The sequence below is a fragment of the Sarcophilus harrisii genome, chromosome 4 (assembly GCF_902635505.1).
Source record: "Sarcophilus harrisii chromosome 4, mSarHar1.11, whole genome shotgun sequence".
Taxonomy (NCBI): Eukaryota; Metazoa; Chordata; class Mammalia; order Dasyuromorphia; family Dasyuridae; genus Sarcophilus; species Sarcophilus harrisii.
Genome location: NC_045429.1, coordinates 183,261,484 through 183,812,556, shown reverse-complemented (window position 1 = coordinate 183,812,556; position 551,073 = coordinate 183,261,484). Strand labels below are relative to the sequence as shown.

The 551,073-nt window shown below is 34.5% G+C and overlaps 5 protein-coding genes and 2 pseudogenes across 7 annotated transcripts; 5 read left to right on the top strand and 2 right to left on the bottom strand.

The window, feature by feature from the left end:
- Positions 1-89,521: 89,521 nt before the first annotated feature.
- Positions 89,522-337,140, top strand: NT5DC1 (5'-nucleotidase domain containing 1). The gene is made up of 12 exons (XM_031964382.1): positions 89,522-89,774; positions 94,802-94,893; positions 96,557-96,628; positions 105,260-105,363; positions 110,695-110,774; positions 122,059-122,140; positions 235,550-235,724; positions 239,854-239,951; positions 290,095-290,213; positions 293,505-293,663; positions 302,932-303,100; positions 336,086-337,140. The coding sequence occupies exons 1-12, from the start codon at positions 89,682-89,684 to the stop codon at positions 336,199-336,201; spliced, it is 1,359 nt and encodes a 452-aa protein (XP_031820242.1). The 5' UTR covers positions 89,522-89,681; the 3' UTR covers positions 336,202-337,140.
- Positions 124,018-181,013, bottom strand: COL10A1 (collagen type X alpha 1 chain). The gene is made up of 3 exons (XM_003769377.2): positions 180,834-181,013; positions 137,080-137,245; positions 124,018-126,660 (listed from the first exon to the last, which is right to left on the bottom strand). The coding sequence occupies exons 2-3, from the start codon at positions 137,228-137,230 to the stop codon at positions 124,772-124,774; spliced, it is 2,040 nt and encodes a 679-aa protein (XP_003769425.1). The 5' UTR covers positions 137,231-137,245; positions 180,834-181,013; the 3' UTR covers positions 124,018-124,771.
- Positions 337,141-345,986: 8,846 nt separating the features above from the next.
- On the top strand, positions 345,987-434,177 carry DSE (dermatan sulfate epimerase). 3 transcript variants are annotated; one of them, XM_031964380.1, is made up of 6 exons: positions 345,987-346,607; positions 386,180-386,648; positions 418,380-418,633; positions 423,711-423,950; positions 427,134-427,341; positions 430,496-434,177. In XM_031964380.1, the coding sequence occupies exons 2-6, from the start codon at positions 386,233-386,235 to the stop codon at positions 432,273-432,275; spliced, it is 2,898 nt and encodes a 965-aa protein (XP_031820240.1). In that variant the 5' UTR covers positions 345,987-346,607; positions 386,180-386,232; the 3' UTR covers positions 432,276-434,177. The 3 variants fall into 3 exon arrangements, with proteins under 3 accessions (XP_031820240.1, XP_023358952.1, XP_031820241.1); XM_023503184.2 differs by lacking the exon at positions 345,987-346,607 and having other exon boundaries at positions 386,566-386,644; XM_031964381.1 differs by lacking the exons at positions 345,987-346,607; positions 386,180-386,648; positions 423,711-423,950; positions 427,134-427,341 and having other exon boundaries at positions 418,551-418,633.
- A 39,596-nt stretch (positions 434,178-473,773) lies between these two features.
- LOC100930625 (calcium homeostasis modulator protein 6-like) lies at positions 473,774-476,611 on the top strand. Its single transcript, XM_012549300.2, is given in 2 exon segments — positions 473,774-474,313; positions 476,197-476,611. Coding segments are annotated over 2 exon segments (888 nt in total). The 3' UTR covers positions 476,545-476,611.
- Positions 476,612-510,763: 34,152 nt separating this feature from the next.
- On the top strand, positions 510,764-513,534 carry CALHM6 (calcium homeostasis modulator family member 6). The gene is made up of 2 exons (XM_031964379.1): positions 510,764-511,431; positions 513,089-513,534. The coding sequence occupies exons 1-2, from the start codon at positions 510,892-510,894 to the stop codon at positions 513,431-513,433; spliced, it is 885 nt and encodes a 294-aa protein (XP_031820239.1). The 5' UTR covers positions 510,764-510,891; the 3' UTR covers positions 513,434-513,534.
- A 9,026-nt stretch (positions 513,535-522,560) lies between these two features.
- Positions 522,561-522,785, top strand: LOC111720675 (annotated as a pseudogene).
- A 12,517-nt stretch (positions 522,786-535,302) lies between these two features.
- On the bottom strand, positions 535,303-538,484 carry LOC105750476 (annotated as a pseudogene).
- Positions 538,485-551,073: the final 12,589 nt, after the last annotated feature.

Here is a 551,073-nt window from a genome sequence, read left to right as displayed (position 1 = left end):
GAGGTAGGGCAGTAAAAATGGATCAGAACAGACCTATCTCCAATATTGGCAAAACAATTCAAAGCCTAAGTCCTCTCACGAATTGACCAGGTTTTTGGTGGGGTTTTTTTTCCATATAAAGAGATAATCAACAAACATTTATTAAGTTCCTACTGTGTGCCAGGCTCTGTACTGGACCCTGAGGATCAAAATAAAATTGTCTTAGTTATCAAAGAATTTGTATTAGATAGTAAAAGAAATTTTGCACAAATATAAATACATACCAAATAATTTTACACAAAATACATGCACAATAAATACCAGGTAATTTTAGGAGGAAGAACGAACTCATTATTAATAATCAGGAAAAGTATCCTATAAAAGATAAAGTCTGAAATGAACTTTAAAAAGACACAGAATCTTAAATTATGGTATGAGAAGAGAGTTTAATCCAGGCATGGAGGACAAACTAAGCAAAATCATCCCATCCAAAGATGAGAGATGGAATGTCAAGCATGTGCAACCCAAGAAAGCCTATTTGACTAGACTGAATAGTGTATAAAGGGAAACTATTAATAATAAAACTGGAAAGATAAATAGGGGCTAGTTGAGATCTTTGACAAATTCTATACTTGTCTATATAGAATAATGCCTCACTTTAAATTATTATATCTTAATAATTTCCCCAAATCATTAGCTGGTATAAAATACCTATAAAGCTACACACACACACACACACACACACACACACACAAATTAGGACTGAGTATGATACCAAAAAATAGTATATTTATAACAGCAATTCTTGTATATGTTAGAGATGAACCTTTTGTGAATGTTAATAATGTCAGCACTAGTTCAATTCTGGAACAAAATGAAGCATTCATCAGGTAATGAACACTTAACAAAAGAGATTTACTTAGCCCTAACATTAAAAGTTTATATAGTAGTCCTTAGCTCAGGTAGATATGGCCCCATGTATCTCTATATGGAACCAAGTCTTGTCATTAAAGTGTAGATAATTTCAATTGTACCTCAAACATCCACCAAGTCAGGAAAGCACTTATTCCCACTGACTGAGACCATTTAGGTCCTCTGGTGACCAGAAAGCCAGAAAGTTTATCAAAGGAGACTTTGCTCCATCCCTGAGCCAGTAACCCATGTGATATGAGAGAATGTTGGTACATATTGGTCCTATGTCATACTTCCCATATTGGCAAGGTCCTAAAATTCTTCTAGAGCACCTTCTACCATTAGGTGTTTTCATGATTCATATTAAACAATTTTCCTAGCATAGGGCAGAGCAAAAAGAAAAAAAGAAGAAGAAGAAAATATATATATATATATATATATATATATATATATATATATATATACCCATCTTCCAAAGATTCACCCTAAAGAAAAATGTGAAAAACATAAGCTATAAAAATAAGACCTTTGTTCTTCTTTCCCAAAAATTAAATCTCATACACCATCCCAATCTGACCCATATGGGGACTGAATCTTTGCAAATCGTGCAAATCTTTGAAGTCACCAGTGGGTTTCCTCATTTAAGATGGTGACAATAGGCAGGAACAGCAGCAGAAATTTCAGAGCCACAGTTCAGATTATGACACTTCTGAAATAATAATAATTCCTCATCACACATTAGCATTATCCATTGAAAAGTGACTAAAAGATCATAAAACTTAGATCCCAAGATGAAGTTGTAACTTATTCTGGGATCAAAGTTGATGCTGAGGATCTCCAAATATTACCATCTACTCAATATTGCCTGCTTTGCCCATTAAACCATCATTTTTTCCTGAGAGTCACATCAGAGAGATAGGTAGATAAATAGATGAGTATGTAGACAGATAGACAGAAAGAAAGTATAAAATGATACATGCATATAATATATAAATATATTATTTGCCTCATTAGCAGACTCCTGTTGGTCTGCTCCCTTCTTCCAGAATGGCTAAATAAGGACTCTCCTTCAGTCCCATCCAGGAGTTTTGAGTTGCCACCAAGTCAACTAAAGCATCCTCTTTCTTCCAAATGAATATCTATTTACTACTATACTATATAGATGTATATATATATCATAATATATTAATGACAGTTATTCCTCCTTTGTGCTTTAGAAAGCAAGACACCCTCCCAACAATATTACCCTTTGGTTCCCCAAGCTCTTCTTGAAAAGGAATGATGTGAACCATAATAGAGGAAAAAAAGTTTAAAAGATTTCTCCAGGTAATATAGCTTTTTGGGAGGATCAAGGGCTTTGAATCAAAGGCAATTTCACCAATAAAGTAATAAGTAAGTACTGGAAAGGATTGACTAAAATTATATCCTAAGGCATCAAATTCTTACCATGTAAGTTTTGCCTAAAATTGGGTCCAAGAAATCATAGAATAGCTCTCTCCTTCTTAGTGATATTGATTCATCACAAACATGCCTTCTGGATGGTTGGACTGACTGACTTGGGTAATAGATTCATGATGATAGTGCTATTGATTAGTTGTTGATCCCGGAGATAAGAGAGTATGAATCTTCCTTTTGGGGGAAGGTTAAAGGTCATTTTGGTTGGGTGGGCACAAAGATTTCAGTTGGATGGAAATGGCATTACCAATCCAAAAATTCATATTGACAATTAACTCATTCCCCAACCTCTCCTACTCTCTTAATGACTCCAATCTTGATGTCTAGCATATAATGCTATATAATGATGGATTCTGTATGCCCCACAAACAATTGTTTGTTACAGAAGACATCAACAAAATTCCTCCACTGCTCCTTTCCCAAGAGGAACATTTTGCTCATCCAGTTCTCTTCTCTGAAGATACCAACCTTTTGACCAGTCCCATAGCCACCACCAAGGAATCAATGTAGATAAAGATTTCTGTCCCATTCCTCAAGATTCTTTTACATGCCAACCTTGTAACCTGAAGTTCAGTCTTTTGGGAAGATTTGCCATGATGCCTAGGATATCTCCTAGGGATTAGTGCTAAATAAATAACTAATAAAGTCCAGTTGTAAAAGCCTATTTCACAATAGATGAAGCCATTGGAAAACCAAGCAAAACAAGATTCTTCAGAAGTCAGGTCCTTATAGTTGGAGGACCAGAGGTGTAATGGAGAAAGCAGAGTTAGAAGCTTCAGACTAGAGAACTTAATCTTTGACATTGTCTCAACCTCACTATGAAAAGCACTAACACAAGAAGAATTTTGGCAAGTGTGATTTTTTTAATTACCACATATATTTAACAGTAGAAACATCCTCTACCCTTCACATTTTTTTAGAGAGAGTATTTTATGTCATCCAACTCACAAAGGAAAATTCTGGGAAAAGCATGATTGAATGTTGCAAGGTCATTTATTCAACATAAACTGGGACCACATAACAGATAAGCTAAGCTACTTATTTCCAAAAATATAGTGAGTTGGATGGAAATGGCATTAGCAACCCCAAAATTCATATTGATAATGAACTCATCCCCCAACCTCTTCTACTCCCTTAATGACTCCAATCTTGAAGGCCATCTTGAAGCTCCAGAAACACAATAGTTGAGTATTCTACCCATTTGGTACCTGCCAAAAGTTCCACTTAACCTGGTTCATATGAAAAGTGACCTAGAAAGATTGGTCTCTGTAGTATCATAAGAGTACATATACTGGGAACTTCAAAAATCCTTGTTGATTATCTCCTCATATTAAAAAAAAAAAGACTTATCAAGAAGTGGTTGGGTTTGGACTTTGAATTATTTTAATTGTATTTAATATAAATCTGTTCTGATCCATTTTTATTCTCTTACCCCACACCCTTATGACATTAACAGTAGAGATAAGATAAAAGCATGTTATGGCCATGAAAAGGAAAGCTAATTGACCTTCATAGGTTCTAACCCATTATCTTGACTTTCCTAGAATTAATATTAGTTTGGGCCTCAATTTCCTCATCTATAAAATAAGGATATTGGAACTAGATGACCCCCTTCCAGTCCTAAATCTATGATCCTAGGTATGAATTAAGTTAATAAGACATTCATTCTGTGCAAGCTCTAACATTAAAGTTTAAGAGGAAGGTCTATTAAAAGATACACAATCACTTTACTACATCCTATTCCTTATTTTATAAAGAAAATGTATGTGTATAAATATGAATATATATGCTCATATATGTATGTATATATAATATTGAATATATACTTAAATATGTATGTGTATATATAGTATCATATGCGTATTTACATGTACACCCATATATAGGAGAGAGTGTTAACCATCTTTACATATTTTAAGGCTATAGCTTATTCTGGGCTCAACTTGAATGAAGCAGACTTGTGGGTAAATTGATGGGAACTATCAGAATAGCCAAATTGGGAATGTATATTCTCCAAAATCTAAAAAGTGAAATAAATCTCTTGGCTTCCCTCCTAGATCATGGAGAAGTATCACCAGCTTAAATCTGTCTGTGTCTGGAATCATTTGGGGTTTTCCCATGCATTATCCCGAAAACTTGATCGAGTATGTGGGTTTCTTTCCTACATTCTTGTCTCTGTGGTTTGCCTTCTGAAGCTTTCCCTGAATGATCTAGACGAGGCAGGTGTTTTAGAGAATGTCTTACAATTGGATGGGGCTATTGTCCTTGTGATGAATTTTCCTATACAGTTTTACTAATACATTCATAAGCTAGCTATTTTCCGCTTTCCCGGTCAACCTCATCTTTCAAGAGCCACACACAAAGCTCCCTCCAAAGAGAGAAAATGATTGACCTCTACCCACCTAGCAAGACATCAGTTCTGTAACTCCTTCCTCCATTCCTAAAGCATTTATTCACAGTGACAACAATATTTGCACAAACTGCACCTGTCTCAAACTCCTGATCAAATTTCATCAAATGACCAGCACACACACACATACCTTTATAAATCCAAGGCAGGAAAGACTCATAGTTAAAGCTTGAGGCCACTCTAAAGAAACTCCACCAGGAAGGAGGAATCTAAGTGCTCCTGAGGGAAATTGAGCTCAGGCTGGGCAAGGGGGAGGAAGAATTTATAAGAGTGTGAAGGTAAATGTTTAACAATCCCACTTAAGGCTTGCAGGACACACATTTAAGTTTAATTGTTATCATTACTATTTTCTCTTTCACTTTCTTAAGTCTAGATAATCACGAAAATAATGCATCAAATCCTGATTTGTAGTATTTGCAGATTTCTAGGGTTTAAATGCTGATGCTGAAATATTTTAATTGGTTCTCTTAAACCAGTTTGAGCTGGTTCCAAAACACTTCTTCATTCAAATATCCAATCTATCAAACCTATTTCTTTTAGGAAATTCCCCTCTTCTCTTACAGATTCCCAACAAAGAATAGGCTACAACAAGAATTCATCTTTGTGTGGCAGGTGAGCATAACTTCCCCCATCTTAGCCACCTAAAAAAGTGATAAAGAATGGGCCCCTTCCTGAGCTTCTCATTGATTTAATTGGTCTTCAAGAAGTCCTCAAGCTTATGGAATTCTGCAGCAACTTCTCTGAATTGGCTCCATCAGAACAAAGTAGGCTCCAGAGAGTTGGTGATTCATCATCTTTCTGTTTGAAGTTCAAACTTCTATTTGGACTCCTCAATTTCTTGGTAGTAACATCTAACTATCTCCTGCTCCTTCAGTGGAAGAAATCACCTTCCTCACAGAAGCAGTTATAAGATATAGGGGCCTTTTTAAATCCAATTTCTTCCTCACTTCCACTATCATCCTATCTCATGGTTCCAATCTCATTAGGTTGAAGCAACATCTCTGAGTCAGAATTGGACCATCACCAGTTCCATTTTTTTCTTCTCAGTCTTCATTGAACAGCTCTTAAAAGCTGAAAGCTCTAGTGAATATGCTAGATCAATTATTTTCCATCTTATCATACTGGCAGTACAGCTTCTGCAGGATGGTCAACAACAACCTGAAAATGCTACCCTTGACTCTTTCTTTACATGGCTTGACAGCTTCCTCCAACACTCACCTGTAGCTAAATGATCTCCATGTAGGGACTTACTCCCCATCTCATTGAGAAGACTCCTACATATCACTAAAAAGTAGTGACCACAGGATATTGTGGTCCTATATCTGGAAATCTGATCATCCTAGCTTCTATATTTGCATTTATCTCCTCCCAACTTAAACAAAATGTAAATCAAAAATCCATTTTGTTCCAATTACCAACAAAGCTGATGATAGAATCCTGTTTTGATATTGAAACAAAATGAGGCATTCTTACATCAATAAACAGTGAACAAAAGGGGGTTTACTTAGTGTCCTAACAGAGAAAGGACATATAGTAGCAATTAGCTCAAATAGATATTCCCCCTTTCCCACTTATCTCTATATAGAAATATGTCTGGTAAGAAACACATAGTGACTTGAGGGGTCTCATACATTCCACAACTCTGAAGAGTACTGACCATAAACACTGATACATTGTTGGTGGAATTGTGGATATATCCAGACATTCTGGAGAGCAATTTGAAACTATACTCAAAAAGTTATCAAACTGTGCATACCCTTTGATCCAGCAGTGTTACTACTGGGCTTATATTCCAAAGAAATCTTAAAGAAGGGAAAGGGACCCATGTGTGCAAGAATGTTTGTGGCAGCCCTCTTTGTAGTGGCCAGAAACTGGAAACCAAGTAGATGCCCACCAACTGGAGAATGGCTGAATAAATTGTGGTATATTATGGAATATTACTATTCTGTAAGAAATGACCATTAAGATAATTTCATAAAGGCCTGGAGAGACTTATATGAACTGATACTGAGTGAAATGAGCAGGAGCAGGAGATCATTATATACTTCAACAACAATACTATATGATGATCAATTCTGATAGATGCAACTCTCTTCAACAATGAGATGAACCAAATCAGTTCCATTTGTTCAATAATAGAACCAGCTACACCCAGGGAAAGAACTCTGAGAAATGAGTGTGAACCACTACATAGCATTTCTAATCCCTCTGTTTTTGTCTACCTGCATTTTTTATTTCCTTCACAGGTTAATTGTACATTATTTCAAAATCCGATTCTTCTTGTGCAACAAAATAACAGGACATGTATGCATATATTGTATTTAACATATACTTTAACATATTTAACATGTATTGGTCTATCTGCCATCTGGGGAAGGGGATGGGGTGAAGGAGGGGAAAAATTGGAACAAAAGGTTTTGGATTTATCTATGCTGAAAAATTACCCATGCATATATCTTGTAAATAAAAAGCTATGATAAAAAAATAAAATAAAATAAAAAATGGATGTGAAAAAAACAAAACAAAACAAAAAAAGAGTACTGACCATAAGTGGGTGAGATTTCTTTATGATTTGTGGGTACCAGGAAATTATACTGACAGTGGCCATTAAGATACTGCATCAAGGAAAGCTTGGCTTAAGCCTTGGCCCATCATTGGGTCAATCAAATCTTCTCTTTGTGACCTTTTAGGGAAAATCTAACTTGACCATTGGTCTGAATAGAGAGTTCTGAGAGATACTGATCCTATCACATTATATAATACATGGTTCAATTTGCAACTTTTACATACATGTATGTGTGTGTATATATAATATATACATCTATTTGAAAATCATCTATTTAAACCTTATCATTGGTCTGCTTCAAAATTTATTGAATTCAGTATTTGATGTATTTCAATTAGGAAAAATGTTTCAGTCTTTGACACTTGCTTCACACTTGTCACACTTGTATGCTATCTTGGTTGAGCAGTAAGAATGTGAGATTGACCATGTGTACTGCCCAGCCCTCACTACTACTGCTATTTCCCTTGGCCCGAGGCAACTCCTCCTGTGAAGACTATGGTGAACAAGATTGTCAGGTTGGAGCCCACAATGCTGAAATTGTGCAGATCAGCCTGCTAGTTGTGGGGCAGTTCCCCCACATCGGGGTGATGTGGCTGCAGCATAGAGTCTCCTGGCTCCCAAAACAGTAGTATTGGAAAGAGCGTGGAGCAACGAGCAACCAGCATGTTCAGCAGGAGGAGAACTAGCAAGAACAGGAACAACAGTGGTGGGAGCCCAGGCAGAGGTGACTTGCAGGGAGAGGACCCAGGACTCCTGGCAGCACTGAGCCCCAAGCACTGACCAGACCACTGGCTAGTAGAGGGCAGTGGACCATAGCTTCCATCTCTACATCTCGCTCCTCCTGCCCCTATCCACCCCTCAAGAAAGCTTGGAATGGGTGAGGTGGGAGATATATAAAAGTTATGGTTCTGGTCAGAAAGTAAGTTGAACCAAGAGCGAAAGAGCCCAGATGGGCTGGCTTGCTTCTTTGCAACTGGAAGCCTTGTTTGCCCCTTTGCAGATTTGGGTGGGGAGAGATGGTTAGGCTATGGGCTGGAAATGTACTCCTTATGGGAAAGATTAGTTCAGCACTTGTCATTTTCACCACTTTTTGTGCCTTCTGGAGCCAATTAACAATGAATACTGAGAATCTCTGTAATGGAATCCATGGAAGCTAATGAGATCCCAAGAAAACAGGCATATAGAATACATATAGATAAAGGGTCAAGGGTCCAAGATAGAGCCTGAGAGTATGCTTATAGCTATGTGCAGAATTTGGATAGCTATCCAGAAAAGGAGACTAAAGAAGTTAAAAAGTTAGAAAGTTTGACTTTAGAGTCAAAAAGCTGGAAAGATGACTAAAAGAGAACAATGTCTAGAGAGGAGAGCACATCTCAGAAGAAATTGTTACCAATGGTATCAAACACTGTAGAGAGTTTAAAAAGATGTGAATTAATAAGTGATTGAGGTTAATATGAATACAGAATACTTGTCAAGTCATTCTACAAAAATATCTTTAATTTCTTTGGAAATATAATGAATAAAGGACTATTTGACTTGTTTTATGTTTCTGTATTTGATGATACAATCTATAAGTATTTTGTATTTTAAGACTTCTGGGGTAGAGAAAATAAACAACTATCCTATATCAGACACGTGTTATACATAAAGTGCCTTTCAATAAATATTTTAGGAGACCCCAAACATATGATGTACCTAAGCTTTATTTTTAGAGGTTTCTCTGGAGTTACTTCAGGATAAAGACAAATCCAGAGAAAGATAAACCTGATTCCACTCTCTGGGTTCAGTTTTCATCCCTCTTCCAATGAATCCATGTGCATAAGAACCTAAAAAGAATAGTGTCTTGCAAGAAGAGACCCTATGAAGTGCCAAATACGTAAAAATCCCAAAGGAGATAGTAGAATCATACACACTATATTGGAAGGGTAGCCTCCAAAAAATATTTTTAACTAGAATCAAGTTTGTGTGTTTATTTTGTCCATATTTCATTCTGAAGAGAATGATATGCCAAAAGAAAGTAAATTTATTTTGAAAATTTATCAGTAGTGCATTCCAAAAAAGTTAGGTAAAGTTGGGAGTCATGATTGAAAAAAGGAACACTATGAAAGTAAAAAATGTCTTTGCTAGAAATGACATGCTAGCAACCTCAAAAGCAGTGATAGACCCACCATAAGGGAAAAACCTATCTTGATAAGAATGACATCATATTCTCAGACTGAGTAGATCTGGCATAATGGTATGATGGAAAGACTACTGGATTTGACATAATACATGAGTAAAAATTTTGCATTTATTATTTTGCTTCCTATATGACATTTGAGTAAGTCATTCAAACTTTCTGAGTCTCACTTCATTTATAAAATGAACAAAATGGTTTCCAAGGTCCCTTCTAGCTCTAAATCCATGCTTTTATGAAAATTCAATATTATCACTATCTGGAACAAAAAAATAAATAGAAGTGACAATATCCTACTAGCCACTCTAAGGGATTCTTGAATTGACTGATTGAGAAAAATGAATAAAAAATATGAAAACATACAAATCTATAATTGAGATAACTCTTGCGCTCAAGGAGCTCACATTCAAATAGGGAAGACAACACCTAGAGTGGTTAGAAGTGATTTGGTCTAGGAAGTCACAAGAATGACAAGTGGAGCCATTGGGATATATATTGGTATGCCCTTTTAAAGTCTCAGTGGCAATACTGATTTTATAAATGCTCCCAGAGCAAATGTTGGAAGAGTTAGGAGGAGTTCACAGGCAAAGAGGCAAGACAGAAAGCAATAAAATGATTTGGATAGATGGCTGGGTTAGATGTAAAGCACAGGGCAATCTAGAGTATAGAAAATATATTCATGCATTTATCAAGCAGGACAACATAGAAAAAAATAACTAAATGTCATATCTTGGGCATAACTGAGGGCATTGTTCTTAGAACTCAAATAGAACAAGGGCTGTGCTAGCAAAGGAAGAAGTCAAGAAGATGACCAGAATGGATAGTTAGATAAGATATGATGATTTCATATATTTCATAGGAATGGGCATACTGGAAGACATCATTTCACACCAATGATCACAAAGAGTCCTTAATTCCAAGAGAAAAGTCATTAACAGAAACAGAATACTTGCTATGGAACCTATCAGGATGATTGTGTAGACTTCCTGATACAGATACTGATCCAAAGATGCCCATCAAAGTCTAGTCCTCATCCTGGGTACTTCTTATCCAAAACCTTTCCATAAAGCGTCTATATATGATCTATCCAATGTACTAAAAATCTTCTAGATCTATTAACATTATATAAGTAGATAACAGGGTAGCATTTGTATTTTCCATCTGTTATCCGTCACTCTAGAATTTCTTAAAGTACAGGACAAGTCCACCTTCTTTTTTTAATAAATACTTCCTGGATGACATAATTTGCATCATTTTGCAGAAGTCATCATAGATAGTCTATTACAGGTTACATATATTCAACTTAGTTCTCTATTCCCCTTTAGTGTACTCATAATTTTTTTTACTTTAGGTTTGCTATAATAGGGATTCCTTGCATGTATGAGTTAGGCTAAATATCCCCTGGATTTCCCTCAAATTCTCAAATTCTGTTATTCTGTGATTTTTAAGAAATTGTGGAATTCCATGAATTGTAGTTAGATATTACCACCCAGATATATCTTGATGTTTGAAAACGGGATGTGGTTATAAGACAAAGAGAACAAATCAAAAATATGAATTTTGGGAAAGAGAAGACAAAAATATCATTAAACTGGGGAGAGCCGAGATGGTGGATTAGAGGCTACCACCCAGCTGAACATTTTTCTGCAAACAATTTTTCAAAAAAGCTCCTCAAATCAAATTTTTGAGTAGTAGAACCAAAAAAAGATAAGAATGAGAAATTTTTTCAGGCTACAACAAGCTAGGAGATCAGCAGGAGAGGTCTGTAACACTGGAATGGGAGTTAGCCCAGAGCATATCAGTCATGGGCCTTGCAGATAATTGACAAGCAGCACTGGTGGCAGCAGCACAGGAACTCTCAGTCCCAAGGTGGTAAGGTCATCAGATGATGGTCAGAAAAAATTGCAGAGGAATCTTTGCTGACATTGGATACAACTGGCACTGACTGGAAACTGCTGCACATACATAATTCTGGGTGACAGTTCAAGAGTAGAGAGGAGTACTTATGGTTGGTTATATAGAACCTGGTGTCCTGATCACAATTCCAAGGCAGAAAGAAGTATTAGCACTTGAAGATGCAGGAGAGCTGGATCCCTGGTTGCAGTACCAAAGCCAAGAGGAGTACTAATAATACCTGCAACTTCAAGGGAACGGGATAAAGATCAGAACTCAAATGAAAGGAGCAACAGCCTCACATCTCCCCAGATCACACAACATTGAAAGCACTAAAAACTGCAGACTCCCAGAACTAATCCCCAAGACAGCAACATGAAAACATATGAAGCTTGAGATGGTACTCTCCCACCTCCAAGTGAGCAGAACTCAACAATTCACCTAATTCAAGAATTAGGCTGGAAAAATGAGCCAACAACAGCAACAACAGAAGAATCTGAACTATAAAGATCTTCTGTAATATCATGGAAGACCAAAACATAAATTCAAAAAGAATACACAAATATGAAAACATCTACAAGCCAAATTTCAAAGAAAAAATGTTAATTGGACCCAAGCCCAACAAGAAATCCTAGATGAGTTAAAGAAAAAGATAAGAATGGTCAAGGAAAAATTAGGAAAAGAAATGAGAGAGATACAAGAAAAATTTTTAAAAGAAAATTAATAGCTTGATAAAAAGAGAAATGACAAAGTATTAAGAAAATAATATCTTAAAAACCAGAAATTAATAGTAAAATAGGCACAAAAAATCATTGAAGATGCCCTAAAAAGCAAAAATGCAAAAAGATGGAAGAAGAGAAGGAAAGAACAAGAAGAGAAGAAGTAGAAAGAGAAGAGAAAGGACAAAAAGGAAAAGAAGAAGAAGAAGAAGTACCAAAGCTCACTGAAGAAAGTGATTAGGCAAGTGGAAGCTAAGAATTCCATGATATATCAAGAAAACATAAAACAAAGTCAAAAGAATGAAAAAAATAGAAGAAAATGTGAAATATCTCATTGGAAAAATAACTGACCAGAAAAACAAATAGAGAAGAGATATTTTAAGAATTATTTGGGCTACATGAAAGCTAGGATTAGAAAAGTGGCCTACACATCATGTTTCAAGAAATTATAAAGGAAAACTGCTGACATTCTAGAACCAGAAGACATTGAAAGAATCTACCAATTATCTCCTGAAAAAGATCCTAAAATGAAAACTCCCAGAAATGTTCCATGTCAAGGAGAAAATACTCAAGCAGTCAGAAAGAAACAATTCAAGTATCATGAAGTTACAGAAAGGATCACACAAAATTTACCAATTTCCATATTAAAGGTGTTGTCAATTCAATAAATTTAATAAATACTTATGAAGCATAGACCTGTTCTTGGTGCTTAGACATACAAAGATGAATAAGATATGATCCTTGCCTTTATAACAGACCCATAGATAAATTTAATAGAATTTCAAGATGCACAATGTAATATGGTAATGTCAAAAAGAAAGTGAAGGTGTGCTAAAAAAAAAAAGAAAAGAAAAGAAAAAACTGTATGTTTCATGAAGAAAGCAGTGAGTGTCTTGTCCTAAAAGGATGAATATAATTTCATCTGTCATAGATGGAGTCATAAAAGATGTCATGAACAAAAGAAACAAAGATAAAAAGTGGTAGTCTAGCTCTAGATACAGTGAGTATTTGGCAAAAGCTTAGTATGTGACTGGAAAGATAGATTAAAGATAGACTCTAGGGAACTTTGATCACTAGGCTAAGAACTTGGACTTTAATGGGCAATTAGGAGTCATTGACGAATATTAAAATGCTTTCTAAATTGGGAATGGGGACATTGGCTTTCTTCAACTCCTTCTGGGAAATCCAAAGAAAGAGAGCTACTTATCACATATTCCAGAAAAAAGAAGAAAGAAAATGATACCTAATTGGTCTCTCCTTTTTAACTGATGAAGCACCTGGACTTATTATCACTGTCACAGAGCTGAATAGGATAAAGACATCATAAAGAGTTTGCTTAATAATTCCAGAATGTAAAATGCTTTCAGCATTTAGCCATCTTTCACCAGAATTTATCAGGCACTTTAGGTGATCTCTGTTGAAGAAAGATAAAAGAAAAACTATCTGTCTTTAAGTAGCTTATATTATGCTGGAGAAATGTAATATGTATGTAAATAAGTAAACATAAGTCAATTTGAGAAGGAAGACATAATTAATAACTGAGAAATTAAGGAAGCCATCATATAAGAAGTTATTTATGAGCAATCCTTGAAGGAAGATCAAAATTCTAAAAGACAGAGTGTGCATTGTGTGTATAACAGATGGTTTGTACAAATGTGTGGAGGTAGGAAATGGAATGTTAAATTCAGGAAAGAGAAAGTCAGATGGTCTTGCTGGAACATTTGGTTTATGCATATTGAGGTTAAAGACATCTTCATGGAAATCCCCAGACTAACAGCCAGAGTTACAAGAATGGAGCTCAGAAGAAAGTTAAAGGTTGAAGATATAATTTCAAAAAGCCATATCAATAAAGTTGATATTTGAAGGTATGAAAGTAGAAGAGTTCATCAAATAATAAAATATAGAGAGAACAGAAGGAAAGTGAAGGCAGTGCTTAGGGGGCTCTCATATTTAGAGAATGGAAAGACAAAGGAAAATTAATGAAGGGTCTGTGTAATAAAAAGAAATGAGAGAGTATAACGTTTCAGTTGATATGGTGTAGGCAATCCTATTGCCTTAAAAAACCCTATTATTATAATTAAATTATTTTTAAAATCCTATAACAAATCATAATATTATAAATTTTTTAAAATATATGTGAGGCTGTTTGACAAAAATTGCTGGGAAAATTGGAAATCAGTATGGCAGAAACTAGGCATTGAACCACATTAACGCCATACACCAAGATAAGGTCAAAATGGGTTCATGAACTAGGCATAAAGAATGAGATAATAAACAAAATAGAGGAACATAGGATAGTTTACTTCTCAGACCTGTGGAAGAAGAAGGAATTTATGACCAAAGAAGAACTAGAGATCATTATTGATCACAAAATAGAAAATTTTTATTATATCAAATTGAAAAGTTTTTGTAGAAACAAAACTAATGCAGACAGAATTAGAAGGGAAGCAATAAACTGAGAAAACATTTTTACAATCAAAGGTTCTGATAAAGGCCTCATTTCCAAAATATATAGAGAATTGACTCTAATTTATAAGAAATCAAGCCATCCTCCAATTGATAAATGGTCAAAGGATATGAACAGAAAATTCTCAGCCATATGAAAAGATGCTCCAAGTCATTATTAATCAGAGAAATGCAAATTAAGACAACTCTGAGATACCACTACACACCTGTCAGATTGGCTAGAATGACAGGGAAAGATAATATGCAATGTTGGAGGGGATGTGGGAAAACTGGGACACTGATACATTGTCGGTGGAATTGTGAATACATCCAACCATTCTGGAGAGCAATTTGGAACTATGCTCAAAAAGTTATCAAACTGTGCTACCCTTTGATTCAGCAGTGTTACTACTAGACTTATATCCCAAAGAGATTTTAAAGAAGGGAAAAAGACTTGTATGTGCAAGAATGTTTGTGGCAGCCCTCTTTGTAGTGGACAGAAACTGGAAACTAAGTGGGTGCCTATCAATTGGAGAATGGCTGAATAGATTGTGGTATATGAATATTATGGAATAGTATTCTGTAAGAAATGACCAACAGGATGATTTCAGAAAGGCCTGAAGAGGCTTACATGAACTAATGCTGAGTGAAATGAGCAGGACCAGGAGATTATTATATACTTCAACAACACTATATGATGATCAATTCTGATGGACCTGGCCATCTTCAACAATGAGATGAACCAAATCAGCTCCAATAGAGCAGTAGTGAATTGAACCAGCTACACCCAATGAAAGAATTCTGGGAGATGACTATGAACCAATACATAGAATTCCCAATCCCTCTATTTTTATCCAACTGCATTTTTTATTTCCTTCACAGGCTAATTGTACACTTTTTCAAAGTCCAATTCTTTTTGAACAGCAAAATAACTATTTGGATATGTATACTAATATTGTATTTAATTTATACTTTAACTTATTTAATATATATTGGTCAACCTGCCATCTGGGGGAGGAGGTATAGGGAAGGAGGGGAAAAATTGGAACAAAAGGTTTGGCAATTGTCATTGCTGTAAAACTACCCATGCATATAACTTGTAAATAAAAAGCTATAATAAAAAAATAAAATAAAATATATGTGAGGATTATTCTCCATATAAGTTTTTGCATTTCTATAATCATGCAGATACTCGATCTTTATAGAAACAAAGAAAACTCGTATATTAAATTCCCAGATTTAGAGTTTCCAATGTCCTTGCCAAACCAATGGGCAATGCTTCAAGAATTTCCTGTCCAGCAGGACTTTTTTCCTCCTTGATACATAAGTAATACATTTGGCATATTTTGCTGTGATATTAGATTATATCAGAATAAGTATATTCAGGTTTGTGCTGTTCCATTAAAGACTATTGTTTTGTTGTCAAGAATTCTTATTTCAATTTGTGCTTCTGTATTTTAAAAGAAAAGAAATCAAAGTATCCTCATAAAAGATCACTAACAGTAAAATGAAAGAATAATTTTGGGTAACTAGAAATAAGACAAAACAAAACTATAAGCAACATAAATAATAAAAAATATATAAGAATGAGAAAATTTATTAAAAATTTGAATTTTTAATAAGTAGCGTAGAATGAATTTTCATCAATATACATCCTGCAAAAAAGAAAGAATGGCATAGTAAGTAGAAGGTTGACTGCTATCAGAAAGATATGGATTAAAGTCCTACTACATTCTAGTTATGTGACTGGACAAGTCCCTTAATTTATAAGCACCCTTCAAGCAAAACTAAAACCTTAAGTTAAAAAGGAATTGCCAATCTTTGTGAGGGAAGGGCATTTCCATGCTGGAAATTCTCTAAATTGATGAAATTCAAAGATCTGTAATTTCCAAAAAAAAAATTGTTCCACAAAAAAGGCACAACATATCAAATATAATCATGGTAAAATGACATTTTGCTTATTATAATCAATATCTTTGAAATGATGTAGAATGTTGAAATCTACATGATGTAGAAGATAAAGAATCGGCCTTTAAGCCAGAAAGTTCTAAATTCAAATGCAGTTTCTGACAAATATGAATGTGTGACTAGGTAAGTTAACTTAACCTTTGAGAACCCCCAGGCAAGTTTTTAAGACTAGAAGTTTTATAATGTACTTGCCAACCTACCCACATTCACAGAATAATGTACCTTACTGAGGATCTCTCTATACCAATGAAGGCACATGTCTGATTCTCCTTTCCCCTTCTATCCCTGCCAAAAAAAAACATTTTATGTACTTGTCATAGGAACTAGGCTTCTTTTTCTTTTTTCATCATACTTTTAATTTATTTTTAAGATTGTAGATGGGGGAAGCTAGGTGATACAGTGGATAGAGCACCAACTCTAGGTCAGGAGAACCTGAGTTTAAATTTGGCCTCAGACACTTAACATTTCCTAGCTGTGTGACTCTGGGCAAGTCACTTAACTCCAATTGCCTCAGCCAAAAAAAAAAATTATTGTTACATTTATTTTTTACATATTTCCATATAAGTCATATTGGGAGAGAAAAATCAAAACAAAAGGGGAAAAAACTACCAGAAATAAAAGAGAAAGAGAAGAAGAGAAAGAGAGAGAGAAAGAGAAAGAAAGAAAGAAAGAAAGAAAGAAAGAAAGAAAGAAAGAAAGAAAGAAAGAAAGAAAGAAAGAAAGAGAAAGGAAGGAAGGAAGGAAGGAAGGAAGGAAGGAAGGAAGGAAGGAAGGAAGGAAGGAAGAGAAAGGAAGGAAGGAAGGAAGGAAGGAAGGAAGGAAGGAAGGAAGGAAGGAAGGAAGGAAGGAAGGAAGAGAAAGGAAGGAAGGAAGGAAGGAAGAAAGAAAGAAAGAAAGAAAGAAAGAAAGAAAGAAAGAAAGAAAGAAAGAAAGAAAGAAAGAAAGAAAGAAAGAAAGAGATGAAAACAGAATGCTTCACATACTTTGAAATCAGTTTCCATAGCTCTCCCTCTGGATGTGGATGGCATTTTTCATCCAAAGTTTATTGAAATTTCCTTTGATTACTGAATTGCTGAGAAGAGTTAAGTCTATAATAGTTGATCATCACACAATCTTGCTGTTGCTATGGACTTCTTTTTCTTTGAAAGGTATTAAAACTATTTGAGTGTTTATTGGTTCAGGAGACTAGAAATTTAAGTTGCTGATATCACTTTCTTATCACCTGAATACAAAATAGACACAAGAAGCTCCAGACATCCTTTTGACTCTTGGTTGAAAAATCACAATAGACACTTCAGACAAGAGAGCTTTGTGCACTTGAATAAAGTCAGGATATCCTTCATGCATATTTGTATTGAATATTGTATCTACTGCTAAGTTATGCAAATGTCCTATCAACTACTGAGAGAACTACCATTGCCCCATTTCATTCAAATATTGAATCTAAACTATTAAGGGCTTGAGTCAGGCAAAGCCCAAAATAACACTCAAATATAAGTTTGATCTCCCAAAAAAGTGTGCTTAATTGGATGTTGCCAAGAAAAATCATCAAAATAAATGTATGCAGTTATACTGCAAAAGACAATCTATGAACAAGAATTTATTAAGGACCTATTATATAGCAGATATTGTGTTATGTGGGTCAATCCAAACAAGTTATCCCATGCTCAAAGTATCATGTGGAGCCACAGAGCTCCTCAAAATTATAATTCATTAGTGTTTGCAATACTAGTCTTCCAGAGAACCTCCCTAATTTAAAGCAAAGGCAATTAAGGGGATGGCACAATAAAGAAAATAGCAATTAAAAAATTCTCCTCATAAAATCAGTGACCACTTTTCCATAAATAAAGACATGATTAATGGAAAGAAGGTACATCCATGAACTACTCAGGAAGAGATACACAATAGATACTTACAAATTACTTAGGGTAAATTACAAATTACAGATAACCTAAAGCAAAGACACATTTATGGCCAAGACACAAAAGTGAAGGAACATATCATGCTTTTGATATGACCTTTGACATCACTGTGCTCATGAATAATCTGGTCTGGCACAATGTCTCTGCTAGGCATATAGTCTTTATTAAGACTATGTCATAGAAATGACTTACAATGGGGTGGGGCAGAGCCAAGATGATGGAGAGTAGACAGAGTATTGCCTAAACTATTCCTGACTTCCCTCAGAATCAACACTAAATCAGTCCCCTGAATGGATTTTGGAGTGACAGAACCCAAAACCATTTCAAGGGTAATAATTTTCCTGTTTAATGTATCTTGGAAGGATTTGAGGAAAGGTTTGTCTCAACTGGGCAAAGGGTAATATGGCACAGCATAGCACAGAGGGAGTCCAGCATGGGGAAGTCAAAGATAGGAAATAGGAGTCTTTTAGGAGGCTTTTAGCAAAAATACAGTATAATTGATTTTTCTGCCCTGGTTCAAAAGTCCAGATCAGATGACCAGGTTTGAGGCCTCTAATGAAACCACAGAAGACAAACGGTGAGCCCTTGAACCCCAGCATAATAGACAGGACTTGGCTAGCCCTCTCAGCATAGCAGGAAAACCTATAGCACCATCCCCAGAAGAATCAGTGAGAAACCCCTGCAGAGAAAGTTCCAGACAATTTCTCCTACATGCTAAGAGAAGACCTCAACATTTAAAAATGAGTAAAACAGCAAAAAGAGTTCTGACCATAAAGAGCTACTATGGTAACAAACCCAGAAGAGGACAATAAATGCAAAATGTCTGCAGATGAAACCTCAAAGGAGAATATGAAGTGGTCTCCAGTTCAAAAGACTCTCCTAAAACACTCTAAAAAGAGAGATAGAAGAAAAATGAGGAAGGAAAATAAGACATTGCAGGGAAGTTATGAAAGTTTAAAGGGAAAAGGCCAACACTTTGGAAAAAGAAGTACAGAAAGTGACTGAAAAAAACAACAACTTAAAAAAATAAATTTGATGAAATGGAAAAAATACATACCAAGGAAAGCAACTCCTTAAAAATAGAATTGACATTTTTTTTAAAAAATCACTGAAAAAAACACACTTTTAAAAGTACAATAGGCCAAATGCAAAAAAGGAGGTTAAAAAGCTAACTAAAGAAAATAATTCACTAAAAATTAGAATTGGAGAAATGGAAATAAATGACTCAATGAGAAATCAAAAATCAGTCAAACAAAATTTTTAAAAAATGAAAAAATAGAAGAAAATCTAAAATGCCTCAATAGAGAAACAAATGACCTGGAAAATAGATCCAGGAGAGAGAATCTAAAAAATTATTGAACTATCTGAAAGATATCATGAAAAAAAGAGCCTAGGCAATATTTTTTTAAAAATCATGAAGAAAACTTCTATGATAACCCAGAACCAGAGGGTAAAATAGTCACTGAAAGAATCTACTGATCACCTCCTGAGAGAGACCCCAAAATGAAAACTCCAAGAATATTGTCAGATCAAAGAAAAAATACTGTAAAATCTAGAAAGAAATAATTCAAATATTGAGAAATCACGATCAGGATTACCCAAAACCTACCAGTTTTCACATTAAATGATTAAAGGACCCAGAACATGATATTTCAGAAGACAAGAGAACTTGAACTACAACCAAGAATCAATTATCCAGCAAAATTAAACATTATCTTTCAGAGGACAAGATGGACATTGAATGAAGTGGGGGGGTTTGAATCATTTCTGATGAAAAAGACCAGAGCTGATCAGAAAATTTAATCTCAAATATAAGAATTAAGAAAAGCATAAAAAGAAACAGAAGAAAAAAATAAGAAAGGGGGGACTGAAAAAGGAGAGACAGATTGAAGAATGTGGTAGTAATAAGCAATTCACTGGTGAGGCAAAAAAGAGTAAAAGGAGAGAGGAAAGTATGACTTGGGAAAAATAGAATGGTGGGAAATACAGAATCAATAATCTTAACTGTAAACATGAATGGGATAAACTCGCCAATAAAATTGCAGTTGATAGCAGACTGAATTAAAAGCTAGAATCCTACAATATGTTATTTACAAGAAACACATTTGAAATGAGAGACACATGCATAGTAAAGATAAAAGACTGGAACAGAATCTATTATGCTTAGTTGAAGTTTAAAAAAAAAAAAAAAGAGCATGTGTAGCAATCCTGATCTCAATTCAAGCAAAAGCAAAATTAGATCTAATTAAATGAGAAGAGGAAGATAACTACATCTTGCTAAAGGGTATCATAAATAATTAAGAAATATCAATGCTAAACATACATGCATCAAGTGTTATAGCATGCAAATTCTTAGAGGAGATGTTAAGTGCAAGAAGAAATAGACAACAAAATTATACTAGTGAGGATCTCAACCTTCCTCTTTCAGAACTAGATAGATCTAACCACAAAATAAAGAAGAAAGAAGTTTAGATTGTGAATATTTAGAGAAGTTAGGTGTGGTAGGTCTTTGAAGACCTACACAAAAGGTACTTGGTACCTACACAAAAATTGACCATGTATCAGAGCATAAAATGTCACAATCAAATTCAGAAAGGCACAAATAGTAAGTGCATCTTTTTCATATCATGATGCAATAAAAATTACATGTAATAAAAGGCCATGAGAAAATAGACCAAAAAGTAATTGAAAACTAAATATAATCCTAAAGAATGAATGCCACAAACAAGTCATATAAACAATAAATTATTTCATCCAAGAAAATGACAATTATAAGGTAACATACCAACATTTTTGGAATGCAGCCCAAGTAGTTTTGAGTCAAAGCTTTATATCACTAGATTCTTACATGAATAAAATACAGAAAGAGAAGATCAATGAATTGGGCATGCAACTAAAAAAGCTAGGGAAAAAAAACAAATTAGAAATTCTGAAAACCAAAGGAGAGATTAAGAAAATTGAAAATAAGAAAACTATTGAACTAATAAACAAAACTAGGAGTTGGCTTAATGAAAAAACAACAAAATAGATAAACCCTTGGTTAATTTGATTAGAAAAGGAAAGAAGAAAACCAAATTACCAGTATCAAAAAGCTTCTACCAATGAAGAGGAAATTAAAGCAATAATTAGGTTCTATTTTGCCCAACTGTATGTCAATAAATCTGATAATCTAAAAGAAATGGATGAATACTTACAAAAATTAAGATTGCCCAGATTAACAGATGAGAAAATAAATTATTTAAATAGTGCCACTTTAGAAAAAGTATTTAAACAAACTATTAATGAATTCCTTAAGAAAAAATCTCCAGGGCAAGATGGATTTACAATCAAATTCTACCAAACATTTAAAAAGCAATTAATTTCAATACTCTGTAAACTTGGGAGAGAGGAAGAAAAGGAAGGAGTGAGGGAGAGAGCGAGGGAGCAAGGGAGTGAGGGAAGGAGTGAGGGAGGAGCGAGGGAGGGAGAAACAGGGAGGGAGGGAGGGAAGGAGAGAGAGAGGAAGGAAGTGAGGGAGAGAGATAGAGACAGAGGGAGGGAGAGAGGGAGGGAGGGAGGGAGGAGGGAGTGAGGGAGGGAACGAGGAGAGATGGAAGAAGGGAGGGAGAGAGATAGAGAGAGGAAAATATGGAGGGAAGGAGAGAGGGAGAGATGAAGGGAGGGAGCAAGAAGGGAGTGTGAAGGGGAGCAAGCAGGAGCACGTGGGGAAGCGAACATGAGCACATGGGGAAGCGAGCAGGAGCATGTGGGGAAGTGAGAAGGAGTGCACTGGGGAGACAGGGAGAGAGGGAGCATGGGAGGGAGCAAGGGAGAGAGCAAGGGAAAGAACAAGGGAGGGAGGAAAAGAGGGAGGGAGGGAGGGGGGGGGAGGGAGAGAGGGAGGAGCGAGGGAGCAAAAGAGGGAGCAAGGGGAGGGAGGGAGGGAAAGAGAGGCAGAGGGAGGGAGAGAGTAAGTGAGGGAGGGAATGAGGGAGGGAGCAAGGGAGAGAACAAGGGAGGGAACAAGGGAGGGAGCGAGAGAGCAAGGGAAAGAACAAGGGAGGGAGGAGAGAGAGAATGAGGGAGGGGAGGAAGGGAGGGAGCAAGGGAAAGAGTGAGGGAGAGAGGGAGAGAGGGAGGGAGGGTGAGAGAGAGACAGAGGAAGAGAAAGAGAGAGATGGAGGGAGGGAGAGAGGGAGGGAGGGAGGAGGGAGGAAGCAAGGGAAGGAGGGAGGGAGCAAGGGAGGGAGAGAGACTGAGGGAGGGAGAGAGGGAGAAAGAGAGAGAGGAAGAGATGGGAAGAAGGAGAGAGGGAGATGAAGGAAGGGAGCAGGAAAGGGAGCATGCAGGGGAGAGAGGGGAAGTGCGTGGTGAAGTGAGCATGAGCACGCAGGGAAGCAAGCAGGAGCACACGGGGAAGGAGGGAGTGCAATTTGGGAGGAGAAAGAGAGGAGGGAGTAGAGAGCGAGGAGAAGCAAGGAGCTGAGGGAAGACGTGAGGGAGGTAGGGAGAGAGGGGTGGAGGGAGAGGGGTGGAGGGAGAGAGGAGAGAGGGAGAGAGAGAGAGACAAATTTGTAAAAATAGGAGGAGTCCTATGAAAATCTCCTTATGACACAGATATGGTGCTCATACCTAAACCAGGAAGAGCCAAAACAGAAAAAGTAAATTATAGACCAATTTCCATAATCAATATTGGTGCAAAAAACTTAAATAAAATATTAATGAAGAGATTAAAGCAGTTTATTTCTAGGATAATACATATTACGACCAAGTAGGATTTGTACCAGGACTAAAAAATTAGTTCAATAGTAGAAAAATTATTAGCATAATTGACCATATCAATAACCAAGCTAACAGAAATCATATGATTATCTCAGTTGATGAAGAATAAGAATCTGAAAAAATACAACATGCCATTCCTATTAAAAACACTAGAAATCAAAGGAAGAAATAGAATTTTCCATTTAAAATCATTAGCAAGCATTATATGTAATAGAAATAAACTGAACCATTCCCAATAAGATAAGGGGTGAAGCAAGTTTGACCATTTTTACCACTAGTATTCTATATTGTAATAACAATGTTGGCTTTAGCAATAAGAGAAGAAAAAGAAATTGAAGGAATTAGAGTAGGTGACAAGGAAACAAAATTATTACTCTTCTTTTTTTGCATTTGATTTATTTACTTAATATTTCCCCAGTTACATTTAAAACCATATTTTCCATTTGTTTTGTTTTTTGTAATTTTGAGTTTTAGATTCTCTCCCTTATCCCCATCCACAATTAAGAAACTACATGTGAAGTTATACAAAACATTTCTATAAAAGTCACACCTAATGAAAATAAAAATCCTCAAGAAAAATAAAGTTAAAAAGTGAGAGGCAAAGAGAGACAGAGAAAGAGAAAGATAGGCAGGAAGAGAGATACAGAAAGAGATAGAGACATAGACAAAGAGAGACCAAGAAAAAGTCTTCAATATGTATTCAGACAAATATAATTAGTCTCTTCTCTGGATATGGATAGGATGCTTCATTATAAGTCCTTCAAAGTAGCTGTGGATCATTGTACTGCTGAGAAAAGCAAAGTCACTTACTTACAAAGTCACAACTTGCTTCACCCCTTATCTTATTGGGAATGGTTCCAGTTTATTCCTATTACATATAATGCTTGCTAATGGTTTTAAATGGAAAATTCCATTTCTTCCTTTGATTTCTAGTGTTTTTAATAGGAATGGCATGTTGTAATTTTTCAGATTCTTATTCTGCATCAACTGAGGTTTTTGTTATTTTATTTTCTGAGAGCATCCTGCTCATCATTTCCCAAAGAACAATAATATCACAAACACATACCATACTTTATTGAGCCATTCCCCAATTGATGGGAATCCCCTCAGTTTCCTATTTTTTGCCCTGAAAAGAGAGCTGCTATAAATTTTTTGTACATGTAGGTCATTTTCCTTTTTTTTAAATCTCTTTCACTATTCATGCCTCATAGTGGTGCTGTTAGGTCAAAGGATTTGCATGAATTTATAGCCTTTGGGCACAGATCAGATCTTTTGATCATTTATCAGTTTGTACTGGCTCTTATTTTTTTTTATAAATTCGATTCAAGTTCTTTTTATGTTTGAGAAATGAGGCATTATCAGAAAAACTTGCTTTAAAATTCTTTTTACAATTACTATTGCTAACTGTATCTCTCTTCACTTATCTCTCTCTCCTTTCCTCCTGTCCCTTCTCAAAAGTATTTTGCTACTAACCTCTTCTTCCTCTATCTCAGGTAGACCAATAACTTTCAAATTATCTCTCCTGAATTTATTTTCTGGGTCAATTGTTTTTTCAGTGACATATTTCATTTTTTTTCTATTTTTTCTTTTTTTTTTTTTTTTGGTTTTGCTTTATTGTACCTTGATTTCTCATGATTTGCTCAATTCTAATTTTTTAAGAAATTATTTTCCTCAGTGAGCTTTTGTTCATCCTTTCCTGATTGGCCTGTTCTGGGATTGTGTGCTAAACGCTCACCCTCTTGCCACAGACTTTTTCTGCTGACCTAAGTTGTCGTTAGCTAGAAAATGTCTAGAAAATGTTATACTCTGTCTTTTTGACTGTTTCAGTGCTCTGAAATTTGCTTGGAGTCATTATTTAAAGGAATTTGGGATGGTTTGGGAGAGAGGCCGGACAAGTTCTGTCTTTATTCTGCCATCTTAGCTCTGCCCTTAAAAAAAATCACTTTTTGCAGATGATATGATGGTATACTTAGAGAATTCTAGGGAATCAACTAGAAAACTACTAGAAACAATAGCTTTAGCAAATTTTCAGGATATAAAATAAACCTATATAAATTATTGGCATTTCTCTATGTTACCAATAAAATTCAGAAGCAAGATCTAGAAAGAAAAATCTCATTTAAAATAATTGTAGACAATATAAAATATTTGTGAGTCTATCTACCAAAAGAAAACCAGGAATTTTATGAACACAATTACAAAATATTTTCCCCCCAAAATAAAGTTAAATCTCAGTAATTGGAAGAATATCAAGTGTTCATGAGTAGCCCTAGCTAATATAATGAAATTGACAATTCTACCTAAATTAATTTACTTATTCAGTGTCATACCAATCAAACTGCCAAGAAATTCCTTTATAGAGTTATAAAAATAATAACAAAATTCATCGGGAAGAACAAAAAGTTGATATTTAATGGAATTAATGAAAAGAAATGCAAAGGAGGGTGACCTAGTTGTACCAGACCTAAAACTATTTTATAAAGCAGTGGTCATCAAAACCATTTGGTACTGAGTTAGAAATAGAGTATTGGATCAATGGAATAGATTAGATTCATAAGACTCAATAGTCAATGACTATAGTAATCTAATGTTTGATAAACCCAAAGACTCCAGCTTCTAGGATAAGAATTCACTATTTGGCAAAAATTTTCTGGGAAAATGGAAAAATAGTATATCAGAAACTAGGCACTGACAAACATCTAACATATTATACTAAGATAAGGTTGAATAGGTTCATGATTTAGGGTGATTCTATAAACTAATTAGGAGAACAAGGGATATTTTACTTCTCAAATCTGTAGAGAAGGAAGGAATTTTTGGCCAAGGAAGAACCGAAGAAGAAATTTGAAATGCAAAATGGATAATTTTGATTACATTAAATTAAAAAGGGTTTTGCACCAACAAAATCAATGCAGCAAAGATTAGAAGGGAAGCAGAAAGCTGGGAGGGGGGATTTTACATCCAGTGTTTCTGATAAAGAGCTCATTTCTAAAATATATAAAGAATTGACTCAAATTTATAAGAATCCAAGCCATTCTTCAAATGATAAATGGTCAAAAGATATGAATAGATGATTTTCAAATGATGAAATTAAAGTTATTTCTAGTCATATGAAAAATGCTCTAAATCATTCTTGATTAGAGGAATGCAAATTTAGATAATTCTGAGGTACCATTTCACACCTCTCAGATTGATGAAAATGACAGGAAAAGATAATGACAAATGTTGGCTCAATTGTGGGAAAAGTGCAACACTAATGCATTGTTGGTGGAGTTGTGAATTGATCCAACTATTCTAGAGAGCAATTTGGAGCTATTTCCAAAGAGGTATTAAACTATGCATATTCTTTAATCAAGCAGTGTCTCTCCTGGGTCAGTATCACAAAGAGATCATAAAAAAGGGAAAAGGAACCACATTTGCGAAAATGTTTGTAGCAGCCTTTATTGTAGTGGAAAGGAACTGGAAATTGAGTGGATGCTCATCAATTGGAGAATGGCTGAATAAGTTATGATATATGTATGTAATAAAATATTATTTTTCTATAAGAAATTACAAGGAAGCTGATTTCAAAAAGAAAAGCCTGGAAAGACTTGCATGAACTTATGATAGGTGAAGTGAGTAAAATCAAGAGAACATAACATTCAGCAATAAGATAATGTGATGATCAACTTTAATGGATTTGACTCTTTTTAAAATGAAGTGATTTAAGGCAATTCCAATAGACTTGTGAAGGAAAGAATCATCCTCATCCAGAGAGGAACTTTGGAGACTGAATGTGGATCAAAGCATAGTATTTTCATTTTTTGTTGTTGTTTTTTTTTGTTTCTCATTTTTTTTCCTTTTACTTTTTGATCTGATTTTTCTTATGCAACACAAATATGGAAATATATCTAGAAGAATTGCACAGTTAGCCTATATTGGATTGTTTGCTGCATATAGGAGGAGGTGGTGGGTAAAGAGGGAGAAAAATTTGAAACACAAGGTTTTGCAAAGGTGAATGTTGAAAACCATCTTTGCTTGTATTTGGGGGGAGGAAGCTATTAAAAAAGAAAAAAAAGAATTAATTAATTTTTAAAAAGAAATAACTTACAATCTCTGCCAGGAAGAAATTCCTGATTCTCTTTTTAGCCCACTGCTTTAATTGTTTTCTTCACTGGCCACTGCTGATCACTGACTGATATTTTTCTACAGGTTATAAAGCCATAGGATTTTGCTTCCAGTTTCTGGTTTTACTGAGTCCTCAGTTGAGTTACTATCCATTTCCTATAAAATAAAAAGTAGATTCTTTCAACTTCATCTTTTGACTCAAAATCCAAAGCTTTAAGATAAGTCCTTGTCAAGCCTTCAAACATCCAAGTCATTTGACTAGGGAAAAAAAACTTCTTTTTTCTCATTAGAAGAGTCTATCATGTCTCTATATTTGTAAAGGTATTTACTCTCTGAAAGAAGATAGCTTGAACCAGGAATTAAGTTTTTTGGAACACAGAATAGCCAATCAGCTAAGAGTATCTACTGAGCACTAACTCTATTTTTAACTTCAGCTTCCTGCTTAACAAGAGTTGTGTCTCACAAATCTCTGACTTAAAATTAGAAACTCCTCATAACCTTTCCTTTCTAATATCTGATAGCTAAACTATCAGATATAAATCATACATATTTATCATCATTTTAGATTCCACTCTTTCAACAAACCACACAAGTCTATCTGAGGCCCCCCCCCCAGTTTTCCCAATCCTAGGATTATTTTTTATCTGACATGTAAATTAATGGCAAAGGGAAAATCTTTTTTTAGAATCTGAGAAACTCCTTTTATATATCTCCCCAAAGGTCATCATGATAAAACATTCTGCAAATCTTTGTATACTATATAAATGAGTTATTGTTTTTAACTTGTTTCACATAATATTTACCTTACATCAAAATTGACAAAGTTTGCTGCATTTAAAGTATGAATTTATTATAATGTATCAATCTGTCCAATCAATATTTTTCAGTTGACAGGGTTGAGAGTAGGAAAATACTGTGCTCATTGCAAGCAAGTTTAATAAAATTATTTTAGGTGAAGAATATAAGATGCCATGAAGTCCCTCTCAAGATCCCAGGATTCCTGATCTCTGCAACACAAAGCATTTGCCACCTTTGAGATATCAGGAATAATTAAGTACTTACTGTTCTGGTAAAAATGACCTAAAGGGTGTCTGTGGCTTTTTGCCTATTTATACCATTTTATAAGTTTCAAATGGCATGATTCATAGGAACTAGAACTAGAAGAAACCTTAAAAATAATCATTTTGCAGCTAAGGAATTGAGGCTCTGAGAGATTAAGTAGTTTGCCAAAATCAAGTTGGCAATAAAAAGCAGAGCTAAGATTCAAACCAAGGTCTTTTAATTCCAATCTAGCAATCTACTATACCATGATGTCTATATGCAAAACCCCACAAATCCTTTATCCATCAGTTCATGGGATTATTAGGCATAATATTATGGATGGGCCAAATACTGAGAATTAAATTTAAAAGTGAGATCAAGTATATTAAGACAAGTATAATTTTGAAGATAAGTTTTATAGTGGTGTGAGCCAATGTTGGCTAAGACTTCTGGAATGCCCTCATATATGAAAAATGCCAAATGGAGAGTAAGATTTATCTATAAAATTTGTTTTTACAGAAAACTTTGCTGAAATACATCTATGCAATTAAGAAAGAGATGAAAGAAATTGTTATGGGCAATGAAGGATTTTTACTAGATTTGACCCATGTTTTAGTAGATAAAGATCATAATGAGTGATTTACATATTCTTTTGAAAAGGAAACTTAAGATATTATGAATATAAACAATGGATAGAAGCTACAAAATGACAGCAGTGAACAGAGAGTTAAATAGAAATGACTGTAGATAATATTATGTAACCATAGCACCAAAGTCTTTAATGGAGAAAGGGGAATATAAAGTATAACTGATTGCCACTTTAAAGAGTATTGTAAGATAGACACCACAATGCGTGGCTTATTTTCCTTTGTGTATGATGTTTTATAGGAAACAATTTTTAAATTCATGTGACAATATTTATACTGCACTTTTCAACTTAAATGTGTTCATAAATATTAATCAGTTCCCACAACAGCACTCCTAGGTAGCTGAGAATTACCCACAGTTGACAGACTGAAAGCTTGAAATGATACTTGGCTAAGATGCCAAAAGTTGCAGAGGGAATTAACATGAGAATAAATATAGAGCCAAAAAAAAATCCCTGGTTTCCAGTTCACTATTCAGACTGAGCAAGTCTCCACAGAAGTTTCACCATCCCACTACAGTTAAAAGGGCACAATTAGACTGTCCTCTGGTTTCTGTCATTCCTGATGAAAACAAAAACACTAGAGCCGTATCCTTGAAGCCAGTTCTATCCTGAAAATATACTGTCAAAGATCACATGAATATGCCTATAAAACTGAAAAACATCTCAGAGGTAATCTAGGATACACCCCTCCCCCATTTTATGAACAATGAAACTGAAGCCCAAGGAGTAGTTACCTAGTGTTTCACAGTTAATATCAGAGGATGGATTTGAACCTACTTCCTCTGATTCAAGAAGTGGTGCTCTCTTCTCTGCACCAAAAAAGATTAGTAATAAGGCAATAGATGCCTTCTCTACCCTAACTATCATTATACTTTGCAGTGTATAAAATTCATTTCTACTTAAGAGATTATTGGTTGAGTCTTTCATCCACTGTTGAGAGGTTTACATGACAAAGACATCTTTCATAAAGTCCTTTATATTAGGGAAAGAAAATCTTACTTTTCAGATATAGTAAATGGAGCTGCTAGTGCTTCAATGGGCACATTTGTTGCATTCTGCAAAACTGATGCTGATAATTCTTAATCCTCAATTGTTAATGCTCTTTTCATGTATTTTTATAGTGATGGAGAAATTTTAAATTACAGTTTGCATCTAATATGCAGCTTCTCTTCAAATATTCACTTATGTATTTCTTTCCTTAGTTGTTTACAACTCATGGTAGAAATTGAATAAGTCTTCTTATTCGATAGTTGCTCAACTCATTCCAAAAATATTTATCAAGTATGAACTGTATGGAAGGCATCGATCTGGATTCTGGCATTTCAAAGACAGAAAGCAATAGTACTTTCCCTCAAGAAGCTTCCTAACATAATATATGATATATGATAGGATATTTTTGAAGAAAAAATTCTCCAAAAGTCCAGTTGGAAATTACCATCTGTTTTAAGAATGCTATTACAGAGCATTGCAATTCAGGCAAAAATGCAAGGTCTTTCCATAGGAACTCATGTCATCTGACACAGTGAATGACTGGGATTGGAAAGGGGAAATGCTATAGTGCATTTTCAATAAATTTGTCACTGCATTGCTATAGCTATTGCAAAGGTGACAAGATACTAGACCAGTGGTGTTAAACTCAATAAACAAGAAGCCACTAAAACACACATAAAGATTTGTGCAGGCCATATATTGACTTTTAAAATGTGATATTTATTATTATTAATATATTTTATTATTATATTATATATTATATATATAATTATATATATTATTATATTTTTATATCATTATATTTATAATTTATTTTGTTAAGTTTTTCCTAATTACATTATAATTTAGTTCCAGCAGCACTTGGGAATCTGCTCATATTAACTGACACCTCTGTCCAAGATTAATCAAATGCCAAGGCAATGTCTTTGCCCCCCCCCCACCTGAAGTGCATTTCCAGCCCCAAATCATTGTGTTCATCCACTGGAAAGTCACTGGCAGCAAGAATATAGAGAAGCACACAATGTTAGACCTCATCTACATATGAGGAAGTAAAGCGATTAAGTAATTAACTAGATAAATGAATAATTTGTACAGGTTTAAACATCCCATTAGTGACAAAATCTAGATTAGAGTTTAGATTTCCTGACTGCCAATTATGTGCTTTTTCAACAAGCTGAGGTTAGGGTAGTTCCTTGATTCCTAGGTATAAGTAAAAGTCCTAAAGGCAATAAAGATAAGTGGGAAAAAATGTTGGCTCTATTGTCAAAAGATATGAATTCAGATCATTGGATCGCTGTTTACTAGCTGTAAAACTTTGACAGCTCCTCAGGCTTCCTTCCTTTACAAAATAAAATTGGATTAATGGCCTCAAAATACCTTTCTAAATAAAAATCTATGATCCTATATTTTCTCTAACCATTAAACCAGGTTCACACTTAGCTGGTCTTTCTTTAAATTCCAGGAATAATAATAATAATATTTATATAATGATTTACATTTTCTTTCATTAAGGTCCTTTACTATGCAAAATTCAACCTAAATTCAGAAAAGTTAATCACCAGAAAGAAAGCCAAAAAATGAAGACTACCTACTATGGTATGAAAATAATCAGCATCTTTATAGCTGGAGTGTCCAAGGTCATGTCTCCCATTCTTGTAGTGTTGAAGAAAGTTTACAATTTATTAAGCATTATACATTATTTCATTTGATTCCCACACCATCCCTTTGAGGAATGTAGCACCATTTTTATTATTTCTAATTTATATTTGAGGAAATTAAGGCTATAGAGATTAAAGCTAATAAGAATTAACAAAATCTAATTAGGTAAAATATAATAGGGATAAAATGCAAAATCCTAAACATCAAATTTCATCATATATGCATACAGCAGAATTACTTTGGAACAAAATACTTATCTTTTATTGTTTTTTAAAAAGATTCTACATATACACTATGGTCAAATTCTTTCTGTACCATAAAAAAATTCCAAATATACAAGGGAGAAGAGACATAATATAATAGGGTAGGCAGTAGAAATCTCCACTTTGCAGCCAGATTGAAGGCTTTCTATTCTGATGAAAAATTGGAGAATTTCCTTTATTCAAACTATGCAGATGATGAAGCAAAGTAGTTCCACTAATTCCAGTAGAAATTCAGATTGAAGTGTATTTGATCGTATATTAGGAAGCCCCACACTCATTTGCTGAGGTATTCCTACCTACCATTCATTGGATACATTAGGTTGTCCAATTTCCTTTCCATCTCAACCTAATACTCCCCTTTGAAAAAAAAGGTCTTAAATACACTCATGTTTCAGATAATGATAATAATGATAACTTGTGTTTATATACCTACTATCAGCCAGGAATATTGTGTTGTGTTTTCCAGATATTATCTTATTTGATTCTCAAAGCAACCTCATTTTATAAATAGGGAAACTGAGGCAAATAGATTATGACTTGTCCAGGGTTACATAGTTGGTGTCTGAGATTAGATTTGAACCTGAGTCTTCTTAAATTCAGACTTGCATCTACTGTGTCACCTACCTGACCCAATAACATCGTTTAAAAGTAAACTACACTAGACAGAATTTGTATATTTCTAATAATAATAACAATAATACCTGACATTTATATAGTGCTTTGGGACTACATATATATATATATATATATATATATGTATAAATATATATGTACATATATATATATATGTATGTATATATTACTTCATTTGAGAATTTGGAATTTGCTCTGTGCCAGGCAAAAGGGAAAGAAGAGGTTAAAAAGTAAAACATAATCCAGAACTAGGGAAGTACCCATAAATATATTTCATATACTTTGATGTAAGGTATGTACAATTTCCATCTCATTTCTCACTCTTTATTTATTCATGCCATTATATTGAAAAGTACCATACATCACAGGCAACTTTCCTATTGTACTCTACACTTTTTTAGGCAATCTGATCTGCTTAACCTGTATAGCTTCTTGCAATGTTTTAAAAAATCAGAGAATGCAGAACTCTCTTATTGTTTTCAAACATATTTTTATTCTCGATATAAACATCAAAAAAGACACCTTCAAAATGCAGAGAACAATGAAGATTCCATATGAAGTTATAAGCCCTCACTTCATACTCCATCTGTATATAATCAATTATATACTTTCAAGGTATTTAAACAAATAGAATTCCAAATATGTAAAAAATTCCATGTTAGTTTCAAATCTATCTTGTTTTCTATGTTTCCATCCAAACTTTCTCTTCTAAATATTTTTATTACAATTGCCCCTTTTTTCTTTGGCATCACTATTATTAACTTCTTTCTCTTAACTTCTCTGCCCCCAACTCATCTCTCCTTCATTAACAAAATGAGGAGAAAACTCAACCAAAAGTAAGCATACTCAAGAAAAATAAATCCACACATTGGCCATAATCCAATAATTTCTCTGTGTGTCCTCACCAGGACTTTACACAGTGCCTGGTACATAGTAGGAGCTGAATAAGTTTTGATTGATTATTTCTCTTGTAAGAGATGTGTAATATACTTCGTTATAATTATCCTGGAAACATGATTGGACATTACTTTGATCATCTTTGCCTTTCAAAGTTATTTTTTTTACAATAAATTGTGGTCCTAATTATGGTTATTTCATTCTATGTCAACTTATACTATGCAGAATTCTATGAAATAATTTCTTATAGCATGACAATATTTAAATATATTTATATATCACAATTTGTTCAGTCATTCACATATTGTATGTATTTCATAATATAATGTACTCTTTAAATTCTAGTTCTTTGTTTTTTATGTTCTCTAAATCTCCTTTTCAAAATCAGAAAGTCCATTTTCTTGTTTCCCTCTCTTAACTTGATCTGACCTCATCTTCATTTGTTTCCCTGTTAAGTTTGTCATATTTCTATACCAACCTGTTTGTGTATATTTTATAAATAAGAGTAACTCCTTTTTCTGTTTCAGATAAGAATGAGGTTTATTTTTTCACCTCTTCCTCCACATCTCTATATTCTTCTCATTTACGTAAATTAGAAATAATAATAATAATAGCTAACATTTACATAGCAGTTACTATGTGTTGGGCACTATGTTACAGTTATTTCATTTAGTCTTTATCACAACTCTGGGAAGGCAGGTGCTATTATTATCCTTATTTTTTAGACAAGTAAACTAAGACCAACAGGGGTTAATGACTTACCCAGGGTCACATAGCTAGTTTGTGGAGGATTTTTAATTCAGATCTTCCCAACTCCAGGTCTAGCCCCCTATACAACCTAGCTGCCAAACAGCAAATTTCTCCTACTTCCTTTTTTACACTAGTATATTCCTCCTTTTAACTTTCTCTTTTCCTTCCCCTCTTCAAATCTTTAAAATAGAACCAATCTAATTCCCTCTCCCTCCAGGAACTCTGTTGTTGTTGTTGTTTTAACTCCCTTACTACCCATTTAAGACATTATTGTTCCAAAGGGGATATTTGTTTCTTCTATCTCTTGAAAAAAGGCTACACTATTTCATTCTACAACTCTTCTAATTGCTTAAATAAATTAATATTTCTGAATGTCTCTTCACTCTTGAGTATGCATTTCAAAGTTCCTATTCATCTCTGGCTTTTTCATCAGAAGTTCTTGAAATCACTTTATTCTATTTAAAGATCCAATAGTTTTTTTTTCTGGTAAAACTATAGTCAATTTTGCAGGTTAAGTCATTCTTAGTTTGCAATTCTATCTCTTTTGACTTTGTATACCAAGAACTTCAGAAAAAAGTCCTCTGGAGAATTGGGGAATCTATATGTTTGAGTGTCAAATGTGAGAAATCAATTAAATTTTAAATGAGTTATTATATTTGACTGTTTTCATTCTCTTTCTGTCCTTCTCTGCCTCTGTATCTTTGTTCACATAGTTCCTCCTGTGTGGAAAACATCCTTACCTCCCTAAATCTGTTTTTTCCCCAAGATCTAGTTCAGGTGTCATCATTTCTCTGATCCTTGCCAGCCTAAAGTGATGTCCCCTTTTTCAAACTTACTATAACAATATCAGGACCTCCCTAAGGTAAACATCACATACTGCTTGTGTCATGTTTACTTGTGCTAGTGATATTTCCTTCTTATTAGATTCAAAGTTATATGAGGAATAGAATTTGTATCATTTTGTCTTTTATAATTAACCAATACTAAGCGAAAAGTCTAAAGATTGTTGAATTTGTTACATTTTCTACTAAACTCTAGTGAATTGCAATCAATCATTCTTCTGTCAATCTGCATGCAGAAAACTAGGAAGGAAATTTCTTAATGAAAATCACAGAACATATTCCTGTAGCTTTCTCATTGCCTTGTAAATATAAGTGCAGTCCTAAAGACTCTACAAATACTGATCACATTTCCTGGGAATTTGGCAATCTCAAAAACAAACATTTTGGGAAATAACATGTATGAAAAAAAACAGAGCATACTTCATTTGCTAAGACCTATGCTATGGCTGTCTACAAATGCTAACAGGAGAGGAAATTGTCATTTGATCAAGGAATAGAATCAGATTTCATGGTTCTTGCCTCAAGGTAAACAGAAGAGTGTGTATGACTCCAAAAATCCAGTTTACATCTATTTTTTTTCTTTAACATTTAATGTTAGCTAATTATTTTCTGAAAATATCCACATTTCCAAATTACTCTGTCCTATATGTTAATCTTTTCTTTAAATATTTATATTAATTTCCAATAAATTGAAATGAGATTTATCTGAAGCTTTTGTAAGTATTTAACTTCTTTCACTTTTGAATTGATATGGACTTATGATCATATTCCCTCTCTTTTGTATGTATGCATGTGATTTTGCCAAAAGGTAAAAGATTACTGAATGCCTTGCCTTAAGTCATCCTAAGACATTTGGTGCTACCTGCATTTTTGATTTCCTTCACAAGCTAATTGTACAATAATTCAGAGTCTGATTCTTTTTGTACAGCAAAATAATGTTTTGGTCATGTATACTTATTGTGTATCTAAGTTATATTTTAATATATTTAACATCTACTGGTCATCCTGCCATTACGGGGAGGGGGTGGGGGGGGTAAGAGGTGAAAAATTGGAACAAGAGGTTTGGCAATTGTTAATGCTGTAAAGTTACCCATGTATATATCCTGTAAATAAAAGGCTATTAAATAAAAAAAAAAGACATTTGGTGCTACAATTTTGTTCTTCCTTATGTTCTTCATTTACTTTGTTTTCAATAAAGACTCCTTTTTCTTGATTATTTAGATTTTCCTTGATGTGTTTACTTTCATCTCTTGTATTTATAAATACTAGAATGGAAAGTGTTTGTATTTCATTTAGCTTTTTGTCTTCATAGAAATTTTCATCAATCAACTGGAATTTGTTTTTAAAAAGAGAACTATAAAGTCCATTAAAATTATTGTGAATTCTTTTTGGGCAGATAACTTGATATGTCATTAGCATTCTTTTAAAATAAAAGATGAATTTTTTAAACCTATATGTCCTTGAAGAATCATACTCATTTTGTTAATAACCATATACTCTTGCTTACTCTTAATCTAGTGAAGTCATCTGATGTTGGTTATGTTTTACATATACTCACACATGTATAAAGTTTAGCACATTTATGTTGCTGAATAATAATAGCCTTCTGTGAGCATGAAACTATTGAGAAAAACTGTTGGTTGAAAGAAGGTCAAAGGGTTAAGGAATTGTTAAGGTAGTCAGAAGCTGTTTTCCTTTTATAATATTAGTATTCTCAGGAGACGGTCTTCTTACTAAAAAAAGAAAAACTGTGTTCAACTCCCAGTTACATCTGCCTAGGTTATTTATATATTAAACTTTTCACATTATGAATTTATCTAAAAACTGCTTGAAGGCCATTTCTCAGCAAGGTTAATGTGGGAAACACAGCATTGGGACTTCAGCCACTACATCTTTTAGAATGATTTGAGCCAGGCTTCCATCACCAAGAATCACAGTAAGGATTGTCTGTTATTCTGCTTTATCTGTCAGAAACCTCTATGGAAGAAAGAGTGGAAAGAGGAAACAAATGATTCCCAAGACTCAGAAAATAGGGAATACCTTTTTAAGGCCTAACATTGTATGTAAAATGGACAACTTTGATTACATTAAATTAAAAAGATTTTACACAAACAAAACCAACACAAACTTGATTAAAAGGGAAATACAGAGCTAGGAAAAATTTTTACAGCCAATGTTTCTGATAAAGACCTCATTTCTAGAATATATAAAGAACTGCATCAAATTTATATGAATAGAAGTCATTCCAATTGATAAATGATCAAAGGATATGAACAGACAATTTTCAGATGATGAAATTAAAGTCAACTATAGTCATATGAAAAAAATGCTCCAAATCACTATTGATTAGAAAAATGCAAATTAAAACTACTCTGAGATACCACCTCACAACTCTCAGATTGGCTAAAATGACAAGAAAAGATAATGATAAATGTTGGAAGGAGGTATGGGAAAACTGGGACATTAATGTATTGTTGGTGGAGTTATGAAATGATCCAACCATTTTGGAGAGTAATGTGAAACTATAGCCAAAGAACTACAAAACTATGCATATCCTTTGATCCAGTGGTGCTACTATTGGGTCCATAACCCAAGGAAAACATAAAAGAGAAAAAAGAACCCACATGTACAAAAATATTTTAGCAGCTCTTTTTATGGTGGCAATAAATTGGAAATGAATAGATGTCTATCAATTGGGGAATGACTGAATGAGAGTTATGGTATATGGATGTAATGGTATATTATTGTTCTATAAGAAATGAAGAGCAGGCTTATTTCAGAAAGGCCTGAAAAAATTTACACAAACTGATGCTGAGTGAAACAAGTAGAACCAGTAATAACAGCAAGGTTGTGCTATGATCAACTATGAAAGACTTGGTTCTTCTCATGATTCAGTGATCCAAGGCAATCCCAATAAACTTTAGATAGAAAAAGCCATCTGTATCCAGAGAGAGAACTGTGAAGAATGAATATAAATCAACACAGACCATGTTCATTTTTTCCCTTTTTCTTCTGTTTTGTTCCTCTTGTGATTTTTATCTTTTTATCTGATTTTTCTCCCAACATGATTCATAAAAAATGTGTATTAAAAAATAATGTACATGTATAATCTGAAAACAATAATTTAAAAAATAAATTTTAAAAGGCCTTTATAATTATATCATCTTTATATTATAATATCATTATATTATCATTATTATATTATATTATAATATCAATCTATTGTAACAGAATAGTATTGTAACTTTGTAACAGAATTGTATTTGCAAGATATGTCCCTTTGAGGTTAATTGGTCCCCATTTCTCACCATCCCCCATTCCATCCCCTCCTCACCTTGGGCTCTATCTCTATAATACTAGTAGCTGTTCCAGGTAGATAGTGATGCCAAATAATGTCATAATGACTCAGCAAGAAACTTCTGGGAGTAACAACTCTGAAATGCAATCTTCAGACAGATGAAGCAACCTTAAATAAGGTGAATGATTTATTAACTCAATTGATATTTTACTACCATGGAAAGTGAAGTGTTATTGGAAGTGGTATTAAATCACATCTATAAATTTCATGCAACCCTTAATATTTTTTAAGTTCCTATGACTCCCCACATAAATCCATCTTTGAAGAAATGAGATTTACCACTTGGTCAGTTAAAGGCTGGCCTAGGCCATTAGACATATCTGAGTTCTTGGATTGGTTTTGTTAGAAAAAAAAATAAGGTAAATAAGTTCAAGTTGCCTGATTTTAATTAAATTAAGGGTTCTTAGTTGAATATTCATTAATTAAAGTAATTCATCTACTGCTGAAAAAGTTATTTAAGATTTTTTTTTGTCTTAAGGCTCTAAATTATTACTACAGACAGCACTCAATTTATAAAGCTCCTCCCTCACAAACATATGTAACAGCCATCCCAGCCAGGGACTCACCTCCTCATCATTGTGACTGGCAGTTCTCTTTTCTCCTTACTGCTGCTTGACCCACAAATGATCATTTCCCCTTCCCACCACCAATAAGGAAGGCTCTGAGACTTCTTCTGATACCTAGGATCTTCCTCTTTTCATTCTTCTTCCTGCTGAAATTAGAGTTGCTACTCCTGCTGTGACCTAGTGCAAGAAGAGGGAGGGAAAGGGTCTATTGGTAGGGCTGCCCTTGAGAAAGATGTATTCTTCTTTCTAAGCGGAACTGACATAGAGAAACAATGTTATAGAAGATAGTAACTTAGATTCAGTGATATGAGGAAATGTCAAGGTCCTGGTATTTCAAAGAAAACTACAAACAAACTACAAAGTAATTTTTCATCCTTCTTAGAGAGATGATTCTAAGATGTCAAATAGAAATCGGAGTCAGTATTATAAGAAAGAAGATAATAAGACAAAACATCAGAAAGGTACCCTTGGTAACCACAGATATCAGAGATGGATTTAATAGAGGCAGCTTGGTGGCACAGAACACAGGACTTAGAATCAGAAAGACTAGAGTTCAGATTCTGACTCTAACACTTACTATGTAATCCTGGGCAAGTCACTTTTCAGCCTCAATTTCCTCATCTCTAAAATAGAAATGATAATATTAGCATCTGCCTCACAGGGTTGTTGCAAGGACTAAATGAGTTAACATGTGAAGTGTTTGGCAAAATTTAAAGAAAAAAATGATAGCCAAAATAATAGAATTTTATATATGTAATAATTAACAAAAATCACAAATTAAGGAATGGTTGAACAAGTTCTGGTACATAATCATGATGGAATACTACTGTGCTATAAGAAATCATGAGCTCAGTGATCTTAAAAAATATACAAAAGATTTGCAGGAAATGATGAAGAGTAAAATGTATAGAACAAAAAAAAAATTGTATACAGTAATAGCAAGTCATTTTGACTAATATAAATGTCCAAATTAGCTATAAAGGACTGTGAAGAAAAATGATATCTTTATACAAAGAAAGAACTGATAAAGAGAAGTTTTTATAGAAAAAATTTCATATATATTTCTAATGGTAGCCATCTCTAAGGTTGAGGTGGGAAGAGGTATAAAGGGAAAAAAGAAATTTACATGATAACTTTTATGTATTTAAAAGGAATAGCAAGATGTACAGAATGGATTTGCAATTTCAAGTATAATCATATTTTTATACAACGTTATGGAAATGCTTGTTTTATTCCATAAATTTTTAATGATGATTAAAAAATAGAAACTACAGTAGAATCAAAGTGGGAACTATTTGCTCTGAGATCTCCAGCTTTCAGCTAACTTTTAACTGAAATTGCCCCCATTTCTGGACACTACTGGGCAACTTCAATTATTCTCAGAGAGAGTAATTTATAAATGAGCTTTTGAAGTGCAGCTCATTCCTATGTTGGTTAGTATCTGACCATATAGAACCCCTGTCTTCACTTTGGAACAAAACCAATGCTAGACAAAAATTATATAGCAGGTTTGATTTGAGTGTCATACCACTTTTGGTATTCCTCACCTGAGTGCTCTATTATCTCATACAACCTCTCCATTTTAGAAAGATGGTACCAGAAGTCAGAAAAACTAATGGTTTGCACAAAATCATCCACCTTGTATTTGAGACAAGATTCAAACCTAAGTCCTTTTATACTAAACCCAGCTGGCCTTTCAAAACACCACACTTTACTGCTCTCTCTTTTTTCCATTCTACTTCTTATCCTAATTTCTTCAATACCTCATGATTTCATTTGCTCTTAGAAATCCTTACTAATTACAATTATCCCTTCCATATTGCAACTGTTTCCATTGTCATTTTAATATATCATGTGTCAACACAAGAAATTAAATGGAAATTTTGAGGAAGCTACAGATGATGACACATGAGATGACACAGAACCTATACCAAAATAAATAAACCTATAACAAATAAATAACCTAAATTTTACAAGTTCCTGTAAATACCTCATAAAAGAAAAAGAAAAAAAATCGATCCTTTTTTGGTACAGAGAGAGGGCCAAAAGAAATTAGTGGATTTTCTAGATTGTGGAAATGCCACACACCAAATCCCCACCATTTGCTAGGTATAAATGTATGTACACACCAAACACACACACACACACACACACACACACACACACACATATACACACAGAATCTGATCAATTAATTCATACTAAATTATTGGCAACCTCATGTAAGAATTCTGCTAGTTCTATTTATAATTTGTATTTCTATAACTCATATTTTTAAGAAAAGAGTAATATTTAACCCAGCTAGGTGGCACAGGGGATAGAGTGGCAGATCTGAAATCAGGAATTGACTATACAATTCCTCCAACCTTAGATATTTACTGGCTGTGTAACTCTGGTCAAGTTACTTGCCTCTGTATAGCTCAGTTTCCTCATCTCTAAATTGAATATAATGATAAGTACCTACCTTGCAGGATTGTTGTGAGAATAAAATCAGGCAATATTTGTAAAGTGCGCAAACTTTGAATCATTATATAAATGCTAGATATTTATAACACTGAGCAGACTTTCTAATGGTAGACTTTCAGACAGTATGATATCTAAATTGTAGAATCGTCTGGGAGCCTAGACAGAAGTTAGAAGCAAGTGGAGGTAGCACAATGAAAATAAAAAAGCACACCATGAGCTAAATCTGTTGCATTAAAGAAAGGACAAGAAAGAGGCCAATAATATCACATAATGGAAAGAAAAATGACTCTACTTATTTTGACTTTGTTTTCTAAGGAGAATAATCTATTATTTGAAAAGCCCAAAGTAAAAGTGTCTTTTTGGGAACTGAAAGACCCTCATTGCTGCTGGTAAGCTCGTCACCTTGCCCATAAGAACTTGAAGAACCTGCCAATTCAGAATGTCTTTTAGTAATCCTAAAAATTTGTAGACAATAGCATAAATATCACTAGACTAAAGAAGAGTAAACATTCCAATTTTCAAAAGAAGAAAGTAAATGGAGCTTGAAAATCAGAGTTCAGGAAGCTCAAGTTTGATTGGGGGCAAAAGTTAAAACATAGGTGCAAGAGTTTCATGTGTAAAACTCAATTTCATGTGTAAAAAGATAGCCCTTCCTGGTTTTTCTAACAACTACTATTAGCAGATATTTCTGGCATAATCTCAGTATTCACCCATCAGGAGATCAGACAGTAGAGCCAGCACAAATGTGTGAAGCACAAATGTGTGAAGCACAAATGTGCAGAAGAGTGAGCAACACCAGGCATAAGATTTAAAGCAAGAAAAGGAGACCAAAGTAGAAGGAGGAAGGGATAACATGACAATTATGCCTCATAAGCCATGGTCTATACTGCTTGGCCAATAGGGTTATCAATATTTTCCTAATCCTGCTTGGCACTAGACCTGAGGACTCAATGTGTAGAACTGTGTTTGGGACCTAACTATTCCTGTTGGATGCTGAGGCATCAATATTCCCTGGCTGAACTCCCTTATCTCATGAAAGGTAACAATACTAATAGACATATGGCAATACAATGGCTTTTTAAAAAATATAATAGCAAGTTGTACATAATAAATCTGCAGTTTCCTGTGCAATCATCTTTTTATTATTAAATCAAAATTTTAACAAATAAAAATTTAAAAAGTAATTTGATGAATAAGTATGTATATCCTTTAGAGAGACAATAGATCTGATATAGTCCCTCAATTCAGACAAGTAAGAAGACTTGAATATATATATATATATATATATATATATATATACATGTCTACTTAAAAAAAGTAAAGTGTGACATATAGGTATATATATATATATATATGATGTATTCTTCTTTCTAAGCATATTTTTTTTTTTTAAGTAAAGCCAGAAGTATCCCCATTTTAATAGGTTATGTACATAAGAACTTTATTTCTGACTAGCATGTTATGAGAACTTGTGCTACCTCCATTGCATCCAATCTCAGGATGCAAATTTTGAAACCAACTATATTTGTAAGACTCCATAAAACAAGATAAAATTGGAACATATCAATGAGTATACACATTGAAACAATTGAGAGGGCTCTCATTAATGTTTCTCTAAGTACTGAGTCCATAAATCTAACTCCTGGTTTATCTTCATTAACTTCCCTGTGTAGCCCTTATAGTTATAATGATGATAGTGATGGTGATGGTGATGATAGTGGTGATGAGTGTTATTTAATTTTTTTTTAAAAAACCATTTTAAGTTCCAAATTCTATCTCTTCTCCTATTCCCACCCTCTTCCTTAAGACCATTCTACCTAAATTAATTTAGTTATTCAGTGCCATATCAATCAAACTATCAAGAAAATTATCTCATAGAGCTAGAAAAAAATAAGAAAATTCATCTGGAAGAACAAGATTATCGAGGGAACCAAGGGAAAAAATGTGAAAGTAGTCCAAACATATCAAATCTCAAACTGTATTATAAACTGGTAATTATCAAAATGGTACTACTAGCTAAGAAATAGAGTGGTGGGTCAATAGCATAGATTAGGCACGGATTACATTATAATAATTGGCCATGGTAATCTAGTACATGATAAACCCAAAGAACCAAGCTTTTGGAACAAAAAAACAAGGTAAGCTCCATTTATTCCTATCTATCTAGCATTTTAATAAGAACAGGTGCTGCATTTTGTCAGTTTTTTCTGTACCTATTGAGATAGTCAAACGATTTCTGTTGATTTTGTTTTTGGTATGATAACTATGCTGGTAGTTTTCCTAATATGAATGAGCCCTGCATTCCTGGTCATAGTGTGGAATCCTTATGATATATTGATGTAATCTCTTTGATAGTGTTTTATTTAAAATTTTTGCATCAATATTCATAAAGAAAATTGTCTACAATTTTCTTCCTCTCTTTTGATTCTTCTTCTCTGAGTATCAACAAACTATTTTTGTTCAAAGGAATTTGGTAAAATTCCTTAATTTATTTCTCCAAATAATTTATACGATATAGGTATAAATTTTTCTTTAAATGTTTGGTAGAATTCACTTGTGAATCCATCTAGACTGGGAATATTTTCTTAGAAAGTTCATTGCTAGCTTGTTCATTTTTTTTCCTAAAATTGGGTTACTTAAGTATTTTATTTTCTTCTATCAATCTGGGAAACTTATGTTTTTGTAGATATTCATCCATTTTACATAGCACTTCAATATTTGCAAAGCACTTCTACATGTATTAACTTAATTGATCGTCATGATAACACTTGAAAATTAATACCATTATTATCTTAATTTTAGAGGAAAAAAATTGAGATGGAGAGAGATTAAGTGACTTGCCTAGAGTCACACAAGTAAGGAAATCTCTGAGGCAGGATTTAAACTCAGGTCTTCCTGAAGCTAAATCCAATGTTCTATTTACCGTGACATCTAGTACCTTTCTTATGATCATTTACTCTCTATACATTTTATTGCTGACCAGTTGTTCATTTATGTATGACTTTACAAACCCATGAGCCATAGCATACCAGACCCTTCTATCCTCTAAATCATCCAAGTTTATATTTGTTGTTTCCAGGACACTATCCTACCATCACCTTTTTCTTTTATTTCAATATAAAACCTGCAAAATATTGGAACATGTCTGCAAATGGTAGACTGTGTGTTAATTAGTTATAAGTATTTCTGGTATTAGCTAATGTAAAAATCAAAATTATAAAGACCTGACAGGCTAGAATGTTGGTCCCAATATACTAAGACATAATATAATAAAATCTTTCATCTGGGTTCAAAAAACCATCTTTAAAATAACGTAGAATGAAAACTCAGATGAGATCAGTTTGAAGGGGGAAAAGACTTGAAAATTTAGGGGATTGAAGATTCACTATATATTATATATATATATATATTTGCATATATATTTAGTATATATATATATAGGATTATATATATACATATATATATTTACAATGTGATTTTTGGAAGAAAAGAAATTAAAGTAGTCTTAGGCTATATTAAAAGCTGAATCTTGTTTAGAAGAGTGCTAATAATCTCCCTGTTCTGTGTCCTGGTCAAAATTTAGGTGGGAAACTAAACCAAAGTTGAAATCTGGCAAATTAACTATATGCTTATGGTATATCTTTCTTATGTTCATTCTTAAGAACTATCCTCATGAAAAGCCAATTTCTCTATATATTTAGAGAATAGTATTCACAGGACTTGAAAATTAGAAAAGAACTCAGTAGCCAGCTAGTCAAACCATCTTAGCTTTGCCCTTATGATTTCATTTAATCTTCACAATAGCTCTGTGGACAAACACTTTTATTATTCTGTTATTCCCATTTTCCATTAAGGAAACTGAGGCTCTGTTACTTTTTCAGTCATATAACTCTGAGAAAGAAGTTAAACCCAGATCATCCTGACTCCATGTCCGAGGCTTTAGTTACTTTAGTGTGTTGCCTCTAAAAGAGCTTCAATAAGTTATAAAATAATACTTATTGATCAAAATAGCATAGATTTGGGTTTGAAAGGAACATTGGGGACCAGTGAGTCCAATGCTCTCATTCTATTTAAGAGGAAATTAAAGTCCTGCCTGAAAGGTTAAGTTACTTTAGCAAGGCCACTAATGCAGGTATGAGATAAAATTGCATTCAGTTCTTGCAGCATTGGACACACAACATTCCAGAGTGCCCCCAGAAATCAAACTAAAACGCAGTTGGGAAATCCTTAACAAAATAAACTAAAAAAATTATGAAGTAATAAAAATACAGTATGAAAAATATAAAATTTTCTAGTCAATATACAGCCCAAAAAGGGCTTTAGATTTAGTGACCCTATTTTATTTGTTTGATAATAATTTCAAGTCCCACAATTTAAGCAGAACATCTTTTTTTTTTTTTTTGAAACAATTTCTGATTTCTTCCCTGTAGGGAGCTTGCACTGCACCTTATATTCTTACAGATTTTCCTAGGACACTGAAAGTTTAAGTGACTTGTCCAGCATCACCTAGAAAGTGTTAAAGTTAGAAACTGGACCCAGATCTTGACTTGAAACCCAGCTTTTTGCCCACTATGCCATGATATTTTCCTGTCATATGAAGATTAATAAGCTGGAGAGCGATCAAATAAGGGCAAGGAAGATGAAAAAGGGTTTCTAGAACATACCAAATGAGGATTGTTGGAGGAAATGGGGATATTTTGCATTGGGGGAAATGGATGATGAAGGGGTAAGGAATACATAATATCTCATAAGAACTGTCATAAAGTATTTAAAGGGCTTTTAAATACTTAGCCTCAGAGGGCAGAACTAGGAGAAATGGGTGAGAGCTGCAAGGCTTCCTATTAATTAGAACTGTCCAAAAGCAAAATGTTCTCTTTTCTCTACCTGTATGGAAAGCCAAAAAGAAAATCTGAAAGAAAATGCCAAGACCATATCATTTATTTGGACTTACAGTGTACTTTCTTAGAAATATGAGGAAGATGTCTATTGTTTAAAGTTGTATGAAATAGAATGTAATTAGAATCCTTTGAGATTGAAAAGTCCAAAGAGACTGAAAAGACTAAAGGGAACAAATTTTACTTCTTTCTTGCACCACCAATGCTGCCCTTGCCCCTCAAGCAGGACAGAGAATTGATCTCCACCTGTGAGTCTTTGGAACTCCAATTATAAGTATAATGATAATATTATCATATCACATCAAAATAATTAAATTTAAATATAGACCATATTAAAATAATTAAATTAATATTTTTATTTAAATAAAAGATATGAAAATATTGTATATTAAAATATGACATTAAAATAAAAATGTAATTTCGCTCAGAGGAACAAACTCTAAAACTAATGATGAAAATATGGGAATTTAAACCTTTCTGCATCAAGAATAAATTGTTTTTAGGAAAATAAACAATAAACACAAACACCTTCTTTTCACAAACTTCCAAGACCCACAAAAGATGGGGGAGAAAATAATTCTTAAAACTCTCTTTAGATTAAGAAAAATGATTTTAAAAAGTAACTTTCACAGAAAATATTTAAATCTAAATTTATTTTTAAATTCCTTTTAAAATTCTACATAAAATTGCTAAGGTTAGAATAAATTCAATGTAATGTAGATACCTTGAATGGATATAGGGATTGAGATACTATAGGACACTGAATCCATTTAAGATAATTAAGGTTTCAGATAAACAGGATGGTTTCATTTGAAAAATTCATCAGGCAACATGTTATTTTGGGAATAACCAAGGTTTAACTGAAATGATTCTTTTCTTCCAGAAACTGCATCCAAATTTCTAGATCAATGTAAACTCTAAATGAAATATTTTTGGTACTTATTTCATTTTCTAATTATATCACTTATAAGCAGATTTTGGCAGAACTGATTATATCAGGCTGCCAAGATCAATTATTACATCTTTGTTTTAAGGATTAAGTCCTATGATGTAGTAGTATGGTTTAAAGGTGACCTAAATTCTCAAAGACCATGCCAAAGGATGTACAAGTCAAGTATAACACATCTGGGAAGGCTTCAAATAATAATATTCTACATATATTGACAGTTTTAATTTATATAAAGTGCTTTCCTCATAAAACACTGTGAGGTAGTGTTTTAGGGTGTGATTGATGGATTCAGTCAATTGAATCATCCCCATTCTTTTAGAGCTTTTTCTTTACATCTTTGTCAATTGAGTATACCTTTCCTCCATGAGTCAATTAATTGAAAGCTCTGTTTACAAAGCCTAGATAGTTCTTGTTAATCCAACATAACTAACTTCTAACTTATAGGTGGCCAGAGATGAAAAAAGTGTGATAAGGACAATAGACTCCTTTAATTTCAAAGTGAACTTTAATTTCAAAGTGAAGAAAATGGCTTGCAAGTAAGGACACAAGTGCCAGAGCTCTGCCCCTAATGGGAAATACTCAAGGATGTGTGAGAACTCAATACTTATACTTATGGTGAACCAGTTGGCTCTAACCCTGAAAATAAGGAGTAACAGCAACAGTGAGACAAATTAGTTTTATAACTGGGCTTAATAATCAGAACTTGAGTACGATAGGCTACAGGTACTTATTCAAACTCAAGAGATCACTGATGCTGTTGTGAAACAATTTTAGAATTTTGTTGCAGCTGAGATCATCTAGAGGAAGAATATAAAGGATTGTTGTTATGCCAAGTCCAGGACACAACCTTCATGCTGGACCTTAGCTCTGGAAAAATAAGGTTTTTCCTAATATTTTGACATTCTTTTGAATCAGTCAAAAGCTTTAGACTTTAGATGCCAAAGTCCCTGATCAGTTTCAAAATCATTGAAAATCATTGAATAAAATGGAATGGTTTTGCACAGAAGGAAGTAAATCCAGATTGATTGAGAAGAGTTGGTCATCAAACAAGAGATAGAGAACATTGTGAAATGAAAAAAGGATAATTTTGAATATATTAAAGTAAAAAGGTTTTGTGCAAAGCCATTCTAACCAAGCAGAAGAGAAACAGACACCAAGAAGTAATTTTTCTAACCAGTATTTCTGATAAGGGTCTTCTTTCTAAAATACAGAGAAAACTGAGTCAAATTTATAAGCACATAAGTCATTCCCCAATTGATAAATTGTGAAAGGATATGAGAAGGCAGTTTTCAGATGAAGAAATTAAATCTGCCTATAGTCATATGAAAGAAAAATGCGCTAAATCACTACAGTTAAAGAATTAAAACAACTCTGAGGTGCTTACACTTATCAGATTGGCTAATATGACAGAAAAGGAAAGTGATAAATGTTGGAAAAGATGTGGGAAAATTAGAGCCCTAATGGATTGTTGGTGGAGTTATGAACTGATGTAACCATTCTGGAGAACAATTTGGAATTATTCCCAAAGGGCTATAAAATTGTGCACACCTTTGATCCAACAATACCACTACTAGGTCTATATCCCAAAGAGATCATAAAAAGAGAAAAGGAACTACATGTAGAAAAATATTGACAGCAGCTCTCTTTGTGGTGGCAAAGAATTGGAAGGATGCCCAAAGAATGCGGGGATCCCTATCAATTAGGAAATTGCTGAACAACTTGTGGCTTATTAATGTAATGATAAGCAGGTGGATTTCAGAAAAAAAAAACTGAAAAGATTTATATGAACTACTGCTGAATGAAGTTAGCAGAACCAGGAGAACATTGTGCACAGTAACAGCAATACTGCATGTTGATCAACTATGATAGTCTTAGTTCTTCTCAGTAATACAATGATCCAAGACAGCTCCAAAAGACTCATGATAGAAAATACTATTCACATGCAGAGAAAGAACTATGAAGACTGAATGCAGATCAACGTATACTACTTTCACTTTTGGGGTTTTTTCCCTAGTAGTTTTCCTTTCTATTCTGATTCTTCTTTCCCAATATGACTAATGTGAGAATATGTTTAATATGATTATACATGTATAATCTCTGTCAGATTGCTTGCTGGCTTGTAAAGAGGGGAAGGAAAGGAAAACGGATGAAAAAAAAATTGGAACTCATAAACTTATAAAATTGAATTTTGAAAACTATTTTTATATGTAATTAGAAGAAAAATAAATACTATTAAATTTAGAGGGGGAAAAGTTGATTATACAAGATAAGAAGCTAATTTGGAACTCAGACATCTGATAATCTAGAATTTTTTAATGGAAAAATCTTATCTGGATACTTTAATAGGTCCTTCTATTACATCTGGCCCATTTCCTTTTCTGCTCATGAAACTCCTTGATGATATACTTCAAGGAATGACTTATTGATCATTGTAAGTCAATAACCTATTCACACCCACCATGCTTGCTCTTGAAGAATATTAATGTTAAAAGAATGGTTCTTTATCATAAGGAGAAACTTGGTTAGCATTAAAATCACTGGACAGTTTCTAAAAGACAATTTACCTTTGGTTTCTGTTTCAATATATGCATTTATGCATTAGCTCCATTACTTGTCAGTCCAACTGTACATCATGTACCCTGAACAAGAAGCATTTTTTATCTACCTGGTCTTTCCCAATATGGATAGTTAAACTAAACTCTTGGACAATTGATATCTCACTTAGCAAGCTCTGAAATATTGGGAGGGATGGGGAAGATGGAGCTTGACAATTTGATAAAATATCATCCACAAAGATGAACATCCAAAGTACCTTATCAACCATAGGGAATTCTTCTTTGACTTAAACTCTCCATGAGGGTATCAAACACTATTTTCATGCATAAAATCCACCATGATTTTACAAGACAATACATTACAATTGGTCAATAAGGATCAAGTGTTGATGATGATGATGATGATGGCAACAGTGACAATGTTAGTGTGAGAGAATTAGAACATAGCATCTCATAGCTGACAGGAGACTCCAGAGAACATCCAAAGTACCTTATCAACCATAGGGAATTCTTCTTTGACTTAAACTCTCCATGAGGGTATCAAACACTATTTTCATGCATAAAATCCACCATGATTTTACAAGACAATACATTACAATTGGTCAATAAGGATCAAGTGTTGATGATGATGATGATGATGATGGCAACAGTGACAATGTTAGTGTGAGAGAATTAGAACATAGAATCTCATAGCTGACAGGAGACTCCAGAAATCATCTGAATCACCTAACTTGAATTTTAGTTTCACTCCACATCTAAAGCATCATTTCAAACAAACAAAATATGTATAGAAATAAGCAAGCAAAAAAAAAGGTGCCAATGAATTCTGCTAAATTTTTAAAAGTGGATTCTGCTAAATTTTCAAAATTGTGCACTAAAAGAAGCACCATAGGACAGTCCTAGGGGAAAAAAACATGGTAGATATAATTCGCTAGGTTTCTCTATCAAATGTTATAAAATATGAATATTAAAACAAGTTATTTCTCTGACTTTGTTATATCACTGTAGTGTTAAGAAGGGCTCAAATCCTAGAAAAATTTTAGATTTCCTTGTGGGGTCTCATTTAAAAATAGCACAAGTATTTTTGCCTCTTTTGAAGACTACGTGGTATCTCTGTCAGTGAAAAGAACCTAGAAGTACAGAATCTATTAAGTACCATTTAACCCTAGATAGGCTAGTCATATTGAATGGGACATAGTAGACAGATATGAGCTATCCATTCTCAAAAGAAACAAGAAGCTTTTAGTATATTTTAGATAACAATCCATTATTAACTTTGGCTGCCTGGCTATAGAAAGATAGGTTAGAACTATATCTTGGATCCCAGCCCTAGTAGCTAGTACCTTGTGGAAAGGTCTTCAACTTTAATCCTAGCATTCAGAACTATATTCCATCTCTTCTTTCATTAATCTGTTCCTTAGGTCTCTGGTGAGCCTCATCCCTTTGTATTTAACTCCTTGAAAGAAAAACAGTAAGCCAGAACCATACATCCCTCAACTGTCATAGTAAGTCTGCTAGACCTTTGTAACCATTCTTACATTTGAAGAAAGTCTGAAGAATGCTGCCTAATATTTTAACCATTATTAGTATTAATAGCAAAAAGGAAAATTGAGTATTGCTTACATTTTCAGGTCTCTTTTTTCCTGTCATACTAGTACCAAACCAGTCCTTTGTATAGAGACTGGACAACTTTTTTATGATCCCTAAATGTCTTGTCATTAACTGGTTTTGTTCCACTGCTTGTGGTAGATGAAAAGAGATCAATGATAGGACTGATCAAGGTCAATAGAAGTTATATAGGGATGGGAGGAGGGAAGAGAAAACAATGACAGGGGAGCAAATCAGTAACCCAAGCAAATGGAGAAAACAAAACCTGCTTACATACAGACACATGATCAATCTTAAAAAGGATAGGTTGGTGACTAAGAAAACAACAGAAGGACCAAGGAAGAAATCAAAAGTCAGAAAAAACAAGAAATTAATTAGGTGTGCAGAAAGCTAAAGTAATAACAATGGATTAATGCATAAAATAGCAAGGGCCTCCTTCTGCATTTTCCTTTCCTTTGTGATGAAGAGGTCAGAGTACTACATGTCCCTTTTATTTGAAAGAGAATAGTCCTTAAGAATTCAGGGATCTGGCATCTTTTAAGTTCTCTGAGTCCATTCTGTTTTGGGTGGGCCATTCCATCAATTTGCCAAGGACACTTAAATTCCTTATCTTCTAAAAGGAAAATTAATAAATGGATTAAATTAAGTATTATTATAAAACATCATAAGTATACCTTAGTTTATTAATTTAAAATTACCAAAAGGTTAATAATCTCTATTAGAGTCAATTCTACGTGCTTCCTTTCCAACTTAAACAACAATCAACAAGTTGATATACTGATAAATAACAACTCTTTCTGTGATAAAATCCTCTGAACAATTACAAATTCACTTAATAATGACATGGTCTATACCAATTCCTATAACAAACTTTTTTTAATCCAAAAAATCTTTTGCCATTATAAGTCTTTTCTTCTTAATATCTGTACAGTTTAAAAACTGACTCTTGACAAAAATGGTGGATCACAAACTTAACTACTGTAGACATGATCAATATGCACAGGCCCACTCAATTAACTTCTTGGGCAAAAGGTCAGTAAGCATGCATCTGGATAGATGAGGTCACTTGTGTCTGCACATGCAGCATGGTCCACTTGCCTTTTTATGATCAGTTACTTTGTGGCAAGAGTTGGGAAGTGTTCATTTTAATAGCATTGTGCAATTATTTCAATTATTGAAATCTTAACTGTAAGGATTTGTTCAGTTGAGCAAAGCATGGTATAATGGATAGTAGGTCATTATCAAGAAAACTTGCGTTCAAGGTCTGCCTCTGATGTATACTGGCTGTGTAACCATGGACAAATCACTTAACCCTTTAGTGACCCAAATAAGACTCTTAGTGCAAGATAACTTGCCCCTCTGTATTGGTGTTAGGAGTTTTGAATTTTGTTAATTTATAGGCCTATCTCCCCAATATCTGGATCACACAAATTTTTAAAATATGAGACTAATTTGTAAAGGGGTATCAAACATTAATTTTGTTCTTTTTTAAAAAGACAATAAATCAAATATCACATTTTCCTACAACTGATAATAAAAATGAACAAGTTGTTTGTCTACTAGAAGGGGAAGAATATAACAGTAGTCTTTGCAGTTCCTCCATTGCTGAGACCTGAGATAAAAGAGTTTGAATACTGATCCTCAAGATTTAAAAAGATCACAGAGAATTTGGAGGATTTCAATAAAAAAGAGAAAAAATCTTTTTCACAATTAGCCATCTTTCTGAATTATTTTTGAAGTTTTATTAACTTCATAAATGACCTACAAGACTGATTTTGATTCTGGAGAAAGAATTAATTAGGTGATAAAACAAGTAATATTAAATGGGGAAGTATTTGTTTTAATCATCCATAAGTGCACCTGAGGCAATCTCCATTACCCACTCACATCTCACAGGGTATATACACACATACACAAATGTATATGTGTACATACGCACATATGTGTGTTTGTGTATGTATATACACACATATGCATGCTTTATTATTTTAAAATTAAATTCTTTGTTTTCCCTGACTTAAAAAAGAGATAACTAAAAAGTTATCTCTAAAAATTTGAAGAAAAAAACAATTAGATTCAGAAGATAAACCTCTAAATTTCATTTTGTATAAGTAGAGGTTCACCAATGACTATCATCTGAACTTTGGAGAGCCTGTGACTAAAAAGTACCCTCTCTTTTCTCCCTAAGAAATAAGGATAGAGTCAGATATATTTCCCTGAAGACACTAAGGAAACTCACTAAAGGATTGTCAGAGGCTCTGGAGAGAATGTTGTGGTAGATTCTTTATTACCTTAGAGAGATAAAGGGTTGAGTTTTCAGTCACAGACTCTTCAGGATAAGCATTGATGAACACAAATAACATGAATGAAAATTTCCTTTAAAAATGGCATAAGAGTTTTCAAGGATTTTTTCCCTACTTGAAAATTACTCACAAAGACTTTATACTTATTTGTTTTGAAATTGTAGTCAAAAGGAAGCCATTTTGATGATAATAAAATCAAAGGCAAGAAATCACTTGGCATCTGATCTTCTATCTTTCCATTTTGCAATATTTCAGTCACATCTTTAATTTTAGGGTCAGAAAAGTACAAAAAAAGAAAGAAAACCACTCCAAAGGATTGTCTTAAATTTTTAATTTGTTATCATTAATAGCAACTAATTTTTATACTTTAACATTTGCAAACAACATAACAATATTATTTCACTTGATTATGCTTCTCAAGGTATGTAGGCTAATAAATAAAAAAATTGTGGGGGTTTTCTCAATGGGAGCCCAATTATGTTAGAATATATATTTTAGAAAGTTGTCTGAAGGTGAAATGAATAACCCATTATACAACTACTTTCAGAGGCATGATTTGAATCCAGATTTTCCTTCAATATACTATATACCCAATATGTATGTATTTATGTTTAATATAACTTACTTGTGTGGATCTATATTTTATTTTAGTAATCATAGAAATTAATTTTAAAATAATTAATGACTAACATAGCTAGGTATCACAGTGAATAGAACATTGTGCCTGGAATCAGGAGAACATGAGTTCAAACCTAATCCCAAACATGTATTAGCCTTATGACTTTGGGCAAGTCACTGCCTTTCCACTTGCCTCAGTTTTCTTATCTATAAAATGGGGATAATAATAGCCCCTATGGTTTTGTGAGGATCGAATGAGACAATATTTATAAAGCATTTGCCAAAATGCCTAGCACATGATAATCTCCCTATATGTCAGCTATTATTTTAATTAACTAAATAATTTTAAATATAGGTACCTACATATTTATCAATCCAAATTGACAAATTTTCATATTTTACCAATCTTCAGCATAGTTAGCATTGGGAAACACTGTACTAAACTAGAATTTGCTAGCTTGTTGATAAGAAATTCATGGAAGATGAAATCAAAGGCTTATTAAAGCCTAGCAAGATTATATCAATTATTTCCTCTCTGTCTTCATGGCCTTTTCCTATTACAAAAGTTAATTAAATCAGACAGGCATAATTTACTCAATGTAAAATGCATGTTCCTAGTAAATTGGGATTTTCTAGCTGATTATAAATTGATCCTTATCTTCTGGGATCAAAATGAAATTGAGTGATCCATAAATATAATATTTTCCTTATACTCTTCTTTTAAGAGATACACCATACATTTACAGTTTTCCAATATTTTCTCCTCCATAAGTTCTCAATATAGAGTAGTGGTTAGAGGAGATAATCAGATAACATAAGATAGTAAAACTCAAGCCATGTCTACAAGAGGAAAGCTACTTCTGTTTGACATATTGCCTGCCAGGTTAGCTTCAACATGAATTGTTCAATATTTCTAAGAAATGAGGGAGGGATAAAAGGAACAAAGAAGAAAAAATCTACACATGCTGCAGTGTTTGTCATTTAAAAGAAACTAATTCAAACTGGGTTCATTATTAGTAAGAGCATTTAGCTTTAGCCAAGTAAGAAAGTTGCAAAATTCTTATTATTAATAAATAAGGAAACTACTTTGGGGAGGAGGAGAAATACAAATAGTCTAATATAAAAAAACTGATTCTATCTAACTTATTAAGGAGTGACCATTTATTTTCATTGCAAAAAGACTTACCAAATGGTATAGTGAAAAGGGGTACTGATCTACAAATTAGAAAATCCTGCTTACTGATGGAAGCAACAATAGGAAGACCTAACATTGCTCCTTGGGACCTATATCTGTAATATCAAAAGGAGCCAGCCAACATTTATCAAAAGTGCTCATATCAAAGGTAATCATGAAAGATAGTCCTTTTGTCTAATTAATACAGGGACAAATGATAAAGCTACAAACTTGATTCAGTAGTTAATAAAGATTTAAAACTAGAAAGGATCTCAGAAGCTACCAATCTACCTCATCCCATAACCTCTTTTAAAAGAAGAAAGAAATTTAAATCTAGAAAGATTACATTACTTACCCTATATCACATAGGTAGGACATGGCATAGCCAACATTCAAACTTAGCTCCTTTTTTCCAAAACTAACACTCTTCTACCATTCCCAGAAAGATTTTGATATTACAAATAGGAAATTAGTTCACTTGGGAGGAAAGCTGGTATTTTCGTTTCTTTTTCCAAGCATTTTCTTCAATCATTTTACAGTATTGTCTGATTCTTAATGATCTCATCTGAGGTTTTCTTGGCAGAGATGGTGAAGTGGTTTGCCATTTCCTTTTCTAGTTCAGTTTACAAATGAGAAAACTGAGACAAACATGGTTAAGTGATTTGTCCAAGGTCATACAGCTAGTAAGTGTCAGAAGCTGAATTTGAAAGTCTTCCTGACTCCAGATGTGATGTTCTATCTACTGCACCACTTACCTGCCTCACAACATAATTTTCATTGAGGTTTTATCACTGTGTGTGTGTATATATATATATATATATATTATATACATGCACATGTATATAATATATATATACTGATAAATATAATATATAAATATAATGTAATATAAAATATATTATATATAAACAGTGATAAATATAATATATATATAAACAGTGATAAAATCTCAATGAAAATTATGTTGTGTATTTAAAACTAGAAAGGACCTCAGAAGCTATCCAATCTACCTCATCCCATACCCTCTTTTAAAAGAAGAAAGAAATTGAAATCTAGAAAGATTAACTTAGTTACCCTACATCACACATTGATATATATATATATATATATATATGTATGTATTACTGTATTTATCCTTGCCTAACAAAACATATTCAGCCTATATCTTGTTTGTACACATTTATTTTGGAGTGTAGGGTATGTTCAGGGAAAATAGTACCTCTGAGGTGAGGACTGATGAGCCCTTTACAGGGTTATTTTCCACCTTTTGTGTCCACTTAATATACTCTGTTTCACTTGTGACTCTGGAAAAAGGGTAAAGTTGATGACTTTGTGCAGGTCTACTTTCCTTAAATCCAACTTACACGTGAATCAAAAGACATCACCCAAATTATTTACCATTATTTTACATTCAAACTGCTCTGGCAACCAGGGAGTGATGAAGCTCCCTGGAAGTTGTAGTCACAATACACATAGGCAGCCCAGACTATAGGATTGTTTTCTCACTGGAAGCAGCAGTGAGATTTGGCAGCCCCGCAGAGTATCTGAGCAGCCTGCTCACCTCTGAATGTAAAGAAGTGACTAGAAAAGGTATCCTAAAACTTTTCTGTTAACCCAACCCTGGTTTGATTACCATGACACGCTGGAATCCCATCTTGCAATCAAAGCACACACAAAAAATGTACAAAAACTTCTGTAGAGTTGATTCCACTTACTATCAGTACTTGGAAAGTGTACACACTGATAAATATAAAATTCAGTAGACCTAAAAGACAAACAACTTTAGTTTCTAAAGAATTTGACAGCATCTAAATAGCAGCTCTGAGTGAAACAAAGCTGGCAAATGAAGACAGTTTACTGATGTTGGAGCTAGATATACATTTTTCTAAAGCGGCTATGGTGAATGGGAGCACTGTGTAGCTGGTCTAGGTTTTGCAATCAAAACTAATTTAGTCAAAAAACTCATATGGCTCATGACAATGTGATTGATACTTGCAGGAAAACACTATGCTACCATCATCATGCCTATGATCCTACCATGATGAACCCTGGTGATGTCAAAGAAAAATTATATGAAAACTTGAAGATCCTTATCATCAATATGCCAAAAGAGGACAAGCTTATAATTCTGAGTGACTTTAATGCTAGAGTAGATTCAGTCTACCAGACATGGCAGGAAGTTCTTGGGAAGAATGGAATTGGAAACAGCAAGCTTTTTATCACCCACACTGTCTTCCATTTACCTAAAGGCAATAAAATTTCATGGATGTACCCTTGCAGCAAACATTGGCATTTAATCGACTTTGCAGTTGTAAGAAGAGAGAGACAGGATGTGAGAGTGAAGAAGGCAATGTGTGTTATAAAAAGCTGAATATTTGCATTTGACAAAAGCAGTGGGCCCAAAGCAAAATTTTTTAATATTTTTTAGGAATTTTAAAAATATTTTTAAGGAATAGAGCACTATTTTAGAGAATTTCACTTACAGAACTCAAAAACTGACATTACAATATGCTAATAATCCCAAACAGAGGAATGATCAGTTAAATAAACAACCTTGAAATTGAGAAGAGATATATCAGTACAAATATATATTCCATCAATATACTGACTTCACAAGGACACAGTGCTAAACTATGGACCTAGATCCTTAAACAAAAGTATATATATACTCTCCTGGATATATATGTGTTTGTGTGTGTGTGTGTGTGTGTGTGTGTGTATGTGTGTGTATACATAATTTCTGATATAGATATAGATATGCTTACATCTGTCTATATAAATAGAATATCCATGTATACATATGTGTTTGTGTGTGTATAAATATATAGACATATATAAATATAGATATATTGTATATATAGGTGTGTAGATATAGATATCTACACATACACACACACATATACACATACCTATTCCACCTGACGAAATTAGGGGTATTTCTGAGTGAGTTCATTTGAACAGAATCAATTTCTATGTGAAATCATCTTTATCCAGTAATTATTTAAATAGCCAGGCAATGGGATTTCAGTTCTTGGATATAGGAATAGACATTTGGTCAAGATACAGATTATTTTCTAATGTACAGACACAAGGACTTTGACAGAACTAAAAATTAATAGTTGTCAGAACAGCTTCCAGAAATTATGGCTTCAGGAGAATTCAGTCCTTGTCACAAATATATGAGGTATGAAATCTAATTTATTAATAACTGAAAATAGGGGAATCAAAGTTTCAGAGAATATTAATATAAGGGGAAAGTGTTATTAACTTCTGCTTTGAGATAAACGCTTACTTAAAGCCATTCAATAACTCATAGGAGGAATACTAGTAACCCATATTCTTAACTGTGCTTTTCTATTCACACAGTACTTTCTGTACATTTTTTATCTCATTTGAGCCTCAAAACAAACCTGAGTGATTGGAGGGAAGGGGGATGATTATCATGAATTTTGTAGATAATGAAACCAAAGATTAATGAGGTGAACTTAACTGTTTGAAGTCACATTGGTACTTAATGACAGAGTTGGAACTTGAACTTTTGATTTCTTAGTCAAAGTCCATTGTTCATTCTGTGATGCAATGCTGCCTCAGAACCCATGGATCATAGGATCAGAGTCTGCGAATTAGATGATACTTTAAAAGTCATTTATCTAAATCTCTCATTTTAAATATAAGGACGCTGAAGCCCAGAGAGGATAGGTAAATTAATACACAGAACAGTCAAGATTTGAACCTAGGTCCTTTGACTGAGCTATCAATACTCACTCTTCAGGTTCAATAGAAATAATATGGTGGAGACATCACTAGATTTAGGGACAAAAGTGTAGAGTTAGCCATCTAAGTCTTCTAAACCTCAGTTTGATTATGAAATAAAAACTGTATACTTACAAGAAACTTCAGAAACATAATATTCCAAACCTTACTTGAACAATAATCCCTTCTACCAACCCAACAAATGGTCCTCAACTTTCATTTCAATTACTCCAGTGATGGGAAATCCATTATCTCCTGAGGAAATCCATTCTACTTTCAGAGAGTTCTGATTATTATTATTTTTCTAATTATAATTTTTTTCCTTGTTTTGAATCTAAATCTGCCTCTCTTCAACTTTAACTCACTCTTCCTAGCCAAACAGAATGTATCTCATTCTTTTTCATCATGATAATCATTCAAATACTTGGAGAACTATCACGTTTCCTCTCCACACACTCATCTACCTCCCCCATATAGTTGTCTCTTCCCCAGGCTACAAATCCTCACTTCCTTCAATCAATTTTCATTTGGCAGAGACTCAAGGCCTCCCACATGCACATATAGTCACACTGCTAGTGTGAGATTACCTTTCACTTAAACTGCATTTCTTGTATCCACATAATTATTTGCATATTGTTTCTCCCCTTAGAATGTGAACTTCTTTATGGCAGGATCTTTTTTTGACTACTTTGTATTCTTAGTATTAGCACAGTGCTGGCACATAGTAAGCTCTTAATAAATGCTTCATAACTGACTATTATTAAGTATTAAGCTCATAGAAATGGAAGTTATTTGTTTTAAACATAGCAAAAGAATAAAGGACAACTTCTAAGCAAGCCCTAGAAAGAAACAATCATTTATTAATAACAATTTGGATTTTCAGATTATTTTCGGTACAGTCTTAGGGAGTACCGAACTGAAGTGTCCTTATCAGTGCATATTTAGTTGGCATCCATGCCAAGGTCATCTGATCACCATTGTTCTACTGTTTCCATGGTTCTTATGGGACTGTCCTTTTTCTTTCTGGGGATGCATGTGAGTGAAAATGAATCAATGGGAAGTGGATACAGCGCCAAAATGCAATTCCATCTCTCTGGGAAACAGGTAGCTGCATTTTTTTTTTAATTTTAAAGATAAGAAAATGAAGGCACAAAGGTTTCCAGTGACTTGCTTATTGTCATATAGTAATGACTAAATGTCAGATCTCCTGAATCCAATAGAATAGGAACTAGCATTCCATGACATTTCTTTAAAAAAAAAAAAAAAGGATAATTTTGAGTAACACTTATGGGATCTTAGTAAAAAAATAAATTAGGTGCACCTTTTTGTACCTTCTCACCTCCTTTTCTATGCTCCACTCCACTTTTAGTAAGCGTCCTTCTTCTTACTTAATAGGAAGCTTATGCTTCTCTTAGTATTCTTTGGCTGTTGATTCTTACCCATTTCATTGTACTAACCAAATATACCATCTCAAGAGTCCCCATGCTCCAAAATATCATTCTGCCTCAGGACTTCATTTCCTCAGTGTTTCTGATTTTAGCTAGGTATTAGGAATTTTTAAAAATTTAATCATTTTTTGAATAATAATTGACATTTATATTTTACATTAAGTGCTTTGGTTACATTATCACTTATAAGTGTCATAAGGGCTTAGTGAAGAAGACAAATATCTCTATTTTACATATAAGGTTTAGAGTGATTAAGTGGGTCAGTATAACTGTTGACTGTAAGATCTGAACCCAAGATTCTTTTAACTTCAAATCCTACATTTTTTCTGCTACATGAAAAACAAGTAGTGACATAAATAATTGATAAGGCTTACTTTTCCAAGATGTATTTGAGTTTGAAGTTAAAACAAATACATCCTTAATTGTCAAAATATGTGGGAAAAGATGTATTGACAAAGATGATCCTTATAGTGTCCTTTATTTCTTCCAACCCTCCTTATTTCCAACTATAGAAAAAAGTAGCATAGCAAAGTAGATGGTGTATTAATCTTGGAATCAGAAAGATATAGGTTCAAATACCACCTAAAATATTTATTGTGGAAACATTGGACAAGTCTTGAGCTTCACTTTCCTCATCAATAAAATAGGAAGAGCATTTTTTGATTTTCATCAATAAAGATAGTTCCTTCAATACAAGTTTCCTCACTGGGATTTTCCTATGTTAGTAAAATCACAGTCTCGTTTAAAAAAAAAATACACATTTCATTTTCCTCACAGAATAGTTATAAAGACCAAATGAGATAATGTATATGCTTTGCTAATATACTATAAATGTACTCTATAAATGTTACCTATTATTAGTAGACTCATTCATTAATGTATTCAAATTGAACATTTGTTTACTGTCAGCAATGCATCATGTTAGGCACTTAAGAATTATACAAAATAAATGACATCCTTGTCCTCTAAGAGTTTACCATCTAGTTGTTGTCAGCAACTTGATATCCCAACTTCCAAATGATCTATGACCTCTGCTATAGATTATTTTATTACTTGATCCTCCCAAGAAGGTCTGACAGAAATATCTCAGCAACATGGCAATCAATAATATTTATATGGTAAATGAAGGTTTTGTAGGAAAGAATTACAGGAGGGAACTTAGGTTTTAAAAGAGAAGTATGAATTATACCTTAAAAAAACTAAAATGGAATTGAGGGATTGAATCATAAGGTCCTTTTGTCTAATCAACAAAAGATACTAAATTATTTAACTAAAAGAATAATAAGTCCCAAAGAAACATGTTTTTTTTTTCCTTAATCACAAAAGATTTCAAGCTTAGTATTCTAAACTCAGCACAGTCTTAATAGGTACAGGATGCTAAAAATAAGAATAGTCTTAAATGACTGAAGACATGCGAATATTAACTTGCAACTAGTTCAAACAGTTCCAATGTATACAGATAAAAAAAGCCAGAGAGAAACACAGATAAAATTCTATTTCAATGGATAACCTTGTAAGGTCTAGTTCTATATAATGAGCCTATTTCTATATTCTCCACAATGTTCCATATGAATAATGCTTTGTTGAGCTGGATTTGATGGAGTATAAAAGTTGTATAATAATGCCTTCACCACTTCCTGTTCTTTTAAGGGTCAAGTTTCATCATAAAATAGTGATTTTTAAAAATCAATTTTGGTGTAACTATTTCAAAGCAACATATCTCTTGTTTAAGTGGAGTGACATACTCATTTAAATTAGAGGCTCGTTTGCAAAACAGTGCTACAGGGGATAAAAGAGGTTATGACCCACACCAATACTCACAAAAAAGAGATAAGACAGTGAAGAGAAAATGAGCCTACATATAGTTTGGCGTGAGATTCAAGTAAATTAGACTATCCTAAAAGTATTTGCAAATAAAACTGAAAGGGGGAAGGAGAACAGCAATGCAAAATAGAATGGATCTCCTGAGATACTTTTGTATCTTTTTGTCACTTTTTTATATGTCAGTCAGTCAACAAGCATTTAAGCATTTACTGTATTTTTGGTACTGTATAGGCAATATCCCACATGTTATATATGATGTAATGCAGGTCTTATGCATATATTTTAATACTTTTTTATTCAATAATGGAAATGACTCTCAAAATGATGGTTAGAAAAAATAGTGATAGCTAATCAAGTATTTATAAGAAAAATGTTTGCTAGAAAGATTATAATTTTAAAAGCATTTGGTAATTAAGGTTTTTTTATCTCAAAGAAGGAAATATTCTAAAAGAATGGGAAAAAATTACATTGGGTGTTTTTTTTAAATCATTAGAAAATTATTACTAGATGTTATTGTGATAGTATTAACATGAGTCACTAGTTTGAATCATAACCTTCTATATATTCTTTAGTGGTCTTTTGTAAGCTTTTTTTTTGTAGTTTTTATTCTAAACTGGTGTTGCCAGTCACTCGACATATCTCTCTGCTTAAACCAATAGTAGGTTTCATTGTGACCAATATATTTATATCAAAAATAATGAAAAATAATAAATTTATCATGAAGATTAAGAATGATGAAGACATTACTGAATAATCTTTATATACTATTAAATCTGGATCAGTAAACCATTATTCATATAGAGATATTTCTGATTGCTCATCTCTATAAAATATTTATGAGAATGGTCTGTTCATAACATAAGAACAACATTGATGTAAACATGAAAATCTTATCAAATAATTTTTTATACTAGACCCAAACTTTATGTGCACTGACAGAGAAATACAGAAAATTGAAGACTGAGCTGTGTTTATTGTCTATTGATTTTAGGAAAGAAAAGTGAGGGCTTGAAGGTTTTTCTCAGAAAAATAAAAGTATTTCATACACACATCAGAAACATATAAAACCACATTATAGATAGAACTACAGAGGTAATTGTGTTCAATAACCCTCTGAATGTTGACACAATGTGCAGTGTTCAACAAAGGTGTTCATTTCTATTTATAGAAAATGTTATACTAATTGCATCAAATCACAAAACAGTACAGAACTTCCTTGGTGAAATGCACAGTAATTTGAAAGAAATTGGTTAAACTAGCCACATTGGAAAAGCAAAGTGGATGAAGAATTCCATATGCCTATATTATTACATGCAACTGAACATGCAGCTAATCAGATAAGTCAATCTTTATGTGTATATTGGAAAATGGCTAAAGATGTATAATAAATGAGAGCTAGAATTGTGTAGTACAATTGAGCTGAATTGTATTGGGGAAAGTCAAATGAATAATAATAGAGTTTCTTTATCTAGAAGTTGTTCATCTTTCATTTTTGAAGTGGTCCTTTAACATCACAGGGTGATGTCTTGACTTGAAGATGAATTAGATTTAAGTGAGGCAGAGTTTCACAAAGAGGTGGGACTTAAGTGCAGATCTTTCTGACTCCAAGACTGTTTTTCTTTTAATATGAATGCTCCCAAAATAATGTCATAGGGTGATATATATGGTCACTAAGTTCTTAAAAAGAATAAAAAAGACAAAAAATGAAGAAAAAATCAATAGAAAAATGCATAGTGAATGGAATATAAATGATGATTTGTTTCCCCAAAGTTGCATAAAAGGCATTGTCAAGTATATATATGACTTGGAAAAGAGGTGAGCCAATCTTGATGTGAAAATAAGACACAGAAGACAGATACTCCAAGGTGTTCACTGAAGTAATCAATATAGGATCATAACTCTGGAGTCATAATGACTTCAGAGGTCATTCCAACCATCTCATCATTTTTTAAGTAAGAAAACTGAAAGCCAAGAAATGTAAAAGCAAAAGCAAGACTGGAACCCAGTTTCAGTGCTCTTTACGTTGTACCATGTTGCTTAAAGATAATTCATAGACAACTCAACAGTACAGATACAGGACAGACACTGAAGACAGGAAATTGTTGAGGTTCACAATTGAATAGGAGGAGGAATACAGACTGATCTTTTTTTGAAGAATTGCACAATGCTTTCTACAACACCAAGTGTCTCTCAGAGATCAAGACTTATTTTAACATTAATATTTGTGGAAGTAGTTGATGCTGTTTGGCTGCAATCATGGTCCTTGCAGGAATAAAGTTAGACACCATCACCCGGATAAAAAAGGGAACATGCATTGTGATCATGATTATGCTGCAAACTATAAGTAAAATGAAGATCCATGCAGGAAAAGTTGAATAAAGATTATTATTAGAGAGATGAATGTCCAGAAAAGAAGTAATAAGAGCAAGAGAAAGCAAATAGTGTTTATTTGGTAGTCACACAAAGCCAAGACTTCTAGAGGAACACTCCTAGCACACTTGGTTGACTGACTATGGGGCATTTATAAGAGGAACAGTCCTTGTTGTAAGCTCATATTAGGAGCTTAAGGTAAGTAATCTTTTGAGCTTCCCATTTGACTGTCCTTTGGTCAACTGATATAAGGTAGAAGTAACTGAATTTTTATTTTCCAAAGTATTTTAAATCCTCTAAAGAACTTGTGGTATAGTTGATGGGTCTTAGAACTGGAAAAAAACTTAATTAATTTTTCACCTCATGGGTATGTAATCCTGTTCCAAACATTTAACCTCTTACTTCTCTAAATAGCTTTCTTGGACTATAAGAAATAAAGAACATAACAACTCAAATAAATTGTATTGTCTTATCAAGGAGCTCCCTGTACCAATAAAATCCCAGGTCCAATCTCCACTTCAGTCTTTATCTATATTCCAGGAATTAAATCATAATAGAGTAGTGCTTTATGGGTCAGCCTCTGACCTACTAAGTCAATATCTCCTCTCTCCATTGATTAATCCCAAGCACAGATCCAAAATATTACAGGAAAATTTCAAAATTCCAAGGAAGAGTTTTTATATGTTCTTAAGAATTGTGGCTCAATGGTGACATCAGAGAGCTTATATGTAGTATCATATTAGTTAAAGAGGGAACAGCAGATTGGAGAAGCAGATATGATAGAATGTAATTCAGACTGCTTTCTTATCTATTAACTTAATGTTTTATTTTTAGTTTATTGCTCTTCATGTTTAAGTAATAAGGAAATGCTGACTTGAAATGGCTAATTTAGTCATATAATGGAACACATGTCAATATGCAATTAACCAAATGTTATAATGGATATTGGAATGTTCAGAAGCAAAAGCAGAAGCTGATAATAGATGTAGTAATGCTTTCCAACCTCAAGGGGGGCTCTTCACAAAAGAATTGAATAAGGCAGTAATCCTAAGAGTTAGCAAGATCAGCACCACTCCAGGAATGAAGTCAAGATGGGCAGATTCTCCCCAATGCCAGTCCTTTCAAAGTAAGGGAAAGTATAAGAAATTCAGGCTATTTTAAAGGTCACTATGAAAATGCCAGTTACCTTTTGGGGTGGTATGATTCTGGAAGGCAGATGCAAGGATTAGCATGAGAATTTAGACTAATAGTTAAAATGTTCATACTTTGTTAATTTCTACCTCTGTTCAAAGAGGCTAGGGCACTGATAAGCATGTATTTAATTTGTAACAAGCAATGTTCAATTAAAAATGTTCACCATAGCTTTTTAAATCTTCTATTTGTTCTCTATCATGAATTAAGCTTCCAAATTGGTATCTCTTTACTATTTCAAGGTTGACATGATGAAACTAGAATTATTAGTTTTTTTCTCAAATTCTCTATAGCCCCTGTCAATGTTGAACTCTTAAAGTTGGCTCTTAAAGAGCCAATTTGAATTCTGACTTCTTTGTGTAGACTTTTCTGAACAAGTGTACTAGCTAAAACTGATCTCTTGCTCCTCTAAACTCCTCTTTAAGTTATCTTTCGTATGACTTATTTTACATTTATCAGATATTGTCTCGTGTGGTAGTTATTTTTCTCATCTGTGTGTATATATATCTTATCTTCCAGTCAAATTATAATGTCTGTTGATGCATTGTTGGTGGAGTTGTGAACGAATCCAACCATTTTGGAGAGTAGTTTGGAACTATGCTCAAAAAGTTATCAAACTGTGCATACCTTTGATCCAGCAGTGTTACAATTGGGATTATATCCCAAAGAGATTATAAAGAAGGGAAAGGGACCTGTATGTGCACGAATGTTTGTGGCAGCCCTTTTTGTAGTGGCTAAAAACTGGAAACTGAATGGATGTCCATCAGTTGGAGAATGGCTGAATAAATTGTGGTATATGAATATTATGGAATATTACTGTTCTGTAAGAAATGACCAACAGGATGATTTCAGAAAGGCCTGGAGAGACTTACACGAACTGATGCTGAGTGAAATGAGCAGGACCAGGAGATCATTATATACTTCAACAACAATACTATATGATGACCAGTTCTGATGGACCAGGCCATCCCCAAGCAATGAGATCAACCAAATCATTTCCAATGGAGCAGTAATGAACTGAACCAGCTATGCCCAGAAAAAGAACTCTGGGAGATGACTAAAAACCATTACATTGAATTCCCAATCCCTATATTTATGTCCACCTGAATTTTTTATTTCCTTCACAAGCTAATCGTACAATATTTCAGAGTCTGATTCTTTTTGTACAGCAAAATAACGTTTTGGTCATGTATACTTATTGTGTATCTAATTTATATTTTAATATATTTAACATCTACTGGTCATCCTGCCATCTAGGGGAGGGGGTGGGGGGGTAAGAGGTGAAAAATTGGAACAAGAGGTTTGGCAATTGTTAACGCTGTAAAGTTATCCATGCATATATCCTGTAAATAAAAGGCTATTAAATAAAAAAAAAAAATTATAATGTCTGAAAATCACGGATTATATCTTATATTTGGACCATTCCTCATAGCAAAAAAACCTATGCTTTGTATATAATAGATAATGTTTTTGCTGATGATTATAAGAATTCGACTGGGAATATGTCACAAATAAGGAATCTAAGATTCACTAGACTTTTTTTTTTTACTCTCCATATATGCTTTGTACTCTTTCTTTTTTGTACACTTTATTTCCATCATTCCTCTTTATCTTATCAGCCACATTTCATATTTAGTCCTCACTAAATATGGAAGGTAAAAGTCACTTTACTCCTATTCGAATAATATCCTTCCATATTCTTCACAATTATCTGTCTCAAATATTTCCTTTTCTCAAGTAGCCTGTATCAGCTTTCCCCTTTCTCAACCAAAGGTTTCATATCATATTGTACCAAGAAATTCAGGTCATCTACTGTGAGCTTCCTCTTCTCAATTCTGAAAAATAAAATCCTCATAATATCATCTATTTGTTTCTCCTTTGTTCATCTCTTTGGAAGAGGTAGCCTGTCTTCTTGCCAAGATCTATCTCTCTACTTCTGCCCTTGATCATGTCATCTCCTGTGGGGAAAATTCCCCACAATTTTCCATTTTTTTAAATGCACAGGTTCATTCCCTACTGACTATAAACATATCCATATGTCCAAATTAAAAAAAAAAAACTTTAACTTGACCCTAAGATCTCCTTGCTACTGTCCTAAAACTTTCTTCCCTTTTACAGCTAACCCACTACAAAATGCCAATTTATACACATTTCTTTTCATTTCTTATCGCCTACTTTTCAAATACTTGGGATCTGATTTTTTATTCCATCACTCAACTGAAACTGTTCTCTTCAAGGTTTCAACAATTTATTAATTGTTCAATTCAACAGCCTTACTTTTCTGGATCTCAGTTCTGAATATGATATTATTAAGTACCCTCAATTGGATATTCTCCATTCCATTCATTTTCATAACACTTACTCTTCTGGTTCTCCTCCTTCTAATTTGACTACCCTTGTCTCCTTTGTAGGATCCACATCCACATCCACACACCCCCCCCAACACACACATCTCTATCTGTGGTTTCCTGTAACACAATTGTCTCTATAGAATTCAAGGATCCTGCTGCCCTTAGTCAAGAACCTGAGTTACATGGTCAAACAATAAATTTGATTGTTGATCAGATGAGACAGCCTGAAGGTTAATTTTGTTCTAATTGTGACCTTGGAAAATTAGTCATGAAATGTATAAAAGACTTAGGAATAGATGAGAGAGAGAGAGAGAGAGAGAGAGAGAGAGAGAGAGAGAGAGAGAAACTCATTTTGCAATAATGAGTTATGAACTAGGGCTTGGGATCCCAGACTTGAAACACTAGGAAAATTCATTATCTCCTATGTTGGTTGATGCTATTTATTATATGGAATGGCTCTCTGGGAGGAATATGTTGAGAGAAACTATGGTTATGTAAAAAGCAAAAACATCACTATATACTTACCTTTAAAAAAATCTTTTTATCACTAGAAACAAAGGAAAAAATAAAGAAACAAAAAAGATATCCCATAGTTTTTTTCTGTCATCTTTCTTATCTACTGCTTTACTGCTTGAACTATCCCCTTTTAAGAACTCCACTGCTATATGGATTAATATTGTCCCTTATTCTCACTTTCAGCATCTTCCACTAGTTTATTTCCGTCTACCTAACATCTCTAACATTCTCTTAATCCATATACTTTATACTAGAGAATATATTTGCAACCAGCTTCTTTTAGTATAGATCACTTCTGATTTTGAAATCTGCAATGTTCTTACTAGTATACAATTCTACTTCACTATCTTCAAAGAATTCCTGATATGAAATATTTCTTCCTAGAATATAAGTGAATAATCTTACTATTTCTTAACCTCATTGTAGTGATGAATATGCTGAATGTTTGTCATCACTCTAAGGAAAACTTTCCACATTTAGTGGATCTCATCCTGCCCACCCCCACTCTCTCCCCTTGAGAACATCAGGTGCTTTAAAAAGCTAATTAGTTGGGTTTTTTTTTCACAGACACTAGGGAGAACTAAAAATGAAAGGTGATAGACTAGGAAGAAAGTTGAGAGCTGATAAGGGTTTCTGGATTAGAAAAGGATATATGAAATCAAATAGTAGGTCATTTTTATTGGTGGGAGTGAATTTTCAATAGTATGCTGGTTCAAATTTCCAATATGACCATTTGTGCCTTAGAAATCATCAAATGCTACAAATTGGGGGTTGATTTAGTGTCCTATTGGTTGCCTACATTCAAAGTAATGGTGAAAGCATTAATAATGAAGATTAAAATTTTAAGATATATCCAGTCATACTTTTTTCAGAGAGCAATTTTTAAAACATTTGTACCTGATTATCCAGTTGAAAAACATTAAATTTTAGATCTAGTCTATTTTCCTGATAAGAAAACTTGGACCAAGAGAGGGCCTATAGATTTCTAAGCAACACAAGACTATAGTAAAATGACAGACCTATTCTATATGCCCCAGGCTGACCATGTGCCCCTGACTTGAATGCTTTGGAATGATGAAGCAACAATCCCTTATTGGTATACTGAGATAGAAGAATTGTTGCCTCATTAAATACTTAAAAGAAAATGATCTGTTTTCAGTTGTATTTTTTTCCCTGACTACAGGTAATGCCAAAACTATTCAAGTCTATCCCTAGAGAAATGCTACTCTTTTACCTCGTCCTAGCAACACAGCATATATTTCTATATGTTACTAGAGTAAAGAATTTTAACTAGGAAATTTTGATCCTAAGCTTCTTGCTATCTCTTCTGCATTTTTTCTTTGCCTAATCATAAAAAAAAAACCAAACAAACAGCAAATCATCTTTCAGGGAAGGAGATGGATCTTCAATGAAGTAAAAGACTTTCAATCATTTCTATTGAAAAAATCAGAACTAAACAGAAAATTTGATCGTCAAACACAGGATTCAAAAGAAGCATAGAAAGCATAAATGGGGGAAAATACACACACACACACACACACACACACACACACACACAATTTAAAGTTAAACTGTTTATATCCCTATATGGGAAAATAGTATCTATAATTCTTGAGAACTACATCTGTAGTGGGGCAATTAGAGAAGTCTAACATGGACAAAGGGTGGATATGAATGGTTTCTTATGTGATGATATCAAAGAAAAAGACATTAAGGGATAGGGAAAAATATTGTACTGGGAGAAGAGGAGAGGGTAGATAAAATAGGACAAATTAGATCACATGAAGAAATACAAAAGACCTATTATAATAGAAGGGAAAAAACTAATATAAATCATATAATAATCTCAATAAATTCAGAAAAAACTTTTGACAAAATATAAAATCCATTCCTATTAAAAACACTGGTGAACATAGGAATAAAGGGAATTTTCCTTAAAATGATAAGCAGCATCTATCTAAAATCAATAGCAAACATTATATGTAATGGGGATAAACATTCCCAATAAGATCAGAGGTGAAACAAGGATGTCCATATCACCACTATTTCCAACATACTGGAAATGTTGACTTTAGCAATAAGAAAAGAAAAAATAAAATAATGGAATTAGAATAGGCAATGAAGAGATAAAATTTTTTGCAGATGATATGATATACTTTAAGAATACTACATAATCATTCAAAAACCTATCTGAAACAATTCACAGCTTTAGCAAAATTGCAGGATATAAAATAAACCCATACAAATTATGAATATTACTGACAAAGCCCGGTGGTAAGAGATAGAGAAATTTCATTTAAAATAGCTGTAGACACAATAAAATATTTGGGTATCTATCACCAAGACAAACCCAGGAACTATATGAACACTTCTCACATAAATAAAATGAGATCTAAACAATTAGAAAAATATCAGTTGCTCATGGGTAGGCTGAATTAATATAATAAAAATGATAATTCTACCTAAATTGGTCTACTTATTCAATGCTTTACCAATCAAACTGACAAAAATTATTTTATAGAATTAGAAAAAATAATAACTAAATTCATCTGGAAGAACAAATGTTTAAGAATATCAAGAGAGTGAATGAAAAAAAAATATAAAGATGGTGGTTTTTCTCAGTGGTTCAATGATCCAAAGCAATCCCATTAGACTTTGGACAGAAAATGCCATCTGCATTCAGAGAGAAAACTATAGAGACTGGATGCAAATCAATACATGTTATGTTCATTTTTTTTTCTTTTTCTTCTGTTTTTTTTTTCTCATGGGTTTTCCTTTTTTTCTGATTTTTCTCTTCCAACATGATTTATAAAGAAATGTGTACTTTAAAAAAAAAAAATGAACATACATGTAAAACCAGAAAAAAAAAAAAATAAAGTAGAATTAGGCTTGACCTTTATTAGCTCAAGAGCTCCACTGCTCCTGATCATAGCCATATCATAGTTGGTAATTAATCATAGTTGGCAATGGGAAATTTTTGCAAACCATATTCAGTGCTTCTTACTTATTATGTGAATAATAAATGTTTATCGACTGATTATTGCAATTAGAAATTTATTCTTCGTACTTGTACTGCCTATCACAATACTTGGCACATACTAGTACTTAAGAAATATTGACTAATTGATTGATTGATTGATTGTATTCAAGAATAGAGACAATTAAGTGGTGTAGTGGAGTCAAGAAGAGCTGTACTAAAATTCAATCACTTACTAAATCACTTACTAGCTGTATAACCTTGGGCAAGTCACTTAACCCATTTGCCTCAGTTTCCTCAACTGTAAATGGAAATAATAGTACACTTACATCACAGAGTTGTTATGAGGATCAAATGAATTAATATTTGTAAAGTACTTATAATGGTTCCTGGCATGAAGTTGGCACTACATAAATGTTTATTTTTTTCCTTTTCCCCTTCCCAAGAAGATAGCACCAACAAGAGGGTAATCCAACCTCTACCTTTGCTTTCCAGAAGACGTGCCAAGGAAAGAATTGTTTGGACAATGTAGAACTAAGTTGAAATTTGACAGTCCTGCCAAATACTTTAGATTTGACAGTTTTAAGTCTCAACTTTCTAGGAGAATATAACAATGGCTTTAATCTTGCTAAGAGTGCTAGTGAGAGTCTTTTGTGTCAAGTGTTTCTCTTCTACATAGAAAATAAATACCACTCTCCAACAAAACCTAAACTTTAAGTAATTTTTCTTCTAAATATATGTAACAAGCTGAAATGCCAAAAAAAGATAAAAAGCAAATAGAGAGATAGGAAGAAAGAGAGAGAGAGAGAGAGAGAGAGAGAGAGAGAGAGAGAGAGAGAGAGAGAGGAGAGGGAAAAGGAGGGAAGGAGGAAGGAAGCAAGGGAAAGAAAAAAGAAAGAGAGAAAGAAGGATCCTTTTCACCTAAATGATCAACCCTTTCTCTCTCCAACATCCCCCAGCATCCACCAAAACTAACCTAGGTTAATATATTCATGATCCAAAGCTAATAGGGGGTCTTTAGAAGAGAGGGAGAGGGTGAAACAACATGGTTCCATAGGTACAACAATGGTTATTGTTAGACATAAATCCAAATAGTTGTTATCCTTCAGAACTGCTGTTCTTGGGAAATTATATATTTATTCCAAAGATACTGCAATTATTGAAAAAAAAAATATGTGATTAAGCTTAGCCCTGGGGAAGAAATTACACACACACACACACACACACACACACACACACACACCCTTCTTTTTATTGAAGTTAAGGACTGTGTATGTGAAATGCTGAATTTGTTGTCAGATTTTTAATCTTTGCTATAAGAGAAATCTTGTTAAACAAGATGAGAGTGAAAAAGATATATCCTGTAATTAATGTGATATAAGAACAAAAAGCAACAATAAAACTTTAAAAGAAAAGCTTGAGAGGGAAAAAGAAGCATATTTAAAACTTCTGAAATTGCCTTTAGCAATTCCTCAGTGACTCCCTCTTACCTATCAAATAAAGTTCAAACTCTCCAGGCTGGCATTCAAATAACAGTCTGGCAGCTCCATGATAGGACACCTTGCTTCCAGTTTTATCTCATAATGCTCCATTTCACAGGTGTTGATTCTCTAAATTACCTAGACTCCCCGCTACCTAATATTCATGCTCTGTGCTATCCCACTTGTTTAGTGTCACAATGACTCAGACTACCTCATGGGGGAAGCCAAACAAGAACAACAAAACAAACAAACAAAAACACTGAAAACATCCACACACAGCTGATCCCAAACTAAAAGGTTCTCAGATGAAATCTAATGATAGAACACATGGCTAGGTATGAGTAAATATAAAAACAGATATCAATTGAGTAAATTGAGATTATTTTGTGTAGTTCAGCACTTGTTATGGTACAATATGCCAAATTATCTAAGCCTGGATATCCAATATTAGACCCCTCTAGGATTTTGTTGCGATTTCTGATTTTGATCTGACTTCCACTTCAGATACTATCTCTTATCTCCCTTCTACAGCCAGGAATCATTGATTTGTTAATAGGGATCATGAAGCAGACTCTGAAGAGACCTTGGTCTAATCCCAAAATAATCATTCTTGATACTAGTTTGTTTCTACTTTAATTCTTACCTTCTAGTAATATGTATTCTACTCAATTATATATATTCTCTTACTTTTCCCTATGAAAGGCTAAAAAGAATAGCATTTTTTCCCTAGGTTTGGAATGCCCAACTTCCCAAGACCCTGTCCTCTCTTAAATTGGCCTGCTGACATTCTTTTTATCCTTTAGTTACGAAGCCATTCCTGATTTTCCCAGGGGTTCTGCTCCACACCATACCAGTTCTCACACTGACTTTATTTATATCTCTCATGCATTATCATGTACCATTTTGTGTATCTACAAGTATCATACCCCATTTACTAGATTGTAAACTCTGTGAGAGCAGGGATTGCATCTTAATTAATCTTTGTATCTCCCCCAGTGCCTAATAGAGAGCTCTGCATAGTATGAGTTCTTAAAAAACTACTTGCTTAAGAATCAGTTTATGAGTCAGATACATCTATTGTCTCATTAATTTAAAGTCATACCTCATTTGCCCCGCAAAAAATACAATTATATGTCTTGTTCATTAGACTTGGCTTTTAAAAACCTTAGGTTATTTTCAAAAATAAATTTTAGATTTAGATTATTTTTAACTCTATCCTCAGAGAATAGAGACTCACTGAAAGATATTTATAAAAATTGCTGCCAGTCCTGAAAGCATTTCCAAAAGAATTCCCAAAATGTCTTGTGTAATACCAATGTCATTAAAGTGTATAGCTCCTTAAGCTAACTACTTTGAAATGGTCAACCCTTAAGTTTTATCTACTTTTATAATTTCAGTTCATATAAATATTTGCATATTATGTATTATAAATTAGCAGTTCAGTAGTCTCCAAACTCTTTTGATCACATACCCTGTCAGTACCTTTCAAATTATTTGCCTCCATTATATTAATATTTACTTATTTAGAAATTATATATTTGTAGTACAATAGTGATAATCATGTACCTCATAAACACACAAAAATATAAATAAAAGGATGAGATGAAATTGAAATAAAAATTTTAAAGTAATTTATTTGCTAGTATTATACTTCTTTTGCCTTCACTAGAATTATTGTAATATGTTAGTAAAAGCAGTGCTATGGAATGTACTTAATTATTTCTGAAATTTTTCATATACTGTGGGACATATCAATTTATGAGTATAGTTCTAAGTTCAGTTTACTTCAATATTTGGTTTTAGTAACAAGAATAGCTGAAAACTATGGGAAAATCATTTGACCTTCTTTGCCTCAGTCTCCTTACCTGAAAAATGAGTTGAAAAAGGAAAAGGAAAACCACTCTAGTATCTTTGCTAAGAAAACCCCAAATGAAATCCCGAAGAGTCAGACATTGTTGGAAAATGACTAAAATGACATAGCTGAAAAAGATACTTCACAAAACCACATAAATCCAAATGGAAGAAGTACATTATTGGCAACCAGTAGCTGCCTTTTACCACTAGAATAAAATATAAACCCTCTTGAGCTTTTAAAGTCCCTCATAACCTGTCCCTGACCTATATTTCCAACCTCCTTGTACAGCGCTCCCTGTCACACACTCTGTGATTGAGCTAAACTGACCTTTTCTCACACATCATATTCCATCTCCCTTCTCTTCTAACCTGTCCTAAGGCTTGAAATTCATTCTTTCTTTCCCTCTCCTTCTAGGTTTTCTTCTTTCTTTAAAATGTAACTTAGGCATTATTATGAAAACTTTCCGGCTCTCTCTCTCTATCCAAACCCAATTCCTAGTGTTTTCCCTCCCAAAGTACCTTGTATAATTAATGACTATGTATTTTTCATATATATTCCATACACACTTCTCTCTCCTTCATTCTCAGATAATGTAACCTCATTAAAAGGATTGTTTCATTCTTTGTAATGTGCCTAGAACACACAGTAGGCATTTAATAGATACTTTTTAATAAATCATGCTACTCATTTTTAATATAATCTACCATTATGCAAAGTTTTTTTTGAATTTGAACTAATAAATTTTCATTTTCTCTGTCAATTTATTATTCTTGCAAACTAACCTGGTTTTACTTTTTTTTTAAATTAATACATGGTTTCAAAACTACTGTAACTCTAGATTTTTATCATTTTGAACAAATGCCCAAATATTTACAATTTTAAGGCATGTATAAGTTCTTCTAATTTTTTCAAGTAAGAACCACTTTTCCTCTCTCTCTCTCACTCCCTTTCCTTGTCCCTGCTGACAAACCAACCAAACCCATTTTAACAATATCATAATCAAAACAAATTCTTGCATTGGCTATATCCATACATGCCTCTCTCTGCAGATTTAGTGCATTACCACAAACCAAATACAGCTAAGATTGGAAAGAAAACAGTTTAATACATTCCTTTATCTATCTTACCCCACATTACATTTCTTAGAAATGACTTTCCCATATACATCCATCCATACATGTGTGTATACATAGATACCATAGATAATATTAAATTATATACATGTATACATATGTGCATAGGAACATGAAAATAGGAAATTGGGGGAAAAACTAATCCTATCTTTTTGTAGCTTATAAAAGACTTTGAACTGGTAAAAAAAAAAAAAAAAAAAATGAAAGTTACTTAATGCTCAAATACTGCCACCTTAAGGACAAAATAAACTATTCCAGCTAAGATTTTTCCCATAGCTACCTATTCATAAACCTAATCTTTAAGTGTCAGAAAGATTAATTTTTAGACATTTGGCTACTTTCCCATTTTTTCAAATTACTGGCTAGACATTAACAGTTCTCCATTAAATGCCTTTTATAGGCTAGAGGAGACATCTGTAGATCTGTGATCGTGAGGCATAAAAGCTAATGTGCAGATAGTTAACTTGTAGCATAAAATCTGGTTTACTGAGAAGTAGTATGGCACACATGGCTATCTGGTATGGAGCCACCATTTTTAAATCAAGAAAAATTTAGGAAAGTACATCCTAACAGAGAGTGAATATATATGTGCACACATATATATATGTAGTTTTTTTAATAATTATAGCTATAGCTATAAATAGAAGCTTTTTTTTTCTTCAAAAGTATAATTGACTAGATCACAATATTAAAATTACAGAACATTAGTCATTGGCAAAATTACCTATTCTGGTGCTTAAAAATTAAGATTATTAACAATAACTTACATTAGTGCAATACTTCTAAGGTTTAAAAAAATTTCCTCCTATTAGCCCTATCAGGTGAATAGTGTAGCTTATTTTGTGAATGAGGAAGCTTAAAGAGAGGTGAAGAACATACCCATGGTCACCTCATTAGTGTTAAATACAGAATTTGAACAGATACTGCCTTACTCTAAAAGCAGTATTCCTTCCACATTACTGTATGGCCAAATATTGCCATAGGATTCCAACCACAGAAATCATTTAGGGTATTGATTAGAAGCAGTGACAATAAGTTGTTTGTATCAATCCATCTATCTACTTATCTATTTACAACTTTAAGGCATAAGTTCTTCAAAACATTTCTTCAATTCACAACTATTTTTCCCTTCTCCCACTCCCTCCTTCTTTTCCTGCTGACAAACCAAAACAAACCCATGCTAACAATTTGCATAGTCAAAACAAATTCCTTTATTGGCCATATCCATATGTATCTCTTTCTGCTTTCTGAGGATTTAGTGTATTACTACACACCCAATGCTGCTAAGATTAGAAGGAAAGCTCCCTCCCTCTCTCTCTCTCTCTCTCTCTCTCTCTCTCTCTCTCTCTCTCTCTGTCTCTCTCTTTGTCTCTCTCTCTTTCTCTCTCTCTCTGTCTCTCTCTCTCTGTCTCTCTCTCCCTCTCTCTGTCTCTCTCTTTATCTGTCTCTCTGTCTCTCTTTCTGTCTGTCTGTCTGTGTCTCTCTCTCTCTCTCTCTCTCTCTGTCTCTCTCTCTCTGTCTCTGTCTCTCTCTGTGTGTCTCTGTCTCTGTCTCTCTTTGTCTCTCTGTCTCTCTTTTTGTCTCTCTCTCTCTCTCTCTCTCTCTCTCTCTCTCTCTCTCTCTCTCTCCCCCTCTCTCATACATACATACACATTTCAAATGTTTGCATACATATATATGTATGTGTGTGTCCAGCCTATAATTTCATCAGTCTAGAGAGAAGTAGTATGGAATAGCACCAATAAGTCAGCCTTGTAGTCAAAAAGACTTAGCAAACAGAGTTTTCACACAGCTAGTAAGGTTTGATTCTGACTGCAAGCCTGGTACTCTATACGCTATGGTGCCACCTAGCAGACACACAAGGTATGTGACTGTAAACAAATCAAACTTTTTCTGCTACAAGCAACTCTTCTAAGGTTGCAAGTTGCCACCCTGGCAGGTAGCCCTATACTGATGAAATAAAAAGTGAAGACTCCAAGTGTATAGATAAATTTGTATATAGTTAAATTTGTTAAATTTTAGTAGTGCAGTAATCAGTTACAGACCAGTTCTAAAAAGTATAATTAATTCGAAGTTAAAGGTTTTGTGACTATGAAGTACTGCCTTACACTGAATGGAAAATCAGTGACTAACAAATGTGATAACTTAAAATTTCTAATCATAGAAGAAAACATGTTGATTCACTGGGCTGCTCAAACAAAATTATAACCTACGGTTCATGTCAGGGATTTTTCAAATGTATGTTCTTGCTGAGGGAAAAAAAAAAAAAAACTGTCTAATCTCTGACACAACAAATCCTAACAAAATCAGATCACACTGACATAGTTAACACCTCACCTCAGAAGCTGAAAGTAATTGTTATCTATAGAAAATTGAACTGTTGGTTGTCAATTGTGAAAAGAGTGAAATTTCATTAGCCAGTGTGGGCTGTGTTCATCTAAGAAAAGAATAATTTTTTTTATTTGACAATAAGCATTATAAAGCTAGCAAAGTCTAAGTTCCCATTCAGGCCCAGTATTTTAGTGAATTTTCTTTTCTGTAAGATACATTGCAATTACTTCTTTCCACCATTCCACTAGTAATAGTGAAAGACCACCATAATTTTTGTAACTGAGAATCACAGGAATTTAGAGATCTAAAAGAGACTTTAGAAACTATATAATTCAATTCTTTTTACAGAAAAAGAAATTATGTTTCCAAGAAGACAAATGCTCTACTAAGGTTACATAAATGATTGGGCTTAGATTAGATCCAGGAAGTAAATCCAAATCTTTCCCTCCATACCCAGATTCTTTGTTCTATAGCTGTGAACCCCAAAATAGTATGTGCACACTTCAGGGGGTATGCAACATGATTCATTGCTATGCATGAAAAAATATATTAGAAGTAGAAAGAGCAACAAATGTTCAAGATGCTTGTAGTCATGGCCTCTCTGGACTGCTCTCTTTCCCTTGCCTTTGCTCAAAATAGGCTATGTTAAAAATTGATTTCCTTCTTGATCGTGAAGGGCCTTTATCCATCCCTTCTTAGAAAAGCCTCATAAACTCCTTGATTTTGATTTTGTTTTTTAAGTTTTTTGCATTGTTAATAAATACAACAAACTTTTAAAATTAATTATATTGTTGATTTTATCTTAACTAAGTGGCATAGTTGATAGAATATTGGAACTGAAGTCAGAAAGCCTTGAATTTAAATCCAACTTCATACATTTACTAGCTGTTATTTGCCTCTATTTGACTCCATTTCTTCATCTGTAAAATGGGGATAATAGCACCTACCTCCCAAGGTTGTTATAAGAATCAAATGAGATAATATTTGTAAAGCATTTTGCAGATCTTAAAGAGTTATATAAATTTTATTACTAATTTAAAATTTTTTTCACCTTGGGTTATATGTTTTATAATGCACATAGGTTGCTGAGATCCAGGATAGAGGTAGCTTCAGATGGCCTTTATAGGTTCATGTAGTCAGTATAGGATCCTTTATCTTCCTGATTACATTGTAAAATCCCTGAGAGGAGAGACTATGTTTTACCTTTCTTTATACCATTAGTACTTAGCACAGAGTCTAGAACATAATAAATACTCCATAAATGTTTATTAACCATTGAAAATTACATGGTCAGTCATAATAATATGGTACATATGTTTTGAGATTGAGAGGAAGTGGTCCAGTCTCTGAGAGAGATTTCCCCAGTTTACTTCAGGATAGCACCTGAACTATTTGAAGAAAGTGTTTCTGTAAATTCAAGCCATTCTCCCAATTGATAAATGGTCAAAGGATATGAACAGACAATTTTTAGATGAAGATATTGAAACTATTTCTAGTCATATGAAAAGGTGCTCCAAATCATTATTGATCAGAGAAATGCAAATTAAGACAACTCTGAAGTGTCACTACACAGTTCTCAGACTGGCTAAGATGACAGGAAAAGATAATGATGAATGTTGGAGGGGATGTGGGAAAACTGGGACACTGATACATTGTTGGTGGAACTGTTAAATGGATGCAACCATTCTGGAGAGCAATTTGAAATTATGCTGAAAAAGTTATCAAACTGTGCATACTTTTTGATCCAGCAGTGTCTCTCTCTACTGGGCCTAAAATCCAAAGAGATCTTAAAGAAGGGAAAGGGACCCATATGTATAAAAATGTTTGTGGCATCCCTTTTTGTAGTGGCTAGAAACCGGGAACTGAATGGATGCCCATCAATTGGAGAATGGCTGAATATGTTGTGGTATATATGAATGCTATGGAATATTATTGTTCTGTAAGAAATGACCAGGAGGATGATTTCAGAGAGACCTGGAGAGACTTATATGAACTGATGCTAAGTGAAATGAGCAGAACTAGGAGATCATTATATACAGCAACAACAAGACTATACAATGATCAATTCTGATGGACAAGGCTCTCTTCAACAATGAGATGATTCAAACAAGTTTCAATTGTTCAGTGATGAAGAGAGCTATCTACACCCAAAGAGAGGTCAGTGAGAGCTGAGTGTGGACCACAACATAGCATTTTTACTCTTTTTGTTGTTGCTTGCTTGCATTTTATTCTGCTTCTTTTTTTTCCTAGTTTGATTTGTTTTTCTTGTGCAGCACAATAATTGTATAAATATGTATGCATATGTTGGATTTAATATATATTTCTATCATATTTAACATATATTCGATTATTTGCCATCTAGGGGAGGGCATGGGAGAAAGGAGGGAAAATTGGAACACAAGATTTTGCAAGGGATAATGGTAAAGAATTATCCATACACATGTTTTGAAAAATAAAAAGCTTTAATTTTAAAAAAAGAAAGTGTTTCTGTAGATCTAATAATTTATGATAACATTCTAGCTTAGAGCATTCCCAAGACAGCTAAGTGGCACACTGGTTAGAATACCAAGACTGAAGTTAGGAACACTAGTCTTCCTGAATTCAAATCCAAGCTCAAACACTTAATAGCTATGTAACTCTGGGTAAGTATTTAACTCTGCTTGCTTCAGTTTCCTTATCTATAAAATAAGCTGGAAAAGGAAATGCTAAATCATTCTAGGATCTTTGCCAAAAAAAAAAAAAAAAAAAATGGAATCACAGTCGTACATGATTGAAAATAAAAACAAGAGCAATCTCATCTGACTACTTTAGAAGCCAGAGAAATGAAAAATTAATAAGGAAAGAGTAGAATAACATGAGGTAGCAGTTACGGTTGTCACTGAAAGTACCAGAGACACTTCCAATCAAACCCCCACACCCAAAAGACCTTAAATATATAATATATTAATACAATAGTATAAGTATATAATTAAACATAAATTAATACATATATTGATTGGAGCTGCATATTCAATTTTTTTGTTGTTGTTACTAGAGTATTCCGAATATGGGAAAATATTTGTAATCCATCAGAATAGATTGATCTAAAAATTCAAAGGCAGTGAATAGTGTGAATTGTAAGTTATATGAATAATGAAATTTTTTAAAATGTTACTTAGCTAATACATATGACTGACTAAGGCAAGGAATAGCCGAAGAGGGGACAGAATAAAGAAGAGATAGAAGAAACAGGTAGGGAATGAAAATCACAAGGAGTGATAGTTAGGAAAAAGCAGGAATTTGGAATACTAGAATATTCTGCCAAATGGAGGACAGCTGTAATAAAAATCACTAAAACAAAATTGTTGACAGAAGAACCCTATCTTCAAATCACCTTGTGTTCACCATGTTTCCCTAAAGGTTCAAACATACCATAGGTATTATTCAAAGGTGTCAATGTGAACTTTGAAATGCTAGGAATTGCTAGGACTGCTCTGTTAGCATGAGTAGCCCCAATTTTGTTATTTTTTAATTGTGTTGAACTCTTTGTAATCCCATTTGGGATTTTCTTGGTAGAGATACTAGAATGATTTGACATTTTCTTCTCTAGCTCAGGAAACTAGGCAAACAGAAGTAAGTGACTTGCCTATGCTCACATAACTAGTGTCTGAGGCCATATTTGAATCTCAGGAAGATGAGTCTATGGTCCTGTTCTCTGTCCACTGTGTTAAAAAGTAGTTACAATGAGATAAAAAGTAGCAGCCTTAGATTTGTAGCTTTCCCCTAATTCATAAGTGTGAAAAACCTTGCAGGGGTTTGTACTCAGCTATTAGGAGACTTCAACTAGAAATGCATTTATTATTTGGCGAGATGCCATATATCTGCTGTCTTCCTCCAATATCTGATTTGCTGTTAATATTACATTCTGAGTTGCAGTTAAATTGATGATTCAAAGCTCCTTGCCTCCTTTTTTATAATCAGAAAAATGATTCTATTCATTCTTTAGAATTAGATGATTTAATTTCCAATTGGTTTTTAATCTGTCTTTCCCTGGCTCTTTGTTGAGTATAATTTTTACTGCATTGTGATCTGAAAAAGAATCATTTACTATTTCTGCATTTGATTGTGAGGTTTTAGTGCCCTAATACATAGTCAATTTTTGTGTAGCTGCCATGTACTGTCCTTTCTGTCCCTATTCAATTTTTTCCAGAGGTTTATCATATCCGGGTTTTCTAGGATCCTATTAACCTCCCTAGTTTCTTTCTTGTTTATTTTGTGATTGATTACATTTGTCTGATTCTGAGAGAGGAAGGTTGGAGTCACCTACTAGAATAGTTTTGCCATCTATTTCTTCCTGTAACTGGCTTAAAATCTTCTCTAGGAATTTGCCTGTTCTACCATTTGACACATAATACATTTAGTATTCTTATTACTTCATTATTTATGGTACCCTTTATCAAGATGTATTTTTCCTCTTTATCTCTTTTAATAAGATCTATTTTTCCTTTTGCTTTATCCGAGATCAGAATTGCTACCCCTGCTTTTTTTTTTTTACTTCAGATGAAGCATAATAAATTCTGTTCCAGCTTTTTACCTTTACTCTATATGTGTCTCTGTGTCAAGTGTGTTTCTTGTAAACAATATATTGTAGGGGTCTGTTTTTTTTAATCCACTTTGCTATTTGCTTCCAAATGTTTACCTCTCTATAGTTCTCTTGAGTTCTGTGTTTATAAATGTTTGTAGATTAAATTTACTGTTTAGTTTTGTTTTGTTTTTTTTTTCAATAGAAATGAAGTCTCTTACTTCATTGAAGATGCAGTACTTTTATCTTGAGATTACAGTTTTGGACTTTCACAACAATGTTCCTTGGGGTTTTCCTTGTGGAATCGATCTCTTTGAAGAGGTGATTGATGGAATCTTTCAATGAGTATTTCTCCCTCTGTATGTAGACTATTGGGGCTTTCCTTAATAACTTGTTGCAGAATGCTATCCAAGTCATGGTCATTGTCAGGTAGGCCAATAATTTTTAAATTGTCTCTTCTGGATATATTTTATGTCGGCTATTTTGCCAATGAGATACTTTACATTTTCTTCCATTTTTTTCATTTTTTAAAATTTGTTTGATTGATTCTTGTGTCTCATGAAGTCATTAACTTCCATGTGCTCTGTTCCAGTTTTTAATGTGTGATTTTCTTCAGTTATCTTTTATATCTCTTTTCCCATTTGGTTTATTCTACTTTTTCAGGAATTGTTTCCTTCTGACAATTTTTTCCTTCCTTTTCCAAACTTTTGACTCTCTTATGCATACCTCTCATTTCTTTTCTCATTTTTTTCTTCTACCTATCTCATAACAGACTCATGAAGTCTTTATGAGCATTTCCAAGAAGCCTCTTTGGGCTCTTGAGATTAATTTATTCTCACTTTTTGAGATTTCTTCTGTGCACATTCTGTCCTTGAATGAATTTGTGTTTTGGTCTGCCCTGTCATTATAGTAGCTTTCTATGGTCAAGGTTTGTTTCTTGCTTTGGGTATTTCCTGTTTTTTGTTTGTTTGTTTGTTTTTTGCTTTTAAGGTCAAGCTCTGCTCCTGGGATAAAGGTGGTGCTGTCCCAAGATTCCTGTGCAGTTCTGAGGCTTAGCTTTGAGCAGAGGGGCCTCTTGTGTTTGTAGAAGTCGCTTTGCCTGTTCTTTTCAGGAAATATCCTGGTTTCCCAGAGTTTGCCTTCTGAGCTGAGACTGGAAGTTTACCCCTAATTTGCTCCTCTAATGAGCCAGGACTGAGGGTCTTAGTTGCTTATTTGATGTGATTAAGACTCTCTCACTGGCTTTCCCATAGTCTATCTGACCTGGGCTGGACACCCTTTTCATCCCAGTGAGACTGACCTTTCTTGAAGTTTTTTCAGTCTATCCTAAGTGGAGAGTGGTTTCATTCCATCAGATTCTGTTCTGAGCCTTGGTTTCATGTGATTTTCAAAGGAAACTGGGAGAGCTCAAGCAGCTTCCTGACTTTACAATCTTGGCTCTGCCCCCTGGAACTCCCCAGAAAAGTAATTCTAAATATTCAGAATTATATACAGAGTTTGTGCTCTATATCTTTCCTTAAAGAAGAGAAATGTAATAGTAGAAGTCAAAATATTTTTGTGTTTTCTTTAGATGAAAAATATACTTGGTTTTGGTTGAGTCAATTCTGATAAAATTTTCTTTCATGTTCCAAAAACAGTCTTTGTAGTTTAAAATATGATAATTGAATTCCTTTAATGACAGTTTGTTCTATCAGAGGCTCTTAATTTGGGGTATATTTATTTTTAGAATATATATAATACCTGTGCAGTCACTTCTATTATTATGTAGTATATGCCTTCCAAAAAGTGTTGTACTGTGTGCTATGAAAAATCCTACAATAAAAACCATAGAAATTTTGGAGGAAATAAGATTAAGAGCTAACACTCAAAAACTTTGTGACACATAAAAAAAAATATAGGAACCAAATAAAAACATAGTTCCATGTTTTTGAGCATAGTTTCATACATGTTAAATGATTATGAAATTCATAAATACTAAATAGTGGCAGTATCCTCAACCATGACTTGGTAGTAGCCCTGGGATGCTTCTTGATCTGTCATGTTCCTAGGTTTTAAGGGCAGGAAGAGATGCAGGTGTTTGGAGGGGTAGAGAGGCAACAAAGGGCCATCAGTCCTCCTCCACACGGTGCTCCTACTGCTGTAGAAAATACAGAACTTTCCCTTGACAAAGACTTGAAATCTGCTTGTGGAAAAGTAGGTATTATTAGAAGGGTATTTGTTATTGTGACATGGTATAGTTTTCTCCATTCTTGTTTGTTCTTATGGAAGAAATTGCATAGAAACAACTTCAAAGTTCAAATTAGACTCAAAATATTCTCTACTATAGCAGTCTTAAGGAAACAAATTCATAAAATGCATTATAGCAAAATCGACTATTTCTCTATAATTGGTTTCTTTATGCATTTAGAAACTATATTGAGAAAAGATCCATAGAATTCATCACATTGGCAAAGAGGTTCAAGACACACACAAAAAAATTAAGAACTTTTGCTCAAGATAAAAACATAATTGCCCATAAACATCCTTTTTTTGTATATTTTGCTAATTGCAAATAGTGGCTTGCAAAAGAGAGGAACTGTTAAGTGATGGTAGGATACAGGTTTAAGTGAATTACTGGTAAGTTGGCCCATTGGAAGCTTAGGAGTGATAGGGGGAAAAGATACAGATTTATTAATTATAGTAAACATTCCAAATTAGGCAAAGTTAGGGTCTGAATCTTTTGTTCTTGGCAAAACGAATTAATTGATATGGTTGTCTAGTAGCAGAATATATTGTAGGTTCTAGCTTCCTCCCTACGGGAATTTGAAGAGAAACCTCTAGATTGTGGTTTGAAGCAACCCTTTATGTAGCAGCAAAAAACTGAAAATTGAGTGGATGCCCATCAGTTGGGGAATGGCTGAAAAAACTATGGTGTAGGAATATTGCAGAATATTATTTTTCTATTAGAAACGATCAGCAGGACGATTTCAGAATGGCCTGGAGAGACTTGCCATGAACAGATGCTAAATGAAGTGAGTAGAATCAGGAGATCATTGTACACGGCAACAGGAAGATTATATAATAATTCTGATGGACTTGGCTCTTTTCAACAGCAAGGTGATTCAGGCCAGTTCCAATGGTCTTATGGTAGAGAGAGCCATCTGCACCTAGAGAGAGGACTGTGGAAACTGAGTGTGAATAACAACATAATATTCACACTTTTTTCATTATTGTTTGCTTACATTTTGTTTTCTTTTTCATTTATTTCCTTTTTGATCTGATTTTTTCTTGTGTAGCGTGATAATTATGGAAATATGTATAGAAGAATTGCACATGTTTAACATATATTGGATTACTTACTGTCTAGGAAGGGGGGAAAGGGAGGGAGAAAAACATTTGGAACACAAGGTTTTGCAAGGGTAAATTTTGAAAATTATCTATGCATATGTTTTGAAAATAAAAAGCTTTTTAAAAAAGAAATAAGGAAGGAAATGAGATAGAGCTAGAGTGAGAGACAGAAAGAAAGTTAGAGAGAGAGACCTGGCTTGGAAAAGCTCAAAACAACTTTTTCAGACACATTAAACATTATTCTCAATCATTTTATGTTCTAGCTCAACTAAATATTTATCAGTTATCCATACATGAAATTATATTTCTCAACTCCATACTTTACAGGCTGCCCACAAACACAGCTGGACGGCACAGCCTCATCACTTTTACCTCATAGATTTCAAGCTTGTTCCTAAACTCATCAGAAGTGCCCTTCTTACAAAAACCTATCTTGACCAAATATTATTTTATGTATATTTTGTATAAGACGTAGTGTGATGTAACAGAGAGTTAATGCCATTGTCAGGAAAAATGTCCTAACCTCTTTGCATAGTGGCTATTTGCCCTAGGCTTGTCACTTAAGGTGTCAATATGCATTAGTAGAGGGAATTTCCTAGTCTCTGAAGTTCCCTAGATTTGAATCACAAGTCCTGTTACTTTATCTATACTTGGTATTTAACTTTTTCCATATATGACATTTCCCAAAGTAGAATGCACCATTGAAATTTTCTGTGTGATCTCTGTGTTTCTGTGTATACTCAGGACATTACTCAGCACACTGTAAATACTTAATAAATGTTTAATGAGTTGAAAAAAATTTTTTGATCTCTTTTAAGGTAGGTCTTTATATTGTAATGCCACAGTCTCCTTGAACTGCCCTATTTCTGACCATTCTGACCCAAACCTCATCCGATCCAGTCAATTGATTTACTCTCCAATAAGTTAAATTATTATAACTCTCTAATCTCTATCTCTCCTCAGTTTCTCTGGCATTACAATATCCCTTGGATTTAGCACAGCACAAATAGTTGGTACTTGATAAGTGATTGTTGACTTTACTGTATTCTAAACATCATTCCTTACTGTAGACCATTTACTTCTTGAGGGCCTTCCTGTTTTTCTCAAGGCTAATTGAGGTTTCAAGTTTTAAAATGTGTGCAAAGTAGTGGCTTATGTGTTCTTTTGTGAAGAAGCCAGATCCTAAGAATGGATGGCAATTTCTGATATAATAGAAAGCCAGATTTTTTTTTTCACATTATATTGACCTCTTAGTTCTTCTTAACCTACCTTCCTCTCTCCTTTCTTTTCTCATTTCCTCTTCCCCTCCTCCTCTCTTCTCTCCTCTCTCTCTCTTCTCTCTCTCTCTATTTCTCTCTCTCTTCTCGCTTTCTCTCTCTCCTCTCTCTCTCTTTTTCTCTCTCTCTTTTCTCTCTCTCTCTCTCTCTCTCTCTCTCTCTTCTCTCTTTCTCTCTCTTCTCTTTTCTCTCTTTTCTCTCTCTCTTTCTCTCTCTCTTTTCTCTCTTTCTCTCTCTTTTCTCTCTCTTCTCTCTTCTCTCTCTCTTTTCTCTCTTTTTTCTCTCTCTTTCTCTCTCTCTCTCTCTCTTTCTCTCTCTCTCTCTTTTCTCTCTTTTCTCTCTCTTTCTCTTTTCTCTCTTTTCTCTCTCTCTCTCTTCTCTCTTTTCTCTCTCTCTCTCTCTCTCTCTCTCTCTCTCTCTTTTCTCTCTTTCTCTCTCTCTCTCTTTTCTCTCTCTTTTCTCTCTCTCTCTTTTTTCTCTCTTCTTTCTCTCTCTCTCTTTCTCTCTCTCTCTCTCTCTTTTCTCTCTCTCTCTTCTCTCTCTCTCTTCTCTCTCTCTCTTTTCTCTCTCTTTCTCTCTCTCTCTCTCTCTCTTCTCTCTCTCTCTCTCTTTTTCTCTCTCCTCTCTCTCTCTTTTCTCTCTCTCTTTCTTCTCTCTCTTCTCTCTCTCTCTCTCTTTTCTCTCTCTCTCTCTTCTCTCTCTTCTCTCTCTCTCTCTTTTCTCTCTTTCTCTCTCCTCTCTCTCTTTTCTCTCTCTTTTCTCTCTTCTCTCTTTTTTTCTCTCTTTTCTCTCTCTCTTTTCTCTCTTCTCTCTCTCTTTCTCTCTCTCTCTCTTTTCTCTCTCTCTTTTCTCTTTCTCTTTTCTCTCTTTTCTCTCTCTCTCTCTCTTCTCTCTCTCTCTCTCTCTCTCTCTCTCTCTCTCTGACGGGACTGTGAGGATCAAATGAGAGAGTATTTATGAAGTGCTTAGCACATGTTGCTCTTTAGTGCTCCCCACCCCATGGACTCCATCAAGTCAGTGCTGTCCGTTGTTGCTGTTGCCGTTGGGAGATGCTGCGTAAAAGTGAACTGGATTAAAGGAAGGGAAGGCTGGGCAAGGTCGAGTTTTTTGGCTAAAACAATGGAGCTGTTCGCTATTTCCTTCTCCAGGCGATTGAACAAATGAGGCAAACAGTTAAAGGACTGGCCCAGGCTCACCGGGCTAGTAAGGGTCAGAGGCGGCATTTAAATTGCGGGCTTGATGCTAATCCAGTGCTCCACCTACCGGTCCCCCTGGATAAATCACTACTCCTCCCTCCCTCCCTCCGTCCCGCCCCCTTCTTAGCGCCGCCTAATGGAAGCTGAATCTCTTTCCAACAGGAGTGGAGCAAGGTCTGCATAAATCCAGGCTGAATCGCGGGGAGCCGCGGTGACCCCGCCCCCTCCGCGAGGTAAAGCCTGTGACTGACTCAGCTCGCGGGTGACTGACTCAGCTCGCGGGTGACTGACTCAGCTCGCGGGCGGAGCGCAGGATAGGCTCGTGCCCCGGAGGGGGCGGGACGGGGCTCCGCGGGGACCAATAGCGGAGCTCAGCGGGGCCGCGGGAAGCCAGAAGGCGCGACTGCGGCGGCCGCCCCGCCCCCTGGCTCACGCCGCCGGAGCCGCGGCAGAAGCGACCCCGGCAGTCCCTTTCCTCCAGGTGCCGGGACCCCTGCGGGGCTGGGGTTTCCCTTCCTGCCTTGTTTCTCTCTGCCGCCCTCCCCAACCCGTCCCCGGGCCATGGCCCAGCATTTCTCCCTAGCCGACTGCGACGCGGTCGGCTTTGACCTCGACCACACTCTGTGTCACTACAACCTGCTGGAGAGCGCCCAGGTAAGTGGCGCGCGCCCGGGGTCTCAGGAGGCCGCCCGCGCTCCGAGATCCGGGAGGAGGGCGCCGGGCCCACTCCGGACCCACGGAGCGGCTCCGCGGCAGCCGTCCTCCTGGGAAAGACTCCCGCCTTGAACTTGGCTCGTCCCCGCGGGCCCGTCGCTTTTGCTTTGTTCTGTTCGACGCTTGGTTTTCCAAAGCCCCAGTCCCCAAAGTACGGAGAACTTAGCTTCCTTAGCACTTGGGGCCTAAGGAGCTAGCCGGATTTCTGTCAGTGGCCTAAATGGCCCTTCCCTAACTCCCGCGACGGTGGCCAAGTCCCTTTTCTGAATCTTAGCCCCCGTTTCTCCAATTTATATCTCGTTCTTACGTCGTGATTTGAGGGAGGGGCAGCTGGGTGGTCTAGGATAAAGCATCCTCTCTGAAACACCCGAGTTCAAATTCTGGCTCAGACTCTGTGAACCCGGGCGATTGCAGTGTTAACCTGCTCTTGTACCCGTTTTCTCGCCGAAAATTGGAGGTCGGATAGTGCCTCCCTCCCACTCGCGCTGTTCCAATGAGAATAATTGCAACATTTAGCACAATGCCTGGCATATAGAGAGTGTTGAATAAATATCATCATCATTATTATTAATTTTGTCTCCTACGTTAGACTGTAAGTTCCTTAAAAGTAGGAACCGGTTGTTGTTTTTTTTTTTTTTTTTTTTTCTCATAACACACAACTCCTGGCACATCCATAACAAATACTAGTTGAGTCACTGAACCTCACTTCTCTATAAAATGGAGATGGGAAGGTAGAATTAATCCTATCCTGCCCACTCCTCTTGGCTGAGATAATCAATTGTAATGTGCTGTGCCTTTTTAAGGCATGATTATTAAACAGGATCTTCCTTGAATGCTTGAACAATCTCTGTCGATCTTTTCACAGAGTTTGGTCTAAGAAAGGTTGTCTGCAAGCCTTTATTCCTCTTCAAGCAGGCAGACATGCATGGTGGGATCCTCAGTTAGAATTGAGTTTGGGTGGGTTATTATAAAGACAAAACGTACAAGTCACACAGTGAGGGGTAATGCATAGTGACATCATCAAGTTTGCCTTTGGTCCCCTCTGCTGAGCTGTTTTTTGTTTGTTTGTTTGTTTGTTTGTTTTTAATTATCAGAAGCTGAATCACGGCTTGGGTTTGGCCACTGGGCTGGGGATTGACCAGAGCTAGTCCAAATTGGTTCTATTTCACAGTAGAGGGAGTTCTGGGTTCAACAAAAGCATAAGCAAGGATTTCTGAAATGTCCAGCTTAAGGGTTGCTCAGTTTGCCTCCTGCTTGACTGATTCTGATTCCCAAGTCAGTCTGGCCTCATCTGGATAGTAAAGGAGCTCAATCAAATCAAGATGGTTAGTAAAAATCATTAATTGCTTCAGTTCCACATCTCTTGAAAGGGAAATCATTTGTATACTCACAGGGAAGCTATATTACTTAAATGATAACAAGAAGAGAAGACAAATTTTGACAAACAGGGACACAACTTCCCCTTCTCCCCTCCCCTTCCCCGAAGAGTAATTGCTTTTGAAACTCTTTTCTAGCTAAACTACTTGGTTGTCCAGTTGCATCTGATTTTCTAGTTGTAAGAAACTCCCACTGTGAAAGCCTGTCAGGAACAAAAGAAGTAAAGTCAGGAACAAAGTAAAAGTAAAGTTCACTGGTCATACCATAGGATAGATTATTTTGTTCACTTGGAGGGGAAGGACATTTTCTAGGGGACATTGAAAAGCTGGAAGTTTTCTTCCAGAGAACTGTAAGTTTGAGGGCATTATCTGTTTCATTTGTGTTCATATTTACCTAGCACATGACAAACAGGTGTTTAATAAAAAGCTGTATCTTGATTGGATAGAATATTGGCCTTCAGGTCAGAAGACCTGAATTGAAATCCCACCTCTGACCCTTACTACTCTTATGGCTTTGAGCAAGTTATTTAAACTCCAGGGACTTGGAGTAGATGGCCTTTGAGATCCCTCTAGTTTTTGATCTGTGATCTTAATGATGAAGAAGATTCTGGTCATTTCATTGAACTACTAGGGATAGGAATGGAGAAACCTTTGGAGAGATATAATAGTGGTCTTGAAATATTTGGAGGTTTGTCACTTAGAAGAAAGATGGACTTATTTTTGTGTAGCTTCAGGGGTTGAGATAAGACCAGTGGCTTGAGAGTGAAAAGGAAACAAAATTTGGCTTATTATCTTCCAGGCACTCTATTAAGTGCTGAAGATACAAAGAAAGACAAAAATAGGGCTTCACCTCCAAGAACAATCATTCTAGAAGGAGAGAAAACAAATAATTATGAACATTCAAGATGTGTGTACCTGGGGGCAAGGGGAGAAAGTATATGAAATATAAAGAAGTGTGTGTTTTAAAAGAATTATACAAAATGAAATGCACTATGTAGAGTTCCACATGAAAGAATTTAGGCAGCATCTACTCACTTGTTAGGAATGTGTTCTATTGAGTGCATAACTAAACTAAATGACTCTAGGACTCCACAGTAATAATAGCTTGTGTTTAGATAGTAACTGACCTGCAAGGTAGGCAGTATAAGTTATAATAGTAAACCCTCTGACAGGTAAATAGGCTCAGAAGTTGTGACCTGTCCATAGTCAAATAGTTAGCAAATGCTGAGAATAGGATTCCAATTCAGTCTTACTCTTTTTAAATTTTATTTTTTAAAATTCTGATATAAGAATAATGGATGTGAGATATAGTATGGCACAAGAAAGAATAGAGAAAGCTAGGTTTTTTTTTGGGGGGGGGGCATTTTATTTTATTTTATTTATTTATTTATTTATTTATTTTTATTAAATAACTTTTTATTGACAGAACCCATGCCAGGGTAATTTTTTACAACATTATCCCTTGCACTCACTTCTGTTCCGATTTTTCCCCTCCCTCCCCTCCCTCCACCCTCTCCCCAAGATGGCAAGCAGTCCTATACATGTTAAATAGATTACAGTAGATCTTGGATACAGTATATGTGTGCAGAACTGAACAGTTTTCTTGTTGCTCAGGGAGAATTGGATTTAGAAGGTATAAATAACCTGGGAAGAAGAACAAAAATGCAAGCAGTTTACATTCATTTCCTAGTGTTCAGAAAGCTAGTTCTGAAGATAGAAAGACCTGAATTCAAGACTCTCAAAACTTGGATAAGGTGGTCTGCATTCAAGGCATCACCCTCAAACTGTGATTTGCAGAGTTGTGGACTTGCTTTAATAGAAAAAATTATGACCACTTTCAGTGGTCTTGTAATGAAGACAGCCCTCTGCACCCAGAGAGAGGACAGTGAGAACTGAATGTGGACCACAACATAGTATTTTTATCTATTTGTTATTTGCTTGCATTTTGTTTTCTTTCTCAGTTTTTTTCCTTTTTGATCTGATTTTTCTTGTGCAGCATGATATCTGTGAAAATATGTATAGAGGAATTGCATATGTATAATATATATTGGATCACTTGCCAACTTGGGTAGGGTATGTAGGGAAGAGAGAAAAAAATTAGAACAGAGTTTTGTAGGAGTGAATGTCAAAAATTATCCACGTATATATTTTGAAAACAAAAAGCTTTAATTTAAAAAAATAGAAAAAGTTCCCTATACCGATAAAATCATGGGCCAGTCCCCATCTGTATTACTCTGTACTATAAAAAAAGATTAGAAGAAAGGCAGATCATATACCTTTCACAGATATGGGTAATTGCTGTATTCTTAACTAAGGAAAGGATTGAAGCAATTACTAAAGGTAAAATAAACAAAGTGGATTCTGTAAAACTGAAATGCTTCTGTACAGTGAACTCAAGATAAGAAAGGAAGTGTTTGAATGGAGGAAAATGTTTTGTATTAAATTTCTCTGATAAGTAAGAGTTTGGTTTCTGAGATGTATAAACAGGTAATATGTGTAAATATATAATATATCCACATATTTCATAGATAAGTATGAATATGTAAAACCAAAAGCCATACAAAATAGATAAGTGGCTAAAAGATATGAACAGAGTGTTTACAAAAAAATTTAAAATTACTAACAACATATAAAAGTATGCTTCATATAACTAATTTAAATAAGAGAAATTAACTTCAAACCAGATCTGAGATTTCACCTCACACCCTGCAAATTGGTAAAGATGATTAAAAACATGGGAATAGTCTGTGTGAAAGTAGTTATGGGAAAGTTGACAAACCGATGCACTGTTGGTATAGCTGCGAATCAGCACTACCATATTTTGGAAAGATGAACATTTCTTCATACAAAACAGAAAAAAAGATTACATTTCTAGTTGAGAATCTATGCTATCTAAAGCTTTCTTCTTCCTCCAAGATTACAACAAATTCAGCATGGATTTTTAAAAACTGTCCAGATTGCTTATATTTTCTATTGAATTTGTAGATGGATATAGACCATGAGTTCCTCTGGTGGTTATGCTTTTCTCTGTGATACAAAGAGGTGTTTGTGGCTCACCAAAATTTATTTGAGATACCAACAGATATCTTCAAATGAAACATAATAAAACTTGTTTACTTGGATACTTGGAAGTATTTTACTTATCAGAGTTTTATCATGATGTGGTTTATATCCTTTGAAAGGGTACATGGTGTAATAAAGGGACTGACCATTGGGTCAGAAGATTGTGGGTTTAAGTCCTTCCTGTGATACTTACTATCCATATGATCATATAACTTCAGGGCTGTATACTGTTTGCTTATCATCTCATCAAAGCAGAGAATTTTCATATTGAAATTTTCTTACACTGATGAAGTGATAAGTCTAGATTTAAATAAAACAAAAATGTTTAAATTCTTCATCATAGTTTTGACATAAGATGTTAAGTTCTTAAATTTATTTTCCAAATAGGAGAATTAAATTTCAGACTTTCAAATCAGAAAATAAATTTTATTTTCAGTACAAGATTCCATACATCATACATTGGGACTTGAATATTTAAAGCTGAGCAATTTTACATTTGCTGTACTGTATTTTTCTCTCTCATTTCAGCTTATCTATGATAGCTTTGCTCAATATTTGGTATTAGAGAAGGGATATGATAAAGAATTGCTAACTGTACCTCCAGAGAGCTGGGATTTTTGGTGAGTGTTTTTTTTTTTTTTTTTTTTTAAATAATCTTAATTAACCTGTGTATTCTCTATGGACATTGTTTTCCTTTGTGTAATTTTATACAAAGGCAGAAAGTGTGACATGTAAGTGGGAACAGTTGACTTTTAAACCAGTCTATAATTTCATAATTAGAAACTTCTTAGTTATATGTCCAGTAAAAAAATTTTGTTATTGTTAGAAATAGATTTGTTTGGAATACTTTTCTTATTAAGCATTTTCAACAATTAGCCTTTTGTTTAATTTGAGGTACTTAACTTCGTAGTTGACTTCAATTAAGAGACTGTAAAGAACTGTTTTTTAATTAATTTTTTTTATTTTCAGTTGCAATTTCTCTCTCTCCCTTTATCTCCTCTTGCACTTATTGAGAAAGCAAGAAATAGCATACCCATTATACATCTATAGCCATGCAAAAGATATTTCCACATAAAGAACTATTTTGGACATTAAAATGTTTACAAATATTAGTTTGTTTCTAAGTTACCCTCACCATAAGGATCAAAGGAGGGAGGAGGAATCGCACAATTTCATGCAAGCACCTAAACAATTTGTACATGCAATTGATACTATGAACATTCATTTATTTAAATTTTAAGTTTTCCTTGATAGCCTGTTTGAGGATTAACATGTATTTGGTTTCGGTTTTTTAGAACAGTAAAAACAATTGTGTTGCTTTAAATTGTCCATCTTATCATTAATGGGACCCTACCTACCTCCCCCCATCTCAATAAGAAAATAAAAAGCTCAGCTGTGATTTTGAAATATTATTGTTCAGTTATATTTAACTTACCAAACATTTGGTGAGGCTAATCTCACTTACAAATGGAAGAAACAGGTATTTTATTCTATGAAATTACTTATTATAGGGATTAAGTTCTAAACTAAAATAAATAATGTGCTTCCAAAACACTGTCATTTTGTTAAAATCTCTCAACAGTTTGCTGCTATTATTCCTACTTTTTTTTTTTTTTTTTTTGTGAGGGAATAATCAAACTTTACTCTCCATTCTCCTGTTTCTCATACCTCTTCTAAAATGTCAAATAAACAGCCTGGTTGGCATATTAACGCTTCTGGCTCAGAGATGGAGATTTAAAAGCTTGACCTAAAAGAAAACTAAATTTCAAAGACCATAGAAAGAAGCTTAGCAATTGAAAAATAATTTAAGTTCAAAGGAAAAATTTTAAATCAGGTAAGTAATAAAGTAATCATTTTCCCATCTCAGGTTTTTAAATGTAAAAAGTTTAAAAAATTAATAACTAAATTATGGTGGCATTGGTCATTCATCCAGATAACATGGGACAAGTCATATTTGGACCAGTCAGTCTTTGGACTGGTCAGTCTACTATGAAATAATGGGTTTGTACTCATTGCATTTGGAATAAAGTCCTGTCTGATTCATACATTTAGTGGTTCCACTTTTAGTATTTTAGTGGACCTTCTGTGGATTATTTATTACTTTTGAGATCCTAGGGCTTGTTTGTCATTTTTTTCTGTATTGTAGTTATATTTAACATTCTTTTAATGAAAATGTCTTCCTCTAACATTCCAACTTTGTAATGGCCCATTATTTTATTCACCATTCAGATATATAAGCAAAGTAAAATACCTGTTTTAGTAACCAGTGTTTCTGTATTTTAGCTGCAAGGGCTTGGCATTAGATCTGGAAAAAGGAAACTTTATTAAACTTGCAGTTGATGGAACAGTTCTGAAGTAAGTAAAAGAAAAAAATCAGTTCTTTAGTCAAAAATAACTTTAATCTTTCAACTGCCTTGATTTTAACAAAACACGTTAAATGTAATAGTGTTTCAGTTAATCAACCTTTAAGCCCTTATTGAATATTTATAATGCATCTATTTGCTTTGTCATAACCATTTAAAAATTTATTTTAAACATTGTGAGCATCAAAAAACAGGAACATTTAGAAAAACATAAAAAAATTATTGTATATGAAATTGAATCACAATTCAAACAGCTTGTTTTTTTTATTTAATACACCATTCAATATGTTAGTTCCAAAAGCTGACCTGCTTTTTACCTTCTAAACCCCCTTCAGCTTTATTTTGTGTCTTTTGAATGCTTTATTCTTTTTTTCCCTTTTTTCTTCCTTCTTTTGTGCCTTCTTTTGCCTTCTCCTTTCCTCCCTGTCTACTTTTCCTTGTCTGCTTCTACTTCCAAAAAACCATGCAATTCCTCTCTTCCTCTCCTCATTTTAAGTAATTGAGGTATACAAACCAAATCCACATTGACAGTGGCCAAAAATGTGTGTCTCATTTTGTACCTTTTGTCCTTTGTACCTTTCTCAGGAGGTTGTTCTCTTGATTTTGCTCACTTCATTGCATTCATTCATACAAGATTTCCCAGGTTTTTCTGTATCTTTTTCCATTACATTCATAACTTATGCTGTTCTTTGTGTCAAGTAAAATGCAGTACAGGCAAAGTGAGGTACATTTTTTCCAAGGCAAGATAATCATTTATTAACAGTGGCATGTATAACTATTAACAAAGTGAGGCTGACTGCCTTTATTTAGGCCAGCAACTTATTTAGCTAGGGCTGAATGTTGGAGTAGTTGGGAAGCTTTCCAATTAAGTGCAATTGGGGAAAGTAGGTTGGTCTTCAGGTATGAAGGATTAAGCTCCTCTCTCATAATTGAAGAATGTTCATTGCTTTGCCTTTCAACTGCCTCTAGCAATCTTGGCTAGAAAAACATCATAAGCCATCCTCTTGGGGAGACCAAACCACTTCTATTCTTGTCATGCAAATATTTTTGACCTGGAAAGATTGTCATGGAAATTTATTGGGATTTATTTCTCAAAACACCAACTACTTACATTTATCAGTTTTAATTCTTTTTTTTTTTTTTTTTTTTTTTTTTTTTTTTTTTTTTTTTTTTTTTTTTTTGCTTTCAACTTTGGTAGTGTCTTCTTTGATTTTCAGTATTTATATATTTATTTAGTTGGTCTTTTAAATTTGTTGCTTTTCTTATGTTTTGTTTTAGGTTGTTTATTTTTTGTTGCATGATCAATTCATAGTCTGTTCTTTTAGAGATGAATATGTTCTCTAAAAACTACTTTGGCTACATCCTAAAAGTTTTGATGTGTTATTTCATTGCTGTCATATTTTTTTATGAAGTTTTATATTGTTTCTGTGATTTTTCTTCTTTCTCCCATCAATTCCTTAGGATTAAATTATTTTTATTCAACTTTGAATTTTTCTAGTTAAAGGATTTTTGTTGATTGTAATTTTTTTTTTTTTTTTGGTGTTTTTCTTTTAAATATTTCTGTTTCTACTTTTGTTCACAAAGTATTTTCCAAAATTGACCATGTATGCTACTGAGAAATATCTGTTCCTTTTCCTGTTTAGTAATTGTTAGAGATCTATCACATCTTATTTATAGTTATACTTAGCTTTACAGCATAAGTATTCTTGAGTATAAGCCTTTCTTTTATCTTATGGAATTGTATATTCTAAGATTTTTTTTCTTCTTTATAAAAGCTAACAAGTTTTATGGGATCCTGACTGATTCCTTGGTACCTGAATTCTTGGTTGCTTGTCTTTTTTTTTTTTCTTTGACCTGATTTTGACTATAATATTCCTGGGAGTTTGTTTCTTGGGGCTGCCTTCAGAAGTTGACTTTATTATTTCTTATTTTCTTTCTGATTTTAGTAAATTTTGGAAGTTTTCATTTATAATTTCTCAAAATGTGAACCAGCAATTTATTTTCAAAATGCCTAATGATTCTTAAATTAATTCTCATTTGTTTTCCAGATAAGTTGTTTTTGATGACAACTTAAATTTTGTGGATTATTTGATTGTGTAATAATATTTTGCATCTCAAGAAGCCATTAACTCTTAGTCTATTCTAATTTTAAGTCTTTTCTATTTTCAATATTTCAAATTTCAATTTACCTAATGGATAAGGTTTTTCTACTTTCTATTCTAAATCATTTATTTTCCTTCTAATAAGATTTAAAGAGCTTACCTTTTATCTCTTCATTTTTATTTTTTCTATATATTCTTAAATTCTTATGGACAAATCTTTCCCTCTCTTCCCTTTGCTTCCCCCTTCCCCCCCCCCCCAAATCTGCTTATATTTGTTAGGGAGGAGCCTTTTTCTTGGTTTTCTTTTTGGGTATCTCTTAAGTAATAATATTTCTTAAGGATTTGGTTTCTTTTTCTATTTTTTTATGTTTCTTGATTCAGTTTCTTATTGAAGATTTTGAACAGCATTATTCTCTGCCCTTTCCTGTCCTTTTAAATTGTATCATAATTTACATCTGTTTGGTTCTAACCTAGACTTCTTGGACTCCTATCATTGGTTTGTTGAATATATGTGGTAGAACTATACTCCTCAGCACCATCTTTTAAAATTTTTTTGCCTTTTAAAAATTGTTTTCTTTATTTTTCTATTTATACACGTACATTAATTTTCTTAATACACATTTCTTTATGAATCATGTTAGGAAAGAAAAATAACACCTTCTTAATAAGTCACCACCTTACCTCCTCCCTTTTTTTTTTTTCCTCCCTACCTCCCCATAATGAGTCTTCCCATTTCACTCAAGCCACTGAGCACTCATGGGCCCAATCCCATTGTTGACCTGCATGTAAGTTTTTACCTGCTGCATTTCTAACTTGGCTTAAAAACTCCCTTTTTTTAGGAGTGTGTTGGTCTTCTACTCTTGGGCCTTATCATATTTGTGACATATCTGATAGGCTTAGCACACTGTATCTCAGAACTACCATCTCAAGTGAAACACTACTCTTGAACCTCTCTAGTAATTGAGATAATAGGTAGGTACAACTATGCTTAATTATAACCCTCTTTCAAAACTGATTCTTCAATTATTCCAGCTCTCATTTAACTCAGTTATACCATTTATACCATTTATAATTGTAGAAAAGTTATGAGAAATGGGGAAATTCATTAAATACTTATTTTTGTTTGCATTTTTTCACTTAATTTGAAGAAATTGTAGCATGAGTATGATGTAGTTGAAAATGCTCATTAAAGATCCCTTTAACACTGATATCACAATCTATTTATTACCCTCATCTCTAGACACTTTCATCTTCAGTTGAACCTACCTTCCCTTACAGGGTTTTTGTGAGGAAACCAATTTGTCAGCCTAAATAAATATATTTGTTGTTATTGTGACCATACCCTTGAACCTTCCATAGCTTGAAACTGTTACCAGCCTAAAAATCTCCAAAATCAGAACTTTTTCTTCTCTATAAGCCTTTCTCTTACCTCATCCTTATAACCACAAAAACTACTTTTTGTCCTGATTATGACCTCTATATAGTCTCTTGCTTCTTATTCTGTCCTTGCTTTCAGCCTATTCCTTTTGGCTTAGATAATTTAAATTATACTCATCCCCTATAATAGGTTGGTTTTTTTATTTTTCTATTAGTCTCACCCAGCATTTCTATGTTGGGTAATCCTTATGATTTTCTTTTTGTATTTCTAGATGCTGGAGAAAATCATGGATATGGTCTACTGTAAATTCATGCAATTGTAACCTGAGCAGGCTCATTACTGTTATTCAACAATTGTCTTACTTTGCTCTTAATGGTCCCTCTGTATCATATCACAGAACTTCCAAACCTTTTCTTTTCTCTTCAAATTCAGGCCAATTCAACAAACTTTGTTGAATATGCAACACACTGATAAGTTCTCAATCTTTAGAGATAGTATCTGCCTATAATGAAGCTATTATTTAATATGAAGAGATAACATCTATAAGTGTGAGATCTGAAATTGTCCAATCTATACGAAAAATCACTGAGACAGAGTTTCAAGCTAAAGAACTTTATTGTCCATTATCCCCCTTGATGAAGTGGACCTCAGATATTCCTCATGATCTGAGCTGCCCCTGACGCCCAGGACCTTGTTTTTATATTGTTTGATATCTAAATATACAAAAGAGCCATGCTAGAATGTAGAATCTCGTTGGTTGATAGACTTACTCTGAGGGCCAAAAATGATGCATCAGCCAAAAATGATTTATCTTCAAGTAGGTCATAGATTGGGTAAAGCAAGGGAATATCACCACTAACTAAGTGTCATAACTAACATAGGCTTAAGATGGTCCCCTCCTCATATTGGACAAGAGAGGATGGGCTGGAGGTACAAAAATAATTTGGGGAACTTTCCAAAGAATTAAGGCATCCTATCCACACTAGGCTTGAATATGGAATTTGAGGAAAACATACTGAATATATCTTTGTCAGCATTCTTGTGGCTGTGAAAATGAGCTTCATAATTGGTAAATAAGCAGTGATCCTTACATTAAAGTTTGAGACTTACTATAAACCTATCATATCTAATTTTCCCTATATGATTTGTCTAAAATATCAAACTGATTAATTCTGATTGAAATAGATTAGTGGCCCAAATAAATCATTCCTAAAATCATAAAATCATTTAGGCAGAATGTTGTTAATCCAAAGAAAAAATGCATGTGAAATAATGAGAAATAGAAAGAAAGAAAAAATTATTCCTATTTGGAAGGATCAGTGAAACTCTAATGGAATGGTTGGTGTATGAGTTGGACTTTGATGGAAAGAAATAAATTTAATTTTATTTAACAATTTCTAATCATAATTTAATAACATCATCTTAATACCAATACTAATTAGAGTGAACAGTTACCAATAAACATTTTCTGAATTGACTTAATGATGAATTGAATTAATTATTTAAGCTGATGAATAATAATTGTTTATGACATTTATTTAATAAATTTAGTGAATGATTAGTAATTGTTTATAAAATTTATTTAATAAAAATTAATAATTTTAGTAGGCAGAGGTAGAAAAAGCCCATCTAGGGTATGTGGTACAGTCTGAGTATGGATAATAGTATCCACTGAAACAGTGGATACTATTATACAAAGTAACAGATTCGGAACTCAGAAAATTTGGAGAGGGAAGAAAGAATATAATAAAATCAAGACAATAATGCTGAAAGAACATTTGAAAACTCTACAAGCTAAGTATTTGATTTGAAAGACAAAATGAGGAAATAATCTTGAGAATTACTGGGTTCCCTACCTCCAAATAAAAAACTCATGTATTCTTTAGGAAATAAAATAAAATTCCTGAGAAATATTGGAAATAATGAACAAAATACTGAACAGTAAAACTTAAAGGAGTCCTTCCTATTCAGAAGACAAAAGTGAACAGGGCACTTGGATAACATGGACAGTCTGATAAATCATTATTTTCATGAAGCTGTCTAATATCTTTTGAAAGTCTCACCTTATCTTAAGGATTAGTCAGAGGACATTTATGGTAAGCATTTAATGGATCAAATAAAGGAACACTTGGAGAAAGAAGAAATTGGAGACGGGGCAGTAAGGAAAATTTATTGTAATTTAAGTACCCTTGACAAGTCATTCAGACTTTAAAAAAGACCTGAGGAAGAGCAAAGATCTTGAACCATATATGGGTTGGGCAAAGGAGGCAGTTTCTGACATTTAAAAATCTTACTTTATTTGTGGGTCTTATAACATTTGGGAGCAAAGCTCTTGAGAGAAAACAGGAACTCTTCTGTAGGAGATGAGGGACAAGTGTAAAATAAGTAAAATAAAAAAACGAGATGGGGAGATGGAGTGGATCCAAATTTTTTTCTGAACTGACCAAGGGAAGGAAAAAATATTAACGATCACAAGTAGCATCAAGGAATTTGAATTAAGCCTGGATATTTGCCAGGAAAAAGGTGATATCTGTAGGAGGATATTGAAATCAAGTTTTTGCAAGCAAAATATAGAGTTAATTCTTTTTTAAAAAGTAATATAATTTAACCTAGAGTCGATTATTATTATAAAGTATAAAATATATGCTATATAATCATTACATGTGATATAATTATCTTAAAATTGTCTACTAAATAGAAGGGAATAGGAGAATGGATTAGAAAAGAAATTCAAGAAGCACACTTAAATTGGTAAAGAGTAAAATAAGGAGCTAGAATAAGTGAAATAGCTGATTTTTTTTTTTAAATGATTGATGGAAGTATTAATTACTTTGATCAGCAATAGAAAAGAAAACCAGAGTGTCCAAATTAAAAATGAGAATAATGAACGAAAAGGAAATAATTTACATAAGCTACCCATGGGTCCTCAAATTACGTCCTGCAGGCCAGATGCGGCAGCTGAGGATGTTTATCCCCCTCACCCAGGGCTATGAAGTTTCTTTATTTAAAGGCTCACAAAACAAAGTTTTTGTTTTTACCATGGTCTGGCCCTCCAATAGTCTGAGGGATAGTGAATCGGCCCCCTATTTAAAAAGTTTGAGGACCCCTGATAAACTATCCAATTATTTGCCAACAAACAGAATTTAAAGCTATTTCCTCCAAATAAAAAATTGGCAAAACAGAAAACTGAGGTCCTAAACAGCTCATTCCCAAATAGAAAAATTAAGAAAGTTTTAAATGAAGTTTCAAAGAAAATAATTCCCTGGACTAGATATATTTACATATTTAAATTTTATCTGTATTAAAATAGTTATTAATCAATTTAATATACAAATGTTCTCAAAAATAGGGTTAAAAAGGCATATTAATTTTATATGGTATAAATGTAATTACTAGACTGAAACCTTATAAAGGATAAAGCAAAAAAAAAAAAATTAAAACCAATGTCACATGGATTTGGGGTGAATAACTTGAATATGTTTTTACCATAGCATTTGCTATGCCCAAGTTAAATTTATAACATTGATAAAAATATGATTTAACATTAGGAAATATAGCTTAGTAATAAGACATATTTATGTAAATAGATTAAAAAAAGCAGTTTTTGTTTCTTAAAAAATGCCAAAAGCATAAAAATTGAAAAACTTCCTTATTAAAAATTAAGTACATTTGTCAGAAACAAAAATAGAAGGCTTCTGTATTCCTTGCCATAGTACTTCAAATATTAGATATAGTAGTAAGATAAGAAAAAAATTAATAAATATTTGTAAGGATAAGACAAAATTATCCCTACTAGCACATTGTCTAGCAGTTAGTAAGTATCTAATAAATGCATTTGCTTGACTTTGCACACATTATATGATAGTTTATTTAGAAAATTTTAATGAGTCAGTGGAAATAAATAGCTAATAGATTTAGCAAAGAAACAAGATGTAAAATATGGTCCTAAGTCACTAGCACTTCTGCACATTAATTATTTTTTAAAAGACAGGTATAAGAGTTGAGAAATTATACTTAAAATAATTCAAGATGCCTATAATATCAAGCAATTAACTCTCAATGAATTCATGACTAGACAAGGGATAGAAAAGATTGTAAAGGCAAAACATAAAATTCTGGTTTCATTAAATGAAAAATTCATTGCAAAAAAAAATCACTGCAATTAGAATAATAAGAAAATATGTGAATTGGGAAAAAGATATTTCTTCATGAGGAACAAAGATCTTGAACCATACTCATATGGGTTTGGCAAAGAAGGAGGCAGTTTCTGATATTTAAAAATATTACTTTATTTGTGGGTCTTATAACATTTGGGAGCAAATCTAAATAGACTGGCATCCTAAATCTCTAAGAATAGATAGAAATTTATGTGATTAGGAGTTGTAAATATATGGTTAACATATGAATAGTTTTCAAAAGAAAGAAACACATCAGCAACCATATAAAAAAAGTTCCACATTTCTAATCTGAAAAAAAAAAAAAAGATTCTGTATCATCTTAGATTTATTAGATTAATAATGTTATTAGATTGGCAGGAAAAAAATGGAAAAGGTGAGGAAAGTCAATGATATTGGGGCTGAGAAAAGTCAAATACCCTAATTCACTTCTAGTAGAACTTCAAATTAACCTGCTTATTCTGGAAAGTAATGGAATATTGCAATAAAGATGGCTAAATTATTTATAATCTTCATTAATGCTTTTTATTTATGCATCACAGTCTGATTTGTGTTATACTTATTTATATTTGTGTCTTATCATTGCTCCCAATTGTATATTCTTAAGGACAAGAACCACATTTTATTTCTTTTTGTATCCTCAATGAAAGTATGATACATAATAAAATTAGTTTTCCAAGAAGAGGCTACATTGGGAGTCAAGATGATGAATTGAGTTTGGGATTTAGTTTGGAAGTTCGAGTTATAAATAGAATATCAATAAATATGGAAAGGCACCTGGAAGATGTGATCCTAGTCATTTCCATATAGTAAATGCTCAGTAAAAATCTGTTCTATTGAGTTAAAAATATATGCAGGGGATACTTTTGGTGCCAACAGCAAAACAAAACAAAAACCTAGAGGGACACAGTGCTAAGGGTAAAGTTTGTTTGAACTACTACTGAATTTTGCTTATCTTCCAAAATTAGGGCAAGCCACGGCACCAAAATGATGACTTCTGAAGAGCTTATGAGAATATATGGAAAGAAGAAGTGGAAATACTTTCCAGAGTTTTTAGTGGCTTCTCGCTCAGGTACAATGTGTAGTCCAATGACCCGAAGATACAGGGGAGGCTAACTTTATTTTGGCTTTGGTCCCAATGCAGAACAGTTGTAAGAGGCAAGCATTGCTTTCTTGCTTAATGATAAGTGGGTGATTATCATGGTATAATGTCAGTATGTGACATGGTCTCAGAATCCTATGTCTGCTGTGCACTAATTGTATGATCAGATTCAACTCATTTAACTTCTTTAGGGTTCACTTTCCTGCATAAAAATAAGAGACTTGATCTTTAAAGTCTTTTCTGAAGTTTTAGATTGATCTGTAAAGTTGATCCAGTGGTTCTCAAAGTCTGGTCCAGAGCATCCTGAGAATATCTGAAATCCTTTCAGAGTCTACAAATTCATAATTAGTTTTTATTTTTAATGTGATCAATATCTATAACTATAAACTACATAAACAAAAACTCTTTGGACAGATCCTCAGTCATTTTTAATAGGATAAAGATATTGAGAACAAAAGTTTGAGGACCACTGATTTATACAGTGTTCTAGGCAGATAGAGGAATTCTATACTGCTGTTCCTCTTTATTTTAATTTTAAAGGCTTTCCTGACTTTGTCTTTTTTGCAGAGATAAGGACTAATAGCATAAAGGTATTAGGAACTTCATCTAACTACCTCACAAATATTATCATAAAGTGAATAAGGTTAAATTTGGAGTCAAAAAGATCCATCCATAATTCTCCTTTAGCTGTGTGACAATCATTTAACTTCTTGACTTAGATTCAATGATCCCTAGCATCCCTTCTAGCTCTAAATCTTTGGTCCTATGATATTTTGTCTTTGTTACCAACTCTTTGGAGAAGCTGATTGGTATTAGTGGATAGGACCCTGGGTCTAGTAGCAGAAAGACAGAGTTCAGACCTGGCCTCAGACACTTACTAGCTGTGTGACCCTGAACAAACCACGTAACCCTGTTTGCCTCAGTTTCTTCATTTGTAAAATGAGCTAGAGAAGGAAATGGCAAACCACTCCAGTATCTTTGCCAAGAAAATCCTAAATGTTGTCACATAGACACAACTACACAACACCATCACCACCAGCTCCCTTTATGTCTTTCATCGATGCACTTTACTCTCCCGTCCTGTTGTGGAGCAGGTTCAGGATAATAAGTTCAGGGCTAGAAGCAACCTTCACAATCACCTTTTTGTCAACACCATTTATTTATCCCCAACTCATGTGTCAGGTGCTGTGCTTAATGCTTGGAGGGTGCCTTATACTACATTTTCATTTGGCAGATGAAGAAAACAGAAATTGTGACTTGCATAAGTTCATAGGGCACAGGGTAATAAAGGGCAGATTGGGATTCAATCTCAGGTTCTCTAATTTTAGATGCATCTTCTTTTACCCACTGCAGTCATCAAAGTAAAGTGGGAAAAAGTTCAGGGACCTGAATTCTAGTTTTGACTACAAGGAACTATGTGTAATTGGCATGTCGTTAAATATAAATCACAGTTTCTTTATCTGAAAGTAATGACGTTCCATAAAAAAGTGTAGAGGGCCTCAGGTAGTGGGGGAACTCTGGGTAAGGTATACTTGAAGCAAGGATACTTACAGCAGTGTTTATTCAGTGTGATTGATGAAATAATGGTTCTCTAGTTCACATATACTTAGTGTGATATAATGATGTAATCACTCTAGTTGGCATATATTAATGTGATGTAATAATGTAATCAGACTAAGGTATTTAAGGGCTGAGAGGACTGGAGAGGAGTGCTCAAGCTAGATCTCAGTCTCAGACTCAGACTCAGACACAGAGGAAACACAGAAAATGGAGACAAAAACAGATACTCCTGGTGGCTCTCCTGCCTTCATCACTTTTCCATCTAAGACCAAGGCCCATCCAGAGATCCTCCAGAGAGCTAGTCTGGACATTACAAAAAAGTATGAATTATTTTAGTTGCTATCATAAACAATTGGTTTTTAAATTTTTACTTTAAGATATATGGGAGTTTTTATAAATTTGAGAGCATAATATGCCTACTCTTTCCATTTTAGCTTGTGGTTTGCATTTAAATAATTATTCAACGAATTGGGTTTCTATATATAAAAGTATAGAAGTTGAATTGTTGCCTACTGTTATCATTTGAATATCCCTTTTGACTGACTGATGTGAATATTTTTAATACCTGGACATGAGAATTGTTTTTCTTCCTATTAAAATTCAACAATCCAAAAATCTTCAGTTATTTCTTACAAATATTTATTTATCCATTTTTGGAAAAATGAAGTTTACATATTTTGAGTTAGGATGAACATTAAAGGAAGAGTATTCTAACCATAATAATAATAACAATAACAACAATAATAATGACAATACTATTTCTAAGCCAATTATTTTATTTTATTTTATTTCATAATTTATTTCATAATAATTTTTTTTTCATGAGGCATTTAGGGTTAAGTGACTTGCTCAGGGTCACACAGCTAGGAAGTGTTAAATGTCTGAGACCAGATTTGAACTCAGATCCTCCCGACTTCAGGGCTTGTTCTGTATCCACTGTGTCACCTAGCTACCATCAAGCCTATAATTTTAAATTTTAAAATAATTTAGCATATGATTATTAGAAAATGATTGTAAATTTTAAATAAATTAGTAGGAAAAATAGATTTCATGTGATGGTTTGATAAATAGGGGTACAGAGATCAAAATTCAAGTTTGTTAGGTGAGGGGTTTCTAGTCATTCTACTTGTAACAGAACATATCAATGACTTTAGAAATCCTGTTTCCTTAACTTAAAATTTAAAAAATTACAAACTCTTGGAAGAGTTTCACTTACGGCTTTTTAAAAATATGCTGCAAATTAATCCATTAACTGGAATATATGTTTGTCTACAGAAAATAATCATAAAATATATAAAAAAATTTTCCTCTTTTATCTGAACTTATCCTGTATATTTAAACTTGCTATTGAATGATTCCCACAAGGTGTCACTCTTTGCTCAAATTAACTCCTCTTGTTTAACTGTCACACTCTATTAAAATGTAAACTCAGTGTGAGCAGGGCTTATTTCATTATTTGTACTTGTATCCTTCCTCAGCATCTAGCAGAGAGCCTGGCACTTAGTAGGTGTTTAATTCTTATTAATTGACTTGCTTAGAGTAACAGCTTTTAAACAGTGTTGGAACTTAGGCTATTGTGATTCTAAATACCATCCATTATCCATTATGATACTTATTTGCCATACATACTAATTATTGCATGTTTTGGACTGAAGCAGAAAAACATTGTGTTTTGTTTTGTTTTGTTTTTTTTAATTAGAAAATAGGGCCTTGGAGTGTTGAAGCCTTATTTGTTTGTGTTTTTTCCTAGTGATGGCATTTTTTCTAAAAACGTTAAAATTTTTCATATATCTTTATTTCTGTCCCTGTCAGCAATAAGACAAATTTATAAGATATGTGATGAGAAGAATAAGACTGCAGATTATTCCTAGAGAACAGAATTTACTTCATGCAAGAGATATCTTTATTAAAGTATTTAAACTTTACCTTGATCTTATTAGTTCAGTGTTCGACTTCATGAAACTAATAGTTTCAGAGAACTAAAAGAAGGTAAAGTATAGGTGGAAGATTGTAACTTTTATAAAGAAATACAGTTGATTCCCAGATTGTAGTAGTTTTCTTATCTGAAGGGGTTGAATTAAGAAGACCTCTAAAGTTCTTTCCAGTTCTAAATGCCTAAACTCCTCTCAGTCTTAGCTTAAAAAGCATAGAAATCCTAACCCTTTGAGTTCCTTTCTCTGTCAGTGCTGTCTTTTTTTCCAATACCATTGAAAAGAGGAATGAGTAACATGACTAATACATAATTGCCCATGTATAATCAATATCAGATTGTTTGCCTCTTGGGGAGGTGGGAGCAAAGGAGAGGAGGGAGAAAAATTTAGAACCACACATCTTACAAAAAATGAATGTTGAAAGTTGTCTTTATGTTAATAGGAAAAAAAATTAATTACAATAAGATGTATGTTAGGATAGGCAGTAGAATATTCTATCTTTAAGCCTGTAGGAGCTCAGTAAAATATTTTCAACAGAGAAATGACATGTCTTTTTTTTTTTTTTTTTTTTTTTTTTTTTTACTTTCCTTGTATCCTTGGTACTTAGCATAATGCCTAACATATGGTAGGCAATTAATAACTGGTTGTTGATTTCATCAGATCAGTAAAATGACTAATATTTAAACATTGTGAAGTATGGTTTGGGTTGGGATTGAGAGTATAGAAAGACCTGTTAGGCAGGATATTGTACTAGATTGCCTAGGAAGAATAAGTAAACAGTGTCAGATGTAAAAGGAAATAATAGAAGAATGATGAATGACAAAAGCTACTGAGATGGGGAAGAGGGAAAGAAGTTTATACTTCTCCAACTAGACTTCCCCAGCTTTTAGATGAAAATAAATATTCTCTACTAGTTTTGAAAATAGTTTATATAGATTGGGGAAGTCTAAAACACCGAAGAGATGATCAGGTAATTTCACTTCGCTGCCTCAGAGTTTCATTTGTGTGGACAACTGAAAGTCACATCTCATTAGATGTAAGTTTTTTTGAAGGCAGGAACTGTTTCATTTTTTTCTTTGCATCCCATGTAATTACCACAGTGTCCAACAAATAGATACTTAATCAGTGGTTTTTGATTGATTAAAAGTGAAGTAATTTGAGGAGAGGTCCTTATAGCAGTTTGTTACCTGGCATTAATTGCTATGAGGTGTGTGTGTGTGTTTTTAAAAAAATTAACATTGATTGCAGGAAACTCTGGCTATTATAGGCCATTTGTTTGTTGGACTTTAGGTTTGTTTTTAAGTTTGTTACAGGTTTGAATACAGGTTACAGTTTTCAAAAAATAAAATTTTAATTTCTTTTTGCATAAAGTGCCTTTTGTTTGAATTGATTAGCACTTATTAAGTATCTTCTGTTTGCCAGGCACGGTATTAAGGGCTGAGAGTACAAATAGTTTAAAAAAAAAAAAAAAAAAAAAGGCATTCTCTACCCCTCAAGAAACTTGTAATTTAATAAGATAAGAAAACTGGAAAAATAAGGGGGAGATAACCAGCTCCTGGGAATGATGAAAGACACTAATGGAGATTTTGATGTCAAATGGTTGGCTTGTTAATTGAACCTTTAGAGCTAAGCATTTCATTAGAAGAAAAAAGGCTTTCAGTGGAATACTTGCAGCACGGAAAAGGAGTGTGTCGTCCATCTAGCATCTAATGTCACAGACATATTTTCTTGTATTTGGTACAAGTTAAACATCCCTGTTGATACCCAATTAACAAATAACTCATTTTCATTTTACTTTTTTTTCCCCCAGCAAAATATTATTTCTATGACAACTATTTTGACCTTCCTGGAGCCCTTCTTTGTGCCAGGATTGTGGATTGCTTAACCAGGGTGAGTGCTGAATCAGTCTTTTTCATGAGTCTTTGACTATAACTTTACAGAGATATTGATTCCTTTTGAAGTGAGTTTTACCATTCCAATTATTAGTAATATTTTTCTCTTGTAATTTCAGTGTTGATCAAAGAAGACAAATATCAGATATTTTTTCAATATCTGAGGATATATTAAATAGTAATTTCCTTTTTTTTTTTTTTTTTTTTTTTAAACACAGTGGAGTAAATCTCCAGCAGGGGGTGCAAATGTTTAGAACAAGAACATATAAAGCAATTTATGGCTTGATATTTTTTCATAATTTCATAACTAGAATGAAATGTGTAAAGGTAATGTAGAAAATACCACACACACACACACACACACACACACACACACACATATACATATATAGAAATAATTTCTAAATGAGAAAAGAAAAAACTAAGTTGATGTAGTATCATGTGATTATAGAGTTAGACCTGGAAAGGTCCTTAGCATTTCTTCTTCTTACAAATGAGGACACTAAGGCTGAATAAAGCTAATTTACTTTTAAAGTCATATAACCAGTAAGTTTTTGAGACAAGGTTGAAAATCACTAAGGTCTTTCTGACTCCAAGCTCAGTCGTCTATCTACTTGCACCACTTTTAAAAATTTACTCTTTTTCAATAGTACTTAATAAGCTATTAATGTATATCTAAAAAGAAGCTTGTTTCATATATTCTCAGATTTGGAAGAGATCTCTAGGGCCTTTAGATCAAACTATACCTTTTGTAACATCCCAGTTAAGTGATTAGCTGATTCTTGCCTGAAGACCTCAAGTGAAAGACTGGGGAGAGGAGAAGCCCATTCTCTTTTTTCCAAAAATTATATATGTTTTTTGATCAACAGAAATCTGCCTTGTTTTCTTCCCATCTCAATTTTCCTTTTCCTAGCACTACCCCACAGTGAGAAAGAAAGAAAAACAAAACCACTATTACATATATCTATATAGTCAAAAAATATGTGCATTGGCTATGTTTCTTTCTCCTCCCGGATCCCACATCCAAATCTCATTCTACCCTCTTAGACTTTCACTTGTCTATTAGGAGGTAGGTAGCTTATTTCATCATTAAATCTCTGGAATTTTGGTTAGTTACTATGCTGATAAGAGTTCCTAATTCTTTCAGAGTAGATTGTTGTTACCATGTTGTTCCCTTTTTTTTTTTTTGAATTGTTTTTACTCTGTATCAATTCACATAATTCATCCTGAGTTTTTCTGAAACCATCCTTTTCATTTCTTATTGCACAGTAGTGTTTTATCACATTTATATGCCATAACTTGTTTAGCTGTTCCCTAATTTATGGATACCACAGAGGTTCCCATTTTTTCTATCTCGAAAAGAATTATAAATATCATCCTTAGAATTTATTTTGCTTAGGACTAGTTTCTCCTTTAATCTTTTCTCCTTTAATTCCTTCTACTCTCTTCTCCCCTTTTCCTAAAATTTTCTTGTTGAGTAAAATATATTTCTGTACCCATATCTGTGTATGTGTGTGTTCTTCCTTCCTTTCATCAGTTGTAATGAGTGAGATTCAAATGTGAATCACTCTCCCCATTTCTTTCTTCTTGTTTGTGGAAATGTCTACTTTTGTAATCTGATTAAGATAATTTTTTAAAACTTTCCTTCCCCTTGCCCTCCTTAGTGTTTTCTACTTTCCCTCTTTTTTCATTCTTCTCTTAAGCTCATCACCACTCCCAGACTTTGTCTGAATAGACTTCCTCTATGATTCCAATGGTGATAGAGTTCATAGAGAACACATGTATCATCTCTTCATGTCAAATTGTAAGCCACTTATCCTTTTTCAGTTCTTTAACAGTTCAATTTTTTTTTTTTATCTTTCTAACTCCTATGATTGAAACTTTAAAATTTCAAACACTTTTTTTCATTGAATCTCTACCCAAACTGTTTTCCTTTGAGAATTTGTTAGATGTTTTATAATCATTCTCTATTTCTGGGTTTGTATCTCTAGTGTCATCTCATAATGTGAAATTCTTTTTCTGTTGTTGTTTACTCATTTTTTCAACCTAGTTCCTTACTTAGGACTTGCTGTTAAGACTGAGCTCTGTGTACTTCTGGAGGGAAGGTCTAACTAATCCTTCTGCTGTTTTCCTGGAATATTGAGTATTATATAATTCCAGGAATTTGGAGACATCTCAGATTGGAAGCCTGTAAACTTTTGGTATATTTTCAGTAACTTGTCCATAGTAATACAGTAATATTGTCAAATGCTTTGCTGAAATCTATGTAAGCCAATTCTAAAGTATCCCAATGATCTACTAATCTAGACATATTGAATCAAGAATAAGTCCAGTTTAGCATGACTTGTTCTTTAAAAAAAAAAATTAATGCATTTTGTCTTAATATAGCTGATGTTTCTATATCCCTTTCTCTTCTCTCCCTTTTTCAATTTGAATCCTTACTTAAGGAAGGAGAGCAGCTAAGTGACTCAAAAGCTGGAACACTAGGCCTCAAATTAGGAAGCTCTGAGTTCAAATGTGACTTCAGCCATCTACAAGTCACTTTACCTTTTTGCCTCAGTTTACTTAACTATAGAATGGGGATAATAACAGCAACTACTTCCCAGGTTTGTTGTGAGAATTAAATGAGAATAAAGCACTTAGCATAGTATCTGGCACATACTAAAACAAAGGATCAGTAAAAATATTTTTTAAAAGAAAAAGTCAGACCTGAGAATTAATGAATGATTAAAAATATGTAGTCCAAAATACTTATGATGGGCTCTTGGCTAGGGATGGAGTACACCCAGAAAAGGGCTGGCAAAAAATCTATTTATCTAGAGTCTTGCCTCTGTAATCAAAAAAGATTTAAAATAAAAAGGGATGGAGAGAAAAATGACTATAAATATCTACATCAAACTAGATCCCATGAATACTAACTACATTATAAGGATAATAGCCAGTTAGGTTACTCAGGTATCTATTATACAAATGCAGAAAGTACAGCTAATAAGCAAAGAGTAGTAAGCAAAGGTAGTAAATAAAAAGAGTAAAATAAGCAAAGAGAAAATATATGAAATATATTTCTGGAAAGGTATGGGCTATCAAAAGAAACAAAATAAGTATAAGGTAGCACATTGTAAGTATTAAGATGAACAGAGTAAAGCTAATCAACTGTATAAAAAGACTAACTAACCTAAGGCTATCTGGTAATATGAAGGGGAAAACATGGAAGAGAATATTTGCATGAATATCAATAGAAAAGAAATATTGTTATGGGGTATACTATAGACCACCAAGATAGAGAAAGAAAATAATGAGGAGTTCAGGAAACAGCTTATAAGTCTGACATAAAAGAATAATATAATGATGTGGCCAAAACTTTATCCAGCTATCTGCTGGAGTTTTCTCTGCCAGAAAAGTGGCAACTAATAACTTCTTAGCTAACCTTTATGATTTTTATTGTTCTTTAAAAAAATGAAGCGAATGAGGTAAATTTCTATTGAGGGCCTGATTCTGACCAACAAAAATGAAATGGCAAGTAAATTAGAAATATTAGGAATATTGATTATAATTGGTTATAATTCACGACAGAGAAAAAAAGGAAAATCAAATGTGTGTCACACATATCCTAACTAAGGGGAGAGGAGTTTTCAAATGGTTCAGAGAAAGGGTGAGTAGGATTCCACAAACTAAAATTCTACAGAGGAAGTCAACCTAGAAAGAATTGCAAAACTCTAAAGAATGAGATTCTGAAGATTCTGATAATGAAGAAAAATGGAAGCTATTTAAAGAGAGTATGAAGTGAAAGGGACTTTTTGACCAACTTAGATTTTTAAAAAATTAGAAAATAGAAGTAAGTCTTCTTAATAGGGGGATAAGTGAATATAAGAGTGGGAATAACAGTTTTCTCAGAATAAACTTTGGAACACTGAATCTCAGAATTAAGCTAGAAGGAAAGTGAAATACAAGACAAAGTACTTTTTAAAAAGTACTTTAAAAATGTGAAGAATAGATCTTGAACAAAGAAGGAATTTTTTAAAAGGCCATTATCTCTGGGTAGATATGTCAACAGGAAGGAAGGAAAAAATGAGGAGGAAGGAAAGATGGAAAAACACAGAGAAAATGAAGAAGAGGGGTGGAGATGAAAAGAAGAAAGAAAAAAGATAGAAAGTATTTGAGTATTTTATAATGTGACAAGAACTCTGTTTAGCCCTGCGAATATACATACAAGCATCCTTTAGGAGCTTACATGTGGTGTTCTCTTCTTTTTTATAATATGATATGATCATTCTCTCTGGGAGCAGGTTTCTTGGGGAGGTTTCTGGAGGCAGCCTTAGTTTCAGTTCTATGTAATAATCACTTCAAACGCAGCCAGGAGTTAAAATCCAGTCCTTTATTGTGTCCTTCAAAGTCTTGAGCTTCAGCCCCTAGCTCCCTCCGAATGTCTCCAGCCAGCACAAAGATGGAATATGGAATGAATCTGTCTCCGCCTCCGAGAATGGGCTTCTGTCCCTGGGCCTGAAAGCTTCTTGCTTATATTCTGTATACTGAGTACACACCAATCATATCACTGGGAAATCATTTGTTGTAGGATTAAATCAATTACAAACTAGATTTAAACATTGTCTCCTCAATTCCACTTAGTACCTTATTTCACATTCTGGCCCATAACATCTCCTTGTAGGATCATATCAATCATACTGAACCAGGCTAAATTAGATAATTATTGTCTCTATCAATTCTCTTACACTTCGTAAGGATTCCAACATCTCCCGCTTTCTTTTGATTTAGAACATAAGGTAGTCATGACCTCCCTGAGTTTTCAAGGAGGTGAGAACTCCAAAAAGAAGGTGATCACGCCTTCCCTGACTGCTCAAAAAAGAAATGAAAACACCATAAAAAGAAGGTGGTCACACCCTCCCTGACATCTCAGGAAGGGAGGTGAAAAAACCAAAGGAAATGGGAAATCAAATCTTATTAGCGGGTTTCTGAAGGGACTCGTTTAAAATAGGTATATATAAATCCTTCAATATGGGAGGTATTATACATAATTACATAACACATAGCAATATAACACAGGATAGTAGTAACATGTAACAAATAACATGAATCAAAATGAGAATTTATACATGTCCATAAGTCCTAGAAATATTCCAAAAGGAATCCATTGTCCATTAGTTCATGCGCCCAGAATCCAGTAATTCCTGTAAGCTTTGAAGTACTGCAATAGTCTCATCAACAATTTTTCATCTCAGGGAATCCAATGATTCCTGCTGGTTTTCAAGTCCTAGAAACAGTCTCATCTTGTGTTAGGGAATCCAATGATTCCTGAAGATTTTTTTAAAAGTTCTTTTAATAGCCTCATTGTCAGCCATGCTCTTTCAGTGTCAGATGTTTCTTAAATCTTCTCCTTTGTTTTGAGGTTTTTCTCTTTTTCTGTTTTTCTCTGATGGACAAGGCAAATATGGCTCGTTGGCACCCATCTGATTCCTTCTCCATCTGTTTCCTTCTCTATCTGTAGGAGCACAAGCAAACTCTCTCTCCCAGGCTATTTACCACTTTTAGGATTTCTCCTCATCATCTGGCAATTACATTGGAGCTGTTTGCACTGGACACTGCCCTGTTGGGTTAAAAAGCCTGTATTCTCCCCAACTGTAATCTTTTTGCCATGTGATTACTTTTAGGCTGATTGATCACATCAGAGTCCTGACCTTCTAAAGACTCTCTGGGTGTAAACTCAGCTGCCATCATGCCCCATCTGCCTTTTGATTGATATCTTGGGGCTGGGCTCTGCCTCTCATTTCCCTGGGTCAATCTACAGTCTAAGGCCCAGTGAAGCCCTTGTGGCATTGTGGACATAGGGTTTTAGGTCTTCTCTCACCCTGTCTTCTCACTCTGTCTCCATATCTACAATGAGCTCTCAAATGTCCAACTTTTCCACACTGAAAACATCGACTAGTTTCTCTAGAAGTCCCTTGCCAAGAGGGACCCTATCTTTCCATGTTCATCATAGTTTGGGTATAATAAGCATTTGTGCCCACTGTGGCACAGCGCCTTATGATCTCTAAAGGAGCATCTTTGTCTAGTCCCCATACAATTCTTTTGCAAACCTCATTGGCATTTTCCTTAACCAAATGTCTGATCATTATTTCTGTAGCTTCATTATCTCTAATGGTTCTTATTATAGCTGTTTGCAAACATCCCACAAAATCCACAAAAGGTTCATTGGGACCTTGCTCTGTTTTTAGGAATGCTTCCCCTCGATCTTTTTGTCCTAGGAGGGAACTACAAGCTTTTATTGCAGCCTTAGAAATTTGCTCATACACTGGTATGGGATAATAAATCTGTTCTGAATTCTCTCCATACTGACCTTCACCAGCTAGTTGGTCAAAAGTTATTTGTATATTAGCTCATGTTTGTCTATTTCGTTTGGCTTGAATCCTACATAATCAATGAAACTCCAAAAGCCACAACAAATTTTGTCCAGGTTTTAAACATGTCCTAGCTATGGATTTCCAGTCATTCGGGATTAAGATTTCATAAGACAATTATCTAGATAATTTACATTACATAGAATTACATTACATAGAAAAATACATATGGATGTAGCCCCATAAGAGTGCAACCCTTTTTCAAATCCTTAATTTTTTCCAAATTAAAAGGAGTGTAGCTTCTCCCTTTTTGACTTGAAGAGTTAAGCTCTTCAATCACAGGATATGCATTTAAAAAATCAGATACATCTTCTTCATTTTTTGCCTTAATTAATGCCTTTTCTAATCTTGTCATATTCTGCTTCACAGGAGGTACTGATTGTGTTTCTGCCTCTCTCCCTCCTCCTTCTCCCTCCACCCATGAAGGGTTAATTGAGGGGGGGAGGGTCATGAGATGTGGAATGATCTAATTTCTCTTGCTGTGAAGCATCACACTCAAAATTGTACTTAACTCCATTCTTATCTGATTCTTCCTCCTTTTCACCTAGTTTAGTTGGCACTTCCCCTTCTTGCTCATTCTTCTTTTTCTTCATTCTAACACTTATATAATTTCTTATAGCCAGTTGTATTAAATTGTATGTATTAAGTGTGTCTTTGGAAATTGAGTCAGGTCCATTTTTATTGCAGAATTCACAAAGATCCACTTCTACTAATTTCCACTCCATTGAGTTTGGATTAGAATTGTAGTATTCACCTAGTTGCTCTCCTACTAATTTCCACTCATTTGGATCCAATTCTTTTTCCGTAGAGAATCAAAGACATATGTGCTTTACAATTTCTAAAAGTTCAGTGATCTGCTCCAAAATTATAATCAAACCTTGGCTTTCCATAACCTTGACAATGCTCTCTAAACATTTTCCTTGAACAGAAACAGAAGACTGTTTCCTAAACATCTGTCCCATCCTAGCTGAAATTCTACTTTAACTCTTTTAACAAAATTTCTTTGTTGTACTCACCCTAATTTCTGGGTTGAGGAGACTTTTCCACTGGAATCAGGATCAGAGGTTTTTCTACTAAAATCAGGATCCTGTCAGTCCCTTGTTTGGACGCCAAAACATAATGTTCTCTTCTTTTTTTTATAATATGATATGATCATTCTCTCTGGGAGCAGGTTTCTTGGGGAGGTTTCTGGAGGCAGCCTTAGTTTCAGTTCTACATAATAATCACTTCAAACGCAGCCAGGAGTTAAAATCCAGTCCTTTATTGTGTCCTTCAAGTTTTGAGCTTCAGCCCCTAGCTCCCTCCGAATGTCTCCAGCCAGCACAAAGATGGAATATAGAATGAATCTGTCTCCGCCTCCGAGAATGGGCTTCTGTCCCTGGCCCTGAGAGCTTCTTGCTTCTTGCTGTACACTGAGAACACACCAATCATTATATCACTGGGAAACCATTATTTGTAGGATTAAATCCTAAACTAGATTTAAACATTGTCTCCTCAATTCTACTTAGTACCTTGTTTCACGTTCTGGCCCATAACATCTCCTTGTAGGATCAGATTAATCATACTGTGAACCATGCTAAATTAGATAATTATTGTCTCTATCAATTCTAATGACTTAACACTTTGTAAGGATTCCATCACTTACATTCAAGGGAAGATAACACAAATAGGAACTAAAGATGGGGGAGGGGAATAAATGAGGGTATTTGAAATCTAATTTCACTCCTACTTTTTCTCCTCTAGAAAATTGTCTTTGGATTGGAAATAAATGTAAAATTTTAAAATGTATATAAGCAACCTGAAACTAGAGATAAAGAGATTAAAAAACAATGCTGCCTATTCTTGAAGAATTAATTCAGCCCTAGCTGAAATGCATGTCGGAATAATGAAAGAAATGGCAGATGTGATTGTTGATTAAATGATCTTTAAAAGCATACATAGAACCTATCAGCATACTCATCTATATTCACTAAATTGCAGAATACCAGCCACTAAAGTATTCAACAAAAACTTCTAGAAAAATTAGAAGATAGTCTTGAATAAATTAGGCTTAGACTAACTTCTAATACTATCTACTACAACAAATTCCAAATGGACACCTTACCTAGATAGAAACAAATGTGAAAAGGCAAGGATATACTTTTAATTCACAAATGAGGATAGTGAGAAGAGTTTTGATCTAAACAATAGACTGTAGTGATCCTAACGATAAAATGGGTAATTTTGATTACATGAAATTAACATGGTTTTGTATAAATGATTAGAATTGTAACAGAAACAAACTGAAATAACTGCAGTAAATGTTTCCAATAAAGGTCTGTTATCTGAGTTATTTAGGGAATTGATACAAACATATAAGAACAAGAGCAATTCCCTAACAATTTCCTAATGATCAAAGGAAATGCAAGATATCAACAGCTGTCTAAAAATGCTCCAAATCACTAATAAGAGAAATGAAAATTAAAATATACTTGAAACACTTATCTTGCACTCATCAGACTGGAAAAGATGACACCCCCCCACTCAAAAGAAAATGTTGGAGGGGCTGTAGGAAAATTAAAAACACCAATGCATTGTTGGTGGAACTGCAAGTTGTTCCAATCATTCTGGAAGGGAATTTGAAATCATACTTTACCCTTCCCTCCCCATAAATAAAAATGAATAAACTGTACATAGCTTTTGACTCAACAATACTAATAGTACTTACTCTAGTGAGATCAAAGTGAGAGGGAAAGAATCATTATGAACCTTTATATTTATAGCATCACTTTTGTTATAGAAAAAAAGATAGAATGTAGAGATAAAGCAAGTGCCCTTCAGTTGGGGATTGGTTGAGTAAATTTTGGTAGTTGATGTAATGAAATATTGTTGCTTCATAAGAAATAATGAATGGTTAAGATTCAATGAAGAATTGTATATATTGATGCAGGATGGTGTAAACAGAACCAGAACAATTTATACGATTACTACAATATTGTAAGAAAAACGGCTTTTAAAGAAAATCCAGAAGTTTGATGAAGCATGCTACCCATTTTAACAGAGAATTATAAAATCAGACCTAGATTTTCATATGTGACCAATGTGGAAATTTCTTTTACATTGATACACGTATCCATGGAAACATACATATACTCTATATCCCTTTGCTCTCTCAGCTGAGGTCCATGTCTCACATTTTCCTGAAAAAAAAAGCCATTCATCACAAATTTGCTCTTTTTCCCTCTTCATTTCATAATCTGACATCATCCTCTATTATTTCTTCCTTTATTCCACTCTGATGAAAAGAAGTGACCCTTCGCCTCACCAAGGCCAAACCCTCTCTATGTACTCTTGATCCCATTCCCTACCATATTCTGTAGCAGATTATCCCTACCATCCCCACTCTTATACTGTTAATCTTTCCTTATATAAATTTCCTTCTCTACTGTCTACAAACATGCCTAGCTTCTTCATTATCCAAAAAACATCACTAAAACTTGCCATCCTTATTAAGTACTGTTTTATATCTTTTCTTTCTCAGCCAGAGTCCTTGAAAAGATATCTTTTTCATGGTTCAGCTTCTTTTCCTCTTTGTTCTTTACCTCCTGCAATTTGGCTTTCCACCTTATCACTCTGAAACTTCTCTTTCCAAAGTTATGATTCTAATTACCAAATCAAATGACCTTTTTTTTTCCTATCCTCATCCTCCTTGAAGTTTGAAGGATTTGATACTGTTAGTTACTTTTTCCTCCTTTGTACCATATCTTTTCTCTGGGTTTCATGGTATTTTTCATTGGTGGTCTTTTTTTCTTTCTACATTTTATCATCCTCATCTGCTCTCATAGCTTCAATTCTTGTTTTGTAGATGATTACAAGATCCATTCTTGGTCTCTTTCCTGAGCTTACATCCCACATAGCAAAACTTTACTCACTTTGCGTCTAAGTAAACGTTGCATGGACATCCATGTCAACCACAGCACATCCAAATGTAAACTCATTGTCTTCTCCACCATTTTTGAACTTCTTCTGAATTTCCTTAATGGTATTTTGAGAAAACCATCATTATTCTAGTCACCTGGTTTTGTAATCTTCACATCATCCTTGACTCCTTACTTCCCTTGTACTACATATCCAGTTACCTAACACTTGTAAAGTCGTCATTTCTTTCTCCATAACTTCCCCCCCGCCATTTATCTCTCTCTTTCTCTCCCTCTCTCCCCCTCCCCTGTCTTTCTTCCTCTCCTCCCTCCCTCTTCTCTCCCTCCTCCCCTCTTCCATCCCAGTACCATATATACATACATTTTGTCTCCCCAATTAAATATAAGCTCTTTTAGGGCAGGAATTATTTCATTTTTTCCCTTTTATCTCGGACACTTAGCACTGTTCCTTCCACGAAATAAGAACTACATAAATGCTTGTTGAGGATTGATTCTGTCACATTAGCATGTCACAGATTGATTATCCATTTTCCAGTCTGGGCATCTACTTCGTTTCCAACTCTTTGCTACTATAAAAAAGGTTGCTGTGAACATTTTCTGATTTTTTTTTTTAAACATTGACCTACTTTACATGTACTTACACTTGACTCATAGTGAGACCTCAAGGTGAAAGAGTTACTTAGTCATTTTCTTCGTATTGTTCCAAATTGCTTTCTAGGATATCTAGGCCAATTCACAGTTCAACCAATGGTATACAAAGGTATCTGTTTTTGACCATCTGCTTTTGATTGGTAATTGGCAACTTTCTTTTAATTGTCCAATTGATGGGAAATAATATTCAATGTTTCTGTTGTAGAATACAGAATTACAGTTAATTAAATAAGCATCTTTTTTTCAATATATGTAAATTAGGATACCAATTTGGCTTTTTGTTTTCTTGAATCTTCTACAGAAAAGTAACATGGAAACATTTGATTTTTGGAAGGATATTCTTGCAAGTATACACCATAATTATAAAACAACAGCTTTTAAAGGTGAGTTCCTTGAAGCCTTACTCAAAGTTTTGATAATTAATTAGAAGTTACTTGCATTGTTTTCCTCAATTAGATTGTCATCATTTAAATATTATATTTAGTGGTGTTTTTATTTTAATCTTTTTGTGAACTAAAGTAGGTGTTGTCATATTAAGTGATATTTTTTTTTCAGTTTCAATGAAATATTTTGCAACTGGCTACCTATGTTCCCTAGTATGAGAGCCTAGATTTTGGTATTCATTGACCAGAGCATCTGATTGATAATTCCTTTGGCTGTTGCCATGGGCATGTACATCTGGTTCAGTACACAGGCAGCCTCTGGGATGGTACCTGCTCATGAGAAATCAGTCATTCTTATTTGAGAAGTAAGGTTGGGTGACCCACAACAATGGCAATGATATCTAAAGGTGATGAATTAAACGTTAATCCAAATATTATTGTCTAAGTCAAGTGTCTGCCAGCCCTTACCTATACCTATAGAATAACAGAGTCTACTTTTAAAAAGTTGCTTCCTTTCATTTTTCCCAATTCTGTGATTGCCTATCAGTAAAGAAAAAGACACAACCTGGGAACTATACTCTTACCACTTTCCTGAGTTTGTGTGTTCTACTTTTAGTTAACTCTCAGTCATTTATTACTTTTGAATATACTAGGCTGCTCTTAGGGAGTTGGGCTGATAAAAACTTTTGGGGGAATGGGAGTGGGAAAGCTGACTCCCTTGTATCTAGTTGTAGGTACAACTTCTCAGCAGTATTATGGTTGAGGACTTGATCTTTCTTTCATTATAATTGATGCCAGTTTTAGATTGACTAGTTGCTTTTATTTGTTATCCAGGCAAAATGTAGCATTGTGGTAACAAATGAGTGTCAATAAAGAAGCATATCCCAATTCAACTTTTAAAAATGTCCACCATTTTATTGGTTTAAATTCTGTTAACTTTGAAAAACAAAAAGCAGTGAAAGAACAGATTAAGATAGCAAGTATGCTGGTAGATGAATTTGACCTAAAAATCCATTCTCTTGGTTTTGTTGCAGTATAATTAAAGAGTACAGGTAAAAACATTTGTGCTTTCAAAAGATTCGGACTTGTCATGGGATTTTTGAAACAGCAATATATAAATATAACAGCATAAATAATCTCTATTTAGACTGTTTAAGCCTTTTATGCTAGTTATAATTCCACTGAAATTCATGGAAATGGAAGACATGCAGTAGACCAATGTATTGTAAATACTTAAGAAATTTTATTTGTGAAACAGTATTCAATGAACAAAACATTTCACATAATAAAGCAAGAAACCTAGTCATAAAAGGTACTTTCCAATGACAAAAACAGTAATTATCATGTGAACCAATTGATTGCCACAGCTTTCATTTGCACCAATTGCCTTAAGTAAATGAATTGGAAGGAAATGCCATCATTTCACATTCTAACTTGAGAGGATCCTTGATTTGGGAGGTCTTTCCATACTTTGGAGGTAGCAACTAAGAAGACTTTTCAGCTACCAAATAAATTTTGCTACCAAATAAATTTTGAAGTATTTTAGGAATAAGCACCCTGATAGCAGAAATGGTTTAACATAGTAGATGTTGGGGTTTTTTGGTTGGGTTTCTTTTTCCTTAGACTAGAATAATTTTACTTTATTACTCATATAAGCACCATTGTAGGGAAACACATTTGAATGCACCATCAGAAAGTGCTCTAGGGTACAGCACCTTTCAAATTTGTGTTCAAGTTTACTAGGGATACAGTACCTTTTTCTAAATGTCTCCAAAATGTGCTGATGTTTAGTGGTTAGAATTTAGTGTGTTTTGAAAAATATTATCAAATTTCTGAATCAAATCTGTCTTATACTAAAAGTCTTTTTCTTCTAAGACCCTCATTTTTTTTTTTTTTTATTTAAAACAATCAAAGGGCCAACTATTTCCTTTCAGATTTGATTTGGATGTTGGTATATGTTTTACTTTTAAGATAATTTGTACAGGTTGTTTTATATATTATGAAGTTCAAAACTGTTTCAGTGTGAACTTTAAAAGTGTTCCTCCTTTAAACTTTGAAGTTTTTGTTTAATTTGCTTTTAGACAGATAAGGAATATACACATTGTTTTTAAAAAAAAAAAATAAGTGTGCTTAAATTAGCTATACTTTTTGCTTGAAAATTCCAAAATTACATTTCAGTATGGTGTTAAGAATTTATATATAAGATATGAATAGCAGTTTCTGATGTTAAAATGAATCCCCTAAAAGCTATTATGTAAAGTCATCCACTTTCATTCTAGAAACTTGTTGTCTCTAAAAGATGATTCTGTGGTAAGGCTATGTTTCTTCCTTTTAATGAATTACAGTACAGGTAGAGTGAAATTTCACATCACATGATATCTGATAAAACATTAGGCTATCTTAGACATAATGATGAGAAATCCTTAAAATGAGAGTGATCTTCATATTTAATTAACTACATATTTTTTCAGCTTATGTTTCTAATGGTAAATTTGTCTATCCCAGACATGTGAAAAGTAGTCAATTTTTGCAACATAATGGTATAAGTAGGAAATGTATTCTAGGAAAACATCTCATTAAAAACGGTTTTCAAGCAGACAATGTAGACTATATTACTACAGCAGGATATTTTTATGTTAAAGCAAATAGAAATCCTGAGAAAGATGAGTGAACATACTCAGAAGAATATAAACCATTGGATTCTGCATTTGGTAGCTGTAACCATACTTGATCATTTTCTGTGAGATCTATGATGGTACTCCCTGAAGCCTGATCCAAGTATCCTTTTGTATATTCATCATAGGTGTACATTATGGGAGTACCATTCTTATACAGGCCTACCCACACATGATTTCCTTTCACATGTACATGGTAGGAGAAATAATATAGACCTGGTGTCCTACAGGTAAAAATTCCAGTTCTTGGATCATAATGCTGTTGCCTGTTATAAATGATTTTGTCAAATGGAATGGGAGCACCTATTGCTGGGTAAGCTTTGGAAAGAATAGCTGTGAAAGCTGACACGGGCATTCCTGTTATACCCTGATTTGCACTTACTAGAGGTGTCCCTGATAAGCTTGGCCTTTGTCCAGCTTTTATAAAGCCCTCTGGCATGACTGTTTGACCTGGTGGGCCTGGAGGCCCTGGGGGCCCTGGACGTCCAGGCTCTCCATTATGGCCTCTTGGACCTGGCAGTCCTGGTGGGCCCATTGGTCCATTGAGTCCTTTAGTTGCAATCCCAGCTGGGCCAGGCAGTCCTGGACTTCCTGGGTCTCCTTTAGTCCCAGGGAATCCTGGGATTCCTGGTGGCCCAATTGGGCCTCTTGTTCCTGGTATTCCTGGAGCTCCCCTAGGACCTGGCTCACCATTGTGTCCTGGTATGCCCTTAGCTCCAACTGCTCCTACAGGACCTGGTAAACCAGGAGAACCGCCCAATCCAGTGTCCCCTTTTGGGCCTGGTAAACCTGGGTTGCCCTTTGGACCATTGAGACCTGGTTCTCCTGGGTAGCCTGGTTTTCCTTCTAACCCAGGTAGGCCTCTGTCTCCCTTGGCTCCTGGATATCCCACAGGGCCTACTGGTCCTGCCTCTCCTTTAGAACCTGGGATGCCATGGTTACCTGGTATTCCTTTTGGCCCTGGGGGCCCCATTCGTCCTGGGGGCCCATCCAAACCTGGTTCCCCTGGGTGACCTGCTGGCCCTTGTTCCCCTTTGATTCCTGGAGCCCCTGGAAGGCCTTCAGGTCCTCTCTGCCCTTTCATCCCTGGCAAGCCTGGTTTACCAAACCCAGGTGTACCTGGCATACCTGCTATTCCTGGAGCTCCTGGAAGACCTTTGGATCCAGGTGTCCCTGGCAATCCTGGAGCCCCATTGACTCCTGGCTTTCCTATTCCTGCTGCCCCAGGTTCTCCACGAGGACCTTGGGGACCTGGTAGACCAGGTGGGCCTATTTCCCCTGGGAAACCTCTGTCTCCTTTAACACCAGGCTGTCCTGGAAATCCATTTTCTCCCCTTTTCCCTACTCCAGCAGGCCCTGGAGGCCCCATGGGACCCTGTGGACCTGGATGGCCTCTCTCACCTGGCCTTCCAGGAACTCCATATCCATTTTCCCCCTTCTGTCCATTCATACCAGGAATACCTGGTACACCTTTTTCTCCAGGAAGACCCCTTGGTCCTGGAGCCCCTGTTGGTCCCTGTGGTCCTGGTTTGCCTGGAACAGATAGCCCAGCCGGGCCGGGAATTCCAGGAGGTCCTGGTGGGCCTCTTGGCCCTGGTAAACCAGCAGGTCCAACTTCTCCTTTGTGTCCATATGGTCCTCTCTCACCTGGCTTTCCTGGGAGGCCTGGCAAGCCTGGTTTCCCAACTGTGGACAGTCCTGGTGGTCCTGGCATACCCGGTTGTCCTTGAGGCCCTGGGCTTCCGTAGCCTGGCTTTCCTGGAGGTCCAGAAGGTCCAGGCTGCCCACGAGGGCCTGTGGGACCAGGTGGTCCAGGAAGACCTTGTTCTCCTCTTATTGGTATGCCTAAAAGACATTACACACACATACACAAAAAAGAAAAATTATGATTTCTGTGGGGAAAAAAATCACTTCCCAGTGCTGGAAAAAGATTTTGATGCCATCTAATTATTTACTTTTACAAATGATCCAAATCTACATCCACAACAACATAAAAATCAACTCATTTTAAAAGTCATATAGAGAAAGTGAGTTTACAACTCTGGAAGTATATTACAGTATTTTAACAATACAAGAGTACTGTAGATACTTTAATTCATTACAACTTCTAATGAGCTATGTTGGGATTGTGAAATCCATTCGCCTTAACAGTTCAGCAAGCATTAAGTGCTGAGTTTGTGAAAATCCTTGTGTTAGGCATTGAGAGTACAAAAATAGGGGGGGAAAACCCAAAAGATAAATAGTTCCTGTCCTCATAGTTTACCAGAAATTTAGAGTTCAATGGAAATTGTTCCAATTAAATGTTCTTGAATTTTCTTCAAATTATATGTATAGGGTGTGTGTGGGGGGGGGGGCGCGTTTGCATGTATATGTGTATGTATATACATATATGTATATAAGTGGGTATGTATACATATGTATGTAAACATGAGAATATACCTATATTTATACATGTATAGATGCACTGGAAAAACTGAACATATGCAGAGATAGAAATTTGAATTTAATGATTTTTTTTGTTTTAATAAAAGCTATTAGAGTTTTAATGAAAAACTCATTTGTTATAATTTAGAAATGATATTGAAACCAGGAACTATCTTTTGCCTTTCTTTGTATCCCAAGCATTTAACAAATTGCCTGACACATAGAAATGCTTAATAAATGGTTGTTGCCTAAATGGCAAACCTGAACCAAATAATGTTTAAATTTATGTTTAAGTTTATTTAGACATTAGCCTAAATCTTCTTCCATTCTCAAAGTTAATAGCGAACCTTGTTTTCCCTCTTATTGAGGCAGAATCAAAAGAAAGCTTCATTAGGAAGCTAAAAATGAAAGGGTAATTTTGATATTCTGTTTAGGACATAAAGAAATTATGCAATTTACTACCTCTGAGAGAAGTCACTTAATGTCTTAAAACCTGTTACCTTATCTTTAAAATGAGGATACCTAAAATCTCTTCCATCTTTAAAGCTATGATCCTATGTTCTTAAGCAATCAAATGTGCTTAAATTAGGCTTATTTGGATCTTTACCCAAGTTAGATAAATATTCATATACTTCTTTTTTTGTTGTTATTATTGTTGTTTTTTAAAGCCCCACTGCTATCAGGTCTAAGAATGCAAAACTTGTGTTGTCCATCTTCAGTGCCTAACATAGTATTTTGTGTGTATTATGTGTATACAAAAAGCACAAATAAATGAATCAAGGAGCATTCATTGTGACTTGGCTAGGATAGCAGAAGTACAAAGATATACTCCTACAGGGCTAGATCAGGAGAAGCTTATTTACTAATGAAAGGACAGATCTGTACTTAATTGTGATAATTTAAGAGTGAAAAAAGGTAAAGGAGGGATCTGAATAGAGAGTTCTTTGAGAAATTTAAGGAGAGAGAGAATGCTTTTCAATGGTGAGATGTCATGAAAGAAATAGCACCTCAAGATGGGATTTGAATGAATACCACCAGGTAAGGACATGAAGAAGAAAGGAAGAAAAGCACTTTCAAGACCTAAGAGTTGAACTAAGCAAATTTAGACAAGGGAAATGGAATTATGAAAATGGGAAATGAAAAAGCTTATTATTTGGCTAGAATATTGAACATACGTGACTAGAAAGAGTATGATAAAAAGCTAAAAAAAAAGAAATTGCATCCGTGCCTCAAGGGACCTTTGAATAGCAAGTTCAAGATCTTATACTTTATCCTAAAGGTAGGAGGGAGGCACCATTTTTTTTAAATAGAGAAACAAATTGTATGGATTCAGTAATTTAGTAAAAGAGGAAATAGATGACTGAACTAGAATAGTTGCAGTAATTGTAGAAGATGCTGAATATAAGAGGTTACTGAGATAGCAGCGATGCTTTTAGAAGCTGATTGAATATGAAAGATAAGGAAAGATAAAAAATTAGTTTGACTCCATTATTTGTATGAGAGAGAGAATTATGGTACCATTAACAAAGTTGTATGCATTGAGGGGAAATTTTAGTTAAGAAGACAGTTAATTCAGTTTATATTGACTTTGAATAATGGTGGAATATATAGATACAAATAATAGTAATAGCTAAGATTTTATGTAGCATTTTGAAGTTTGCAAAGCATTTGTCATATTGTATCTAATTTAATCCATACAACAGCTCAGCAAGCAATTGGAAATATGAGAGTGGGACTGTGGAAAAGTTTAGGATAGAGATATATTCAGGAATTATGAACATAGAAGTAAAAAATTTAAGACATAAGAATATTTAAGATCATCAAGACATAGAGTGTAGAGAGAAAAGGTCCTAGCAAAAGAAGACACTTGTGTTACATTAGTTTTGTAAATAGTGGGAGGAAGGAGAAAAAGTCCATAGATGAGCTGTGTGTGTGTGTGTGTGTGTGTATGCATCTTGGCTAAAACCTAATGTCCAGTAATCATTATAATAGATATGGAGTTGGTAAAGATCATGGAATACCTCTAGTCCAATTCCTTTTGTTTTACAGATAAGGAAGTGGAAGCCCAGGGCCATTCAATGACTTATCAGATGATATTTGAACCCAGGGCTTTGACTTCAGAGCAGTATGCTTTCTACCATGCAACAATAATGTCAAAACGGGTATTTTTTGTTTCATTCAACTAACTTGTTGTGATAGTTAAAAAGAATTCCAAACATCAGCTAAACATAAAAGTCAATGTGGAAATACTTGATCACTTTACCAATGTAAGTAAACACCATTGTGTTCTGATGAAGTAGCCCATACTTAAGAAGGAAGCCTCTAGGTAATTAAAGTATTGGATAGAGAATACATGTAGATACATTTTCCTTACGTGTGATGATCTTTGATATATTATCTTGTTCATTAACTTCAATGTCTATATTAAAATTTGTTTCTATATATGTGCACGTGTAAAATACATATATGGCATTGTGTACACATGAGATTTTAAAATATTTTAGGCAATGATATATTTATGTATAATATAATTAAATAATATAGTTGCATATAATTTAACATAACAAGATTATGTATATAATTTTATTAACAGATGAAAGGTAGATATATCACTAGATTAGAGATATATGAAATGTTACATGGATTAGATGAGATAGAGAGGGAGAGAGAGAAAGAGAAAGAGAGCAAGTGCTGACTGCCAAGAAGACTTGGCATCATGTTCTGCTACTTGGTACTGCAGAATTCTCTTATTCTTTTAATGCTTTAGGTGCTAATCTGAATTTGGAATAAAAGCCCTAGAGATAGCTAAATTATTCTTTGTATTATATATATGCACACAAACACATAAAAAGATTACAGATTACAAGTGAGACAGAGGAGAGATGATTTCTCTCATATTTTATAACATAAAAAAAGTTTGAAAACAAATGGTAAATCCTAGTAAATGGGGGTTAGCAATATCTCTTTAAAGGAGACATTTTATTGTAACAATTAAACCTTTAATATTATCAAAAGTATGTGATTAAGAGAATCATGTCAGAGGTAGGCTATAAAGAAGTTTATTTCTATGAAAAATTTTCACCTATTTCAAGATGCTGCTATCTCGATAGTCTTAAGAAAATTGTAACAAGATGGTTTCCTAATGTACTGAGGAAAAATAATTGATGCGTTATCCTTATAATTAAATAATATCCTTTTCTAAAGTAAATCATGGTCAACAGCTTTTATAGATCCATAATTTTGGTGTGTAAATAAAAGCAGGATTTTGTTCAAGGTACATACAATAAAATCATCTGGAACTCATATAGATTGAAAAAGGATATGATCTATGTTGACAGGTGATATGGTGATATGCAAGGAGTCATCCACTCAGAGGCAGAACTCTCTTGGAAGATTAGTGTCCATTATTCTGGGTACAGTGCCATAATATAAATCAGACTTCAGCCTCCAAAATGCTCAGATGTATGTACTGCTGACTATTTAGGGATGACATTTTCTACTGTCAAATTAGTGGGCTGACATCTAATAATTTGATTAAATTAAGATGAAGGTAATGCCATCCTTGAAAGCTAGATTTCTCTGTGGATAGAATGCTAGGTAGGAAGCAATGTCAGGAAGAACTGAGGTCAAATATGGCCTCAGACACTTACTAACTTTGTGACCCTGAACAAATCACTTCAAGACTATCTTAATGCACTGAATAAAGAAATTGGCAAACCATCCCAATATCTTTGCTGAGAAACCACATGGATAGTACAGTCCAAATGGTCACAAAGAGTCAGACAAGACTGAAAAACTAAACAACATCATCTTTAAAAGAAGTCTAGTTGAGAAGTTTATAAATCATCAGCATAATGAATGTTGGAAAGCTTCCACAAGGATGGAATCATAGTTTGCCAGTCAGATTATGAAATTTGTTGCGATGCAATTTAGTGTGGAACATAGTTTAACTTCTTTGGCTCTACTTGATTATAGATCTTAATGTTCAGTTACAAAGATCTATATTTTCTGCATATATTCATTTCTAAAATGTAAATACTTTTTGTTTATAAATTGATGATGGGCCTGTTCGATTTTCTATTGCCAACTTGATTTATATATTTGAACTAGGTTTTTCTGTCATTATCATTAATAATGCTTGTCAGTGAAGGATAATGTGTTTTCATTTTAATTTTTTCATTTTGTAGTAAACACTAGTGCTGCTGGTCAGTAGTTTTTAATTTTGGTGTGTAAATAAAACCGGGATTTTGTTCAAGACACACACAATGAAATAATCTGGAACTCATATAGATTGAAAATTATTATTATATTGTGTTTCATATTTTGACTTACACGTACCTGCAATTTGTTGTTGTTGAGTTGTTTAAGTAGTGTCTGACTCCTTGTGACCCCATTTAGGGTTTTTTTTTTTTTGGCAAAATTACTGGAGTGGTTTTGCCATTTCCTTCTCCAGTTTATTTTACAGATGAGGAACTGAGAAGCAAACAAGACTAAATGACTTGCCCAGGAGGATCACACAACTAGTAAGTGTCTGAGGCCAGATTTAAACTTGGGATAATGAGTCTTCCTGATTCCAAGACTAGTGTTCTATCTATGTGCCACCTAGCTTCCCTGCTACCTCTAATTAATAGATGGGATTTTACTTAAGATACTAATTGTAATCCTTTGTAATAGAAGAATAAGCTAAATGCTAACTCCTGGATTTGTTAATGTAATGCTGTACAAATTGATTTCTATTTTGTAATATTTAGGAAAATGTCCAAAAAAAGAATCAGAATTTATCTATTAAAAACAACTATATCTTACTTTTACAAGGCAGGTTTTTAACAAAAACCACAAGCTTTCAAATGAAAAAACAAAATTTTTCCTACCAAATAAAACCAATTTTTGTCATAGTCATTACATCATGAAGTAGATGTTGATGATATTTATGATAGCCTTTTATATCAGTTAAAAATAGAAAAACCCATTTAAAATATACAATATTAAGCACTGTTCAGTGGATACCTAAAATTGAATTACATTCAAATCCTATTGAAGACATCTTAACTGTGGCATTCATTATTTTATACAGCCTAGTTGAATGAATAAAACTTTAAGTAGGTGTTGATATTTGTCTAGTTTTTGCTAACATTGTAAGAAAATGAATTTGAATCACAAATATCTACAAATATGCTATAGAATAATATACAAAAGGTATTATCCATGCTATCTTTCCTTAAATTACTAATGTAGCACGGGTCTGTCTAAACGACTTTCAAATAGTTTACTACTTTGAGTAGAGTCATGGCTTCCTGCTTCCCATTTGTTGGTATAAACTTAATACTATTGGTATAAATTTAATACTATGAAGCCTTGATGAAACAGGTTGGTGGTAGGTAATCTTTGTTCACTGTTCAGCCTTTTTTTCCTCCAAATATCTGAAGGTAAAGCATTCTTTGTTTTATGTTACTACTGAAATAGAGTTTGCTAGATTTTGTTGAAACAGTGCTAGAGATTCTAGCACACTGGCCTGTTATTTTTCATGCCAGTGTAAATAGATAACATAACTTCACTACATCAGTCTTAGAATAAGGAAGACCTGGGTTCTAATCCTGCCTCTGACAAATAATAAATGTGTGGCTCTAGACAAGAAATGTTGTCTTGTGATGTCTGAAGCAGCTCTCTAAATAAGTTTTATGGAAACATTACTTATTTGAATAGATTGAGAGAACTTCCATATCAGATGGTCTCTTTCATTAGTGAAATCACAAGTTCAGGACTTTCCTACTTCAACTTCCTTCCCTCTCCTCAGCCTTAAAGAGAGAAAATGAAGTAGTTTATTTTTGCTTGGATTTTTGAATACAAGGAATCTATTGAGTAGATTTTAGGGAGTCAAGGAACTTGGATGGAAAAATAAGACATCTTTATTTCAATATAATTTGTTTTCCTTTGTAATCCTATGTATTTTGTTTTTATATATTTAAAAACTTTACTCTAAGAAGGAGTCCATAGGCTCACTAGGCTGATAAAGGAGTCTATCAGACACATAAAAAGCTTAAAAGCACCACTAGTTACTGTGATGAAAATGATATATTGAATTGTGGCCTTCATGATCTGATAATATGAATATGATACAAAGTGCCCAAATTGCTTATTTTATTGTCCATTTTATTTAAAGGTATTAGCTTTTTGTTGATTATTGATAGCAGAATAAAGAAAAATCCAATTGGTAAATTAGAAAAAACCACTTACATTATGAAAAGTATAGTCTAATGGAACAATATTGTTATTGGGAGTCAAAAACTCTGTTAAGCTCCTGCCTTTGATGTCACTATGAGCATGTAGTTCTTTCCCTCACTTTCATAATCTATCAAATGGAAAGAATAATTCTTTTATTCCACAACTTATATTGTGGAATTGTGTTTTGGTAAACCTTAAAGTTATTCAGAAATATGAGCTGTTATTTTGAAAAGAATTTAAGGGAGAAAAAAAATCAATTACTATCTAAATCAGTGAAAAGAGACTATCTTCAGGTAATAAGTTTATTTTTTAAAAATTCAATTAATTTCTCTCCCTTAAAAGTGGAAACAATGTAAAATAAAGGGAAGGAGAAAAAAGTAATATTTATTTTTTTCTGAAATATGCTGTCAGCCAGTGGTGAAATACGTAGGAGAGTATGTTTTTGTCGTGAAATGGTGGATGGAATCACTAACTTTTAATGTATGCAGATTATATAGCAAAGCAAAATGTCAAGTTTGTGGAAGCCAGGTAATATGTGATGAGTTATACACTCATGTTTTTCCTCCACTGAAGCCCATTTTCTATTACAACATTTCACCTGCAACCTTTTCCTATTGTTATTTTTCCATCTGAAGTCATTGTAAAGCTCATCATTTGTGACCTAAATAAGACGTGGTTTACTTCTGTTGTATGCTACCACATCTGACAGACAAAGCAATCCCTAATTAAAGCATTTCTTTTTTTCAAACCAAACTTTCTCTGTTACTCTTTGAGTTTTCTTTTAATTTTAGAAAAGTATCAAATAAAACATTTTCCCCTTTAAATAAGGAAAATCAATTGTCTTACATTGCCTGAAATAAGGTCCTTGGAAAGATTTCCCCATAGCTCTACACTTTCTGTGGACATAATCCACTATATGTAATGTTTTTGATTCCTTTTTATCAATAGGAAGATTTGTCTACATAAAAAAATTGAGTCTTTTTGGTCTTCTGAAGCAGGGCAAGGCTCAAATTAAGTACAGGTAACATCAGATGAAATGTTAATACAAAAGAAGCACTATGTTTCCCTTAGTCTTTGCATATTAAATAAGGAAAGAATTTAAAAAAAAAAAATTTTTTTTTAAATGAACAAAGGAAACCTGCCAGAGATTTCATTTACTCAAAATATCCCCAGCCAGTGGTGCAGCAAAGGACCTAGAATTAGAGTTGCCTAGCACAATAAAAAGCTAAAAGAAAGGATCACACTGCAAGTTTGTTTAAGAGGCAAAACTTCTGGGACCAGGCCACACTTCTTTATTGTTTCTATAACTGTTTAGTATTAATATTTCAAAAAGGTAGAGAATAGTTAACTATTTTTAATTTCTTGAAGTAAACTAACAGTTTTTTTTTAAATGGCATAAATATCTTTAGTTGTTTCAAGTATATTACAATGTTCCTTACTTTTCAGTTTTAGATATTATGTAATAGTCAAACTCACAAGTTGTGTTGGCCTCTAAGTCAATTTCAGTATAAAACAAAATTAGGCTTTTATCAAAATTAACAAAATTTTGAAAGTAACTCAAATTCTATTCTCCATATCAAATTTACTTTTGCCTTGTAAGTATGTAATACATTTATCATTTTACTTTTATAGTGTCTAGCTTGTACTGGTTGTCTGAATGTCTATTCTCTTTTGTAAATTTAAAAAAAAATGCTTCCTGGACCCTCTCTTTCTTTCCTTCCTTTCTTCCTTTATTCTTTCCTTCCTTCCTTCTCTCTCTTTCTCCCCTTTTTTCTCTTTTTCTTTCTTTTCTATTTCCCTTCTTTCCTTCCTCTCTCTTTCTTTCCCCATGAAAACTGCTCTTCTCAGAGTCATTTTGCTGTAGTAAATAAAGATCTTCATGGAAGACTTCAGTTCAGATCTCTCCTCTATTTGCACTCTGTGACCTTGAGCCAAGTTACTTAGCTCTCTCAGTACCAGAGATGACTTTTGGACCAGATCAAATGCTCCCTCACATTGGATAGAGAGGGTTTTCTTATCAACTAATTTCCTCTCTTCATGATATAATTGGTCTTCTTGCTGTCTTTTTCCTATAATATCACCTACCTGAGAGATAACCATTATAAAATATTTATTATTTTTTTTAAAGAAAAATGCTATTTTTTAAGATTGTTTTTTATTGTTCCCCAAAATATGTAGGAAATGCCATTCTGGAGGAAAAATAGCCAGAATTTACCATTAAATAAACATAGAGGCATATTTAATGGCAAAAGTGACAAATGCTCTTCATTCAGTAAAGTCCCTAAAATCTTTCATGCTCTTCTGTAGCCACAGAGGGAGTTATTAAGCAAATGGATTTGTTTTATAAAGATTATAAGCTTCCATTACTGGAAGAGAAAGGAACCCCAACTTCATAGTTGAATTTCTTGAGAACATAATCCCTTTATATGGTTTGTAATGTGTTTAAAAAGATTGCTTCTAACTGAATGAGAATCATGTCCTTGGGTGAACTAGCTTTGAAGCAGGAAGAAGAGGATTTGATGAGTCATAGCAAATAGCCAAAACTTGGGTTATACCAAAGTATTGTAATTAAGTAAAAAATTAATTCATTTAATTTTGGGGAGAAAAGGGTTATGTATGTATTTTGGACATTTTCTCATAGGTATTTTAATGGCATTGCATGAATAAGAATGCATATTATTGAACTGATGTGATTTTAGACAATTTTATCTTCCATATTAAATATTTCAATATATTTTGTTATTTATGATGCTATTAAATGACATCTTACTTGAGATTATCTTCTAACAGGAAATATGGCGCAAAAAAAAAAAAAAAAAAACTTGCCAGTATTCAGGTGCTGTTTCATGAAAAGCTATAGGACACCTGAAATTTGTGTTAGAAGCTTAGTGAATGTTAATTATAGTATCTATTGGTTATCAGAATTAGGAGATTTTGTAAAGACTGTTAATCTTATTGAATTAATAACCAATGTTTAATGTTGCTAAGTAGTGTGCATATTACATCTTTCAGGTTGGTTAAAACAGTTTCTAATAGTTTTTCTTACTAAAATCAATTACATGTTCAAGTGTTAGCTGCTTTTTAACAAATTCAATTATTATATTTGCCATTATTTTTATCTTAATCCTGAATTCTGGTATATAAGAAGGCTTTAATAAATGTATGTTGAATGGATAAGTGAATTAGTGAAGAAATTTTTTAGGTATCCAAAATCTTTAATTTAATTGTTCTCCCATTTATAAGTTGGATGATTGATTTTGGTTAAAAGTACTTTGATTCCTTTTGGATATTTAGTTTTCATTAAAGTATTCTTATTTTTACTATATCTTCATTTGGGAGGGTAAATCCAAACAAGAGAATTCAGAAAAATTAACTATTTTATAATATTCCTTTGGCATTTCCACTATATGCCTGGGGGGTTATTAATACTATTCTGTAAACTTTCTTTTCTCACAAGCCACTGTAACAATCTGGCCTTGTTTAGGAAATTGAAAACAATTGATGCCAGTTATAGGATTTAGTTCCAAGGTAGAAATAATAAGAAAGGGAGAAAATCTTCAGAATTATCTAAAGAAAGTAACAGCAGCTTAATAAAAGCAAAGAAGTATTTTGGCTTACCTTTACTCTTTATGGTGTAAGGAATGAAAAACTGTGCCTTTGAATTGGGTGGTGGCCCCTTTATTCCTGTAGGGGATTGGAATCTTTCAGCATAAAACCCACCATGAGCAAAGTTAGAGATCAGCAGCAAAATGCCTATCTGTAACAGCATATTCCCAGACTAATTCTGCAAAAAATAAAAGAATGATTTATTTATATATATATATATATGTATATATGTATATATGTATATGTATAACATCATAAATACATATTTATGCATTTATATTTTTTGTTGTCTTGATATGTCAATTTGGGGGTATATTTCAAAAATGAATTTTTAGCATTTTCAAATTTCGTCTGCTATTTTCTTAGTAATCCTGTTGAAAGTACTTGAATTATGGCAGTTCATACTTCTTTGTTTTCTAAGCATATTTTTTAGTTGGGTTTTGAAACAATCTCTTAGTGCTCTAGGCAACTCATTGCAATTATATTACTGCATATAAGGGGCCCATAACCTACATATATGTGCTTATATACCAATGGAATTACAGGGCCAGTTCCTATCCTATTTTGAAATTATATTCTAGAAGGTGAATAAATTACTGAAATTTGGGGTATTTGCTGTGTCTCATCTGACACTTCCATTGAATATATAGCATTCAGAGGTATTAAATGACAAACTCATGACAGGTCTATCAAACATTTCATGATCTTTGAAAGGGAGTGTACAGCAGAGACTTCAAAATAATCCTAAATCAATAGTAGGACCAGTTAGCTCTTAACAATCATGTCAACATCATTTTAATTTACACAGACTAATAAAAATCTTTTGAACTAATTTTTAAAGGCAAGATAACTTGATCTTTATTTACAGAATAAATATCAATTCCTAAACATTTATACTTTGCAAGTTAAAATGGATGCTAAATTCAAGTCAAATTATAGACCTACCAGAATGCCAGGATCCTTAGAAGATTGTTTTTCAGTCTTTCTCAATGGGTACCTTCACTCCAGTGAAAAGTGCAGAAGTTGTCCTCTCAAAAATCATCCTGGTGTATTTATACTGTTTGTTCACTTATTACATGAAGTGACACGTGGGATAAACTCCGCCCAAAGAGGTACTAAGCACTAATTATGGTAGAAAGTTATATTTGGGCAGACATACCAAAATCATGTGAATGTCCCTTTTCTTTGTGTTTCTTTATTGGGAAAAGAGACTCTTTGACTTACGTATGTCGTCTGAGTTATATTGCATGACAACTTTGTCATTTTTCTCTAAATTACTGTTCAGATGTTTAAGTCTATATATAAGAGAGAAAAATTATGCCTTTTCTATTAGATGGGTTATTATTCTGTTTGTGTATTCACTCACATTTGAGTATATGTCTAAATATAGAAGATGATGATGTATCCTATATAATCCTATCCATTTTCTATATAACACTCTCAGTTATAGCCAATGAAATTTTCAAGGGTGTTTATTTTGGTAGTTTTCACTTTTTTCCTTGATTCAAAGAGAAGATATGGGTTTCTTATTGATTTTAAGGATTTCTGGTATGTTTGGTAGAAAATTTAGTATTTGGTAAAAATTTAAAAAAAAAAAAAGGAAATTCAAAATTGATAGAATTTTCCTTTCTAGTTTTTTTTTTTTTTTAAACTGTGCTTTGGCTAAATTATATTCACCAGAAAGAGGAATACACATTTAATATAGCATAACTTTTTGTGTATATATATATTTATATATAGCTATGTTCATACTATATTGTGTTTTAGATTCTCCCTTTATCCTGATACATTGTATCTATCAGTTGGCTTTAAATTTTATAGAAACATTGATGTTGATTTATATATTATTTCAGTACAGCTGTCTGTTTAAAAGCCCTAATGATATATTTATAATGTTATCTAATTGTGATTATTTCATTAATTGTTATTTTGACTTCAGAAAAAATATTTTTCATTAAAATTTGTTCCTTTTTTACTTTTTTTTTTAGTAGACTGAAATACTTTTACAGATCTTGAAAAACATTCTACATTGATCAAAATAAAATGCAAATATAGGTTACAATAATGTATCCTCTGTATAATCTGAGCCAATGCTATAGCAGTCTCAGATATCAGTCAGTCAACAAGCATTTACTATGTGCCAATTTCTTTGCTAAATACCAAGATCATGAATAAGTGAATAAAGACAATAAAGATATTAAGTCTACAGTTAAAAACTTAGATAATATTTTATTTCATGAATTTGGATCAAAAGATACTTTGAAAGTAAAATACATAGAATGTTCTTTATGGATGGATTGTGCCAGAAAGGATAGGATTCCACATAGAGGCAGAAGTATATTATTTCTGTTTTTTCTGCATAGTGAAATAGTCTCAATCCAAGACTGACCAATAATTGGAATGAACATTTTTAGCATCTGTGTTTAAAAGATTGACCACATATATAGGTATACAGTTGTTTTTTTTTTTTAAAGGAAAACAGGACCTAAAAAACCCTACCCATGCTATTTCTGTGTGTGTTATTTCATAAGGAATTATTACTTCAGAAGAAATAATGACCTTTTCTAGTTTGCTAATTCCCATATTTCATTCTTTTTACAGTTCCAGTGGGAAGATGTTTATATATATTTATATGTATTCCTAGGTTCAGTGATTCAGATTAATTGGGATAATTATGAAGATTTCAGTTCATTTTTTTTTTTTTTTAAATCAAGTACATACAACTATGCTTAGGTCTTCAGAAGATAACACAAAAGTAATATAAGCCATGGATCAGGCTCACCAGATCCAATAGATGATGTAGTGAAACAATAAGCTAATTATGTAATGACAGATTAATGTTATAAAAGCTTAGATAATACATTAAAATAACTCTGAGAGTTAAAATAACTTGACCAATACATTAAACACTAGTTAGGATTTATGTATAGGCAGAAAGGAAAGTGTGTGTTGAGGTTGTAGAAAAGGAGAATCATACATAGCAAAAGAGAAAACTCTTACCTGTAAATAGTGTGGTAATGATCAAGGAACAATGATGAGACAAATCTGGTCCTAGGGAATGATTTATATTGGGATATAGTCGGAGATGAGATTAGGTGAGTAAAGTGGGGTCAGATCAGTAAGGACCTTAGATACCAGCCTAATGAATTTGGATTTTAGCTTATAATTACTGACCCTACCCCCCCACCACCACCCTGTCTCTTTCTCTGTGTGTGTGTGTGCACATGTGCACTCACGCACGCATGTGTACATATACATACTGTACTATTAGTCTTTATATTAAGAAATAATACCGTGAATAATGACTATTACCAATAAGCTTTAAAGTTTATTTGGATGAATGCTTAGAAATTTGCCAATTTGATCCCAGCTTGTGATCCTTACTCTTAAGATTTGTGGCTGTCCTTTATTTAGAATTTCAGCTCTAGGCTGTTTTGTCTGCCTCTTCTATTTCCCAACAGCCCACAACTATGGCACACTGTTTGAACCTCATTCAGGATGTCATTATAGCAGTTCTTCTCTCCCTGTGTTCCACTTGCCACACTTCAACTCACTACACAACAGATGTTTCAGTTTTCAGTTGTCATTTTTGGTCTCTGTGTGTCCAGCCCATGGGAGTTATATTTTCCATGGTCACTGTTATGATGCTCATTGACTACATTATTGAACCTCATAAATAATGAATTTTAGTCTTGTAGTATCCATCTCCTAGGTCTCATTCAATTTATTTCTTATTAAACAAACTATGTTCAATTTACTATGCTGACAGCAGGGGATAAAAGACATAAAAGAACTTGACTTAATTTTAATCATTTTACATTTTGAGGAATATTGGGAAGATGGCAGGTATGGATAGAGATAGAGAGCCCTCTCTCTGAATAGCACTGAGAACTCCTGGGTCAGAAAACTCCCTCCATTAATAGAGTTTGCCATCTTCTCTGTCATTTATACTCTTAAATTATCTAAAGTTACTACAATATTAACAGAAATGCTAGGCTTACACAGTGAGCATATGTCAGAGATAGGATTTGAACCATAGTCTTACTGGATTTGAGGCAGATTCTTTGTTCTCCATGTTCCCTTTCACAAATAAGTATAATGTTTGGGTGAAGATTGGTTTAGTCAATCTCTGGAAGCACCTTATTCCACTTAAAATAAATGACAAAGTTTTAGTCAGGTGAGAATACATCTCAATGGAAATCAATCAATCAGAGGTATTAACTGAGGCAGAAGAAGACCTGGACCTCTTAGTCACTCAACTTGGTACTACAGAAAGTCTGTTTGAATTAGTTGGGGTATTTGGTCATGGTATGTGGAGCTTATACAAAACCAGAAAGCTTGTTTCGAATCAGAACTGATCATCCTGAAGCTTAGTGGTAGAAATGTCAAGTCAGCAATCATTTATTAAGTGCTTACTGTGTACTAGCTCCTGTATTAAGCAAAACCCCAAAGAACAAGTTGCTTGACCTTGTTCTCCTTTTCCTAAAGAGTCCTCAGTGCATAAGTGCCTGATAGCAACTATCTGCACAGATTGTTGAGGATAGCCTGGAAGTGATAAAGAAAAGCAGATGCAGGGCTCTAAAAAGAGCCCAGCAGAAATCATAATTAAGAGGAATTTTTTGAGAGAAATTTCTCCCCTTAAAGGGGAGAAAAAAGACTTCCAGAATCCAGCATCTGCAAGTTGCTTTTTTGGGACATTTCCCTAACATTTAGCATAGTAATCTGCACATAGATGGTGCTTAATAAAAGTTTGTGCACCAAACTTGGGCCAACATTTCTCTGAATTCTGTATGTACTTGTGGAAGGGTTTATCACAAACTCATGTGGGGATAAGAAGAGGGGAAAGGAGTTGTTTTGCACCAGTTGTATCATCATAATCATTTGTTTCTAAAAGCAAGTTAAATCTGGCCCATTGATAACAACTAATAATCATGGGGGTAATATTCTGCTGAAGAGCTCCTGAGCTATAGCACTAGAAAGATATCCTTCCTCCTTTATCCCCATCCCAGCCTTTCAGAGATACCCCTGATTCCTGAGGGGATATTAATGGCCAAGCTCTGGGGACGTAACCTACTTGTATGAGCTAAGTTTGGGTGACTTAAATCCAGAGAACTTTCACTAATCATTTGGGAGATTAGGAATAGCTTCATGAAAAAAAGTATCTGAGACAGAGATGAAGAGGGAATGCATTAGTATTGTTAGGGGATAGTTTGTTCATATAAATCCTCTACCCCTACACCCTTCTCCTCACATTGTGCTAACATTAATTGCTTACCATAGTTGAGATGAAGTTTCTTGGATGTTAGAAATTTAAAAACAACAACAACCTCAGTGCATTGTTTAGCTAAGGATATTGCTACATGGAACCAGGAGGTGGAGTGCCAAGATTAGGGAACAGTTTGGCTGGAATATAGATTTTGTAAAGGGGAAAAGTATGTTGAAAGGATAGGTAGAAGCCAGGTTGTAGTGGATCTCACATGGCAATCTGAGAGAAGTCATTTAAGGTATTTGAACAAGCTAACAACTTACTCAGACTTGTATCTTAAGAAAATTGTTTTGGCAGCTAAGTGGAAGTTGAATTGAATAGGGGAGAGACTACAATTCAAGAGACCTAATAGGCTATTTCAGTAGTCCAAATGAGATGTGATGAGTGTCTGAGGCCATGTGGTATAATGGAAAAGTGCTTTCAATGTTGGACTGAAAGTTAAGAACCTGGGTCTTAGAGCATTGTGGCATAATGGAAAATATCGTTGGATTTAGAATTAGAGAACCCAGTTCTGATATTTCTTGGAACCTTGGAGAAGTCATTAACCTCCCTGTGCCTCACTTGGCTCATTTGTAAAATCAGGAACTTGGACTAAGTCATTTCCAGATTTCCAAATGATTTAGCCATATGAATATAGAATATACAGATGTGGCTAAGTATGTGGGCATTTGCAAGTAGATGATTCCTTATTTTTTTTTTCATAAACTTATAAATATTGGTGGACATTTGTCAATCTAAAGAATGAAGGACGTTTGTCATTCTTTAGATTCCAAAGTCTCAGCTCTTTAACATTTGAACTTGGGGTGTCATTTTTGGTTAAGTCCTGGGTGTTCAACCCCTTATGCAAATAGTGTACTTATTTCAGTATAAGGATCTGGCATTTATTTGCTTTGTCAGTCACTTAAGAGGTCCTGGCTTGACCAAAACACATTGTAGCCTCAGAATTTGTGTGCTATGCCTCACCCAATTGTATGTTTAAAACTATTTTTATTCGGGATGTTTTTTGGTAGTTGTTTGAAGTGACTAGCTTGTGGCTTTAGTATGAAACTCCATTCGACTTAAAACAGAGTGGTCTAGCTATGTAACCTGAGTCTTTTTCATTTCTTTGAATATGAATAGTGTTTTCACAAATCTAAAAACCAGCTACTATTACTTCTCCTTTTAAAAAATTTACCTCACATGTTCCTTGCCACCTTAAGTAGCATTATATTACCACCTAAAAATTCCTGATAGAGAATAATCATATAATTATAGTATTTCATAGATTCATGAGAGCTGAAAGAGACCTTGGAAATCATTTAATGCCTTGAATTTTAAATTAGTGAACTATGGCTCTTCTATAATTGCTTTCTTCTAATGTTTAAGTTAATTTTGTTTCTGAATTCTAATGGTTTGAATGAGACTGAATAACAAAAACTGAAATGACTTACAGAATTTGATTTGTGTATTTCTTATGCACTTATGCCCTCTATTGGCATTTATGTAGCACTTTAAGGTTTGCAAAATACATTTTCTTATTAAATCTTCACAAAAATGCTGTCAAGTAAGCACCAGAGGTCTTTTCCCATTTTATAAATGAGTAAACTGAGACTTAAAGGTTAAGACTCCTTTTCAAATGCCTGTACTGATTCTCAGTCATTAGTGCTGTGCTCCTCTGTCTTTTTTGTTTATTTTGTATATATTCTAAATTTACTTATCTGTGACCTGTTTGGTATCCTCCTCCTGCCCCCAAATAATAGAATGAAAGCTTGTTGAAGGCAGAGGCTCAAAGAGATTTGTATCTCTATACCTGACTTGATACTTGACACATATTAGGCACTTAATAAATGCTTATTGGTTGATTGAATAAATTATTTACCCATGATCAACAGAGTTGAAGGCAGGATCTGAATCCAGGTCCAACAGTCTTTGAGAAAAGATTGGAAAGGGGCTCTATATCTTTCTATCTCACTGGAGGCCTAGTATATTTCTTTGTAAATAATAAGCACTTAATAAGTATTTGTTGAACAGAATTGACTCAACTATTCCTATTTTAAAAATCAAATTCATTAAACACCTTACTATTTCCCTAACCTTTTATCCCATTAATAGTTGAAATGGGAAAAATGCCCAGAAACTTAGTGAGGATACTTAGATGCTCACAACTTTCACCACTGCCTAGCCCAAGCACACTCCTCCTTAAACCACAGTCCTAAAAAAAATTAAAAGAACATTCATAGGTGTTACTGTAGACTCTGGAGTCTAAAAATGAGTTATTTTGATAAATAGTTTAAGTTTGACTACTGGTTAACTACCTGCTGTGAGTCAGAACGAAGAAATTTATGTGTAAAAACAGGTGCTTATAAAAAAACACCTGAATCTTAGGACTTTTTTCAAGACCAGACCAAAGAAAAAAAGGTGCAGTTTTTCAAGAGGTCAAATCAGGACTTTCCATTCTAGTTTATGTGCCATTTACTTTAAGAAAAGTATTTAAAGAGTTTATCATTTCATGTGCCTTTCCTACTTCACTCCCCCCTCTCCAGTTGTGTTAACATTAGTTATGGTTGAGGTGGAATTTTTTGGATTAGTTCGAAATAAAAAACCTCAAGAGTTTTTTGTGGCTCAGCTAAGGATCTCCCAAGTGCTTCTCAGTGATAGATATTGCCATCCTGACCGAATGTCAAATGCCAATTCCCCCTGAGAATGTGAGCATGCCATATGACTCTTGAGTCAGAGGATGTGAGTTCCAATCCAACCTGTAATGATTGAGACTTTATGCAGGGCACTTAATCTCCTGGGCCTTAGTTTCCTCATCTGTAAAATTTTTCATTAGACAAGTTAGCCTCTGAAAAATACAAAATATATAGCTAATCACAGAAACAAGTTAAGGAGCACAGTAATACCTTGGCTCTTTGTTCAGTCATTTTATTGATGGAAGCATTGACAATGAATGAGGCAAAGTTACAAGTTTTGGCTGGGATACGTTGTTTGGGTTGTGGCTAGATGATCCTGTAGGAAATTATGAGGAATTTTCTGAGTTATCAGAAATAGCTTCAGAGTAGCTGGTAGCATGGTTTTCAGCTTCCTTTTTTGATAACCTAGTCCCTTGAGTTTTTTTTTCTTTTTTAGTAACATTTAAGTTGCCAGAACTATTTACAAATCATCTCAATATTTATAGGATTGACATTTCTTTACTACAACTTGAGGGTTGGGAATTTCAGTACTGATGTTTAGCAGTTCATTATCAATAAATATAAATTCTGTCACCCTCCAAAAAAGTGGGCTTATTTGAGAGGTCAGAATGTATTTGATATACCTATTTTTATCTTAGAAACATTATGATATAGAATATATTTTCAATAAATTTTGATGAATTATCTTGTATAATATTTGTAATATCTATATTTTTTTGACTTTAATGTTTAGCCAAAGTTGTAGAACCCTATGGATAAATTTTATTTTATTATTATTTATTTGTTTGTTTGCCTAGGCAGTTGGGGTTAAGTGACTTGCCCAGGGTCACACAGCTAGAAAGAATTAAGTATCTGAGGCCAGATTTGAATTCAGGTCTTCCTGACTTCAGGGCTGGGCTCTATCTACTCTGCCACCCAGCTGCCCCACTATGGGTAAATTTTAAATTCTTAATAACTCTTATTATACATTAATACGTATAATAAATATGTATACATATATTTTTAAATTTTAATCAGAGTTCTTTTCAAAAGTCTTCACTAGCTCTCTGTTGGTTTTATTTTATTGAATGGGTATCTGACATCCTTCAACCTTTCCAGTTTTATCTCACATTTCTCTTTTCCATGTATTCTGGTGTTCCACCTAAGTGGACTATTCTTTGTCTTCTTAATATTTATTTGATTCACACTTCTGCCTCTATGATTTGTTCACAGTGCCTGAAATATTCTCCTTCTCCCTCATTGTTTATTGAATTCTTTAATGTCATAGACAACCCAACTCAATTCTCTTTGTTTTAGATCTCTTTATTACATTTTTTCAGTACTTTATGTTTTAGTTATCTATGTTCATACCTCATTTCCTTGTTAGACTGTAATAAGCTCAATGATGAGCAAGGAATATCCCATATAAAAACTTTGATCCTTCCCTAAAAACTTAACATTGTCTTCTGCCCAAGTTTAATAAATATTTTTGATGAGTTTGACATTAGACTTTATTTAAAAAGATTTTCTTTTCCCTTCCAGTTCTTTAGAATTTGATGGTAAAAAGGAATTTCTATTAATTTATAAATTGACTTCTATACTGCTTAAGCCTAATTCAATTAAAAGCATTTATTAAATACTCGTTATATATCTGTATTGGATACTGGGCATGCATTCACTTCCAGACTTACGCTCCATACTTCTCTTTATCTGCTATCCTGCCATTGTGGAGTATCCCTGTACTAAGGCTCAGTTCTCCTGAGAGTAATTCATTTCTCTTAGACCAGCATTTTAAGAAGAATTGCAATTAGGATTCATACTAGGATTCATTCTTTGGATTTCTCATTTTCTCTTCTCTTGTTTTGCCCTCTCCCCCACCACACACACACACATACACACACACACACACACACACACACACACATACACACACACACACTTTCAAGCTATCCTATAGATGTTGTCTTTCATTAGTGAAAAGACTCCTCTAAGGTTACATTTGAACAATGTTAAAGTAAATCAGGTCTTTAAAAGTTGACAGTGAGAGAAAGAACATTCCAGGGATAGGATATAACCAGTACAACACCAAAAAATGGATGGAAAAATATTGGGAAAATGGAGTGTTATATGCTTAGAATGGTAATAGACCAGTATGGGTAAATCTTAGAATATTGAAAAGAAAATTGGAAAGGTATGAGAGAGTCCGATTGTGAAAAGCTTTACATGGTAAACAAAGGGTCTTTTTTTGTGTTACTTGTTTTCCTATTTAATCCTGAAATTAATAGGGAGCTACTAGAATTTATTGCATGGGGAGCTAGTCATGCCCATGCTTTAGAAAAAATCACATTGGCAACTATGTAGAAGATTTATTAGAATGGGGAGAGACTAGAGTCAGAGAAAATATTTAGAAGACTATTGCTATTGTCCGGACAAGAGACGATTAAAGCTTGAATTGAGATAGTGGTAGTGTGAGTGGAGAGGAGGGGATGTTACAAAGGTAAAAATAACAAAATTTGACAACTTAGTGGGTGTACAGAGTGAGGTTCAGTAAGGAATCAAGAATGACCCCATTACTACAAATCTGGATGACATAGTACCCTTGATATTAAAAGGGAAATTTAGAAGAGGAAGAGAATTTTGAATGAAGGATGATGGATTCTGATTTGCACATATACTCAGATGAGTAAATATTAGATAGTTTGAAGAGAAAGAGAGCATTAACAATTAGGTTGACCCAGGTAGACTTTGTGAGGTGATGCCTGAGGCTGAGCACTGAAGAAATCTAAGAATTCTGAAAGGTAGAAATAAGGAGTGAGTGCATTATAGGGGACTGCTAGTATAAAATATTGTGAAAGCAGGATGATATAATGCTGAATTTAAGGAACAGCTAGTCTGGCAGTTTGGCTACAGTGGTATTTTGTCATATTTTTTAACATGCTCAAGTCAATTAAACTTTGGACTGATGATTAATCCCTGTCTTTAGTGAACTAATGTCTTCAAAAGAAAAAATGACTTGTACTTTATGCCTGTAAATGGTATCAAATAACCCCGTGTTTGTATTGGCATCAGAAATTTTACATTTTTTTTATGAAATTTGCAGTATTTTTAATTTAGCATTATAACCTATTTTGAAATGTTTTTGCTGGAATACTGTCCTTTTTACATTTGGGATCAGTCAATAAATATTTATTAAATAGCCTCTATGTTCCAAGCTCTATGTTAAATGTATAACTTCAGGTATTCTCTATCTTTCATAGAAACTCAGACCGAAATAGATTAATTTCAAATATCCCCCAAACAATAAACCTATAGGTAAACAAATGTATCTTAGTTTTTAAGTGTCTTTTCTTAGTTAATGATTTGTAGTAACTAACTTAAAGATATTTGATTATTACATATTCAATCAACATTTCATATAGTTAGGATCGAACTTTTAAAAACTGTCAAGATCAATTCTGATGGATGTGACTTTTCAACAATGAGGTGTTCAGGCCAATTCCAATAGACTTGTGATGGAGAGAGCCATCTGCATCTAGAAAGAGAACTGTGGGCTGAATGTGGATCACAATGTAGTATTTTCAGGTTTTTTTATTGTTTGCTTGTTTGGTTTTCTTTCTCACTTTTTCCATTTTTGATCGGATTTTTCTTGTGTAGCATAATATATATGTATGTATATATATATATATATACATACATATATACATATACATATATATAAGTATATATAGAAAAATTGCACATGTTTAACATAGATTACTTGCTGTCTAGGTAAGGGGGTTGGAGGAAGAGAGAATAAAAATTTGGAGTACCAGGTTTTAAAAGGGTGAATGTTGAAAACTATCTTTGCCTACATTTTGAAAATAAAAAGATAATATTTTTTAAAATATATCAATTTACACATGCCATGGAGAACTCTTTAGAAGTTTGCCTTTTAAACTTGTACACAGTTATATGGGTATTCTGTTTTACAACAAAAGGTAGCATATGGACTTTGATTAAAATAGAATAATGAAAATACAGTGTCTGAAATAAAAAGTCCTTCTTTTTATAGCTTTATGACTCTTTGATGTGATTTATCTATGAACTTTAGTTTCCTTCCATTGGTAAATAGAATTTTATCTTTTTCTTTGCTATATTGCCCCAAAGAAGAAATATAAGAACAGAAATAAAAATGCTAGTAAACTATTTTGCAGTATTTTACATTCATAGACTAAAAGGCAATTTAATAAATCGATAACATTAAAATATACCTTTTCTTAAAAATTATGAATGTGCAAAAAAATTTTTTTAAAACATTATCTAATAAGAGAATTTGGGGAGGGAAATCTTGGAAAATTCTGGATCTCTGTGAGAAATGTAGGACATCGTCAGTTTGAAAATTTTCCAGCATGTTGCCCATAATTTTTTAAGTAGTAAAATTTAGCAACAAATGTATGTTATTTTGGACAAAAACTTTATTAAATGCTATGTAGGTGAAAGTGCCTTAAACAAGATAGTTTAGAAGCATGAAATGTGTGTTTTTCATTTCCAGCATTTATCAAGTAGATTCTAAGAAAATAGTTTAAGAAATACCTTCAATGATAATATTTATTTTCTGGAATCATGTAAAATACTTAGAAATCCTACCTTAATTTTTACTGTATTTTTCCTGTTGAACTAAATTCCTTTTATTTCAAAATCATTAAATTTTAGTGGAGCCACTTTTTTAAAAATTTGCTTTGACTCACACAAACAAAACTTAGCATTATCTGCTACTTTTCCCCTCTAGCATCTTCTACTAGAATATCAGCAGAGGGAGCTAGTACTTTAAAATTTTTTAGGTAGCTAAGTCACAGTGGACAAAATGATGGGGTAAAGAAGACTAGTATTCAGATCCTACCTGAATACTACTCAATCTCTGTCCTCAATTTCCCCATCTGTAAAATCAAGATAGTAATAGCACCTACCTCCCAGGATTATGGTGAGGACAAAATGAAATCATATTTATGAAGTGCTTTGCAAACTGTAAGGAACTATGTAAATGTTAGTTATTTCATTACTAGGTTTTTTTATTCTAATTCCCAAACATTGATGTGATGTATGGCTGAAGCATAATTGAATTTTTTGATGTTTCTAAAAACAGGAGAGACAGAAGATGGAGATTATTTTGCCAGTATAGAAGTACTGTAATTACTGAGTCCATGAATTAGAATTCTCATGTTCATTCAGCAAATATTGAATCATCTTTGTGGGAATTAAAAAGCTGGTTATATGACACACTTCTCACAGAGACATTTACACATATGACTAATATAAGGCATGCTGTAAAAGTGAAGTAAAAGAGCTTTTTACTTTCATTGAGTCTGCCTAATTCTGACAAATTGATCCATTCATTCAGTATTATTCTATATAAAATGCTGACCTCCCTGAATATTACATATGTATAATGGCAATATTCTCCCCACCTAGATAAGATTTCTCATTCCCTCCTTAATTGTTCAACAAGCATTTGTTAAGTACCTACTGTGTGCTATGCACCATTAAATCCTGTGAATGCAAAAAAAAAAAAAAAAAAAAGCTCAACTCTTAATCTCAAGAAACTCCCAGTCTAATGACAAAGATTTATACTAACAAGATAATTACAAGACATCCTGGGAGTAGTCTCAGAGGGAAGGCATTGAGATTAAGGAAAATTGTGAAAGGCTTCTTTTAGAAGATGGAACTTTAACCGGGTACTGACAGAAGTCAGGGAAACCAGGAGTTTCAGTCATAAGAGACAACCAGTAAAAACACATGAAATTGGGAGATGGGGTATCTTGTGTGAGGAATGGCAAGGAGTCAATGTTACTGAATCTCAAGAGTTATATGGAGGGGAGGAGTAAGGTATAAGAAAAAAGGTAAAGGAATAAGATTATGAAGGACTTTAAAAGCTATACAGAGAATTTTATATTTGACTCTAGAGATAATCGAGAGCCACTAGAGTTGATTGAATAGTCTTCTAAATATATTTTTCTAATATGTCTTCTTCTTAGTTCACGTCCACTAGATGACAGACCTAAGGCTGCTTAGTCTGTTTCTGATATACTCTGCTGTCCTACAGGGACTAAATCCCCAAGAAGTTATCGCCAGTTTTTCCCACTTAGTGGAACTTCACTCCAGATGACCCTGATATCCTTTGATCAGGTCAGATGATTACCCGGGCTCATTTACAGATGACCACAGCATTTATCATTCTGAACCTAGACAACTTTACTCAGACACAAAGATGTTAGTACAAAAACATTAATAGAATTGAGAGATGATGGTGATGGTGATGAAGATGATGTTCTGATTGCCAATCAATTTATGGAATCATTCAATGGGACAAATAAATTCAATTCTTTGAATTGGGAAAGACCTTGTTGGCAGCAAAAAAGTGAGACTGCAACCAATACGGCACAAAGGGTGCTGAAGCATTCAGGCATAGAAGTTACAGAGACAAATGGCCAAATCAGTAGATACACCAGCTGGTGTGGGGTCAGGGATAGAATGCTGAAGGAAGGACGGCATTGTGGGAAAAGAATTGGGAGGAGGAAAGGCACAGAAAATCACCCTCATAACTATGGATTATAGTTGGGGTACTCAGCAGCATGTACCCAAATTAAGTTGGAAGCATGATCAAGGGTCAGGAGTTTGGGGTCTCATTTTTATAGGGTCTTTATGGGAAACAAACTATTGTTTATCTTATCTTGGGGTTAATTAACACATCCAAATCCATCTCAAAAGTTACTGGAAATTTTTAAAGTTAATGTGACTACATCATCTCAAAATTAACAGCATCATTGATTTTCTGCTTGTCTTATTGTGGATGTCTGGAAATAGTCTGAGTTTTACATATCATAGGAACAAGGTCCCTGACAACAAAGCATAGATTTTTTTTTTTTTAAATGATTTAGCCTGTATTACCATGTGATTTTTGGTTAATATATAGTACAGTTTGCAAATTATGTTCCTTTGATCTTTGGAATCGTCTATACGTGACTTCTAGGATCGCTTTTGCAATTTTACTTTCTTTGTCCTGGCTACTTATAAACTTACCATACATACTTCCCCCTTCTCTCTTTCTGTTTGGGCCTCTCTAGTAAAATTTGGCCAATTAATAATCTCACAATGGCTTCTAAATGTTCAAGTGAAAAGAAGAGAGAATCAAAGCAAAATGCAATTTTAATGGAATGATAATAGATAACTTAGTTCTTTAAGTTTTGCAAAAAAGCTTATTTGAAATTATATAAGAGAGAGAATAGGCAAAGATAAGAAACAACCAGATTAGAGACAATACTATGTAAGACAGTGTCTGTCTGTCTGTCTGTCTCTCTCTCTCATACACACACACACACACACACACACACCTTATCACTACCACTATCACCAAGTCCAAAATTCTATCCACTGTTCCACTAGCTATCTTACATGTATTGCATATATTATGATGCAACATGTAAATGTACCAATTTATACAGAATTAACCAGTAACTTTCCTAGTGCCAGTCACATAAGTGCTTTCTTTAATCTTTATCTGATATAATTATTATTCCCCAATTTATACATTCCCCCTATTTTTAATAATAATGACATTTTAGTTCATTTTCTTTACCCCATCCAATCAGTCTTATCATTTCTGTTTTGCTTGTATTGGCTGAACACATGCCTTTATATATACTCTTCCTCAGTTCTCTTATACAGGCATACCTCAGAGATAATGGGGGTTAAGTTTCAGATTACTGCAATAAGGCAAATATCACAAAAAGTCACGTACATTTTTTTAATTTTCCATTGTGTATACAAATTATATTTATATATTGTAATATATTAAGTGTATAATAGTATTATGCCAAAATGCATATACTTTATATCTTAATTTAAAATTGCCTTATTGCTAAAAAAAAAAATGCTAATCATCATCTCATGGGTCATAATCTTTTTGCTGGTGGAGACATTAAGGCTGATGGCTGATCAGGATCATGGTTGTGATGGTGGTCAGTTTGGGGTAGCAATGACAATTTCATAATGGCAATGAAGTGTGCCATATGAATTGACTCTTCTTTTCATTTGAACATTTAGAAGCCATTGTAGGGTTAATAATTGGCCAAATTTCAATATTGTTGTGTCTCAGGGACTAGAAAGGCCCAAGGAGAAAAAAAGAAGGTGGAAATATGTACAATATTAATTAAGTTCACTATAAGATCACAGTATAATGTGATCAAGTAGTATTGATCACATATCACCATTTATGAATTTACAGATTTACTAATAATAAAAAATTTGAAATATTTCAAGAATTACTAAAATGTGATGCAAAAACATGATGTGAACACATACTGTTCGAAAAAATGGTACTGATTTGCTTAACAAATCTGCAGTTTATTAAAAAAAAAATCTGAAACAAGTAAAACAAAGTTCGATAAAACATGGTATGCCTGTATTAAGTATTTATAAAAAACATGATCAGTGAGTATTTATTCAACTGAATTGAATTAAAATTTGGTCCTGACATTCTCTTCATGCCACTGAGAATTCTAATAGCTTGTTTCATAAGATTTCCAAATAACTAGGAGCAAGAAGGGAATAAAAAGTGTTTTCTGATTTGCATATATGTAATTGGGCATTTTGTCTTTCCTTTTCCTTTAATCTTGGAATTTGTTTAATGACATCTAAGATTCATTCTAAGTTCAGATATAAGGTTCCGTATTATAAAATTATACATATATATTGTTTTAGCATTTATTATATTGTTATATTTATTTTATATTATATAAATTATATCATAAATGTACAAAATATATAAGTATAAATTTTTTTGTACACAAAATACACATAATATATAACACTTTATATACACATACAGATATAAATATATCCAAGTGCTGCATACTTAAACTGTAAGTCTCTGTATTCGTTGATTTTAATATCTTTAGTTTGGAAAGGAAAGGATTTCCTTATTAACTGTGGCAGGTATTTTTAAACACCCTTTCCTGTCTCCCTTCTACATGAGAAAATCTGAAATCATGACAAATGAAATTAGGGGCATGAACTAGCAAGATCAAACTTTCTTTAGGAGTATTTTTTATAAAAATGGAATAAAAACCACTATTAGGTAAATACTTTTTATATGTATTAATAAAATTTAAAATCGATATCTTACCAGAAAAAAATATTCTATCAAAGATAAATCTTGTGTATGAAAATAGCTCAATTAAATGAGACTAACAGCAATAAACAGGTTACTTTTTCATAGTGGAATTTTGTTATAATGAGCTGCTCAAAATACATTCATGTTTGCTCAAAAGAACAACAGTGAATAATTCTGAAGAACAGAAACACAGAGTTTAGAGTTGCTGGTTTTTTAGAAACCATTTAGTATAAATTTTATTATTTTACAAATGAGGAAGATCACATTCAAAATGTTAATTTGTCCAAGGTTGCATTTATGGCAAATAAGAAAGCTGGTGTTTCGCTCATTATTAACCAACCATATTGATTCTAGTTTATTGATAATAGCTCAAATTCTTTTTTCAACAACATGAATAATTTAAAAAGAAAACTTTCAGATATATTTTCCTGTTAGAATTTACTATTGATTTTTTTTTTGTCCAGTCCAAATTGTTTACATTGTTTTGTTGTTGATTGTAGCTTCCATTAAGACTCTGTGTAAGCATTACTTTTTATACTAAGCCATTCTTCATTCCACCACCAGTACCTTCCCTAGCAAAATCAATTGATGTCTGTTTTGTGTATCCATGTGTAAGGCGATTGACTAGGTGGTGCAGTACATAGAATGCTGATCCTAGAATCAGGAGGACCTGAGTCAATCCTCAGATACTAGTTATGTGATCCTGGGCAAGTCCCTTAACCCTATTTGCTTCAATTTCTCATCTGCAAAACTAGAGAAGAAAATGGCAAATCATTCCAGTATCTTTGTCAAGAACACCTTAAATAGAGTCAGAGAGTCAGACATGACTAAATTTACATTTCAATAACAGCCTCTATATCTACATATTTATTGCCTGATTATCTCTTTTGTCTTGATATCCAACATAGTGCCTGGCACAAGACATTTAAATAATTGTTGACTGATCTTGTGAGCCATGCAATGAGCTTTTTCTTGTTCCTTAGTATTACCATTTTTCCTCCCTTTATTGTGCCATATCATGTGATCAAGTGGTTGATTTTTTTTTTTTTTGAAAATGATAGAGCAGTTTTTGTCCCAGACAAGATCAATTTAAAAATCCACTGTATACTAAAGGATTCTGTTATGCTAAGAGCAACAAAGCATGGTTACTGTTTATGTACCCTGGGAATTTATTAAATGATTTGGGAGGCATTCTCTGACCCAAGAATGAAAAATGCAGGTATGAATAGAAGAAGAGAAGTTCACAGACTCTAAGGAAATGGAAGGTCCCTGTCTTTTCTCGCAATATGTTTGACTACCTCCAATGCCCAATACATAAGGAGTTTTAGTGTATAAGTAGTATAGGGCAAGTTTCTTTGGAATATTTGAATTTCCTGAGGGTTTATGTAATTTAGATCCCTTTTAGAATAGCAAACATTAAATAGACAGGAGTAGTAACTCTGCATCCTATCCATCAAAACATGACATTGAAAAACACCAACATTCATTCACTAAGGCACATGCTCATACTTTGGTTGGTGAAAGCTTTTGTGGTTCTTATTTTCTCTGGTTTGCTGTATTAATCTAAAAATACAGCCTAAATTTAGGTCCCAAATATTTGTGTCTATTTAAAGTATTCCATATTTTCTTTATGATGAGAAATTTCCAGTATGGTAGTAAATTAATTCTGGCAATTTACTTGAGAAATGCAATAGAATCTTCAATGAATGATTCTCAGACTTCCAAAGAAGTTTAATCCTTAAGGTTATAAGGTAATATCTGGGGAAGTAAACCCGGTTTCACTCAACTAATAATATTTTTCTCAGTCTGCTTTAAGTTGACTTATCTATTCTTTTACCTAGAAATGCAACTATTGGCAGAGGAAATCCCATTACTGAATATAATTCCTCTTGAAGCAAGCAGTTTTAACACAAGGGTATTTTTTATATTGACTCATATAACATGGCATAAAATATTTTAAAACAAACTATCAAAACTAGAATATTTAATGGTCTTGCTGCCAATAATGTAAATATTTTTAGGTGGTAGAAAAGTGCTAGTTTAGAGTTAGATGTTATCATCATAAAAGTACCACAGTTCGTAGATTTTAGATATAAATTAGGCAGAGTAACTTTATTGTTAACATAAACCATGGAAGGGAGAGGTTAGTTGGTTTAGCATTCCTGTCAGCAAAATAAGCTTTGAATATAGTTCCATATCCATCCATCTATATAAAGATGTGTGCATGTACATATATGTGTGTGTGTATATATCTTTATATTTGTGTGCCCATACACACACATACATACATATACACACACGCATATACTATGATCAGTGGGAAAGAGTTTCAGAAAAAAAAAGATAAAACAACATTTAGACCAATATGTGGATTTAAATTACATAGCACAGTTAGTTCCAGTGGATTCTTAACTTAGACATATGTCTTTTAATGAAGGAGGATGGGAGAAGTTGGAGAGGGAAGTGAGAAATAAGTAGACATAACAGATATAACTAGCAGGAAAATCCTTAACCAGCAAGGGATAGAGGAGATCACAAAAGAAAAATTAGATAACTTTCCAATTCTATATAATAAAAGTTTTTACAGAAACAAAGTTAATGCAGTTAGCATAAGTAGGCAAACCAAATTTGGAAGAAAAAATTTTGCCCAAAATATCAATTTTATAGATCTAGAAAGAACACACTTATATTAGAGTAAAAGCAGTTAGTTATTCAATGGAAGAAGATTATTCCCAATCACTAATAATAAGTGAAATAGAAATATATTTTTAAAAAAATACTGGAATTTTCATACCCAGCAAATTAAAAAATAAAATGAATGTTGGAGTGGTTGTTGGGAGATAGGCACATGAAGGCACTTTTGGTGAAAGTTTGCATTAGTTTTACTATTCTAGAAAATAATTTGAAATTATGATAAAAACATGACTAAAATCTCCAGAAATTTCCCTGGTAGGCATGTACCGCAAGGAGGCCAAAGACAGAAAGAAAGAAAAGTCCCCTATATACTAGCATATTAATTGAGGAATTTGTCTTTGTGTGTGTATGTGATCAATGAACTAAAAACATAGGAAGTAGTAAATCAATTAATAATTTGAAAGAAATTGAGATATATAAACAAGATCTGTTGGGGTTATTACTGCACCATGAGAAACAATAAATAGCAAAAATCTAAGGAATCACATAAAGTTTTATGTAAATTGATAGGGCCACAGAAGCAACACACATATGACTGTAGTAATGTAAAAGGAAATAATGATAAATGGAAACTGAACACTATACAATTATAATGACTGTTTGGACTTGGAGAAAAGCTGAGAATATGCACTTCTTTTCATTTCAATAGAGAGGTTATATGTGTGGAATGTTAAATATAATGTTACATGTTAAGGTTTTTTGTTGGTTTAAAGAAACTCAGACAACTTTTTTTTCAGTTTAAAAAAAATCACAACAGATGTATTAAAATTACAAAGGATTAGATAGTGGGAGGGTGCAGAAAGAGATTCAGATCTTAATGTGAAAACATAAGGTCCGATTGTTTTTAAAGACACAATCCTATAATACTAGATAACAGTGGAAAAAGGGAAAAAATCAATCTGAAAGCTCTGTATTGAAAAAGACAATCCAGATTCTGTTATTTATGTGTCTTGTGCTATTTGACATAATCTTTGGTAAACTGAACTTCCAATAAACCTGTAATGTGGACAAAATTAAATGACATAAAAGCTTTCTATATATTTCGGTCTCATAGCTGCTTGAATATATTAGATGCTCTTTGAAATAAAAGACCATGATTTCTATTTCAGGTATGTTTTCCAGTTTTCAGTATCATGCAATATGGTGTAATAAATGAAATCTAAAAGGTTTGGGGTATTTATTTTAATTTAATTTATTGTATTTTTGTGGAAGGCCTATAATCTATTCATTATCCCTTTAACTTCCATCTTCAGTCACTTTAGCCTGGATAGAGTTAATATGTGCTTTGAAAGTTGCTAACTTTTATTTTTTTTCTCCAAATTTTATTTATGTTCTATATTTTTGTGTTTCATATCTTCATTTGTTTTTAGAGTCTCTACTAGTTTGATAAGATCTACTAGTTTTGGTAACTATTTCATCTACTTTGGTAATTTAAATGATTTTTAGACAAGGTGAATTCTGGCAAAAATGGAGAGAGAAAAAGCAAAATTATCTACAAAGGAACCACAGTACACACACATATGTGTGTGTGTGTGTGTGTGTATGTATGTATGTATATATGTGTGTGTGTATATATATATATATATATATATATATATATGCTGACAAAATTTATGAATCAAACTTAGATGAGTGGCTATAAGAAAATAAAATGCCTAAACTAAGAAAACATGAAATTGATTTTAAACAGTCTACAAAAAAGAATTTGCAAAGCTTTAAGTTAATTGCCAAAGGCAAAAATATCCTGGCCAGATAGATTTACAAGTGAATTCTAGCAAACAATTAAAGGGAAAATAGTATTTATTATACAAAAGTTGTCAAATATAGAAGACATTCTACCAAATTTATTTCATGAGAAAAAAAATATAATCCTGACATAAACCAGTGATACAGATCAGAGAGAGTAGGCTATAGATCAATTTCATGAATGAATATTAATGGGAAAAAAAATTTAAGGAAAATACTTGCAAGAAGATTACAACAATATATCCAAGAAGTATTCACTGTGCCTAGGTTGTATAATAAATGTAGAAAATTCTGGTATTCTGACACTTGGCTTTACATTTAAAATCATATAAAAAACCCATATTAAAAATTTTGTTAGGCATGGAAAAGATTTAATTGATGAAAAGCTTACATATCTCCAGGGGTCCTCAGACTACGGCTGCGGGCCAGATGCAACAGCTGGCCCCTCACCCAGGGCTATGAAGTTTCTTTATTTAAAGGCCCACAAAACAAAGTTTTTGTTTTTACTATAGTCTGGCCCTCCAACAGTCTGAGGGACAGTGAACTGGCCCCCCATTAAAAAAGTTTGAGGACCCCTGTCATAAACTAGAGTTATTTGCAATTGGAGAATCACTGAAAACTGCCAGTACAAATATGAATATAGCAAGTTTTTCTTTTCTCCCTTTTGACATAGTTCTTAAAATATTCACTTTAGCATTTGGAACAAGTATAAAGATAGGCAAAGTAATGTTTCTTTGCATGTAGATGTTATGAGTATGTGCTTATAAAACTATATAATCAGCAAAGAAATTATCAATATGATTATTAACTTCAGTATTATAGCTGGAAACAAAATATATTCCTGAAAAATATTAAAATTGTTATTTAGTGCTAGAAAACCCTGAAATAGAAATAAGGAAAATTCCATTCAAAATAACTACAAAATATTTATCTAGAAGTTGACCCAAGGATATGCACGATTCTAACTATATATAAAACACTTTCCAAAAATAAAGGGATATTCGGTGTTTAATGTTGGGAGGTATCAGTAAGATAAAAATGGCACTACTGACTAATTTATAGATTTAGAAAAATCTATAGATTTATAGATATAGATTGATATATAGAGATATATATATATATATATAGAGAGAGAGAGAGAGAGAGTGTGAGTGAGAGTGTCAATATAAGTAATTTATTTGGAGAAACTATCTAGAATCTCAAGAGAAATAAGAAGAAATTAACTAATGATGGGAGCATTGTATTACTATCTTCAAACTGACATACAGAAAAAAAAAACACTTGGCATTGGTTGAAAAAGCAAATGTAGATGAATGGAACAGAATAGGTATGAAAAAAATCGAAAAAAGCAAAAACAGTGTCTGATAAACTCAAGGCACGCATTTTTCTATCTGTTAAGTCACACTGCCTTTCAGAAATTAGTATATTCAATATAAAAGTCAATTTGGGGGAAATTTTGCAAAGCAAAAGATTTTCAATGTAAAGTTAAAATAGTTAACAATTTAGGTTGAAATTAGAAAGAAAAGTGAAGTCAGAGCAAAGATAATGGATTTAGAATATTCCTTTGTAAGGGAGAGAGAAGGAGGGGAGAAAATAAGAATGTATTAAATATTTATTATGTACTAAGCACTTTACAGCTATTACATTCAATCTTCACAAGAACCCTAGATATAGATGCTGTTATAATAGTATTAATACTAATAAAAATAGCTAACATTTATATGGCACTTACTGTATACCAGGCAGTTTGCTAATTGCTTACACATATCTCATTTGATCCTCACAACAGCCCTGGAACCTTGGTCCTTTTATGTTCTCCACATTACAGGTGAGGCAATAATTAAATGACTCATTTAGGGTCACATTAATAATAAGTGACTAAGGCTAGATTTGAACTTAAGTTTCCCATTTCCAGGTCCAGCGCTCTATCCATTGCACAGCTACTCATTATTCAGACCCACTACAGTATCCATTCTGAAGGCTTGCTCCTTTCCCTTTCCTAACCTACCCTGCCTGCCCCCAATCCTCCTTTTCCCTTTGGTGAGTTTTTACTCCATCTTGTAAAGGGGCAGAGGTGGACCTGCCTTCATTGCTCTCTGAAGGATTTTGCCCCTATTTCTGACTTTCTGAAATTCACAAATTTCACACATTCCCTGTGTGTTACTTTCGTATTCCCCTCCCCTACAAATTTTGTTTGTCCTTCTGCCTCACCTCTCATAAGCCTATTCTTACCCCTCACAGAGACTCCATATTCCTCCACCTGCCAGAATTTTCACAATCCTTGTGCTCTGAAATCACTTTGTTCCCTCTCTAATCTGAACCTGATAGCTTACCTTTTTTAACTCTACAATATCTTCTCAAATCCCTTGCTCTCTTGGCTTAATTCTGATCATGTCTGGCCAAACCTCAGCCTTGGATTACTCCAATTAGCTGCTTCCTCCACTCCTGCTCATGAGCTGCTGAATACAGTTAAAATTCTCCTAACTAATCATTCTGAAGTAGATTACAAATTTCCTATTACCCACCTAATTTGAACCTGGCAGCCTGGCAGCATGGCAGCCACCCTTTGCAGCCTGGTTTTTGATATCATAACCCAGTTGAAAATGTGCTCTTCCTAAATCTACTAATGATCTCAAATAGAAAACCTGGTGGTTTTTTCCACTAATCCAGCTTAATTTATTTGATACACTTAAATCTGTTCACCTTCTAAAATATCAACTCTTCTATTTAGCTTTTAAAACATTACACAACCTCATTTCTGTCTAGCACTCTGATTCAGCCAAACTAGCCTTCTCTCTGATCCTCCATATTCGTTTTTACCTAAACCATGGACTCTCCATAGGTGTGGAATGCATTTACCTACTTGATAAGTTCCTTCTTCTAACCCACAATTCAAGTAGTATCAACTACTACTTAGTCTCTCCTGCTCCATACCACCCCCACAGTACTAGTGCCTTCTCTCCCAAAGTACCTTGCCTTTAATTGTTTAATTCTATTTGTATTTACTTTATATTTAGGTATTTATTTAAGATGTTACTTCTTGGGAAAGATAGGCATTTATTTAAACACTTGTTAATTAAAAATTACTACTGTTAAATACTATTAAAATTAAAGTTAAAATTTATATCATTTTACACTTTTACACATGGATAGCCATATGGCATTATGGATAGAGAGCTGGTCTAGTCAAGAAGAACCGAGTTCAGATCTGTCCTTAGATACTTAATAGCTGTGTGACCCTAGGCAAGTCACTTAACTTTACCTCAGTTTCCTCATTCATAAAATGAAGGAAATGTCAAATCATTCCAGTATCTTTGCCAAGAAAACTCCAAATAGAGTCTTAAAGAGTTGGACACAATCAAACAGCAAACACTTTTTAAATGTTTAATGATTTTCCTAATTCCCCCAACTGCTAGTGCCCTCTTTCCCTAATTATATTGTATTGTTATATTGTATTTATTTTAAAGGAAATTATTCAGTACTTCTCTATGTGTATGTTCTCCTCTGTGGTAGAATCTGAGCTTTTGGTGAATTACAAGGTTTTTTCCTTTGTCTTTGTATCCATAGTGCTTAGCACAGTGCACAGTGCATTGTAAATGTTTAATAAAGTATTGTTGGTTGATTGATTTTATCTATATTTTTTGTAGAATAGGAAACTGAGCCTTTGAGATTGAGGTTATACTAGTAAGTGCCAGGCCTTCAGGCTAAGATCCAGATTTGGTTGTCCCCTTTTCCTTGCTTCCTCTCTGTGAAAAACTACACACTGATGATCACTATGATTATGAGTTAGAAAGAAATGAATTGAATGATGAATGAAGAAGCATTTATTGAATACCCACTACATGCCAGGCATTGTGCTCTAGGTGGTGGGTATGCATAAATATAAAAGTGGGACAGGCCCTACTCTGAAGGAACTTAGATTCTATAAGGAAGAGACAAGTGGGCACAGAGGAAGGGAAAAGTGTGGGTTTTTTTCCCCCCTTGGGAGTCAGAGATGGATTGTCAGTGAAAGTATTGGAAAGTCGACCGTCATGTCCTTTCCTGAATAAGGCTGTTTTGATATGGTTGTTCTTCCCAGAACAAGAGGGAGGAAGAAGGTGGAAAGAAACAAGATGTGTAAGATGCTCAGGCTAGATGAATGGATAGTATGTAAATATCTACGTAAGGGTCTGTGGTCAGCTAGACTTCTAGTAGATTAGAAGGGATTGTACCCACCAGTCATTTCAACTTAACTTCAGGGAAATCTCTAAATCTGAATTGATAAATTTCCTCAAGGTTTCTTGTCACTTCCCTATTTTGCTGTTTGGATAGACTATGTTTTGGTATAGGAAAACCTCAGAACATATTAAAAGAGAGTACAATTTTTGCCATGGAAGCAGTTCAGAAGACAGACAAAATATAATTAAAAGCAAGCAAGAGTTTTGTTATTGTTATTTAATTTAGAAATTTTTTTTTCTTTCATTCTTTGATTTCCTATTTGGTTAGCTGGTGTGACCAGCTAAATGTGATTTATCCATGACCTTCATATAAAATGTTAAATATTCACACATCACCATTACCAGATAAAAAAGGGGGGATCCCTAAAGGGAATTAAAGGAAGCTGTAATCTCAGTTGATTATATGTTTTCTCTCAATGTTATGATAGGGGAAGAAGTCTCAACCTAGTTTAGAGTCACATATTGTGGGCTTTCCCCTTTCTAACATTCTTCCTGTAGTAGACCTAGAAAGTATTAAAGGATCAAATATCTTTTTTCTCTCTCTGCTAGGGCATTCAGAGCTTGGAGATTGGGTGATGATGAAAAATGCTTAGTGAAATTACTAACATTTTTGTTATTATTTCTATGTATTATTTTTATTTCATCTAAAACTGTGATCCCATCAATGTAGAGAACTCCTGGTGTGTAAACTCCTGCCACTGATGCAGATCAACAACACACCTGTAACTTGTAATCAGACAGTTGTGTGAAGAACTGAGAAGTTAAGTGATATCTCTGGTCACAGAATTAGCACATGTCAAAAGCATGACTTAAATTCATGTCTTCATGACTCTCTGGCTCTATTCACTATGGAAAGCCGCCATATATCTTTATCATAGTTATATTTTATTGTAAAACAAGATAGAATTTTTTTTTGCCTTTATCCAGCATGGGAAATAGTAAACCCTGGTTAAAAAGCTGCCAAATAGTTAGGTGGTATAGTGGATAAAGTAGTGGGTTTACAGTCACATAGACCTGATTTCACATCATGCCTCTGATACTTATTGGCAGTATGACAAGGAACAAAACTTAACCTCTCTCGGCCTCAGTTTTCTTCTCTGTAAAATAGTAGCACCTATTTTATAAGGATTGTTGTGAGGTAATGTATATAGAGTGCTTTGCAAACCTTAAAACTCTTTATGTCAGCAATTATGATTATTATTATTCTGTATACCAAAACTGAACTATTACTTTCCAAAGAATCTAAGTACAACATATTTTGCTTAATTGTAAGACATGTATTAATGTAATTTAATCTTTGCTTGAAGCAGAATCTTATAGTGCTCTAAAGGTTATCAGTAAAAGAATAATTTAACATCCTTTATCCATGTATTATAGATGTGCAAGACCACTGATTGATAGGAGTGAATAGAAAATTTCTTACATTTTTTTAAGCAAATTCAAGATGGCAAGTAATGTACTGTTTATTTGTACATAAAGCTGCTCTCCTGAGTTATAATTGTTTTTGAGATTTAAATGTTTTCCTACAGGAAAAAGAAATAATAAAACATTTTTATATCCATGTTCAATAACTAATTTAGATTTTCTTTTCTCTGTTAAGAATTTCTCTAAACGCAATAGCTTTTTTAATTAATTCAAAATGAGTCACTTAGGAAAATGAAAAAAAAAGGCTTACTCTAAGCAATAACTACAATAAGTATTAAATGAGACTGCTTTGGTATACGAATGTAGCTACTTTTGCATTACTAGAAAAAGTGAAAAAAATAGCTATTAATGTATTACAGCAGGAAAGTATTGTTGAACAAACTTTTAAGGTAGCATTTCTATTCCTTATTCTGTTTTTGTTGTTGATTTTTCTTTTACTAAACTTTGGGGTTTTTTTAACCTTTCTTCCCATGTTTCCTTCATTTTTGTTTTTTCAGTGTATGACAAATAAATAATCTCTGGATAACCACAGATGAAGGCAAGCCAAACAAGGTCTCAAAATATATCTTGCCTGGCAGGACATTTTGTTTTAATTATACTTTTGGTTGAGTATTTTAAATTGGAGAAAACATTTTTAGCAAATTCAACAATTTTAATTATCTAACGACCTTCTAAAATTGTAAATTAAGAAAATTCCCCTTTATTCAAAATGAAAAGGTTAATTTTGCTATGTTTGTTTCTTAGTGAGGAAAATCATATGAAATTATATTACTCTGTTCTGTATACTCTATATTAGACTCTATATTCTTCTAAATTAACTGATATGTATTCTTTCTGTAAAAGAGAGAAAAATTATATAGAAGACTAGATGCTTACTAGAAAATGACACTGTACTGACCTCTGCATTTTTAGACTAGAGTCATGTAAAACATTACTTTGCCAGAATTAACAGACCTCTGCCACTTTCAGAGACTTCTTAGTGGAATAAATAAGTTGACTCTAAGATACAGTATTCAAAACAGCGTTGTTTTAGTAAGTGAAGAACATAGCAACACCAAAATTAGTAACAGAGGTGAATCAAAGGACAGCTATCCAAGTGAGTAGACTTTAAATTTGAGTTATGTTACTGATTTTCTAGAAGAGCAACAATGAGCAGGGTTGGGGTAATTGGGGAAAAAAAAACTAAGTTAATGGCACAGTTCAGTTTAGATAGTATCATATATATATACTAACTTGAGCTTTTGTTTATCAAGGCCTGATGAAGGTAAGAGAGAAATAAAATAGCTGATTTTTTATGTTTAGATGATTTACTGAAGGGGCTGCCTGCTCTTCATGTTCCTTTACATAAAAGGGAAATGAAAAGCAGGGAAAAGGAGGCAGATTTTCTGTTTGAGGCTTGGTGGTAAATTCTGTATATAGGAGGCAAAGCCAGGAAAAGCAGGAAGGAATGCGGACCTCGCTCCTCCAATGAAGCCCCCATGAGGATCTCAATAATAGGAGAAAAAGGGACATAAGGTTGTAGGGATATTCTGTGATGAGAAAGTCACAGATGCAGTTGAGGCATAGTGGCAAAACTGACAGGGGCTTCAGCAAAATGTTATATATATATGTATGTATGTATATATATATATATATATATATATATGTCAATACTATTAGTCAATATATTATATATATAAATAAATAAAAGAGGGGCCCAATTCACTATCCCTCAGACTGTTGGAGGGCCAGACTATAGTAAAAACAAAAACTTTGTTTTGTGGGCCTTTAAATAAAGAAACTTCATAGCCCTGGGTGAGGGGGATAAACGTTCTCAGCTGCTGCATCTGGCCCGTGGGCCGTAGTTTGAGGACTCCTGCTTAATGAATGAAGATGAATGCAAGGAATTGTTTGCTTCTTTTCTGTCTATTCTTAGCATCCGGCACCAAACAGATACTCAATCCATACATTTTTATTAAGCTCCTGCTTTGTGCTAGGCACTGTGCTGAGCTCCAGATACTCAATAAAAGCTTGATGCTTCTTTTTCAATAACTGATATATATATCTCCTCATTTAAAGTTTACTCAGAGTTGGTCCATCTCCTTCCAGTGGTTGTAAAAACACTGAATCTGATGAAAGTTTGGAAAGTTTAGAAGGTTGTTATCAAATTTAATAGGTATTAGATCTCTTCTAAATTCTGCTCAGACCACTCCAATTGATGACATTAGATCTGAACACGGTACAATTCAACTACTGTTAATTTAGTACTTACTGTGTGCAAGCCACTATGCCAAGCATTGAAGATACAAAGACAAAAAAAGAAACAGCCCTTTGCCCTTAAACAAACCTTCCAATTAGAGGGGATATAATATGTGAACACAGAGTAAATCATAGAAATTTCTAGAAAAAGATACTCTAATGATTGAGAGACTAATGAAGGCCTCATATAGGAGATTGATGTTGAGCTATGCTTTGAAAGAAAGTAAATTTTTGAGGTATTGAGTAAAGATTCCATTCCAGACATGGGAGAGCACCTGTGCCTCAAAGACTAGAGATATATTGTCCTAGGCACTGTGCTAAGCTATCTGAGGATACAAAGAAAAATAAAACATGGCCCCCTACCCTCATGGAGCTCATAATTTAATGTAGGAGATAATATGCAATCAACTGTGTACAACAAGCTGTATACAGGATAAATAAGAAATAATCAACAGAAGGAAGGCACTAGAATTAAGAGGGATTGGAAAAGGCTTCCTGAAGAAAGTGGGATTTTAGCTGGGGCTTGAAGGAAGTCAGGGAAGTCCAGTAGGCGGAATGAGTATGGAAAGCATTCCAGGCATGGGGTACAGTCAGTGAAAATGCCCGGAGTCAGGAGATGGAGTTTTTAAAGAACTGTAAGGAAGCCCATGTTACTGGATAAAAGCATGGTGGGGGAAGGGGTATTAGATATACTAAAACTGGAAAAGTAGGGGATGGACAAGTTAAGAATGACTTTGACCACTAAACAGAGGATTTTATATTTGATCCTGGAGGTGATAGGGATCCACTAGAGTTTATTTAGTAGAGGGGTGATATTTTGGGACACACACTTTAGAAAAATCACTTTGATGAATGAGTGGAGGCTGGATTGAAGTGCTTACAGTTGAAAAGTTCCTCATATTCAAGATATGAATCTGTGCCACCAAAATCTCTTTATAAATAACGCAATTTAGGGGATCTAAGTGTGGAAGATCTTCACAGCCACCATATCAGGGTCATCCATCAGAAATATTAAATGAGGTCCTTCTAGCACTTCAAAAAATATGCCCAGTTTGATATGATCCAGAGTTGAGTGACTTTATGCTGAATTCTACAGCATAATAGGAAGTAAGCATTTATTTCCCAAATGCCTAAATATGTTTCAAATGTAAGCAGCTTTACTTAGGTAACCAAATTATTTTTGATTCACAAAGAGAAGAATTTCTGATTGTGAGTGTGATTTATATTTTGCTAGTAGATTAGTTAGCTTAGTGGTAATTAGAATTTGGGGAGGGGGAGATAGCTCACTTTTTAAGAAAATTGGTTTGAGATTTTGTCATTTGTCTAATTGCAGATCAGTCCATGTTTGTTTCACTGAGTGAGACTTTCCAAACCACAAAGGCATTTCCCATAGCCTACTCCTTTACTTTACTACTAGTCAATATTACCCATCTCAGTTATTTTATTTGCTTAGTTCTATTCTCATCACTTATTTTCAGCCATTAATATCTTTAACAGACCCTCAGCAGTTAATTTCAGGACCCTCTTAATCCTTGAGAGAAGGGACTGTCTGTCTCTTGCCTTTTTTTGTATCCCCAACACTTAGCACAATGCCTTACAGAGGGGTCACTTAATAAATGTCTTTGATTGGATGGCTGGCAGGTCTGTCAAGCTCCTAATTTGCCCTCAAAATACAGATAAAGACCCCCCCCCAAAAAAAAATCCCTATTTTCAAGGACCTCATGGTCTGATAGAAGAGACAACTTGCAAACAGTTTTGTACAAAAATTTTGCACATAATTCATGCAATGCAATCTGCTTAAGTAGGTATGAGACATAAATTTACTCTTTATTCAAATAATTGGCTCCCCTTTCCTGATCTCTCTAGTGATTAGTTCCCACTTCTCCTCAGTGCTCCTTATATCATATGGTCTATTTATGTACCTACTTTGCCTTAATGCAGGGGTCCTCAAACTTTTAAAATAGGGGGCCAGTTCACTGCCCCTCAGACTGTTGGAGGGTCGGACTATAGTAAAAACAAAAACTTTGTTTTGTGGGCCTTTAAATAAAAAAAACTTCATAACCCTGGGTGAGGGGGATAAACGTCCTCAGCTGCTGCATCTGGGCCATAGTTTGAGGACCCCTGGTTAATGAATGAAGATGAATGCAAGGAATTGTTTGCTTCTTTTCTGTCTATTCTTCAGCATCTGGCACCAAACAGATACTCAGTCCATAAATTTTTATTAAGCTCCTGCTTTTTGCTATGCATTGTGCTGAGCTCCAGATACTCAATAAAAGCTTGATGCTTCTTTTTCAATAACTGATATTTATATGATATTTTAAATTTGCTAATCACTTTATAGTCAAAATAATTTGAGTCTCACAACAACTCAATAAAGAAGGTATAGTTATCATTTTATAGATGAAGAACCCAAGGTGCCAAGAGATTTTGACTTGCCCATGGTTACACAGTTGATACATGTCAAAAGAAGCTTCCAAATCCAGCATTCTAATCTCTTAGGCCAATTTGCCTTTAGAGTACCTATCTGTAAAATATATCACAAATATTAATTATGTCAATAGGGTTTCTTTAAAACACAATATATCGCTAAAAATGCATTGCAAATACCCAGAGCAAACATGTACCCGAAATGTTAAATTCTAAACTATACTTAAGAAACCATTCTTTTTTCTCCTTTCTCCTCTTTTTAAGAAGTCATTCTTTTTTCCTCCTTTCTTCTCTCTTGGCTTATTACAAAATGTAGCTAACCCATGACAAATTGTGAATCATTAATGAATCCTAACTTCTTGCATCAGGAAAAATGAGATTTTTAATTTTAAAAGCAGAACATACTTCAGACTAAGCCCCTCAGCAATAACCTCTTTTCACAGCAATTGTTACTTTATTTTGTTTTGTGAACGGATATTCCCTTCAAATGTTTTTTGACTTATGGAATCTGATTATATAGCTTTATACTCTTTTGCTTAATCACTAATTCTACTTCACTAAAAATACTTTTTGAAAATAATCTTTGAAAGTTCAATTTTCTCCCAATATATGAGACTCAAAAATAAGTGGTATTAATTGCTACTATTTAAAAATAATAGTACTAAGTTACTTTTTGAGAGACCTGTGTGGTTCTGGTGTATCATTTCATATGAAGAATGGAGAATAGGAATTGTGTAATAGGTAAAAATTAGAAAGGGACCTAATAGAAAGAGAGAGATTAAAATTTCAAAATCTATTTCATAAGCATGTAACTGCCTTATTTCTGGGTTTGAAGGGATGATTCATTGCACCAAGAAGTCATTTGTTGTGAACATCAGTAGCAAAAAAATAAATAGCAAATTAAAATTTTTAGAAATTGATGTAATATTCATTTTTTAAAGGTTAAGATCTGAAGTGTATATTTTGAAAAAGTAAGCATTACTTACTTGTTTACCCCTCCCCACCAGTGTGAAGAGATTAAATTATTTTAAATTACTATTAGGCTTTGCTCTGAATGGCTTATGCCTTATAGAATTGTCCTCAACTTATTTTTTTTTCTATAGGGTAATTCAACGTGCACAAATAAAAGACCATGTGATCACTATTTTCCTTATATACTTGAGGACAAAATCAGAAACCAAATCTTCCCGATGCATATAATTAATCCTAGAATTTATAATTAATCTTTCTTTGGAAGCTTTTAAAAAGCAATGACTTGCTAGACAGACACCAATGACAGTCACTGTTTCCTGATGACAATTGAGTTTATAATATATGTTTAGCAAGATTTTGTGAGCATCTATTGGATTAGTGTTTGTAAAGTGATGTCTAAGTGCTGCCAAGAAAGAGGTCATAGTGAATGTGTGTGGTAAAACTTTTGGCTAAAAGAGCTCTAAATGTTTACGAATAATAAAATTGTCCTAGTTTAAACAAATACAAGATTACTTCATAAAAGTCAGTATTAATTCAATTTAGGTAGGTTCCAACTAAATTAACACAATTTTTTTTGTTACAACAAAACTTGGTTTCTAGTGTTAAGAATAATTTTTGAAAATTTTCCCAAGGACACACAGTGGCAGAGTTGGTAGCAGAGCCAGATATAGAATTCAAGTATCCTGCTTTTTGGCAGCAGTCTTTTTAGCCAAGCCAATATGTAATATCTCTTAGACCATACATATCTGAGAACTTCCTTCAAAGATTAATGTTATAGTTCTTTTAGGAGCCAAATGTTATTTCCGAATATAAGTATGCAAAACTATCACATTCTGTCCTTGGTAAGCTTAGAATTCCTTTTGCTTTTCATTTGTGTTTGACTCTTCGTGAACCCATTTGTTGTTTTCTTGGAGTGACTTCCCACTTCCTTCTCCAGTTACTTGTACAAATGAAAAATTGAGGCAAACATGTTAAGTGACTTGCCTAAGGTCACACAGCTAGGTAGTATCTAAGGTCAAATTTGAACTCAGGAAGATGTCTTCAGATTTCAGGCTCTACACTCTATATACTGCACCTCCTAATTCCACAGGAATTCCAGTAGTTATGTATTTTTAAAAGACAGCAACCAGGTGATGCAGTGGATAGAGGGATAAATCTGAAGTCAAGAAAAATGTGAATTCAAATCCATCTGGCTTCAGATACTAGTTATGTTAAATTCTTTTTTTGCTTCAGTTTCCTCATCTGTAAAATGGGCACAATCATAATACTGATATCCCAATGTTGTTATGAACATGAGATAGTAATTGTAAAGCACTTTGCAAACCTTATATTATAGAAAGGTTATTATTATTATTATTATTATTATTATTATTATTTAAAATTAAAACTAGTCCTAGTTTCTCTAATGATACCAACAGTAACAACAGCAGCGTATTTATTAAGTGTGCTTTCCATATTTCAGGTACTATTAAATGCTGGGGTTGCCTACAATTGAGCTCACAGTCTAACAGGAGAGACAACTGCAAACAGCTATGTACATACAAGACGTATATAATGCAAATTGAAAGAAACATCAGAGGGAATGAACTGGCATTGAGGTGTGGAGAGGGGAAAAGATGAGAAAAGACCTGCAGAAATAGGAATTTGCCCCACGTTGTGAAGAACAGGGAAGCCAAATCAATAGGTGAGAAGGGAGAGTATTCCCTGCAGTGAAAAGGTATAAGAGGGGTCATATCCTTTGTAAGGAAAGGCAAGAAGGCCATTATTGTGGCTGAATTATAGAATATGTGGAGGGGCATAAAGTAATAAGAGGATTGGAAAGATAGGAAAAAACCAGTTTGAGTAGGAGTTTAAATGCTAAATGGGGCACTTTGTATTTTGATCCTGGAGAAGTAGAAAGCCATTGGAGTTTATTTGAGGTGGAAGGTAGTTTATTTGAGGTGTAACATGGTCAGACTTGTGCTTTAGGAAAGTCTTTTTGGCAACTGAGTGGAGAATGGATTGGAATACTGAGGGATTTGAGGCAGGGAGACCAATTAGAAGGCGGCTATTGCAATGGTCCAGCTGTTGTAAAAGTAGAAATGATAAGACTTAGCTACAGACTGAATATGTGGTGTGAATATATATGAATCAAGGATATTACTGAAATTTTGAGCCTAGGTGGGAGACTAAGGGGTTGTGGTGTCCTGGGATTTTATGAGGTGTTAGGGCTATTCATCCAGCTTTGATGTCCAACTAACACTCATATCTCACCAAAAAGCTGTACATACACAGCAGCCATACCCCGATAAAATCGTCTCAGCATATTAGGCTAGATCAGGTTTAGGATAATCTACAGGCTTCAGACCCATCAGTGAATTAGGGTGATGGTTTCCCCAAATATGTGAGATCTTTCCTTGGTAGAATGGGTGGGTAAGAACAATTTGTTTCATTAACCTTGGGGGTGACTGAAGCAGATACTGTGGAAGCAGTGAAGATTGTTGAGGTCTTCCACTGCATCTGGATCAATACCGATTATATTGACTTTTGTCCTGCCACTGGATTTTGATGACTTGGAAGTGAATGAAGATGAGTTTGTGCAACTCTGCTGCATTTAAATCCAATTCACATGCTTCGAGACATCACCTGTGATATCACTGGCCCTCTACAAAAATGAAGAATAAAGAGTGACAATAATAGGAAAGTTCAAAAGGAAAACGTTTTGGGGGAAAGTTAATGAGTTCAATTTTTTAGACTGCTGTTGCATTTGAGGTGTCTGTGGGGCATCCAGTTTGAGAGTTAGAATAGGCTCTTGTTCAGGTGAGATTGGAACTCAGGAAGAGGTTCTGATTGAATATGTAGGTCTGCATAAAGATGATAACTGAGTCCATGGGATCTAAAGAGACAAGCAAGATCGTATAGGAGAGCAGAAGGATTCCCCAGAGCCTTAGGAAACCCTCAGAGATAGGATGGATGGATGATCTATCAAAGGGGATGGAGAAAGAGTGGTGAGAAAGGTAAGAGAAAAGCCAGAAGAGAACAGTTTCGTTTGAAACATTGGATCACAAGCCATATAATAGTGTATATAAACTAGTGAGAAGAGAAAAAGTTGAGATAATAAGTGTAAAATGCTTATTCATGGAGTTTAGCTAAGAATGGGGGGGATCCATTATATCCATAATATGCTCTATATCTGTGACAATGAACATATGAAGAAAGATGAGTGTTTGTAGACAGGATTCAGTAGAATCTTCAGTAGAGATCAAGGTTTAGAGAAAGGGGAGAATTATAATAGTAAGGATGGATCTGCTGGAGAAGAGAGAAATCAAGAATTCTTCTTGAGGGTTTTGCCTAGACCACCTTCTGATGTCAGGCAGTAATGAAGCCTGAAAACCATATCTGATGTAGAGCCTATTTTTTTCAGAGTCATAATATCCTGGATAGGAAGTATATAATTGCCATGCTTAATAAATTCCCTGGTAATTTGCTGCACTATAAGTAAGCTTAAAATTAAGGTCTTGTTTTTCTCACTAAGTAATTTTTTGAACTTGTATTATCTTTTAACATACATAGAACTTGCTAGTTTTCTTTTTTAAGTTTTTGTCCAAATCTATGCAGTAATTCTTTCAAATAATGATGCAGATCCTTTTAGCATTTTACATAAGTAATTACATATATTTCCAAATCCATTTGTGAAGCAGTATCTGCTCACTTAAAAATAAGATAATAGTTCTATGTGGTTAAATATTAAAAGGTTATTTGAGAAATTAATATTGTTACATGCTCATTGGTTTAAATCTGTAACATTAACTGGAACTCAGTTCTTTATACTGTACAAATATAGTACAAATATATTCCAAAATATAGAGGAGCATAGTACTTTGAACTTCATAATTTTAACAGAGGAAATCAACTGTATTGCATGTTTAAATGGCACATACATATGACTGATATTACTGCTTTTAAAACTAATCTTAATCAATAATTTATTATAATTAACAACTAATTTACTAAGACCCATGAACACTAGAGAACTCTTCTACACAATACTGATGTGGTGGTAACCTAACAAAATCACATAGTAGGGATTTTAGAGATCCTTCAGTTCAAGCCCCTCATTTTATATATGATGAAACTGAGTCTAAATGAAGTTAAATTGACTTGCCCAAAGTAATCTTCCTTCAAATCCTAGAGTTGAATAAATTGTATTGAATACTTAATATAATATTGAATTATATATTCTAATTAGTAAGTAATTTAAAAGAAGAAAATGAAAAGAATTTTTAAAACTTCAGTTTTCCTTGGATTTTAGTTATTGGTGATTAAATTGGATCTTCCTCTCTCCAGCCTTTCCAAGGGATCAGAATTTTCCTCCAGATTCTCATATTTAGCATGCACTGCTATCACTGTAAATACAACGTGAATGTCTTTAGGACCAGTTTGGTATTTACAGAGTTCTGATATCTGAGATCATCAAGTAAACAACAGGTTTTTCATTAATTGCAGTATTTCATAGGTACTTCTTTCAACCTAAAATCTAATAAAAAAAATAAGACTTCCTTAAAATTTTTGTTACTAAACAACTTAGTTTTTTTTTTCCCATTCTTTTGATTAAAATATTGATTTGCATAACCTTATCCGTTAGGCTCCCAGAGGTATTAATGTTTATTCTCATTCTCTTCCTCCCTGTCTCTCTCTATGTCTCTGTCTCGTGTCTCTCTTTCCCCCTTCTTCCTCCCTATCTTTCTCTACTCCTGCCTTTTTCTCTGTCTCAAGTAGAAAAAAAGGTAGCAGTATATACAGATTTTTCTTCTGCTTTTTATGTATTAGGTCACCATATTTTATACTTTATTTAGGTCTAGAAAGTATCATTATAAGACTCTAGAAAAATAAAAAAAATTTATTTCCAAGATAATTTTGATGAGTTAGTAACTGAGATGACTGACATATTTTTAAAACATGTACCCAACTTCAGCCCAAGTGTGATTTATAAGTGAGTCCCATAACATGGTTAGAGACACTCTGAAGTTAAGTGATTTGTCCATAGTAGCATAAGTATCGTTAACAGTTCTGCTTTCCTAACTCCACATGCTACATTATGTCATGTTGACTTTTTTATCCAACTTTATATTAATTTATGATGCTGTCTTTTACCTCATGGTTAGAGAGCAGCAATTTAATCATCTATTAGCTTTTGCTGTTATGTTGATTGTAAAGAGTTACTTAGCAGCTAGTAGTGGTTTTCTTAGCAATTTAGCACAAATGAAATTTTAAAATAGGTAAGTCATATTTTTGGCTTCTGTGTACAGTAGTCAAGATCAGAAGTTACTTTGTTGGCTAAAATCAGAGACAGTCATTTTTATGTAATCTGGCTTCTTTGCCAGTGCCCTATTAAATGATTTCCTCTCAGTAAAGCAGGGTTACTGTTTCCTTCTTCCCAGGACAAAGATTAGGCATTACTACCAAACATGCTAAATTCCTTGCTACAGGTGATAATGTTTTGGAATTTTTCTGTCAATCTTCTTTAATTTAGTCTTCAAGCAGAATTTTGAATTTAAAAAACTTCAGTATTTAGTTTAAAAATACTAGGACATTGAAGCAGTGTTATAATGTGCTGAAAGACACAGTTCATCATGTTTATTTGGTAAGTTTGCAGGTTAATTAAATTATGAAAAGGAGAGGTCTTCCTGGAGAAATGCTTGGATCTTATTGGGGAGGGAAGGAGATGTTTGTTTTTAAATACTTTCTGTTTTATTTCATCCATTAAACTAAAAACAAAACAAAGTTGGAACATGTTTATGCCTCAGGATTAATAATTAAAGTACTCACAATCTACTTAACCCAGGTCTAGTTAAATAGACGTATCCATTTACAATTCCTGACTCAACTTGTTCTGTTTTAGAATATGGAAAAAAAAAACAAAACAAAACAGAAAAAGATGAATTGTTTTGAGAATGAAAGGCAATTTTTTTCATTGTACAGAAAACTCATAAATTTTTTATAAAGTGATTTTTATTTATAGTCATCTTCACAATCCCTTTTTCAGCCACATATAGAGTAAAATCTTCAAGAAGGCTATAACTTAGTATTTATTTAATCTTTTTTTCACTCAGTGAATAATAACATTCTATTCAGATGCATTAAGGATGGAAGTATTTCAGATACTATAAGTAAATTAGCTAAACATGTATTGTCATATAATAATGTTTTTGTATTATAAATATAAGCATAAAAAAATCAGCTAACATATTACCTGGAGCACCACCACCACAGAATTTTAAAGTTGGAAGGGACCCTTGGAGTTCTCTAATTCTACCTATACCTTGATTTAAAAAAGAAAAAAAAAGGACCACCTATAACCCTAAACTACACTTTGAGGATTATTGCCATGAAAAAAAATATTGAATTAAATATGAAAACTTTTAACATGGTTTGTAAGAGTAGAGAAAATACTTTAATGTCAAATAACTATTAAGGTACTATGTAATGATGAATTCTGCCAACTACAGTAGATTATCATGTTGTTAAACAACAAAATATTTTTATTTTATTTTCTGAGACTTTATGTTATTAAGCATTTATGTACTTTGAAAAAAATGAGACTGATTACATGAGATTAATAAAATAACACTCTTATCTTTTATTCCTCAGAAATTATTTTCTCCTGTCTCATTTTTTTTTCTCCTTCTATTTCTTCCCTTCCATTTTTCCTTCAATATTTGTGATATAAAGTCATTTTTCAGGCTTCAAATTTGTTATCTTCATGCTGTTCTTTGTATTTCATTATACATCCACATGAAGAACAAATCCATAAATATTTCTTGAGTGATTGAAAACAAAATTTTGAGTTTATTCACTTGTATTTTCTTCCTTTACTTTTTAAAAAGATACTGGATAGCCTTGAAGATGAAGTTAATTCGAAAAAAAAGATTTCTCAGGTTATAATGAGTAGAGATCAAGTGATTTGGCCTTAGTGTTTGACATTAATTTTCTTTTCCCTTAATGCTGTTGATGTAAGACATTTTTATCCTTTGGTTTCTACTTATATAAAAGATTTTTCTTATTGTGTAGTAGTTATTTTCAGAATGATACCATGAAAAATAGTTCTGGATTTGAAATTAGAGGACCTGAATTAAATTGCATCTCTACTACCTATAAGCTGAATGATTTGACTTTAGGCCTTGTTTTTTTTTTTTTGTTTGTTTGTTTTTGTTTTTATTTTTATTTGAACAATAAGGAGATTTGATTAGACGACCTGCTTCTAAGTTCTTCCTTCTCTAAAACTAAGATTTGTTTCATGAAAAGAAAGGCAGGACATTTTTTTCCCATTCTCTTGCTCACTTCCTCAATATTTTCCTCTAAAAGGGTACATGAAATATTATATTTATTACAGTGCATTTATCTACCCATTGACAGTTATAAGAAAGTCAGACTTGATAATAGTAACTTAGAAAAGACATGAAATATATGTCCTGTATAGTCTTACATGGTACATTTTGAAAATTCCCTTATTTCACTTGTTAAACTAAAGTGAAAAGTATTCACTTATAAAGTATTTTCCTTAGAGTTGATAGGTCCTAGGCAATAGTGATCTCTTTTCACAGAAATAAATTTTCTTTTAATAAATGCTGAATAAATTGTAAAATGGAAGCTATGGTATTTGGTTCTTCTTTCTCCAGGCAAAGTCCTGGAGAGAAACAAAATTTTGGCTTGGATTACCTGGATCTATATACCCAGCATATCTTCATCTCACTATGTCTTGACTGGGTATATAAGAATGGGAAAGTGTAATTTCTCTTGAACTAGATGTGGTCTCCAGAAATCTAGCAAAATAACTGTGTGGTCTCCATATTATCTGAGGAAGCATTTTATGGAACTCAGTACTCAACAAGATCTTTAACCAACTTTTGCCAGTAAATGCAAATAGACAGTTCTTGTCTCACATACAAATTACTATAAGAGGAAGTTCCTTTTTTCTCCATTGGCCAAAATTTAGGCTTTCCTTTTACTGCTTCCTGAGTATCCCACCATCTTTATTCTCCTCATTCGTCTCCTATTTCTGATCAGTTCTTTCCCTTTGCTACTAGACATACAATGGTAAGTTCCCAAGGTAAGAGCATTTCTCCATCTGATTACCACTAGTAAAGGTTTTTCAGTTGCTGTTGTCAGTCAGGCCTTTGGCCTAAGCTGTATTCTATCTGTCTCTTCCCTTTCCCAAACTCTTTAAAGCAAGAATACTGAATATGAGGGCTGTGGATCTCCAAGATTTGGATGGAGAAAATATCTTGATGCCTTCATTTTAATATAATTAATTTCCCTTATAAATCTACTAATTTTATTCTGTGCCTTTAAAAAATTTTTCTGAGAAGGTGTCTATAGGCTTCTTCAGACTGCCAAAGTAATCCATGACACATAAAGGTTAAGAATTCATGCCCTAGGGGCAGCTAGGTGGTGCAATGGATAGAGCACCTGGGAGGGCCTGAGTTCAAATTTGATTTCAGACACTTAACACTTCCTAACTGTGTGATCCTGGGCAAGTTACTTAACCTCAATTGCCTCAGGAAAAAAAAAAAAGAATTATTCATGCCCTAAACAGCCTGTGCCTGGTACTATAAATGCCCATAATTCCCATTAAGTTTATTTATCCTCAGATGTTTTGTGAACCTCAGAGATCCTTTTCTAAGTCAAAAGAGAATAAGAATATTTCTAACCCCATTTTACTAGCATACTATCATAAAAAAAAAAAACTATCATTTTCAAAAAGGCTGTGTGCTTGTTTTAGAGACAGATAAATGAAGTTTTGAGATGGCAGTATTGCTTTGCTAAAACAAAAAAAAAAGTCAGAAAACTTGTTTTTGGACAGTATACAATGCTAAGGGAAAGGAAAAGGGGCATGCTAATCCCAATAAAATTCAGGAAGAGGGTGAAGTAGAAGAAAGGGAGGTGGCCAAAACTGAGAAGTGTCCCAGGACTTAAAATGCAAGAAAGCTCCGAGCTCACTGCCTCTTCTGTTGGGACCTCATCTAAGCCTGACTAGTGGTTTTGATATGGAGACCATCTTCCTTCATTCTCCCTAAATGGGATGAAGGGAATGGTGATTTCTTGGTTGGTTTTGTTTGTTTTGTTTTGTCTTGTCTTTGTATTCTCAGTACAAAACACAGGGCCTGATATTTAGTAAGCATATTATAAATGCTGATGAAATTAGTGAATGAATAAATGTTCCTGACATTCCAGGTGAGAACTCAGAATGTATTTCTTATGGATATATCATTCAACATTATGATTAGATTCTATAGTAATATAGCTATAATACTAATGCATTGTTTATAAAATGGGACTTATAAAAGCTCCAATTAACAGAATTATTCTCAGAATCAAATGAGATAAAGCACTTGACAAACTTTAAAGTTCTACATGAATGCTTTGTCATCATCATCATCATCTTTACATGTAAGTCAAATAAACTTTTTGTGTTAGCTAGAAAACCTTGACTGTATATAATATTGTTTCTATGGGAAATAATAGGTTCAGTTATTTCCAGTTAATTTACTTGTAAATATTAATTATATCAATTATTAATATTAAATATTAATTATGTTGCAAGTTTTTTGCAAGGAGATACTATTTTTTCATCTTTGTATCTCTGGTATGTATCACAGTGCCTTGTATATAGTAGGTGTCTAATAAATACTTGTTTAATTGAATTGGTGACTGCCTTTTGTAGAAATTCATATTTTCATGAGTCAGTTTTTAAATTTTAAACTAAATAATTTTCAAAGTTCAAAAAATACTAGTATGAATTACTGAATAGCTTTGAGTCCAAAGTAAGGATTAAGTGTATGTAAAATTAAATTTTTAAAAAATTACTCTTTTTCACTAGACCATGACAAAAAAGCATATGAAACCACAAGGGAGGACTCCCCTTGCTTTTTTGGCCTTGTTCTAGCAAAAGACAGCCAAGCTGATTTAGAAGTTTTAAAGTAGGAAAGGGAATGGGAAATTCACAAAGCTCCAATTCAAAATAATTTTTAAAGGAAATTCAAAGACCTATAACAAAAATCAGCAATTAATCTGACTAGTTTTGAGTATTGGACATCACTGGTCTTTCAGAAATACCTTTTCCTTGAAATTGTGTACCTCTTAAAATATTGACCCTTATGAATTACACACTAAAAGAAAATATCTGGGAAAGCATCTTAAAAAAAACATCAAACATCTGAAACTGAAACATCAAGAAAAAACATGTTTTCAATGAGTTTCTTCATTTCGCAGGTTCATTTTTTCATTCCTTTCTTTTGACAAACTCCTCAAGCCAGAATAGGTCATATTTATCTAGCCCTTTAAGGTTTACAAATCCCTTTATATAAAACATGTCATTTGAAAGTTACATAAAAGTCATTATCTTGATTATTAATGTAATTTTTACCCATTGAAGAATTTTGAAACAATTTGAAGGCAAATCTTAGATTTAATAATGAAGATATGCAGATTATAGTACTACATTATAATTACATACTATTCATTTCAAATGTTTGAATCTCTGACATCTTATTAAAAATGTAATATTAAAAATGTAAAAAATGTAATTAAAAATAAAAAAAGTAATACCTTACTATAAAGGTAAATCCTGAGATCTTTCTAAAAGGTACAAATCGTATGAAGTTGTATTTTCAAATTCTAACTTTTCTTACTGCTATATAAACACAAATTATTTCTTAAAAACAAACACTTCCCATATCCTTCTTTGAAATCCAGAAAATGGAATTAGATTTAGTAGTGATTTATTTCCTGTTTAGCCTTTGCTTAGTGAAGACAATAAAAATACAATCATAGTTATCATCTCATGAAGTACTAAAAACAAACAAAAATTTGCAAATTATCTCCCCTTAGGTACATCCTGTTATATTGTCATTTATTGTGTAAGTAGCCAATTGTCCTGCCTGTTACCTGTATTTAGTCAGCTTATTACAAACCTATTTACATGAACTATACTTTTATCCTACCTTTACTTGGTGAAATATATCCCTATGTTTTGCTGTTCTTTGAAGGTCACCCCCTTGTCATCCTACTGTGTTCTTCTTTCACAGTCAGAAATTCACAGAAACATCAGCAAGGGATTCCAGGAAGGTTAAAAATCAGTCCACTGTTTCCAGAGATCTTTTGGATACTTTTTGACTTTATACTTTTTATACAAAGCTCTGCTGAATCATATGCTGGCTACTGAATGATGGGTCTGCTTTTTGATTCATTTCCAGGAGAAAATTTTTTTGTTGTTGTTGTTTCCCTGCAGTAAGTGACTCTCCATGAGAAGTGGAAGGAGATTGGAGATTTTCATTCATTTGATCCCATGTGTTAATTCAAGACTGGTATGATGTTTTGGCACAGATACTTGTAGTGGGACAGAATTAGCGTGGCTTGGAAAACAAATCCTTCAGTGGTTTCCATTAATAAATCTAAGTTATCTATCTACTTAAGAAAGGCAAAAGCCTCTTTATCTGTTAGCTTATATAAAGTTTAGATGCTTAAATGTGCTAGGAAATAGATTATTATGAAATACTATTATTAGAATGATTTTCTACTTGTCAGAGACTTTAGGCATGTTTGAAATTAGAAATGGGATTTGAACCCAAATCTCTGGTTTAGGAATACTGCCTGTCAAATTTTGAGTTCATGTAAATAACCTAGTGATTGAACCATGGAGTTGTTAATATCCTATAAACATAATCTGATATTTCTTCTCAAACCCTTTCTAAATATTCATAAGAAAACATTCTAATTACCATGTAAAACATTAAATAGGCTTAAATTATTTTATAATCATTTTATTCATGGGGATACAGTTCAATAAATGTATTAGTCATGTTGTTGAATGAGTGGTTACTTGAATTTATGTTAAGTCAAGAGGACTTAAATTTCTTAAATTTGCTAATGCTAACTTTGAAATCAGGAGAATTCTCCCTTATTTTTAGAGGTGAAAGTATTCCTTTCTTCTTATCTTTTAAAGTAAAAGATATAGAAGGCAAATAGATTTAATTATTCCTTTGTAATAATTTATATATGATCTGCCCAGTGAGTATACCATATTTGTTGTCTCTGAGTAATTTTTATTGACATCCATTTGACATGACTAGCATATTTTTAAGCAAAAAATGTGGTTCAAATTAATAAATGATTACATCTTTGTGAAAAATTGGGAAAGAAGTGGGAGAGTAGGCTTGTGACTATAAAAATATGTGGTATATATTAATTAGTCATCTATTTGAGGTGACAGAATTAAGATAATATGTACATTGATGGGTGTTCTTATCACCTCCACAATTTTTTATTTCAACTAACGTGTGTATACTGTTCCTTGCTCATGAAATCAGTGAAATAAAAATCTGAAAAAGTAATATTGTTCAACAAAAATTGACGTGTCTACAACTGATCGAAAGTTTTGTATTACTTCAAGGTATAATGTAGTGATGGAACTTTCTAAGTTTGATAAAAGTATAGGCCATATCTATTTGATTCTAAAACTATAGTTTGTTTACATGAAATCCCTTTGTCAAAAGATTATTTAGCTGAGCTGCCAGAAGATTTTGGTGTTTTAGTCATTGCTAAAGCAAATGACTTCCACATTAAAATCTCAATTATCATAACAATGGAAATGCACAATCTTCCCACTATCTCTTTTGGTCTTTTCCTTTTTCTTTGAACACTGTTTTGCTGACACATTTTTTTTTTTTCACTTGCTCCTTAAATGTGGGTAGAACTCACAATTGATCTCTTCTTTTCGAACTGTTAGCTCTAATTGTTAGGAATTTTTCCTCTCTTATTGAGTCTATATTTTCCTCTTTGCAGATTCCACCCGTTTTTCCTAATTCTTCATTCTGAGGTTAAACAAAATCATTTTAATTTTTCCATATATACTGTACTATAGATCAACTCACACTCAATATCAACTACTCTTTAAGTTTCAGGTTAGATTATGCTCTGAACCTCTCCTCCCTCCGAAAATATCTTTCCCATGTGAGACATATTTGAGTACAAAAGCTATGCTATTCAGCTCTTTCATCCATCCATCCATCCATTCCTAGGTCCTAAAATTGTTCTGTGGAGAGGCCCTGTGACCTAGCACTCAAATCATCTTTATGGCCAGTAGACAGGTTGGGGAAAGGGATGCCCAAGTGTTTTATTTTTTTCCTAATTCCTCTCAGAGAGGGAAGTCCCATTATACCAATGCATATCAATAACTATTCCATGGCTTAGAGTTTTAGAGACTTACCTGGCATTATGCAGTCAGTATATATCAGAGATTGTATTTGAACCCAAATCTTGCTGAGTCCAAGTCTGTTTCTCCCTTCCCTAGATCATTCTGCCATTCCTATCTTCTGATAAATAAGGTATTTTTGTAAGGCTATGGTTTTCATTTTAGCAATTTTCAGTTGTGTCCTATTCTTCATGACCCCAGTCATGGTTTTTCTTGACAATGATATTAGAATGGTTTGACATTTCCTTCTCCAAGTCATTTTTACAGATGAGGAAACTGCGGCAAACAGGGTTAAGTGACTTACTGTAGATCACATAGCTAGAAAATGTCTGTGGCCAAATTTGAACTAAGGAAAATGAGTCTTCTTAACTCTAGCTGGCTTCTCTCCACTGTACTACTTAGTTGTCATGAGATATGGTATTTGTATTTAATAAAATTTCTAATTTGTCTATCTCTAAAGAATACTTTCTACTATGAAATATGTACTTTTGACTATGAAATTTTAAATCAATCATGTAACATTTATAAAGCACCTACTGTGTTTCAGGCACTGTGCTAAATATTGGGGATACAAAGAGAACTAAAAAACAATCTCTATTCTCAGCTTTCAATCTAATGAAGGAGACAACTTATAAACAAGTAGGTACAAACAAGCTACAATATGAAAAAGATTGGAAATAATCACAAAAGTGAGGTACTAGAATTAAATGAAATCAAGAAAGGCTTCCTGAAGAGACTGGGGTTGATTAAAGGGAAGCTAGAGAACCCAAAAGGTAGAGATGGGGGGAAATTTTAAATCATGTTTTTAAAATGAGTGTAAATTTATGTTCTGTAAGAAATGACCAACAGGACGAATACAGAGAGGATTGGCGAGACTTATATGAACTGATGCTGAGCAAAATGAGCAGAACCAGGAAATCATTATATACCTCAACAGCGATACTGTATGAGGATGTATTCTGATGGAAGTGGATTTCTTCAACAAAAACAAGATCTGAGTTTCAATTGATCAAGGGATGGACAGAAGCAGCTACACCCAAAGAAAGAACACTAGGAAATGAATGTAAACTGCTTGCATTTTTGTTCTTCTTCCCGGGTTATTTATACCTTCTAAATCCAATTCTCCTTGAGCAACAAGAAAACTGTTCGGTTCTGCACACATATATTATATCCAAGATCCACTGCAATCTATTTAACACGTATAGGACTGCTTGCCATCTTTGGGGAGAGGGCGGAGGGAGGAAAGGGAAAAATCGGAACAGAAGTGAGTGCAAGGGATAATGTTGTAAAAAACTACCCTGGCATAGGTTCTGTCAATAAAAAGTTATTTAAAAAAAAAAAATAAGTGTAAATTTAGAAATAGTTATACTAGATACAGGCAGAATATTAAGAGTTCTAACCTACCTTTTGAATTATTAAACTTCTTTTCAGTAGTAATGTTCTTTCATGCAAGCCATCTTGAGTTTTTAATACAAATATTTATTTTAAACCAGTTTTAATTTCTTTAATATTTTTCTGTTTTGCAGTTTTCTATTCTTGCGGTCCCTTTTGTAGGACTAAGCTTCCACTTTTACCACCTGTTATTCAACATACTCTTCACCCTAGCATGAGATGTTATTAACTTAGTTTAACTAGAAATCTGTTATATTTTCAGGAAGTGGTATTATGCCAAGAGAGTGTGAGAATAGTCAAGTGAACATTATAGTTTTTAGAGTTCTAATATAGGAAGTAATGTTTGGACTGAATAAGTTTTATGATTAAAATATTTTTCACAAGTTTTCATTTAAAGTAAGATCAGCGTTACAGAGTATATGAAATAGTGGGATTATTCATTTGAGTCTAGTTTATTGGTTTTGATGCCTACATGAGACAGTCTGATGTAGAATAAAGAGCACTAGATTTGGTAGTTATTAGATTCACTCAGTCAATAAATTTTTATTAAGTGCCTACTATGTGCCATACTGTGCCAAGAACGCTAGGATTTTTGAGCTCTAGCTCTGCCACTTATTAGCTTTGTGGCCTTGGAAAGTCACTTTAGATTCACTAACTTGCTGTTCCCTTTTGAAAATGTCCAGGGTGGATTACATGACCTTAAACCTTATCTCTTTAACATTCTATAATTTCAGGTAAATAGTTAAAAATGATTTTACCTCTAAAGGAAGCTGAGTGGTAGCCATACATGCAGCTCATATATTAACAATAAGCAATTTGAGACTTTTAAAGGCAGTTTATTGGTTAAAAGACAACCTGGTACAGATGCTTCTAAGTAATATTAAAAAGAAAGAAGTGTTTTCTTTGCCTTAGATAAGGAATACAAAAAGAAGCAAAAAAAAAAAAAATTGGTTTCTTCTCTGAAGGAGTAGACTACTTGCAAACAAGGGTATACAGACAAGGTATGTACAGGATAAATAGGAAATAATTAATTAACAGAGGGAAGGCACTGGAATTAAGAGAGTTAGAGAAGAACTTTCTAGAGGGGATAGGATTTTAATTGGGACATATTGAGAGATCACTAATTGGAGGATGCAGGGTAGTCAGAACATCTGGAACCAAGAGATGGAGTGATTAGTTCATGGAATAGAAAGGAGTTCAGTGTCATTGTATCAAAGAGGATATATAGGAGAATAAGATATAAGTACTGAGAAGTTAGGAGAGGGCTAAGTTAGGAAGTGCTTTGAATTCCAAACAAAGGTAATTTCTTCCTGGAAGCAATAAGAAACTATTGACATTCATTGTGGATGGGGAAAGGGATGAACATGGCCAGACCTATATTTTAAGAAAATCACTTTAGTGATCAATTGAAGGATGTTTTGGAGTGAGGAAAGATTTGAGGCAGGCAGAGACCCACCAGCAGACTATTGCAATATTTAATTGAGATGATGAGGGCCTGTACTAGAGTGGTGGCTGTGTCAGAAGAGAGAACGAAGTATATAAACAGGGATGCCTAATGGAAGGAATAATTCCACGGATAAAACCATGTATCTGTTGAAGTATACATAAATACATACATACATACATAGATAGTTTTAACAAGTTTGGAATTGGGTGGATCACCTATTTCATTACTTCATGGAACCCCCTAATATTGAAATTTCCTCTGTCTTTGTAGATCTCCAGCTCATTTTCAACTTTATAGTCATATAAAGATGCATGGGATACTAAAGGGTAAAATTACTTGTCCATGATCTCACAACCAGTTTGTATTAAAAACAGGAAGTGATCCATATCTTTCTGACTCCAAAAATGGTCCTCCTTCCACTATGTTACATTGTCTCTACGTAGACAATAAAAACAATAAATTTAGGTTGTTTTTTTTTTTTTTCCTAATGGAAACAACTAACATTTTGTGTAGTCAATGTAATATGATCTCCAGTTTGCAATTATCAAATAATTTGCCTTCCCCTCTCTAGCCTCTGTCATGCTTCATAATTAGGTAGGGATATGATGTGCATGTGCATGTATGTGTGTGTAAGCACAAGTGGATTGTGTGATATTTAAATATCAGGGGTAAAAAGAGATGGCAGAATCCTAGAGTATCCACTCCTTACTCCATGTATTTACATGTACCTAGGTTCTGATTACATAGACATTCATAAGTACCCAAGTAAAATTTAACTATGATTATATTCAGAGCAACAGCTATGAGTTTTATAAAAGCATATTATCCTAAACAAGTGATTGGTCTTAATATAATAATGTCTGTCTTGTTTTTATGTTGCTCTTTTATATTTCTGCATGAAAAAATACATTTTTTGTATTGCATATTTGTAAAAGGGCTTTTTTCCATTTGCTTTTAAAAGGCATATTCCCCTACTGTTTTGTCCTTTTCTTTCTTTTTAGTCTAAAAGAGATACATTTGTAATATATGTATGTGATATTATAATTATAGGTGGTTTTATAGTAACATAGGCAGGCAACTTTAATATGTAGATATTCAAGCAGACACTTGCCGAAGTTCTTCTTTTCCAATCCATAGTCTTTCTTCTTCACAAAAGTTGCCCAAACATAAGGCAAACTTCCTCTTCCATCATCTAACTTTTGATTCTTCTCTTGTAAAGTTTGATATAGATGTACTAGAGCAGGGGTCCTCAAACTGCGGCCTGTGGGCCAGATGCAGCAGCTGAGGACGATTATCCCCCTCACCCAGGGCTATGAAGTTTCTTTATTTAAAGGCCCACAAAACAAAGTTTTTGTTTTTACTACAGTCTGGCCCTCCAACAGTCTGAGGGACAGTGAACTGGCCCCCTATTTAAGAAGTTTGAGGACCCCTGTACTAGAGATTCATTGAGTAACAAACTAATAAGCCATGGGTGTTTTAAACATGCTGGCTTTAATGGGTCAGTAGATAAAATTGCATCATCAATATATTAGGTTATTTGAATGAAATACAGACATGGGAGAAAAAAACGCCCCTTCAGTTTTAAACACATACACACACACACACACACACCCCAAATCAGATAGCGTATGTTTCTTCTCATTTTTAATGGGTTGGCTTTGTTGTTGTTACACTTATACACAATCTAAATTTTTGTATCAAAGTACATGTGGGAACACTGATTCTTCACAAAATTTAGAAAGAAAAAAGAAAAGGAATGAGAGTTACTGATTCGAGAATATACTTGATAAGAGAAATTACTGGGAAGAATAGGATAGAGGAATCAAATTAGAGAAAAATAAAAAACAGGCCTCATTCTTTATGTTATATAACAATATTAGTTTTCTTTGTGAAAAGTTTGTAAGACTTCCCTAATGAAAGAAACCTGGAAGATTTATGGGGCTTCCAAAATTTTTTCAGTAATAAGGGAAAACTTAAAATTTAGGCCTAAGTACAGTGGGATTGGGAAAAGAAAAGATTTAAGCAGCTAGGATTTTGTTAGAGAAAAATTTTCTTCAGTTTCTACCTTTACTATTCCTGGTTTTCTCTATCCTCAGAAAATTAAATAATTTAATATATTGTTTTAAAATGACCTAATATATGTGGTTATTTGTACATATTCATTTTTATTATTATTTTCCCTTCATACTTTGTATGGGATAAAATAAGTTGCCTTAAAAAACAGAAGCTACTTTTGAAGTGATGTTCTCCCAAAAATACCAAGCTACTTTTCCCTGGTCAGTAGTCAATTTTGGAAGTTGACAGAATCTAATTCTATTTCTATTCTTTCTTTTACTTTTTAAAAATTTATTTTTCATATTTGTATATGTATTTTATATCATGTATATATGTTCAGACATATTTAAAGACTTCTTAACTCTAATATATCTATGCATAAAATCTTAATTATGAAAAATATGTCATGACAAAAAATTGGCTGAGTGTTAGTTGCAAGATATGAACTCAGGTCTATTTGCCTCTAGATCCAGCAGGCTCTCCACTGTGTTTTCCACTCTTCAAATGGCTTTTCCAAACCCTTTCATCCTTCAAATCTTTTATGATTTCTTCTTCCCACTGTCAACTGAAAACCTTGTCTCTTGTTTTATAGGCAAAATTGAGGCCATTATCCGTTGAATTTCCTCTTCTCCCCTCTTCCTAATCTTCTATCATTCAGATACCTTCTGCCACCATCTCCATTAATTTCTAAGGTGGCTTTAGAGGCCTTGGAGACTAATCTCATCCCCTGCACAAGTGATCCCATTCCATCCTGTTTCTTCCAACACATTACTTCCTCCGTCATCCCTACTCTTTCACTTACTTTTGTTCTCTCCCTTGTCTAATGGCTTATTTCTTACTATCTATAAACATGTCTATGTTTCCCCCATTCTGGAAACAAAAGATCTGCCTTTAATCCTTCCTATGTTTCTTCCAGTCTTTATAGTCAACCTCCTTGAAAAATCTATCTATAAGTGCATCCATTTTTTCTCTTCTCATTCTCTTCTCAATACCTTATGATCTGACTTATAAGCTCATTCCACTTAATCTACTTTCTATAAATTACTTATTATGTATCTCTTAGTTGCCAAATCCAGTAGGCTCTTCTCAGTCCTCATTTTCCACAATCTTTCTGTAGCTTTTGACATTAACACATTCTCTCTCTTTAATTTTTGTTTTTGTTTCTGGAGGCAGTCAGGGTTAAGTGACTCGCCCAAATCCCACAGTTATAATTGAGACCAAATTTTAATTCAGATCCTCCAGACTCCAGGGCTGGTGCTGTATCCCTTTCACTACCTAACTGTCCTAATATTCTTTTCTTGATGTTCACTTCTTTCTAGGTTTAAGAGACACTGCTCTCTCCTGGTTCTGCTTCTCTCAGTCTCCTTTGCTATATCCTTTTCTATATATATCATATCCTCTATAAGTTACCCTCGGGATTCTCTCTATTTATTCTTCTCTATTACTTCACTTGGTGATCTTAAAAGCTCCAATGGATTTAATTTTCTTCTCTGTGCTGAGATTTACCTATTCTGCACCATCTCTTTGCTGACCTCTAAACTTGCATCTCCAAGTGCTTTTTGGACATTTCCAATTGCATAATTAGCAGATATCTTAAACTAAACATGTTTGAAATGTAACTCATTATCTTTCCCACTAAAAACTTCCTCCTCTTACCTTCCCTATTATTGTAAAGAGCAACATATTTCCTCTCAGTCCCTCACATTCCCAAACTAGGAATCTTCCTCATTTCTCCATATCCAATCTGAATCCAGTCTGTTGATTTCATCTTTTCAATAAGCTGCCTTCTCTCCTTTGACACTAGCACCACTCTGGTGCAGGCCCTCATCCCTCAAATCTTGATGAATTGCACTTTCCCACTGGATTCTGATGACTTCAAGTCTCTTCCTTCTCTGATTCACTCTACATTCAGGCACTAAAATGATTTTTCTAACATGCAGGCTCATTCTTGTCACATACATAACCCCTATTCAGTAAAATCCAATATTCTCTCTGTTGCCACCAGGATCAAATACTGTGTATGATATTTTCAAAACCTAGCCCCAACCAATTTTTCCAGTTTGCTTACACCTTACTGCTCAACATATATGCCTTTATCTAATGATACTGGGCTCTTGGCTATTTCTTGAAATAGATGCTATATCTCTCAGCTCTGGGGATTTTGTCTGACTGTCCCCCATACCTGCAACACACTCCCTTCTCATCTCTACCTGCTGACTTCATTGGATTTCTTTAAGTCCCAACTAAAATTACATCTTTAATAGGAAGTCTTTTCCAACCTCTCCTTATTCTAGTGCCATTCTGCTGTTAATTATTATTCCCTATTTATCTTGCATATGACTTGTATTTATTTGTTTGCATGTTGTCTTAGATTGTGTGTTCCTTGGGGGCAGAAGACTATCTTGCCTCTTTTTGTATCCTTATCACTTTGGACAGTGCCTGGCTCTTGGTAGATTCTTAATAAATGTTTATTAATTGGTTTATTGATTGTGCCATCTAGCTGTTGTGTGTACATTTTTAATATTGCATTTAGTTACTTGTTTAGAAATAAATATCTAAAAGAGTTTTTTATAGTTCAAATATATGATTAGTTTATGGAATTTCCAATGTTTGGGAAATATCTCCCACCAATGGAATTCAGCATCTTCAACTTATACTCTTAGAGAGTTTCTGGAGACTGCAAAATTCAATAACATACTTATGTCAAAAAATCAAACTGTCAGTTAGTGCTTAACTCCAAGGCAGGCTTACACCATGCTGCTTCTCATTAGTAAGAATATAGAAAAGTTCATTTGGGGGAAATTTGATATCAACTATTGGGACACATGCCTTTTCTCTGGAAACTTAAGTAGCAATAAAAAATGCCTGTCCATAATTTGACTGACATAACTAAGTTAAGATGTGTGTGGTGTGCTTTCTATAGTCCAAATACTCATTTTCACCTCTTTGTCCTCAAATGTACTTAAAATAGAGTTGCTCAAAAGAGAACTAGAAACTTAAAGGTGATTCTAACTATCTTTTTGTTTAAAAGGAATAACTATATTTTAAAATAGCTATAAATTTCAAATTCATGTTATGAAATTCACTTGTACATTTATTGTTTGAAATTCCAAACTTTTTTTTGAGATCCATAACAATATATTTCAATGAGAAGAGATAAAGTTCCAACTTAGAGTTTCTGGAACACATTTTAGTCTGCTTTGCAAACAAGGATTGCAATGGAAATGATGATTTTATCCTTCCGTGTCCTATTCCCTACTTGACCACTAGGGTAGGTTGGGAACTAAAGGATATCTGTAAATAAGTTTAATGAGCTGGGCCTTCCTACTTGTGTAGACTTTCAGAAAACAATTCTCAGTACTGGCCATTTCCCTATCACCCTCATAATTTTTCCCCCTAAAAGACTCTGAAGTTAAACTAATGGTTTTTTTTTTCCTATTACTATTATGAATTGCTTTTATGCTTGTTCCCTCTCCTTACTTAACTTGCTGTGAAGAAGAATTCAGTCTCACAGCTTCTTCTCCATAAAGGAAGCTAGTTGGTATAGCGGCTAGTAGGTTAAGTTTATATTGAGTAAGACTCCTGAATACAAATTTAGCCTCAAACACTTACAAGTTGTATGATCTTAGGCAAGTAAATTGACTTCTTTTTACCATTAAGGTAAGACATAAAAATGATTCATTCTCATAAACCCCAGTATCAGAAACTAGGGGAAAAAAATTTCACTCATCTGATGCTGTCTATGGTTCTGCTTAAAATGCAGAGGGGGAAAAATGAAATAATCTCAATTCTCTCAAATACTCTTCATTCTTCCAAGGATATATAGTAGCATTTCCACAGATAATACCAAGATAATTCAAGGAGGGAGAAGCCATTAAATTTAGTCTCAATAAAACTGTTCCAATAAGATATTCTAGTTGTTTTTTTTTTAAAATTTAGTATTAAATTGCTCAAAGTATATTCAGATTTTTTTGTGCAGAGATCGTCTTCTCATTAAACTAGTGCTTTTATTCATAAGATGGGTGCCCATGGTGCAAGGAAAAAGGATGACAGAACTTATCCAAACCTAGGTTCCATTTCAAAATCCAGACTTTGTTATATTATTAGTAAATCTATGATTGAAACTTAACACTTTTGAAATATTTTGACTGGCTTAATTCCGTTTTACTGGAAAGTGATTAAAAATGAAGATTCAAGAGAATTCTTCATTATTCAAAATTCTTTTTCAGTTAATTTTTTAATGTCACAAAATAAACCCCCTTAAATTCTTTCTTTGTAAAACAATTTGTCTTTATGTTGACTTTTTTATGTTGGTTAAACTAATAGGAAAACAAATAGGTAAAAGCTTCAGTAACCTGAAGATATCCCAGGTTATTCACAAGCATTCTATAAACATAAATTTCATTCATATCATGAAAACATAAAGCATATGTTTCTCATTGGAATTTTCATAGGATTTTCTGAAGAGTATAGTCTGTTACAGCATTGAGATCTCTTCCCTTCGCCCCTCCCAGCTCTACCCCCATTAGAATGACTGAACAAGTTATGGTATATAAATGTAATGGAATACTATTGTTCTGTAAGAAATAATGGTTTCAGAAAAACCTCAATGGAGTTGTATGAACTAACATATAGTATGAATTGATCAGAATTAAGAGAACAATTTACAATAATAATATTATTAAAAATAAATAAATAAATAAACAATGACTATCAAATCTGATCCATGCAATGATCCATCAGTATCAAATAGCATTAAAGCAGAGATAATTTTTTTATTCATAGATGACTGGCAGCAAGGGTCAACTATTTCCTGTCCTACTCTGAAGAAAAAGATTGAGGATTTGTTTTTGGTTTTGTTCTTGTTCTTTAACCCTGTATAGAATTTTCAAATGAGAACTAAAATTATATTAATTCTGGATACAGAAATATCATTTCCACTGGACATCTAGTACAGTACTTCTTAAACTATGGGTTGCGATCCCAGATGAGGTTTGCATATCTGAATGGCAGTGGAGGTATGAAATTGTGGTTTATTATCAGTAAATTTTGATATGTATACCTATTTTATATACCTATATCTGGGATTGCATAAAAATTTCTCACGTGAAAAGGGATCACAAGGAGAAAAAGTTTAAGAAGCTCTGATCAGTAGATATCTAATTGGATAGTCAAAATGATTAATTCAAAAGAAAGTAGGATTTGGAATAGGAGGAACTAGCTTTAAATCCTAGTTCTATTGTTTTCTACTTGTATGACATTGTATTGAATTCGATATCTAAAATCCTTTTAGGTTCTAAATCTGTTATGTTTTTTTGTATTAGCCTCACATTGCTTTTATTTTGTGATTTTTGAAAATTAAACCAATTTTAAATCGGTTTTAGTGTTTTTTGATACTCCTTTTGAAAAAGATTCTTACATGGACCATATGAGTTCTGAGAACCTTTATTTCTACTTTCATTATCACATATTACTTTGTGATTTAGGCTACCTCTTTCCCTTAGACTTCTAGGGCTATCCTTGAGAAGTGAAAAGTTACTGTTTAATGCTGTCAACTAAAGCCCCCGTTAGTATGCTTCTCCCCCACTTATTAATTCAGAATCAATTTAGTCAGTCAGCTTATATAGCTTTTAGAAAGGAATGTTTACTGAAGTGGGACATAAGAAGACTTGATACAAAACATCCACCAAAAGTCTGTGACAGACTCCTCCATAAGTTCTTACAAAGTCCAGAAGAAAGAGGTCTCAAGGATGCAATGCACATTTTGCAAAAGGCTAACTCACAGCTCTTTAGTTGTTAGAAGTTCTTTCCCCCCACTTGTGTGGTTCTTAAGAATCTTTTGGTAGGTATGGTATAATTTCTTTGCAGAAGTTTCTTGTAGAGCACTTTCAACACTTCTTCAGTCAGTCAGTATTTATTAAGTACTTAATACTATATGCCAGGGACTGTGCTAACTTCTAAACCTATAAAGAAAGTAAAATACAATGCACACAAGGAGTTCACAGTAAAATGTGAGAGATAACATGGCAATCAACTCTATATAAAAAAGCATTCTATATATGGAATAAACTTGAAATAGTTAACAGGGGTAAGACACTAGAATTAAGGGAGATTAGGAAAGGCTTCCTGTAGAAGGTGGGATTTTTTACTGGGACTAAAGGAAGGAAGCCAGGAGATAGGAGATGAGGAGAAGAGAGCATTTGGGTATAGGGGACAGCTGGTCTAGGGAAGCTGCTAAAACATGATTGGGAATTGCACCTTTTGAAGTTTGTAAGGCCTTCCCCCAGCCAAAATGAGGGCAGTAGTAAAGTAGATCAAGACTGAAGTTAGGGCCTATTTTTCTTTCTCACCACCAACCCCCAGTCCAAGATATTTCCTCCTCAGTGATTTTATTGAACTGACATACTTGCTATAGTTTTTCTAATGTTTCTCTCTAATTAGTTTGATCATTTGTGTGATGAACCCTTGGGTATGATCAAGTTTCCTAGTTTTCAAGTTTTTTTTTTTTTTTTTTAATTCCATATGTCTCTGTGAAATCTGGCTTACTGCAATATGTTGTGATAGTTATTCCTGTGTTCAATACCAAATCAGCCAGTATTTCCCAGCAGAATTACTTTGTAAAGCAACTTCAGTTCAAAGGATTTTTCACACTTAATCTAAAGACTGACTTATTGATTGAAACTAAAGCTTTTGAGATGGATGAAGGGTTTTATCACTTACTGTATGTGGAATAAGATGATTTGATTGAGCAAATCAGTTCATCTCATCCCTTATTTAAATGTAAGTCATATTTATGGTTGGATACATTTTTTAAAAAAAGATTTGTGCAAAAAAGGTACGACTAATAGAAATACAAAACTTCATTAATTTGTAGCAATATTTAGTGCATTCACAATTTAGAAAGGCAAAGAAAGTGCAACAATGATAGTCAATAGTTTTCCTTTTTTTTTTTTTTAACATTTCTGCAGAAAAAATAAAGAGCTTTATTGTCTAGAAGTGCATTGATCTTTTTAGATTTCAAGACAATTTCCATAGTCAAAAAGTAGTATAAGGCATTATTATAATTTTCCTTTTAAAAGACAAAGAAATGTTAATATTCTGGGTGTGAAAAAAATCTGAAGTCATCTATTATCTGCCCTTTTCCCCATGCTTATTAGAACATAGCTGATATGTAGTACTGTTCCCTTGGATGGTTCTCAAACATTGAGGATCCACTGAAAGGATGGGAAGCAATTTAAGAATGGGAGACAGGCTTATCAGACAACTTAAGTCAATAACTCTGTGCCAGGCATAGTACCAAGTTTAAATGGGGACACAAAGAAACAATATACAACAGTCCTTATTCTCAAAAAACAAAGGGTTTAATAGAACTCATAGTCTAATATCATTATTTTGGAGGAGAAAGCTAAATTATTTTACTATCCTACAAAAAACTTCTCTGTACATCATTTGATATTAACAATTTTGTTGGTAAGGAAGTTATTTGAGTGGGCAGGGCCTCAGTTTCTTCATCTGTGAAATTACTTGGGTTGATGTCTCTCTTAGCTCCAAATCTGGAAACCCCTGTAGGTGGTATTAATATCCATTCTAAAGGCCAGTTGCTGCTCTTACACAGTTAGAGTTGACTCAGAAGAAAGAAAACAAAAAAGCAGCAGTTGTGGGGGTGAACAACATCCCAGTGCTGAAAGCTTTTAACTTGCCTCTGTCTTTGCACAAACTATTTGCTTTATTGGGCCTTAAATAAAACCAAACAGGAAAGATCTTAGACTTGTGAAGCTGCCAAAAATTTAGTGGTCTCTGGGAGCTTGACAGTTGAACTACTAGACCTATGTGGTATGTGAAACTGCTGGAAAGAATTGTTCCACTAAAGAGCCAGTGACAGCACGGCTGGATTTCAGGAGCATGTCCAAGGTGCCAGAGAGACTGTTTGCTACAGTTCCATTGGGCTAAGTCAAGTGATTTTATGTGACTACAATGCATAGATCTCTTATGTTCAGAAATATATAGGAACCTACTCCATTTGAATTTATCTATATATTCAGTTCTAACATCACAGAAATTTCTATTATATCAGTTTTTCAAATTTAGCATTTTATTGAGTCATAAATTTTTACTCCTTAAAAAAGACAAGAAAGAAAATCACCTTCTGCACTCAACAAAATTCATGTCTTCTACCCAAACACTAGGACAAGTTGCTTTAAGTTACAGAGGAAGAGCATCTGACGTCTTCCTCCCCCCAAAAAAATGCTAACTGTAAGCAAAGGAAAAAAAAAAAACTGTTGTCTTATCTTTTGTCCTACCTCCCATCAAAGTCTAGGGTCGGTATACTATGAATATTAGAGAAGGTTAACATGGAGAAAGGAGGGAAAGAATTTTCATTAATACTATATTACAATAAGTATTATGGTAGATGCTTAAATTTTTGTTTCTACTGTAATACCTACTGCAATATAGTGAGTTCATAGAAGACAATTAATGCTTATTGAATGCTTTTTCCACTAAAATCCTGTACCATGGTGTGGAGTTGACTATGCCAGGGCAAGAAATATTCTGTCAGTTCTTGCCAAGTTAAAAATACTTAAATATGGCCCAGGCAATGAACCACAGACTAGCTCAATTTCAAGAGGTTCATCAGTAGGTTGACTGAAGGGTGATGAATTTTTTTAACCACAGTAACTATTCAAAGACAGTTTACTAAATTGTAGAGGTATTGACATGTGTGTCACTGGAAAGATTAGTCACACTGATGAAATTACAGATCATTGAAGTATTAAAGTGAGAATGAATATTTGTTGACAGATTGTGTTATTGACTGATTGGGTTGAATTATCCATCCAACTTATACTCTTCATAAAAAATAACTTTGTCTAACTTAAAAGATTAGATTTAGGGTACTTATTTTTTTAGACAGGTATAGCCAAACCTTGATTTTAAAGAACATGATATCACACACTGTATATAATGAAATAAACAAATTAAAATTAAATAATTTCTGTTTTGTCTGTTATACTAAGTGGTAAATATTTGTCATCATCTCTCAAAAAAATCATACCCTTACCATGTGCATAGTTATACATATATAGGCATATGTATGCCTATATATGTATATGCACATATATAATATTTCTAATAATATACAATACTTAGAAACTACTAGTTACCAAAAAAAAAAAGGGAAAACTCTTCTTATTGATGAAAGCAAATCAAAGAATTACCTAGGTCATTTATTGTAGCATAGCAGTGTAATTTATATTTGATTCCAGAATAAAAGTACAAAGGAGTTCTATGATTCTATGATGTTGTGTGAGTTCTATGAACAAGATATTTTAGAAAGCAAAAGATTTAGACTTACAGCCAAAATAAATTATCTATTTTTCAACTGGGGTATGACACTTTCACAAAAATTGACTATGTATAAGTACAAGAATCATACAGTTCTGAGAAATTTCATAAAACATTTCGTTGTTGAAACTTTTAATATGTGATATATGTTCACTTAGCAATGAAATGGTGCACTACAGAAACTGTATTCAATTTAATTCAACAAACACTTTTAAGTATCTTTTAACAAGGCACCATGCTAGAAACTAGATGAAACAAACAAACTAGTTCTTATCCTCAAGGGACTTTTGCATTATGTGACAGGAGAAGCAACATGTGAAGAGGTAAGCTGATATGAAATATATTAAAATATTTAAATCAACTTGTGCTCTTAATAAGTTTAGAGTTTCCTCAAATGGTATATGGCTCATAATCTATCCATTCCTGTGATTCTGACTCAGTTCTTTTTAAAAGTTCACCACAGGGAATCCACCATTTCCTGGAGGCCTTTCTCACTTTCTCCTGACATTGTAAGGTATTAGTGGAACTGCAGAGAAAAAAAATAGAAATTGAATGAATCTGTCAGTCATTCCCTGAAAGAAATCCTCAAATGAAAATTCCCTGAATATTTTAGATAAAATACAGTTTCCAAATAAGAACAAAGACTGCAAGTGCACAGAAGGAATTCAAGTCCTAAGGAAACACAGTCAGTATCACACAAGATTTAACAGCAAAACAGTAAAGAAAAGGAGAACTTGGAACAAGATATTTCAGAAGGCAAAAGGTATAGACTTACAATCAAAATAAATGATCTACTTCTCAACTGGGTATAGCCTTTTCACAAAAATTGACTATGTATTAGTACATGAAAACCTCACAAAAAATGTAGAAAGGCAAAATAATATTAAACACATCTCTTCTGGACCATACTATGATAAAGATTATATTCAATAAAGGAGCTTTGAATTAAAGATTAAAAATTAATTTCACATTAAATAAAAATTTGAGGGATCCAGCCAATTCAGTTTGGAAAGGAAAATTTTTATCTCTTAAGTACTTTCATCAATAAAAGAGAGAAAGCTCAAATCAATGAATTGTGTTCCACTAAAAATGAAATATAAAAGAAATTTTACACTCCAAATTAATTACCAGTACACATCTGAAAATCAGGATAATAACAAAATTGAAAGCAAAAGAAACCTTTGAATTTATAAAAGTAACTGAGACATTAAAAAAATAATAATAAAATAATCTATAATTCACTTGTTTAAAAAAAGGAAATCAAAAAACCAAATCATCACTATCAAACATGGAAAAATAAATAGAAAATCAATAAAGAAGAAATAATAATTATGAATTATTTTGTCCAATTATATACCAATAAACTGACAGTTTAAATTAAAAGGAAAAATATTTACAAAAATATGAAGTGCCCAGTTTTATAAAACACCATAAAACAGAAGAGTATGTAAATAACTATCTTAAATAAATTGAACAAGACTTGAATGAATTGCAAAAGGGGGAAAAATTCCAGGACCACATAAATTGACAACTGAATTCAATCAAACAGTTAAAGAACAATTCATTCCAATACTATATAAACTTTGAAAAAATTGGAAAATTCCTTCTATAATGCAAATATGGTCTTGGTACCTAAAAAGAGGTAGTAATAACATAATACTATTTTTGACTCTATATTTTCAGTCAATTAGTTGTCTGTTTTTGAATATTATTTATGAAAAACCTGCCTGTACTAATACTGTCATGAAAGATACTCTCAATTCATGTGTAAAAGAATCTCATAATGATGAAAATATAAATAAAAATGTAAAATATTTATAAGTTAAATTCAGAATAATTTCAGCAACAGAAAAAGCATGCTACGCTGGGCTATCAGAGAAGATTTTATGTGGTAACTGGTCTTGAACTAAACTTTGTAATAACCTAGGACTGGTGTCAGCAAATATTTTAGGCCTCTTTATTAAGGTATGGAAATAGGAAATGGTCCAGCCCCTATGTCTTCCCTGAGCTCCAGTTCTGTTATCATTAGCTTCCTTTTGAATATTTCTAGCTAATGTCTTAGAGGTATTTCAAATTCAGCAGGTCTAAAACAAATAGTTATCATTATCTCTGTTCCTGGAGGTGTACCAAGTAGACTCTAATATTTTAATTTGTTTATAAAAAAAAATTTACCTACCTGTGCAATAATCAGTAAGTCATTAAATGTATAAAACTAATGCTAGGATAATAAGTTATTGCATAACTTCTCAGATGAGTACATTGAGATGATTGTGATGATGATAATGGTAATAACAGTAATCATAACAACTTACATTTCTGTATATTGTGATATTTGCAACAATCTCAAAACAGTCCTGTGGCATGGATTTTTTTTTTTTTTTGCCCTATTTTAGAGTTGGAGAAACAAATTAGTTTTTAATTCATCCATGGTCCCATCACTAATAAATGTTAAAACTGGTCTAATACTGTATGCTTTCTATTAGACTACACTTAGTTTTTAGATATTATAAAGGTCTGGCTAAAGTTGGTATCCTTTTTTTTTTTTAAGGGCTTATTTTCCCCCTGCATGCTGCAAGTGTTCTTTACAGTTTTTAGGAACAGTTAAAGCTCTCTTGACTTCTGGAATGAAATCAAGAAAGTACAGGATGTCCTTCATTAAAATAGAGAGGACCCTTTTGAATGCCCCCGTTCATTACCAAATAGACTTATTGCAGCTAAATGACTTCTTGTAAAAAAAAAAAAAAAAAAAAAAATTTCCATATGGTTAGGATACCAGGAGTTCATAAACCACCTGAATGAACACTATTAAATCTAACCTATTTAAGACACAAACTTTAAATCTAACAAATTGTGTTTTTGTGTAACAGGTATGTGTTGAGTTTAGTCTAACTGTTATTTCTTGGGTTCCATATGCCCTGACTCTACCTTTGACTATCTGAACCTTTAGAAAATTATTGTTGGCAAAAGAAGATTTCACTTATTCTCAAAACAAAAGACTCTTTTCTGTAATAGATACAAATCTGTTATTTGATGCCTACAAACTTGAATAACACTTTAAAACAGGATAGAATGATTTTTCGGAACTAGACAAAAATCCTATCACACAATGTTTCTATTAGTCCAAGAATGGAATTTTGCGATTATAGTCTGGGAAAAGAGAACTGTGGTTTATAATTCATAATGCACTTCAGATAAACATTAAAATATTAAAACAAAGACAGCTGTTTTGTTACTACCTCCCTCAATATGAACAAGTAAAGTCAGAAGCTCTTGAGAGGAAATCAGCAGCAATGACACAATGATAATTGTAATAAATTATCATAGGACCACAACATTTCAAGCACAGTGATAATTTAATATTACTGGAATTAATGGAGTAAGAAAGCAACTTTTTTTAAAAAGTAGGGACTAATTGGCTGTTGAGAGTCTGTCTTTTCTACCAAATGCTAATGACTTGAAAATTAGGAAATATTATTTGTGATTTATTACAACCCTGAATATTCAAACTATTTTGTTTGTCAACATTGTACTTAACAGCTACAAAGTGAAACTTACATTTGATTAAACCTTTAATTTTTGATATGTCTTCAGTGTTGAATATTTGTGTTTTTTAAATTAGTACAGAATTGGTTTTTCATTTTCATAGTTATAGGAAAAATGGCAGTTGTTTCGAATTTCATATCCATTTTAAGTATCTTATGTCATTATTTCATTTTCCTAATAGAATACTAAGTAATATTGGCTTCATTTTTTAGGGAAAAAAAAAGTCTTTGGAGGAGTAGAAATCTGAGGGTTGTTTTGAGTCCCATATGAAATTGATTTTTCATTAAGGGAAAAAAAGGAGCAACCCCAAAGCATGAAACCTCCTGGGGCCTATGTTATTTGACTAGTGCAGGAAACGCAATAAATAGACAAAAAGTCTGTCCATTTTTCTTAAAGAATTGGTTGGATATATTTCTACTATGTTTAATCTATATTGGATTACTTGCTACTTAGAGGAGGGTATGGAGCAAGAGGGGAGAAATTGGAACACAAGGTTTTGAGAGGGCTAATGCTGAAGAATTGTCCATGCATATGTTTTGAACAATAAAAAGCTTTAAGAAAAAAAAAAAAAAAAAAAGAATTGGTTGGTAAGTTTCCAGTAATAAAGTCAAGCAAGTACACAACCTTGTAGTCCTCTATTTTAATTCAGTGGACATTTATTGACCATCTGCTATATGTCAAATTATTTTTGTTGGCATTTTGGGAGGGTATCAGGAAGCAAGAGACAAGGTCCCTGACCTTAAGAAATTATATCTGATTGGGCAGATAATACCTTTTCTGCTTTATGGATAACAAAAAGAAAAACTGGGAAATAATTCAATCAGCCAACAAGAATTTATATATACCTACTCTCAATGTCCTACGATGTGCTACATAGAGGGGGTCAAAAGACAAAAGCAAAATAATCTTTGTCCTAAAGGACTTTAATGGAGCATATAAATATAAATATATAGATAGGTACCATACATATCCAAATCAAATGCCAGGTAACTTTGTAAAGGAAAGCAGTAGTAGCTGGGGAAACTAGGAAAAACCTTTCACATTAGGTGGTGCTTGAGTTGAGTCTTGAAGAAAAACAATTTCAGGAAGTGAAAGAAAGAATATTACAAGCATAAGATATAGAAAATACAAAGGTATGGAGGCAGGAAATTGAATGGACTGTGAGCAGCGGCAAATAGGCCAATATAATAAAATCATAGGTAACATGGAAGAAAATAAAATTTAAATTATTTGGAAAGGTTAAAAAAAAAACCTTAAATGGTAACAAGAAGAGTTTATATACGATCCAAGAAGTATTGAGAGGAGCAGTACAGTTTATTGAGAAGGTATGGATCAGGCATAAACTTTAGGAAAACCATTTTGATGACATTGTAGAATATGCATGGGAAAGATGAGACACGAGTTAGAGACTAAATAGGAGACTATTTAAATGATCCAGGTAAGAGGTGATGAATATATTACCTATAGTATTAAGTGGCTATGTGAATGAAGAAAATGGAGTATATCTGAGAAATGTAGAGATAAAAAGTCAAATATGACAAGTGATTGGACATATGGGGTGAGTGAAAGTGAGAAGTTAAGGATAATGCTAAGGTTTCATGGATGACTAGAAGGATGGAGCTGCCTTCAATAATAACAGGGAATTTGGAAAATGAATTTGAGGGAAAAGATAATGAGTTTTTGGACATTTTGAATTTATGAGACAATTAGTTTGAAATGTCCAATATTCAGTTTGTGATGAGGAATTCCATAGACCTGAAAAATTCTAGGGTTGGATAAATCAGTTTGGGATTCATTTGCTTAGAAATTATCATTAGACTCCTGGTACTTGATAAGATCACTAAGTGAGATTATGGAGAGAAAAGAAAGAGAAGAGGAGAAAAAACCTCGGAGTATTCTCTTTTGAATGTGAAATGTATAGTTGCCCAACAAAGGAAACTGAGTGCTTGGTCAGATAGGTAGGAGGAGAACAAATAGAGAACAGTGTCAAAATCCCATAGACTAGAGAGTTAACTAGAAAAGGGTGGTCTGCAGTGTCAGATGCTGAAGAGAAATCAAGAAAGATAAGGATTGAGAAGATCATTAGATTTGGCCATCAAGAAGTTATTGGTGATTAAAGATATGAATAGCAAGTAGCTAATAATGTATCATAAACTATTTACTGTATATTGCATATATACATAAATGCCCTCTTTTATCTGTTTTAACTGGTTTGCTTTGCCCTGATAGCATATTCTGTCATTACATTGAGGATGAGGCAATAGACTGATTGAATATATCATTTAATTGGATGATAAAAGTGATCTTTTTTCCTCATAAAAATGGAGGAAAATGTTTTCCATAATCTAATTATGAATCATAAACTCCTCTGCTGTGGCATATCTAAACGTATCAGAGACTCTGCTCTGAAGCACTTTGTTAAGCATCAGATTTTTTGTATATGAATATCTTTAGAAGCAAACAAATTGTAGTTTCCTTTTTATTCTACCTGTTCAAGAAGCCTGCATAACAAAGGATAAAAAAAAAAATACTTCTCTAGACTATCCAACCGAATATTTTGTTTCTGAAATTGATCCCAAAAGATATGTAATGGAAGAACATGTTTCCTTCCACCCTTCTGACTTTTTACATGTAAAACATTTGACTAGATTGTATACACAGTGTATTTGCCACTTTTCTTTTAGGAAACTGAGTATGCATCCTACTTCCTACTACCTCTATGTACAAAAGGAGATAGAATTTGTGTCCCCAATAAAATTTTGATTAATGAAAGTAAAATATGAAAAGAAGAATGCTACATTTGGGAATTATTTTAGATGTACCCTCCCAAAATGTACCATGATTTCACTATATTGTATATTCTATTGCCCAAATTAATTGTATGCCATGTGTACACTTAACTAGACCGTGGTTTCACCTGATTTATAGATTATATCCCCAAAGACTATAAACTGACTTACTGGAAAGCTAAAATCTTAGTGGAATGACCCAGTGATTCAGCTATTTATCATAGGATGGAAGCAATGATTGTGGGATTGTTGATTCAGGTGTTCATTTGTCTGGGCTCTCATGATGATAAGTGATGATAGATTGAATCCAAATGTGAATATGTACAAATTAAGTAAAGTGGGGGAAGAAAGAACATTTGGAGCCAAAAAATGAGATTAGTCTATCACAGTTATCCAGTATCTCTGGATAACTTCTTATAATGCCCTTTCAGTAGGACAATGGGAGCTATTCTTCAAACAGTTTCCTTCATTTGGCAGAATGTGATTGATGGTATGGTAAAGACAAAAGTACACACATGTATCTAATGTCTGCCTAGCAGAGACAAGAAATAAGAACAAAGGTAAAAAGTGGCTTAAGAAGACTTAAAGGATAATTTCTGAAAGTTACAACTGTTTGCATTAGAACATTGGCAGGAATTTGGTAATTATTCATACCCCACCTGCACAAAATAACTAGGGAGAAAAGAGAAACCCTCTATGTAAGTCATTTCTTGTCATTGCAGGACAGCAAGCAAGAGTAAAAATGAACTGATGAGAGAGAATTCATCAACTAAATACTCTATAAGGATAAACCAGTGACCTACCCTATTGTGTTTGTTATATGCACAAAAATATTTGTTTCTTTACTAGAGAAGAAGATGAAATCTAAAGAAATTCCTATTCCATTCCTGATTTATCAAAAACTGTGAGGGATTCCTTGACAAGATAGAAAATATATTTAAAGACAAAGTTTTTCCTGTAGATATATATAGATCGAATCTTCTGATGGAATAGAAGCTTCCCATGTTCTAATAATAAAACCTGATAGCATCAGAATGGAAGGTATTGGTTCTAGCTACAGAAAGAGAAAGGCATATTATGTCTATTTGTTGGCTTAACCAATTAATCATGCATTTATTAAATATCCATTATATGCCAGGTTCTATGCTAGGTGCTGAGTCACAAGACCAAAAAATGAAATAACCCTTTCTTCCAAGGAGCTTAGTTTTCCTATTGAGGAAAAGAATATATAATTATGTGTGTATACATATATATATATATGCACATATATGTATATATTTACATGTGTTTGTGTACTAGGTAAATACAAGGTTGATTGTAAGGCAAGTAGAAGGAATTAGGAAAATCTTTGTGACAAGTAGTTTTTCAGTTGAATCAAAGAGATTTTATGAAGCAGAGATGAGTAGTCAGTCATTTAATCAATCAGTGAAGCACCTAATATTTTCCAGATAAGGGGGTAGACTCAGATGAGAGAGATCTTGTAAAGGAAAAAATAGCAAGATATGGTATTGAATAATCAATTCAAATGCAAGGACTGCCATGTGTGAAGAACAGAGAGAAAGCCAATTTGACTAAAATATAGATTGCAGGATATTGCTTATGCAGACCTTTTGACATATATTTCTAGGATATAAAGAAGAGTCCTAAGACTCAACAAGCCTAGTGACTTCTAATGTCTAGTTTGGAGACAAATTACCAAAAGAAACTGAGGAGACTTCTATATGAAATTACCTGGGAAGTAACTTTATGATTTTATGGTATTTACATCTCTAGAGTCAATAGTCAATTGAAAGTGAGAACTTTAGAAGAGAAACAACATATTGAAATCAAACACTTGGTTAAATAGATGGTATTTGATCCTTTTTTCTATAGCTATGAAACATGTTTATAGATTGTTTTGTCCATGCTGGTCAGTTTTACTAGGTTTTTTTTCCCTGTTTTTATTCTTTTAAAAAAATTTTTTTTGTTGATTTTGTTGTTGTTGTTGTTGACTGCAATGTGGAGATGGATACAAATGGAAATTTTATATGATGTAAAAAGAAAAGATATCAATAAAATGGTTTTTTAAAGATTAATTGAAATTAATTTGAAAAGTAAATTCAAATTAAACAAAGATTTTGGACTTCTAGGTTATGGGCTTAGGAATAACTAATTCTTAGTGATTCAATGAATATATTTGACTAGAAATTCTTAGGTGTAATGAAAATTTTAAATTAAAAGTCAAGAAAGAAGAAGAAAATGATTCATATTTAACTACTGTACTACATACCAAAGAAAATAACTGTGACATAAAAGGAAATATAACAATTAAGGTTCACCTAAGTTATTCAAAGAGGCCCATATTCAGGAAGATCAAGCATTGTCATATTAAAGACCTTGGATATCTGTACAGTACTGCACAGAATATGGAGGTTTCTCTTACAAAATCATACCTATGACTGGGATTTGGATTGCTACTAATTACTAGCATGTAGCAATAAAGTCATATTTTGTGCTAGAGTAATTGATTAATAAAAAGAATAGTGGATCAAGAATATAGGCATACATATCTAGAGGTAGAAATATATAAATCTGAAAGGGGAAAAATAGTAGATTCAAGGCTTCTAAATAATAAAAAACGAAGTTAGATATTGGTTTACCCCAACCTTGAAATGAACCCTGTCTTAAAGTTCATAATACAAAAATTCACTTCTATTTTTTCCTTAGTTACCAGTCCCTACCTACCTCTTAGGAACTGAGGATTCTGTTAAGGTTCAAATAAGTAAATCCTGTAAAAATCATACAAGTAAATTTATACAAAGTTCTTTATAATTTTTAAACCATGATGTAAATATTAATTACTGTGTAGTAGACTTTGTCCTACCAGTATGCAGGGGACTTTGGGTGAATAAATTCTTAAAAGTTTAGTGAAAGATTGGGTAGGATCCCATTACCTAAAATTTTTAAAAGGTAATGCACCCTAGAGGAATGAAATAATCACATGGACAAAATTCTGATGATGCAAACACAGAATTCTTCTGAGAAGTAAAAGGGGCTAATATCTAAAGAAACCAACTATGCTAAGATTTTTAAATGACATTCAACAGCCTTTAATTTTAAAATACTATTATTTTGATTTCATAAAGATGAAAGCAAAGGCAAGTAATTAGAATTGAATACAAGGGAGTAATATAGTCCTTAAAGCTTATTAACCTAAAGCCCAGTTTAAGCAGATAAATTTTGGCAAGGAAAAAATTCTGGAACAATATTAAAGAATTGTTTGGAGAATATACAACAGGAAGAGATCATCTTTATAGGATATGGATTTCTTAAGAACAGGACTTTGAGTGAGTCACTTAATTTCTATGAGCCTCAGATTTCCCATTTATAAAATGAGGATTTTGAACTAGATTTTTTCTAATGTCTGTTCCAGGCTTAAATCTCAAAATTTCGGATCACATTAGAGGAATGGTTTTTGAGTCTACTGGAAATCAGAACTCACTAAAAGATATATTGGCTTCAACAAAAATAGGTTGTGGCAAATTTTCATTTTCTTTTTTTTACAGGGAAACTCATTAGGTAGATCATGCTGCTGACATGGCATACTCATACAAAGATACACACATATAGAGATTATACCAAAGCATTGGACAAGTCCCTCATACTATCTATGTGGACAGGTTAGAAAGATGCAGGCTAAATAAGAGTACAGATAAATGAATTCAAGTTAGTTGACTGAAAGATTTATTATCAAATTGGGATGTGTTCTTCTGAAAGTGGCTCAGATATATATCCTTGGCATTTCATAGATGGCATATTTGTCAAATTTGTAGGAATTGCTATCGTATAGGATGACAGAATGAATATCCTAAAAAAATCTTGGCAGCATTCAATTGGTCAGTTGAAATTTATTAGGGATAAGCATAGTTTTGCCCTAAGTTTTAAAAAATTAACTAAACAAATATAGTATAGGGAAAAGTAGCTAGATTGAAGTATTGGCAAAAAAAGATTTGCAGATTTTATTGAAATTCAATGTCTCAATTGCAGATTTAGTAGCCTCAATGTCTCAGCTCCTAGAGAGAAGCATATTCCATCATCAATTTAGAGAGGCTACAATGAATGTTGAGAGTGTCCAGAATGAGCAAAGTAATGCTCTTGTCATAGTATTTGGAGCATTTTGCCCATTTCTGGGTGTCACATTTTAGGAAAAATTATGTCAAAGTTTTGCGTATTTCCCACCATGCTGCTCTCCTAGATTTCATTATGGTATCCAGACAGTCATCATCCTGCAAGATCAGTTCAACTCTAAAACTTACTTGCTTTCTTTAAGCATATCATTCCCAGTGACCTTCCCACATCTGTGAAAGTAGAGAGTGGACATCATAGGACTCCTCCCCAAATCCTACATTTAAGAAAAGTTCCTAGAGCAGCCATCATATCATTTCCCATGGAGCTTTGGGACTTCATTTTTGCTCTCTCTCTACTACCTGCTTCTGCTTTCAGCTTTTTTTGTTGTTGTTGTCTTTCCCCATTAAGTTATGAATTCCTTGAAGGCAGGTGTTATCTTTTACCTTTCTTTGTGTCCTCAGTGCTTTGTACAGTGTCTGAGTAAGCACTTTACTGTCTAACATCCAGAAGAGAGGGACTGGGATGGTAAGACTGTAGAGTGTGGCATATAAGAATTGGCTATAGGTGTTGGGATATTCAGCCTAGAAAAAACTAGAGAAATAAGGCAGAAGATGACAATTTTAGGTACATGAAGGGCTTCAATGTGGTATATTTATCCTTATGCTGCTTAACCTAGGAGGGCAGAGCTAGGAGCAATGAGAGTTTCAAAGGGGTAGATTTGGGCTTATCTTGGGTCTCAGAATTTCTTTGTGTTCAGTATGAAAGGGGTATGACACATTTTTAGCAAAGGTTCTTAACTTTTTTTTCTGTCATAGACCTTTTTGGTAGACTGGTGAACTCAGAATCATATTTTAAATGATTAAAACAAAATATATATATATATAATTATAAAGGAAACCTATTATATTGAATTTAATTACTTGTTTAAAGTTCAAAGACTGCAGGTTAAGAACTCCTGATTTAGGTATATTTGGAACTAGTTGTGAAGAGCCAGGCCTAAAGAGTGACCAACAGTGAATAAATCACTATCACTCAGAATATAGTGGTTCCAGTGGGTTTTGCTATACAATTATCTTTCAATCAAAAAAAAATATTATTGTATATCCCTGGGGGATTTACATATATTACAAACTTTTTTGTTGTGTATATGTTCATTGCTTAAAACATCATGAATCATCTCTAAAGAAACTCTTCATCATCCTTTCCTTGATCCTATTTTATTTAACCCTTTTTTCAGTGACTTTGATGAAAGCATAAATGAAGTCAAAGATTTATTCATAAAATTTACAGATGAGATGGAAGTGGGACAGGTGGCTAATCTGTTATACAAATGGATAAAGATCTAAAATAGCTACAGAATAAGTGATCTCAGCTAGTTGCCAATATCTTACACAGTAGCCAATAGTATAGAAATGACCCTATGTTCTCAAAGCTGTGGCAGTGGTTTTGCTTGTTTAAAAAAAGTTCTAAGGATAGGCCCCAAAATGAATAATATATCTGTTATCTTAGGGCCATCTTCATTAAATACAGAAGGACTCATCACTAGATTAGCTTCAACCAAATGCAGTTTTAGCCATAGCAATTCTCAAAGATAATACACCAGGTTTTTGAGGAGTTGCAATCTACATTGATACACAGAAATGAAATAATGGATCCTAAAATATTGGAGTTATTACATGGAGGTTACAAATGTGACATTTTGCATTTGACTTTAAAAATCAATTGCATAAGTACAATGTTGATAGATATATTTAGGCAACAGTTCAAGTGTAAAAAATTTTCATAATAGTATGAACTTAATATGTATAAGTCATGTGTGACTAAAAGGTTAATGCAATATTAAGCCAAATCAATAGATTTATCATGTCCAAAAGTGAAGTGATAATCTTTCTGTGCTCTATCTTGGTCAGGCCCATTATGGACTGTTGTATCCAATTCCTGCTATTATAATTCAGAAAGGACACTAATAAAGTCAAATATATATAGGGAAGAATAGGAGTATGATAAGGGACCTCAAGATATGTCGCACAGAATTTTATGGTAATCATTGAGAGTACCTAAAAAAGACTCAGGGAGGTGGTGAAAGTAGAAAGGCAGAAAATATCATAGCTTTCTTTAACAAGAGAGGTGAAAAATGTTTCTCTGAATGGAAAATAAACTTGTTCTACTTGGCCATAAAACTGGCACCAATGGAGAGAACTTTCAAAAGAGTTAAATTTGAGATGACAAATAAAAGATGACAGATTTAGAGCTGGATGGATGGAACCATAGAGATAATTATTTAACATATGAGGGAATGGAGGTCTAGATAAGTCAAATGATTTGACCAAGGTGATTCAGGCAATAAAGTAACAGTAAATTTGGAATTTGCAAGAAATAAACAATGTCAATAAAAGAAAAAAAGAATTTATTAGCTGTTCTGAAGTGTCATGAGACTGCCACGTTAAGTCATGAATTCTCATTTTTTTAATCTTCAAATAAAGATTGGATGAGTATCTATTGAGAAGATTGTAAAGGGGGCTCATACTTCAAAAAAAGTCAAGTAGTAGTGTTTGGATTATATGACCTTTGAGGTCCTTTGATTGTTATATCATAAAAATGACCAGCAAACCAAGAATCTATCTTTCTGCAAACATTTTTAACCGTTAATTCTGATGAAATAATGTATATGAAAATACTTTGTAAATTATATAATGTTAATACAAATTCAGCATGTTGCAAAGGAACAGTATAATGAAATAAGCTGTAGTTCCAGAATCGGAGAACCTGGATTCAAATTCCTCTTCTCAAAATGACAACCTATGTGACTTAGGGTAAGTCACTTCTCTGGCTTTTCTTTTCCTGATTTTTAAAATGAAGAAGTTGGATCATTTGCTACAGGTCTTCCCAAGTTTTTCTGAAACCATCCCCATCATCATTTCTTTTAGCACAGTTGTCCCAACATATAATAGAACTTGTTAAGCCATCCTCCAACTGAACTTTTAATTCTGCTTTTCAATAAGGTTTTATACTGACATTCATCTTTCTTTTACAAATTAATATCGAGGTCAGTTATGTCATGTTACCTTTTCAGTACTTATCTTCCTCATAGAGAAGATAATAAGAATATAAATATTTTAATTCTGGCAGCCTTGTATATTCAGGTCTGCTCAATTCCGCACTATTATATAGGATTTTGAAGTCCATTTTGTCCATTAAGTATACATGCTTCTACTCCATTTAATCATTTATAAAAGACTACTAAACTATCTCTGCCAGAACAATGAAACATTATATCCAGATTTGCTTACCAAAACTTTGTGATAATTCAGCCTATCTTAGTAGTATAAAATATATAAAATTAATATACAAATATAATAATCATCATTTGTAAAAGTATATGTATATAAAATGTAACTTCCTGTCTTCCAGGAACTATTCCATGTCTTGGACAAAAAGCACATCATTGGGTTCAGCAGCTCAAAAACCATACTATTTAGTACAATAGTCACTTAATAAATCTTTGTTATATTTTCTACCCCTGAATCTTCCACGTCTTGGTTTATCATTCAGGGCCAACTATAATCTTTGCTCATTGTAATCCTCAGAAAATTCCCCAGAATTTTTCCCAGAAAAATCCATATTGCTAACTTTGCCTATCTTGTAGAGATAGACATCATATAAGGAATCAAACTTTTGTTGTTGTTACTATTCAGTCGTTTTCATGATTCGATTTGGAGTTTTCTTGGCAAAGTTACTCAAGTAGTTTGTCATTTCCTTCTCCAGCTCATTTTACAAAAGAGGAAATTAAGACAAATGGAATAAATAACTTGTCAAGGGTTACATAGCCGTCTGAGACCAGATTTGAATTTAGGAAGATAAATATTAACTCTAGGCCCTGCTCTGTTTAGCTGCCCTTTTTACCCATCTTTATTCTAAACTATATGTATGACCTAAAACAAATTATTTTAAAATTCTCTGTAGCTCAGTTTCCTTATCTAAAAATTGAAGAAAATAGCTACCTTTCCTGACTTTGTGATTGTGAGGAATAGATAAATTAATTATATTTTATGTTTATGAAGTACTTTCACATTATCTTGTTTCATAAGGTAAGAAGAACAAGTATTATTGAACTCATATAGTAATTTTTAAGGGAAAAGAAAAGAAATGACTTTAACTATCTCATTAAATAAGGATACAACTGAGCTTTCTGCAGTGGTAGATAGTTAAAGGGATACTCTTGTGCTAAAATAAATCATGAAAGGGATGGTTTCAGAAAAGCCTGGGAAGAACTATAACAACTGATCCAATCCCTTCATTTTAAAAATCAGGAAAAGAAGGTCCAGAAAAAATTATTTTCTCTTTTAGATATATAAAGGGGTGTGTGTGTGTGTGTTTGTGTATTAGATTACATATATATGCACACACATATATACATATATATATTATTGAATATAACACTTTAATTTACAAAATATTTAACTCTGTATAATCACTTAAATGTTAAAAATATGTATTGAAAGGAAAAAGAAGTGCACCCTTGTGTAATATGATAAACAATATTTGGGGCCCAACCAGTCTTTAAAAAAATTTCTAATTAAACATTTTTCAATTAATAAGCATTTATTTTTTCTCCTTTCCATCTCCCCTAACCCATTTTAAGAAAAATGAAAGGAAAATAAAACTTCTAAACAAATGTGCATGGGTTTTTGAGCACCCTTTATTTAAATGGCAACATGTGAGGGCAGTTTGCGTGGCTAGCCTTCTATTAAGAAGTAGAGTGTTAATACCATGATTATTAATTTCTTTCTCACAATGGATTGATTTTTGCTCTCTTTTTGCATTTCATGACATAATTTAGAACTATCCCTATGTAATTTCCTGGGTATTGACCATTCTCTTAGGTCAAAGATGAGAGAGCTCTAGAAAATCCAGTTAATGAAAATAGTGAAAGTTCCACTTTGAAATTTTTGTTTGCTAACTAGTATTTTAAAAGACTTGACTGTTTTTCAGTGGGAGGTTGATTTCCTCATGGCAATTATGTTCAGTGAGCCTTGACTCCTAATATAGGTTTCCTTTGTTCCTGTTATTGTGTTTCTTCCTTTATTTGCCTTCCAAACAATAGAAAATTCAGCTGTAACTTTTTATAAGGAGATTAGTGATGACACATCCCTGAGTACTTTCAGGATATATTTAATTTTTGGCTTCCTATTCTTTTCCAGCTCCTTTTCTTCACAAAACAGAGTAAAACATAGAAGTTGGGAGCTTTTAAATACTATAATAAATAAGAGATGAATCCTTAGAGGCTAGTTTTTAGAGAAAAAACAAAAATCATTATGAGATGTACTTTTCTCTAACTTTCATGTCCCCCTTTGTCTTCTGTTTTTCAAGTTAAACATTCACGAGTTCCTTAACTAATCCTTTAATTATGTAGACAAAAGTTTCTTCTTCTAGATACTCCACTCTGGAATTCTGTAGTCTTATAAATGTACTTCTTAAATTGCGGTACCTAGAACTGAATAAAATATTTCAGATGAAGTTCAACAAGAATGAAACAAGGAAGGAGTATCACTTTCTTATTCCTGGAAACTGCCTCTTAATGCAACCAAGATTGTATTGATTTTCTAAATGTCACATCTCACTGATCATTTGTATCCCCAGTACTTAGCATAGTGCTTGGCATATAGTAGGTGCTTAATAAATGTTTATTGACTTACTGGTGATTTATATTGACCTTGTATAATCCACTAAAGTTACTAGGCTTTTTCAGGACAATTGATGTCTAACTATGCTATCTTCTAACTGATCTTTTGTGTTGATAGTTGATTTTTTGTGTCCAATTGAAAGACTTTACATTTGTCTCTGTTGAATTTCACTTGACTCAATACGATGCTCTAGCCTAACAAAATCATTTTTAATTCCATTTCTTGTCTTCCATTATGTTGGCTATTTCTTTCAGCTTTGTGTCATTTATAGATTTGATGCATATGTCTTATCTGTACATATCTATAGCCAGGATATCAATTTAAACATTTTAAATAGCACAAGACTATCTGTATTTACACAGATCCCTGGGATAGTCTACACAGGAATTTCTACCATTGACATCGAACCATTAACAGCTATTCTTCAAGTATGACATTCTACTAGTTCTGAGTCCATCTGATTATTATTTAGTCCACATCTTTCCACTATATCTAAAGAAAAATATTCAAATTATTTAGCAAAAATTTGCTGAAATCAAGGCAAATTTTCTACAGAAGGTTCCCATTTGCCACAAAGAGTAATCCTGTCAAAAAAGGAATTAAGATTAAGCTAATGTGATCTGTTAAATTGTAAGTTTCTTCAAAGCAGGGATTATATTTTGCCTCATTTTGTATCCTTAGTACTTAGCACATAGTAGGTACTTAATACATGTTTATCAATAAAGAATCCGTTCTTGATAAAGTAATATGGGTTTTTGGAAACCATTATTTCCCTTTCTAGATGTTCCTAACCATTAATAACAAACAGAAATCGCCAGTATAGAATTAAACAGAATGAAGATAATGAGTTGGAGAAGCTTGGTGGTATGGTGGATAGAAGGTGAGGCTTGGAGTCAGAAAGACTCCTCTTCCTGAATTTAAATTGGCTTCATATTTATCCTCTTTACCTCAGTTTTTTCATCTATAAAATGAGCTGGAAATGGAAAATGACAAAACCATTCCAGTATCTTTGCCAAGAAAATCCCAAATAGAGGCACAAAGAACAATTGAACAAAGACTGAACAACAAAACAATAACAAAGATAGTGAGCTAGATTGCCTTGAAAAAGTTGCAAAAATCATTTAATTTATATATTTTTACTGGGAAAAAAAAAAACCTTTTCATGTTATTACTGGTCTACCAAGAACGTTCTTAGGGCCTGAAATTTACGTTGAGATTTCTTTCTAATAGCATGACTAATCTCTTGTAGACACTAGATGTTTAATAAATATAAAGTGACCCAAAGCCTTGGCACCAATACCTAATTGAAAAAGGCCTACTACTAATTTTAGTGGATTATACAAGCTCAGTATAAATCATCAGTAAGTCAATAATTGATAACACCTCTTTAAAAAGTCATTTAATTCTACAGATGTAGGCAGTATGGTATAATGGAGGGGGAGGGGGGAATCTTGGATTTAGAGATGGAGAGGGAGGTCTTATGTTTGGATGGAGATAAGTCTCAACTTCTCCTAACCTCAGTTTTCTGAGTTATCCAAAAGTGGATTGACCTGCCTCAAATAGATAATAGTTTCCTTTTCATCTAAAGGTTTTCATCTGAATTAAAATTTGTGGGGTATGAGATTCAGAGCATTCTTCTCTGATAAAAGTTGTATTGGATGACTTCTCAGGTCTATTTCAACTCTGAGAATCTCTGGAATTCAGTTATAGTTCTGAATATTTCTTATATAAGAAAGTTATTTCCTTGAAGAAAAAAAGAATTTTGAGCAAAATAATTTAGGAAACAGTGCACTCTTGTGATAAAAAATGGTTTTTCAAAATGATTTAGCTTCTTCAGATGTTTGAAAGGCTATCTTGTAGAAGCAGGTTCGGCCAGACTAAAGAAGATATCGGTAAGAATGCTGGTTAGAAGTTGCTAAGAGCCAGATTTAGGCTAAGGAAATGCTTTTGTAAGAATCATCCAAAAGTAAAACATCCCAATTCATTGGAGTTCTTTTAAGTAAAGTCTGGATCACTTCTTGACATGGCACAGTGAAGATTCTTGTTCAGCTATGGGTTAGGCTTGATGGGTTAAGGCCCCTTCAAACCCTGAGTTTCTGAAACTTACTTTTCAGTGACTGATGAGGGCCACTTTTATTGTGAAGTTTTTCACAGCTGTAATTTTTCTTTCACTTAAAAAAAAAATTGTGCCATTACTTTGCTGCTAGCTTTTGAAACAAAACAAAACAAAAAAACTTAGAAATGCATAAAAATGTTGTGTGTGCTTGCTTCAGGGATGAAAATGGAGGTTCCATGTTGTTATGAGCCAGAACTTGAAACAAGGTTATAACTCAATGGAATTGATGGAAGCAATGCTTGTGAGTTGGGTTTGCATCTTTAAGAGTTTACACATTAGAGCTCACACCTTGGAGAGTTCACACATTAGCTCACACATTAGTTCACACGTTTGGGAGATTTCAGGGTTCAGTATGAGATATCCAAATTCACACCTCCTATAATCCCACTCTCAGAGGAGGAGTCAATCTTTGAGTTTACACCTCTAAAAGAGCATAAAAAGAGCTTCAGTCAGTCAGTCAGTCAGTTCAGAAGATTGCCAGGAGTCGGAGTTGAGCTAGAGGCAGAAGCTGGAAGAGCAAAAAGACAAGCTACAAGAGCTCTTGGAACTAAGTAGAGAAATAGGCCTCTAAGAAAACTAACCGGGCTATTTTGGAGGAAGCAATAAAAAATCTGAACTTTTAACACCTGGCTGTATTTGAAGTGATTATTGATTTGAACTGAAATGAAGGCTGCCTCCAGAGAACCTCCCCTGAGAAACCTGCTCCCAAAGAGAACCATTATATTATAAAAAAGAAGAGAACACCACACATGTAATGAGGTAAGGAAAGGACAACTGGCTAAATGCTGATGGTCCTAGAAAAAAGCAACTCAGGTACCAATATCTGAACACGCCTCAGAAGACTCAATTTGTCCCTAAAAAATTGAAAAAAATGTCTGTCTCTGGAAGTATTGCTGAAAATACTAATTTATAGCAAGAGGGAAGTCAAGGAAGTGCTTTCACAACCTTTGCTTCCTTCATTCCTTAGCACTATCTCTTCTACGTGCCTTCCCTTCATCTCTTACCCCTTCATACTTTCCCCACTTTAGCTGCTGTCCTCCACTCACAGGCCCTAAATATCTGATTGACATCCTGGTAATTCTCAACTCTGCTTCTCACCTTTCCCTGAGACCTCTTCCCTTTTGAAATGAAGTCCATATTGCTGCTTCTCAATTTGAGATAGAATAACCTGAGTTAGAACTCTGAATTAATTCATTATATAGGATTTGGTGGCACAGTGCACAGAGTGCTGGGTTTAGAACCAGGAGGACTCATCCTCATGCATTCAAATCTAGTCTTAGACTCTAACTAGCTATGTAATGTAGGCAAATTCCTTAAAGCTGTTTGTCCCAGTTTATCACCTGTAAAATGAGCTGGAGAATGAAATGGCAAACCAAAACTCACAGGGTCATGACTAAACAACAATTTAACTTTTTTCTTTTTTTTTTGGTCTTTATTTTCTTTCATATCATGGCTAATATAGAACAATGTTTTACATGACTGCATACATATAATCTGTATCAAATTGCTTACGTTCTCAGGGGGAGAACTATGAGAGAGAGAGAATTCGGAATTCAAAAATTTAAAAAGCAAATGTTTACATTTTTTAATTAAAAAAATCATAATCATACAGCTGACTGAGTAGCATAAAGCATGTCAAAGTGCCATAAAAAAATACTGTGACACATGTGAACACAGTTAACTATATTCTCTGCTTCCTTCAATATCAACATTACATACATTAAACATGGAGACATTATTCAGTATCATGAAAGATTTCATACATCGAGTCCAAATAGAAGATGGTTTTCCTGTTAATGGTGAAGATCTTCAAATGTTCTGATTTATGAATGGCACTTAAATGCATTGAAATCCAGAGCACTGTTCATTAACATTGTTAATCATTAAAAGAGCTCAATATATCATTGTATTCTCCTCAGATAGGCACTACTGAACATGGAAAACAAGCCTGGCCCAGGATTGGATTTGCATTTAAGAAATTTTGTATATTTACTGTAATACTGAGGTAATTGTTTCTCAAAAAATCACCAAAATTTTCCCTCTGATGCTGTATGACAGTGAATCATAGAACACGCCAATATCTGAAAAATCAAAATTTCAAATGATCCAAAAGACAGTGAAATAGATTGTATCATAGTAATCAGCAGTAATTTGCATACAAGAACTAGAGTAAGACATGTCATCAACAATATATATAAAACCAGAAAATAAGATGGTTATATAACCAGAGTAAGGTACAGCACAAGTACAACACTATGATCCATAAAATACTAAAAAGAACCCAAGAATCATATGGGATAAGCTAATATGGAGGGGTTAGATGCTTAGGTGGAAAAATTATATATGCTAGTTAAATTGTGAACCCATCAAAATATAAAAGCATTTTGTTTTCTCATTATCATTAAATATTGTTCTTTGCCAAATATTTAGAAGAGTGGAAAATGTACAGCCTAGAGGCCATATAAGGCCCCAAAAATGATTTTCAAAGGCCACGATGGGTGATAAGTTGAAAGCTATCTACAACAACTTCCCACTTCCTGAGTTCTATAAGTTGATAATTTTGTATGACCCGCAAATGATGTTATAAATATCAAATAGCCCTCGGCAGAAAAACAAGTTCCCCACCCCTGATTAGAGGAATAGATTTATTCCTTTTGCATTATCTGTCCAATTTTATAACTATAAATTTTGTTCCCACTTGATTCTGTATCAAAACAAATGCAATTAATGCTTAATAATTAAACTTTTTTAAAGCGTATACTGACAGACATTTAGTGCAAATGTAGGACTAATAAAAAGGAAAGTTGTGTACATGTAGAGTTTTACTTATCAGTCATATATAGGTTTAGATAATTGCATAACATTGAAATACTGAAAATTACATGTCTGATTCTAATTCAAACTACAAGGAAATTTAATTCTCTTCTAGAAAACCATTTTATCAGGGTTTTGGTTTTTTTTTTTTTAATATCAAGCATTATGTTATTTGGAAATATTCTAGGTATTTAGCTTTCCCTAAGGCTATGATTTTAATAAGGACTCCAAATAGTGTTATAATTACCTCATTATATATAAAGCTTTTTAAACTGTTGTTCACTACTGACCCCATATTGGGTGTGTAACTGAAGGTGGAGGTCATGAAAAGTTTGGCAACAATTAAAGATTTCTGAACACAACAACCAAAATTAATTCAAAATCAAATACTTAATGAATCCAAGGTGTTTCTGGCAGTGCTTGACCAAGTTTCATCATTGGATTTCACTGCACCCTTGGCTCTGAATATACAGTGTGCATACTTTGTACTGCACATACATAAATGCTGCCAGAAGCATCTTAGCTCAAATTCCAGACTGGGTTGCATTAAAAATTTCTTGGGTGAAAGGGGGTTACAAATAGAAAAAGTCTAAGAAGCCCTGATCCTATAGTACTCTGGCTGACCTTTGGACAGAATCTTTTTAAATAATTAAATAATAATAATAATAATTAAATAATAATTTAAATAATTACAAATCAAGCACATAGTATTTATATAAATTTTTAAAAAAACAACTTACTCTGTATTGATGAAGTAGTGATATGGCACATTTGCCTGTCAAACCAAAAACAAATCTTTGTGTTATCTTTTTGCCAGTAAAAGTCTTAAATTATAAATCAAATTTGACATCTGTGAGCCATTCTATGATTTTTTTCTTCATGTGAACATGAAATGTGAAACAGCATTCTATTTCCAACTTTTATTTCATTGGCACCATACTACCTAATACTTACCTTAGAACCAGATAGAGATTTTAGAACCATCTGTGCTGGAATCCTATTATTTTCTTACTTGAACTAAAAAATTGTTGGATCTAGGCATAAATGGGAGATAATATTAAAATCACTTATTTAAAATAGCAAAAGAAAAAAAAGTACCTTAAAAGATTAAGTGACATTGAAAACTGACTGGTGCTGTTTTTGTTATTTCAGCAATCCATGAAGCTACTGAAACTGAATGTTTTCCCCCAGTATTATTCACTACCTCCTCCCTCCCTTTTTTCTCTGCCCTCTTTTTCATTGAAGTATGGGTTGGATATGGTCCCTTCCAAAACTGAGATTCTATAAAACCAAGAGAGTATTATAGATAGTGTGGTTTAAGACATTTATGAAAAAGAATTATTTCACTTCATATCACCTAAAATTGTAGTGAAATATTGCAACTTACCTACCTTTTTCTTGTTTGGAATTTATTTGGTAATGGAGAGTCACAGGTAGTATCTGCCAAAATTTATATTCCTCTGGTATAACCTTTTAGAACTTAGGTTCTCTTTTATGTCATTGTGAGAGGTAGGACTCTAGGATTATAGCTTCAGAACAGGAAAATATTTCAGAAGCCATCTAGTCCAACTCTTATTTCATAGTTGAAGTCCAGGAAAATGATTTATATAATTATTATAATATTATAAACATAAGTGACTTACCAATTAATTCTTGATGGCAATGTTAAGATATCTAACCCTTTACCTACCAGTCCCTGAAGTCTTTTTTAGATCAACATTTTTGATGTGATGATTAGCCAGTACACTTATCAAATCCTGATTTCCAACTTGGCAATATGCATTTGTCAAACAATCACAAAATAGTGCTGGGGTTTAGAGTTTCCTAGTTATTCATTCCAAATTTCTTCTTTTGATAATTATGCAGTTGAATGGCTCCAAAGCATATCTTTATTAGGATAAGTTAATAGACTTTTCAAGCTATTTCTTAGTGTTTTTCTTATGCATGTATCATATTTATCTTTTTTTTGCCTGTTTCAATTAACAAAATTCCAAAAGTATGAAGAGGGTTCGCCTTTACCTCTGTATCAAAATAAACAAGATAAATTTCTATTATGCCCTTGGATCTCTTACAATAAAACATCATCTCCAATTTGGATTTGTTTGTTTAGGATTATTTTTCAGAATTTGTTAGACCTAAATTCATCTATAAAAAGAAAAACGCCTTTGTCACTTCCCAAGCTTTATTTTAAAAAATGATATTTTTTATCTAAGGTCATTATTTTAGGAAGAAATGCAACTTACAGTTATGTAATGAATCTCTATATAACCAATCAATAATAAATTTGTACCAGTCACCAGGGAAAGTACAATGATGAATGAAGATGATGAATAAGAACAAATTCCAGAGGAAAGAGAGATCAAGTTGAGCAGAGTAGGATAGGGAAGACTTCTTACAGAAGTTCATAGTTGAACTGGGACCCAAAGGAATACTAAGATTTCATTAGATGAAGGAGAATACATTCCAAATATAGGAAATACTATGAGTAAAGGCACAGAGTTAGGAGAGAACAGGAGATATTAATGGCAATGGAATAGCTTGATTAGAATTTAGAGTATGTTATAGGATGTTCCTGGGATAAGGCTAGAAAGGTAAATTATAGTAAAATCATGAAGGTCCTAAATAGAGATCTTATTGTGTCCAAGCAGTAGCATAATAGACTTGATATTAGGAAGACCTGTTTTCAAATTCCACCTCTTGCACTTAATAACTTCGTTAAGTATTGGTGAATTATTTAATCTTTCAGCAATTCAATTTTTTCATCTGTAAAATGGAAATGAGAAAATATGTGGAAAGTGCTTTGCAAATCACTATAAAAATGTTAGTATCATTATTTTATTATTATGGTGCCAAGCTTATGAGTTTGGAATTTATTTGATAGTGGGGAGTCACTAAAAGTTTTTGAGCAGTAGAATAATTTCATGTTCATTTATTTCATTTAGTAAATATGAAGTGCCAGTTACATTCAATAGCAGACAACATCTTTACTATGACACAATTGACTGTAAGATGTAGATAATACAAAACTTTACTACTGTTTTTTTGTTGCTTATGAAAATCTTTTGGATCTAAGATATAAGCATCATTCTGCATCATTCAAAAGTTTTCAAAAGAAAAAAAGCTGGCTACTGATAACCATATGTATATACCCCAAAATACTAAAAAAACAAGTCCAAAATAGACCCAGCTTTGAGATTCTACTTTACACCCATTTGATTGGCAAAGATAACCAAAAAAGAAGGAGCTTCTAAGACAGCTCTTTGAAGGATTATTATAAGAGAGGCACATTTTCGTAGAATTATAAATTGGTCCAACCATATTAGAACCAATTTAGAATTATACTTCCAAAGTTACTAAACTCTATGTACCTAGCAATACTACTACTAGACAAATACTACAAAGACATCAGAACCAAAGGAAAGAACCTATACTTACCAAAAATACTTATTAGCAACACTTTTTGTTGTAGTAAATAAATAAATAGACATAAAATGTGAGTTCTCAATTGGGAAATGATAGAACAAATTGTGTTATACTAATTTAATGGACTGCTATTGTCCCATGAGAAATAACAACAACAACAACAACAACAACAACAACAACAAACTGAAACAGAATAAAGTAAACAAAACTAAGAGAATAATGTATATAAAGATTATGATATTGTAAAAGACGCAGAAAAACTTTGGAATTCTAATTAATACAGTGATCAATCACTACTCCAAATGAAGGTGGTAACAGGTGATGAAACAGGTAAAGCACTAAAATGAAAAGTAAAGTGTAGAAGGGGCAGAGCCAAGAATGTGGAGAGGACACCCGTTTATTTCTGAGCTCTCCTACTACCCTCACACTAATTATGAAATTCAGCCTCTGCATTAGTGCTAGACTGCCAGAATCCATGGATATTGGGAATGCAACAAATTACCAGCAGAAGATAATTTGGGAAATTGCCATAAAAGGTCTGTTTTAGCATGGGAGGTGGCCAGGCACAGGCAGGCAAAGTACAGAGGCCAGCATAGACTGTACAGATCCAGGGTGGGGTGCAGTCTCTGCCTGGCAGTGCAAAATCTAAGAGGAGGAACCTACATCAGTGTTGGGGACTTTGCCATAATTGCAAACCAGTAGATCAGCAGAAAAATTTTAAAACATCCAACACAAACACAAAATGTAAATTAGTGACTGGAATATTAGCTACACATTCCCCAGTTTCCCAAATCATTGTATGGATAGACACTGTTTTGTAAGTGCTCTCAGGAAGTGAAATGGTCAAGCCTACTGTGCCTGGAGGCAAGAGATCCATAGGCTGGAGAGAAACAGATTTCACCTCTCCGGGGGTATCTCAGTAGTCCCAGTTGCATACAGCTCTATTCTCCCCGATTATAATCCTTTTCTCCCATTGGATTGCTTCTTGGCTGATTGGTAATATCTGAATACTGAACTTCTAAATGCTCTCTGGGTGTAGCATCGGGTCCCATCATGCCCCAAATGTTTTTTGTCTGGGGGCCTGGGCCTGGACCCCACATCCCATTTCCCTGAATCAATCTACATTCTGATGCCCAGTGGAAGCCTCTGTTGCATTTTGGACATGGGGTTTTGGGTCTTGTTCTCCCACCCTATCTTTATGCCAACATTGAGCTTTCAAATGCCCTACTTTACCACATTGAAAGCATTAACAAGTCTCTCTGGAAGTCCCTTGCCAAAAGGGACCTTGTCTTCCCATGTTCTGATCTTGAGAAGTCTGTGTCATAGCCTGGGTATAAAAGGTATTTGTGCCTACTGTGGCACAGCATCTTATTATCTCTTCTAAAGTAGCATCCTTATGTTGTCCTAGTATAATTCTTCTACAAACCTCATTAGCATTTTCTTTAGCAAGTTGCCTTATTATCATTTGTATGATAGCTGTCTGCAGATGTCCCACAAAATCAGCAAAGGGTTCATTTAGAACTTGTGCTGTTTTCGTGAAGGTTTCCCCTCTATTTTGTCTTCATGGGAGGGTGTCCCATGCTTTGATAGCAGAAGCAACAATTTACTCATATGCTGCTATAGGGTAATTAATCTGTGCTAAAGTGTCTGCATAATGACCTACACCTGTTAGTTGGTTAGAGGTGACTGGTATGTTAACTCCAGGTTGCCTATTTCGTTGGGCTTGTATCCTACAGAGTTCACTATATTCAGAAAGCCACAACAAGTTTTGCCCAGGTTCTAAACATATCCTTGCTATAGATTTCCAATCATTAAGGGTTAAAACTTCAAAATCCAAATTTTCTAATAATATCTTAACATAAGATGATGTAGACCCATAAAGAGTACAAGCCTTTTTCAAATCTTTGATAATTTCCAAATTAAACAGTGTATTTTCTTTTTTCTTGACTTGAAGAGTCAAACTCTTCAATCACAGGATATACTTCTATTTTTAAATTAAATGTATCTTGCCCTTCCTCTTTAGCTTTGATTAGTGCCCCTTGTAATTTTGTCATAGGGGGTGGACAAAGTTACTGCACAGGTGGTGCTGATTGTGTCACTGCTTTTCCCACCCCTCCTCCTCCTTCTACCCAGGAAAGAGAAATTGAAGAAAGCCCATCAAGATATGAGGAATGCTCTAAGGGCGCCTGCTCGTTCCTATTAAAACATTAAGGGAATATAGGAATAATTGGACTTTTCCTTAAAATAGTCAATAGTATCTATTTAAAACCATCAATCAGTAAGCATCATATGTAATGGGGATAAATTGGAACCAATCCCAATAATATCAGGAGTGAAACAAGTTTTGCCCACTATCACCATTACTATTCAATATTGTATTAGAAATGCCAGCTTTGGCAATAAGAGGGGAAAAAAGAGACACTAAAGGAATTAGAGTAGGCAGTGAGGATACCAAGTTATCACTCTGCAGATGATATGATGGTATACTTCGAGAATCCCAAAGAATCAACTAAAAAGCTATTAAAAATAATACACAACATTGGCAAAGTTGCAAGATATAAAATAAATCCACATAAATCATCAGCATTTTTATACATCATTAACAAAATCCAATAGCAAGAGATACAAAGAGAAATTCTATTTTAAATAACTGCTGATAGTATAAAATAATTAGGAATCTATCTACCAAGGAAAAGTCAGGAACTATATGAGCAAAACTACAAAACAATTCGCACAAAAATAAAGTCAGATCTAAACAATTTGAAAAATAGCAAGTGCTCTTGGATAGGTTGAGCAAATATAATAAAGATGACAATACTACCTAAACTAATTTAGTGCTATACCAATCAAACTCCCAAGAAACTATTTTACTGACCTAGAAAAAATAACAAAATTCATCTGGAAGAACAAAAGGTCAAGAATTTCAAGAGAAATGGGGGAAAAAATCAATTGAAGGTGGTCTAGCTGTGCCAGATCTAAAACTATATTATAAAGCAAAGGTCATCAAAACCATTTAGTACTGGCTAAGAACAAGAGTAGTTGATCAGTGGAATAAATTAGGTGCAGAGGACAAAATAGTCAATAACTATAGCAAGCTAGTGTTTGACAAACCCAAAGATTTTGGGATAATAATTTACTATTTGATAAAAACTGCTGGGAAATGGAAACAAGTATGGCAGAAACTAGGCATTGACCCACACATACCTCTCAGATTGGCTAAGATGACAGGAAAAGATAATGACAAATGTTGGTGGGAATGTGGGAAAACTGGTACACTGATACATTGTTGATGGAACTGTGAATGAATCCAAATATTCTGCAGACAATTTGGAACTATGCTCAAAAAGTTATCAAACTGTGTATACCCTTTAACCCAGAAGTATTTCTACTGGGTTTATATACCAAAGAAATCTTAAAGTAGGGAAAGGGACCCACATATGCAAAAATATTTGTGGCAGCCCTTTTTGTAGTGGCAAGAAACTTGGAAACTGAGTGGATGCCCATCAGTTGGAGATTTTGAGGAAACAGGCGTGCAGGATTGTATTGGTTCAAATACATTAATTTAATATACTTTTTTTAAAAAATCAAGTTGTATGTGGTAAAAATGTAAGATTTTATCCTCTTTCTGTTCTTTTAATATCGGCTTTTCAACTAGCATTTATTAACCACTGGATATGCATAAAAAAGCAAGAGACAATCTCTACCCTCAAGGAGTTTAACCTGTAATGGTGGAGATAACATGAAAACAACTATATATAAAGTGTATATATGTATATGTATAGAGATAGCTATATCAATTTAAGATAAATTGGAAATTATTATCAATAGAGAGAAAGCAGTAGCATTCAGGAGGGTCAAAGAAAAATCTATATCTAATTAATGATGGAAATAGGAGAAATAAATGGAATAAGTAACATTTGCAGATTCACTCTTATTTCCTATGACTATATAAAAATGCAATTGAATCCTTTCCTCAAAGTGAATTGAAGACAAGTGAATGTCACTTAAGTTTTTTTAATATAGAATGTTAATTTGAATGATCTTTTAATACATGAAAAACTTCACAAAGGACTATTGTCCAGTTTTTCATTATAAAATTTATGCATAGTAATCACTAGATGGCACTAAACACACATTGGCAGAATGAAAAAGTGGGTTACTCTCCAAAGACTGATGTATTAATACTGTACAAACTAGTATAAAATTTCTCTGTTAAGTATATCATACATTGTACATCATCTCTCTCATAAATATTTTTACTTAATATATCTTCTGGGTGAAAAACAGTCTAATTGGACTGTTTACACACACATATATGTATACATATATGTGTGTGTAAACAGTCCAATTAGACTATTATATGTGTGTGTACTCTATAGTACTTTTGAAGAGTTAGGGAAACAAGAATATCCCTAACCTACCCTTCAGTTTTACTGGTTTTACTATGTCATCCACCATTGTTTTCCTTTATGTTTTTGGTTATTTGTTCTTTTAGGGTTTTTTTCTGAGCACTAATTCTTTTCGTTACTTCTTTTCCTATTTAATGTTCTTTCTTTTCTTGGAGGAACTGAAGGAAATGGAATTTTCTCTTTATTTTTAAATAAAACCATGTCGCACTGGACATTTAGAAATACCATGACTCTAAACCATGTCTGAGATTTACCGAGTCAAAGAATTAGCCACAGATGTCCAAAGAGAGCACAATACTATAAGCGAAAAAAAAATTTGGGGGGGGGGGGCTGTTGATGATCTCATGGTGACACAGGTTACATTAACTGTTGAATTTTCTATTTTTTCTCTGAGAAATTGGGACTTAAGGGAAAGAGACTTAGACATATATTGCCTTTAAGACTACAGTTACACCTTTCTTTGAAGTCTAACCTTTTGTTAATCATAACTTGAGGATCTTTCCCTCAAAACTACTTTTTCTCAAAAGGAATCCTAAAAGAAGAATTGGAATATGAGCTGAAGCTGTGATTTCAGAGTATAAAGAGTTCTGGGTTAAAAATAAATAAATAAATAAAACTTTCAAGATACTTAAATAACTTACTTGCCCAGGATAACACAGGCAGTATATATTAGAAGTGGGGCTTAAATATGAAAAGATGCTCTAAATCACTATTAATCAGAGAAATGCAAATTAGATAACTCTGAGATACCACTACACACCTGTCAGATTGGCTAGAATGACAGGGAAAGATAATGCAGAATGTTGGAGGAGATGTGGGAAAACAGGGACACTAATACACTGTTGGTGGAATTGTGAATACATCCAGCCATTCTGGAGAACAATTTGGAACTATGTTCAAAAAGTTATCAAAATGTGCATACCCTTTGATCCAGCAGTGTTACTACTGGGCTTATATCCCAAAGAGATTTTAAAGAAGGGAAAGGGTCCTATATATGCAAGAATGTTTGTGGCAGACCTCTTTGTAGTGGCCAGAAACTGGAAACTGAGTAGATGCCCATCAATTGGAGAATGGCTGAATAAATTATGGTATATAAATATTATGGAATATTATTGTTCTGTAAGTAATGACCAACAGGATGATTTCAGAAAGGCCTGGAGAGACTTACATGAACTGATGCTGAGTGAAATGAGCAGGACCAGGAGATCATTATATACTTCAATAACAATACTATATGATGATCAATTCTGATGGACCTGACTATCTTCAGCAATGAGATGAACCTAAATCAGTTCCAATGGAACAGGAATAAATTGAACCAGCTACACCCAGCGAAAGAACTCTGGGAGATGACTAAGAATCATTACATAGAATTCTCAATCCTGTCTTCCTGCATTTTTTATTTCCTTCATAGGTTAAATGTACACTATTTCAGAGTCTGATTCCTTTTGTACAACAAAATAACTGTTTGGACATGTAAAAAAAAAAGTGGGGCTTAAGCCCACATTTTTCTGATCTAGAGATCATCTTTCTAATCTATCAAGCAATACTGCCTGAGAATTAGTTTTACACAGGAAATATTTTACATAAAAATCAATCAGTAAATATTGATTTAAGCATCTGCTGTAATGTTCTTGTTGGTTTTCTGGAGGTCTTGGAGGAGCCTTCGTTTCAGCAGATTAATCACCACAATAGTCAGGTATTAAAATCCAAATTCTTTATTATCTCCTTCACAATCTAGTTTCCTTGCCTGGGGCCTGGGCCAGCTTTCTGGAAAGCCTTGGTCTCAGCTGGGGGAGCAGGAGGACCAGCCAGCCACCAGGAGGCTGATAAAGATGGAAATGAATCTCTTTGAGTCTAAGGTCTTGAGCTCCCGCCTCCAATCTGCTTGTCTTCTGTGGCTCTGTCTCTGAGCCTCTTGGTCCCCCAGGAGAGCCACCAAGAGCCTGACTGAAGATGGAATGAATGTGGCTGGCCCTTCTGGGTCTCTCTTAGCCCTTCTGAGTCTGTCTCTGGCTCTCACTCTGGCTGTTGTCACAGCTTTATATGCTCTATTTTGAGTATAAACCAATCATTAATGATATCACTAGGAAACCATTATTTGTTGTAAGATTAAATCAGTTGGGGGCGGAGCCAAGATGGCGGAGAAGACACACACGACTTTCTAAGCTCTTCTCTTACCCTCTTTATCAATATTATATCGAGCCTCAAAAATAGTCTTGACTGCTACAATTCGTAAAGATAAGAAGTAGAACAACTCACCAGCCGAAGAAAATCTGCAGTCTCGCCAAAAGGTTGGTTCCGGGGCCAGGGAGATCGGCGCAGCGGGGAGAAGATAGGTTCGAGGAGAGTCTCAAGCAAGTGAAAGCACAGATCTCAGCACAAACACAGCCCCAACCGCAGTAAGGGCTTTTCCTTGGGGCAGTTGTGATCCTGCACAGCAGGAGGCGCAGCCGGTTAGCCTCAATCTGCGAGTGGGAGCTCGGCTTGGGGCCATAGAGCTTTTCAGGGCGATTTGCATTGGGCAGAGACACTGGGGCAGAGTTCAGGCGGTCTGCGGTCTGCGCTCAGCTGCTAATACTTACAGTCCCACAAGAGGCTCCGGCCTGGGGCAGTGACACTTTCACCATTAGTCTCTAGCGAAGGCAATCGCTAATCCTCAGCCCTACTAAGCCGTTTGATAGCTAGGCCAGTGCTGAATCCACTTCCTGTTGGGGAAGGAAAACTCTCACTCGGAGCACTCCCATACTGGAGCGGAAATCGCTTTAAATCTTTCCCTGCTCTGAGAGGAAGCTGGTAACCCTTGCCTAGGAGACCTACCCTAAAGGCTTTAAAACATGAATAAAAAGATGAAAAGACGATCTACAGCTTCTATGCAGAAAAAGAGCAGGTCAGCAAACCTGAAGAGACCTCAAACAGCAAAAATGCATCAGACTGTCCTCCTTTACATAATGCTCTCATAGAAGAGACCATTAAAAGTCTCAAAAAGAGTTTGAAGATAAATGGGGAAAGGAAAGAGAAGCCTTACAAGAGAGCAACAACTTCTAAATCTAATTGGAAAAGTTAAAAATTCCAGGAAGTCAAATTGGTGAATGGAAAAAATAAAAATCACAGGAAAGTAGAATGTGAATTGGAAAAATAAAGAATTCACTAGAAAGTAGGATCGTGAATTGGAAAAGACAAAGAACACAAGAAAGTAGGATGGTGAATTGGAAAAGAAAATAATTCACTAAAAAAATTAGTGAAATGGAAAAAAATTCCACAGACCAAAACAATACATTCAAAAACTCAATTGGACATATATCAGAAAGAAAGTAAAAAAAGCTAATGAAGAAAATAATTCTTTAAAAATTAGAACTGAACAAATTGAAACTAATGATGCATTGAGACAGCAAGAATCAGTCAAGCAAAACCAAAAAATGACAAACTGGAAAAAACCATGAATTATCTACTTGCTAAAATGACAGACTTGGAAAATAGATCTAGGAGAGATAATCTGAGGATTATTGGACTTTCCAAAACTATGATGAAAAAAGAGCCTAGATACTATTTTACAAGAAATCATCAAAGAGAACTGCCCAGATGTAATAGAATCAGAAGGTAAAATAGGCATTGAAAGAATTCATCGAACACCTTCTGAAAGAAACCCTAAAATAAAAACCCCAAGGAATATTGTGGCAAAATTTCAGAACTATCAGATTAAGGAAAAAATTTTACAAGCAGCCAAAAAAAACCATTTAAAATACCGAGGTGCCATAATAGATCACCCAAGATCTGGCTGCCTCTACATTAAAGGAAAGAAGGGCCTGGAATATGATATTCTGAAAAGGCACAAGAGACTTGGATCAGCAAGAATAAACTACCCAGCTAAGCTGAGCATTTTCTTCAGGGAAGAAGATGGACATTTAATGAAACAAATGAATTCCATTTGTTTCTGAAGAAAAAACCAGAATTAAACAAAAAATTTGATCTCCAAGAATAGAACTCAAGAGATGCAGAAAAGGTAAAAATAACTCTTGAGAATTGTATTTCTGTTGTGGATATACAAAAAATACATATAAAATTTGATTGTACTGATATAACATAAAAAGGGAAGTAGATATGGAAAAGGGATGATGGCAGAATAAGGTGGGAAGGAGGGATAAAAGGAAACCACATCCCACAAAGAGGCTAAGAAACTTATCATATCTGAGGGAATTTAGAGAGGGGAGGAACATTGTGTGAATCTTACTCTCATCAGAGTTAGGCTCAAAGGAAAAAATAATTGACATTTGTTTTAGAGAAAATTCTCTCCGCCTCATTAAAAAGCGGGGAGAGGAAAAGGGAAAAAGAAAAAGATAATAAGGAAGGAAGGGGAAAGACTCAAAGGGGAGGGAGGGATTATAAAGAGGATAAGTATCGTGATACAAAGAGGTACATAAGTTTAAAAAGGGGAAAAGAGGTTGGGGGCAAGAATAAGTAAAAGCACAATCTGGGGTTATTAGGATGGCAGGAAATACAGATTAGTAATTCAACCGTAAATGTGAATGGGATGAACTCCCCATAAAGAGGAGGCAGATAGCAGACTGGATCAAAGTCAGAACCCTACAATATGTTTGTTTACAAGAAACACATTTACTAAGCAGGGGATACATATAGAGTAAAGGTAAAGGCTGGAGCAAAATCTATTATGCTTCAGGTGAAGTCAAAAAGCAGGGGTAGCCATCCTTATCTCAGATCAAGCAAAAGTAAAAATTGATCTAATTAAAAGAGATAAGGAAGGTAACTACATCCTGCTAAAGGGTACATAAACAACGAAGCAATATCAATATTAAACATATATGCACCAAGTGGTATGGCACTCACCTTCCTAAAGGAGAAGTTAAGAGGTTGCAAAGAAGAAATGAGACAACAAAACTGTAATAATAGGAGATCCAACCTTGCACTCTCAGAATTAGACAAATCAAACCACAAAACAAATAAGAAAGAAATTAAAGAAGTAAACAGAATATTAGAAAAATTAGGTATGTTGGATCTTTGGAGAAAATTGAATGGAGATAGAAGGAATATACTTTCTTCTCAGCAGTTCATGGAACCTATTCAAAAATTGACCATATATTAGGACATAAAGACCTCAAAATTAAATGCAAAAAAGCAGAAATAGTAAATGCTTTCTTTTCAGATCATGATGCAATAAAACTACATTCAACAAAAAATTAGGGAAATAGACCAAAAGTAATTGGAAACTAAACAATCTCATCTTAAAGAATGATTGGGTGAAGCAGCAAATTATAGATACAATTAATAATTTCACTCAAGATAATGACAATGATGAGACATCATACCAAAATTTGTGGGATGACAGCCAAAGCGGTAATAAGAGGAATTTTATATCCTTAGAGGCTTACTTGAATAAAACAGAGAAAGAAAAGATTAATGAATTGGGTTTGCAACTAAAAAAACTAAAAAAAGACCAAATTAAAAACCCCCAATCAAATATTAAATTTGAAATTCTAAAATTAAAGGAGAAATTAAAAATGTTGAAAGTAAAAATCTATTGAACTAATTAATAAAACTAAGAGTTGGTTCTATGAAAAAGCCAATAAAATGGATAAGCCTTTGGTAAATCTGATTAGAAAAAGGAGGGAGGAAAAATGAAATTAGTAGTCTTAAAAATGAAAGGAGAACTTTCCACCAATGAAGAGGAAATTAGAGAAATAATAAGGAGTTATTTTGCTCAACTTTATGCCAATAAATTTGATAACCTAAGTGAAATGGATGACTACCTCCAAAATATAGACTTCCCAGACTAACAGAGGAGAGTAAATTGCTTGAATAGTCCCATTTCAGAAAAAGAAATAGAACAGGCAATTAAACAACTCCCTAAGAAAAAATCCCCAGGACCAGATGGATTTACATGTGAATTTTACCAAACATTTAAAGAACAATTGGCCCCAATGCTATATAAATTATTTGATAAAATAGGGAATGAAGGAGTCCTACAAATTCCTTCTATGACACAGACATGGTACTGATACCTAAACGAGGTAGGCTGAAAACAGAAAGAAAATTATAGACCAATCTCCTAATGAATATTGATGCTAAAATCTTAAATAAGATATTAGCAAAAAGACTAGAAAAATCATCTCCAAGATAATACACTATGGTCAAGTAGGATTTATACCAGGAATGCAGGGCTGGTTCAATATTAGGAAAACTATCAATATAATTGGCCATGTTAATAACCAAATTAACAAAACCATACTGATCATCTCAATAGATGCAGAAAAAGCATTTGATAAAATCCAACATCCATTCCTATTAAAAACACTTGAGATATAGGAATAAATGGACTTTTCCTTAAAATAATCAGCAGCATCTATTTAAAACCATCAGTAAGCATCATATGTAATGGAGACAAACTGCAAACCATTCCTAATAAGATCTGGAGTGAAACAAGGTTCCCACTATCACCGTTACTATTTAATATTGTATTAGAAAGCTAGCTATAGCTAATAAGAGCTGAGAAAGAGATTAAAGGAATAAGAATAGGCAATGAGAAGCCAAATTATCACTCTTTGCCCATGACATGATGGTATACTTAGAGAACCCCAGACATTCTGCTAAAAGTTATTAGAAATAATCCACAACTTTAGCAAAGTTGCTGGTTATAAAATAAACCCACATAAGTCATCAGCATTCTTATATATCACTAACAAAATCCAACAGTCAGAGTTACAAAAGAAATTCCATTTAAAGTAACTACTGTAATATAAAATATTTAGGAATCTATCTGCAAGGAAAATCAGAAACTTTATGAGCAAAATTACAGACCACTTTTCACACAAATTAAGTCTGATCTAACCAATTGGAAAAATATTAAATGCTCTTGGATAGGCGAGCAAATATAATAAAGATGACAATATTACCTAAACTAATCTATTTATTTAGCGCTATACCAATCAGACTCCCAAAAAACTATTTTAATGACCTAGAAAAAATAACAACAAAGTTCATATGGAAAAACAAAAGGTCAAAATTTCAAGGGAATTAATGAAAAAAATCAAATGATGGTGAGCTTAGCTGTACCAGATCTAAAATTATATTATAGAGCAGCAGTTACCAAAACTATTTGGATTGAGCTAAGGAATAGATTAGTTGATCAGTGGAATAGAGTAGGTTCAAGGGATAAAACAGTCAACAAATATAGCAACCTAGTCTTTGTAAACCCAAAGATCCCACTTTTGGGATAAGAACTTACTGTTTGATAAAATTGCTGGGAAAATTGGAAACTAATATGGCAGAAACTAGAGCATTGATCCATACTTACGCACGTACACCAAAGATAAGGTCAAAAATGGGTTCATGACCTAGGCATAAAGAATGAAATCATTAATAAATTAGAGGAACATAGGATAGTTTACATCTCAGACCTGTGGAAGGGGAAGGTCTTTATGACCAAAGCAGAACTAGCGATCATTACTGATCACAAAATAGAAAATTTTGATTATACCAAACTGAAAAGTTTTTGTACAAACAAAACTAATGCAGACAAGATTAGAAGGGAAGCAATAAACTGGGAAAAATATTTTACAGTCAAAGGTTCTGATAAAGGCCTCATTTCCAAAATATATGAGAATTAACTCTAATTTATAAAAAATCAAACCATTCTCCAATTGAAAAATGGTCAAAGGATATGAACAGACAATTCTCAGATGAAGAAATTGAAACTATTTCTAGTCATATGAGAAGATGCTCCAAGTCATTATTAATCAGAGAAATGCAAATTAAGACAACTCTAAGATACCACTACACACCTGTCAGATTGGCTAAGATGACAGGAAAAAATAATGATGATTGTTGGAGGGGATGTGGGAAAACTGGGACATTGATTCATTGTTGGTGGAGTTGTGAACGAATCCAACCATTTTGGAGAGTAGTTTGGAACCATGCTCAAAAAGTTATCAAACTGTGCATACCCTTTGATCCAGCAGTGTTACTACTGGGATTATATCCCAAAGAGATTATAAAGAAGGGAAAGGGACCTGTATGTGCACGAATGTTTGTGCAGCCCTTTTTGTAGTGGTAGAAACTGGAAACTGAATGGATGTCCATCAGTTGGAGAATGGCTGAATAAATTCGAGGTATATGAAAAATTATGGAATATTACTGTTCTGAAGAAAATGACCAACAGGATGATTTCAGAAAGGCCTGGAGAGACTTACACAACTGATGCTGAGTGAAATGAGCAGGACCAGGAGATCATTATATACTTCAACAACAATACTAGATGATGACCAGTTCTGATGGATCAGGCCATCCTCAGCAACAAGATCAACAAATCATTTCTAATGGAGCAGTAATGAACTGAACCAGCTATACCCAGAAAAAGAACTCTGGGAGGATGACTAAAACCATTACATTGAATTCCAATCCTTATATTTATGCACACCTGCATTTTTGATTTCCTTCACAAGCTAATTGTACAATAATTCAGAGTCTGATTCTTTTTGTACAGCAAAATAATGTTTTGGTCATGTATACTTATTATGTATCTAAGTTATATTTTAATATATTTAACATCTACTGGTCATCCTGCCATTTAGGGAGGGTGGGGGTAAGAGGTGAAAAATTGGAACAAGAGGTTTGGCAATTGTTAATGCTGTAAAGTTACCATGTATATATCCTGTAAATAAAAGGCTATTAAATTAAAAAAAAAAAAAAGATTAAATCAGTTATACTGAACTTAGAGAACTATTAATCAACCTGCTAAACTACATAATCATTGTCTCATCAATTCCACTGAATTAGCACCTTGAAAGAATCCTTGTTTCAAGAGTTATGGCCCATAACAATCTGCTATTTTCTAGGCACTTTTGCTAAAGATTACAGTAACAAAAAGAAGGAAAAGACAGCTTCTGCCCTGAAGGAGCTTATAATCAAAAGTGTGAGACATTATGTAAATAAACATAGACAAAGCAAGATATATGCAGAAAAATAGTAAATAATTAACAGAGGAATAAAGTAGTATTGGGAAAGATTTCCTGGAGGGAATGGGGTATGCAGAGAGAGGGACAGACAAAGAATTTTAGTTGGAATTTGCAGAAAGACAGGAGGTAGAGATGAGGAGAGAGAGCATTCCAGGCATGGGGTCAGCTAGAGAAAAACTAATAATGCTGGCTTTTGTCACCTTAGATACTTTTCTCTATTTTTAAATTATCTTAATATATTTGTTTTCTACATATTTAAAGTAAATAGGCTTTCAGTGTTTAAAAGCATGATTGAAGTTGTTTTAGGGTGGGATTTATTTTTTGAGACTACCACAAAAATTTAATTGTAATTTTGCAGTTTTGTTTATTTGTTTTAGAAAATGCTGGAATGTATTTCCCAGGAATCAAAAGTGATCCAGGAAGATATTTGTTGCCTTGTCCAGGATCAGTGAAAAAGTGGCTTCGTCAGCTAAAGAATGCTGGAAAAGTTCTCTTTATAATGACCAATTCACACAGTGACTACTGCAGACTTCTCTGTGAGTACGTTATTGGGTAAGTGTTGACTACATCAAATCTTCTTTCATTTGTCCATTATCTCAGACTTGAAAAGAACTTCAGTAGCATCTAGTATACCCAATATCTGGATAAATCCAACATTATTAATAAAGGATAGCCTATAACCATTTTCTATAGTCCCAATTGTAATTGTAAATCTCATTTCTTATATCAAGCATAAATCTGTCTTTCTGTAATTTTTACTCATTTACTCTTCCTAATACTTCTCTGTAAGGCAGGTCTGGGGAATCTTTTTTTCTACTAAGGGCCATTTGGACATTTATAACATCATTCATGGGCCATACAAAATTAACAACTTAGAGAACCCAAGCAGTGGGAGGTTATTGTGCTTAACTTTCAGCTTATCTTCACCTGCAGTTGCCTTAGGAAATAATTTCAAGGGCCTTATATGGCCCACAAGCCTGATGTTTTCCACCCCTGGACTAAAGTTATAACAAATCAACCCTGCTACCTCTTTCCTTTGATGTCCCTTCAGAAATTCAAGCTAGCTAGTGATCCTGTCCCTCTAGGTCTTTTCCACAGTCTAAACATCACCAGTTCTTCTAAATGATCCTCTTTTGATTTCATGTGATCCTCTTCACTAGCTATATCTGCTTCCTGAACATGCTTTATCATTGTCCGCAGTACTCTAAATATATTTTAACCAAGATGCAGTACAACTGTATTATCATTTCTCTCTTCTTTGTAAGCATGGTTTAGTTAGCCCGACAGTCATTTTTTTAAAGCTTTTTCTTTTTGAAACATATGCATAGTTAGTTTTCAACATTCACCCTTGCAAAACCTTGGGGTCCAAAATTATTTTTTCTCCCTTCCTTTTTCCTTCTTCTTCCCCTAGATGGCAGGTAATCCAATATATATTAAACATGTGCAGTTCTTATATACATATTTCCACAGTTATCATGCTGCACAAGAAAAATCAGATCAAAAGGGAAAAAATTAGAAAGAAAACAAAATGCAGGTAAACAACAGCAATAACAAAAAGTGTGAATACTATGTTGTAATCCACACTCAGTCCCCACATTCCCTCTTGATCACTTCACTATTGAAAAGTGCTACAAGACTGACAGCCATTTTGACAGCTATGTAACACTGGCTGTCACATTTAACTTGTATTTATTAAGATTCCAAAATCTTTTCCATTCAGGTTTATACTTAGAAAGTTGGTTATTTGAATCTAAATCTAAAATTATATTTTTTTTTTCTCTATTCCATTTAGTAGTTTTAGATGCAGTCCCTTTTTCTTAATCATGATCTTTCTGGTTTCTGATTTGACTTTCAACTTTTTAGCTATCCTTCTTAGCTTCATGTCATCTGCAGATTTGGTCAGTATAACAATTCCTTCATTTAAATCAGACAGATTTAATGGGGGACAGAAATATGTGGACTCCATGTATATATGCAAATATTAGTACATATATATGTATAAACTATATGTGCATTTATATACATATATATATATATTATATATATACACACATTCAAGCATATGTACATACAAACATAATGTGATTCTGGGCCTTCCTATCTCTTAGGCTAGCTGGAAGCTTTTCCTAGCACAGGTTGATTTGCCCCCTTTTTAGTCAGCGTAGTAACCTTCTACTTTTTGGTTGGACTTGCAGTATTGGTTCTGAACTTAGTGTGGACATTTGCTCATTTATACTCCTATTGCAGCTCAGAACTTCCAGACTCAAACAATTCACTAGTTTCTGCCTCACCAGCAACAGGAAAAAATTTTGAACAGTATAAGGCCAGAGCCTGGGGGCAATTCATTAAAGATATCCCTCCACCGAGCTATTAGTTAGTGGAGTTCGTTCATTCAGCCATTTCTGATTTTACTTAATTACCAATATCTAACACATGTTATTCCATCTTTGTCAAATATTTTTCTAAATATGCTTTGTCTACTATATTCCTCAATGTAGAAATCCTATCAGAAGAAGGAATGAGAATGTCTGTTCTTTATGATAACCAATTTCCTTTCTACATATTTATATGCCTTACCTTTAGTAATACATTTTAAAATTTCCTACTTTGACATGCTGTTGGTATATGTAATTCTATATTATTAACTTCGTTTCATATGTTCCAGTTTTTGTTAGTTCCCTAAATATCCTGTCTGTCATATGTTTGATTCCTTTTTAATAGTATTTTAATTTTCTAAATACATGTAAAGATAGTTTTCAACATTCACCTTTGCAAAACCTTTTTTTCCAATTTTTTCCCCTCTTTCCCTCCTCCCCCCATCCAAGATAGCGAGCAATTTGATATAGATTAAACATGTGCAATTGTTTCTATCTTCATCATGCTATGCAAGAAAAATTAGATCAAAAGTGAACAAAACACAAGAAGGGAAAAAAAAAAGCAAGTAAGCAACAACTACCCCAAAAAAGGTGAAAAATCTATACTTCGATCCACATTCCATTTCCATAATTCTTTATCTGGATGTAGATGGTGCTTTCCATCACAAGTCTATTGGAATGATGCATTTAATTCTTTTTTTTTTTTAATTACAGCTTTTTATTTACAAGATATATGCATGGGTAATTTTTTCTCCCACTCCCTCCCCTAGATGGCAGGTAGACCAATACATGTTAAATATGTTAAAGTATATGTTAAATACAATATATGTATGCATGTCCATACAGTTATTTTGCTGCACAAGAAGAATCAAACTTTGAAATAGTGTTCAATTAACCTGCAAAGGAAATCAAAAATGCAGGCAGACAAAAATAGAGGGATTGGGAATTCAATTCTTAAACAACACAGCAACACCAACATAAAATGAATTAGAAAACAGGACAGAAGAAGAGTGGAACTTTTTCCAAGGATAAGAATTAGAATTGATAGGAATGTGATACATACATATAAGTAAGAATCAGAGAAAATTATTGCTCCTATAATCTGCATTGTTAGGGGGAAATTCCACCATATTCATTCAACTGTCATGAAATAGCAAATCTAGAAAGGAAGAAAGGAAAAGAAGAAAAAGACATTAATTTCCATTTATTTTTAGTATTCTTTTCTTTAAGATTTTTCCCCCCTCCAGGCCCTCCCTTACCATTGAAAAAGCAAGCAATTTAATATTCTGACTTAAACTTTTGACTGTGTTGATTAAGTCTTTATTTTAAAATCTGTATTATACCAGGAAAGAGTCAGATGTCTTCAGTAGTTTCCAAACTTCAAGTTTTCAAACTTTCAAACTTTCAACTTCCATACTTAGACTTATCATCATACTTAAGATCATCAAATTGATAGGCAACACAATGGGGAGACTATTTTGGCTAATTTAATTGCACTAGTGTGCCATCCTATATTTTATTGGAATTCTAAAATACCTAGCACAGCAACAGGCATCTAATATAGTTGTGCAATAATTGATTATTTGGTTATTTGAAGACATTATTCTGTGTTTTCTTAAGTTGGCCATTTGTTTTGTTTTTTCTTTTTCACCTGAATTTTGAAAGCATATTCTATTTCCCAGTAGCCTCTGTTCACATTTTTAGGAGATGCAATTTCCTTAATGGCAAATTTTTGTTTTTGTTTGTCTTTGTGTCCCTGGTACCTAGTTCATAATAGTGCTTAATAAATGTTCATTGACTTATACTGAATTCCTGCTGTTGAAATTCTACTGTATCATCATTCAACAAGATAGGAACATAGAAGGAATAGTATTGCCAATTACTACTCCTTTCATCTTGGGCAAACCATTTGCTCAGTTTCCTCTTTGTAAAATGAGACTGATTATACTTCAAAGGGTTGCTCTCTGAGAAGTGCTTGATAAACAATGAAGTGCTATATATTATCTAGTAATTGTCATTGCATAGGATTTCATGGTGAGAAAGAAATAAAATGTTTCTCTATTCATAATATTGTAGTGTTGCCAAGCTGGCTCTAAATTGTTTACTTTTAGTTGCCACTGTTACTATCCCCCTAAAAATGGATAAATATACTGCTCCTTCCTTAGTTCATTTAAATTTAAGAAACAGTATTACACAAGACAAATAATAGAATTCAGGGTGGGTTTTTTTTAAAATAATTTATATATTGTATCCAGTTATTTTCAATAAATTCACTGGAAATTTCACTCCTTTTCATTGTCATATAGGAATGATTTTACAGATATTTTTGATATTGTGATTTCAAATGCTTTGAAGCCTGGTTTCTTCTCCCATCAACCAAATAAGAGACTATTTCAAACACTTGGTAAGTCTAATTCAAATATTGCTGGTTTAAAATTGTGCTTCTTAATATTGTAAATCCAATTCAAAGTAAGAAAATTGTAGTAGCAAAGATTATTATTCAGAAGTTGTTTCATAGAATATTATCATCTGAATAAAGACCAACAGTCTTTAGAAGAAGGCCAGAGTTAAGATTGGAGAGAGGGAAAAAATTCTGAAATAGCGTAATGATCACACACAATTTTTCTATTAAGATGTGGCCATTTTAGATTGATAAGTGGAATGCTACTTATTCAATCCACTTATATTTAGCAGTCATCTAGTCCTATACATTGTTATATTTTTCATCTTTTTATTCCCCTTGTACAATCTCAGAGCTCACATTCTAACAGTGAATAGATAAACTATGACATTATTATGATATGAGATCATATGTAATAGAGATTAAGGAGACACTTGGATAAGACATTCTAGAGAAACAGACATTCAGTAAATGTTATTGGTGGTAATGGTCTCCCATTGAAAAGCATTTTTAAAAGTCAGGACCAACCCAGAATTTATTCTCTTCATTTACATTTGTCTTTTTAAGTTGATTGTGAATTAAAAGTAGTAGTTGTTGCATAGTTGACCAAGATTCTATAGCAATGAATAGACTTATTACATTAACTTTCTATTTTGTTGCATAGGTTTTTTATTTTTATTTAATTTTAATTTTATGAAATGAAAAAAGCATTTCCATAATATAGCATAATAAAAAAAGATGAATTGCACATAAAACTTCAAATACATTATGTATAACATTATTTCTTTTAAATATATCATGTAATTATCATGTAAGTTTCTTTTTTTCCCCTTTTTTTCTTCCTCTTACCCCTCTCCTAGAGATGACTACCATTACACATACACACATATGAACATATACATATATATATACAATATTTCAGTACATACTTCTACTTATCAGCTCTTTTTCAGCAGATAAGTGTCTTCCTTCATGTCATTTATAGTTGATTTGAGTAATTATAATAGTCAAAAAAACTTATTTGCTCTAAGTTCTTTAAAAAAAAAAAAAAAGCTTTTTATTTTCAAAATATATGCAAATAGTTTTCAACATTCACCTTTGCAAAACCTTGTGTTCCAAATTTTTCTCCCTTCCTTCCTCCCATCCCTTATCCTATATATGTTAAACATGTATAATTCTTCTATACATATTTCCACATTTATCATGCTACATTAAAAAAATCAGAACAAAAAGGGAAAAAAACGAGAAAGAAAAAAAAGTAGGCAAACAACAACAACAAAATTGAAAATACTATAATGTAATCCACATTCAGTCCCCACAGTCCTCTCCCTGGATGCATATGACTCTCTCCATCACAAGTCTATTAGAATTAGCCTGAATCGCCTCATTGTTGAAAAGAGCCACATCCATCAAACTTGATCATCACATAATCTCATTGTTGCTGTGTACAATGTTCTCTTGTTTCTACTCACTTCACTTAACATGAGTTCGTGTAAGTCTCTCCGAGCCTTTCTGAAATCAACCTGCTGATTATTTTTGTAGAACAATTGTTTATAGAACAATGTTATTCCATAACATTGATATACCATAATTTATTCAATCATTTCCCAATTAACTGATGGGCCTCCACTCAGTTACTAGTTCCTTGCCACTACAAAAAGAGCTGTTACATTTTTGTACATTTGGGTCTTTTTCCTTTTTTTTTTTTTTTTTTTTTATCTCTTTTGGGATACAGGCCCAGCAGAGACACTGCTGGATCAAAGCATATGCACAATTCTATAGCCCTTTGGGCATAGTTCCAAATTTCTCTCTAGAATAGTTGGATTAATTCAAAACTCCACCAACAATGTATGTGTCCCAGTTTTCCTGCATTCCCTCCAACATTTATCATTATCTTTTCCTGTCATTTTAGCCAATCTGAGAGGTGCATAGTGGTCCCTCAGAGTTGTTTTAATTTTTATTTCTCTAATCAACAGTGATTTAGAATTTTTTTTCATATGAATACAAAAAGTTTTAATTTTTTTCATCTGAAAATTGTCTGTTCATATCCTTTGACCATTTATCGATTGGATAATGGCTTGTATTAAATTAAATAGTCAATTCTCTATATGTTTTAGAAATAAAGCCTATAACAGGAGTGTTGGATGTAAAAAATTTTTTTCCAGTTTTCTTCTTTGTTTCTAATCCTGTCTGCATTGGTTTTGTTTGTACAAAAGCTTTTTAACTTAATATATTCAAAATTATCCATATTGCATTTCATAATACACTCTAGTTCTTCTTTGGCCATAAACTCCTTCCTTTTCTAAGCCTGAGAGGTGCACTATCTAATTTACTTTTAGTGTCACTTTTTATGTCTAAATCATGAGCCCATTTCAATCCTTTATTGGTATAGGATGTTAGATGTTGGTCACTGTCTAGTTTCTGCCATACTATTCTCCAGTTTTCCCAGCAATTTTTATCAAATAGTGAGTTCCTGTCCCAGAAGCTGGGGTCTTTGGGTTTATCAAACACTAGATTACTATAGTCATTGACTATTGTGTCTTATGCACCTAATCCATTCCAATGATCAAGTACTCTATTTCTTAGCTAGTACCAAATGATTTTGATATCCACTATCTTAAAATATAGTTTTAGATGTGGTACAGCTAGACCACCTTCATTTGCATTTTTTTTCATTCCTTTGAAATTCTTGACTTTCTGTTATTCCAGATTAACTCTGTTATTAGTGCTGTAAAATAATTTCTTGGCAATTTGATTGATATATCTTATCTACAGTTATTTTAAATGGAATTTCTCTTTGTATCTCTTGCTGCTGGACTTTGTTGGTAATATAGAAAAATTCTGATGATTTATTTGGATTCATTTTGTATCCTGCAATTTTGCTAAATTTATTAATTATTTCTGGTAGTTTTTAGTTGATTTTCTAAGTATACCCTCATATTATCTGCAAAGTGGGATAATTTTGTTTCCTCATTACCAACTCTAATTCTTTTAATTTCTTTTTGTTCTCTTATTGCTAATGCAAATATTTCTAAGTTGTTCTTTAAACAATATTGCTGTTACTGTATACAACGTTCTCTTGGTGCTGCATATTTTGCTCATTATTTCATGCAAATCTGGCCCTGTTTTTCTAAGATCATCAATCTCATGATTTCTTACAGTTAAATAGTATTGTATCACAATCATGCCACTACTTGTTCATTAGCTTTCAGAGAATTTCTCACTTATTAGAGATAAAACAATTACTGATTCTTTAGCATAAATATTTAAATTATGTAAGATACAACTTCTAATAGCAGACCTGCAGATAGTATCCTAGCTATGGAAAATCCACCTTTCAATAAAGAGTTCAGGTACATATTAATCATTATACATGAGTGGAAAGGATGTCAATTCCCTTTATAGAATTATCACACATACCCCTTTCCAGCTGATAGCACACAGGATCATAGATCTAAAGCTAGAAGAAATATGAGAGGTCATCTAATCCAGTTCCCTTACTTTACAGATATGAAACTAAGTGGAAAGTAAAGGGGTTTGCTTAGTGTCCCACAAGCAAGATTGAACCCAGGTCCTCTGACTTGCAGATGATGGGAAAAATATAACTCTGAAGAGATTTAATTTTAATAGTAAATATAAGAAGAGGGTGGAGAGGGAAGGAGCAAACTGTTCCCTAAAGCTATTCAGCTAGGTCTAACATAAGAATAATTGGAGTAGAAGAAACCAGTAATTCACAGGAGAGGCAGTAATATGTATGGCAATACACAAATGTGTAGAGTATGGGTAATAAATGAAGTGAAGTGTTTTTCTCTATGTCTCTCTTCTTTCTTTTTGAAATAATATTGAGACAAGAAAATTACTATTTAGTCATATATGAGCTTAGCATGTTCATGTTCTTGGCTAGAGATTATAATTTACTTTTTGCAAGTAAGCAATAGAAATTTAATCAAATGAGCAATATATTCTGTATTTCTTTTAGAAAAGTAATTTTGGTAAGTGAAACTAAATTTATCTTTAAAAACAAATTTTCATAAATATATATATTTTGAATCTTACTAAGTTTTTTTATATTTGATATTCAGTCTGTTCCACATGATCATATAATATTTTCTTATCTCATTAGAATGTTTTCTCAAAAAATAAAAGAACTGAATACATTTCTCCTAAAAAAAATTACTTGCTTTTCAAAATAATTTGCCATGTAACACCTCATTTATCAATGTGTCAGAGAATGTTCTATTACATGTAAGTGAATTTTTCAGATAGTTAACATAGCATCAAGAACCTAAAACTTTCCTTTTTAAATCACTAATTATTATTAAATTTTTTTCCAAAATGTATTATAAATTTCCTTGCTATCTGAAATAGAATAGGGTGGATCTAATTCCAAGATGACCATGGTTTATTGTTTAATAAAATTACATAATAGAATAATGTGCCCATCATTTTATTATTCCATAATATATTTTTTCTCTTCAGCAGGACTAGGATATGTAGGGAAAAAAAGACTTTTTATTTGTATATTAAATGGTCCCAAACTGCTGTGCTTTGCTCATTTTTTCTCCTTTTTAATTTTTGTCTCCTTTCTCAATGAGTATAACTTTCTAGTAGCATCCATATTCTCTTTTATTTTTGTTTTCAATCATTTGTTTGGGAAGCAAAATAATCAAGCTTGTTAGAACTTGTTTAAAAATTTTTAAAAATTATAATCTATGAGATCCTGAAGCCTTTGAGCTTTATGTTACCTATCTTGGTTTCTTAAAGCCTTGTCCAGATTCAAAGCTGTATTTTTAAGGCTTTAAAGTAATCAAAAACCTGAATGTAAATAGGCTATTCCTGTATTTAATATGATAAAAAAAAAAAAGAAAGAAAGAAAAAAAACCCACCAAATTTTCAGAGCCAAAATGGAACTTTCCCTTTCTCCCCCCCACCCCACCCCAATTCTTGTCTGGATCTATCACAATGAGAGCATTGTTTAATGCTGAGAAAACTTACCCTTATAAGACATTAGGTCAGATAATTTTGGAAAAATCTACCAGTACAGGAGAAGCATTTCCTTCTTACTTTTGACCCTAATGAGTAGCAGACTATTTGTCTTTCCTTATGTTGTAGTGGTGTAAGAATGCCAGTATTTTTCAAATCCAGCCATTGGGTATTACAGAGGAATGTTTACTCAAGGGCATTTAACCACTGAAAATAATATATTTTAGTTGCTGTTTGTCTGCAGTTTAAAACATGTATCAAAGAGGAGTTCTATGCCCTCTAGTGACTGGGCAAAGGGCCAACAAATATTTGCCTAAACTTGCTCAGAGGTAGCTGACTGCTGGACAGAGGAAATCATCAGCTGTTTGCCACCACCTAAGAAGAAGTTAATCATGTTTTCTACAATTTAGCCCTGTGAACCAGAGAAAGTTTGAACTGTCTATTCACAGCAATTTTGTAATATTTTTCACTTGAGAAGGATTTCTGTATTTTCAGTTGTTTGTGTTAAGTTGTGCCCCAGGAGTAATCCAAAGCAATATGTAATGCCCAGGGCCTGTGACATTGTATGTGCTTCTCTCTTTCCAGTCCATCCCCTTAAAAACACACACACACACACACACACACACACACACACACACACACACACACAAAGATGAAATCAGTTTAAGTGTACCTTGAGATCGTAAATTGTGAAGTTCCCATTCCTCATTCCTATAGGATACTGTCTCTCCAACAAAGAGTAATCTGGATCCAGCAATTCCTTTCTCATTCCCACCTTAGAGCTTTTGTCCAAGACATCTTCTACCCTTGAGTTTTCCCAGTGGTACTACCAGCAAGGAACTGACACTGTATTAAAGGAGAGAATTTGGAATTGGTGGAAGATAAATATTAAGGGATTCCCTTCCTCAGCTATCCCCTCTAAACTGACTATAGGCAAAGGCAGACTTAGAAACTAAAGGGCAAAAAAGTTATCAAACTGTGCATACCCTTTGATCCAAAAGTGTTTCTACTGGGCTTATACCCCAAGGAGATACTAAAGAAGGGAAAGGGACCAGTATGTGCCAAAATGTTTGTGGCAGCCCTGTTTGTAGTGGCTAGAAGCTGGAAACTGAGTGGATGCCCATCAATTGGAGAATGGTTGGGTAAATTGTGGTATATGAATGTTATGGAATATTATTGTTCTGTAAAAAATGACCAGCAGGATGAATACAGAGAGGCTTGGAGAGAATTACATGAACTGATGCTAAGTGAAATGAGCAGAACCAAGAAATCATTATATACATCAACAACGATACTGTATGAAGATGTAATCTGATGGAAGTGGATTTCTTTGACAAAAAGACCTAATTCTGTTTCAATTGATCAATGATGGACAGAAGCAGCTACACCCAAAGAAAAAACACTGGGAAATGAATGTAAACTGCTTGCATTTTTGTTTTTCTTCCCGGGTTATTTTTACTTTCTGAATCCAATTCTCCCTGTGCAACAAGAAAACTGTTTGGATCTGCACACATACATTGTATCTAGGATATACTAGGACATATTCAACATATATAGGACTGCTTGCCATAGGGGGAGGGGGTGGAGGGTGGGAGGGAAAAATCAGAACAGAAGTGAGTGCAAGGGATAATGTTGTAAAAAAAAAATTACCCTGGCATGGATTCTGTCAATAAAAAGTTACTATAATTAAAAAAAAAAGAAAAAGAAAGAAACTAAAGGGCAGAAAATCAAACCTGACATTAAAGAAATGTAAACAGTTAAAGGTACATATTCCCAAAACCAATCCAGTTTCTATAGGAGGCTAAACTATCATTTCCCAAGTGAGAAAAGAGTAGGAAATCCTGTATTACTCTTCTTCCCTAGAGTTCTTTGTCTTGTGGTTCATTCTCCACTTTGATAAAGTTAATCTTCATTTAGTTCTTCTTATATGATATGATAAAGGAGAGATATAGACCCATTCTATTCCAGGGTCATCCTGTGATGCCTCAGTCCTCTTCCTTCCAAGGATGGTTACAGTGGCATTGAGAGACTCAATTCTTAATGTTCATATTAAGAACAATCAAGCATTTCCTAAAACCTAGAAGAAATAGACTTTCCTTGCTTGGTCCCACACAATCCCATCGTAACTATCCCATCAAACTAACGGACATCCATGGCCTGCGGAAGGATCTAAAGAGCTGACAAAATAGGGATATTATTCTAGAGGAAATCCTAGTATCTTTTTTTCTGAGTTTACCTAAGTGAAGGAGAAAGGGAAGATGGAGAAAAGAATTATTCATTTGTAGAACATGAAAGAAAAGTGCTAAATCTGGCTTATATAACTACAGAATGAGAAGCTAGATCTAGCCCTCATCTTGTCTCTACATTTATTTACTTACAGATTCAACAAAATCTAAGTTTTCTAATGAGAGTCAACAGCAGTAAATTATAATAGCCCAATGCTCTCTTTAATATTAAATGTTGTTTTTCAGTTAAAATTAAAAAACTCTTAAAAGCTTCTGAAGTGTAGTGTTCTGCTTTTCAGAACAATCTAGAATAAAATGGGACCTATGTTTGTTTCTCTAGAAGAACAAATTATGAAGGACATATGCATGTTTTAGAGAAAGCAATAAAAATGAAGAATAAATATTTTAGGACTAGACCACCAAACGTTTGATGATGAATTTACATTTTATTTTTCGAGACCTAAAGGTGACTAGAATTTAAACATAGTGCTTCTTATATAATCTTTGTGGTAAGGTATGGTATCCCTGGATCCTTGAGTTGGAAATCCCTCCAAGGGATAAAGTGGTAGGGATAGAAGGAAAAGCAGTTAATCAAATATGGTAGCAGTATCTAACTAAAAGTAAGTTTCTAATACCTCTGTGTAGATCTTGAATATAGGCTGAGAGTCAACATGTAACTTCCTGGAACCCTCCATTTCTCTCCTGTCAATGGCCCTACATAATAGTTCTTTTAGAGGTGAAGTTCCTATTTCTTGTTTACTTGTGGTTGGAGAGACATTGTGCCACATTGGATCTCATATATTAATAGAGTTCCCCCTCCCCAGGGAAAATTTTTTTCTAATTAAATAAATATAAACCAAATTTGTTGGAATAGAAATTCTAGGTCCAATATTCCTAGTCTTTATACTAACTTTTATGGAATGATTTTTATTACAATGTAGTTTTATGGGAGAACAAGGTGCATCCTCTTTTGATAAGATGACATTCCAGGCGATAATAATACACATTTCAACAGGAATTTAAAATTTACAAAGCGCTTTCGTCACAACTCTGAGCTAGGCAAAAAGAAGATCAGATGGGGGTCATCCTGTCCCATGCCCCAATGTCGGAGAAGAGCAGTACATCATCACCCATTTTCCTAATCTGATCCAGGCAGGAAAAGCTGAGGAGCACTCCTTGGTTCCTCCCTTCTCCAGAGATCTGACAGATAAACTATCTATTGCTCTCCTAATTTGTTTATAGCATCACTTTTTATGTCTAAATCATATATCCATTTTGATGTTGGAAATAGTGAATCTGGCTTAAAAATAATAATGTTCATTATCTCTAAGGGGTGCTGTTGGTAGGCAGAAACTAGGAATCTGGTAGAAACTTACTCATCAGCTTCTCACTGAATAATACAAAAATAGAGAAACAAACCAACCATCTAGGAACAAACTATTCCCAATCCCTGCTTCCCTTTTCCTTATTCTTATCCATCTGAAATCTGCCCCATTCATGTCTCATTGAGATCCTGTGTGTCTTCTGGAATTCCTATTTCATAGTCCTTAAAACTTCTTTTTCTCTTGTATCTTTTTTTAATTACACTCTTTCCATTTGTTTGCCCACCCTGAGACCTCCTTGAGACCTAGGCCGTGCAGGCTGGAGTCGTACCACTCCCAAACCCACCCCTGACACAACAGTTCCAGATGAAGAATTATGGTTATTGTCACAAGAGATCTGCCAAATGTGTTTTTCTTTCTTTTGGGAAGGGGGAGAATGAGACAGTTGTTGTTAAGTGATTGCTCAGGATCACACAGGTAGTAAGTATTAAGTGTCTGAGGTCAAATTTGAACTCAGGTCCTACTGACTGCAGGACTGGTGCTCTTCACCATCTAGCTGCCCCATTTTCTTGACATTGTGAGGTCAACATTGAACTGTAGACTGTTGATCATCCATCCCTCACTCTCACTATGTAATCATTAGCATCATATCTTTTTAATGTATTTATTTGATGGCATCTTTTATATATTTCTTTGTGATTGCTTGTAAAAACTGCTTGCATACAAAATTTGCTCATGCCCATCAATCAATGCTTCATTACCCTCTGAGTAATACTGTTTTATAATATATTAGCCCCTTTTATTTATTTTTAATCTCATTTTAGTAGTATATTATTTTTCCAATTACATGTAAAGATGGTTTTCATTATTGATTTTTGTAAAGTTTTGAGTTCCATTTTTTTTTCCATTCTCCCTCCCGTACTTCCCCTTTTCCAGCACAGCAAGCAATCTGATGTGGGCCATACAGGTACAATCATTTTAACATATTTCCAAAACAAAAAAGCAACAAAAAGTGAAAATTAATTTGCTTCAATCCACATTCAGTCTTCATTACTTTCTCTGGATGCACATGACATTTTCCATTCCATATCTATTGGAATTGTCTTGGATCACTGTATTGCCGAGAAGAACTAAATCTATCACAGTTGATTATCATATAATTTTGCTGTTATTATGTACTATGTTTTCTTGGTTCTGCACACTTCCATCAGCATCAGTTCATGTAAGTCTTTCCAGACTTTTCTGAAATTAGGCTGCCCATTATTTCTTATAGAATAATAGTATTCCATTAATTTAATTGGGGAATGGCTGAATAAGTTATTGTATACAAATGTTATGGAATATTATTGTTCTATAAGAAACAGCGAACAGGATGATTTCAGAGAGGTCTGGAGAGACTTACATGAACTGATGCTAAGTGAACTGATTAGAACCAAGAGAACATTGTACATAGCCATTTCCCAATTGATGAGCATCCACTCAATTTCCAATTCCTTGACACCACAAAAAGAGCTGCTACAAACATTTATATATATGTGGGTTTTTTTCTTTCTTTTATGACCTCTTTGGAATACAGACCCAGTAGAGGCACTGCTGGATCAAAGTATATGCACAGTATGTATGTATGTATATATATATATATATGCCCTTTGGGGCATAGTTCCAAATCGCACTCCAAAATGGATGAATCAGTTTAGAACTCCACCAAGAATGCATTAGTGTTCCAGTTTTCCCACATTCTCTCTAATATTTATCATTATTTTTTCTTGCATCTTAGCCAATTTGTTAGATTATGAGGTGGTACCTCAGTTGTTTTAATTTGCATTTCTCTAATTAATAGTGATTTAGAGCATTTTTATGTGACTATAAATGACTTTAATTTCTCCATCTGAAAATTGTCTTCATATTCTTTGACTATTTATCAATTGGGGAATGACTTTGTAGTCTTATAAATTTGGTTCAGTTCTCTTTTTTTTTTTTTTTCGAGTAATGAGGCCTTTATCAGAAACACTTCCTATAAAAATTATTTCCCAACTTTCTGCTTCTCTTCTAATCTTAGCTTCATTGACTTTTTTGTGCAAAAATTTTTGAATTTAACTTAATTGCATTTCATAATGTTCTCTATTTCTTATTTAGTCATAAATTCCTTCCTTCTCCAGAGATCTGAAAGGTAAACTGTCTCTTGTTCTTCTAATTTGTTTATGGCATCACTGTTTATGTGTAAATTATATATCCATTTCAACCTTAAGATCAGCTCCTTTTAGAAGAAGGAGGAGAAGAAAAGGAAGAGGAGAAGCAATTTATAGCAATTAAAGGAACCTCTTAATTTTACAAACAGCTTGCTCTCCTCCTGTTTATTTCTAGGTCTAGCTCATTGTTCATGTGCATTTTTTATCTTGGGCGGGGGAGGAGGGGTATAGAACTATGAATATCATAGTTTTGATGGTATGTGTTGTTTATACTCCATTTGGTTTTCCTCCATAGCATGATAATAGATCTTATTTAGGAGGTTCTGCATTATTTGAGGGCATAATCAGTATAATATCATTTATTAGCAAGAGCATTTAGTATTCCACATCCATAGGAAATCTGTCTTCAACTTGAATTTCTCACTGGACCTCCTCCATTAATGTCACAAGCCTTTGTGAAGCATAAATCTTAGTGTTTTATATCTCATTTGATATTAATGCTGTAGAGGATTATTGCATAAAATTATCTCTGCCTATATCTTTCTTATTTATTTTTAATAGTATTTTTTCTAATACATGCAAAGATTGTTTTCAGCTTTCATCTTTGCAAAACTTTGTGTTCAAATTTTTCTCCCTATTCTTTTCGCTTCCCCTCTCCAAGACAACAAGCAATCCAATATAGGTTAAACGTGCAATTCTTCTAAACTTAATTCTATATTTGTCCTTATGCCTATATCTTTCAATGTATCTTATATCATTATTTCATATCCATAGAAATGTCTCATTGAAAGAGAACCATTAAGGGAAAATTTTGCTCAACTGCATCTAATGGTTTTTGGAGGTTTTTTAAGACAACAGATAATATGCATAGCAGGAGCTTATATTTTCTGCAACTTTCAATCAATTCTAAAATTGTAAATAGTTGGCCTATTATGGAATGTCACCTGAAAAAGTCAGTCTTTTCCTACTGATATTCTTAAAGCTTTCAGAAATTGGTATTCACCTCCACGCCAGTGTTACATACTGGTATGGGATTTTGTGAGGAAGTACATATTTACATATGAGAAGTTTTCCCTTTGTAGTACCACCAATATCCCTATCATCCAAGATCCAAACTTTCAAAATTGTCTTTATCTCCTCCCTTTCTTCATTCCTATCTGAGATTCATGCCAAATCACAAAATCATAAGGTGTGGAAGCAGAAAGAAGGTAGGTTGGGACTCTTGCGGATTATCTCATTATCCAAACACCAAATTAGTAGTGGGGAAAAATAATCCCCACTACAACTCTAAACATGCTAGTACACATTATATATGATTATCCAATTTCTGTTTGAAGACTTCCAGTGAAGAAGAATCTACTAATTCCTGAGACAATCCATTCTGGTTTTGAATTGTTAGACAAAACCAGACAATCCCTGGTTTTGGATTGTTAATTATTAGGAAGTTTTGCTAAAATTATGCCTATGTTGTAATTTTCATTGATTGACTTTTGGCAAATAGAGTACAATTAAACTGTCTTCTGTGTGACAGCTCTGCAGACTTAGAGACAGCTATCATGTGTTGCCTTCACCTCTCTTCATCAGTCAACAAACAAACATCTATTAAGCACCTTCTATGGCTAGCCACTAAGCTAGCCACTGGAAATAAAAAAAGAATAAAATAACTTCTACTCTTGGGGAGCTTATACTCTATCATGGATCTTACATTATCTAGCAAAACATCCATGGTTCCTTCAGGTGATAGCTTGGATTCAGAATTCTTCCAACTATTTTGATTATTCTCTGATGAGTATTTTCCAGCTTAATAATGCCTTTCTTCAAGTGTGATATCCAGTCACCTATTTCTATCAAATCTGACTGAAATAAGTTCATATATTATTCTGCTTCTCCCACCCTACTATTAAAATGTCATTTCAAGACCTGATTACCTGATGCTTTACTCTCTCAATCTGCTTCCTCATTTCTAAATTCTTAGAGCACCAAGTCAATCTAAGTACTCTTGCCAGGTTAATCTTCCTTCAGCACTATGTTCCTGATATCATTTCCATGCTCATGATTTCTTGATGTTTTGGATCTAAACTATTATGTCCCCCTTTTTAAGGCCTTTTCTATCCTGACCCTACCCTGCCTATTTAGCCTCATTCCCCACTGTTCTCCAAATCAAAAGTCATGCTTATTCCTTCCTCTTTGCCTCTCTTCTTTCTATAGGCATTCCTTTTCCACATTTCTCCCCACTTTCTCAATAACTGTTAACCTAACGTGCCGTCTGTCCCTGTCTAAATGTTCCCTGTTCTTCAAGATCTAGCTCATATTCCTTTCCTTCTTGAAGCCTTCCCTAGCAAGTTCTCATTGATAGAAGGTAAACTCTTTGAATGTAGACAGTGATTTTTTTTTTACTTTATATCTCCAGCATTTAATATAGATTTCTTTCTCTCTCTCTCTCTCTCTCTCTCTCTCTCTCTATATATATATATATATATATATAATGTGTGTGTGTATGTGTGTGTATACATATATATTTCTGTAGAACTTAACAATCCATATTACACATTCTAGCACCTAATTTATTCCATTTTAATGGCTTATCATTTGTAGCTATTTGGTAGGTAATTATTTGTTAGTGTTCTTTTTCCAATTTGATCATAAATCCTTTGTCATTGGAGATGGGAGGATATAACAAGAAAGCCAACATGCTGCTCCTTTCTGCTTCCACAGCATCTGATACAAAGCTAAATGCATAACTAGTACTCTAATATTTGTTGATTGAATGCAATGCTATCTCAAAAAGTTCATGAAAGAGTCAATAAGGTTCTTTAGTCATCATATTATTTTTGGTTTTGTGTTATAAATTTAAAGTGTTTTTCCTTCATTATGCTTTAGAATGAAGATGGTTTTGTGTATAATGGAAGCTACCATTAATCTCAGAATCAGAACATCAGAACTAGGGTTGACCCAAGAGGCATACATCTTTCTATATTATAATATAATGATATTAATGATTATAATAAAATGATAATAATAACAATAACAACTAACATTCATATAGTGCTTACTATATACCAAGCACTATACCAAATAAAAACTGGACAGTTATTATTACATTTGATCCTCACAATAACCTTGGGAGATAGGTTTCTATTTATTATCCTCAGCATTTTCAGATGAGAAAATGGAAACAAATAAATTAACTGGCTCAGGGTCACACAGCTAGTAAATATCTAAGGCTGGGTTTCAATTCAAGTCTTCCTCACTCCATCCCTGACACTATATCCACTGCTCTATGTACCTGCCAACTACAGCATTCCCTCTACGATGGAAAATGCCTTAAAAATTACATTATAGACAAATTTGCAAAATTATCTTTAACATTCCTAATAAATCAGATATACTTTTTTGTAAATAGTATTTTCTTTTTTCCAATTATATGTAAAGATAGTTTTCAACATTAATTTTTATAGCATCTTTTTTCTTCCTTCCTAAGATGGCAAGCAATCTGATATAGGCCATACATATGAAATCATGTAAATATATTTTTACATTATTCATGTTGTAAAAGAAGAAATAATAAAAGGGAGGAGCCACCAAAAAAATGAAAATAGTGTGCTTCAATTTATATTCATAGTTCACAGTGCTTTCTCTAGATATGGATTTCCATCATGAATCTTTTAAAATTGTCGGGAATTGTTGTATTATTGAAAAGAGCTAAATTGGTCATACTTGATTATCCACAGTGTTTTGTTAATGTGTACAGCATTCTCCTGATTCTGGCTTTACTGAGCATCAGTTCATTTAAGTCTTTCCAGATTTTTCGGAAATGTGTCTATCCATCATTTCTTAGAGCACAGTATTTCATCACATTCATATATCAAAACTTGTTCAGCCATTCCCCAATTAATGGGAATTGTCTCAATTTCTCATTCTTTGCTACCACAAAAAGAGCTGCTTTAAATATTTTTCTAGATGTAGGTTCTTTTCCCTTTTTTTATAGTTTCTTTGGGCTACAGATCTAATAGTGGTCATTGTCTTTCCTTCTCATAGAGGACCATGAAATCAGGAAGGTGATTTGCAAGTGAATTGGATTTAAGTAAGGGAAGTCTGTGCAAAGTTACCAGCTTCACTGTCTCCTCCAGAGCCATCTGGATCCAGTGGCAAAATATAGATCAGGATGACTGGAGATCTGTCCCTCTTCCTCCCCATCCCCCCGCCACCACACACACACACACACACACACACACACACACACACACAATCTTCAATAATAGTTAGTAGTTTAGTAGTGGTATTGCTGGATCGAAGGCTATGCAGTTTTATAGCGCTTTGGGCATAGTTCCAAATTGCTTTCCAGAATGATTAGATCATTTCATAACTCCACCAAGAATGCATTAGTGTCCCAGTTTTCCCACATCCCTCCAACATTTTATCATTACCTTTCCTGTAATCTGAGAAGTGTAAGGTCTACTGTATTTCAGAGTTCTTTTAATTTGCATTTCTCTACTCTGTAGTTCAGCATTTTTTTTTCATATGACTGTAGATAGCTTTAATTTCTTCATCTACAAGCTGTTCATATCCTTTGACCATTTATCAGCTGGAGGAAGACTTGAATTCTCAATTTTATGAATTCTCATAAAATTGATTCAATTCACTAGATAATTAAGAAATAAAGCCTTTATCAGAAACACTTCTGTAAAATTTGTTCCCCTTCTTTCTGCTTTCCTTCTAATCTTGATTGCATTTATTTTATTTGTTATTAATTTTTCATTTCATGTTCTTTCTTCTGTTTGGTCCTAAATTCTTCCCTTCTCCATGGATCTTATAGGTAAACTATTCCTTTCTCTCCTACTTTGCTTATGGTGTCACCCTTTATATCTCACTCAAGTATCCATTTTGGCCAAAAATATCTTTAAAGTAATATATTAGTAGAGGAAAAATTTGGCAAAACCAAATAATATTAAAGCACTGTGGTCAAATAGAAGCAAATTTTACTTTTGTAAATTAATTGTGAAGTAAAATTGTGAGGTATTTCTAATGTACTTTATTAATACTTTTGTACAATTTCTTGTACAAATATTTTTGTACAATAATTTGCTTTTCAGTAAGATTTGTTTGCTTTTTTCATTAAATTAGAAGTTACTTTTGAAGCAAAAAATTTGTCTATTCCATGTTAATATTACTTGAAATCCACAATTGTGTCGCTGTTTGTTTATCCAGATATATTGGTAATAATTCTTAATAGGAGAAACAGAAGTTCCTTAAAACAATTTTTAATGAGTAGTGTACTCCTATTTTTTGGCACTAGAGGGGGCCAAAGGTTTTTAAGTAAATTGTATGTTCATTGGTAAATTAGTTTATATTTGCCTTTACTTTTGAAACTAACACTAAGGGAATGTTTGCCAGCAATTTTTTTTTAATGGCTGAAAAGTTTAATATGTGTCAAAAAGCATATATTTATAGCATAATAAGAGAAGTAGCATATACATTCCTTGTCTATAAACAGTTTTCTGTCTTTCTAGGAAAGATCTGAGGATATAAAATGATTGGGAGGCCAATGAAAGGAAATATATAATTTAGTGCTAAATGATGTAATATAAGAGATTAAGGTTATATAATAATTAAGAAGCTCTGAAAATAAAAATATTGTGTCTAATCAATCAGTATTTACTAAGCACTTATTATATGCTAAGCAATGTGCTTAAATACTGGGGATACAAATTCAAAAAAGAAAGATAATCTGTGCTCTCAAAGAGCTTGTAATCTTTTTTTATATAAAGCTTTTTTTTTTCAAAATATGTTTTCAATATTCACCCCTGAAAAATCTTGTTCCTATTTTTTTGTCTCTCGCTTCCCTCCAACCCCTTCCTTAGACAGCAAGTAATCCAATATGTGTTAAACATGTGCAATTCTTCTATACATATTTCCACAATTATCATGAAAAGCTTTTAATCTAATAGAGGAAGATAACACGCAAAAGGAAACAAGGGGAAGAAAGAGAACATGATGGAGAAATCCAAAAACAATTAAGAAATAAAGAGATGGCTGGCCTGATCTTCCTTCCCAGGTGGAGGTTATTGGAGAAGCTCATCTTCTTTGCCCTCCAATCAGAGGGAAAGAGGATCCTTTTGGTGTCTGAGTAGAAAAACTGATTGAATGTTATAGGCTAATAAGATTTCTCTTTATGAAATTCTTAGGACATGATGGAGAAGAGTCAAATGATGTAAGGATGGTAGGAATATTCAAAAAAGATTTTACAGAAGAGGGTATATAAGAAACTATGTTAATGGAAGGATTTTGCCTTAATATAAGAAAAATGTCTATTTGAAAACAAGAGCTACTATTATTTATAACTGAATAACATGAGAGTCATTTCTGCTAAGAAGAGAGATGAAGTAGGGCTATCTATTCTCTTCCTTACGATTTGGCAGTTTTAGAAATACTAGCTTTGACATTAAGTCAAGAAAAATAGTGATAAAGAGATTTAAATGTCGCTTTTTATAAAACTTAAAGATGTTAAATTTAAAAAAACTAACAGACCGACCTTAAAATGAGATAATATGTGACTTCAACAGAATAGCAGGGCTTATGATAAACCTATGAAAATCTATGATAAACCTATAAAAATCATATTTCTTTACATCATTAACAATAAAACAGGAAAAATTTATACAAAGAGAAATATCATAATAATTTGGATATCTTCAGATACTCACTTCTTGAGACCTAAAAATTCAGATTTTTAGTGTCCTATGGCCCTTTTCTACCAGTCTTCTCCCTTTACTGTGAACAAAGATTTCATTAACCTGTTGTTAATGAGTCTTTTCCTATTTGGGTTGTTTCTTAGACAGCAAATGGCATGCTTCATGCAAATTATATTTGTCTTCTACTTTTAAGAAGTAGCATTATATGCATTGATTTCAGGTATATTGATGTGTCAAAGATAAATCAGCACCTAGCACATAGTGATCAGCATATCGGATACATACTACAAAGACATGAAAAATTTAATTAAAATTTTCCTGCATTCTGCTTTATTAAATGTGTTTCTCCATGTGAAGATGAGCAGGTTTCTCTCATCTGGTGCCTTTGCAGTATAGTCTGGGACAAGGCCTGTGACACTGATTGTTGTTGTCATTGTCATTGTTGTCATATAGTCCTTTCAGTTGTATCTGACTCTCCTTGACCCTGTTTGGAATTTTTTTGATTAAGATACTGGAGTGATTTTCTATTTCCTTTTCCAGCTCATTTTACAGGTGAGGAATTAAGGCCAATAGTTATGTGTCCTTTTGTTTGTAATTCAGCAAATAGCATCTGATTTTATATGGAAAAGTTCTTGAATTCTTATAAAATTTCTGTATCTCTCAATCCTTTGCAATAGATATTGTGTTCATGCTAGAGTTTGTTTCATGGAAATCTTTTTACTTATACTTGTGAGCACTGAAAAACAAAAGTTCTATGAATATGCTTTTCTTCTTAACTTTTGGGCAAAAAATGAAAACAACTTGAAGATTATTTGCCTCTCTAAAAAGAATCCATGAGTCACACTTCTGTTTAGCCACAGTATCTTTATTTCTTCTGGTAAATTTTTAAAGTCAATATTGATGGGTTCAATTCCTTCCAGGAATGAATGCCAGTTTCTTGGTAATTGAATCAGAATATTACATTTAGAATACCAACAGTTAAATATGTGCTCATAGAAGACATTGAAAAACTATGCGATTCTAAGCACTTTCTACTCTGATTTCTACCACTCTCATGCCATTTCTGCCGAAATAGGATAGGGCTACATGAGGCTAACAGTTATTCTGTACTTTTTCTGCATTCATATGTTGTGGCCATAAAATTCATCACTTATAGGATAACATATTAATAACCTCCATACTTAGCTAAGCTGGTCCTAGTAGAGAAGACACTGTTTACAAATGAAACCATATGCAAAGTTTCTAGCTGTTAGAACCTACCAAAGTTTATATTTCCTTGGCATATTCTTTGAGAAAGCATTCTCACCAACATATTGCCATTAGATATCCATAGAGTGTGTTTGAGAGAAATAATGAAGTGAATGAGAAACATATATATCTCAAAAAATGGTATATAACTAAAACAAGGGAGGGTAGTATGATGCGGTAGAAAGAACACTGGTTGAATTCAGTACTTATGTGATATTGGTTAAAATGTAATGCTTTTATTAATCTACTCATTACTGCAGCAATACATTTCTAACACTAGTATTCTTCTATATAGTTATAAATTATGCAATGCTAAGATTTCAAAACTAAATGACAAACAACATGAAGTCACACACAGATAGTGGAATAGAATAACCAAAGTGTTGTTGGCCTTATAGCTTAGAAATCCTGGTTTCAAATCCTATCTGTAACACATCTGTGACTAAGTCATTTAACTTCTCAATATTTTAGTCAATATTTAAGACTACATGTAATTGGTAAAGGGAGTTTCCTCATGTGAGATTTCCCTAAATCAGTGAAAACAGAGAAGGCCCCTTTTCCCTGTCTCTATCAAGACCCATGAAAAACACATGGTGGATATAAACAAATCATGACATATTACTAACAACAAGTGGAAAGAAACCACACAAGAGTCATTATTACAGATGCATATGACCAGAGACAGAGGTAGCCTGGTTGTGGATAGAAAATGAGAGCCAGCTGTCCAGCTTTATTTGGTTTCCCTACCTCATTCAAAGAGCCAGAGAAAGGCTTCCAGTATGTTTGTTGAATTTATGAAATGATATGGACAAGAACCGCACACAAGGATGAGAAAGAATGAAATAGCTATGTTTATACCAAAGGAGAAAGTACTCACTTTAAGGAAACCATGCAGAAAGGTCCAGGAGAGTAGGAAAGGATCTACCACAATTTTATTTAAATAAAATAAATGTATCTGAATTTTCAAGTTAAAATTACTTACACCCTAGAACTTGCCCAGGAATCAAAAAAGTCAACTGTAATTAATTTTAGAACAAGAAAAGACTAATTGTAATCTATACTTATGTATTCTCTTAATTAGAAAGGTAAAATTCTATAAATGAGAAAGCAATTTTATATTTATACCAGAAATACCAGAGCATCATTACTTAATAAGTTCACAGGAATGTGAACACTACCTTTATTTTGACATTTGGATTAAAAATAATTGATAATTAGGTTGGACTTAAGATTTATAAGAAAAATGTCTCATCTGTAGAATAAAAGTTTTAGTGGTTGATTTCTTGTTTTCTTTTTTTTTTCCTTTTTTTGCTGAGGCAATTGGGGTTAAGTGACTTGCCCAGGGTCACAAAGCTAGGAAGTGTTAAGTGTCTGAGACTCAGATTTGAACTCAGGTCATCTTGATTTCAGAGCTGGTGCTCTATCCACTGCCCCATCTAGCTGCCCCTAGTATTGATTTCTTAATTGTATAAAGCAAGAAATTAAAACCAGACTTTAGGTTCCTATGACATTGATCACCATTTTTATGTTACTATTTTGCCATGGTTTTGATTAAGATGTATTTATCACCATTAGGTCAAGCTTTCAGTGAATGAGCCAACTTGGATTAGTTTTGTGGAGTTTTTTCTTTAGAAATTCCTCTTTTGGAATTCATAAGTCTGATGAAGGGAAGAAAGAGGGAAAAATTCCAAGAGTTTGGGATATTTGTGGAGAAAGGAGAAATAAAATATAAACACAGAACTTTGCCTGTGTTTACTAATACATAAAGTATCATATTCTAGACAATTTTTGTGGTCTGGACTGTTTGTACTATACACATTTTCCAGACAGAAAAATATAAAAGAATTTCTCTAGTTGTTTATCTAGTACCCTTTTAGACTTTTAGAATCATTCCTTTTTCTTTGGTGCTAAAACTCATTATTGGATAACTGGCTGGCCACAATCAAATCATTTTCAGTGCTGTAAAATGTTTTCTTTGTCCATCAATAAATATTTTTTGAGCATCCATTATATACCCAGCACTATCCTAAATGCTGGAGATGTACATACATAAGAATCTTAACCTTCTAATAAAGGAAACAAATTCATATAAGGAGGGAGCCAAAATGGTAGAGAGTAGACAGGTCTTTGAGCTCTTCCTGGCTTCCCTTAGAGCCACTGGTTTTGAAGTGACAGAACCCACAGATGTTTGGAGTGTAACAACTTTCCAGCAGAAGATATCTTGTTTCAATTGGGCGAGACGGCCCAGCACAGGCACAGCACAGGGACCCAGGGCAAAGTGGCCTTTGTGCGCTGGAGGAATCTACTAGGAAGTTCTTAGCCAAAATATAGCAGCTGTGCTACTCTGTTCTGTTTCAGAAGCCAGTGAATCAGCAGACTAGCTGTGAGATCTCCAACATAGTTACAAAAGGCAAATAGTGAGCCCCTGAATCCCAGTATAACAGGACTTGGCTAAGCCCACTCAGCATGGGAAGGAAACCAGCAGCACCAGCCCCATGGCAGCATGAAGCTTCTGTTGCCTGTACAGGAAGCCTGGGACAATCTCCACTTTGCTCTAAGAGTAAACCTCGACTTTTAAAAATGAGCAAAAAAGCAAAAAGAGCTCTGACCATAGATAATTTTTAGGGAGACAGAGAAGAACAGACCTCAAACCCTGAGGACACTAAAGGCAAAACATCTCCAGATGAAACCCCAAAGAGTGATATGAGTAGGTCTTCATCTCACAAAGCTCTCTTAGAAGAATTCAAAAAGGATCTTAAAAGAGCATTAGAAGAAAAATGGGGAAAAGAAATAAATTTGCAGGAGAGTTTGGAAAAGCAAACACAGAAATTAAAGAAAAAGCTTTAAAAAATAGATGTAGCAAATGGGAAAAGCATATAACTCCTTACAAAATAGATTTGATTAAATGGAAAAAGAAAACAACTCTGAAAAACAGAATTTGTGAGATAAAAAAGAAATACAGTGAACAAAATATCTCATTTAAATGTTCAACTAGCCAAATGCAAAAGGAGATAAAAAAGCTAATTGAAGAAAATAATTCTAAAAATTAGAATTGAATAAATGAAAGTAAATCAGTCAAACAAAACCAAAAAAGTGGAAAAAAAATAGAAGAAAATGTAAAATATCTCATTGTTAAAACAACTGACCTGGAAAATAGATCCAGGAGAAACAATTTAAGAATTATTGGACTACCTGAAAAACTATGATGAGAAAAAGAGCCTAGACAACATCTTTCAAGAAATCATCAAGAAAAACTGCCCTGATGTCCTCGGAAAAGAGGGTAAAATAGCCATTGAAAGAATTCATCGATCATCTCCTGAAAGAGACCTCAAAATGAAAATTCCAGAGAATATCATAGCTGAATTTCAGAATTATGAGATCAAAACAACTTAAATATTGAGACACCACAATCAGGACTATCCAGGACCTAGCAGCTTCCACTTTAAAGGATTGAAGAGCCTGGAATATGATATTCCAGAGAGCAAAGCAACTTGGATTGTAACCAAGAATCAACTATCAAGCAAAATTAAGCATTATCTTGCAGGGAAAAATTCATACAACATTAACATTCAAAGTGATTAAATACAAATATGTACAAAATAATTCAGTACAAAATCTTTGGGAAGGAATATGCTAGCTATGGAAGGAACAGAAAAGGATTCGGGCAGAAGATGGTACTTGAGCAGTGTTTTCAACAAGGCAGAGAAGGATTCTGTAAAGCAAAAGCAAAGGAATGCACTGGCGAATAGCCTGTGCACAGGTATAGATACAGAGATGAAGTATTGTGAGTGAGAAGTAGAGAAAAGGCCAATTGTTTGTTTTTACAAATTTCATGAGAAGGAATAATATCTAACATGTCTCCAAGTATAGATTTGGCCAAGTTGTATAGAACTTGCAAAGCTAAATAGAGTTCACATTCTATCTTAGAGGCAATAGGAAAACTCTGGAATTGATTAAGTAAGCGAGTTCCATGGTCAGATCTGTGTTTAAAGGAAATTCCTTTGGCAGCAGTATGGAGCTTGGACTAGAGTGGTGAGAGTTTTGATGGGGGAAGACAAATAGCAAGCTGTTGCAATAATTTAGACGAGGTGATGAGGACCTCAAACAAGGTAGCTGCTGTGTGAGTAGAGGGAAGGGGAAAAGGGAATAAGCGTTTACATAGCACCTACTATGTGCCAGAAACTGTGCTAAGAATTTTACAAGAGTTGAATATATAGAATGAAGAAGAATGGATAGTCAAAAAATGTCAAGTTAAGAATCTGGAAAATAGGAAGAACGGTGTTGCCTCAATAGAAATAGGGAGATTTGATTCAATGAACCATGTAAGCCAAATTTACCATAATCCAAAAGCAATATGCTGAAGAACCAAGTGTAGTAAATTATCTTGCACTTGCACCCTAATAGGATCCAAATATATTAAAGAATCCAAACATAGTAAATATGTTTTTTCTCCTGCAAAATTATTCAAGAAAATATTGAAGCAAATGCTATTAATACTCTATTTTAATAAATTGTTTATGATTTGAATTCTATCATAATATAAAATTAATAGGGACCTAGAGAATGTGACAAAACCTTTTCATTTGAACAAAAAAAAAAATATGTTAGTCTTTTGATGGTTGATCTAAGGGAATAGTAAATGATGCTGGAGATTGAAATATCATTGTGGATTTTTTTTCTGTTTTTTTTTTTATTTTTAATGTCATTTATCTTTTCAAATATGTTCTTTTCTGTTTCCTCCCAGGAAGCCATTCCTTATAATAAAGAATAAAAAGTATAGGGGGGAAAGGGGAGAGATAAACCAATTAAAATGTTGAAAAAGCCTAGTACTTATATGCAGCATTCTATACCTATAATTTCCCACCTGTAACAAAAGAACTAAGCCATGTATATCTCTTCTTTGGGGATCAAATTTGTTATTTTAATTTCATAGGATTCAATTTTGGTTGTTCTTTGTTCTTTTTATTTATATTGATGTAATCATTGTATATATTATTTTCTTATTTCACTCTGCATAAACAACATGTATTTTCTTCTGCCACTCAGTATTCTTTGTAGTCATCATTTCTTACAAAATAATAACATACCATTGTATTCTTGTCACCAAGCTTATTTATTCATTTCCCAATCAAATGGGCATTCTTATTTCCAATTTTTGGCTACTACAAAAAAATCCTTCCTTAAATCTTATGATATGTATGGGGCTTTTCTTTTTTCCTTGATCTCCTTATGGTATATTCTTGACAATAGTATTTCTAAGTCAAAGGATATGGCATTTTAATCACTTTCTTAGTATAACTCCAATTTTCTTTCTAAAAGAACTGGACCATTTTATAGTTTCACCCACAGAACATTAAAGTGCCCATTTTTTCCACAACTGCAACATTTATTATTCCTATCTTTATCATTTTTGCCAACTTTTTTTCTGTATAAAGGGAAATTGAAGAATTTTTGCTTTGTTTTCTTAATCACTTAATCTTCCCAACAACTCTATAAGATAGCTGTTGATATTATTTCTACTTTACAAATGACGAAACTTAGATTGAGAATTTAACTGGCTTGCCCAGGGCCAAATAGCTCATAAGTATAATATGAATCAGAATGTGAATTTAGGGCTTCCTGACTCAAAGTCCACACAGTGGATACAGTGAAATCTAGATGTCCCTCTCTCATTATGTGTTTTAAAGAAATTGATTACACAATGATTACTATAAGCTTAATTTATCTTTCTCCATACTACTTATTAATTTAGATAATTGTAATTCTTTGAAAAGTACATCTATGCTATAGTTATCTCTTCCACATCACAGGGGTTAGAGATAAAACACCCTGCAAATTGGAAAATTCATGTAAAATTTTTTGAACCTTCCTTTATACCAGAGAAGTCTGAATTACCATGGTATTTTAAAAAAATAAAATATGTTGATATTATGTAATACATATATTTTATGCATGTCTAAGATTTCTAAACTTTTTCTGTCATCTATTGGCCTTCAAGTGTTATTTATGGCTTCCACAAAACTCACCAAAAAATTCCCATTTCATTTTTTATGCCAACATTTGATATATCTGAACTGCAGTGGGGAAAGCTACAAGTGTGAAAGAGATATTTATATAGCGAAAAGCAAAAAAAAAAAAGTTGGTGTAATAAAAAAGAGCACTATTCTATAAAGTGATGTGTTCTTGATCTGTATCTGCTGTGATTTGAGGATTCATATGTCCCAGTTTTGTTCCTTATTAGCTATGTAAGGCCTCAAGACTCTAGGTCTGAGTTTCTTTTATCTGTAAAAATAAGAGGGCTAGCCCACATATTCTTCAAAGTCCTCTCTAAAAAAATAGATGTATGTATTGTTTTTTACAAATTAGGGAGGAATAGACTTCCTAATTAGAATGTTGACAAAGATTTTTTTCAACACTTAAGCTACTTCCTCATGATAAATTTAACTGAAATCTTCAGAATAAACTAATTGTTGCAGCCAATAAGTTTCTTTTACTGAGTTGCAATTATACATGTTACTTCATGGTGCTGTGGAGTTCATTTTGATAATCTCTATGCTATCAATAAATTATTGTTAAAGTATTTTAAATTGTGTCTAATAACACTCGTTTCTTTCTAGCTTATTTTCAGAGAAATCATACCTTGAAAAATAAAATAGACAAATTGTTAATTCTAAGAAATTTTCTGCCTCAAAGTCCTAGCAAATAAAATATATTATTAGTAGGAAAGTTTGGGGATTTTTAGAATTTGGGGGGAATAAGTTGACTAATATATTGTAAAACACATATTTACGTTAGGTATCCACCCTGTAGTTAAGTACCTGAACTTTGGGTGGCATTTTCTTTACTATTATTCTGCCTTTAGTTGTGTGGATCTAATATAAATTTTTCTTGGACTTTTGTTAACCTACTAAAGTTAGCCTCAAAGAACCATTGTCCTTCCTCCACCTCCCCAGTCTTTTAAATCTAAGTCCAAAATAAATGAATGGTAACAGGTTTTCTTCAGAGTCTTTTAGTGTAGAGTTTCAGAGCAGGACAAGTTCTGTCCAAGAATGACTTCCAAGTGTGCTCCCATAACCAGCAACAGCACAGAAATTTTAGAGCATGAAAATAAACCAAAGGCAGATCAGCTTCATTAGGATGAAATTATTTGTATGCTATGATGTGATTTTGATTCTAAATGAAAACTTCAAGGTCATAATTTTTTTTAAATCTTTGATCATTGGAGTTTTATAAACAAAGAACTTCTTTAACAGTCAACCTTAATGTGCTCATTTTGCTAGCAAGGTGGAGTTTAGTCAGCAGGGGGAGCTTTAGCCGGCATGTGAAGATATAGAACAAAAGGGAGGGAATAGAAAACTGTTACCTGATTGAGAGGGAGCTAGTAGATTGAAGTTACAATTTGGCAAGTATCCAGAAGTCTGCATTGAGAAATGAGAAAAGCATGACAGTAAATGGCAACAAGAGTTCTAGGACTAAATAGAAGTCAGCAAAGCTGGAATCAGTAGGGATAGATAAAACTGATAAGTATGCCTTACATTAACAAGTTGCACTCAGTGTTTGCATTGAAGTGAGGGTTTTTGAAAGCCCACTAGTGATTACACCAGCCAAATGGGGAAACTACATGGGTCAGTAGATAGAGTGCCAGAGCTGCAGGCCAGAAGGCTTGATTTCATATTTGGCCTCAGACACTTATTATCTGTATTACCTTGGGCAAGTCACAATTTCTGTCCACCTCAGACTCCTCAACTGCAAAATGGAAATAAAACTAACTTCTGTTGTAAGGCTCAAATGAGATCATTGTAAAGGATTTCGCATGGTAATTGGCACATAATAAGAGCTCAAAAATGATACTTATTTACTGCTGCTGCTGCTATTTCTACTACTACAGAAATGAGCCAGCTTCATCTTAAAGGACCTCTTCCAATTTGCGCAGCATCATTTAACCTCCTTAAGCTGCACTTTTACCTCATCTACAAAATGAAGCAGTTGAATTAGATAGCTCTGACATTCTAGCTCTAGACCTATGATCAATGATCTATGACCTTGGATCTGAGCAGGAAGTATATAAGCAGTGTATTTTCAAGGTTAGGGGAGCTAGGCAAGCAAATATCTATCTATACATGCATTAAGTATTGGTAGATAACAAGATTAACTAGAGCTCTTCACTCAAGAAGGCAAATGTGACTTCACAGGAATGACTAAGACTTGATGAACACAGTGGCATTATATAATATTAGAAGGCTATCATCTAAAACAAATGAAGGGAATAAATAAAAGAACTGGGAATTTGGGGAGGGGGTAAAGTAATGTTATAATTAAAAATATATTTACATGAGAAAATCTAGTAATTGAGGAAAAATCATTTTGTATGACATTTATAGGAAATAGAAACAGTGTAATCATCAATATATACACAATAGATCACTTAACCAGAAAAAGAAATTGATGAAAGTAGGAAACAAAAACCAAGCTTCACACAAAGAAAAAATAGCCATCTAGTCTAGGCCATAGACTGTAGCAACTCCAAGTGTACAAACATCAAAAGTGGACCTTCCACTGCTGCTTGAACCCCTCCAAGGAACAAGGAATCCCATTTATCTTATGAGCAGATCTCATTTGTAAGAAATTGGGTCTTTTTCTTTTTTTTCCCTGACATCAAGTTTAACTTGACATTTTTGTAATTTCCACCAAATTTTCCTTATTGTATTCTCTGGGTCCAAATCAGATAAGTTCAGTTCCTCTTCCACATGACAGCCCTTCACATACTTAAAGACAATTGTCATGTTTTTCTAGGAGTCTTCTTTTTTAAGGCTGACTATGCTCCGTTCCTTCAATTGATTGTCAAATGTCATGAACTTAAGGCTCCTTGCTATCCTAGTTGTCCTTTGTCCACTCTTCAGCTTAACACTGTTTTTCTTACATTGTAGTGCCCACAATTAAGCACAGAAACCTAAATGGAGTCTCACAAGAGCAACATACAATGGTACTATCAACCTTTTATTCTTATAAAATTGCCTCACTGAATAAGGTGCACGATTGCATTCATTTTTTTCACTGCTATATTATACTACTGACTCACACACACAATCTTAAAAAAATATATATTTATATATGTGTGTATGCCTTTTCCATCTATACAATTATGAAATTGATGTTTTATATCCAAACACATTTATCCCTAATGAATTCCATCTCATTAAAGATTCATCCCAGTGCTTAAATCTGTGAAGATCTTTTTGCGTCCTATTTCCATGATCCAATATGTTACCAATCTTCATCTTAGAGTCATCTGTAAATTTTATTAGAGTATCATATATGCTTTTTTGCTGATCGTAGGTTAACAATGTAGTGTCAACCACCAATCTCTGGGATCCTTCACCAGTAGCCTCTTGTTACATTGATGTTGAACCATTAGCAACTAATCTTTGAGTCCAGTCATCTAACAAATTCTTATTCATTTAATTGTATTATCTAATCGATATTATCCTCTACACAAGAATAGTGTGACAGGATTAATTACTAGCATTTCTGGGATTAGCTTCTTTTCCCCTACCTTCAATATGAAAAGGCCCAGGCTCCTCCTCCTAGGGAATCAATTTTACTTCATGGTCTCCAGCATCCAGCACTTCTCTATCAAGCTTCCTAGACACCTAAAAGCATAAAAAGTCCCAGCATTGGGCAATCTAAAATTTTTGGACTTGGTAAATTTCCTAAAGACTAGTTAAGTTACTGTGTCCTTCACCATAACTGCCCTGATAACCAGACATATCCATGTGAAGATGAAAGGGCCCACTTCCAAAATGTGACACTTTCCCTGCTACATTTCTTTATGGTCTTAGAGCAAGTTAATCTTTTTGTTAATTGTTGATTCACAATTATTTTATTTCATCCCAACATTATACCTGAACTAAGAGAATACTGTCATTAGAGCCAAAACTCAGACAAATATGAAATAATTTGTCAAAAGCTTTTTTGAAATCTGGATAAACTATATTTACAATATTAAAAAATCCCTTCCCCTCTGTCTTTCTTTGTGTTTTTCTATCACATGCCCACTTTGTGGACTACTCCCAGGAAATTATCCTTGGTTCTCTTGTTTTTAATATTTTATATTAAATATTTTAATACTAAATACTAAATAATTTTTTAATTAAAATAAAGTCTTGTATGGGAGTAAATTAACCTGATGAAATTGTTATTTTACATTTAATGGATTTGACTTGATAGATGGCATTAAGCCATTGTATGAAGATAATTAAGAGACTAGGGAACTTTTAATGATTGGCTTCTGGAATGATTAGCCATCATTCCTCTAATGGCCTTTAAAAATTAACAAACAACTCTGAGCAAGATTGAGAATGGAGCCAGCTGTGAAAGAAAGACTCAGCCATCAAGGGATTTACTCTTCACCTTTCCTCTTGAATGTCTTGCAAGGTGTAACAAGGAGGGAGGATTTTCTCTGCCTCCCCACATCAATGATGACATCTTACAACAGAAACACACAGCATCATCCATCAGAAGAAGCAGAAAGCCACCTACAGATTCAAGTTGATTCAACAAGATGAGCTAAGATTCTGGCACCTTGAGTGAGGCTTAAGTTCTCTTAAAATAGTTGTCCCCCAGGCCAGGATTTTAGCCAAGGCCTAAAGTGGAAACTATGGAGACTATGGTCAAGCAATGGGGATGCCAACCCCCTGACAAGCCCCTAGAACCCAGAAGGGCAACTCTGAAGGTATTAAGAGAAGACATCAGTTGTGAATTGGCTTTTTCACATGTGTTGCCCACATATATTACTCTTTATTGGTCTATTGTTTGTATGTGTGTATGTGCTTCTACTGATAGTGTGGGTATTTGTGAGAGAGATCTCCCTAGATTTATGAGAGGAATGTTTATTGCTGTTTTTCTAAATGTGACATTTCAGCAAATATGATAAATTGATCATAGGATCATAGATTTAGAGCTGGAAACAAAATTGGACATCTGATCCAAGCCCATCATCTTACAGATTAATAAATGAGGCCCAGGAATGTTAAGTAGCCTAAGGTCATCCAGCTGATAAGAAATAGAAGGAGGATTCAAATACTGAATGCAGTACCTTTCTCACTGTACCACTACTTCTTTACTTTGAGCTAATTTTTGACATAGGAGTACAAAACCACAGAATATCTTGATCCTGGAGCATTTAATAATAAGTAGTAGTAAATTTGTTTCCTCCTGGTGCTGCTTAATAAAGAAGAGTTATCCTTGTGTATATAGCGTCTCACCTAGTCCCTGGCACCTATGTACAAATGTGTTGATTGATTGATATATATGTCTACAGAACATATAGCATTTAAGTGAAATACACAGTTTACATAAGATGCTATCTAAAGAGAGATAAGACAGATTAATGTAATTACATAATTATATAATGACAGGGAAGGCAGGTGCATATTTTAAATTCAGAATTAGAGGGAGATGGTGATATAAACCATACAAGTAATAAATCTGTTTACATATATATATGTAAAATATATACACACATACATATATATGGTAGTTTCAGCATCAAAAAAATTTTCAAGTATTCATTGGAGAAGTCAATATATACTTACTATATTTAATTAGGTTTGGTTTTACACTAAAAATCATCATTATATGAGATTTTCTTAGGGGCCTAGTCCAATTCAAAATGTCCTTATAAATGTAATAATAGTCATATGTTATGAATTCCATTTTTAAGAAAATCTAGGAAGCTATATAGGAAAAGAAACTGTTTTGAAGAATGGAAGAGACTCAACATTCTGGAGCAGTTTCATTTCCCTCTTTGGATATCTGACAGCCTCGACTCCTCCACATACTATTTATTTTGCTGGCACTCTTCAGCTGACTGTCCCCAGTTTGAACTTTGCAAGAACTGTAAGAAAACATATTCTTTACTGAATGCTAATATCTGTAAAATATTCTGACTGTAGAATCCTAGCTTAGATTTTGCTACTGGTGAATTCTGCATAGATTTGACACATTTTGTTGTGATCTTTGCTTGCATTCACATTAAACACAAACAAATTTACATTAAAAAAAACAACAACTTCATTACTATATTTGAAAACATAAATACTAGATACAAATTTGAAATGTTAATTTCAAAGTTCTAAATGAGAAGACAAGACAAGATGTTTCAGATGTTCCCGACTCTTCATGACTCCATTTTGGGTTTTCTTAGCAAAGGTTCTGGAGTGATTTATCATCTCCTTCTCCAGTTCATTTGATAAATAAGGAACTGAGTCAGACAGGGTTAAGTGACTAGCCCAGAGTGATGAAGCCAGGGAATGTCTGAGGTCCAATATGAACTTGGGAAGATGAATCATCCTGATTTAGGGCCTAACACGTTATCCACTTGTCCACCTCACTGCTCCAAGAGGCAGATAATTAATTGTGATTAAAACCTTGCTTCTATCAATGATTTTTCCCAACACTGAACTTGCGTTTCCATATTATAAAGTTTTGGTTAAGGATGTAAGGAATCTCATTTTCCATGAATACAGTAGATTTCTTAGGAGGACAAAGCTCAAGAAACTCTTATTCCACAAATTTTTCAAGTTGAAGTTTTAAATAGCCATAAAATACTGTGCTTGATAGCATGTCATGATAGTAATTAAAACCTGATCAAAGTTTTGACTCCCTATATTCAATCCTAAATCTTATCTCTGATTCCCTCTATAACTACACATATTGGATTCTATGAATAGATCCACTTTAATTACTTAGATGTGAAAATGCTTTGATGACTGTCTTAGAGGATTGTTGCAAAAGTAATGAAATGTATGTTTATTTTTAAAATTTAAAAAAAAACACTTTTTGGTTAGAATCATGAAACTTTAGAGATAGAAAGAAATCTTAAGGATCAGCTAATTTAAGGCCCACATTTTAGAGGTGAAGAAACTAAATCCCACAAAGGTTTAGTATCATTCCACAGTCACAGAGACAGTGTATTAGCAAGCATTAGAGACAGAGATTAGCACCTCCTTTTCTGCATGGCGAGGTAGCTCAGTGAGTAAAGAGCTAGACTTGGATTCGGTAATAATTGAATTCACATCTTGGGTAAATCACTCCATCCTTCAACCTCAGTTTCCTAATTATAAAATAGGGATGAAAATAACATGTCTAAAGGGCTTGTTGTAAGGCTCGAATGGGATAATATCTGTAAAATGCTTTACAAATTTTACAAAAATATTATAAATGTTGGCAATTACTCAGGCTGGTTGCCCTAGCTATTCAGAAGAGTTTAGTTTAACAGTCCAAACATGATAAAACAAATAGATGGCAGCTAAGTGGTAGAGTTGATAGAGTTTTTCATTTGCAGCCAGATGATCTAAGTTTGAATAATAAGTATTACTCTTTTTCTATTAACATTACATGACCTCTGAATAAATATGATCATCAGATATTAAATTTCTATCTACCCTGGTACTTCATTGTTTTTATTTGCATATAGAATTATTAGCCTGAAAATGTGAAGTTTAAAATATAGGTTAGAAATGTAAGGTTTGAAAATTCTTTATTTGAAGGAAAGAATACCCAAATGTAACTCTTCTTATGCTTAAAGGAATAATAAATAATGTCACCTACCACACAGGATTGTGTAAGGATCAATGAGATGATACTGTAAAGTGTTTAACTCTCCTTAAAAGCTCTATATAAAATGTTAGCTGTTATTTGCTACTAGTTGATGCTGCTATTACTAACACTACTAATGCTACTGCTGCTTTTGCTGCAAATACTCTCTATTGCTAATACTACCATCACTTCTATTCTCAAAGAATTTTAGAAACAATACAGTCCGTCCTTCAAATATTTGTTAAACACCTATAATGAAAGTTAGCAATAAAATGCTATATATTCAAAGCCAAATAAATGACCGAGACAAAGACTTATATAGAAATTCATAGAAAGGAGAGATCAGCATAGACTGGAATAGTCAAGAAAAGGATGATGGATTATAATGTTTCCACTAAATCTTTAAAGATTTGCATAGGAAGAAAGATACACTAGTTCTGTAAGTTGCCCACTAACTGTATAATCTAATCTGACCTTCACACATTTTTTTAGGATAATAGATAGAGTTATTGATGTAAATCTAGAAGGGACCTTGGGGGCCATTGAGTTCAACCCCCTCATTTTACATATGAGCAATCTTGCTTTCTAGAAGCTCTTGCTTTTGATATTATATTGTTTACTCAAGTTAGGTGCTCTCACTAGTCAGAAGGGTTTGTTTTCACCATCCAAAGATGATAAAAACAAGTAGATGGCAGTTAAATGTCTAGTTGACAGAGTGCTGGACTTGGAAGCTGTGTGTCCTAAGTTTGAATTATGCCTAGGACCCTTTCTGGCTATATGACTCTGCACAGTGAGATAATTAATCATTCAAAAAACATCATTAAGCACTTGAGAATGAAAGGTTCTTTACTAAGTACATAAGATGCAAAGAAAGTTTAAAAAATAGAAACAAAATTTGTGTCTTTGCTCTCAAAGACCTAACATTCTAATGGAGGAAGCAACTTGCAAACTATGCACATAGCAAATAGGAAGTAATCCAGAAATAAGGGGGGAACAGGAGAAAGAACTGGCAAAACTTCTTTTTAAAACTGTGGATAAAACTGAGACTTCAGGGAAACTAAAAAGTAGAAGTGTGTTGTGTCGAGATTAGCTCTTTGGAGGATCTCAGTACCAACCCCAATTCTTGGTCTTAGTGGAGGAGTGATGAAGCGGAGACTCAAGTGGATGGTCAAAATATGGAGTCCATTTATTCCAAATTCTCTCAGCCTTATATACCTTAATACCTTTATGTAACCAAAGCAACACTGCAATATGCACTAACTATATATTAAACATACAGGACCACAAAAACAACTTGCTATTGTATGTAAATGACTCTGCCATCTGATATTATTCTGCTTTAATTACAACAGGTTGTCATTGCCTCCTGACTTCTCAGGAAGGTTGAGTGCCCTTAGGGGAGATGAGGAGCTGAATCAGACATTGTTAACAAGTTCCCTCTGGGCTGAATGGTCTTATACCTCACCCAGAGTTCCCCCACTATCTATGGCCCTCTACAGAAGTGGGGAGGGATATATAATTCTAATCATAGGGGATAGTCAGTGAAAAGATACAGAGTCAGAAGTAGAATGACATGTTCAAAGAACAGCAAAACCTCTATTCTCACTAGATCATAGAATATTGGAAGGAGAATAAAGTATAAGAAAACTAGAAAAGTAAGAAGGGTCCAAGACATGAGCGGCTTTAAAAGCCAAACAGAGGGTTTTATATTTGATCTTGGAGGTAATGGAGAGCCCCTAGAGTTTACTGAATAGGAAGGACAGTGACATAGTCAGACCTCTGCTTTAGGAAGATCACTTTGGCAACTGAGGGAAGGATGAATTGGAGAAGGGGAGGGACTTGAGGTAGGGAGATCATTTGGAAAGTTGTTGCAGGAGGCTAGAAAGAAGTGATGATATTCTCTATTAGAATAATAGCTGCGTTAGGGTTGTGTGAATTGTTCTCATCTCCTGTGTGAGGGCTTGCCCTCGGCATCAGGGATTCTCATGTACCTTTGTCATCCACCTGGTACTCAACTCTCACCAGTGTCTCCAAGAAGCTGTAGCTTGTGTAGTAGCCACATCCTGGTAAAAACCATCTAGGTAGGGTATTTTCAGGGAAGACTAGTATCTCTGTGGTGAAGGCTGCTGAGCCCTTTACAGGGCTACTTTGCACCTTCAGTGTCCATCTGATCCACCTAACTCTTACCTGTGGCTCTAAGAAGCTGTAGCATGCACAGTGACCACACGTCATTACCACTTTGGCAGACCAGCTAAATCAGGTTGAGGGTAACCTATAGGTAGGTCTCAAACTCTTTGGTAAATTGGGGAGATATCTATCCCAAGCATGGGAAGACTTCCCAGATGGAAGGGGCAAATGAGAACAATTTGTTCTAACAAACATGAAGGTGGATGAGATGGGCTCTGATCAGACATCAAAGACCCCAAAATCACCCATTTCATCTTGGGCTGTCACTACTCATTTTGACTTTTGTCATGCTACTGGACTTTGATGACTCTGGATGAAAGAGAATGAGGCTGACACTTGGTGTAACTGTCTCACTAAGATCCAATTCACACACAAATGAAAACATCACCACGGGTGTCATTAGTATTCTGAATTTGAAGGACAAACAGCAACAACAGCTGTGCTAGATAAGAAAAGGGGATGGGAAAAATCTTGTGAAAATAAAAGCAACAGGATTTGATCACAGATTAGAATTACAGGCTCTCTGAGAGAGAGAAACCAAAGACATATTGATTTTTTTTTTTTTTTTTTTGTATAAGGAACTTCTAGTTTAAAATACCTAAAAAATAAGTTGGTGATAATAAGACTAAAGCTCCAGAGAGAGGGGTTAGGACTGAATAAGTAGCTCCAGGTATCAGCTGCATAAAAATGATAATTAGAACTTATAGGTGCTGATAATATCACATAATTAAATAGTGTGGATGGAGACAATAAAAGGGCCCAAAACAGCCTTTGGGGTATCCTTGTTTATAGTAGGTGAGACTTGGATAAAGGTGTAGGAAAAAAGACTGAGGAAGGAGAGAATCAAAAGAAAATATTATAATGAAAACACTAGAGGTAAGAATGTTTAGGAGGATAATAGATTCAGAGCTGAAAGGGATCCTAATAGACACACTGTCCAATCCCTTTATTTCAGAAATGAGGAAACAGACATAGAGATATAAAGGGATAGCCCATGAGGCTTCAATCAAATATTGAATCAGAGATATTTACTACTTATTAGACTTCTATTTTCCTGTTTTTTCTAACTAAATTATAGGGATGCCATAGCATATAGTAGACATCAGTTGCCATATCCGAACTTTCTAGTATTAAGGAAAAACTAGCATGGCCTTAATGGAGTAGGACGTTGGGGGGGAAACTCCCAGCTTACATCTGGGACTGTTGTAGATGTTGCTTTATCACAAAAAAGGAGTTCTTAATGGTACAGGGAGAGGCAAGACCTCCCATGTATAATGGGTGAGAATCCTAGGGTTATCATCATTGTTATGCATCAGAAACTTGAGGAAACTGAAAAAAAAAACCTGATATTTTTTAGAGAGGATTAGAATTTGATCAAGCAGATCTAATTGGCTTCCCTACCTCTAGTGTCGCAGGAAGAAAGGTACAATTAACTAAAATGCTAGAAGTTGCTAGGAAGAAAGATGGATAGAAGATTGGGACCCAGAATTAAGAAGACCAGAGTTCAAACCTCTTACTAGCTGTGTAATCCTTGGTCAGGTTGTTCTATTTGCCTCAGTCTCCTCATTTGTAAAATGGGAATGATAATATTAGTTCCTACCTCCCAGGGTTATGCTATAGCGATCAAATAAGATAATATTAGCACAGGGCCTGGGTCATGGTAGGCACTTAATAAGTCCTTAATATTTCACACATGAAGTATCTGAAAGTCAGTGAAATTCCCTAATTAGAATTATACAACTGGATTGGGAAGAAAATTCATGTTTCCTAATTGCTATCCCAGTATTTTTTCCATCACAACATGCTGTCCTCTTGTAATGGGCTGAGGCTTGAGTTGATGCACTGAGGTCCCAAGCACGTGAGGCTAAATAGTAATTGGACCATATTCTATTAATATATATGCTTGGAGAAAGAATGGCCCCCGCCCACTCTCTGTGCAAGTCCTGATGTGTTGTATAGGAAATGACGATTTTGGTGGGTGGAGGCAGGGAGACAGGAAGAGAGGCTGAGAGAGACTGCTGGCTGGCTGGGTTCTGTTCTGGTGGATGCTGGTCTCATGGCTTCTGACCTGGCTAGCTTCTTGACTCAGCTGCACACATTGCTATTGCTGATTCCCTTCTACCTCCAGTCTTTCTTCATCTCTACTGAGACTAAAGATTGAATATTTTCCCCTAATCTGAATTCCTGACTCCAGCTGATTTTAAAATACACAGTCATCGCATCCTCTGACTTTTCACTGCTATCTACATTAACTTTTCTTCTAGGCTTTCAGCCATACTTTGACAAGGTCCATTTTATGGTTTAAATTGTTATATTAAATACAGTCTTTCCTGACTATTTGCTTTTCTAACAAGAGTAGAGGAATGTAGTGAGGATGCTGTCATGAGATTGAGATGTGTTTACATTGTTGTATTCTGAAGCAAACCACACAACAGAGTACTGTTCTGGTTTAGTTTCAACATGTTGTGATGGTTTGCTATCGTCTTGTCTTCCCTGCCTCCTTAGCCCCCAGTAGCTTCCCATGTGTTATTAATTTTTTTTTTAAATCAGGCTTAAGGTCATGGGAACAAATTTAAAATTGGTCTTATCTTACTCAATTTTTTTTTAGTCTTCACAATTATCTTATAACCCAAACAAATGCTCATCATAATGATAAAGACTTTAAAAGTACAATTTTGTACATATCACAGAATTTTATCTTAAAAAACTTTTCCCCAAAATAAGTAACAGAGACAATTTCTTGCCAAAATGGCTTTCCCTATCTTCCCTCCCCAGTATCATTTTCTTTGCTTTTTTTCAACTTAAATCCTGACATTAATGTCATACCATGGTTCTGTAGGATAAGAATCTTCATGTACTACAGTTCCCCTGCCACCTTCCATATTTTATGTTATATTTTCAGGGGAGTGTCTGTTTTTAATTTGTTGTGCATATTTTTGTCTCTGTTTTTCTGAATTTAGTCCAGAATAAATCTTAAAGGTCTTTTTCTTTCATTAAAAAATATTTCTTCTCTTTATGTATATAGTATAGCTTTATAAGTGAGCAAAAATAGTTTTTAAATTTTTACCCAGTATCACTAAATATGGTGTCAGTTATAAATGCTTTGATTATGCTTCTCATCAAAAGTATTAAAAAAAAATTTTTAAACAAGTCTTTTATTCTCCTTTGAATCATAACTTTTCCTAGTCTTCCTTCTCCTCCTCTTTCTTCACCCTTGCTCAGGGCTCCAACTGGCTCTATCTTTTTTTACCATCTGTCTCTCATTCCCAGTTTGAACTCTTTTAAAAAATTAGAATAACCAGGGAATTAATGCAGCAACTGGAAGATCTCTCTGTCCTCCCCATTTATTCCTTACTTCTCCCTTTCCAAATTCTAATGGGGCCCAATCATCTGGTACAGAATCCTTATTTTTACAGAGAAGGAAATCAAGACCTGGAAAGATTACATGACTCATCCCAGACACAAAAGGAATGAATATATAGCAGAGAACCTGGATTCAGGACCTAGCTTCCTAAGAACACATTCAGGATAAATGACAATAAATGTCACAAGGCCTTGTATATCTCCACAGACACTACCATATGACACAACCCTCAAGCTAGGGAAGAACTAAATTACTTAGTAATAATGCTCCAGAAAAGACCTTTCAATTGGCTAGTTAGCATGGGAGAATTTCTATCCAGTTGGGTTCTCATTTTTTTTTCTTTCTCTCCCTCCCTCCGCTCCTCTGGCCCTCTACCTCCTCTCTGCCTTCCCTCCTCTCTTTCCCTCTCTCTCTCTGTCTTTGTGTGTCTCTCTCTTTTTTCAATTTTTAAAAAATATTTAAAACTAAATATCAAAAAAGAAAAATGGAAAATGAAAGACAGAAAAGGAAAATAAAACAAAATATTGTCATGTGCACAGCAGAACATCAGGCAGGAATCAAAATATGTAACAATCAATTTCCATTTCAAGAAAACCTGTATAATAATAGAAGAGATTTTATTCATGACTGTCTGTCTTTGCTTCCTTGTAGATTATTCCGTTGTTCTCCACTGTGCATTTTGTATTTTTTATTTTCATTTGTCTCTTTCTTAATGTCTTAAGTAACTAGTTCTGTACATTGACACATATCTTACCATATAACATGCAGACACATCTTCATGATTCTCTTTAGCTCATCACCACATGGCCACCAAGTTCTGACTGGGTTTTTTTTGGGGGGAAAGGGGGGAGTTGAACAATCCACAAAATAGACAGAAAGATACAATATCCCAGAGTTCTGTGTAGTCCCCTTATACTATTGCTTCTCCTTTTTGAATAGTATTGGTGTGACAAAAAGATTATTAACACCAGTGTTATCAAACTCAAATAGAAATGGATCTAATCTGATTGGAATTGCACTCCAAAGTTTTGAGGGCTGCTTGTGGCTTATGGGCTGTAAGTTTTATACCTCTGCTTTTACACTATCTACAAATGTTATTTCAAGTCATTATTCTTAATATGCAATCTTTGACAAAATAACAACATTTGCTTTTAAAATAAAATCAGAAGACAACTTGTAGGTTCTTTGGAAAGGTGTCTAAAGGAGTTGGTTAAATTATTTTTGTTTTCCTGTGTGCCCAAAGTCCACAGGCAAGGAAAATATCATTTCTTGGCCTAGTTGATACAAGATTAGGATGTAAGCTTCAAAGTTGTTAGGACTGTTTTTCTTTTAATAACTAGAGTTTATGTAACACTTTTTGATTGGGGAAGTGTTTTATAAATATTAATTAAATTGATAGGTGCTGTTGTTATCCCTGTTTTTTTATAAATGGAAAGACTGAGGCTAGAGGACGTTATGTGACTTATCCACAATCACACAACTAGAAAACATCTGGAGCTAGATTTGAATGTAGGTCTTCTGACTCCAAATCTAGGTCTATGCCATCTAGAAGCTTGTGTTTTTGTCTATGTTTCTCCAGTGCCCTATGTTTTTCCTTTCCTTGCTCACCACTGGTGAAAAAATATAATACTTCTGCCTCCAAAGAGCTAAAGATGAGTATCCTAAAACACTAAGAACAACAGAAAGGCCCATTGTGTGTATGAGCAGGTTGTAACTCATCATCAGTGAAGAATCCCAAAGAACAGAAGCAAAGGATGTCATCAAGAAAGTATATGACATATTTAACATGTATAGGACTGCTTGCCATCTGGGGAGGGGGTGGAGGGAGAGAGGTAAAAAGTCAGAACAGAAGTGAGTGCAAGGGATAACATTGTAAAGAAATTTTTTTCCAAATAAAAAAATTAAAAAAAAAAAAAGAAAGTGTATGACAGGAAGAAGACATGTTGATCAGAGGCAAGCAACTTACTGATAACCTTTATGATGTAAGGAGAAAGAATGTTAGGCTTTCAGCATGTTGGATGGACTTCTTCTAGCAGACTTAGGGGAGAACATAAGAGGCATAGAATATGTGGTCTGCAATCTGGTGGTACAACTGATGGGAACATCTGAGTTTATATGAGATCATGGGTACATTTGAGTACTGAATATCCCTAGTGTTCAGTATTATAATTCATAATAGGTATTTAATAAATAGTTGTTGAATTAGATTAAATAAGCTTGTTATCTTTATATCAGTCGTTTTGGAAATCACTGTTTGTGAGCGCAGTTAGCTCATCTGGTAACAGCAATGATTAGAGTAAATATAAAATCAGAAGAAAGGATAACAGTGAAGAGATAATGCTATGCAATTAACCCAGTCTATTTTTTTTTATTAATTTTTTTTTTATTTAATAGCCTTTAATTTACAGGATATATACATGGGTAACTTTACAGCATTAATAATTGCCAAACCTCTTGTTCCAATTTTTCACCTCTTACCCCCCCTCCCTAAATGGCAGGATGACCAGTAGATGTTAAATATATTAAAATATAACTTAGATACACAATAAGTATACATGACTAAAACATTATTTTGCTGTACAAAAAGAATCAGACTCTGAATTATTGTACAATTAGCTTGTGAAGGAAATCAAAGATGCAGGTGTGCATAAATATAGGGACTGGGAATTCAATGTAATGGTTTTTAGTCATCTCCCAGAGTTCTTTTCTGGGTATAGCTAGTTCAGTTCATTACTGCTCCATTAGAAATGATTTGGTTGATCTCGTTTGCTGAGGATGGCCTGATCCATCAGGACTGGTCATCATCTAGTATTGTTGTTGAAGTATATAATGATCTCCTGGTCCTGCTCATTTCACTTAGCATCAGTTCGTAGTAAGTCTCCAGGCCTTTCTGAAATCATCCTGTTGGTCATTTCTTACAGAACAGTAATATTCCATAATTTTCATATACCACAATTTATTCAGCCATTCTCCAACTGATGGACATCCATTCAGTTTCCAGTTTCTAGCCACTACAAAAAGGGCTGCCACAAACATTCGTGCACATACAGGTCCCTTTCCCTTCTTTATAATCTCTTTGGGATATAATCCCAGTAGTAACACTGCTGGATCAAAGGGTATGCACAGTTTGATAACTTTTTGAGCATAGTTCCAAACTACTCTCCAAAATGGTTGGATTCGTTCACAACTCCACCAACAATGAATCAATGTCCCAGTTTTCCCACATCCCCTCCAACAATCATCATTATTTTTTCCTGTCATCTTAGCCAATCTGACAGGTGTGTAGTTAACCCAGTCTATTTAAACAAGACTTTCTTTTCTTTTCAACAATCTTTCTCATCCAATAATTTACTTTTTGAACTTAAGTGCAGGATTCTACATTTTTAATTAGTTTTAACCCATTATGGTATATGCTGAGGCCTTTATGAATCCTTATTTTGTCATTTGGAAGATTAGCTGTTTCTTCCAGATATTTGTTCATCCTCAAATTTGTTCATCCACAGATTTGCTAAGTATTTGTTGTGTCTTCACCCAGGTTGACAGAATCCATTTATCAGTTCTCTTTGTATGCTCTCCAACTAAATGTTAACCTTCCTAGTTATGTGATCATTTAATGCATCTTTCCTATAACAAGTGTAAAACATTCTATATCAAAATGAAGTCACTACATTAACATTACCGTAAGTAAATTAATGATATTAAGGAGAGTTCTTTTCAGAATCTCTTGTCAGTAAATTGAAATAATTACTTCCTAACCTTGGAACTGAATCCTTATTTTTAGTATCTCTTTCTCCTAATGAACTAGGCAGTCTACTGAATGAATTTAAGTATTTACTTTTGAAAGCATATTAACTTCTTTAAGTCCAAAAGATTAGCAATTACCTAACCAAAACCAACATATTTAGGCTCCAAAGTGACCTGAAATACTGTTTATTCAAAATTATGAATCACACTTGATTAGTGCAATTTGCAAATACTTTGTAAATATAAATTAACTATTATGTTTAAATAGCTAGACCCCATCATCTCTTTTCTTAGGAACCTCTACATAACTTAAAAGAAAATGAAAATTATGAACTAAGTTCAGTTTGGTTTTGCAACCTTGTTGGATCATACTTGAGGTTTTCTCAAGTCTTTGAAGCTAAGAAGATACATCCCACTGTGAAAATTTAAAAAAAAAAAGTTTTAAAAAACTATCAGTGTGATTTTAAGTAATTAGCTTCATACCTACATTGGTTACTTTGCATATTTTTAATGGAGAATAACATAAATTCACAAAATTTATTATTATAGACTTTTAAAAGCTTCTTGTTATTTTTTTAACTATGAAGTTGTGGAGGGAAAGGGGTTATTTATGTGCACTAAGTTTGAAGCTGCCCATGGATTTATCATTCTGAGTTGCACAGAGTTCACATTCATTTTGCTTACTTTGAGGTCTTCTTTACTTTCTTCGGTTGAGGTAATAGTTATAACATTTCTGACCTTTGAGTGAACTCCCTGCTGTTGGTAGTAGATGATGGAAAGGAAGAAATAGCAGTTGTTTCCCACTTTGGGGAAAGCTTAGGTACTTGGAAAATAGAAATGCTTAAGATATATCCTGATCTTCATTTTGAAACTATTATGCACTTCTCCCTATTACTGATGGCAAGATGTGGCTACTATTTCTGAATTAGATTCTCAAGAAATCATTCCAACAATATGAGAACAAAACAAATTAAGGAAATTGACTAATTTTTAATACTACATTGAATATTTTTAATTGATCAAAATATTCTATTTACCAGTGGAAAAATAAAATAAAAGGCTACTCCTAAAGACTCTTAAGAGCAGAAAAGAAAAAAAATTTTAAAATGAGAAAGAAGAGTTAGAAAATTAGAAAAAGTAAAAAAATGGTCTTATGTATTGAAGCATAAATTACTTTGAGGGTGAAGATTGGAATGGGGATCTGTTTACTCATATGACAAAATCCAAAAGCAATATTATTTGCAGATAAGTCTACAAAAATCAGCTTCCTCTTCTCCCCTCACCAATAAAATTTGTTTGGCCCAAAACATTCTTATATTTACTATTTCTTCATTCTCCCAACTGCGTTTGCATTTTGTCCTTCCAGAAATTACAGAATTCTCTTTTAATTCAGCAGAAAAGTTTCTCTGAAGACAAAACAAAAAAATTGAAACCAGAAAGGGAAAAAAAAATCACTTCCTGGTTTCTATTAGCTGTGAAGTAATGAATGAATTAATAAATAGCTTTTTTTTTTTGTGCTGAGACACTTGGGGTTAAGTGACTTGCCCAGGGTCACACAGCTAGGAAGTGTTAAATGTCTGAAGCTCAGGTCCTCCTGACTTTAGAGCTGGTGCTCTATTTACTGCACCACTTAACTGCCCCAATAAATGGCTTATTTTTTTTTAGCTGATTTATTTTGTTGCAAATACTTACTTCCCCAATAAGTTGGTCTTTTTGGTTACTAAGTTCAATTCAGATCTCCCCTTTTATGAGACCTTTTCCAGTCTCCCCTTTCTTTTCTATTTCTTTTTTTTGTTTCCTTTTTCTTGTCTTTTTTTCCTCCTTTTTTTTCCCCCTTTTGTCAACTTCTTAGTTAAACTTGGAGAAACTTTGAAGTCTAGAAAGAAAAAGTCTCTGCTCTCAAGGAGCTTATGGACTACTAGGGGATGAGATGTTGACATAGATTAGTAGATATAAAATAGAAAGTTATAATGACAAATTGAATAGCTGTACAAAGTGCTGTAAGAAATGGCAAGGTGAGGGACAGCTAGATGCCACAGTAGATGGAGCACAGTCCTGGAGTCAGGAGAATCTGAGTTTAAATGTGGCCTCAGACATTTGACTAGATGTAAGACTCTGTGCAGGCACAAACCCTGTTAACTCCACAGTTTAATTCCAGTTTTCTTTTCTAGTTATATTTTACTATATTCTTTGTCATGTCTTTTTTTGTTTCAGCCAAGTTTGGGTATTAGCTACTTCCTAAATTTGTCCTGGCCACTTTCTGCCTCCACACACTATTTCCTTCTATTTTATTATTTCCTTCTTCTCTTTCTCTGAAGCACAAGTTGTCTCAAGAAGCCTTCTCATCATCCTCCCCACTTAAAAGTTATTTTTCCCAACTTGCATTTTTACTCAGGTGTATGAGAAATCAAGGTGATTTTTTTATGTTTGTATGATGTGTCTGTCTATATTTTGTATAGGGCAGGAGGGAGGGAAAAAGAGAAAACTATATATAATGGAATGGATATAGATAGATAAGTAGATAGATTTATTTTTATTGGTTCTGTTCATTTCATTTTACATCAATTCACATTGTCTTCCTATATTTCTCTGTATATAAAATATTCCTATTATTCATCATTTCTTAAGGTACAGAGATATTCTATTATGGGCAGGTAGGTGGTATAGTAAATAAAGTCAGGAAGATTCCTCTTCCTGAGTTCAGATCCAATCTCAGATGCTTACTAGCTGCGTGACCCTGGGCATGTCATTTAACCCTGTTTATGTTAGTTCCTCATCTGTAAAAATGACCTGTAAAAGGAAATGAAGAAGTATCTTTGCCCCCCCCCAAAAAAAAGCCCTAAAAGAGTCAAGAGAATCACAATACTAATAGCCACACACACACACACATATATATATATATATATTTCATTATATTAATGTACTATAAGTTATTTAGCCATTCTCCAATTATTTAACATCTCCTTTGTTTCTAATTATTTACTACTACAAAAAGTAACAACAGTGAATATTAAATATTTTGGTGTATACTCCTGAGCTCTCTTACTTAAATGCCATACTGAATTAAAGTCATTGCTCTTGTTTAGCTTTATTGAGCCTTCATCATATGATAATTGGTTTGTTGTGGTGTTTTTGTTCTTTAAAATATAATAATGGTTCTCTCTGAAAGAAAACATGTTTCTTGGGGAGGTTTTCTGGAGGCAGCCTTCGTTTCATTTAAAAGTAAATAATCACCCAAAACGCAGCCAGGAAATAAAAGTTCAGATCTTTTATTGTCTCCAATGTAGCCCGATTAGTTTTCTTGGAGGCCTCTCTCTCTCTCTCTCTCTCCTTGATTCTAAGAGCTTTTGCAGCTTTGTCCTTTGCTTCTGCCTCTGTTCCTTCAGCCTCCAGCCAGCACCAAGGTGGAAGATGAAAATGAATCTCTCTTGCCTCGGATAGAGGGCTTGTGGGCTTCCTCCCAGAGTGCTCCTCTCCAACCCCAGTCAATGTTCCGAAGTCCTTCACCTGAAGCTAAGAGCCTCTTTATATATGATCTCCCAAAGGTTAACTCCTCCTTCTGGAGGCAGGGCTTAAGGGAGGTGTGAATTCGGATATCTCATACTAAACCCTGAAATCTCCCAAACATGTGAACTCCAATGAGTACTTAAATACTTCTTGCTTATATGAGCTCTGTAAAGGTGTGAACACAAGCATTGTTTCTATCAGTTGTACTTAGTACCTTGTTTCAAGTTCTGGCCCATAACATCTCGAAGGATCAGCTCAATCATACTGATTATATCAATTATTGTCTCTATCAACTCTAATGACTTTAACAATTTGTAAAGATTCCAACAGTTTGTCATGATCACAAGGGTGAGTGATTGGGTAATAATATGTAAGGAATACAATTCCAATTCTCTTGTCTCCATTGGTATACAGATAATCTGACCGTTAAGTAGTTAGAATGAAACTACTAGTACCAAAGGAGATGTGTGGTCTAGATCTAAAGTAGCCTGGGGAATTCCAAACCAGTTCAAAAGACTTGGAAAAACATTTTAGTTATTTAATTCAATCTGATATTTACTATGGAAGACATAGCACTCTTCCCCAAGGTCTTTCCTGACTAAGACCTTGAATGGACACAATCTGGAACCAGTAACACATTCCTATATCTACAACAACTACTTTGAGATCTTTGCACAGCATCACAGAGTCTTGAAAGGATAGATTTATTTTGGCAATCACCATGAGCCAGAAATTGTTCTTATTTTTACTGTTAATTCACCATGGCACTTATTTCAGCTTTTCAAATTAATGCTATAAATTTACAATATTTAGGTTTAAACCAGAATTTCTTTCTACACATGAAATGTCTAGAAAGTAAAATAATTGAAATCATCTTTCTTTGTTAGACAGACAAATAGATACACATGAGTATATGAGAGAAACAAGGCAGTGAATTTTTTTGTAATACTTTTTCCCAATGCTGAAGTTACTGATAGTAATGGCAGTCTTTCAGTGATAACATAGCATAGTGACCCTAGGTAATTAAAATAGTGAATAAATGCATGTTTGATTAAATGTTAGTAATACCTCAAAGATATTGAGTCTAATAGGTCATTAAATAACTGTCTATGGAGGAAGTTATTTAATCTTTCTAGGTCTCAGTTTTCCTCATCTGTAAAATATTAGGGGCAAATTAAATGACTTCTAAGATGCTATTCAACTCTGTGATCACCTAATTATTCTGTGACTCTTTACAGTTTCAATGGGTGTGTGATCTCCTCTATAATGGTACTTTCTAGGGTCTTTCATCCAGGGCAGCTAAGTGGTATAATGGATAGAGTGCTGGTCCTGGAGTCAGACAGACATGAGTTCAAATTCTGTTTTAGACACTTACTAGCTGTGTGACCCTAGGCAAGTCACTTAACTTATTTGCCTCCATTTTCTCATCTGTAAAATGGAGAAGATAGCATCCATTTTATACAGTTGTTGTGAGGATCAAATGAGATAATATTTTTGAAGTACTTAGTACAATGCCTGACATATAGTTTTTACATTACTCCATATGCTCAACAATCCAGTGACACTGGTCTCCTTGTTCTTTACCAATTCCCAGTGTTTTGTTTGTCTAGTTCTTCCATATACCTGGAATTCTCCTCCCATATCCCTTTCATCTCCTCAACAAAGTACTGGCTTCCTTTAGTCCCTTGAGAAGAAGCCTTTCTCAGTCTTCCTTAATTCTAGTGCCTTGTCTTGGAGGTCATCCCTGATCTATGCTGTTTAGCTTATACAAATAAGCTACAGATTTACATGTATGTTTCTCCCCCTTTAGTCTGTGAGCTCCTTGAGATCTGGGGCTTTTTGCCTTTCTTCGTATCCTTCTGTGTACCTGGCACACAGGGAAGATGCTTAATAAATGTTTTTTGACTTGCCACCAAGTTTAGCAGTATCCTCCTCAGGATTGCCCAACTCTTACAAAGAGAAATTCCATTTAAAGTAACAACTGATAATATAAAATATTTAGGAATCTATCTGCCAAGGGAAAATCAGAAACTTTATGAGCAAAATTACAGACCACTTTTCACACAAATTAAGTCTGATCTAACCAATTGGAAAAATATTAAATGCTCTTGGATAGGGCAAACAAATATAATAAAGATGACAATATTACCTAAACTAATCTATTTATTTAGCGCTATACCAATCAGACTCCCAAAAAACTATTTTAATGACCTAGAAAAAATAACAACAAAATTCATATGGAAAAACAAAAGGTCAAGAATTTCAAGGGAATTAATGAAAAAAAAATCAAATGAAGGTGGCTTAGCTGTACCAGATTTAAAACTATATTATAGAGTAGCAGTTACCAAAACCATTTGGTATTGGCTAAGGAATAGATTAGTTGATCAATGGAATAGGTTAGGTTCAAGGGATAAAACAGTCAACAACTATAGCAACCTAGTCTTTGACAAACCCAAAGACCCCAGCTTTTGGGATAAGAACTTACTGTTTGATAAAAATTGCTGGGAAAATTGGAAACTAATATGGCAGAAACTAGGCATTGATCCATACTTAACGCCGTACACCAAGATAAGGTCAAAATGGGTTCATGACCTAGGCATAAAGAATGAAATTATTAATAAATTAGAGGAACATAGGATAGTTTACCTCTCAGACCTGTGGAAGGGGAAGGTTTTTATGACCAAAGCAGAACTAGAGATCATTACTGATCACAAAATAGAAAATTTCGATTATACCAAACTGAAAAGTTTTTGTACAAACAAAACTAATGCAGACAAGATTAGAAGGGAAGCAATAAACTGGGAAAATATTTTTACAGTCAAAGGTTCTGATAAAGGCCTCATTTCCAAAATATATAGAGAATTAACTCTAATTTATAAAAAATCAGCTTCATTCTTCAATTGAAAAATGGTCAAAGGATATGAAAGACAATTCTCAGATGAAGAAATTGAAACTATTTCTACTCATATGAAAAGATGCTCCAAGTCATTATTAATCAGGAGAATGCAAATTAAGACAACTCTAAGATACTAACAGACCTGTCAGATTGGCTAAGATGACAGGAAAAATAATGATGATTGTTGGAGGGGATGTGGAAAAACTGGGATATTGATGCATTGTTGGTGGAGTTGTGAAGGAATCCAACCATTCTGGAGAGTAGTTTGGAACTATGCTCAAAAAGTTATCAAACTGTGCTTACCTTTTGATCCAGCAGTTTTACTACTGGGCTTATATCCCAAAGAGATCATAAAGAAGGGAAAGGGACCTGTATGTGCACGAATATTTGTGGCAGCCCTTTTTGTAGTGGCTAGAAACTGGAAACTGAATGGATGTCCATCAGTTGGAGAATGGCTGAATAAATTGTGGTATATGAAAATTATGGAATATTACTGTTCTGTAAGAAATGACCAACAGGATGATTTCAGAAAGGCCTGGAGAGACTTACACGAACTGATGCTGAGTGAAATGAGCAGGACCAGGAGATCATTATATACTTCAACAACAATACTATATGATGACCAGTTCTGATGGACCTGGCCATCCTCAGCAACGAGATCAATCAAATCATTTCCAATGAAGCAGTAATGAACTGAACCAACTATGCCCAGAGAAAGAACTTTGGGAGATGACTAAAAACCATTACATTGAATTCCCAATCCCTATATTTATGCCCACCTGCATTTTGATTTCTTCACAAGCTTAATTGTACAATATTTCAGAGTCTGATTCTTTTATACAGCAAAATAATGTTTTGGTCATGTATACTTATTGTGTATCTAATTTATATTTTAATGTATTTAACATCTACTGGTCATCCTGCCATCTAGGGAGGGGTGGGGTAAGAGGTGAAAAATTGGAACAAGAGGTTTGGCAATTGTTAACGCTGTAAAGTTATCCATGCATATAACCTGTAAATAAAAGGCTATTAAATTTAAAAAAAAAAAGTTATCAAACTGTGCTTACCTTTTGATCCAGCAGTGTTACTACTGGGCTTATATCCCAAAGAGATCATAAAGAAGGGAAAGGGACCTGTATGTGCACAAATGTTTGTGGCAGCCCTTTTTGTAGTGGCTAGAAACTGGAAACTGAATGGATGCCCATCAGTTGGAGAATGGCTGAATAAATTGTGGTATATGAAAATTATGGAATATTACTGTTCTGTAAGAAATGACCAACAGGATGATTTCAGAAAGGCCTGGAGAGACTTACACGAACTGATGCTGAGTGAAATGAGCAGGACCAGGAGATCATTATATACTTCAACAACAATACTAGATGATGACCAGTTCTGATGGATCAGGCCATCCTCAGCAATGAGATCAACCAAATCATTTCCAATGGAGCAGTAATGAACTGAACCAGCTACGCCCAGAGAAAGAACTCTGGGTAATGACTAAAAACCATTACATTGAATTCCCAATCCCTATATTTATGCCCACCTGCATTTTTTTATTTCCTTCACAGGCTAATTGTACAATATTTCAGAGTCTGATTCTTTTTGTACAGCAAAATAATGGTTTGGTCATGTATACTTATTGTGTATCTAATTTGTATTTTAATATATTTAACATCTACTAGTCATCCTGCCATCTTGGGGAGGGGGTGGGGGGGGTAAGAGGTGAAAAATTGGAACAAGAGGTTTGGCAATTGTTAATGCTGTAAAGTTACCCATACATATAACCTGTAAATAAAAAGCTATTAAATAAAATAAAATAAAAAGGATTGCCCAACTCTGCTCAGGTAAAGACATAAAGAAACACAAAAAGCAACAAAGCCAATAACTGGCTCCTCTAGGCCAGTACATTTATTTTGTTTGCCTTTTCCAAACAATAATCTCTTCATTAGTGAAGTTGCTAACTTACATTGCTAGAGGACATTTCTATACCTACAAATTCTCTACCCCAGTGAAATCACAAGTCTAATCCCTTTCCATTGTCCATATTCTTCATCAATCTTTCATTTCAATTGTCCAAACATCCGGCCACTGAATATTTAATATGCTCTCTTCGGAAGCTGTCAGATCAGTTTACCTCATCAGTAGGATCAGTTGCTTCCAAGTTAAAAGTTTTGTCATTTGTCATTTCAGAGAATGATGAAGAACAAGATACTCTTCCCTCTCTAGACAAGCCTGGCTGGTATTCCCAAGGAAATTCTGACCATTTGTATGAATTTCTCAAGAAAATGACTGGCAAAGAACAACCCAAGGTATCTTATGATAGACTTCGAGTTTCTGATAGCTAGTTGTAGATGTTAATAAATAAATATAAACGGGACCCATAATTTTGTAATCAATAACCTTTCGGTCATCTACTGACAAGACTGCTTCTAAATATTTGTAGACCTGTTGTCTTAATGTGAAGTATTTGCAGTGTCCTTGCTGAGTACTATTGTACCCTATCACATATTAGGAGATAATCCTAGATTAATAGATAATTATTAATTAGATAATCCTATGTTCTTATATCTAAAAGCATCATCTTCTGGTGGTCTGCTTTCTGGTGATAAACTTATCTGCCTTTAGCTAAGGTGGTCCTCAAGTAGCAGGACAACCATCAACAATCAAAAAACATTAAACAACCACTACATGACAGACATTGTACTTGCCTTTGGGAATATGAATATAAAGAAAAAAAGAAAGAAAACTCTCTAGGCACTAAAAATTTATTCCCCATTCATTTCCTTGACCTGTACACAAAATCTTTCTAAATTATTTCAGTCTGCCAATATAATAGGGCCTTGAAGAACTAGTCAATTCCATGAAACCCCACGCGAGCATGATGATTTAAGAAAATAACTTCATTCTTGACTATCCTTTTTAAGACCTTTAAAAAATATGAACAGAATTTTTGTTTACTGTATCTAGAAATAGATCAAGTAGGAATTTTGAATCAAAACATTTGATTACTTAGTTGACTCAGGAAAAGCTGAACCCACCATCTTGTCAGGCTGAGCCTAGACCATTTCTCTTTGATATATTGTCATAACTATAGTGGGCAACAATAAAATGCTGAGCAAGGAAGGGAAGGCCAAGTTTAGTGGACATTTGCTGAAAGAGATCTTAACAACGTGAGTATAGCATAATAATATAGTGACAACATGGTTCTGGGCAAAGAAAGATGAAATTCCAGTTTATGAACTTGAACTTACAAGTTAAAACTTGCATGATTCTGGGCACATTAGTTATATTTTTCTGGTCTTGAGTTTCCTCCTCTGTAAAGTGAGAAGATGGGACTTAAGTGTGTCTAAGATATATTCTATCTTTCTTTAAGTCATATCAGCTCATTAATAGCTGCAAGATAAAGGAATATATTACATACTAGTAAATTATTATAATAACTTTATGCTTGGTAAATATAAAGATTTAAATTTAAATTTTAAATTTTAGTAAAAATTAATTGGGAAAACTGGAAAACATTCTAGCAGAAATTAGGTAAAGACAAATATCTTAGACAAATTACTAAAATAAGGTCAAAATGGATACATGACCCAGGCATAAAGGGAAATATTAATAAATATGAAAAATATGGAATGTATTATCTATCAGATTTATTAATAAGAAAAAAATTTTGAATAAGTTATGATATAAAATGAATAATTTTCATTACAAGATAAAGCTAATGTAGCCAGAATTAGAAAGAATGCAGAAAATTGTAGAGAAGAAATTTAGTTTCTCAGATAAAGTTCTCATATCTCAAATATAGAGAGAAATTTTTCCAATTTAATAAGACTATGAATTATTCCCCAGTTGATAAATGGTCAAAGGATATGAACAAAAAGTTTTTGAAGCTGATAAAAATGCACTAAATCATATTGATTAGGAAAATGTGAATTAAAATAACTTCAAGATACTATCTCATATATCAAATTGGCTAAAATAATAGAAGAAGCAAATGATAAAGGTTGAAGGGAATTGGGAAAAATTAAGATACTAATATATAGGGTTTTGTGTTTTGGTGTTTTTTTGTTTTGTATTGTTTTGTTTTGTTTTTTGCTGAGACATTTGGGGTTAAGTGACTTGCCCAGGGTCACACAGCTAGGAAGTTAAGTCTGAGACCCAGATTTGAACTCAGGTTCTTCTGATTTCTTGGCTGGTGCTCCATCCATTGTACCAACTAGCTGCTCCTACTAATATACTATTAATGGAATTGTGAACTGATTCAACCGTTTTGGAAAGCAATCTGGAATTATGTTCAAAGAGTTATAAATGGCATGTACCTCTTGAACCCAGAAATACCACTATTAGGTCTGTTTCCCAAGGGAATCAGGTGAAAAAAGAAAAGAATGTTTTCTAAACTATTCATAGTAACTCTTTGTGGTGACAAAGAACTGGAAATTGAGGGAATGCCCATCAATTGGGGAATGGCTGTCTAAGTTTGGTATATGGTCATGATGTAATACCACTCTGCTGTAAGAAAAAATGAACAGATTGATTTTAGGAAAACACAGAAAGACATGTATGAAATAATGAAGAATGAAATGAACAGAAACAAAAGAACATTGTATGTTTTATTTAAAAATTAATAAAGAAGCAGTTATTCCATTTTCCTGATCATAGTGAAAAATGCAGTATCTGCCTATGGAGGAAAAGGGAATAGAAATAATGATTTCCTTTCTAAATGTATCACCCAAATCAAAGAAAATGAGCATGTGGGAAATCTTCTTGCAGTGTATAAAATAGACACTATTTGTGACAAGATTTCTTTAGCAAGTTGGTTAATTTATCACTTATTTGATGATTATGAAGTTTACCACTTACTTGGCCCTGTGAAATTTTAAAAGGGATTTTTCCCCCAAGGTTGGAACAATAAATATGTTGTGCAAGTTTAATTTTTCTTCTTAAAAAATGGCTTTTTTGAGACTTTACAATTGGTGTTAATAAAATTATAATCTGTTCTACTTCAGAGCACCATGTTAAATATGGAGCCCTCCAGTTAGCACATACCTAATAAGTATCGATTTGATAATAGTTATTAATATCCCAAAGTGGAATATGTTGCCCCAGGAATACTGAGTTCCTTATTTCTGGAGATCTTCAAGCAGTGGTTGATTACTTATTCAAGATATTGTACAGGGAATTAGGGAATCCAGGTTGAACTCAGTAACCTCGGAAGTTCCTAGGTCTCTGAGATTCTGTGATTTAAATCACATACAGATGCTATACTGTTTATATTCCCTTTGATATTGTAATTCTATTGGAAAGGAAAAACAACAAAAGCACCCAGGGCCACAGAAGTTGAAGGGGTTGATTTATCAGTTGCCAAGTCAAAATATTTGTAGAACTTCTACATACTACATTTCATACATAGCATTTTGGGAGGAATTTTTCTTTGATAGAAAATTTCTCTCTCTCTCTCTCTCTCTCTCTCTCTCTCTCTCTCTCTCTCTCTCTCTCTCTCTCTTTCTCTCTCTCTCTCTCTTCGATTTGGGAGTAGGGAGAGAAAAACTTGGCTTTCTCAAACACACAGCCCATTTTTAACTTGCCTATCTGACCCACAGGTTGTTTATTTTGGTGACAGCATTCATTCAGATATTTTCCCAGCCTATCACTATAGTAACTGGGAGACAGTCCTCATCTTAGAAGAGCTCAGAGAGAATGAAGGCATGGCATCTGAAAAAAATGAATCTGAACCCTTGGAGAAGAAAGGAAAGTATGAGGTAAGAGCTCCCCACAGCTAACTTCATAAAAGAAAAATCTTTATGTCTGAAATATTTGAGACACCACTTGTGCTAAGAATGAAAAATCTTTTGGCAAGTGATCTCCATGCCATATTGCTTCTCTAGAGCATATCTAACTGATAATTCCAAAATGATGCAAGTATGACATAGTCCTGATTCCTCTCCACTGAATGTCACGTTTCAGTCTGTTCTGAAACATCACATTCATACTGAGGAAGACCAGCAAAACCAAATCCTGAATCATTAGATTTGTACTGTCTTCTTTGCTTCAAGAAAGCAACTCGTTCCCTGTTTCTTCATTTGTCAAATTTAACTAATTTGGATGGCTCATTAAGCTTACTAATAAGCCAAGGAACTTGTCTTGGGATAAAGAACTATTGGAAAATAAACTGGATCTTGCTTAAATGTGACAGTTATGTCAGGGGAAGGGGGGAAATGCAAAAGGAGATTTAGAAATTAAAATAAACATAAAATAAGTAATGGCAATAATTAACATAGGAAGAAAGTCCCAGCTAAAAATGAGCCTCATAAAGTTCTGGATTTAATAACTAGAATAGGGAAGAGTTTAAAGATGTTTAGCATTCTTTGAGTTCCTTCAGGATGACATAGAGATTTGTGTTGTTTAGGTTAAAGAGGGGTTTAAAGTGATTTTCTTGGTTTAGTGAGGTTACATATTTTTTTGATAAGGGGAAATTGAGTCACAGAACCATAGATTAAGAGCTAAAAGAAACTTTAAGGAGCATAAGGCCCAACTCTTTTACTTTACAGATGAGGAAACTGAGACACAAAGAGATTAAATGACTTGTCCAGTCTTCCTGATTCATATCCAATGCCCTAACCATTATTACAAAGTTGTTTTAAGTATAGCATAGTACAGGGATCCTCAAACTACGGCCCACGGGCCAGATGCAGCAGCTGAGGACGATTATCCCCCTCACTCAGGGCTATGAAGTTTCTTTATTTAAAGGCCCACAAAACAAAGTTTTTGTTTTTACTATAGTCTGGCCCTCCAACAGTCTGAGAGACCGTGAACTGGCCCCCTATTTAAAAAGTTTGAGGACCCCTGGAATAGTGCAAGATAGAATAAGGGGAAAACAGAAACAACAGAAAAAAAAATTCCAAGATTATTCAGACTGTACATGGATTCATTTTCTTTTTAGTGAAAATTGGTTTATAGTTTTCCCCAGAACGAATGGTATGAAATGCTAACATGGACCATTTTAAAGTGGATCATTTTATATTAAGTAACAGTTTGGATAAGGGTTTGACTATTGTAATTATGGCCTTGAAAGAGAACCAAGTTCTCTGCACTGGACATCTCCCCTGATGCTATGGTGGTTGAGAAGAAAATGAAAGAATAGATGGGAGAAAGGATGGGTTCCCTGAAACATTCCTTCCTTGATCCCTACTTTCAACTGGGGCATTGAAAAAAATGTGTGATTGATAATAGGGCTAGCCTTAAGGTAGCAATATATAGAGCTAGAAGATCATAGAAACCAGAGGGACATGGAGGCTCATTCAATAACAGCTCATGTTCAGGCTCGTACTTTAATGCACAATGGTAAACTGTGTTTCTGGCATGGTAAGGAAAACATATGTTTTCTTCAAAGACCTCAACTTCAGAATATTCTGACAATTCTCTACTCCAAAGCAACTGTGGCAAGATTGAATACCTACTTGTTTTATTTGTCTGTGATTGAGGGACTATTTGTTATTGGTGGGCCCATTGTTTTTGGCAAAGGTTTCATGCCAGCTTAGATATATATATATGTTTCTGCAGTGGAAAATCCCTTGTCACAGAAGTTGAAATTGAACAAGTTGACTTTGAGATTCAGGATGACTGAAGCAACTATTTTGTTTATTATTATTTTAGTTGTGTTTTTTACAAATAGAACTTAGGATCACAGCCCAGAAAAAGTCATATTCTAGTATAGTATTTTTTCTGCTTTTAATCTCAGTATCAGTTCTGTTCCTCTGGACAGTGTGCTTTTGACATCATAGCCAGTAGAAAACATCAAAGCCAGGAAGTAAATCCAGCAAGTCATTGAAGTTCATAATCTTTCCTGTACGATAGTGGGAAGTATTGGGGGTTTGGGGGAGGAGACAAGGAAGGAGGAGGGAGAAGAGATAGATACAAACATTCTTAACTACCTTGGTAAGTTAAGGAAGGAAAGTATTTTGTCTGTTGGGGGGAGGTGAGCAAAGTAAGTAGTCTTTGGTTATTGCTTAGAAAAATATAGATTATTTCTTTCCAGCCAAATATATCAGTCAGCAGACCATACAAGGTAAATGCGGACTGTTTTGTAAGTGGAAAGTGTGTGATCATACAAGTATTTCATCCCCTATTTCCAGTTATTTTACTCACCACAAGTAAAGCAATAACTTCTTAGTAAGTGGAATTTAAAAAAAAAAAAAAAAAAGCCCAAACCTTCTCAAGTTATTATTATAGGTTATGAGTTAAGAGGAATCAGGAATTTTATATTTATGCATGTGCAGGCAACATTTGTAGCTTCTTTATTAGTCTATAAGTTACAACTTGCTTAGACTTGAATTGGAATTCAGAAAAATTGTCAGGAATTTCCTTTCTGGAGAAACACTTGGGTGGGCACAAATTCAGCAGAGAATTTCCATGTCACTTTCATTTGCAGTGGTTTGAATGGGAGCTAAGAATTTTGGGTAAGAACAGAGAACATTTTGAATGGAGCTTAATGGATCTTGTAATTGTTCAGTTGTTTTTCAGTTCTTTTCAACACTTCATAACCCCATTTGGTGTTCTCTTGGCAAAGATACTGGAGTGGCTTACAAGTGAAGAAACTAAGGCAAATAGGTTTAAATAATTTGCAGAGGGTCCCCTAGCTAGTAAATGTCTGAGGCCAAATTTGAACTCAGAAAGATGAGTCTTCCTGACTTTATGCCCAACATACTTTTTTTTTTCCCTGAGGCAATTGGGGTTAAGTGACTTGCCCAGGGTCACACAGCCAGAAAGTGTTAAATAACTGAATAACTGAGGGCAGATTTGAACTCAGGTCCTCCTGACTTCAGGGCTGGAGCTCTATCCGCTACACCACCTAGCTACTCCTATGCCCAACATTCTATCCCCTGTGCCTCTTAACTGGTTATAGAATCTAGATTTCAAATAAGAGGGGCCCAGTTAGTAGATAAGGAAACAATTCTAGGAACATTAAATGCTTTTTCCAACATTCATGCAGAGGGTAAATAGCTGAGCTGGAATATGAACTCTGGTCTTCTTACTCCATAGCCAACTTTCCATTAGGTTGTGCTGACCTCTCCAGCATATCAAATGGTTAGCCTCTCTCTACTGCACAGGGAAAGAAGAAAAGATGTTCACAATTAAATTACTGTAATTATTTTTGCATATAAGCAAAAAAAAAAATTCAGACCTATTCAAGAGCAAGATTCAAACAATAATAATAATAACTTGAATTTATGTAACACTTTGCTATATAAAATATCTTCTTAACAGTAGCCCTGGATGGAAAGGTAGAGAAAATATTCTCACCATTTTACAGCTGCATACACTGAGGTTGAGACTGACTCATGGTCTCACCCTGCTAATAAATGTTAGAGCCAGGTTTATAATGTAGGTCTCCTGTGACCCATTTCGGTCTTCTTAAACAAATATTTCTAAAAATAAAGCAATAGGTCATTTTGTCATTCTGACTATTATCTACCCTAATTTAAACCTAGGTTTCTGTCTAGAACTATCAAATATATCCTTGGAATGATAGAGCAGAATATTAGGCATTCACCATGTCAGATTCTAGGCAAGTCACTAATTTTGTTCTCCTTCGGTTCCTCATCTGTAAAATGAATCGGAGAAGGAAAGGGCAAATCATTCCAGTATCTTTGCCAAGAAAACCCCAAATATAGTCACGACTGAAATGGCTGATCAACAACAAGTATCAGATTCTAATTCAATAAGTGTTTTTGTAGGACCCGTAAGGGCTACACTAAGTTAAGGGGGCAAAAATCCAAGGTGCTATCTTTTCACTAAGGGTACATTCTACTGGGGGAAATATACCAAACTGTCTATGTGACACACAGCTAATAAGTATCTGAAGCAAAATTTGGGAGGGACTCAGTAAGATGAGTTTTTTCTATCCCCTATGCCACTTAACTGCTTGGTAAAAGATGCATACAGAAAAGATAAAAGATGTGGTGGGAAGACCTAATTCAGTCCAGTAACCCAATAGTTTATGAGTAGTAAGAACAAAATGGTCCAAAAGTCATTCATCAGTTAACAAAAGAAGGTCAACCATAGCAAAGAAAGGATATTCAACAAGAATTTTGACATATAGTTTGAGTAAATGACTTCCTCCCCTACAGGTAGGGGATCATCAGAGAAGAATGTAGTGATTCATGTGATCTTGGGACATCTGCTAAGTATGAAGGACCCTAACCAGGAAGCCATATCACTAAGAAGATGCCAAAAAACAGTGTAAAGGGAGGTAGAACTGTAGCCTAAATCTTTCGGGCTGTTCAGCTCTCTGGGGCAGCTTTGTCACTTTTCAAGAAAAAACTAGCTTAAGTCATATGGCCAGAGAAGAAAGAACCTTGGTATGTAATGGACTTATGACAGAAGGCAACTTAGAAAGAAAGTAAATCTCATCACATAAAATATAAACAAATTAAATAATATTTGGAGATGTGGGGGAAGAGTAGCAAGGTCAGGGTAATTAGGAAGGGCCTCCTGGAGAGGTGGTATCTGAGCTATGCTTTGGCGGGAATGTATTCGGGATATGGATGTCCAGATTGGGACTAGGCCTAGAGTAAGGGTGGCTATAGTGTGAGAAGAGAGCAGGGGATAGAGTAGAAAGGTAGTATGAGGTAGGTGTTCAAGAGAGTAAATAATCAAGGATGATTCCTAGGTCATGAACATGAGTAAATACAGATGGTGGAGAGCAAAATTAGGGAAAGGGATATTGTGAAAGGAAGAGGGACGCAAAGAGTTGGTAATTTCTGTTTTGTCTGAAAATCAATAGAACATAATCTATTCAGTAATTTGCCAAGTCAGCCATTATGGAAACTATGCAAAAACTCTAAGTAGTTTAAGTTATAGAATATTACAGAATCATAGACTTTTAATTCCAAAAGTCATTTAATCATCTAGTTCTCATTGTACAGATTAATAATGAGGACACATAGAGGTTAAGTGTTCAAACTAATACTAAGTGATAGAGTAAAAGACTAAGAGCCACATCTCTTAATTACCAAGCAGTTGTTTTTGCACATTCTTTGTATCCACATATGTAGCTATGAATCTTCTATAGCTGCATGTAGAAGGTGCTCTTCAGGTCCTTTTCAAATTTAAGTAGATTTATGACAATAATAAAATGGGTAACAAATAGTGAAACATCTTGATTTTCCTTTGGAATTTCTAATATTGATGAAAAATTAACTGAAGGAAATAGATCACTTTAGAAAGGTTAAAAAAAAAGGAAGAAATACAAATTTAATATTTTCAATATTAGAAAACAGAAACATACACATATATCATTTTTAGCAAGACAGCCAGTAATAAAGTGCTAAGTGAATTTGCAGAAAAGTTTGTCAACCTGCAATTGAAAACACTATTAAAAACAAATTATTTTATTTCATTGCCTATACCAACTTTTCCTGTAACTTCAAACAATGCTTTCCTTAATTTTAGCTCTTCAGTAAATAGAAATCTGTTTACTATCAAGAAACAAAACCTTCTGAGATTCAGATTCCAGATATCATAGAGGTAAAACTGAGGAAAATTAATAAATCTATCATCCTACTCTCTCAAGTTAAAGATTAGTAAATTGAGGCAGAGAGAGCTTAAATGACTTGCCCAGAATCACATAACTTACTAGTGTTTGAGGAAGAATATCAAATTTCCCCAACACCAAATTGTCTATCCATTATGATACCTAAGCTGCCTTAACAATAGGATATATTTTTGTGGAACCATTCTTGGCTTTGAGAATAGACATTTTTCTCCCTCAGTTTTGCCAGTGAGTAGTTGAGAAATAGGAAGCACTATTCATCTTGTGAAAAGCTTAAAAAGAAAAAATTCAGGACCTCCAAATGAGAAGCCTGGTACTATCACTGATTTATAAAGTGGCTCATTATAAACTTCTTTGTCCCCTAATTTCCTCAAGTTTTAAAGGAAATTCTAACAATTTATTAAGACCAACTTAGAAAATGTAGGCTAAATTGTTTCTTAATGAGCTCTTTACAGATAGATCCCACTTTAAGGAAACCCTAAAAACATTCTATTTAAATAAATAAAAAATTAAGAAGTTATTCTCTTATGTAAATATGCTTTGTTCCTGGTTAAAAAAAAAATTTCACTCAGGTTAACTTGTTATTTGTTAACTAGGAGGCACAGGATAAAAAGTTTTGGAAATTAGCTATTAAAAATTCAGAAAGCATTTCAGAAATTGAAAAAAAATAATGAAATAACTCAGACTCCAAAATTTTTATTTTCTCAATTTTTGCAAGAATACCTCTCTCCCATCTCCCCACAAGCCTTGTATAAAGCAAGACACACCTGTATAACCTTTTGCTTGTTAATTTTTTGGAGGCTTGATCATTTGCAGCTGTCCATTTTTTCTGGCCTCAGTATCAATACAAGTTCCTTTCCTTTCCTTTCTGTGGTTTACCAATACAACATATAAGGGTGGTATTAAAGATGCTGAGTGTTGCTTGTTAGGGACATTTCCCTTTTCACATAAAGGAATTATTATCCTGTTGAGTTTGGAATTAAATGCATCATCTTGAGTTTTCAGGGTGGAGGGGAGGCACATAGAAGGGATAAGAAGGAGGTTGAATTTTTCTATTAGATCATCAGTGAATCCGACAATAAGAATAAATTGTAAGAAGCTATGAAATTAATTATAATTACTATCCTGTGCAGCCACATTTGGGAGAAAGAAGGTAGCAAAGAAAGTCAGAATTGAATTGAAAAGCAAAGAATTGAAAAGGAAATGGGGGTAGGGACAATTCTATATTTCATATATTCTGTGAACAAAAAGTTCCTCACAGAATATGAGAGCAGTACATTTTTCTAATTAGGTTTCCACAGAACATAAAGTTGACACTTTAAAATTAAAAAGGAGAATGTCATTAGATCTTTTTTAAAACATTTTCCCTGAAGTAAGCAGACTTATGACACTCCAGTAGTTTATGGAAAAAGTAGTTCATTTTAGACTATTTCTAGGTGCCTTGGGAAAAAATGATTATGACCCACCTTTCTCCAATCCACCAATGAAATCCTTCTTATTATACATTTGAGTAATTATTATATTTCATTTGATTGTGTATTTGTCATATTTTTCCTGATGAGATTATAGATTTACTAAAAGAGATGCAATACATCTCTTTGAGATGTACACCTAAGTATTGCAGTGTACTTCCAGGTATTATGAAATCTTACTAACTGACTCATAGAAAGGTTTAAAATTGTTTTTTGTCAAAATAAATGTAAGGTCTGAAATGAAGAGAAGATCAAAGCAAAAATATACTTCAAAAAAGCATTTTTACATAAAGAAAAATATTTACCTTGAGGTCTTATCTATTTCCAGAAATTGCCACCATCCCGTATATACAAATCTCTCATATACAAAAACGGAGAGCATGATATTAGAGACATGGGCAACAGAGTATTTGGTAGCTTTGCTTGTAGCTATCTATATACATACATATAGATGTACCGTGGTGCCAAGAAGATAAAGAGCAGACCCTAGATTGTGTGATCCTAGACAAGTCACTTAATCCTGTTTGTGTCAGTTTCCTCATCTGTAAAATGATCTGGAGAAGGAAGTAGCAAACTTCCAGTATTTTTACTAAGAAAACCCCAAATGTGGTCAAGAAGAGTTGCCCTGACTAATTGACTAAACAACAACAAATATCCATGACAAAGTTGCCCATAAGTCAGTCTATGAACACTTATTAAATCTTTGCTATGTTCCAGATATTGTGTTAGGCAATACAGAGAACAAAAGGAAACAATTCTTGCCCTGTAGGATCTAACTTTTTATTATGTAAGTGTAAATGTATATTTATTGTTTAATCAATCATATCCATTTTGAGGTTTTCTTGGCAAAAACACTGGAGTGGTTTGCCATTTCTTTCTCCAACTCATTTTACAGATGAGGAAACTGAGGAAAACAGGGTTAAATGACTGTGCTAAGACAGAACTAGGAAATGACTGAGATTGGATTTGAATGCAGGTCCTTCTTTTCTATCTACTGTGCCACTTAAGTTGCCCATAAATATGCATGCAAAACAAATATAAGATAAAAGGAAGTGGCAGTTGAGAGCAATGGAACAGAAAAGACTTCATATAGAAAGTTGTTACTTTAGTGTGCTTCGAGGGATGCTGAAGATTCTAAGAGGCAAAAGTTAGGAAGGAGTACATTCCAAGCATGGGGGGGGGGGGGGGAAGGGTAGGGAGGGGGGCACAGCCTGTGCAAAGGCATAAAGATGGGAGATGAAGAGTGAGGGATATGTGAGAAAAAGCAAAAAGGCTAATTCACTTACACCATATTATATGTAAGAAAAATACTTAATGATAAACCTGGAAAAGTAGTTTAGAGCCAGGTTGTTGAAGATGTTTCCTTTAAACTTTATCATATGTAACTATTAGATTCCATGTTGCCCCGAAATACTGCTAGTGAAATTAAGCCATTTCTTCTTTAGTGGGTTCTCAGATAAACACTGTCTAAAAAGACAATCCCACTCTTCTTTGTTAAGTTGACTCCAAATATTTATGTAGCAAAAAATCTTATTAAAATGTACAAAAAAAAGCACATGAACTCATGTCAGTGAAACCAGAATAAATATCGAAAGTGAATGCAGAATAAATATGTAAAGCACTAAGGCTCATAAATCCAAAAACTTATCTGGAGCTTTATATTATTCAAAAAATTTTACTTTAGAAATGTACTTTACAGATTTTCTGTGCCATGTTTCTTTTGCTTTGTTTTTTTTTTTTCATTTGTTTACCACTATTCTGGAAATACCTTAGGACTAATGTTCACCACTTTTGGGAGTTTGCTCTAATGGCAGTCTGAACAACATAACTGCTCCAAATAAAAGGCATAGTTTGGTAAAGCATCAGTAACTGGTATTACTACTTTTTTTTTTTTCTTTTAATGTTTGTACTATTTCCATCAAGAAAAAAAAAATTAGTAACCCATTATCTGAACTTGATTTGATGTATCTAATTTATCTATGGGGGGGTTTCCACTTCTCTCAGGGACAGCTGAAAAAGCCTTTAAATTCATTTTCTAAAAAATGGGGTTCCCTCTTTGTTGATGACCATCTGGAACTGGAAAACGTTGAGACTTCATTGATAATCTCATGGCTTTGTCATCGAATTCATAAAAGCAGCACAATTGTTATTCCAAGTCTGGAAGCTATAGCAGGTAAGGAAAAGAAAGAGTTCTTTTTTTTTCTTTTTTTTTTTTATCTGCAACTTATAACAAACTCAACAACTGATCCAGGAGCACGGTTAGTGTGGGTGAGAAGTAGATTGGATTTCTTGGTTTTCAAACTGGTTCTCTCTGTTTCAAACAAGACTATTTTTTTTTCCTTAAACATCATTGATGCCTAATAAATATTTATCAAATGAAACTTAATTGTTTGGTGAAAAACTTTGACTTTCTGTTCTTTAATATGTGTATATTACTTTTTACCAAGAATAAATAGTCTTAGATTTTATTCTTATTGATGGCTCTTGATATATTCAAATATGCAATCCATTAAAAACATTGACAAGTTCATTTTAACAAAATATTATTAGATGGATGTCTAGCTTCTTTTTAAAAGAAAAAGGATAGCAAGTATGTTTATATCTGTATTTACAGAAAATAATTACAATGAAATAAGTACACAGTAACCCAAAAAGGCTTGGATGCTCAATAAGTTATATACAAATATGCAAGTTTTCAAAGAATATGTTATTATTTGCACCAAAGAGCCTTGTTTGTCATAATTTCCTGTGATCCTTTAGGTGAAGTAGTATATAATTTGTAGATAGTTTTATGTACTAGGGGTACATATGTGAATATGTGTATATGTATGTATGTATATATATATGTAATGTTCTCTTCTCTAAAATATATTGTTCTCTGAGAGCAGGTTTCTTGGGGGCTTCTGGAGGCAGCCTTAGCTTCAGTTCAGTGTAATAATCACCTCAAATGCAGCCAGCTGTTAAAGCCTAAGTTCTTTATTGTCTCTTCCAAAATCTTATCTCCTTCACTTGGAGCTGGGCTTGTTTTCTGGAGGCCTTCTCTCTCCTTGGTTCCAAGAGCTCTTGCCACTAGTCCTTTGCCTCTGCTTCCTCCAAATCTCCCCAGCCAGCACAAAGGTGGAAGCTGGAATGAATCAGACTCCGCCTCCAAGAGTGGGCTTGTAGGCTTCTGTGACTTGTGAATCTCTTCCACTGAATCCTGACTTGTGAATCTCCAGAAGTGTATCCTGGTTGAGGCTCCTAGCTTATATAGGCTCTCTTAAAAGTGTGAATCTCAAAGGTGTGAACGGTGTGAACTCTAATAAGTACTAAGTACATAATCATTGTCTCTGTCAATTCCAGTGACTTAGCACCTTGTAAGAACCATAACATATGTAGATATATGTGTATACATATATGTGTGTATGTATATCTATAATATAGCTTGACAAGCATTAGCATATATATGACTAAGTTATATTATACTTTTAAAATATCTGAATTATTTGTTAAAGGTACTTACATAATCTTTATAATAATTTTGGCCTTGTCAGATCTGGCATTGCACTTAATGGCTAATTTTATTCATTCAAAAATGACAAAAGGCTTTGAACTTTATGTATTAAGAAAGGATTTTTCTTACGAACCATTTTGAAATTGTAAATAGCAAATGGAAACATTTGAAATGAGGTTCAAATATCAATGACATATTTCAAGATAAACAATCTATATTGTTTTGTAATGATTCAAGATGATAACACAAAAAACAGTTAACCTAATTATTATGTACCTTCAAAATTATTTTGAGTTGCTTCTGTGTTTTTAATTTTTATTCTAATTATAGAATGTAAACAATAACAATGAAAAATATCATTATATGAATGATGTATAAAAATAATATAAAATGTAAATTAATTTGTAAAATAATCTCTATCCTTGGATTTGAGCTGCTGAGTACAACTAGAGAAAATTATGAAATTATTTATTTTGCCCACCATAAACTGATGGAACATAATCTCAGCTAAACCCTTCTAATATCCTGCAGTCATGTTTTTTATTTTCTTTACCTCTTGTCTTATTCTGCAAAGCATATTCAAATTAAAGTCCACACTCCTTCCATCCACTTAAGAGTAAATGATTTTGTTTTCCATTTCACTGAAAAGATTGAGACCATCCTCCAGACAATGCCTGACTTTCCTTTTCTCTATCCCTTAAAAGTTCTCAATATCATTAACTACTCTCTCCTTTCTTGTTCTAATTATAGATGTCCCTATTCCTCACTATGTTTATTTGTTTATATTCACTGCACCTTCAGCCTTCAAACTTTTTGTTTCAGGACTAGACAGAGCACTGAATTTAGAATCATAGGACCTAAGTTCAAATTGTAGTTCTGCCAAATATTAGCTGTGTGACCTTGGGCAGTTAGTTATCCAGTGAACTGGAATTAATTAATTCCGCTATGCAGCAGGTAAGTGGCACACAGAACTCTGGGTCTAAAGTCAGGAAGATTCATCTTTCTAAGTTCAAATCTGACCTCAGACCCTTCCTAGCTGTGTGATCCTGGACAAGTCACTTAACCATGTTTGCCTTAGCTCCACATCTGTGAAATGAGTTCCAAATCTGTAAAATAGGAAGGAAAAAGCAAACCACTCTAGTATCTTTGCCAAGAAAATCCCAAGTGGAGTCATAAAGGAGTAAACACATCTGAAATGACTTAATAACCAAGTGGTAAGGATACAGATATAATGAATAAAACAATTCCTACTGTCAAGGAACTAAAATTTTAACAAGGAAGTAAAGGCTATCTCTGATTATTTGCAGAATAACTATAAAGCAAAATAAAATACAAAGTAGTTAAGTACAAGTCCATTTGAGAACGAAGACAGTGCAAAGAGTTAGGAAAGGATTTACATGGATAATGCTATGCCTTGAAGGAAGGGAGGGATCCTTCAAATGGTGGGGTAGGAGGGTATGTTTTCTACATGGAGGAAAGTCATTGCAAAAGACATAGAGATGTGAGAAGAAAAGATAGTAGACCAGTTTTGCTGTATCATAGAGAGCAAGATGGAGAGTAAGGTCCAAGAAGTTCAGAAAGATGGGATGAGGCCAGATTGTAAAAGATTTTTAAATAAAATTTATAATTGACTCTAGGCAATAGGAAATAGAGGAATTTACTGAGTAGAAGAGTAGAGTTACATGGTCAAATTTGTGCTTAAGGAAAATCTTATTTTTCTCCAATAATATTCTAATTTCCCACCAGGTACATACAAAGAAATTTCAGCATTCACATAATCATTTTTATTAGTATAGAGAAAATTTTTGCTAGTGTAAATTTGTATCAAACAAATGAATATAGATCCTTGTAGGTTGCAAATTGATTTTTTTTTTTTTTTTTTTTTTTTTTTTTTTTTTTTTGTACTCTGAATCCATCACCTCTCTATCAAGGTGAATAGCATGTTTCTTTTTTCTTGCTTTTTTTTTTTAATAGCATTTTATTTACAGTTATATGTATGGGTAACTTTACAGCATTGACAATTGCCAAACCTCTTGTTCCAGTTTTTCCCTTCTTTCCCCCCCACCCCCTCCCCCAGATGGCAGGATGACCAGTAGATGTTAAATATATTAAAATATAAATTAGATACACAATAAGTATACATGTCCAAACTGTTATTTTGCTGTACAAAAAGAAGCGGACTCTGAAATAATTGTACAATTAGCCTCTGAAGGAAATAAAAAATGCAGGTGGGCAAAAATATAGGGATTGGGAATTCAATGTAATGGTTCTTAGTCATCTCCCAGAGTTCTTTCGCTGGGCATAGCTGGTTCAGTTCATTACTGCTCCATTGGAACTGATTTAAACCACAATTAATTTTATGTTGTACTATATTTTAATTTATTTTGTTAAAATTTTCCAATTACATTTTATTCTCGTTAATCACTGCACTCCGGGGCTACATGCTACCAATTTGATACCTCTAGTAAGGAGATTGGGAACTTGGTAAATATTTAAGGCAGAGCAACCAATTAGAAAACTATTATAATAATCTAGGTAGGACATGAGGAGGACCTGAACTAAGGTAGTAAATGTGTATATATAGAAAAGTGTTTGGATACAAGAGATAGGTGGAAATGACAAGACTCAGCAATTGATCATATATGTGGGATAAAGGAAATAAGGAAGCAAGGATAACTCCATGCCTTTACAGCAATATTGGTTGCGCCTTTGACAGAAATAAGAAAGTTTGACTTTTTATCTATAGCTGATGTTTTGCATTCTTTTGTTGTTGTTCAGTCATTTCATTCATGTCCAACTCTTTAGGATTCCATGTAGCATTTTCTTCACAAAGATACTAGAATGGTTTTGCTATTTTCCTCTCCAGTTCATTTTACAAATGAGGAAATGTGAGGCAAACAGAATTAAGTGTGACCCAGGGTCATACAGCCAATAAGTGTTTTAGTTCACATTTGAACATTCCTTCTGATTTTAGGCCCAGCACATTATCTACTGTGCCACCTAGATGTCTTTCTGCATTTTTTTTACTATAGCTCTTTTTAGTTTCCAAAGTGATTTCAACAAGACTCTGAGGTAGATTTTGTAAATATTAGTTCTTTCAATTTTGATAATATTGTTTGTGTAGATTGAAGTTTCACCAGAGAGGATATTAACATAGCATTTATTTTATATGTTACTCAGTAGGCAATAGGGAGCCATTGAAAGTCATTGAGTACATAAGGGTGACACAAGAAAAGATTAGGCAGTGTGAGGAATGTACTAAAAAGGAAAAAGATTGGAAGTAGTTAAAATTGGGTTATTACAGTAGTCTAGCTAATATGAAATGAAGATCTGAACTAAAGTGGTTACAGAAAGAATAGAAAAAAAAATGGATGAATATGAAAGATGCTATGAGGTGAAATCAACTGACCTTAGTTACTGATTGGATGAGAGAGATGGAAGGTTAAGGAAAATTCCAAGATAGCAAATATGGGTGACTAGAACAGTAGTAGAGCCATGAATAAAAGTAGAAAAGTTAGAAGAAATGGAGTGGCTTAAGGGAAAGGATAAATTTAGTATCAGACATTGACTTTAAGGAACTTACTGGACATCTTGGAGTCACTTAGCAAGCAACTAGACATTCAAGAATTGAAGCCCTAGGAAGTGGTTGGAATTACATCATGCTTTTGTAGGCATCTTCATGGATATTATAATGGAAGTTACAGGAATAAATAAAATTACCAAGAAAAAGAGTATAAAGAGAGGAGGAAAAATAGCCAAGGACAAAACTTGGGGGGACAGTAGGATAAGGAGCCAGTAAAGATAAATAAAGAGCAATCGGAGGAAGAAGACTCAACCATTAGAATGCAGTGTCATAGAAGCCAAGACTAGAAGAATAAGGAAATTTTTAGCACATTGGATTCATTGATCATTGGATTCAGCAGATTCAGGAGTAAAGCTGTTATTTAATAAACTTGGGGTTGTTTTAGTAGAATGCTAAATTCCTGAACAAGGACTATTTCATTTTTGTCTTAGTGTGGCACATAGTAGGCTCTAATAAATGCTTGTTAATCAACCTCTAAGTATTCATTAAACACTGGGCAACACAAATTAAAAAACAATCAATTGATGTAATGATTGAATAGATTGGGTAGATGGTATCAGTATCCCACAGATAATCTAGTTCCACCATTAAACTTGCCTGTACTATTTCAACCCTTTAATTGCATAGCAAGTTAAAGTATGGTTTTCAAAACTGGTCACCTATGACTTCTTTGCCTCAGGTTGAATGAACTTGAAATGAAGAGATCATTTTTGATATTACAAAGAACTTTTAATGTTATTATTATCACAAGTAAGCTTGAGAAATAGGTGTATACCATCTACCCAATCTATTCAATCATTACATCAATTGATTGTTTTTTAATTTGTGTTGCCCAGTGTTTAATGAATACTTAAAATAGGATTTTCTATGATAATAGCAAAAAGCCCTAAAAATCTATACAATATTTTAGCTCCTATTAATTAACATATTGGCAGCTAGATGACATAGTGGATAGAGTGCTGGGCCTGGAATCAAGAAGATTCATCTTCCTGAGTTCACACTTAGCTATGAAACCCTGGGCAAACCCCTTAACTCTTTGCTTCAGTTTCCTCATCTGTAAAATGATTTGGAGAAGGAAATGACCAACCACTCTAGTATCCTTTCCAAGAAAATCCCAAAAGGGGGTCACAAAGTGTTGGCACAATTGAAAAATGACTAAACAACAAAATGATATATTTGACTTTTATTTATTTGTTTTTAAATAAGTAGAATGATGGATAATATAAACACTATTACCTCAGAATTTTCCTACTATAAACAGTATGTATAAGAACTACAGATGTTCAGTTCTGTAACTGGAGTTTTAAATATTTGTTGTACTTGACAGTCATTCAGAATATTGGAAATATAGTCTATAACTGCTCATCTCTCTTCTTAATACCTGATAGTCTAGTTCTTCTTATTTAATATAGGCATAATATTGTTCCCATAAATTTACTATTCATAGGGATCTCTAGAATATATCTCTTATAAACTGAGAGGCCTCTTGTATTCTGAAAGCAACTCATTCTAAGTATCATTAATTATAATGAGAGCTCAGTGCCTTCATATTGGTGTGTGGTTCCTTGTGACAAGTTAGACTACCTACTAACAGTTCTTTCTATGTGTCAATTCATGCCATCATTTTTGACAAATGGCCATCTCTCCCTATTCCACCAGCAGTTTGGTATTCTTCTTTTTCTGGAGGATTAGAATCCCCTGCTATGGATTTTCTCTTACTGACTTCACATAGGTTGAACTTCCGTCATTATCCTGAGAAATTTTTGCTGGGCATCTTTTCTGGCACAGAGAGGATACAGAACTGCATTTTATGTACCCACACTGCACCAGCCAAATGCTACCAACATTTCTATGTTCTATGCTATTTTTAGTGAAAGAGCAAAGATCCAGGAAAGTTTTTCCAGCAGCTACTTTGGTGGAGAGAGTGATATAATACTTTTCCCTTCTGGATAAAGTTTTTTACCCAAAGAAAAAATTTAAGATGCTTTGCATTAAATGATGCTTGCATATTCCTTTTGGACAAAAGTACCTTCTGTCCTAAGTTCTTTAGCCCCAGTTGAAACCAAGAAGTAATTAAGTCATCTATATTATTATTATTATTATTACCCTCAAAAATGAATTTATTAATTCTTTAATAGAAAAGCATTTGCTGAAATGGACCTCTAGCAATCTTAATTATTAGAATATATCTCTAGATATATTGATTATTTTCATTTCTTAAGAAAGCATTAACATCAAAAAAGCTTGGATTGGCAGTCATAGTATCCAGATATCTCCTCAAGAAGTTTTTAAAAATGATGTTCATTTACATTTGGATGAGTAGGCACAGTAACCAAATTATGACTTTTCATATGTACATTTTTTCCATATGTACATGTTGATTGTACTTCAAGACATACCAAAATCTTTCCTAAGCACCTTATAGTCTTAGGGGAAATGGAGAATGTACATGGAAAATATATTAAATTTTAGAATATGATAAAAATATGGGGAATATAAAGTGGTATGAGGACAGATGCAGGAAGTGTTACTATGTTGCATTTATGTTTCTTTTACATTATTAATGGATATAAAAACAATTTTATTTAATAGAATAATTCGTCAAAAAAATTTTAAACCTCATAACTCTAAAATACCGTGTTTGAAATCAACAAAGGGTTAAGTATATACTTATTGCAAAAAAGATTTTTTAAAACAGTAAAAAGTTCTCTGAATAATATAAATGAACAATTACAAATTATAGAGATGAAAGCAGGTGCCAAAAGATGTATACTAATGACTGATATTAGCTCTACAATACTTTTTTCCTACTAGATTCTGCCAATAATTCAAGGCAATGTAATTTCATGGTTCTCACTACCTCCTTTACGAAAATAATATACAACTCCTACATAATTTTGTATACGGTTTTCAAAAATCATTGTGTCCAAAATATTCATCATTCTATGGCCAACCTGATTATAAAATTCTGAACTTAGCCAAGCTGATCTCTGGATATCATTCATACGCCATACTCAAAGCAGATAATGACAGAGCCTGCTTGACAAAACCCAGTCTCTTGAAGAGCCATACCATTAAGAGGCTTCAGAGTAGGACTTGGGAGGAAAGGGGAGGAGAATCTGATGTCAGCTTTAAAATATTTTATATATAAACATGAGCAAAAAGTGAAAAGGCAACATTTTAAAACTGTACTATGTTTTAGATTATCAAATGTATGTCATGCTGGAAAGAATGTTAGGTATTTACATCACAAATTTATGCAGAGAAAAAGAAAGAAAGACTTCAAAAAATAAATATTATACATAGCTATAAGCCTTAGGTGACCAGGAAGCTAGGGCCAATCAGATCTTGGTACCAGTTTTGTCTTTTTTAGGAAAAGTTAACCTGTGTCATCAGACAGAAAGCGAAGTAGGCTTAATCCATGTCATGGGGAAATCCTGGTAGATATTAGTTGTGATAGAACTCCCACCAATATTGTTCACCAATTATGATCCTCCCACCAATAAGTTCCCTGCATCCTCAAAGCAGAAAGATTGGATAAACTGATGAGGTCTGCTTATGTGCCAGATCTCCATTATAGTAACATGATATGGTTTCAATCCCCCTTACCATTTTGCTCATCTTCCTCTGAACATATTTCAGTTTGTCAGCGTCCCTTTTAAAATGTGGTACCCAGCACTTTTCAGAGGACAAACTACAACAGGACTATCAATCACTTCCTTCACTATCAATTGCTTCCTTCATTCTGGACATTATCATTCAAGTAATTCAGCCCAAAGTGAGTAGAACCATTTATACAATACATCATCACTGTTAGAAAAAAAAAAAAAATTTAGAATTATACTTGATGCAGTGGCTGGCTGTTCATGACTCCAGAGGACCAATGATGAAACCTGTTATTTATGAAGGAAAGCTGATAGATTTAAAGAGCAGAATGAAACCTAAAATATTTTTGTATATAACCATTGAGGGAATTTATTTTATGTCTGTATGCATTAATTACAAGAAATTTGTTTGTTTTCTTTTCTTCCCCAATAGTCTAAGTGCAAAAACAGAAATCTAATTTTTTTTTTTTTTAAATAGAGAGGTGGAAGAGGTGATCAGTATGAAATGTTACCTGCACTTTTTAATTAGGTCACTGTTGTTAGTTTCATTTAACTCTCACTAAGTGGGAGTTATCTGTAAATGTATGTTATGTAAAAACAAAATGTGAATCAAACTGAAAAAATAAATAACAAATTCAGCCCCGAATCACAGTAGCCCTTTGACTGCCACATCACACTGCTAATTCATATGGGCCCTTGGTGCTGTTGATTCCACGGTCTTTGTCACATAAACTGCTTTCTAGACCTGTCTTTATTCTGTATTTTTAAAATAACATCATCATATATCAGGGTAGTCTTTTCTGACTCTCAAAGTACAGCTGCTGATCTGTATTATTAAATGGGTTTTCTTCAGCAAAGAATTCTCAATGCCAGTAGTGTCGAATTCAAATAGAAATGGTGTACATTATTTGCACATAAGTGCATGATAAAATGTACTTCAGTGAAATGAGACTTTTTTGAATATATTGAAATAATGTAGCCTTAGATATTTTTAGTGACCATTTTAAAGAGAAAATGCTATCTATTTATATTTGGGTCCCTAAAAATTGTTATCAGGCCATCTCTTTAAAGTGCAGAATTTCCTGAGCCAAGCTTTTTAAATTTTGTTTTATTTTCTAGCTAGGCCATTGGAGTTAACTGACTTGCCCAGGGTCACACAGCTAAGAAGTGTTAAGGGTCTGAGGTCAGATTTGAACTCAGGTCCTCCTGACTCCAGGGCCAGTGCTCTATTCACTGCACCATCTAGCTGCCCCAAGCCAAGCTTTTTTTAATTCAATATTAATGGTTGGCAGTCAATAATGAGAATAATCAAGATTTATATAGTGTTTACAATTCACAAAGTACTTTACAGATATTACCTCATTGACTCCTCACAAGGTAGGTGGTAGTATCCTCTCCACTTTACAGATGAGGAAATTGGGGCTTAGAGAGTTTTAATAACTTACCCAGGATCATATAGCTACTGTCTTGATACAGGTTTGGAACTCAAATCTCTACACTAACCACTATAGTGAGCCTCCTTGTAAAGGCAGGATCTTTCATAATTCATAGCATTATTTCTCACCAATTAATTACTTGGCAAAAACTTTCCAGTAATCTTAAGTCTATTACTTAAAAAGATCAAGGAATAAGTGTTACTCATTCATTAAGAAAGACGAACCTTCCTCTTTCTTCATTATTATGGTATTAAATATATTTTAGAATTATTATTGTTTGTCCTTCATTTTTCAGAGTGGACCAGTGACATCATGGTTAATGTCTTCCCTTGCTTGTGAATTGGATTTAAGTAAAGTACAGTTACACAGAGTCACAAGCCTCACTGTTTCTTCCAAAGTTATCCATCTCCAGGGACAGTTAGGTGGCACAGGAGATAGAGCACTAGCCCTGAAATCAGGGTGACCTGAGTTCAGATCTGGTCTCAGACACTTAATATTTCTGAGCTGGGACCCTGGGCAAGTCACTTAACCCCAGTTTCCTCGGGGAGGGGGAGGGGGGAGAAAAAAAACAAAGTTATCCAAGTCCAGTAGCAGGACATAAGTCATGATGACTGGAAGTGTCTCAGAACACAGTGGATTACCTTCGAGTCTTTGATGTCTGCTTCAAGCTCAAAAGCTCCACAATGTCTGTTTCACCTTCTTCTTAGCCACTGGAACAAATTGTTCTCATCTACCCACTGCACCATTGCACTGGGGGAAGTCTTCACGTGCTTGGGGTCAACATCCTCCTAACTCACCAGTGGATTAGAGGACTTTGGTTACCCTCCACCTGGTTTATTAGCTCGATGATTTGACTGGAGTGTGGCTGCTGCTCATGCTGAGCTTCCTAGACCCATAGGTGAGAGTTAGGTAGTGTCTAGTAGACACCGAAGATATATGGAATGGTCAAGAAAGACTAGCACCTCTGTTATGAGAACTTGCCAAGCCTTTTTCAGGGCTCCTCATGTATTTTAGAATTATCAATCAGGCTGAATCCTTGGTTTCTTGTATATTTAAGACTAGATCATGGGGGTGTTTTAAAAAATAAATCAGTAATTTCCAAAGTAATCTCCTTCCTTGTCTAGGTTATCTATGGATCCAACATGTTTAGAATTGGATAGAGACTCTATAGAATATCTAGTCCAACCCTCTGATTTTGCAAATGAGGATACTGAGGCCCTTGGCCACTTAAGTAATCAATAGCAAATCTGGGATTGTAATCCCAAATCCCTTGACTCTATAAGGAATGTTTATACAGAGTACGGTGATCTTCTTTCTTTGAGTATGTCTCTCTTGTCTCTTGTCTCTATCTCTCTTTTTATTTTTCTCACTCTCTTTTAAGCCAATGATACCTTTAATTCAGAATCTATGAATACTTAATTCATGAAATCAAACAGCCTGAGCTAAAGTTTCCAATTGACATCCCTATGGGGAAAAAGAAATACGGATCTGCTAAGCAGGTTAACAGAGCTAACAAGGCTCCAGGGAACCTATTACTAAACTTTAGAGAATAGACTATTCAGGCATTTTAGAATCATTTGTTTGGATCATTCAGTTTATATACTAATTACAAATCACTGAAATGTTAATTAAAGCAGTTTCCCTGAATCTTCACTTAGCAAAATTAAGCCATAATTTTTCATTGCTTTGAATAATTAAAAGTGATAACTACAATTCCTTTAAAATTTTGTCAGGATTTTCACATAATTAGTCTAGTTTTCCCACTATTTGGGAGGATTCTGGACCTTTGCTTTCATCTGTATGGGAAATCCCCCGCATGGAAATTCCATGAATGCAGATAGGCAACTGTCTCTCTATAGCTTATAAGCATAGAATGTAATCTGGAGTCCTGTAAGGTCCAAGCACTTGTTCATGATTGCATAGCTAATTTGTATTGCTGGTAAGATTTGAATTTAGGTCTGGGTAATTCTGAGGCTAATTTATCCACTATACCTATGTTAAGCTGAAATGAGAGTTTAATGTTATTTTATACCTGCCTTATGAATTTTGTCCTATTACATTAGGAGATTTTGTTTTCTCCTATGTAGGAAGATTTCCTCCATGGAGGATACTTTCTTTTCTCCTCTGTGCTTTCAAGGTGACTCATTTGTATTAGGAAAGAGGATACACTGAGATCGTCTCCCTTCCAAGCTATTCTGCTGGCCCATCAGATTCTGCAGCCATGTGTGCTCTGCTTTTCTTTTTAGAAAGCTCACGTGGCCATTGTAATCATTTAGAAAAATTTTTAGACCTACCTGACCTATGATGTCATTGGTATAGGGATTGCCACTGAGGAATTTTTTTTCTAATAATGTAAATGAGCATCTTCTCTGCACCTTAGAGTCTTAAAGCATTATTTTCCTGTTACATAAATCCAGGAATTCACATAATATTAAACTTAAGAATGTTTACACTTTGTAGGGGACTCACAAGTAACAAATTCTCTCCTCTTTTTTCTTCCACTTAAGGAAGTATTAGGTGAGTAAGAAAGTTTTTGGTTTTAATGTCCATTTTAATGAGTCCAAAGTTTTCTTTATTTTTTTGGTCACCAGAATATTTTTGGTACTTCTCAGGAAAAAAATCTATAATGACTTCTAGGTTCAATAACTCAGAACCTTTTCTTATATGTTTGTCAATAAATGCTTTATTTCACATTAATTTTCCTTTGAGTGAAAGAGATGTTATAGGAAGGGTTAGGGATAGAAGGATTGTACTCCTTGAGTAGTCCTTTACATAAAGGGGAACAAGAGCTGAGTCAAAATTTCTGGATTAATGCCTGTGGATAATTCATCCTCCTACTGGCTAAGGACTAGGGCTGAGAGTATTCCTTGACCCAGAACTCTGTCTCAGTACCTGTTACTCCCTGGACTTAACTAGATTTGGGAGAATAAGCCTCAGCTTATCTCAGGAACTGGGTTTGGAAATTTCCTGACCCTGAATCTTCTGATTTACATTGAACCAATATCTATTCTGCCTCAGTTTTTACCTTTCGTTGAGCATGCAAGTGCTCATGGGTCACTTTTGATACCAAGACTCTTACCCCTCTTTAGTTCCTCTATTAATTCTCAAGAGATTGGGACTTCAGCCCTACTTTCTCTCAGAATTGGATTTAAAGTACTCTTTTTCCTAAAATCTCTTGCCACTGTTAGAAAGAATCTTTCAGTCCAAGGTAACTAAACCATTGTGAAAACATTAACTCTTTAGTTCTCATTACCACTTGTGGATGTTCTCCCACATGTGTGTAAATATAAGAGTGGAAACGTACATCAGAATGTGCATAAATCCAGAGATTATCCCTGCTCTAACATACACACACCAACCTCATGTAAATAATTCTTAAAGAAGCAAGGTACTATGGTGCCCTCCAATCAAAGTGCAAGAAAGAGAATTATGGATCACTTCTACTCTAGCATCTTCACCATCTTCCCATTTAGTGTCCTAGAGGCATTCCTCTAATGCTATAGCCTAACCTATATGCCTTTATTATGAAATTATGGTTTTTCAGGGTCTTTGTTTTTACTCTAATTTTCATCTAATCAAGGAGAAGTAGTAAACAAGAATATTGTTTAGGTCACTGGTCTCTACATGAGAGCAATGCACCATGAGGTCTGTTATCTGTCAGTTCCAGGATCAAAAGATGGATCTCAATACCCTTTTGGTAGAGCACCCAATAGTGGGGTTCTAACATAACAATATCTACGCTTTACCCATTATAACCTAGCAGGGACTTACAATAATCCTTCCTGCCATTATGTAAATATTCCCAATCTTCTGGCTTTTCTTCTGGGTTTTAACCCCAAAAGGTAGTGAGAATTTAACATCAGTACCAGGCACCAAATTTCTGTGGAGTATAAGGTAGCATTTGTCAAATTTATCATAGCTTTTCTTCCTTATCCTACACATATCCTATGCTCTTGCCCCCTACCTTATGTCTATGCTATGCAGGCCCACTAAAGTCACTTTTTGTTTGGGATTTTTTTTTTTTAATCTTCATACAGGAGAGCAAGCATGGATGGATTGTAATCTGAATCACAGATCTTATTATGTTCTATTTTTTATGGAGGGACCATTCTCTTTCTAGGCACTTAGGAGGTCACAATTTCAAATTCATCTTTGGTTCCTCTTCTCCCACCCTACACATATCCCATTCTTTGCCAAAACTTGATGTTTCTATCTACATAGTATCTCTTATATCCATCCCCTTCTCTCCAATCACATAGCCTTCACCCTTATTTGAGACCATATCATTTGTTGCCTGGACAATTGCAATGGCCTCCCTAAATAGTCCATCTGCTTCCAGTCTTTCCCCCCATTCTAATCCATCCTTCACAAAGCTACCAAAGTATTTTAAAAGAACAGGACTGACATTATAACTCTCTACTTCACAAATTCCACTGACCCGTATCACCTCTTTGTTGTTGTTCAATCATTCAGTTGGGTCCAACTCTTTGTAACCCCATGGTCTATGTGATACCAGTACTGTCCATGGGGCTTTCTTGGCAAGGATACTAGAATGGTTTGCCATTTTCACACTTCAGTAAATTGAAGCAAACTTAAATGACTTATCCAAGATCACACAGCTAGTAAGTATCTAAGGTCAAATATGAACTCAGGTCTTTCTGATCTCAGGCCTGGCATTCTATCTCCTGAGCCACCTAGCTGTCTGGCACCTCGAGAGTCAAATATGTACATCTCTCTGGGACATTTAAAACTCTTTACCACCTAGCTCCAACTACTTTCTAGTCTTATCATAGGAGGTACCCCCAAAGTCTTGGTATAATTTTAAGCTTTAATAATCTAAGTTGTTCTATTTTACATAAAATGTAATAAAATATGTTATATAACATTATTAAGCAGTTAAAACTTAATACACAAAGACTTTTGGGAGACCTCTTCCTGCGTTTTATATATAATCCAACCAATTTGACTTTTGTAGCTATTCTCCACACTCATACCAACTATGTACAACTAAATATACAAAAATCAATCAAATATTAAGATATGATAGTATCCATTAGACAGAATCATTCATTAGAAAGAGGAATAGATTTATATAGAAACTTTCTCCTGAACGCAATTCAGATATTGTTTACTTTTGCTTATTGGTTTTTCATGTGTGGGAAAAGCAAACGTTTATATTATATTTATATTAGGCACTATGCTAAGTGTATTACAAATATTTTCTTTCATTTTATCTTCACAACAACCCTGAAAGGTAAGTGGTGTTATTGCCCCATTTTACAGTTGAGGAAAATGAAGCAGGACAAGGTTGAATAACTTGCTCATGGCTCCAGAGCTAGTAAGTGTCTGAGATCTGATTTTAATTCATCTTTCTGACTTTGTCAGGCACTCTGTCCACTGCACCATCTAGGTACCTTTGTGTTAGTACAGTAGTACATCTAAATATATGTCTATAATTGCAAGTGCTTGTTCAGTTGGGTTTTTTTGTTTGGTTGAGGGGTTTTTTTGTTGTTGTTTTTTTAATAATAGAATGCATGATCAAAAAATTTAGAAACTTATCAAACTGTGCATACCCTTTGATCCAGCAGTGTTTCTACTGGGCTTATACCCCAAGGAGACACTAAAGAAGGGAAAGGGACCTGTATGTGCCAAAATGTTTGTGGCAGCCCTGTTTGTAGTAGCTAGAAACTGGAAAATGAATGGATGCCCATCAATTGGAGAATGGTTGGGTAAATTTTGGCACATGAATGTTATGGAATATTATTGTTCTGTAAGAAATGACCAGCAGAATGAATACAGAGAGGCTTGGAGAGAATTACATGAACTGATGCTAAGTGAAATGAGCAGAACCAAGAGATCATTATATACATCAACAACGATACTGTATGAAGATGTAATCTGATGGAAGTAGATTTCTTTGACAGAGACCTAATTCTGTTTCAATTGATCAATGTTGGACAGAAGCAGCTACACCCAAAGAAAAAAACACTGGGAAATGAATGTAAATTGTTTGCATTTTTGTTTTTCTTCCCGGGTTATTTTTACCTTCTGAATCCAATTTTCCCTGTGCAACAAGAAAACTGTTTGGATCTGCACACATACATTGTATCTAGGATATACTACCACATATTCAACATATATAGGACTGCTTGCCATCTAGGGGAGGGGGTGGAGGGTGGGAGGGAAAAATCGGAACAGAAATGAGTGCAAGGGATAATGTTGTAAAAAAATTACCCTGGCATGGGTTCTGTCAATAAAAAGTTACTATAATTAAAAAAAAAAAAAATTTAGAAACCATTGGATAAGGGGAGGAAAAACCTGCTAAAAATTTCCAGTTTAGTGAAGGAAAAAAATCACTGCAATTGATTTGTCATCACTAACCACTTTTAACTAATTGTTATGTTTTCTATAGATAATATGAGGGCCCCTGAGTCTCAACTGTTTGTTTCTCTAATAGTATCCTTTAAATTAGCCTAGCCTAGCAACAGATGGCTAGCCTTAGAGTCAGTAAGATGTACATTCAAGGCCTAGTTCTAACATGATTAATTTTGTGACCATGGAAAACTCATCTCTCAGTGTCCCCAGGAAACTCTTATGACTGTAAGGTACAGAGCAGTGCTGATCTACATTGAGGGGATTGGGATTTTCCGCATCAGGAGCTCCCTACAGTGATAAAATCACAAGTCTAGTATCCTTCCCCCTCAAAAGAATCCTTTATAAAAGGTTTTTCATCTGATCCTTGCCGAGGGTATTGTGGTTTCAGACCCATATTCTTTAAACATTTGCTATCCCTTATTCTGCCTTTAAGTAAAGGAGGGTAAACAAAAATTAGCTTTTTTTTCCCTGTAGCTCTATCCATAGTGTAGATGGAGCTTTTGATTGTATAAATGTTTCCCTACCATTCTTCCTTTCATACACAAAAAAAGACCTGAAAGCCTCTCTGTTCCATGTACATTCCACTCTTTGTGTATTCTGTATTGTAATATTCTTCTACATTGAACCTTAGTTTAAAACAAGAATTCGTTAGGTTGGTGCAGTTATAGTCACTGTACTGTTCCATTAACATCTAACCAAATCATTAACAATGTTATTGATATAAGAACTATACATGTTCCATAGTGTTTAAGAGAACATTTGTTATTATTGGGCAAGAATCTGGGGCTTGTTCTCCTTTTTGCTTTCCTTCTCAAAGTCAGCACCATTAATGACTTTCCTATAACAGAGGAGTAAGTGTTTTGTGCTTGCTGAGTCCACAGTCTCAGGATCCTTGTTTTAACGGGGCAGTCATCTGATCTCAGTTAGGATACCCCACACCCAAATCCCCTGGCAGTTAGTCACAAAGTAACCCTTTCTGCTCCCCTAGTGAGAACTAAATTGACTCATTTTAAGAAATTTTTTTTTGAAAATTATTACATGTTTACATAAAAATACTTTGTGATATTTGACATGGTACTATTAAAATGTAAATACATAGAAGGTGTACCCTTGCAATTTTCTATCTGTTTTTGAGACTTATAGAGTTGTTTAGGGTACTGAGAGGGTTAATAGGAGGAAAAGAAGAAAAGGAAGGAAGGAAGCATTAAGCACTAACTATGGGCCAGTCACTATGCTAAGTACTCTACAAATATTATCTCATTTGATTGATATAACAATCCTGTGAGATAGGTGCTATTATTATCCCCATTTTATAGTTGTGAAATCTGAGGTAATCAGAGATTAAATATCAGAGGATGCATTTGGACTCAGATTCTTTCTGTTTTATTTCCGTTTTTCAGGAACCCAGGTCTTACTGACTAGGATGATGACTCTCCACCCACCTTCCTTGACTGCCTCTCCCTATCTGACTTTCACTCTTTTATCCTCACCTAAATCTTCCCCCAAACCTCACATTCTTGAAGTAGTTTCTAAAAAGATATTTGATCTATAGTTCTTAAGTTGATTCTCCATAGAATTACTCTGAAAACACTTTATTGAAGTAATAAATCACTAAATACCTAGCTAATTTAAATTAAATGGGGAAAGCCTAATGGCCTTTCTTATTTGTATAGTTTAAATGAGTCACAGCTTATATGTATCTCTTATGTACTATGTCCCTCATTTATAGCATTATTGACAAGTGTTTTCCTACATCTAAACAAAACTTTCCTCCCAAACTTCCATAAAAAACAAATTTTCCTCTTACACATTACAGTAGCCTTTTAAATACTTGAAAATAGCTACCATGTAGGCTTCTTTTCTATAAGTTAAAAATCCCTATTCTTTTATCTACCTCTCATGACTTGACCTCCCATTCCATTATTACCCTGATACCCCTTCTCTACAAACACACCTCTTTATTGGTGTCCTTAGGAGTTAGAATATAAATCTCATGAAGACAAATGTATTATAAATACCTTCACAAAAGATGCCCCAAAAATATATATGCGTAGACATATAAATATATATCTAGAGTTTACTAAATGTCATGATAATGACATAATTATTAATAATGATAGTTCATGCTTTTCTGGTTCCTGACAAACTGAAATAGAATACAGAAAAGATATGAGTTCATATGTATCATCTAATACATAAACAGATAGTTCAGGAGTGATACCACTTAGATGCTTATAAAATTTGTTGAATGTGAATGCTTGCCTAAATCTCACCTCAGTTTATCAATCTTCACATCAATTGAATTTATTCCACATCCTTTTTGAAATGCAGCCCTTAAATATGGTCCTTTCCTGATATAAAAGTAGAAAATTCTGTGATTCAAATTACTGTAACACACTCATAAGTAGGGTTGTTTCTAATTACATATTAATGTTGCAGTTTCCTGTTCTTTAAATCTGGGTTTATTATGTTACATTTAAGACATAGACCACAACAGATGGTCAAGTTTAAATAAGTGATCAGATATATTTTGTAGATCAGCCACTGAGCATAGCCTTAGTCTACTTTCCTCTCTGTTCCAAAGAACATTTTCACAAGCCTAAAACCATTTTACTTTTATATAATCTAATTCTGCCCACTGTGGAAAAATAGTGAGGTATAAATTGTAGAGAAGGCTTTGACCTGCATTGATAGGAAGAGTTTCTGGGCACAGTTTCTCTTCCGGGAAGAGTTTCCAGTAGGTGTTTAATAAATATTAATTCTTATTGACTCATCTGGGAGGTAATTTCTTTTGACAAAGTCACAGATCCAATCCTAATCCTCTTGTTATATGAAAAGATAACTTTATTAGGGACATTCACATTTTTCCCAAATCTAGAAGTCCAACAATCATGTAAACTATGTTATATAGATTCCAAGGACTTCTATCCTTATAAGTACATATGTTATGGTAACTTATCAGATACTCTCTCTTCTTGTGAATATTTGCCTAAATCTCACCGCAGTTTACCAATTCCCACATCATTTGAATTTCTTCCACATCCTTTTTGAAATGCAACCCTTAAATATCTTAGTCATGCCTACTTCTCTTTTTTCTCTTATCTGGAAAGAATCACCCAACTAAAAATGCTAACCTTTTCAAAAAAGACTTGTAATCGAAGATTCCTCAATGTTGGCACCAACATATTAAAATTCAACAGAATAATACACCTAAATTCCATAATCCCATGGCTTTTAACCCTATAAACTGACTCTTGTTTGGAAATCCAACTGGCAACTAGGTGGTGAAATGGGTGAAGTGCCGGACTCATTTTTCTGAGTTCAAATCCAGCCTCAGACACTTACTACTTGTAAATAGTACAAGTACTACTGGGCAAAGCACTTCATGCTGCTCACTTCAGGTTTGTCATCTGTAAATGAGCTAGAGAAGAAAATGGCATATCATTGCAGTATCTTTCCCAAGACCCCAAAAGGGGCCCACAAAGAATTAGGTATAACTAAAATGACTGAATGACAAAAGTTGCTTATAAAGAAAAGGAAAATGGAGGAGGGGTTAGGAAGGTAGTAGATTTACATAGGAATTAAATTACATTACATTCATTATGTAGGAAAGAGACTGAGGCAGGATCTTGAGAACTGGCATCTACTAGCAGGATACTAAGTTTTGTAGTGGGTGACTCTTGGTCTAGGGAAATGAAAGCAGAAGCCTTAAAACAGCTTTAAGGAAAGTGGGAGGCTGAGGGCAGAGAACATATCAGAAAGCTACACCAGCAACAGGAAATTTAGGCCAGAAATTAGGAAAGCCAAAAAGAAAATATTAGTCAGGTTTGCGAATCTGTTCACCCTGCTAACACTCTTGGCAGCCAGAAGAATAACAGTTCCTTTGCAGCACCCTAAGGCCAGCTTAAATTGGAGCTGGGTAGACAAGTGATTTCCCAAACTGACTAAATTCTTACTGCCCCAGCTATTTTGGTATATTCCTTGCATAGTGGAATAGTTTTTCGTTACCACTGTATGTCATATGCTCCAAGTGGTTTTTCCTATTCTTTAATGAGTTAGGAAGACATGGAATGTGCTTGTCAGAGTCCACTGGGGACTTGGGAAATGAGAAAGACATGAGTTTTGTAGTCTTTAGTCATTGTTTTGTTTTCACTCATTCATGTTAGCCAAATTGCCATCATGAAACAGTTCTTTAATCATTTATAAATTAATGATATAACATGGGTATTTTTTTCTGAGAACAGGTATTATGTACATATAAATTGTGTGTATGCATATGTGTGTGTGTATGTATGCACATACTTCATTGGTTGAACTGACACTGACCTCTAGAAGAGTTCATGGTTAAGAAGGAGGGCTTTATGTTCTTCTGTGTTTCCCCGGGAGAATAATAACTCTGTGAAGAGGGAAAACTGGGTTTTGTTTTCATTGGGTAATATTGGAAAAATTCTTAAGGAAAATTTTTCCTACGCAGTCTTCCAAATGGATCTGCTTGTCACAGATTTCTGTTGTTGGGAAAATATCCTCCCAAATACAGAGTTTACTAAAGTCTGTTATTGTTTACTGTGCCTGGAATGCTTTAAAATAATCTCCTAAATACTTCTTAGCAATTTACCTAAAAGACCTTTAGTTAGGTTTATCTTTTAATTGCTTTATTTGTCTTTGATGAAATCTTTTCTAAGATCCCATGACCATAATGAGACTCTTCTATTCCATCTTATTTTCTATGGTCAGTGGAATAATAATTATCATTTTAAGTGACTAATTAAGACTCTAATCTAATCTGGCTGGTTTATGTACATGTTGAAAAACCGATAATGGTCTGGCCGCTAGTTAATATGAAAATATTTATAACATAGCCCTATAGAATGATAGTTTGGGAATATTTCCCTGTGTCGGTGGTACATATAACATAAATTTAATTTTCATTTGAGGACTTAAGGAGAATCATTTCTGACTAAAAACTATCCCTAATCCCCCATATATACAAACCTATAAAATCTGGAAAATTCTTATGTCCATATCATACTTTTAAATATAGTGACCATAAATATATCACTGCAAGTTGTGTTTATTTTTTTTTTTTTATTTAATAGCCTTTTATTTACAGGATATATACATGGGTAACTTTACAGCATTAACAATTGCCAAACCTCTTGTTCCAATTTTTCACCTCTTACCCCCCCCACCCCCTCCCCTAAATGGCAGGATGACCAGTAGATGTTAAATATATTAAAATATAACTTAGATACACAATAAGTATACATGACCAAAACATTATTTTGCTGTACAAAAATAATCAGACTCTGAATTATTGTACAATTAGCTTGTGAAGGAAATCAAAAATGCATGTGTGCATAAATATAGGGATTGGGAATTCAATGTAATGGTTTTTAGTCATCTCCCAGAGTTCTTTTTCTGGGCATAGCTAGTTCAGTTCATTACTGCTCCATTAGAAATGATTTGGTTGATCTCGTTGCTGAGGATGGCCTGATCCATCAGAACTGGTCATCATCTAGTATTGTTGTTGAAGTATATAATGATCTCCTGGTCCTGCTCATTTCACTCAGCATCAGTTCGTGTAAGTCTCTCCAGGCCTTTCTGAAATCATCCTGTTGGTCATTTCTTACAGAACAGTAATATTCCATAATTTTCATATACCACAATTTATTCAGCCATTCTCCAACTGATGGACATCCATTCAGTTTCCAGTTTCTAGCCACTACAAAAAGGGCTGCCACAAACCTTCATGCACATACAGGTCCCTTTCCCTTCTTTATAATCTCTTTGGGATATAATCCCAGTAGTAACACTGCTGGATCAAAGGGTATGCACAGTTTGATAACTTTTTGAGCATAGTTCCAAACTACTCTCCAAAATGGTTGGATTCGTTCACAACTCCACCAACAATGAATCAATGTCCCAGTTTTCCCACATCCCCTCCAACAATCATCATTATTTTTTCCTGTCATCTTAGCCAATCTGACAGGTGTGTAGTGGTATCTTAGAGTTGTCTTAATTTGCATTTCTCTGATTAATAATGGCAAGTTGTGTTTAAAGGAAAAGAGCCAACATACAGTGTATTCTGCAGATAAGAAATTTTGGTACCTCTAATTTCTCTCATTAAGTTCTCCTTGGTATCATAAGATTTTTTTCATAAAGGGTTCTGCACTCTTACAGATTGATCATTGCTCTTCTGATGATTTCAGTGACATCTATCTGCTATTTAATCCAGAGTGGCCTTTTGCAGGCATCTCAGGTGACTCTGAAGGAATTGACTTTGTAGTTCCTTTGGCACTAGTCAAGGTCTTCTGTTTCTGGTCTGGCCAAGATTATGATTCTCTCCAACCAAACTCATGGTAGCAACAAAGCATCAGACCAGAAATTCCATTTGGTTTAGCTCAGCCAAGAGAATAATCTTGGTTATACCTTTCAGAATCTTGGAGGTCTTCATTAGGACTTTTTTCTCTACCAGTCTAGCTATAGGAAAGTCCTTGGCCACAGACTTCATGTTCAAGCATGTTTATCAAAAATTTAAATGTTTGATACCAAGTGTTAAGAGACAGCTGGGTGGTAAAAAAGATGAAGGTTGGACCTGGAGTCAGGAAAACCTGAATTCACATCCAACTTGAGATTGATTAGCTATCTGGCCAGGAGGTAATCATTTCATCTGTTTGCCTTGGTTCTCCATTCATAAAATGTAGTTAAAAATAGCACTGACCTCCCAAGGTTGTTGTGAGTATCCAAAAAGAGAATTTTTGTAAAGCCCTTAACATAGTGCCTCACATATAGTAGTTACTGTAAGATTATCTATTAATATTGTGTATCTTCACCCATGAACTCTTGTCTGAGAGTAAAAAAAAAAAAAAAAAAAAAAAAAAAGCAAAGTTAATTTTTCTTACTTTCCTTCTCTTACATGAGGGGGATTATTTAAATCAAAGGTATCAAACAGTCAAGGGGCCCGTGACATTCCTGAATGCAGGCAGAACCAGATTAAAATATAATTGGGAAATATTTGTCAAATAAATAAATATAATATAAAACATAGATAATGTTAATATGTAATTTCTAAGTAAATATGCAACCTGAAGAAATCCTTGTGTGGATTTTGGTGGCCCTTGTCAAGTTGAGTTTGACACCATTGATTTAAATCATCATTAGTAACTAGCTACAAAACTTCCTAAGGCATATACAAGTGGCCATTTTCCTAAATCAGCTTAGTGGAAGAAAAGATGGATCCAACATGGGCTTTAGAAATGTATTTATTTACCTGTATTCATTTAGAAAATAGTTATTTCTGATAATTTTTCTAAAAGGAATAGTAAAAAATATTTGTGTTCAGGGTTCATAGGACTGAAATCTCTCCACTGCCTTGCCCCTGGGATGTGAGCCAAAAATGAGTCTTTATCTGGAAGTCATAGTTCCATTTATTCAGTAGATCTTAAGCGCATTCTATTATAGGGACTGGAGGAGGGACAAAATTTAGGAGACCTGGGGATTTGCTCTGTTCATATTTTTTTGTATACATATTGTATATTCTTTCTTCTTTCCCCATCCAGCCTCCATACATAAACTGTAAGCTCTCTGAAGGAAGGGACCATTTGGGGTTTAGGGTTTCTATCTTCATTACTAGCCCTGATACATAAAAGGTACTTAACTTAGTAAATGTTTATCAGTTGATTGATAAGATATGATTCTTCCCTTTAGCAAACTTATAATCTAATAAAGAGACAAACACTACTGTTTGTGATACACAAATAGTATATTACATAGCTGCAAAACAAAGCTTTATATGAAGTCCCGAGGACGAGCTCATTATTAGGGAAAATCAAGGAAATGAGAGAATTCAAGGCAGTAGTCTAGTTTGACTGTAGCAAAGTGCCTTGAGGAAAAAAATATCACATAAACTTATAAAGGAAGAGTGGCACCAAACTATGAAGGACCTTGACTGTTAGAGGAATTGAGACTTTATTCAGTAGACAATAGGAAGCTGCTAAAGATTTTTAAACAAAGGAATTCCATATGACCAGTTCATATGGGTCTAAGGGGTAAAAGGGGAGCGCTAACCAGACTTGTGATGACTGAATTCCCTCCATCAATACAAATAATTAACAATTTTAGAAAGTTGTCTGGCTTTTGAAGAGATTAAAAAATTTATCCAAGGTCACTCAGCCAGCCCGTACCTGGGCAAAACTTGGTTAGTCAGTAAAGATTAATTAAGCATCTATAATGTGCTGGGCACTGCATTATTTACTAAGTATACAAATGCAAAAGATATTTTTGGGGAGAGAGGGAAGGATATAAAATGTTCATATCTAAGTCACTACAGGCTACCTACATAATAACTATGAAGTGATAGAGGGTGGGGGACTAAAAGTGAGGGGAATTAGAAAAAGCTTCTTTGAAGTATTAAATGAGCTGAACTTTAGAGGATGTCAATTGTATAACTGATTCTAGTCTGGAAATTTACATTCGAAGCTCTCCATACATATGCCCGTCCCCCAAAATTATGTGCAAAGAAAGGCATGAAAGCAGGTTATATGTATGTCATGTATGGATGACAGCAAATTAGCCAATTTGGCTGGAATTTAGGGCTGGTGAAAGAGAGTAATTTGTAATCAGCCTACAAGGTAATCTTAAGCCAGATCATAAAGATTTTTAAATACCAGAGAAGTTAAGAGAAGAAGGGAAAGGAACAAAGGAAGGAGTTCATGCTTTATCCTAGAGGCTGTGGAAGAAATATTGAAGAACTTCAGAGTTTGATGAAGATGACATGATTAGACCTGTTCTTTTAGGACTAGCAATTTGGCCATTATGTGGGAAATGGTTTAGAGAAGGGAGAAACTAAATGCATGAAGATCAAAAATATGGGTGAGAGGAAATAAAGACCTAAATCGAGGTGTTTATGGCATGAGTGAAGAGAAGAGAACAGATGCAAAAGATATTCAAGAGATAGAATCAAAAATATTTTGTCAACTTATTAGATATGTAACTGACATTGAAATAATGTCTTAATACCCTTTCCATCTGTATTTCAACTAGCTTCACAGCAACCCTATGCATTATATACTTGCAAGTATTTTTTTCCCATTTTATAGATGAGGAAACTAAGACTCATATTCTTGACTCCAAGGTCAGCCTTCTATGATTAGCATCACAAACAATGCTATTTTGACAAGGGTGACATAGGCTACATTGAATTTAAGGGACTGGAGGCAAAAAAACTCATTAAGACTAACTGTGGATATGGGGGATGATGTGGGCAAATTTTGCGAACAATGGGCAAACATTAATGGATTAACAAAGATGGATTGGATTCTGCATCATAGGGAGGACAAAGATACATTGAAGTAAGCAAGTGCATGGAAAGATCTACTATAAGGCATAAGGATAAGCTCTCCATGTCAGACTATAATAGTTCAGTCTTGCCTGACTCCTCATGACCCTATTTGGGGTTTTCTTAGCAAAGATACTGAAGTGGTTTGCCATTTCCTTCTCCAGCTCATTTTATAGATGAGAAAACTGAAGAAAACTGGCTTAAATGACTTTCCCAGAGTTACACAGCTAATAAATATCTGAGGCCAGATTTGAAAGCAAGAAGAGGAATCATCCTGAGTCCTGACTTGATATTCTATCCACTATGCCACATAGCTGCCCCATGCTCAATAGCTCCTTCAAATCCCAGTTTTCTAGTTATCTCTCCCAAATGTTGGTCTTTTGAGCTCTTTACTATCTGCCAAATCTTTAATTATCACAACTAATTCAGAGCCTCCTATTCCATTCACTGCCAGAGGTCCCCTCATCCCCTTCAGGTCTACTTCAGAAATATGAAAGAAGGAAACAACGGATTTGTTAATCACTTACTATGTGTAAGCACTATACTGTCAGACACCATACTAAGGATTACACAGCCAGTAATGTCTGAGTCAGGATTTGAATTCATCTTCTTGACTCCAGCCTCTGTACTCTAACTACTGTGCCACTTAACTGCTACTAGTATCCCTATAAGATAGGATATGGTGCAATAAACTTAAGATTTTTTTAAGAATTACAAAGGACTTTAGAGATTATTTGATTTTTCAGAGTTTTCATTTTACCTATTAGCCACAGAATGGGGGATGGGAGTGCAAAGGGTAAGCTTGGCTCAGGGTCCCATAAGTAGAAAATAGCAAAGTCAGCTCTTCCAACTTCAAATCCAGTGTTGTCTACAGTTACCTTGTCTTTTACTCATTAATCTAATGGAATTTTGTCTGAGTCCTGGAGCAGATTATGGACCATCCTTCCTAACTCCTCTCCCTTCAACAAAAGAAGATTAAGATTGGAAGTTAATTCCATTATCTACAGATTTGATGCTATACAAAGTATACCCCAGGTTCTTAATAATTCTATTTGTCAGTTGCAGAATTTGGGATTTCCTTAGCACAGGCTCCCCTGTGAAGATTAGGAAGCTATAGTAGAAACAAGAATGGAATGAGGGTCAAAAGAGCTGTCTATACTCGAGTCCCAGATCTGATACTACCATCTTTGCTACCCTGACAAGTCATTTATAATCTCTTTTCCTTTTCTCACCTGTGAAATAGAGAAGATAATACTTGTACATATCTTACAGGATTATAGTGAGGAAAGTACTTTGTAAACCTTAAAGTGGTATCTGTATGTATGTGAGTGAATCTGTTGTTTTATTTGTAAGCCTTAAAGTTATATGTGCATGTGTGAACTATTATTTCAATGGAGACATATGGTGACTGAGCTAAGGTCCATAAGTGAATGTTTTCTTCTTTCACCTAGTTACAATAACTTAATTTTAGTTCAGACTAGGCTGTGGTTTTCTTAGGATTTAGATGCCCTTTGAAGGTATGGTTCATAATAGAGCGACTTAAGCCTTTTGAAATGTACTTACTTTTAATGTTTTCCTAAATTGGTGTATTTTTTTCTGTCCTTAGTTACAGAAAAATATTCCTCTTCTTCCCCGCCCCCCCCCCCCATTCATCAGTGTAATTTTCATGCAAATTAACTGCTGAATCACTCCCTGACTCTTGCCTTTCAGTTATTTAAAAAACAAAGTTGTGTTATACAAGACACCAGTCAGGCCTTGTTTGTATATATTTAGTTACTGTTTTTTAGAATCTCTACCTTTATTTGTGTTTAGTATGTTCTTTGCCCTGGGTTTCATATAGGATCACAGATTTGAAAGTGGAAGGGACCTTGAAGGTCATATAGTCTCCTGGTGACAAAGTCAAATAGAAACAGGGATCACTAAAGAATACATAAGGATCCTTTGGGGAATATATTGTATTATTTTTGTTTGTTTGTTAAATATTTACAGATGAGGAAACTGAGACTCAGAGAAGTTAAATGAATTGCCCAGGGTCAGTGATGACAGTCAAGATTTAAACTCAGGCCCACTGACTCCAAAGCCATAGTACTTTCCACAGGAATCTTAAGGAAATAGTTTCATTGTCTAAATTACACAGTTTGGAGATTAATTGGATTTTGAATGAGGAAAAAGACTTGAAGACTCCATTCAGCTCCTTGTTTAAAAAGGAAGAAAAATGAAACCTAGGAAGGTCAGGCAACTTACCACTACTTGTAGATAGAAAGTAGCAGAGCCAGAACTCAAACCCACGGCTTTTGACTTCAAATCCAGTGCTCTTTCCACTCACCATGCTGCCCAAGTTATCCATTGCCAATTATTCTGAAGATAAACATATATAGGTATGTCTCTTCAGATGCCATTTATTTGGTAAAGATACTGATGCGGGAAAGATTGCAATCTTTGATTCCCAACCCCCCTAGCTAATGTAAATTACCCTTTGACTCACAAATCCTAGTCCCTTTGAATTCCAATAGAAGGTCCGGACCTGTCCCAGCCCCACCCGGATCTGAGCCAACTCTGGGGCTACACCCCAAAGCCCCTCGAGCTAAGTCTCCGACTTAAAAGGACCACACTGGGAACCCCTCTTTGCAGAGATTCCAAACATGGTCGCCATGTGAGGACCCTCTGTCTACTGGACCCTCTGTCCAGTGCCCTCCTTATCTCTACCTTCACCTATCTCCTACTTCTAAACTCAGTAATAAACCTTTTTTTATTAATCTAGCTCTCTGGGCCAATAAATTCTTTTATTGGGAATCTGCGCCGCTACTAGACCTCATATACCGCCGTATCCTTGCGCCGAATCCAAGGGGGTTGCAGGGGAACTCTATTTGACTCCCTGTATCCCAAACCTGCCACTAGACCTTAACTAAACCCTAATTTCATTTAGGTACCCCAAATGTAGACCTCAACATGTGGTCTACACCTCAACATTCGGTTCCTGACCTCAACAATACTGCTTTCTTGTATTTTATGTTGATTTCTTCCTTAGATTTAGGAAAATATATCTTGCAGAATTTTCAAGAAGTAACTTAATCCAGCCCATGAACAAATCAGAATCTGTCTGATAGAGTCTCTTTTGTGCTCAAGACTATCTGGAATACATATCTCTTTCTTCTAAGGTAATTTTTATATCTAGGATTTCATAGGGCTACTATACAGACACAGACACATGCATACAAATTTTCCCAAGAATTGTTTTAGTCCTTCAAAGCACAGATTGAATCTTGACTGATGATAGAATGTTGACAACTGGTTTCCTGCTGTGCCTTCGAAGGTCTTCCTCTGTTCCTTTGTTCCAAATTCAAAGTAGCATAACTTAATTAGCCAAAACATTTGCCTTCCTCCTTCTCCCAAGGGCTCCTCTTTTAGCTAAGGATACCTACCTTTTGGGTGGTATGTTGCTGGTATAATGGGATCTAGAGACCATGAGAAAAGGAATAGAAAAAAAATTAGTAAATGACAGTGTATGGGGATTATTAATAAATGATTTGTTAATAATATGCACAAGGAGAGGATACATTGTCATTGCAGGCATTTAAGGCAACATACAGTTAAAATGAAAGGTCTCAACTTTAATAGGAAGCATTTTTTTGGTTAATTCTAGAAAGTATTGAGATGGAGTAGATGGGAAGGAATGGGGAAGGAGAGGGATTAGTATCAGTAGTACATATGATGACCAGTTCTGATGGACCAGGCCATCCTCAGAAACGAGATCAACCAAATCATTTCTAATGGAGCAGTAATGAACTGAACTAGCTATGCCCAGAAAAAGAACTCTGGGAGATGACTAAAAACCATTACATTGAATTCCCAATCCCTATATTTATACACACCTGCATTTTTGATTTCCTTCACAAGCTAATTGTACAATATTTCAGAGTCTGATTCTTTTTCTACAGCAAAATAACGTTTTGGTCATGTATACTTATTGTGTATCTAATTTATATTTTAATATATTTAACATCTACTGGTCATCCTGCCATCTAGGGGAGGGGGGGGGGGTAAGAGGTGAAAAATTGGAACAAGAGGTTTGGCAATTGTTAATCCTGTAAAGTTACCCATGTATATATATCCTGTAAATAAAAGGCTATTAAATTTAAAAAAAAAAAAGTATCAATAGTACATTCTGTTAGAAGCCATAGCCAAACTTTTTTCTCCCCAGATGTTAAATATCTAGGTCCATTGGCACCAAGCAGTTAGGGATCACTTGTGTGAGAAGATACCTCCAGTACCCATGCCCAGAAAAAAAATAGGCTTGTCATGTCTCTATTTGGATTGGGCCCATGCAGAACTTAGTACCTACTCTTCAGTGATTTGTTTAATCGAATTGAAATATTGGTAGGATTCAGCTAAGGAGATCTCAGTCCTTTTAATAGGCAGCCAAAGGTATGTGTGGTACTAAGAGAAAGATGAGGTATAAAAAGTCAAAATGATCTGCTCCTAAAGACCTGGCAATAAGAGAGCCCAGAGAGCACATGTAGAGAAGTTTTAAAGGGTCAAGTTCAAATTGGCCAATTCAAGAGGCAGAAAAATATGGTTACAGAACTAGAACAATAAAAAAAAAGATTAATATTATATAATAGAAATCCTTTTATGTGACTATTATAAGTTTTTAAATTTAAGAAAAATTTAAATTTAAATCTAAGAAAATAAGTAATTACAGGAAATACCTCTTTTGTATACTTTGGCTCCATTTATCTCTCCATCAAAATATGCAGTCTGCCATTTCATCTATTGAACCTTTTATTTGTCAATAAGATTTAGTATTTATCCATACAAACTCAAAGCAGCCAAAAAATTAAATGGAGCACACTGATGATTTGGATTTTGTTTATTTTTCTTGTATAAAAATTAATGTAGGTGATAAGCAGACAATTAACAAGCTTTGTTAAGTATGTGGGATAGCTAGATATCAAAGTAGATGGAGTGTAGGCTTGAAGTGTGGAAGACTCCTCTTCCTGAGATCAAATCTGGCCTCTGACATTTATTATCTGTATTACCCTAGGGCAAGTCATTTAATTCTGCTGCAGTTTGCTTATCTGTAAAATAAGGAAATGGCAAACCACTCCAGGATCTTTGCCAAAAAAAAAAAAAAAGAAAAAGAAAAGAAAAAAAGAAATCACAAAGAGTCAGGCCACTAAAATGATTGAACAACAACAATATTATGTGCCTACTATATGTTGAGTGATATTCTAGGTTCTTAAAGATACAAAGACAAAAATAAAGTAGACTCTGTGCCCTCAGGGAGTTTATATTCTATCATGAGAAACAGTATATACAGTAATATATGTTGAGTATATTTATATTATTTATCAAGTATATATGTGGGCACATTTATATATGAGTGTATGCATTTATATACATATAATATAAGGTAATTTGGGGGAGGAAAGAAATAGTAATGAGGAACTTCAGTTAAAACTCATGTAATAGACAACAATTGAACAATTGACAATAACACTAGGGACCCTGAGATTAGAGGTAATGGGGAAGAAGTGCATTCCTTTCATGGAAAACAGGCACAAAAATGGCAGATCGAATAGTATGCAGGAAAACAACACCAAAGGATAATTTGACTAGACTTTACAGCTTTGATCTCCAAACTTTTTTGAAAAAGTTTAAAAGAACGACCCCAATATGTGTATATTAACTCATTTATAAATTACATACCTGTATTACTATGCTAATAATTATGTAATATTATAAAGGCTTACACAAAATAGAAATTGAATAGTACAATAATGGTCTGAATAACAATCTTTTTTTCAATGACACAAAAACCCCTCTGCTTTCACTAAAAATGAACCAGAAAATATTATTAGTGATTATGATATTTTAGTGAGTAATATGGTTTGGTGTGCTTCATTGTTCTTTAAAATTTGGATTTATCCCTTTATGATATGGGGATTCAAATGTCTCCTTATGATTTCAGTTTATTTCAGTAGTTGATTTTAATGTTTGTCATAGCTTTAAAAAGAAAAAAAAAAAAAAACTCACCAAAAAGTGCAGATCCAAATGGAAAATGGTAAATCATTGGCTGTATTTATAAATTGATAATGCTTATTTTTCAGTCCCATTCAAAAGTTTCTGTGGCAATTCAGCTGGTACATTTCCATCTTCTCCGATATCCGTAGTTGTACCTGCAAACTAATTAGGTGTTGTCATTTTTATATTTTTATTAATGGGTTCAAATATTCGTTTAGAAAAATTTTAACAGAAAATTATAAAAGTTCTGTTTCTAAGTTATTTTTAAAGTTGCAGACATAAGAGTTTATTAAAGGATACTCTGTTCTAAGTACTAGGAGAACAAATTCAAAAGTGAAACTGCCCTCAAAGAGCTTACATTCTGCTAGGGGAATATAAGATATGTCAGTATATATCTTTGTATACACAAAAATAAATTGATGTATTAAACAATCAATATATTTGGTGTACGAAATAAATCTGAAGTATAAAAATAAATTCATAGTATGTCAAGTAAGAATCAGGATTAGATTCTTGAAGGAACTAGACAGGGGACAAGGAATTTAAGAGACAGAGATGAAAAGAAAAAAAAAAAGATTCTAATCATGGGAGAGGGCATGTGCAAATTCATGGAAGTAGATGATGGAAGAATGCTTGTGTATGGGGAACATAACAATTTGGCTAGAATCTAGAGTATAACTTGATAATAGCACCCACCTCCCAGGATTTTGTGAGGATGAAATGAAATAGATTTATAAAGCACTTAATATGATGCCTGGCATATAGAAGGTGCTTAATAAATGCCTATTTCTTTCTTCTTTCCACCCCTACTCAACCTGGAAAAGTAAGCTGAAGCCTAATTGTGAAGAGGTTTGAATGCCAAACTGAGGACCTTGTATTTTTTTTCCTACTTGAAAAATCCCTACCAAGTTAATGGAATCCTAACTCTTTTATTACCTTGAAAGATTTTCCTTGTAAATTAAAATCCTAGAGCTGTTTTCTGATTTTATGGGCTAATTTCTCAGTCCTAAGGTTACTGAAAGAAGTGTGATTATAGGTCAGAATGTTAGTGATTCAGGACTTCTGTTTTTAGTAAAGTATCTATTTTCTTTACAACCCAAGAACAAAATTCAGACTTCAACATAATAGAATTGAATATGATTCCCATGAATGTTTCCATTCTGTTAGCAGAGCTCCTTTTAAAAAAAAAAAATCTATTACTGGAAAAAGAAGCTTTAATGTCAGTTGAACTCTTAGCATTAATAGATGTTTTTTCAAGGTCTGAAAAACTAATCCCATTACATATGTTTATGTGTTTTCTTTCAGATTTACCCTTGGACTACAAATTTACCAGATTTTCTGATAATTCAAAAACTGGTGGTTATTATCCCAAACCCCCATTGGCCTTATTATCAAATGAAGAGTCATTGACTACAAAATAACTTTTCCATTTTTCCTGAAAAAATGATAGAAAATCAGTGCTATCTGAATGGTAACTTGTGATGAAAAACACCTAGCACTTGATGTAAGTTTTATCTATAGCTAAATACAAAGAGCCATCATTTGTTCTTGGAACTCCTTTTTGTATTGCCTATGTTGGCTTGAAAACGTTCATTGCATTAATTATTTTTTCATTTGTATTAACTATTTTACCTGATGGTATTGTTCTGTCTCAAATTCAATTGCTTTAAATTATTTTACTATTAATTCTACAATCAAGATACTTGTGTCCTATGTTCTGTTGATACTTTATTTCATAACAATTGTTCTTTGTTACAAGATTATTAGACCAGAACCAAGAACTTAAATGGGAATTTGCATTTTATTTCCTGATTGCTGCTTACACAGCATGTTAATTCTTGCCCATCAAAGACAAGGATCTAGTGCTCAGGTTGAAAAATATTGGCAGCTTACATTGATCTGCTAAAGTTATAGCAAGGAGTTTAGAGTCAGAGAAGTCATACAGTGAAAACAATTAAAAGATGAGTATCTTTTTAGTTAAACAAAATATTCAAACCTCAAGCACACTTAGGACAGGGGAAGAAATGTAACTCAGGGCTGTTATAGAATTTTAACAGCTTTCATCTAAGAATTATTTGCTCAGTTTATTAGAAGCTCACTTTGATAGTTATAGCTATAGAATGATATTTTCACACCTGCATCTCAGTGGAAAAGTTTCACAATTATTGACCATCACAAGGAAAACCAAAAATATATTTTCAGTTTTACTAAACAATGTCAGATAGAACATAAGATAACTTAGAGGAAACAAGTTATATTTCCGATATGAACTTAGCCATATAATCAAGCAAAGAATGTTTCTTCTCTGTACCTCCTTCAAGCCTTTAATTTCCCCCAAAAAAAATAAAGGTTTTCTTTTTAAGAAATTTATTGTCAGTCATCATTTTTTTACATTACAAAACACCCTTATATTCTTATAAACTGTCAAAATCTGTACTAAAACAAGATAATACTGGCATCTTAATTATCCTTCGAGCTCTATACCACTGAATATATTTTGTTTCTCTTCTGTACTTTCTGTATTTTGAATCTTTAGAGATTTAGGGTGCCTTTCATTTGGCCCAGTAATGAAAACTGAAATTTCACTTAAAAGTGGCATCAGGAAATCAGAAATCAATAAAGAAAAATGGGGAAAGAGATAGGGGGAAAATTGATGTTATGAAATTATTTGATACACATAAATTTAATTTTAACATCAATATAGTAATCCTAATTCAAGAGATAATAAGCACCATTAAAATGGTTTTCTCTTTGCCTTCAGTTAATTTCCTTAGCAAAGAGTTTGGATTTTGTCCTTCATTCTCAAACTGCCATATTGTCAAAGGTAATGTCTTGACTTGCAAGTGAATTGGATTTAAGTGAGGCAGAGTTGCCTCACAAAATTGTAAGTCTCACCTCTCCAGAGTCATCAAAGTTCAGTGGCTAGGCAGGAGCCAAGATGACTAGGGATAGCCGAGATGCTGTGGATGACTTGGCCTTTCTAAATTAAGGTCTATGGCATGTCTGTGTATTTGAATTCAGTTTTTTTAATATTTCAGAAACAGAGAATTGACCTGAGCCAAAATAAAAGAGGTATTCATTTATTGCACCCTGAACTAAACTCAACTATTCGTTGTTTTACTAACTCAAAGTTAAACAAATGCTTTATTAAAAATAATAATTCAAATAGCGAATCAGCTAGAAAATTTGAATATATAATTTCTCTAAAATTAGGACAAAATGTACTAATTACATGTAGAAAAGTCTACAGACCTTATCTAGTCACATTTTGATAATCTTGAGGAGCACTAGAAAGGAATCAATGCTTTCACACATCTTTTCCATCCAGTGATCTGAAATCCTAGCAACTTATATTTTTTCTTTGAATTTCTCCGGGGTCTATTATTTGAGGAAATGGGGGGGAATCATTTCTGACTGGAAATTCCACACCTATGAAACCTGAGGAAACCTAAGTAGGCCAATATTCTTTTACCAATATCATGCTTATAAATATACGGGCCATAAACATATCAATACAAGTTGTATTCAAACAAAAAGTTGTTAAGAGTCCTGTCAACTCTTTTCCTCCTGCTTGGAGGGAACTTCTCATGCATATTAAGGAATCAAGATCCAAAAGAATTCAGTTAATTAAAGAAGTCAGTCAAATCTAACAAAGTAAAAATTGTATACAAAAGTGGGAAAATCCAAGATAAATTCTGCCTATGTCACAATTGATTAGTCCCTAGAACAATATTTACTGTATATGTAAAATATTTTTCATCAAAAAAGTGGTCTCAGAACTCTATAGTCAGCCTAGCCTTTTTGATGAGAAATATTAGCATGTGTTATATACATTTTAAATTGACATTGACATTTCAACAGCCTACCACAAATTTAAGTAAATGAATTGCTCCAGAATCTGCCTTGAACAAATTATATCTGAGGTGTATTCAGCCAGGAGGCCACATCTTAGAGAGGACAAAGGCAAGCCAGAGAAAGTTAAGGAGGGAATCAAAATGGTAAGTTATCAGACTGATGATGTAAGAAGATTATGTAATGGATGGATTGGAACTAGGATATACTAAAAGTGGGGAGACAATTTAAGAAGCTATGAAGAGGTAGAGATCTAATCTAGGATGATAAAAATATGTGGAGAAGGGGATGTAAACATACACACACACACACACACACACACAATCTTTAATGCAAAGAGGGAGATTCAGTCAAACTGATGAGATTTTAGGTCTTTGACCATTGATTAAGGGTACAACTGATGGATAACTAAAGAGTGACTGACTGCCTAAAGATTAGCCACACTTATTTGTGATTTTTAAATGCAAAATGGCCCAGATCTGAGGACTCAACTTTTAAGGGCTTGCTCAATGCCTCAGTGTAGCAGATAGAATTTTCTTTACCTCCCGACCACCACCCCATTACCAGAACTAATAAATAATATTAATTTATAGCAGAAGCACATAGGAGGGAAAAACATTTTGAGCTGTACATGAGAGGGGGAATTTAAGAACTCTGCTCCAGAACCCAACTTTCCATGTAAAAGAAAGGGGACTTTTTTATTCTTTGGGCAGCGTAATCCCAGAATCTAGCCTTCTAAAGAAGGGAGATGTCCTGAGCAGGACTAGCTCTAAGAGTTGCCTAGTGGATAACAGCAAGTTCAGAAGTTCCTGAGTTCAGAAGTTTGATCACTGGGCCTTCTTCAAAGACAAGATTTCCTGTTGCATCCTACTCCTTGAAAAAGAATGTTCTTGTTCCCGCATAGTGTCCATAGAAAGCAAAACTTTTTTGTTATTCAAATAATGCAGGTATGATTAGAAAGGGAGATGGTCCTGCTTAGGAGAGAAGTTGTGAATTTTGTTTGTCATAGTGAATTAGAGATGTTGACAGAATATTTAGGTCAAAATACCTAACAGGCAATTGAAAAATGAGGAATTGAAGATCAAGAAACAGAATGGGTCTGTATATATAAATTTGGGAATTGATTTAGAGGTGAAATTTGAAGTCATGGAAGTAAATAAAATCACCAAAGGATAAGAGAAGAGACCATGGCATTTCTATAGGAATTTTCCCAAACCAGAAACAGGCTTTTGTTTGGGACTGTTGATGTATCTGCTTTTAAATTTAACAAAAAAAAAAAAAAAAAAAAAAAAAAAACTTTATCTGTATTTACCATCAACAAGCATCTTCTAATTGTTCATTACAATAACCCAGTCACTAACCACTCCCAAAGTCAATACACTTGAGAAACATGTCCTTTCATTAAAAAACTTTTATCTTGGCATCGTGTGGGTTTTTCGCCCACTAACCAAGTTATGTTAGTAGCTAACAGTAGCTCATACAATACTCTAATTCCAGAAATTGAAAAGTAATACATTCTTTATTCTTTTAGTTGCTTTTCTTGATCACCCTTTCCCCACTGACCAGTTGAAAGTGTTCTTTCCTAATTTTCCTGGAACTTTGTATCTTTATTTGCCTCATCATATCCTAATAAAATTAAGTTTTATGTTTCCCAAATAACTAGATAGTACAGTAGTTAGAGCCCTGGGCTTGGACTCAAGAAGACCTGAGTTCAAATGTGGATTTTGATATTTACTAGCTATGTGACCCTAGACAAGTTACTTAACTATTTCTCTTAATTTCCTCATCTGTAAAATAAACTGGAGAAGAAAATGGACTGATCTTTGACAAAAAAACCCTAAATGGGTTCACAAATCTTCAGAAAATGACTAAATAGTTACAATAATATATATGTATATACATATACACACACACACATACATACATCCCCCCAATAAACTGTAAGCTTTTTGAGGGAATGAATTGTGCCATTTGAAGAGAATTTTTGTATCTACAATAAACACCCTAGTTTCTTGCTATTCCTCCTATATAGCCATAACAATAATAATGATAACATTTGTATAGCATCAGGCACTGTGCAATGCATTTTATAAATATTCTTTCATTTAATCTTCACAGCTTTGGGAGATAATTATTTTTATTATTCCTATTTTACAACTGATGAAACTGAGGTTAAGTAAATTGTGCAAGATCACACAGCTAGTATTTGTGGATAATTTTTAACTCAGGTTTTTCTGACCAGATTTAAAATCTTGTATCCATGTGCCACTAATAGCTTCAATAATAATATAGCATTCCATCTACTTTGTGAAGACCTTAACACAGGCTGTTCAATGTGCCAGTAGTAGCTTTTAGAACCCCCTCACCGCTAAACCAATAAGCCAGAAAGAGTTTACTAAGCACTGGATATGTGCAAGGCACTGTGTTGAGTGCTGTGGATGCAAATAAGGAAAAGAATAGTCCCTAAAGTGCTGGGGTACAAGAGACCTCTCTTGATCCCATCCTCCACAGCAACTAAATCCTTTCCTAAAACTACTCCTTTCCTAAACTAAGCTTCATCAATCCTAAATTCTGCTACACTTCTATTTGCTCTGCATAAAATTTGCATTTTCTTAAGTGTTTGCATACATGTACAAGATCTTTGATTGATAGATCCTAAATAAATGTCTAAAAGTTCATTATTTAAATTCCCCCAACATTCTAGCTAATATATATGGATAGTATACATTTTTAAATTGTTGAAAATTCATGAAATATGTTTTGATTAATATTAAATAGTAAAGATAAGATGCCATCCTGGTTAATCATCATTACAATATTGTTATTATGTCCAATGTTCTCCTGATTCTGGTCACTTCATTTTGTAACTTCATCTAAGTTTTCCCAGGTTTTTCTATAACTATCCTGCTCATCATTTCTTATATGATAGTATTGATGGATAATAGTATTGTTGTGCCACAGTTATCTTTTAGCATCCTGACTCAGTTTCCCTAAATTATCCTGCCTCGGTTTCCCTGAATTGTTCTGCTCAATCCTGCAACATCACCCCTTCCTCCTTATCATGATGATCCAGATAAAGAAAAGTGTAAAGGACTGAAACTCTTGAGTTCATGCACTGAGGTCAGTTCATGCACTTAAGGCTAATTACCGATTGGACACCTCTATAAGCATATTGGAAAATAGCCCTTCCCACTATCCTGTGCTAGCTTGATAATTGGTGTATACAGAGAATTGTAGGAGGGACTAGAGGGTGGAGTAAGACTAGCCAGAGTCACTTCTGGGCAGGAGACAAAGAAGGAAGGTCAGGGAGATTCTGCTTCTACCCAATTCAATCCTACCTCTAAAGACCAAGAATAAAGACTAAGGACTTTTGCTTATCCTGACTTTGGTGGATTCTAAGGTATCCAGGTGCTAACTTGGTCTTCACATTTGGTGCCCAACGTGTGGACCAAGGACCCTAATTTCACTGAAGAAGTCTTCAGTGACCAGGAAATATTTTTGATGGTAATTCAAAGGCAGATAGCCTTCTAACCATGTTGGCCAATACTCCTTTATTTCAGGACCAGATAGGTTAACTGCTTGGGGGAGAGGGTTTGCTTGTATCTTTACAGGTGGAGAAGGAATCAGATGGGTGCTAACAAGCCGTATTTGCCTTGTTCATCAGAGAGAGACAGAGCAGACCCTTGAAACGAAGGAGAAGACCCAAGAAACATCAGGTGGTTCTGTCTCTGACTGTGCCCACCACTGAAAGAGCCTGATAGTTATGGCATTTGACTCATGGACATCAAAAATTGTTAGACTTCAAAACCCTCAGGAATCATTGGATTCTCTGAGAAATGATAAGATTGTTGTATGACTTCAAAACCCTCAGGAATCATTGGATTCTCTGAGACACGATAAGACTGTTGCAGGACTTCAAAAACTTGCAGGGATCATTAGATTCCCTGACCCGTGAAGCAATGGACAATAGACTGGTTTTGGACTATCTCTTGGCTGCTGAAGAAGACATAAGTGTGACTATTGTTTACATACCCTCCTTCTAGGACTTCTGGAAATCTTTTACAACACCATGTTGATTTATATTGTTTGTTATATCACTACTTGCATGTACAATTCATGTTTGTTATACCACATTGAGCCTGCACTGACTGTGGGGAGAATCATCACTAAGAGCCTGTGCGTTATTGCTATGTGCTTGTGTAATATCTCCCATGCTGATGGGTTTGTGCATACCTGTTTCTAATAAGACCCTTCAGCCCAGAAACCCACTAGCAACCCCCACTTCCCTTTGGTGTTTTTCATCTCCCTTCCTGAGAAGTCAGGGAGGGTGTAACCACCTGTGTTCTAAAACAAAAGAAAGCGGGAGATGTAAAGGGCTGAAACTCTTGAGTACATGCATTGAGCTCCAACATGCTCGGTTGGAGCACCTAAGGCTAATTACCAATTACACAATACTCTATAAGCATATGCTTAGAAAATGGCTCTTCCCACTATCCTGTGCTGGCTCCATAATTGGTGTATACAGAGAATTGTAGGAGGGACTAGGGGGTGGAGTAAGACTAGCCAGAGTCACTTCTGAGTGGAAGAAGAAGAAGGAAGGTTGCAGTGATTCTGCTTCCATCCAATTCAATCCTACCTCTAAAGACCAAGAATAAAGACTAAGGACTTTGCTTATCATGACTTGGGCTGATTCTAAGGTATCCAGGCTAGTAATGCAGTCATCATAGAGAAAGACCTTCTATCTTAGACATCATCAGAATGTTGGGTGCCTCTCCCCATTCTGTAATCCCAATTATTAGATGTTTCCATGCCTCCCCCTCACCCTGTCAGAACCGGATTGTTAGTCCTGTGTTCCCACTCTCAGCACCCTAACTCTGCCCCCTGTATCTGAGCCATGGGTATATATGTCATTGAAAACTCACATTGTTTGCTGGATTTTTGGAAACGATAGTCTCATTCAGCCCTAGGATCAAACTATGGATCAATTTGGTTCCAGTAAATCTCTCCCTTTTAAATAGAATATTAAATAATCTCTAATCTCTATCTTGCCTCAGTTTCTCCCACATTAAAGTATAAATATAATAGTATTTCATCACATATATAATTTGTTCAATCATCCCTCAATTGATGGGCATCTCCTCAATTTCCAATTTTTTTCTACCACAAAAAAGAGCTGCTATAAATATTTTTGTAATAGGTCTTTATGCCTTTACTTTGATTTCTTTGGGATAGAGACATAGCAGTAGTATTGCTGGGCAAAAGGAAATGCATAATTTGATAACCATTTGGACATAGCTCCAAATTGTTCTCCAGAATAATTGAACCAGTTCACAACTCCACCAACAATACATTAGTGTCCCTATTTTTCCACATTCCCCCCAACATTTACTATTTCTCTTTTCTGACATATTAGCCACTATGATAAATGTAAGTGGTATCTTGGAAATGTTTTAGTTTTTATATCTCTAATCAGTAGTGATTCAAAGCATACTTTATTGTTTTTTATGAATTCATTTCGAAAAAGAAATACGTACATAGGTACAGCCCTACTTTGATTTATAGGATTGAAATAGAAGGCTCCCTGTACTTTATTTGGTAATGTTCATTTTATTGACCACAGCAAAAGTTCATATGTTTATTTTCCAGAAAGGTGATACCCTCACATTTCTCAAATGTTTGACAAATGTCAAACTCCTCCAAGTTCAGCATTTGAATGCACATCCATGCTCTCAAAGTCTGGACTCCAAAGCATAAAGTTGCTCCAGGGATTTCAATCCAGATCAGATATCCTAAGTACTTTCAGCTGCTTTTGGTAGGAATGAAAATAAAAGAGGACCCCTGGGTCCTGATCCACTTGGTCTCAGGAAGTTCTGAGTTTGATATAAGAACCTGAATACTGTCCCAAACCATCTTTGGTTTCTTTATTGTGACAACAATCGTAATCCACATTTGTATGGCCATTCTGGAATGGAGAGAGGAAAGGCCCCAGGGTTCTGAAACCAGCCAAGATTGTTTCATGTTTGTATATTGTCTTTGTAGTTTACATCTGCTGAATACACTTCTTAGCTATGTGATTGTGGAGGTTTCTTAACCCTCTTTGGCCTTTGTTCTTTGTAATCTTTGTAATGTTCTTTGTAAATCTTAAAGTAATATGTAAATACTAGTTATTATAATTCTTAGCTCATACTGCACTAAGGTATTCTAGCTGAAGCAGCTAGATGATTCAATGGATAGAGTGCTGGGCGGAGAGTCTGGAAGACCTGAGTTTAAATAAAAACCCAGATATTAGCTTTGTGACTGGCCAAGTCACTTAACCTATATTTGCCTGTTTCCTTTACTATAAAAAGAGGATAATAATAATATGTACCTCTCAGAATTGTTATGAGGATCAAATGAGATAAAATTTGTGAAGCTCCTGACATATAGTGGGTGTTATATAAATATTATTATTATTATTAATTGTGGTCCCCTCTTATTATCAGCCTCTAGTTTTACGCCCTTCTGCCACCATATCCAAATGGAATGGAATTTAAAGCTAGCTCAACAGTGAATTTATTATTCTATCAGTGAAGAAAAACGATCTTTTTTCAAAGATCCATTTAAAATTACAAAAATATCAAATGAAAAGTTAGACAAGATTCTGATTACCTATGATTAAAACTCTTCTAAAATTGTGTTTCCCCCAATTGAATGAGAATTTGTTCAAGATAAGGATTCACACTGTTTTGTCTTCAAGTTTCTGGTATAAGCAATCAGCATACTGAATCAATCAACCTCAAAGAAAATCTATTTTCTAAATCTCTTATCTAAATTAACTGTTCTCTACAGTTTGGCTTGCTTCCAGAAGTCAAATTCCAGAAGAAGAATGTAGAATATTTAAACGTCAAAGGAAAAAAAAAGACACAATCAAATCCCTTGATATTTTGTAGTTGTTTAATGAGAATTTGAGGCACTAACTTTTTTAAATGTAGTAGTGTCTGATGCAACTACGGTGAACCACTCCCCTCGTCCCAGTTCTGAGCATTGAGACAATTACTCAATTACTAAACTGTACATTTGAGAACAATCCTCAAATAGGTAGATGATCTCTTTCTCTTTGTTGAATATATGAAACTAAAGAAACTATCCCAGGAACTAAACTTTATAGGATCATATGATTTTCAGAACTGGAAGGAACTTTAGAAATATCCAATCTAAATCCATTCGTTTTCCAGGTACGAGAACCAAAATTCCAGAGCTCTTTCCGCGACGTGTGGGGTTAGAGAGACACCCAGACCCATTTGTAACCACAACTTTCCTTTCCCCAGGGTGATGGGAGAGTGACCTGGATGGCCAAAGAAAACATTAGAGCTGGATCTTCGAAGACCCAAAGTTCTTAAATTCTTTTAAGGAAACTAAGGACATATAATAGTTTAAAAGCTGAGAAAGGCCTGGAAGGAACAAGTCCTAAAGAAAGGCAAAGGGTTTGGGGAAATTGGGTTTAAAGCAGTTGCAGGAGGAAGGGGATCCCCATATCCCAGTCTCCTCCCCAGTTCACAGCTGGCTTTGGTGACGTTGCGGTTTCCTCCCCCTCTCCCTCCCTTCCCCCTCTTCTCCCTCCTTCTAACCCCCCCTACCCCCTTACTAGTGGAGCCTAGACACAGCCTACCTCTCCTCGGTCTCCCTACCCCCACCACCCACACGCCTCACCCCACCCCACCCCCTAGCTTGCTATCCTAGTGGACCCAGTTCCTCCCGCCTGGCCCTAGCCTCAAGCGGCCAGCGCATCCTGGGGGGCAGTGGAGAAGCGCAGAGCTAGGAGTTCCTGGCGCACATCCATGGAGCAGCGGGGACTAAGGGGCGCCAAGGGAGGCGGTCTTCCCCCACCCAAGGCTCCGGCCGCCATGGAGTGAAAACGGGGCGGCGGGGGGCCTCAGAGCCCGGGCCGAGACTGGGAGCCTATTGAGGACTGAGCGGCTGCAGCGGCCCAGGAACGGTAAGTGGCATGAATTGGAGAGGGCAAGGGGATTGGGGCAAGCGAGAGCGCCCGGAGCGCACAAAGTTTTTTTGGCCAAATTTCAAGTTTGCCCCGGCTTCTCAGGATTGTAGTGGAGGGGAAAGGCGCCCGGGACCGGAGCATCTCCGTCCGAAAGACTGGGGGAGCGGTGTAAAGTTACGGGCACCTCTAACTAGCCTCCACCAGCTGCCCTTGGGCCGAACTGGGCCGGGTGCTGCTGCTCCGACCCTAAGCGGAACGCTCCGGAGCTCCCCAAATCTCTGCCCTAAGAAGAGAGAGGAGAGAGGGAGGTGAAGTCACGAGTCGGAGATTGCCCTGACCTGCACCGATAGCATCGGTTTCTCTAGACTTACTCCCTCCTCAATTTAAAGGACCAACAAACAACACAATGCTAGGTACGCCGAGAGAGCCCAATACTATTAAACTGGTTATGGGCATGTGACCATCACCCACAGCCCCCTCTCTCGGGGTAAGTTTCTAGGGCATTGACTTCTCCCAGACCTTATTTCTCCGCCCTGTGAATTTCTTTGACCCCTTATCGTGTTGGAATTGCAGAAGGAGAAGGGAGGGGATCCTCAAAGTATTTTTGCTCTCTACAAAGTAGCCCATTTTGGGGCTGCGGAATTATATCCGACAAAGTATAACCCAAGCTTCCCCCAACATCGACTTCCAGATACCTATAACTCCTCCGACGTTTACGGGAGTCTTAGGGGAGGGGGTTGGGGAAGGAGTGAGGAAAGACAGAAGAGAGATATACAGGGACACCGAGATCATATTTCTGTCCCTCCTTATGGTTTGTGCTTTCACAGTGGTCTCTGGTTTGGGCTTATGTCTGTGGGGTGGCCCCGCACTTTGACTCACATAGGCTGAGAAGTTCCATAAGTAATGCCACATGGGCTCATTTCTGTTTGAATCCACAAGGGCTAGTATTAGAGTACAAGTTCTTGCCGTGTGTGTGTGGGTGTGTGAGAGAGACAGACACACACACACACACAGAGGCACACAGAGAGAGAGACAGACAGAAAGAGAAAGACTGAGACATAGAGACAGACAGAGATAAAAAAGGGAGAGAGAAAGAGTGACGAAGAGACAGAGACAGACAGAGAGAATGAGACTATATCACTCTTCAGATTCATTTTTCCTTAAAGGAAACAGAGACTCCATTCTCCCCCCCCCCCCCCAAGTCTCAGCAGGGAGGGTGTATTTTGAGAATTCCTTGTGAAATTTTTAAAGATTGGTTTCATTTCTGAAAAAAAAACTTTAACGTCTGAATTTTGTGTATTGCTGCTTTTGAACAGGAAATGCCACATTTCAGTTTTGTTGGAGAGGCAGTTAATAAAGTTTTCATTTATTTTTCGGTTCTGACTACTTAGAAGTAGTTAGTTGATCTTGCATTAAATTGGAAATTGAACTTTCTCACTTAGAGAGTGCTTCAAAAATTGTATTAAAATTTTGAGTTTATTTTTCAGACTAGGATTCTACTGTTTCAAAAACAAGCCCTCTTTTTCCTAGTTTTCTGTCATCATTGTTCTCTGAAGTTAGAATGCTGAATCTTTGGTGGTGATTAGCATGCATTAGTACTTCATATTACAGTAAAATTGATGTAATTGTGCAGTCACAGATCTTTGAAAAAAATAATGATGATCCTAGGGGAGAGATAGTGGCTCTATTTTAAGAGTCATTTGGTCCCTTTGTGCTAGCTTTTCACCTTTTTTTTTTTTAATTCTATTAACTGAACTCCTTTTAAGGTCACTTCTGTAAAGAGATAAAGTAAATTGAGGTTAATGTCAGTGACTAGTCAAGTGTCTAGGGAAGGCTATTAAGTCAGCCAACAGATACTTATTTTTGAATGCCCACTGTGCATAAAGCACTATCCTAGAAGTTGAGGGAGATAACAAAAATGACTAAGACATACATACTCTCTGAAAACTCAGAGTCTAATAGGAGAAAAAGTAACATAAGGGAGAGTTGGATATATATAAGTAACTATAAAACCCCAAAGACGACCCTAAGAAAGGGAAGCATATTTTAATTTTGAATTTTCTTAGTTGGTGTCATGACCACAGTATTATTTTCATTAAGTTTTGGGAATGGAAATAAGGACTAGGCTTGCAGTTTTCATTTTCTAAAATGAATTTGCCCAGAAGAAAAAGCTTCTTCTGATGAAACAGGCACCTTTTCTGCAAGGAGTCTGAGAGACTGTGACTTGACCAGATAATCATAACAGCATGCGTCAGAGGTGGCATCTGATCCCAAATCTTCCTGGCTTTAAAGCTAGATCACTAACTACTGTACTATGCTGCTGCTATTTCAATTTTAAGTTTAACTAAATTAAACTTGTGACTTTCAAAGTTAATGTTGGTATTCTTTTAAAAAAAAAAATCATTATTTCCCTAAAAGCATAGTGGAGTTCCCCCAAAAAAAAAAATTTTGAAGGAAGTAGAAAGTTAAGGCAGAACACATTCATATGTTCTTATCAGTGAAGAAATAAAAGATTCTTTTCTTAGTTCTTTTTTTCTCAAAACCTGTTTCAGCATCCTCTATTTTAGATTGGGAAGCCAAGTTAGATAATCTGGAAGTCTTTTAAGAATATAAGATTGCCACATAATTCAACTAGCATGATATTTTGTTTGCCAAGCATTCTAGGATGAAAGCATTAATCCCTGAAACAAATCTTAAAACACTTTCTCTGATCCCTAATTTTCAGTAAATACTTAAATCTCAGATATTAAATCATTCATAAAGGGAATTATTAGACAACAGCTGCATCATACAATCATTTTAAAATAATGTATCGTTAATTTTCAGTATATTTTTATTCATAATTGTGACATAAAAATCCTTTTAAAAAATTAATTCCCACTTTTTGATTTAATAAATTGTTTTATAATACCTAAATGAGTTCATACAGTATTGTTTGAAAATAAGTGGCCCTCTGCTCATCGTTATGATTTCAACTTAAGAGAAAAAGAGGAAGAAAAAAAGATTTGGGAAATACAAGTTAGTGATAGCTAGCAATTCTCAAAAGTGGAAGGGAACTTCTAAAATTGTATTTTGCAATGACAAAATGCAGATAAGTATTGGATTCATAATATCCTGATGCAAATATTTTGTCCCTGTTTCTGCTTTAATAGAGAGAAATGACCAACAAAAATATTATTCACAGTTAATATTATTAAAGCTTTTAAAAATTAAACATTATTAAAGATATTAAAATTTAAAACTGCATTAAGACTTTGGGGAACTTCTGAATAAACTTTTATAATAAAGAAAGATCAATAGATATTCTATTATATATGTATGTCATATATGTACCCAATGAAATAGTTATATTTTGTGAGAACTGTTGAATTTTAGAATTTTCAAAATAAAAGGCCCTGGTCTAAATGATTGCAAAGGTGCTTTCCCTGTGATTCTATGTGATTCTATGACACTAGTTATTTATCTAACTTCATTCTTGAGAACAAGATAGTTTTCTTTGCCTGGGCTGTACAGAAGAGTTGAAGAAACTGGCTAGGCAAAGAAAATGAAATAGAAAGCATGAAAATTTGCTGAAGGTAATGTGACTGTGTGCTAACAAACTTTCCTTTCTATGTAGTCACATGTGCCTAGACATTTGAGGAAAAGGAAAGAAAAAAATCTCTATTGGCTCTATTCCTTCATGGCAGTTTTGTAGGAAAAAAAAAAAAAACAATATCCAAATGTAATTAGTGAAATGTAAAAGCTATCATAGAAATCAGATAATCCTCACATTTATGTAATTCATATTTTTCTAAATTCTTTAACATAATACAGTTTATTTCACAACTAAAATAATACTCGTGATATAAATTGACATGAGAAATGAGTAAATTGTGTCTACATTTTATTTATAAGAAAACCAAGACAGAGAGAAGTAAACAGACTAAGCCAACCAAGATAACCCAGTAGTTAGGAGAAACATGAAATTAACTAGAAGAGGACACTTTATTATGGAATATTTCCTTTAATTTAGAATATTGTGATTTTTTAATATGAAAGGGACCTTAGAATTCATTGTCTAATATCTTCATTTTATTGATTAGGAAATGGAAGTCCAGAGAAATTAAGTAACTTGCACAAAAATGGCTATATAGCTACAATAGTTAGTGGTAGAACCAGGATTAATGATGTGTCATAGAGGTTTCTTGGCTACCAGTCCAGTCTACACCAAGCTTCTGCTTTAAGCATGCTAATGTATCACTCTGTCAATATTTAAAATCAAATGAATGAATGAATGAAATTTTTTAAATTGTTAAATGCTTATTATATGGCAAGCACTGTGCTAAGCATTGAGGATAAAAACAAAAAAAAAAAAAAAAAAGATGCATCTTAGTCTCAAGTAGCTCATATTCTAGAAAAGAGAGAAAACATTTTTTAGCAGCACCAAAAACTGCAAGTCAAATAGAAAATTTGGTCCTTAATATGTTACAGCAAAGCAGATAGTAATGAATCCTCAGTGTAATTTCCACTAATAAGAACATATCTTTATCTAATGATGAACCATTTGATGGTGTCAAGGTGTTTTCCTGCTCTACAATAGTTTTGTGGGATGTGATAGAAATGGTCAGGCCTTTTTTCCATGATGATACCTATGGAAACTTAACTATTTTATTGCTGTTACTAAATGGGCAACCCTATGCCCTTTGATCTTTGATAGTCTATAAATCCCAGTAGCTGCAAAACTACACTTAATTATTAAGTTGATCACAAAAATATAGAGAATATACTCATAATGAAACTAATCCTTTGAGAATTCTGAATTGTGTGCCAAGTTATAGAACTATATATAGCTCTTACTTGTTTTCACCTTATTTAACTATAATATCTTTTTTTCCTTGAATGCTATCAAAACACTGAAAGTTACTCTTTAAGGAAATTCCATAATAAAATAGAAATGAAAAACATCTAAGGAAATTTAATTATGTCAAACAATAATATGCACAATTATGAAATGTTTTATTCCCTTCATTTATTTCATAGGAATTCCTGAGGCTGGAATTAAGGGAAAATGAAGGGTTTAAGTTTAATTCCTAAAGCCAATTTATAGAATCATAGTGTGGTAGTATTATCAGGGATCTTAGACATCATCTAGTAAACCTGAACCTGAAATGTAAATGCCCTTTTTAACATCATACAAAAGTGGTCATCTTGCCTCTTTATGAAGACTTCTAGTGATAGTGAACCAAGTACTTATCAAAGCATTTTTAACAGCCCTAATATTGAACTAAAATCTCTCCTTTTTGGTCATCTGCTAATGTGCTTCAGATTGTGAAGATCTCCTCTAAAATATGATACCCAAAATTGGATCCTATATTCCATATGTGGACTAATTAATGCACAGTACTTCTGACTATCATCTTTTATTAGCCTATTTCTCCAATAATCATGTAGTCAAGCATTCTTCAAGTTAATTGAGAACTAAGGATAACCAATTTGATAGAATAATGATTCTTTGTAGTTGCTTAATCAAGAATTGACTACTATAGAAAGCACTCATGACTATTGGCAACAAGCAGTAAAAAAAAAAAAAAAAAAAAAAAGAAGAAGAAGAAGAATGATTTTTCAGCACAAGATTGATTCATAATATATTCATGGGGCATTTTTCTGCTTGAAAATGAATTACCGGGGTAACCCGCTAGATGTGGATAGAGCACCAGCCCTAAAGGAGGACCTGACTTCAAATCCAGCCTCAGACACTTAAAACTTCCTAGCTATGTGACCCTGGTCAAGTCACTTAAACCCAATTGCCTCAGAAGGAAGGAAGGAAGGAAGGAAGGAAGGAAGGAAATTAATTACCTTACCTTCCATCATTACCATCTCCCCCCAACATTTCCTGTATAAACAATATATCTGTAACTTTGTTTACTAAAATTGGTAGAGAAGATGATCAGTAGTGATATCTAGGCATTGTTGCATCCAGGCAAAGCCCATATATGTATCAGGTAAAAACTAAAAGATTAGGCACATAAGGAAACCTGAAGTTAGTGAATCTTTTAGTGGTAATGATGGTAACAATAATAATAATAGTTATTATTTTAATAACTAACATTTATATAAATGTTTTAAATTTTGTAGAGCTCTTGACATATGTACTTAAGACAGGCCCTCCTCTCCTCCCTCCTTGATCATTTCACAATAGCCTGCTAACTGGGCTTCATGCCTCCTCATCTCTAATCCATTCTCCCAGTAGCTGCCAAATTGCTATTTCTAAAGCACAGTCTGACCAAAGCACTGTTCTGCTTAGGAAGCTTTGGTGGGTCTCTGTTGCCTCTGGATTAAAGTATAAATTCCTGGGTTTAGTATTTAAAGCCCATCATAATCTGACCTTGGCTTGTCTTTCTGAATGATTTCACATTATACTTCCTGACACATTTTGCATTCCAGCCAAACAGGCCTAATTGATGTTTTCTGTACTTCACATTCTGTCTTTCACCTCGAAACCTTTGCATAGGCTTCCCTGCCATGCTTAAAATGCTTATAATCCTCAGCTTCATTCTACCTCTTCAAGGCCTATCTCCTTCAAGACTAATCTCAAGCCATTTCCTACACAAGATCTCTCCTTATTCCCTGAATGTGTTAATGCTCTCCTATCTCTTCATTACTTTTTTAAAAAAATTTACTTATCATTGTACAATCAAGTTGTCATTTATTGCCTGTGGAATATAAACTCATTGAGAAGACGTACAAATCCCATACAATACCTGCAACAATCATTTCAGTCATTCAATTCATCCAATTAATGAATATTCTTTGAGCCTTACATCACAGTAGGAAATGTCCATTATTATTATTAACATATTATCTAATCTCTGAAAATTCAGTCTCTTATTTTTTCATATCCCCATAGATCAGCTCTCTAACATTTTTATATATCCCTTAGGAAAGTACCCTCACTGGACATTTTCCCAGTCTCTCCACTGATTAATTTACCCTGACCTCCCTTGCCTCCTCCCTTCCCTGCTGTCAGGCTAAATTTCGTATTTTTGTCTGCTTCTGACAAATACAGGCAAGCACCAGCCTGTTCCTTGTTTAGAATTCATATTCACTGAAGGTTTCATTAGAAGCATCTGTTAAATCTGCAGTGGGGAGAGGGGCTCAGTTAGCCTCTGGAAGTTACCAAGAGTCAGCTGAATTTGGAAACAAACTAACTTAATAGTGAAATGGTGTATTTATGATGTAAATATAGCAGTTTGTCTGACCCATAAATTCAAGGTGACACTATGAATTTAAAGTAATGTTAATTGTTTCATTGAATTTCCTACCATTTGTTTAGGGTTCTTCTTTTAAGTTTCTTAAAGTCTGGTTCATGTTGTCACTGTATCAAATTTTTATATACAGTCCTTGAGAATATAATTTTCTTCTATAGAAATACTATGAAACTGTGGTGATCATAATGAAATTGAGTTAATATGCATGCCGCCTGTTATACTAAGAATGACATAATCACCATGGTTGTATCCATTTGTAAGGTCTTATGATGAAATGACATCTAAGAAATAACCTGCTCCTTATCCCCAAATGGAATATGTACTTCGTGTATGATCTGTGACCACATTGTTTTTGAGTGTCAGAACCAAAAGGCTAAAGAGCATTTTGTTCTACCAGTAGCCATTTGGAGTCTTCAGATATAAGTTTATATATTCTGATTCTTGCTATCAGTGACCTAGGGTCAATCACTGATCCATTCTGGGATAGTAATGTGTAAAATTAAGGGGTTGGACTAAATGATTTTTAAGTTCCTATCCAGTTCCATTCTATATTCACTGAGTTTGATTATAACAATAACCCTATAAAGTATGTGTGTGGATAGTTCTTCCACAAAACCTTGCAAAACCTTGTGTTCCAATTACCCCCCTTTCTCCACGCTCTCCCCTAGATGGCAAGCAGTCAAATATATGTTAAACATGATAGAAATATACATTAAATCCAATATAGGAATACATATTTATATAATTATCGTGCCACACCAAAAAAAAAAAAAAAAAAAAAACCAAATCAAACCAGTAAAGAAAAAGAGACACAAAATAAAATGCAAGCAAACACAACAAAATGTGAAAATGCTATGTTGTGAACCACACTCAGTTCCCAAAGTCCTCTCTCTGTATGAAGATGATTCTCTTCATCACCAAACAATTGGAACTAGTTTGAATCATCTCACTGTTGAAGAGAGTCACATCCATCAGAATTGATCATCATATAGTCTCATTGTTGCCATATATAATCTCCTGGTTCTGCTCATTTCACTCAATATCAGTTCATGTAAGTCTCTCCAAGCTTCTCTGTATTCATCCTGCTGGTCATTTCTTACAAAACAATAATATTCCATAACATTCATATACCATAATTTATTCAGCTATTCTCCAACTGATGAGCATCCACTCAGTTTCCAGTTTCTTGCTACTACAAAAAGGGCTGCCACAAACATTTTTGCACATGTGGGTCCCTTTCCCTCCTTTAAGATCTCCCTGAGATATAAGCCCAATAGAAACACTGCTGGATCAAAGGATATACACAGTTTGATAACTTTTTGATATGCTGCATATTCTTTAAAAATGATTAAGCTCCTTTTCAAAAATAAGCTTATTAATTTTAAAAATGCAAAATACTCAGCAAAACTCAACTTCTAAAGTTTCATTTGTGAAGTACTTCAAGATATTTTAAATATTCTTACAAAACTAGCTTAGTAAAGTAGATTTTTTTTTCAAGTCTACAAAACTTATGTCTATCAAAAAAAGTTGAATCTGCAATCCTAGCTTTAAAAATAGAGTTTTAAAGAGGAATGGGGAAGCCAAGAATCTCCTACTATGGACATGAAATAGTTGGGCAAGATAATAATCTTTTTTTTTTTTTGAATTTTGAATTGATGACTTTCCAGGAAAAATAAGTTTATTGCTTACAAAACTTTAAGAAAAATTCTATATTACTGTCTGTTCCTGATTTAATATTATTTAAAACGCAGCCTGTGTGCAAATTTGGAGCCCTGATTTTCTAATTTAATCTTTGGAATGGTTTTTAAAAAGTGAATCAAATTTTTTTAAAAATCAGGTATAAGTAAATATAAGTGGTATAAGTAATCAAAATTTACATGACACTCTCTTTTACTGATTGGGTACTTTAATGACCTAAATGTTTCAAACTGATTTTTGCCAAGGTTTATGTTACATCCACATAGTATGTGAGCCAGATGTAGAGGTCAGAATGCAGTATAGCTGCAATATAACACCTTGAGTCAGAAGAAGTTTGCACACCATAACTCCAACTGCTAGTTGTTTTTTTTTTTTCTCTCAGATTTGATTTTAGGTTTTTTTTTTTTTTTATTTTTGTTGTTATTTGAGTTCCTATATCCAAAATAAAATATAAGTAAATGATTCATGGAATTTTATAAATTGCTTGGTTATCTGTCTTCTTTGGAATTTGTGTTCAGATCAACTATACTATTCTAGAAGTCCTTTAAAGAGAAATAAAGAAAGTCAGACTAGGATAGTGAACGTTTTTACTGGCTGTGCCCCATACCTGAAGTGCTTTCATTCCTAGTCTTTCTTCTGGCTTCTTCCAAGACTCAGCTAAAATTCCACATTCTACCAGAAACCTTTGTTGAATGTCCTTAATTCTAGTGTTTTCTCTCTATTGATTGTTTCTTACTTATCTTATATGTAGTTTGCATATATTAAGTTGTTTGCCTATTTCTCCTTCCCCTCCCCATTAATCCTAGAGAGTAAGGACTGCCTTTTGTCTTTCTTTGTATCCCCAGCGTTTAGCAGACTGTCCTGCACTAAGTAGGCAAATGTTTGTTGACTGACTGACAAAGGACCAGTGATTGGACAATAATTGCAAGCTTTGCATTTTTATTGTGGGAAGTTAGTGTGGGAAGTTAGTGAAGAGGGGAAGTAATAGAGACAGACATGGAAGGAGAAACCTGGGATTTCTTCTTAGTATAGTTTCATGACATATGAGCATTTTCTCAGCTTATGTGAATAAGGTTGCCTCACCTTAGTTGTAAATAATTTGGATTGAGGAATTGGGTTCAGAAGAGAAATAGGAATCAAAAGGTTGAAAATAAGGCCTGAGAGGACCTGGGAATGTTGTACTTAAAGAAGAGAAAGTTGTGGGAAATTAATTATAAAGCAGTACAAGAATGCAAAGGACTCTTTCAAAGAGGATGGTGAACAGCTGTTTTTCATCTCTACAGAAGAGAGAGCAAGAGGAAGCAGACATGAAGCAGTACTGTGAGGGATTTATGTTAGATATAAAGGAGAATTTTCTAAACATTATTAATGATTGGAATGGGTGCCTGAGAGAGACTGTGGAAATCTCATTTCTCTGTCTGGAATGGCGTAAGTGTGATCTTGCTTGAAGGGGAGTTAGAGGAATCAGTCCCACAACATAAGTGGTATTGCAAACAGGTAAGTGAAAAAAGAATTAAAAAGCTTCTTGATGAGGGTAAAAAAAGGAAAGTGTAAAAGCTGTCTTGGAGCTTAACATCAAAAAAAACCCAAAATCTTGGCAACCAGCCCCATCACTTCCTAGTAAATAGGAAGAGAAAAAATGGAAGCAGTGTCAGATTGTATATTCCTAGGCTTAAAGATCACTGCAGATGAAAATTTCAGCCATGAAATTAAAAAATATTTGCTTTTTAGAAGGAAAGCTACAGCAAATCTCTACAGCATACAAAGAAGCAGAAACATCACCTTGCTGACAAAGGTCCATATAATCAAAACTATGGTTTTTCCAGTAGTAACTTATGTCTGTGAGAGTTGGACTATAATAAAAACCAAGGCAGAATTGAAACTTTCAAATTGTGGCGCTAAAGAAGACTTTTGAGAATCTCCTTGACAGCAAGGAGGTCAAATCAGTTCATCCTCAACAGAAATTAATTTGGGCTAATTACTGGAAGGTCAAATACTGGAGCAGAAGCTTAAATATTTTGGCCACATAATGAAAAGACAAAACTCATTGGAAAAGACCCTAATGTTGGAAATGATTGAAATCGAAAGGAAAAGGGGGATGGCTGAGGATAAGATAAATAGTGTCATGGAAACAACGAACATGAGCTTGGGACAGATTTTGAGAGAGGATAGAAGGTCCTAGTGTACCCTGGCCCATGGAATCACAAAGAATCAGACACAACTAAACAACTAAACAACAAATAAAAAATCATTACTGTCTTCTTTGGATACCTCCCCCCTCTTCTCAGTATGGCATGTCAGTAGTTCAGTGGGACATGATTAGAAGCAAGAGAGAAGGTAAAAGCTATGTTAGCATGTGCAAATGAGAGAAGAATTAATCCAATCAAATCTAAGAAGAATGTAATAATTATTTAATAATCAAAGCATTTAATAATACTAATATGTGCTAGCCATCTCTGTCTTAAAGGAGTTTACATTCTGCTGGAGAACAAAGCATGTAAATGAACAAGTAGGGCCTCATTACTGAAGGGGAAGAAAAAGAAAAATCAAGGTTTTGGATTTATTTTTTATTTTTATTTTTATTTTTTAGTGTTTGAAGATTTTAAGAAAAGAGGACCATTTGGCACCCTATCTTTGGTAAATCTCTGAGTTAAGAGAGTTCTCCATATGACTTCTAATTCCATCTCTTTGGTCTAGATTTTAAAAGTTCTGAATTGTAAAATACCTTCTTTAAGAGAAAGTAGGGAAGGAAATAGATATTTGGAATTTGAGAGATTTTACCTTCTGATTTCTAGGATGTAATATAAGTAGAAGAGATAGTATGATGTTTAGCTCATAGTTGAGTAGTTGTTCTTCTGAGTTTTTCTTTAAGAGCCCATTTTAGTAGCTGAAAGTTCTAACATGTTTAAATAATACACCTTGTGTCTTTTGCCAAATAAGCAATTTTCCTCTCAGTTAATCTTTCCTCTCCAACTCCTATCCTCAGTGGAGGGATGATATCATTGGTGAATTCCCAGTGATGAAATGCCCCTACACCAAAACAGATCAGCATCTCCTCTGAAGGTTGTAGTCTTGAGAGGCCTTAGAATACTGAGAATTTAAGTTAACTTGCCTAAGGTTCTACAGACAGGCATGAACCTTATTGAACTTTAGAGATCACTCAACAGCACCAAATTCTGATTATACAACTCCAATAAGATTTCTACATACAAGCAGTAACAACTATTAGAATGTTGAGCCTAGAGTCTAGCAGACTTCTTTTCCTGAGTTCATATAGGGTCTCAGACACTTCCTAACTGTGTGACTTGTCACTTAAGTCACTTAACCCTATTTGCCTCAGTTTTCTCATCTGTAAAATGAATTGGAGAAGGAAATAGCAAATCATTCCATTATCTTTGCCAAGAAACCCCAAATGCGATCACAAAGAGTTAGACACAAGTGAAAAAATGATTGAATGACAGTAACAAAGGGTTAGGATGGTCTTAGCCTCTCAAAAATGGATTTATTCATGAATCACATGACTGTAGTAGGATCTGTAGTATTAAACACTGTTCAGAATACATAGGATTTAAACTGGAACTTGAAAAAAAATTTTTAAGAGAATTTCATTTTGCTGTAATCTTATTTGTGGTTGTAAATGTAAAAAGATAGAGGTCTTTTAGTAGAAACTAGTATTAACACTACTTTCATTTTTCTTCTAAGTTAAATAACAATTATAGCATGTCTTATTCTTTTCAATTGAAATTCTTTTTTTTCCTTCAAGGCCCAACTGCAGTACAGTGATCTCTTTCCCTATCTCCTTCTTTCCAACCCTTTCTCATGTTCTCTACACTCCTTTTCACTGTTTCTCTCCCCCATCACACTCTACCTTTTACCATATTGACTTATGTATATGTCAATCAGTCCATCAATAAATGTTTATTAAACTCCTTTTCTCTGCCAAGAGTTCTGCTAGATACTGATACAGATACACTAATGAAACAATCTTTGTTCAAGGAGCTTATATTCTAATCCATGAGACAACTAGAACATACATACACAAGGAGATATATATATATATATATATATATATATATATATATATACACGCACATATATATGTATATAGATAGATATACAGAATAAATACAGAATGGTTAACTATAAGGTGATTTGTAGAGGAAAGCTATATCTCCATATTAGACTATAATCTACTTGAAGGCACAGCTTTTGTGTATAATTCAGTTCATATCCTTTTCCCATATTATTCCCTCATTAGAACAAGATCTCCTTGAACATACTGTTTTCACTGGCTTTTTGTATGCCCCAAGCTTAACATTAAGCTAGTACACATATAAATATTTCTTGATTACACACTGCTTAACATAATGTTCTGTGTTGAGGAAGCCCTTTACATTGTGTGTGGAATGCATGGGCAAACTATTCATAAGTTCTGAGAAAGAGAGAGAAATTTCTGCCAGCTGGAATAAATTAAAAGTGCTTCTTGGACTGTTGGTAGTGTCGCCACGTCTTAAAGTGTGAATGGGATTTTGATTGGTTCAGAGTTGTATGATAGTTTGGGAGGAGGGAAGATTGGAGCATTCCAGGTAAAAGTAGTCATGAACAAAGACATGACTACTGGATGAAGATGAGAAAAGTGAATTATTCACTATTTTATGAATGTAGTATGTTATTTTCCTTCCTGCACTCTATTATTCAGCCAAATTGGTCTTCTTGCTATTCCTCCCATATGGGGCTCCATCTCCCCCCAGTGCCTTTGCTTTGACACTCTCCATGTCAAGAATGCATTCCATTCTCACCATTGCTTCATATATTCACTTTTCTTTGTGTCTGTGTTATGTGTATTTTTTGTCTCCACAAATAGAGCATAAGTACTTTGAAAGTACATCTTATTTTCTTATTTTTGCATTTTATTCCCAGCACCTAGCAAAGTTCCTGTCACTTAGTGCTTAATAAATATTTATTGCTTGATTAAATTATTGTGGTAAAGTAGTTAGAAAATAAGACTAAAATTTGGAGCCAAGCCCCCAAAGTTATTAAACTATAGCTAGCCTTTTACCTAGCAATATCTCTAATAGACCTGTACTTCAAAAGGAAGCAAAGAGAAAAAGGATCAATATGTTAAAAAAAAAAAAAATACTTTTAGCAGCTTTTTTTTTGTGGTGGCAAAGAACTGGATACCATGGGGGTATCTATCAGTTGGAAAGTAGCTAACCAAATTATATGTGAATGTTAAATCAATTGTTATAAGAAATGATGAATGGATGTTTTCAGAGAAACTTGGTAAGATCTGTGTGAAGTGAGCAGAACCAGGAGAACAATTAAGGAATAACAACATTAGAAATGCCTTAGAAAGACTTAAGAACTTTGGTCAGCATGGTAACCAACCAGAATTCCAGAAGATTAATGATAAGACATGCTACTCATCTCTTGATAGAGAGGTATTGACTCAGGATGCTCTCAGGGGGAAAAAAATGGACTTGGACAAATGAAGGAATTTTTTTTGGCTTGACAAGGTATAATTATTAGAAGGATTTACCTTCCCCACAGTCCTCCTGAGGGAAGACATATAGGTGAGAGAGAAAATGGCTTTTTAGGTGAGAAAAAATAAATGTTATAGAAAAAAGAAAATGCTGGGAGTGGGAGGTGAGAAAGTAGATTCTAGACTACTTTCAAGTCAAGAGGTCAAGAAGATTAGATATTTTCCTTATTAGTACAATAAAAAGAGGTTTGGCCAGTAGAGTTAGAGGATATGGTTCAGATTTCACCTCTGAAATTCTAGGACTTTGAACAAGTCACTTAGTCTTCCTAGATCCCAGTTTCCTCACTTTAAAATGAGGGGTTTGGATTAAATAACTTCTGAGGTCATTTCCAGCATTAGAGTTTTGATTCCATCATCCCTCCATGTACTGGGGCACTACTAAATGTTTTTACATATTCAAAGATATGTTTTGGGAAGATTAATCTCAGTAATATACAGAACAGATTGGGAAAATGAAATAACTAGAGGATGCCAGTTGTGGTGTTGTACCCTGTAATCCCTGTTTTTGGTGGTGGTGGGAGGGTGAGATTAGTAGTTCTCTTTGAACTTTTTAAATTCTAAATTGACCTCCTGGCATACTAGGCTGACTAAGGCGGGGTGAACTGGCTCAATTCAATAAACAGTGTACATCACAGTTTCCATGTGAAGCAGGGGTGGGATTAATTTGTACTTCTAGCCTGGGCAAGATTGGGACACTTAGTCTCAAAAAAAAAAATTGTAAGGGAAAACACCATCAGGAAGAAATCTATAATCAAAACCATCCCTTATTCTTCCACTTGGAGTTTTCCACTGAACTAACTCAATAGAGCAATAACAGTAACTGGCACTTATATAATCCTTTCAGTTTCAGAGCATTTTGCATCTCATTGGATCCTTACCAACAACTCTGTGAGATAGATGGTATTATTATTGCAACAGATAAAGCAACTGAAACCAAGATAAGTTATTAAGTGACTTTCCCTGTTTTTTTTCTACAAGAGTAAGACTTTCTTTCAATAAAAGAAGATTGTCTTGGGCAGATAAATTCCTTGAAACATGTTTTTTGAAAACTACTATTTCTTTTTTTCATATTAATGTCATTTCCACTGATTCTTCCCATCCCAAGAGTCTTCACTTTTAATAAATAAGTGTTGCCAAATAAAACCAATTAACACATTGCTTGTTTCTACAAATATATACCTTCTTCCACACCTGTGGCTTCTCTGCTAAGAGGTAGGAAGCATTATGTTTCCCCATACATCTTTTAAAATAACAATTCCACTATTATTCTTAGTGTATTCTCCCAGATTCCCTGCTGACTCCCCTGGCTTTTGATCACTGTTATGAGTTCCTCTTTGTACCTTTAATTTGATTCCTGCATGAACTTGAGACTGAATCAATACATATAGTTTATTCTTTCAGAGTTGCCTTCCTTTCCCTAAAAGGATTATTTCTCTGAGGCTTTAATCAGCTCCATCCTTTGTCTTCTAGAGGTTTAGTCTGGTACTGGGGAAGTGTTGAATTTGGAATAATAAACAATGGGTTCAAATGCTTACTTCAATATTTACTACTTCTGTGCCCATAGGCCACCTCTCTAGACCTTCTTAGTTTGCTCATCTGGAAACGAGGGAGTTTGAATTAGATGATCAATAATGTTCTTTATATTATGATTACCTCTAATATTCCTGCTTGTCTAGTTCTTCCTCACCCCAACCCCCACATATGGCAGAGGAAAGTGGGAAGATCATTTTTTCCCATAATACTACTACCAAGTTTGACCTATTAAGAATTTTTTGATTCCTTCTACCTAATCAGATCATGGAAAAGTTCCTTTCTCCAATTTGTCCAATACTAAGACTAAGTTTTATTCTAAAGCAGCTTTTATTCAGGAAAAAAATTAATTTTACTATGTAAATTCCTGAATTGACCTGTAGGTTAGCTTGTCCCATTAATTTTCTGAGTTGAGACTATGAAAAATTAGACCAAAATATTAAGACTTCTAGACTAAAATACCAAATGGCAAGTTTATTAGGAATCTCATTTCCTCCTAGAATGTCTTTTTATCTTTATTCTTTGGCCTTAAGTTAACTTATAGTAATTCTCTACTGAAAAGCAAAGGCCAAAGAGACTCTTTCCTGCCATGCCTTCTTCCCTTTTCCTGAACATAATACTGAAGTATAACACTGAAATATATTTGTATTACTTTCCACTTGAGTTCACAGTTATTAATTTTAAAGCAAATATTTATATCCATCTCTTTTTTTAAAAATCCTATTAATTAAGTTGTTATTTATGTATGATTTTCCTAATGGTTTCCTACCTGCCTCACTTTAAGGATCATTGCCTCCCTACAATAGAAAAATGACTTGGCAGCCTTGCAATTGTAATGATAATAATTATAGAATGTTATAAAGTAAAAAGTGTAGATTGTGAACCTTCACTTCAAAGGCTAAATCCTGTAGTTTATTGGACTTCCGTTGTTTTCTCCACAAGTCAATGTTTCATTCTAAGGCATATGTTTTATAGACCATTGTGTATATAGATATATTTATATGTATATATATGTATATGTCTCTACATAAATATGCACACATATATTTTATATGAATAAATATGGTATTGCCATAATACATGGATATTTATATGTGTGCCTTTTTTTTTTTAAGCAAAAGTGGTGCTAAATAATACAGGGCCAGACCTGAAGTCAAGAAGATTCATTTTTCTGTGTTCAAATCCAATCTTAGACACTAGCTGTGTGAGCCAGGCAAGTCACTTAACCCTATTTGCCTCCGTGTCCTTATCTGAGAAATGAGCTAGAGAATGAAATAGCAAACCACTCCAGTATTTTTGGCAAGAAAATCCCAAATGGAGTCACAAAGAGTTGGACACAACTAAATAACAACAAGAAGAATGAAGATTGGGAAGAAAAGTAATGAGTTCATCTTGGACATATTGAATTTGAAGTATTTCAGGACATCCATTATGAAAGATCTAATAGACAATTATTTGGTGATAAAGAACTGGATATCAAGAAAAACTAGAGATAGATGGATAGATCAATAGAAAGATAGAATGAATTACCAATATGAGATATTAATTAGATCATGAAGGAAAATGTGTAGTTATAGAAGAGGCCTTGAAGTAAAATACAGTCATAATTAGGCTATGCTAGTGATCAGTAAGTTAGTTAACAAGCTTACTATATGGTAGACATTAGGTTAAATACAAAGAAAAAAAAAAAAGAATTCAGAGAAAGACGAAAACATGGCCTTTGTTCTCAAGGAACTCACATTCTAATGCAGGACACAATATGTAAACAAATATATACATTTAAGATATATATAGAGTAGTCCAAAGATAATTTCCAAAGACACTATATTCAAAATACATACAGAGTAGATGGATGGTAACTTCCAAGGAGCTCTGGTGGAACAGATAGAAGAGAAAGAAAGAAGATGAAAACTGGGAAAGATCTGCAGAAAGTGAGATTTGAGCTGCGTTTTGAAGGAAATTAGAGAAGCCAGGATGTATAGATGTAGAGAGAGACAACTCTAAGGAGTTGTTAAAAAGACTTTCAGGAATGAAGAGACAGAGCATCATGTGGGAAGACAGAGACAGATATTGCTGGATTGCAAAGTGTGTAAAGGAAATGAAAGTATAAAAAAGACTGGAAACATAGGAAAGAGACAAGTAATGCAGAACTTTATTATTATTCTCCCCCCACCCCCCAGGCAATTGGGGTTAAGTGACTTGCCCAGGGTCACACAGCTAAGGAAGTGTTAAGTGTTTGAGACCAGAATTGGACTCGGGTCCTCCTGACTTAAGGGCTGGTGCTCTATCCACTGTGCCACCCAGCTGCCGCATAATGCAGAACTTTAAATGCCACAGAAGATTTTATATTTTATATTAACGGTAACAAGGAGTTACTAGAGAGAGGTTAAGGGAAGTGGTGTGATCAGACTTGTGCTTTAGGAAGCTGAATAGAAAATGGAATGGAATGAGGAGAGACTTGAGGCATAGAGACCAATGAGAAGGACCATTTACAGCAGTTCAGGAATATAATACTGAGTGCAAGAAAGCAATCAAGGATAACACTGAGGTCTTATGTCTGGGTAACTGGGAGCATGGTGGGGACTTTATTATAGGAAAGTTTAAGAGAGGGCAGAGCTAGGAAAATAATGAGTGTTTATGAATGTGTGAGATATATTACCCACCGTTTGAGTTCAAAAGGAAGTTGGTGATTTAAGATTAGAGCTCAAGAAAAAGGAGAGAGATGAATATATAGACCTGATAATTAAACTGCATAGGGATGATTATTCATAAAAATCTTGTAGAAAGAGAAAAGCATCTGGGACAGACTCCTCAGGGAGACCCATAGTTAGTGGACATGACCTAGATAAAGAATGGCTAATGAAGATTACTACAGAAATCAAAGAGAATTTAGGCTTTTATATTCTTCAGGAGCATCTACATTTGTGTATAGAAAGGCAGCATCATGTAATGTATAGAAGACCTACCTTAGAGTCAGAGAGATATAGATTCTAGTCCCACTTATGACACCAGATGTATAATTCTGTGTTTGTTGTTTAATCACAGTGGGCAGTGCACCAGACAACCCTGAGTTGCAGAGAAGGTACCAGCCTACATTAGTAGATGGAGTTTTCTTGTTTGGGAATGTTCTGTGCCATTAAAATTACAGGATCAGTGTCTGTGTATCTGTCTATATATATATATATACATATATATATATATATATATGTATACACACACACACATGTGTGTGTGTGTGTGTAATGTATGTATGTGGTAGTGGTGATGGTTGTTCATGATGTTTCAGTCATGTTTAATTTTGTATGACACCATTTGGGGTTTTGGGGTGTTTTCTTTTTTTTTTTTTTTTTTTGGCAAAGATACCGATGTGATTTGCTGTTTCCTTCTCCAGTTTATTGTACACTTCAGGAATCTGAGACAAATAGTGTTAAGTGACTAGCCCAGAGTCACATAGCTAGTAAATGTCTGAAGCTAGATTTGAACTAAGAAAATCGAGTCAGCCTGATTCCAAATCTAGCACTCTGTGCACTATTTTGCCGCCTAGATGTCATTGCATGTGTGTACATACCATATATATGTAAATATATTATATATATATATATATATATATATATATACATATGCATATGTCTGTATATATATGTTTGTGTTATACACACACACACATACAAAAAAATGTCTTCAGAGTAATTCCATGATATAGATTGCATAAGGATTATAAATACCTTTTTGTGAAGAAGTAAATTGAGGCTTAAAGTTATAAGTTAACTGTCTCACCAAGTGTTACATAATTTGTAGATAGTAGCAGCAAAAGACTAACCAAAACTTTCTGATTCTAAAGAAATTGCTCTTCCACCTCACCAAATAATTGCCTTTTCCAGGAATTGCTTCCCCTCTCATCTCTACCAGTAGAAATCCCATCTATTTATAAAAGCTCACCCATCTAAATGCCTCCTCTTTCATAGTCTTTATTAATGGAAGTAATTTCTCTTGACTTTACACTCTCCTAATCCTTTATATCCCTTTGATCTTATCCACCTTATTCTGTTACGATTTTTTATACTTAAAGGGTAAGTGTGGTGTACTGGAAAAGTGTCACTGAATTTGGAGTCAAGACTTCTCCAGTCCAAGTTCTGTCATTTACTAGTGATGTGACCTTTGGTAAGACACAACCACTCTGGACCTCAATTTCTTCATCTGTGACAATGGTGATAATGATATTTGCAGTGCATAACTAATGATAGAGTGTTGTGAAAATCAAAGAATGGATGGAGAAATGCATAAATAGTGATTTCTACATTTCGAAATAATAAAAAATATAAATTTTATTTCTCAGGACCAGAAACTATATCTAATTCATCTTTATATTCTTGGCAATATTTTAGTGTAGCGTGATGTATATAAGTGGTCAGAAAAATATTTGTTTAAATTCAATTGAGCATTTTAGGAACATGAGGTCCAACTTGCCATAGTCATCACACATCTAGCTTTCCAGATAGTTTCATCAGTGTCACCCAGAAACCATCTTTCATGGAACTGCAGAAAGATCGGTGATTATCAGGGGACAGAGAACTATCCCTATCAACATAATTCCTATTGTGAATCATAAATGTGTTGATGGATGAGTGAACTTAAGGGAGGATAAATGACTTACTCAGAATCACATAGCTAGTGTTAAAATATAAGGTTTGGAACCCTGATAACAAGAACTATGTTTATTAAGCACCACTATCTCTGTTTAATATAAATTTTTCAATAAAGGAGAATTAGAATAAGTTTTAGGAGCTAATCCAAACAGCAAACTTAGAAGTGAGGTAAAGATGGTTTACTAGAACATATTTAACAATAGTCAAATCAAAGCATCAGCTGAAGGTTTGAGCTAAAGTCTTAAGTGCTGATGAGTAAAAGAAATTCTGAGAATGTGCTTGAGTCACAGTTCCCAGAAATGTGATTTATCTGTGCTACAGCAAGAAACAACGGGATGTGGTTGATGTTCAATTATCAAAAATGGAGAATCTTCCCCTATCCTTTTTTTTTCATTAGGCAAAAATTCAAAGGCTGTACGGTCAAAAAGGCTGGATCACTATTGTCAATAGGCCCTGCAAATACTGACTAAAGCCACAAACCAAAGCATGATCTTGTCTGGGCACAGTGTAGAGCAGACTGATTTATCAGAGTTCTTCATTTTAAAATGGACAATATGTGTATGTAATAGAAGGAGCCATGTTTGTGTGTGTGTATACTTGAGGAAAAGAGGTTATTTGTGAATAGAGCAATTAATGTATTTTGCTTCAAGTGTTTGTACTTTCCATGTGTATTTCCTGTATTTATAGGAAGTGAGACTAAGCCCATGATTTGTGTTCTAGAAATGTGACAAGGAAATTATTGCTTTGAGACCTGGGGTATTAACTTTACTATTTCCTCATTTCTTTTATCTAATTGCTATGATCTGTGGATTTGAAAGGTTTGCATTTTTCCATAGCTGAAGCTGTTAGAGATAAAAACCTAACAGCCAATAAGTCAAATTTTCGGTTTGAACAAAATTCTTCTCTCACTCTATCCCCAGCTTAATTTGATAGCAGAAAATTACATTTCTGGGTTACCTATACTATAAGGTCTCTCTAGAATGTTAAAAGAGATAGTGTCCAGCCTTAAAATAATGTCTAAAGTTTTTAATCCATCATTTCTTGAAACATGGCACAAATTTAGCACTCTTGGCTAAATTACTTACTTGATCCTGGATCCAGGATATTGATCCTGATTTAGATCCACATTTTACACAGATTCACACATATATATTTACTTGTATAAAACTTAAGTTCAGCCTAAATTCATTTCAATTTGTAGCTCATATAAGATTTGGTGAGGCAGAGGATCCTTATTTCAAATTTCCTTCATACAGATGAGCCAGTCCCTCAGAATTTCTACATTCTCTTGTCAAGGTAAAAGGGGCACCACTGAGAGACATTCGAGTTTCTTTCTAACTTTTGTCAGCTTGCTTCTGCATTTGGTGTGTTCTGCATATCTATTTTTGGCAGATATGTAGAACTTTGAATAGAAAACAGAACCTGCTTTCTATTCTTGGAGTCAGGAAGCCCTGAGTTCAAAAACATCCTCAGAACTAACTACCTGTGTGATGTTGAGCAAGTAATTTCACTTCTCTACCTCAATTCTTCATCTATAAAATGGGAATAATAGTTCTTGCTAGGGTTGCTGCAAGGGTTAAATGAGATTCAAACCCTTTTGAAACCTTAAAGCATATATAGGTGCTAAGCTGTTATTAATGAGCTTTTACAACGGGATTTTTACTGAGAAGGTATATGAGGAACAGAAGTACAGATTTTTTCCTGCCAACACCCTGTGGCAAATGCTTCCTCATACTACTTCAGTCCTTGAGGACAATAGGCTCAAATTTAAATCAATTGTTTCAAAGTATATTCCCTCATCAGATTCACTTCTGAATGTAATATATCAAATGAACAAGTTACTCCCTCTTGACTATATAGTCTACTGTACCAAATCAGATCTCTTGAGGTTTTGTTCTTTATCAAACTTATTTGTCCACAAATTCTGTAAGTTCCCCTGTCACTGTACCTCAGTGGCTTACTTTTCTGACATTTCACAGGTTACAGTATTGCAGCCTTTTCTGTTCCTTCTTCAGTGTTTGTCTTTCTATTCTCAAAGAGGACCATGATACTAGGGAGGTGATGCCATGACAAGCCAGTGAATTGGATTTAAAAGTACAGGAGGGCTGTGGAAGGTCACCTACTTCACTCTCTCCTCCAGAGACATCTGGGCCAGTGGAAATACATCAGGACTGGAGATATCCTAGTTGTACTGGGAGACTTCAGCCTTTTTAAGCTAAGGTCTTTAAGAGGTCTCAGTTTGATTGAGGCAATGCTCAATTGGTGATTGAGTAATTTCTGGGTAAGAAATGAGGCAGAAAACGGCCTCTTTCACTTAGTCAAAAAAAGATAGATATATAGCAGTCTTGAGAGGAAAAATCTGACCCAAACAGAAACAATTGCTATTTACAATAACTTCAGGCTAGTCAAGGCCCAAGCAATTACCAAGTTGGGCTTGTCCTGGGACATGTTATTGGTCAATCTAGGAGAGCCATAGTAATTTGGATTTAAATCTGTTTATCCCAAGATAGCTTCTCCAATATTCATACACTTAGGGCAAAGTTTATTAGATACAAAAATGACAGAAGCAAAAAGTAAAGCCATATGCACATGGCTTTATTTTGACCTAAACAGGGATAACAGACCACTGATATTAGCTCTTTCTCCCCCTATGTAGCTTACAGCAATAACATTGCCATTTTACTTAAATGCAGCCAGAGTAGAGGGTAAGTGAGAGACTTGCTTTGGCCAGTTGTTGTCATTTGAATGCACTTCTGTAGCTAATCAAAAACCTATTTCTTCAACAAATAGTAAATCATAACAGTGATATCTGTACATGTTCTGTAATGGAGAGCTGGACTCCTATATTTTTATATATAGATAGATAGATATAGATATAGTTATGACAGAAGCCCGACTCATTAATCATACATAATTCCAGAATTGAGCCCTAATTGGGCTAGTCCCCTGTTATAAATTCAATAAACATTTATCAAGACCATCACAATGTACTAATGCTAATTCTATCTCTAAAACTCTGTGCTTTCTTGGAAAATGGTATAGTTCATCAAAGACCAAAAAATGTGATGCAAGGTAAAATGAAATAAGAAATCATCCAAATTGCTAATAAAATATTTCAGGAAGGGCAATTAACTCAGACAGAAAAAATCAAGAAATGTTTCACAGAAGACATATGGGGGAGGGGCTGCCTTCTAAGCATGGGGAATTGGACATAAGAAGACCATCAGATGGTAGTCTTGATAGGTTAATGTATCATGTACTTGAAGAGAAGTTATGTAACATAAAGCTAGAAAGGTTAATTGGAGGCAAATTGTGGAGGGACTTCACAGGTAGATAGCAGAACCCTTGTTTGCCCCACTCCCCCACCCCCACACATTCAATGATAGCAGAAGCAATAACCCCAGCTTCTGTACTGCATACAATGAACATTAGGGGATCCTGTGCTAGAGTCCCCACAGGCTGTAGATATAAAGGTAAAGGAGACAGATCCCTCCCACTTGCATGGTCCCTACTATGAATGCCTGCAAATCCCTTCAACTCCATCTTTCCCCTTTATCCCAGATGGCTTGTTGTAGTTCCCTTGCGTCTTAAGGAGGGCCAATGACATCATGAGGGCAATGTCTTGACTTGCTATTGAATTTGATTTAAGTGAGACAAAGCTATGCAAAGTCATCTGTCCTATGCTGTCTTCCAGAATCATAGAAATCCTGTATGATGATTGCTTAAGAGTGAGTTTTGGGAAAAAAATCTAGATTTCCTTTCCTCAAAGACTTTACTCCTTGTCCCCAGGACAGCTATTTTGTAAATTGCTGACCTCTGGACTATTACTGAGGTAACTGTGTAAAAGAAATAGTACTCTTGGGATATAGACATGATGGATCCTGTGGAATAGTGGAATTTTTAAGCTGCATAGTTTGCACAGATAGTTGCTATAGGTATGGTGTGTAAGTGAGTGGAAGTGATAGAACAAGAACCCTAACTGTTTTAGCCTGTTGCTCTTAGTCTCAGAAAGCCTGATGAAATTCTCAAGTTCAAGTATTCCCTCCCCAAATACAGAGGAGTCAGTCATGCAAAGTATTTGCTTTTAGATTGTACAAGCATTTTTTCTTCCAAATGGATCTCATTTGAAAGGGGTCAGAGCTGCCTATAATACATATTGTTCCTAGTTGTTTTGTTTTATTTTTAGCTTACTGTCCAGTAACAAGAAAAACAGAAGTTATGGGAAATACTGTTATATGGGGAGAAGAATTCCTTTATTTCATTTGTTTTCTTAGTGTGAAAAAGTATACTGAGAAAATGATTAGATTTTAAAAAGGAAGAAGGATATTTTCAGAATTGCAAAGTGTCAGAAAGGACATTAAAGATATTTTGCTCCAAGCCCTTCATTTTATTGATGAGATAACTGAGGCTTGAGAGGTCAAAGAATTTAACAGTCAGGAAAAATACAAAGGTGGGGGCACAGAAAAAATATTGTTTGCTGGATAGTGAGCCCATAAAATTCACTTTTCCAAGATATAAATGACAAAGGATGAAAGTATTAATGAGATCATGATGGCTTTAGATGAGTTAATATACAGCAGTTCCTGAAAGAACTGCTGAGCTACTAACAGTGATCTAAGATACAGAAAATGGAAGAGGTACCACAAAATTGAAGAAGAGCAAATTGTGTCTAATTTTAACTAACATACAAATATCATCTGTTTCTATATGCAACACAATGTACATGTATGTTTGCATGTATAACGTGTGCACATATGACTAGAAACATTGAATTTGGAAATAGATATTTTCAAAGTTTCTTTATTGTGAAATTAATCATCAACAAATAAAAAATTTAATAAGAAAAAGCAAGAAAAATTTTATAAAGAGTGAATTTCATAGAAACATTTTTAAAAGATACACAAACACACATTTTAATTTTTTCCTCAGAAACGTTCCATTTTCTGGATGTTGTTGGCTAAGGAACTATAAATATTTGTTTTGTGTTATGTAGCATTTGAATAAGGATAAAGGAAAAGCCATTAATTTCAAGTGACTTATGTTTGCCAACAATTTAGATTCATTTTTGTTATTTTTAGGAACTTGAATAGTGTGGGAGGCTTTGGATAAACAATAGCACATATCCTTAAAATAACTTTCTTTGGTAGAATCCATTGAGAAATAATTGTATTTAGTCCTGGTTTTGCCCATCTCTGACTATGTCTGGACTTAGTTTGCCCTCACACTGAAGAATTATTATTCTTATATGAATTAGTAAAAGATTCTGGGCAAGAAGACTAATGTATCTAACTTTTATCTTCATTCTTATTAGTAATCTGTAATTACTTCAACTGCTATAGAAAACAAAACTTTTAAGCTGGAAACTAGTACGGTGAAAAAGCTACCTCTTGCATTAAGCCTTCCCTTGATAGCTCAGTTTCTTAAGCAACATTTTCTTTCTTTGAACTGGACAAAATATAGAATTTAGCATGTATTATCATGCATCTTATTGAGGACAGAAACTAGGCAGATGATTTGATGACTTCCAATTCTGAATCTTCTGCACTGATTTCCCAAGTTCTCTCCTCTCCTCCCATGCTTAGAAAACTTATCTCATAAGATCATAGATTTAGAGCTGAAGTCATCTGATCCAACCCCTCTCATTTAAAAGCAAATATATTCATAGCTTTTATTTTCACATTTTCCCACACACACACACACTCATCATCATTCTCCTTCCCCTTCCCAGAGAACTATCCTTTATAACAGTTTTTGTAATAAAAAAAATAGGAAAAAGAAAAGGCTAATTTGCAAAACTGAGCAATATATTTCAAAAATCTGACTAAATATGCAGCTTCATACCTGTGCCTCAACCCCTACCTCTAGAAAGGAATAGGAAAAAGTATCTTCTGGTATCTCTTCATTGAGACCAAATTTAATTCTTTGTAGTTTTTCAATATCCATTTTCATTTCTTTTGTATCAAATCCGTCATTTTATAAATTGAGTAAACTGAGGAATCAGGGAAATTATATGATTTGTCTAAGATTACAAAGAAAGTAAGTGGAGAAGCTGGAATTTTAACACATGTCCTCAAACTCCAAATACAGTGCTTTTGCCACTGAACCAGTCCTCTAGTTGGAAGTCCCACTGGCATTTCAAATTTACATAAATAAAAGTGAGTTTATTATTCCTTCCTTTCCATTTTGATTCTTTATTGCTTGGTGGTACCGCTTAGTCTTCCTCCCTCACTTAAATCAAATTCATTTGCATGTCATAGCATCACCGTCCTAATGTCATGGGCCTCTTTGAAAATGAAGGACAAAAAACAACATGCTTAAAAATATCTTTTTCTCTTCCTGTCTCATATCCCATCAGTTACCAGGTCCTATAAAATCTATCTCAGTAATTTCTCTCAAATTCACTCCCTTTTCTCTAGTCCAGTTTTCCAAACTTTTCCTACTTTGATGCTTTAGAATCTATAGTAAGATTCTGTAATGCTTTGGGGTATCACTTTGACATAGGGACTTGAATTCTGGACTTCCTTGCTTTTGTCACCAAAGTGGTTAATGGTCAATGTATATGTGGGTTTGTCCATGATGGAGTGCATGTCATGTGGTTTCCCAGAGAATGCCAGTCCCAAACAAAGGATAGCCTTTAAAAGACAAAACTCTATTATTTGACACATTGGAAGAGAAAGAGAAAAGTTTAAGTATAATATATTTATGTATGTATTTTATATCTCTCCTGCTATATTGTTAACTTCATAAAGATAGTGATTATGTCTTAATTATCTTTGTACTCTAACATGATGTTTTTCACATAATAAATGCTCAGTGCACAGTTGCTGAAAGTGTAAGTAATTGAAAGATTGTAGGTTGTAGATATACAATAGAGAAGCTAAATAAACCAATTATTACTTTAACAGGGAAGAGAGGGAGAAAGGGAGGGAGGGGGGGGAAGAGAGAGAGAGAGAGAGAGAGAGAGAGAGAGAGAGAGAGAGAGAGAGAGTGTGTGTGTGTGTGTGTGTGTGTGTGTGTGTGTGTGTGTGTGAAAGGGGGGGTGGGAGAAAGAGAGAGAATGAATATGCTATTTTTACCCTTTCTTAAACTCCAAAGATAAAAGAACTCCAAGTCTTAACTTTAAATTTTAAGGACTTTCCTTATCCTTGTCAATTTTGGGGGCAAAGGAAGTCATGATCCTATGATCCCATTCCTGGGGTTTCAGTACTTGGTCCCTAAGCCCTGGTTTGCCTGGTAAGTCAGTTTACAGCTCTGTTTTGATCATACAGATTTAAGTTGGAGAGTGAATTTAAGGTAAAGTTCCCTTACTATTCCACTAGCATTTTGTACATAAATATTTTTATACAAACACTGAACTAAATAATTAGAAGCAATGTTAGAAGTCATTTAGACTTTCAGGCTTCACATATACACTGGCCATTAACAACTTTGGTGACACGAGCAAGGAAGTCCAGAATTCAAGTCCCTATGTCATCTAGACACCTGAGATAGAATCCTCTCTACAGAATATCCAACAACCCAAGTAATGATCTAGTTCTACCCTAGGTGCCCTCAGATGCAGGGAAACCACCACCCCCAGTATCTTTTCCATTTTTTAATAGTTTGTACTTATTAGAACTTGACAATTTTGTAAATTCCTCCCAGTAAAGTATGAATTTCTTGAGACTTTGCCTTTGTATCTCCAATATATAACATACAATTTGCACTAGTAAGCACTTAACAAATGCTTGTAACACTGGCAGGGTTTTGTATACTGTTTGTTGAGGAATTAATTGTAAAATATTAAGTTAATTGAATGATGGCAAAGATGTGGTCTGATATAAAAAATTTATACCAATGTTATATATTATTTTTCCTAGTGTCAGATGCTCATATATTTAGAACTAAAAGCACCCTTCAAGTCCTCCAGTCCCCAAGTGTCAAACACATAGCCTGAAACACTCCTGAGTATTGCCTGAACCATATTAAAATGTAATTGGGAAATATTTAACACAATAAATAAAAACAAAGTAAAATATAGATAACACTACATTTCAAAACTAAGTCAGTATGTGACCATCAGAGATCCTTATTTATGGGCCCCCATTTCTATTTGTGCTTGATGCCATTGATCTAGTCAGACCCTTTTGTTCTCATCTTTTCATCAAAAATTCAAACTAATAAATTCAATAAATATTTAGCAAGTGCCTACTGTGTGCCCTTATGTTAAATATTGGATATATATTTAATAAAACAAAAGGTCCTCAAGGACCTCACAATCTAAGAGGGAGGGAGACATCACACAAGAAGAGTCAGGAAATTGTGTGTGTGTGCATGAGGGAGGCACCAAGGAGTACCTAGCATCTAATTCCATGGAGAGGAAACCAGGCAGCGCAGCAAATACAAAGTTGAAGATACTACATACATATATATATAAGGTAGGAAGATTTGATGGCTCTACAGCTTCTTATTGGGATTAGCTTTAGATTCCTGGTTCATGATAAACAAGTTGAGGCCAAAAATCAGAAGTTTTTGCCAGCAATAAAGCATCTGAGACCAAAGGAAACACTAATTCTCACGACTCTAAGTTTTCACTGGATCTGAAATTCTGTTTTGTTCCAAATCCAGAATTCCTGGGTCTTTATTTGTGACCCTAACAGATGCACAATCTATCCAACATTCTAGAGGCCATTACTTGTTCTTTTATCATCTCAGGAATATGAAGAATCTGCAAGACAGAGACATTTGAATGAGACAAAGTTGAGAAGGTTATCCAAATTATTAAGGCATCTTAACAACCAGATTGAATTCACTGTACAATATCAGACTCAGATTGAAACAGAACCAGCCAGCCAGCCAGATAAATCTAGTGCTTCCATTCTTCTCTCCAACAGATTGATAATGACCCTTCAGAACAGATGAACAGACTACCATAGCTAAGAATCCTTCAGCCCATTTCTGCCCCTGTCTGAATGGACTCACTGCTGGATTATTCTATAACTCTATTTGTTCTGTGATTTTATATAAAAGGGCTCTTAAGTCCTGTTTTATTATTGGGGAAACCACCTTGATCACCTGAATTTGTTTCTAGAGCAAAAACTTTAAAGCATGATAGAAAAACTATTGATTCCCTAATGACATCAACCACTTAAAAAATATAAACAGGGCCTTCTTCCTTGGTCTCACTGCAGTTTCTATTTGCTAGAAATGTGCCTCATTTTAAATAGTACATACTCTTTCTGTAGAATTTCAGTTCCTCTGAGAAAGAAGGATGGTTTGGTTTTTGTTTTGTATCCTGGAGCTCAATGTCTAGCACTTAACTGTCCTCAAGTCTGATAGGTAATAAAATTGGTGGTTTTCAAAGGAGGAAATACAGGTCATTTAAACCAGTACTACAAATGACCTTTGAAGGTGACTGAAACAGATGTTGTGGAATGCTTAGAGTTTTATGAGTCATCCACTATATCCTGGGCCATCACCAGTCATCCTGACTTTTGCATACCACTTGGCGTCAATGACTCAGGAAGAGAGAGTAAAGCTGATGATTTTGCACAACCCTGCCTCACTTAAATCCAATTCTCACAAGTCAAGACATCACCTGTGATGTCATTGATCTGCTTTGAAAACAAAGGACCAACAACAGCAATAGGTACTTAATATATTAATAGGAGATTAATTGAATTGGAAAGAAAATGGGTACATAGGTCATTGTCTTTTTTGTCCCCCAGTGCAGCTAGTATTTTTTTCATTCAGTTGAAATCAATCTGTTTTTGGCATACCTTGAAAATCAAGCTGAATGCCTTCATAATTATACAAGCAAAATAGATTAATATTGTGTGGGTAGGTATGACTGATTTCCCCAAATTCATCTTAAATTCCATTTCCTTCTCCTCATACTTCCATCTGGTTCTGAAGCATTAGAATTCAAATTTGGTATAGTTCCTTTGTTCTTTATAATGAAACTCAATTGCTCTAGAAATATTACTCTAGAAATAGTTCCTATCCATAGTTTAATATATAAATGCTTACAGTGTGAATCAAAGGTATGTATGTGCAGTTTCTTATATCTGCATTTAATATGTGTTTTTGTTCATAATAAATTTTAAGATTTGATTTTTAATTATCATAAAAAACTTTATAAAATTTTCCTTTTTATCCTTAAAAAAGCAATAAACTGCATATAAGAAGTACTTTTTTGATTCAAAGTTGTTTTTTCAAATGTTAATATTAATTCAGATTGATGTAACAATTTAAGGTTCATAAAAGCATTCCTCAGAACAGTCTTGTGAGGGAGGCAATATTAATATTATTATCCTAATTTTATAGATTGCACATTGAGGCTTTGAAAGGATCAGTGACTTGCCTGTAATCACTCAATGTACCTGAGCCAGGAATTGACCTTATGTCTCCTGGGCCATTTTCAATTAACCTGAAAGGGCAACTGTCATCACCTTGACTTGTGCTGAATTGGATTTAAGTGAGCCAGTTGTACAAAGTCATCAGCGTCACTCTTTCTTCCTGAGTCACTGAAGCCATGAGTTAGGACAAAAGTCAGGTTGACTGGTGATGGTCCAGGATGCAGTGGATGACCTTGACACCTTCAATGACCCATAAAACTCTAAGCATCCCACAACACCTGTTTCAGTCACCTTCAAAGATCATTTGTAGCACTGTTTTAAGTGGCCTACATTTATTTCTTCCTTTAAAAACTACAAATTTTATTATCTATCATATTTAAGGATAGCTAAGTGTCAGGCACTGAGCTGGGGGGGGGGGAATACACAATAAAAACAAAACCATCCTTAAGTTGTAGAACTTATATTCTACAAAGAGAATATGGACTATTTCAAATGAGGTATATCGCTAGCAAATAGAAACTTCAATGAGATCAATGAGTTACCCCATGATACTAAGAGAGTGAGGCTGATGACTTTGCTCAATTCTGCCTCACTTAAAACCAGTTCACATATAAATCAAGTCCTGTGATGTCACTGATAGTAATGTTGAGCTCATATGTCTTGTCCAGGGTAGTATCTCATCTCCAGCACTGAACCTAGATATTTCATAATAAGGGGAGTATTATTTTATGAAAAATTGAGTGTCACTTGTGAGGAAATTATTCATTTGCTCTGTATATGTTGAAACATAAAAGCAAAATCAGATCATTTTACTATATGTTTTGTTCCAAACCATATTAATAAAGGTCACTGAGCTTTATTTGAAAATGCTGTTTAAAAAAAAAAACAACAAAAAACGGTTTTCCAGAGCCATCTTTTGACTCTGAGAAAGCTTTGAGAAATGTTAAAACAGAGGAATAAGAGCAGCTTGGGCCTTTCTCAACATCTGCATTTGATTTGTACTAACTTGTTCTGGAAATAATGAGGTAGTAAGAAGGTGTGACTGATTGGTGATTAGTTAGTAGTGGCCTTGGGAAGCAAATAAACTCAGGAAATACTCTTTTATATTCTGTCTCATCTGTCTGGGGAAGAAAATAGCTGAACTTCTTCAAAGGTCATATGGATTTCCTTTGCTGGGAGCAAGCAGAGAGCTTTGTGTGCTGGACAGAGAAGGGCACTGGGCAGCTAGAGAAATGTGTTCTAATTGCAGCTGTATAACTAATTAACTGTGTGACATTGAGTCCCTTCACCTCTCTGGATTTTTTATTTTCTCATTTATAAACAAGGACTTTAAAGTAAAGTCTCCAAGTTCTCAGCCAGCTGTAAAATTCCCCAAATCTAATTTAATTTTTTTTCTCTTAGCTTTTTTTCTGATAAGTGCATAAGCAAGATGGATGTTTTTTAATTTGGGAATGAACTGACCCTCTTCTAAGTGTCTTCAAAGTCTCTCCTACTCTTATGTTTTTATGATTCCATGATATTTTTCATTTTTAAGTACTCTACCCTCCCAAAAAATTGAGAGAATTTTTGTCACCATTCTTTTCATTCTAAAAATGTGGAAAAACCTAGTACCATTATCCCTTCCACATCATGAGGATTATAGGTGCAATGCCCCTGTGATCTTGAAAACATATAAAATTTTTTTTGTTTTTTCCATAAGAAGTCATTTTTTTTTCTTTTTCATTTATGGGGTGTTTATAATACCTTATTGTAAAATTGTAATACCTTATTTGTAAAATTTAGTCATCGGCTCTGTGTCATCTGCTGACCATAGTGTGTCATCTGCTGCTTCTGCAAAACTCTTCCAAAATTCCCATTCAATTTCTTATATCGACCCATTTATATTAAAACCGTTATGAAGAAAGTCATGATGTAGAAGAGATAACTATATTTGAAACATTATGTATACATTTGTCTCTTAGATCATATCTATCCTTTTGGTGTATTCTTTCTCTGAACTTTCTTTATGTGAAGGTGGATGAAACAAACTACAGAATGTATTTGGTTTTAAGACATATGGTCCAATAGAAGGAGTGTTGGCATAGGATTTACTGTACTTAGGCTCTGTTTGACTTTGGAAATATATCATGTTAGCTTGTCTGTTCTTGTTTCTCAATTCACAAATTGGAGTGAATGGTGTCCCATACTTCTCTACTTCACAGAGCTAGTACATAGATAAGATATGGTCAGAACTTAAAAGAAGAAAAAATGGTAAATCAAAATCATTGTTATTAATGTTGCTTTATTGGTACAAGGCTCAAAGTGCTGCCTTTTAATCTCCTCTCATAATCCATTTATAATTCAGCACCCCAATGAGTTTTGAGATTTTTTTTAATATGGGCATTTGCAAACAATCCACATCTTCTCATACTGTAATATGGTACCTTATCAATCCTCCACAGAACTAAGTATTTATTTCTCTGGTTTATGTCTCAACTAATGGCAGCATGGAACAATAGAAAGAACCTTGGATTTGGAATTGGAGAATGTGGTTCTATTCCTGCCTCTGCCATTTATTATCTGTATAATTTGAAGCAAGTCACTTAACCTCTTTGGGTCACAATTTCCTCATTTGTAAAATGAAAATGTTCCATTAGATAATAACCCTTCTGGCTCTAAATTTGTTATCCTATGAGATTATTAATATTCCACTTTAAGTAATTATCAATTCTCTCAACTTCTTATGAAATTATTTTGCATATCACTTAAAGAAGAGGTAATAAATATGTAAGGTGTTGAATTGTGTAAAGAAAATCTATTTTATTTACACTAATAGATTTTACAGCATCCATGATATAGGCTATAATTTTACCATTCTGAAAAGGCTTGTCTTGGACATAAGAGCAAAATGCCACATTCCAGAAAGACTTCACAATTTGATAGATGCCTTGCTGTTGATTATCTCTTTTCAGTGATCAGTGGCCAAATGGAGATTGTAGAGAAATGACTTTTAACTCTCTGTTATACAAAAAGAAATTACCTGCTTTGGATGGTGACAGTCTATCTGAATATAGCTCTAATATATATTTGTTTCTTTACAATGAAGAAAGAGAAATGAAGGAGTACAGATTCATTAGATTTGAGCAGTTTATTGTCTCATCCGATTTCTTTTTGCTCTCTTGGGAATGGGGGGGCGGGGTTGGGGTAGGCCTCAGCCTCAATAAGGAAGCAGAAGGAGGAAATACTCAAGTTCTAAAAACAGAGACCAAAAAGTATGATTTGATTGAGCTGAAGAACAGAAACAAGAGAATAACTGAATATTCAATAAATCACACAGGTCAAACTGCTCTGTGGCTTGAATTCAGTGAAATATAAATCAAAATTCTGTACATTAAAAAATGCATCTATTTTTATATTTTGGTTTATATAAAAAAAGGCTTTGGGTAATTGGTGTGTGTGTGGGGGGCGGGGGTGTTGGGGTTTAAATATTAGTAATAGGACAGATGAAGAGGTTTCCTGCTTGGTTTCTTGGTCAAAATTTCTTTTGTAAAACTCCAAATAATTTCTCAACTAAACTAAGGAAGGATGACAATTTATTCCCTAATGTAGGAAAAGCTAGTTCCCATTCAACTTATAGTTTAAAAAGTACCTCTCATTCACCTCTGACCCATAAAAAGTAAGATATAGGTAATACAAGTATTGTGAGGAAACTGAAGTTCAAAAAGGCAAATTTACTTGCCTGGGGTTACACAACCAGTAAGTGATGGAGCCAGGAGTGAAATTTTGGACATTTTGTTCCATATCCAGTCAGTACCCTTTTTATTTTGTTCTAGCATTATAGTAAACTGGAGTTAGATAGAGTTCAGGGAGAACTAATGGAACTGAGAACATAGAGAAAGTAGTAGACACACACAGAGAGAAAGTGATAGGGCTGTGGAAGCTTGTTGATATTCTGCCATGCCTCAATGAATCATGACACAGGTAACCCTTCTACCCTAGCCGGCTGAAATATTAATCAGAAAATTGTCCCAATCCATCATAGTTATGTCCAAAACAATAATTATTAGATTTTAGAGAAAACTTTCAAACTATAGGAATTAGCAGTTCTGGTGGGAAGAAATACATTTACATTATGTGTAGCTAGAAACATTCTTCTCAGATCTAATCAAACTATATAAGTGATTCCACAGTTTTAAGGATACCATCTAGGAAAAATATTTTAAAATTGAGGTTTGTGAACTCATTTTTAAAAATATATTTTGATAATTACATTTCCTTGTAATTAGTTTCCTTTGTACTCCTGTGGATTTTATTTTGTACATTTGAAAAACGAAGAGGTCCAAGAACTTCACCAGACTACCAAGGGGATCCATGACATAAAAATAGGGGAAGAAACTAATCGGGACATACCCGTTAAATCTCACAATGCTATTATATATTTCATATGGAAATATCATAGAACTTCAAGGGACCCTTTGAGACCATCTATTTCTATCCTAACCTCTTATTTACAAAAGATTAAGTTCCCTGCATAAATAGGAAGGAAATAAAAGTCACGCAGTCCCTTTGTTACCAAATTTTCATGAATTATTCAGTGTTGAAATTGGGGAGGAGTTCACTTTCTTCGGGGTTCCCTCCTCCCCAAATACTCACTGGTCTAGATATTGAACAATTATAATTTTTTTTAAAAATCGTTCTAGGAACCACAGTAGAGAATAGAAGAAGCCTGCTTTTCTTTTTCAAGTCCAGAACTATCAACAGAACCAGAAAAGTAGACAACACAAGCATATATTTACATCCCCACTCCTTTCTCTTCATTTGTCTTTTCTTTTGTTTTCTTCCTTTTTGTCTTATCCCTCCTTTTCATTCACTTGTTCTTTACTTTCACCTTTATCTTCTTCCACTTCCACACACCTAAATTCACTCGGGGCATTGGAAGCCTAAGATGGCCATAGACAAGATAGGTTTAGTTCTGAAATTTTTCAGGACTTCATTTTATTATTCTTATCTTTGTATGTCCTTTCTTTTATCATTAACATGAAAACAGCCATATAGATAACTGGACATAACTATGCTCAGCCAAATCTTTTTTTATTTCTGGAGACCATAAAATTCTTTTATCCACTCCTAACTCCCATCCCAGTAGATTTAACATAAAGGACTATTTCTTTTGTCCCACCTTATGATTTTGGAACTGTCAGCTAGATAGCCAGACATGCTGAAGCTTTGGGTGCTAGACACAATAAGGATTGTATCCAAGATTTAAATTCTATTTAGTGCAGTTATCTTAAATTGAATCACAAGTTTCAAAAAAAAAAATTACAGTGATTTTTATTTTCTTTTTATTTCCAGTATTCAAAAATGTAGCAAAATATTATATATGTTTATAATTTATAATTTATATACAGCAGAATTTATATAATTTAGCAGAATTTAATCTAATAACCTTATATGATTCTAATTGCTTTGATCTTGGAAATAAACAAAAAGGAAGATGTGGATTAGACTACATTCTTGGTGTTCTTTCTGATTATAGAAACCATTTTTCCTTGCTCCATCTGCCTCTCTTTTTTAATAATTGAAAACTACTGTTCATTATTTATATAAAACTGTGTCTCTGGTCTGCTTTCTATAACCTTTCCCCTCTTAGGAATTTTCGGAATTCTCTGACTTTCCTCTGGAGAGATTGCATGCCTGTTTTATCCCAGATGTGGAACATAGTAGTATAAGATTTTGAAAAAATGTTACTACATTTGAACAGATTCTCTTTTAACTTATAAGTAAATCCACCACTAAAACGTCAAATAGTTAAGAATGTAGATGGGTTTTCCCTTTACTGAACTGCACTCAAATTCTGTGTGCAAAATGTAAAAATAAACAGCAATATAAAAGAAAAAGAAAAAAATACTTGTATATCCTATGGCCAGTGTTTTCATATAAAACATATATGTTTTACGTATGTGTGTGTGTGTGTGTGGTATATATGTGTGCTGTATATGTTTGTATATTCATGTGTATGTACCTCTATTTCTAGATATGTATTTATCCTTCTCAAAGATCTGTTCAAAGGTCTTATTCAAAGAATAATGACAGATCTCTGACAGTTCTAAATCCTCTGCTGCATTGATGCTATTATAAACTTGAGAAAAGTTTGGAAAGATCTTGATCTTTTTTTTTTTATTATCAGTAAACATTGTTTACTTCTTTGTGCTTGGCACTTTGCTTGGCACTGAGAATGCAAAAATATACAAAAGATAGCCCCTGCCTTCAAGGAGCTTATAATTTTTTTTAATTAAAGCTTTTTATTTTTCAAAATATATGTGTGGACAATTCTTCAGCATTAGCCCTTGCAAAACCTTGTGTTCCAATTTTCCTCCCCTTCCCCCATGCCCTCCCCTAGATAGCAAGTAGTCCAATATATGTTAAATCCAATATATGCATACATATTTATACAATTATCATGCCACACAAGAGAAAAAGTGAAGCAAAATACAATGTAAGCAAACAACACAAAAAGAGTGGAAATGCTATGTTGTGAACTGCACTTAGTTCCTACAATCCTCTCTCTGAATGAAGATGACTTTCTTCATAACTGAACAATTGGAATTGGTTTGAATCATCTCATTGTTGAAGACAGCCATGTCCATTAGAATTGATCATCATATAATCTTGTTGTTGCCCTGTATAATGATCTTCTGGGTCTGCTTATTTCACTTAGCATCAGTTCATGTAAGTCTCTCCAGTCCTCTCTGAAATCATCCTGCTGGTTGTTTCTTACAGAACAATAATTTTGTAACATTCCGTATTTTTTTCTATAACATTCATATACTATAATTTATTCAGCCATTCTCCAATTGATGGGCATCCACTCAGTTTCCAGTTTCTCGCCACTACAAAAAGGGTTTCCACAAACATTTTTGCACATGTGGGTCCCTTTCCCTCCTTTAAGATCTCTTTGGGATTTAAGCCCAGTAGAAACACTGCTGGATCAAAGGGTATCCACAGTTTGATAACTTTTTGAGCATAATTCCAAATTGCTCTCCAGAATGGTCAGATCTGTTCACAGTTCCACCAACAATGTATCAGTGTCCCAGTTTTCCCACATCTTCTCCAACATTCATCATTATCTTTTCCTGTCATCTTAGCCAATCTGAGAGGTGTATAGTGGTATCTCAGAGTTGTCTTAATTTGTATTTCTCTGATCAATAGTGATTTGGAGCACCAAATGACTTCATATAACTATATATAATTTCAGTTTCTTCATCTGAAAATTGTCTGTTCACATCCTTTGATCATTCGTCAATTCTCATACATTTGAGTCAATTTTCTATATTTTAGAAATGAGGCCTTTATCAGAACCTTTGAATGTAAAAATGTTTTCCCAATGTATTGCTTCTCTTCTAATCTTGTCTGCATTAATTTTGTTTGTACAAAAACTTTTTAACTTAATATAATCAAAATTATCTATTTTGTGATCAATTATGATCAAGGAGCTTATAATTTAATGAGGAAGATGATAAGTCAACAAATGTTTACAAAAAAAGGAATAGAAAACATAAGGAATGTATTAGAATTAAGACAGGTTGAGAAAATTTGTTGTTTGTCCTTAATTCTTCAAAACCATCCACTGTGAAGTCAGGGAGATAATGACATACACGTGAATTAGATTTAAATGTTTTAAGTGAGGGAGGATTGTGCAATCACCAGCCTCACTTTTTCCCCTAGAGCCATCTCAGTTCAATGGCCAGATTGCAGATCACTGAGACCTGTTAAAGACCTTAGTTTAAAAGGGATTTGAGAAGAATTTTTGTAAAAGATAGGATTTTTCTTGAGAGTTAGGAGAAACTAATAGTAGATGGAGCCAAGAAGAGAGAGGTTGCAGGCATGGGGGGAACCAAATAGAGAATGCTCAGTACTGAGAGATGGAGTATCTTGTTTGTGAATAGCCAGGAAGTCGGGATTCCTAGATCAAAAAGTACACATCAAGAAGCAAAATGTAAGACGACTGGAAGGTCTTTTTCCCCCATCCCTTTTGCTCCTTCTGCTCAACTGGTCCTGCTGCTGCTTCACATTAATCATTATACTATTTTTTGTTTGAATTGTTCAAAGATTTATTAATTCAAACAGTATAAGAAAAAAGTGAATTAGAGAAAGGTCATTTAAAAAAATATTTGCCATTTTTTTGTTCCTAGACATTCATATTCCCATTGAAGTAGCTTGAGGTTTTAACTCCTCCCACAAAAACAAAAACACTTTCCTGTGTGAGAAAGTATCAAAGAAGAGAAAAGATAGATTTTCTCTTATTGTTTTCCTTTATTGATTGTGATACCTTGAGTGAAAATGCCTGCATGTGGTTAGTGTGTTTTATTGACTCTAATTTTTAAAAACAGGATTCATTAGCCATCAATAAACTTCCAAAATATTCTTTACTTCTAATATGTATTTTTATAATATTAGAGAAATCTAAAGTCACAATGTTTTTTCTTCCAAACTTAGGATCATGTAATACCGCTTTAAAAAGTATATAAAATTCTATCTTCCATATGTGACCCATCATGTTGTGCTAATTTGTCTTTTTTCCTTCCTTCAGGATATTTCGAAGATGGTTTGGCTGCCTTTGCGACTTAGAGATCTGATGCCATAATGAGGACTCACACACGGGGAGCTCCCAGTGTGTTTTTCATACATCTATGTTATTTTGTGGCAGCCTATATCACTGACGAGAACCCTGAAGTCATGATTCCTTTCATCAATGCCAACTATGACAGCCACCCAATGCTGTATTTTTCCAAGGGAGAAGTAGAAGAGCTGCAGCGGAGAGCAGCCAGTACACATCGGCACATTGCTGCAAGGTTGACTGAAGCAGTGCAAATGATGCTGTCCAGTCCTCTGGAGTATCTGCCTCCTTGGGATCCCAAGGATTACAGTGCAAGGTGGAATGAAATCTATGGCAACAACCTGGGTGCCTTGGCAATGTTCTGTGTGCTGTATCCCGAGAATATCGAAGCCCGAAATATGGCCAAGGATTACATGGAGAGGATGGCTGCTCAGCCTAGTTGGTAGATTTTTGTCCTTTTTTTTTTGTTCTTTTTGTTTAAATACTCATATGGGCAAAAGGATGTATGAATTTTAGCTAAATTCTAAATTCTAAATCTAGTTTAAAATATTACAAAATGGATTCACATACTTTTTGCCTACCATCAAAGCTGGTACCTAAAACTTATAATGCTAAGCAGAGTTTGAAACTTGTATCTTGGCCCTAATGCATTTCACCGTAATGTAATAAATAATGTATAATAATGCCCTCTCATCCCACATATTCCCCCTACTAGTACACCCCAAATGGATACATGCTTCAGTTGCTACTAGTTGTAGCCCTTCCTGCCATGTGACTTCATCAATGTTCCTTTAGCTGTTAACAAGTTTGAGTCAATCTGACATTTTAGAAGTTTTTCTTATCCTTATTTTTACACTTAAAATTAAGATATCTAGGAACAATCTAGCCAAGAGAAACTGTATGGCATAATAATAATAGCTAATATTTATTTACAAAGTCCCTACAGATATAATCCCATTTGATTTTCACAACAACACTATAAAGGTAACATATGGCAATTATTGTTGCCATCCTCATTTAATAACTGAGGAAACTGAGGCTGAGAGAGATGAAGTGACTTGCTTAGGATCATATAGCTAGTAAGTATCTAAGTCAGGACTGGAAATCACATCTTCCTTCAATTCTAGTTCTTCATCCAGTCTCACCTTACTGTCTCTAAAAAGGGTTGACTTGGTAGTCAGAAAGACTCCTTTCCCATTTCTGACACATATTTGCTATGTGACCATAGGTTAATGACTTAACCTTCTTGACAGAAAAGAGAAAATATTTAATAAGCAGTTACTTTGTATCTCAGGCACTGTATTAAGCATTATATATACAAATAGAAGCAAGTCAGATAGTTCTTGCTTTCAGGGAGCTTCCACTCAAATAGGAAAAGACAGTATATAAAGAGCTGTCAGGGAAGGGTACCCCCATACAGAGAGAAGACTGCAAAAGCAACCCAGAGATCTACTTCCTTTGTAAGACCAGGAAGGTTCATTTGTCAGACTCAGTATCGCCAAGAGTGGAGGTCAAGTTTCCTGTGGAGTAGAGAGAGTCTGAGAATAGGGTCATGATGAAGAGATGGCAGGAAGTGTTGTGGGTCCTGGCAAGAGACCAAACAAAAGACTTATTTTTTTTATCAGAGATTCAGACAGCACTTACTGTAAGTTACAGATGAAATATCCATCTGCATCAGTGGAGAGTTTCCACACTACATTCCTCAGAAAATCACAGTTTAGGAGGAAAAAAAGGAAGGAGGGAGAGACAGAGAAAGATAGAGGCCAAGAGAAAGAGAGACACAGAGACAGAGAGACAGAAAGAGAAGGGAAGAAAGAAAGAAAAACAAGGGAAGAAAAGAAAGGGGAAGGAAGGAAAAATGTAAGAGAAACAAGGGAAAATTTTTCAGATTTGAATATATAAATATTATAATATTTAGAGTAATTTGTTTTCCATAACAACTATATTTTAGGATATCATACATTTTATTTGACTCAATATGTATTCAATCTGGAATACTCGAGGGATCTCTTTGTTCGTAATGAAGCCAAACAATTAGGTCTCATTTAGCTTTTTTTTTTGACAGTTGATGACGAGATATTGAAAATCACTATGACAGGACAAACAATTAATTTATCCTTAAACAATAATCTAAAAATTGTCCAACCACATACATGCAGTCATGTATATGTATGCATCAAAATATGAGTTCCAATTATGCAATTTACATTCTGAATTTTATGATTGGGAATAGTTTCTCCCTTGTTTGGCTAAATTAAAAATTATATAGATTGCTCAAAAGTGTGATGAAACTGTTAGTTCAATGAAGCAATCAACCAATAAACATTTATTCAATATTTTCTGTGTGCTAGGTACTAAAAATAAAAATCCAAAGTAATGAAACAAACTCCATTCTCAACTATAAGTTATATGACATTTCCCTTTAGGGACGGTCAAATTATATCTTGTCACTTGATGGTACCAGGAATGTGGATTTTTTTAAACATTTTTTGAAAGCCTGCATTACATTTAGGTTTGTAACAAAAAGCATCTTGCCAGATGTCAGAAAGGTGAAGGGGAGTATTATGCAAGTTTCCTGACTAATTTCTGCCAATATCTGGTTAAGAGCCCTGTTTGCCCATAAATCTGAAAGGGTTTCCTGGAACTTTATGAGGGGGAAAAACTTATGGCAAGATTAACTTGAAATTCAGATCAGAGACAAATAGTTTAGACTGTTTTGTTCATTAAAATAAAGCTTTTTTGAAGGGTGTAGTTATTTTGATCCTCAAAGATACGGTTTTGGTTGGATTTAATGCTTATGCATGGGTTTTGGGGTTAGCAACATTCTACTACTTCCCCAAGAAGAAAGAAAGACTATACTTTCAATCTGTATTTAGAGCAAACACTTAAATATACAACTTACTAGAAGCCATTTCCAGTTGGGGAAGTCAATTAATCAAAAATGGCAAGCAAATTTACTTGTCCCAGTGAAAGAAACATTTGTCACTCTTAACTGTCTCTGGGTTGTTTTTTTCAGGATACATTTTGCATAGATATCAACTTTCAAAGAGTTTATAAAGATAAGTAATTTAGCAGATGACTGATTTCCTAAGGACAACAATGAAAATATTTCCAAATAATAGTTGCAATAGAATTTTTTATTAATTTTAACTAGTAAAAAAGAAGGCTGCTATGAAAAACCTTGTTTATAAAGCATTTTTTATCATTACAGCAAAATTAAAACAATTTTATAAAGCAATGCAGTTTTGTTACATAAAATCATAGAATTAAATAAATGCATTGTTCTCACTAGAGGAACAGATACTTCCTGAAGTATAAGAGTAAAAGCAAGTATCTATACATAAAAAGTGCTAGTTTTGACTTAGTTGTTAAAAGTTCAGGTTCACATATTACAAAAGTCACAATGCAATTCACATATGAATAAGAAACAGGGTTAGTGATCTGTTCAGTCAGGGATGATTTTGATGAAAATAGAAATCATAAGAAACCTCCATGGCCAATCAATCCAGCCCATACTCCTCCCCTCACTCACCCTTACCACCAAAAAGAATGTCTACAACAACAGAAGTGACAAATGGTCTCCCAACATATGTTTTAAAACTCCCACTGAGGGAACCCAGCATTTTCTGAGGAAACCATTCTGTGTGGGGCAAACTCCAGTTATTAGGAAATATTTTGTTTGTTTGTTTTCTGATATCAAATCCAAATTTCATTCTTGGCCTAGTCCTGTCCTTTGGAACAAAGCACAGTAAGCCTATTCTCTTGTAGAATGTAGGTGTAGTTTTATACTTTTTTCTTTTGTTTTAAAAAACAACAAAGCATGGCTTGTTAGCACCAAGTTCTCTCTTCCTTGACCTTCCTGGAACTATATTAGAAATTTAATGTTACTCCACTGTCTTGCTTACAAAGAGATAACCAGTTCTTTTTTCCAACTTGGGAAGTGATTGTAGTACATAGAATATGAATTACTAATCATTTTGCCTTGGTTAGCACTGCTGTGGGATTGTGTTTTTAATAGCTTTATGGAAAATTTAGAGAAGTAGTATGGCATAATAATAGAGTTCCTTCTTTGGAGTCAGGAAGAGCTACCTCTGACTCATGCTGGTTATGTGACCCAGTCCAAGTCATTTAATCCATCACTGTCTCAATAGGTTTCCAAGATATTAACTCATAGTATTTTTGTTAGTTTATACTGATAAAGGGAATTTCTTCACCAGGACTTGCAGATACCCATGAAATGAGAGTTCTGTAGGAAAAAAAAAACATGCAAAATTTAACTTAAAAAAAAAAAAACTACCATGCTTATAATCCTTTTATATTATATTTTACAATTGGACCTTTTTTTGAATAAACTTTTACCCAATCCCAGTAGATGCTGTTAATTATGCTTCTAAAATAGAAGACTAATGATAAATTAGTTATCATAACTGAAATATGAATTTTGATATGCTTTTGGTCTAGTTCACCATGGATATGTGTGTGTATGTGTATGTGTGTGTCTGTATATATATATATATATATATATATATATATATATATATATATATATATATATATAAAAGCTTTCTAAATCTATAGCATCAGAGCATATGTGGTACTGTCTGTCTCCTTTGATATTAGTTATAGGGTATGGTTCTATAATATTTAACTCCAGAATTGTAAACATAAATCTGTATTTACCTGAGAGAAAATCATCCTTTAATGATAAAGCAAAACCATAAATAATTTATATTAGAAATACAGGATGTTCCAAAAGTCTTAGTGCAATCTTACAGTTGCTAAAGCTTAAAACTGCACTAAGTCTTTTGGGACATATTGCTGCCAGGTTCAGTGGCACAAGAACTTAATTCCTTCTAAGAAGGGAGGTGGGAGTTGAGAGCTGATGCTGGCAGATCTGAGCTTAGAAGTTCTTGATTGTATGGAGTAAGCCAGTCAGAGAGACACTTAGATGGCTCAATGGATAGAGCATTGGAGTCAGGAAGACCTGAGTTCAAATGTGGTCTCAGATACTAGCTACGTGTCTCTGGGCAAGTCATTTAACCTCAGTTACCTTAATCCTCTGGAAGAGGAAATGGCAACCCATTCTAGTATCTTTGCCAAGAAAACCCTGTGGACAGTCCTGACATGCTGTGGTCCATGGGATCACAAAGAGTTGGATACTGGTAAACAAAAACAGCAACAAGACCAGTCAGCTGTCCACACTAAGTTGAACATTGGTAATTGGTGACCTCAGGGAGCAGAAGCCAGCATGTTGCCTAAGAAGAAACAAACTGGCTCAGAGTGGAAACAAAGCAGATCAAAGCTCCCAGGCTGATCAGTCGTGGGATGTGGGGAATATCAATCACCTACATTCCCAAGCTGGACAAGAAAAAAACACCCAGTCTAAAAACAAACAAACAAATAGAAATAAATAAATGGAGAAGTAGATGAGTTTTAGATGGATGGATAAGTAAATAAACAAATAAAAGATTGATAAATTAGCAAATGAATGAATAAATGGATAGGTAAGTAAATAAGCAAATATATACATTTGGTGTGCTTATTCCTTATTGAGTCATAGTGCCATACTTACTTTAAAAACTGAATGGAGGTGTTAAATTGAAAGATCCAATCCACTATTTCCAAAACCTAAGACCTCCTTTGTGCTTCTGCAAATGGTTTTTTTTTTTTTTGGGGGGGGGGGGTGAATACTGGAATATAACATGTAAGGCAAGGAATGCCTACTGTCATTAGATATAAGTGAAGTATCAAATGAAAGCAGGTCTAGTTTTGCCATGTACCCTCCTATAAAAGTTCTCTTTCCTCACACATGGCACTTTCATCCACAGCAGGATACCATTTTGCAAATGATTTTGTATATGTGCTTTTGATTTGGTTTTGATGCAGTAGAATTATGATTTCATTTGTATGAAGAAGTCCAATCCAGAAATTTCCAAGAGTGTTTGAGATCAGGCGCTCCTCTCTATCTTATAAGCTTAGAGGGACTAATAAAAGATTAAATGATTTTCCCACTTTCACACATCTAGTATGTGTCAGAAGGAAGATTGGAATCTAGGTCCTTCCAGTGCTGAGGCCTTTCCTACTATGTGCTCAAAGGAGACGAAAATACCTGGTTTGGGAATTCATATTTTTCTTTGGGAAGTAGAGTCATTTCTTGTTTCATTGTTCAAACATCTGTTCAATACATAATTGTTTCATACTGGCTTGGGTTTCTTCACATTTCCAATAGTGATCCACTGAGCATTTTCTTTATGAATACATGGTAATACCAGCAAAAAAAGACAAAGGAAACATGCAATGATTTTCATTCTTGTCAAGCAAAAACAAAATCTTTGCATGTATCAAAAAATTATGAATATGTTATAATTCGTTTGGACATTTGATAATTTAATAGCTAAATGGTAATTTCATTTTAGTTAGAAAATAACTAAATCTTTTTTAAACGTGCTTTAAAAATTTTTTTAAATCTCCTTAAACATGCTTAAAAAATTTAAAAGACTGGTATTTTATAAAAAATGATGACCTTTTTATGTGTCCATCTGGTAAAACATACACTGTAAAGGAAAAAAGCAATTTCTTTAGATAATTATGAAGGTGATAATGATGACTTAAACTAATTCATTTTTTTCTTGTGTTATAAATGGAAGTGAGTCTTTGTGCTTCTATAGAAGCCTTTGAAATAGTTTTACTAACACAAATTATCACTGTTGTCCAGAATGATGTAAACAAGCTAGTGACATCTTTGTATTTAAATCAGCCTTTCAAATTGGCTTACTTCTAACTGAATTCAACCTTTTCAAGCATTGCAGTCTTCTCTCCTTTTATGAGTCCTAATTCACAGAGCTATTTTATCAGTTAAGGAGAAATGGTATAGAGCTCAGGGGAATTAAAAATAGAATATTTCTTTTAATTTTTAGAGGGATCTAATTTAGCTTTAGATCTTATTCTTTGATACATTAATAGATCCATGGTTTCATCCCTATATTTCCTTTTCCCATGAAAACCAAAATCACCATACCCATGTCATTATTATCTGTGCCTTTCCATAAATCTTCCATAGAAGATCCTTCCAATTTTTCAAAGGCTCTCATTCTTTAATGCCAAAGGGACACAATTCAGTTGTGCTACAAGACTTATCCACCACTTTTGCTGGTCATATACCTCCATGGTGATATGATTTATGTCATTTCTTTCATACATGTCATCTTGGTACTATGATGTACCCTACTAACATCCACTCAAAGATCATCTGACTTTGTTTCCTTTAGATTCTAGACTTCTAGTTAGAGGTATGTTGGAGCCAGCACAAACTGGCTCACTATTTCTTAAATGTTCATTGTGAACATTTGCACCTTGGAAATCAGCAAAACCTACAAATCAGGGCTTTGTTTGTTGTTTGGTTTATTGTCTAGTCTTTAAAAAGTGATAGAGAAAATGTTAATAGTACAAATCAAACTTAAAAGCAGGTTGTGTGCATATTTGCCCCACTATTCCCACAGAATCAGGTAAGATCAGTGTGAACACCAAGTTAGCACCCTGGATACCTTAGAATAAGCCGGAGTCAGGATAAGCAAAAGTTCTTGGTCTTTATTCTTGGTCTTTAGAGGTAGGAGTGAATTGGATGGACATAGAATCTCCATGACCTTCCTTCTTCGTCTCCAGCCCAGAAGTAACTCTGGCTAGTCGTACTCCACCCCCTAGTCCCTCCTACAATTCTCTGTATATACCAATTATTGAGCTAGCACAGAATAGTGGGAAGGGCCATTTTCTAAGCTAATAGAGTATTGTCCAGTCAGTAGTTAGCCTTAAGTGCTTGGTTGTCTGACTTCAGTGCATGAACTCAAGAGTTTCAACCCTTTACATCTCCCGCTTTCTTTTGTTTTAGAACACAGGTGGTCACGCCATCCCTGACTTCTCAGGGAGGTGAGAGCCCCCAAAAGGAGATGATCACGCCTTCCCTGACTTCTCAGGAAAGGAGGTGAAAACATCGAAAAGGAGGTGATCACAACTCCCCCGACTTCTCAGGAAGGGAGGGGAAAGCACTAAAAAGGAGGTGATCACGCCTTCCCTGACATCTCAGGAACGGAGATGAAAAGCACCAAAGGGAAGTGGGGATTGCTAGTGGGTTGCTGAAGGGTCTTATTAGAAACAGGTATGCACAAACCCATCAGCATGAGAGGTATTACATAAGCACATAGCAATAACGCACAGGCTCTTAGTGATGACTCTTCTCTCAGTCAGTGCAGGCTCAATGTCGTGCAACAAACATGAATTGTATACACAAGTAATGATATAACAAACAATATGATTCAACATGGTGTTGTAAAAGATTTCCAGAAGTCCTAGAAGGAGGGTATGTAAACAATAGTCACACATACATCTCCTTCAGCAGCCAAGAGATAGTCCAAAACCAATCTATTGTCCATTGCTTCATGTGTCAGGGAATCCAATGATCCCCGTAAGTTTTTGAAGTCTTTTTATCTGTTACAGAATTCAATGATTCCAGCAGATTTTGGATTTTTTGGTTTTTTATTTTATAGCTTTTTATTTACAAATTATATGCATGGGTAATTTTACAGCATTGACAATTGCCAAACCTTTTGTTCCAGTTTTTCCCCTCCTTCCTCCCACCCCCTCCCCCAGATGGCAGGTTGACCAATACATGTTAAATTCGCGCGCGCTTAATTTGGAGATAAGAAAACTCTGAGTCAAATTAAGCTTCTGACATTACTTAGCTGAGTGATCTTAGATATGTCTTTTAACTTGTAAACCTCAGTTTCCTCACCTATGAAGATGGGAAAATAATATTTCTACTTATTTAACAAGGTAGCTGTGTGGAATAAATGTGATAGATAATACTTGTAAAAGGCCTTGCAAATCATAAAGCATTATAAATGTCAGCTATTTATTATAATGTCAACTAGTGAGCAATACAAACCTAAATCTTCCACACCCATATCTGATTCTCTCTTCCCTATATTATACATCTTAAGACTCTAGAAGATTCTACAATCCTTTGCTATATATTACAATTATATTATTACAAAGCAATGGAATAGATGTATATGTTGACTGTTGGGGCAGTTAGATGGTACAGTGGAGAAAGCATTAGGCCTAGAGTGGGGAAAACCAGTAAATCTGGACAAGTCACTTACTTCTTAATCCCCCCTTTTTTTTCAACAATTATATGGTAACACCTACTTCAGAGAGTTGCTGTGGGAATCAAAAAAGAATATTTATAAAAAGCATAGTGCTTGGCATATAATAAACTCCATATAAATGATTATTCCCTTTTACTAAATAGTTTCATATTCTCCAAAGTTGTATAAAAATAATTAATAACTAATATTTATATAGTGCTTTATTATTTGCAAAACATGGATAGATAGATAGATAGACAGATGTGAAATGTCATTTGATCCTGACAGCAGTCCATGAAGATGTTATTTATCCCCATTTTTAAGTGAAAAAATTATCATAGAGTTTAAATGACTTGCTCAGAATCACATAAATAGTAAGTAATTGTAATGGGATTCAAATTTAGGTCGTCTACATGTGGAAATATGTTTGGAAGAACTGCACATGTTTAATCTATATTGGATTACTTGCAGTCAAGGGGAAGGGGAAGGGTGGGGAGGGAGAAAGGAAAGGGGAAGGAGTAAAATATGGAACACAAGGTTTTGCAAGGATGAATGCTGAAAACTATCTTTGCATATATTTTGACAAATAAAAAGCTGCTATTAAAAAAAATTTAGAGCATCCTGAATCTGTCCATATTCATCTTCCATTAAACATGCTGTCTTTCATGCCTACTGTCTTACCTAGCCTATAAAAAATATATCATTCCAACTACCCCAGATTTTTCCTTCATGGCTCCAGTGATGTGTGGTTGAAAAATATAGTCTGAGCCATTAGTTTTCTAGCAGTTTTATCATCAAACACAATATAAATCACAGAGAAAAGAAATTACTTCACTTTTACTTCGGAATCAGTCACCAACAGGAAATTAAGAAACTGATTTAGACAAATAAATTAAGTTTGAAAGGTAATTAGCTTTTATTCTCAACTAATCAAGAATTTATTAGATCCTTGTTATGAATTGCAAGCCTGAGGGTGAATGTTGAGTGTGTATCAAAAAATAATCATTGGCATATTGAGATAGACAAATCAATGACATTACTGTATCAAAATGAGGAATATGACTCTCTGTGTCTTGTTATTGTCTGTTTCTCTTTCTATCTCTTTCTCTTCCTCTGTCTCTTTTTCCTTCCATTCCTCCTTTTCTGTCTCCCTCTCTCCATTCCTCCCTCCCTCTTTGCCTCCTTCTCTTTCTCTGTCTCTCTCTGTCTCTGTCTCTTCCTTTCCCTCTCCCTTTTTCTCCCTCCTTCTCTCTCCCTCTGTCTCTGTCCTGTCTGTCTGTGTGTCTGTGTCTGTGTCTCTCATATTGCCTGGTTGAGCTCTAAATAAAATCCCACACAGTTATTAGATGGTTTCAGAGGTTCCATCTAATACTGAGATCTTAATAAAAGTTTCAATTCTGCCATACTTTTTCTTTTTTCTCTCTCTTATAGTCTTTCCTTATATCTTGCTTATGGCTGTGACTTATAAGTTATTACAGCTTTTGACACAGAGTAATATAGTGATGCTAAAGTAATCATATCCAAAGCATTTCATAACAGTAAAATCTGTGAAATTTCTGAATATGGAGTTAGGAACTTGGCAAGAATGGTTTTTCTTTTTTTGAGCCAGTTACACAGAAAGACTGCCACACAAATAAAAATAAAGAGACTTGCCAACCTTCTACACAAAAGACAGATGAAGTATAACTGAAAGCAAGAAAGAAAATAAACTGAGACAAGAAGAAAAGTAGATTGACTGGCAGCAGATCTTTATAAATGGTAGGCATTTAATTTTCCATCTGGTGGATTTTATGCTAATAGGAAATGATGATACTGGCTATGATATTGTTTTACACCTCATTCAGGTATTTTGATTGTTTTATCAAGATTTCTCCCATGTGATGCACTATGTTGAAAATATCTGGTGTCATAAAATAAGCTTTAAGAATAGTAATATTCTCTGGTGGCCTCTAAAATAAAACAAGTCTTTCCTCTGATTTTCTCTGCTATTGTAATATAGCTTGCATTTTAAAAACCTGGGTATTCACATTTAGAGTAGCAAGAGATCATAAAGTTTCAACATCCAAATTTTTCAGATGAAGAAAGAACCTGAGAGGTAAAGAGATGGAAGTTATTTGTCCCAGTCATTGAAATAGTATATAAAAAACCCCATGATTTGAACCCTAATTCATCATTCTTTCTCCTTGATCGTATTTTCTATCTTTTGAACACTTTGGTTTTGAATACACACACACACACACACACACACACACACACACACATCAGTATTAACATCTTCCATTCCTGGAATGCTTTCCTTTTTCACATTCTAATTTTGAATGCTTCCCCAATATCCTTCAAGACTACTTCAAATTCCACTAGTTCAAATACCATAGAAAGCTTTTCCCAGCTCCCCTCTTCCTACTCTCTTTCCTCAAAAATTACCTTCTGTTTGTACTATTTACATCCTAGATGCATGTAATTATTTGCTTACTATTTCTCCCATTAGAATGTGAGCTCCTTAAAAGTAGGAACCATATTTATTGTTCTTTGTATATTTAGTGCTTAGCATAATACCTGGCACATTATAAGCATTTGGTAAATGCCAGTAGACTGACAATAAATATTTGTTTATTTTAATTTAATTTTATTTTATTTGCTGTAAGAAAGATAGTACAAATGTTTATATCACCATTCTTTGGATAAAGAAATTGTTGACAAATTAGGAAATTGGTAAGACCTTTGTGATTTCATTATTAAATATTATGTTTCCATCAAAAATGAGTTCATTGAAATTTCACACATTACTTCACCCAAAGATCCAAGGCAAAGATTTTTTCTATTTTAGTAATTTAGTTGTGTCTGTTTTGTTTTTTAAGTAAAGTTTGGACATTTGCATTATTTTATTTTCAGATGTCTTTATTAAATACAATAATCCTTTTGATGAGGTTCGCGGCAGGGCAGGGAGTTGTGGGAACTCCTTCCTGGTCAGCGCAGGTCCTTCATAAATGAATTTACAAACCTGAAAAGTTAAACTGGCAAAAGAAGTTTATTATTAGAACTGAGAAGTCAGCTTTTGCAGATTGATTTCCTTAGTGGCAGGGTTCATACTGAAAAGTAAAGATCTAGCAGAGAAATCCCGACAGAGAGGTATATAAGGTCCTGTTAGGGAAATAGATGAGAGAAAGAGGGAGTAACACTGAAAAGAGAATGTCTTTTCAGTGGGCAGAAGATCACAGCTATGCCAAGGAGATTCTTGCTTTTGGGCCTCTGCAAGGAATTGAGCTGAAGGAAGCTTGTTATATGGGTAGCACTTGGTGGGGGCTGGGAGCAGTTTGAGTTGGAATCAGAATAGAGAATCTTAGAATTGAAGGAGTGTCCCTTGACTAATCTCCAATTGGGTAGAATTGGATAGAAATCTCTGTCTCTAGAAATCTCTCTAATCTCTATCCAGGAATGGTCCTGGATTCAACTAATCCCACCCAGATAACAGAATGAAACCACTTTATCTTGGTTCTCTGGGATGGTCTCTCAGGGGGAGAGCTTCTCTGAGCCAATTTCCCAAGATTTCCCCACAAAGTCCGAGAGAGTGAGAGTTTCTAGGCTTCCCTCATCATTTCATCTGCTAATTTTAAAAATGTATTGGATTGCTATTTTTCAGCTCTTGCTTAAACTGAGTTGTAGCAAAGACTAAGGGGTGAAATGTAAAGATTAAGGCTCCTTTAAAAAAAATAAAGCTTTTCATTTTCAAAACATATGCATAGATAATTTTTCAATAATGACCCTTGCAAAAGCTTATGTTCCAAATTTTCCCCCTCCCTCCTCCTCTATATGTCAAGTAATCAAATATATGTTAAACATGTTAAAATATATGTTAAATCCAATATATGTGTACATATTTATACAATTAGAAAATTAAGGCTCTTTTGATGCTAGTGGTTTATTTGGTTTTAGGAAGAATCGGGGTGGTTAATATCCTCAGAAGCTTTTTTCAATTTAATTCATTTTCAATTCAGTTTTGTTCACATGCTCACTGACCACTTTATTCTTATGCAAGCCACCTTCTACATAAGCTACATAGGTGACTAAAGGCTTGACTCTTGGGAGCTGACTTTGTAGTATCTGGATTAATGCAACTCAACAACAAAAACTATAGAATAAGGTAAAAAAAAAAATGTGAATAAAGTACTATGGAGATTCATGGAGGAAGAGATAATATCTACTGGGACTCAGGGAAGGATTCCTCTGAGATAGGCCTTTAGAATTTCAAATAGACAGATGTGAAGAATGGATATTCAAAGCAGAAGGGTGCTTATGAATCATAAACAAAGATAAGGAATTAGGAAATGTGGGCCCTTTTTCTTCTCTCTTTTCCAGTCTTAAGTTATGAAATTCCCTCCATTATTCTTTCCCTGTGTCTTTCAAATCCAGCTTTTCTTTTCCATTACAGTTTCATCATCCTAATTTATATCTTAACCACTTCAATTGGATTTAGTCTTAAGAATCTTCTTACTAATCTCCCTACCTCCTAGGGCTTCCCCTTTCCTACTAATTATATCACATTCTCATGTTATTTCCCTATCAGTGTAATTTTCCTAATGGCATCCAACTTCAAATACCATGGAGTCTACCACTTTTGTCATATTGCCATAATTCTTGCTATATGAGAATCACCTGTCTTTCTTCTACCTTTTGCTTTAGGCCCTGTAATCAAATCAATACTACCATTACTTCTGCAAAGCACATGTCAATTGACTGCCCTATGAATCAACTCACTATCCCTGTGACTCTAGACCAAAATTTCCTTTCATATCCAACATGTCATTATTTTGTCATATTAGAATGTAAGCTTCTTTTCTCTAAGAGCCTATGATCCTTATTATGTACTACTCACTTGGTGCTTATTGTGTCTTGCCTTATTTTATCATTCAAATCAACAAGTTTATTAAGCATCTACTATGTGCACAAATGTTCCCTAAGGTCATGGAACATACCTTCTTTTGGGGAACCCATATGGTCTCTTTCCTCTTCAGGCCTCAGCTTCCTCATCTAAAAAATAAAGGAACTCTAAGGTTCCTTTACAACTCTAGATTTTTGATTTTATGATCCAAAGTACAGCAAATACAGGTAATACACAAAAGAAACATTGTAGTGGGGGGTTGTGTGGGAAGAAGGGAGAAAGGAAGAAAAGACTTCCTGTAGGAAGTGAATCTTGGAATCTTATAGGAAGCCAGTGATTCCAAAGGATTTCCAAACAGAAGAGTTTGCATTTTATTTTAGGGAAAACTCAGTTTCTCAGTCAAAGAAGTAACATATCAATTGCCATGTCTTGGCAGTATCAGTTTGGCAGCTTTGTAGAGGATGTCCTTGGGTCCTAGGGCACATTAGTAAAGAGAGTACTGCAATAATCTATATCTCAGGTGATTAAAAAAAAAAAAAAGCAAAGATGAAAGAGTGAATGCTTTGTGTCTCTTATCAGCCTACAAAGCTTGAGATCAGGATCTGCTTTTGATTAGGGGTTCATACATGCAAATACTTGTTGATTGAACTTTGGGGACTATAAGCCTATTAATTCTATCCATTGGACTTGTCTATATAACTTGTGTGTATACAGTTGATTGCATGTTGTCACTCATTTTGGAATATGAGCATTGTGAGGATGGACATTTGCATTTTTTTTTGCATTAAAACTATTGGTATTGAGTCATTTCAGTCATTTCTAACTTTGTGATCTTATTTGGGGTTTTCTTGGCAAAGACACTAGACTGGTTCATCATTTCCTTCTCCAGCTCATTTTACACATGAGGAATTGAGGTAAACAGTTAAGTGACTTGCCCAGGGTCACATGGCTAGTAAACATCTGATGTCAAATTTGAGCTCGGATCCTCCTCACTCCAGGACCAGGACTTTATCTACTACACCACCTGGCTGCACTTTGCATTTATAGCTAATATTTCTGTAGGGCTTACTATCACCCCTGTCTTTGAATCTTTCATACCATTCTGGTTATCTCTCAGATGGACCTAATCATTTTTAATTCATATGATAATTCTTTTTCTATAAAGCACTCATCACCCCTGGTAGATTAACAATTCCTTACCAGCTGGGACTGTATCATATAAGATAAGCTAGATAGCACAATGGATAGTGCCAGGCCTGGAGTCAGAAAAATCTGAATTAAAATCTGTCCTCAGACACTCATTAGTTCTTTGTCCCTGGGCAAGTCACTTAAACCTGTTTTTCTCAGTTTCTTCATCTGTAAAATGAACTGGCAAAGGACATGACAAACCACCCCCCAAGTATCTTTAACAACACAGAGGAAAAGAGGGTCACAGAGGTGGACAACTGAAACGATTGAACAAAAATGCCTCATATTCTCCTTGTGTGTCCAGCACTTGGAGGATCTAGGAAATGCTTAATAAATGTTTATTGAATTACCGTGAACTCTCCCATCTTTTTTTCTTTTTTAATGGTGTTTTTTCCCTAGTTACATATCAAGACAATTTTTAGCATTCATTTTTAATAGCTTTTTATTTTCAAAATATGCAGATAGTTTTCAACATTAACCCTTGCAAAATCTTGTGTTCCAAATTTTTTTCACTTCCCCCGTTCCCTTCCCCTAAACATCAGGTAATCCAATATATTTTAAACATGTGCAATTCTTCTATACATATTTCCACATTTATCATTTATCATTCATTTTTACAAGATTACAAATTTTTCTTCCTCCCTCCCTTCCACTCTTCTGAAAAAGGTAGGCAGACCAATATAGGATATACATGTACTATCATGTAAAACATGATAGTACATGTTAGTCACAGATGCAAAAGAACAGAACAAAATGGGGAAAAATTTAAAAAAACAATAAAATACATGAAAGAAATATGGTTCAATATGCAGTCAGAGTCCATCAGTTCTTTTTCTGGTTATGCATAGCATTTTCTTTCCTGATGTACTTTCTTATATCATTGTGTTGCTGAGAAGATCTGAGTCAATCATAGTTGAACACACAAAGTTGCTGATACTATGTGCAATGTTTTCCTGGTTCTGCTTTGCATTAGTACATACAAGTTTTTTCCAGGTTTTTCTGAAATCTGCCTGTTTTCATTGTTTCATATTGTACAATAGTATTCCATTATATTCATATGCCATAGCTTGTTCAACAATTCCTCAATTCTTTTAATCATAATAATCTCACCTTTGATATTCAGGATTTCCAATTTGATACTCAATTGGGAATTTTGTTTCTTTTTCTAGTTTTTATTTCATTTTAGTTGCATGTCTATTTCATTGATCTCCTTTTTTCTATTTTCATGTTGTAATCATTTAGAGAAATAGATTTTCCCCTAAATACTGCTTTGCCACATCTCATAAATTTTGGTATGTTGTTTCATTGTTGTCATCTCTTTAATGAAATTATTGACTATTTCTAAGATTTGTTCTCTGACCCACTTATTCTTTAAAAAATAATCTAATCTTTGTTAAATGTAATTTTTATTTCATTATGATCCAAAAATAATACATTTAATATTTCTGCCTTTCTATATTTGATTTTGAGGTTTTTAAACCCCAGTACATGGGCAGTTTTGTATAAATGTTATGTGCTGATAAAAAAAAAAAAAAGTATATTCCTTTCTGTCCCCTTACAGTTTTTTTCAAAGGTCTGTTATATGTAACTTTTCTAATTTTCTAAGTTACCTCTTTTGTTTCTTGTTTATTTTTGCTTGGATTTATTAAGTACGGAAAGGGGACAGTCGAGGTCCACCATTAGTACAGTTTTGCTGTCTCTTTCTTTCCATAACTCTTTAGTATTGATATTGCCTCATTGTCTATGGTACCTTTCAGCAAGATGTAGTTTTCTTCCTGAATCTCCTTTAATTTTTTGCTTTTACTTTGACATTAGGATTCCTCTCTCTGAATTTTTTTTTTAATTTGGCTGAAGCATAATAGATTCTGCTCCAGCCCTTATCTTTACTCTCTCTGCTTTGACTGTGCTTCTTGTAAACAACATATTGTAGGATTTTACTTTTGATTTACTTTGCTATCCACTTCCATTTTATGGGAGAGTTAATGCCAATCACATTCACAGTTATGATTACTATGTATTTCCCTCCATTTTGTTTTTCCTGCTGTTTGTACTCTCTTTTCCTCCACCTTTTCCCTCACCTTTTCCCTCATCACTATTTAACTTCTATTTACTACCTCCTTGAGTCTGCCTCACTTCTATCAGTTCCTTGTCCCTTTACTTAACTCCTTCTCTCCTACTTTCCTGTTGGGTAAGATAAATTTCTATATTAAATTGGTTGAATATATTATTCGCCATTTAAGCCAATTCTGATGAAAATAAGGTTCAAGCAATGCCCATAGCCCACTCTCCCATTTTACTCTCTTTTTTTGCTTCTTCATGTGAAATAATTTATCCCATTCTACCTCTCTCTTCCTTCTGTACCCAATGCACTCCTCTTTCTCATCCCATAGTTATTTTTTATAATTCCCTCCAATTTACTATATACCCATACTCTCTGACTACGTATATTCCTTTTGGTTGCATTATTAGTGATGCAATTTTTAAGAATTACAAGTATCATCTTCCAATTTAGGGATGTAAACAGTTTAGCTCCCTTATGTTTTCTTTCCCTTTTTTCCCTGTTTATGTTTTTCTTGGGTCTTGATATTAGAGATCAGATTTTGGTTTAATTCTGGCCTTCTCTTTATGAAAGCTTGAAATCCTTCTATTTCATTAAATGACCATTTTTCCTTGATGTATTGTGCTTAATTTCACCAGGTAAGTGATTCTTGATTGTAGTCCTAGCTCCTTTGCCCTCCAAAATATTATGTTCCATGACCTCTGATTTTTTAATGTTGTAGCTTCTAAATCCTGTGTAATCCTGATATTTGAATTGTTACTTTCTGGCCACTTGCAGTATTTTTTTCTTGACCTGAAAGTTCCAAAATTTGGCTGTAATTTTCCTTGGAATTTTTATTTTGACAACTTTTTCCTGAGGTCATCAGTGAATTCTTTTATTGTATCTTTTGTTCTTTTCTCCTGGGATATCAGAGCAGTTTTCCTTGATAATTTCTTAAAAGATGCTGTCTGGGTCCTCCTTTTGATTATCATTTTCAGTTATTTCATTAATTCCAACATTATTTCTCTAGGATCTATTTCCTAGGTCATTTGTTTTTCTAATGAGGTATTTCACATTTTCTTTTTTTTTTTTTTCTTCATTCTTTCGAATTTCTTTGATTGATTCTTAATGTCTCAGAGAGTCATTAGCTTCAACTTGTCCAATTCTAACTTTTAAGAAGTTGTTTTCCTCAATTAGCTTTTGTTACTTCCTTTTCCATATGGCTAATTGTACTTTTTTAAGGATTTGTTTTCTTTTTCTAAGCTGTTGACTCAATTGTCATAATTCTCTTGCATTACTTTCATTTCTTTTCCCATTTTTAACCTCCTTTTTGAACCCTTCCATGAATTCTTTGTGGGCTTAAGACAACTTCCTATTTGGGGTGAGGAAAGGGAGATTGCCCATAGATGTTTTGACATTGTTGTCCTATTCTGAGTTTGTCTTGGTCTTCCTTGTCACCATAAGTGTCTATGATCAGATTCTTTTTTTGTTTGTTTTTTAATTATCTTTTTTGACCCTTTTCCTTTCTTTTAAATTTTAAATAGAAGGGACAGTCTCGGACTTCTTTTGCCAGGTGTTGCAGACTCTGGCTGATTACCTATACTGTACTGATTGTTGCCTTCGGACTCAAAGGGCACTCTCATTTCTGGTGCTGTGCTGAGACAGGGGTGGAGGAGGTGGCTTGTAGACAGTGCTGCTGGAGGCTGTAAGGTCTGGCAGCTTACCTGGTGCTGAACCACAGTTCTTGTACTGGTTATGGGATGTGCTGAGAGCAGTGGGTGTTTCTGGGATTTCTGGGACTACACTGAAGCCCAGGATGAATCTGACAGTTGGCAGCTCTGTAGCCCTGGGGCTACCCTGAAAAGCAGCAAGTGGTACAGCTTTCTCAGAGCTGGAGTCTGCCTGTTCCCCTGACAATGTTAAGGAAGATGGGGTATCCTGATGTGAGCATTTGCTTGTTCCTACTGGTTTGCTGAGGTGGACCTTGCTAGCTTGGTGGGATACTTCTGTCCTGGGATGCACTCTCCTTTTACCTGAATGAAACAGACCATTCCTGCTGATATTTCAAGTTGCTTGAGCTCACAGATTGTCATCCTGTGTTTTGGTTTTGGCTAGCCCTAAGATTTATTTTGGGGTGCTATTTTATAGTAGTTGGAGGTGAATATGGGAGAGTTGTGGCAATTTACTGTTTACTCTGAATTCCTCCATCTTTTTCCTTAATATATTCAGTCCTAAAATCATTCTGTAATCAACCTGTCCTAATTTTATGCAGATCCCCAAAGCACTGGCAAAATATGACAATGGTTAGTCAATCCTTGTTCCCACACACGTTTATTAAGCCTATTATTATATTTACCTCTTCCAGGTAACAGCATCACTGCCTTTTTTTTTTTTTTTTATCATATCTTTGAAATCATTGAAGTGGCTCATTGGAACCTTTTTTTTTTTTTTTTGCTGAGGATATTGGGGTTAAGTGACTTGCCTAGGGTCACACAGCTAGGAAGTGTTAAGTGTCTAAGGTCAGATTTGAATTCAGGTCTGGTTCTCTAACCACTGCACCATCTAGCTTTTTAAAGGAAATATTCATTACATTTGCAATCCCATTTATTTGTGTAATTTTATAAAATTAAATGCAATTTTACAAGTTGTTCTTTATAGTCATTCATTAATTTGACAAGGATTTATTAAATATTCTATGCCATACAGTGTTCTAAGTTCTGGGTATACAGAAACAAAAATGAAATACTCTCTGCCGGTAGGGAATTTATAATCTATTTAATAGAATGATTGTAACCAAAAATCAATCTTTCACTTGTATGTAATAATGGCTATTTTACTATAGAATCTGACTTAACTTTCTCCTGAGAAAATATCACAAATTAAAATCTCTTTTCTGATCATATTACTGAGTTTCAGAGTAGTTTTCAAATTATCCATGTTAATAAACTTTCTTGAGCCCAGTAAGCATTCCTTTTTTTTTCTTGTCTTTTTTGTCTAGCTATGATTTATTTTCAGATACTTCCTCTTAAACAAAGGGGATTTAAAACAATCATCTATGGTCATTAGAAAAATTTTCTGCCCAGAAATAAAGTGTTTTTTAAAAGGGAAATAGCAGATGTCTTTTGATTAAATCAAAAACAGAAAGATGTAACAATGAGGGCAGGATTTAATTCAAGGATTATTACAAGAGGAAACAAAATAAATAAAAATAAGAGGTGTCAGTAACTTATTGAGGCCTGCTGGCTATCCTCGAAATACATTCTACAACATAAATCAGAATTATATATCATTAAGTAAAAGGTAATTCAAAAGAAGAATACCTATTTGGGCAAATCTTGTTTCTTCCCAGAACTAAAAACCATTCTGTTGGACACATGTATTCATTTTTTTTTTTTTTACAATTGGTAAGTGACTGAGCCCATACTCAAATCCAGTTTTGATTTTCTGACTCTAAACCCGCTAGTTGATAGTTATCAACATTTTAATAGTTTAAGTAAAACAAAGTAATTCTCTTTCCATTGTGCTACAGCAGATCCTATTTTTCCCTTGACTTTCATTATAAAGTCAGATTTATTTCAATGAAAAAAAAAAAAGCCAGTGGCTCCCCAATATAATGAAAATATATTCATAAGTGGAGGCAACAGGATGTAACAGAAAGAACATATAAGTAGAAATCAGAAAGTAAGAATTCTGTTATTAATAAGTTGTATGATCTTCAGCAAGTCTTTTCCAATATTACTAATGCTAATATTAACCAAAGAAAGGTTATGAGTACAGAATGGTTGTGTTGGAATTCAAAGTCTATAAATTCAAATGATAGTGTTACTTAGAATCTATGGACCAACATTCTGAATTTAGTTGATAGTAGATTAAATTAATTTCAGTGGAGAATACAACATCAAAACAAAATAGTCTCTGTCCCTTTTCTACATTTTCCACCATTTAGTTACTATTTACATTTTTTTTCTCTGCTGCCCTGCTTCCACATCGTAGCAGGATAATGTTTTTTTTTTTTTAAACTAGACTTAGAAAAGCTCATCTGAAAAGTAAAACCTTATGAAACTTAAATTTAATCTTGTTTTGATTTTACCCCAGAGACTTGAACTTTAGAGCTTTAGTTTAAGACTTTTAGAGAGGCAGAGTTTCCACAAGGAGAATCTGCACAAAATCTTGGCTTCTCTTTACTTTTAAAAAGACATGATTCTAAAATTCATTTTTGAAGGGAACCAAAAATCATTGCATAAGGATCATACTTGGCAACAGTTCATAGTTAGCTAAGCCTAACTCAGAAGACAGGGAGAGTTCCAAACCATCAAAAATGCTCCCCAGCTCCCTTAAATCTCCCAGAGTCATTTTTGGCTGAGTAATATTTATCTCATCTCAAAGTGTTCATTCTTTTTATTGTTGTTTGACAGGATATATAAAAAAAGTATATGTTTTAGTTTAGGAAAGGAGATAATAGTTTAAATCTCTGCAGAATATCAGTTTCAGTTTTTATTTAAGTTATAAAAGTAGGCAAATTTTTCCTGGCAATAAAGAATAGCTTCGTTGGTTACATTTTGCATAAGTAGGTCGATTGATTTTGCTATTTATGTGGTATTTACCAAGTACAGAAAAACATCTCATTTTGCATGGGTCTCTGACATAGCAGTTCTATGTTTTTTCATTTGATATTACCAACAACCTTCCTTTGTGAGGAAGGTATTACTGTTATCCCTATTTTATAAATGAAGAAACTAAGTTGAGGAATGATTTTCCCAAAGCCACTCAGCTAATAAGTGTCTAAGGCATAATTTGAATTCAGGTTTTCCAGATTCTAAGATTAGTATTCAATCCATTCTACCTTGTTGCCACCATTCTATGACAACAGATTATGTTATCCCCAAAGTACTTTTCCAATTATTCTAAGTACCACCCAATGAGTCATTTTTGTGAGTGGTCCAAGACTCCAGGGTCATCTGGAAGAGATCATAGGGAAAGGCATTTATATATTTATTTACTCTATGAATGCCCTATCAGGCAAGTTATCTTACTTCTAGATAGCACTGAAGGGTTATGTCACCCCAAGAAAATCAAAGAACATAGATAAGAAAAGTTCCAAATAGATTCCATTTCTTTATATTTATTTGTAAAACTTTATATTAACTTATTTCAAATGATGTATATTTCTCAGTTATGAACAGTTTTCACTGAAGGAGGAAAATTGCTTACAAAACCATAGCACTAAAGACAAAAATAAAGCATTTAAAGTTTATTTAGCATTTTAAGCTTGTAAGACACTCCATTATTTCTAAAAATTTTGTGTTTTGTCATAAGCATTCTTGAGCAGTAATGTGATTTCAGCTTTTTATACCCAGATCATCGTCAAATCTCAGCAATTCTTTATTCCAATGATCCTCTGTAGTTTCATACTCAGAATCTGAAATGCAAGCTTATTCTTAACCCTAGACCTTGGAATGTTGCCATTACAATGAAACAGCTACTTGTTATCAAAGTTGAATATATTTCAATCATCCTGCTTAGCCGCTTTTTCTTTTTCTGCTTGGAGAGTAGCCAGAAGTGCATTTCTTCAGCCAAAAGGGATTCTAGGTCTAAATGCAGTATAATTCTATTTCAATAGGATATGCTTGAGTAGGTACTATATATACATCAGCTACTGTGTCAACTCAAGCTTAGTTGGTTCATAGGGCTTCACGTCAAATGAGCGAAACATTGGATTAATAACAGTTATGCCCTTTGCCCTTTTAAAACTGCAACTCTGCATTTCATTCACATTAGGTCACTAAGATTTGCTCTTTGGATTAGCTCACTTTTATGACAGATCACATAAAATTCTATTTTAAGTGAAAAAAATTACATCCTTGTTGATTCTTTCACCTAATGGACTTTCAGAATTGTCTTTGAACCAATCAGTATTAGAGGAATACTTAGAATGCCCATGGATTTTTTTTTTTATTTTGGGATATTTAATCCTACATAAACTATCTTCATATTTATAAAATGATAAGCAATAGGAAAACTCTGATCCATTTACTTCAATAATCCAATGAACATAAGCTCATCATGTGTGAAACATGGCTTTTTATATCTTTCTTTTTGAACAAATCATAAAACAATTTGATGCTTCATCTGCCATACTGTTAATCTTCTAGAGACCACCCTTGGATAGCTTTAGTCATATTCATTTAAAGTCAAAAGCAGGAATGTGAAGCAGGCAATGATAAAAGAAGCCAGACAAATTCATTGCTTTGCACACACCATCTTTTGCCCAACATTCAATAGTTATTGTTGTTTCAGCCTTTTTTTTTTTTTTTTTTTTTTTTTTTTTTTTTTTTTTTTTAGTTCAGTTAGGCTCTTCATGACCCCATTTGGGCTTTTCTTGGCAAAGTTATGGTTTGTCTTTTCCTTTTCCAGTTCATTTTATAAATGATGGGAAAAGGTGTAAGTGACTTCTCCAGGGTAACACACCTGGTAAGTATCTGAGATCAGATTTGAGTTCAGGAAGAGAATTCTGGTCAATTCCAGGCCAGCACTGTATCCACCGTGCCACCTAGCTTTCCTTCTTAACTTCTTAGTCACAGTATTTAATTATATCTGAAATTTTGCAGGAATAGTCAAATTGAGTTTGTGTTTGTTTAGAGGGAAAGGAAATCATTGCTGAATGTATTGTATATAGTACTGTAATTTATACAAAGAACAAGTTACTTGAGGTAGAAATGCTAAAATAGAAAGGGATATTGAAACCGAATAGACTGGACAATTTTCTTCCTTCATTTTGTAATCAATTGGCAAATATATGTTCTATTTTGAACAGTCAGCCAACTACATTGCTAATGTATAAAACTGTGCTCCCTATATAAGTGACAGAAAATGGTTTCAGAGCAGAGTTTGAATTTGGGAACTTTAGAAGAGATGTATAATTAAAAACCCCATGAAATAAATTTTCTATTTTCTATGTGCTAATTCTAACTATGTAATAGTAAAAGAACTAAGTACTTACCCTGTACCTGTACTTACTATAACTGGTATTGTACTTGCTTAACTGATTATGCAATAGATAGAATGCTGACCTTCTAAGTTCAAATCTGGCCTTAAGATTCTTGCTAGTTATGTGACCCTGGACAAATCATTTAATCTTTGTCTATTTTCAGTTTTATCATGTAAAATGTGCATCAGAATAGCACCCATTTCCCAAGATTATTGTGAGGATAAAATGAGATAATTTTATTGTTTTTTTTAATAATAATAGCTTTTTATTTTCAAAATACATGCAAAGATAGTTTTCAAAATTCACCCTTGCAAACTTTGTTTGCATTTCTTTAATCAATAATGATTTATAGCATTTTTTTATGATTAGAAATGGCTTTAATTTCTTCATCTGAAAACTGATTACTCATATCCTTTAACCATTTATCAATTGGAGAATGGCTTGTATTCTTATACATTTGAGTCAATTCTCTATATAATTCACAAATGAGGTCTTTATCAAAACTTTTGGATATAAAAAAAAAAAAAAGCTTTTCCCCTGTTTTCTGCTTCCCTTCTAATCTTGGCTGCATTGGCTTTGTTTATAAAAAAACCTTTTTAATTTAATAAAATCAAAATTACCTATTTTGCATTCTTTAGCCATAAATTCCTTCCTTTTCCACAGATCTGAGAGGAAGATTATTCCTTATTCGCCTAATTTTCTTATAGTATCACCATTTATGTCTAAATCATGAGCCCATTATCTTGATATAAGGTGTTAAATATTAGTCAATGTCTAGTTTCCACTATAGTATTTTGCATTTTTCTCAATAAATTTTGTCAAATAGTAAGTTATTATCCCAGAAACTGGAATATTTAGGCTCATCAAACACTACATTACTATAGTCATTGACTATTATGTTTTATGTACCTAACCTATTCCACTGATCAACTACTTTATTTCTTAGCCAAGATCTAATGGTTTTGATGATTACTGCTTTATAATATAGTTTTAGGTCTGGTATAGATAGGCCACCTTTAAAATGAGTTAATATTTTAAACTATTTACCAAAATATATTGTTACAAATTTTGAATCTTCTCACATATTCTGCTGTGCACATGACAGTGATTTTCTATTTGGTATTTAAATTTTAAATAAATACCTTTCTACCATGTTTAACATATATTGGACTACTTGCCATCTAGGGAAGGGGGGGATTGGAACACAAGGTTTTGCAAGGGCTAATGTTGAAGAATTGTTCATGCATATGTTTTGAAAAATAAAAAGCTTTAATAAAGAAAAAAATTAAATACCTTTTTAAGTCCTTTCTAAGTCTTAAAAACTATTAAAATGTTATCATTATGATTATTGTTTGATGGGCATAAACGCAGGTCTTATAGCAGTTATGCAATAGTACAATTAAAAAAACACAAGATATGAAATTGGGGGATCTGGGTTTAAATCTTGATGCTTTCTACTTCCTGCCTATATGATCTGAGCTTCAATTCCTCATCTGTGAAATGAAGGGGTTGGACTCAGAGATTTTGAAGTCTCTTTCTAGCTTTAAATCTGTTATCCTAGCATTCTGTGATTTCACAGTGAGATATTCAATGACGCCTTCATGGGGGAGATAACATTTGAAACAAACCTTGAAGCATGGGTAGGATTTGAAGTAGGAGTAGTATAGGTAAAGATAGAAGTGGGGTGCTTAGTTCTCAGACAAACAGAATGTCATTATCAAAGATATAGAAACATAAATGCATACAGTGTCTTTGAGTAATGAATAAACTAGAAAGTATGGTTCATGAATGGAACATCATGTGTAAGGTGTAAGTCATGGCACAAGGCATTTTTTTTAATGGCTGTCAATTTAAAATTTTAGCTCCTTTCTCTTCAATGCACAGATACCATTCCACAAACTGGACATTTTACTCTTTCTTGGGTTATCAGTGTAACTAAAGAGCTAATATAGCATTCTAAGGTCACCCACTGCAGAGCTAAAAAAGGACTTTAGAGAGCACTAACCTAACTGCTTTATTTTTGCAGATAAGGAGTGAAATTTGAATTTGTGACTTTGTAACTCCAAATGCAACATTCTTTCTGTTGTACTATTAGAGATTCCATTGTCTGAGAAATCTTTTTCCTCATCAAATATTGGTGTGAATTATCTGGGAGTTAAACTGGGAAGCATCTCTTTCAATCATACTTTCTAACCACTTTCTAACTGCTTTAATAGCAGTTTCAACTTTTAAGATACTACGTAGATAATAAATTGATTTGATCTCTAAAACTTAGCTACTTTGTTCATTTGGCAAAGATTGCAAAAAGCCTGAGATAAGGCAAGGGGGAAAAAGGCTGAGTAATGGTGCAAGTGTTTCTGCTTCCAAGGGTTGACTCCAAGCCAAAACTACAAGGAATGTAGTGATAGGTTCCTTGCATGGTGAAAAGCAGGCAAGACATATACTTTACAGCATACTGTAACCATGGAGTTATGTCCACGCTTAACTTGGAAACATCAACCACCCCTGCACAGATTCATTTCTGGTGTCTGTAGACCTTCCCTCACGTAGCCTTGTCCAATGTCTTAAAAGTAATTACCATAACATAACATTAATATAAATTAAGTTAAAAGCAATTAATTAAAGTAATTTATGTTTTTTACAAATAATTGCACTTGGGGGCAGCTAGGTGATTCAGTGGATAGAGCACCAGCCCTGAAGTCAAGAAGACCTGAGTTCAAATCTGACCTCAGACAGAGGTGTCTGTCTTCTTCCTAGGTGTGTGACCCTAGAAAAGTCACTTAGCCCCAATTGCCTCATCAAATAATTGTACTTGGCTTGTTTCCCTTCAGTTTTAAATGACAATTTCATTTTCTTAATAGCACATTTTATTTTTATTATTATTTTTGAATATGCATATTCCTGTTTCTTCTCTTTCCCTCAAGCCATTTAATTCAATGCTTTATCTGTTAAAAGTTAAGAAAAATCCTTGAAAGTTTCTCGTGGATATGAAATATTTTGTTTTTGTCTTTGTCTCTCTAGCACCTAGCCACTGGCCACTATAAAATGCTTTAATTAATCATATTAATTAAAGCACACACATTTGAAAATAGCCTATAGAAAAACTTTGTAATTCTATCATTAATTACTTCTTTCATGCCCAGTTAGTCTTTTACAGACTTTTTATATTGGCTAAAAATAATAAATAATTTTTATTTTTTAAAAAAAGGAGAGTTTGATCATCTAGTATAAATGGGCACCAGTGAAATTACCAAAGAGTATTGACACTAGATCCTGGATTTATATCTTACAAAAAATGCTGCCAGTTTTTAACCAAGGAAGTTTTTGCCTTTCTTCTTCTGAAATATTGAAAGTTTTCTATTTGTAATTATGATAGAAATATTCATTGAAATAAACTGGTACTAAAATAGGGTTGACTGGAACTTATGACAGTAACTAAAAGTAATTTGTTGACCCAATTTTCTGTACTTACTCAATTTTAAAGGACTTTATTTTTGCTGTGGTTTCTTCATTATTTCCCAATTTTCTTTCACACAAAGTAGATATGAGTTTTATAATCATAGAAAGGTAGAGACTAATCTGTCATAAAGAACTATGATCACTACACCTTTCATGTGATCAAAAAAGCAATTGCTATTATACCTTAAGTTTCAGAATTTAAATAACTTTATCTGCCATATAAATTTTATACTTTATATTACCTGAAGGAAACTGAGATTTTTGCTGTCTTGTATTTCATCTTCTACTTTAAATCCATTCTTTTAAAGCATTTTGTGAAATAGGTAGATGTAGCCTGCAGTTTCCAACATCAGTTTACAAAGAACTTAAGATAAGAAGACATGGGTTCAAATTTCAACTCTGCAACTTGCGATTGTAAATTTAGAGCTATAAAAGATCTTAAATGTCTTCTAGTCCAACCCCTTTATTTTACAGATGGAGAAACTGAGACCTGGAGAGCTTAAATGACTTGCCAAAAATGACAGAGGCAGAAATGAGCAAACACCTCTTCCACTGTTTCACCATACATGTATGGTCATAGAAAAGTCACTTAACCGACTTGGTCTGAATTTCCCTATTTTGTAATATGAGGGGATTAAATGACATGATTTTTAAGAATCCTTCCAACCCTAAATATTGTGTCACTTTGAATGAGATAGGAGCAAAAGTAAGTAAAAATACATTTAGTGGATTGATGAAGCATAAATGTGTGTGTGTGTATATATGTGTGTGTGTGTGTGTGTGTGTGTGTGCATAAGCTTGCCATAATGGTGAGGGAAAGAGACAAGTTAGGCAGAATGATAGAATGGATAGAATATTGGCCTTGAATCTTGGCCAGGAACAGATCCAGATCCAGATACTATCTGGATGAATAACTTAAATTTTCAGAACTCTAGGCTAACCTTTGGTATTATTAGTTGCAAAATAGGTTGCAATCTGATTTTGTAAAGGAGCTTTCTTTTTCTGAGAGTTCCTTAAGCTGAGGAAAGCACAAATTCAGAATTCACACACATATACATATATAGAGATGTAGAGATATTCTATATAACATAATTTCTGCATATCCATATATCTATATATGTCAAGCAGTATAGTGCAAAGTTAACTGTGTAGGGAATCGGGAGTCCTGGTTTCTAGTCTTGACTCAATTAAATTGAACAAACATTTATTAAGTTCTTACTATGCACAGTACTAGGCACTGAGGATAGAAAAACAAAAATAAGACTTTCTCTACTGTCAAGGAGATTAAACAAATCACTTTATCATTCTGGACCTCACTATTTGCATATCAAGGTTTCTAATAGTTTTTGTGTCATGAACCCCTTTGGCAAACCAGTGAAGCTTATGGACTCTTTCCTCAGAATAGTGTTCTTAATGCATAAAATAAAATACCTAAGATTTCAAAAGAAATCAATTATATTAGAATATAATTATCACAATCTTTTTAAAAGCAAATTCATGGACCCCAGATTAAGAATCTCAGGGTTAATTCATATCCAGAGAGAGAATTATGGAGACTTAATGCTGACCCATGCATACTATTTTCACCTTTTTGTTGTTGCTTTATTTTTGTCTCTTTTTTTTTTTTTTTGCCTTTTGTTCTGATTTTTCTTTCATAACTAATTTGGAAATATGTTTAAAATGATTGTACATGTATAACCTCTATCAAATTGCTTGCTGTCTTGGGGCAAAAAAAATTGAAATTCAAAACCTTACAAAAATGAATATTAAAAACTCTATATATAATTGGAAAAAATAAAATATTTATGAAAAAAATTTTTAAAGAATTAGCCTAGATGAATTCTAGCTGTGCTCTTAAATTGCTTTGAAGATAGCGCCATTTATTCACTGATGGTAAGACGTGCTCCAAAGTGTTTCTTTCTAAGAAACTGGAATTAATTTATCATTCTCTTATGCCTAGTCTCTTTTATGACTATGGAGAAATTGAAAAAACTGCTTGGTTGGTTCAATCTGTGACCACACAGTGAAGCTTACTGCAATATATAGTAATTCCACTCACAAATCTTAGTTTTATTAGTGCTAATGTCTCACAGATATGCTAGCCAACTATTGATGAGATGAATAAACATGGAAAATAACTGAGTTAAGAGTCTGTGTTGCAGGGGAATCTCTTGTACATCTGCATGTTCCTTTGTTCTTGTTTCTGTACAGCTCCTCATATGATGCTATGCATATAGTAGGTAATCCTTTAAGTGCTTGTGGAAGGTAAAAAAGGAAAGGGTAAAGGAAGCAAGTAAAATACAATTACTAAGAATTCCCAACTTCTACAAATTCTGAATAGATTTTGAAGATCTTTGTTGCTTATGACTATTTATGTAAAGGAAAGTGATTAGAGGAATTACTGCTCCGAATTACCTACTTTATTAGCCTTTTAGTTATTAGCCAGTAATAATAACAATGTTACTACATACAGCCTAATCAGAATTGGCAGTCACTGATCTGACCAAAATGAGAGCAATGACTTTCTGTCAGAATTGTTGACACATAATAGGAACTTAAGTGTTTTTTCATTCATTCAAGTAGGTCAGTTTGGCCAACATATAGGGTATGGAGAGCAATATTTAGTAAGATAATTTCAAGTCCCTACTCTACTATTATGACTTGAATCTTGGCCAGGACCAGATCCAGATCCAGATACTATCTGGATGAATAACTTAAATTTTCAGAACTCTAGGCTAACCTTTGGTATTATTAGTTGCAAAATAGATTGCAATCTGATTTTGTAAAGGAGCTTTCTTTTTCTGAGAGTTCCTTAAGCTGATGAAAGCACAAATTCAGAATTCACACACATATGCATATATAGAGATGTAGAGATATTCTATATAACATAACTTCTGCATATCCATATATCTATATATGTCAAGCAGTATAGTGCAAAGTTAACTGTGTAGGGAATTGGGAGTCCTGGTTTCTAGTCTTGACTCAATTAAATTGAACAAACATTTGTTTGTTATAGAAACAACACTTAAGTTCCTATTATGTGTTAAATATTGAGCATACTGGTTAGAAAAAAAAAGAGTCACTGCTCGGAAGGAATTCACATCCTAATTTGAGGAAACGGCACAAAAAAGAAGGTTCTGATAAAAAGGCCTGATAATTTTTAGGATGTATTGACAGATAATATGCAAAGTCTATGGGAATCTAGAGAATATAATGGCTAAATAGAAGATAAGGGCTGGGAGGGGGAGGGCATAAAATAAGGGAAAGTTCCCTGCCCTGGACATAAAAAAAAAATTCTTAACAAACATGAACCAAAATGAGAATTTTCATATACACAGTGGAATGTATCCTTCCATATAAAGACAGGATTATACTTGAAATTCTACATCTCCATAAAATGCAGGCTGCTTTTCTTTTTAAGTATGTGATAAATTTAACAGGTAACTCACAAAGCTGTCTGTTTGTAATTTCTTTTTTGGCCTTCCTTCTGTTCTCTTTTCATCTCAAAACCACGTTTCAATGACTCACTTTTCTTTTTCTATTTTTTTTTTTTCTTCTGGCAGTGCTATCACATTCCTTCCTTCATACAGAATCCCTCCTCCCACCCTCACCCTACCTCAACCAAGGTGGGGAAAACCTTTATAACAAATCCCCACACTGACTGCATCAGTTTCTTATACATGACATTCTATATTCTTTCTCCATGCTTATTTGGCCTCATGTCTAGAGTGACCTCCTCACCTCTGCCTCTTGGCAAACTTAGCTTCTTTCAAAGCTAAATGCAAAGGCTTCTACAAGAATCCCATTACAATTACCCCACTTTCCAATGACCTCTTTGTAAAAAAATATTTTGTATATGTTTTTATATTAATTTTTATGTATATATTGCTCCCTCCTAAAGTATAAGCTTTTTGAAGACAGATTAATACACTTTTGTCTTGGTATTCCTCCCCCTTAGCGCATTGCCTGTCACAGTAAATACTTTATACATACTTTTTGAATGCTAAATGATTAAATCACATTTAGCTTTGACACACATAGGATGTTTCGACAAAGGAAACCATATGAGTAAACATAATAATCTTTCATTTCTAAAAGACATTTTTCAAATGGGAAGAGTGAATGGAAGGAATATTTGGGGAAATTTTGAATAGCATCTGAATATTCTGTTCTATACACACACACACATACACACACAAAAAAAAAAACATATAATTGAAATTGATTCCTTTATCTCTCATTAAAAAGCAATCTATTTGAAACTTTTTTACTTTCAGAAGTCTAAGGATTGAAAGCATTCACTACAATCACATCAGATATTCATATTCATTTTTTTAAAAGAAGTATCATTTAGCTACATGTCCATAAATCTTTAAAATATTGATTTAGATTCATGAGTTCTATAACTTAATACCCCAGAAGTATGATGAAATCTTTTGCAAATTAGGTCATTTACAGTTATACTGCTTTCTCTTTTGCAGGCTAGTAAAAGATGCTCCTTGGGATGAGGTCCCCCTTGCTCACTCTCTGGTTGGTTTTGCCACTGCCTATGACTTCCTGTACAACTACCTGAGCAAGACTCAACAGGAGAAGTTTCTTGAAGTTATTGCCAATGCCTCAGGATACATGTATGAAACATCATACCGCCGAGGATGGGGGTTCCAATACCTGCACAATCACCAGCCTACCAATTGTATGGCTCTGTTGACGGGAAGCCTGGTTCTGATGAATCAAGGTGTGTGATAAATTCAAATAAGGGAGTAGATTTATGATATTTGCATCTATCCTATTTGCCATTTATTTCCTGAGCAGGAGTAATTCTGACTGCTTGCTATATCCTTTATATTTCACATTAGTACTCAGATCCTAAACAAGCTCATGACCTGGAGTCATGGTGGGACATGTACTAGCTAATTCAAAGTTGTATTTTCTTTGGTTTTTGTTAATTATATTAACTTTAATCTATTGAATATGGTATTATTGTGATTTCCTTAGGCTACATATCAGAACAAAAAGTAAAGTGAAGATTTGGCAATTATCCAGTGAATTCTGGCACTGAAAATAGCTGCCTGGGGTTAAAAAGTTCATTTAAAAGTGAATTGAATTAGCTGTCCAGACTACTTAGGCTCACAGGATAATTATCAACATACCACTTCATTTTTCCTTTGTAGACATACAACTTGAGCTTACAGCATGACTGCCAGTCTTTCATTTCCCTTTGCTCTAGGGAGGCCTCATTGGACCAGCAAGATCATAGAATTAGAACTGCAAGGGGCCTTAGAAAATGTTGAATCCAGTCTCTTTTTACAGATGAGGAAACTAAGTCACAGAATGTTTAACTGGCTTGCCCATGATCACATAGCTAGTATCTGAGGCAGGATTTGAACTTAGGTCATAGCCTCTAAGTGCCTGAGATCTATTGTGGAGTTCTATAAATGAATTTTTTTTGTATCTATTATTTTTAAAATAATGAAGTCACTTTCATGAAAACTATTAAGATATTCAAGGAATACTTGGATGCTAAGGGGGGAAAGTCAGTGTATTAAGATTTCAAATATTCCCTTGCATATTATTCATTTTGAGGATTTTATCTCAGTCTAGCTTTCTTTTTTGTCCTTTATCTACCGTATGTGCCCTGAGAATGGAAATTATTTTTAATATTCACCTCAGGAAAATACAAACAGGAAGGAAAAGCTATTCTTTCCTTTCCCTTGATAAATATAATGAATTTCAAGGCCCAGCCATAAGAGGAGTAGCATGATATAGCAAAAAGAATACAGGAATGGAATGTGAGGTTAGAAGGCAACTGAGAGGCACAGGAGGTAAAATACTGGCCCAGTAGTCAGAAAGACGAGTTCAAATCTAACATCATACACTTACTGACTATATAACCTGGGCAAATCACAACTCCTGCTTCAATTTCCTCACCTATAAAATGGTATGATGATAATAGTTCCTACCTCCTGTGGTTGTTGTGAAGATCAAATGAAATAAATTTAAAACACTCAGGACAGTACCTGGCACAAAGTAAGCACTGTGTAAATGTTAGCTATTGTTATTATTATTAGTTCTCACTGGCACCAAATCATTTTTTTTTTCTCTTTAGTAGAAAAAAAAAAGGATAGATTTGATATTTTTAAAATCTTTTGAATCTTTAAAAAAAATCTGTCTTCTGATGTTTTGGCGCTTTAACTATATTATTGCTGACAGAATATAAACTGTTTACTGAATTGCCATCACACATAATGCAAATATGGAAGTTATTAAGTATAACTCTTTTGGACATTTTGGGTGTACTTTTTCTTTCTTCTCTACTAGATTATTAGCTTCTTCAGGGCAAAAGACATGCAATATATTAATGTACTTAGTAGAAGTACTTACTACATACATATGTATATTTATATGTCTATATATATTTATCATTTACTATAAATACTTATTAATATACTTTACATTATAGTTTCTGAATATGGTACATAACTGCAATAGGAGAAACTGAGGATTAAGTCGAAAGTTGTTATCCCCTCAGGAAAAAAAAAGCCTTTGAGAATCAATGTGAACTGGAAGAAATTAGCTAAATGTAGAAGTGACTCACTCATCCTAAATAACGGAATATAGAAGTACAGCTTTTGAGACTAGTGTTTCCCCAAATCTCAGAGGAATTTATCCTAAATAAATATATCCTAAATATATTGGGATATATCCTAAATCTTCATCAGGAAGATTGGGGTGTCTAGCTAATCTTATCAAGGAATAGAATCCTCCCCAATCAAGCAAGCATTTTTAAACTACCTACTCTGTGCTAGGCCCTGTGCTAGGTGCTGGGAAGAGAAATACAAACAATTAAATAATCACTACCTCTAAGAAGTTTTTATTCTAAATCTCACCAAACTAAGGTAATTATCTATAATCTTAGAAATTATTATATATGAAAATATTTCTTTAAAATCATAATATATGAAAAAATTTACTGGAAGAGTGGTAATGTCTGTGGAGCCTAGACATTTTTTTTGTTACCACCACTGTCCAAAGAAAATGTTTTCATTATTACCATCTTTTGAAGGGAGAAGCTTTAAAAAACAGATGAGATTTTAAGAAATGACCAACTGATTAAAAGACAGTAGTTTCTGAGAAAGAGATTTGGATTTCTAGGACATAGTTTAAATATAAGAATAGTAGACATGGCCAAGGAAACAGGGCATCTAAAAGGTTGATTTTTTTAAAAAGACAATATTTCTGGAGTCTTGTGAATCGGATCAAATTGAGATCTTATACTGAAAAGGGAAGAAGCAAACCAGCCACATTTATGTGCCAATCCAGATGCTAAGAAGAATATAATAGATATAACAAAAGAAGAAAAGCAGTTCTGAATTCACAAGATACAAGAAAAGATCCAGAAATGAAACTCTAGCTTCACTTGCTTGTAAGCAAAAGAACCAAGGATGGATAATAAAGTGGAGAACCTAATGCAAAAAGACAAATTTAATCTCAGAGATATTATTGAGAATTGGAATAATGGAATTCATAATTGGAATGTGAATGTGTGTGTCTAGGGATAGCATTTCATTAGTATAATAGACTTTCAGGGAAAAAATCCTTTCTATCTAGGCAGTCCAATGCTCTGGGGAAGTTGGGAGGAGGTAAATCTAAGAAATTATATGATTTACCAAGAAACAGGTTACATACCTCAGAAATAGAATTTGATCCTAGGCTTTCCTCTTGATTCCGAGGCACTTTTCCCTTATTGTCACCTTTTCTTTCTAGATATATATATTAATCAAAATTAATCAAATAAATCAAGGGGATAGAGTAGCATTTTATATTAAAAAATTATATGTTTTTAAAAAGTAAAGATAATTATCATGGAAAGTTCAATACAGAAGCTCAGGGTGTGTCTTCCTATGTGAAGATCCAAGAAGGGATAAAACATAATTTAAAAACATCTGAGTAAAGAACAACAGAATAATATTGTAGTGAGACTATATAACAGACCACCTAGAAAGGAGGGAAAAGATTAAATGACTGGCACACAAATGAAAACTTGTCCAAAGACATTATACTATAAGAATGGGGAACTTAAATTCTCCAAAAGGGAACTTGCCTTTAGTGGTAATTTAATTCTGCACCAAAGTAGAAAAAAGATGAAAGGGGAATAACTGTCATGGATTTGGTTCTAACCAACAAGCAGGAATTAACTGATCTGTTTAAACCTTGAAAAGAAAGGGATGACTTCACCTTGGGATAGAAATAGAAATAGTCTGACCCACAACTTTGCATTAGGAAGCATAGATTTCAGAAGGCTCATAAAAAAGACAGATAGAATCCCATTTCAAGAACCTAGATTTAAATTCTGTATTACCATAGTGAATCCTTCCTTTCATACTTGGATATCTTTCTACCTTAGTCTATGAATCCACAAATTCAGGATTGCTTTGATATACTCTCCCTGGCTGGGAAGATTACAACTGCTCCATGATTTCTCCTCTTGTGTGATTCTTGTCTGTATCCTATAAATCCTGCACAAGGAAGTATAACCAATTTATTAGGAAACATCTTCTTGATCTCTTGAATTGCTTGGATATCTGTAGAACATCCCATCTTTCTATCGGTTCATTACATGACAAGTTTCTCTCCCTTTTCAGTCATATATTATTCTGATACATCCTTTAATGTTCTTCTACGTAGATTCTTGTTGGTATTATGTAGCATGCTTATTACACTAAGCTATAGATCTATTTCCACTAGCAATGCCAATGGATTATGTCACTAAGCTTGTAAAACAAACATGTTTGAATTTTATATGGTATAGCAAACAAAAAAGAGGGTGTATGGTATTTTCAGTTGCTGTTACTAATTTAGTGAAATTTAGTGCAGTTATTGTTCAATATGTAACTACTTTCTCATAAACATAAGATCACACGCTGCTCATGACAATATATTATTGGTGAAAATACTAGTATTCTCATTTAAAATCTTTCGGGGATGTCACATTATGAGGTAAAGGTGATTCTGGGTTTTTGAAGGCTATACACGAGAGTACAAGCACTGGCTTCTGCTAAACTGGGAAGGCTTCAGATTGTTGTTTGTTCTGAAGAGGAGCAAGGACACCACAAGTGACATCTTGACTTAAGTAGGGACCTAACAAAGGGATGCGGGTGTTTATAGCCAAAGGACTGACCTAAGTTTAGAGAGATTTATCACCATGTTGGCCACCAGTCAATGAGCTTAATCCAGCTACAATAACTTATGTTGGCCAACAAGGTACAGAGGAATTCTGAAAGAAGTCCCCCAAATTGAATCACAGATTCTAAAAGTTGGAAGGGACATCAGAAAACAACTACTACAATCTTTATATGAAAGGAATCTTTACTATGACATATATGACAAATGATGTTTTGGTCTTGTGTCACTGATAGAACCACAGAAATCTTCAAGTAAGTATCAGTTTCCTGAATATTCATCATAAAAATTTATTGCTATCAATTATAAAATCCTACTTAAATTCTCAGAAACTCAAAAAACAATGAGAAATATGTATAGTGCTGTGGGAATGGTGTTAGAACTTTGCTTTGTATCCCTAATGCTAAGCAGAGAGTCTGCCATATGAAAGGTGCTTAAATGATTGTTACCTGACTCAGCTGGAATAAGAAATTTACAAAATACAAATAGCATAAATTAGTCTACTCAGTTCATTTAGCAGAAGCAATCTTTTTCCCTCCAACTTAATGTCTTAAGTACGGGGGTTCTTTGAGGGTGTTGTTAAATTTTTCTTTGCCAATTAATTATCATTGCCATGTGTTTTTCTGGTTTAGGTTATCTTCAAGAAGCCTATTTGTGGACCAAACAAGTTTTGGCCATCATGGAGAAGTCTATGGTCTTACTCAGAGAAGTCACGGATGGCTCCCTCTATGAAGGAGTTGCCTATGGTAGCTATACCACCAGATCCCTCTTTCAGTACATGTTCCTGGTACAGAGGCATTTTGATATCAACCACTTTAATCATCCTTGGCTTAAGCAACACTTTGCATTCATGTACAGAACAGTCCTTCCAGGTGAGTTTCACAGAGGAAGTGAAGAATTAGAATGATAACAACTGTGAGCAAAAGAATTCAATTTTTTCTTCATTGAAACATTTATTCTTTATTTATGTATTTTGGAGAAGGATGAAACCCTTGGATTATGGGCACTTATCCAGGATATTTGTCTTCTTAAACAAAAGTGATTTCCTCAATAATAAATACATTTTGTACTTAAACACAGGATATTTGTTAAATTGATGTGGATTTATGATAAGCACAAAATTACAATAATGATATGAGCTTTAAAAAGCAGAGTTTTTTTTTTTAAAAGGGTTAAAAGGCAAGTTAGGAAAAAAAAAAAAGAAATCTAACCAGGAACATTTCTGTATGTATACTATCTTGGTTTTATATACACTATCTAATTTTTATATATATGAAAAATAAGTAATTATACTGATGGGTTCATTTTCTTGCACATGCATATAATACTTAAATTGTCCTACTTTGTTTTTCATTCTTTCTCTCAATATCTTAGAAATACTTAGGTTTATAATTTTAAAAAGATATATTCTAACTACATTTAGAAGTAGGATCCATGGGATTCAGGTCAGAAAGCTAAAAAAGCAATGACCATAGAATTTCCTTCCATAACCTTCCATAAGTTCTGGTTGCTGATTGGTCAGTTTTTGTATGGAGATAGTTTTTAAGACCATTTTTGTGAGACAGTCCTTGAAAAAAGTTTATCAGTCAGTTGTTTCATCTAATCATTTAGTAGAATTGAGCTGTTTCATGACAGTATAATTTTAGTGGGTGGTTACAAAGTGTTCCTGCAAGATACTGAAAATGCATGTGAAAAATCCCTTGATTTGGTCAATTTTAGTGACAGAATAATAATCATGGACATTTAGATGGTGCTTTAAGATTTGTCAGGCACTTTTCAATATATTATCTCTTTTTTCCCCTTCTTTCCCTCAATTTTAATAGGTCTTTTTCATCTCTTCATGTGAACTAATTGTCCCATTATACCTCCCCTTTCCTCTTTTTCAACTACAGACCTTTTCCCACCCCTTAATGACTTTTTCTTTGATATCATCACATCAGTCCATTCACAACCATACCCTCAGTCTGTGACATCCTCTTCTATCTACCCTAGTTACAGATGCAGTTCTGAAGAGTTACAGATATCATTTTCCCATCTAAAGATGTAAACAGTTTAACCTTTAAGTAATATATATTTTCTCCCTGCTTACCCTTCTATGTTCTCTTGATCCTGTGTTTGAAGATTTAATTTTCTGTTCAGTTCTGTTTTTTTCCAATAGAAATGATTGAAAGTCTCTTACTTCATTGAAGCTCCATTGCCTCCCCTGAAAGATGATGCTGAGTCTCACTGGGTAGTTAATTCTTGATGGTAACCCTAAGTCTTTTGCCTTCTGGAATATGGTATTCCAGGTTCTCCAATCCTTTATTGTAGAAGCTGGCAGATCCTGGGTAATCCTGACTGTTAATCCTTGATATATGAATTGGGTTTTTTTCTGGCAGCTTGCAGTAACTTTTCTTTGAGGTTGTAGTTCTAGTTTTGCAACAGCTTATCTTGGAGTTTTCCTTGTGGGATCTCTTTCTGAAGGTGATCTATGGATTCTTTAAATGAGTATTTCCTCTTCTGTTTCTAAAATATTGGGGCAGTTTTCCTTAATAATCTCTTTTTTTGGCCTTCAAGTAGGCCAATAATTTTTACATTCTCTTTTCTGGATTTATTTTCCAGGTCAGCTGTTTTTCCAATGAGGTATTTCATATTTTCTTCCATTTTTTCATTCTTTTTTGCTTGTTTGACTGATTTTTGCTTTCTCACAAAGTCATTAGTTTCCATTTGCCTTCTTATAGTTTTTAATGTGTGATTTTCTTCAGTTAGCTTTTGTATCTCTTTTCCCATTTGGTCAATTCTATTTTTTAATGAATTGTTTTCTTCAAACAATTTTTTCTTTGCTTTTCCAAGCTGTTGACTCTCTCATGCATATCTCTCATTTCCTTTCTCATTTTTTCCTCTGCCTTTGTCATTTGCCTTTTAAAGTCTTTTATGAACACTTCCAAGAAACCTCTTTGGGCTTGAGACCATTTCATATCAGTCTTTAAGATTTCTTCTGTGCACATTTTGTCATTGTCTGAATTTGTGTTTTGGGCTGCCCTATCACTATAGGAGCTTTCTATGTGGTCAGGGTTCTTGTCTGTTTCTGCTCATTTTCTTTTCTTTTGGTATTTCTTCTTTTTTTACTTTTATGATTGAGCTCTGCTCCTGGAGTAAAGGGGATGCTATCCCAAGCTTCCTATACATCTCTGAGCCTTGGCTTTGAGTATAGGGGCCCCTTGTGTTTGTAGTAGGTAGCTTGGCTGTTCTTTCCAGGAAAAGCTTGTTTTCCCAGAGTTTGCGTTCTGAGCTGGGACTGGAAACTGCCCCACTGATTTGCTCCTCTACTGAGCCAGGACTGAGGGTCTTAGTTGATGATTTGCTGTGATTCAGACCTTCTTAACAGCTTTCCTACAGTTTATCTGAGCTAGGCTGAACACCTTTCCACTCCAATGAGACTGAACTTTCTTGAAGTTTTTCCAGTCTGTCTTTAACTGGAGAGTGATTTCATTACATCAGATTCTGTTTAGAGGCTTGGTTTCATGTAGTTTTGGGGGGAAAGTTCAGTATATTATCTCAATACATAATCACCATAACAGTGCAATAGATATTATCACTCCCATTTCACAGATGAGAAAGTGAAACACAGAGAAAAATAGTAACATGGCTAGACTCACATTCTTTGTTTTTGACTTCACATGTGTATTCATAACTTCACATGAGTTATCCTCACTTTAGAGATAGGCAAACAGAAACACAGTAATCAATTAATCTCTTGCCAAAGGATACATAGATTGACATGGTAAGAGTTTTTTTTTAAGCCCCAAACCCCTAATTTTCTAACTAATAATAAAATAGATCAGTTCCTGAGCTTCATGTAAACAAAATATTTACAGAGCATTCATGCAGCCATGTCAACACTTAGAACCTGTGTATATATTTCATAAAGTTAATTTCATGAATCTTTTTTAGATTAATGTGACTCCTAAGAATTAAATACACAAATGCATCAGAAAACTATTTATTTTCTGCATATAAGTTTTTAAAATATTTATTAACTTGTTCTTTCAATCTTTCCCTCCCCATCCATTCAGGTTTTCAAAGAACAGTGGCAATTGCAGACTCAAATTACAACTGGTTTTATGGGCCAGAAAGTCAGTTGGTCTTTCTAGATAAATTTGTCATGCGTAATGGCAGTGGCAATTGGCTGGCAGATCAGATTCGACAGAACAGAGTGATAGAAGGTCCAGGAACAGCATCAAAAGGGCAGCGCTGGTGTACCTTGCACACTGAATTTCTCTGGTAAGATACCTTGAATTGTCTTCAAAGAGATTAGGCTTTGGTAATCAATCAGTCAATCAATATTCACTTATTAAGTGCCTACAGCACTGAGCTAAAAGCTGGAGACACAAAAGAGGCAAAAGACAGTCCCTGCCCTCAAAGAGTTTACAATCTAGTGGGAAAAACAGCATGCAAACAAGTATATACAAAACAGTAAATAAAAAGAAATATACAAGATAAATAGGAAATAATTAAGAGAAGGAAAGCATTGGAATTATTTTTATGTAATATGCAAGCTACATTATTTTTAATCTAAAACATAGCTTGCCAATATCCATATTTCACAGGATATGCAACATCAGCATGATTTATATCATGCTGTGCCCTATCTTGAAACCAAGAAACATCTCTTCAGATAGTCTTAATTTTTGTGCTAAAAGACCTTTCTAGTTTGTTGTGAGGAGCAAATCTCTCCCTACTTTGCATTATTATAGAACAGAACATACTTTTATGATTTATATCTGTCTGGATATGGTTATAAAAGGGAAGAAATAAGTTTTGGGCTGGAATTACTTTTGTTGTTATGATATCACAAATTTCATACAAAAACATGTTCTGAGAAATGGAATATAAGAATCTTCTAATTCTGAAAAACTTGTTTCTAAGCATGTTTTTAAGGTTTTAAAAAGTATACAACAACATTTCTTTGATATAAGAACCATTCATCACTGATTTGCCTTAATTTCACAAAATAATCTTTGAAGCCTCCAGGGGGAAACACTATATCACCATCTGTTTTATGTATTGCCAAGTACATTGTTGTTATCCAATACTTCAGAATAAAAAGTAAAAGGAATCAGTTAATCATTAACCCATTACCTCTTTTCCATCATTTGAGTAGTGAGCTTCTCATGGTTTGATTCTTTCACTTTATCACAATTTCACAAATACATTAAGCCATTAATGAGAAAAATAAATAGATTAGTGTTACTGCTCTTGGACTGACATTTTCATTGTTAATTTGCAATTATAAAAACTTTTTGAAATTCATAGTACATTAAATGTTTGACAATGTCTCCCATTTACCAAAACTATAAGATCTAATCAAGGATTTGAAATTTTGGCTATGGGGAAATAGATAAATGCTAAGTATGAGCCATTTTCTCTCCCCTGGCACACATGAATTCTAGTGGCAGGAGAAAAATACAGAAGACTGGAAGAAAGTTTTTATTTTTGACTAGTTTCTGTGAATTTACATTTGATGTGGTATGCTAACAACAACAGTGTCCTAGTTGCTTGACAAAATATATGGAAAGACTGACTTCTTGTCTTGAAACTCAGAAATCCCCAAACAACAAATAGGTCCAGAATCAAATAAGCATAAAATCAACTTCACCCAAAATTGTTCCAGCTTAGAGGGAAGAATAAGAGTAATTGATTATTTGTATCAGCCCTTCTTCCCTAGTCATCCGTAAGTACTCTGAACAAAAGGTAGTATTTATTTGTGAACCCATAAAAAGTAATATGGTTCAGTGGAAAAGAAATCTAAATTTGAAGTCAAGGGGTCTTGGTTTTAAATAAATTCCTTAGACCTCAATGTCCTCCATATGTAAAATGAAAGAGTGGAACTAGATGGTCTTGAAAGTCCCTAAAAAGCTTTTCCCCCAACTATGTAACAAAATGTTTACATTCAATTTAAATGGATCATAGAAGATTAGAGACCATTTAGGCCAACCTCCTCATTTTACATAAAAAGAAACTAAACCCCAGAGAAATGAAATGATTTGCCCAATGTCACACAAACAATAAGGGGAAGAATCGGGACCAATTTGGGAATCTCTTAATTTGCAAAGTAGCATTTTTTTTCAATATACTGCTTCTTCTGGGGCTTTAGATTCAGACTTAAGAAGTAAAATCTGAAAGGGGAAAAAAGATCTAAAAAGTGTAAGTAGTTCCCTGAAATTTTATCTTTGTATACTATACTTTGGCCATTTAATAATTCACTTTTTAAAAAAAATAGTAACAATAGCTTTTTATTTTTCAAAATACATGCAAAGATAGTTTTCAACATTCACTCTTGCAAAACCTTGTGTTCCAAATTTTTCTCCTTCCCTCTCCTCCTCTCCCCTCCCCTGGACAGCAATCCAATATAGGCTAAGCATTGTGCAATTTTTGTAAACATATTTCCATCTTCATCATGCTGTGCAAGAAAAATAATATCAAAAGGGAAAAAAATTAGAAAGAAAAAAACAAGCAAATAACAAAAAAGGTGAAAATACTATGCTGTGATGCACATTCAGTCTCCATATTCTTCACTCTGTATGAGGATTCCTTTTTTCTATCACAAGTCTATTGGAATTGCCTTGAATCACCTTATTGTTGAAAAAAGCCGTCACATAATCACATGATTATCATACAATCTTCTTGTGGCTATATACAATGTTCTCTTGATTTACTCACCCCACTTAGCATCAGTTCATGTAAGCCTTTTCATCCTTTTCTGAAACCAGCCTGCCATCATTTCATATAGAACAATAATATTCCATTATATTCATATACCACAACTTATTCAGCCATTCCCCAACTGATGGGCATCCACTCGTTTTCCAGTTCCTTGCTATTACAGAGCAATTTACTTTCTTCCTAAGTTCTATCTTTCTTTCAAGTTTCAAAAAAGAAAAAAAAATCTAAGAAGGCAGAAGTATGATGGAACCTCATTGTGATTTTTTTTTCATTTTAATTCAAGTGCTAATAGTTCTTCTCCTAGAGTATCCATCAAACAACAAACTAAAGGTCATGGAAATATGGTTAGAATCATGAGTTCCAACTGGTTTGTGTTAGTAGTAGCAGTTCTCAAGTTTCTGAATAAGAAGTTGAGATATGCTTAGCTCTCTCGCTGCCTGTGTGGCCTTAGGATTCTTAGAGAATCCCCAAAGAATCTCCAAAGACCTCTACTGGTTTGGTAGCTATGATGTTCCATTAAAGACTGTCATGACTTATTGTACTGTGAGGTTCCTAGAGCTATGCAATACCAAGACAATGCAGAGCACATTTTGTTTGTACATTAGTCTCTCCAATAATTATATACTTATTTCATGTTATTCTTCCACATGTTGCATATGCTCTGATGTGTCATCAATTTGACGTTTATTTTCTTTAATATTCATTTTAATAGGTACGAAGCCAGCTTGGGTTCTGTACCCCCACCAGACTATGGAACCCCAACACTGCATTATTTTGAGGACTGGGGTGTTGTGACTTATGGAAGTGCCTTGCCTGCAGAGATCAATAGACCTTTCCTTTCCTTCAAGTCAGGAAAACTTGGAGGACGTGCAATCTATGACATTGTCCACAGAAACAAGTACAAAGAATGGATCAAAGGATGGAGAAATTTTAATGCTGGCCATGAGCATCCTGATCAGAACTCATTTACTTTTGCTCCCAATGGTGTGCCTTTCATCACGGAGGCTCTCTATGGGCCAAAGTACACCTTCTTCAACAATGTGCTAATGTTTGCCCCTGCAGTATCAAAAAGCTGCTTCTCTCCCTGGGAGGGTCAGGTCACAGAAGACTGTTCATCAAAGTGGTCAAAGTACAAACATGACTCGGCTGCCCACTGTCAGGGGAGAGTGGTGGCTGCTCTAGAGAAGGAGGGAGTGGTTTTTATACGAGGGGAAGGAGTGGGGGCCTACAATCCTCAGCTAAAACTGAAAAATTTCCAGAGGAACCTAATTCTCTTGCACCCTCAGCTCCTCCTCCTTGTGGACCAAATCCACCTGGAAGAAGACAGTCCTCTAGAGACAGCGGCAAGCTTTTTTCACAATGTGGATGTCCCTTTTGAAGAGATTGTCGTGGATGGTGTCCACGGGGCTTGCATTAAGCAGCGAGACGGTATATATAAAATGTATTGGATGGATGATACTGGCTATAGTGAGAAAGCAACCATTGCTTCAGTGACTTACCCCCGGGGATATCCGTACAATGGAACAAACTATGTGAATGTCACTACACACCTCCGGAGTCCCATCACCAAGGTAGCCTATCTTTTCATAGGACCTTCTATCGATGTTCAAAGCTTCAACCTCCATGGAGATGCTCAACAACTAGATGTATTTATAGCCACTAGTGACCATGCTTACGCAGTTTACCTTTGGACAGGTGAGGCCACTGGACAAACAGCCTTTGCACATGTCATTGCAGATCACCAAAAGATTATTTTTGATCAGTCTGCCATCATTAAGAGCTCTCCTGTGTCTGAAGTAAAGGACTATGCCGGAATTGTAGAACGCAGTCTCCAGCATTTCAAGCCAGTTTTCCAGCAGCTAGAGAAGCAGATCTTGTCCCGCGTCCGTAACACAGCTAGCTTTCGAAAGACTGCTGAGCGCCTGCTGAGATTTTCAGATAAGAGACAGACAGAGGAAGCTATCGATAGGATATTTGCAATCTCTCAGCAGCAGCAGCAGCAGCAGAGAAAACAGCAGCTACAAGGCAAGGCAAAAAAGAACCGAAGGCCAGCCAGGCGCTACAAGTTCATTGATGCCGTCCCTGACATTTTTGCACAGATTGAAGTAAATGAGAAAAAGATCCGACAGAAAGCTCAGATTTTGGCACAGAAAGAATTGCCCATAGATGAAGATGAAGAAATGAAAGACCTTTTAGATTTTGCTGATGTCTCTTATGTGAAACACAAAATTGGGGTACCATTCAGAGGCCAGTTTGGGCAGGCCCAGATGGTGACAACTGCCCGAAGCAGGGCCCCCTCAATATCTGCTTCCTATACCAGGCTTTTCCTCATTCTGAACATTGCTATTTTCTTTGTCATGCTAGCAATGCAACTGACTTACTTTCAGAGGGCCCAGAGTCTACATGGTCAAAGATGTGTCTATGCTATCCTTCTGGTTGATAGTTGCATCTTACTTTGGTTGTACTCTTCTTGTTCCCAATCGCAGTGCTAGTCATGCTACTGTGAACTGCCCAACCATTCTGTGATCCCTGGAATCTATGCAAAATTCAAATACTCCTAAGAGGATGCTAATTTGGGGAGTGGTTTTAGTTTTCTCATTTGCATTCCAGGAAATCTGCGATCAGGAGAAAGAGAAAGATCTTTTTAGGAAGCACAGACAGACAGACAGACAAAGGCAGAAATAGAGACAGAAACAGTAAGACTTAAGGCATAACCTCTCAGAAAATGAAGACTCATTTGATGATCCACAGCATCTGGAAAAGTGCTTTACTTTGCTAATGACAACAGTGAAAGGATGATTACTTTTAATTGAAACAGAAAGTCCAGAATTAAGTAATTATCATACTTTTTCTGAACCACAGCATAAAAAAGAGGGAGGGAACTGATTTTAAAATTGGTTTTGTATCTTGAATTTGATCTTCAGACATTGTTCCATGACTGCCAGAGAGCTTTTAAATTTTGAAACACAATTTCTGTTGCAGCACAAAATAATTCCCCTGGAGGTAGTCTCAATAAGTGCTTTAATTAGGTCATTTTATTGGATCATACCTTTAAATCAGGAAAGGATCTTAGAGCTCTTCTAGTCTTATCCCCTTCCCTTCTTCTTGCAGATGAGAAAACTGAAGCCCAGGGGAAGAAAGTAACATATCCAAGGTGATATAGGGAGTTAGTGGCAGAGCCCTATGAGATTCAAACTCAGGTTTTATGATTCCAAATCCAACACTCTTTTACACATCCACTTTAACCAATATTACTGCTTATTATGTGCACACCACTGGGTTATACACTGGGGAAAAGAAAAAGAAAACAGTCCCTGATTTCAATGAGGTGATATTCTCCAGTGGATACAATACATAAACGTATAAATATGTATATATACATATGTATATAGATATATAGATATATATACACACATATATGTATATATGCTATATATGTTGGCATACATATGTAGGAATATACACATAGGTAAATACAAACATTCACATCTTGTGTTAATATTCAGATGTGCAAAAGAGAGTACCATAGTACCAAAAAAACCTTAGAATATTTTCCCCCCAGAGGCCGGAAAAATTTTTCAGTGGCATAAATTTGCACATTCATATACATACAGAAACACATGCACACAAACACCTGACAAACACTTCTCAAATTTCCAAGTATAGTTTGAGATGATTTTTTTTATCTGATTCACTATCAGAATAGGAGGTTTAATTGGAACTAAAAGTTGTTTGATCATGCTATTCTTTGTATGGGGTGGGGGGAGTTATCAGCTAAAAGGATAAAGGGAACAAACATTTGTGTGTAGTTTTCCACACCAAAGAATTTGAGAAGCAAACTATTATATATGATGGTTATGTTTCTAATAAGGGAAGAATCATGCTTTCCTTCAAGTTTATTTTGCTAAATAAACAGATGATTATTGTCTCCATTTTTATATTATCTTGTCTTTATTATATAGAAGGGTCATATAAGATGTACAACTTTTTTCCTCCATTCTTCAAAAATTTGTGTTTTGTTACAATTTCATTTCAAGTAGATTCCAATTAGTGCAAATGATGAATACCATGAAATAGGTGAATGTAGTCAGATTCACACTATTTGGGGTTATAATTATGTAAGGTAACTGGAACCAATTTAGTGGAACTATACAGTGCAAATTTAAATAATACAACCACTTAATAGTATCTAATATTTGTTCTAATTGAGATCTGCTAGTAACTAAAGGGCTGAGATTTTATGCAATATAGTTATCACAGAATCAAATCACATTCTGTTGTATTTCCTTTTGACACAAATATTCTGGACTGTGATCTTTAACCTTTAATGTGAACATCAAGGAATGAGATTGATAAGAAATGTCAAACATTAAAATTTATGTGAAATGTAAAAACGCATGAAATTTGTGTCTTCAGAAATGATGTGTCGGCACTATTATCTGGGGGGAAATTGCGAGAAATCAAATCTCTTAAGAAAGATATTTTTCCAAGATTTAGCTATTACACATAAACACATTTGAGTGGCTCCCATTACAAAATGTGTAAATTATTTTCAGCTTGATTTTCAGGAAAATAAGAAGTTTTTTAATTTATAAGCCTAAAGTGATGACAATTGTTACTGTTTTCCTTTTGTTAAAAATGACAGTTTATAACAAGAGTTTTTCTTTGTTTAAACATAAGAAAGATGATATCATCTATTTTTTTCTTATTAGAAGTCATCAGTTTTAAATTTGACCATTCCTATATGAGGTAACCACAGATTTTACTTTTAATAGTTCTTTACTCATCTACCATATGTCTACCCTAGAAAAAAAAAGAGGAATATTTCCCACTTTAGTATAGAAGGCCCCTGGGGAGGATATCATTATACACTTTGTTTCTAAGACTACTGCTTTCAAAAGAACAATGCTTCTGTCTGCCTTGAATAGACACTTACTGGGATTTAGACTGACTTTATATAAGACTAAAAATGTACTTAATTTCAATAGCTATTCCTTCACCTTGCTCCCTCACTATATTCATCTAAAAAGACAGATTGCTGGAAATATTTCAAAGGAAATTAGGGATAAAAGGAAACATTGTTTTGATTTTACAATGCAAGTCAACTTCAGACCTGAAAGAATGAATACACAGTCTAAAAATTGGAGTTTTCTCTCCCCCTCCTCTCCATTTGCTGATGCTAGATAACAAGGGCACCTTTACATATGACATATTTTTCCAGCTATTTAAACTTGGATCAAATGTGCCACTAAAATTAAGTAAGCTTATGCTGACATTTCATATGCTGACATTCCCTCTAATGGTCTGATAGTCCTTTCACTAGAGAAGAAAGATAAAACTCAAGTTCAGTGGCTTGTGAAACTGGCTCACTGCTGAAATATAAATCACATTTCTTCATAATGAAGCCTGTTTTATAAGGTTGGTAGTGCCCATTCAGTAAAAACCAAGAAACTTTTTATCTCTGCAATTAAGCCAAGCAGTGTTCAAATCCCTAAAAAAAAAAAAAAGAAAGAAAAAAGAAAAGAAAAAAAAAACTGGACTGATTTTGGCATCAGTTTCAGTGCTGTTCATTATCAAAGAAATGTTTTGAGTCGTTTGGATAAAATTTGAGCTATTGTTGGACTTGGGTTCCTAGCCCTTTAAAAAAATATCTTGAGAATTATTAACATAAAAACTCTTTCGGTGGGTCAGGAATAAAGATAGCAACAAATTCCCTTGCTTGAAGTCTCTCAGCTAATGATGATTGACAATATTTGTCATCCCCCATTTGAGAACTAATTTCTTTGATATGTACATTAAAAGTATTAATGAACTTAGGTACAATAACCTATAATGTCATTGTTCATATAACTCAAAAATGCCTAATTGTAATTTGCTGCCCTGCATTTGTATTTTAATTGGTGCAGTAGACTCCCAGTATGAAACTCCACTCACTAATGCAATTTAGCAACTGGCACGGAAATGTTTAATCTTCTTTGAAAGTTAGTTACCTGTGACACAGAAAGTTAAATGGCTTGCATAGTCATTAGCATATGGCAAAGTCAGTTTGTGGACCCAAATTTTCCTAACATCAAGACTGCCCCTCTATCCATTTTGTCATGCTATTTTTCATAATAAAATAACAAGAAAATTATAAATATGATGCTTTTCCAAAAACTATTTGATCAATTTTTTAGGTTTTCATAAATTTCAGACTTATAAATTTATTTCAACTGAAATTTCTTATTCATAACTAGTATTTTTGGTGAAAATGATATAAAAATGCCTTTAAAATTTTTTTGTAATTTTTGCTCAATTGTTAAGTGCTATGTATTTCACAAACTATACACAAACTAGGATATCTGTCTACCTTATATGTGATAAAGAAAAATAGATTTAAAGCTAAAAGGGACCTTAGAGACCATCTAATCCAATCTCTTCATTTTATACCTGAAGAAGCTGAGGCCAGGAGAAATTAAATTATTTGCCCAAGATCACACAAATAATAAGTGGCAAAGCTATGTTTTAAACATAGATGCAGTGTAATGGGCTGAGGCTTGAGTTGATGCACTAAGGTCCCAAGCATGTGAGGCTAAATAGTAATTGGACCATACTCTATTAATATATATGCTTGGAGAAAGAATGGCCCCTGCCCACTCTCTGTGCAAGTCCTAATGTGTTGTATAGGAAATGACGATTTTGGTGGGTGGAGGCAGAGGGGCAGGTAGAGAAGCAGAGAGAGACTGCTGGCTGGGTTCTGCTCTGGGGGCTTCTGGTCTGGCTGGCTTCTCTTTTTACCTCCGATTCCCTTTTACCTCTGATCCTTCTTCACCTCTATTGAAAATAAAGATTGAAGATTTTCCCTTAACCTGAATTCCTGACTCTGGCTGATTTTAAAATACACAGTCATCATAGTGCAGGGCAGCAAATTACAACTAGGCACTTTTGAGTTATATGAACAATGACATAGCTTATTCCACCTAAGTTCATTTTATGCTCCTGAACAACCACAAAACCCAAACCCCAAAACAGACTTTGTAACAAATATATTTAGTTAAGCAAAACAAATTCCCACATTGGCTATATATTTCATTCTGCATCCTGAGTCCATCACTTCTTTATAAGTAAGTGGTACACTTCATTATGGGTCCTCTAGAATTATGATTGATCATTGCATCAATCAGAATTCTTTCAAAATTCATTATTTTTACACTGTTGTTAGTATACAAATTGTTTCTTTGTTCTACTCATTTTATCAGTTCTTAAAATTCTTCCCAAGTTTCCCTGAAACTATCCCCTTTCTCATTTCTTGCAATAGTATTCCATTATATTCACATGCTATTATTGTCATTCCCAATGATGCTCCTCTCCTTCTTTACCATCATTATATATTTGCTAGATAGGTATAAATATAGGTCATATTCCTCTTCTTTCATTTCTTTAATGTCTACTAATAATGGTATTGCTGGGTTAAAGTTATAGTTTAGTGAATTATTATTGGGCATAGTTCCAAATTGTTTTCAGAATGACTGAACTAACTCACAGTTCCACCAACAGTCTTTAAGGCATTTGTTTGTTTTTTCCTGAAACCTTATCAACATTTGTCATTTAACCATAGTTTTTATTTGCCAACAAATAAATGTCTTAAGAGGCAACAGGGCATAGTGAATAAGAAACTGCTTCAAGACCTGTGTGTTCAAAGACTGTCTCTGGACCATACTGTCTCTGTTAGTATCAGTAAGTTGCTTAATCTAATTCATTGCTCAAAGGATTTAATGACATGACCTGTATGGGTAGAGGGAATCTCTCTATATAGAAATTACCTTTTTCAATGAAATCACAGATCAATTCCTTGTTCTATTTATATCATGTTTTTTGCAACATTTAAATCAATGTTAATATCAATTCAAGAATTTTTAAGCCACTGAATATTAAAAACCAACTCTGAAAATTTTCAAAAAAGAACTAATAAAAAAATACCAGTCTAGGCTGATCAAATTTAATTTTTGTTTCCTGTTTTAAAAGGCTTGTTTCAACATTTCTTTGTTCTTTAAAAGTGGTATAGATATACTATAGAATAACTATAACTGACATTTACAAAGCATTTAAGGTTTTGTAAAGGTTTTTATAAATATTGCCATATTTGATCCTCACAACAGTCCTATGAGTTGAGGAACAGATGAAGAAACTAAAGCAAACAGGTTAGATGACTTGCCCAGAGTCACTTAACTACTTTCTGAGCCTGGAATTCAGATCTTCCTTGATTCCATATCCGACACATTCTATCCACTGAGCTTTCTGACTCAAATAAATATGGAATTTATATGAAAAATAATAAAACAAATAAGGAAAATAGGAAAATTTTCATCACTTTTTTGGTGAAGTAATTAGGGTTAAGTAACTTGCTCAGGGCTAGTAAGTGTGGGTTGGATTTGAACTCAGGTATCCTCTGACTTCAGAGCTGATGCTCTATCTACTGAGCCATCCAGCTGCTCCAAACTTTCATCATTTTCAAATCAATAAAAGGTTAATATGTAGACATGGAAGAAAAATGGCATGCTGTAAAGGAAAGAATGGTGGATATTAGGAGATGTTTTCTTGTCCCATCTTTGCCAACAACTAGTTATGTGATTTTGGGCATTAACCTCTCTGAGCAACAGATGAGAAAAATCTAGAGAAATTGGAGAATTGGATGTTCCCTCCTAGCCTTTCTCCCCCCCAAAAAAATTCATAACATGTATGGAATTTAGCAATAAATGTAATCTATGACCCACCAAATTAAAGTGGAAGCATTTTCAAACACAGTATCTTTAGGTTTAGTTTATTACCATGTATCAAATTATCCATTGCCAAATGCTACTCATAAACTACCTCTTACCTTGTCAAATTCAGTATGGCATACATCCAATAATTCTGTCATTCTAAATCAGTTTTCCAGCTGGCTGATTGCGAGCCAGTCCAGTAACAGTCTACTAGAACTCCAGTTGGGGCGTTCTCATGGCCCTGTGACTCAGTTCCAATGCTATGTCAGAAACTTGCAGATATAAGATTAGAGGAACAGCAATCAAACTTTGCCTTTGACTGGGAATACTTTAGTAGCACTGAAATATTGTAGGTTCCCAGCCTGAGATGACCCTGAGATCTTGAAGTCACATAACATTCAATATTCCAAGAAAGCAATAACAGCTCAAATATTTCTTCCAGAAATTCACAGACCCTGGCTCTAACATCAACCCCCAAATCAGGAAGTAGTATAGAAGAATGAGCAAACAAACAAAAAGAATTCCACTATAAAAGGCTAATCTGTTATGAGTACTTAAAGTAAAAACCCAACAGAGGAGAATAACTCTAAAACATCTACAAGTAAAGCCTCTAAGAAAAACACAATTTAGGCACAAATTTCAACAAAACTTCTAGCAAAGATAAGAGTTTTTTAAAATTAGAAAATGTATTTATAATGAATTTCTTCAGATTTCTCTTCTCAAATTTATTTTTCAGTTAAGTGGTGTTTGCTGTGAGAAGCCTAACATTTTCTTCTGTCACAGTAAACACAACTCACCTCTAAAATAAACTGAGGAGGGAAATTTAAAAAGTCGTTGGCCTCCCCAAATGATTCATGACCAAAAAAATTCTAGATATCATATTAAAAGAAAACTGCACAGATCTCTTCGAACCAGAGGATGATGTAAAATAGAATTCACCAGAAAGAAACTTCAAAATAAAGCCATTCAGGGACAATCTAGCTGAAATTCAGGACTTCCAAATCAAAGAAAGAAAAAACCACTACAAGCAATTGCAAAGAAAGAATTCAGATTCTGAGGAGTCATAGTTATGATCATTACACAATGTAGTAGCCACTGCTATAAAGAAAAAAAGCTTTGGAATATATATTCCAAAGGGCAAAGAATAGTCTTTCAGCCAAAATTAATTTACCCAGAAAGCCTAAGAATAATCCTGCAAGGGAAAAACATTGATCTTTAATGAAATAGATTTCCAGTCATGCCCGATAAACAGTTCAGAGCTGCATAGAAATTCTGAAATATAAACATAGGAAGAGAGAAACATAAAAATGAATGAATAAACTATTAAGCAAAAATCAACTATTTACATTCTAATATGAGAGATGTGTCCTTCAGAATTCTATCTTAAGGGTGGAAAGAGAGGAATGTTAAGAAAATATATAATCAGGGTACAAAAATACATGTCTTTATAAACAATGAGAAAGGGACAAAGAATCAGGTAGAATGAGAGGGAAAGAAGGTAGATTTTTGCTAATTGCATAAAAATGTAGTTTAAAAAGGAAAAGAGAAAAAAAGTTATGCAGAATTATATGGTTTCATATATAATCCTTTGTTGTTGTTGTTCTGCTATATATACAGCCATTTCTCTTTTATTTGGTGCTTTTTAGATTGGAATAAAGATAAAATAAAATATAATTTTAAAAAAGATATTTGCTCTGTTTTCCACAAATATTAATGGATAAATATTCCAAAGAGATTAATTAAATCAAATGCTAAGCCACATGTTTCCTATAAATTTCCAAAAGAACAATGGACTACTTAGATATATGGGTTCTTTCTCCTTAGAAGTTTTGAAGCTGAAACTGGATGTCCACTTACCAAGCATGTTATAGTAGGGATACCTTTTAGGTTATTGATCTAGGTAACAAGAAAGAGCTCTTCCAAATCTCAAATTCTATGATTCACCATATCCCCATACTTGAGAATACTGTTTTGATTGTGTCTTTTAATCACTAACAGATAGGATAGGTGCTTACTCACAGAAATTAGGCATTGAAGAATTTTTTCAACCATAAACTAAATATAAGATTATAATCTGATTTTGTTAAGTATAGGCGAAGGCATGGATCCTTGAAATGTTAAAACATATGAAAGCATTCTTTAAGTAGATATTATTGAAATAATGTATTTAACTTCATAATATATAATGTGAATACTTCAGAGTGCTACAAAATGTAAGTTTGATATTACTGCTGAATACTTATTGAATACTTAATACTTGTAGCACTCAATAGTGCTACATTTTTTCCTATATGATCCATATTAAACTGCTGATAAAATATCACTGGACTTTCAGCATTTTTATTCTGTTAATGCAAATAGTTGGTCATATATTGTGCTCTCTGTCTTTAACTTTAATTTACTTAAAGTTGCTATATTAACCATCAATAGGCATTTATCATGTACTCTATGCCAGGCATTTTGCTAGGCACTAAGGATTCAAAGGAGAAAGTTAATTTGGAAGGGTGTAGAAGGTAGAAAGAGAAGGCCTCTTTTTTAGGGAAGTAGCTGTTTTAGGGAAATTTTGAAGGTAGCCAGTGTTTCTCTGGCCTGTTTTAAGATGAAATTCATTCTGAGTATGGGGTCAGCCAGAAAAAAAAAAAAAAATGGCAAGGAGACAGGAAATAGAATATGTGAGGAACAGCAAGAAGGCAATTTGAACTGTAGAGTGAGAATTTCTTTCTCTTTTCTTCTTTCTTACATTCTTTCTTTCTTTTCTTTCTTTCCTTCTTTCTTTCCTTCTTTCCTTCCTTCCTTTCTTCCTTCTTTCTTTCCTTCTTTCTTTCTCTTCCTTCCTTCCTTCCTTTTTTCTCTCTTTCTTTTCTCTTTCCATCATTCGTTCCTTCTTTCCTTTCCCTCCCTTCCTCCCTCCCTGCCTTTCTTCCTTCCTTCTTTCCTTCCTTCCTCCATTTGTTTTGGTGATATTCATTTCTTTCTTCTTGAAATGACTAAATTTATATATATACATATATAAGTATATATGTATATATATATTCAACCCTTTTATACAATTATTAATATAATTCAAGATATAATCATTGTACATTGCATAGTAGAACATGATAATATGTGGCATGGTAATATAAATCCAGCTTCTACTTTTTGCATCTTCAGTCTCCAACTAAAGAAGACAATCCTTTTATATAGTGTCTTTGGATCATTTATTGCTTATAATTGTAAAAAACAATTTTTTTTTGCAAAGACTTTTCTCTTTTTTTTGGAATGTTAGTAGAGAGCCAAATGTTAAGTAATGGTGAAATCACTGTCAAATTAAGAATACTTTCCATTTTCTTACCAGTACTATAAAGGAAACTCACTTTGGCTTAATCTTCTAAAGTCAAGTTGAGTAATCTTAGAGAAATGGCAAATGTTCTTGGAAACTTGCAAAATTAAACACACTAGGCACTGTGCCCCAAATAGTTGTAAACTGTAGGTATAATAGATATAAAAGTTGTTAGAACTCATCAAGATTAATAAATTTCTCAAATAACTATTCTGCTCCAGCTGACATTAACATCTTTTTCTTCCCTTTGAATTTCTCCCCACTCCACAATTAGCATGTAATTATAATGTACTTGTGTGCATATATATGAATATATATAATATATATGTTCCAACTGCTAGTATTAAATAATTCATAACTTTAAAGGATCAATACTAAATGCCCTAATATATAATATTTTCTCCTTTGCTATTGCATGATATAAACCCAAATTGCTCAAGATAAAAAAGGTAATGATCATTATGTTAGGATCTGCATCTTTAATGAGAACATAAAATCTATAGAAATATTAAAATTATATATATATATATATATATATATATGTCACAGTAGATGCTTAATAAATATTCATTTCTTGATTGATCGAGAGTAGTACTAGAATACCAGGGGAGAAAATCTAATACTTTTATAATACACAGCATAATGGTACACTGCATATAATCACTGAGTCAGAGACAAAATATATATGGCTCACAGTAGATGCTTAATAAATATTTATTTCCTTGATTGATCAAGAGTAGTAGTAGACATAAGGGAGAAAATCTCACATTTTTGTGCTGTTTGTAGTATGTAGCATAATTTTAGGCACACTGTAGTCACTGAGTCAGGCAAAATTTAGGTTAGAGTTCAACTCTCAGTGTGATTTCATTCAACAATTATTTATTTACCATCATTACATACAAGGTAGTAGCTAAGGTTTGGTAATCCAACGATTAAAATGATATATTTCTTACTTTCAAGATTCTAAGGATAGAATATGTGATTTAACACGTCCACTAATAAGGATAATATAGAGAAGGTTGTGATAAGGGCGATGAAGAAGGTCAGACAAAATTTTAAGAAAAGATCATTTTGGGGTGGTGGTGGAGAACTCAGGTTACACTTGATAGTGAAAATGACACTAGACTTTGAAGTAAGAAAGGATTTCAACTTAAATAAGTTGGGAGAGAGTGTTTCAGGAATGGAGGAAATGCATTTTATGTATGAATGCATAGAAGTAGAAGATGGTATAGTGAATTCAAGGAATAAATAATAGCCCTCTTGTCTGTGAATATCATATGAAGGGGAGAAGTGTGAAGCAATGCTGTTAAGGTAGGTTGCAGCCTTATAATAAAGGGTTTTAATGCCAGGCTGAGGTTTTATATTTTATCTTAGAGGTTACAGGGAGCCATAGATTTGGGGATGAGGATTTGTTTATTTTTGAGCGGAAGAGTTACATTGTCAGACTGCACTTTGACAAGATTATTTTGGCAGCTCTGTGTTTGATGGATTTCAGAAAGGAACTGAGTCAAGAAAATCAGTAAGAAAGTCATAATAATAGCTCCAAGCAGTAGGCAATGAGAGCATAAACTAGAGTGAAAGCAATGTGAGAGAGGAAGTATGCCAGAGATATTTCAAAAGCTCTCATTAATCAATTTTCTCTAAACCCCCATCCCATTTTATTAGCACTTTTTTTTAGTATAGCTTTTTATTTACAAAACATATGTATGGGTAATGTTTCAACATTGACCCTTGTAAAACCTTCTGTTCCAACTTTTCCCGTCCTTCCCCCCAGCCCCTCCCCTCAATGGCAGGTAGTCATGTTAAATATAGTATTTATTTATTAAATAAACTGGGAAAACCACTTATTCCATAAGTTTTTGCTCCTCATTTTCTAAATCCTCATCAACAAGCATTTATTAAAATTTCACTAAGACTCAGGCACTATATTTATCACTGGGGATACAAGGAAAGGGAAAAACAAGCTCCCTGAGTTTAAGAAGCTCCAAATCTCAAATCCCTTCACCAGACTTAAATAAACATCAAGGTTGCTGGCTATACAATTTATTGGTGGTATAACAAAAAATTAAACAAATGTGTACAGTTATGATCACTTCTAATTATTTCAATGATTGTTGACTTCTCAATTCTAGAGAGGCCCACTGACCAATCTGCTCAGGATGCCAATTAAAGTCTCTTTTCTATAATTGTTTTAATGTTCCTTTGTTAAATTTATGCCTCAGGAAAGAATTTTCTTAAACCTTACTTTCTGTCTGTTTAGTCTCTTTTCCAGTCATCAGGCATTGACAATTCAAACCATTCATCAAAATTCCATTGCTTCTTTTTTTTAAATAGTATTTTTCCCAATCACATGTCAAGATAATTTTTAGCATTAATTTTTACAAGATTTTGACTTCTAAACTTTTCTCCTCTCTCCCTTCCCTCTCGTCTTCTAAAACTGTAGGAAATTTGATGTAGGTTATATATGTGCTATCATGTAAGACATGTTACCATATCAGTCAGTTATGAAAGAAGAAACAGATCACAGACAAAAAACACAAAAAAGAATAAAGTAAATGAAAATTTTGCTTCAATCTGCATTGAGTACATTGGTTCTTTATCTGGATGTGGATAGCATTTTCTTTCAAGAGTCCTTTATTTGTGTGTTTGAGTGTTTGGATGTTGGATTACTGTGTGGTTAAGAAAACCTGAATAATAATTCACTATGAATACATAATGAATCATCACACAATGTTGTTGATGCTGTTTACTATGTTTTCCTAGTTCTGTTTATTTCACTTTGCATCAGTTCATTCATTCAGGTCTTTCCAGGGTTTTCTGAAATCTGCCTGTTGATCATTTCTTATTGCACAATAATATTCCATTACAATCATACACCATAGCTTATTCACCCACTCCCCAATTGATGGGCATTTCCTCAATTTCTAATATTTTGCCACTACTAAAAGGGCTGCTATAAATATATTTGCAATGTCCTTTTCCTTTTTTATCATCTCTTTAGGATACAGCCATAGTAGTGATATTTTTTTTTTTTGGTAAGGCAATTGGGGTTAAGTGACTTGCCCAGGGTCACACAGGTAAGAAATATTAAGTTTCTGAGGCCATATTTGAACTAAGGCTTCCTTATTTCAGGACTGGTGCTTTATTCACTGAGCCATCTATCTGCCTCTATAGTGGTGATATTATTTGATCAAAGAATATGCACAATGTGGTTGCCCTTTTTTTCCATCTTCTCCAACATGCATCATTTTCCTTTTCTGCCAGATTAGCCAGTCTGATAAGGTGAGGTGGTATTTCAGAGTTGTTCAAATCTGTATTTCTCTAATCAAAGTGATTTACAACACTTCTTCATATGTCTATAGATAGCTTTGATTTCTTCATCTGAAAACTGCCTGTATATATCCTTTGACCAATTGTCAGTTGGGGAATGGCTTGTATTCTGATAAATTTGACTTGTTCTCTATATATTTGAAAAATAAGAGTTTTATCAAAGACACTTGCTTTAAAGATTGCTTCCCAACTTTCTGCATTTTCTTTAAATTTTGGTTACACTGATTAGTTATCTTTTAAGGATATTTATTTGTAAGGGTTTATTTGGAGGCAGAAATTATAAGATTTTTTTAAAAGATGTCTATATAATTTTATAAGTATATTTAATGTGATTTAGATTGGATATTGCTAAAAGTATAAACGCAAGATTGCATTAAACCTATTTTGCTCTTTGAACTTGTAGAGATAAAAATCTTCCTTTTCCTCTTCCTTCTCTTCTTCATTCTTCTTTCCTCCTCCTCTTTTGCTCTTCTTCTTCTGCTGCTCCTCCTCCTCATTTGACTATAATTTTAAATCAACAAATATCAGCTCTTCTTTTATCCTAGATGATATCTATATGTTAGTTTTTAAATTTAAATTGAAAAAAGTTCAGAGATCATATCCTCCATCTCTTCACTTTAAAAGGTCAGAAATTGAGTTTGTTGAGCATTTATTTCTCTATATAAAGAGGTAGTGCACTGGATAGAGTTAGAAAGACCTGGAGTTAGAAAGATCCGAGTTCAAATCTTGTAATGCAGCCAGCTGTTAAAAGTTCAGATCCTTTATTGTCTCTTCCAAAATAGCCTGGTTAGCTTTCTTAGAAACCTATCTCTCTCTTTGGTTCCAAGAACTCCTGTTGCTAGTCCTTTGCCTCTTCCAGCTTCAGCCTCTCTTCTTCCAAATCCTCAGTTCTATCTGACTGCAGTCTCTGCTTTCTCAATCTCCCCAACTGACTGAGGCTCATCCTTTTATACGCTCTTTTAGAAGTGTGAACTCAAAGGTTGACTCCTCCTCTGAGAGTGGGATTGTGGGAGCTGTGACTTATGAATCTCCTCCACTGAACTTGTGAATCTTGTAGAACTCCAATGAGTGATAAATATATTAGTGAGCTAGAGAACTTGTTAAGTACCATGCTAAATTAGACAACCAACTTACCACTTCGTAAGAATCCTAACAAAATCTGATCCAGATTTACTGTTACCCCAATACCAGTGGTTATGCTTCTGAGCTAGTTAAAATATTTTCCATCAGTACAATCCTTTTTATTAAGATTTGAATTATGTCATTATAATAAGATGTTAAACTAATAAGTTATAAGCTCAATTATACTCTTCAATAATTATGTTCGGGGTGGGGGAGGAAGAGAGAGAGAGAGAGAGAGGCAGAGACACAGAGACAGAGACACAGAGACAGAGACAGACAGAGAGAAAGTATCATGTTCCCTATTTGGGAAACTTTATCCAACTAGATAACTGGCAAAATGATTTGTTTCAAGTATGAAACCTTATTATGGCATTGTCAATGCACTAGTGCCCTCTAGTAGGCTTTCTAAGTCACTGCTTTTGAAAACATTTCCATTTCCTAATACAGACAGATGTGATTCAAAATTTAACTTTGAAATTTGGAATGCTGATCCAAAACTGAAAATAAAATGCTTCAGAAGAATTGGGGGACAAAAAAATATATAATATAGAGAAAATATTAAAATTATTTGAATTATTTTTCAAATTTCCCCAAGTTCTAAGTTTATTAAGAATGATTGGCAACCTAGAGAAAAAAATAAGATTTGCAGTCTTCTTGGGAAGTAGCATATTACAGTAAAAAAAAAAAAAAAGAAAGAAAAGAAAAGATAATGATTACAGTATTAGAGGATCAGAAGAAAATCCTGCTTCTGATATTACTATCTGCATAGCAAGTCAAAAGTTCCTGAGACAGAGAGAAACAGAGACAGAGATAGATAGACAGATACAGAGACACAGAGACAAGAGTAGATAGCTTCTGAGATGCTTTCCAGTTCTATAATCATATGATCTCTTAACATTGTTTCTACCAAAATATTTTGAGAAATTTAAAGAGAGCAGAACTGTAAACATGGTGCATGGAGAGAGAGATAAGGACTGAGACAGAGAGAGTGAGAGTCAGAAAATGAGACAGAGAGACAAAGAAAGAGGGAGACAGAGAAAGCTGAAATAACTTACAACTGAAATGACTCATCAAGAAGACGTGGGCTTATGCTATATCCCAGAAGTCAAAGGCAGATCTTTGATGAGAAAAAAAATAACACAAATTTTGAGGTTGCCAGTGGAGGTCCTGTATTGGAACATGTGCTGAAGGGTTATTGGTGAGAGATTTCCTAGACTTAATGTCATCTATGTAAACCCTGAGCTGGGGTTCTGGGTTACAAGTTATATACTCTTGGCCCAATTTTATTTGATATTGAAGCTGACGGGGGGGAGTCTGAAACTGTCCTGACTTTGGGGTAAATGCTTGAGAACTCCTTGAAGGGAAGAAACTGTCCTTGAACTCTCCTGTGAGAGGCCTATTTCAGGGAATCAAGATAAAGTAGTTTCATTCTGTTATCTTGGTGGGACTAGTTGAGTCCAGGACTACTCCCTACTTAGCTCAAACTTAAGTAATCTTATTTGGCTGGAGATCTAGATTTCTATGGACCTTTATTGAGTTGAAGATTGGCTCAGGACTACTCCCAGTAAACGGTCCCATTCTACTAGAAATCTAGGCCTCGGAGCAGTAATCTCATTCAGTCTCAAATCTCTTTTAAAAGAGCAACTTTGGGGCTCATTTCTTTGCAGAGGCCCAGAGCAGGAACATGCCAGTCTAAGGAACTTCTCTCTCTCTCCTTGGTGTAGCTGCCTATAAGGACTCCCTGCCCACTGATAAGACATTCACTTTTCAGTGTTATCCCCTCTTTATCTCTCACCTACTTCTCTGTCAGGACCTGGCAGAAGGTCCAAAGCAGCTTACTCTGCTTCTAGGACCCTGCCCACTGAGAAGATATTCTCCTGTCAGTGTCAGCCTCCATTAGCCTAATAGGACTTTGCAGAGGCCCAAAACAGGGACATGCCATGCCAAGGAACCTCTCCTTCTCCTCAGCATAGCTGCCTGCGAGGACCCTTTGCTCTCTGAGAATACACCCTTTTCTCAGCAGTAACCTTTCTTTATCTCTCAGTCAGGACTCCTCTGCTAGACCTTTACTTTTCTATCAGGACCTTGCCACTGAGGAAGTCGGCCTCCTAGCAAAAGCTGACTTCTCCATGCCAATAAACTTCTTTTTGCCAGTCTAACTTTTTGGGTTTGTAAATTCTTTTACAAAGGACGTGTGCTGACCAAGGGGTTCCCACAACTCTCTGCCCTGCGCCAAACCTCATCATTTGCTTTCCTTATCGGGAAACCCTGAAAACCTAGAAGAGGTAAAAAACCTTTTTTTGTCTATTCTATAGCTAGACACTCACACATCCGGGAAGATTTGAGTCATTGGAGCCCCAGGCTCAAGCAGAATTCTCTCAGGGAAAATGGGAATTCCTGTGGTCTGACAAAGCATTTTGTCAGCTCTCCATCTTTGGAGACGTCTAGAGAAGGATGAGGCACTATAGAATCAGGAAAACTAAGGCTTTTTCTGGCAAAATGAGACAAACATTTTGTTTCTAAGGTAAAAGATCTCAAACCTAAAAAGCTAAGGACTCGGGAGCTCTCCTTTGCATCCCTATACAGTCCTAAATCCCTTTCAGAATGGGATTTTTTTATCTCTTTAACTTTATCTTTCTCATATGAACTAAATCCTAGGACTCCCTCCTCTTTTTCTTCTCCTCAGGGCAACTTCTACCTCCTGGAAGGTGCCTCTTTCAATGCAAATTCCTCCCAGGCTGAGTCTGGGAACTCTGGAGGTTCATGCTCTAGGTGTCATGGAAACTGTCCAAAGAGACTCCCCAGTCCCAGTTCAAGCAGGAGGAGCACTGCAGCAACTGCCTCTCCATCATGACAGCCCCACACATGATGGCCACTTGTACAGGGATTGAGCCTCTCCCCCCTCCCCCCCAATGTTCTGCCTTCCAGCCGGTGTTGGAACTTGGGCAAGTTCCCCCTAGCTCCACCACAACAGCCCAACATTTGGTGGCTGGGAAGATGGGGGAGAGGCTTCTCCTTTACTCTTGCTCTGCAACTCTGGTCTCACCTGCCCTTCCTCCCCCCAATAGAGTGGGGATAGCAAAGGGACCTGTCTTGAGACCCCTCCTCTGCCTTGTCATTGTGGTGATTTAATGGTGAGATTGAGGAACCAACTTTCTCTTCTCAGACCTCCAGAGATATTTTTTTAAGCACAAACTTTTTTAGACAGTTAAGAGATTTGGAGGTTAACTGCATTCTTATCTTGATCTGCAGCCTTGACAGGTAGGGCCATGCCTCCAGTCTCTGCCTCATGGGAGCAGTTATGTACTTCCCTAGGTTGGCCATCCTGCCTTAGAACAGTAGCTGCTTTTTAATTGAAGAGGCCCTTTTAATTGAAGCCTCAAAATTAACCCTGGAACAGCCATTAATCCCCAGGTGTCATACCCTTAATCCCACCAATCTACTCCCTGACTCCACCCAAGCAAGAGAAATTAGCTTTCCAGAAAATGGGAAAGAAATTATTCTCAATGACATCCTAGACTCTAGGCTACTTAACACTTTTACTAAGTTGAGAACTTTTTTTGCTCTTATCATTTTCTCTATTATTTTTCTTGATTGGTATTCTGTGCCTATGTCAGTAATTAACTCCTTAGCATAATTACCTTCTTAACTACTTTCAGCTAGGAAGCTCTGTGGGCAGTGAGGGCATTTGGTATTGTTAGGTGAGCTACCGACATTCTTAAAAGCAGCCCACAGACAGGACCTGATGCATTTTTTTGCAAAAGAACCCCTTCCCAAATGTCATCATCTCAACCCTGGATGACACCCCACTTTTAATCTTGGGTTTTCTCTAGGCTTCAAGCTATGGATTTTCAATTGCCCTTTAATCTGGAGATCATGGAACAACTGATTGGGATACACAACATCCCTTATCTCACACCTCCCCTCCTGGCATGAACCCCCAAGTGAAGTTAGGGACATCTCTACGACCTTTGTCAGCTCAAAAAAATTACAGAAGAGACCTTCATCTTTTTAGCCCAAATGAATTTAGGGGTAACTGCCTGAGGGGGGAAATGATGGGGGGAAGTCTGAAACTGTCCTGCTTTGGGGTAAATGCTTGAGAACACCTTGAAGGAGAGAAACTGTCCTTAAGCTCTCCTGGGAGAGGCCTGCCTCAGGGAATCAAGATAAAGTGGTTTCATTCTGTTATTTTGGTGGGACTAGTTGAGTCTAGGACCACTCCCTACTTAGCTCAAATTTAAGTAATCTCATTTGGCTGGAGAGCTAGATTTCTATTGACCTTTATTGAGTTGAAGATTGGCTCAGGACTACTCCCAGTAAATAGTCCCATTTTACTGGAAATCTAGGCCTGGGAGCAGTAATCCCATTAAATTGAAACTTCAATTTAAAATCTCTCTCTTTTTTTTATTTTTTAGTTTTTGCTGAGGCAATTGGGGTTAAGTGACTTACCCAGGGTCACACAGCTAGAAATTGTTAAGTGTCTGAGACCAGATTTGAACTTGGGTCCTCCTGACTTCAGGGATGATGCTCTATCCACTGCACCAATTAGCTGCCCCTCAAATCTCTTTTAAAAGAGCAACTTTGGGGCTCATTTCTTTGCAGAGACCCAGAGCAGGAACATGCCAGGGCAAGCAACTAGGCTCAAGAGGAAAAATTCTTGGGTAAATCAAGCACCCCACATGGTACTGTGGTGAAATCTTGTCCACAGGGTGAAATTTTAAGTTTTGACAAGTGTTTTAAGTTTCCTGAAGGGAGTGGGGTAAGGGAGGGAGTCATGGTATACCAAATTGAAAAGGAGAGTTGTTCTTGATTATGATTTGGTGTTGAGAGTTGAAAATCTCTCTCTTTCTCTCTCTTTACCATCCCTAAAGTACAACTTGGAATCAGCCATTTACTATCATTGTGGTTTCAGCAATCTAGGTCTCAGTTCTTCATCTGTGAAACTAGACAAATAAGAGCAAAATGATGTCTTGTTTTCTCCTATTGCTAAATTATGATTTAGAATTTAAATAGCTCAGTAACATAGTGGATGAAGAGCAAGAACTTGAAGGTCAAAAAGTCCTAAGTTCAAATACTGCTTCAGATACACCAACTAGCAGTATGACATTATTGGGTAGCATGAATTTTTCTTTTCTTAACAATTTTAAATATTTTTTTTAATCAAATATAACAAATTAACAAAAAAATTTTTTTAAATTTGACTTTCAGATTCTCTCCCTCCCTCTTTTTCCCTCCTTCCCCCCATTGAGAAGGTAAACAAATTGATACAGGTTATTGTATATTGTGTATTGTGTAGTCTTACAAAACATGTTTCCATATTAGTTACATTGCAAAAGAAAACATAGACACTGTATTGTGGTTAGAAAACAAGAGAAATAAAGTTTTAAAAAGTGTGCTTCTGTCTGCATTTCAGATTCCATCCTTTCTTTCTCTGGTGACAGATAGCACCTTTCATCAGGAATCCTTCAGCATTATCTTTGATCATATTGTTGAGAATGGCTGTCATAATTGATTATTTTACAATATTGTTGTTACTATGTACAATATTCTTCTGATTCTGCTCACTTTATTCATTTAACTCTAGCTTTTTCTGAAAGCATCCTCTTCATCATTTCTTACAGAACAATAGTATTCCATTATAATCATATACCACAACTCCAACTATCTCAAGTAATGGGCTTAACATAAATTTTCAAAGCATCATAAGATTACAAAATTAAAACTAGAAGGGAGCTGAGAAATTGAGTACTCTAATCTTGTTCCCTTCCCACTATTTTACAGATGAGGAAAGGTTAAGTGACTTGCCAGGGGTCATATAGGTAGTTCATATAGGCAGACATAGTATTTGAACTCCAGTCCTATAGTTTTAAAACGGTTACTGTCTCCTCTCTACTGGGTTTCTACTGATTTTTTTCTGGTCATTATTATCTTTATTTACATAGGCTGAGTTCATGTCTATTCTGAATTTCAAATTTTTACATTATGCATTATTTAGTATTTTTCCATTATTAAAATTTTTCACTCCTTGTGGTCCTATAATATTCAAATATAGTAATATCCCACAATTAACTAAGCTACTTTTAAATCTATAAATACTTAATTTCTAGTTTGTCTTTGTAATTACAAATAGTGCTGCAAGATTTTTTTTTGTACAAATAGTATTGTCTTTCTGTGGATGCCTCCCTAGAGAATAATTATGAGATCACTAGGTCCATATATTCTAACATATATGTGTGTATGTATGAATATATATATGTATATTATGTATATATGTGGTGAAAAAGAGACAGAGTTAAGCTGATTATTTGAAACTATGCTCAACTACATTAAGTCAAGATACATACAAAGATTCTGCTTTGAAATAACTTCCTCCTCTTCTATCCTTTAAAGTGAGTTGACTAAAACAATTGAAACATCATATCTTAAATCTGTGACAATGCTTTCTTTATTTGTTCTTGCCATTCTATAACAATATAGCCTTAATAAAGGGATATTTAGATTTCTGAGGAATACTCTTTAAGTCTTGTTCTCTTTTGTATCTCTAGTATTTCTCTCCCATGAGCACAATCCTTGCTTGTCTTATACATATGGTGATCTTCATTTAGAATCTCTATTGCATTTGCCATTCTTTATTGATGTATATGTACTTTTTTTAGAATAAAATTCGAAAATAAATTGGGTTAATAGTAGCATCAAGAGAGAATAACTGGAAAGTAGCTGCCACAAAGTTGGAACAGCAGGAGGGCAAGGAAGATCAGCAGCAGCTCACATTCATCCAGAATCTGAAGGCAAGGGTTCACTACCCAGTAGACTTGATATCAGAGCCAAAAAGATCACATTCAGTAAACCCATCATCAGTCCATTTCTGAGATCACTTTTTGGCAGTGTGAACATTTGCCAAAGACCTTGAGATGTTTTCCAGACATGCAAAAAGGAGCATAATTAACATGAAGGATATGAAGCTCTAACTTAACCAGGAGGAGTAGCTCCTTGCTGAATTATATCACAGAGAAAAGTGGAGAGATTTCTTGGGTTAACCAAGAAAAAAAAGAAAAAGAAGGCAGAAGGAGGATGCAAACAATCTAGTTAATAGGCTGTAACCAAAATGAACATTGATAATTGAGATAGTCTCTTGCCTTTTTTGCACACTTCCTTCTCCAGCTACTTTGAGTGGCATGAGGATGAAGAGTAAACAACAGTAGCAATTGCCACTCTACAAGTTCTACTCTTTAGCAAAGCCAAATTGAAGAGATGAATGGAGAGAAAATAGGTGCTGGTGGGTGTTTTTGTGCTAATATTGTTCCTTCTGTAAATAGTTGACTAATAATATTAATACATAAGAAAGCTGGAAAGGCTTAAGGAAAACATTCAGTACCTTTATTGGAACACTAAGAAAGGAGTGTTGGAGCAGTGTGAATTTGATTTTTTTTTAATTAATAAATAGCCCTATTTAGCTAACCTTCAAGGAAGAAAGGGAGGAAGGAAGGAAGGAAAGAAAGAAAGAAAAAATGCTGACTTGCTGTGTATTAAAGATGAGACAACACTAAGGCTCAGTGAGAGGATGTGATTTGCCCAGGATTACACACCTAATTACTAGCAAAACCAAATCTAGAATCCAGGTCTCTTGATTTCCAGTACAAGTTCTTTTAAATGTATCTGTTATTTCCTTGTCCTTAGTCACTTTTTTTTTTTTTTACTTCTTGCCTGTTTCCTGATTTCCAGTTCATTTCTCCCTCAGTTACCAGAATATACAGCAATCTTTAAGATATTTATTGAAACATGTTAATTGAATTTGAAGCTGGTCAAAGGCTAGTTTGCATCATGACTCTCTTTACCTTGAGATTACACCACCATTCAATTTAAATTGTTAATCTCTTCCTCCTGTTTACCATGATTTTTTGGATGATTTTCAGTTTCTAATTCCTTCTCTATTATTCATCAACAAAATACCAGAATTTTGTCACGATTCTAAAAAATATGGTGGATTTAGGGTCCACATTTGATGGTCAACAACTCTACCCATTTCAGGAAGTATCAAAGTGTACTGCAGTGTACAAAGTATTTTGCTAGATTCTGGCAATGTAATATGAAAACTACACAATTCTTATTCATAAAAAGTATGATGGGGATGTGAATGAGGAGATACTACATGCTCTTTCTACATATAACAAAGTAGCATGTTATAAAATAAATTTTAAAAAAGGAAGTTGTAAAGTAGATAGTTGTAAAAGATAGAACCATACAAAATCTCTAATGTTGGAGCCTAGGCAATGAACACAAAACCAAAATAGGATAACTAGGGCTCTATGTCCTTGCAGGAGTCCTCAAACTTTTTAAATAGGGGGCCAGTTCACTGTCCCTAAGACTGTTGGAGGACCGGACTATTGCAAAAACAAAAACTTTGTTTTGTGGGCCTTTAAAGAAAGAAACTTTATAGCCCTGGGTGAGGGGGATAAACGTCCTCAGCTGCTGCATCTGACCTGCAGGCCCCCTGCTAGAGAGGCATCTGGGTGTGAGTTCTGCACCTCTTTTCCAGGCACAGAGTTCCCAGTGTACTATGTATACTATGCTTATAAAAGATCACCCTATACAAGAAATGATTGATACCAGACGACTGTTCAGTGATTAGAAAAATAGATTGCTCCCCCTCCTCCATTGGCCCCTCCACTCCCAGGCAATATCAGTGAGTGGAGTGGGTGGGGCTTAAGTGGCAGCACAAGCAGCCACTGAACTGGTATGGCAATTTGAAGGAGCAACAGGTACCTTCTGCTCCCCAATCTTGAATGGGATTAGAAACACATTCTGGGGAAGAAACATGCTAAAAGTTTGGCACCTTATAATACACACAGAACCATCTTATAAGGGATGGGTAGTACTACCCTTGCAATGGACAAGTACATCTCCAGTATGGGTGAATCAATGGCCCCTAACTATAGAAAAATCACTGCCCTCCACCAAATTATAGACGATCAAGTTAAGACTGTCATTTAGAAACCTCCTTTACCCCTTACAATTCTCCTGTATTTGTAATAAAGAAGAAAAATGGCTCTTGGTGCATGCTTATTGATCTGTGTGGAGTTAATGCAGTTATGAAACCCATGGGTTGCCTTACAACCCGGCCTTGCCTCCCCAAACATGGTACCTCGGAATTACTACATTACAATTATAAATATTAAGGATTGTTTTTACTAAATTCCCCTTCATTCAAAGGATAGGGAAAAGTTTGCCTTTTCAGTGCCATCTACAAACCATCAAGCACCCTTCAAGAGATACCAATGGACAGTGCTTCCTCAAGGCATGGCAAATAACCCCACATTGTGTCAATGGTATGTGGGGAAAATAGTAGACCTGATATGTCAGAAGCATCCCCAGGCTTATATCCTGCATTATATGGATGATATCCTTATAGCCACTGCCGCAGAGGATGCTTTGCAATGTATCTCCCATGATTTGTGTAGGGCATTAGCTACCAGAAGTCTTGTTATAGCTCCACAAAAGATCCAAAGTAAACCCCTTTTCTTTTATCTAGGCCATGTCCTAGAAAGTTTACGTTTCTGTATATCCACCTAAGATAGACATAGAATCTTATGTGATGCTTAATGATTGCCAAAAGATGGTAGGTGCTGCACAGTGGCTGAGAACACAACACCCCATTCCTTTTCATTAATGTATCCCCTGTATGATCTATTTAAGGGTCCTTCAGATTTGAGGTTCCCAAGAGACTGGTCCCTGGAGGCTAGGACCACTTTACAAACTATTTGGAAAGCTGCCTTACAGCCTGTTACACATATAGGTCCTGAAAAGCCTCTTGTATTTATGGTGTTAACAGACAAATCGATGCCTGCAGTCCTTCATCAAGGCTCAAATCATATAGAATGGCTATATCCTATCAGATCATCTAGACTTTTAAGGGACAAAATTCATTCCATTGATTTGTTTATTCTCCAATGCTCACAAAGATCTGTACTTATTATCTCAGGGACTCTCCCCTGTCTTTCTCTGCCTCTAACAACACATGAGGTTGCTGTCCTAGCATAGGATAATCTCATGTGGATGCATATTTTGTGGTAGTGCCTGTGATGACCACGTATTTTAAAATCAGCCAGAGTCAGGAATTCAGGTTAAGGGAAAAGTTTCAATCTTTATTCTTTGTGGAGGTGAAAGGGAATCGGAGGTAAAGGGGGATCGCGATAGCAATGTGAGCAGCTGTGACAAGAACCCAGCCAGCACTCTCTCCCCACCTCTTTTCCTGCCCCTCTATCTTCACCCACCAAAATCGTCATTTCCTATACAACACATCAGGACTTGCACAAAGAGTAGGCGGGGGACATCCTTTCTCCAAGCATATATATTAATAGAGTATGGTCCAATTACTATTTAGCCTCACATGCTTGGGACCTCAGTGCATCAACTCGAGCTCCAGCCCATTACAAGTGCCCTCTGACACATGCTTCTCCTTTCCCTATGATGATGTATCCCTGTTGTACAGGTACCATCTCCCATATCTTCCCAACCGGTTTAAGGTCCTAATGTTTTCACAGATGCTACAAAAAGAGTATCTGATGTCAGACAGGACACCAACCAAACATAGCTTTTAAAAACCCCTTATGATTCTACCCAGAAAAATGAGCTTTATGTACATCTCTTGAGTTTGTTAAGGAGCTCTTTAATTTGATAACAGTCAATATGTTCACTTAGTCCTTCAACAGCTCCCTCATGCCTTTATTGATAATTGTCATTCTACCATCAATTATTTATTAGCCCTGGCCCAGAAAGCACTCTTGAAGCATGAACATCCTATTATGCATGTATGGTCCCATACATATGGTACTGGCCCTATAGTTGAGGGCAGTCGCATCACTGATACATTGCTATATTCTATGTCTACCTTAGCTCTGCATGCTCTTGCAGCTAAAACACACTCCCATTTGCATTTATCAACACGTTCTTTAACATCACTTATATGGGATTTCTAAAGCCCAAGCCACTGACGTCGTTAAACTATGCATGCACTGTGTTCCTTTCTGTCCCTCATCTCCTAAGCCTAATGATATATGGCAAATGAATGTGACTCATGTTTGGCAGCAACATCTTCACATCACAAAAGACACTCACTCTGGGTTTATTTTTGCTTCACTATGTCCTGGTGAAACTGCAAGGCATATTATAGTCCATCTTTATCACAGTTTATCTATAGTGGGGCTTCCCCATGTTATTAAAACAGATAATGGTCCTGCATATAGCTTCGCAGCCCTCAGTGAATTTCTTGCAGAATTTGGTATTACTCATGTCACAGGAGTACCACACAACCCTACTGGTCAGGGGAATGGGCCAACAGCACACTCAAATCAATTTTTAGCAAAACATGAAAAAGGAGTAATGGATATTAGCTCACAGAAGCTTACACAGGCCATGGTAGATGCAGCTTTATACACCTATAACTTTTTACAATTTTCTCCTCATACAGATCTCACACCAGCTATGAGGTTCTGGCATAATTATTCTACTTCCCCAAAACAAACAAAATATGTCCCTTACTTGTGGGTGAGTAGAAACCAGGAGATCGTGTCATGTGGCAGATTCCTGATCCAAACAAAGAATGGGAGGGACTGGGAAGAGTGTACAGATGGGGGCTGGGATATTCTTTTGTTATTCCAGATGCTGAGGATGGAAGCCCAGGGAAAATTGGACAAGGACGTTGGGTTCTTGGCTGATATATTTGCACCCTCAAAGAAGAAAAGGAAGAGGAGATGGAGGATCCGCCAGAAGAGCTGATCCACCCAACTAAGTAAATCCATACACTTATTACTGGGGACTTTAGCAGCCTTATCCATTGTCAAACCCATACATGGACATGCTGTACTATGGAAACCATTGGTCAACAGTCACCAAGAAGACATGGATAAACAAGAACACTGGACTTCTACAATACTGCCGCATCCACCCACTATACATATGATTGGATGGAAAGAGGTTACCCCACAGTTTCCTGCTTCAGGAAATGTAACTAAATTAGTGGGAGACACAGCTAAAGAAGAACCCAAAGACTTGGACAATCAAAAGATTGACTTGATCAATGTGACATTTGTCATTTACTGTTACCCTATTTGTTTGACTGCCATTCCAAATGTCTCTTATTGCATTCCATTAACTCCCAGACTGACGATGTCTGGAATATATGATGCTCTTCTTAGAGGACACCCCACTGATCAAAATTTAAGTATGTTAGCCGTCCCTCACAGTTATACTCTTTTACAGCAGGGATTACACTTATGTAATGGGACTTCCTGCTCTGCCAAGATACCTGACATCAGTAAGGCCTTTCTCCTCTTTCTTGTGTGTCTTCTTTGCTTATCGAAGATAATTATAAAAATCATCCAGCTTGATACTACTGAAATTAAGGCTAGTCTGACTCACCCAATCAGAGATCTGTAGGCAGTTCCTGCTAAACAAGAAAAGGGAGTTGTAGGAGCCTAGGCAACAAACACAAAACCAAAACAGGGGAGCTAGGGCCCTACACCCTAAAGAGGTGTCCGGGTGTGAGTTCTGCAGCTCCTTTCCAGACACAGATTGGTCCTAGAGATAAAGAAGCTTGAATTGAGTATGTACTTCAATGGTTACATTTCCCCTTTTTATTGGTTAGTGATTGTTGCTAGGATCTAACATATGTCCTATATAAATATATGTACAAGAACTGAACTGGGCGCAAAGTCAAGATGTAATCCAGACAATAAACGTCTACTATTGAACAAGGTGGTCTGAGTGTTCTGTTGGGATATTGCATGCTGGTCGTGGCTGGAGATGTCAGAAGACCTGGGAGAGGTAAGCTGGGTGCCAGTTGCCAATAGAAGGCAACAGGCTACAGTAATAGCTCCAAGCAAGAGGCAATGAGAACATAAACTAGAGTGAAAGCAATGTGAGAAGATGTATGTCAGAGATATTTCAGAATCTCTCATTAATCAATTTTCTCTGAACCCCCATTTTATTAGCATTTATTTATTAAACAAACTGGGGAAACCACTTTTCCCATAAGTTTTTGCTTATCATTTTCTAAATTCTTATCAACAGTAATTTATTAAAATTTCACTAAGAGTTAGGCACTACACTTATCACTGGGGATACAAGGAAAGGGAAAAACAAGGTCCCCGACTTTAAGAAGCTCCAAATCTCAAATCCCTTCACTAAACTTAAATAAACATCAAGAATGCTGGCTATATAATTTATTGGTACTATAACAAACTGTTGTGTCCTGCTTTCTAGAGCCCCCAAATTGGGGTGACAAAACATACCATTGCTTTCTAGAGCCCCCACACCAGTATGATTAAAACATACCTTCCTAGTGGAGAAGTGATGAGGCGGGACTCTCGAGGATGGTGGAAAAATGGAGTCTGTTTAATTCAAGGACTTTCCTCTTTTTATAATGTAACAAAAATAACACTGTGCACGTGGGACCACATAAACAACTTGCTATTGTACGCAGTTTGCCACCTGGTATCACTCTTCCACCTGGCATACTCTGCTTCAATCTCAACACAGATTGTCAATACCCCCTGAGTTTTTAGGAAGGCTGAGAACCCTTAAGGGAGATGGGGAGCAGAAACAGACATTGTTAGCAGGTTCCCTCTGGGCTGAAGGGTCTTATACCTTACCCAGAGTTTCCCCACTGACTGTAATTCTCTACAACAAACAATAAAACAAATGTGTACAGTTGTGATCACTTCTAATTATTTCAATCACTATTGACTTCTCAGTTCTAGAAAGGCCCACTGTCCAATCTGCTCAGGATGCCAATTAAAGTCTCTTTTCTATAATTGTTTTAATGTTCCTTTGTTAAATTTATGCCTCAGGAAAGAATTTTCATAAACTTTTCTTTCTTTCTGCCTATTTAGTCTCTTTTCCAGTCATCAGTCACTGACAGTTCAAACCATTCATCAAAATTCCACCGGTTCTTTTTTTAAATAGTATTTTTCCCAATCACATGTCAAGATAATTTTTAGCATTAATTTTTACAAGATTTTGACTTCTAAACTTTTCTCCTCTCTCCCTCCCCTCTCATCTTCCTAAAACTAGGAAATTTGATATAGGTTATACATGTACTATCATGTAAGACATGTTACCATATCAGTCACAGTTATGAAAGAAGAAAAAACACAGACAGATCACAGGCAAAAAACATAAAATAAAGTAAATGAAAATTATGCTTCAATCTGCATTGAGTACATTGGTTCTTTATCTGGATGTGAATAGCCTTTTTTTTCCTGAGTCCTTTCTTTGTGTTGGATTACTGTGTGGTTAAGAAAAGCTGGATTATTCATAGTGGATCACCATACATTACACAGTGGATGCTGTGTCCTACGTTTTCCTGCATCTGTTTATTTCACTTTGCATCAGTTCATTCATTCAAGTCTTTCCAGGGTTTTCTGAAATCTGTTATTTCACAATAATATTCCATTACAATTATATACCATACCTTATTCACCCATTCCCCAATTGATGGGCATTCCTTCAATTTCTAATATTTTGCCATTACTAAAAGGGCTGCTATAAATATATATTTTCCTCTTTTTTATTATCTTTTGGGGATATAACCATAGTAGTGGTATTTTTTTTTTTGGTAAGGCAGTTGGGGGTCACACAGCTAAGAAGTATTAAGTATCTGAGGTTATATTTGAACTCAGGTCCTCCTTATTCCAGGAATAGTGTTCTATTCATTGAGCCATCTAGCTGGCTCCATAGTAGTGATATTACTTCATCAAAGAATAGACACAATTTGATTACCCTTTGGAGATAGTTTCAAATTTATCTTCTGAATGGTTGGATCAGTTTACAACTCCAGCAGTGCATTAGTGTCCCAGGTTTTCCACATCTTCTCCAACATGCATCATTTTCTTTTTCTGCCAGATTAGCCAATTTGATAAGGTGAGGTGGTATTTCAGAGTTGTACAAATCTGTATTTCTCTAATCAAAGTGATTTACAGCACTTCTTCATATGCCTATAAACAGCTTTGATTTCTTTATTTGAAAACTGCTTGTACATATCCTTTGACCAATTGTCAGTTGGGGAATGGCTTGTATTCTCATAAATTTGACTTGTCCTCTATATATTTGAAAAATAAGGCTTTTATCTAAGACACTTGCTTTAAAGATTGCTTCCCAATTTTCTGCATTTTCTTTTAATTTTGGTTACACTGGTTAGTTATCTTTTAAGGATATTTATTTGGAAGGGTTTATTTTATGCAGAAATTGTAGGATTTTTAAAAAAAGATATCTATATAATTTTATAAGTACATTTCATGCATTTAATGTGATTTAGATTGGACATTGCTAAAAGTATAAACACAAGACTGCATTAAACCTGTTTTGTTTTTTGACCCCGCAGAGGTAAAAATCCTCCTTTTCCTCTTTCTTTTCCTTCTTTTCTTCATTCTTCTTTCCTTCTCCTCCTCCTCCTTCTCCTCCTCTTCCTTCTCCTCTTTTTGCTTTCTTGTTTTTCTTCTGCTCCTCCTTGTTTGACTATAATTTTAAATTGACAAACATTAGCTCTTCTTTTATCCTAGATGATATCTATATGATAGTTTTCAAATTTAAATGGAAAAAAGTTCAGAAGTCATATCTTCCATCTCTTCATTTTAAAAGGTCAGAAATTTAGTTTGTTGAGCATTTATTTTTCTACATAAAGAGGTAGTGCACTGGATAGAGTTAGAAAGACCTGGACTTAAGAAAGATCTGAGTTCAAATATGACCCAGATTTTTACTATGTTATCCCAACACCAATGATTATGCTTTTGAACTAATTAAAATCTTTTCCATTAGTACAATCTTTTCTATTAAGATTTGAATTATAATGTCATTATAATAAAATATTGTAAGTTATAAGCTCAATTATATTCAATTATGTCCAGGATGGGGAGAGAGAGAAAGAGAGAAAGAGAGAGAGAGAGAGAGAGAGAATATCATGTTCCCCAAATATTTGACTCTTTATCCAACCACCAATTGGATAACTGGTAAAATAATTTGTTTCATGTATGAAACCTTATTGTGGCATTGCCAATGCACTAGTGCCCCCTAGTAGGCTTTCTAAATCACTGCTTTTGAAAACATTTCCATTTCCTAATTCAGACAGATGTGATTCAAAATTTAATTCTGAAATTTGGAATGCTGACCAAAAATGAAAACAGAGGGACAAAAAAGAATATAGTGTAGAGAAAATATTAAAATTCTTTGAATTATTTTTCAAATTTCCCCAAGTTTTAAGTTTATTAAGAAGGATGATTGCCAACTTAGAGAAAAAAATAAGATTTGTAGTCTTCTTGGGAAGTAGCATGTTACAGTTAAAAAAAAAAAAAAAAATAATGATTACAGCATTAGAGGATCAAAAGCAAACCCTGCTTCTGATATTACTCTCTACATAGAAAGTCAAAAATTCTTGGTCAAAGAGAGACAGAGAAACAGAGACACAGACAGATAGAGATGGAGAGACTTGATAGCTTCTAAGATGCTTTCCAGTCCTATAATCATATGATCTCTTATCATTGTTTATACCAAAATATTTTGAGAAATTGAAAGAGGCCAGAACTGTAAATATGGTGGGAGCCCGAAACAGAGATAGGGACTGAGACTGATGAGATTAGGGTTCCTGATGGTCAGGAAGTTAAATGACGAGGTTAGTGGAAGGTTCAGGGTTCAGGGAACCAAATTAAGAGGTTTGGCTCCCCTAAATCCCCTTAGGATTCTCATGGTAGGGAGTTGTGGAAACACCCTTTTGGCAGCATAGAGGTCCTTCATAAAGGAATTTACAAACCTGAAAAGATAGATTGTTAAAAAAAGAAGAAGAAGAAGAAGTTATTATTGGCATTGCGAAGTCAGCCTTTGCTATACTTGAATAGAAAGACTGAATTCCTTAGTAGCAAGATCTGACAGAGAAGTAAAGTTTCTAATAGAGAAATCCCAAAGTTTCTAATAGAGAAATCCCATAAAGTCTTGTTAGGGAAATAGATGAGAGAGCTAAGAGAGGGTAATGCTAAAAGAGAATATCATTTCAGTGGGCAGAGGGTTCCTTGGTATAGGATGGCATGTTAGGTCCTCCTGCAAGGACTGAGCTTAAAATTGGCTCTTTTTATAATAGAAGCATTGCCTACAAGTTGGGATTTGCTCTTGATGGGAGCTGGTAGGTGGAGTTTGAGCTAGAATTAGAATAGATAATCTTGGAATTGAATGGGTTTTTCTTCAATTTAATAGAGTTGGAATCTCCACCTAGATAAACCACTTTACTTGATTCCCTGAGGTAGGTCTTTTATAGAGGCAGGGTTCAAGGAGAATCCCTCCTTCAAGGAGCTTCAATTGCTTTACCTCATGGTTCATTTTCAAAGTCAGAGAGAGAAAAAGAGTTTGGGGGCTCCCCTAATCAAGACTGAGAAACAGAGAGAGTCAGAAAATGAGACAGAAAGATAAAGAGGGAGACAGAGATAGAGAGAAAGCTGAAATAACTGACACAACTGAAATGAATCAACAAGAAGACCTGGGCTTATGCTATATCCCAGAAGTCAAAGGCAGATCCTTGATGAGGGAAAAATAACACAAATTTTGAGGTTGTCAGTGGAGGTCCTATATTGGAACATGTGCTGAAGGGTAAGAGTAAGGTAAGAGATTTCCAAAAACTTTATGTCATCTATGTAAACCCTGAGCTGGGGTTCTGTAAAGGGCTGAAACTCTTGAATTCATGCACTTAAGGCTAATTACTTATTGGACAATTCTCTATTACCATATGCTTGGAAAATGGCCCGCCCCACTATTCTGTGCTGGCTTGATCTGTTGGTGTATAGAGAGATTTGGAGGAGGGATTAGAGGATGGAGTAAGACAAGCCAGTGTAACTCCTGGCCAGGAGAGGATGAGGAGATTCCTGTGTCCATTTGTCTCATTTCAACCAAGAATAAAGACCAAGGATTTTTGCTTATCCAGATTCCAGCTGATTCTAAAATATCCAGGGTGTTAACTCAGTTCACACAGGGTTCTGGGTTACAAGTTATTTCCTCTTGACCCAATTTTATTTGATATTGAAGCCATTCGTATAATTTTCTCATTCCTCCCCTAACTACCTACACCTACACCCAAATGCAGCAAAATAAGTTCCTTGAGGACAGGGACTCTGTGTTTTGCATCTTTTTAATGTTTTAGAACTAAATAAATGTTTACTAAAGGAATAAATTTTTCTAAGATCTGCTGGAAACAGGCAAAGCCACCGCATTATTCCACACATACACAAGAAAAGCAAAAGAATTTAGAAGAGAAATTTATTTCCTTTGTATCCAGATTTTTAAGTTCCAGGATCAAAGGCAGTCTGTACTCATGTCTTTGGAAAAAGACACCCAGTGGTTATTTGCCCCAGCCTTTGAATGTTGATTCAAAGCCCAGAGAGATTTTCATTAGTCATAAATGAGAAAGTGAAATCCTACAGGACCCTATATGGTCCTGTTAAACTTTGGCTGCTCTCTTGAAAAAACAAAGTGAAAGAGTGAGGGCAAGAAAATAAGTGGAATCAAATAAAATTTACTAAAAGACTGATGGGGGAAACCCTGAAATTGTCCTAATTTTAGAGGGGAACCTAGAGGGCAAATGCTTGAGAAACTCCTTGAAGGGGAGAAACTCCTTGAACTCTGGAGAAGCTGTAATCTGGGAGAAACTGCCCTAGGGAATCAAGATAAGTATTTTCATTCTATTATCCTGGCAGAGACTGGCAACATCCTCTATTGAGTTGAAAATTAGCTCAGGACCATTCATTCAATTGGAGATCTTTTGTTCAATTGGAGATCTCTATCTGATTTTTCAACTCAAACTGCCACTAGCCCCAGACCAGTATATGCCCATAAAACTAAGAAATTGTCTGCAAACCTCTTTACAAATCTCCTGATTGGGTTAGGAGTTTTTCTTAGTGAAAAAAGAAAAAAACTTTTTCTTTTTCTTTTCTTTTCTTTTTTTTTTTCTTTTTTGCCATAGGTACTCAAGTTAGTGAATTCTTTTCACTTTGGACCTGCCCAGGGTCTCTCTCCAAGCCCAATCTCATACCTCATCAGGACGATTGACTGGACAAATTAGGAACTGGAAATTGGAATTCCTTTGCTGTGTGGAAAAGGTGAAAATTAAGCAACTGGGCTGAAGAGGAAGAATTCTTGGGTAAATCAAGCACCCCACATGGTGTTGTGGTGAAATCTTGTCCACAGGGTAAAATTGTAAGTTTTGACAAGTGTTTTAAGTTTCCTGAAGGGAATGGGGTAAGGGAGGAAGTCATGGGATACCAAATTGTAAAGGAGAATTGTTCTTGATTATGTCGTGGTGTTGAGAGCTGAAAAGCTTTCTCTTCCTCTCTCTTTACCATCCCTGAAGTAAAATCTGGAATCAGCTGTTTACTATCATTGTGGTTTCAACAATCTAGGTCTCAGTTCTTCATCTGTGAAACTAGACAAATAAGAACAAAATGATGTCTTATTTTCTCCTATTGCTAAACATTATGATTTAGAATTTAAATAGCTCAGTAACATAGTGAATAAAGAACAGGAACTCAAAACCATCCTAGGGAATCAAGATAAGTATTTTCATTCTGTTATCCTGGCAGAGATTGGCAACATCCTCTATTGATTACACCCTCTATTGAGTTGAAAATTCAAAATTAGCTCAGGACCACTCATTCAATTGGAGATCTCCTGTTCAAATACAAAACATGTTTCTACATTACTTACATTGCAAAAGAAAACACAGACCATGGTGTTGGTGTTAGAAAACAAGAGAAATAAAGTTTTAGAAAGTGTATTTCAGTCTGCATTTCAGATTCCAGCCTTTCTTTCTCTGGTGGCAGATAGCACCTTTCATCAGGAATCCTTCAGCATTATCTTTGATCATATTGTTGAGAATGGCTGTCATTCACAGTGGATGATTTTACAATATTGTTGTTACTATGTACAATGTTCTCCTGGTTCTGTTCACTTTACTTTGCATCAGTTCATGTAACTCTAGCTTTTTCTGAAAGCATCCTGTTCATCATTTCTTACAGAACAATAGTATTCCATTACAATCATATACCACAACTTTAGACATCCCCTAATTGATGGGCTTAGCATAAATTTTCAAAGCATCAAAAGATTACAGACTTAAAACTAGAAGGTGATGATGTTTGACTCCCCTCAATTCTGGGTGATTATACAACTTTCATCTCCTGAATACTCAACTATTCTTTCTTTACTTTTGTTTTTTATTTGTCCCATGTGTGATAAATTTTGTTTTTGAAAGATCATAATGTTGAGGTATAGACCAAATGTTGAGGTCTAGTTTTGGGGTACCTAAATGAAATTAGGGTTTAGTTAAGGTCTAGTGGCAGGTTTGGGGTACAGGGAGTCAAACAGAGTTCCCCTGCAACCCCCTTGGATTTGGCGCAAGGATATGGCGGTATATGAGGTCTAGTAGTAGCGTGAATTCCTAATAAAAGCATTTATTGGCCCAGAGAGCTAGATTGATAAAAGAGGTTTATTATTGAGTTTAGAAGTAGGAGATAGGTGAAGGTAGAGACAAGGAGAGCACTGGACAGAGGGTCCAGTGGACAGAGGGTCCTCACATGGCTGCCATGTTTGGAATCTCTGCAAAGAGGAGTTCCCAGCGTGGCCCTTTTAAGTCAGAGACTTAGCTTGAGGGGCTTTGGGGTGTAGCCCCAAAGTTGGCTCAGATCCAGGTGGGGCTGGGACAGGTCCCGGATCTTCTATTGGAATTCAAAGGGACCAGGATTTGTGAGTCAAAGGGTAATTTACATTAACTGGGGTGGGGTTGGGAATCAAAGATTGGAATCTTTCCCGCATCAATAAGATGCATTAGAACCCAGGCTTATATGATTGCTCTTGGATCTGATCCTTTTTTTTAAAATTTGTATTTATTTTTAATTTTCTTTCCCTCACTGCTAGAAAAATAAATCATACTGTGGACTAAGTATCATGGAACTGAAGTAGTAACCAGATGCTTTATGGAGTCTAGAGAAGAGAAGGGAAGTGTGTATTTATGCAAACCACCCGGACCCTCCAGCTTGTCTTGTGAACCTCATAGATCTAATGTTGGAATAAACAGCAGGCTGTCTCTTCCAAGTAGTCTATAGTTTTATAAACTTTATTTGACTCTACTTTTGATTTTGAAACGATCTTAACAGTGTATCTCACTAGAAATAACCTATTTGCCTCTCTCCTTTTTATTGACCTTTCATCTAACTGTTGTAAACACCATTAGTCATCAGGTAACTATCTGATGGGGATGTGAATGAGGAGATATTACATGCTCTTCCTACATATAACAAAGTAGAATGTTGTAAAGTAAGTTTTAAATAAAGAAATTTGTAAAGTAGATAGATAGTTGTAAAAGGTAGAACCAGACAAAATCTCTAAGAGAATTTGCAAATGAAGAAAATGAAAGAATGAAAAAATGAAGAAAAAACAATTTAGCTATGAGAAGTCTAGGAAACCTTCATGAAGGAAATTACAAATAAGTTGAGTCTTTGAAAGAAGTGAAGAACTTCAAAAGCTTGATTAAATCCTTGTGAGGACTTGATTAAATATGGAATAGATTTCAGCAGAAATGTCCCCCTTCTCCTATCCCCCCCACAAAAAGAAAGATGGCAATGGAAGTATCAATAACGTATCTTCTTTCACTCTTCTGCATATTTTATAGAATCATAGATTTGTAGTACTGAGGTTGGTGATGTCATATTGATTACAAGTCATGAAACCATGCAATCTAAAAATAATTAAAACTGGAGATTACCAAAAGAAATATGGAGAATATGGGGGGCATGAGCTAGCTGATTGTGCTATACCACAAAGAATTTCACAAGGAAAGCTCTATAAATCCATCTTCCTTTATTGATCAGCCATATGTCATCAAAGAAATAGATAATCAACAAAGGGAGATAGATTGGCCATATGGCAAAAACAGGAGGTAATTAATGTACAATTTACCTAGCTAACTCTCATAGTCTATTGGCATCCTGGTGATGACAGGAGAAATTGAGAAAGGACTTTAGAACTTTGGGGAGACTACTTTTGGAAAACTCATGAGATGATCTAAACCTATAGGATAAACAAGCATGACTGGGCTGTGATCTACATCACTGAAAAATCACCAATCAATGTGAACATATACTTATTAGCATATTGAGTAGAACTGGGAGAAATCTGTAAAACAATGTAGCCAGTTCTCACAACTTCATTGTGACAAAGTTTTCCCTGTTCAATAGCATAGACTAATATTCTTTTTTGGAACATTTAGTTTAGTTCGATGTATCTATAAAATAAGAAAGATAAAGTTTTCAAAAGAAGGAATATGAACTATTACTAGCAATATGGTCAAATATGGAATCACTTTTGTCAGCTAGGGCCTGGTAATTGATCAATCATCACAATAAGACCAGAAATGCTGATATTTACAACAATTTCCTCTGACATATTATAGGTGAAATTTCTTCTTTAATGAAAGAGTTGATGAACAGAGCAATGCACATGGTAGGTCCTCTATAAATATTTATAGATTTGATTAGACTATGGAGTTTCCTAGGAAAGTAGGGGAAAGGTCTTGGAAGAACCCTTACTTTATAGAGAGAAAAAGTCATAATTGCCATTAGGGACATAGAAATAAAGCTTTCATTCCTTCTAGAACTGAGTGTTTTCTGAGAACTATTTTATTTGTAGATCATTCTGAAAACAGTTTCAGATGCAGAGTGTGCCTTCTCACCTCACAATTTTATTGTTTGTTTTTCTTCTGAATGAGAATTGGAGAATTGTGGTTTGGGAAAAACTGGTTTTGACACAGTTGTTGATAATGATGGGAAATGAAGGACCGTAGCCAAAGGATATAGCCATTCCCTTCTCAGTGTATCTGTTATGCATCATATCTCACAAGACAATGTGTAATCCTAGAAAATTTTTTTTTGATTTGTGTCAGAACTTGGATATGAGAAAACTTCCTCAAGAAATTCCTTGAATTCTCCAGATCTTTGATCCCATGATTGGAGGGATTTAGAATTAGATGGATAAGTGGGCAGCTAAATAGCACAATGGATAAAATGACCTGAGTTCAAATCTCATAGACTTAACATTTCCTAGCTGTGTGACCCTGGGCAAGTCACTTAACTCCAATTGCCTCAGCTAAAAAAAAAAAAAAAAAAAAAAGAAGAAGAAGAAGAAGAATTCTGTTAGTCATCTCCTCAGAGATGCAGCAGAGTTGCATAAAGAAACCTCCTTCTGGGCAATCAGCACTGACTTGGGAAACTAGAAACTCCGAAACTCACAAAAGACAGATATGTCTATTCCTCAGTAGTTCTGTTTTTAGAGAAAACCACGCAAAACAAAAAAGACTCCTAAACATGTGGTGCTAGGTCTCAGACTCATCCAAATAAGCCCATCTTCTTGCTGTGATCACATTTTTGCTGCCACTGCTGGTTTGAGGGGGAAGAGGAAATTACTAGAAATCCAAAGAAGAGACTGCCTTGAGTCCCAAGTGACAGGTTCAAAAAAGAGGAAGGAAATGAACCAGAGCATATCCCTTCTCCTATTAGATCCTAAGTGGCCAGCTTTTATTGGATCAGTTGTCAATCACCTTTGACCCAACTGTCCATTACCCGAACAAGTAATTGCTAAATTACATATGTCCTTTAGAGAAAGGAGCAGAATATATAATTCATAGAAAAAGGCCTGTATGTGTGGTGACTCTTATTTTACAAAAGTAAAATGACAAAAACAATCATGCAAACTCTGACCCCTCCAATACAGATTACAAATGCATATGAATGTGTCTAACACTTTGTATCTATCTGCTGCTAATCCTACTCCTCAAAGATATGTATTTTGACTTTAGCATAATCATAACTACATCATCTTTATTTTCTAAAATTTCTTTTTGTTTTTTATGTGACCCAAATTTCTCCCTTTATCCCTTCTGTATTATTCCTGAAAGGTATACCTTATAACAAAGAATTTTGTTTTTTAAAAAAGAAGATGGAAAAGAAGAAAATTCAGTAAATCCAATAAATTAAAAAATACCAAAAGTAAACCTGACATTATATGCAATCATCTACTCCTGAAAACTCTACTCCTCTACCTCCTTTATAGAGAGGCATATACTCTCATATCTTTTATTGTAGGCCAATTTTATTCTTCTAATTTTGCAACATATGCTTCTAATTTTTTATGGTTATTCTACTCTTTTTCATTGTTTTAGTCATTGTGTAGATTATTTTCTTGGCTCTTCTTTTCTTTGTACCACTTCAAGAAAATATTTCCATCATATTTGTCATTTCTTACTGCATAGTAACATTCCATTATTTTCATTTACCACAATTTGCTTAGCCATCCCTCCAACTGATGGAAATCTATTTTAATCCCAGTTCTTTGTTACCACCACCAAAAAAAAAAAATTTTGTTGTATATGGAACCTTTCATTTTATAAGTTATCATGTTGGGGATATATTCATAACAGTGGAATCTTTGGGTCAAAATATATGAGAGTATTATCCATTTTATTTACATAATTACAATTGCTTTCTAGAATGATTGTATTCATTTACAGCTCTACTATCACCCTTATTTTTCTCATTTCTTTTGTCTATTTTCATTGTGTGTAGTTTGTATTGTTATTTATTTTATATGGCTGTGATATTTTAAATGTTGTTCTACATTGTCTATTCTACGTAATTTCATAGGTTTCCCCATATATTTTTAAATATATTCTATTAGCTTAGTTTTAGTAATGTAATATTTATTACATAGTCAGTTTCATTGACATATTATAATTTGTCATGATATATTTTTCCTAATACTTCTTTCCTAATTATACAATATCTATGTTTGAGATGGGGAAAGGGGTGGTTTCTAGTTCTTTGTTATAGCAGATAGTGCTTCTGAGAATATCTTTGTATAGATAAGTCTTTTTTTTCAGCAATCAATAATGTTTTGGGGTTGTAGTCTTGTTAATGAAAACCCTGAATCAAAGCATTATTTTTTTTTTAACAATTCTTATTGTAAAATTTCACAGCAAGAGGTAGCATGAAAAATTAAATAGAAAACTGGTCCTATAATCAGGAAGATCTGAATTCAGGTCTTGAAACACTTAACTTCTAAGCATCACCAGCTAATTCTCTAGGACTATCAAGTTACAGATAATTTATCAATCTTTGGTGAAAATGTGTACTGTACATGGCTTAAAATTAGTGAAATACTAATTATTTCCTATTCTGGCCAGAAATTTTGAGGGTCTTCATATCCCATATTGATACCTTTGAGGGTCATGTTTTGTCTAGTTTTTACCTAGCCCATTGGCATTGAATAGGTATAGCTTCAGACAAACTTGAGACCCGAGAAAGGCCTTTATTTTTAAAAAGACCAATTTGGTCAAAATAGCCAAGGTCACCCTGGGCCATTGCCAGTTGCCTTGACCTTTGTACTGTTACTGAACTCTGATTACTCTGGAGGAGAGAGAAAGGCTGATGACTTTGCAGAGCTCTGCCTCACTCAAATCCAGCTCACATGCAAGTCAAGACATTATGTTCATGATGTCATTGATCCTCTTGAAGTGCAAAGGATGAACAACAACAATGATAATAGCAACAACATGTACTCTGGGGTTTACCCAAAAAATCATTTTACATTACTTATTTTTAAAATCTCATCTCACATACCATCTCAAAATATCATGTAGCCTTGACTGATCCCTAAAAAAAAAAAAAATTCTGTCCTTTTTTTAGATCATATTGTGTATTACAGCTATTGGTGTTGTATCTTGTGTCCCCTACAATATCTTATAAGGCCATGGATTATATTGTAATGCCAGAGAAACTGAGACAAGATAATGATTAGAGAGTTTTTAATAATTTATTTGAAAAGGAGAGATTTACTGGGACCAGATGGATCCATGGTTTGGTCCCAGGGCTGAATGAGACTATTGTCTACTAGAATCCAGCAAACAATGTGAGTTCTCAATGAAATATATATACACGTGGCTCAAACACAGGGGAGGTAAGGGAGAAGTCAGGGTGCTGAGAGCGGGAACATGGGACTAACAATCCGGTTCTGACAGGGTGAGAGGAGGCATGGGGGACATCTGATAATTGGGATTACAGAATAGGGAGAGGCACCCAACATTCTGATGATGTCTAAAATAGAAGGTATTTTTTCTTATCTGGATCATCATGATAAGGAGGGAGGGGTGGTGTTGCAGGATTGACCAGATCAATTAAGAACTGAGGCAAAACAATTCAGAGAAACCAAGGCAAGACAATTTAGGAAAACTGAGTCAGGATAATAAAAGAGAATTGTGGCACAACAATATCTTAATGAAACTTTGTGTCTTGGCTAAAATGCAATAAATGTTTTTTGCATGCATTAGTACATGCACATGTACAGCTTGTGAAATAATTTTTGTTTGTTATTCTACAATGATTGGTTTAAAAAAGATTTTTTAATCATAAAAAATTAGACTGAGAATAAACAAAGCGAACATGTTAAATCTCATTTTCTTCAACTTCAAAACACGAATTATTGTTGAATTATATGATAGAATATGCAAAAATTTACTAAATAGGAAGCACTTCACAAATATCTCATTTGAAATATTGTGAGATAAGTTCTGATATTATCCCTATTCTACAGTTGAGGAAATTAAAACAGACTTTTAGTGGCTTGGTCAATATTAAACAGCTATTAAGTATCTGAGGTCATATTTAAACTCTGGTCTTCCTGCTAGATATAGTATTCTACTAGCTAGCTACACATGGATTTTTTCACCTCTAATATTTTAGAATTGAAAGTGGGCTTAAAGATCGTTAAGCTCAACATCCATTCTAAAATGAGGTTCTAGTCCTAGCTAGTAGCAAATTTTAACATTTAGTCCAACACCTTTATTTTATAGAGGAGGAGAATAAGGCTCAGAGTGGTAATGACTTTGTCATTTGGCATAAAGTCAAGTAAAGGTGATCTGGAGTTATTAGGTTTGCTGAGAGTGGGGGAAGGGAGGGGAAGCTGAGTAGCATAAGTATCGTATTCATCCACACTTTTGCAGAAGAAAAAATGATCTAGTTTCTTCAACTGAAATGTTTTTAATTTCTTAAAAACACAAAGTAAGTAGCCTGTAACTATCAAAGAAGATAAATAAGGAGATTGCTTCTATTCTCTTAGGTCCCTGTGATTTTAAATAACATTTAGTTGGGTTATCATATTAGAAAGGAAAACTTTAAAACTTCTGTAATAATTCACTTTCCCTATGTATAGATTACAAAAATTGGAAAATCCCCCTGCCCACTCATCATCCCCATATATAACCTCTCTTACTTTTCCTTGCCCAGAAGAAGAGAGTAAAACTCAACGGAAAAAAAAAAAAAAACAAGCAGAGGCAGTAGGTGTACCCTGCAGCTGTTTGTCTAGCAGTGGAGAGGAGAAAAACAAAAAAGAAAGGAGGCCCATGGAGAGGTTGAAGCTCGTGCTGGACTTGTTGATTAAATACTACCCTGTTTTTGGCTATAGTTTTTTTAGCCTGCTGACAGCTGCCTCAGAGTACATCTTCTCCAGTGTAGTATTCGAATGCCCCTGCAGCGCTACCTGGAACTTTCCCTATTCCCTCGTCTTTCTCCTGGTTCCAGCCCTGATTCTTTTCTTGCTGAGCTGCCTTTTGAGCACCCGGGCCAAGAGACTCATGACAGGTTGCTGTGCTACAGGCCAAGAGGATTACGAGAGCAGAGATGGACCGGGGCTGTGTGCTAGTATGGCAATGTGCTGTCACTTCATCTTGGCTGCTGCGGTGGCACCTATCACCTGGATCGCAGTGGCGCTACTCGGGGGAGGTTTCTATGAGTGCGCAGCCAGTGGCAGCACGTGGGCATCTCGGCTGTTGTGCCCTGATCAGGAAGCCAGTTGTTCTGAGCAGCTGCCACAGGTGCCGTGCCAGAATGAGAAGTCGGAGCAGGTCCAGGATCTTTTGAAGGAGCTCAAGGTACATTCCCAGGTAATGACTCTTCATAATAGCAGTTCAGTGAGAAGAAATGGAGAGTCACAGCAGTTAGGGTTGAGGACAGAGTTGGGGAAAGGCTAGAGAAAGAAGAGATAAACTAAGAGAAGAGAGAAGGAGGGGCCCTCAAACTTTTTAAATAGGGGGCCAGTTCACTGTCCCTCAGACTGTTGGAGAGCCAGATTATAGTAAAAACAAAAACTTTGTTTTGTGGGCCTTTAAGTAAAGAAACTTCATAGCCTGGATGAGGGGGATATATGTCCTCAGCTGCTGCATCTGGCCTGTGGGCCATAGTTTGAGGACCCCTGCTAGAGTTAGCACATGTGAATCTAACTTAGAAACGAGATCTTCCAAGTAGTCCAATTCCAATGTTATGACTTTCAGGAAGGCTGCCTGGTACATAGTGGGCTTATTAAATGTTTACAGAATGAAAAAATAATTCCTTTTTTCAGAAAGGCACCTTCCCAAGTTATGTTTTGTCTGCTCTCAAATGCATGTTTCATATATTCTTTTGTGACTTAGAGAAATTTGTGTTGTGTTTTATTCCCCTACTAAATTGTAAATTTCATGAGAGCATAAACTGTCTTTATACTTTTGCTTTTGATTCAGTAAGTCTGAATAAATAGTCTGTGAATAAGTGAATTTTAAGTTTTCTTGGGGATTGAGAATAGTTGTCTCTCATACCTAGAATCTTCCAACATAAAAGAAATGATTTTATTAAATGTCAGAAAGAACCATTTGAATGTTTTTCTATGATGGGCAACTTACCCTGTAATGTGAGACACATTAAATGTATATTTTCTGCTCATAAAAAAATCCAATTAATATTTATTAAATGTCTTCTAAGTGCCAGACACTATATTTAAACATGGAACACAAAAAGAGGCAAAAGACAATCCCTGCCCCAAAGGAGCTCACAATCTAACAGGGAAGATAATATGCAAACAACTATGGACAGAGCAAGCTATATGCAGGATAATTAGGAACTAATTAAAAGAGAAAAAACACTGGAATTAAAATAGGTTAGGGAAGGTTTCCTGTAGAAGGGGTATTTTGGTTGAGAGTTGAAAGAAGCTTCTCTTCAAGGGTATAGGGTTTGGGTTCTTTCTTGTGCCCTCATTTCTGAAAATATGAATGACTGGCTCCATAACTAACAGATGCTTGTTGTGAATACCACTCTCTAGATTCTACAATTTAATTTAAGCATAATTTCTTAAGTATTTGCCAAATGTTGAGCACTATTAAGTGTTATAAATAAACAAAAATTTATCATGCAGAGCTTATACAATCCAAGGGGAAAACAATATTTATACAAATATGTATTTGTGCAAAATAAATGCCAAACATTTGGGAATGGAGTGAATCCAAAAAGGTCTCTTGCAGAATATGGCACATGAGCTAAGCCTAGAATAGGGAATTAGGAATGGTTTTGTTGAATAGGTGATTTTTGAGTGAGGTTCTCAAGAGTTGGTAGAGATTCAATAGCCAGAGAGTCTAGAAGGCAAACTGAGGGAGAAAAACATTCTAAACATAGAGATGAGAGATAGAATATCCTGGATAGAGAATATTAATTTCTTCAGAAAAGCTAGAATGAAAATCTCATAGGCTGAATTCTGATGGTGTCCAAATTATATGCTCCAGCAGGAAGCTATCCCACCTGTATAAAATTCCTAAGACCTCCTTTGTATGAATTGTCTGCTGCAGTTAGTTGTTAGATGTGGTCAAAAGTCTCACCACACTCTCTGTGTTCAGAAAGTTTCTCTCTAGCATGAATTCTCCGTCCTTGTGGATAGTGAATTCATCAGAAGGGATTAGTTTTTTATTTTATTTTTTTATTAAATTGTAACCAAACTTATGTCATTTTGTCCTGTGTTCTGCAGATGGCAGGTTGGCTCCTCATAGGTCTTCTTATGATTATTTTCCTGATTTTCACATTCATCATCCGATGCCAATCTTCACTTACTATTTTTCACAATACGTTCAAGAAAGAATATTTTTAAAAGGAAGAAGAGATATTGAGAAATAAAGCTACGGAACGTGCTCGTCAGTTGGCAGAAGAGAATGTCAAATGTTTCTTTGATGGCTCCCAGCCAAAAGAGATCAAAATACCAAAGTCTGAAGAATGGCAGATTTCATCACAGCATATAGGCAATCCTGGACATCCATATTACAGTGTATTACACAAGTATGTTAACCAGCGGAAAGGTGACTGTAATACTTACCTGTAGAGGGGCAGAAGGTAAGACTCCATTCCAGGTTTTGAGTCTTACAGTGACTTGGCTCACCAAAATTCCATTATTGATATAGCAGAGACTACTTGTCAACATAATAAATTAATAATCTAGTGACTGAAGCATTATAGTAGAATTTTGTTAGGCTATAGGAATTTTAAAAGAGTGTACTTTGAATCAAACCTATGAGCATTTGAGGTGTGTGTGATATATATATATATATATATATATATATATATATATATATTTGTATCTCTGATCAGTAAACTTCAAAGAGTCCACAACCAGGACTCCTCCACCTGGCCTTGGTATGTTGTTACATCCTTCATCACCATAGGAGCTGGACTCCAACAGTGGTGGCTGAACTAGGGACGGGACATGAACAGATCTTCCGTGGAAGGGTGCCACTTAGACGCATGTGTGCAATTCAGGTAAGTGGGGAATTAAATAACAAAAAAATGAGGATAAAGTGGGGGGAAAAGGTGATCACCAACAGGCACTTTATCACTGGAAATAATTAGGCATTATAAATAGTTTATCACCAGGCTAACATAGGGGAAAGATATCAAATATAAAATATAAGATATCAAATATCATATAAGAATATATATAATAAAATAAAATTTATAAGATTGGTTATTGTCCAGCTGATATCAGTACAGTATACATATTGAATTTGGAATAAGGCAAAATCAATCAGATAGCAGGGACTGAGAATAGTATCTGAAAGTATTAATTAATTAAAAGGAAAAGGACTGGGAAATCTTCCAATTTTTGTATTCTCTATTTTGGTGTATTTCTCCAACCCCTGGAGGAAGACAGGAGAGCAGAGACTGTGAAATCTAAATGCTGGAAGAGGCAAAGTAGTAGCACTTTCTTCCCTCCCCCAGGCTTCCTATTTGAATCTCTCTCATAGACACAGACCCAAAGAAAAGTCAGGTTCTTATACCTAGGGAACTAATTTAGGAAACACTTTAAAAGAGCTAAAAAGAAAGAGAAAGAGCTATTCCTTTCAAAATACAAACAGTCTTTCTAGATCCTGATCTCTAGATCCAATTTAAATTAAAAGACCCTAGCCAGTTTATTATCCATAAAGGGAGGCAATTTAAAACTCCATTGAAACAACCTGCCTTTAAAAAAATGCTAATGCTAATTAAGGGGGCATTAGCTGTGGGAAAGTCAAAATACCTTACTTTCACCTTTCAAGGGACTGATTAAAAATCAGAAAAACTTAACATGAAATATATTTTCTTCCCAGTAGAGACCCACTTGAGTCTACTTCCTTCTGAAATGCTAGGTCTTATTTTAGGATGCAGGTTACAAACATTGCCTAGGTTTGAAGTTATTTTGAATTTTTAAGAAAAATATGTATTCTTTACTATACCATTTCGCATCATGGTAATTTTTCTTAAATATAGAGGAAGAAGAAAAAAATAGTACAGTATCATTAATACCTTACCAAAAAAAACAATAGGAACCACAAAAATAAAATGTTAAAATATGTATATAAAAATAAAAAAATTTGAAGTGGTGAAGGTTTTTCAGAGCACAGGAAAGGAGGTATTTTGGATGCAATCTATCATTGATTTTAGGCCAATTCTAAAATGGAAACTGGATAATAAAATGGAAACTAAATGGATAATTTGGTTACTCTAAATCATTATCAGGAATTAGTGACCAGGATGAGTCTAACATATGAAACAAGTTATACAGTCTTTTATATGTTTAAGTTTGGTAAACTTTTGGTGAACTTTGGTAAAAGAGATAATTAATCTAGCCTTAAGTTACAGTTAGTAGAATTTTGATATGGGAGATGAAACCTCTTGAGACAGCAACTGATAGATTATTTCTGATTTTTGAGTTTGATTGCCTGATCATTAAGACAGTAACCTACCACTTGAGAGAAATTTCATAAGCTACTCAGAGAAATGTGACCCTGAACAAATAAGAGTCTAATAGGATAAGAGTTGGGAGGTTTTGCTCAGTGAGAGCTTTCTGACTCAGTTTCCCAATACTGTTTCTTTGTTTCATACTTGATCATTCCTGAGTCTGATAAAGTAATACTATTAGAATTAGATAGCAATCTAAATTAAGGAACTTTTACTTTGTCATGTATGTGCTCTCAGGCTAAAGCCTAAAGAATCAGTTTTGATGGTATTATCATACCTCCATATTTTCCTTTCATGACAAATTCTTATGATAAGAGCAAATGGTCAACACAAATTTAAGTATATAATATCTTGTTGTTTTCAATATGAAATAATTTGATGAATGAGTATTTCACCTAATCATCCATTTGTTATAGATACATATAAAAGTTTGGTGAAATAAATTCTTTATATGTTTTCAAAATAATGTAAGAACAATTAATATGATTGTCCATAAGAATGAACTGTTATTTTATTGTTCATTTGAAAGTAAAACTGAAACATCTTTAAGACTGGTATATACTGGTATATCTTGTAATACAAATATATTTCATTACCTGAACATTGCTGCTCAATATACATTGATCTTTGTATACCTTATAAAAGTCCTTGTGGACTTGTCTTTTTAATCTCAGCTCATCCTAACCTGTATTTGTTAGAATTGTTTTATATTCTAGATTTTGGTCAGTTACAGCTGCATTGGCCAGTTTCAAGGAATTAAATCAACTTTTAAACACTTTATCAGCTCCAACTTGCCACCCCCTCCATAAAAAGATGGGACCCTGAAAGTGACTCAAATCTACGCCCTATCTCAGCAGGAAGCAGTTTCAGAGTATGAGATCATCTCCCTGGCACCCAGAGGACTTTAAGCCTTGGAAATGATTGGTGAATGGACCCCAAATTACCCAATCTCTGGATGAGTCTCCTGTTAGAATGTATTTGGGACTTAGAATGGCACAAATTTTCACATTTCAGATATGGGATTCCATGATGTTTTTCAAACCCCTCAGAGATATAGTGTTCAGCATATTTAAAAATAACCCCAGATATTTCTAATTGCAGATACCGTTTTGAAGAAAGGCACTAGAACCCAAATCATGAATGTGTTGAAGGATATATTGTAAAATGTTACAATTGTATTTTATTCCAATGTCTTACTTCTTTTCAAATGTTTGTCAAATTCCATACCTATGGTTGCTATTATGAAACATCCATCCTATGTGATAATGTCTAATAAGATTAATCACAATGGGTATAAATAGTAGGTAAACAGGTTTGAGATAACATCAAAGAAAATTAGAAAATAGTAGTAGAAGAGATTTGTGGAATTACTCACTGAGGGAATTCTAGCAGATATATCAACTATTACATTTGCTGTTTCAGCTACAGCTCTTACAAAAATTGTTCAAATTGCTCAATTTGCAGATAAATCAGCAAAAAGCATATCATAACCTTTTAGAACAAATTAATATAGATTATGAGTTAAAATAAGAATTAAACTTAGTGGAACAATCATTAATATAGTTAGAGAATTGTGAACAATTTGGAATTTTGATTACAGCTAACTTTTTAGCAAAAAACATGGCAAGAAGCAATGTCCATGGAATTGATCCTGATAGTGTAGTGTGAAGACTGAGTTAGCACCTTAAATACCTCAGAATCAGCCGGATTCAGGATAAGCAAAAGTCCTTGGTCTTTATTCTTGGTCTCTAAAGATAGAAATGAAGGGAATGGACGCACGATCTCCACGCCTTCTTTCTCTTCGTCCACCACCAAAGTGACTCTTACTCATCTTATTCTACCCCCCCCCCCAACCCCTCCCACAATTCTCTGTATACACCAAAAGATCGAAACAGCACAGAATAGTGGGAAGGGCCATTTTTCAAGCATATGCTAATAGAGTATTGTACAATCAGTAATAAGCCTTATGTGCTAGTTGTCCGACCCCAGTGCATCATCTCAGAATTTCAGCTCTTTACAATGTAGCTAACCAAATATTTGAGTGGTTAAAAAAGATAAGTCCTGTAAATAATCTGATCTCTATGCTTTGTATTTTGTGCCTCTCCCATATTTAATTTTGCTACTAATTGGCTTAGCCCCTTGTGCTGTCAAATATATTCTGCAATCATTCTTAACTATGAGTCCATAGACTTCATTTTTAATTTAAAAAGGGAAGAATTGTAGTGGGCCAGGAGGTAAGACTCCATTCCAGGTTTTGAATCTTACAGTAACTTGGCTCACCAAAAGTCCCTTATTGATATAGTAGAGATTGGTTGTCAATATAATAAATTAATAATCTAGTGACGGAAGCAAAATGCAAACTTACTTGAATTAAAAACTAAACCTTTGAATTTAGGATAGGAAAGAATTTCCACAAGGAGACTAAAGGTATTTGGGAGAAATATATATGAGATAATAGTATAATAAACTTTACTCTGATGCATATCTCAACTATTTATATCTCTGTCTAAGTAACCAAGATCTGGGGCTTAAGGGGTTTAATCATTTACATCATAGTAGAATTATGTTAGACTATAGGAATTTTAAAAGAGTGTACTTTGTATCAAATCTATGAGCATTTGAAGTATATATATTTGTGTCTCTGATCAATAAACTTAAAAGAGTCCACAACCAGTATTTCTCTGCCTGGCCCCAGTATGTTGTAACATCCTTCATCACTACAGGAGCTGGACTCCAACACTAAACCATGCAGTAAGGATGTTGTAAGTTTTGTTCTAAGTTTTGTGGATGCTCTTGATCTTGCCAATTCTTTTAATGTAATAATAAACATTATATGATAAAGCATACTGTGTATAGAGAAATATACCTACATATAAAAACTATTTCCTATTTCTATTTCCTTTTTTATAGATACTAACTTTGCTAAAAAAAAAAAAAAAAAAAGTTTGAATTTCTACCATAATTTGTCTTTTGGTGGTGATACCTTTGTTGTTTTATGAATCATAAAATATTAAAGTTGAAAGACACGTTAGAAGTTATTTACTCTTATCCCTTTATTTTATAGGTGATGAAATTCAGGGCCAGAGGTTTGAAATCTGACTCTAAAATTTACTAGCTCTGCTACTCTGGGCAAATTATTTAATTTCTCTTAAATATACTTTACTTGACTGTGAAATAAAGGAACTTCATTTGTGCTTATACAGGGTATTTAGGAAAGCATTTTGCATTCAATCAATTAAAATTTCTTAAACACCATGCAAGATAATTAGGAATACTAGAGTCTGAAAGACTCTTCTTTCTGGGTTCAAACCCCATCTCAAACATTTACTAGATGTGTTACCCTGGACAAGTCACTTAATCCTGTTTGCCTCAGTTCCTTCATATGTAAAATGAACTGGAGAAAGAAATGGCAAATAGTTCTAATTAATATCTTTGCTGATAAAATCTAAAATGTGATCAAGATAATTAGACACAACTGAAAATAACTGGGGAAAAAATTATGTGCCACAATCACAGTGCTAAAACACAAGGAATATCAAGAGAATATCCTTTTCCCCAAGGAGCTTGTATTCTAATGTAAATAACAATACATATAAGATATTTGTAGAATGAATGGCAGAGGAAACAGCTCTAGTAGCCAGGGAAAGACAGAGAAATGCCTCCTGCAAACCTGGGGTTTGAGGTGAGTTTATAGGAATCCAAGCAAATAAGAATCAGAAGTGAGGTGAAAGAATATTTTGCTCAAGTGCAGGTGCAACTGTGCCATACTCATACACACACACCCCAACTTCATAAACTGTAGTGATTCTAACCCAGTCAAAGGGAATAGCCAGCCAGTGCAAAAGGCAAGGAGATAGGAGATGGCAAGTAACCAGAGTTGCTGAAAGAAGGAATGGAGGATGAGTAAGGAATAAGATGATTAAAAGGGTAGGAAATGACTGGTTTATTAAGGAATTTAAATATCAAATTGTTGTTGTTGTTACTTAGTTATTTTAGCCATGTCTGACTCTTTATGATTCCCTTTGGAGATTTTCTTAGCAAAGATACTGGGTGATTTGCCATTTCCTTCTCTAGCTCATTTTATAGGTGAAGAAATCAAAGCAAATAGGATTAAGTGACTTGTCCAGAGTCACATAAAGTGTCTGAGGCTGGATTTGAACTCAGATTTTCCTGAGCTCTCTGGCAGTCTATTCATTGCACCAATTTCTGCCATAAATGCCAAAGATCAGCCTACATATTGATCCTGGAGATGATAAGTAGCCACTGTAGTGCATTGAGTTGCTGTGTGTGAGTGTTTGTGTGTGTGTGTGTGTGTGTGTGTGTGTGTGTGTGTGTGTGTGTATGTGTGTGTGTTGGTATTTATAAAGTCTTATAGAAATTGAAGTAAATAAGAATCAGAGATGAGATGAAAAAGTATTTTACCCAAGTGTAGGTGTGACTATGTCACACTCATGTACACATAATAACTTTAAAAACTCCAATAGCTCCATCCTAGACAGAGGGAATAGCTTTAAATACATTTATAAGACTTTCCAGGAAAATAACTTTAGTAGTTCCATGAAAAAAAGCATTGGAATAAGGAGATAAAAAATGGGAAAATCAATTAGGAAGATATCCCAATAGACCAGAGTAGTTAGGATGGTAGCTTTATGAGTGGACATATATGAAGATGTTGTGAAGTTAGAAATGACAAGATTTGACAATGAAGTGGATATGTAGAGTGAGTAAGAGGAGCTAAGGAAGACACTGAGGTTGCAAACTTGGTTTTTAGAAAGGGTGAATTTGAGGAGCTCACATTCTAACAAAGTAGACATGTAAATAACATTGTACAAACAAAATCTATACAGAATACATGGAAGATATTAGCAGCTGGGCTGGTAAAGAAAGGCTTCCTAATGAATGAAGTAATTGAGCTAAATCTTGAAGAAAGCCAAGAAAACCAAAAGATAGAGATAAAGGGGCAACGCAATCCAGATATGGAGGATAGTCAGTGCAAAGAAATGGAATCAAGGGAAAGAATGTTGTACCAAAAACAAACAAACAAATCAGAAAGTAGGTCTCCATAGTTGGATAGTACAATATGCAAAAAGATATGTAAGAAAACTGGAAAGAAATGAAGGTTTAGGTTTAGGTTAGGAGAGTTTTAAATACTAGATGATTTTATATTGGATCCTGAAGATAATAAGAGAGTTATGTAGAGCTCATTAAAGAAGGTGACATGGACAGACACTTTAGAAAAATGATCTCGGCAGTTGAGTATAGGCAGTTTGAAATGAGTCTTATAGGAATCCAAGGAAATAAAAATCACAGGTGAGGTAAAAGTATATTTTGCTTGAAGTGTAGTTGTAATTATGTCTTCAATTGGAGTGAGCAGAGAAGAGAGACAGGAAGATCAATTAGGAAGCCATTTCACTCATCCAGGTGAAAGAGGATGAGGGACCAAACTAAGATTTTGGCTATGTCAATATAGAGAAAGAGCTATATATGAAAATTGTTTTTAAGTTAGAAATGACAAATTTTGCCAAAGAATTGGATATGGGAAGTCAGTGAGAAATCAAGATTGACACCAAGATTCTGAGTTTGGTGAGTGGAAGGATGGCAGTACCTTCCACAGAAAATTCAGAAGAGAGGAGGCTTTGAAGGGAAAGTAATGAGTTCAGTTTCGGACTGATAGAACTTGAGATAGCAATGAAACATATAGTTTTTGATATCTAAGAATAGCTAGTGATTCCTGACTAATTTAAGAGAGAGGTTAGTGATGGATTATAGGTCTGGGAATTATCTGCATAGAGGTGACAATTGAATCTATGTGAAGTAATGAGTTCAACAGCAAAGTGGGATAGAGCAAAAAGAGATAAACTAAGACAGATCATTGAGGGATGCCCAAGGTCAATAGGAATGAGACAGTTGAAGAACCAGGAAAGAAAACTAAGAAGGACTAATCAGATAAATAAGAGTAGAGCTAGAAAAGAGCAATGTAACAGAAACTGAGAGGAGAGGATGTTCTTTTATTTTTTTTAATAACTTTTTATTTACCCATGCCAGGGTAATTTTTTACTACATTATTCCTTTGCACTCACTTCTGTTCCGATTTTTCCCCTCCCTCCTTCCACCCCCTCCCCCAGATGGCAAGCAGTTCTATACATGTTAAATAGGTTACAGTATAACCTAGATACGATATATGTGTGCAGAACTGAACAGTTCTCTTGTTGCACAGGGAGAATTGGATTCAGAAGGTATAAATAACCTGGGAAGAAAAACAAAAATGCAAGCAGTTTACATTCATTTCCCAGTGTTCTTCTTTGGAAGTAGCTGCTTCTGTCCATCCTTGATCAGTTGAAACTGAGTTAGATCTTCTCTTTGTTGAAGAAATCCACTTCCATCAGAATACATCCTCATACAGTATTGTTGTTGAGGTATACAATGATCTCTTGGTTCTGCTCAATTCACTTAGCATCAGTTCATGTAAGTCTCGCCAATCCTCTCTGTATTCATCCTGCTGGTCATTTCTTACAGAACAATAATACTCCATAACATTCATATACCACAATTTACTCAACCATTCTCCAATTGATGGGCATCCATTCATTTTACAGCTTCTAGCCACTACAAACAGGGCTGCCACAAACATTTTGGCACATACAGGTGAGGACGTTCTTAATCGGAAAATTTTCAAAAGCATCAAATGCTGCTGAGATCAAGAAGGATGAAAATCTGCAGGGAGTGGGGGGAGAGGGAGATGTCATTGGATTTGCAAATTAAGAGATAATTAGTAAATTTGGAAGACCAGTTTCAGTTGAATGATGAGTTTGGAAGCCAGATTACTGTGGGTTTAAAGACTGTGACAGAAAGGAAGAAGAGCCATCAAATGTAGATAGTTCAATCAAGGAATTCAATCTTACAGAAAAGGAGAGACACAGCATATGCTTGGGTTATGTGATGACATTTTAAGGATGGGATAGACATGGGCATGACAGTGGGAAAGGACCAATTGATAGGGAGATATTGAAAAGAGAAGGCAGAAGGATGATAGGAACAAAATGTTGGAGAATACATAGAGATGAGTTTGCTTAAGAAAACATGCAAGGAAACTGTGGAGGACAACTAAACAAGGAGAATGGCAACATATCTTCATGCAAAACCAAAATAAAGAAAAAGATTGTGAGAGATATCTGAGTGATATGAGATGAGGTGATAAGAAGGGAGTACTCTTGGTGAATTATCACACTTTAAAAAAATTAAATAGAAGGACAACCTAAGTGAAAGAATGAGAGGAAGGAGTTTTCTGAAAGGTGTGAGGAAAGGTTAGTTTTGGAACAGCCACTGTGATAAACTTATCATCAGCTCTAGTAGAGTGGAGTAGAAAATTGTTTAGGAAGTAAAATGATTGCAATGTAATTGTGAGGGTCAAAGTGAGGATAGATAATGAATTTTAGGAAATTTTCATGTTTTTTTTCAGCACCATTTGACAAAATATGAGTACAAACAAAATAAGCAGATGTTGAAAGAAATATAGAATTGGGGTTTGGCAAGATAGGAGCAGCACTTGGGTAAGGGCACAAGTAATTCAAAAGAAGAAGATAGTGTAGAGTTGAATTGTTCACCAAGGAGTGAAGATTTGAAAGGAAGAAGAGTATAGTCAATGCATGGGTGAAGTGCAGGTACAGCCAGAATTAGGAGTGAAGGCTTGGAGAACATGGTGAGAATTAAGAACTAGGTTATTGTGAGAATTAAAAACTAGATTAATGATTATAGGCATAGGAAAAGTTAGACTGATAAAGATTATGATGAGAGAAAAGAATTCTGAAGTTTGTAAATAAGGAAGTATTTTTGTTGTTGCTATTCTTCAGTCATGTCTACTCTTTGTGATCTATTTAAGATTTTTTTTTTTAATCAAAGATACTGTAGTAGTTTGCCATTTCCTTCTTCAGCTCATTTTACAGATGAGTAACTGAGGCAATCAGGTTATTTGCTCAGGTTCACATAGCTAGTAAGTGTCTGAAGTCAGATTTGAACTCAGGAAGATGACTTCCTAATTCAGGTACGGCACTCTATGCACTATGCCACCTAGTTGCCCAAGGAAGTATTTTAGACAATGGAAAAAACAAGGGAATGATCATTTGTGTATGTAAATGAAGTAGAATGAGTTAAGGTGAGTAGATTGAAGATGTGAAATTTAGGATTTGGGGGAAACTATCAGTCTTTTATTTCCCCTAGAATGAGGACAGAAATTAGATTCGTTTGCATTTTTCATTAATCCCCTTGAAATTCTTAATCTTTTGTTCTTCTAGATGAATTTTGTTATTATTTTTTCTAGCTCTGTAAAATAATTTCTTGGGAGTTTGATTGGTATGGGACTGAATAAGTAGACTAATTTAGGTAGAATTGTTATTTTTATTATATTAACTGGGTTACACATGAGTACTTGGTACTTTTCCAATTGATTAGATCTGACTTTATTTGTGTAGAAAGTGTTTTGTATTTGTATTCATGTAGTTCCTGATTTTGCCTTAGCAGTATACTCCCAAATATGTTGTAATATCTACAATTATTTTAAATGGAATTTTTCATTGTATATCTTTCTACTGGACTTTGTTTGTAATGGATAAAAATGATAATGATTTATGTGGATTTATTTTGTACCCTGCAACTTTGCTAAAATTGTGAATTGTTTCTAGTTGTTATTTTAATTTATTCTTTAGGATTCTCTAAGTATACCATTACATCATCTGCAAAGAGTGATAATTTGATTTCCTCATTACCTATTATAATTCTTTCAATTTCTTTTTCTTCTCTTATTGCTAAAGCTAAATTTGTAATACAATATTGAATAATTATGGTGATAGTAGGCAACCTTGTTCCATCTCTGACCTTATTGGGAATGGCTCTAGTTTATCCTTATTATATATAATGCTTGCTGATAGCTTTAAATAGATGCTACTGATCATTTTAAGGAAAACTCCTTTTATTACTATACTCTCTGGTATTTTAATCGGAATGGGTATTAGATTTTGTCAAATGCTTTTTCTGCATCTGTTGAGATAAGCATATGCTTTTTGTTAGTTTGGTTATTGTTATAGTCAATTATGCTAATAGTTTTCCTTATATTGAACCAGCCCTGGATTCCTGATATAAATCTTTCTTGGTCATGGTGTATTATCCTAGTGTTATCTCTTGGCTAATATTTTATTTAAGATTTTTGCATCAATATTTATTAGGTAAATTCGTCTATAATTTTCTTTTTCTGTTTTGACCCTACCTGGTTTAGGTATCAGCATCATATCTGTGTCATAAAAGGAATTTGGTAGTACTCCTTCTTTCCCTATTTTTCCAAGCAGTTGGCACAGTATTGGAATTGTTCTTTAAATGTTTGGTAGAATTCACATGAAAATCTATCTACGCCTGAAGATTTTTTCTTAGGGAGTTGATTAATAGCTTGTTCAATTTAGTTTTTCTAAAATGGACTATTAAAATTAATTATTTCCTCTTTTGTTAATCTGGGCAATCCATATTTTTGCAAATATTCATCCATTTCACTTAATTCATCAGGTTTACTGGCATACAGTGGGACAAAATCACTCCTAATTATTGCTCTAATTTCCTCTTCATTGATGGAAAGTTCATTTTTGAATCTAACAATTTGATTTTCTTCTTTCTTTTTTTAAATCAAATTAACTAAAGGTTTATTTTGTTGGTTTTTTCATAAAATTAATTCTTAGTTTTGTTTATTAGTTTGCTTACTTTCAATTTTATTAATCTCCCCCTTTTATTTTCAGAATTTCAAATTTGATATTTAACAGGTTTTTTAATGTGTTTTTTTTTTTTTCCTAGCTTTTTTAGTTGCATAGAGCGCAGGAATTAGAAAAAAAGAGAAAAACTGTGAATCAGCTGAGGAAAAGAAAGAATTGTGCAGATGTTGATAATTAAGGGTTGCTGGGATCTGGATTGAGTGATAAATTAGGACTAGAGATTACTGAGTGGCAATAATAATGGGAGAATCTGGAAGTGATATTGGGGTGCAAGACAATTTTGACTACTGAATCAGATGATATGAGAGAAAGTGTAATCAGTACTGGAAAGATTAACACTGGAAAAAGTGTTATTAGGAGAAACCAGATCTCAGCAGGAAAAGAGCTCACTGGGAGGCAGTACTATTTATTGAACTAGAGAAGGCCCTGAGGAGTAAGAGATAGAGGGAGTCTTGTCCTGAAACTGACCTGTCTGGGAGATTGAAAGTTAGTGAGTGTTGGTAGAATTATACTCAGAAACTTATGATCTTCCCCCTTTACTATCTGATAATTGATTTTGAGCTCATTTTCTTGCAAACTTCATTTTGACTGGAATTACAGTAAGTATTGATACTGGACAGACAACATGACATGAAACAAGATATATTTCCCTCAAGTATGAAATCTGTGATTTGGGGGGGAAAAGTGTTTTATTTGATAACTGGAGATTTCCATATTTGTTTTCAGTTTGAAAAAAGTTGTGTGACTAAAGAATAATCAGAATGGTTTGTTTTGGTGGGAATGAGGAAAAGAAAGAAAAATGAAACAAAAAACTAGCAGATTTATATTATTGAGAAATGGCTAAAAATTTACTGGAAAAATTGTTAAATAGAATCCTAGGAAAGACTCCCAAAAGATTTAAATAAAATGAAAAAAAAGAAGAAATAAGCAAAATTATAAAAGCATCTTACATGATCACAACAATATAAAGGAAAACAACATTGAAAGACTTCAGAGGTATGTTCAATCCAATGACCAAACAGAATTTCAGAGGATTGACAATTAATCATTCCTCCTTGTCTCTTATGAAAGAAGTGATAGAATATTGAGTTCAAAATAAGGCGTATATTGTCAGACATGGCCAATGCATGGATTTGTTTTATTTAATCATATTTTTTGTTATAAATGGGATTCTTTTGGAGGTGGATAGGAAAAGTAATTGTAAAGGGACCTTTGGGAAGTGACACTGATATTAAAAAATGACATTAAGAAAATGTTTTAAAAGAGCAAGATTTAAGTCTTAGTATTGTTGAGTAGTAAGTTTTTATTTTATTGTTTTTTGTATTGTTGTCAATGTGCTATTTGAAACTTTGGTCTGCCTTTGAAACAGGCCAGAGCTTTTGAGTTCCTTTGTCTAATGGTCTTTTTTTTTTTTTTTTTTCAATTTTTTCCAGTGGAGAACTTGACCAGAGTTTCTTTCAAAAACCCAGCTAGTACAGATGAGATCCAGAATCTCAAGATCTCTGACTAACAAGTTGGTTCTCCACATCTGGACATCTCTATTTTGTGATCAGTGTTCAGTCACCTGAGATTAGACAAAGAAACATAGTGCATAAAAAACAGTTAAAGCTTAGTCTCAAGATTGTCTAGATAAGCCACAGTACTGTAGCTATGACTTGGAAGCAGTCAACATGCTGGGAGGGAAATGAAGGGGAATAGGAAATATATGTTTTTTTTTTTTTTTTTAAATAGAGCTTTAAAAATACAGGAGGAAAAAAAGATCCATGCATTTTAGTGGTTTGTAAGTTTTTTGACCTTTTGGCTAAAATTAAATGTAGTATATGTGTTATCAATTTAATATCTGCTCTGTCCTCTATTTGAAAAAGGCAGTTTGATAGCCCAGTAATCAGGAAAATTCATTTTCCTGAGCTCAAATTTAGATTCAGACATTTATTAGCTCTGTGATTCTAGGTGAATCACTTAACTCTGTTTGCTTCCAATTTCCTCATTGTTAAAATGAGCTGAAAAAGTAAATGGCGAACCACTCCAGAATCTGTGGCAAGAAAACCCTAGATGGGGTTATGAAAGGCCATACACGACTAAAATGATCGAAACAAAGCCTCAAAATGATCGAGCAATCTGTTATTTAAGCCAAAAAGTTCATGTGATTTTATTCTACAATAAGAGGAAGTACTTGGAAAAAAAGTAGGTGATCATTCTGTAGTTCTTTGACAGATGTCATTTGGGTATTGCTTTTGTTCTAGACATCATGATTTAAGGAGAACATGGATAATATGTAAAAGTATCTAGAGTAAGGCATCCAGGATGGTGAAGAGTCTTGGATCCATGGTAGACAGGTGGGGAAATCTGAAGATATTTAGCCTAGGAGAGAAGACTCAGGGTAGACTGTTGAAGCATTTGTGAGGATGCTTTGTGAAAAGGGAATTATACTTTTTTTGCCACAGATAATAGAATCAGAATAATTCATGGACATTTTAAAGAGGTAAATTTAGGCTTGATATTGGGGGGGGGAAACCTCAACTATCTTCCTAATAAGATTGGAGAGTAAAAAAGACTTCTCTGGAGGTAGTGAATTCCCTTTCATCGAAAGTCTTCAAGAAAGACAAGATGATCACTTGCCAAGTAGATTAGAATGAAGATTTCTTGGGAAGTTTTGGTTGGATTAGATGGCAGATGATGTCCCTTCTAACTCACATTCTGTGATTCTATGTACACATGATATCCACCTAAAAGAATATAAGCTCCTTAAAAATAAGACGTATTTTGTTTTGTCTTGTGCATTGTAGACATTCCATAACTTTGCATACTAAAATTTAGCTGTCTACTAAAAGGAAGGTCACAGTTTGATTTGGTGAAGAGAATCTGTTAATACTGTAGTCTTTTGCTCATAATTATAAACATAATTATAGAGTTGTTGAATGTTTTGTTTTCACAGAGTCTTTCCTGGAATCTTAATTTGCAAATAAACTCAAACACAATTTAAGTACCTGTCACGTTAAGGATGCTTTCCATCAATAAGAATAGGCAATGAGGAAGCCAAATTATCACTCTTTGCCGATGACATGATGGTATACTTAGAGAACCCCAGAGATTCTGCTAAAAAGTTATTAGAAATAATCCACAACTTTAGCAAAGTTGCTGGTTATAAAATAAACCCACATAAGTCATCAGCATTCTTATATATCACTAACAAAATCCAACAGTCAGAGTTACAAAGAGAAATTCCATTTAAAGTAACTACTGATAATATAAAATATTTAGGAATCTATCTGCCAAGGGAAAATCAGAAACTTTATGAGCAAAATTACAGACCACTTTTCACACAAATTAAGTCTGATCTAACCAATTGGAAAAATATTAAATGCTCTTGGATAGGGCGAGCAAATATAATAAAGATGACAATATTACCTAAACTAATCTATTTATTTAGCGCTATACCAATCAGACTCCCAAAAAACTATTTTAATGACCTAGAAAAAATAACAACAAAGTTCATATGGAAAAACAAAAGGTCAAGAATTTCAAGGGAATTAATGAAAAAAAAATCAAATGATGGTGGCTTAGCTGTACCAGATCTAAAACTATACTAGAGAGCAGCAGTTACCAAAACTATTTGGTATTGGCTAAGGAATAGATTAGTTGATCAGTGGAATAGATTAGGTTCAAGGGATAAAACAGTCAACAAATATAGCAACCTAGTCTTTGACAAACCCAAAGATCCCAGCTTTTGGGATAAGAACTTACTGTTTGATAAAAATTGCTGGGAAAATTGGAAACTAATATGGCAGAAACTAGGCATTGATCCATACTTAACGCCGTACACCAAGATAAGGTCAAAATGGGTTCATGACCTAGGCATAAAGAATGAAATTATTAATAAATTAGAGGAACATAGGATAGTTTACCTCTCAGACCTGTGGAAGGGGAAGGTCTTTATGACCAAAGCAGAACTAGAGATCATTACTGATCACAAAATAGAAAATTTCGATTATACCAAACTGAAAAGTTTTTGTACAAACAAAACTAATGCAGACAAGATTAGAAGGGAAGCAATAAACTGGGAAAATATTTTTACAGTCAAAGGTTCTGATAAAGGCCTCATTTCCAAAATATATAGAGAATTAACTCTAATTTATAAAAAATCAAGCCATTCTCCAATTGAAAAATGGTCAAAGGATATGAACAGACAATTCTCAGATGAAGAAATTGAAACTATTTCTAGTCATATGAAAAGATGCTCCAAGTCATTATTAATCAGAGAAATGCAAATTAAGACAACTCTAAGATACCACTACACACCTGTCAGATTGGCTAAGATGACAGGAAAAAATAATGATGATTGTTGGAGGGGATGCGGGAAAACTGGGACATTGATGCATTGTTGGTGGAGTTGTGAACGAATCCAACCATTTTGGAGAGTAGTTTGGAACTATGCTCAAAAAGTTATCAAACTGTGCATACCCTTTGATCCAGCAGTGTTACTACTGGGATTATATCCCAAAGAGATTATAAAGAAGGGAAAGGGACCTGTATGTGCACGAATGTTTGTGGCAGCCCTTTTTGTAGTGGCTAGAAACTGGAAACTGAATGGATGTCCATCAGTTGGAGAATGGCTGAATAAATTGTGGTATATGAAAATTATGGAATATTACTGTTCTGTAAGAAATGACCAACAGGATGATTTCAGAAAGGCCTGGAGAGACTTACACGAACTGATGCTGAGTGAAATGAGCAGGACCAGGAGATCATTATATACTTCAACAACAATACTAGATGATGACCAGTTCTGATGGATCAGGCCATCCTCAGCAACGAGATCAACCAAATCATTTCTAATGGAGCAGTAATGAACTGAACTAGCTATGCCCAGAAAAAGAACTCTGGGAGATGACTAAAAACCATTACATTGAATTCCCAATCCCTATATTTATGCACACCTGCATTTTTGATTTCCTTCACAAGCTAATTGTACAATATTTCAGAGTCTGATTCTTTTTGTACAGCAAAATAACGTTTTGGTCAGGTATACTTATTGTGTATCTAATTTATATTTTAATATATTTAACATCTACTGGTCATCCTGCCATCTAGGGGAGGGGGTGGGGGGGGTAAGAGGTGAAAAATTGGAACAAGAGGTTTGGCAATTGTTAATGCTGTAAAGTTACCCATGTATATATCCTGTAAATAAAAGGCTATTAAATAAAAAAAAAAAAAAAAAGAAGGATGCTTTCCATCTTTTGAACCATCCTTTAAAATAAACTCATCTTAGATAGAACTTCTAAAGTCACCAACATTGCCTAATCTTGTATAAATGGCAAATGTTCTTGGAACCTTGAAAACTTGGATATATTAAGAGTTATGTCTTTTTTTCTTTATTAAAGCTTTTTATTTTTCAAAACATATGTGTGGACAATTCTTCAATATTAGCTCTTGCAAAACCTTGTGTTCCAATTTCCTCCCCTTCCCTCACCCCCCCCCCCAGATGGCAAGTAGTCCAATACATGTTAAACATGGTAAAATATATGTTGAATTCAATATATGCACACATATTTATACAATTATCATGCTGCAAAAGAAGAATCAAATAAAATCAGTGAGAGAGAGAGAGAGAGAGAGAGAGAGAGAGAGAGAAAGCAAATAAAATGCAAGCAAACAACAAAAAGAGTGAAAATACTATGTTGTGAACCACACTCAATTCCCACAATCCTCTCTCTGGATGTAGATGGCTTTCTTCATCACTGACCAATTGGAATTGGTTTGAATCATCTCATTGTTAAAGAGAGTCACATCCATCAGAATTGATAATAATAATTGAAACATGTTTACTTTTCTTGGAATATGTATTGTTGAGGAATGGTAATGGACCATTCAGTATATTCTAACTTCCAGCTATCATCTACCCAATGACGTTAAAAAGCATTTTCTGAAAATGAAGTTATAGATACTTATGATGTGTTGAGTTGAGCCATCATGATATTTATATATCATGATGTTTTACTGTTTCCTGGATATCTGATGAATAATACTGAGAATAGCCAGGAGGAGTAGGGGTGGTGTTGGAGGAAGGATTCACTCTCTCAGTTCAATAATATTTTTAAATAATGATTTAAACTTTAGTAGAAGTTGCAATAAAAAAACTATCTTTAAAGTTACCTACTTTATGCCATCCACATATATAGGGAGAACTATGAAGACTAATGTGGATCAAAGCATAGTGTTTTCACCTTTATTGTTATTGTTTGCTAGGTTTTTTTCCCCTTTCTTTTGTTTTTTCTCTTTTAATCTGATTTTTTTTTTTTTTTTTTTTTTTTTTTTTTTTTTGTTTTTTTTTTTTTTTTTTTTTTTTTTTTTTTTTTTTTTTTTTTTGGTGCAGCATGATGAACATGGCAATATATTTAGAAGAATTGCACATGTTTAACCTATATCAGATTGCTTGCTGTTTGGGGGAAGCGGGGAGATGTGGAAGGGAGAGAACAAGAAGAAAAATTTGGAATACAAGATTTTGAATACAAGATTTGGTCTGAGACCAGATTTAAATGCTGAAAAATCAGTCTTCCTGACTCCAAGTCCAGTGATCTATCCACTGTGCCTCCTAATCTCATAAACTGAAATAATTATTAATGTTGCTGGCTGCACAATTTACTAACAGTGTAATAAACAATAAAACCAAAACATAAAAAATTATTTATAATGTTTCTGCAGCAAGGAAGATCACAGCCAAAGTTGACTTTAATCATCTAGATAACTGCTAATTTCTCTCCAGTTGCAGGCAGTTTTCAGCATATTATCTATAGCCAAAATGAAAAAATGCTCTAAATTTCTAATAATTAGAGAACTGCAAAGTATAAGAAATGTAAATTAGAAATGCACTGTCACACCTATCAGTTTATCTGAGATAACAGAAAATAAAAATGATAAATGCTGGAGGGAAGGTAGAAAAATAGGTATACTAATGCATTGTTGTTGAAATTGTGAACTTGTTCAGTCACTCTAGAAAACAATTTAGAACCATGCTAAAAGGGCTATCAAACTGCATAATTCTTTTATCCCAAAATACCACAAGAAGGCCTGATGAGATCCTGAATGGTGTTTTGGACCAAGAGAAACTAAAGAATTAATCCTCAAGGCAAACAGACAGGAGGCTCTGATGGAGAACAGTTTGGCTCCAAGGTCCCACCCTTTAAGGAGGTGATCCTGTGAGCCACCCTCTGTAGATATCCCTGTCATGACCCTAGGGTTAATTTTTCCTTATAAAATCTATTTGTGAACCATCCCATGGCTGCTCCCCTCCTTTGGGTCAACCAGCCACGGCACTGCCCCTTGTGGTGCCTTTCTTTCCCCCTTCCCCCATGCCATGTGGTATCTTCCCTAACTCCACTCTGCTTTCTCACCCCGCTTCTCCTCCTTACAGCTAACTCTTTTAAGGTGCTCAGTCCCTTTCAGGATTTAGTCTGCCAGCTAAGGACATGCCCCAATCTCATGGGGTGTTCCCTTTCTACTGGGTAATTGTTAGTTCCACTGATGAACTTGTCTTTCATATGTTCTCCCACTCTATTTCATATTTACCATTCCCAATGTCTATTGCATCCTTTTCATTTTGTCCGTAACCTAATCCCCTAAATAAATCTACCTTGTGCCAAAGAGAATGGCCATTGTGGATTCTTCACATGAATGAACCCCAACTTTTGGTGCCTGCCATCATTTGGTGACAAATTTCACATCATAGATCACATCAAGTCTGTATCCCAAAGAGATTAAAATAAAGGAGAAAGACCTTATAACTACAAAAATAGTTACAGCAGCTCTTTTTGTGGTAACATAAAATGGAAATTAAGAGGGTGCTCATTGATTGGAGAATGACTGAAAAAGTTGTGGTATATGATTGTGTTGGAATACTTTAAAAAATGACAAGCAGGAAGATTTCAGAAAGGCCTGGAAAGATGTTTATGAACTGAGGCAAAATATAGTGAAAAGAACCAGGAAAACATTATGCAGAGTAAAGCCACAATAACTAATGACAAATTTCATAGATGCTCTGATAAAGAAAATGATTTAAGATACTTTTAAAGGACTCATGAAGAAAAGTGCTATCCACATCCAGAGAAAGAACTGATGAACTCTGAATGCAGATTGAAGCACATTTTTTTCACTTCTTTCATTTTTCTTGCTTTTTTTTTTTTTGCAACACAGCTAATATTCAAAAATATATTTTGCATGTATAATTGATATCATATTGATTGCCTTTCAATATGTGTGTGAGGGTGTTATGCCACAGTTCTCTTTGTCCTGAATCAGTTTCCCTAATTATCCTGACCCAGTCCTGACTCAGTTTCTCTTTTGTCTATAATTATCAGCTCAAAGTTCAGTCCTGCAAAACCTCCCCTCCCTCTTTATCAGACTATTTGATAAGGATAAAATATCTTATGTTTTAGAATATCAGAATGCCTCTCCCATCCCAAGCTATTGGAATGTCAGATACCATCTTATCAAGATGCTTCTCCCCATCTCCGGATGCTCACCCTACCCTTTCAGAATCCTGTTCCCTCTCTCAGTACCCTGACTCCACCCCTGCCTCATTCTACCATGTGTATATAGGTCACTGAGAACTCTTATTGTTTGCTGGATTTTTGGAGACTATAGTCTCATTCAGCCCTGGGACCAAACCATGGATCCATTTGGTCCCAGTAAATCTCTCCCTTTAAATAAATTATTAAATACTCTCTAATATCGATCTTGCCTCAGTTTCTCTGGCATTATAAGGGGAAGGGGGGAATTTTGGAACTCAGAATTTTAAAAAATGAATGCTAAAAATATATAATTTTTTAAAATTTTTACTTATTCTCAAAAACACAGTTCCACCTCTCATCTCTGTCAGATGCTAATGAAAGTCTCTTTCCAAAAATTCACTTTTTTTACATGTCAAATAATGTTCAGTGCTTTCTATCAGCTCTCAATCTCTTTCTAGCCAACTCCATAGTGTTCTTAACACAGTTGCCATTTCCAAAGATTCTATTGACTTTTAGATATAGCATCTATTGTCTCTGTAGTGGAGGCTATTAAAGCTATTTTTATAACCTGTACTTTTATAGCTTGTGTTTTCTATATGTGCTTGAGAAGCTTCTTCTTCTTCTTCTTCTTCTTTTTGCTGAGGCAATTGGAGTTAAGTAACTGGCCCAGGGTCACACAGCTAGGAAGTGTTAAGTGTCTGAGACCAGATTTAGACTCAGGTCCCCCTGACTTCAGGGCTGGTGCTCTATCGACTGTGCTACCTAGCTGCCCCAAGAAGCTTCTTCTAGTACTAACTTCTACTTCTTCTTGGGGATTCTGGAGTCTGGCACAGGTGAATCATGAGCCACTATAAGTTCAGCTAATGCCATATATGGTTGTAGTTGTGGAAATATGTTTCATAGCAAAAGAAATGTTTGAAAGTCAATTGGAAGCAGGGCCAAGATGGCAGCGTACAGGCAGGGACTCACCCAAGTCCTCCCCCACCCCAAATACCTTTAAATAATGACTCTAAACAAATTTGAGAGCATTAGAACCCACAAAAAAGACGGAGTGGAACAATTTCACATCCAAAGACAACTTAGAAGTCAGTAGAAAAGGTCTATTGCATAAGGGTGGAACTGGAGCACACCAGGACTTGACTTCAAGACCTCTGAATCAGTGGTAGCAGTGGTAGCAGTGATAGCAGTCCAGACTTCTCAGCTCACAGATGCCAAGGACAACTTGGAAGATCATCAGGAAAGGTTTGTTACACTGGGGTATGAAGGGAGCCCCAGCAAAACAGGAGTCTTGGAAGCCACTGAATCAATAGCAATAACAGCAGTTACAACAGCAGAAATTTCTGTAGGTCTTGCCCATAGATAAGGGGGCCAAACAGCTGGTCAGAAGGAGTTTTCAGAGGTCTATTTGTTAGCATTGAGACAAGACTCTGTTGCTTTGCCCATACTCAAATCCAGGTTGCAATGATGGCTCATAGTACAAGTCCCTAGAAGGATCTTTGAAAATAGCTGCACAAAATCTGAAAGCTTAGGACATTGCACCCTCTAGCTTGGAAACAGAGTCCTACTTTAACAAAGAATTAAAAGCCATTTTGCTGGGGAAATGAGCAAACAACAAAAAAAGGTTGAGACCATAGAACATTACTATAGTGACAAGGAAGACCAAAATACACACTCAGAAGAAGATAATAAAGTCAAAAATACTCTATCTAAAGTGTCCAAGAAAAGTAAGAATTGGTCTCAGATCATGGAAACTCAAAAGGGATTTTTAAAATCAAGTAAGAGAGGTAAATAAAAAGTTAGGAAGAGAAACAAGAGTGATGCAAAACATAAAAAGATAAGGAGGAGAAGAATGCTTTAAAAAGCAAAATTGGTCAAATGGAAAAAAAGGTACAAAAACTCACTAAGGACATTCATTCCTTAAAAATTAGAATTGAGCAAATGGAAGCTAATGACTTTATGAGAAATCAAGAAACAGTAAGACAAAACAAAAAAATAGAAAATAATGTCAAATATCTCATTGGAAAAATGACCTGGAAAAATAGATCTAGGAGAGAGAATTTAAAAATTATTAGTCTACCTGTAAGACATGATCAAAAAAAAAAAAAAAAAGAATTTAGACATCATCTTTCAAGAAATTATCAAGGAAAATGGTTCTGATATTTTAGAACCAGAGGGTAAATTAGAAATTGAAAGAAACCACCAATCACCTCCTGAAAGAGGTATCAAGATGAAAACCTCAAGGCTTATTATAGCCAAATTCTATAACTCCCAGGTTAAGAAGAAAATATTGCAGGTATCCATAAAGAAATAATGCAAACATAGTGGAGCCACAGTCGGGATAACACAAGATTTAGCAGCTTCTACATTAAAGAATTGGAGGATTTGGAATATGATATTCTAGAGAGCAACAGAGCTAGGATTACAACCAAAAATCACCCAGCAAAACTGAGTAAAATCCTTAAGGAAAAAAGGATGAGCATTCAGTGAAAGAAAAGACTTTCAAGCATTCATGATGAAAAGACCAGAGAGGAAAAGTATAATGGACTGAAACTGAGAAGATGCACTGAGGTTCAAGCACTTAAGGCTAATTACCAATTGGATAATACTCTATTAGCATTTGCTAGGAAAATGGCCTGCCCCACCATTCTGTGCGGGCTGTATCTGTTGGTGTATAGAGAGAAGAGGAGGGATAAGATGGTGGAGTAGGACAAGCGAGGTGACTATGGGCAGTAGAAGAAAGAGGAGATTCCTGTGTCCACAAGCTCTCCTCTCCCTTCAATAATGAATAAAAATCAAGGACTTTTGTTTATCCTGACTCTGGCTGATTTTAAAGTATCCAGGGTGCTAATGCAGTCATCACAGAAAAGAAAATTTGACTTTCAAATGACTCAGGAGAAGTATAAAGGTGTAATCAGGAAAAGGAAATCATAAGGGACTTAATATAGGTTAATCTGTTTATATTCTACATGGAAGGATGATATATGAAACTCATAAGAACTTTCTCATTGTTAGGGCAATTAAAAGGAATATATATAGACAGAGGGCATAGTTGTGATTTTAAAATGTCCCAGATGAGTATCTTTTTACAAAGAAAAGTAAAATTAATGGGTGAGAGAGGAATGTACTGGGAGAAAGGGAAAGAAAGAGATGAATGGCATAAATTATCTGTCACAAAAGAGGTGAGAAAAAGCTTTTACAATAGGGGGGAGGAGGAAGAAGTGAAGGGTGAATGAGTGAATCCTACTCTCATCAGAATCAGCTTAAAGAGGAAAGATGGAAACAGCAATCTGTCTTATTCTGCAGGAAAATAGGAGGGGAAGGGGATACAAGAAGGGGGAAGGGTAATAGAAAAAAGGGCATATTGAAGAAGGATGTGGTCAAAAGCAAAACATTTTTGAAGAGAAACAGGATAAAATAAGAGAGAGAATAAAATAAATGGATGAGAAATAATTAGCCATAGTAAATGCAAAAAGAATTTTGAAGCAAGTTTCACTAATGAAAGGCTCATTTCTCAAATGTGTAGGGAACTGAGTCAAATTTGGAAAAAAAATTAATAAAATAAATAATGAGAGCCATTCTGTAACCTCCCACCCAGGTCATGGATCATCAGTTTTACCTAATCCTAGGTCTTCAGACTTCTCTGTCCACTGCCTCATGGAGCAGTAGTTCATTATTCAACAGAGAACCCAGACACACGAGCTTGTGAGCTCAAGTCTTCATCATAGTTTTCGGAAAGTCCAATAATCCTCAGATTATCTCTCCTAGATCTATTTTCCAAGTCTGTTGTTTTGGCAAGTAGATAATTCATGGTTTTTTCCAGTTTGTCATTTTTTGTTTTTGCTTGACTGATTCTTGCTGTCTCAATGAATCATTAGTTTCTATTTGTTCAGTTCTAATTTTTAAAGAATTATTTTCTTCATTAGCTTTTTTTACTTCTTTCTGTATATGTCCAATTGAGTTTTTAAATGTATTGTTTTGGTCTGTGGAATTTTTTTCTATTTCACTAATTTTTTTTTTTTAGTGAATTATTTTCTTTTTCCAATTCACAGATCCTACTTTCTTGCGAGTTCTTTGTCTTTTCCAATTCACAAATCCTACTTTCTAGTGAATTCTTTATTTTTTCCAATTCACCAATTTTGTTTCCCTGCACTTCCTGGGAATTTTTTAACTTTTCCAATTCGTATTTCAGGAAGTTGTTGCTCTCTTGTAAGGCTTCTCTTTCCTTTCCCCATTTATCTTCTAACTCTCTTTTGAGACTTTTAATGGTCTCTTCTATGAGAGCATCATGTAAAGGAGGACAGTCTGATGCATTTTTGCTGTTTGAGGTCTCTTCAGGTTTGCTGACCTGCTCTTTTTCTGCATAGAAGCTGTCGATTGTTCTTTTCATCTTTTTATTCATGTTTTAAAGCCTTTAGGGTAGGTCTCCTAGGCAAGGGGGTTACCAGCTTCCTCTGCAGAGCAGGGAGAGATGTAAACGGATTTCTGGCTCCGAGGTATGGGAGTGCTCTGAGTGAGAGTTTTCTCTTCCCCCAACAGGAAGTGGATTCAGCACTGGCCGAGCTATCAAAGTGCCGAGTTGGGCTGAGTGGGTTAGCGATTGCCCTCGGCTAGAGACTAAGGGGTGAAAGTGTCACTGCCCCAGGCCGGAGCCTCTTGTGGGGCTGTGGGTATTAGCAGCTGACCGCAGACCGCAGACCGCCACAAACTCTGCCCAGCGTCTCTGCCTGATGCAAATCGGCCCTGGAAAAGCTCTATGGCCCCAAGCCGAGCTCCCCACTGTGCAGATTGGAGGCTAACCCGGGCTGCGTCCTCCTGCCGTGCAGGATCACAACTGCCCCAAGGAAAAGCCCCTTACTGCGGGTTGGGGCTGCGCGCTGGTGCTGAACGCTTGTGCTGAGATCTGTGCTTTCACTTTCGGTTTGAGGCTCTCCTCGGAACCTAATTTCTCTCCCCGTCTGCGCCGATCTCCCCTCTGGCCCCGGAACCAACCTTTTTTTTGGCGAGACTGCAGATTTTCTTCGGCCGATGAGTTGTTCTACTTCTTATCTTTACCAATTGTAGCAGTCAAGACTATTTTTGAGGCTAGATATAATATTGATAAAGAGGCTAAGAGAAGAGCTTAGAAAGTCGCGTGTGTCTTCTCCGCCATCTTGGCTCCGCCCTGCCCCGTGAGCTCAAGTCTTTATTGTACATGACCATATTTTGCACTCCACCACAGCTCTCTGCCACAGCTCTCAGCCATAGACACAAGAGAAGATGCCAGATTCCAGACTCCATCTTTGACCAGCCACGTGACCCTCCTGTCTCCTTCATTCCTTCACTAAGACCAAGGACTCAGGCTGATCTTGAGGTCCTCCAGAAAGTTGGACATTATACCATTCCCCAATTGATAAATGATTTTTTAAAAATATGATCTATATCCAAAGGGCTATAAAATCATGTTCATGCATACCCTTTGATCTAACAATAATATTACTGGGTCTGTATCCCAAAAGAGATTTTTTAAAAAGAGAAATATACAAAATATATACACAAAAATATTTATAACAACTCTTTTCTTAAGTCAAAGAATTGGAAACTGAGGGAATTCTCATCAACTGGGGAATGTCTGAGTAAACTGTGGCATGTAATTATGAATTGTTCTATATGTTCTATTGTTCTATATGTTCTGTTCTATTGCACTATTGTTCTATAAGAAATGATGAGCAGGATGCTCTCAGAAAAACCTGGAAAATCCTCCATGAGTTCATGCAAAGTGAAATATATTGTATACAAAGTAATAGCAATGTTCTGGAATGATCAGCTGTGAATGACTTTGCTATTCTCAACAATACAATGACCCAAGACTATTCTGACGGACTTATGATGAAAAATGCTATCAATACCCAGAGAAAAAAACTGATTGTGTCTGAATACATATTATAACATACATTTTTTAAAACTTTATTTTTCTTAAGGGTTTTTTGGGGGAAGTGGAAATCTGTTTTCTTTCCCAAATATGACTTTTATAGAAATGTTTTCCATAACTTCATATTTGCTTTTTCAGTGGGGGGTGATGGGAAGGGAGGAAGAGAGAGAGAGAAAATCTGAAACTCAACATTTAAAAAAAATGTTTTTAAATTGTGTTACATATAACTGAGAAAAATATTTTTTTAAAAAGTCAAAAAATAAATTAATTAATCCACAAGTTCTTAGCAAATACCTACAATGTTCCTGGCAGTCTGCTAGGTGATGGGATGCAAAGATACATGCAAAGACCTTATTGTAAAAGAACATACATTCTATCAGGAGAGTCATTTGTTAATGTATATACCCAGACAAACTTAAATATAGAGACGTTTAGTAGTGGCCACAATATGAAGGTTTATGACAAAAGAGTGAAATAACTGCTATTCCAAGCTGTAATGTCTGGGCTAGCTTTCTGGAGGGCCTTGGGACTAGCTTTGGTCTCAGCAGAATAATCAGCACCTGTAGCCAAGACTTCACAAAAAGCTATGAACCTCCTCTGAACCTGCCCTAAACTTCCTCTTAAAACAGAGAATTTCAAAGAAGCTATCTTATGCCCAACCTTCTTCCTTTCTGATCAGAGGGGGGTACAAGAGTGAGGAAGTGCCTAACTGGTGAGAGTTTCAGAGTTGATCTAATCTTGCAGAAAGATGTGTTTCTGGGGACTATGATGAAAAGGAAAGATGTTAGCATTGAAGGGGAATGGGAAAGGCTTCCTATGTAAGATAGAATTTTTTCTGGACTTAAAGGAACACAGGAAAACAGGAAGCAGAAATGCAGAGAAAAAAGGGTAATTTAAGGGAACAGTTAGTGAAAATACATGGAGTCAGAAGTATCTTCTACAAAGAAAAATAAGGGGGCCAGTGTCTGTAGGTCATTACACACACACACACACACACACACACACACACACATATATATATTTAAAATGAGATTAAGTGGTATAGCATCAGAGGTAAGAACTGGTAAAATAGGAGGTGCCAGGATAAGAAGGGTTCTGAATGTTGAATAGTATTCCTGGGGGTGATGGTGAACCATTAAAGTTTAATGAGTAGGATGACATAGTTAGACCTGAGATTTAGAAAATCACTTTGAGGATGTGAACAGACAATTTGCTGATTAATTAAAGCTATTTCTAGTTACATGAAAAAATGCTCTAAATGACTATTGATTTTCAAATTAAGACAACTCTGAGATACCACTACATACCTCTCAGATTGGTTAAGATAACAGGAAAAGATAATGATAAACATTGGTGGGGATGGGGGAAAACCGAGACTAATGCATTGTTAGTGGAGTTGTGAAATGATCCAATCATTCCAGAGAGCAATTTGGAACTGTCCACAGGACTATAAAACTATGCATACAATTTGATCCAGCAATGTCACTATTGGGTATATATATCCCAAAGAGATAATTAAAAAGAAAAAAGTACCCACATGTGCAAAAATGTTTGTAGCAGCTCTTTTTGTAATGGTGAGGAACTGAAAATTAAGTGGATCCTCATCAGTTGGGGAATGGCTGAATAAGTTATATTATATTAATGTAATGGAATATTATTGTTCCATAAGAAATGAACAGGTTGATTTTAGAAATGCCTGCAAAGATTTACATGAACTGATGCTAAGTGAAGTGAGTAGACCCAAGAGAACAATGTACATTGTAACAATAAGATTATGTGATGACCAACTGTGATGGATTTGTCTCTTTTCAACAATGAGGTGATTCAAGGCAATTCCAATAGACTTATGATGGAAAGTGCCATCCAAATCCAGAGTGAGAACAAATGGAGATTGAATGGGAATCAAAGCATATTATTTTTACCTTTTGTTGTTTGCTTGTTTGTTTTTTCTTATGAAGATTTTTTTTCCCTTTTGATCTGGATTTTCTTGCACAGCATGATAAATATGGAAAAATATTTTAAAAAACTGCATATTTAACCCATATCAACTTTTGTTTTAGGGAAGGGAAGAAGTAAAGAAAGGGAGAGAAGGAGAAAAATTTGGAACTCAATGTTTTGCAAAGGTGAATGCTGAAAACTATCTTTGCATGTATATAGAAAAAATTAAGTATAAAGTATTATTAAAAATAATCTTTTAAAAAAGAAGAAAGTCACTTTGACAGTTAAGTAGAGAATGGACTAGAGTGGGAAGAGACTTCTTTCAGAAAGATCAACCATCAGACTATATAGTCCAGGTGTGAGTTGATAGGAACTTGAACAGGGGTGGTGGCAATGTCAGAAGAGAGGAAAGGATACATGTAAGGATGTTATAAAGGTAAAATTTATCAGACTGGGCAATAGATTGCACATAAGGAGTGAAAGAGAGTGAGTATTGAGGATGATACTTAGGCTGAAAATCTGGGAGACTGGGAGGGTGATGGTGCCCTCAAGAGTAAAAGAAAAATTAGAAATCCAGATTTCTCTATCTCTGTCTCTCTGTCTCCATTTCTCTGTCTCTGTGTCTGTCTCCCTCTTAGCTCTGATTATAATCAAAAACTTAATAAATATTAATGCTTCTTTTGGAGATGACATTTGTTTGATTGTTTTCAAATATAGATTCATAGAATCTATAGCTATCCAAAGCTATCCAGTCTTTTTTGTTCCTTTATTTTACAGGGAAAGAAACTGAATTTGCTGGACATTTATCAATATCAGGATTTTTCTGCAAAGTCATAATTGTCTGTCATCCATTGCATATGCTTCTTTCACTTGCTTGCTAAGCCAGAATTAATTCCCAGCCTCTCAAATTGTATCCAGGATGACAGGCAGAAATGGACCAAAAATACTGATGGTGTTACATGTGATCTAGTAAAAAATCTTTTCCATCACTAACATTTCCAAATAAGATCTGGAGTATAATGTTATAATAATAATAACTTATAAGTTCAGTTGTATTAATTATCATGAATGAAATGAGAGAGAGAGAGAAAGAATAGACTAACATTGCTGGTTTTGTGCGGGAGAAGTATATTGTAGATTAGGGGGAAAGTAAGTATAATAATGGGCAGAAGTAGAGAATTTAATAAATAGTTAATTACTTTTATTTGGAATTGCACCAAAATTTTTGGTTCCTAAGACCAATGGATGACTATTATCCTTTAAAAGTGAGAAAGCCATGGGGTTTAACCATGGGATCAAGAATTAGCAGTTCTTGTAACTTTCTTGGGCATATAAGGAGACTTAAACTCCATCTGACTATCCAACTGCTAAGTAAATAGCCAATAAAACAACTACAATATTGATTGTAAAAGCTTGCTGATGAACTTCCTGTGTCCTAGCGCTCTCTAGGCAGGTTTTTCAAGCCATTATTCTAAAACATTTTCATTTTCTAAATCAGACAAATTTGAAATTTGTAATATTGGTCCTAGAATGGAAATATACATTTGTTTTGGAAGAATTTGGAGATAAGTGGGGCTGTAATTAAAGAGAGAAATATCAAAATTTATTTCTCAAAGCTCTAGAAACACCACATATACTAAAAAAAAAATTTACTTTGGCATAATAGAAAGCAAAGCTAAACAAGTTTCATACTATCCCCACCCAGAAACACTCTGTTACATTCAAAATAGTAATATTAGAATCAGAGAACCAGGGTTCAAATTTTAGTACTCCCTGGGTTTAAAAAAAAAGTCATTTAAATTTCCTTGGCTTCAGTTTTCTAATTTGTGACTAGCTTAACACTTCTGGCTCTGAGATCATATTATCCCTTATATTGATTTCTATCTAATTATTTTCAATTTCTGAGAAACTGAAAGACTGTCAGGTGAAACAGAAGTTTGAATAGATAGATAAAGCTCCAAAGTAGGCAAAAATTGTTATTGTTATCTTTTGGTTTTCTATCATCTTTATTTCTCAATATATCATTTTCTTACCCTCTGTTAGGTTAAGATTTATCATTTGTTCCTACAGCATGGCTCGTTCCCACAACAAGACCTAGGATACCAATTTGAATGAAAATGTTTAATAATAATGAATAATAACAATGAATTATAAAAAAGGAAAACAAGAATTGACAGTGCAGTTCTTTTAACAAAAGCACTTAATGCATCCTATAATGAATATAATTAATACAATAAAAAGAGATATATAGACTAGAGGAGGAGAGAAAAAAGAATACATCATCAATTCTGGGAAACACCAGCATTGCAGACTTCTGGCTGGAGAATCCCACATTACAGCCTTGCAAGTTCCGACTGGGAGGGTGCCCAGGTCCTCTCCATGAGTGAGATTCCAATTTGGGTATTGATCTAGTATGACTTAAATAGCCCAGGGAACAAAGGTGGCTAAATGCCAGCAATACTGACTTCACTTTCTTGAGCAAATCCAGAAGGGGAGTCAGTCCTGCCAGATTCTGTCAAGAGTGAAGCTTTATTCCTGGAGAGGTTGGTTCCAGTGTATAGATAACATGTCCTTGGTAGATTTGGTCAGAATCCACCCAGGACCATGTTCTTTAAATTATATTAGTTCTCAGGGTTATTCAGCATCTGCAAAACAGAGGTGAATAATAGTTCATTGTACTGTAATTACCCCATGGATGTGGAGGGAAACTAAGGGCCAAGGCCTACAGAATCTGATACTTATGTCTTTCACCCTCCTCAAAGAATTATACCTTATATCAAAATATTAAAAAGGAAGAAGAAAAAATTAATTTAATGAAACTAATGAACTTATCAAGTTCCTACAATATGTGCTTTGCTATGTCTCCACAGTTCTTCCATACCTCTTCACAGAATGAGGTGCTTTCTATATTCCATATTCTCATTGTTGTTAATTTTTTTTTTTTTTGCAAGGTAATTGGGATTAAGTGACTTTGCCCAGAATCACACAGCTAGGAAGTGTTAAATGTCTGAGGCTGGATTTGAATTCAGATTCTCCTGACTTCAAGGCTGGTGCTCTATACACTATGCCATCTAGCCATCCCTTATTCTTTATTCTCAGAGAACCAGTGACATCAGGAGGGGAAAGTCTTGACTTGCAAGTGAATTGAATTTAAATGAGGCAGGGACATTTTAATTATTATGTAAGCTTGATTCCATATTGGTTTCCAAAATGGTTGGACAGATTCACAGCTGCAATACCAAAGCCTGTTTAGTCTGATTTAAACTTGGATTTAGGGTTATAGTCAGTGACAAAGACAGAAGTCATTTTCTTTAAGTTATTCATTGAATCTTCTGGAAATTTTCATTTTTTTGTTCTTGTCACATTTCAAGATCTAACTCAAATACCCCTAATCTCTCTATTCTCTAGATCTAATTAAATCTCCTTCTTTTGAACATATTTAGGTAAGATCAGAAGTAACCTGGAGACTCTTTCTTTTACAAGGGATAGATATGGCCACTAAGATGATTGATGGCATTTATCTGAAGGAATGTAAATGAGGAACCTAGACAACTTACCAAGTTAAAGGATAAGGTTATAGTTTGCCTTTGAACACATTTCCCTGAGTGGATATACTTATTCATACCTCACTGAGGATGATGGCCTTTATTGAAATGAAGCAAAACTCCTATAAAATACCATAAACCATCCATAAAATTAAGCAAACAAATTTAAAGTAGTATCTAGGCTCTTTTTTTTCCATCATAATTTTCAGGAAGTCCAATAATTCTCAGATTATCTCTCCTAGATCTATTTTCCAGGTCTGTTGTTTTTCCAAGTAGGTATTTAATCTAATCAAGTAGGTATTTTTTTTTTTTGGTTTTGCTTCACTGATTCTTGGTGTCTCCTCGAGTCATTCATTTCCATTTGTTCAATTCTGATTTTTAATGAATTATTTTCTTTTTTTAAATTTCTTTTTGTAATTATCCAATTGAGTTTTTAAGTGAGTTGTTTTGTTCTATGGAGTTTTTTTCCATTTCACCAAGTTTATTTTTTAGAAAGCTGTTTTCTTTTTCCAATTCACTAATTCTGTTTTCCTTGGAATGGTTTACCCTTTCCAATTCATTAATTCTATTTTTCAGGGATTTGATTTCTTTATCCACTCTATCTTTAAATGAGTGGGATGATTTATCCAGACTCTCTTGCCAAGCTTCCCTTTTCTTTCCCCATTTTTCTTCTAGCTCTCTTGTAAGAGCCTTTTTTATTTCCTCTATGAGAGTGTTTTGAGGTGGGGGACCAGATCATATCCCCTTTGAGAATTCATCTGGAGACATTCTGTTTTTAGTCTCCTCAGAGTTTGAAGTCTGCTCTCCATCCATATAGAAGTTATCTATAGTTAGAGCTCACTTTAATTTTTTGCTCATTTTGACAAAAAAGAATCAAAGAAAACAAACAAACAAAAAAGCAAATGCGGTCTGCTTTTTGGGCAGTATGGTATTACCAAGCTTCCTCTACAGACAACAGGAGGTAGCAATGAAGCAGCAGTGTAACAGCAATGGCTGCGCTGCCTGCACAGTGGCCACTCTCTGAGACTCAGAGTAGGCTGAGTCATTCTGGGTGTTGAGTGAATATGGTCAGGTCTGGAGAGACCCCAGTGTTTTGGGATTGAAATCTTTACCCCCTGTGTGTTTATAGCTTCTCTGCTGATCTACTGACTTGCTGCCAGGGCAAAGAAGCTCACACTAGGTAAAGTTCTCCCCACAAATTTTCCAAGTGCTATGACTATATCCCTCCCTCCAGCCTGCTCAGTGTGAGCTGCCTTCCATGCTCTTGCTGCCTGCTGAAGTCTGCACCTAGTCTAATCGTCCCCACCCACAAGCAAAAACAGACCTTTTCTGGTGAATTTTGAGGATTTCTTCTGTTGGTAATGTGGGTTTTTTCAGTCAAGCACTAATTCTGAGCCTGTATCATGAAAAAAAAGTATTCTAAGGGAATAAAAGAGCTTAGATAGATGCATGTGTCCTCTCCACCATCTTGGCTGGAAGTCCAGAGGACTTTTTTTTTTTTTTTTCCCCATACCACAGATTTTTTTTTAATAACTTTTTATTGACAGAACCTATGCCAGGGTAGTTTTTTTACAACACAGAGGACTTTTTTAGAGCATATTGTGTATTACAGCCATTAGTATTGATATCTTGTGTCCCCTACAATATCTTATAAGGCCATGGATTATATCTTACTGAAACTTTGTGTCTTGACTAAAATGCAATAAATGTTTTTTTTATGCATTAGTACATGTACATGTACAGATTGCAAAATAATTTTTGTTTGTTATTTTACAATGATTGGTTTAAAAAAAGATGTTTTAATCTTTTAAAAAATTAGACTGAGAACAAAGGACAGCCTAAAATGTTAAATCTCACTTTCTTCAACTACATAACACATGAATTATTGTTGAATTACATGATAGGAGAATAAACAAGAATTTACTAAATATGAAGCACTTCACAAATATCTCATTTGATACAACAATCTTGTAAGATAGGTTCTGATATTATCCCTATTTTACAGTTGAAGAAATTAAAACAGACTTTTAGTGACTTGGTCAGTATTAAACAGCTAAGTATCTGAGGTCATATTTAAACTCTGGTCTTCCTAATGCTAGATACAATATTCTACTAGCTAGTTACACATGGGTTTTTCCATTTCCATTTTCATTTTCATAACAATATGTTAGAATTGAAAGTGGGTAAGGAGCATTGAGCTCAGTGTCCTTTCTAAAATGAGGTTCTGGTCCTAGCTAGTGGCAAATCTTAAAATTTAGTCCAACACCTTTATTTCATAAAGGAGGAGAATAAGGCTGAGTGGTGATGACTTTGTCATTTGGCATAAAGTCAAATAAAGGAGTTATTGGGTTTGCTAGGGGAGGGGAGAAAAGTTGAGAAGCTTAAGTATCAGATTCATCTACACTTTTGCAGAAGAACAAATGATTTAGTTTCTTCAATTGAAACGTTTTTAATTTCTCAAAAAACAAAGTAAGTAGCTTGTAAGTATCAAAAAAGGGAAATAAGGGGATTGCTTCTATTCTTTTAGGTCCCTGTGAGTTTAAAGAAAATTTACTTGGGTTATCATATTAGAAAGTGAAACTTTAAAACTTCTGTAATAATCTACTTCCCCTATGTACAGATTACAAAAATTGGAAAATCCCCCTGCCCACCCCTCATCCCCCTATATAACCTCTCTTACTTTTCTTTGCCCAGAGAAAGAGAGTAAAACTCAACAGAGAAAACCAAGCAGAGGCAGTAGGTGTATCTTGCAACTGTTTGCAGAGTTTTAGGAGTGGGGAGGAGAAAAGCAAAAAAGAAAGGAGGCCCATGGAGAAGTTTAAGCACGTGCTGGACTTACTGGTTAAATACCACACTGTTTTAGGCTATAGTTTGTTGAGCCTGCTGACAGCTGGCGGAGAGCGCATCTTCTCCAGCGTAGTATTCCAATGCCCCTGCAGCTCTACCTGGAACCTTCCTTATTCCCTCGTCTTTCTCCTGGTTCCAGCCCTGATTCTTTTCCTGCTGAGCTGCCTTTTGAGCACCCGGGCCAAGAGACTCATGACAGGTTGCTGTGCTACAGGCCAAGAGGATTACGAGAGCAGAGATGGACCGGGGCTGTGTGCTAGTATGGCAATGTGCTGTCACTTCATCTTGGCTGCTGCGGTGGCACCTATCACCTGGATCGCAGTGGCGCTACTCGGGGGAGGTTTCTATGAGTGCGCAGCCAGTGGCAGCACGTGGGCATCTCGGCTGTTGTGCCCTGATCAGGAAGCCAGTTGTTCTGAACAGTTGCCACAGGTGCCGTGCCAGAAAGCAAAGTCGGAGCAGGTGCAAGAGCTTTTGAAGGAGCTGAAGGCACATTCCCAGGTAATGACTCCTCATAATATCAGTTCAGTGAGAAGAAAATGGAGAGTCACAGAAGTTAGGGTTGAGGACAGAGTTGGGGAAAGGCTAGAGAAAGAAGAGATAGACCAAGAGAAGAGAAAAGGGAAATAGTTTAGAGAGAGAACTAGCACATGTGAATCTAACTTAGAAAGGTGAGATCTTCCACCTAGTCCAATTCCAATGTCATGACTTTCAGAAAGGTTGCCTGGCACATAGAGGGCTTATTAAATGTTTACAGAATGAACAAATGATTCCTTTTTTCAGAAAGAGACCTTCCCCCCAAGTTTTGTTTTGCTTGATCTCAAATGCATGTTTCATATATTCTTTTGTGTCTTAGAGAAATTTGTGTTTGTGTTTTATTCCCCTACTAAATTGTAAATTTCATGAGAATACAGGTTGTCTTTAATCTAAATTTTTGCTTTTGATTCAGTAAGTCTGAATAAATGGTCCATGAATATGTGAATTTTAAGTTTTCTTGGGGATTGAGAAGAATAGTTGTCTCTCATACCTAGAATCTTCCAACATAAAAGAAATGATTTTATTAAATGTCAGAAAGAACCATTTGAATGTTTTTCTATGATGGGCAACTTACCCTGTAATGTGAGACACATGAAATGTATATTTTCTGCTCATAAAAAAATCCAATTAATATTTATTAAATGTCTGCTAAGTGCCAGACACTATATTTAAACATGGAACACAAAAAGAGGCAAAAGACAATCCCTGCCCCAAAGGAGCTCACAATCTAACAGGGAAGATAATATGCAAACAACTATGGACAGAGCAAGCTATATGCAGGATAATTAGGAACTAATTAAAAGAGAAAAAGCACTGGAACTAAAATAGGTTAGGGAAGGTTTCCTGTAGAAGGGGTATTTTGGTTGAGACTTGAAAGAAGCTTCTCTTCAAGGGTAAAGGGTTTGGGTTCTTTCTTGTGCCCTCACATTTCTGAAAATATGAATGATTGGCTCTATAACTAACAGATACTTGTTGTGAATACCGCTCTCTAGTTTCTACAATTTAATTTAAGCATAATTTCTTAAATATTTGCCAAATGTCAGGCACTGTTTAAGTGCTATAAACAAAAACTTATCATGCAGAGTTTATACAATCGAAGGGGAAAACAGTATTGATACAAATATGTAATTTGTGCAAAATAAATGCCAAGCATTTGGGAGTGGAGTGAATCAAAAAAGGTCTCTTGCAGAACATGGCACATGAGCTAAGCCTGGAATAGGGAATTAAGAATCGTTTTGTTGAATAGGTGATTTTTGAGTGAGGTTCTCAAGACTTGTAGAGATTCAATAGCCAGAAATTACAGAAGGCGAGAATCTCTTCAGAAAACCTAGAATGAAAGTCTCATAGGCTGAATTCTGATGGTGTCCAAATTATATGCTCCAGCAGGAAGCTATCCCACCTGAATAAAATTCCTAAAATCTCCTTTGTATGAATTGTCTGATGAAGTTAGTTGTTAGGTGTGGTCAAAAGTCTCACCACACTCTCTGTGTTCAGTAAGTTTCTCTCTAGCATGAATTCTCCATCCTTGTGGATAATACACTTATCAAAAGGGATTAGTTTTCTAATTTTTTTTGTATTAAATTGGAATGAAGCTGATGTCATTTTGGCCTGTGTTCTGTAGGTGGCAGGTTGGATCCTGATAGGTCTGCTTGTGATTATTCTTCTGATTTTCACATCCATCACCAGATGTCAATCTCCACTTAGTTTTTTTCACCTTAAGTTCTGGAAACTGTATTGTAAAAAGGAAGAGGAGATATTGATGAATGAAGCTAAGAAGCATGCTGTTGAATTGGCAGAAGAGAATGTCAGATGCTTCTTTGATGGCTCCCAGCCAGAAGAGTTCAAAATACCAAAGTCTAAAGAATGGAAGAAGATTTCATCACAGTATACATTCCGTCCTGAACATCAATATTATAGTGTATTACACAAGTATGTTAACCAGCGGGAAGGTGACTGTAATACTTAACCATGCAGTAAGGATGTTGTAAGTTTTGTTCAAAGTTTTGTGGATGCTCTCAATCTTGCCAATTCTTTTAATGTAATAATTAATAAACATTATATGATAAAGCATAATGTGTATAGAGTAACATAACTACATGTAAAAATTTTCCTATTTCTTATTTTTACTTTTTTTATAAATATTAATTTTCTAATAAGCAGGTTTGAATTTCTATTATAATTTGCCTTTTGGTGATGATACTTTTGTTATTTTATTGAATCATAAAAAATTAAAGGTGAAAGATACATTAGAAGTTATTTACTCTTATCCCTTTATTTTATAGGTGATGAAATTCAGGGCCAGAGGTTTGAAATCTGACTCTAAAATTTACTAGCTCTGCTACTCTGGGCAAATCATTTAATTTCTCTTAGATATACTTTACTTTACTACAAAATGAAGGAGCATAATACTTGTGCTTATATAGGGTAGTTAGGAAAACATTTGCATTCGATCAATTAAAATTCTTAAATACCATCCAAGATAATTAGGAATACTAGAGTCAGAAAGACTCTTCTTTCTGGGTTCAAACCCCATCTCAAACACTTACTAGTTGTGTGGACCTTGGACAAGTTACTTAATCCTGTTTGCCTCAGTTCCTTCATATATAAAATGAACTGGAGAAAGAAATGCAAACCATTCTAATTAATATCTTCGCTGAGAAAACCTCAAATGTGATCAAGAAAATTAGGCACAACTGAAAATAACTGGGGGGGGGGGGAAATTCTGTGCCACAATCACAGTGCTAAACACAGGGAATATCTAGAGAATATCCTTTTCCTCAAGGAGCTTGTATTCTAATATAAATAACAATACATATAAGATATGTGTAGAATGAATGGCAGAGGAAACAGCACTAGTAGCCAGGGAGAGATAAGAGAAATGCCTCCTGCAAACCTGGGGTTTGAGGTGAATTTAGAGGAATCCAAGAAAATAAGAATCAGAAGTGAGGTGAAAGAATATTTTGCTCAAGTGCAGGTGTGACTGTGCCATACTCATACACACACCCCAACTTAATAAACTGTAGTGGTTCCCAACCCAGTCAAAGAGAATATCCATCCAGTTCAAAAGGCAAGTAAAAAGAGATGACAAATAACTAGAGTTGCTGGAAGAAGGAATGGAGGATGAGTAAAAAAGAAGATGATTAAAAGGGTAGGAAGTGACCAGTATATTAAGGGTTTTAAATGCCAAATTGTTGTTATTGTTACTTAGTTATTTTAGCCATGTCTGACTCTTCGTGATTCCCTTTGGCAAAGATACTGGAGTGATTTGCCATTTCCTTCTCTAGCTCATTTTATAGATGAAGAAACCAAACCAAATAAGATTAACGACTTGTCCAGGGTCACATAAAGTGACTGAGGTTGGATTTGAACTCAGATTTTCCCGAGCTTTCTGGCATTCTATTCATTGTATCAACTTCTGCTATAAATGCCAAATAACAGCCTGCATATTGATCCAGAGATGATAAGTAGCCACTGTAGTGCATTGTAGTTGGTGTGTGTGTGTGTGTGTGTGTGTGTGTGTGTGTGTATTTGTACTGTGTGCTATGGTAAATCCAATTTACAAATACTCAGAGATATCTCAAGTGAAGAATAGAAGTGTTTATTTTAGAATCTTGCAAGAAGTGAACATCTTTCCACTGGAGTTCCGCCAGTGGAGAGAGGTAATTTCCACAGAGATTGAAGTGAGTTATATAGTCATGACCACAAGAATCCATGACACCCTTCCTCCCTTTATCTATCAATTCTCACTTCCCTACTTAGTGGCACAAATTTGCCAAATTCCGGTCAGGCCCATATGGTCAGTTTTACTGTTTGCAGGTGTATTTTCCTAAGCTTATGGATTTATGGTGGTCAGTTTCACAAAGTTTACAACTGTTTACTTGAGCCAGTATGAGCATCTTATTTCATTTTCTCAAATTCCCCAGATAAACTGAATTTAAATTATAAATTCAATCTACTTTAGTTAATAATTTTATAAGAAACCATATAATCCCCTACAATAAGGAGATTTCTTTAGAGGTAAATAGTCAATTAAGCTAGAATAACCAAGGAGACTTAGTTTACTTCAGCCTTCTTCAATCAACAAATAGCCATTAGCCAGTTTATAGACCTCTCAGAATATCTCCAGGCCATTAAATAGTTAGATTCTTCTCTAAGCAGTTTAGTAAAGGTTCAGGAGATCACCTCAGATATTTCTACTAGAAGAGCAAGCCTTTTGTTCTCTTTTCAGAGCCTTAATGATTAACAGATTAACCTTTGAAATTGGTCTGGAATTATCAAATGACTATTGTGAGAAGTCACACTCCCATTACACTCAGTACTTATAAAGTCTTATAGAAATCCAAGGAAATAATGAGGTGAAAAAGTATTTTGTGCAAGTGTAGATGTGACTTTGTCACACTCATATACACATAACAACTTAAAAAAAAAAACTCCAATAGCTCCATCCTAGTCAGAGGGAATAGCTTCAAATACATTTATAAGACTCTCCAGGGAAATAACTTTAGTAGTTCTATGAAAAAAGCATTGGAATAAGGAGATAAAAAATGGGGATATCAATTAGGAAGACATCTTAAAAGACCAGAGTAGCCAGGATGGTAGCTTTATGAGTGGACATAAATGAAGATATAAAGTTAGAAGTGACAAGATTTGGCAATGAAGTGGATATGTGGAGTAAAAGGAGCTAAGGAAGACACTGAGGTTGCAAACTTGGTTATTAGGAAGGGTGATTTTAAGGAGCTCATATTCTAACACAGTAGACATGTAAATAACATCATACAAACAAGATTTACACAGAATACATGGAAGATATTAGCAGCTGGGCTGGTAAAGAAAGGCTTCCTAATGAATGAAATAATTGAGCTAATTCTTGAAGAGAACAAAGGAAACCAAAAGATAGAGGTAAAGGGGCAACGCAATCCAGATATGGAGGATAGTCAGTGCAAAGAAATGGAATCAAGGGAAAGAATGTTGTATCAAAAAAAAAAAAAAAAAAAAAAAAACCGAAAGTAGGTCTCCATAAGTTGGATAGTATAATATATAAAGAGATGTGTAAAAAAACTGAAAAAAAAGGAAGGAAATAGATTAAGAAAGCTTTAAATACTAGATGATTTTATATTGGATCCTAAAGATAATAGAGAGTTATGTAGAGCTCATTAAAGAAGGTGATATTTTAGAAAAATGATCTGGGCAGTTGAGCATAGGCAGTTTGAGGTAAGTCTTATAGGAATCCAAGGAAATAAAAATCACAGGTGAGGTAAAAGAGTATTTTCCTTAAGTGTAGTTGTAATTATGTCTTCAATTGGAGTGAAAGAAAAGAGGGACAGGAAGATCAATTAGGAAGCCATTTCATTAGTTCAGGTGAAAGAAGATGAGGGACCAAACTAAGATTTTGGTTATGTGAGTGTAGAGAAAGGACTATATATAAGAATTGTTGTGAAGTTAGAAATGACAAGATTTGGCAAAGAATTGGATATGGGAAGTCAGTGAGAAATCAAGATTGATACCAAGATTTTGAGTTTGGTGAGTGGAAGGATGGCAGTACCCTCCACAGAAAATTCAGAAGAGAGGAGGCTTGGAAGGGGAAAAAAAATTTGTTCAGTTTTAGACTGATTGAACTTGAGATACCAATGAGACATCTAGTTTTTGATCTGAATAGCTAGTGATTCCTGACTAGTTTAAGAGAGAGGGTTAAGGATGGATTATAGGTCTGGGAATCATCTGCATAGAGGTGACAATTGAATCTATGTGAACTAATGAATTCAACAGTGAAGTGGAATAGAGCAAAAAGAGAAAAACCAAGAGAGATCCTTGAGGGATGCCCAAAGTCAATGGGAATGAGATAGTTGAAGAACTAGGAAAGAAAACTAAGAAGGACTAATCAAATAAATAAGAGTAGAGCTAGAAAAGAGCAATGTAACAGAAACTGAGAGGAGAGGATATTCTTAATCAGAAAAATTTCAAAAGTATTAAATGTTTTTGAGAGGTCAAGAAGGATGAAATTTTTTTTTAAAGTCATTGGATTTACAAATTAAGAGATATTTAGTAAATTTAGAGAGACCAGTTTCAGGTGAATTTTGAGTTTAGAAGCCAGATTATTGTGGGTTTAGAAGATAGTAACAGAATGGAAGAAGAGGCATCAAATGTAGATAGTTCAATCAAGCAATTCAACCTTACAGAAAAAGAGAGACACAGCATATGCTTGGGTCATGTGATTTTATTTTAAGGATAGGATAGACATGGACATAGCAGTGAGACAGGACCAATTGATAGGGAGATATTGAAAAGAGAAGACAGAAGGATGATAGGAACAAAATGTTGCAGGATACATAGAGGTGAGTTTGTTTAAGAAAACAAGCAAGGAAACTGTGGAGGACAACTAAACAAGGAGAATGGCAACATATCTTCATGCAAAACCAAAATAAAAGAAAAGATTGTGAGAGATATCTGAGTGGTGTAAGATGAGGAGGTGATAAGAAGGGAGTACTCTTGGTGAATTATCACACTTTAAAAAAAATTAAGTGGACAACCTAAATGAAAGAATGAGGAGAAAGAGTTTTCTGAAAGGTGTGAGGAGAGGTTAGGTTTGGAACAGCCACTTTGATAAACCTGTCATCAGCTCTATTAGAGTGGAGTAGAAAATTGTTTAGGAAGTAGAATGATTGCAATGTAGTTGTGAAGGTCAAAGTGAGGATAGATAATGAATTTTAGGAAGTTTTCATGATTTTTTCAGCATCATTTGACAAAATATAAATATGAACAAAATAAGCAGATGTTGAAAGTAATACAGAATTGGAGTTTGGCAAGATAGGATCAGCATTTGGATAAGGGCACAATTAATTCCAATGAAGAAGATAGAGTAGAATTGAATTAATTCACCAAGGAGTGAAGATTTGAAAGGAAGAAGAGTATAGCCAGTATAGCAGGTACAGCCAGAATGAGGAGTAAAAGCTTGGAGAACATGGTGAGAATAAAGAAATAGGATATGGTGAGAACTAAGAACTAGGTTAATGCTTATAAGCATAGGAAGAGTTAGAATGATAAAGATTATGAGAGAAAAGAATTCTAAAGTTTATAAGTAAGGATGTATTTTTGTTGTTGCTATTCTTAAGTCATGTCTGACTCTGTGATCTATTTAAGATTTTCTTGTCAAAGATACCAGAGTATTTTTCCATTTCCTTCTTCAGCTCATTTTACTGATGAGGAACTGAGGCAATCTAGGTGAAGTTATTTGCCCAGGTTCACATAGCTAGTAAGTATCTGAGGCCAGATTTGAACTTGGGAAGATGACTTTCTAATTCAGGTACAGCACTCTATGCACCGTGCTACCTAGTTGCCCAAGGAAGTATTTTAGACAATGGAAAAAACAAGGGAATGATCATTTGTGTATGTAATATAAATGGAATAAGTTAAGGTAATTAAGAAGATTGAAGCTGTGAAATCAGGATTTGGGGAGAAACTATCAGTCTTTTATTTCCCCTAGAATGAGGACAGAAATTAGATTCATTTGCATTTTTCATTAATCCCCTTGAAATTCTTGATCTTTTGTTCTTTCACATGAATTTTGTTATTATTTTTTCTAGCTCTGTAAAATAATTTCTTGGGAGTTTGATTGGTATGGCACTGAATAAGTAGACTAATTTAGGTAGAATTGTTATTTTTATTATATTAACTGGGTCTATCCATGAGTACTTGATACTTTTCCAAATGATTACATTTGACTTTATTTGTGTAGAAAGGGTTTTATAATTGTGTTCATATAGTTTCTGACTTTGCCTTGGCAGTAGACTCCCAAATATGTTGTAGTATCTATAATTAATTTAAATGGAATTTTTCTTTGTATCTCTTGCTGCTGGACTTTGTTGGTAATATATAAAAATGCTAATGATTTATGTGACTAATTTTGTATCCTGCAACTTTGCTAAATTTTTGAATTGTTTTTAGTAGTTATTTTAGTTGATTCTCTAGGATTGTCTAAGCATACCATTACCTACTACAATAACTTTAATTTCTTTTTTCTTCTCTTATTGCTAAAGCTAAGTTTTTAATACAATTATTGTGATAGTGGGCAACCTTGTTTCATCCCTGATCTTATTGGGAATGTTTCTAGTTTATCCTCATTACATATGATGCTTGCTGAGAGCTTTAAATAGATGCTACTGATCATTTTAAGGAAACCTCCTTTTATTCCTATACTCTTTCTTATTAAAATAGGAATGGGTGTTAGATTTTGTCAAATGTTTTTTCTGCATCTGTTGAGATAAGCATATGCTTTTTGTGAGTTTGGTTATTGTTATAGTCAATTATGCTAATAGATTTCCTAATACTGAACTAGTGCTGCATTCTTGATATAAATCTTTCTTGGTCATAATATATTATCCTGTTGTTATCTCTTTGCTAATATTTTATTTAAGTTTTTTGCATGAATATTCATTAGGTAAATTGGTCTATAAGTTCCATTCTATGTTTTGACTCTACCTGGTTTAGGTATCAGCAGCATATCTGTGTCACAAAAGGAATTTTGTAGTATTCCTTCTTTCCTTATTTTTCCAAGCAGTTTGAATAGTTTTGGAATTAATTGTTCTTTAAATGTTTGGTAGAATTCACATGTAAATCTATATGTGCCTAAAGATTTTTTTCTTAGGGAGTTGATTAATAGGTTGTTCAATTTCTTTTTTTTTCTAAAATGGGACTATTTAAATAATTTATTTCCTCCTCTGTTAATCTGCACAATCTTTAGTTTTGTAAATATTCATCCATTTCACTTAGGTTATGAAGTTTATTGGCATACAGTTGAACAAAATAGTTCCTAATTATTGTTCTAATTTCTTCTTCATTGATGGAATCTAACAATTTGATTTTCTTCTTTCTTTTTTTCTAATCAAATTAATTAAAGGTTTATTTATTTTGTTGTTTTTTTCATAAAACTAACTCTTAGTTTTGTTTGTTAGTTTTCTTACTTTCAATTTTATTAATCTCCCTTTTATTTTCAGAATTTTTAATTTGATATTTAACTGGGGTTTTTTAATTTGTTTTTTCTAACTTTTTTAGTTGCATAGAAAGCAGGAATTAGAAAAAAGAGAAAAGCTGTGAATCAGTTATTGAATTCATTGAGAAAAAAAGAATTGTGCAGATGTTGATAATTAAGGGTTGCTGGGATCTGGATTGAGTGATAAATTAGGACAAGAGATTACTGAGTGACAATAGTAATGGGAGAATCTGGAAGTGATATTGGGGAGCAAGAGGATTTTGACTACTGAATCAGATGATATGAGAGAAAATGTAGCCAGTACTGGAAAGATTAACATTGGAAAAAGTGTTATTAGGAGGCAACCAGATCTCAGTGAGTACCAGAAGATGGAAAGAGTGAGGAAAAATTTTTAAGATGAAAGTACATTAGGTAATTATGGAAGAGGCATTTCATAGTGCATAATGGAAGAGTAGGAAAATCTAGAGAGGGGCATTTGGTGAGGGTAGAGATGGATGATAGAGAATGAACCGTTGGAGGATGGGGAAATAATTTATATAACAGTTGTGAGAGTGACTTTCAAAATTACAGAATGGGAAGATTATGAATGTGTTTGAATAGGGGCCTGTTGAAGAGTTCAAATACTTAGACACTAGACTCTCTCTTAAGGTGAAACTTATGGCAAGTTGTAATGATAGATCCAGGAGGGTTGTCTTACAGTAATAAGAGCAGGAAAAGAGCTCATTGAGAGGCAGTGTTATTTATTGAACTGGAGAAGGTCCTGAGGAGTAAGAGATAGAGGGAATCTTGCCCTTAAACTGACCTATCTGGGAGATTGAAAGTTAGTGAGTGTTGGTAGAATTACACTTAGGAACTTAAGATCTTCCCCTTTTACCATCTGATATTGACCTTGAACTCATTTTCTTGCAAACTTCATCTTGACTAGAATTACAGTAAGTATTGGTACTGGACAGACGACATGACATGAAGCACCAAGATATATTTCCCTCAAGTATAAAATCTATGATTTGGGGGGGAAAAGTGTTTTATTTGATAAATGGAGATTTCCATATTTGTTTTCAGTTTGAAAAAATTTGTGGGACAAGAATAATCAGAATGATTTGTTTTGGTGGGAATGAGGAAAAGAAAGAAAAGTGAAACAAAAAAACTAGCAGATTATATCATTGAGAAAGATGCCTAAAAATTATTGGAAAAATTGTTAAATAGAATTCTGGGAAAGACTCCCAAAAGATTTAAATAAAATGGAAAAAAGAAGAAATAAGCAAAATTAGAAAAGCATCTTACATGATCACAATAATATAAAGGAAAACAATATTGAAAGACTTCAGAGCTATGTTCAATCCAATGACCAAACAGTATTTGAGAGGACTGACAATTAATCATTCCTCCTTGTCTCTTATGAAAGGTGACAGAATATGAGTTCAAAATAAGGCATATATTGTCAGACATGGCCAATGTGTGGATTTGTTTTATTTAATCATATTTTTGTTATAAGTGGGATTCTGTTGGAGATGGACAGGAAAAATAATTGTAAAGTGACCTTTGGGAAGTGACACTGATATAAAAAATAGTATTAAGAAAATGTTTTAAAAGAGCAAGTTTTAAGTTCTAATATTGTTGAGTAACAAGTTTTCATTTTATTGTTTTTTTGTATTGTTGTCAATGTGTTATTTGAAACTTTGGCTCTGCACTATCTAAACAGCTTGTGGGTTCAAGCCAGGGCAGAGCTTAAGTTCCTTTGTCTAGTGGTCATTTTTTTCCATTTTTTCAGTGGCCAGAGATTCTTTCAAAAAACAGCTAGCACAGATTTGGGATCCAGGATCTCAAGATCTGTGACTAACAAGATGGCCTTCATATCTGGATACTTCTATTTTGTGATCAATGTTCAGTCAACTGAGATTAGACAAAGAAACATAGTGCATAAAAAGCAGTTAAAGCTTAGGATCACGATTGTCTAGATAAACCACAGTATTGTAGCTACTTGGACTTGGAAGCAGTCAATGTGCTGGGAGGGAAATGAAGGGGAATAGGAACCATATGTTTAAAAAAAAAAAAAAAGAGCTTTAAAAATACAGGAGGAAAAAGATCCATGCATTTTAGTGGATTGTAAGCTTCTTGGCCTTTTGACTAAAATCAAATGTAGTATATTTTGTTATCAATTTAATATCTGATATGTCCTCTATTTGAAAGAGGCAGCTAGGTAGCACAATGGGTAGAGCACAAGGTTTGAAATCACGAAAATTCATTTTCCTGAGCTCTAAATTTAATTTCAGACATTTATTAGCTGTGTCCTTCTAGGCAAATCACTTCCCCCTGTTTGCTCCCAATTTTCTCATTGTTAAAATGAGCTGAAGAAGTAAATGACAAACTACTCCAGAACCTGTGGCAAGAAAACCCTAGATGGGGTTATGAAAAGCCATACACAACTAAAATGATCAAAACAAAACCTCAAAATGATTGAGCAATGTGTTATTTAAGCCAAAAAGTTCATGTGATTTTATTCTACAATAAGAGGAAGTACTTCTTGGGAAAAAGTAGGTGATAGTTCTGTAGTTCTTTGACAGATGTCATTTGGGTATTGCTTTTGTTCTAGACATCATGATTTAAGGAGAACATGGATAATATGTAAAAGTATCTAGAGTAAGGTATCCAGGATGGTGAAGAGTCTTGGATCCATGGTAGACAGGTGGGGAAATCTGAAGATATTTAGCCTAGGAGAGAAGACTCAGGGTAGACTGTTGAAGCATTTGTGAGGATGCTTTGTGAAAAGGGAATTATACTCTTTTTGCCACAGATAATAGAATCAGAATAATTCATGGACATTTTAAAGAGGTAAATTTAGGCTTGATATTAGGAGGGGAAAAAACCCAATAATCTTCCTAATAATCTTTATTGGAGAGTAAAAAAGACTTCTCTGGAGGTAGTGAATTCCCTATCATTTAAAGTCTTCAAGCAAAGACTAGATGATCACTTGCCAAGTAGATTAGAATAGAGATTTCTTGGGAAGTTTTGGTTGGATTAGATGGCAGATGATGTCCCTTCTAACTCATATTTTGTGATTCTATGTACACATGAAATCCACCTAAAAGAATATAAGCTCCTTAAAAACAATGGAATTACCCCATGGAAGTGGAGGGAAACTGAGGGCCAAGGCCTACAGAATTTTATCCTTATACTTATGTCTTTCACCCTCCTCAAAGAATTATACCTTTTATCAAAATATAAAAAAGAAAGAAGAAAAACACTGATTTAATTAAACTAATGAACTTATCAAGTTCCTACAATATGTGCTTTGCTCTACCTCCATAGTCCTTCTACACCTCTTCACAGAATGAGGTGCTTTCTACATTCCATATTCTCATTGTTGCTGTTAAATTTTTTTCTTTTTTGGCAAGGTAATTGGGATTGTGACTTTGCCCTGAATCATACAGCTAGGAAGTATTAAATGTCTGAGGCTGGATTTGAATTCAGATTCTCCTGACTTCAAGGCTGGTGCTTTATACACTATGCCATCTAGCCATCCCTTATCCTTTATTCTCAGAGAACCAGTGACATCAGGAGGGGAATGTCTTGACTTGCAAGTGAATTGAATTTAAATGAGGCAGGGACATTTTAATTATTATGTAAGCTTGATTCCATATTGGTTTCCAAAATGGTTGGACAGATTCACAGCTGCAATACCAAAGCCTGTTTAGTCTGATTTAAACTTGGATTTAGGGTTATAGTCAGTGACAAAGACAGAAGCCATTTTCTTTAAGTTATTCATTGAATCTTCTGGAAATTTTCATTTTTTTTTGTTCTTGTCACATTTCAAGATCTAACTCAAATACCCCTAATCTCTTTATTCTCCTAGATCTAATTAAAATCTCCCTCTCTTGAACATATTTAGGTAAAATCAGAAGTATCCTGGAGACTCTTTCTTTTACAAGGGATAGACATGGCCACTACGATGATTCATGGCATTTAATCTGAAGGAATGTGAATGAGGAGCCTAGACAACTTACCACGTTAAAGGATAAGATTGTAGTTTGCCTTTGAACACATTTCCCTGAGTGGATATACTTATTCATACCTCACTGAGGATGATGGCCTTTATTGAAATGAAGCAAAACTCCTATAAAATACCTTAAACCATCCATAAAAATTAAGCAAACAAATTTAAAGTTTTTTTAATCTAATTTGGGTTCCCTGGAATGAAGATTCTCTTTATTCTTGTAGCCCTTTCATCAGACACCTTACCATCCTGATGGTAGACAGAGAGAGGTAATGGCAAAGTAACAAAGGGTATCAACATGTCTGTAGGAGACATAGAATTACAAGGCCTGAAAAATGGTAATTGCTGAAGACAGTGACATAATGGTGATCATTGGTGTATGTAGCCTTCTGAAAGGAAAATAAGTGAACAAATATCCTCAGAGTTGGAGTGATTAATGCACACTCTAGCCGAACAAATCTAGACCCCTTATTTTACTGTGGAGACTATGCAGACACTTTTCTGAGAAAATGTTTTGACTCTCTTGATCACAACAAGCATTTCAACAAGCTTTTATTGTGTGCTAAGCACTGTGGTAAATTCTAGGAAAGAAAGTCTCTGCTCTAAATGAAGATTATATTTTAATGGGAGAAGACAAGTCAGAGAAAGCTGAAGGGATGAAAACAGTCAGGGGTTATGGGGTTATGGTAGAGAAAGTCCAGAGTAATCCTGGAGAGGAATGAAGACATGGCTGATTTGAGACACATCTCTGAAACTGAGATTCTTGGAGGAGCTATGCAATTAAAGGGAGAGGCTGAAAGGATACAGGGTATTTCCAGTGTACAAATTCCAGGGCTGAAATTATGTTCTAGGATGAAGAGTTTTCTGAGGTATATAGAGAAAGGCCAGGGTTTAGCCTAGAGACAAATGTTACCAATAAAAAGTTCTCTTTATGTAAACTGAAAATCGTAAGTGAATACTATAAGTATTGAGAATTAAATATTGAGTAAAGGGGTGTTTACTAGGGGAAAAGATATGTTTTTGAGTGATTTCAAATGTTCTCCTAAAGGAGTTTAAACCACCATGGAAATACAAGTTTATACAAGATCCTGGTGGGTTTTGGGGAGAGATGGCTCAAATGGGACTAACTAGAAATGAAAGATTTGTCTTAAATTTCTCATAAGCTTCTTCTATTCCTTTGTACTTTGCCTTTTCTGTGGGGAAAATAAAGTCTGTTCTCTAATTGAAATATATTGTTAGTTTATGTCTTTGCATGGGTGCTGATGGCTCTTTTACCAAAAACTGTAGAGTTCTAGGATCAAACTAAATTCTGATGCTCACAGGGGAGACCCTGTTAAGGAGAAAATGAGACAGATTCTGAAATTCCCAGAGGAAATACTGATTTAGGACATAATCCAAAGAGTGATATATGAGAAAGCTCCAAGATTTTATGTTATTTGTATAAATTGAGAAAGGGTGCTCAGGGCCACAATTTATACATACTTACCCATATCTTATTTAGTATTGTAACTATTGGTGTGTGTATATCTATAGATACATATAGGAGTAGAAAAATTATATATGTATATATATATATATATATATATATATATATATATATATACATATATATACACACACTACTACATATATTCTGCTCTTCCCCCAACACCCACTACCTATGCATAAGTATTAAACAGTGACTTATTCTGGCCCCTACTGCCCAACCGGGTTTGTTATATTTCTTCCTCTTCTTCAGGGTTCTTCAATACCCTTAAAGAGTTTAGGGATATCCAGTCCCTCTACCATTGCTTCCAGTTTCCATCAATTGTGTTTCCTCACATTTAGGAATCCCCATTGAGGCAGCTAATAGTATATTGGATAGATCACTAGATGCACAAAGTTAGAGAAGCCATCCCAAATATTAATATGGACTATTTGTGGCAGAGCATTCTGAATCCCTATTGGTGTGATCAGTCACAGTTGGATGCATAGTAACTCAACTCTACCATAATGATGTCATTTTGGTCCTCTTCAAGAATGAAGGGCAGCAACCAGCTAACCAGATCACTAGACCTGACATCAGGAAAATCTAAATTCATATCTGGCTTTGTCCACCTTCTCACTGCAAATTCTGAACAAATAACTTAACCATTGTTTGTCTCAATTTCTGTAAATGTAAAATGGGACTATTAGGAACAAACGAGATAATATTTTTAAAGAGCACTTAGCACAGAGCCCAGCACATTGCAAGCACTATACAAATATTTATTCTGTACCCCTCTCCAGTGCTCCAATTCCATTTCATCACTGAACAATGAGATCAACTTTTATGAAAGAACATTTACTTCAACAAATATAAAAATGTAAAAAAGGCTTTTCTGGGCATGTCCAGACTGACTAAGTTAGAGGCACTCTGCTTCTCCTATTACATGGATGTGATAGTCTTTGATTGGCTGCATAGCTAAAAAGTCTGCACATTTAAAACTGATGTAGCTGATACAGTTGGTCACTTTCTGACTATTATTTCTTCCTTCTTGACCTCTTCTGCTTTGGCCGAAAGATTAAGATTACAGTTCACCCACAATACAGTGGTATAAACTGAGCCAGAGTGCAGGTAGGATCGAAATGGGGTGTGTGTGTGTGTGTGTGTGTGTGTGTGTGTGTGTGTTATCTATTCCATGTCATTTATTTTCAGTTTCAGATGCTGGTAGTGATCCCCTTTGGGACCAATAGCTATTATGACTTTGAGGTCAAGATAACAGCCCAGATGTGCAGTTAGCCAGACCAGCAGGAAAACCCAAAGAATTCAGGGTGTCTAGTACTCAAGTCCAGGAGGAAGGATTTGGCTTGGAACTGATACTGTGCTACATAGGAACCAGGCTAAGCTATTTTGCTTCCACTTGTCTATAGAGTAAGTTTACATATTTGTGATTATACCTTTTGTATTAAATATTCATTTGTAAAAGCAAATATGTTGTGGAAATATGTTTAATATGATTGTACATGTAATAGCCTATTTCGGATTGCTTGTTATACTGGAAAGGAGAGGTAAGAGAGGTGGGGAGAAAAATTTGGTGTTCAAAATTTTACATGTGATTGGGAAAAAATAAAATACTATTAAGTGCAGAAATAAATATATAGACAAATAAATAAATATATGAGGAAAGAAAGATGAAAGGAAAAAAGAAAAAAGCAAAGAAAGAAGAAAGGAAAGAAGGAAGGAAGGAAGGAAGGAAGGAAGGAAGGAAGGAAGGAAGGAAGGAAGGGAAAGAAAGAAAGAAAGAAAGAAAGAAAGAAAGAAAGAAAGAAAGAAAGAAAGAAAGAAAGAAAGAAAGAAAGAAAGAAAGAAAGAAAGAAAGAAAGAAAAAATTTGCTAGTGGCTTATCGAACTAGAATGCAGAGGACCATCACTTCCTTATACATGAGAAAACACCACTGTGGGGAAATGGAGACATTTATTGAGAGACTACATACCCTAATCCCCCTTATGGGTCCCTGAGATCCTCGGAGGAGGAGTGAGATGTAATTTACTTGACTATCTACAGTATAGGGGTCCTCAAACTTTTTAAATAGGGGGCTGTCCCTCAGACTGTTTGAGGGCCGGACTATAGTAAAAACAAAAACGTTGTTTTGTGGACCTTTAAGTAAAGAAACTTCATAGCCCTGGGTGAGGGGGATAATTGTCCTCAACTGCCGCATCTGGCCCACGGGTCGTAGTTTAAGGACCCCTGGATAGTAAGGTAGAGAGAACTCATATTGCACAAACAGTACCAACCCCTCCCCTTTTTTTTCATAGTTCTCTTTTTCACCAATGACTAGTGATGGGAGGGAGATCAGGTTCACAGCTTAACTCTGTTCTTAGTTTAGTCCCTCCAAGTTTCAAGTCCAAATCTCCCCCAGCCCCCTAATCTTGATCCTGAATCTTGAACAATATAGTTTCTCCAGGCTTTCCTGACAGACTGGAGCAAAATCCAGTTTGGAATCTTATTACAAAGTTGACCACTTCCTGAAAAGTACAGATGCACCCAGACCAAACCCTACACCCATTTCTTGCAGCTATAAAGTGGAGGAGAGGGGGTTACCTTTTGTCCTACAGATCAAAACAAAGTGCCTAAGCCTTGGTTTGAATGAGACTTACATTCCTCTGGACACCACAAGAAAAAGAGAGATTGTCTCAGTCTGGTGGTTTTAAAGATATAGTCTTTATCTATGAAGCTAATGGATAAAAGCTGTTCCCACCCACATGAGAGGGCAACACTAAATGTCTTCTCTCAGAAATGGATTCCCTTGGGGCCTTTAACTTGAGTGCTTCCATATTAGGTGATCTGAACATGCACAAAACAAAAACTTTGTTACCTTTATATCCTGTAGTATGCAATCAGTGTTTTCTGAAGGAATAAAATGTTTCTGAAATTGCATGAAAATAAGAACTTACTTGCTTTTTTAAGAAAGGGAGCAAAGAAGTAAAATAATTCAGCATATTGGTTCCTTTGTGGTGGGGTTTTGGGGTTTCATAGGTCATCCCAGCATTGATTTAGAGGCAAATAAACAAATGGACCCTATAAACCATTGCATCCAATTTCTTCATTTTAATAAATGAGGAAGCTGAGGCTCAGAGTGGATAAGTGACTTACCAGACTGATACAGCTAATAAGAGTCTAAATTGGTGTTTGAGCCCAGATTTTCCTGATTCCAAATCCAGGGGCTTACTCATTCTATCCCACTGTCTCCAGTCTTTGTCTCTTTATAAGAAAAAAAAATATTCAACAGTTGTTTATTTAAACCTTTGTATGTTTTAGAAGGCCAGATCTTCTTAAATATTGCCAAAAGAGAAAATAAAATGCTACAAAATCTTAAACGGCCTGTTAGCCTTTGTCCACTGTGCAAAAATAGGAAAAGGAGGAGGAGGAGAGAAAAATCATGTGCCTTCCATATTTAGTATTTGTATTGGGAGGGGAGATTAAACATGAGAGAGATTAGACAAGAGCAAATAATCTCCCAGATGGGAGAAAAGAGAAAAGAGAAAAGTGAACAAGTAGAGGGGAAGCTTGCCAGGCCAGAGCAAGATCTGTGCTTAAACCTAGTGCTCCCTTGTGCTGAGGCAAGAGGTGAAATCTCTCATTGGTATATTCCAGGAACACACCATGGCATAAACCATCAGGAATTGATATCTGTTAACCAATTTATAGTTAGGTTTCCCTTTAATGAGGCAATGAGGATGCAAAGTGGGTAGGTAATGCCAGAGAAACTGAGGCAAGATAGAGATTAAAGAGTGTTTAATATTTTATTTGAAAGGGAGAGATTTACTGGGACCAAATGGATCCATGGTTTGGTCCCAGGGCTGAATGAGACTATCATCTCCAAGAATCCAGCAAACAATGTGAGTTCTCAATCACATATATACACATAACTCAGACTCAGGGGGTAGACTGAGTCAGGGGCAGAGTCAGGGTGCTGAGAGTGGGAACGGGACTCTGACAGGGTGGGTGAGCCACTGGACAGGAGGGGAGGCATCTTGATAAGACAATATCTGACATTCTGATAGCTTGGGATGGGGAGAAGCATTCTGATATTCTAAAACATAAGATCTTTTATCCTTATCAAATATTCTGATAAAGAGGGAGGGGAGGTTTTGCAGAACTGAGCTTTGAGAAGCAGAGAAACTAAGTCAGAAATGGGTCAGGATAATTAGGGAAATTGAAAACTGTGGCATAGCAGATAAAGTGATGGGCTCAGAGTCAAAAAAAACCTGGGTTCAAATATGACTTCAGACATTTATTAGAAGGGGAGCCCTGGACAAGATATTTAACTCTGTGGGTCTCAGTTGCTTCAATTTTAAAATAGGGATAATAATAGTACCCATCTCACAGGGTTGTTGTAAAGATCAGATGAGATAATATTTCTAAAGCACTTAATACAATGCCCGGCATATATTAAGTGTAACAATAAATGCTTTCCCCCTTTGCTTCTACTGGAAGAGGGGTCTCTTGAGTGAATAAATCTACGGCTAGAAGCTTTGGTTGATAGTGAGTGAAGCAGAGAGACAAGTTCCTTTTTTCTTCCTTTCCTTCCCCCAATCTTGAAGGATTTCACTCCTTGACGGCTCTGAGCTTTGAGTACCTCCAACTCTAGAATTGCTGGATATTTTATTTTGTAGATATGGACATAAGGATATCTTAGTCACCCACTACATATTTTCTGCATAATGTCAGATTTCTTTAATCAATAGTTAAGATTTTAACAATTCTCTTAGTGGATTAAAAAAATTCTTCACATTTTTTGGATTTAAAAAAACAACCAATATCACCTCAACACTATACTTTTTCATACTTTGCTTTGGAGTTTTTAGGAAAATTCCTTAATTTAAATATATATTTACATATATTTATTTATTATAGTTTTAAAATATTTATCTATTAATATATATTTATAATATATGCAAAAATAATTGTATAGTTACATATATATATACTGTATTTATATATTCTTTATATGTGTGTATATATATTTAACAAAGTTTATAACTTTCCCCTAATTAAATATTTGCTAGTCCCAGTAAATCAGTCATAGGGGATTTGAAGCAAGGGAATCAATCCAGAGGAATATAGCTGAGTTAGTGGATACAGTGCCAGGCTTGGGGTCAGGAAGACTCATCTTCCTGGGTTCAAATTTGGCTTCAGACAATTAATGTGTAACCCTGATCAAGTCACTTAATCTGAGCAGTCAGAACCATCTGGGTCCAGTAACAAGATATAGATCAGAACAATTGGAGATGGCCCTAGATAAAATGGGAGATCTTACCTTTTTAAGCTAAGATCTTCAACCTGACTTCAACCTTGACTGAGGCTGCACCTATTCAATCACTAAGGCTAGGTAGCAATTGAGAATAAGAATATCTTCTTTCACCTAGTCAAAAAAAATCTAAATAAATAAATGAATGAATGAATCTGGGGACTGAAAGACCCCCGGGATTTCTGGCCAAAGCAGAAATAATTGCTATTTACATTCAATTGGAGTCCATCAAAACCCAAACATGACCAAACGGGCTTAGCCTAAGATCTATTGGTAGCCAATTAATGAAACAGGGAAAGAGTGTTGTTATTCTGTCTCCTCTATGATTTTATGGATAATTGTTTTCTTCTCAAAGAAATAGTATATGTACTTGAAAAAAAAATGCCTCCTAGTTAATAGCTGCCATGGATTCAGAAAGCCAAGAACTTCCAAAGAAGTTGCTACAAGACTTAAAACATGCATTTCTCAAGACTCTTGTGCTCAGGAAAAGAAATATAAAAGAAGCAGTCAGTTCAGATCTCAAAATCTTATAAAATTGAATGTTGGAAAATATCTTTACAGATAATTGGAAAAATAAAATACTATTAAAATTTTTTTAAAAGAAGTTATGCTCCAAAAAGGCAGGGATGGTGTCTTATTGAATCTTTTTATCTCTGCTTAAGTGTAATAAATGCACTGCGCATACAACTGCTAAATAATATTTTGTTTTATGATTGGTGAAAATTTTAGAGAATAATTTCCTCTGAGGGCAAATCATAGTATGACATCCTATGCCTTGTTTTTTCATATATAGCATGAATGTTGAATTATGTGATAAGTTGAGTCTTTTCATCTCTAACATATTTAGATTTAGAAAGGAGACCTTTGAATTTATATTTCTCAATATCCTTTTCTATAAAATGAGGAGGTGATTACTAAGGGGAATCAATAGCTGCAAATCTTATTCTTGAGTCTCATTTACTTATTTTACAAAGGAGGAAACTGAGATTCAAAGAGGTCAAGTGATTTGACTTTAATATGCCTCATGACAAAACATGAAGTTTAAGAGCAATACAGAGTGATTTGGAGTTCATGAATTTGCTTGAGTAAAAAGTATCATGGAGGGAGAGAGGAGAATGGTGAAGCATTTATACTAAATCATCTTCTCTTTTGCAAAAGTTTTAATTTTCTCAATTGCAGGGAGTAGCTTGTGCTGCAATCAAAGGGGGAATAAGATGATTGCGTCTATTATCTTGAAGCAGCTTGGTTCAATGCCTTGTTCAAGGTCAAATTAGGCCAATTTGAATTGAAAGAAGTTCACCAGATTAGAAAGTAAAACTAAAAAAAGCTACTTCCCCTAAGCACAATACTTTTTACAAGAATTGGAAATCCCCATACTATTATGATCCCTAATATATGCTCTTTTGTCTTCTTTCAATTCAGTCAACAGAGGAAACCAGCCAGAAGTAGATGGTGCTCCCTGCAATACCTCCCACAATCTGGGGATGGAGGAGAGAAATAAATATCAACTGCTGGGCCTAAGCAATAAACACTACAGAATCTTGGGTATAACTCGTTGAGCTAGAAATAATATTCCATTACTTATATAAACCACAATTTGTCTAGTAATTTCCTTAATTGTCTAAGAGGCAGTTCTAAGAAACTGTCTCTTTTAAGGTCAGGAAGTATGTTTTATTTACAGATTTTTTTCCCCTCTTATATGATCCTCCCCTCTTTCCCTTTTCTACCCATCCCAGCTTGAAAAATTAAAGAAAAAAAATTAAACCCACTGTTGGGCATTAGCTGATCCCTCTCTGTTATCTCTGTTATCAAACATTTTCCCACATTATTTAACAAAATACAATTTTTTTCTTTTAAGATTATATTTTTATTCTGAATTTAAGAAATAACCCAAGTATTTCTATAACAGAGTAGAATCAAAAAAAAAAAATGGTTGCACATTGAAACTGCAACTCTATTATGTACAACTTGCTATAAATATTTGATATATATATATATATATATATATATATATTTAAATATACAATAAAATTATGTAATCCTTTCCCCCTTTTTTTCTTCTCTCTCCCCCCAGCCCTACAGATGGCTACAATTTGGCACAAATATGTAAGTGTATTTATGTATAGATATATAGATGAATGGATGGATAGATAAATATAGATACATATATAAAAGTAAAATCATTCTATACACTATTTATTGGATCTTTCTCTGGATACAAATAACGTCTTCCTTTGTAGTTAATTTGGGTATTTATAATAGTTCAAATGACCAAGTCCCTCAAAGCTGTTGTTAAAACAATATTGCTATTACTATATATGAAGATTTCTTGGTTCTGCTCATTTTGTTCTTCATTATTTTGTGCAAGTCTATCTTTGCTTTTTTTATTATTGTTTTCAATAGTATTTTATTTTTCCAAGTACATGTAAAGATAGTTTTCAACATTCAATTTTGTAAGACTGGGTTCTAATTTTTTCTCCCCCTCTCCCTTACCTCTCCCTGCTCCAAGATAGCAAGCAAATATGTGCAATCCTTTTAAACATATTTCTTTATCTGTCATGTATAAAGAAAATCACATTAAGAGGGGAAAAACATAAGAAATAAAAAACAAACATACAAGCGAAAAGGTGAAAATACCATTCAAATCTGTTGGAATTGCCTTGAATCACCTCATTGTTGAGAAAAGACAAGTTCATCACAGTTGATGGAGCTCTGGTGGTGCAATTGGTTAGTATATAGTAGTTATATAACTCAACACATGTTTACACAGCAGCCATACTAACCTACTTGGAGGTCTTTAATAGTGGTTCTCTATCTATCTGTGAGGGTCAATGGCCACCATGAGGAGGCCTTTTCTGATTTTTCACTAGGTGCTAACATCTTCAAAATTTAAATCATAGCGACTGGAATGTCTTATGTATGTATAGGTATCATATATGTATATTGTAATGTTCTCTTGTAGTGTTCTCTTGGGGTCTCTGGGAGCAGCAGCCTTCGTTTCAGTTCAGTAATTGCCACAAGTGCAGCCAGGTGTTAAAGTCCAAATCCTTAATTATCTCTTTCAAAGTCAGCTCCTTCACTTGGGGCTTGGCTAGTTTTCTGGGGGCCTTCTGGAGTCTTGGTTTCAGTGGAAAAGCAAAGGAGGAGAGCTTGCCATTAAGGTGGTGTGAGATGGGATGAATCTATCTTGAGTTCAAGGGTTTGTGCTCCAGTCTTCAGCCTCCAGCCTTCTGTCCACTTGTCTCTGAATCTCCCTGCCTGAGGCTTCTAGCTTACAAACTCCACACTGAGTACAGACCAATCATTATATCACTAGGAAACCATTATTTGTTGTAGGATTAAATCAATGCTAAACTAGATTTAACCATTATCTCCTGAGTTCCACTTTAGTACCTTGTTTCAAGTTCTGGCCCATAATGTCTCCTTGTAGAATTAACTCAATCATACTGAACCATGCTAAATTAGATAACATTGTCTCTATCAATTCCATTGACTTAGCACCTTGTAAGAATCCTTTGTTTCAAGTTCAGAGTTCTGGCCCATAACAGTATATGTAAATATGTATTAGTGTAGTAGGAACCTTTCTTCCATTTCTTCCACTTTCCCCCATCCCTGCTGAATTAGAAATTACTATTGCAATGATCTTTAACTAATTTTCCTGTCTCAAACTCCCCCCTAAATGACTTCTACATTGCTATGAAAAAGCAATCAAAAAAATGAAAGGAGAACCTGGAAGTAGCAACAGGAAGCAAGGAGAATGTCAATTGTTTCTTCGGGGCCAAGGTATTAGAAGATATAAATATTTAGCATTTATATAGAACTTTAAAATTTGCAAAGCACTTTATATACATTCACTCATATGATCCTCATGACAATAACTTTATGACAGTAGATGTTAATATTAATCCTTTTTTCTTTTTTTAAAAAATTTATTTTAAATAAATTCTTTAAATAAAGAAACAATAAGAGAAAGGAAAGGAATACAAAATAAAATGAAACAAAACAAAAGAGAACATTGTCATCTGCCCAGCAGAACATCAAAATATATAACAAATATTACACATATATATATTCTCAAACTGGTATTTGTTGTCTCAAACTGGTATATATATATATCAGTAGAAGAAATTCTATTTATCAGTGTCTATTATTTCATTGTAAATTATTCTTTTGTTCTCTGCTGCACATCTTTTTTACGTTATCATTTTTCCCCACTTTCATCTCCTTCCTCTAGCAGGCTACAGTTAAAAAAGGATAGATTTAGATTTGGATTTAGAGATATACATACACACACATTTTTCCTATCCCTGCTGACTCTTTGCTTTAATTCTGCTCCTAATTTGCCTTGCTATTACTCAACAACTATATCTCACATTCTAGAATTGTTGTGAAGATTTTAAAAATTGGTGGTTAAGGTATTTTGCAATCTTTAAATCACCATAGAAATGTTGGATATATATCTTTTTTTTTTTACTTATTATTCAATTTGCTCCTATAGTCTTTACATGTGACAGATTGTTTTGAGAATTTAAATTTCCTCATCTATGAAATGAAAGGACCAGATTGGAGTCTCTTCTAACTGAAACAGTCTATGATTTTATAAAATATTTTTAAAAAAATCAACACCACAAGAGAAATAAAATTTGGCCCCAATTTATTAGCAAAATTAATATTTATACAAAAAAAATGGACATCAAAATCCCTGGGACTTAGAGGTCTTATTTGTGGGATGACATCTCTTCCAAGTTTAAATCCAGGTTCTTTGGATCATTGATAATATTTTCTTGGTATAGTTAAACCAGTATCATGGAGAATTGCTTCAAAACCTCAATCTCAGTTAGAAGCTGGAATTTGATTATCACCTTCTCTTCTTGGTCTGCTATACAATATCAATATACTTGTGCAATAAACTGCAGTAGGTAGCATTGATCTTATACACTACTGACGTCTCTCACTCTGCAGGATTTGGAATTTCTCACACTGTCTTGCTGAATATTTTCAAAGAAGCACTTGACATTCCTTTCTGCCAATTTAGTAGCATACCTCTCCGATTTAATCTTTACTACCTCTTTTTCCATTTTTTCTCATAGATTTTCAGGAACTTGAACTGAAAAAAACTGGAGATGTATAAAAAGTATAGGATTTTGCAGCCATGAACAAAGCCTGGATGAAAGCTATCACTATCCAACCTGCCACCTTTGGGAAAGAACAAGACACAACTGGGTTACAATTTAGAAACAATGAAGATAATGAAAATGAAAATAACAAAGAAAGAAAAGAAATGTCCTCTCCCCCCCAAAAAAAGATATTAGTCTTTCACTATTCATGAGGCTGGAGAAACTATAACCCAAAAACTGCAACAGGAGAAATCCACATTAGGGATTATAATGTTATCACTCATGGATAATAACTGCAGTTCTACGTTTCTCAGTACAATCCAGGCAAAGAGAATAGAACATAAGGCTTGTTGATTTTTATCTTTCATTTGATTTAATATTTTTTATGCATATTGGAATGAAGATTCTAAGGATGGGATTCTAAGGATAAATTCTAAGTAGTCACATTAATTCTTTCTTGTAGGGGAACTTGAGTTTCATTCATTCAATCAGCAAATTCCCAAATTAATTTATTTAGATTTTTTTGGACTAAATGAAAGAGGAGATTCTTTGCTTCAATTGCTACCTATCCTTAATCACTGAATGTGTGTGGCCTTAGTTAAACTGAGACCTATTGAAAACCTTAACTTAAAAAGGCCAAGGTCTCCCATTGCATCAAGGGCCATCTCCAGTCATCATGATCTATATTTTACCACTGGATCCAAATGGCTCTGGAGGGGAAGGTGAAGCAGACGACCTTGCACAGCCTTTCTAACTTAAAATCCAGTTCACTTGCATGTCATAGCATCACCTCCTTGATATCATAGTCCTCTTTAAAAATGAGGGACAAACAACAACCTTTGAGGTAATATCTGCTTTATTCTTGGTTTTCTATCATCATTGTCTAGCACAAATCTTAGAACATAGCAGATGCTTAACAAATGTTTGTAGATTATTTACTAAACACCCACTGTGCTAAACTTATTGGGAAATACAAAATTTAGCAGTCACAGTTTCTGTTCAGGGTAAGACACAAACACAATTATGTAAAGCAAGTTTCCATTGAAGACTCAGGGTGAGATTTCCATTGACTTAGTCTTTTTAATTCACAAGATTACATTAGAGGGGTGCAAAATAAAATCTGAGTTATGAAGATCCATTCTATCCCTGACTAGGCTTCCTTAAGAAGAGAGCTTTAAAATTCAATTTGAAAGAATAAGTACCAAGTCAACAGACTAAAAAAGGAGAGGAAAGAAGTTGTAAGAACAGGTAGTTTAGAAAGTTTCATCTATCAGTCCACCAGAAAGCATTTTTTAAAGCTCCTATCGTCCCTGACTTCTATAAATTTAATTCCTCCAGAAGTTGAGGTGAAGGAACAATGTCTACACATTCCGCTGAATACAGTCTACCTAGAAAGAAGTTACAAAATAACGTGGGCAGAAAGAAGGCATTAATTAGTCTCCGAAAATCACTAGTTTCTAGTTTCCTACAGGCCTTCTCTGGGCTTCTCTGTCCAATGGTGTTCTCTCTCCATCTATTTCCCTTTTATCTGCCCCACCCTGACCCCTACTGATAGGAATCGCTTTATTTTCTCCCCGAGTCTTTACCTGGGATTGAGCCCTGAACTTCTTCAAGAGCTCTTTGATATCCTCAGGGTTTGCTTTCTGGCAAGTTGTCTTCAGCACTTTCTCATAACAGTGGGACTTCAGTTCTTGGCACAAGCGCTTTGGGGTCTACACTCTCCCACTGGCAGTGTACTCATAGTTGCTACCCCGAGCAGCGCCACTGCAATTCAAGTGACTGACTATCACAGTGCGGCATCACATTGCCATTCAATCACATCATTCTGGCTTAGTCTGGTAGGATATGTTCCCCAAAGCGTCCCCCTGGTCCTGGGCACAACAGCCAGTCATCACCCACCCTGCCTGAAAGCTCAGGAAGTAGCCCGGAGGGAAGAGGATCAAGGCTGGAACTAGGAAGAAGACAAGTGGATGGGACAGGTTCCAGGTAGCACTGCAGGGGCATTGGAACACCACATTGGAGAAGAGGCTCTCCCCACCAGCTGTTAAGAAGCTCAAAAACCCCATTCCCAACACCCTGTGGTGTTTGATGCACAGGTCCAGCAACGATGAAATTTTTTCCATGACTTTTCTCTTTTGTCTTTCTCCTCACACCTGGACCAATGAAGCAGATGTGGGTTACCTCTGCCTGGTTTCCTCAGCCGGATCCGGACTTTATCACTAGGGAAAGGAAATGAGGGAAGGCATGTGTTTAGGGGAAATGGTACTGAAATTCTACTGTTTATTAAAGGAAGTATCTTATAATAGATGCCTTCACAGTTTCACTTTCTTTCTTGGATAGGTTTCTGAATTCTGATTTCCTCCAAACTTGCCGAAAACAACAGCTGTGGCCTCCCTCCCTCCCCTTCCTTTTCTGTTTTGAAAGCAGTCAAGATAAAACTTTGCTTGAAATTCAAAATCTCTATAACAGAAAATCGTCCTTTTGCTATAATGACTTAAAATAATGCTACCTGAACTTTAGGCCACTTTTCCAAATTAAAAATATCCTACTATATACATGTGCCTAGTTCGAAGGCAAATTAGATAATTCCTATATTGGCTACCATGTAACTTCACCACACCAACCTATAAAATCAAATCACTTCATTTGCCTAAACCTCTTTCCTTAAAATTAGAAAATTGGACTCAGTTATAGGACTTAAAGCTGGAAAGCTCCTTATTGATCATCACAAATCTTCAGATCCTGGAGTAAATGGACCCCAGGACTTATCAAGGAGTTGGAGAATATTTGGTAAATAACTAAATTACTCTCTTAAATATTTTGAAAGTAATAGTGTTATTGGGAGAAAGGTGGATTGAATAAATTGGTAAACATTTGACAACTTCATAATATTTGTTTTAAAAGTCATTATGTACCCAGAACAATTTTTACAGAATCACAAAACCTTAGAATTTGAGAGCTAGAGGATATCTCAGTGGTAAATTTGTCGCTCTCATAACATACCTGACAAATGTTCATCCAGTCTATTTCTGAAGAGCTCCAGGGAGGGAGAACTCACCTCCTCTCAAGGTATGCTACTGCCACTTTTGAACATCTTTCTTGATATGATGCCTAAATTGCCTCCTTATAATTTCCACCCATTTCTTAGGACAAACAGAACAATTCCTAATCTATATATCTTATGTTACTTTTGAGTCATAGTCATCTCTTCCTTCTTCTTTACATCCACATTAGTCTTTGTAAAGTTCGGAGTAGCCCTCTGAAGGACCTCAGGATTAGCCCGAGTCCTTGGTCTTAGTGGAGGAGTGAAGGAGGCAGGAGAGCTACAACGTGGCTGGTCAAAGATAGAGTCTGGAATCTGGCATCTTCTCTTGTGTCTGTGGCTGAGAGGGCAACCTTCCCAGTTGCCCTAGTCCTTAAATACTTCAGTAGATTACATCACTACACCACACTGAGCATGCAACCATTACATCACCATACTAAGTACTAAGTATATGCTTAACTATAAGTACCTTGCTGACCTACATTTAAGTATACCTTTTCAGAGTTCTGACCCTCTACAAGTCTTCAGACAAATCTTTTTTTTCCTAATTTGAATTGTTTTTTTAAATTTTCAAAGTTGGGGCAGCTAGATGGTACAGTAGATAGAGCAACACCTCTAGAATCAGGAGGATTTGAGTTCAAATCTGGCCTTGGACACAATACTTTCTAGCTATGCAACCCTGGGCAACTCACTTAGCCTCAACTGACTCTCAAAAGAAATATATTTGAAGATCTCTCATACTTTTTGGCCTGCCTTGCCCTGAAGTTTCTTAGTCTGTGGGATTGAATCTTTCCTCTGATGTTGTTCTACCAGGAGCCACATGACAGTGGCTGCTGGAGAGCCAACCCAGAATGGATCTCCTTGTATGAGAGAATGATTCAAGGAGACTGAGAGGCAGTTGCTGTTCTCTGATCTGATTGAGAGGCTGTTGCACTGACCTCTTTCCTCTTTCCTCTGCCTCCAATTTATCTCATTCCCAGACCACAAACACCTGTGTCAGCAAAGGCTGCCCTGGAACTCCATCAGATACTATGATCTACAGCAGTGGAGGCTCTCAGAGAATTGACCTGTCCCTTAACACTCTGAGCCTCTTGAAATCTGCTTTCTCAAAATCCAGAGTTGAAGAAGTTGTTTTATGAAAAACCAACATCCTCAAGAAATAGCAGCCCCCCCGCCCAAAAAAAAGGTGTCACATTTGTCATAGGAAATTGAAATACTTAGGTGTTATCAAAAGATAATTGGAATAATAAGCAAATTTAGCCTTGGAGTACAAAATGAAGCAGGAAAGAGGCTAGTAGATTTTTGTCACTGATCATAATAAACATTCTTTTTCAACAACCCTTTTTCAACTTTCTAAGATATGTTTAAATTACTAAAGAGATAGGTGGATAGCATAGTAGAGCACTTGGTCTGGAAATAGAAATTCCTGAATTTAAATTTGGTTTCAGACATTTGCTAGCTATATGATGCTGAGTAACTCACTACTTCTATTTTCCTCAATTGTAAAGAAAGGATAACAATAATATCTACATTCCAGGGTTTTTGTGAATATCAAATGAGATAACATTTGTTAATCATTTGGCTTTCTTCCCCCTGAGTTTTAATATCTTTATTAAGTCAAGCAGTTCTCTCATCACCATAACCCTTGAATATTGTGCAATAAATTCATGATCACAGGATAAAAAGGAGACTGGCATTTAAGAGTGGGTGAACAGGGGCCAGTATAGTGTCAGTAATATTGGTTTCAGGGCTCAATGTAGTTCAAGGAGGTAAGTAAAACCCTGGTATAGGGTCCATGGAACAATTAAGATGATTAGCTTGTAGTCTTTGTGGACTGGCACATACTAGGGTCTTGATACTTATTTCCTTCCTTATTATTCTATATTAACTTGAAACATAAGAATATGCTATATTACAGAACAGTTTATTCCATTTTTGAATACAGTTAATTGAAAGCCATTAATAAAAATATTAAACCAAATAAAGCACAGGTTCTTGAAGGCACTCTAACTAGAATCCTCCTGCTACAGATATCAAATGTTTTGATTATTATTACTACCATGTCTTTGCTCAGGCTATTCTTCATGTCTGCAATTGCAGGCCCTCTCCTGCCCTCTCCTGTCTAACTAAATCTAGCTCTTCTCTCTATCTAGCTCTATCCTTTCTTCTTATATAAATAAATTTAATAATAATAATAAAGATAATAGCAAAGTCCTAGAATTGGTACCAAAAAAATCAACCACACAAAAATCAGTTGAAGAAATGATTGAACAACTTTGTAATATCAGACTGAATAAAGTAACAATGCCACTGTCCCTTGCCCAGATTGGGTCACAAAGAAGTTAGTTTAGGGCACCATGTTTTTTAAAAGATTTTTAAAGAAAAATATGGGGGCACCATCTTTTAGCAAAGTCATTGACAAATTAGAAAAAATTCAGAGGAAGACCAGGGGTTGCTTAATGACTGATTTCAGTAAACCTGGTGAGAATAAAAGGAACCACTATGAAAGACAGCAACCCTTGTATAGTTTATACATACTTAAATACACACCTGCGTATATGTATGTATTCTATTTGTATATGCATGTCCTTTTAATTTCTATATGGATATATGTTTGTGTGTATACATATATATGGATATGATTTATCATATATGTAATCATAATACACATGTATAATATGCATCTTTGAAAAAGTGAGTTCAGTTCTTATGCAATCTTCTTCCTTGTTCTTTATATCTGAAAATGTTTTTTAAAATAACAATAAATTTTATAAAGAAGAGAAAGAATAGATATGGTTTTCAAACATCATGCTATTGTTTCAGCCATGGTATAAATAAATAAATAAATGAGCAAAGAGATAAATAAATAAATAAACAAGCAAGCAAACAAACAAACAAATAAATAAATAGTCCATGAATGCTACATTCTCACAGGCTATAGAAACCAGAGTCACCAAATTGGAAGTGACTTTCAGAGTTTGTGTGGTGATCATTTTCCCACTCATAAACCATTTTACTTCTTCCAAATTGATGGGAAACATGCCACTTTTAAAAGAACTGCTGAGTTCTTATCTTTCAAATATCTGATTGAAAGCAGTTGTGTATTGGATTCAGTGAAATTGGGTTATTAAACTCTAACCTAGAAATAGCAAATCTATGTATGTCCAGGAGCAATGGCCTCAGCCCATAGGGAGAAATACCAGCCTCATTCCAAATATTTGTCCAGGAAAAAAATGATTTATGGTCAGCAAATCTCTCCCAGAGTGATTCTAAACTGGAGAATTGTTTGTGGATTTCTCTTTTATTGCACGATTCAACTTGACAGATTCATAGGTATTCCTACCCAGCAGGTGCTTAACTGAGGTTGTTTAGTGAGTTTACTTTCCTTGGGGTTAGATGAAGAGCAGCAAGCATATCAGATGTCAAGTGTGCCTGGGCTATGTAGGATTTCTTAGGAAATAACAAGACTGTTCCAAATCATCACCTTTTGAGACTGTTGACAGTGGAAATGGGAGTTCTTTTCTCCATTAGTTTTTAAATATCTCTATAGCAAAGGGATGTTTTATCTCATGCATGGTTTTAGGATTGGTGCTGCTCTTTTTTGGATATTTCTTTTTTTTTTAATTGGTTAGTCTGCTTTTCTTGTATATTGCAAACTTCTTGAGTCAGGGACCACTGCTTAATTACTTTTGCTTCCCTATTTCCTGGGTAAATACCCAGGAATAGCAAGACATGGAGATTTTTCCCATGATTTTACATAAAGCCATCAAAAATCTTCCTAATAACTTACCATTGACATTTATTAATCATCTAGCTTTCTTCCCCCTGGGTTTTAATATCTTTATTATGTCAAACAGCTCTTTCATAATTATTAAGAGCAGATTGAAAGTTTTTGTGGCTCTGGCCTTATCCCTCTTAGTTACTTTCCTCAGCAGTCGTACTTCATATTACTTAGGATATAGGCAGCTTCAAAAATAGTATGTTTTGAATGTGGATTCAAGAATGAAGAATCCTGGTTAAGAAATGCTTAATTAAATCTGTGTATGCTCTTCTGAAGGAACAGAAATCTGTTTTTCATTAACTACTCTATCATCATGAGATGCCAATGTAAAGATTGACAGTATTATACAGGCTTATGAATGTAAAGTTGGGAGGGAGCTTAGAGGCCATCCCTCATTATATAGATGAGAAAAATGATAGATAAGTGACTTGTCAAAGTGATATTTCTCAGGTTCAGGCTTAACCATATCACTCTCCTATTAAGTAAACTCTAGTGGTTCTCTATTTTCTCCCAGATTAAATGTAAATGCCTCTCCAATTTTCTTCTCATCCTGACCCCAACCTATATTGCCAGCTTTGTTATATGTTACTCTTCTTTTTGCACTCTACAGTCCAACCATACTAGCTTTATCTCTTCCTCACATATAGCATTCATCTCTTGCCTTTACATTGGTCATTTTCCATACCTGGAATGCATGCCCTTCTAATCCCTAACTCATAGAATCTTCTATTTCCTTCAAGATGCATCTCAGGTAGGCTATGAAACTTTCTGATTCCACCAACTACTACTGTCCTAACACCTCTTTATTTAACTATCTTATATTTAGTGTTTACTTTTCAAACATTTGTTTCTATGGAATATGCATGTATATACAAATATACATACACATACACATGTGTACATATGTGTTCAAATACATATACACATGCATGTATATATATATATAAAGATACAGATTGATATTTAAATGTAAAGGGAAGCTAGATGGTACAGTAGCTAGAATGCCAGACTTCAGGTCAGGAAGACTCATCCTCCTAATTTAAATCTAGCCCCAGACACTTACTAGTTGTGTGACTCTGAGCAACTCAACTCTATTTGCTTCACTTTCCTTCTGCAAGAAGAATCAGACATAGATTGGCTAAAATGACAGGAAAAAATAATGATGATTGTTGGAGGGGATGTGGGAAAACTGGGACATTGATGCATTGTTGGTGGAGTTGTGAACGAATCCAACCATTCTGGAGAGTAGTTTGGAACTATGCTCAAAAAGTTATCAAACTGTGCATACCCTTTGATCTAGCAGTGTTACTACTGGGCTTATATCCCAAAGAGATCATAAAGAAGGGAAAGGAACCTGTATGTGCACGAATGTTTGTGTCAGCCCTCTTTGTAGTGGCTAGAAACTGGAAACTGGGATGCCCATCAGTTGGAGAATGGCTGAATAAATTGTGGTATATGAATATTATGGAATATTATTGTTCTGTAAGAAATGACCAACAGGATGATTTCAGAAAGGCCTGGAGAGACTCACACAAACTGATGCTGAGTGAAATGAGCAGGACCAGGAGATCATTATATACTTCAACAACAATACTATATGATGACCAGTTCTGATGGACCTGGCCATCCTCAGCAATGAGATCAACCAAATCATTTCCAATGGAGCAGTATTATTTCTTCCATAGAATTTTTGTCCAAAAAAGGTTGTCTGGCAACCCCCTGTTATAAATGATGAAATGGAGAACTAAAGAGATAAAACTAATGGTGATAGTGTTGGCAGGCTTTCAACAGCAGCCCTGCTTAAAAAACCGAAGTACTCATTTTTAACCCTAATTGCTGTAAAACGTCTCTTCCCCACAGATTGATGGGGATTTTTTCAACTATAAAAGGAGTAAAAACTCCTGTTTTGCCTTCAAAAGTCCATCTCATAGGGGCAGCACTAACTTCAGCTGCTGTTGATCCTCCTACGCCAGACATGTAGGTGTCTGCTTTAATCTTTGGCCAGTGACTGGGCCAATTGGCACCTCTAATGACTGTCCGATCTGCACCAGTGTCTACCAATCCTTTCAATGGAAGGCCATTTAGATAGATCGTGAGCATAGGTCAGTCAGTTGTTACAGCTGCTGTCCAGTAAATTGCTGGATTTTGTGATCTGGAATCAGAATCTGGGTGACTATCACCAGTTTGCTTATTAGGATTCTGTATGAGTAAACCTGATGCTACTATTTCTCCTGGGTGATAAGTCACACATTGTCTGCCTGTATTGGTGACTGGGATATTATCTACACATTCCCCAGTTTCCCACATCAGTATGTGGATGGACACTGTTTTGTACGTACTCTCAGGAGGTAAAATGGTCAAGCCTACTGTGCCTGGAGGCAAGGGATCCATAGGCTGGAGAGGAACAGATTTCACCTCTCCAGGGGGTATCTCAGTTGTCTCAGCTGCATACAACTCTCTTCTCCCTAATTGTAATCCCTTTCTTCTATCAGGTTGCTTCCTGGCTGATTGATTGTGTAATCCCTTTCTGCCATCATATGGCTTCCTGGCTGATTGGTCATATCTGGGTATTGGACTTCTAGGCACTCTCTGGGTGCACCATTGGCTGCCATCATGCCCCAAGTGTTTTTTGCCTGGGGCCCTGGGGCTGGGCCCCTCATCCCGTTTCCCTGAACCTGTCTACATTCTGAGGCCCAATGGAAGCCTCTGTTGCATTTTGGACATGGGGTACTGGGTCTTGTTCTCCCACCCTGTTTACTCACTCTGCCTCTATACCAACATTGAGCTTTCAGATACCCTCCTTTGTTGGTGACCGGACCATAGTCATGGAAAATTACCAGACTGCAGACCTTGCATCAAGCAACAGATGGCGGCCAAATGGCCAGGAAAGCGGAATGACCCCCGTACCTCAGAACATATATCCATGGTATTGTGTCAGCCACAGAGATGTCTCAGGCGTGCGACCCTGGAAACTCAGATAAGAACAATAACCACAGGATGTCCTTCCTTCTCCTCCCAGAACATCTGCTCCTTCCTGTAGCCCCCTCCCATACCTTTTCTTGCATGCAACGCACATAGCTTCACTCTCCCCTGCCCCCTTTTTCCCTCCCAGCTTTTGTCCTCACATATTACGCCTAGCTCCACCCTATATAACCTGAGCTGTTTCCAGCAATAAATGAGACTTGCTTCAACTGTGTGCTGTCTCCCTTCTCCTTCCCACCCATTTCTCTTTCAGGCTGGGTCCCCCTCGGTTCCCCACGAATAACTGAGTCCCAGTGGACGGGACATTACTTTACCACACTGAAAGAATTGACATGTCTCTCTAGAAGTCCCTTGCCAGAAGGGACCCTGTCTACCCATGTTGGGATCTTGGGAAGTCTGCATCATAGTTTGGCTATAAAAGGCATTTGTGCCCACTGTGGCACAGCGTCTTATGAACTCCTCTAAAGGAGCATCCTTGTGCAGTCCTAGTATAATCCTTTTGCCCACCTCATTAGCATTTTCCTTAGCAAGTTGCCTTATTAAAACATCTGTTGATGAATTTTCCCCATTAGTTCTTGTGATAGCAGTCTGCAAACGTCCCACAAAGTCAGCAAAGGGTTCATCTAGCCCTTGTGTTATTTTGTGAAGGCCTCACCTTTGTCATTTTATTGTGAATCAACCGCTTTGATAGCATTAGCAACAATTGCTCATAGCTGCTACTGAATAATTAATCTGTGCTGTGACATCTGCATAGGGACCTATACCTGTTAGTAGGTCACAGGTGATCGCAGCATGAACAGCATTTTGACTATTTTGTTGGGCTTGTATCCTAAGAGCTCACTATATTCAGAAAGCCACATGTAATTTTGTCCAGGTTCTAGGCATACTCTTGCTATAGATTTCCAGTCATTAAGAGTCAAGATTTCAAAAGCCAAATTCTGTAATAGCATCTTAACATAAGCTGATGTAGCCCCATAAAGTGCAAGCCTTTTCAGGTCTTTGATGATTTCTATGTTAAAGGCATAGTCTTGACTTTCTTGACGGAGGCATTAAACTGGGAAATACAGGAAAGATATGTGCTGTAGCTCCCTCACGTCCACGCCCTTTTCTTTGGCCTTCATTAAGCCCTCTTGCAATCTACTCATATTGGATGCTGGGGGGGGAGGTGCTGGTGCTGTCACTGCCCCCCCCCACTGCCCCTCCTCCCTCCATCCTGGAGGGTGGAGTTGATGGAGGAGAGTCAATCACTTGCTCCTGAGATGGGGCTGAAGCTGCCTCCTGAGGTGGAAAGTCAGCACACCCTTGCCCACTTAAGTCTCCATGCCCTGTGGGGATATGGTCATTAATCTCTTCATTGCCTTCCTCCTTAATATCAGGCCTCCCTATTTGGCTACTCTGAGCGAGAGCGGGAGCAATGGGTTTTTTCTTTCTTCTAGGGATAGGGTTTCTTAGTGCTAACTGAATTATATTGTATAAATAAAATGCCTCGATGGAAATTGAATGAGGACCATTTTCACTGTAATATGTGGACATCTATTGTCCAACCAAGGACCAGTTATCTCGAGAGATCTGCTCCTCCTCTACGAACCAAGGGGAGATGCGGTTTAATGTACCCACAAGTCTAGCTACCTGTTCCCAAGTTATAAGTATCCCTTGTCCTTCTATCAGCTTAAGCATGCTTTCTACAGCACCACTAGAGGGTGGGGCTGAAGGGGTTGAAGGGGTTGGGGGCGGGGATGGAGAGTCTTTAGCTAGCATTTGTCCCATTTTAGCCAAAAGATTACTGGTTTAGTTTTAAGAAAATAAGTTCCCTGTTTGTCTATTAACAATACTCACCCAAGTTCCTGGTCACCGGAGACTTCTTCAGTCCTTGGTTCCCACCATTGGGCACCAAATGTGAAGATCGCGTATTTTAAAATCAGCAGGAGTCAGGAATTCAGGTTAGGGGAAAATCATTAGTCTTTATTCTCAGTGAAGAAGGATCGGAGGTGGAAGAGAATGGGCAATAGCAGTATGTGTAGCTGAGTCAAGAAGCTAGTTAGACCAGCAGCCACATGACCAGCAGCTAGGAGTATGGAACCCAGGCCCAATCTCTCCCAGCTTCTCTTCCTGTCTCTCTCTGCCTCCACCCACCAAAATCGTCATTTCCTATACAACACATCAGGACTTGCACGGAGAATGGGCAGGGGCCATTCTTTATCCAATCATGTATATTAATAGAGTATAACCCAATTACTATTTAGCCTCATGTACTTGGGACCTCAGTGCATCAACTCAAACCTCAGCCCATTACAGAGCAGTAATGAACTGAACCAGTTACGCCCAGAGAAAGAACTCTGGGAGATGACTAAAAACCATTACATTGAATTCCCAATCCCTATATTTATGCCCACCTGCATTTTTTATTTCCTTCACAAGCTAATTGTACAATATTTCAGTCTGATTCTTTTTGTACAGCAAAATAACGTTTTGGTCATGTATACTTATTGTGTATTTAATTTATATTTTAATATATTTAATATCTACTGGTCATCCTGCCATCTGGGGAAGGGGGTGGGGGGTAAGAGGTGAAAAATTGGAACAAGAGGTTTGGCAATTGTTAATGCTGTAAAGTTACCCATACATATAACCTGAAAATAAAAGGCTATTAAATTTAAAAAAAAAAAAAAAGAAGAAGAAGAAGAAGAATCAAACATGACTGAATAACAACATTCAAATGTGGTTTATGGGTTGCATGGCTAGATTAAATCCAGCCCATTTATGTAGAGAGTAGAAAGAGGGCCATGTAGGTACTATCAGCTGGCTTGATTGGGAGCCAAGATGTGTGTGTGTGTGTGTGTGTGTGTGTATACATACACACACATACATACATATATATGTATATATTATATACATATTACATAATATATCATATATATTTATATTCCTGGTAGAATGTAAGGTCCTTAAGAATGTGGATAATTTCTTTTTCTCTTTCTTTCTTTCCTTCCTTTGTTTTCTTTCTTCCTTCCTTTTATCCTGTATTCTCAGCAACTGGTATGTTTACTGGTAGATAATAGATACTTAATGCTTGTTGATTGATTGATTACCAAAAGTAACACAGAGACAAAACAGAATTAGATCCCAGGATCTCTGATTCCAAATGTAGAACATTTTTTTCACTGTATTAGCCTTATTGATTATTTCTGGTATGCTGACATTGTAAAAAATAATAACTAATACTTATATAATACTTTAAAGTTTATAAAGGACTTTTATGTGCATTCTTAGCTGAACCTCACGATAAACATGTGAGATAGGTAATAAAGATATTATAATTATCATCATTTTACAGAGAAGGAAACTTGAGACTCAGAGATTATAGTGAGTGCCCTGCCTATGGTTATGTAGTTAGTAAGCATGCAAATCCCAATTTTCTTCACGCCAAGTCCAATTCATTCTTGTGCCCTATATAATGTGAGAATAATGATATAATTATTTTTAAATTTTATTTTATTTGAAAAAACTGAGTAGGGAAAAAGAAAAACAGAAAAGGAACATGAAACCTAATAAAGAAAAATAATAGAGAACATTGTCCTGTGACTAGCAGAACATGAGGGAGGATGCAAAATATATAACCTCAAATCAAGAAAGTATACATATTAGTAAAAGAAATTCTATATATATATTCATAATTTCTTCTGCTGCACACATTATCTACTTTATTCTTTTTCCCCCTTTCATCTTTCCCACCCCCAAGCAAGCTACAGTTAAGAAAAGATATATTCATGTAAATCTAGCCTTTTATACTATTAACTTCTTGATTTTTAACAAAGATGCACTGGCTCCGGCAGACAGGTTTTATAACCCACCAGAAGGGCAGTGTCCAATGAGAAAGGCTCCACTATCTTTAGATAATCACCAGGTGATGTGGAGAGACTCAGAAAGTGATGAATGGAAGGGACCAGATAGGCTAACTGCTTGGGGGAGAGGGTTTGCTTGTATCTCTACAGATGGAGAAGGAATCAGATGGGTGCCAACGAGCCGTATTTGCCTTGTCCATCACAAAGAGACGGAGCAGACCCTTGAAAAGAAGGAAAAAACCCCAAGAAACATTGGGTGGTTCCATTGGTGACTGCGCCCACCACTGAATGAGCATGGCAATTATGGTGTTTGACTCATGGACATCAAAAATTGTTGGACTTCAAAATTCTCAGGAATCATTGGATTCTCTGAGACATGATAAGATTGTTGTAGGACTTGAAAACCCTCAGGAATCATTGGATTTTCTTAGAAATGATAACACTGTTGCAGGACTTGAAAGCCCTCAGGAATCATTGGATTTTCTAAGAAATGATAAGATTGTTGCAGGACTTCAAAATCTGCAGGAATCATTGGATTCTCTAACATATAAAAAGATTATTGCAGGACTTCAAAAACTCGTAGGGATCATTGGATTCCCTGACATGTGAAGCAATGGACAATAGATTGGTTTTGGACTATCTCTTGGCTGCTGAAGAAGGCATATGTGTGACTATTGTTTACATACCCTCCTTCTAGGACTTCTGGAAATCTTTTACAACACCATGTTGAATCATATTGTTTGTTATATCACTACTTGCATGTACAATTCATGTTTGTTACACCACATCGAGCCTGCACTGACTGTGGGGAGAGTTATCACTAATAGCCTCTGCATTATTGCTCTGTGCTTGTGTAATATCTCCCATGCTGATGGGTTTGTGCATAACTGTTTCTACGACCATGCTTCAGCCCAGAAATCCACTGGCAATTCTAACTTCCCTTTGGTGCTTTTCATCTCCCTTCCTGAGATGTCTGGGGGAGGGGGCAGTGGAGGGGTGATCACCTCCTTTTCAGTGTTTTCACCTCCTTTCCTGAGAAGTCAGGGAGGGTGTGATCACCTCCCTTTGGGGGCTTTCCCCTCCCTGA

Bases quoted from the DNA above. Each gene is read 5' to 3' on its own strand.
- NT5DC1 (XM_031964382.1), top strand. From the start codon at position 89,682: ATGGCCCAGCATTTCTCCCTAGCCGACTGCGACGCGGTCGGCTTTGAC. The intron at 110,775-122,058 runs GTGAGTGCTGAA...AATCTTCTACAG, and splicing joins TTGTGGATTGCTTAACCAGG to AAAAGTAACATGGAAACATT. The intron at 239,952-290,094 runs GTAAGTCTAATT...TTGTCATTTCAG, and splicing joins GAGACTATTTCAAACACTTG to AGAATGATGAAGAACAAGAT.
- COL10A1 (XM_003769377.2), bottom strand. From the start codon at position 137,230: ATGCTGTTACAGATAGGCATTTTGCTGCTGATCTCTAACTTTGCTCAT. The intron at 126,661-137,079 runs GTAAGCCAAAAT...AATGTCTTTTAG, and splicing joins TTACACCATAAAGAGTAAAG to GCATACCAATAAGAGGAGAA.
- CALHM6 (XM_031964379.1), top strand. From the start codon at position 510,892: ATGGAGAAGTTTAAGCACGTGCTGGACTTACTGGTTAAATACCACACT. The intron at 511,432-513,088 runs GTAATGACTCCT...TGTGTTCTGTAG, and splicing joins AGCTGAAGGCACATTCCCAG to GTGGCAGGTTGGATCCTGAT.
- DSE (XM_031964380.1), top strand. From the start codon at position 386,233: ATGAGGACTCACACACGGGGAGCTCCCAGTGTGTTTTTCATACATCTA. The intron at 386,649-418,379 runs GTAGATTTTTGT...TCTCTTTTGCAG, and splicing joins ATGGCTGCTCAGCCTAGTTG to GCTAGTAAAAGATGCTCCTT. The intron at 427,342-430,495 runs GTAAGATACCTT...TCATTTTAATAG, and splicing joins TTGCACACTGAATTTCTCTG to GTACGAAGCCAGCTTGGGTT.